Source organism: Pleurodeles waltl, chromosome 3_1, assembly GCF_031143425.1.
Source record: "Pleurodeles waltl isolate 20211129_DDA chromosome 3_1, aPleWal1.hap1.20221129, whole genome shotgun sequence".
NCBI classification, from domain to species: Eukaryota; Metazoa; Chordata; class Amphibia; order Caudata; family Salamandridae; genus Pleurodeles; species Pleurodeles waltl.
The window spans coordinates 321,587,798-322,164,513 of NC_090440.1; the positions used below are offsets into that span (position 1 = coordinate 321,587,798).

The 576,716-nt window shown below is 45.3% G+C and overlaps 1 protein-coding gene across 2 annotated transcripts; it reads right to left on the reverse strand.

The window, feature by feature from the left end:
• Positions 1-60,349: 60,349 nt before the first annotated feature.
• TNFAIP8L3 (TNF alpha induced protein 8 like 3) lies at positions 60,350-468,316 on the reverse strand. Of its 2 annotated transcripts, none has more exons than XM_069222476.1 (2): positions 428,999-429,497; positions 60,350-67,294 (listed from the first exon to the last, which is right to left on the reverse strand). In XM_069222476.1, exons 1-2 carry the CDS (start codon positions 429,042-429,044, stop codon positions 66,732-66,734), a joined length of 609 nt encoding a protein of 202 aa, XP_069078577.1. In that variant the 5' UTR covers positions 429,045-429,497; the 3' UTR covers positions 60,350-66,731. The 2 variants fall into 2 exon arrangements, with proteins under 2 accessions (XP_069078577.1, XP_069078579.1); XM_069222478.1 differs by lacking the exon at positions 428,999-429,497 and adding an exon at positions 468,049-468,316 and having other exon boundaries at positions 60,375-67,294.
• Between the last annotated feature and the right edge of the window lie 108,400 nt (positions 468,317-576,716).

The window sequence follows — 576,716 nt, forward strand, 5'->3', positions numbered from 1 at the left end:
TCTCATATTAGCATATCTGCTCCAACACTATCATGGTGACTAGTACCTTCTTGAGAAGTACATCCTGTTCTTACAGTATAAATGGCAATTTTCCTTTCTGCTTCTTGTGTCACAACATTTCTTTGTTACTGTGGGTGTGTTCGCTCCTGTTGTCACTAGCTGTTCCTGAGTAGTTGTTCTTGGACTTCTTAGCCCTGCGTCTCCTGTCATCCTCCACCTTATGGGGTCCTTCTTCTGGTTGCCATCTGTTTATGGCGTTTTCTGCCATTAAGAGGTTATTTTACCCTAGGGCTTTTTCTTCTTTGGGACTTCTTCTGGAAGGCAGTATCTGCTTAGGCGCATTCAAGTGTCGGCAGCATTGCGGCTACTGGAAGAAGTCCCCCCTACTTCTGGCAAACCAAGACTGCTAAAATTTGGGCTACTAGGACAACCCATAGTCAGAGGTTGCTTAATGATCGTCCGTTTTCGGAAAGGTCCAACATACGACTATACAGCACTAACTGTCCCCAGTGCCTGTGCTCTCTTTGTAGAGGGTCCATTTGCACATAAGGAATGTAGAATTACATTATGGAAATGTAACTTCCCACAGCATTCCTTTGCCATCCCTTGCCTAACTCCTGATTTAACCTGAACATTTAAGGATTTGACAAGCCAGAATGTGGGATCCTGTGGTTGGTATGCCGTGAACATTACTTGACTTCATGATAGATGATGAGTTGCTTTTGCTGTCCAGGCGACCTAGTGGATTCCTTTGAGCATCTGTAAGCTTCTTCAAAAGGCTTGGAGAAATACTTATATTCTCAACAAACATCAGGCATATGCTCGGGCCATAATAAATTAAAAAGCCCTTATCAGAAAAGCTAAAGCCCACTTCTATGCAACTCACATTTACAATCCGACTCATGAGTCCTTTCAAATTGTCATTGAACTGTCAAACCTTGTGACTACTGCCTGTTCCAATCCGTTCAAGACACGCTATAAATCCTTTGCCGACTTCTTTCTGGAGAAGGGCACAAACATGTGAGCCCTTTTTCTTCTTGGTACTTCATCTGGCCCCAATCTTTCAACCATCCGTTTGCAGCAAAATAAACTTCTTAATTATGCTCCTCTAACAGAAGGCTATACTTTCTCACTCAAGAAAATGAATAAATCTTTCATTAAATCTTAAATATTTCATAACCCTTGGCCTATTCCTATTCTTTCTTTAGGACTGACATTACCTATTTTTCTTACATAATTTTTAAGTATAGAGTTAGCTACAAGCCATCCATCCTGAGCTAAAAAAAGTTGACAGTCTTTCTTTCATTTTTCATGACATATTGTGAGCGCAGGATTAACAACTCCTATATGTACTGAGCCAAAAAATGACAAAGGCATTTTAGCATTCCTGACACAGTATTACTGCTTTGAATGGGTACGCACCACCAAGCCAACCTGGAGCTCCTGAGAAATGTTTTCCTCTTGTTAGAGGTCATCAGGGAAGCATAGCTTTGTCCAGCTATCAGGGGACATCCAGTATAAGTCGAAACTTTCCTTTTGAGTGCTACACAAAATATGCAGAATTGCAGGAGGAAACTCTGTGTAGTTCCCATTCTTTAGGAGGAGAGATGTTCCTGTATATTTATCACGTCTACAACACTACTGACACTAAGGGCCAGATGTAGCAAAAGTTTTTACCCATTCTGTGTCTATGGGAAAAAAGTGTTCGTACATATGGCCCTAAATCCGCCCATCTCAAATGTCTGTTTTTCAAGCAGAATGTTTTTAATTTTTAAGCATGAGGATAGTACCTTCAATGCTGAGCTAGAAAGAAAATGACAAAGCCTTTGGATATTTTTCGGAAATATTTTAAACATAGGATTATGCTATTCATACTGAGTTAAACAATAACCCAGGCATCTACCATTCCAGCCACACTATCACAGCTTTGGATTGTTTGAAGAACTTTCAAGCCATCCTGAAATGAGTAAAACCTCCTAACACATTTCGCTTCTGTTAGAAATGGTCTTTGATGTTTTCAACTCCATCACTTGCAGAACATTTAGAGTCATTTGCATGCTGTCCGCAATTTTTTGGCCATTGCACAATACTTTTTTTTATTGTCCTTGTATATTTGAAAATACTGTACGTATTTGAACAGGAAATCTGTGGTTCCTCCGTGCATAAACTGTGTGCTCAGTGTCACAAATGAAGAGAGAGTTAGTTTTTTCCTGTGTTTTTCCATATTCCGTATTAATTGCATGTTCTCTTAGCATTGTTGTAAGCTTTGGAATGGTTGCATGGTCTAAATGTCATGTGTATTGTTTTATAACATTTCTATTACTGCAAAATTTGCAATGGTTGCATGGTGTAAATCTCTTGCTCTTTAATCATGTTTTTCTAGTCTCTAGGGAGCAGTGTCTATGAACTACTAGGTCTTTCAATGATAGTTCCCTTCTGTTTGTGATGGTAGGAGTTTGTCCTAAGTCTTGCAAGCATTTGGGAGCATGTCTAATTAGATTCCAATGTTTATGTAAGATATGTTTAATTGTTCTTGATTATTGTAAATGCAATAATCATTCTGATGTTTTCAGTATCCCTTCAGTTCATTTTCTCTTTGTGAGGAGTTTCTCTTTCTGTCTTTTAGTAATTTTTTGGAGGATTCTTTCAATTATTCCCACAGAGTATTCATATGTTTTGAATCTGTCGTTCATCTACCCACAAAGCAATCCTTCTTTAATCTTAGGAATTGTTGCATGGACATTCCATTTCAAGCTTTCTTGGTATTGACTCGTCACATTTAGAAAGCTGGTGCTTGCAGTACTTTTCCAGTGTAGAGTGGTCTCAATGTATTTGGTTAAGATGAAAATTTCAATGTCTAGAACTGTTACTCGCTCTTCACCTTTTTATTTGAATCTGTGATTGAATGAGTTGTTATTAAGTTTGTCAAATTATTCGGCGAATTCTGTGCTTGTTTCATCCCAGATAATGAATTGTGTATATACATATACACTAAAGCTACATATTGTTTTGTTTCCCAGAAATCTTTCATTTTCTTAATTCCATACAGTCTCCTTCTGCCACTAGCCCATTGTTAGGTTTGAGTAGCTGGTATCAGGTATGAGCTTAGTAACGTTGTAACAGAAGCCATCAAATGATTTTACAAAGCCATAAAATGATTTATATAAATTGAAGTTTTCTCAAATACAGAAACACATAAGGAACAATTGGTCTTCTTGGTGGATATGTCAGGTCTTTGTGTACTTCTTAGTAATACAGGTTAATGTGTTGTTAGATTCCTGAGTTCATCTTCAACTCATTTCTGATCTCTCCAACAGCATGTCCTTTCATGGTACTATGTTGTTACAAGGATTCATGTCCATTGCATTATAGCAGTTAGTATCTCATAGTTGTCTCAATGCTTCCTTTATGTAGGATTCTTATCTAGTATTACAGTATTTCCACCTTTGTCCGTAAGATAGATTCCAATCATGTCATTTGTAAGTGAACATATATCCTTTCTATTGGCTATTGACCTATATTTCTGTGTAATCCATATGTATAATTATTTTTGATTTATTAATGTCTTTGAATATAACTTCATTAAATTGAGCAATTCTGTTGCCTGCAGCTAGGGCTGAAAAGTCTTGATTTCGTTTTAAATTCACTGGTTGTGTCTGTCACTTAAAATCCTATTGCATTCTATAATTGGCTGTTTCCAAGTTGTGTAACAATCTTATTGCTGGAATGTCTTTTCTATGCAGGTTTATCTTGGTCTTCTAGCAACCATCTGACATTTGTTTCATTTAATCATTTCATGGAACTTCACTGGTTTTATTTTATGAACACATTTATAAATGTCTATTCTGGTTTCTGCTAGTTTGACAGAAACTCCATCCTTTTTACAATACTGTGATTTCAGCCTCAGTTAATTTATTGTATGAGAAGGTGATAACTTTCAGTTTTCTTCTAACCTTATAATTATTTTTTTGTTATTGTTATGTTCTTCTTCTCCTCTTCATGTGCTTGCTTCCCTCCTTCTATTTTGCCTCTTTCAGTTTTGGCATCTGTTAGCCCTGGCCCTATCTGCAGAGTCATCCCCAACGTTTTTCCCTTCCCCCCCTGCTCTTTTTCTGACCTCATTTGTGCTGGCTTTCGGACTCTGGGCATTTTACCAGTGCTAGCCAGTGCTAAATTGCATGTGCTCTCTCTGCTCAAAACATTCAGTCAATCAATCAGAGTTTGTAAAGCACAACTACTCACCTGGAAGGGTCTCAAGGCTCTGAGGGGGTTTGTCCTCTGAGCTTCAGTCAAAGAGCCACGTTTTATGGTCCTTCCTGAATTGGAATATCGATGGTGACTGCCTGAGGTGCATGCGCAGGATGTGAGTGGAGAAGATAGGTCTGGTGGGGAAGTAGAAGTTGATGCAGTGGTTGAGGTAGGTGAGTCCTAGGTTGTGGAGGGCCTGGTAAGCATGGACGAGGAGCTTGAAGTGAATTCTCTTCTCAATAGAGAGCGAGTGAAGGTCTCTGAGGTGATTGGAAATTTGTTTTTGGTGGGGAATGTCCAGGATGAGTCTGTTGGAGGTGTTTTGGATGTGCTGCAATTTCTTGAGGTTCTTCTGGGTGATACCGGTGAAAAGGGCATTGCCATAGTTGAGTCTGCTGGTTACCAGGGCATGGGTTACGGTTTTGTGGCAGTCCTTTGGGATCAATTTGTAGTTCTTCCGGAGAAGTTGGAGTATGTGGAAGCAGGAGGATGTGATTGAGTTGACTTGGCGGGTCATGGTGAGCAATGAGTCCAGCATGATGCAGAGGTTGCATGCATGGTTTGTTGGGGGAGGGGGTGGTACCGAGGGTCGATGGCCACCAGGAGTCATCCAAGGCTGATGTGGATGGTCCCAGTATGAGGATCTTGGTCTTGTTGGAGTTGAACTTAAGGCAGCTGTCCTTCATCCAGGTGGTGACAGCTTCCATCCTGTTGTGGAAATTCTTCTTGGCAGTAGTGGGGTTTTCAGTCATTGAGATGATTAGCTGGGTGTCATCGGCATAGGCGACAATGTCCAGTCTGTGGTCCCTGACGATGGATGAGAGTGGGGCCATGTGAACACTGAAGAGTGTGGAGCTCAGGGAGGAGCCGTGTGGGACTCTGCAGCTGATCTCCGCAGGTTCTGACAGGGATGGCTGGGAGTCTGACTCTCTTTGTTTGGCCCGACCGGAAGGAGAGTATCCATTGTAGAGCCTTTCTGTGGATGCTAGCTGCGTGGAGCAGAGGGTGAGGTGTGAGGCCATGTCAAAAGGAGCTGATAGGTCCAGTAGGATGAGGACTGCTGTACGGTCACAGTCAAGAAGCGAGCGGCTGTCATTCGCGGCGGCGAGGAGGGTCGTCTCCATGCTTTGATTGCTCCTGAAACCTGATTGGGAGGTGTCCAGGATGTTCTCCTTGATGTGCTTATGGAGCTGAGCGTTGACAGCCTTTTCAATAACTTTGGCTGAGGATGGCAGTAGAGAGATGGGGCAGTAATTCTTGAGGTCCAGGGGATCGGATGTGGGGTTTTTCAAGAGTGGGCAGATCTCTGCGTGCTTCCTGTCCTCTGGGGAAAATGGCTGTCTCAATGGAACAGTTGAGGGTGTGTTGGAGCTCGAGAGCAATGGATTTGTTGCTCTTGTTGAAAATGTGGTGAGGACAGGGGTCCATAGGGGCTACGGAGTGGATACTGGTGTAGGTCCCATCTGTGGTGAGGGTGGTCCAGCAGTGTAGAGTCTGTGATGGTTCGATGTGGTCCTACGAGGCAGCTTTCCTGGTGACTCTGATGAGGTGGGATTTGGTGGCTGCTTTGAAAGCCACAAAGTGCGGGGGAGAACCAGCTGGCCTTCTTGCAGTAGTGTTTGGCTGAGGTCTTACGGAGAGGTGCTAAGGCGTTGGCGCATTCAGCGATCTATTGGTGGAAGTTCCTTGCCGAGATGTTAGCATCTACTGTGAGGGGCAAGGGAGACTTGCTGAGAATGTTGGAGAGCTCTTCTTCGGTGATCCGGTTCCATTTTCTACTTGGGGCTCGGAGTGTGTGTAGGTAGATGGTCAGTGAAGTGATGGTGAAATGGATGCAGTGGTAGTCAGTCCAGTGAAGTGTGGAGATGTTGTAGAGGTTATGTTTTTGCTGGTAGAAAAGATGGCATTGAGTGTGTGTCCTGTGATGTGTTGTTGACGATGTGACCAGTTGCTTTAGTCCTATTGTGGCATGGTTGGGAAGCAGTGTTGGTGTCGTCACCGCAGTCAATGTGGTAGTTGAGGTCACCGAGGAGGAAGTAGGTCGAGGAGGTGAGAGCATGAGGAGAAATGGTGTTGACGATGGAGTCACTGAAGACTGGATGGGGACCAGGTGGTCTGTAAATGAGAGTGCCGCAGAAGTTTGACTTGGGTGTGGCATGTATCTGGAAATGGAGGTGCTCCATGAGGGGGGGAGTGTTCCTCTGCATTGGTTATCAAGTGGAGGGAGGTTTTGTGTACGATAGCCAGACCGCCAATTGGGCGAGAAGACCCATCTTTGCAGAGCAGTTTGTAGTCGCTGGGGACCACAGATGTTGGGTTTGTACAACTTTCAATGAGGAGGGAGATGTCTGGGTGGTGGAGTCCAGTAGGTCCCAGAGTTCTATGACATGTTTGGGGAGGGAGTGAATGTTGAGGATGATGGAGCTGAGATTCTCCGGTTTGGTGTTTGATGGTTCTGCAGTGGGAGGGACTGGTGTTAGGTGTAGGGTGATGGTGTGGAGGCAGTGGAGGCAGGAGAATGGTCTGTGGGTGTCTCTGAGTGATGCGAGACGGCAGTTGGTGGATCGTCCTGTGTTCAGCGTGTGGCGGTATGGAGGGCCAGGGATCGTGGCGTTGGGCGCGGTCCCGGCGTGGATGAGCACAGATAGGCTTGCCTTTGGCGTGCTTTTGGCACACCAGTGGCACGCCCACTGCGCACGGTTGCACATCGGTCACCATTAAGAAGGGGAGGGAGGTGAAGGGTCTGGTCAGCTGAGAGGCAAGAGGGCGGGAAAGCGCTTTGCAGGGAGGGAGGAGGGCGAGGCCTCAGGGGCAGCAGCAGTGCAGGAAAACATGGGGAGAATGAAAGGAGAGAGAACGAGATAAGACAGAAAGAAAAGCAAAATGTAATGATTACAGAAAAATAAGCAGAAGTAAAAAGCAGAAGTGAAGGCAGAAGTAAAAGTAGGAATAAAGAGAGACAGCAAGATAATTACATGCAGATGGCTATTAGGCCACCAGGGATCAGGCTCAGGTGGGAGCCTGCGGGTGGAGGTGAACAAACAGACGCTGACCAGGAGGTCAGAGGAGTTGCCCTCTCAGTGCGCAGTGGCCATCATTAAGAAGGGGAGGAAAGAAGGGTGTCCGGTCAGCTGGGAGGCGGGAGGACAGGAAAGCGCTTCGCAAGGAGGGAGGGGGCGGCTGCAGGGGCAGCAGTGGTACGGGAAAATGCAGGGATAGTGAATGGATAGAGAAAGAAAGAAAGAAAAGCAAAATGCAATAAAAATGACAGAAAAATAAGCAGAAGTAAAGGCAGAAGTAAAGGCAGGAGTTAAGAGAAACAGCAAGATTCTTACTTGCAGATGGCAACTAGGCAACAAGGGATGAGGCACAGGTGGGAGCCTGCAGGTGGAGGTGGGCCTCAAACTGGGAGTTAGGCAGACTCTCAGTTCGCTTGCAGCAGAGGCAGCAGCACCAGCAACAGGTGGAGCTGCACGGAGTACGGCAAACAGATGCTGACCAGGACATTGTAACTTTGGCTTATCCACAATTGGCATACTTAATTTACTTTTAAACCCCTAGTAAGGAGCACTACCTGTGCCCAGGGCTTGTACATTAAATACTACTAGTGTGTCTGCAGCACTGGTTGTGCCATCCATTTAAGCGCCCTTCAACATTTCTCAGGCCTGCCATTGCAGAGCCTATGTGTGTAGTTTAAACTGAAATGTCGACCTGGCATGTTAACCCTCTTGCCAGGCCCAAACCTTTATTTTTATTACATATAAGTCACCCTTAAGTGGGGTCCCTAGACAGTCGAAGGACAGAGTGCAGTGTATTTAAAAAGTAGGACATGTACTTTTAAGTGTTACATGTCCTAGTAGCGAAAAACTCTCAAATTTGTTTTTCACTACTGCACAGCCTGTCTCTCCCATAGGATAACATTGGGACTGCCTTAATAAAGTGTAATTTTGAATTGAAGAGAGATGGGACCACCAAATTTGGTGTCTCTGTCAGAGTCAGATTTTAAATTGTAATTGTGAAAGTGCCACTTTTGGAAAGTTGGCATTTTCTTACTTTAACAATTTGTTGCCTTCTGCCTGTCTCTGAATAGACTTCTGAGGTGGTGTGACAGCTGGACTTTGTGCAGTCCCTCTAGGCAGCCGAACGCAAAGGGAGATGAGGTGTAGCTGATGGGCCATCAACATCTTAACAGAACATCCTGGCTAGGATGGGAGGAAGGAGCTGACACTTATACCTGAATAGGCAAAGTCCTGCCCCACACAAAGGGCTGCATAAACCCCTGAATTGAATCTGGAGCCAGGGCAGGAAGGGAGGACCTCTGTTCACTTCAAAGCCCTTTGAAGTCTCCTCCACTTTTAAGGCACCACTGAGTATAAGAACTAGACTTCCGATCCTACCGCCTCAGTACACTTCTGGACCTGTGGATACTCTGCCATGAAGGACTACTGTGCTGCTGAAAGAATTTTCACTTTTGTAGACTCCTGCTCTACTGTGTGACCTGCTGCCCTCCTTGCCTGGTACTGAGAAGGATTGACCAAAATCTCTCCAACCCAAAACCAAACTGACTCTAAGGGCTTGCTGGCTTGCCTCCTGTTCTTCTAAAGACTCAGGAACACAAAAGACTTCCACCTCATCAGTTACAGCACCTGGACTCTACCAACAGTGAGTCTTCCCCTGTCAAGTGGTGCTAATCCCGTCCTGTGCCCTTCGAAGTGGGTATAAAGTACTGCTCCATTCAGAACAGACACATCTTTGCTGTTGCAAGGGACTGAACGGGTGCATCACCCCTATTGTGTGGATCGGAACCAGTGCATCATCTCTACTCTGACACATCGCTGCTGCTGCAAAGCCAGAACTGGTACATGTCAGAGCCACCACATCGCTGCTGCTTTGTGTAGAAAATTGATGTATCGCCTATGCTGTGGTGATCGACTCTGGCGCCTTTTCCCTCAGAACCACCACATTCTGGTATCACCACTGCTGCATGGAGAAAACGGATGCATCTCTTTGACTGCGTTGTGAGAATTGACACATCTCCTCAGCTGGGGATTGACACTGGCACATCACCCCTATGCTTCCTGCATCGCCATCGACGCAACCAGAGTTAAAGGACTGTTGTTCAGTGGGCCTCACTGGATCCCTCTAGATGGCCCACACTCCATCACGGTCACCCTGAACTCTTGACTTTGTCCCTGTCCAGCGTGACCAGATATGCCAAGTAATCACTGATTGCTTCTAAGAGCTTTTCTACAAACTTTGTAACTCAAGATCCACTTATTTTTCGTTTTGGTCTTGTTTTATTCATTAGATTAAGCTCTATTTTTCTAAACAGTTGTGGTATCTTTTTTGTGGTGTTTTCACTCTTTTACAGTTTGACGTGTTGCACAATAATCTAATTTTGTCTAAAATAAGACATTTTGGTTATTGTATCCTGTGGTATTGTTGTTCATAAGTACTCACTGATGTCTATCTCTGGGCAGCTTACTATGGCCCTCATTACAACCCTGACGGTCGGTGTTAAAGCAGCGGTAATACCGCCAACAGGCCGGCGGGAAAAAAAATGGAATCACGACCATGGCGGAATCCGCCAACATAGACAGCCACTTTAACACTCCGACCGCCATGGCGGTAGAAACAAACGACGCGGCAGTAACCGCCAACAGAGAGGCGGAACACAAGGTTCTGCCCACTGTATTACAACACGTCTATCTGCCACCTTTTCCGAGGCGGTACCAACGCTATCAAAAGCACGGCGGAAACAGGACTTGGAAGGGAAGTCACTCACCTCTCAACAACCAATAAGCAACCAGGGCGCCATGGAGCCCAAACTACAGGTCCTGCCCATGCTGGTCTTCCTCCTCTTGTATCAGGAGCAGGAAAGACCCCGTCCATGACCTCGCTGAGTACTGCACCTACAACACAGGCTGTGGGGGAGGGAAAAGAGAGTGACACACACATTCAACACGCAACACCCCCACCCCCACCCTCACCCACAACACCATACACACAAATACATTCAGCAACATTGCATATACACCCACTCACCCCCTGGAAGAACGCAAGGACAAAAGGTAATTATTGTAACAAGTGTACTCAATAAAAATCAGATAGGGCAATTTCAAAAATCATTATATTCAAATATGTACACCAACTACACGAAACGGAGAGAACACTGCAGGGGCATCAGACGGAAAAATAAACAGGCACCTCAGGGGGAGGGGGATGAGGGGCACCTCAGCCAGATGAACGGATGTGCCACTGCTCCACGATGGGGCTCCTTGCCCACTGATTGGTCCTGGGGAGTGCAAAGCCACAGTCTCTCAAGTCTCTCCAGTGGGTGGTTTTCCCACTACTGTGTCCTGGGGAGTGCAAAGCAACAGTCTCTCAAGTGGATAACAGTCTCCACTAGTTCTGGAGGGGACTTGGTGCCAAGAGTGCATCATCCTGCCAAGGACTGGGTTAGTGGATGTCATTCTCCAATGGTTCTGGAGGGGGCTTGGTGCCCAGAGTGCTTCACATGAAGTGTGGCAGGTCCCATTTCCTCACCTGGGTGTGTGTGCCACGAGATTGCCTGGGAACAGGTAACATGATACGCCATGGAGGCAGAGACACACTCCACCCTGCTGCGACTTTGCCTGCCACCTGAAGGTACAAACAGTGCTGGGAGTCATGCCTCATGGATGCTGGGCAGGGTCCAGGACGTCTCCTGCAGCCTCGGACGGCTGCCCACTGGGGATGATTGCCATGTCAGCTGTGGTGACACTGTCTTAGCACGTCGCAGGGCTGGTGGCGGTTGTTGCGGGGGTGTCTGTGACGGAGGTGCTGGCAGTGGTGCATGTGTCTGCACCTGTTGAGGGACACAGCAGGACGTCTCCTGCAGCCTCGGACGGCTGCCTACTGGGGATGATGCTGGGGACTGTTGCTGAGGCAGCAGACGTGCTGGTGGCGGTGCTGGTGGCGGTGCTGGTGGTGGTGCAGGTGGCGCTGTCCACCGCTGTACAGGTTGATGCTGTGGTTAACAGAAGGGGTGACTCTGGTCCCTTAGCCGGAGCCACCGTGCCCTGTCCTGACCTGCTCTTCGGCTTGTGTCTCTTCCCCACCTTTGATGTTGCTGCTGGTGTCTTGCCACTGTCCCCTTTTGGTTTGGAGGAACCCTTGCTGCTGGTAGGTGCACTTCTCACTCCGGCATGTGGGCACCTTCTTCACCTTGGCAGGTGGCGGAATGGCCTTCTCCTTGGCCTCGCTAGGTGGCACACAGGCAGCCCTGACGGGTGGCGCCCGCGATGAGACCAGAGTTGCTGGGACCACTGTGCTTGAGGATTCGGTGGCTGAGGTGCTGGGCTGGGACCTGGACAGCCTGGCCCTAGGGGAAGGACGGGGGGGAGGTGTAGGGAAGAGGTCAATGTTAGCCAGGAACAGTTTCTTAGACACACTGGGATGGGAAGATGGAGGGGGTTTGGGAGTGGAGGAAGAGGTAGTGGTTGTAGAAGGTGTACGTTTGTTGAATTTGGGTGAAGGTGCATGGGCCGGAGGCTGTTGTGAGGTGGATGGCTGTTGGGTGGGTGTGTGCCTGCATTTGTGTACTTTGGGAGGAGGGCTCACAGACACACTGGGAGAGGACAAAGGGGATGTGTGAATGGTAGTGGGGGTGGTCAGTGCACGTGAGCGGTGTGTGGTGATGGGTGTGCTGGTGATGGAGGTAGTGGCTGAGGATGTAGTGCATGCAGGTGTGAGTGGAGACGAGACAGGGAGGGATGAAGAGGACTTTGAGGAGGGGGACACAGTAGAGGCAGTGGATGTTGCTGTGTCTGCATGGGGATAATGCTTCTGTGAGTGCCTGTGTGGTGCTTATGCTTGCCATGTCCACTCTTGTGTGTTGATGAGTGTGCATGCTGGTCTGATGGTGTGCTTGGGATAGGCTGAGGTACAGGGTATTGGGTCTGGGTGGAGGAAGTTGGAGGGGGGAGGCTGGACACAGGGACAATGGCTGCCATCAGTGCTGAGGCCAGAGCCTAAAATGCTCTCTGTAGGGCCGCCTGGCCAGAATGAATGCCCTCGTGGTAAGCATTTGTTTGCTGCAAATGCCTCGCAACACCCTGGATGGCATTCACAATGGTAGATTGCCCAACAGTGAGGGATCTCAGGAGGTCAATAGCCTCTTCACTGAGGGCAGCAGGACTGATTGGGGCAGGGGCTGAGGTGCCTGGGGCGAAGGAGATGCCCACCCTCCTGGGTGAGCGGGCACGGGAAACACGTTGAGGGGCTGCTGGGAGGACGGTGCTGGTAGGGGTGGTGGCAGCTGTACCTGTTGATGCGGTGGGCACAGAGGTGCCCGCCACCACAAGGAAGCTACCTTCAGATGAGGAGTCGCTGTCGCTGGTGTATGCTCCTGTCCCCATCGTGGAGCTCCCGTCGCCCTCCGTCCCACTGGTGCCTTCAGACTCTGTTACTTCACCCTCCAGTGCCATGTGGGATGCAGCTCCCTCCTGCTCCGGTGCCACTGTTCCTCCGCCAGATAATGCTAGTGCACGCAAGGACAGGCTGACAAAACAAAAAGGGGGCGAAGGACAGAAGAGACACATGATCAGTGCATGCAACACCACTACCGTTGGCGGACACAACACACAGGGAGCAGCCCTATGCACCTAGCCATGCACTAACAGTGCAGGGGAAAAGTACATGCCCAAGGAGGAATCTGTCTAGACCCATTTCATGCACAGCTGGAACCCATGGGAGCCTGAATAGGTGTAGAGGGCAAATACCACCTTTGGGGTTGGAGTGGGATTGAGGCTGCAAATCAATGGATCTACCTTTGCACGTCTGCCCTGGCCTAGGGGAACCCGCAGGCCACCACCCCCAACCAGACACCACATCAAGCATGCAGAGTCAGCTGAATGACAGTGTACTCACCCCCTTGTGGCTCATCCAACTCCGGATATGCCACCGCCAGGATACGGTACATCAGGGGGGTCATGGTGCGACAGGCACCCCTTCCACGTTGGGAGGCCATACCCAGCTGGGCGTCCGCTGTCTTCTTGCTCCAGCGGTGCATGTCCTCTCATCTTTTCCGGCAGTGGGTGCTCCATCTATGGTAGACCCCCAGGGCCCGCACTCCCATGGCGATGGCACGCCAAACACCTTTCTTCTGGCGGGCGCTGACCTAGAGGAAAAGCAAAGTTATAATGGATGTTACTCTCCCGTACAGTTCTTCGCACAAATTGCCTAAAAACCTCCCACCCTGGCCCAGACATACATACACACACACTATCCTCACATGCTGGCCTGTCCCCCCCCCCCATCCACAACACTCCATACAATCATGTGCCATCCACCATGCTCACAGTGTACTCACCTGTTTGTCTGGAGGACCGTACAGTTGCGTGTACTGGGGGAGGACCCCATCCACTAGTTATCCAACTCCTCCGAAGTGAAGGCAGGGGCCCTTTCCCCAGACACTGTATCCATTGTCGCTTCCAGACACAGGTCACAGCAGCACTTGCAGTGTAGGTCCTCTCCTGTTGAAGGTCAGGTATCAAGTGAGGGAACAGATAGAAAATGGCTGTCACATCTGTGGCGGTGCGTACCGTCACTGCCGGCGTACATCGTCATTGGCTCCTGGAACCCATAGGGCCCAATGTTAACCAATGCTGAATTGCGCTGTTGTCTTCGACCGCCTACCACAACGGTGTACAACGCCAGCGCAGTTACCTCATTTGCCCTTGTCCCACCTTACAGGTCAGGCAGCCGCCATTTCAGGGGGCCACATGGCAGGCCAAATAACTGTGTCACACCTATTTAGGCCAGGAATACGGACAGACAAAGGCACATAGAGAAAATTTAACGTTTTTGCAAAACAGCCTTGTGATACCTAAGTGTTGTATGGTCCCTGATTTTCTTGGGTTGGTCGGTTTGCCTGGGTTCCCTTTAGTGGTGGACACACTGCTGATTGTCGTGTCCTGGGGACAGAGGAATGGGCCCGCTGGGTGTGTGCTGTGGTGGTGTTTTCTGAGGGGGGAGGTTCAGAGCTGGTTTGTGACTGTGTCAGGGGAACCGACTGTCCCGAGGTCCCCGATGGGCCGGGCTGGTCATCTTGATTCAGGCATGCAGAGCTGCTGTCATCACTGTGGGCCACTTCTGTGGGGGGACTGGATATGTCTGGCACCTCCTGTCCGGTGACGTTAGGTAGGGGTCCTGTTGGGGTGTAAATGCATAGTTTTATTATCTGTGTGTGCCATCTTGTGCATTGGGTGAGGTACCCTCTACTCCTGTCCCACTGCGTTGACCCTGTCGACGATTCTCCGCCATAGCTCCATCTTCCTCGCAATGGACATCTGCTGCACCTGTGATCCGAATAGCTGTGGCTCTACCCGGATGATTTCCTCCACCATGACCCTGAGCTCCTCCTCAGAAAACCTGGGGTGTCTTTGAGGTGCCATGATGTGGTGTGGGTGATGTGTGAGGTGCTGTCTGTTGTGATGTGTGGGGGGATGTGTTGGTGTGGTGTTTGAGGTGCGTGTATGTTGTATAAGTGATGGTGTTGTGTGTCTGTGGATGCTGGTGTTGTATTTGCTAATCTCTCTCTCTGACCTTCTTCAAAATTTTACATTGTAAGGGTTTGTGGGTAATGTGGGTGGTGTGTTTTATAGTGTTGTGTGTGTGTGGGTGTGGTGTGTGTATGTGTATCAGGTGTGTGTATTAGGAATTGTCCAATGTGGTTGTGTTTTTTAAGTGTGTGTGTATTCTGAGCGTGGCTGTGTGTACCGCCAATGGATTACCGCGGATGAAAGACCGCTGCATTGATTTGTGGGTCGTGATAGTATGGGCATATTCTTGTTGGCGTGACGGTGTCGGTTTTGGTATCGGCAGTTTATCACTGACCTTTGGTGTGGAGGACTTGTGTGGGTGTCTATATTGTGGCGGATTCCGAGATGTGGGTCGTAATACCTGTAGCAAAATTTTGCCACCGTAGCGGTATATTGGCGGTCTTCAGCACGGGGGAAAGCGGGATTTACCACCAGGGTTGCAATGAGGGCATATGGCTGTTTCTGGTTCCAAGCTTGAGTCATTCATTCTTTTCTCTGTCTTAGTGATTCATATCATTTTGCAAAAGTATCATTTTCATTTTCATAGTCTTTCTTATCTCATCCCCATAATATTTCTTATTTCATATAGACTGCAATTGTTTACTTTTTGGTCAAGCTTTTGAATCATTAACCCCTTCTGTGCCCAGGACGTAATGGTTACGTCCTGAGGCACAGTGCTGCTGTGCCCAGGACGTAACCATTACGTCCTGTGCACAGAGCCCAGAGGGAGCGCTAGCGCTCCCTCTGTGGGGTTACCCCCCACCCCCCCAAGTCAGGGATGGAAGGGGAAGCCCTTCCCCTCCCACCCCCGACCCCCCCAACGCCCCCTGTGACGTCAGCGCGCGAGCGCGCGCTGATTAGTCACAGGGTCTTCCCCATCGCGCTGGAAGCAGAGCTTCCAGCGCGATTGAAAAAGAAATGCTTTTGCATTTCTTTTTCAATCCCATGGGGGAGGCCCCGAGAGGCTTCAAAGGGAAGGAAATGTATTTCCTTCCCTTTGAAGTCTCTCACAGGTTTCAAAAGCCGGATTGCTTGCAATCCGGCTTTTGAAACCCCACTAGACACCAGGGATTTTTTTTTTTTCCTTGAAATTGGCAAAAGGGAGCGACCCCTTGGGCAAGGGTCGCTCCCAGGGGGCATTTTTTTAGGAAGGCCTTTTCTGCCCCCCCCCCCCCCCCCCCTTGTGATGATTTCTTTTTTTTTAGGTGGGGAGCGATCCCTTAGGCAAGGGTCGCTCCCCTACGGGGCAATATATATTTAGGCCATTTCTGCCCCCAATGGGGGCAGATTGGCCTATTTTGATAAGGCCAATCTGCCCCCAAGGGGGGCAGAAACCATTAGACACCAGGGAGTTTGTTTTTGCGCGCGAATGTCACGCAACGAAGCGACCCCTTTGGCAAGGGTCGCTCCCTGGGGGGGGGGGGATTATTTTAGGCCATTTCTGCCCCCCTGGGGGGGGGTAGATCAGCCTATTTTGATTCGGCTGATCTGCCCCCAAGGGGGGCAGAAACCACTAGGCACCAGGGATTTTGTTGTTTTTCTGTTTTACAGATGGGGAGCGACCCCCTTGGACAAGGGTCGCTCCCCTGGAGGGGCAAAATGTATTTAGGCCATTTCTGCCCGCTTTGGGGGCAGATCGGCCGATTTTAGGTCAATCTGCCCCCAAGGGGGGCAGAAACCACTAGGCACCAGGGATCTTTTTTTTGCACCGTCACACAAGGGGAGCGACCTTGTAGTCAAGGGTCGCTCCCCGGGGGGGGGGTAGGCGTGGGGGGGGCAAAATTATTTTAGGCCATCTCTGCCCCCCCTGGGGGCAGATCGGCCTATTGGTATTAGGCCGATCTACCCCCAGGGGGGGCAGAAACCTCTAGGCGCCAGGGCAAATTTTTTTTTTGTGTTTTTTTTATTGGTTTGTTTTTTTTTTTTAGAGATGGGGAGCGACCCATCAGGCAAGGGTCGCTCCCCTGGGGGGCAAATTGTATTTAGACCATTTCTGCCCCCCTTGGGGGCGGATTGGTCGATTTTAGGTCAATCTGCCCCAAGGGGGCAGAAACCAGTAGGCACCGGGGATTTGTTTTTTGGCGCCAATGTCACGCAGGGGGAGCGACCCCGTAGGCAAGGGTCGCTCCGGGGGGTGAGGGGGGGGGTGATCGGGGGCAAATTTATTTTAGGCAATTTCTGCCCCCCCTGGGGGCAGATCGGCCTATTATTAGGCCGATCTGCCCCTAGGGGGGGGCAGAAACCTCTTGTTGCCAGGGCAATTTTTTTTTTTGTGTTTTTTTTTTGTTTGTTTGGTTTTTTTTAGAGATGGGGAGCGACCCATCAGGCAAGGGTCGCTCCCCTGTGGGGCAAATTGTGTTTAGCCCATTTCTGCCCCCCTTGGGGGCAGATTGGTCGATTTTAGGTCAATCTGCCCCAAGGGGGCAGAAACCACTAGGCACCGGGGATTTGTTTTTTGGCGCCAATGTCACGCAGGGGGAGCGACCCCGTAGGCAATGGTCGCTCCGGGGGGTGGGGTGGGGGTTCAGGGGGCAAATTTATTTTAGGCCATTTCTGCCCCCCCTGGGGGCAGATCGGCCTATTATTAGGCCGATCTGCCCCCAGGCTAGGCAGAAACCTCTTGTTGCCAGGGCAATTTTTTTTTGTGTGTTTTTTTTGTTGTTTGTTTGGTTTTTTTTAGAGATGGGGAGCGACCCATCAGGCAAGGGTCTCTCCCCTGGGGGGCAAATTGTGTTTAGACCATTTCTGCCCCCCTTGGGGGCAGATTGGTCGATTTTAGGTCAATCTGCCCCAAGGGGGCAGAAACCACTAGGCACAGGGGATTTGTTTTTTGGCGCCAATGTTACGCAGGGGGAGCGACCCCGTAGGCAAGGGTCGCTCCTGGTGGGGGGGTGGGGGTTGGGGATGCAAATTTATTTTAGGCCATTTCTGCCCCCCCTGGGGGCAGATCGGCCTATTATTAGGCCGATCTGCCACCAGGGGGGGCAGAAACCTCTTGTTGCCAGGGCAATTTTTTTTTTGTGTTTTTTTTGTTGTTTGTTTGGTTTTTTTTAGAGATGGGGAGCGACCCATCAGGCAAGGGTCGCTCCCCTGGGGGGCAAATTGTGTTTAGACCATTTCTGCCCCCCTTGGGGCAGATTGGTAGATTTTAGGTCAATCTGCCCCAAGGGGGCAGAAACCACTAGGCACCGGGGATTTGTTTTTTGGCGCCAATGTCACGCAGGGGGAGCGACCACGTAGGCAAGGGTCGCTCCGGGGGGGGGGGGTTGGGTGTTCGGGGGGCAAATTTATTTTAGGCCATTTCTGCCCCCCCTGGGGGCAGATCGGCCTATTATTAGGCCGATCTGCCCCCAGGGGGGGCAGAAACCTCTTGTTGCCAGGGCAAATATTTTTTTGTGTTTTTTTTTTTTTTGTTTGGTTTTTTTTAGAGATGGGGAGCGACCCATCACGCAAGGGTCGCTCCCCTGGGGGGCAAATTGTGTTTAGACCATTTCTGCCCCCCTTGGGGGCAGATTGGTAGATTTTAGGTCAATCTGCCCCAAGGGGGCAGAAACCACTAGGCACCGGGGATTTGTTTTTTGGCGCCAATGTCACGCAGGGGGAGCGACCCCATAGGCAAGGGTCGCTCCGGGGGCGGGGGGTGGATGTTCGGGGGGCAAATTTATTTTAGGCCATTTCTGCACCGATCTGCCCCCAGGGGGGGCAGAAACCTCTTGTTACCAGGGCAATTTTTTTTTTTTGTGTTTTTCTTTTGTTTGTTTGGTTTTCTTTAGAGATGGGGAGCGACCCATCAGGCAAGGGTCGCTCCCCTGGGGGGCAAATTGTGTTTAGACCATTTCTGCCCCCCTTCGGGGCAGATTGGTCGATTTTAGGTCAATCTGCCCTAAGGGGGCAGAAACCACTAGGCACCGGGGATTTGTTTTTTGGCGCCAATGTTACGCAGGGGGAGCGACCCCGTAGGCAAGGGTCACTCCTGGTGGGGGGGTGGGGGTTGGGGATGCAAATTTATTTTAGGCCATTTCTGACCCCCCCTGGGGGCAGATCGGCCTATTATTAGGCCGATCTGCCACCAGGGGGGGCAGAAACCTCTTGGCGCCAGGGCAATTTTTTTTTGTGTGTTTTTTTTTTTGTATGTTTGTTTTTTTAGAGATGGTGAGCGACCCATCAGGCAAGGGTCGCTCCCCTGGGGGGCAAACTGTGTTTAGACCATTTCTGCCCCCCTTGGGGGCAGATTGGTCGATTTTAGGTCAATCTGCCCCCAAGGGGGCAGAAACCACTAGGCACCGGGAATTTGTTTTTTGGCGCCAATGTCACGCAGGGTCGCACCTGGGCAGGGAGGGTTTGGGGGGGTGGGGGGTCAAATTTATTTTAGGGCATTTCCCCCCCCCCCCGGGGCCGGCTGAGCTAGAGGCCAAAATCCACAGGTAGGCGCTTTGCAAAAAACACCTCTGTTTTCTGTGAAAAAATATGTTGTGTCCACGTTGTGTTTTGGGCCATTTCCTTTTGTGGGCGCTAGGCCTACCCACACAAGTGAGGTACCATTTTTATGGAGAGACTTAGGGGAACGCTGGGTGGAAGGAAATTTGTGGCTCCTCTCAGATTCCAGAACTTTCTGTCACCGAAATGAGAGGAAAAAGTGTTTTTTAGCCAGATTTTGATGTTTGCAAAGGATTCTGGGTAACAGAACCTGGTCAGAGCCCCGCAAATTACCCCATGTTGGATTCCCCTAGGTCTCTAGTTTTCAAAAATGCGCTGGTTTGCTAGGTTTCCCCAGGTGCCGGCTGAGCTAGAGGCCAAAATCCACACGTAGGCACTGTTTTCTATGAAAAAATTTGATGTGTCCAGGTTGTGTTTTGGGCCATTTCCTGTCGCAAGCGCTAGGCCTACCCACACAAGTGAGGTATCATTTTTATCGGGAGACGTGGGGGAACGCTGGGTGGAAGGAAATTAGTGGCTCCTCTCAGATTCCAGAACTTTCTGCCACAGAAATGTGAGGAACATGTGTTTTTTTAGCCACATTTTGAGGTTTGCAAAGGATTCTGGGTAACAGAACCTGGTCCCAGCCACACAAGTCACCCATCTTGGATTCCCCCAGGTCTCTAGTATTCAGAAATGCACAGGTTTGGTAGGTTTCCATAGGTGGCGACTGAGCTAGAGGCCAAAATCTACAGGTAGGCACTTTGCTAAAAACAGGTCTATTTTCTGTGATGTGTCCACGTTGCGCTAATGGGGCGTTTTCTGTCGCGGGCGCTAGGCCTACCCACACAAGTGAGGTATCATTTTTATCGGGAGACATGGGGGAACGCTGGGTGGAAGGAAATTTGTGGCTCCTCTCAGATTGTAGAACTTTCTGCCACAGAAATGTGAGGAACATGTGTTTTTTTAGCCAAATTTTGAGGTTTGCAAAGGATTCTGGGTAACAGAACCTGGTCCGAGCCACACAAGTCACCCCATCTTGGATTCACCTAGGTCTCTAGTTTTCAGAAATGCACAGGTTTGGTAGGTTTCCCTAGGTGGCGGCTGAGCTACAGGCCAAAATCTACAGGTAGGCACATTGCTAAAAACAGGTCTGTTTTCTGTGATGTGTCCACGTTGCGCTTTGGGGTGTTTCCTGTTGCGGGCGCTAGGCCTACCCACACAAGTGAGGTATCATTTTTATCGGGAGACGTGGGGGAACGGTGGGTGGAAGGAAATTTGTGGCTCCTCTCAGATTTCAGAACTTTCTGCCACAGAAATGTGAGGAACATGTGTTTTTTTAGCCAAATTTTGAGGTTTGCAAAGGATTCTGGGTAACAGAACCTGGTCCCAGCCACACAAGTCACCCCATCTTGGATTCCCCCAGGTCTCTAGTTTTCAGAAATGCACAGGTTTGGTAGGTTTCCCTAGGTGGCGGCTGAGCTACAGGCCAAAATCTACAGGTAGGCACTATGCAAAAAACACCTCTGTTTTCCTTCAAAAATTTGGCTGTGTCCACGTTGCGCTTTGGGGCGTTTCCTGTCGCGAGCGCTAGGCCTACCCACACAAGTGAGGTATCATTTTTATCGGGAGATGTGGGGGAACGCTGGGTGGAAGGAAATTTGTGGCTCCTCTCAGATTCTAGAACTTTCTGCCACAGAAATGTGAGGAACATGTGTTTTTTTAGCCAAATTTTGAGGTTTGCAAAGGATTCTGGGTAACAGAACCTGGCCCGAGCCACACAAGTCACCCCATCTTGGATTCCCCTAGGTCTCTAGTTTTCAGAAATGCACAGGTTTGGTAGGTTTCCCTAGGTGGCGGCTGAGCTACAGGCCAAAATCTACAGGTAGGCACTTTGCAAAAAACACCTCTGTTTTCCTTCACAAATTTGGCTGTGTCCACGTTGCGCTTTGGGGCGTTTCCTGTCGCGGGCGCTAGGCCTACCCACACAAGTGAGGTATCATTTTTATCGGGAGACGTGGGGGAACGCTGGGTGGAAGGAAATTTGTGGCTCCTCTCAGATTCTAGAACTTTCTGCCACAGAAATGTGAGGAACATGTGTTTTTTTAGCCAAATTTTGAGGTTTGCAAAGGATTCTGGGTAACAGAACCGGGTCCCAGCCACACAAGTCACCCCTCCATGGATTCCCCTAGGTCTCTAGTTTTCAGAAATGCACAGGTTTGGTAGGTTTCCCTAGGTGCCGGCTGAGCTAGAGGCCAAAATCTACAGGTAGGCACATCGCAAAAAACACCTCTGTTTTTTTCCAAAATTTAGGATGTGTCCACGTTGTGCTTTGGGGTGTTTCCTGTCGCCGGCGCTAGGCCTACCCACGCAAGTGAGGTATCATTTTTATCGGGAGACTTGGGGGAACGCTGGGTGGAAGGAAATTTGTAGCTCCTCTCACATTCCAGAACTTTCTGCCACAGAAATGTGAGGGACATGTGTTTTTGTAGCCAAATTTTGAGGTTTGCAAAGGATTCTGGGTAACAGAACCTGGTCCGAGCCCCGCAAGTCACCCCTCCTTGGATTCCCCTAGGTCTCTAGTCTTCAGAAATGCACAGGTTTGGTAGGTTTCCCTAGGTGCCGGCTGAGCTAGAGGCCAAAATCTACAGGTAGGCACTTCGCAAAAAACACCTCTGTTTTTTTCCAAAATTTAGGATGTGTCCACGTTGCGCTTTGGGGTGTTTCCTGTCGCCGGCGCTAGGCCTACCTACGCAAGTGAGGTATAATTTTTATCGGGAGACTTGGGGGAACGCTGGGTTGTAGGAAATTTGTAGCTCCTCTCAGATTCCAGAACTTTCTGCCACAAAAATGTGAGGAACATGTGTTTTTTAAGCCAAATTTTGAGGTTTGCAAAGGATTCTGGGTAACAGAACCTGGTCCGAGCCCCGCAAGTCACCCCTCCTTGGATTCCCCTAGGTCTCTAGTTTTCAGAAATGCACAGGTTTGGTAGGTTTCCTTAGGTTCCGGCTGAGCTAGAGGACAAAATCTACAGGTAGGCACTTCGCAAAAAACACCTCTGTTTTTTTCCAAAATTTAGGATGTGTCCACGTTGCGCTTTGGGGTGTTTCCTGTCGCCGGCGCTAGGCCCACCCACGCAAGTGAGGTATCATTTTTATCGGGAGACTTGGGGGAACGCTGGGTGGAAGGAAATTTGTAGCTCCTCTCAGATTCCAGAACTTTCTGCCACAGAAATGTGAGGGACATGTGTTTTTTTAGCCAAATTTTGAGGTTTGCAAAGGATTCTGGGTAACAGAACCTGGTCCGAGCCCCGCAAGTCACCCCTCCTTGGATTCCCCTAGGTCTCTAGTTTTCAGAAATGCACAGGTTTGGTAGGTTTCCCTAGGTGCCGGCTGAGCTAGAGGCCAAAATCTACTGGTAGGCACTTCGCAAAAAACACCTCTGTTTTTTTCCAAAATTTAGGATGTGTCCACGTTGCGCTTTGGGGTGTTTCCTGTCGCCGGCGCTAGGCCTACCCACGCAAGTGAGGTATCATTTTTATCGGGAGACTTGGGGGAACGCTGGGTGGAAGGAAATTTGTAGCTCCTCTCAGATTCCAGAACTTTCTGCCACAGAAATGTGAGGGACATGTGTTTTTTTAGCCAAATTTTGAGGTTTGCAAAGGATTCTGGGTAACAGAACCTGGTCCGAGCCCCGCAAGTCACCCCTCCTTGGATTCCCCTAGGTCTCTAGTTTTCAGAAATGCACAGGTTTGGTAGGTTTCCCTAGGTGCCGGCTGAGCTAGAGGCCAAAATCTACAGGTAGGCACTTCGCAAAAAACACCTCTGTTTTTTTCCAAAATTTAGGATGTGTCCACGTTGCGCATTGGGGTGTTTCCTGTCGCCGGCGCTAGGCCTACCCACGCAAGTGAGGTATCATTTTTATCGGGAGACTTGGGGGAACGCTGGGTGGAAGGAAATTTGTAGCGCCTCTCAGATTCCAGAACTTTCTGCCACAGAAATGTGAGGAACATGTGTTTTTTTAGCCAAATTTTGAGGTTTGCAAAGGATTCTGGGTAACAGAACCTGGTCCCAGCCACACAAGTCACCCCATCTTGGATTCCCCCAGGTCTCTAGTTTTCAGAAATGCACAGGTTTGGTAGGTTTCCCTAGGTGGCGGCTGAGCTACAGGCCAAAATCTACAGGTAGGCACTATGCAAAAAACACCTCTGTTTTCCTTCAAAAATTTGGCTGTGTCCACGTTGCGCTTTGGGGCGTTTCCTGTCGCGGGCGCTAGGCCTACCCACACAAGTGAGGTATCATTTTTATCGGGAGATGTGGGGGAACGCTGGGTGGAAGGAAATTTGTGGCTCCTCTCAGATTCTAGAACTTTCTGCCACAGAAATGTGAGGAACATGTGTTTTTTTAGCCAAATTTTGAGGTTTGCAAAGGATTCTGGGTAACAGAACCTGGCCCGAGCCACACAAGTCACCCCATCTTGGATTCCCCTAGGTCTCTAGTTTTCAGAAATGCACAGGTTTGGTAGGTTTCCCTAGGTGGCGGCTGAGCTACAGGCCAAAATCTACAGGTAGGCACTTTGCAAAAAACACCTCTGTTTTCCTTCAAAAATTTGGCTGTGTCCACGTTGCGCTTTGGGGCGTTTCCTGTCGCGGGCGCTAGGACTACCCACACAAGTGAGGTATCATTTTTATCGGGAGACGTGGGGGAACGCTGGGTGGAAGGACATTTGTGGCTCCTCTCAGATTCTAGAACTTTCTGCCACAGAAATGTGAGGAACATGTGTTTTTTAGCCAAATTTTGAGGTTTGCAAAGGATTCTGGGTAACAGAACCGGGTCCCAGCCACACAAGTCACCCCTCCATGGATTCCCCTAGGTCTCTAGTTTTCAGAAATGCACAGGTTTGGTAGGTTTCCCTAGGTGCCGGCTGAGCTAGAGGCCAAAATCTACAGGTAGGCACATCGCAAAAAACACCTCTGTTTTTTTCCAAAATTTAGGATGTGTCCACGTTGCGCTTTGGGGTGTTTCCTGTCGCCGGCGCTAGGCCTACCCACGCAAGTGAGGTATCATTTTTATCGGGAGACTTGGGGGAACGCTGGGTGGAAGGAAATTTGTAGCTCCTCTCACATTCCAGAACTTTCTGCCACAGAAATGTGAGGGACATGTGTTTTTGTAGCCAAATTTTGAGGTTTGCAAAGGATTCTGGGTAACAGAACCTGGTCCGAGCCCCGCAAGTCACCCCTCCTTGGATTCCCCTAGGTCTCTAGTTTTCAGAAATGCACAGGTTTGGTAGGTTTCCCTAGGTGCCGGCTGAGCTAGAGGCCAAAATCTACAGGTAGGCACTTCGCAAAAAACACCTCTGTTTTTTTCCAAAATTTAGGATGTGTCCACGTTGCGCTTTGGGGTGTTTCCTGTCGCCGGCGCTAGGCCTACCCACGCAAGTGAGGTATAATTTTTATCGGGAGACTTGGGGGAACGCTGGGTTGTAGGAAATTTGTAGCTCCTCTCAGATTCCAGAACTTTCTGCCACAAAAATGTGAGGAACATGTGTTTTTTTAGCCATATTTTGAGGTTTGCAAAGGATTCTGGGTAACAGAACCTGGTCCGAGCCCCGCAAGTCACCCCTCCTTGGATTCCCCTAGGTCTCTAGTTTTCAGAAATGCACAGGTTTGGTAGGTTTCCTTAGGTTCCGGCTGAGCTAGAGGCCAAAATCTACAGGTAGGCACTTCGCAAAAAACACCTCTGTTTTTTTCCAAAATTTAGGATGTGTCCACGTTGCGCTTTGGGGTGTTTCCTGTCGCCGGCGCTAGGCCCACCCACGCAAGTGAGGTATCATTTTTATCGGGAGACTTGGGGGAACGCTGGGTGGAAGGAAATTTGTAGCTCCTCTCAGATTCCAGAACTTTCTGCCACAGAAATGTGAGGGACATGTGTTTTTTTAGCCAAATTTTGAGGTTTGCAAAGGATTCTGGGTAACAGAACCTGGTCCGAGCCCCGCAAGTCACCCCTCCTTGGATTCCCCTAGGTCTCTAGTTTTCAGAAATGCACAGGTTTGGTAGGTTTCCCTAGGTGCCGGCTGAGCTAGAGGCCAAAATCTACAGGTAGGCACATCGCAAAAAACACCTCTGTTTTTTTCCAAAATTTAGGATGTGTCCACGTTGCGCTTTGGGGTGTTTCCTGTCGCCGGCGCTAGGCCTACCCACGCAAGTGAGGTATCATTTTTATCGGGAGACTTGGGGGAACGCTGGGTGGAAGGAAATTTGTAGCTCCTCTCACATTCCAGAACTTTCTGCCACAGAAATGTGAGGGACATGTGTTTTTGTAGCCAAATTTTGAGGTTTGCAAAGGATTCTGGGTAACAGAACCTGGTCCGAGCCCCGCAAGTCACCCCTCCTTGGATTCCCCTAGGTCTCTAGTTTTCAGAAATGCACAGGTTTGGTAGGTTTCCCTAGGTGCCGGCTGAGCTAGAGGCCAAAATCTACAGGTAGGCACTTCGCAAAAAACACCTCTGTTTTTTTCCAAAATTTAGGATGTGTCCACGTTGCGCTTTGGGGTGTTTCCTGTCGCCGGCGCTAGGCCTACCCACGCAAGTGAGGTATAATTTTTATCGGGAGACTTGGGGGAACGCTGGGTTGTAGGAAATTTGTAGCTCCTCTCAGATTCCAGAACTTTCTGCCACAAAAATGTGAGGAACATGTGTTTTTTTAGCCATATTTTGAGGTTTGCAAAGGATTCTGGGTAATAGAACCTGGTCCGAGCCCCGCAAGTCACCCCTCCTTGGATTCCCCTAGGTCTCTAGTTTTCAGAAATGCACAGGTTTGGTAGGTTTCCTTAGGTTCCGGCTGAGCTAGAGGCCAAAATCTACAGGTAGGCACTTCGCAAAAAACACCTCTGTTTTTTTCCAAAATTTAGGATGTGTCCACGTTGCGCTTTGGGGTGTTTCCTGTCGCCGGCGCTAGGCCCACCCACGCAAGTGAGGTATCATTTTTATCGGGAGACTTGGGGGAACGCTGGGTGGAAGGAAATTTGTAGCTCCTCTCAGATTCCAGAACTTTCTGCCACAGAAATGTGAGGGACATGTGTTTTTTTAGCCAAATTTTGAGGTTTGCAAAGGATTCTGGGTAACAGAACCTGGTCCTAGCCCCGCAAGTCACCCCTCCTTGGATTCCCCTAGGTCTCTAGTTTTCAGAAATGCACAGGTTTGGTAGGTTTCCCTAGGTGCCGGCTGAGCTAGAGGCCAAAATCTACAGGTAGGCACTTCGCAAAAAACACCTCTGTTTTCCTTCAAAAATTTGGCTGTGTCCACGTTGCGCTTTGGGGCGTTTCCTGTCGCGGGCGCTAGGCCTACCCACACAAGTGAGGTATCATTTTTATCGGGAGATGTGGGGGAACGCTGGGTGGAAGGAAATTTGTGGCTCCTCTCAGATTCTAGAACTTTCTGCCACAGAAATGTGAGGAACATGTGTTTTTTTAGCCAAATTTTGAGGTTTGCAAAGGATTCTGGGTAACAGAACCTGGCCCGAGCCACACAAGTCACCCCATCTTGGATTCCCCTAGGTCTCTAGTTTTCAGAAATGCACAGGTTTGGTAGGTTTCCCTAGGTGGCGGCTGAGCTACAGGCCAAAATCTACAGGTAGGCACTTTGCAAAAAACACCTCTGTTTTCCTTCAAAAATTTGGCTGTGTCCACGTTGCGCTTTGGGGCGTTTCCTGTCGCGGGCGCTAGGACTACCCACACAAGTGAGGTATCATTTTTATCGGGAGACGTGGGGGAACGCTGGGTGGAAGGAAATTTGTGGCTCCTCTCAGATTCTAGAACTTTCTGCCACAGAAATGTGAGGAACATGTGTTTTTTAGCCAAATTTTGAGGTTTGCAAAGGATTCTGGGTAACAGAACCGGGTCCCAGCCACACAAGTCACCCCTCCATGGATTCCCCTAGGTCTCTAGTTTTCAGAAATGCACAGGTTTGGTAGGTTTCCCTAGGTGCCGGCTGAGCTAGAGGCCAAAATCTACAGGTAGGCACATCGCAAAAAACACCTCTGTTTTTTTCCAAAATTTAGGATGTGTCCACGTTGCGCTTTGGGGTGTTTCCTGTCGCCGGCGCTAGGCCTACCCACGCAAGTGAGGTATCATTTTTATCGGGAGACTTGGGGGAACGCTGGGTGGAAGGAAATTTGTAGCTCCTCTCACATTCCAGAACTTTCTGCCACAGAAATGTGAGGGACATGTGTTTTTGTAGCCAAATTTTGAGGTTTGCAAAGGATTCTGGGTAACAGAACCTGGTCCGAGCCCCGCAAGTCACCCCTCCTTGGATTCCCCTAGGTCTCTAGTTTTCAGAAATGCACAGGTTTGGTAGGTTTCCCTAGGTGCCGGCTGAGCTAGAGGCCAAAATCTACAGGTAGGCACTTCGCAAAAAACACCTCTGTTTTTTTCCAAAATTTAGGATGTGTCCACGTTGCGCTTTGGGGTGTTTCCTGTCGCCGGCGCTAGGCCTACCCACGCAAGTGAGGTATAATTTTTATCGGGAGACTTGGGGGAACGCTGGGTTGTAGGAAATTTGTAGCTCCTCTCAGATTCCAGAACTTTCTGCCACAAAAATGTGAGGAACATGTGTTTTTTTAGCCATATTTTGAGGTTTGCAAAGGATTCTGGGTAACAGAACCTGGTCCGAGCCCCGCAAGTCACCCCTCCTTGGATTCCCCTAGGTCTCTAGTTTTCAGAAATGCACAGGTTTGGTAGGTTTCCTTAGGTTCCGGCTGAGCTAGAGGCCAAAATCTACAGGTAGGCACTTCGCAAAAAACACCTCTGTTTTTTTCCAAAATTTAGGATGTGTCCACGTTGCGCTTTGGGGTGTTTCCTGTCGCCGGCGCTAGGCCCACCCACGCAAGTGAGGTATCATTTTTATCGGGAGACTTGGGGGAACGCTGGGTGGAAGGAAATTTGTAGCTCCTCTCAGATTCCAGAACTTTCTGCCACAGAAATGTGAGGGACATGTGTTTTTTTAGCCAAATTTTGAGGTTTGCAAAGGATTCTGGGTAACAGAACCTGGTCCGAGCCCCGCAAGTCACCCCTCCTTGGATTCCCCTAGGTCTCTAGTTTTCAGAAATGCACAGGTTTGGTAGGTTTCCCTAGGTGCCGGCTGAGCTAGAGGCCAAAATCTACAGGTAGGCACATCGCAAAAAACACCTCTGTTTTTTTCCAAAATTTAGGATGTGTCCACGTTGCGCTTTGGGGTGTTTCCTGTCGCCGGCGCTAGGCCTACCCACGCAAGTGAGGTATCATTTTTATCGGGAGACTTGGGGGAACGCTGGGTGGAAGGAAATTTGTAGCTCCTCTCACATTCCAGAACTTTCTGCCACAGAAATGTGAGGGACATGTGTTTTTGTAGCCAAATTTTGAGGTTTGCAAAGGATTCTGGGTAACAGAACCTGGTCCGAGCCCCGCAAGTCACCCCTCCTTGGATTCCCCTAGGTCTCTAGTTTTCAGAAATGCACAGGTTTGGTAGGTTTCCCTAGGTGCCGGCTGAGCTAGAGGCCAAAATCTACAGGTAGGCACTTCGCAAAAAACACCTCTGTTTTTTTCCAAAATTTAGGATGTGTCCACGTTGCGCTTTGGGGTGTTTCCTGTCGCCGGCGCTAGGCCTACCCACGCAAGTGAGGTATAATTTTTATCGGGAGACTTGGGGGAACGCTGGGTTGTAGGAAATTTGTAGCTCCTCTCAGATTCCAGAACTTTCTGCCACAAAAATGTGAGGAACATGTGTTTTTTTAGCCATATTTTGAGGTTTGCAAAGGATTCTGGGTAATAGAACCTGGTCCGAGCCCCGCAAGTCACCCCTCCTTGGATTCCCCTAGGTCTCTAGTTTTCAGAAATGCACAGGTTTGGTAGGTTTCCTTAGGTTCCGGCTGAGCTAGAGGCCAAAATCTACAGGTAGGCACTTCGCAAAAAACACCTCTGTTTTTTTCCAAAATTTAGGATGTGTCCACGTTGCGCTTTGGGGTGTTTCCTGTCGCCGGCGCTAGGCCCACCCACGCAAGTGAGGTATCATTTTTATCGGGAGACTTGGGGGAACGCTGGGTGGAAGGAAATTTGTAGCTCCTCTCAGATTCCAGAACTTTCTGCCACAGAAATGTGAGGGACATGTGTTTTTTTAGCCAAATTTTGAGGTTTGCAAAGGATTCTGGGTAACAGAACCTGGTCCTAGCCCCGCAAGTCACCCCTCCTTGGATTCCCCTAGGTCTCTAGTTTTCAGAAATGCACAGGTTTGGTAGGTTTCCCTAGGTGCCGGCTGAGCTAGAGGCCAAAATCTACAGGTAGGCACTTCGCAAAAAACACCTCTGTTTTTTTCCAAAATTTAGGATGTGTCCACGTTGCGCTTTGGGGTGTTTCCTGTCGCGGAGCTAGGCCTACCCACGCAAGTGAGGTATCATTTTTATCGGGAGACTTGGGGGAACGCTGGGTGGAAGGAAATTTGTAGCTCCTCTCAGATTCCAGAACTTTCTGCCACAGAAATGTGAGGGACATGTGTTTTTTTAGCCAAATTTTGAGGTTTGCAAAGGATTCTGGGTAACAGAACCTGGTCCGAGCCCCGCAAGTCACCCCTCCTTGGATTCCCCTAGGTCTCTAGTTTTCAGAAATGCACAGGTTTGGTAGGTTTCCCTAGGTGCCGGCTGAGCTAGAGGCCAAAATCTACAGGTAGGCACTTCGCAAAAAACACCTCTGTTTTTTTCCAAAATTTAGGATGTCTCCACGTTGCGCATTGGGGTGTTTCCTGTCGCCGGCGCTAGGCCTACCCACGCAAGTGAGGTATCATTTTTATCGGGAGACTTGGGGGAACGCTGGGTGGAAGGAAATTTGTAGCTCCTCTCAGATTCCAGAACTTTCTGCCACAGAAATGTGAGGGACATGTGTTTTTTTAGCCAAATTTTGAGGTTTGCAAAGGATTCTGGGTAACAGAACCTGGTCCGAGCCCCGCAAGTCACCCCTCCTTGGATTCCCCTAGGTGTCTAGTTTTCAGAAATGCACAGGTTCGGTAGGTTTCCCTAGGTGCCGGCTGAGCTAGAGGCCAAAATCTACAGGTAGGCACATCGCAAAAAACACCTCTGTTTTTTTCCAAAATTTAGGATGTGTCCACGTTGCGCTTTGGGGTGTTTCCTGTCGCCGGCGCTAGGCCTACCCACGCAAGTGAGGTATAATTTTTATCGGGAGACTTGGGGGAACGCTGGGTGGAAGGAAATTTGTAGCTCCTCTCACATTCCAGAACTTTCTGCCACAGAAATGTGAGGGACATGTGTTTTTGTAGCCAAATTTTGAGGTTTGCAAAGGATTCTGGGTAACAGAACCTGGTCCGAGCCCCGCAAGTCACCCCTCCTTGGATTCCCCTAGGTCTCTAGTTTTCAGAAATGCACAGGTTTGGTAAGTTTCCCTAGGTGCCGGCTGAGCTAGAGGCCAAAATCTACAGGTAGGCACTTCGCAAAAAACACCTCTGTTTTTTTCCTAAATTTAGGATGTGTCCACGTTGCGCTTTGGGGTGTTTCCTGTCGCCGGCGCTAGGCCTACCCACGCAAGTGAGGTATAATTTTTATCGGGAGACTTGGGGGAACGCTGGGTTGTAGGAAATTTGTAGCTCCTCTCAGATTCCAGAACTTTCTGCCACAAAAATGTGAGGAACATGTGTTTTTTTAGCCAAATTTTGAGGTTTGCAAAGGATTCTGGGTAACAGAACCTGGTCCGAGCCCCGCAAGTCACCCCTCCTTGGATTCCCCTAGGTCTCTAGTTTTCAGAAATGCACAGGTTTGGTAGGTTTCCTTAGGTTCCGGCTGAGCTAGAGGACAAAATCTACAGGTAGGCACTTCGCAAAAAACACCTCTGTTTTTTTCCAAAATTTAGGATGTGTCCACGTTGCGCTTTGGGGTGTTTCCTGTCGCCGGCGCTAGGCCCACCCACGCAAGTGAGGTATCATTTTTATCGGGAGACTTGGGGGAACGCTGGGTGGAAGGAAATTTGTAGCTCCTCTCAGATTCCAGAACTTTCTGCCACAGAAATGTGAGGGACATGTGTTTTTTTAGCCAAATTTTGAGGTTTGCAAAGGATTCTGGGTAACAGAACCTGGTCCGAGCCCCGCAAGTCACCCCTCCTTGGATTCCCCTAGGTCTCTAGTTTTCAGAAATGCACAGGTTTGGTAGGTTTCCCTAGGTGCCGGCTGAGCTAGAGGCCAAAATCTACTGGTAGGCACTTCGCAAAAAACACCTCTGTTTTTTTCCAAAATTTAGGATGTGTCCACGTTGCGCTTTGGGGTGTTTCCTGTCGCCGGCGCTAGGCCTACCCACGCAAGTGAGGTAGCATTTATATCGGGAGACTTGGGGGAACGCTGGGTGGAAGGAAATTTGTAGCTCCTCTCAGATTCCAGAACTTTCTGCCACAGAAATGTGAGGGACATGTGTTTTTTTAGCCAAATTTTGAGGTTTGCAAAGGATTCTGGGTAACAGAACCTGGTCCGAGCCCCGCAAGTCACCCCTCCTTGGATTCCCCTAGGTCTCTAGTTTTCAGAAATGCACAGGTTTGGTAGGTTTCCCTAGGTGCCGGCTGAGCTAGAGGCCAAAATCTACAGGTAGGCACTTCGCAAAAAACACCTCTGTTTTTTTCCAAAATTTAGGATGTGTCCACGTTGCGCATTGGGGTGTTTCCTGTCGCCGGCGCTAGGCCTACCCACGCAAGTGTGGTATCATTTTTATCGGGAGACTTGGGGGAACGCTGGGTGGAAGGAAATTTGTAGCGCCTCTCAGATTCCAGAACTTTCTGCCACAGAAATGTGAGGAACATGTGTTTTTTTAGCCAAATTTTGAGGTTTGCAAAGGATTCTGGGTAACAGAACCTGGTCCCAGCCACACAAGTCACCCCATCTTGGATTCCCCCAGGTCTCTAGTTTTCAGAAATGCACAGGTTTGGTAGGTTTCCCTAGGTGGCGGCTGAGCTACAGGCCAAAATCTACAGGTAGGCACTATGCAAAAAACACCTCTGTTTTCCTTCAAAAATTTGGCTGTGTCCACGTTGCGCTTTGGGGCGTTTCCTGTCGCGGGCGCTAGGCCTACCCACACAAGTGAGGTATCATTTTTATCGGGAGATGTGGGGGAACGCTGGGTGGAAGGAAATTTGTGGCTCCTCTCAGATTCTAGAACTTTCTGCCACAGAAATGTGAGGAACATGTGTTTTTTTAGCCAAATTTTGAGGTTTGCAAAGAATTCTAGGTAACAGAACCTGGCCCGAGCCACACAAGTCACCCCATCTTGGATTCCCCTAGGTCTCTAGTTTTCAGAAATGCACAGGTTTGGTAGGTTTCCCTAGGTGGCGGCTGAGCTACAGGCCAAAATCTACAGGTAGGCCCTTTGCAAAAAACACCTCTGTTTTCCTTCAAAAATTTGGCTGTGTCCACGTTGCGCTTTGGGGCGTTTCCTGTCGCGGGCGCTAGGACTACCCACACAAGTGAGGTATCATTTTTATCGGGAGACGTGGGGGAACGCTGGGTGGAAGGAAATTTGTGGCTCCTCTCAGATTCTAGAACTTTCTGCCACAGAAATGTGAGGAACATGTGTTTTTTAGCCAAATTTTGAGGTTTGCAAAGGATTCTGGGTAACAGAACCGGGTCCCAGCCAGACAAGTCACCCCTCCATGGATTCCCCTAGGTCTCTAGTTTTCAGAAATGCACAGGTTTGGTAGGTTTCCCTAGGTGCCGGCTGAGCTAGAGGCCAAAATCTACAGGTAGGCACATCGCAAAAAACACCTCTGTTTTTTTCCAAAATTTAGGATGTGTCCACGTTGCGCTTTGGGGTGTTTCCTGTCGCCGGCGCTAGGCCTACCCACGCAAGTGAGGTATCATTTTTATCGGGAGACTTGGGGGAACGCTGGGTGGAAGGAAATTTGTAGCGCCTCTCAGATTCCAGAACTTTCTGCCACAGAAATGTGAGGGACATGTGTTTTTTTAGCCAAATTTTGAGGTTTGCAAAGGATTCTGGGTAACAGAACCTGGTCCGAGCCCCGCAAGTCACCCCTCCTTGGATTCCCCTAGGTCTCTAGTTTTCAGAAATGCACAGGTTTGGTAGGTTTCCCTAGGTGCCGGCTGAGCTAGAGGCCAAAATCTACAGGTAGGCACTTCGCAAAAAACACCTCTGTTTTTTTCCAAAATTTAGGATGTGTCCACGTTGCGCTTTGGGGTTTTTCCTGTCGCCGGCGCTAGGCCTACCCACGCAAGTGAGGTATCATTTTTATCGGGAGACTTGGGGGAACGCTGGGTGGAAGGAAATTTGTAGCTCCTCTCACATTCCAGAACTTTCTGCCACAGAAATGTGAGGGACATGTGTTTTTGTAGCCAAATTTTGAGGTTTGCAAAGGATTCTGGGTAACAGAACCTGGTCCGAGCCCCGCAAGTCACCCCTCCTTGGATTCCCCTAGGTCTCTAGTTTTCAGAAATGCACAGGTTTGGTAGGTTTCCCTAGGTGCCGGCTGAGCTAGAGGCCAAAATCTACAGGTAGGCACTTCGCAAAAAACACCTCTGTTTTTTTCCAAAATTTAGGATGTGTCCACGTTGCGCTTTGGGGTGTTTCCTGTCGCCGGCGCTAGGCCTACCCACGCAAGTGAGGTATAATTTTTATCGGGAGACTTGGGGGAACGCTGGGTTGTAGGAAATTTGTAGCTCCTCTCAGATTCCAGAACTTTCTGCCACAAAAATGTGAGGAACATGTGTTTTTTTAGCCATATTTTGAGGTTTGCAAAGGATTCTGGGTAACAGAACCTGGTCCGAGCCCCGCAAGTCACCCCTCCTTGGATTCCCCTAGGTCTCTAGTTTTCAGAAATGCACAGGTTTGGTAGGTTTCCTTAGGTTCCGGCTGAGCTAGAGGCCAAAATCTACAGGTAGGCACTTCGCAAAAAACACCTCTGTTTTTTTCCCAAATTTAGGATGTGTCCACGTTGCGCTTTGGGGTGTTTCCTGTCGCCGGCGCTAGGCCCACCCACGCAAGTGAGGTATCATTTTTATCGGGAGACTTGGGGGAACGCTGGGTGGAAGGAAATTTGTAGCTCCTCTCAGATTCCAGAACTTTCTGCCACAGAAATGTGAGGGACATGTGTTTTTTTAGCCAAATTTTGAGGTTTGCAAAGGATTCTGGGTAACAGAACCTGGTCCGAGCCCCGCAAGTCACCCCTCCTTGGATTCCCCTAGGTCTCTAGTTTTCAGAAATGCACAGGTTTGGTAGGTTTCCCTAGGTGGCGGCTGAGCTACAGGCCAAAATCTACAGGTAGGCACTATGCAAAAAACACCTCTGTTTTCCTTCAAAAATTTGGCTGTGTCCACGTTGCGCTTTGGGGCGTTTCCTGTCGCGGGCGCTAGGCCTACCCACACAAGTGAGGTATCATTTTTATCGGGAGATGTGGGGGAACGCTGGGTGGAAGGAAATTTGTGGCTCCTCTCAGATTCTAGAACTTTCTGCCACAGAAATGTGAGGAACATGTGTTTTTTTAGCCAAATTTTGAGGTTTGCAAAGAATTCTAGGTAACAGAACCTGGCCCGAGCCACACAAGTCACCCCATCTTGGATTCCCCTAGGTCTCTAGTTTTCAGAAATGCACAGGTTTGGTAGGTTTCCCTAGGTGGCGGCTGAGCTACAGGCCAAAATCTACAGGTAGGCCCTTTGCAAAAAACACCTCTGTTTTCCTTCAAAAATTTGGCTGTGTCCACGTTGCGCTTTGGGGCGTTTCCTGTCGCGGGCGCTAGGACTACCCACACAAGTGAGGTATCATTTTTATCGGGAGACGTGGGGGAACGCTGGGTGGAAGGAAATTTGTGGCTCCTCTCAGATTCTAGAACTTTCTGCCACAGAAATGTGAGGAACATGTGTTTTTTAGCCAAATTTTGAGGTTTGCAAAGGATTCTGGGTAACAGAACCGGGTCCCAGCCAGACAAGTCACCCCTCCATGGATTCCCCTAGGTCTCTAGTTTTCAGAAATGCACAGGTTTGGTAGGTTTCCCTAGGTGCCGGCTGAGCTAGAGGCCAAAATCTACAGGTAGGCACATCGCAAAAAACACCTCTGTTTTTTTCCAAAATTTAGGATGTGTCCACGTTGCGCTTTGGGGTGTTTCCTGTCGCCGGCGCTAGGCCTACCCACGCAAGTGAGGTATCATTTTTATCGGGAGACTTGGGGGAACGCTGGGTGGAAGGAAATTTGTAGCGCCTCTCAGATTCCAGAACTTTCTGCCACAGAAATGTGAGGGACATGTGTTTTTTTAGCCAAATTTTGAGGTTTGCAAAGGATTCTGGGTAACAGAACCTGGTCCGAGCCCCGCAAGTCACCCCTCCTTGGATTCCCCTAGGTCTCTAGTTTTCAGAAATGCACAGGTTTGGTAGGTTTCCCTAGGTGCCGGCTGAGCTAGAGGCCAAAATCTACAGGTAGGCACTTCGCAAAAAACACCTCTGTTTTTTTCCAAAATTTAGGATGTGTCCACGTTGCGCTTTGGGGTTTTTCCTGTCGCCGGCGCTAGGCCTACCCACGCAAGTGAGGTATCATTTTTATCGGGAGACTTGGGGGAACGCTGGGTGGAAGGAAATTTGTAGCTCCTCTCACATTCCAGAACTTTCTGCCACAGAAATGTGAGGGACATGTGTTTTTGTAGCCAAATTTTGAGGTTTGCAAAGGATTCTGGGTAACAGAACCTGGTCCGAGCCCCGCAAGTCACCCCTCCTTGGATTCCCCTAGGTCTCTAGTTTTCAGAAATGCACAGGTTTGGTAGGTTTCCCTAGGTGCCGGCTGAGCTAGAGGCCAAAATCTACAGGTAGGCACTTCGCAAAAAACACCTCTGTTTTTTTCCAAAATTTAGGATGTGTCCACGTTGCGCTTTGGGGTGTTTCCTGTCGCCGGCGCTAGGCCTACCCACGCAAGTGAGGTATAATTTTTATCGGGAGACTTGGGGGAACGCTGGGTTGTAGGAAATTTGTAGCTCCTCTCAGATTCCAGAACTTTCTGCCACAAAAATGTGAGGAACATGTGTTTTTTTAGCCATATTTTGAGGTTTGCAAAGGATTCTGGGTAACAGAACCTGGTCCGAGCCCCGCAAGTCACCCCTCCTTGGATTCCCCTAGGTCTCTAGTTTTCAGAAATGCACAGGTTTGGTAGGTTTCCTTAGGTTCCGGCTGAGCTAGAGGCCAAAATCTACAGGTAGGCACTTCGCAAAAAACACCTCTGTTTTTTTCCCAAATTTAGGATGTGTCCACGTTGCGCTTTGGGGTGTTTCCTGTCGCCGGCGCTAGGCCCACCCACGCAAGTGAGGTATCATTTTTATCGGGAGACTTGGGGGAACGCTGGGTGGAAGGAAATTTGTAGCTCCTCTCAGATTCCAGAACTTTCTGCCACAGAAATGTGAGGGACATGTGTTTTTTTAGCCAAATTTTGAGGTTTGCAAAGGATTCTGGGTAACAGAACCTGGTCCGAGCCCCGCAAGTCACCCCTCCTTGGATTCCCCTAGGTCTCTAGTTTTCAGAAATGCACAGGTTTGGTAGGTTTCCCTAGGTGCCGGCTGAGCTAGAGGCCAAAATCTACAGGTAGGCACTTCGCAAAAAACACCTCTGTTTTTTTCCAAAATTTAGGATGTGTCCACGTTGCGCATTGGGGTGTTTCCTGTCGCCGGCGCTAGGCCTACCCACGCAAGTGAGGTATCATTTTTATCGGGAGACTTGGGGGAACGCTGGGTGGAAGGAAATTTGTAGCGCCTCTCAGATTCCAGAACTTTCTGCCACAGAAATGTGAGGAACATGTGTTTTTTTAGCCAAATTTTGAGGTTTGCAAAGGATTCTGGGTAACAGAACCTGGTCCCAGCCACACAAGTCACCCCATCTTGGATTCCCCCAGGTCTCTAGTTTTCAGAAATGCACAGGTTTGGTAGGTTTCCCTAGGTGGCGGCTGAGCTACAGGCCAAAATCTACAGGTAGGCACTATGCAAAAAACACCTCTGTTTTCCTTCAAAAATTTGGCTGTGTCCACGTTGCGCTTTGGGGCGTTTCCTGTCGCGGGCGCTAGGCCTACCCACACAAGTGAGGTATCATTTTTATCGGGAGATGTGGGGGAACGCTGGGTGGAAGGAAATTTGTGGCTCCTCTCAGATTCTAGAACTTTCTGCCACAGAAATGTGAGGAACATGTGTTTTTTTAGCCAAATTTTGAGGTTTGCAAAGGATTCTGGGTAACAGAACCTGGCCCGAGCCACACAAGTCACCCCATCTTGGATTCCCCTAGGTCTCTAGTTTTCAGAAATGCACAGGTTTGGTAGGTTTCCCTAGGTGGCGGCTGAGCTACAGGCCAAAATCTACAGGTAGGCACTTTGCAAAAAACACCTCTGTTTTCCTTCAAAAATTTGGCTGTGTCCACGTTGCGCTTTGGGGCGTTTCCTGTCGCGGGCGCTAGGACTACCCACACAAGTGAGGTATCATTTTTATCGGGAGACGTGGGGGAACGCTGGGTGGAAGGAAATTTGTGGCTCCTCTCAGATTCTAGAACTTTCTGCCACAGAAATGTGAGGAACATGTGTTTTTTAGCCAAATTTTGAGGTTTGCAAAGGATTCTGGGTAACAGAACCGGGTCCCAGCCACACAAGTCACCCCTCCATGGATTCCCCTAGGTCTCTAGTTTTCAGAAATGCACAGGTTTGGTAGGTTTCCCTAGGTGCCGGCTGAGCTAGAGGCCAAAATCTACAGGTAGGCACATCGCAAAAAACACCTCTGTTTTTTTCCAAAATTTAGGATGTGTCCACGTTGCGCTTTGGGGTGTTTCCTGTCGCCGGCGCTAGGCCTACCCACGCAAGTGAGGTATCATTTTTATCGGGAGACTTGGGGGAACGCTGGGTGGAAGGAAATTTGTAGCTCCTCTCACATTCCAGAACTTTCTGCCACAGAAATGTGAGGGACATGTGTTTTTGTAGCCAAATTTTGAGGTTTGCAAAGGATTCTGGGTAACAGAACCTGGTCCGAGCCCCGCAAGTCACCCCTCCTTGGATTCCCCTAGGTCTCTAGTTTTCAGAAATGCACAGGTTTGGTAGGTTTCCCTAGGTGCCGGCTGAGCTAGAGGCCAAAATCTACAGGTAGGCACTTCGCAAAAAACACCTCTGTTTTTTTCCAAAATTTAGGATGTGTCCACGTTGCGCTTTGGGGTGTTTCCTGTCGCCGGCGCTAGGCCTACCCACGCAAGTGAGGTATAATTTTTATCGGGAGACTTGGGGGAACGCTGGGTTGTAGGAAATTTGTAGCTCCTCTCAGATTCCAGAACTTTCTGCCACAAAAATGTGAGGAACATGTGTTTTTTTAGCCATATTTTGAGGTTTGCAAAGGATTCTGGGTAACAGAACCTGGTCCGAGCCCCGCAAGTCACCCCTCCTTGGATTCCCCTAGGTCTCTAGTTTTCAGAAATGCACAGGTTTGGTAGGTTTCCTTAGGTTCCGGCTGAGCTAGAGGCCAAAATCTACAGGTAGGCACTTCGCAAAAAACACCTCTGTTTTTTTCCAAAATTTAGGATGTGTCCACGTTGCGCTTTGGGGTGTTTCCTGTCGCCGGCGCTAGGCCCACCCACGCAAGTGAGGTATCATTTTTATCGGGAGACTTGGGGGAACGCTGGGTGGAAGGAAATTTGTAGCTCCTCTCAGATTCCAGAACTTTCTGCCACAGAAATGTGAGGGACATGTGTTTTTTTAGCCAAATTTTGAGGTTTGCAAAGGATTCTGGGTAACAGAACCTGGTCCGAGCCCCGCAAGTCACCCCTCCTTGGATTCCCCTAGGTCTCTAGTTTTCAGAAATGCACAGGTTTGGTAGGTTTCCCTAGGTGCCGGCTGAGCTAGAGGCCAAAATCTACAGGTAGGCACATCGCAAAAAACACCTCTGTTTTTTTCCAAAATTTAGGATGTGTCCACGTTGCGCTTTGGGGTGTTTCCTGTCGCCGGCGCTAGGCCTACCCACGCAAGTGAGGTATCATTTTTATCGGGAGACTTGGGGGAACGCTGGGTGGAAGGAAATTTGTAGCTCCTCTCACATTCCAGAACTTTCTGCCACAGAAATGTGAGGGACATGTGTTTTTGTAGCCAAATTTTGAGGTTTGCAAAGGATTCTGGGTAACAGAACCTGGTCCGAGCCCCGCAAGTCACCCCTCCTTGGATTCCCCTAGGTCTCTAGTTTTCAGAAATGCACAGGTTTGGTAGGTTTCCCTAGGTGCCGGCTGAGCTAGAGGCCAAAATCTACAGGTAGGCACTTCGCAAAAAACACCTCTGTTTTTTTCCAAAATTTAGGATGTGTCCACGTTGCGCTTTGGGGTGTTTCCTGTCGCCGGCGCTAGGCCTACCCACGCAAGTGAGGTATAATTTTTATCGGGAGACTTGGGGGAACGCTGGGTTGTAGGAAATTTGTAGCTCCTCTCAGATTCCAGAACTTTCTGCCACAAAAATGTGAGGAACATGTGTTTTTTTAGCCATATTTTGAGGTTTGCAAAGGATTCTGGGTAATAGAACCTGGTCCGAGCCCCGCAAGTCACCCCTCCTTGGATTCCCCTAGGTCTCTAGTTTTCAGAAATGCACAGGTTTGGTAGGTTTCCTTAGGTTCCGGCTGAGCTAGAGGCCAAAATCTACAGGTAGGCACTTCGCAAAAAACACCTCTGTTTTTTTCCAAAATTTAGGATGTGTCCACGTTGCGCTTTGGGGTGTTTCCTGTCGCCGGCGCTAGGCCCACCCACGCAAGTGAGGTATCATTTTTATCGGGAGACTTGGGGGAACGCTGGGTGGAAGGAAATTTGTAGCTCCTCTCAGATTCCAGAACTTTCTGCCACAGAAATGTGAGGGACATGTGTTTTTTTAGCCAAATTTTGAGGTTTGCAAAGGATTCTGGGTAACAGAACCTGGTCCTAGCCCCGCAAGTCACCCCTCCTTGGATTCCCCTAGGTCTCTAGTTTTCAGAAATGCACAGGTTTGGTAGGTTTCCCTAGGTGCCGGCTGAGCTAGAGGCCAAAATCTACAGGTAGGCACTTCGCAAAAAACACCTCTGTTTTTTTCCAAAATTTAGGATGTGTCCACGTTGCGCTTTGGGGTGTTTCCTGTCGCGGAGCTAGGCCTACCCACGCAAGTGAGGTATCATTTTTATCGGGAGACTTGGGGGAACGCTGGGTGGAAGGAAATTTGTAGCTCCTCTCAGATTCCAGAACTTTCTGCCACAGAAATGTGAGGGACATGTGTTTTTTTAGCCAAATTTTGAGGTTTGCAAAGGATTCTGGGTAACAGAACCTGGTCCGAGCCCCGCAAGTCACCCCTCCTTGGATTCCCCTAGGTCTCTAGTTTTCAGAAATGCACAGGTTTGGTAGGTTTCCCTAGGTGCCGGCTGAGCTAGAGGCCAAAATCTACAGGTAGGCACTTCGCAAAAAACACCTCTGTTTTTTTCCAAAATTTAGGATGTCTCCACGTTGCGCATTGGGGTGTTTCCTGTCGCCGGCGCTAGGCCTACCCACGCAAGTGAGGTATCATTTTTATCGGGAGACTTGGGGGAACGCTGGGTGGAAGGAAATTTGTAGCTCCTCTCAGATTCCAGAACTTTCTGCCACAGAAATGTGAGGGACATGTGTTTTTTTAGCCAAATTTTGAGGTTTGCAAAGGATTCTGGGTAACAGAACCTGGTCCGAGCCCCGCAAGTCACCCCTCCTAGGATTCCCCTAGGTGTCTAGTTTTCAGAAATGCACAGGTTCGGTAGGTTTCCCTAGGTGCCGGCTGAGCTAGAGGCCAAAATCTACAGGTAGTAGGCACATCGCAAAAAACACCTCTGTTTTTTTCCAAAATTTAGGATGTGTCCACGTTGCGCTTTGGGGTGTTTCCTGTCGCCGGCGCTAGGCCTACCCACGCAAGTGAGGTATAATTTTTATCGGGAGACTTGGGGGAACGCTGGGTGGAAGGAAATTTGTAGCTCCTCTCACATTCCAGAACTTTCTGCCACAGAAATGTGAGGGACATGTGTTTTTGTAGCCAAATTTTGAGGTTTGCAAAGGATTCTGGGTAACAGAACCTGGTCCGAGCCCCGCAAGTCACCCCTCCTTGGATTCCCCTAGGTCTCTAGTTTTCAGAAATGCACAGGTTTGGTAAGTTTCCCTAGGTGCCGGCTGAGCTAGAGGCCAAAATCTACAGGTAGGCACTTCGCAAAAAACACCTCTGTTTTTTTCCTAAATTTAGGATGTGTCCACGTTGCGCTTTGGGGTGTTTCCTGTCGCCGGCGCTAGGCCTACCCACGCAAGTGAGGTATAATTTTTATCGGGAGACTTGGGGGAACGCTGGGTTGTAGGAAATTTGTAGCTCCTCTCAGATTCCAGAACTTTCTGCCACAAAAATGTGAGGAACATGTGTTTTTTTAGCCAAATTTTGAGGTTTGCAAAGGATTCTGGGTAACAGAACCTGGTCCGAGCCCCGCAAGTCACCCCTCCTTGGATTCCCCTAGGTCTCTAGTTTTCAGAAATGCACAGGTTTGGTAGGTTTCCCTAGGTGCCGGCTGAGCTAGAGGCCAAAATCTACAGGTAGGCACATCGCAAAAAACACCTCTGTTTTTTTCCAAAATTTAGGATGTGTCCACGTTGCGCTTTGGGGTGTTTCCTGTCGCCGGCGCTAGGCCTACCCACGCAAGTGAGGTATCATTTTTATCGGGAGACTTGGGGGAACGCTGGGTGGAAGGAAATTTGTAGCTCCTCTCACATTCCAGAACTTTCTGCCACAGAAATGTGAGGGACATGTGTTTTTGTAGCCAAATTTTGAGGTTTGCAAAGGATTCTGGGTAACAGAACCTGGTCCGAGCCCCGCAAGTCACCCCTCCTTGGATTCCCCTAGGTCTCTAGTTTTCAGAAATGCACAGGTTTGGTAGGTTTCCCTAGGTGCCGGCTGAGCTAGAGGCCAAAATCTACAGGTAGGCACTTCGCAAAAAACACCTCTGTTTTTTTCCAAAATTTAGGATGTGTCCACGTTGCGCTTTGGGGTGTTTCCTGTCGCCGGCGCTAGGCCTACCCACGCAAGTGAGGTATAATTTTTATCGGGAGACTTGGGGGAACGCTGGGTGGAAGGAAATTTGTAGCGCCTCTCAGATTCCAGAACTTTCTGCCACAGAAATGTGAGGAACATGTGTTTTTTTAGCCAAATTTTGAGGTTTGCAAAGGATTCTGGGTAACAGAACCTGGTCCCAGCCACACAAGTCACCCCATCTTGGATTCCCCCAGGTCTCTAGTTTTCAGAAATGCACAGGTTTGGTAGGTTTCCCTAGGTGGCGGCTGAGCTACAGGCCAAAATCTACAGGTAGGCACTATGCAAAAAACACCTCTGTTTTCCTTAAAAAATTTGGCTGTGTCCACGTTGCGCTTTGGGGCGTTTCCTGTCGCGGGCGCTAGGCCTACCCACACAAGTGAGGTATCATTTTTATCGGGAGATGTGGGGGAACGCTGGGTGGAAGGAAATTTGTGGCTCCTCTCAGATTCTAGAACTTTCTGCCACAGAAATGTGAGGAACATGTGTTTTTTTAGCCAAATTTTGAGGTTTGCAAAGAATTCTAGGTAACAGAACCTGGCCCGAGCCACACAAGTCACCCCATCTTGGATTCCCCTAGGTCTCTAGTTTTCAGAAATGCACAGGTTTGGTAGGTTTCCCTAGGTGGCGGCTGAGCTACAGGCCAAAATCTACAGGTAGGCCCTTTGCAAAAAACACCTCTGTTTTCCTTCAAAAATTTGGCTGTGTCCACGTTGCGCTTTGGGGCGTTTCCTGTCGCGGGCGCTAGGACTACCCACACAAGTGAGGTATCATTTTTATCGGGAGACGTGGGGGAACGCTGGGTGGAAGGAAATTTGTGGCTCCTCTCAGATTCTAGAACTTTCTGCCACAGAAATGTGAGGAACATGTGTTTTTTAGCCAAATTTTGAGGTTTGCAAAGGATTCTGGGTAACAGAACCGGGTCCCAGCCAGACAAGTCACCCCTCCATGGATTCCCCTAGGTCTCTAGTTTTCAGAAATGCACAGGTTTGGTAGGTTTCCCTAGGTGCCGGCTGAGCTAGAGGCCAAAATCTACAGGTAGGCACATCGCAAAAAACACCTCTGTTTTTTTCCAAAATTTAGGATGTGTCCACGTTGCGCTTTGGGGTGTTTCCTGTCGCCGGCGCTAGGCCTACCCACGCAAGTGAGGTATCATTTTTATCGGGAGACTTGGGGGAACGCTGGGTGGAAGGAAATTTGTAGCGCCTCTCAGATTCCAGAACTTTCTGCCACAGAAATGTGAGGGACATGTGTTTTTTTAGCCAAATTTTGAGGTTTGCAAAGGATTCTGGGTAACAGAACCTGGTCCGAGCCCCGCAAGTCACCCCTCCTTGGATTCCCCTAGGTCTCTAGTTTTCAGAAATGCACAGGTTTGGTAGGTTTCCCTAGGTGCCGGCTGAGCTAGAGGCCAAAATCTACAGGTAGGCACTTCGCAAAAAACACCTCTGTTTTTTTCCAAAATTTAGGATGTGTCCACGTTGCGCTTTGGGGTTTTTCCTGTCGCCGGCGCTAGGCCTACCCACGCAAGTGAGGTATCATTTTTATCGGGAGACTTGGGGGAACGCTGGGTGGAAGGAAATTTGTAGCTCCTCTCACATTCCAGAACTTTCTGCCACAGAAATGTGAGGGACATGTGTTTTTGTAGCCAAATTTTGAGGTTTGCAAAGGATTCTGGGTAACAGAACCTGGTCCGAGCCCCGCAAGTCACCCCTCCTTGGATTCCCCTAGGTCTCTAGTTTTCAGAAATGCACAGGTTTGGTAGGTTTCCCTAGGTGCCGGCTGAGCTAGAGGCCAAAATCTACAGGTAGGCACTTCGCAAAAAACACCTCTGTTTTTTTCCAAAATTTAGGATGTGTCCACGTTGCGCTTTGGGGTGTTTCCTGTCGCCGGCGCTAGGCCTACCCACGCAAGTGAGGTATAATTTTTATCGGGAGACTTGGGGGAACGCTGGGTTGTAGGAAATTTGTAGCTCCTCTCAGATTCCAGAACTTTCTGCCACAAAAATGTGAGGAACATGTGTTTTTTTAGCCATATTTTGAGGTTTGCAAAGGATTCTGGGTAACAGAACCTGGTCCGAGCCCCGCAAGTCACCCCTCCTTGGATTCCCCTAGGTCTCTAGTTTTCAGAAATGCACAGGTTTGGTAGGTTTCCTTAGGTTCCGGCTGAGCTAGAGGCCAAAATCTACAGGTAGGCACTTCGCAAAAAACACCTCTGTTTTTTTCCCAAATTTAGGATGTGTCCACGTTGCGCTTTGGGGTGTTTCCTGTCGCCGGCGCTAGGCCCACCCACGCAAGTGAGGTATCATTTTTATCGGGAGACTTGGGGGAACGCTGGGTGGAAGGAAATTTGTAGCTCCTCTCAGATTCCAGAACTTTCTGCCACAGAAATGTGAGGGACATGTGTTTTTTTAGCCAAATTTTGAGGTTTGCAAAGGATTCTGGGTAACAGAACCTGGTCCGAGCCCCGCAAGTCACCCCTCCTTGGATTCCCCTAGGTCTCTAGTTTTCAGAAATGCACAGGTTTGGTAGGTTTCCCTAGGTGCCGGCTGAGCTAGAGGCCAAAATCTACAGGTAGGCACTTCGCAAAAAACACCTCTGTTTTTTCCCAAAATTTAGGATGTGTCCACGTTGCGCTTTGGGGTGTTTCCTGTCGCCGGCGCTAGGCCTACCCACGCAAGTGAGGTATCATTTTTATCGGGAGACTTGGGGGAACGCTGGGTGGAAGGAAATTTGTAGCTCCTCTCAGATTCCAGAACTTTCTGCCACAGAAATGTGAGGGACATGTGTTTTTTTAGCCAAATTTTGAGGTTTGCAAAGGATTCTGGGTAACAGAACCTGGTCCGAGCCCCGCAAGTCACCCCTCCTTGGATTCCCCTAGGTCTCTAGTTTTCAGAAATGCACAGGTTTGGTAGGTTTCCCTAGGTGCCGGCTGAGCTAGAGGCCAAAATCTACAGGTAGGCACTTCGCAAAAAACACCTCTGTTTTTTTCCAAAATTTAGGATGTCTCCACGTTGCGCATTGGGGTGTTTCCTGTCGCCGGCGCTAGGCCTACCCACGCAAGTGAGGTATCATTTTTATCGGGAGACTTGGGGGAACGCTGGGTGGAAGGAAATTTGTAGCTCCTCTCAGATTCCAGAACTTTCTGCCACAGAAATGTGAGGGACATGTGTTTTTTTAGCCAAATTTTGAGGTTTGCAAAGGATTCTGGGTAACAGAACCTGGTCCGAGCCCCGCAAGTCACCCCTCCTTGGATTCCCCTAGGTCTCTAGTTTTCAGAAATTCACAGGTTCGGTAGGTTTCCCTAGGTGCCGGCTGAGCTAGAGGCCAAAATCTACAGGTAGGCACATCGCAAAAAACACCTCTGTTTTTTTCCAAAATTTAGGATGTGTCCACGTTGCGCTTTGGGGTGTTTCCTGTCGCCGGCGCTAGGCCTACCCACGCAAGTGAGGTATCATTTTTATCGGGAGACTTGGGGGAACGCTGGGTGGAATGAAATTTGTAGCTCCTCTCACATTCCAGAACTTTCTGCCACAGAAATGTGAGGGACATGTGTTTTTGTAGCCAAATTTTGAGGTTTGCAAAGGATTCTGGGTAACAGAACCTGGTCCGAGCCCCGCAAGTCACCCCTCCTTGGATTCCCCTAGGTCTCTAGTTTTCAGAAATGCACAGGTTTGGTAAGTTTCCCTAGGTGCCGGCTGAGCTAGAGGCCAAAATCTACAGGTAGGCACTTCGCAAAAAACACCTCTGTTTTTTTCCAAAATTTAGGATGTGTCCACGTTGCGCTTTGGGGTGTTTCCTGTCGCCGGCGCTAGGCCTACCCACGCAAGTGAGGTATAATTTTTATCGGGAGACTTGGGGGAACGCTGGGTTGTAGGAAATTTGTAGCTCCTCTCAGATTCCAGAACTTTCTGCCACAAAAATGTGAGGAACATGTGTTTTTTTAGCCAAATTTTGAGGTTTGCAAAGGATTCTGGGTAACAGAACCTGGTCCGAGCCCCGCAAGTCACCCCTCCTTGGATTCCCCTAGGTCTCTAGTTTTCAGAAATGCACAGGTTTGGTAGGTTTCCTTAGGTTCCGGCTGAGCTAGAGGACAAAATCTACAGGTAGGCACTTCGCAAAAAACACCTCTGTTTTTTTCCAAAATTTAGGATGTGTCCACGTTGCGCTTTGGGGTGTTTCCTGTCGCCGGCGCTAGGCCCACCCACGCAAGTGAGGTATCATTTTTATCGGGAGACTTGGGGGAACGCTGGGTGGAAGGAAATTTGTAGCTCCTCTCAGATTCCAGAACTTTCTGCCACAGAAATGTGAGGGACATGTGTTTTTTTAGCCACATTTTGAGGTTTGCAAAGGATTCTGGGTAACAGAACCTGGTCCGAGCCCCGCAAGTCACCCCTCCTTGGATTCCCCTAGGTCTCTAGTTTTCAGAAATGCACAGGTTTGGTAGGTTTCCCTAGGTGCCGGCTGAGCTAGAGGCCAAAATCTACTGGTAGGCACTTCGCAAAAAACACCTCTGTTTTTTTCCAAAATTTAGGATGTGTCCACGTTGCGCTTTGGGGTGTTTCCTGTCGCCGGCGCTAGGCCTACCCACGCAAGTGAGGTATCATTTTTATCGGGAGACTTGGGGGAACGCTGGGTGGAAGGAAATTTGTAGCTCGTCTCAGATTCCAGAACTTTCTGCCACAGAAATGTGAGGGACATGTGTTTTTTTAGCCAAATTTTGAGGTTTGCAAAGGATTCTGGGTAACAGAACCTGGTCCGAGCCCCGCAAGTCACCCCTCCTTGGATTCCCCTAGGTCTCTAGTTTTCAGAAATGCACAGGTTTGGTAGGTTTCCCTAGGTGCCGGCTGAGCTAGAGGCCAAAATCTACAGGTAGGCACTTCGCAAAAAACACCTCTGTTTTTTTCCAAAATTTAGGATGTGTCCACGTTGCGCATTGGGGTGTTTCCTGTCGCCGGCGCTAGGCCTACCCACGCAAGTGTGGTATCATTTTTATCGGGAGACTTGGGGGAACGCTGGGTGGAAGGAAATTTGTAGCGCCTCTCAGATTCCAGAACTTTCTGCCACAGAAATGTGAGGAACATGTGTTTTTTTAGGCAAATTTTGAGGTTTGCAAAGGATTCTGGGTAACAGAACCTGGTCCCAGCCACACAAGTCACCCCATCTTGGATTCCCCCAGGTCTCTAGTTTTCAGAAATGCACAGGTTTGGTAGGTTTCCCTAGGTGGCGGCTGAGCTACAGGCCAAAATCTACAGGTAGGCACCATGCAAAAAACACCTCTGTTTTCCTTCAAAAATTTGGCTGTGTCCACGTTGCGCTTTGGGGCGTTTCCTGTCGCGGGCGCTAGGCCTACCCACACAAGTGAGGTATCATTTTTATCGGGAGATGTGGGGGAACGCTGGGTGGAAGGAAATTTGTGGCTCCTCTCAGATTCTAGAACTTTCTGCCACAGAAATGTGAGGAACATGTGTTTTTTTAGCCAAATTTTGAGGTTTGCAAAGAATTCTGGGTAACAGAACCTGGCCCGAGCCACACAAGTCACCCCATCTTGGATTCCCCTAGGTCTCTAGTTTTCAGAAATGCACAGGTTTGGTAGGTTTCCCTAGGTGGCGGCTGAGCTACAGGCCAAAATCTACAGGTAGGCCCTTTGCAAAAAACACCTCTGTTTTCCTTCAAAAATTTGGCTGTGTCCACGTTGCGCTTTGGGGCGTTTCCTGTCGCGGGCGCTAGGACTACAAACACAAGTGAGGTATCATTTTTATCGGGAGACGTGGGGGAACGCTGGGTGGAAGGAAATTTGTGGCTCCTCTCAGATTCTAGAACTTTCTGCCACAGAAATGTGAGGAACATGTGTTTTTTAGCCAAATTTTGAGGTTTGCAAAGGATTCTGGGTAACAGAACCGGGTCCCAGCCACAAGTCACAAGTCACCCCTCCATGGATTCCCCTAGGTCTCTAGTTTTCAGAAATGCACAGGTTTGGTAGGTTTCCCTAGGTGCCGGCTGAGCTAGAGGCCAAAATCTACAGGTAGGCACATCGCAAAAAACACCTCTGTTTTTTTCCAAAATTTAGGATGTGTCCACGTTGCGCTTTGGGGTGTTTCCTGTCGCCGGCGCTAGGCCTACCCACGCAAGTGAGGTATCATTTTTATCGGGAGACTTGGGGGAACGCTGGGTGGAAGGAAATTTGTAGCGCCTCTCAGATTCCAGAACTTTCTGCCACAGAAATGTGAGGAACATGTGTTTTTTTAGCCAAATTTTGAGGTTTGCAAAGGATTCTGGGTAACAGAACCTGGTCCCAGCCACACAAGTCACCCCATGTTGGATTCCCCCAGGTCTCTAGTTTTCAGAAATGCACAGGTTTGGTAGGTTTCCCTAGGTGGCGGCTGAGCTACAGGCCAAAATCTACAGGTAGGCACTATGCAAAAAACACCTCTGTTTTCCTTCAAAAATTTGGCTGTGTCCACGTTGCGCTTTGGGGCGTTTCCTGTCGCGGGCGCTAGGCCTACCCACACAAGTGAGGTATCATTTTTATCGGGAGATGTGGGGGAACGCTGGGTGGAAGGAAATTTGTGGCTCCTCTCAGATTCTAGAACTTTCTGCCACAGAAATGTGAGGAACATGTGTTTTTTTAGCCAAATTTTGAGGTTTGCAAAGGATTCTGGGTAACAGAACCTGGCCCGAGCCACACAAGTCACCCCATCTTGGATTCCCCTAGGTCTCTAGTTTTCAGAAATGCACAGGTTTGGTAGGTTTCCCTAGGTGGCGGCTGAGCTACAGGCCAAAATCTACAGGTAGGCCCTTTGCAAAAAACACCTCTGTTTTCCTTCAAAAATTTGGCTGTGTCCACGTTGCGCTTTGGGGCGTTTCCTGTCGCGGGCGCTAGGACTACCCACACAAGTGAGGTATCATTTTTATCGGGAGACGTGGGGGAACGCTGGGTGGAAGGAAATTTGTGGCTCCTCTCAGATTCTAGAACTTTCTGCCACAGAAATGTGAGGAACATGTGTTTTTTAGCCAAATTTTGAGGTTTGCAAAGGATTCTGGGTAACAGAACCGGGTCCCAGCCACACAAGTCACCCCTCCATGGATTCCCCTAGGTCTCTAGTTTTCAGAAATGCACAGGTTTGGTAGGTTTCCCTAGGTGCCGGCTGAGCTAGAGGCCAAAATCTACAGGTAGGCACATCGCAAAAAACACCTCTGTTTTTTTCCAAAATTTAGGATGTGTCCACGTTGCGCTTTGGGGTGTTTCCTGTCGCCGGCGCTAGGCCTACCCACGCAAGTGAGGTATCATTTTTATCGGGAGACTTGGGGGAACGCTGCGTGGAAGGAAATTTGTAGCTCCTCTCACATTCCAGAACTTTCTGCCACAGAAATGTGAGGGACATGTGTTTTTGTAGCCAAATTTTGAGGTTTGCAAAGGATTCTGGGTAACAGAACCTGGTCCGAGCCCCGCAAGTCACCCCTCCTTGGATTCCCCTAGGTCTCTAGTTTTCAGAAATGCACAGGTTTGGTAGGTTTCCCTAGGTGCCGGCTGAGCTAGAGGCCAAAATCTACAGGTAGGCACTTCGCAAAAAACACCTCTGTTTTTTTCCAAAATTTAGGATGTGTCCACGTTGCGCTTTGGGGTGTTTCCTGTCGCCGGCGCTAGGCCTACCCACGCAAGTGAGGTATAATTTTTATCGGGAGACTTGGGGGAACGCTGGGTTGTAGGAAATTTGTAGCTCCTCTCAGATTCCAGAACTTTCTGCCACAAAAATGTGAGGAACATGTGTTTTTTTAGCCATATTTTGAGGTTTGCAAAGGATTCTGGGTAACAGAACCTGGTCCGAGCCCCGCAAGTCACCCCTCCTTGGATTCCCCTAGGTCTCTAGTTTTCAGAAATGCACAGGTTTGGTAGGTTTCCTTAGGTTCCAGCTGAGCTAGAGGCCAAAATCTACAGGTAGGCACTTCGCAAAAAACACCTCTGTTTTTTTCCAAAATTTAGGATGTGTCCACGTTGCGCTTTGGGGTGTTTCCTGTCGCCGGCGCTAGGCCTACCCACGCAAGTGAGGTATCATTTTTATCGGGAGACTTGGGGGAACGCTGGGTGGAAGGAAATTTGTAGCGCCTCTCAGATTCCAGAACTTTCTGCCACAGAAATGTGAGGAACATGTGTTTTTTTAGCCAAATTTTGAGGTTTGCAAAGGATTCTGGGTAACAGAACCTGGTCCCAGCCACACAAGTCACCCCATCTTGGATTCCCCCAGGTCTCTAGTTTTCAGAAATGCACAGGTTTGGTAGGTTTCCCTAGGTGGCGGCTGAGCTACAGGCCAAAATCTACAGGTAGGCACTATGCAAAAAACACCTCTGTTTTCCTTCAAAAATTTGGCTGTGTCCATGTTGCGCTTTGGGGCGTTTCCTGTCGCGGGCGCTAGGCCTACCCACACAAGTGAGGTATCATTTTTATCGGGAGATGTGGGGGAACGCTGGGTGGAAGGAAATTTGTGGCTCCTCTCAGATTCTAGAACTTTCTGCCACAGAAATGTGAGGAACATGTGTTTTTTTAGCCAAATTTTGAGGTTTGCAAAGGATTCTGGGTAACAGAACCTGGCCCGAGCCACACAAGTCACCCCATCTTGGATTCCCCTAGGTCTCTAGTTTTCAGAAATGCACAGGTTTGGTAGGTTTCCCTAGGTGGCGGCTGAGCTACAGGCCAAAATCTACAGGTAGGCCCTTTGCAAAAAACACCTCTGTTTTCCTTCAAAAATTTGGCTGTGTCCACGTTGCGCTTTGGGGCGTTTCCTGTCGCGGGCGCTAGGACTACCCACACAAGTGAGGTATCATTTTTATCGGGAGACGTGGGGGAACGCTGGGTGGAAGGAAATTTGTGGCTCCTCTCAGATTCTAGAACTTTCTGCCACAGAAATGTGAGGAACATGTGTTTTTTAGCCAAATTTTGAGGTTTGCAAAGGATTCTGGGTAACAGAACCGGGTCCCAGCCACACAAGTCACCCCTCCATGGATTCCCCTAGGTCTCTAGTTTTCAGAAATGCACAGGTTTGGTAGGTTTCCCTAGGTGCCGGCTGAGCTAGAGGCCAAAATCTACAGGTAGGCACATCGCAAAAAACACCTCTGTTTTTTTCCAAAATTTAGGATGTGTCCACGTTGCGCTTTGGGGTGTTTCCTGTCGCCGGCGCTAGGCCTACCCACGCAAGTGAGGTATCATTTTTATCGGGAGACTTGGGGGAACGCTGGGTGGAAGGAAATTTGTAGCTCCTCTCACATTCCAGAACTTTCTGCCACAGAAATGTGAGGGACATGTGTTTTTGTAGCCAAATTTTGAGGTTTGCAAAGGATTCTGGGTAACAGAACCTGGTCCGAGCCCCGCAAGTCACCCCTCCTTGGATTCCCCTAGGTCTCTAGTTTTCAGAAATGCACAGGTTTGGTAGGTTTCCCTAGGTGCCGGCTGAGCTAGAGGCCAAAATCTACAGGTAGGCACTTCGCAAAAAACACCTCTGTTTTTTTCCAAAATTTAGGATGTGTCCACGTTGCGCTTTGGGGTGTTTCCTGTCGCCGGCGCTAGGCCTACCCACGCAAGTGAGGTATAATTTTTATCGGGAGACTTGGGGGAACGCTGGGTTGTAGGAAATTTGTAGCTCCTCTCAGATTCCAGAACTTTCTGCCACAAAAATGTGAGGAACATGTGTTTTTTTAGCCATATTTTGAGGTTTGCAAAGGATTCTGGGTAACAGAACCTGGTCCGAGCCCCGCAAGTCACCCCTCCTTGGATTCCCCTAGGTCTCTAGTTTTCAGAAATGCACAGGTTTGGTAGGTTTCCTTAGGTTCCGGCTGAGCTAGAGGCCAAAATCTACAGGTAGGCACTTCGCAAAAAACACCTCTGTTTTTTTCCAAAATTTAGGATGTGTCCACGTTGCGCTTTGGGGTGTTTCCTGTCGCCGGCGCTAGGCCCACCCACGCAAGTGAGGTATCATTTTTATCGGGAGACTTGGGGGAACGCTGGGTGGAAGGAAATTTGTAGCTCCTCTCAGATTCCAGAACTTTCTGCCACAGAAATGTGAGGGACATGTGTTTTTTTAGCCAAATTTTGAGGTTTGCAAAGGATTCTGGGTAACAGAACCTGGTCCGAGCCCCGCAAGTCACCCCTCCTTGGATTCCCCTAGGTCTCTAGTTTTCAGAAATGCACAGGTTTGGTAGGTTTCCCTAGGTGCCGGCTGAGCTAGAGGCCAAAATCTACAGGTAGGCACTTCGCAAAAAACAACTCTGTTTTTTTCCAAAATTTAGGATGTGTCCACGTTGCGCTTTGGGGTGTTTCCTGTCGCCGGCGCTAGGCCTACCCACGCAAGTGAGGTATCATTTTTATCGGGAGACTTGGGGGAACGCTGGGTGGAAGGAAATTTGTAGCTCCTCTCAGATTCCAGAACTTTCTGCCACAGAAATGTGAGGGACATGTGTTTTTTTAGCCAAATTTTGAGGTTTGCAAAGGATTCTGGGTAACAGAACCTGGTCCGAGCCCCGCAAGTCACCCCTCCTTGGATTCCCCTAGGTCTCTAGTTTTCAGAAATGCACAGGTTTGGTAGGTTTCCCTAGGTGCCGGCTGAGCTAGAGGCCAAAATCTACAGGTAGGCACTTCGCAAAAAACACCTCTGTTTTTTTCCAAAATTTAGGATGTGTCCACGTTGCGCATTGGGGTGTTTCCTGTCGCCGGCGCTAGGCCTACCCACGCAAGTGAGGTATCATTTTTATCGGGAGACTTGGGGGAACGCTGGGTGGAAGGAAATTTGTAGCTCCTCTCAGATTCCAGAACTTTCTGCCACAGAAATGTGAGGGACATGTGTTTTTTTAGCCAAATTTTGAGGTTTGCAAAGGATTCTGGGTAACAGAACCTGGTCCGAGCCCCGCAAGTCACCCCTCCTTGGATTCCCCTAGGTCTCTAGTTTTCAGAAATGCACAGGTTCGGTAGGTTTCCCTAGGTGCCGGCTGAGATAGAGGCCAAAATCTACAGGTAGGCACTTCGCAAAAAACACCTCTGTTTTTTTCCAAAATTTAGGATGTGTCCACGTTGCGCTTTGGGGTGTTTCCTGTCGCCGGCGCTAGGCCTACCCACGCAAGTGAGGTATCATTTTTATCGGGAGACTTGGGGGAACGCTGGGTGGAAGGAAATTTGTAGCTCCTCTCAGATTCCAGAACTTTCTGCCACAGAAATGTGAGGGACATGTGTTTTTTTAGCCAAATTTTGAGGTTTGCAAAGGATTCTGGGTAACAGAACCTGGTCCGAGCCCCGCAAGTCACCCCTCCTTGGATTCCCCTAGGTCTCTAGTTTTCAGAAATGCACAGGTTTGGTAGGTTTCCCTAGGTGCCGGCTGAGCTAGAGGCCAAAATCTACAGGTAGGCACTTCGCAAAAAACACCTCTGTTTTTTTCCAAAATTTAGGATGTGTCCACGTTGCGCTTTGGGGTGTTTCCTGTCGCCGGCGCTAGGCCTACCCACGCAAGTGAGGTATCATTTTTATCGGGAGACTTGGGGGAACGCTGGGTGGAAGGGAATTTGTAGCTCCTCTCAGATTCCAGAACTTTCTGCCACAGAAATGTGAGGGACATGTGTTTTTTTAGCCAAATTTTGATGTTTGCAAAGGATTCTGGGTAACAGAACCTGGTCCGAGCCCCGCAAGTCACCCCTCCTTGGATTCCCCTAGGTCTCTAGTTTTCAGAAATGCACAGGTTTGGTAGGTTTCCCTAGGTGCCGGCTGAGCTAGAGGCCAAAATCTACAGGTAGGCACTTCGCAAAAAACACCTCTGTTTTTTTCCAAAATTTAGGATGTGTCCACGTTGCGCTTTGGGGTGTTTCCTGTCGCCGGCGCTAGGCCTACCCACGCAAGTGAGGTATCATTTTTATCGGGAGACTTGGGGGAACGGTGGGTGGAAGGAAATTTGTAGCTCCTCTCAGATTCCAGAACTTTCTGCCACAAAAATGTGAGGGACATGTGTTTTTTTAGCCACATTTTGAGGTTTGCAAAGGATTCTGGGTAACAGAACCTGGTCCGAGCCCCGCAAGTCACCCCTCCTTGGATTCCCCTAGGTCTCTAGTTTTCAGAAATGCACAGGTTTGGTAGGTTTCCCTAGGTGCCGGCTGAGCTAGAGGCCAAAAGCTACAGGTAGGCACTTCGCAAAAAACACCTCTGTTTTTTTCCAAAATTTAGGATGTGTCCACGTTGCGCTTTGGGGTGTTTCCTGTCGCCGGCGCTAGGCCTACCCACGCAAGTGAGGTATCATTTTTATCGGGAGACTTGGGGGAACGCTGGGTGGAAGGAAATTTGTAGCTCCTCTCAGATTCCAGAACTTTCTGCCACAGAAATATGAGGGACATGTGTTTTTTTAGCCAAATTTTGAGGTTTGCAAAGGATTCTGGGTAACAGAACCTGGTCCGAGCCCCGCAAGTCACCCCTCCTTGGATTCCCCTAGGTCTCTAGTTTTCAGAAATGCACAGGTTTGGTAGGTTTCCATAGGTGCCGGCTGAGCTAGAGGCCAAAATCTACAGGTAGGCACTTCGCAAAAAACACCTCTGTTTTTTTCCAAAATTTAGGATGTGTCCACGTTGCGCTTTGGGGTGTTTCCTGTCGCCGGCGCTAGGACTACCCACGCAAGTGAGGTATCATTTTTATCGGGAGACTTGGGGGAACGCTGGGTGGAAGGAAATTTGTAGCTCCTCTCAGATTCCAGAACTTTCTGCCACAAAAATGTGAGGGACATGTGTTTTTGTAGCCAAATTTTGAGGTTTGCAAAGGATTCTGGGTAACAGAACCTGGTCCGAGCCCCGCACGTCAGGGTGCAGCTCATTTATTGGCTCTGGGTTCCTTGGGTTCTTGATGAACCTACAAGCCCTATATATCCCCGCAACCAGAGGAGTCCAGCAGACGTAACGGTATATTGCTTTCGATAATCTGACATTGCAGGGAAAAGTTTCAGAGTAAAACGTAGAGAAACATTTATGTTTTTTTCACCTCAATTTCAATATGTTTCTTTTTCAGTTGTTATTTTCTGTAGGAAACCCTTGTAGGATCTACACAAATGACCCCTTGCTGAATTCAGAATTTTGTCTACTTTTCAGAAATGTTTAGGTTTCTGGGATCCAGCATTGGTTTCATGCCCATTTCTGTCACTGACTGGAAGGAGGCTGAAAGCACAAAAAACTGCAAAAATAGGGTATGTCCCAGTAAAATGCCAAAATTGTGTTGAAAAATTGGGTTTTCTGATTCAAGTCTGCCTGTTCCTGAAAGCTGGGAAGCTGCTGAGTTTAGCACCGCAAACCCTTTGTTGATGCCATTTTCAGGGGAAAAACCACAAGCCTTTTTCTGCAGCCACTTTTTCCAATTTTTTTGAAAAAAACGAAATTTTCACTGTATTTTGGCCAATTTCTTGGCCTCCTTCAAGGGAACCCACAAAGTCCGGGTACCTCTAGAATCCCTAGGATGTTGGAAAAAAAGGACGCAAATTTGGCTTGGTTAGCTTATGTGGACAAAAAGTTATGAGGGCCTAAGCGCGAACTGCCCCAAATAAGCAAAAAAAAGGCCCGGCACAGGAGGGGGAAAAGGCCTGGCAGCGAAGGGGTTAATCTTTTTTTACATTTTCAATTGCTTCTTGGCCCTGCTGTTTTTCTCATTCTTTCTCTAATTCGCGAATTTCTCTTTATTCTCTAAATATTTTTAGAGTGTTTGATGATGATTTCCAAATGTTTATTGGTGCATCCTTTATTAGCTTAATTCCATTCTTGTTTCAGGTCACTTCGACTTAGTATTGCAAATTTTCTGAGTGTTCTGGGTACTCTGCCGTTGGACTTGGCCCTCTCTGCAGGGTCACTACCATACTTTTTGCCTTTACCCATCCTGTTTTCTGAACCAGTTTTAATTGGCTTTTATGACTCTCTAGACCACTTACCTCATTTAATACTACTTTGGTTTTTAACAACTTCAACAGAATCTATCATGCTTATTACTATCTTAAATGGGCAAATTCTTAGGATGAAAGTGTCAGACCTGGGCCTTCCTGCAGTGTAATTCCCAAACCTTTTTCCTTCAGACCGCCATTTTTTGCTGAATTTGTTTTGTTGGCCTTAGGACTCTGTGCAATTTACCACTTCTAACTAGTGCTAAAGTGCTTGTGCTTTCCCCTGGTAAAGTTGGCTTACACCCAGTTGGCACATATAATTTACTTTTTAGTCGCCAATAAAGTGGTAATACTTGTACTCAGGGCCTGTAAATGAAATGCTGCTAGTGGTCCTACAGCATGTACTTTACAGCGTTGGTGCAGTTTAGACTGCCAATTCGACTTAGCAAAATAAATGTTTTGTCAATCCTAAACCTTCCTTTTAACACAACAAAGGAGTCTAGAGCAGGCTGCAGTGTATTTAAAATGTGGGACAAGTTTTACATGTCCTGGTAGCGAAACACTTAAATTCTTAATTTTTTTTCACCACTGCAACGCCTATCTCCCCTATAGGATAACTCTAGGTTACCTTATTACACTTAATTAGTGATACCTTTTGCTTGAGAACAGGTACAAATGTCATGTTAGATCGATAAAATTTGTAATTTTGAATCCTCTTTAATGGTAACATTGAATTTTAAGTCACAATTCTGACAATGCACTATTGGAAAGCAGACACTTTACTTGCCCTAACTATTTGGTGCCTGCAGCCTGTGTTTTGGGTGACATGACATGGTGTAAGTGAAGTTGGCCTGTGTTTATTCCTCCCAGACATTCCCAAAGGAGGACTGGCTGTGTAGGCAGGATGGTTCGTGTGGAGATGTCACCTGGCACACTTGCACTTCAAATCAGCTGTCTCAGCACACTCACAAAGGACTTCACACTACCCTTTTGTCTACCCAGATATCTTGGGGCATAGGCAGGGGAAAGAAGAAAATTCTAGAACTTACCTAATTTTTTTTAATTTCATATCTACTGATTGGATTTTTGTCATGTTTATTTCAAATACTCCTTACATTTTCTCTATTGTCCTAAATGAGTATGAGATTTTTCTTGTGTTATGTTCCACTTTATTACTACTTAATTACTGCATAGATACTTCACACATTGCTTCTAAGTGAAGCGTGACTGTTTTTGTGCCAAACTGCCAGAGTGATAAGCACAGATTAATATAGTTTTTGTGGTTCACCCTGACACCAGGATTGTGGTTGTTGCTTGAGTAGGGTTTTACCAATAAACCCATTTCTCACACCTGCCAACCTCATTTACTTTTTTTAAGGATGAGATATCACACCACCTTTAATTCCTTCTAGTTGAGTCACTCTAAAAGATGTAATTTTTCTGTTGTTGACATTGACATGATTTGCTTGTCCATCCCTATGTGAAGTTGCTGTTTGCACGTTTTGTTCTTTTTTGCCTCTCTGGTTGCCATTGTTTACACATTACCATTTTAGCTTAGGTAGGGTTTGCACTTTTGAATAGTTTTATTTGTGAAAGGTATATTGCCCTCTCCGATTCTTGTCTTTTCACCACAGATTCAAATTAATCTATTTTGATTGTTTTAGAATTGGTTTCTTTAATTGAAATGGTTTAATGGCCACTGCAAAAGGCAAACTGCCATTACAATGCTAATAATAGTTTCTAGTTTTTTACTGTTCATGTCCTCTCCAGTGTCTCATCCCAATTTTTATCTTACACTAGCTTTTTCGTTTGCTGAAAAATGTCAAACGGCATTTTGACTTTTCTAGCTCAACATAAATTGCATTGGGCTAATCCTATGCTTAAAACTTCTGCTAGAAAAACAGATATTTGAAGTGGTCATAATAAAATTGTCGCTGTGTATGTAAATGCACGCCATAAATAGAAGCAGCTTTTCATATAATCCCAGGAACAAGCCATAATTCTCACTTTGTGACAGTTTTTCTGTCTTTCAAATCAAGGGCTTTCTTCATTCATCAAAAGAAGATCTGGATTTCCAAGGACCTAACATTACAAACCAAGATCAGACTTTTTATCACCAATGTAAAATCGGTACTTCTGTATGGAGGAGAAACTGGGAGGGTACTAGTGACCACTACCAACAAAGTCAGGACTTTCATCAGCACTTACCTGCGGAAACCCCCTCAAATCTGCTGGCCAAACATCACCAGCAACAGCGACCTAGGGCAGCAGACTTTCCAACTCCCTGTTTATGAAGAAATTATGAAAAGAACATGGGGCTGGATAGGTCACCCCCCTTCGCAAGCCTGCATCAAACACTACCAGGCAAGCCCTGACATGGAACCCTCAAGCGAATAGGAAAAGAGGGAGGCCAAGAAACACCTGGCACAGAGGCCTTGAGGCTGACTGCAAGGAGATGGGTTACACTTGAAGTCAGATTGAAAGAAAAGCCAATGACAGAGGAAGCTGGAGAGCCCTGTTAATTGCCTATACCCCAGCAGTCTTCTTTCTTCTTTACCTTTGCCTGTTTTCCCCTCTCTTGCTCTGCGTAAATTACTGATAAGGATAAATAAGTGCCAAATAAGTGTTAGTGGGCCCCACCGGCAACCACTAGCTTAAATTAATCACTGACTGTGCTATTTGAGTTCTTAAAACAGCTGCTAGAAAGACAGACAATGAATTGATCAGATTTAAATTATATTAGGTGTTGTAGATGAGCAATATGAAATATACTGATTAGTTTAGCATTGTGGTGTCGTGCAACCGTACACAAGGTCGGTGGCAAATGTAATTACCAAATTTCCTTCTTTCTGTGGTCTGGATAAGGTTGCTCTGATGCATAAGTGCCAATGAAAGAGAAATGGCTTTGGTGGAAACACCCAGTATCACTATATTTTTTCATTCTCGGCAGGCAAAATACATTTTCTTTCATCAGTAGTTTGTGAGGGATTCCTCTCACGTAAATGAAAGTTGTCTCACCGTTCTGTCAGTTTCTTCCAGTCTTTTTGTCCTTTCCTATGGAGGAGGCCCCAACAGTACTCTGCTCATGTTTTTGCCTAAAGTGACTGAGTCGATCACACATGTGTGTGCCTAACCTGCATCTCAACTACAAACATATAGGGGGTCATTACAACCCTGGCGGTACAGGACCGCCAGGGCTGTTATGACGGAAGCACTGCCAACAGGCTGGCGGGGATTACTAGTCCCCCTACACCAGCCTTTTCCTGATGGTTTGAACCGCCAGGAAAAGGCTGGCGGTACGGGGAGTCGCGGGACCCCTGGGAGCCCCTGCACTGCCCATGCCACTGGCATGGGCAGTGCAGGGGCCCCCTGACAGGGCCCTGTGCAGCTTTTCACTATCTGCATAGCAGACAGTGAAAAGTGCGACGGGTGCAACTCCATTTGGAGCCGGCTCCTGTGTCACGGCCGAGATCCCCGCTGGGCGGAAACTAGGTTTCAGCCCGCCGGCCCAGAGGGGATCTCCAAATGGCCGCGGCGGGCGTGCGACCGCATTGGCAGCCGCTTGGCGGTCCGATCTTGGTGGGCGGCTTCAGCAGCCCGCCAAGGTCGTAATGAGGGCCATGGTCTATTGCAAGGAGACCGTCAGGCAGCTGTCAGGCAATGAAAGCTCCTCCAGGATGTACTCTTACTGCCTTCATCAGGCGTGGGTCCAGCAGGACCTCAACACCCACAGGACCCAAGCCTGTTGCTCTGAGGAAAATTGGTACTATTGAACTGGTCCAATATATGCACAAGTTTCAAAGAACATGTGTAACATCCTGCAACAAACCATTGTGGTGGGACTGCTCAATAGTATCACATTGGCTGCAGACAAACCAACTTGCATCATCACACTCATCATCCTAACTTCTCTTGTGTCTTTGAAAGAGCAGCGGGATGTCTCCCTTTCAGTTTCACAGTTTAAGCTGCCTTTCAATTGCTTCCATTTCATTTAATTGTCATGTTCTCTTTACTGTTGTAGTCTGTCACATACTAAGTAGGTGGAATCTCCACATTAATAAAATATAGCTAAGACTAACCCTCATCAGCTGAATGTCACGACTAAACAGACACAATCTAGAGTGTTGGTCACTGCATGGTAAATGTAAAAAGAATTTACCGCCTCAGAGTAAATTTAAAAGAAACCTTTATTGGTTACCTAAATAGGAAGTCTGGCTCACAGGCTTCATTTCGCACAAGAAAACAGAACAATTTTAATGTGGTATAGCATTCACTTCATGTCTCGTTAAGATTGACAGTGTGTGTGTAATCTCTATAAACACCTAGTAGCCGACACATTTACTCAATGAAAATACACTCAGACATATTTAATATGTATTTTGCACACATTATAGATTAAGAATTAGAGGGCAGAACCTGCACAATTTACGTGACTGCATTGGAAAGTAATTTCAGAAGTGATCCCCATTATCCAGACATGGTTTAAAATGTGCTGTAGTGTTAAATAACCTTGTTTTGTACACAGCGTATGTGAAACTGTTGTAAGATGCTACTGCATCATCAGTGTGTACATTTTAGATGGCTTTACTTCCTCCAAGTACAAGCTGATGTTCTTACAAAACATTGAGTTGCCTCTTAAAAACACACTCATTTATGCATAACATCACTTTTTAGCTCTCACATACAGAGAACTTTTGCTGCTGTTGTCAATGACCTATTGTAAACAATATACATAGACTGAACTTTGGGCCCATCCATCCATTACTGCTATTAGCTTCCTTGGTTTGGTGCTATCATTCATTTGAGGGCCTTGCGGTAAGGTTCTTGTGGAGCGCTTGGAAAAGAGTATTGGTTTCTGACCAGTTTTCATTGGTTTGAATGTATATTCCTTCACCTGTGGTGTCAACGACGGTTTTTCATTTTGTTTTTTTTCTGTGATCATCTGTTTTTTTACACTTATTATGAGCAAAGCTGTCAAATCAGAATTAAAACCTTGCTTTGGGAGCTCCCAGTTCATGATCGCTTACTGCTACCTCCCTTTGTTCTCGGGGGTATTCTTCTTTACGTCCCTTTCCCACCCACTCCTGCTCTTCCAGAACTCTCCCACCCTTCCCTTTTCCAAACGCCCCTGCCTAGCTCGTCCTTTCTTTTTTTTTTTTAAGTGTGCGGATGCTCCGTGCATACTTTTACTTGCCAGGCCACTTACACTGATGAAAATCCTTTCTTTTAAATTTAGTGTATCAAAATGTCTGTCTGAATCCTTGAAATAGTAAATTAATAATAAACCATAAGAAAAAATGCAAAATGGCCACTGTGCCGGCCGAAATTGCATGTGGCTATTTTTAAACGGTTTTTGCTGTAAGTATGGCAAAGCAATCAGGCAATGGCAAAGCCAATATTTCTGCTGGTGCATATTACAAACCAGACCTACTACAATCCAAAGCCTCCAAGTACATTCATCCAGTGCTTAATTTGTGCTTGTTGCTTCCGGTGCTGAGCACCAACACTTATTTTTGAGGGCCAGCGCTTAATTTTCTCCCTCAAGCATTTATTGCGAGCAAAAGACACATCTGAGAAAATCGAGGAAGAGAAAAACGAAAAAGTTTCACAAAGGGAGAAAGCAGAAAGCTGCAGGAGTGAGCTGAAGGGGCTGGGAGTGGCTGTAAATGGATTAAAGGGCCCCGAGATGGCTTCAGGATTAGGCTTCCTCAGTATTCCGTGTTCGCACATTTAAATACACAAGTTTAAGAGGAGGGCTGTGGGCACCGGCACGTTTTTATTTACAAATAAGCACTGCATTCATCTCTTATGTTATTTTTGAAACACAATCTCTTTTTTCACTTTGACATTAGTTGGGTGAAAATGGTAGAGGAGAATGCCTTTGTCCTGATGTCTCTACTTCAAACCTGTGACAACTGGTAAAAGCCTACTTTTTGGAATGTACCGTAAATCCGTTGGTACTACTTGTCACTTCTTTTGTGATTGCAGATGTATTTACTGGATATTATAACGCTACATTGCTATCAAACATGTACAAACTTCTCGCCTCCACTTTTTGTTATATTACCAAGAAAAAAGAATCCCTATATATATAAGCCTATTTATACTAGCTGCTTTTGAGTTGCTTCATATTACTAAGGCATTGGAGATTCACTTTATAATCCCCTTTTCATACATGCCCTTTTCACCTAAATCCCAGCTATAACTATAAAGGTCACTATTGATATGCTCACCCTCAGTCTTGAAACTCGTATGTTATAGAGGATGGAATGTTTATAAGTTTAAGGACTAACATTAATGGAGTAGGTACAGCGATCAGCTTTTCTTGCTCAGTCAGCTTTTCCTGTCCTCAACACTGGGTAGCAGATCACCAGGAAAAAGTATAACTTCAAAATGTCTACAGCAAAGGCCAGGTTAAGTGAAGAGGTTGCATAGCGCGGACTGGCCTAGCGCACTATGACTTCACAAATGGAATCCAGAAAATAAGGCTTACAGATTTCATATCAAGGATTCCAAGTGCCTCTTTTACAAAACTTAGAATATCACACCTAATATATATAGACAGAACACAGTGAATGTACAAATCTAGAGCAATGTAGTTGCCAACGTCAGTAGCAAGTATTGTTTAACGCTGTTTTGTGTCCTTGCTTTGCGTCCAAATTGTGAATAAATTAACAACAGTTAGATTGAGAATTTAACATTACTTTACAAATAGAAGGAGGGTAATAGATTAGACTCACTTGTATTCTTCATTCGAGAAAAGGCATGTAGGCGACTAGCATTCAGATACATGTAATAGCTATCACAAAGGCGGTTTTCAAGTTAAGTACTTCATAATCACAGGAAGCAGTGCACTGGAATAGGGCATGAAAAGCAAGACTGGAATGCTTTTCAAATGTTACTAAGGATATGCACGAGCTATAGGTCATTTAAATAGCCAGCCCCGCTTCTAGGTGGATTGATTGTTTAAGTCACAATTGTTGAAGAGCAACCCTTACAGCACACGCTAGTTGAAATAAAGGATGTGCAAAGTTTTTAGTATTATGTGAGGTGATCGAACTCTCACCTGGAAACTTAGTAGTAGCCTCCTTCTGGTTTGCAAAGTTAAGTTATTCTACTACCTCTATATCCTGGTGTAGTTTTTCCATAAATGTCTCAAATGCTTCAGAAATTAATGAGAAATACTCCTTCAAGGAAACCTCTGGATATGTGTGTCCTGTCTTTCTGAGCTGAAATGCTTTTAAACGGTAGAGGGCCAAGCAGAGTAAAGGTCAATGTGGAAAGAATAGCTGCAAGTGGAAGTTGATAATGCACTAGAACAGGAATTCAAGGGCCATTGAATTTCACTGTGGAAGTTGCTGCAGCCTCAGCTCTCATCTTCTCTACTTTTCGCTTCAGCATGATTCAGGTATAGAACATTCCTATATAGCCAGTACATCTCTACTCTGTTTACTGTTCTCAGTCACTGGGGCCACACATGTTTATGGGAAAAGAAGACAGAAGCACTGCAGATGTCTGTCTTCATACATTGAGAAGGGATCCAGTACAGATTTTAGGAAATGTGGAGCACTAGATGACTAAGGTGCATGAGTACCTTGGCTAGTTGGAAAACATGAATTCTTCGAAAAGTACGATTGCTGACAGAGGTAACCTTAGAAGATCCGTGACTAATGGCTCAGGGTGAGAAGAGAAAAAACAACATTGCTGGGATTGGGTATGATATTATATTAAGGGTTTCAAAGGTAAGGCATGGGATCTTGAAAGACTAGACCGCTGCTCCTGTACCTCGAACATGACATAGGCATTCCAGGGAGTGAGCTGATATGCTGTTGAAAATTAAGAGTCATGTAAGGGTGAGTGCTATTGGTCTCTGCCATGTATGTTTGGATTGTTTTGCATGCAAAATACAAGGACAATCTTTGTGGGAAATATTCACTCAGATTGTCCTTTGAGAGTTATTCGACACCTTCTCCTTTCATTAGAAGGAATGCACTGTGCCTGTTGCCTCTGGATCAACCACGTTTATGAAGGGACTAGTCTAAATAATAACTCCATGAATGCTTAACCAGCACTAAAGTGCTGCAGTAAACTATATGAATTGGCAAGGTCCCCAGGCACTGACAGCTAATAGCTCTGGTTTAATCCGTGAATGACCTATTGATAGGTCACAAAGGATCATCTGAATGGTGAAGAAGTGGTACGATGGAGCAGTCACAACTATCCCAGCTAGTCTTTGCCATAATCTTGTCCTCGTATCAGGCTGCTTCAACTCTGGAGTTTAGAGTCAAGTTTTGTGCTGTCTCTTCGATGATACTGTGAATATTCGTAGGTTCAACATGTGAAATCTTTCAATTTCAACCCATATTTGATTCCAACTGCACAGAATGAATACATCTTTTTTTTTTAATTTTATGTGCAGATGCAGTTGAATTATGTTTTAGTAATCATTCTTTTGGCTTTCGTTCTATTCAGAAGAATGTCAGTTGTATCTCATTTCTGTTCCAATCGATGTTGAGACCCACTCATGGTTCACAGACGGCAGTGAGTGCATAGCACCCTTTTGAAGGTATGTACAACTGAAAAAAATAGTCTCCCATGATTTAACCTGTTTTATGCAAAGAATAAAGGATATGATACAATACCCTAGATTACTTTTGATATTCATTTCATAAACACGGTCAAGTAGCTGGAGACCAGTTATTTGGACATCAAAGACCAAAGTATTAGCGTTGTATTATTTCTCAAGGCAGAGCTACAGCTAACAATAGCCCAATTCCAGTTCTAGTCGTATGAAAAAAGGAATTGTGAATATGGAACATAGTGCAAACATGGAAGCAGGACCTGGGTTGGTTGGGATGCTTGAGGGTCCCCTGGCCTACTAGGCGTCATTTTGAATATTTCACCTTGTTTCTAGTGTGTGTGGACCACCTGATGTCCCAGTGTAGAGTTAATGGCAACCAGACCTTCAAAAGCTCCTCCAAAGAGAGAAAATGTACAGCTCTGATATAGCATGGCTCATCCTGCCAGAGAAAGAAAGGAAGCTGGAGAGGGACAAAACACATTCTAGAAAAAAGCGGCAGTATGACAACTGCAAAGGCAGGGGCACCTAGAGGAAATGCTGGTTTGCACCTTGAGTGAGTGAAAGGGAATGCCGTGCATTTGTTTAGGGAGAGGAAAAGCCATCTTTCTAAAAAGGAAATTATAAAATAAACGCATGAGTTTTTAATTGGCAAATTTGGCCAATGTTTGTATATGAGCGGGAAGGGTTTTTATTTTAATTTTTTTAAGCATTTGCCACCTTAAACAAAAAAGAATAAAACTTCAGGTTATAGAAAACATGAAGCAGGATTGTTGGATAACTGTGCAAAATATGTACTAGCAATACAGCCCGCCTAGTGAGCTTTGATTCGTGTGTGCTCTCTGAAACTTTAGAAGCAAACACTTTTAACATGGAGTTCTAGAGAACGAATAATCTACAGAACCATGGTTCATTTCGGAGTGTCCAACACATCGTACTCGCACAATGTGCTTAGTTTGCGTATGGAAAACAATTCAGGGCAGGGGCTTCGGATGTTTCTAGGGAGCCTGGCCCACTGGTGCTGCTGAATGTTGGGGTTGGTGAAAACGAAGTCTGCCTAGTTTTGATCTCACCTCATGCCTTTTTCTTCCACTTCCCTATACTTCCTGACTCTTTTTCACTGTTGGGGGTTCTTTTTGATCCCTTTTTCTACCGTTGTTACGATTGTGTTTGTCTCTTCCTACGTCTTTCTCCTTTTGCTCTGCGTCAAAGTCTAATGATGATAAATAAGTCCCAGCCCACAAATATTAGTTGCTGGTACCCGCCTCTTAAAACCATCTGCACTGGGGGCGGTGGGGCGGGGGTGGGGGATCAGGTATGCTGCATTCTTTTTTAAGTTATTTTAATAAATGTGGTCCTACTGGAAGGTAGACTTACTGAGATACAAATGGCTGTGTTATTATTTCTGTTTGCATGAAATCACCAGGAACGTATCATCAGAAAGCACGTTCTTTCAGATGGCACGACTATGCGCGTTACAGCTATTTGGAGGGAAATGCAACACCTAACATGTTGAAACTTACAAAACTGTGCATTTAAATGAAAAGAAGGCAATTCGTAACATACTTTCAAGCACAATAAACAATAGAGACACTATTTACCAACAGTAGTGTAAAGATTAGAACCATTGCTTACTGTGCTAACATTAAACCGCTTTATAAGTTTTGTTTTTTTGAAGACTGCATTTACATAGGAATGTAAGTTTAGTGGTGTCTTTGTTAACAGTAAAAAATGTAGCATTTTTTGCAACGGTCCATTCATTAGCACTTTCCTAGCAAGACTAAGATAGTCCAAGGTCTGGTTTGAAGGCCTCATTCAGTGTACCACAGAAGTCGGAGTACTCCAGGCAAAAAAGGCTAGCTAATGTCTGGGCAAACGAACAGCTCTGCTTCTTGCAAGGAGAGCACCTCATTACCAAGTCAATGGAATGGAACAGTTCCAACCAAAGATTTGTTCCGTGTGAAAGGCAACATTTTAAATGATCCTCTCATCCAGGAGTTTGTTGACGCCATCACAGATCCTTTTCAGGTATGGTCTACATTTCCCATCACGGCTATAGAGGGCGGTCAAGAAATCCATGTCCGCAAAGTGATTGAAGACATGGTTGATGCGCCCATGAGATTTCGGCGTAAGGTGTCTCTTCACCAGTTCATGCATCAAATCCTTGCATTCGTTCAAAAGTCCTGAAAGGATGTTTTTGTCAAAGGTGTATTCAACTTCATAGAAACTCACAGCTGTCATGGACGTCTGGTTCAACTTCTTTCTAAATTTATCAACAATCTCCAACTCTTCCTGACTAAACTGATTATTTCTGTACAGGATTCCGACTTTGATTGCGACTTTTATCAGGTCCTGCATGATCTTGTGGGCTTCCTTCTTGTTTCTCGTATATTCTTTCGTAGCTTTGTACAGCTCGTCGAGGATTTCGCTGCTTTTGTCATCAATGAGCATGTTTGCCATCGCTTTCGTCGCCATTTTGCTCAACACTTTTTTCTGGGCTTTCAAGGCCAGGCTTTTGGAGCAGAACATTTCAGGACCTATATGGAGACAATAAGAAAATTACAGTAATGACAGTTTAAAAACAGAATGCATTTTCTACCAATACAATTGACAGTCATTTTGACACAGGTGAATTGCTAGCACTGCACACAAGGCTTTTAAGCTGAAGTGTGAATAGAGAAATCCGATGTAATATTATTTACAGACATAGTTAGGGGCGAAGCAGCATTTCTCGTTAAAGCTGCTACTTTCTTTCAAGCCTACCGCGTTTTATAATCGCACGGGAAGGTCATTCACTGACAGTATTGTGGGATAACTACTAAAGCTGACAAAACACTGGCCACAAAGGGAAATTGTTTTAAAAGGATTTTAAGCACACATTCATCATTTCTGTGAAATAGCCTAGGTAAGTAAGAAATCACGAGAGGTTACACTTACTTCAAAGTTTTACATTTTTAGAAGGATATATTTATTGATGGACAAAACGTGACAGAAATTGCTGCTACAGTCCTGCGCAAACGGAACACGATAGGCAATTTCCCATTCCTACCTCCACAATTGCAGCCTACTTAGACACGCAATTTTGCACCTGCGTTTATGTGATTGTGCAGCACTTCTTAACTTAATAGTTGCAAGAGGAACCCATAATGCATCCATTACTTACGTTAATGGCATTACTCCTAGTCCTACTCCCTCGCCTTCCTTTATACCAATGAGGCTCCCTGCCTCCCAATAGACCCTCCCTTCCCCTTAAACCCCCCCACAACCCCCACCACCACCTGTACAAAAACAAGCCCAAGCAGCATCTCAGGCGGTCCGTACCGGGAGGGCGGGAGGGAACGGAAAGGAAGGCGAGGGAGTAGGACTAGGAGTAATGCCATTAACGTAAGTAATTGGCGCATTACCTTCCGTCCCTCCCTCGCCTTCCTTTAGACCAATGAGACATAGCAAGAGAAAACAGGAGACGGACACTGAGTTTAATCACAACCAAAAAAGACCACTGAGTCCCCACCCCCCTATTACATCATAGAGGACAAGACACGGTGACCCAACACCGACTCCAAATTACCCAAGTCCGCCAGTCTGTAATGACGAACAAAGCTCGAAGGTGAGGCCCAAGTCGCGGCCCTGCAAATTTCCACCACAGAAGTGCCCTCAAGCTCCGCCACCGTAGCCGCCATACCCCTGGTAGAACGGCCCTGAATGCCTTGGGGTGGAACCACCCCTTTCAAAGAATAAGCCAATAGTACCAGCGAGCGAACCCACCGGCTCAAGGAAGCCGTGGACGGCTTCTCACCTTTCCGAGCCGGACCGAAATTCACAAATAGAGAATCACCCTTACGGAAATGAGCAACAACCCGTAGATATTCCAACAAGGCCCGACGCACATCTAAAGAATGCAACCAAACCTCTCCATCCGAGGAAGGATGCGGACAAAATGAAGGAAGAATGACCTGGCGAGCATGGAAAGACGAATTCACCTTAGGAACAAATGAAAGAACCGGAACAAGCACCACCCGATCTGGAAAAACCTTACAAAAAGGAAACGAGCAGGCCAAGGCCCCCAGTTCCCCTAAACGGCGGGCCTACGTAATGGCCACCAGAAAAAAGTTTTCAAAGAAAGATGACGCAAGTCACAGGTCCCCAGAGGTTCAAAGGGAGCAACCGTCAAAGCATCCAATACCAATGAAAGATCCCAGGAAGGAGAGGAACGCACCAGGCGAGGAAACAAGTTAAGAAGACCCTGGAAAAATCGAGGCATCAAACGACCCTCATCAGACAGATTACGCCATGGACCCGTAAAAGCCTGAATCGCCGCCCACTGCACCCGTAGAGAAGCCACCGACAAACCCAACTGGGCACCATCCTGTAAAAACTGCATCACATCAAAAAGAGAAGCAGACGTAGGATCCAACTCATGCCGGAAACACCAAGAAGAAATAAACTTTCCACTGCCGACCATAAGACAGCAAAGTGGAACGCAGGCGGGAAGCCAGTAAAGTAGAACTTAAAGCTACCGGAACTCCCAACCCCATCAAACCCCGCCGTTCAATTTCCAGGCCGTCAAGTACAACCACCTCAATGACCCCATCGAGAGGCAAAGAAACTCGAGGCGACGGACAGAGCGGAAGAGACCACACGTGATCCGATGCCATCAACCGAAGCAACAGAAACCAATTTGCCCTCGGCCAATGGGGCGCAATCAAGAGAACCCTGGCTTTCAAAAGCTGCACCCTCAACAGAAACGCACGGAACAACTGAAAGGGCGGGAAAGCGTACAAAAGACCCTGAGGCCAAGGACACAACATCCCGTCCACTGCCCAAGCCTGAGGACAACGAAACCGGGAGCAAAAGCAACTGAGTTTCGCATTCTCTGGTGACGCAAACACATCCACCACCGGAAGACCCCATAGGTGAACCAGCTGATGAAACAGAGACCACCGGAGGGAGAAAAGCTGAAAGGACGGAATCACCCGGCTCAGAAGATCCGCCAGAACATTGACCACCCCCCTAATGTAGGTGCCCCCCAGGGAAAGAACCCATTCCTGAGCCCAAACAAAAATATTCCTGGCAAGGCGGAACAGAGCCCACGACCTGTTCCCCCCCCTGCCGGTTCACGTAAGCTTAGGTCACCAAGTTGTCTGTCCGAATAAGAACCGCTACACCTTTCAGGGAGTCCTGAAAATGAATCAGAGCTAGAAGCACCACCTTCAACTCCTGCCAATTAGATGAACGTCTGGCTTCCAGAGGTGACCAAAACCCCTGGATCTGAGCCGACCCCATCCAAGCCCCCCAACCTGAGAGGCTGGCATCGGTCATCACTACCACCGGGAGAGGAGGAGATAAAGACACCCCTACACGAAGATGAGCTGGCACCAGCCACCAACCCAACTCCCTGCGAACCAACCCCGACACCGGAATCCTCGCCCGCAGAGAACTTGACCCCGGAGACCAATGAACCAGGAACCAGTTTACCAGGCAAAGAAGATGGAACCATGCCCAAGGTACTAGAAAAATCACTGATGCCAAATGACCCTGCAGACACAACCACTGAAGGGCTCTGGGAGCAGGCTGCGACAAGATCGACCTCACCAGAGACTGGAGGCCCGTTAACCGCTTCTCCGACACAGTCACCAAGCCTTGAAGAGTCAGAAACCGAGCCCCGAGAAAAACCAGATCCTGGGAAGGAACCAAATCTGACTTCCCCCAGTTGACCAAAAAATCATGGTTTTGCAGGACCAACAGAACCCGGGCCACATGTCTCCGCAACATCCCTTGAGAGGACGCTTGGATTAGAATATCGTCCAGATAAGGATGTATAAACACTCCTTTGGAATGTAGAAGAGCCACCAGAGGGGCCAGCACCTTGGTGAAAATATGGGGAGAGGACTTGAGGCCGAATGGTAGAACATAGAATTGAAAATGGTCCAGGCCCACCGCAAAGCGTACGAATCGCTGCAAAGACCGAGCTACTGGAACATGCAGGTAAGCATCCTGCAGATCCAGAGATGCCAGGAAATCCCCCAGACTGACCAGAGGAAATATTGTCTGAATGGACAGCATACGGAAATGACCAGTCCTGGTCTAGGAATTCACCCGTTTCAGATTGAGGACAGGCCGAAACCCCCCTGACACCTTCGGAACCAGAAACAAGACGGAATAAGTGTCCAGACCTCTCAACCCCACAGGAACCTGAGAAGTAAGTCCCGGACCCCATCCAACAATGCCTCTCTCTGGGCCCTGTCCGCAGGCAGAGGAGTGGGACGCACCCTGGAATCTGGAGGCACCACTTCGAAATCTATGGCGTAGCCATTGTCCACAATGTCCAGCACCCAACGAGCGCTGACACTCTCCTGCCACACGGAAAGAAAGTGCCTCAGTCGTCCCCCAACCGGCCCTATGCCAGGCCCACAATGATTGTCAGGACCCCTTCTTGATCCTACCCCGGCTCGAAGGGGCAGACTTCTTGGGAGAAAAACAGGGCTGAAAACTACGTTTCCTGAAAGAAAAAGCTTTGGAATCCATTTTGGGAGATGAGTGTGAATGCTTCCTCCACCCTTTGCCAGAAGAAGAACCACCTTTGTAAGGCAAGGCATGTTTCCTCTCCTTGAAGGCCTTGAAAAGCATGGAAGGCAACTGATCACCAAATAAATTACGCCCCTCAAAAGGTAGTCTCAGGAGAGCCGATTTCTCCCCAGGATCTGCCTTCCACAACCTCAACCAGAGGGACCGACGAGCCCCAATCAAAGATCCCGATGCCAGAGCCGAAGTGCGGACAACATCAGAAGACATGTCCACCAGCAACCTGGCCTGTTGCTCCATAACAGCCAAAAGTTCAGAGCACTCTGAACCTTCCTGAACAGCCACTGCCAGCTTGTCAAAATCCAGCACCAAAGATTGTGAAGAATAAGCAGAAAATATACCCGCTCTGAGGGCAAAATTCTCCGCTGCAAATGCCCTTTTAAGACCAGAATCCACCTTACGGTCAGTGGCATCCGCAGGCACACAATCCTCCGGATTAATCGCCGTCTTGCCAATCAGGGTCGCCAGAATGGAATCCAGTTTAATTGAGGGAGGCAACACATCCTCCTCTTCCAGCAAGTACAGTTTCTGAAGGAACCGTGGCACCTGAGACCTATCCACATCCTTCCACTCCCGGAGTACCATATCCTTCACAGGGCCCTGAAAAGGCATGGCAAACCTCGAAGATGTTTGATACTGAGGGAACAAATGCGAATCCATCCCTGTAGGCTGAAACCCAGGAAAACCTAAATTGTCCCGAACAAGAGACATCACCTCCCACATCTCTTCCCTGGAGACATATTTCCCACCAGAAGAAGTAGATGGAGCGTCATCATCATCATCCCCAGAAGAGGACCTCTCTGCAGTCCCAGGAGGACGGGCCGCCTGAGAACGACCATGCCTGGCCACCCCTGCTTGGAGAGCCCGAGAGACAGCCACCTCAATCATGTCCTGAACCTCTTCTCTGGACATGAGAGGCGTAGAAGCCCACACCGGAACCTGGCGACCCCCAGGCGTGGAGAGGGGAACCTCAACATCCTCCCATGATGAAGAGGAAGAGGAAACAATCCTACGTCTTTTAGCAGGTACCTTCGGCATGATACAAACAAGAAATGCCAGCCATAGGACCCCAACCCCCTTAAATAAAGGAGAAAAGTCCTCCCTAAAAAAATGAACAGCAAATGGAAATGCATAAACAATTAGCCAAAAACCTTCAAAAACGCGGGCAGAACGCCCTTCCTACCGCCAAAAATGCAGAAAATCCAACCCGGCACATCAGCTCGTCCCTGCGAGCCGAAGATCCGGAAGTTGTAGCCCCAGCCGCAAAGAGCCGACCAACCTCGTCAGCCGACTCCCAGGACGCGTCTCCTAGGCAGCCACGCCCGCCTTCCGAAGATGCGACCGCCAGGAACCCTCCATGAGGAGCTCTGCGCCTCGAGGAGAGCAAAGTCGAAGACCCCCAGCCCCCGCCGTGGAGGATGAAGAAGAAGGTAAGTCTAGCGGGGCTAGACAAAAAAGAACAGGAGGTGGTGGGAGGGGGGTTTAAGGGGAAGGGAGGGTCTATGGGGAGGCAGGGAGCCTCATTGGTCTAAAGGAAGGCGAGGGAGGGACGGGAGGTAATGCAAATGTTTAACCTGTTGCTACTCAAATTGAGAGGAAGAAGGAAAGTGTTGCCCCTCTTCTCTCCCTTTCTGAGTCTCGTCGAGAAGGAAGCTCATGCAGTACATCCGTATCAGCTCTTCTACTGGATGAGTTACAGGACAGGAAGACTGCAGGTTCAATATTCACAGATACTTTTTAACTGGTATTTTATACACTCCGAGTCCCCATCACTCCAGGTCTGATGCAGCCTGATAGTATTTTATTTCTTTGTGAACTAATTCACAAGCTTGCACATAGACCATCTTGTGTACTTAGAATTCCATGCAAATCGTACTAACTTGCTTTATGGGCTTTACCTAGACCCTTCACTTAATACATTTAAATTATGTCTATGGAAGCATTCAGAGTAAAATATTTCTTGTATAGTATCTTAGTATATTTGCATTTACATAGCACTTACTACCCTTGATGGGCGTTAAAGTGCATTATGCCAGGCAGCACAATGCTACGGATCTCAAGGTTAGCGATTAACCCAGAGGTCATTGGTTATTGAGATTAGTCTTGTGCTTTTAAGGTGATCATTTTATGTATTTACTCCAGTTTCTTTGAGATAAACTAAAATAATAAGATCATTATGATTTTTGGGGTACATGAGTTCATGCAGATGTTTGGTGAGATTAATAGAGGAAGTAAAAGAGATCAGGAATTGATAGGTTGAAGGGATATGACTTTCCAAGAATGACAGGTGGTAATCTTAGAAATGAGGTTTGAGCAATTTGCAGAAATATAATAATACTCATTAAGGAAAATATGCATATAACTGAGATCAGGCTTTACTCAGAGAAGAACAATAAGGTGATGGACGGAATGCTTGAATTAATCTCAGCCACTGGCGATCGCTTGGGGCCGCATTCCAATCTTTCATTTCTTGCCCACCATGCAACCTCAGTTTGGGCTTAGCTATATCCAAATTATCTTTGACCCTGCTCTTCATGGGAACAGTCCAGCCCGAACTGCCAGGCCAGGTCCTCCCTGAACCAGAACACAAGCAACCGATGAATGGTTTCCCCATAGTTAGGACTCTTCAGCCAGGTATAGCTTGGTTCGAGTGGCACAGTGAGCCCCGGTCCCATGTCTGGGCTTATTTGGTACTCTGAGGGCTAAATCAACAAGATTATGGATGGAATTCTTGAAGTAATCTCAGCCACTGGCAATCGCTTGGGCCGCATCACGGTCCATCGTTTTTTGCCACCATGATACCTCAGTTTAGATCAAGCCATATGCAATTCAGTCTTGACCCTGCTTCTCATGGAAACAGTTCAGCCAGAACTGCCAGGCCAGGTTCTCTCTGAACAAGAACACAAGCAGCCGAGGACCAGTTCCACCTTAGTTAGGCTCTCTGGCCTGGTATAGCTTGGTTTCAGTGGCACAGTGCCACATCTGGGCATACCCGGAGCACTTGGGGCAGCAAATGCAAAAACAAGAAGGTGATGTATGGAATGGTTGAATTAATCTCCATCTCAGTTCAGGCTGGACTCGTCCCATTGAAGCACAATCAAAACTGATTTGCATATAGCTGGGTGGCATGGTGGTCGAAGGATCGAAATGCAGCCAGAATGATCGTTTGTGGCTGAGAAAAAGTCAAGCATTCTATCCATCACTTTATTGTTTCAGTTGATGCCCTAAGTGCAACTGGAATGCACAGATGTGGGTCCTGTGTTCACAGTGGCAATGGACTCAAGCTATACCTGGCTGAAGAGCCTATTATAAAGGTGAAACTGGTCCTGGGTTGCTTGTATATAAGTTCAGGGAGGACCTAGCTTGGCAGTTTGGGCTGGACTCTTCCCATTGTGGCTTTGTCCAAGACTGATTTGCAAATGGCTAGGTCCAACTGAGGTGACATGGTGGGCAAACAAAGATGAATTAGGAGGTGAGCCGATTGATTGCCAGTGGCTGAGATTAATTCAAGCAATCCATCCATCACCTTGTTGTTTTACTCCGAGACGAGACATGGGTGGTCATTACGACTTCAGCGGTATTTTTCCAAGACTGCCGAAGCCACTGCCGCCAACAGACCACCAGTGCTGGCAGTCCGAAGACTGCCATATTTTGATGTAGGAAGGATTTCTGCCTGTTTACGGGTGGAAATCCGACCCTGTTGGCCTGGCTGATGGAAGAAGAGAGGCAATTCCACCACCAGCACCGCCACGCCAACACGACTCCACCCGCAGTATTACGATATGTAATACGGCATGGTGGAGTCCTGTCGGTGGTGCGGTGCTGGCGGTGGAAAACACCAGGACCCATCACCTCCCGGATGACCAGCTCGCCGGAAAAGGTAAATTGATCATCCAAAATGGGGGTTGGGAGTATGTTGGGTGCATGGGGGGGATATGTGCGTGTATGTGTGCGAATGGTGGTGTCTGGGTGCGTGAATGGATGCAGTGTCTGGGTGTATGAATGAATGTGGAGGGGAGAGTGCTTGTGCATGAATGTGGAGAGGGGGAGTGCATGAATTGATGCAGTGTCTGGGTGTGTGCATGAATGTGGATGGTGAATGCATGTGCATGAATGCGGAGAGGGGGAGTGCGTGAATGGATGTGGTGTCTGTGTGTGTGTGCATGAATGTGGAGGAGGAGTGCGTGTGCATGAATGTGGAAAGGGGGAGTGGGTGAATGGATGCTGTGGGGGAGTGCATGAATGGATGCGGTGGGGGTAGTGTGTGAATGGATGGTGTGGGGGTGCGCATGATTGCGGAGGGGGGTGTGTGTATGGTTGTGTGCGGTTGGGTTGGGAGGGGTATGTGCGTGGAAGTGGGAGGAGGGTGTTTGCCTGTGTGTGGAAGTGGGGGGAGGGTGCGTGCATGTGTGTGGACATGGGGTAGAGGGTACCGGCGACAGGAATGGAGATTCCTGTCGTTGGGTGTGTTACCACCAGGGTTTTGGTGGCGGTGCACCCAACATGGAAAGCCTGGCAGTCTGTCGGGTCATAATACCTCAGGTGGTCTTACCGCTGCAGCCGGGCCGGATGTGGCTGTGTTTGGTTCGGTTCACTGCCGCGGTCGTAATATGACAGTCTTCCCTGCCAGCCTGGCGGCAGACCAACAGCCACTGCCACCGTGGCGGTCAGGTGACTGCCAAAAGCATAATGACCACCATGGAGAGGATGAAAGTAAAGAGCTAATTTGAATGAAAAAAGAAGGGATGGCAATTGAAAGTTTTAAGTCAAGGTCAGTTTTTCATGCAGTGCTTTATGAATATAGAGGCTGCCTTTTGAAATAGCATGCAAACTGTGGATGCAATTATAGAAAGAAATGACAGTTGCACATGAGATAATGCTGTATCAGATACTTTTGAAGGATACTATAATCAGGCAAACAGTTTTTCTGCTGCTAGGCAACCACTACATCACTGTTTCAGCAAGGACAGTTGAATAGCTCAGGGGTTGGAATCATAAAGTAACGCTGGGTGCATATATAGGAAAATAAGAGCTTTACCCTGCTCTCGACATTAGCTGAGACCTCATGATCATTGAAATCCAAGAAAATATACAGGATAAGTAATGAAACTATTGAAAAGGAGATTCTGCAAATGCCGATGTTCACCTCTATAGTTTGGCTCACAGTGTTAATTAGGAAAGTGGGACTAATGTTGAATGCTCCTGGATAGGCACATCACAAGATAGGGATGAGGATTGCTCCCACATACAGTAGAAGTGTATTATCTGCATTCCTCTGCCTGGAGAGTGGAATCCCGGTGACGCAAAGAAGTAATTAAGCTACCTTTTACTGCAGATGTGAATGCTACTATTTATTCCCTAACACTTTCATCTCCATTAATAGTGTTTTGCCTCAACTTTCATTGTCTGCGGCATAAGAATCATACCAGCAATGAAGAAGTAAGTAAGACAAAGCTGAATAAACGTGTTTCAATTACTTTTGTTATGACTGAAAAATGTGCTTCGAAACGTCCTCTACATCTGTGTGAGCCTGGACCTATTTATTTTTATCTAAAACAAAAGACCTACCTCCCTAAAGATTAAAGTCTTGAGATATATTTATTTTAGTTTTTTTATGTATTTATAAACTGAGTACTGGTACCCTGAAAATGCATGATTGCACTGCAACAGTAGCACAACTAGCACACCTACCAGCAACAATGCTAACAAAAAGAAACGTTTTGCTGGCTTTCCAAAAAAGTTGATGTATTATACACCTTTCTTACCTCCATGAGGAAACTAATCAACCGTTTACAGGTTAAGTAGTGTAAAGAATGCCCTCCCATGCTGGCTGTTTAGGTCTTAACCACAGATAGCTATAGCTGTCTGTTTCCAATAGATTGTATAAACTTAGAGTGCGCTTTAGACCAACCTGTTTCATATGATTGGAAGGCTTTGTTGTCTATCTCCTTTCCCTGTTCCTGATCCAATGACTTTCAATGATCTATTCGTGTGCTTGACTTGCCCAGGAGCATTTTGGTGACAGTATTTTCACTGGATAATGTATCCTTCCACTGATGATGTCAGACATTGCAGAACATATGATAGAGTACTTTCTCCTTTCTTTCTCTGCTCTCTCTCCGCTCCTACATCCCCCTATCTTTTTTACCCCCCTACCACTCTCTTCTCCCAATGGCTGTTTTCCCCCCTCAGGCCCCTCATGACTTGAATGCCGTCCACCATATAATTGGTGGACATCCATCTTAAAATGTTTTTTAAACCATGTCGTTTTGTGTATCTGTAAGTGCACATACAGGTGTGGAAAGCATATTTAAATGTATTTTTTTGTCTGATCCAGACTGAGCAGGCCTATTTGTGTGGTTTGTGCAAGTCCTACATTGTGGGCCCTGCACTGGTCAATTGGACACTGAAGTCCAAAAGTGCATAGTCATATCTGAGCTAAAACATTGGCCATTTTCACTAGAGGCTGAGACACATCGCTGTTGCTTGCAGTTCTTGGAGTTCTACAATGAGGCTAGTAGGTGAGGACTGTTTGGCTCTTTACTGTACACTCAGTGGTGCTGGAAGTCTGATATCATGGACATCTATGGAAAGGAAGATGAGGCACATGCACATGCAATCCATTTTGCTAGTCTACATGCATTTCATTTGTTGCTAACAGGGGGTAGGACATTGATCAAGACATGGATATTAAAGCACGTATCTGCTGGAATTCTACCCAAGTTTCGAGGAGGGCATGCCATTTACAGACTTTGATGGCATCATACCTGCTTGTTTGGTCTAGCCTACCACGGAACTTTGAGCTGTGAGTACCATGCCAAAAATGTGCAATGGGTGTAAATCCTGTGCTTTGCATACCAATGGTTGGCCTTCTTGTGACTCTCATTGCTTATTTTGTATTCAATGGCTTCTCTTCCTCTTCTTGTTTATGCACTCTAAAGCATATCCTTTTGATTGGATAACTAGTATCTATGCACTGCTCACATTGAAGGCACTATTTTTCTTTTTCCTTCAGGTCTCCAGAAGACTTCACTTGTTTTCTGTCTTTCTCCCTCATATGCTTCTCCCCTCTCTCAATTACCCTCCATGCTGTTGCTAGGCCAGGTGTTTTAATAAGAGTTATTAATGAATGTTTACGTATTTTGAATAATGAGTTTACGTAGAAAATGAAATAACATAGAAAAAATAATGTATGCATTTGAAAATGTGATCACCAATGTTAACAAAGTGTACCAATCTATGATTAATACTTATGAAATATTGAATATGTGTTAGATTAATGCAGTAATATGTCATAATAAGGTTTTATGAAGTATGCTTTAGCTTTTTTACTTGTTGGCCTTAACTTAGCAAGTGTCTTGGCCTATTTTGCCAGGCCTTATGTAAAAGCTGTATTTCTTGGCGTTTAGTAAAATGCTGACCAAGTGAATCGAATTATGAAATGTCCATTTTATTGTTTGAATGTGCTTCACGGAAGCTTTTCGTGAGAACTGACTGCTGGAGATGATGTTCTTTCTAATGCAACATTTTATGTGTAATGTGTGTGAGAGTGACTTTCCCAGGACAAGAACAATGAAGATACTGACTAGAGTGGAAGCTGCAACAATATTGTTACCTGAAAAGTCGGATGATGAGAACATCGTACGGCGAACCAATCAACAGTATGTGAACGGAGAAATATTAGAATTCATAGATTTGGTATAGTAATACTATGAGACAAAGTGTGAACATACGATTAACTGACCAATAGGGAATTAGGAGATAGTTTAGCTGACTTTGATATAACAACGCCACAGAGGGAAAAGACAACAGATTTTAGGAGAGGGAGAGATTTTGTGAAGGAAGACAGTTATTCCAACATCCTGAGATACTTTCCTGACTGAGACCTGATACCTTGTTGTTCGACTGATGTCCTGAGGATGTAGACTGATTCTGCTTGCTGACCGTACCGAGGATAGGTATAAATTGAAATGTGATTATCATTTATATTTGCCTTTTCTTTCTCGGTTCCAACTGTGCTGTTTTGATAGAGCTGTAGTTAGATGTTTTTCCAAATTTATGTTACTAAATTGTTTTACATGAAGCCCAACATGCTGATGCTAATCTGACGTTAGTTAAGGATCCTCACAAAATGACTGATGATCACAGGGACTAATGTTTGACAAATTTCTCTGCTGAATTCCATGTAGGTTATAACTTTGTCGCAGTTGACTTTGCTATTGATTTGCACCATAACTTCAGAATGTGTTGTAGTACAAGCTTGGATTAGATTGCGTTTTTTCTGCCGCTTTAGACAACCAGTGTTCTTTCTGTATGTGTTTCATTTGATATTGAGATTAATCTACATGACCTTAGCATTGTTAATATAGGGAAATAAACAAGCTAAACTTTTACTAAAGGTGTGGTTATTCCGTGACTGAAAGGTCATGGTGCGTGATATTTACTGACTCCACTGACTGCTGATTTTATTGATTACTAATGATTGTTGATTATTACGTATTGATTATTGATTATGTACTGGAGCTATGGTAAGAACTTCTTAATTGCGAGTCAAAAGGTTCATTGACCTATTCGCGTCCCCTTGTAAATTTACTTATTAAGGTCTGACGCACTAACAGTTATGGTATCAGACTGATGGTTAGTCTCTTTAAGAGCTTGCCATAGATGTCTGGTATAGAGTGACATTTATGGTAGCAGTTTGAAGCTGGTCCTTTCAAGAATCATTATTATTGAGATTTGGATTTTGTTTATCAATGATGATAATTGGAGAGAAAATGATGTTCCCTTAAGCCCAGAAATGACTTTCCCAGATCCTGGATCCTGCTAATGGTTGTTGAGAATGTTCCCGGCGTTCTAGTGATAGAGTGAGTGAATTAGGTCGCGCTTGCACAGGCTTATGCAAATCGCAGGTGAATTGTGAGGTTTCTGAGGGTTTTAGGGAGTTTGCGTACTCCAAATGAAGTTGTAGTAGGAGTGTGCGTACTCCGCAATGTGAGAGTAAGGAAGTCGTTGAACTTCATATGTGTGGCACTTTGTGCTAACAAATTGTCCACATGGTTGTTGATGTATGGATCCTGCGTGGTCTAAGACTCCGCAGTATATTGAAAAGAGTATGAGACACGTGGTTATATGTTGTAATTTGTCTGGTTTGGTAGGTTGATTGGGCGTGGTCCACAAGTCAGTGTGTGAGTTAAAGTGGGCAAGAGAAAATTTTGACCGAGATTTGGCGAGTCATATGTGCACCAGGATAGACCCATTGATCAGTTGAGAGTAAAATTTGCGGGTCGAATTTTGCTTGCGAATCTGGGAGACCGAGAAAAAGGAGTAGCTGTAAGTGCGGGAAGAGCCATCAGTGAAAAATCCGTAAGGTTTCTGAAGCGACTGTGTTACCTTTCCTGTAGTAAACCAGCAGATTTGTTTTTTGGATTTTGTTTTTTGATTAGTGCTTGCAATATTTAGCAATTAGTTTTGTGAGAATTGGAGTTTAGGAGGACGAGCCGCAATACTTTGTCAGCCGCAGTACGTGTGAGTGTGGCATCATTGGAGCCGCACTGGGATAGGTTGGTTAATGAGAAGGGTTGAGCACGGATTGGCAGCCATCCATGAGAGGCAATTGGTTGAGAACGTAGATGGGAGGAATCTTGGGATTAAAAGTCACTTCCTGATTTGATTTTGAATAAACAAAAAGTAAAAAAGGGAAAGTTTTTCAAAGCATTAAGAAGTGCCCTAGGGGGAGATACATATATTACAGCGAGCGTAGGCAAGCCTACACCACCAGAGAATACACCAGCTTACACTGTAATGGAAGAGAGAGGTGTTGCGCCATGTTTTTAGTTAAACCAATGGTGTAAACTGACAGAGAAAGATGGGAGATTGGCATCTCCTACAAATGGGATGTTCAATTTGAGGGTTTTGGAGCATTTACGGATGGCGCTATATGACTCGAAGCCCCTTCCGAGACCAGCACAGCTTGAGGCATTCGCGATCTGGGAGCTAGTAGCCAGACAGCAACAGCAATTAAAATTTGAGAGAAGGATGAGAAACGCAGAAAAGACTCTAGCGGAGGCTAGATGGGACTGTGTTCAAAAGGTATAGAGAACAGAGACGTTGCAAGGGATTACGTTGTTTCTGGAAATTACGCAGGAGAACGAGAAGGAAGGAAAGAAAGCGACTAGGAAGACTAATAAAAGTTTGTCTGAAAGTAAGGGAGCTTAAAAGTCTTCCACAGTGGAGGAGGAATCGGATGATGATGAGTTCCTTACACAGTTATTGAGAGATCAACCACCACCATATACAGTACATGAGAGTGGTCCGAGTACTAGTATTGTTCCGACAGCCCTGACACAGGTTAATGGGACAGCGAGTCTGGTGCAGGTTAATGCTAACCTGACACAGAATGCAGTGCAAAGTAGTCCTATTGTGCCAACTACTCCTGTAGTGCAGACTCAGATGCAGCCGCCACAGGTACAGAGAATATATCCTGATGTGCCTATTTTAGAAATGACTATGAACTTAGTGGTGCCCACAGAGCACGTGATTCCAAGACCAATACTGGTTCAGACTGAGCCGACTCCGATTTTGTTGCCCCAAGTCCAGCCGCAAGTAATGCCGAGATTTACGCCAGTGACAGGGACACAGTCAGATTTGACTCCAATGATGAATCAGAATATGGGAGTTACTCTCCCTCAGAGTGTAGGTGCCAGAGCAGCCCCGGATGCTATATTACTACCAATTACTGTTGGTCCAGCGGTACGATTATTTGCACAAAAGAAAACCGACTGTAAGTGAGCAGGGAGCAATGACCCAGAATCTAATGAGGGGAGGAGATAACAAACAAGTTCAGTTAGTCTCTCCTGTGGGTCAGACTTTTGATGGATCCAGATCACTTCTATATCTTGGTCCATTTGTTGCACTTCCAGATGCTATGACAAGACTAAATGTTAGCCAGAGCTTGAAATTATTGACACCGCAGATTCCGAATGAAGTTGCACAGCAGGTACCCCCGGTCCAAGCGAGTAACATTTCGTTACAGGGAGTGACAGCTCAGCAGCTGACTGAATGGTTAGACAAAATGAATACTCCACAGAGCGCCCCTAAAGGAGAGGAGTATTTGAATTGTGGTAGTCTAAGCATGGAAGCCGGTGAACTCATTGAGGGAATGATGGGGATGAATAGGTTAGAATCCTACACGGAAGCAGAATTTAGATATTTGTGCCCAAAGATTATGAGATAAGTTTGCAGGATGCATCAGAGATTAGCAGACTTGGCAGGGAAGTACGGCATAGAGATAGAGAAAGTTAAGCATTTGAAGAGGAGGTACAGATTAGATTTCGAGGCGAAAGATTTTGAACTCATGAGGTCGGCCGGAATGAAGGCACACCTTAAAGAATTGCTGCAGGGTGTTCAGACGTGGGAAGCATTAGACAAATGGGAAGGCCGATGGGTAAAGAAAAGAGACAAGAGAAAAAGGGAATCTTTGGAGCTGACTGAAAATGTGCAGCAGGATAAAGATCCAGTAAAGATTTTACAAATGAGAGAGATTCCAGTGGCAAATTTTGTTCACGTCCCTTGGAGCAGAGGTGACATTCTATCATTTATAAATGATTATCCAAAATTGAGAGAAAAGCCAATAGAGTGGTATCAGCAGACAGGCAGATTTGTGAAACTCGCGAAGTGTTTGTGGGAAGACTTGAACACATTACTAGAGATAGTGTTTCCAGCTGACTTGTGGATCGAGTGTAGACTGGCCAACAAGTGAACCGGAGAGAGATAAAAATACAGGTGCATCGTCTCTTGAAGTAATAAAATATTACTATAAGGTGATTGAGTTTCTGAAATCATGAATTTCGCCCAAGAATATTGATTGGCAGAAAATTGACAGGACAGATCAGGAAGCAAAAGAGTCGATACATGCGTACTATTAGAGATTGTTGCAGGCATTCAAGCATTACAGTGGTACAGAAACAATTGAGGCGAAAGACATGCTACATTGTGTGTTCAGATTTGTGGAAGGATTAAGACCTGAAATTAGCCAGATGATTAGGAGTCATTTGATTTACTGGCAAGCAAAGCCGATTGATAAGGTGTTGCAGTATGCGAAATACTGTAGTGGTGAGATTGAGGTGAAGCAGAAAAAGTTCAAAGAGAAAGCGATGGTGATGCAGATTAAAGCAGCTCAGACAGTATTGCAAGGGAATTTCTCACAGCAGTTGCCACAGCAGCAGCAGGGAAATATGATGTTTCAGCCACAGATGAGAGGTAGAGGTCATGGAGGCAATATGATTCGTGGTCCGGATTTGAATACTGTAATGGTTCAGAATGATGTGCAGGGAATGAAGAAACTATTGCCGTGTCACATTTGAGGAGCCGTTGGACATTGGAAACAGGAGTGTACAATGATGGTGCAGGAAGGTGCTGTTTAGCAGAGTAATGACATCAATTAATTTCAGAATTTGAGAGGACCAAGTCTAAGGAGTCCTAATCCAAATTTTCAGAATAATGTGAATCAAGGGCAACATTTTCAGCCCATGCAGCAGGTGCAAATGCCCCGTGCACAAGTGTCACAGTTGCAGCCGATGCAGCAGCATGTTCCCATGCTACCTAGGCAGCAAATTCAAATACCTCAAGCCCCGATGGAGCAGCAACAGATGATGCTTTCTCAACAGGTCACAGGACAGAGACAAACCAGAAGTAGTAACACAGTGCATCAATTCCCGATACACAATGAGGGTGGAATAAATGATGAATGGACGAGTGACAGTTCAGATGAGGAGCCATGTGTGCTTGCAACTTCCTTAGAAGTAGATCAGAGAGGACCCGATGTGAAGGGAAAGGTTATTGGTCACAGAGTTTCATTCTTGGTGGACACAGGAGCTACACGCTCTACAGTGAGAAGCGCAGAGGTTCAGAATTTTCCCCTTTCAGGTAGAACAGTTCAGGTTGTGGGGGTAGCAAACCAGTATTTGACAAACCCAATTACAGACCAACTTCAAGTCGAGATTGTCAATTTTCAGGGGTTGCACACATTTGTAGTCTGTGATTCAAGCCTGGTATCCCTATTGGGAAGAGACTTGCTGTGTAAAACAAAATGTTTGCTTACTTGCTCAAATGACAGAATTGAGATTCAGATAAATAGTGGTGATGAGGAAGACCAAGCCCTAGAAACAGAGTGTGAAACTACAAATGAGGAGTACCCTTTGATTGAGTTTTTCCCAATGTTCACAGTGAAAGAGCTCCATCCTGAATTGCAGGGAACAGTACAAGAGAAGGTGTGGGATTTGACAGGAAAAGAAGTAGGTTTCATCAAGGGAGTGGAGCCAGTCAAAGTTACCATAAAAACAAATGCAGTTTTCCCCCAACTTCCGCCGTACCACATGCCAGAAGATGTTCTAATGAAAGTGGCTCAGATAATTGCAGATTTTGTAAAGCAAGGGGTTCTGAAGGAAGTGTTGAGCAGTCCATGTAACTCACCGATAATGGGTTTGAAGAAGCCCTGTGGGAAGGTACGGAGTGTTCAGGATTTGAAAAAAATAAATGAGATTGTGGTGAAATGTTGTCCGGTAGTGCCAAATCCAGCTGTGATAATGTTCCAAATTCCATGTGATGCAGGGTGGTTCACGGTCATTGATTTTTCACAAGCTTTCTTTTCTGTGCCTCTTCGTGAGGATAGTCAATTTCTCTTTTGTTTCAAATTCCTGGATCGAGTTTATTGCTGGTGCAGAATTCCTCAAGGGTATTCAGAGTCACCTTCCATATTCAATCAGATCTTGAAAAATAATTTTGAGTCGTTGGAATTGCCTTTCCGATCGACTTTGGTGCAGTACATTGATGACTTGCTGATTGTGTCCAAAACAAGTGATGAGTGCAAATATGATACAATTCCTCTGTTGAACCATTTCGAGAAAGAATGCCCATAAAGTATCTCCACTGAAGTTGCAATACTGTCAGAAAGTAGTGAAGTATTTGGGTCACCAGATTGAGAAGGGTTCCAGAAAGATATCCAGAGAGAGTATTACGAAGATATTGCAGATAAGTCTCCCAACGATACAGAGAGATGTCAGGATATTCATGGGAATAGTGGGCTATTGTCGCCAATGGATCCCACATTTTTCAGTCATTTCAAGACCATTGCAGAAGCTGACTCATAAGGAAGTCACTGATCCCATAGTGTTAGTCCAGGATGAAATGAAAGCGTTCACTGAGTTGAGAGAGAGTTTGTGCAGAGCTCCAGCGTTGGGTATGCCTGATTACATGAAGCCTTTCACATTCTTTTATCATGAGTGTGATGCATTGTCTGTCTTGACACAGGTCCATGGAGGCGTAAATCGCCCAGTAGCATATTTTTCTGCTACTTTGAACCCAGTTGCAGCAGCCATACCGGGTGGTTTGCAGGCAGTTGCTGCAGTTGGTCAAAGCCTTGCACAGAGCAAAGGCGCGGTGATGGGATATCCCCTGACTGTACTAGTCCCTCAATTTATTGAGATTCTACTGACAAGGACGAAAACCCAATACTTGACTGGTGTGAGGTTGACTAGATATGAAATGAGTATTTTGGGGTCGCTAAATGTAACAATGAAAAGGTGAACAGTGGTGAACCCGGCAACCTTACTTCAGAGTGAAAATGCTGAAACTGAGAAAGAGAGAGATGTTGAACACGACTGTCCCGAAGTAACTGATTTGTGCACCAAACCAAGACCCGACATTAGAGATACCCAATTGGAAGAAAATGACCAAATTATTTTTGTCAATGGTTCTTGTCTGAGAGACAATACAGGGACACTGAGAGCAGGACATGCTGTGTGCACAATTACAGGTACCTTGGAAGCTTCTGGGCTTCGAGGAGTGTATTCTACCCAGGTAGCGGAATTGGTGGCCCTTACTAGAGCTTGCCATGTTTATGCTCAGCTGAAAGTTACCATCTATATGGATAGCCATTATGGATTTGAAATAGTTCATGATTTTGGTCAATTGTGGTCACAAAGAGGTATCCTGACCTCTTCTGGTTCACCAGTGAGAAATGGTGAGAGAATTAAAGAATTGTTACATGCTATTCAAATACCTGAAAAGATTGCTGTGGTGAAATGCACTGCACATCTGAAGTCGCAGGACTATGGCCCTCATTACAACCCTGGCGGTTGGCGGAGAAGCGGCGGTCTTACCGCCAACAGGCTGGCGGTAAAAAAAATGGAATCATGACCATGGCGGTTACCGCCATGGTCATCCGCCACTTCTCCGAACCGACCGCCAGGATGGAGATGACCGCTGGCGGTATCATGACCCGGCTGACCGCCATGGATTTCATGGTGTTGGGAACCGCCATGAAATCCATGGCAGTAAGCACTATCAGTGCCAGGGAATCCCTTCCCTGGCACTGATAGGGGTCTCCCCCACCCCCCAACCCCAACCCGAGTCCTTCCCCGACACCCCCCACCCCTCTGCCACCCCTCAAAGGTGGCAGGACCCTCCTGCCCACCCTCACCCCCAACATCACTATACAGACTCACACCCGACACGCACGCAGACACCACCAACACACATACCCGCACACACACCAACAAACATGCCAACAGCCACACACAGTCATACACGCACACCCACATTCTGACATACACGCACACATCCATACGAACATACATACAGACAAACACACACACATTTCCAAACACACAACACCCCTCACCCCTCACCCCCATGCATACACGCACTCACACACCCCTCTACATACTCACACACACACCCCCATGCACACACACAACACACAACAACCTCCCTCCCCTAACGGACGATCAACTTACCTGGTCCGTTGATCCTCCGGGAGGGGACGGGATCCATGGGGGCTGCTCCGCCGCCAGCACCCCGTCAACAGAAAAACGCCACGCCAAATCCCGGAATGTGATTCGGTGGGCGGTGTTCTGTTGATGGGCGGTGGAGGTGGAGCAACCTCCACTTCCCCGCCGACCCCCAGTATGGCTGCTGGCGGCTCTCCGTCCGGAAAAGGACGGAGGGCTGCCAGCAGTCATAATTCGCCTAGCGGAAAATCGCCAGTCTTGTGAAAAGACCGCTGAGGTTGAAATGACCACCATAGTGTCATTGGGAAATGGTTATGCGGATCAAGTTGCAAGGTTTTGCGCATTGAACTATTTATCGTTCAAAGACAAGTAGAAACTGTTACAGGAAGAAGATGAAACTTGTACGTTATGCATTGAAAATAATTGACACTTTGGAAGAAATAAAATCTTGGCAGAATAATGTTGACAGAGAGGAGAAACGTTCATGGAGCAAAATGAAATGTGTACAAAGACAAGATGAATTGTGGGTTTCTGAGGAGGGTCAATTGGTTTTACCAAATAGCCTGTTGTCTCAAATGGCAAGGTACTATCATGGTCAAGCACATATTGGGAGGGATGCCATGGTTTGTCTGTTAAAACATGATTCGTTCAACCCAAAGTTAAGACAAGCTGCTGAAGCAGTTTGCCATTGTTGTGTCATTTGCCAACAGCTTAACGCAGGGAAAAGGACAGTGGTTAACTTGAGCCACATTGGAAGAGCGGGAGGTCCATTCAGCAGAATGCAAATGGATTTTATTGAGATGCCTGTGTGTGGAGGTTTGAGATATGTGTTGGTGATTGTATGCATCTTTAGTCACTGGATTGAAGCATACCGTACATGAAGAAACAATAGTCTCACAGTGACGAAACTGCTGCTTAGGGAACTGATACTGCATTTCAGGTTTCCGATCTCTTTAGAATCAGATAGGGGAAGCCACTTCAATAATGAAATAAAAAAATGACTGTGCGCAGCACTGAACATAGAGCAGAAGTTGCATTGGAGTTACCGCCCTGAAGCATCAGGACTAGTGAAACAGATGAATGGTACCTTGAAGTCAAGAGTTGCAAAGATGTGTACAACTATGAATTTGAAATGGCCTGATGCGTTGCCTTTATTGTTGATGTCAATGAAAAACACACCTGACAGGAAGACAGGATTGTCGGCCCATGAGATCCTCACTGCAGAGCAATGAGGCTACCAGCGGTGCCAGCAAATGCACTTGTCAATATTACAGATGTTATGGTGTTGGATTACTGCAAGAGTCTGGCTGATGTAGTCCGCTCTTTTTTTCAGCAGGTGGGACTACCACACTGCCACCGATCCATGACCCAGGGCACAACCTAAGAGCTGGGGACTGGGTTGTCATCCGAAAGCACGTGAGAAAGACGTGTTTAGAGCGTTGTTGGAAGGGACCCTACCAAGTGTCCTGACGACTACCACAGCTGTGAAATGTACTGGAATTCCGAACTGGATTCATGCAAGCCACACAAAGAAAGTGCCATGTCCACTGGATCATGAAGAAGCGTTGTTGAGAGTACCAACAACAGTGAGACAAGTCTCAGCGCCGGAAGGAGAAAAAGGAGGGACTGAAACCAGATCTGAGCTGTTGAGGACGATACAGTCACTCCTGTGAGAGACGAGGGTGGAGACTTCCAGGCGGGTGACAGAGAGCCTATCTCAACTGAAGCAGCAGGCGAGCCTAGTCAGAGGAGGGCTTTTCCAGAAACAGATGATCTTGAAAGACAAACAGAACAATTGCCAGACTCAGAAGGGGAAGGAGTTGAAGTGGATCAAAGTCAAAGTGATCTGACTCCTCCTGAACCGGTTGCAGGTTTGTCAAGAGAAAACAGCACAGAACAAGGAAAAGGTTCAAGTTCAATCTTGAAGAGAATACTGACAAAGGGTCCACTGAAAAGAGATAAATGGCATGAATCGCAATTGGAGAAAGGGAAAGAGGGGGTTGTCCAACCAACAATAGAGGAAGAAATAGATACCACAAGGAAAGAAGCTCTATGAGAAGGAGAGCTGAATGGTGATCAAAAACTGACGAGAAAGAGAATAGCAAGTCTAAGATACTCAGGTCCTGAATAGGCATATGCAACTACGAATGAGTGGCAGCAAGAGTTTTTATCTTTTTGTTTTGATAGAGAAGTTCTGGGTCAGTATTTTGGCATGTGAAGGAGATCAATGACCTGAACTGTTGAAACAATCTGAGAGAAATTTTTGAGAAAAAGAGACTGTAGAAGTAACTGGAAGAGACATTGATAACCTGATTTGACTTTTGAAACCTGATTTTGTCAAAGCTGATAACTGATTTTGAGAAGGGTTCCTGGAAGTGAAACTAAACTGCTGAAAGAAGAATTGACTATTTTTGATTTTTGCTGCAAGTTTTTTTTAATTTCTTCTGCTTTCTGATTCATTACAGATCATAAGTAACATTAGTCAAGAAGGTAGAGGTGCTGGGCGCTGTACATATATGAGCATTGGTTTGGCAATTATGTGTGGGATATTGTTTGTAGTGTTTATTGTGGGCATGTCTGTTCTTGATACGATAGGAGCCAACCATACTTCTGCTTTTGAGATGACTACTGCACTAACGGCATTAGAGAAGTTTTAGTTAGATGAGAAATATTTGCATGAGGATACTAATGCGCAGGGAGAACTTTCTTCTAACGTTTTCTATCGCTTATTGAGTGAGTACATGCTAAGGTCATGTAGATTAATCTCAATATCAAATGAAACACATACAGAAACAACACTGGTTGTCCAAAGCGGCGGAAGAAAGCAACTATCCCCTAATTCCCTATTGGTCAGTTAATCGTATGTTCACACTTTGTCCAATAATAATACTATACCAAATCTATGAATTCTAATATTTCTCCATTCACATACTGTTGATTGGTTCGCCTTACGATGGTCCCATCATCCAACTTGTCAGGTAATAATATTGTTGCATCTTCCACTCTAGTCAGTATCTTCATTGTTCTTGTCCTGGGAAAGTCACTCTCACACACATTACACATAAAATGTTGCATTAGAAAGAACATCATCTCCTAGCAGTCGATTCTCATGAAAAGCTTCCGGTAAGCACATTTAAACAATACAATAGACATTTCATAGTCCAATTCACTAGGTCAGCATTTTACTGCTTTTACATGAGGCCTGGCAAAATAGGCCAAGACACTTGCTAAGTTAAGGCCTACAATTAATAAAGCTAAAGCGTACTTCATAGCCCTTAATATGACATATTACTGCATTAATCTAACACATATTCAATATTTCATAAGTATTAATCATAGATTAGTACACATCGTTAACATTGGTGGCCATTCTTCGTGATCATAATTTTCAAATGCGTGCATTATTTTTTCTACGTTATTTCATTTTCTACATAAACTCATTATTCAAAATACATAAACATTCATTAATAACTGTTATTAAAACACCTGCACTAGCAATCCTTCCTCTGATGACTAAATGTGTTATCACATTATTACCCACAAATTTCACATCAGCCAAAACCCTTGCAATTCAATTTCTTCATAATTTAGCTTTCCCTTGAATTTTCCCTGTACATCATCCCTTTTTTTCTTCCCTCCTCTGATTATTTCTAGACCTTTTCAATTGTATTATGTTACATAATTTGCATAACCCCCATATCCCAATTAGACCAATCACGACAACGAATATCCCTTGTAGTATTTTCAATGGAATCCCATTCCAAATGTTGCTGAGCCAATTTCCCACTGTGGCAAACCATTTGCCAAATTGTTCCCAAACACCTAGGGGCATATTTATACTCTGTTTGCGCCGGATTTGCGTCGTTTTTTTTTTACGCAAATCCGACGCAAAACTAACTCCATATTTATACTTTGGCGTTAGACCCGTCTAGCGCCAAAGATCTTGGAGTTTGCGTCATTTTTTAGCGTGGACACCTTCCTTGCGTTAATGAAATTCAAGGTAGGCATTCCCGTCTAAAAAATGACTCCAAGGCATGTGCGCCTTATTTAAACTCCCGTGCAAAAATGACGCCCGGGAGTGGGCGGGTCAAAAAAAATGACGTCCAGCCGCTTTTGCGTCATTTTTTAGCACCTGGTCAGGGCAGGCGTTAAGGGACCTGTGGGCTCGGAAGGAGCCCAGAGGTGCCCTCCCATGCCCCCAGGGACACCCCCTGCCACCCTTGCCCACCCCAGGAGGACGCCCAAGGATGGAGGGACCCATCCCAGGGAACTTAAGGTAAGTTCAGGTAAGTTTTTTATTTTATTTTATTTTTTGTGGCATAGGGGGGCCTGATTTGTGCCCCCCTACATGCCACTATGCCCTATAACCATGCCCAGGGGACATAAGTCCCCTGGGCATGGCCATTGGGCAAGGGGGCATGACTCCTGTCTTTGCTAAGACAGGAGTCATGTCAATGGAGGGTGGGAGTCAAAAAGAATGGCGCAACTCGGGTTGAGGCAGATTTTTTGCCTCAGACCGACTTGCCCCATTCTTTGACGCCCAAGCTCCATTTTCCCCTACGCCGGCGCTGCCTGGTGTGGGTCATTTTTTTTTACGCACACCAGTCAGCTCCGCCGGCTAACGTCATTCCATAAATAAGGCGCCCGCATGGCGCTTTGGAATGGCGTTAGCCGGCGTTAAATTTTTTGACGCACAACTGCGTTGGCGCAGTTGTGCGCCAAAAAGTATAAATACGGCCCCTAGTTCTTTCAATTCTTTCAAATCAGCACTTGCATTAGTCAGATTAGTAGGTAAGTCTCTTATCTCTTTACTATTATCTGTAATATATAAACAACAATGCCTAGAATTAATCATCCTACAGACTCCACCATCCTTCACTAAAAGGATGTCTAAAGCAAGACGATTTTGAAGAGCCATAGCTCTATCAGAAGCTAATTCAGTATCTATCAGGAGTATAGCCCCTGAAGAATGTGTCAGCATGTTATCCACAATAGTAGACGAATCTTAATCAAATTCAAAATGACTCCCACTGAAGGAATCACCCTCCAAATGTATCTCCCACTATAGCAGAAGAGGACTCCCTCCTCTGTCTCTTATGATGTAATTCAGTCACTTTCGGAAACTTTTTCAAATCCTCCATTTGATAAATCTTTGGGAAAACTATCCCCAAATAACATGTCCCATACCATCCTCTTGGAAAACGGTAATAGGCATTAAGTCCACAGAGATAGTAAATCCCTGGAATTGCAGGGTCCTGTCCATTCAACATAAATATCCACTTACTCTGCAACAAAAACACATGCCTACATTCACTCGTTCCCACAAATAAAGTGTCAGTGCGCAATTTAGGCCTATACATACAAAGTTTCCCTATGTGTTGCGCATCTAAAGCTAGTTTCCCTTGTGTTTTAATTGCACTATAAGCATAATCATTCTTGTACGTCCTTTTCTCTAAACCTTTTTCTAATTTCTCCTTTAATGCTTTTCTTCTGTCATCTGTGTGATCTAAAAAGCTCTTCTCTAAAGGTGTAAGCAAGCATGTCAGATTATTGTGGTGTGCATAAGCTGTGCCAACGTCAATGTAGGTTCGAAGAACCCTCTAACAAATACTATGTCATTATCCATAGCTACTTTACTCAAATACCCAATTATAGGAACAAATGAAAACACAACATCCTGATTTGAATACCAGTACTGAATGTACTCCTGATTATAAAACCTTGTTAGTAACAGAACACAATTTATCCCGTATGTTAAAGGTAAGCTATGATATGTGACTCTTTCCTCGACTGATGAAGAAATCTGCGTACACACAAGGCAATTCTTCACCTGCTAACCAGGACCCCAGTAGTTATGCTGCCTGCACCCTCTCCAGCTCCTTGCAGCAACTGTAACATTTCCCCAGTTGTGCATCTTCTGAGGACAGCCTGTCTTCAGCCTGCATCAGAAGAAAGAAGGAACCTCCCTTGGGGTGACGGAGTCGCTCCCCTGCTTCTGCAGGCACCAACTGCAATGACGATCGGCTGCGTGGATCCCCTCTCCTGCCGAGCTGCGTGGATCCTGCATCACAGGTGGTGGACTGAAGTGGTCCCGACGGACCTCTCTTCAAACTGTCCAACTTGGGTGGAGGTCAGCCCTTGCCTGCCCATGCACGGCAGTACCCCTGTGCACAGCATCCTTTCCAGCTGCCAAGGCTTGTTGGCATCCTTTCTTCGAGATCTTCAGGCATCCTTAAGCTCCAGCCCCCAGCACTCCATCCTGTGACGCACAGCTCCCTGAGTGGTTCTCTGGCAGCATGGGATCCTTTTTTGTAGTGCTACATGGGCCTGCTCTGCGTCTTTTTTGTCCCCATCCTGTGGGACTCCTGTGGGTGCTGCCTGGTCTTCTGTGGGCTCTCTGTGTTGCTAAGGGCTTCCTCTGACTCCCCCTCCTGAGTAGAGTTCACCTGGTCCTTCCTGGTCCCAGGCAGCACCATTTTCTGTTAACCGCAAGCTTTGCATGTGCCAAGGATTGTTGGTGGAATCCGAAGATGCAAACCTGACTGCAATCTTCCTTCCGGCATGGGACATCACCTGCATCCTCCAGGAACCGATTTCATCTTCTTGGGAGCAGTGCTGACTCTTCTTCTTCACGGGTGGGTCACCTCTTGCACCTTCATCCTGGTGGGTAGGGGCTCCTGCACTTCCTGTTGTGCTTCTTGGACTTGGTCCCCTTCTTCCACAGGTCCTCTTGTCCAGTAATCCACTGTTGGGGTTTTGCAGTCTCTTCTATGCTTTGCATAATTCCTCTCTTCTCTGTGTGAGATCAGGGGAATGTACGGTGATTTACTCCTGCTTTCCTGGTTGCTGGGGTGGGTTGTGGTACGTACCTTTGGGCTTTCCTAGTACTCCCAGCTCCCCTCTACACACTACACTTACCTAGCTAGGGGACCGACTTTTGCATTCCATTTATTTTGTGTATTGTTTGTACTCCCCCTAGGCCTATTTCTTTCTGTTGTGATTTTAACTAATTGCACAGTTTTCTAACTTTTTTATGCCTATTTCTGCATACTAGTGTGTATAATTTGTGTATTACTCACCTCCTATGGGAGTATAGCCTCTATGGTATTTTTGGTATTTGTATCACCAAAATAAAGTACCTTTATTTTTGTAGCACTGAGTGTTTTCTTTCATGTGTATGAGTATTAAGTGTGACTACAGTGGAATTGCATGAGCTTTGCATGTCTCCTAGATAAGCCTTGGCTGCTCATCCACAGCTACCTCTAGAGAGCCTGGCTTTTAGACACTGCCTACACTACACTAATGAGGGATTCCTGGACCTGGTATAAGGTGTAAGTACCATAGGGACCCACCACACACCAGGCCAGCCTCCTACAAATATCTATTGTGTGTATTTACAAGCCTACTGATGGCCCCTAGAGCACACATTTATGTACAGTGAATCATGGCATAAGGAGTATGTTTGCTCTACTTCTCTTAACATGAGTGATTAAAAATGCAAAACATGCACAACTCATGATGTAGAATGTATAAAGATGTAGAATGCGTACATTATTCATGTTGTAATAATAATAAATTGTAATATTATGTTGGAAACAACCAAGCTTTGGCAATAGTTGCAAGTTTTAATATGTATTATCGTATTGTTCGGTATTGGATACAGACCATTTTATCTGTGCGTGTGAGAACTGTTGTTTCCAACACATTACATATTTAGACTGGGATACTGGTCAGCAGCTTTCTCATGATTGGATGGCTTTGTTGTCAATCTCACTTTCCTGCTCCTGATTTTCCCCTCTATTCTTGTGCTTGTCCTGCCCAGAAGCATTTTCGTCTTACATTATCTTTGTTTAATGATGTATTCTTGCTCTATGATGTCAGACCTTGCATTACAGTTCATATGAGACTTCTCTTCCCCTCCTTCTTTCTCTGTTTATAACTCTTCCTTATTAACTTCCCTTCCAATGACTGCTTACCCAACTCAGCCCCTTAGGCCCTTTGTTTGAGGGCCATCTGCCATATTATTTTGTCATCAGCTGTGTTATACTGAGTTTTAAACTCACTTTATAATGGCTGCTCATAGGTACGCATGTACATGCATCTGTGGTGACTATCTTTGAATGTATTTTGCTAAAAAAAATATAATTATGCATCTAAATATGGCTGACAACTGTCTCTGAAAATATTTTGCTAAGACATTAACAACCTATATTTAAAATGGCCACCGAAGAGCATGCCCATCCATGGCTGCCATCTTTGAATGCATTTTGTTAAATCATGAACCAAACACATTTAAAGATGGCCTTTTTAGCCTATCTGGTGACAAGTCTAGGCACTCGACCCTAAGAGCAAAGAAGGACTGATAAAGCCAACAGGATTCACAGCCGTGACCTCTTGGTTTCACCAATATCCCTTTTTTACTTTGGGTGACAGTAAGGTGTGGTTGAGCAGCAATTGCTTCATGACATATAGCGGTAAACTGTTTTGGCCAAGTGGGAGATTTTTCATGACCATAATATACTTGGCATAAGTAAAGTTACTTAAAATAAATTTATTTTTGGTGTCCAACAGTTATAGTTTCCTCTGAATTGTGGATACATGTTCAAAGTATCAAGGATTATTGACCAATGTAACATTGACGTTTTCACGTGTTGAAGAGAGTATTCCAGATAGCTCGAACATTTCAGAAAAAGAAAGCTAAATTAGTCTTAGGACTTTGGATAAGAAAGGCAAGAGCCTATGCAGCATGCAGAGTAGATGACAAGATGAGCTAGTAAAGAGTTCACTTTTTTTCAGAGAGAACTCGGGATCAAGATTACAAGTGATTTGACACTGACCACCTGATTGCGGGCATTTATTTGGAGGATAAACTCCTTTTTTTGTTGTAAATTAAAGCTCTTAAATATACCTCTAGATCACCACTGAAAACTATGCCCTAGTTTTGCGTTGCGGACATCCCCAAAAATGCACTCTGTCCTGAGTATGCACTATCCCACAAAGTTAACACTATAGAAAAGAGCACAGCACGAAAACAGTGAGTGTTAGTTGAAACTGTACCATGTTTTTCTGCAGGAGGCGACTCAACCCTCATAATGGTCTTCCAGTCTCTAATCAGAGACTGGGGTGCCTATTGTGCCATCAGTGGAAATGGGGATGATTGCTGCCAAGTTGTCAGAGTTACCACAGGAGCATCATCAGCCTCATTTTGAGGGGAATGAAAGATACATTTACTAAAACTATGGCGTTATGGGAACATGTAATGATGATAGTTTAAGAGTACATGTTTTCTTAGAAATGTTACATCGTAGGTGTTCAGACTACACCTATCTGCATGACAACTTTTACATGTGCATTAGCGAACCTTAGAGAACGGTAGGTAACTCAGGAGGTCATAAACAAAGCCACCAACAGGTCACTTGCACACCAAGCCGCACAGATAGTAGTAAAGAATGCTTGCTTGCTTCTTTCCTTTGGTCTCATTACGTTTGTTGCTTTCAGAATCCAGAATTTTGTAACTTCACTCTTTTCGGGATACTTCTGTGCTAATCTACACCTCTGTAGTAAAGTGAGCATCTTTTTTCCTTGTGCACCTTAAAATGGTAAGCAATTTTTCTTCTGTTGGCAAGTTCTTGTTTCAAAGTGGCATTTATGGTCTCTTATAAAAGCTGGTGATACAGCAAATCTATTATATATTGCATAAGAAGTACAAAAGGTGAGTAAATAACAGGGTGTCCCTGTCTGTTAGAAATGTAATTACTGGGTGACTGGTATGTGAGCTGTGGTCAGGGAGCAGCCACAATCCTAGTCAGAGCAAGATCCAAGCAAACCCCAAAATAACTTGTTCTCAACCCCCTAGTAGCATGGCAAACAGCAGTCAGGCTTAACTTAAAGGCAATGCGTAAAGTATCTGTGCAACACTTCAAACAGTAAAACATTGAACTCACCACTGTTAGAAATGGGGTTTCTGGTTGGCTAAGGTATGCACCTAAGCCAGGCAGAACCCACCCACTCTAGTCAGGGCAAGGGAGTTACACGTCCAAGATAACCCCTGCTCCCCCCTTTGGTAGCTTGGCATGAGCAGTCAGGCCTAACCCAGAGGCAATGTGTAAAGCGTTTGCACAACACACACAACACACGTGACGCAAAATGTACACCACAAAGTAAACACAACACTGAGCTATGTAAAAATAAATTGTATTGCACAAAACATAATTAGACCAAAATTACACATTAGTGATACCCTGCTACCTTAGCAGTTGTCAGAATGTTACACAGGAATACGTAGTTGTCACATTTAGAACATGTAAGTACTCAGGATTCTGCAACATAAGCAGTAGTCAGGAATTACAGCAAGAATTCTATGCACTTGTCATGAATACCTCATAAATACCCATTAAAGGAACATTAGAGAACATATCACAAGTCATAAAAATACATATCAGCATACCATGCCCATAAAAGGAACAGTAGCACATATATGTCATGGCAGGACAAACAGGTAAAACATATAAACCCCCCCAAGGTCCATACTAGGCTCACTGAACCACTATATATCTAAAAAGTACCTGGTTTCCTGATGAAGAGGCACTCCCTGTGCCTATAAGAAGAGCATGGGGGGCCTCCATTGCTACTGTGTACACAACGGGGCCCACACGGTGCTCCTGGGGGAGGGGGTGCTCGGCACCCTCTCCTTGTAGAAAATGGGCCCCTCTGGGGGCCCACGATTTGAATGGGGGCCTGCCTTGGCGTCCTCACACCCTGTCCTTGGGGTGGGGGCCTGGCGAGGCCCAACAACAATGAGGGGCAAGAGGACGGGGGCCTCCGTTGAGGTATCTCTTCCCCATGTTGCAGGAAACAATGCCCATTTTGTAAAAAAAAAAAAAAAAATAAGAAAAAGAGAAAAGGAGCGTCCTGCTCCTTATGCAGAGACCGGGGGAAAGGAACTCCCTTTCCAGCCCCGGGCCCTGCGATGCTGGAGGCAGCCGCCCTCTTCCCCGGTGCGGCTGCCTGTGGGAAGGAGGGAGGGAGAAGCTGCGCCTCTTCCCCACAATCTGGGCTCCTCTCCGGAGACGATCCTGTGCCTCGTGGGTCGCGGCGGTGATCCCGTTGACAACAGGGGAGCCCGCTTGTACCCCAGGGGCCCTGCTCAGGTTGCCGGGTCCCCGGGGGCACTGAGAGGAGCGCGATTTTCCTGGCAAAATGAGAAGCACTTTAAAAAGCGTGCAGACACTATACTTCGACCCGGCTGCGGCGGTGATTTTCTTGGCAAAAAGAGGTACGCTTTTAAAAGCGCTCAGGCACTATACTTCAGCCCGGCTGCAGCGGTGATTTTCTTCAGGCAGCAAAACGCGCTTCTGGAAAAGTGCTTTGAAGTAAAAAAGGAGCGCTCTAGAAGCGCTATACAACCGCAGCAGCACTCTTAAGGTGAAGAAGCTTACAGAGGTAAGGGGCCACAGCACCCTGCCTCTGGAGACCACAAATGAAGAGGGGGGCGCAGGGCTGGAGAACCCAGCAGCAGGTCAGCACAACAAGGGGGTGCAAGCAGTGGCAGTTCCTCCTTGTGACCGGGCAGGTCACAGGTCAGCACAGCAGCAGCAGTCCAAGGTGGTCCTGGTGAGTCCTTTCAACAGCGTCCTGTCCAGCTCCAGGTAAGGTTCCTGGAGTTCCCAGAATATCCAAAATTATGTCAAATGATGTCCAAATTGTGGGGAAAATTCCCCTGTACTTATACTAAGTTTTCAGTTTGTTTTACAATGGGGAAGAGAGGGGGTTCCAACCAGTTACAACTGGTTCTGGGACTGCCCTTTCTCTCCTCCAGCACAGGCTCCAAACATCAGTGGGGGTAAACAACCCTATTGTGCGAGGCCAGTGCACAGCCTTTACAAATGCAGGTGTGCCCTGCCTCTCCCTTCTCCCAGCCCAGGAAGGCTTTACAATATGTAGATGCACCTCTGTGACACCTCCACCCTCCCTGTGTTCAGGCTGTCTGAAAAGTATGCACAAAGCCCCAACTGTCAGTCTGCCCAGACCTGGATTGGAGGCAAGCTGCAAAACACCAAAGTCATATGCAGAGATAAATGCACACTTTCTAGAAGTGGATAGTAATAAAAAATACACCTACAACAGTAAGCAGCATTTCTCATCACTATCACAACCATACCAAACATGCCTACACTACCTCTCATAAATCAGACAATACCCCTTACACGTAAGGCAGGGTATTTCCAATGCAATTATATGAGAGGGCAGCACTCACAGCAGTGAGACACCAAGTTAGGCTGTGTGTCACTACCAGGACAGGCCACACAACATGACACATGTCCTGTCTTCTACATACATGGCACCCTGCCCAAAGGGCTAGCTAGGGCGTACCTTAGGGGTGACTTACATGTAGTAAAAGTGGAGTTCTGGGCCTGGCAAGTAATTTTAGATGCCAGGTCCCTGTTGCAGAAAACTGCGCACACCGGCCCTACGCTAGTAGGCCTGAGATAGGTTTGACAGGCTAATTCAGTGGGTGGCGCAAGCAGTGCTGCAGGCCCACTAGCAGCATTTAATTTACAGGCCCTGGGTGTAGGGATACCACTTTTCAAGAGACTTATAGGTAAATTAAATATGCCAATTAGGTATAAGCCAATCATACCAATTTTGTAAGGGAGAGCACATGCACTTTAGCACTGGTTAGCAGTGAAAAAGTGCTCAGAGTCAAAACGTCAGCCAACAAAGGTCAGAAAAATAAGGAGGTAAAAGGCAAAAAGTCTGGGTAATGACCCTGTAAGAGGGCCAGGCCCAACAACCACACAAAAATATCCCACACCAGGTTAGAAAACTAGAGTGTACTGTAGTAAATAAAACAAGACCAAAATGACACAAATCCAATCAATAAAATAGGAGTTATGAAATGTTCATGAAAAAGCTGCAATATAGCACCTAAAATCATAAAGCGCCAACTGTGGTTATCTGGTCGTGCTGGAAGAGGTCAAAGTCAAAAGTTCAGGCCAACTGCAATGGAGCTGGGTGCATATGCTCCCAGATTAGTCCAACTGAAGTTTTAGCAAGGAGAACGACATGGGCTGCAGTCCACATGTTGCAAAGGGAAGGCTGGGTGTTGTGGATGGGCAGGCTGCAGCTTTACGTTGGTTGTCCCCGACCGGCAGTCGATGGTGCTGTGGGAAGAGACAGGCTGGCGGCGGTTCACACTGATTTTCAGGGCGAGCCACGTGGTTCCGTGGTCACAAAGAGCCAAAAAGCTTGATTTCAATAAATCAATCAACCAGTATTTGGATAGCACGGCTCAGCAACCATGAGGGTATCCAAGTGTTGGGAGTATTGCTGTAGGGGCTCAGTTGAATAGCCAGGTCTTGAGTCCTTCTCTGAATTCCAGCAGGGAGAATGAAGTCTGGAGGTGAAGCTGGAGTTCGTTCTAGGATTTTGCAGTGAGGAAGGAAAAGGAGCATCCTCCACTGTTGCTGTGGTGAATGCGGGGGTGTGAGCAAGGTAGAGGAAGGCGGACTGCAGGTGCCTAGAGGGGAAGGCAGAGTTCAATCAGTAGTTGATGTAAGCTGGTCCCTGGTTGTGGTGAGCCTTGAAGGTGTGGTCAACATCTTGAATTGGCATCTCTTATGAACAGGGAGGCATTTGAGCTTCTTGAGGTGGGGAGTGATGTGGTCCTGTTTAGGGAGGTCTAGAATGAGTCTAGCTGCTAACTTCTGTACCATTTGCAGTCTCTTCAGTAGGAGTGAGGTGATTTCTACATAGAGTCAGTTGCAATAGTCCAATCGGTTGGTTACAAAGGCTTGTGTGATGATCTGTCTGGTGTTGATGGGGAACCACTGGCAGATACTGCGGAGCAAGCTGAGGGTGAGGAAGCAGGCAGACGAAAATGGGTTGATCTGTCTTTTCATGGTGAGCTTTCTGTCCATGATGATGCCAAGGTTGTGGGTGTGGTTGGTCGGCGTTGGTGAGGGTCCTAGCTCAGGAGGCCACCAAGTGTCATTTCAGGCAAGGTGTTGTTCTCTAAGATCAGCACTTCTGTCTTGTCTCTGTTGAGTTTTAGGTAGTTATCTCTCATCCAGTCGGCAATACTTGTCATGCACCTGTGGAAGTTGGTCAGCATGGTGGAGAGGATGAGCTGGGTATTGTCCGTGTAGGACATGATGTACAGTCCATGAGATCTGATGACGTTGAGTAAGGGAGTCACGTAGGTGTTGAATAGGGAAGGGCTGAGGGATGAACCTTGAAGGACACTGCAGATAGTGTTCTCGGGTTCCAAGATGAAAGGAGAGAGGCAGATTCTCTGGATTCTTCTGTGAGGAAGGAGGTGATCCACATGAGTGCATCTCAAGTCTCATCGGATTTCGATGTTGAGAAGTTGTTTGATCGGGTTGTGGTGTGATACTTGTCAAATGCTGCTGAGGGGATGTGGAGGATCAGGGCCACCACTTTTCCTTGGTCTAGGAGGGCTCTGATGTTGTCATTTGCTGCAATCAGGGTTGTTTCAGTACTGTGATTGGTGCAGAATCTGGTTTGAGAAGGGTCCAGAAGATTGTAGTTCTCAAGCTGTTCTGTGAGGTGGTGGTTGATGACCTTCTTGAGGATTTTGGCAGGAAAGAGCAGCAGAGAGATGGGGCGGTACTTCTTGAGTTCATTGGGATCGGCAGAAGGATTTTTGAGTAGGGGCTTGACTTCTGCGTGTTCCTATTCTTTGGTGTAGGTGGCTGTGGAGATGAATGCATTGAAAATGGCAGTGAGCTCACTGCTGATCGTCTTGCTCTTGAGGTTGAAGATGTAGTGGGGGCAGGGGTCCATGAGTGCTTCTGAGTGGACGGAGTTCATGATGGCTGTGGTGTCTTGCATGGTGAGCTGGTCTCAGGTGGTGAGCAGGTGGTTGTGTTCTTCGTCCGCGGGAGTGAGATGGCTGAATATTTTGGTGAGTTGGGGTTCGAAGTTTTTGTAGATGGTGGAGATCTTGTTGTGGAAGAGTGTGATAGAGTTCCTGGAAAAGGGGGGATGATGCTTTTGGTGGCAGAGGGGCTGGCGAACTCTCTGATGACGTTGAAGAGTAGCATGCTGTGGTTGGAGCTTTCTTCAATGCGGTTGGCCAGGGTGATTCTTTTTATCTTTTTTCATGAGTTAGTGGTATTGGCTGAGGGCTGTTTTGAATGTGGTTTGGTCCATGGGGTCCATGCTGGTGCACCATCTCCTTTCGAGTCATTTGCAGGCGCATTTCATAGTTTTTAATTCCGCCGTGTACCAACTGGCTTGCTTGGAGGACCTCTTGGTGGATTTGCTGGGGGCGGTTCTGTCAGCGCAATCTGTGATCCAGGTGGAGAAGTTCTTGACCCCCTGTTTGAGGTTGGTTGCAGTGTGAGGGTGGAAGGTGTTGAGGGCGTCAGTCCGTTGGCTCACTGAGAACTTGTTCAGGCTGTGGTGTGGAGTGCTGTGTGGCTTGGGGGCAGTACCAGTGGATCTCGTGATGGTGAAGTGGACCATGGCGTGGTTCGTCCAGGGAAGCTCGGTGACATGGCTATACTTAATTTGTCTCTGGCTGTGAAGATGGGGTGAGGCTGATGTTGTTCTTTCTTTCAAGGAGGTTGGTGGTGTATGTGTGGTTGAAGTCGTCGAGGAGAAAATTAAGGTCACAAAGGAAGATGTAGTTTCTTGAGTCAAAGGTGAGCTGAGTGATGAATTTAGGAATGGCATTGTAGAAACTGGGGCGAGGTCCTGGAGGTTTGTAGGCGATGGTGCCTCTGATGGTGGTGTTGCGGTCGGTCCAGAGTTAGAACTTGAGGTATTCCATGATGGGGTGACATTATCTGTGGTGGTAGTTCAGTGAATGATTTCCTTGTGGATGATGGCGATTTCACCTCCGTGCTTGTTTAGGTGATCTTGTAGCCGTCTGGCCTAGCTGAAGTGATGTCAGGCAAGGATGGGGTTGAGCCAGGTCTTGGTGAGGAAAATGACACCAGGGTAAAGGAGGTGATGGTGTCCGATATCTCGGTAGCATGCTTGTAGAGAGAATGTGCGTTGAGCAGGAGCAAGTGGAGAAACCCTGGAGTGGTTGTGGTAGGCATGGTGGTGCTTACCATGCATGCAGGAGTTTTGGAGGAGCAGGAAACAAGGCAGTGCCAGCAGGTGAAAGGTCTGACCATGGATTGAGTCTGGTAGCAGTTGTTGCTACGGAGTCCAGGATCCAGGGCTTGGAGCTCAGAGGCAGTGTATCTTCAGGTGGCAGCAGAGCCAGTGTTCCTGCTAAGCGTGGACACTGTGCTGCTGCACTGCGGTCTCCATTAAGTAGGTCCTGGGTGTTGGGTGGGGCTTATTGGAGGCAGGAAGCCAGAGGGAAGTGGGCTGAAAAAATGGCAGAAAAACAAGCGGGGAATGGTGACAGGAAAATAGTGGTCACAAGCCAAATGCAAGCAAGAGCTAAAGGAAACACAGTAACAAAATTATGAAAAGGTGGCAAAAGAAACAATGTTACAACAAAAGTTACAACACTGGCAGAACAAGGCAATGCAGTTAGATACAGCACTACTGACACACAGCAATAAGGAGCAACAGCAGGGCTGGAAGCAAGACCAGAAGCAGCGAGGGGAGCTGGCATGAGGACCTTCTCAATGGAGTTGTGCTGCGGCCTCCATTGAGTAGGTCCTGGGCGTGGGTGGGGCCTTTTGGCGGCAGGAAGCAGGAAGGAAGCAGACAGCGAAAAACAGCAGCAAAATGAGCTGCGCCAAGGGAGCGGAGGCAGGAAAATAGTACTCACAAAACAAAAACAAGCAAAGGCTAAAGGAAACACAGTAACAAAATAATGAAAAGGTGGCAAAAGAAATAAATGTTACAAGAATGTTACAACAGTGGCAGAACAAAACAAGCATATATTAAGGGATACACAATAACAAAATAATAAAAAGGTGGCAAGAGGAACAATGTTACAACAAAAGTTAGAACAGTAGCAGAAGAAGGCAATACAGTTAAGTACAGCACTACTGACTCACAGCAGATGAGTAACAACAGGGCTGGGATTGAGATCAGCAGCTCCGGGGGGAGCTGGCACAATGACCATACTAAGGGTCCAGGACCTGACAGGCACCACTTAGGGGAGTTAGGGACTTGCCTTGCTGAAGACAGGAGAACAGCAGAGTAGCCTTTTGAGACACTCTGGGGTCCTGGGTTCAAGATGAAGTTGCAGGTCCAGTTCTTTTTCCCCAGGCAAGAGGGCAGCAGGTCAGCACAGAAGGCAGCAGATCTTTTAGAGTAGCAGTCCAGCAGAGTGGCTGTCCTTGTAGCAGCACAGCAGTCCTTCTTCCTGGCAGGGTATCCACAGGTCCAGAAGGGTACTGAAGTGGTTGTGTCTGAGGTCCTTCTTTTATACACAGTTGTGCCTTTGAAATGGGAGAGAAGCTTCTGGTGCAAGCCACTGAAGTACACAGAAACCCTCCCTTCCTGACCCTTGCTCCAGACTAACTCCAGGAGGTATGCAGTCCATTGTGTGGAGACAGGACACAGCCTATTCAGGTGTGAGACTGGACCCAGCTCCTCCCTCCCATCCTGCCAGTGATAATCCGTCTAGTGACACTTAAGCTACCATTGTGTGTGGCTCTCTAGGAGGAATACACAAAGCCCAACTGCCAGCAACAACCAGTCATGTGACCAGAGACAGGCTGCAGGCACCAAATGGCTAAGGCAAGAAAATGCCAACTTTCTAAAAGTGGCAGGTTCAGAATTGCAATTTAAAAGCCGACTTCACCATAAGTTAGGATTTTTAATTAGGATTCTAGAGACACCAAACATGAATCGGTTATTTCTTCCCATTGGAAACTAGACCTATAAAATGTAATAAGACAACTTCAGTGTTATCCTTTGGGAGCGAGAGGCCTTGCAGTGATGAAAAACAAATTTAAAAGTTTTTTTCACTACCAGGACATGTAAACTTCAAAGTACATGTCAAATTTTTAAATACACTGAACCTTGTCCTTTGGGCTGTCCAGGGCCTACCTAAGGGTGACATATATATTAAAAAGGAAGGTTTGAGGTTTCCAAAAGGTTTATTTTGTTGGTCGAAATGGCACCTCAAATTTCACACACATGCTCTGCAATGGCAGGCCTGAGACACGTTTAAAGTGCTGCTTAAGTAGATGGCACAACCAGTACTGCAGGCCCACTAGTAGCATTTATTTTATAGGTCCTGGGCACATGCATGCCCATTGGGTATAAACCAATTGAACATGTTTGAAGAAGAGAGCACACGCACTTTAGCAATGGTTAACAGTGATAAAGTGCACATGGTCCTAAAGCCAACAAACCACATTCAGCAAAAAGTGGAGGTCTGAAGCCAAAAGGTTCAGTGATGACCCTGCAGAAAGGGCCAGGTCCAATACTGTCTTCCTCAGAATCTGTCTATTTAAGATAGTAATAAGCATGAAAGATTCTGTTGAACTTGTTAAAAGCCAAAGTAGTATAAAATGAGGCAAGAGGTCTCAATGGGGATACTATGCCAATAGTGGCCAATTAGTCATTCGAAGCTCTTCAGTTTTACCAATGCGAGTGCAAGGCCACCATAGAGTTTGTGACCCAGATTCATAGTCACATTTTTGTAATAAACGGAGGTGGCAAACCACTTTAAGCAACCCCAATAGAATCTATACTATTTATGGGTAAGAAGAAAAGGTGTCCAGTTTGGCCCAAGACAAACCACTGAAACTCAGCGTTCATGTTATTATGATCATCACACCAGTACACTGCTATCATAGCACAAACCCTGGCAAAGCCATTATGTCTTACCTATGCAACGTATTGGCTTGGTCATGTTGTACCTGCTGTGCAGGATGGCTAAAAGTAAAAAAAAAAAGAGAGAAAAAAAAAGAAAAAAAGAGCTATGACACAGCCCATGCTGGGGTCGGCACACATGAGGATCAGCAAGGGAGGAGAAGTACACCAGGGAGACAGCTGAATAAGGCGCTTATTGAGTGCTTAAACAAAAAGATAAAAGTAGTGCCTAAAAAATGAGCACTAGAGGGACACATAATGTCCAATCTCCAGGAGAGTTACTAATACATGAAGAGGAAGGAAGTCTATGACAGCTGACCAATAAGATGCAAGCAAACGAGAGTGCCAATGAAGCAAACCAATGGTAAGCAAAGGGTGACCTTCAAGCCTTTGTGTTGAAAATAATATATATCACAAGAGACAGCCCATGCACTGTCTTAGGTAGACCTAAAAAGAATATATAGTAATATTTGTAGATAAGTAGTTACTATTGGGTGAGTGGTATGGATGGTGTACCTATGAAATCCATGGAGAGCTTGAGGTAATGTTGGTGGTTGTGTAGCCTTTAAAAACAAGCATTTGAAATGCAATGGGTCTCGCGTTTGCTCGAGTTAGAACTATTAGCGTTGTAAATTCCTAACTAGACTTTTCTTGAAAACACAAAATAAAAAGTAAAAAGTTGACATAAACGAGCCGTTTCAAAGCGCCACGGCCACCATGAGCGTGAGCGCAAAGGAGAGACAAAAAAGAAAAAAGAAGTTCACTCGCAGTAAAAGTTATCAGCAAAAGTGCATTTATCCATGTAACAGGATCGCTGGCCAAGGCAGTAACAAAACCACCCCAAGGAGGGACAAACGTAAAGCATTTACCAATGATAATAAAGGATTTTTGAAATGCAAGTCCATGAACGCGTAATAGTGATGGACGTGCGGTGGGCATAGTTAAAGCCCACTTAGATACCAACACGTCGGAAAAGCAGCGCTGCTATGCTCGACCTAAAAAGGGGTCCCTGGACAAATGGGTCAGAAGTTACTAAACATTGTGCGCAGGAGGGGCACAGTGCACAACACTATGGTGGTCTTATTCCAGCCACTGATTACTGACTTCAACCCACTAAAGTACTGGTCCCACACTTTAAAAGTGCCTTCATCACCAGGAAACAAAATGTTTAAATATATGAGAGTAATTTATTGCAGCAAACGTGTCTTACTGCAGTAGTTATTTAAATTCGTTCACAAAGGTTGTTCTCGGCGCAGTAGTCTGTCGGGCTTAACCAGCATAGAAAGAGCTCACAGGGTTTTACATCTCTGTTTTCTCTTATAGTGCCCCGTGAGGCGCTATAAAGGCTGTGATGCTGAAACCGAAGACGAAAGCCGAAATATGTTGTATGCACATAATAAAGAAACGCCCTTTTACCACAAGTGCGTACTTGAATGTTTGTTTTCTGAGATATTTTTTTTTACTAAGGGGTCAGTGATATTAGAATGGTGCTTCTGTGCTCTGATTAAAGAAATAATTATTCATTGTGGATGAACAGCATTTTGAATAAAATGTGGTGAATGCATGCAATATTTTTTCCGTGATAAACCTGCATGTTATCTTAAGCCGTTTCGAAGCCCTGTGTGTTAAAATGCCAGAATTGCTAGGCCCTATTTACCCTATAGGGTGCCCCATATGTTGCTTTATTTTGCATAACATGGCACATGATTTGACTGATATACCGCAGGATTTGTGTTTCTTTGCTGAATAATCCAACACCTCCCCCAATGTTCCGTGCTAGAAAGTGCTTTGTTGTGCTCGCTTTAAACCACTGTCGAACTCCCGAAAGTTTTATTTCCATGACCTCGGACTCCAAATAATTGGTAATCAGTTCAGCAATGTCAAATGACTTATCCTTTTAAACAGTGGGAGGTAACCGGTGCAACAATCAATCACGCTTAACAGCTTGCTCCTTTCGGCTCTTGTCACTTTCATCAGCCTGAGTATGTCAGTTAAACAGTGTCTTGCGCTCGACCAACAGGCAGAACGGCTAATGTTAACACACATGATGTTGCATAAAAACAACGTGAAACAGAAAAGACTTCTGCCAAGCGAGATCGCTCTGCGAAAAAAAGATAAAAAGTAGTCCACAAACCAGACAGAAAACAGCGAGCCTCGCATGTTTTCAGTACTTGGTCGCTGAGCTCAAGGGGGGCTAACCACCGGAAAAGGCATGACGTATGCATGCCTTCCACTAATGAAAGCAAGCTGATTTTAACAGGAAAGCCCATGAAACAATGAAAGACATGGACGGGACTCCGAGCCCTTTTCTAACTACTTAAGCATCTTGCAAGCGAAACGCATGCGCATGAGACACAGACTCGACCCTAAAAAAAAATACCTCTATCGTCATATGTGAGTTAGCTGATTTTTCAAGCATGTATTTGAAATGCCTTTTAAGAAGTTAATGAACTGTTGGTAACAAAAAAATGTCTTTCACTTTAAAATCAACATTACCCAATTTCCAAGGAAAGAGTTGAACAATGGTACTTTGCCGAGGATCAGAAGAATCCTTGCCACTGAATGGCAAGCTCACCATCAACTACATAAGGGGAATTTCTGGGTTCCTCATTTTGTGACTCTTATCAGGCTAGGGGAGGTGAAAACCCATGTGTTTAGTTTCAAGCTATGAAATCACTTCTGAAATTAGCCTATCTCCAAAATAGGTCTGGGGCTAATCAATGACATAATTCTATAAGAATCAGGCTACCAGTCTGAATTTACTGTATGCCTCAATGCCTAGGTGTACCCTTCATCAACTATAGGTACCACATCATGGCAGAGAGATGCAGAGCACCATACCATTCTGACTGTGGCTCAGTGCTTCCATGCCGGCACATGCATCTAGCATGCAGGCCCGTCAACCACCTCTAACCAGAGTCAGGTGGCTGTCATCTCTGCCACACTAGATTGATAATTTGAACATCTTGGTGGTATGTAGGGGACAGGCCCGTACTCTTCCTCCTTTGCTGTCTAGTCACCCTCCTGAACTTGAGAAGTATTATGTAGCTTCTGTTCATGTACTCCTTGCAGCTCAGCTACAAGGGAAGGTTGTATGATGGAACAACGCATGCGCCAACCACGCATGCCTTAACAACCCATAGGGAACAGGGTCAAGACTGATTTGCATATGGCTAGGTCCAAACTGGAATGGCATGGGCAGCAAAAAAACGATGGATTAAACCCAGATCTGTGACTGGGGGTGAGTGTTTGCATTGTCAGCACTCCGTGCATCATCATTTTGTTTTGCTAATGTCGCCCTAAGTGGGAAGGGTATGCCCAGACGTGGGTCCCGTGCTTCCCATGCCACTGGATTCAAGCTAGCCTGGCTGATGAGGAGCGAAACCCCGAAACCGGTCCCAGGATACTTGTTTCCAGTCCAGGAAAGACCTGGCCTGGCAGTTCGGGCTGGACTGTTCCCATAGGGAACAGGGTCAAGACTGATTTGCATATGGCTAGGTCCAAACTGGAATGGCATGGGCAGCAAAAAAACGATGGATTAAACCCAGATCTGTGACTGGGGGTGAGTGTTTGCATTGTCAGCACTCCGTCCATCATCATTTTGTTTTGCTAATGTCGCCCTAAGTGGGAAGGGTATGCCCAGACGTGGGTCCCGTGCTTCCCATGCCACTGGATTCAAGCTAGCCTGGCTGATGAGGAGTGAAACCCCGAAACCGGTCCCAGGATGCTTGTTTCCAGTCCAGGGAAGACCTGGCCTGGCAGTTCGGGCTGGACTGTTCCCATAGGGAACAGGGTCAAGACTGATTTGCATATGGCTAGGTCCAAACTGGAATGGCATGGGCAGCAAAAAAACGATGGATTAAACCCAGATCTGTGACTGGGGGTGAGTGTTTGCATTGTCAGCACTCCGTCCATCATCATTTTGTTTTGCTAATGTCGCCCTAAGTGGGAAGGGTATGCCCAGACGTGGGTCCCGTGCTTCCCATGCCACTGGATTCAAGCTAGCCTGGCTGATGAGGAGTGAAACCCCGAAACCGGTCCCAGGATGCTTGTTTCCAGTCTAGGGAAGACCTGGCCTGGCAGTTCGGGCTGGACTGTTCCTATAGGGAACAGGGTCAAGACTGATTTGCATATGGCTAGGTCCAAACTGGAATGGCATGGGCAGCAAAAAAACGATGGATTAAACCCAGATCTGTGACTGGGGGTGAGTGTTTGCATTGTCAGCACTCCGTCCATCATCATTTTGTTTTGCTAATGTCGCCCTAAGTGGGAAGGGAATGCCCAGACGTGGGTCCCGTGCTTCCCATGCCACTGGATTCAAGCTAGCCTGGCTGATGAGGAGTGAAACCCCGAAACCGGTCCCAGGATGCTTGTTTCCAGTCCAGGGAAGACCTGGCCTGGCAGTTCGGGCTGGACTGTTCCCATAGGGAACAGGGTCAAGACTGATTTGCATATGGCTAGGTCCAAACTGGAATGGCATGGGCAGCAAAAAAACGATGGATTAAACCCAGATCTGTGACTGGGGGTGAGTGTTTGCATTGTCAGCACTCCGTCCATCATCATTTTGTTTTGCTAATGTCGCCCTAAGTGGGAAGGGTATGTCCAGACGTGGGTCCTGTGCTTCCCATGCCACTGGATTCAAGCTAGCCTGGCTGATGAGGAGTGAAACCCCGAAACCAGTCCCAGGATGCTTGTTTCCAGTCCAGGGAAGACCTGGCCTGGCAGTTCGGGCTGGACTGTTCCCATAGGGAACAGGGTCAAGACTGATTTGCATATGGCTAGGTCCAAACTGGAATGGCATGGGCAGCAAAAAAACGATGGATTAAACCCAGATCTGTGACTGGGGGTGAGTGTTTGCATTGTCAGCACTCCGTCCATCATCATTTTGTTTTGCTAATGTCGCCCTAAGTGGGAAGGGTATGCCCAGACGTGGGTCCCGTGCTTCCCATGCCACTGGATTCAAGCTAGCCTGGCTGATGAGGAGTGAAACCCCGAAACCGGTCCCAGGATGCTTGTTTCCAGTCCAGGGAAGACCTGGCCTGGCAGTTCGGGCTGGACTGTTCCCATAGGGAACAGGGTCAAGACTGATTTGCATATGGCTAGATCCAAACTGGAATGGCATGGGCAGCAAAAAAACGATGGATTAAACCCAGATCTGTGACTGGGGGTGAGTGTTTGCATTGTCAGCACTCCGTCCATCATCATTTTGTTTTGCTAATGTCGCCCTAAGTGGGAAGGGTATGCCCAGACGTGGGTCCCGTGCTTCCCATGCCATTGGATTCAAGCTAGCCTGGCTGATGAGGAGTGAAACCCCGAAACCGGTCCCAGGATGCTTGTTTCCAGTCCAGGGAAGACCTGGCCTGGCAGTTCGGGCTGGACTGTTCCCATAGGGAACAGGGTCAAGACTGATTTGCATATGGCTAGGTCCAAACTGGAATGGCATGGGCAGCAAAAAAACGATGGATTAAACCCAGATCTGTGACTGGGGGTGAGTGTTTGCATTGTCAGCACTCCGTCCATCATCATTTTGTTTTGCTAATGTCGCCCTAAGTGGGAAGGGTATGCCCAGACGTGGGTCCCGTGCTTCCCATGCCACTGGATTCAAGCTAGCCTGGCTGATGAGGAGTGAAACCCCGAAACCGGTCCCAGGATGCTTGTTTCCAGTCCAGGGAAGACCTGGCCTGGCAGTTCGGGCTGGACTGTTCCCATAGGGAACAGGGTCAAGACTGATTTGCATATGGCTAGGTCCAAACTGGAATGGCATGGGCAGCAAAAAAACGATGGATTAAACCCAGATCTGTGACTGGGGGTGAGTGTTTGCATTGTCAGCACTCCGTCCATCATCATTTTGTTTTGCGAATTTCTGGGTTCCTCATTTTGTGACTCTTATCAGGCTAGGGGAGGTGAAAACCCATGTGTTTAGTTTCAAGCTATGAAATCACTTCTGAAATGAGCCTATCTCCAAAATAGGTCTGGGGCTAATCAATGACATAATTCTATAAGAATCAGGCTACCAGTCTGAATTTACTGTATGCCTCAATGCCTAGGTGTACCCTTCATCAACTATAGGTACCACATCATGGCAGAGAGATGCAGAGCACCATACCATTCTGACTGTGGCTCAGTGCTTCCATGCCGGCACATGCATCTAGCATGCAGGCCCGTCAACCACCTCTAACCAGAGTCAGGTGGCTGTCATCTCTGCCACACTAGATTGATAATTTGAACATCTTGGTGGTATGTAGGGGACAGGCCCGTACTCTTCCTCCTTTGCTGTCTAGTCACCCTCCTGAACTTGAGAAGTATTATGTAGCTTCTGTTCATGTACTCCTTGCAGCTCAGCTACAAGGGAAGGTTGTATGATGGAACAACGCATGCGCCAACCACGCATGCCTTAACAACCCAGTTGCAACAACAACCACGTTGTTACCACGAATGCCTTTATCACACATGCCTTTACGATTTTTCATTGTAAAGGCGTGCCTAGGAAAGGCATGTGTGGAACGGCATGCGTGGTTGTAGCATGCCACACCCCCGCCCAAAAAACACAACTACCCCGACCCCCCCACCCACCATAAAAACAGTACCCGACCCCCTCACCCCACCCCTAAAAACAAAAGTACCCCAACACCCCCCACCCACCCTGAGCCCTAAAACCTTCCCGATGTCCCACCTGTCCTAAAAGCAACCGCCCGCTTACCTGCCCTAAAATCAAAACTACTCCGAGGCCCCATCCCACCCCTAAAAAAATAAAAAACTACCCGACCCCAACCCCTAAAAACAAAACTACCCTGACATTCCCACCCCTGCCCCTAAAAACAAAATAACCCCAACCCCACCATCCCCACAAACAAAACTACCCAACCCCTGCCACCCCACCCCTAAAAAGAAAACTACCCTGATACCCCCACCCACCCTGAGCCCTAAAACCTTCCACAACCTACCCTAAAAACAACAGACCCCCACTGCCAAAAATTTAACTACCCCCACCTCCGCCCCTAACAAAACGACCCTGCCCCCACCTGCCCCAAAAACATAATTACCCTGACCCCCCACCCTTAAAAACAAAACTACCCGACCCCCCACCCCACCCCTAAATACAAAACTACCCCGCCCCCCACCCCTGCCCTAAAAACCAAATTACCCCGACCCCCACCCCCAAAAATAAAACTACCCCACCCCTAAAAACAAAATTACCCTCACCCTCCCCACCACCACCCTAAAAACCAAACTACCCCCACCCCACCCCTAAAAACAAAATTACTCCAACCCCCACACCCCACTCCTTAAAAAGAATAAATAAATAACCCAACCTGCCCCCACACCTAAAAACAACCCCCAACCCTTCCTCAGCCCCACTTACCTGACTGCATCCTCTCCCGATGCACTCTCCCTTTTTTTCTGCCTTAACTCATGGTTAAGGCAGAAAAAAAGGGAGTTGTTGTTAACGTAAGCGTGGTTCTGCTCTGCGTTAACAATGTAATCATTGGTCCGGAGTCGTTATTCCGGATGTTTCCCAAAAGGGAACCTTGAGTCTGTTTCCTCGTGGATGCGTCTGCATTGTTTGGAACACAAGGATTGCCACTGTAAAGCCCTAAAGAGTAGAGGTAAAAACACCCAAAGCTCAGATGCCCGATTATCTCCAGAGGACCCATGGTTTTCTGACCTCAGGCATGACCATGGTGCAACCATTAATGCTATTTGTCTTGCCTGTCAGCAGTAGTACGAATTACCACTCAATCACTACTGTTTCATCTTTAAGAGGAAGGATGCATTGGCTAGTGATTTCCACTGGATTAGAAGAATCTAGAAAATCAGCAGCTTTGATTGATTGTTGATCTTGGTTCGGTTAACACGTAACACTTAACATCTTAACACGTCCAGCTCCCTACTCCTACTGTACTCTTGCAAACGCAAGGTGATGTAAACACTGATTGCACAGACTGAAAGATCTTTGCTGGTTTTATGATGATATCCTGTGTTGGCATGTTCTTTCTTAGAGCTGTTGTTGGTAGTACCATGCCAGGATGCCTATTCTACGCAAACATTAAAAATCTAGGGTTTGTTCCTGGGTCACTAGTCTTCCAATAAACCTCTCTTCTTCCTTCTGACATTTCTCCTTTTTGTTAAATGGTTGGTTTGTGTCCTATTTTAATCAGCTTCTGCCTTGCAAAGCATCGTTTATAGACAGTTATAATGACATGAGGTTCTCTGCTTTTATCGGTGATGCCCTTCACAATGTTTACTTCAAACTTTGAAACTGTGTAACCATTATTTCTCAGCGAGCCCAATCCATCTAAATTCACCTGGTGGTATTGAGGGTAACATCTGTTAACTCCCTTCTTTTCTGGTTCCTTCACCGTTCATTTGGTCCACTCCAACAGTTATTAAGAATTTTCCTGTCTGTCTTACTATGCACGACGGCCTTCGTATCTGATTCATTTTCTGATATCCTGTTCAACTTTCTTATTTTATGTTTCCGCTAATGTTCTATGTCAGAATCATATGTGTACTTCTGTAAATCTCTGTGCCAAGGTGTTACACAACTAAATTCCAAATCAAAGAGTCAAATTAAGCAAGAGTGTTGTACCACATTAGCAGCAAGAGGTGTGAGTTGCACAGTAATAATGGGAGGACTTTGAAGTCCTACCTATTTATATTGCTCATTTTAAGTAAATTATGAAAGAGACAATGCTGTGAGCCTACCAGTTATTGAAAAATTAGTCCTTGCCTTTGTGAGTCACAGCGCGTTACAAGAGACTTTTATTTGCATTGTCCATGTATTCAGCTAATCTCTAACAGATACTTTGTACATACCAATAACAGTATTTTTAGGTGGTGATTGACGTAATAGACAATAATAGCAAAGCAATAGATGGGAGAGGCACTGCAATAAGCACATTAAGTGAAGACAGTGAACATTTGAAAAGCCACTCTGCGTGAGGGCGTGGCTTCTTTGTTTACCACAGCAGCAGGTGGCTCTCAAGCTGAATCTTGTGTAGCTTTATGTTTGCATTGAAGCAATCAAGAGTGGTGATACATCTGACCTCCATGGGCATGACATTCTAGTGGCTCGAGCCGGTAGGGTGAGGGACCAGAAATGACTGGGGTCACATAAGCATATCAGAAAATGAGGGGGGGGGCTTGCCTTCTGGGTGGGAAGATGTAGCATTTAAGGTAGTTGGCTTTATTAAAAGAAGTCAAGTGGTAGAAAAAATTGAGCACCAGTTGCAAGACATTGGACCTTGATTGTCCATGGGGTGTTACCCGTCCTGCTTCTTGGCAATATATAGTTTGTCATGGAGCTTGGAAGACTAAATAAGAAGTGTCCAAAGAAGGTGAGAACTTAGCTGGCGTTCTAAACAATAAGGGGGAAATATGCGAAGGCTGTTTCAGTATCCCAGCTCACTCAAGACAGGTGTATTGATGGGGATTTTGGCTGTATGGGCGGTAAGGTAGAGTCATTACTTATAGATGTTTACAAATTAGTTGTAGTCAGTGATTAATGTAGAAGTGTTAGCTAGGTTGAGCCTCGTGGCTATGTTGAGGATTCCTAAATTTCAAGCTCAGGGGAGGAAGGTATTCTAGAAAAGTAGAGAAGAACTTAAGGCCCTATTAAGGAGTAAAGGTAAATGTTTTGGTATCAGGTGGGTTGATTATAGGCATTACCATTGTGCCATGGGCAACTGCTAGCAGATCGAGAGACAGTGAAGCATTTAGAAAAAGGATGTTTTGCTAAGGAAAGGTATAGAGTTAAAAATGTGAAAGTCTTCAGATAAGACGCGCTATTCAAAGCCATGTAATAAAGGTACACATGAAATCTACACTAAAAGGCAAAGGGGAGCGACTTAATCCGAGGGTAATTGGGTGGCAGTAGGTTGGGAGAAGTAGCCAGCTCGTGGAAGTTAAAATCTGGGAGATATAAGAGAATACAGTTTTTTAAATGCCCAAAATGGCTAGAACTTTTATGTGGCAACATACTAAGATCTTCAGAATGTTTCTTCAGAAGAGGAATGATTATTGTTGCCTTGAAGCAGGAAGGAGGGAGAGGGGCTCCTATAAAAGCATTTTTTTTAAAGTGATGTGGATGGATAGAATGATTTTTTAATATAGGAGAGTAAATAAGGTGAATTGAGCATTTGGGGTATTTTCTGCTTTATAAAAGGAGCAAGCACAGCTCATGTGGCGAGGAGAAGTTGGCCACGATAGTAGAAGGGAGAGGAAGTAGTTGGATGTGATTCAGTGCCAGATGAGGAGGCGGAGGTGAGTGTGGTGGAGATAAGAGGCATTAGATGTGGTCTTAAGGGCTTTGAAGGACAATCGCAGATGGATCTTTCGGTTTTTGCTGGGACTTGCAGAGGCTAATGGTAACATTCATGGAGGGGCACAACTGTCTGTGGCACAGAGCCAATTCTATACAGCACAAAGCCAAACCTGAAAACTAAGTGATGACGCATGGAGTCAATTGCTAGTCTTTTTTCTCACCATGCAATACTTGTGGCTGACTTAGCACCACCATTTTTAATTTGTCATCTAAAATAAGAATTTACAATTGTTAGAACCACTGCAGTGTAGGGAAGGCTTATTGCTAGCAACCTAAAGGAACTGTAGCGCTGATGTTCTGCTAATGTTGTTGGTTTCTTTCATTGCCTTAGTCTAATAAAAGAACAATCTATATAAATGGCCAATGCTGCCTCTGTTTTCTTTTCTTTGTGTGCAGCGGTGTTAGGTCTGTATGTACAATATTCAGGGCTAGATGCACTGAAGACATGTGACAGCTGACAATGCAACCATGTGAAGCATGCATGTTTCCAAAAAACAGTGACATTTGCCACACCAAAGATTTGATTAGAGGATGTGGAAAACACACAATCAATCTGTCGGACAGGATACATGCACACAGAGGCACATGTCGGAGAAATGAGTTCATCTAAGAGGAACAAGAGAATCTGGAGAGAAGATACTTATGGCTAATGGAAGGAAAATAAGAGTATTCGAGTGGAGTGGATCTGACCTGGACGTGTCATATAAATCACAGTGCAAACATAATAATCTTCCACATAAGTACACTGAAAGATTGGCAACACTGATCTTCATAAGAATGAAAAATAAAATGTATGTACATATACCACATGAAAAGTCAAACATGGCAACATAAATGTGTCCATTCCTTTTGGGGAACCAGTGAAGCAGACATATGGTACTATTGGGGGCCAAGACAATGTACTGCTAGAGACCAGCAGGGCAGACACACTGTGCACCATTGGAAATTGGCAGTCACGAGACATGGCACAGAGGATACAATTTACCATTAATTTGACGATAAACTCATTCCTAAGATCAATGCCTCCTTGGAGTGGACAGAAAGAGACATTGATAACATTGTCACGGGTCTGCCTTCTCATCCTCTGTTTCTTTACCTGCACTCCGCACCAGGATGCAGCCCTGGCTAGCACTATTTGACAATCATTTATTTGTGTTCAGCTACAGGCAACTTTCACTCGTAGAGAGCATGTACGTTGTCTGTTTGCATAATGGTTACTCCTTCGTGGTGCGTAGGCAGACTCTACAGAACCTGTGCTATGCTGGGTTGTATAACACTCTTTCCTATGGGTTGTTACCAGCTACACCCGGGTGGAATTTCCAGGAATGTAATACAGTGTGTCTTACAATCATTGTTCCTCTTTTTCCTCTCAGTAGACCTTCTCCGCCTATACTGTGGGTCGATGTCCATTCCTATATGTTGGTGCCTGCCACTCTTGAATGAACATTTCTCGAGCATATAATATGGCTGGCTATACAATGTCCATTCCTGTGGCTGGTTGCTCTACCTTTCATGTGTAGAATCCAGACCATATACTATAGTTGAATCAAGATTACGCCAGAAGAGAGGTGAAATTCATCTCCCTTAGCTTTCTCAGTTTCTTATTCAAGTGTAGTTAATCTGTCTGATACAGGCCATTCCAAAGATGGGAGATATCCACATGCACCATTGTGACTATTTTGACATATTCTGCAACATCCATGCATATATGCAGCTACATCATTGTAATTGCACCGTTTGACTAGTCTCTGTTATATGTGCATGAATCCAAAACACGTCCCATACAGGCCACAATGCACTCACCCACATATCCATCCAATCCATGTACAAGCACCTAATGCTTACACGTCCTGTCACTTGCTCCTTTTCTCTTCAAATCCATGCAAAGGCACTGCAATAGAAAAGGATAAAAAGCACAGCTCACCCTCTTAAAAACAAGTAATTTTATTTAATTCTATCTAGGTATGAAACATCCTCTTTGATAGACTTGCTTTTTGTAAAGACTCATACTCTGACCACCCCGCAGCCTCGTACACTACCAATTGAAGAAACAAATTGAATCACTGATGTCTTCATTGTGGCAGACATGCCGGTTAACTACTAAAAAGGTTATGAATACATTATCAAAATTGACAAGTCTTTTCCGTTTATATCAAACTGTGATTTTGTTGTCAATTTGTTGTTTACCAAAGCCTAGAGTCCAGTGTTTCCAAGCCCTACGTTTGCAGTTCAGTGTAAGGAAAAGCATTAAAAAAGATTACAGTCATGTTCAAAAGGCAGTGTTCTTGATTTGCATCAGCTTCACAGAAGACTCATTGACGTTCCCAGGACAGCATTGGTTAGGAGAGAAGCCTGCTGGCGCCCCAGAAAAGCTTCGTTTAATAACATGAACTATGTCCTGCTGCTTGGAAAAGATCAAGGACTGCGCCTCACAAACGACCACACGTCTCCATCGATTAGGGACCCGCGCAGTGAGAGGGAGTTAATGCCCCAAGTGAGTTAAAGGCTTTTGGCTTCTCCTCAAGGCTTCAGCGCAGCTAAGGCACAGTCTACCGCAGGATTACTGCGAAGATTATGTTTTACTTTTCGGAAAGCAAGTGATTATCACACCGCCTGCTCTATGTGAACAGTGGCTCTCCATTTTAAAACCACTCTGATTATCGTTTAAGAAGATGCCTCGGAGGCAGGCAGTGCGACCCATGGCAGAAAACTGCAAAACAGTGCGAAAAATACTGCAGAAACCTGAAGAGCGAAGAGGAGAAAGGGAAATTACTTTTTCAAAGCTGAGAAAGAAATATTAGAAACGAGCACCTATCATTTAGGGAGAGACGTATAGATTGACATAATAACTGGCTATTAAATTAGGAAAGATAATGGGACTGTTATTAAGTGTATAAATGCAGTAATTGGGCTCGGAAATATTTTATTTTTGCAGAATCGAGGCGTACAAATAAGAGCAGTAGTTTAAGCAGGTCGTTGCTATGAACACCTGCTTGTTTTTTTGTTTGTTTTTGTGTTTGGATCATACAGATTTTGAACGCGCACTTAGGTTTGAAAGTCATATGTATGTGCTTTTAAACAACATCCATTTTTACTAAAATTGTAATAAATTAATAAAAATTCAGATCTGAATATTCTTTTTTTAATTCATGCCCGAGCTCTGTGGCGTGTGCTAGCTGTTTTTATGCACGTTTGAAGGAGGATATGTCTTTATTAAATTCATGTACAAGTATATGGTTATTGGTTGATTTGAAGTACACATAGTGCCAGGACCGCGCTTGGGAACCAAAAACAGCCCTGTCAAAAATACTCGAACCAGTTCTGCTCCCTTCATCCCCTTGCACGACCTCTCTTTTTCCACCCATACATTTTCTCCATCTACCCTTCTGTCCTCTCCCTTTCTGATTGCATTCTCTCTACCTTCAACCTCCATCTTTTTCTCTGTCTCTCTTGATGCCTCCCTATGCCTGCCGTAATAACCACTAGAAACTGTGGAAAGTCACAGAGGCTCCAGGAGAAGACCAGGCTTTCAAAATTGGACTCGAGGCTTATCGTGGAAATGTCTGGTGGAATAACAGGCCTATTTGGCCCTGCAAAATGTCCAGCTTCAGCGCCTCGAGGCACCCACCTTGCCTCTCTCTCCCACCTTGTTCTCTCACTCTTTCACTCTCTGTGACGTTTGTGCCTCTGAGCTCTTTCTTTGTGCATTTTCTCTTGCTCTTTGTGCATTTTCTCTTGCTCTTTGTGCTTTTTATCTCACTCTGACTTTTTTGTCACCTCTCTCACTCTTTGTACCTTTTCTTTCGCTCTTTTGCATTTTCTTTTTGGTGCATTTTCTCTTGCTCTCTGAGCCTTTTCTCTCACACTTTCTGTGACATCTGTGCCACTTCTCTTGCTCTTTGTGACTTTTCTCTCTCCTTGCTGTTTCTCTCACTCTTACTGCCTCTTCTTGCTCTCTTTCTGCTACTTTTCTCTCGCTGTTTTTGCTTTGTCTTGCTCTTTGTGCCATTTCTTTTGCTCCTTTTCTCACTATCTCACTCTTTCTATGACCTTTGTGCCATCTCTGTCCATCTTCTCAGAGCCCCCTTCCCTAGCCCTTTTCCTGCCTTCTCTGCCCACATCCTCCACTTACCTATGCCTCACACCTCTCTCCTTCTCTGCCTTCCTGAGCCCTGCCCACCGCCTCCTGCTGTCCTTCCCCTCCCATGACATACGTAATGGCAGCCGCACTGCTGCCTGGACTGCGCCCAGCACCAGAATCCCTGCCCCCAACCCATTCACTCTCCTTCATGCCTTGGACCCTGGACATTGCATCACCCTCTGCTGGCACACAACACAACAAGGAAGGAGCTTTCCCCTGCTCCCTCTGCTGCCTCACCTGCACCACTGCTCCCACAAGACCAACCAAGAACATACCTACAACACCAAACCCAGCACTCAAACACCTACCATCAAACACACTCGTACACCTCACACACCCATAGCATGCATACTCTCTAACACCCACTCACTCAGTAGGCATTTCATGGAGATCCTGGACCTGCTGGATGATGATGGGTTGGAACTCCTCTTCTTCACAGAAACAAGGCCGACTACAGCTTTATCACGAATATGGCTATAGCCATCCCCTCTGGATACAAGATCAACAGACAAGACCACCTAAACAGTCTGGAGGAGAAATTACTATCATCTACAAAAATACCCTCAACTACACTGCCTCCTCTGAAGCCGAAACAAACTACATTGAGTACCTCAACTTTAAATTACAAATCACTACAAACTTTATCCTGGTTAGAACCCTAGTCTACTGCCCCCCTGTTTCCCTGTACCCATTTCGCTAGCAGCATTACAGACTTCACCCTCCCCCCCTCAGTCCTCGACTCCAGCACATTCATCCTTCTAGGAGACATGCATCTAGAAGACTGGACTGACCACCAACTCAGGTGTTTTTTTGACAGCCTCTGTAGCTTGGAACTAATCGCACCCCAACAGACATATCGTAGACCCTGTCTTCACATCCTTCAACAAGATCACGATCAACACACCAACACCAGTCACCTGGACAGACCACGGCATAGTCACAGAAGAACTCCCACAGTGGAGCCAACACTTTGATACTGGGATAAGATAGCAGAGGCCGATTGGAGGACCGCTTTCCACAAGAAAAAACTGAGGGGCATATTTATACTCTGTTTGCGCCGGAATTGCGTCGTTTTTTTGGACGGAAATCCGACGCAAAGCTAACTCCATATTTATACTTTGGCGTTAGACCCGTCTAGCGCCAAAGATCTTGGAGTTTGCGTCATTTTTTACCGTGGACACCTACCTTGCATTAATGATATGCAAGGTAGGCGTTCCCGTCTAAAAAATGACTCCAAGGCATGTGCGCCTTATTTAAACTCCCGTGCAAAAATGACGCACGGGAGTGGGCGGGTCAAAAAAAATGACATCCAGCCGCTTTTGCGTCATTTTTTAACGCCTAGTCAGGGCATGTGTTAAGGGACCTGTGGGCTCGGAAGGAGCCCAGAGGTGCCCTCCCATGCCCCCAGGGACACCCCCTGCCACCCTTGCCCACCCCAGGAGGACGCCCAAGGATGGAGGGACCCATCCCAGGGAACTTAAGGTAAGTTCAGGTAAGTAATTTTTTAAAAAACAAATTGTGGCATAGGGGGGGCTGATTTGTGCCCCCCTACATGCCACTATGCCCAATGACCATGCCCAGGGGACATAAGTCCCCTGGGCATGGCCATTGGGCAAGGGGGCATGACTCCTGTCTGTGCTAAGACAGGAGTCATTTCAATGGGGTTTGGGAGTAAAAAAAAATGGCGCAAATCGGGTTGAGGCCAATATTTTGCCTCAGCCCTGACTTGCCCCATTTTTTGACGCCCAAGCTCCATTTTCCCCTACGCCGGCGCTGCCTGGTGTGGGCCATTTTTTTTGACGCACACCAGTCAGCTGCGCCGGCTAACGTCATTCCATAAATAAGGCGCCCGCATGGCGCTTTGGAATGGCGTTAGCCGGCGTTAACTTTTTTGACGCACAACTGCGTTGGCGCAGTTGTGCGTCAAAAAGTATAAATATGGCCCTGAATCTACGGGCCTCCTGGCACACACCATTGAAAAATTCAACAAGTTGATCTTCAACTGCGCTGACACCCTGGACTCTAGGAAATTGAGCCACACAGCAAAAAGTAGAACACAAACCAGTTGGTACATTGAAAACCTCAGAATGACCAAGAAACGCTGAAAAGAACTGGAACGGAAATGAGTACCCAGCAGACTCGAAATGGAAAAAGATTCTTTCAAAGCCAACCAGAGAAGATTCACAGTGAATCCAAGAAACTAAGAGGAAGGCCCTAGTTGAAAGAATAAACGCCAGCTCCAACAGCAGCAGAGAAATGTTTGCAATATTCAATGACTTCACCACACCCACAGCTGCCATCTGTAACATCAAGATCTTGTAAGAAACACACAAACTTCTTTTGCCACAATGCCACAACAATATTCAGCAAGTTCACCCTGCAGCCGGACACCCTCACCCTCTTCAGAAGTTTCCCAGTGATGAACAATGACAACAAAATCACCACATAGGACACCATTAGCACACAGGAAACCACAACAATCATGAAAACCATGCTCTCCAGGGCCCAAGCGGACTCCTGGTCCCATCACGCCTTTAACAAATGAGTGAGCCCTATCGACACAGCCCTCACCCCCATCCTCAACACCTCCATCAGTACAGGTACCCTCATTGAACCATGGAAGCACACAGCTGTCAACGCCCTTCTGAAGAAACCCTTAGCCAACCTGACCAAACTCCCCAACTATCGACCAAAATCCTTTATTTCTGACTCAGCCGCATCTTGGAAAAAGCCACAAGTGCCTCTCTGACCACTGCATCAAACACCAGCTTGTCAATGGCACAAAAATGGGATATAGACCCAACCACAGTATGAAAACAGCTCTCATAGGGGCATATTTATACTCCGTTTGCGCCGAATTTGCGTCGTTTTTTTCGACGCAAATTCGACGCAAAACTAACTCCATATTCCTCCTTTCGTTAGACGCGTCTAGCGACAAAGTTCCTGGAATTAGCGTCATTTTTTTGCGTGAACACCTTCCTTGCGTTAATGATATGCAAGGTAGGCGTTCCTGTCTTAAAAAATGACTCCGATGCTATTGCGTCGGATTTATACTCCCGGGCAAAAATGACGCCCGGGAGTGGGCGGGTCTAAAAAACCTGCATTAGCGCCGGATTTTAGCGCCTGGGTAAGGGCAGGCGTTAAGGGACCTGTGGGCTCAGAATGAGCCCAGAGGTGCCCTCCCCTGCCCCCAGGGACACCCCCTGCCACACTTGCCCACCCCAGGAGGACACCCAAGGATGGAGGGACCCACCCCAGGGACATTAAGGTAAGTCCAGGTAAGTATTTTTTTTAATGTATTTTTGTGGCATAGGGGGGCCTGATTTGTGCCCCCCTACATGCCACTATGCCCAATGACCATGCCCAGGGGACAGAAGTCCCCTGGGCATGGCCATTGGGCAAGGGGGCATGACTCCTGTCTTTGCTAAGACAGGAGTCATTTCAATGGGGGATGGGCGTCGTAAAAAAATGGCGCAAATCGGGTTAAGACGATTTTTTTGCCTCAGCCTGACTTGCCCCATTTTTAGACGCCCAAACGCCATTTTTCCCTACGCCGGCGCTGCCTGGTGTACGTGGTTTTTTTTCACGCACACCAGGCAGCGCCGGTCGGCTAACGCCGGCTAACGCCATTCACTAAATACGGCGCCCGCATGGCGCTTCAGAATGGCGTTAGCCGGCGCAAATTTTTTGGGCGTAAAACTGCGTTAGCGCTGTTTTGCATCAAAAAGTATAAATATGGGCCATAGTATCAAGGGATGACATCCAGATGATCTTCGATTTCATGGGGGACCAAAGCGCTCATCCTTCTAGATCAAAAAGCAGCTTTCAACATTGTCTTCAATCACATTCAAATTCAGCAACTCCACACAGCAGGACTCCAGGGGCACTCCTTTGAATGGATTTGATCCTTCCTCACTGGATATATCCAAACCATCAACATGCCCCCATACAGTTCTGAAGTATGAGCACTAATCAGCAGAGTCCTGCAGGGCTCCTCACTGAGCCCTGGGCTGTTCATCATGACTCCTCCGGCAGACAGCATGAGTGCTCAAAACATAAACATCCCATACGCTGACAACACACAACTGATACTGTACCTCTCGGACAAAACACTTAACACCAAGAACAAGTTCACCACATCAACGATCAAAGTGGGATCTGGATGAAATCCAGGTATCTCAAACTGAACTCAGACAAGACCGATGGGTCATGCCGAGGAGTTTCACACACACTCCTGAGACCTTACTCTGTGTCTCTTCTATACCTTATACCTCTAGATGAGACGGAGGGCTTACACGTCCTTTTTCTCTGCATACACGCCAGCTTAATTATCGGGGAGCAAGACACAGTGCCCCAACACAAGAATTTACCCAAAAGAACTGTTTTGTTTATAGATTGCACCGTAAAAGATTTTCCCCTGAGGAAGTCAATGAGATTAATTTCTCGGAGACGAAACACGTGTTGGCTGTTGGATGTTGTTGTGATGACCACATATGGAATCTTTCTGATGTGATGAACATGTATGAAAACCTCGCACAAGAATAAAGATACTGAACTTTAACTCAGTTTGGATTATATATTGATTTTCCTAAGACCAAGAACCTAACTGTACAGACTCTTATCTTATTTCATACGAGTGCCCTGGCCTTTTGAATCAAGACTGATGTGGTTGTATTTGGGAAAGATGCCTCACAATGGGACTCCACCTTGTGCCCCAACACTTCTGACCCACCCCCTTACCTAGCTCACAAGCAGGAAACCTCATTTTCACCATAGACAACAGACGAGACATGACCACTGAAGTGAATGCCATGGTCTTGTCCAGCCTCAACAGCCTAAGGATGCTTATGAAAATCATCCAGTAGTTACTTGAAAACACCAGGAAAACAATCACCCAAGCCCTCATCACTACCAGACTAGACTATCTATGGGAGCACCCTGCATGCAGGGATAACCAACCAGCTCACAAGAGACTGCAGACCATCCCAAATGTAGCAGACAGCCTCAACCTCCTACCATAAGCCCACATCACACCACAAAATAGGGAAATCTTCTGGCTCCGAACTCCTCACCCACATCTACAAATCACTCCACAGCTCAGGCTGTACCTACTTGAATAGCCCCATTCATCTCTACCAACCTTACACACACACACCTTCCCTCTGCCAGTCTCTCACTAGCACACACCACATGCATTCTCAAAAGCAGAGCATGTGGGGCGCAAATTCTGATACCTGGCTCCTAAAGCCTGAACCAACCTCCCAACACATCAAAGCCTCCTCCTCTCTTCTTCATTTTCAACAAGCTTAAAACCTGGCTTTTCGAGTAAGCCCCCCAGGGCTGGTCTCATACCTTGGCTACAGAGCTCCAGGATGCCCTCACATGTGTTTAGCGCTCTATAAAAACACTGATAACATAACATAACTTAACATTCCAGCCCTGATTTATGGCAAGATGTTCACTCCATGATAATGGGATGTGGAATCATTCATCTCCCCCTCCCTTGTAGTCACAGGGCAGGCTCCCTCACCCTGGCAAAAGCAAGAAACCTGTACAGTGCAACACAGTAATAGAACACATCTGCATAATTAACCATACATGTGTTGCCAAAATTTGGGTATTTTTGAATTTACATTAGGAAATCTACCTTTCTGCGTGGTCACCCCAGATTTTTTGCCTTTTGCTAAACCCACTGTTTTTGCTGGCTTTGTAGCTCTATGCAATTAACTCTGTTAACCAGTGGTAAAGTGCCTGTGCTCCTTCATTAAACATAATTGAATTGGCATATTCCTAATTGAATATTTAACTTACCTAACAGTCACTGAAATATGGCATAAAATGTACCCAGGGCCTGTAAGTTAAATGTCACTGCTGGACTCCAGCACATATTGACAATATTAAAGATGGCTTCAGGCCTACCATTGTAGCCTGACTGTGGCAGTTTAAAAACTGCAATTCTACCTGGTAAAATAAACCCATTCCTCAAAACCTCCTTTTAAATATGTATTATTGTGTGGCCCTTGTCACCCACAAGGTAGGGTGCACGGGATTCAAAAGAAGGAAATGTAGAAAATTAATGTTAACGTGTCCTTACAGTGACTAGCACTCAAAAGCTATTTTATACTATGGCAGGCCTTGCTGTTCTAGTAAGAGAACCAGAGTATATATCAAAACTCATAATGCTATATCCTGGGAATGGGACTAGCTAGAAAAATAATTAACCATCTATTTTTAATAGTTATTAAAATCCAATTCAATGGTGACATCAGCTTTTTAATAAATGATAGGGAAACATAACTTTTATAAAGTTACCTTTTCTCTGCCTCAGGTTCCTGGAGACTAATTGGCATTGGCTCTCAAATTTCTCCATACCATTAATAAGCATTTGAATGAGTGTGAAAAATGTGTGAAGTGTTGCCCAGGAGCAAATGTGGGCAGAAATGACTCATTTGAACATCCTGGAATATGTGGGTGGGGGCTGTGTGCATCCCTTTTGACATTACAGTGTCAAATCCTGCTTGAACGTTACATCTTGCTTGACAGGCCTGTTGGGTTTACATATAACACTTTGAGGCACACTTGTTAGGAAAGGAAATAGGATGCCTAAACAATTGTTGTGAATTCACTCTCTGGTTGCTGGAAAACCCTATTCTTACTCTACTAGATTACTGTCTCTGAGTTTTGCATAGAACACTGGGTGGTGCTTAAAAGGAAGGGGAACAGGATGCCAAACCATTTTTTGGTGTGTCCATTGTCTGGTTGCTGAAATCCCTATGTTTACACTACCACACATCTGCCTCTGGGTTTATTTTGGGTACAGTGGCTTCCCCAAACTAGATTTTAGTGCTAAATGTAGAATGATGGTAAGATTACCAGAGCACAGTCCCCACACAAGCCCAGCCTTCAGACCCCAAATTTAGGGTGGTTGAAGATGTGGGCCCATTTTAGTCTTCTTTTGGCGCATATATTTTAGCTTAGCTAAGGCCTGTGGCCTGTACCGTTTTACCTAGATAACACGCTCTGTTTTAATTTATTCATTTTAGAATAACCTGCTTTCAGCAGTGATGTTTTATTTTCATAATCAGTTGCCATTTAGCAAAAGCGCTATTCTCAATGTTATGCATGGCATTTTTCATCATGTTCCTTGCCCCAAGGTTGAAAAGTACAGATTGAGAACAACACAATATAATGTTTGGTATTGCCCCCACAAGACTGCGTAAACAATCTAACACTTAGGCACATGTTCACGTCAGGACTACTTTGCAGAACAAAACATGTTTACCTGTATAAACACCATGTGGGCCAAGGGTCACTAGAGGGGTCCTTCCAGCCAGGAATTTCAATTCATGCTGCACACCATTGTGGAATCAACCTCAGCCTTGTCTCTACAGCCAAATCAGGAGACGGAAGGCAGACCCTTGTGCCAAGGTACCAGGGTTGGGTGCATATCTCATAAACTCAGAACGGACTGATTGGGCTAACCCTGCCATGCTCTCATTATACAGTAGGCTAGAGATTAGGTATTATGTAGGAATCATTTATCCATGTTTATTGCAATATATTGCAGTTGCTCATTTTTACATCATTGATTTTCACAATCCTAATTCTGCTGTGTCTCAATAACCTTATTATTTCAGCTCATGCATTTTATCACAGGTTGCAGTCTTTTCAATAAATCAATTGAAAACTATTCTGCATCTTCTTCTTCTTCACCTGTGTGTGTATACAAGACTCATTGATGATGAAAGAAAACGGTATGACTCGTTCACCATGACTCCTCTGAGAAGTCACTAGAGTGTCATGCGCTAGACTGCCACCAATCACCTTCTTCCTTTGTGTTTGGATGAGGTATTGCTAACAAGCCAGTAGGTTTGGGCTGACAGTTGCCAAACTGGTGTGGGAGAGGCTCAGTCACCCACAAGCGGTGGTGCTGCCACTCCAAATCCAGCAGTCTCATGGAATCACAAGGGTCACATGACAAAGACTTTCACCATCTTGAAAATGCCCAAAGTGGTAGGGTTGGCCCAGAAACATTTATGCTACTTGTAAGGGCTGGCCCTGGATCCCTTCCCATCTACTAGCTCATACAAGGCATAAATGTAACACCCACTTTAGAACACTGGAGACCTGTGGAAGAACAGTAGAGGTCTGGACCTTCTGCCTGTGACCCGAGAAGAGTGCAGAAGGACTGAACCTGCTATCTCTTGTAACCAGGAAAAAGAAGTAGACCTCAACCAGGCGAACCAGTGGCTCAGGGTCTACCTGCTCTGAGAAAAAAGCACTTCAAGACTGTCCCTGGTGAGACCACTTCTGACCTGGAGGTGCTGCCTGCACTGTCACAGAGATGGGGGTCAGAAGACCTATACCAGGTAGGCCCCACGGACAAAATGGGTCACCGTCGGTTAAGGATGGTGCACCCCTGAAAGTCTTACACTGCTAGGCACATGTACAGTCCTTGAGCTGAACAGTCACTCTCAGGGTGTTCCCCTCAGGTGATAGTAGAAGGAAAGTGTCTGCAACTTGAAGTTGTAGCATCAACTCAAAGAAATCTAGGAGACCAACGACCTTCAGAAGCAAGTGGAGACTCTTTACCAGCCCCGAGGCTGGAACGTGGGCCTCTCTAAGGTCCTAGATTGGAGCCATGTCTTGCCAGTGAGTGGCCAGCTGTTAGGTACAGTTGTCAGTGACCTTTGTTGGCTATTAGCCTTTTGGGCAGAACTTGCCCTGGGTTGAGGACAGAATTCTGATATAGGGGGCACATCACCTTGTTGGCCAAGATAGTTCTGGCTGCCTACAGGGATGCATCTGTGAGCAAGCCAAGGTTAGATACCTCAGTGGTTCGGTCTGCAGGTGAGGAGAATGATTCCCCATGGACAGGGTTAGTGGCTTAAGAAGATGTTAATGGTTACAGTCAGGTTCAGCAGGGAAGAGAACAGTGAAGGGCCACTGCAGAGGTGGTAAATTGTTCAATCTCTCTTGCCTGAACAGGGAAACACATCAAGGAACTGACTAGTTTACTCTATCTCTTGACTGGGGAGGCCTGTGCGTAGGAAAATGAGTGGTCACCCAGAATATTTCTACTTCTGCTACAAGCTATATTTTTTCAGTCTTTAGAACTCTATGCACTCTAACTCCATATTTGTATATATGTATGAGACTTACCTCATTAACTATAAACTAAAGAAGAAATGCCCATATTTGTAAATTACAAGATACCTAAGAACATTCCCACTGCCACCCGTTGACCCCACTCCACCTAAAAAAGAGCATGGGATCAGAGTGCAGCCTTATGTTTTCTTCCATTTCCATTCCTTTTGTGTTTCACTATGAGTGTATACTAGCAGTCAATTAGGGCTAGACCTTATTCTTTTTTTCTTTATAATACATGGGATTCTGTAATCCCTGTATAAATGCACATCTCTAATTTCTATATAATCCGCGAGTAGTGACACACTCAGTTACCAATAAACAAGAAATGACTGCAGTACTTGACTATTGTAAGTTATTACAGTTGAGTTCTGACATCACAATGGCAAGTCAGGTCACAGAGCATTATTCAAGCAGTTGTTTAAAGCAAAGAAAACGTAACATTGTGTTATGTTCCATGTGTTGGGTTCCATGCGCAAGCAGCTGTGTGCTACTGAGTGTTGATGATGGAAAAATCTTCCTTGGAACTATTGGGAGACAGCTGCTGGAGAGTCTCTCTCCCGGTCACACGTATAAAATAAACTTGCTCTTTCGTACCTGTGTATGGTGTTCAGCGAGTTATTGACTGGTGATGACCTGCTTCGGTGAACGGGAGACAAAGGAACGACTTTGCAGATGCAGCGTTGAATCTGGTGTTGTCGGAGGCGATTGTTGAAGCTTCCAATGGGCGACTGTGGTGTTGTGCAGGTTTGCGCTGATGATCGAGCTGCGGGTGGCTGGAGAGTTGTCAGGTGGTTCGCAGTGAGAAGAATCGTTGTATGGATGAGAGGTTGGAGGAGCATAAACCGGTCATTTTGGTGCTGTTGGACACTGCGAGTCACGCAACAGTAAAATTACATCAGTGCGTCTCGAGCGTGTCTGGGTGTTAGTATGTTGCTAAGCTCAGATCAAGATGCCCGCAGTGAAGCCACGTTGCTTAGCAATGATTAAACATTTAAATTCTTGTGGTGCTAGACACGCTCTACTTAAGCTTGAGTGCCTATACCAGCTATAAAGAACTAAGAGTTAGAGGGGCGAGGCAACGATTAAATCCTTGTGGCGATAGGCACGCCCTTACCCACACTTGAGTGCCTGTGCCAGCTATAAGGCAGATAATTTCAGGAGCCACATCACTGCTGCAGTAATTTAAGTAGAAATCAGCAATAGACATGCTATTAAAAGAAAAAAGAAATAGATGAAAAATTAATTAAATTTAATTTAATGCCTTTGCAGTACATTTTGCGGTGATGGGCACGCCATTTCAAAGTTGAAGTATACTGGTGACAATAACATAGGGAAGCAGAAATTAATATTGCGCTGTTTCTTGGTGTGCCTAATATTTGTGTTAACCTAATTATTCACTTATCTACCTTGAGTCTGCCATGGAAGGTTTCTCAGCTCCTGCAATTTTCTCAACTCTACACAAGAACCACTTACGCTGTGGGAGGATTGGAAAAAGGGATTTTAGGCTTATGCTTTAGCAGTGGGTGGTGACATTTTTACAGCATATAGGAAACTTGCAATGTTGAAACACTGTTTGGGAGCCAAAGGCATATGCATTTTAAGATATTTGCTGGACCCGGAGGATGAAGAAGTAGAAGACAGAGACAAGTATGATCTAGCAATGGATCAACTGGATGCAAATTTTGGAAAGAAAAAGAATGAGGTGGTGGAGCGGTTCAAATTTTTGAAGCGCCAACTTCCTGGAGAGTCTGTGGAGAGCTATGTAACTGGGTTAAGAGCTCTAGCAATTACAAATATTTCCAGGACGAGATGCTAAGGGACCAATCAGTTTCTGAAGGTACACAATAAGAAGTTACAGAAAAAATGATTAAACATGGAGGATTTAACTCTACAAATGGCAATCAACATAATGAAAAGAACATAAATAACAGATGAGGGTTTAAAGGAGTTGTTATCATCAACAGGGACAGTGAGTTCCATCCAGCATGAAGGTGTCAAATTTAAAAGAACAGAGCAATCCAATACACCTGCGAAGATAGATGATAAAAATGACTTGACTTGTTTTAGTGTGGCTTAAAAGGGCATATAGCTACCGATTTATGTTGTCCTGCACTAGGTGAAATTTGCAGGAGGTGTAAAGCTAAGGGACATTTTATGAGGATGTGCAAGGGGAAACAAAGTAGAGTAAGAAAAACCAAGATTGTGATCAATTCTGTGGACTGTGACAATGAAGGAGAGGAATGTCAACAAGTTATTCTGCAGATACTAGACAAAGGGAGTGTAAAGTGGATGTCCCTCATTGTGTTATCAGTATTGATGATGTCAATGTGAGAGTGATGGCCGATTCAGGGGCATGGTACACTTTAATTGAGAAAGAGTACATACGTAGATTTCCTGATTGTGAAATCAAGCCTCCCAATCTGTGTTTGGTGGCGTACAGAAATAAACCAATAGATTTAGTGGGATACATGGAAGCCAAGCTGGAGTTTCAAGGTGTGGGTGTGACATTCAAAGTGTATTTTGTTAAAGAAGGGGCTAGTCTTTTAGATGGCCACAGCTAAGAGATCTTGGGATACGTTTGAATCCTAATCATCCAGATCAGGTCTTGGGGTCACACATGGGCATGAGAGCTGTGAATTAATCTAATTTTTTGGAAGAGTATCTGCTAGTATTCATAAAGGATTTGTGAAAATAGAGGGGATTTATGCCCAAGATTATAGTAAAATAAGGAGCCGTTCCCAAAGGCCACACCATGTTCCAATTGTGATGAGAGAATCATTGCGACAAGAATTGACAAGGTTGTGTGAACAAGGAGTAATCGAGGAGATTGAGGTGTCTGAGTGAGTAGCTCCAGTGGTGATCACAAAGAAGAGCAATGGGGTGCTGCACTTGTGTGTAGAACTCTGGGACCTCAATGCAGCCATCTGGGTGGATAGGCACCCCTTGCCTAACATTGGGGAAATGTTAACTACTTTAAAGGGGGTTAAGGCATTTTCTACCCTGGATTTATCATTTGTCTATCATCAGATAGTGCTGCATCCTGAGACCCGAGCGCAAATGTCTTTCATCACTCCAGAGGGTGCTTACAAGTTTAGATGCATGCCTTTCAATCTAGCTTCAGTGGCATCAGCCATGTTTCAAAGTGTCATGCATCACTTCTTTAAAGAACTACCACAATTGACTTATTTCCAGGACGATATTTTGGTGTTTGGTGGAAATCAGAGTGACCCTGATCGTGCCATGAGAACTGTTTTTGGGATTTTGCAGGACAGCGGGTTGACCATTAAACAAGAAAAGTGTAATATTAGACTGCCTGGGGTAGAATACCTGGGTCAATGGATCGACCAAAATGGTATTTCCCCTAAATTGAAATTGGTGTTGAAAACGCACCTTCCCCTGAAAACAAGGGTCAGCTCAGATCTTTCTTGAGAGGTGTTGATGTGTAAAAAAGAGTGATTTGTCTGGTGTGATGGATGTGAGTCACAATTCAATGAGCTGAAAATACAGATAGCATCTGCGCCTGCGCTAAAACCGTTTGACACCAAGGATCAGACCATCATTAACACAGATGCAAGTTCCATTAGTTTAGTCGCAGTGTTATAACAAGTGAGGAAGGGCAAGGAAAACACCATTGCATATGCATCTTGACCCTTGAAAGTGGCAGAGAAAGAGAAGCTTTTGCTTGTTGGTGGGGTGTCAGCTATTTTTGGAAGTATATGTGGGGAACAGATTTTGCCATAAGGAAGACCATCAACCCTTGATTGAGGTTTTCTCCACCAAAAGTGCTGGAAGGGCCAGACCTAAAATAGCCCGCTGTGTGATGAAGCTGTTAGAGTACAGCTATGTTTTGGATTATGTTCCCAGGAATTTTTTTTATTAGAAGACTGTTTATCAAGGCTGCCTGTTAAGGACGGAGTGGAGGAGAACGAGAAACCAGAGGAGTTGGTAGCTGCAGTGGACCTGGATGTGGGCAGGGTTACTGAGGGAAGGATTTCACATGAAGAGTTGGTATTAGAGATGCAGAAAGATTCCATTCTGCAGCAAGTCATGAAATATATGCAAGAGGGGTGGCCATTGAGGGGAGTTGCTTCTATGAAAGTGGAATGTTTCTGTCAAGTAAGTGTGGAATTATCCAAGGGAGGATGTATTGTGAAGAGGGGAGAACAATTGGTGGTTCCTGCTTCATTGCGAGAACATGAGATAAAACTTGCTCATGAAGGCTATTTGGGCATGAGGACGACCAAGAGACTTATTAGGTTAGAGTATTGGTGGCCTGGAGTTGACAGAGATGTAGAGCACCATATCAGAGAGTGTGTTATGTGTGCATGGAGTGACCAAACTCAGAAGGTGGTGAAAATCCCCTTATTGAGTCAAACAAGTGTGATGGACCCTGGAAGAAAATAGCCATTGATGTCACGGGGCTATAGTATACCTAAGTATGCTTTGGTGGTGGTAGACTATTCTTCAAAATGGCCGGTGGTAAAGTTTGTTGAAAATGTCACCACTGAACAAGTGGTAGAGTACTTAATTGATTTATTTGAGTCCGAAGTTGTACCTGAAGCTATTGTTTCTGACAAAGAGGGACAATTTGTGTCTAGGGTCATGACTGATTTTTAAAAAAATGTATGGCATCAAACACATAAGAGCATTGGTATATTACCACCAGAGTAAGGGACTGGTTGAGAGGTGGAACAGAACTTTGAAGGAAGGTTTGTTGTTGGCAATAAGCAATGATGTGGGTTGGCGTAAAGCAGTTAAGGAACTTATATGGTCGTACCGCACAACTCCCCACAGTGTGACGAGAAAGTCGCCTTTTTGAGTGATGAGGGAGTGAAAGCATAGAGCTTTGCTTTTGAAAGGGACAGAGAGCAAGAAAGTGGTGGGAGAAAATGTGGAGGGGGATTACAAGATTGGGTATGCATTCTGAAAAGGAACAGGGTCAACAAGTGGTGTGAGTCTAAATTATCCAAACCTTTAAAGTTTGTGAAAGTATACAGATATTCTTTGCTGTTAACTGATGGAAATGTGTGGAATCGGACAAAGATTGTTAAAATTCCAGAGTGTATAGATCAAAAGGCGTTAACTCGAGATAACTCAGAGTCAACTGTATCGGGAGCAAGGGGGCATATCCCACATCTCCAAGACAAGGCAATGATGAGGTTGCTCAAGAGTTCAAAAGATTTTGGTATGCAATATGTTTTCCTTTAAGAAAAAATAATAGTGCATTGATCAAACCTCAATTTTTGTAATGTGATGTCTTATGAAGTCAATGCAAGCGTAGTGATGTTTTCATTTGAGGTTAGTACTAGAACTCTAAAAAGTATTAATTCTTAGCACGCTCTAATTTTTTCATTACAAGTTTCTTCAATGTTGCTGTGTAAACTAATGAGGTAAGGGGATGTGGTATGTTCCATGTGCTGGGTTCCATGCGCCTGCAGCTATGCACTGCTGAGTGTTCATGATGTAAAGAACTTCCTTGGAAGTATCGGGAGACAGTTGCTGGAGAGTCTTCCTCCTGGGCACACGTATAAAATAAACTTGCTCTTTCTTACCTGTGCATGGTGTTCAGCGAGTTATTCAAGTTTCTTCTGCTCTATTTTCATTGCTTACAATGAGAAGCAGAGACAATGGGCCATATGTACGAACACTTTTTCCCATAGACACAGAATGGGGAAAAACCTTTGCTACATCTGGCCCAATATGTTTATTTTTGCACTCTTTAAATACAGAAAAGCTAGAATCTTTCTGCATGGCATGTTTTTACACATTACGAGCTACTGCAGCTTTTCTTTTTTTAAACTGACTTGTTTTGAATTGTTACTAAAATCTGAATGTAAGAAACATCTAACAGGTTTTTGATATGTTTAATTTCCCACTAGAGATTTTTTTTGTTCTTCATGTATGCAAACATGCTCGCTCTTTCATATGAAAGAGCTATGCACAAAGGTTTTAAATGGTTGTGGAAAAGGTGATAGAATTACCATGTATTTTATGTGATAAAGTACCCCTGGCATATTGCAAGTCCTCTCAAAGTTCTGTAACCCTATAAAGGATTTCGGTTTTATTTCGGTTTTTGGCCTCCTTCCTCCATATGGTTATGTAACTCCTCTGTGACTTGCAATATCCTTGTAATGTACGGCACAGGGTACTTTATCCCTTATATAATAGGTGACTAGGTGCGTCACAAGTCGCCTATTAAAAGAAATTGGAGACCAGTTTATATATCGGGATCCTATGCATTGTACTGCTGATTATTGCCAATGTTATGGTGATCTAATAATGTTGAGATGTGCATTTATTATTTTCCTGTTAAAAGTAAATAAAAATGACTTAAAATGCAACAATTAGATTAAAGTGTACTTCATACATATTGACAAGTATGTCAGTGGGTGACTCAAAATGTAATAAATGAAAAATATTGCTTCATGGGCCTAAAAATAAAAGACATTTTCTATTTTTATGTATTACATACCAAAATTCTCAATGAAATTTGCATGTGGAACAGTTGGCTTATTTTTCTGAGAATCTCAATCCACGCAAAAGTCAGCCTGAGCTAGTGTTAGGCTAATGTACTGAACATAGGGTCAACCAAGACCTCTATGTGTAATTTGGGGACATTTGATTTTGTATTTCCAGCATAACCACTTGTTCACTTTTTTTGTACGTTTCCAAGAATGTGGCTTCATGAACATTGACTTCAAAACTAAGATTACACTTATCCGACTGCTGAAAGAAAGCCAGCTCTTCCATCACTCCACTAACGCCCACAAATTGCTCTTGGCCAGTGACTAATTAGGAGCGGATGCTTGCCTAGTATCTACATATTCATGAGGAGGTGGCCTGTAGATCGGTAACAATCAAGAGTTGGCACCTAGGTGCAAGTGTCTTTGGCGAGTCAATAACCTTTACATTTTGAGAAGACTTTGCAAATCTGGCACCCTGAAGGTATATGTTATGTAAAACATAAGTTTAACCGGTTCTGTGCCCAGGACGTAATGGTTACGTCCTGAGGCACAGTGCTGCTGTGCCCAGGACGTAACCATTACGTCCTGGTCACAGAGCCTAGCGCTCCCTCTGTGGGGTAGTCAGGGATGGAAGGGGAAGCCCTTTCCCTTCCACCCCTGACCTCCCCACCCCCCCGTGACGTCAGCGTGCGAGCGCCTGCTGATTTGTCACAGGGACTCTCCCAGCGCGATCGAAAGAGAAATGCTCAGCATTTCTCTTTCGATCACGTGGGGGAGGCCCGGAGAGGCTTCAAAGGGAAGGAAATGAAGTCTCTCCCAGCGTTTCAAAAGCCGGATTGCTTGCTTTTGCTTTTTTTTTTTTTTTAGGTGGGGAGCTACCCCTTAGGCAAGGGTCGCTCCCCTAGGGGGCAAATTATATTTAGGCCATTTCTGCCCCCCCTGGGGGGTAGATCAGCCTATTTTGATTAGGCCGATCTGCCCACAAGGGGGTCAGAAACCATTAGGCACTGGGGATTGTTTTGTTTTACAGATGGGGAGCGACCCCTTGGACAAGGGTCGCTCCCCTGGAGGGGAAAATTGTATTTAGGCCATTTCTGCCCCCTTTGGGGGCAGATCAGCTGATTTTTGCTATGCCAATCTGTCTCCAAGGGGGGCAGAAACCACTAGGCACCGGGGATTTTTTTCTGGGCGCCAATGTCACGCAGGGGGAGCGACCCCGTAGGCAAGGGTCGCTCCGGGGGGGGGGGAGTTGGGGGGGGCAAATTTATTTTCGGCCATTCCTGCCCCCCCTGGGGCCGGCTGAGCTAGAGGCCAAAATCCACTGGTAGGCACTTTGCAAAAAACACCTCTGTTTTCTGTGAAAAAATGTGATGTGTCCACGTTGTGTTTTGGGCCATTTCCTTTCGTGGGCGCTGGGCCTACCCACACAAGTGAGGTACCATTTTTATCGAGAGGCTTGGAGGAACGCTGGGTGGAAGGAAATTTGTGGCTCCTCCCAGATTCCAGAACTTTCTGTCACCGAAATGAGAGGAAAAAGTGTTTTTTTGGCCAAATTTTGATGTTTGCAAAGGATTCAGGGTAACAGAACCTGGTCAGAGCCCCACAAGTCACCCCATCTTGGATTCCCCTGGGTTTCTAGTTTTCAAAAATGCGCTGGTTTGCTAGGTTTCCCCAGGTGCCGGCTGAGCTAGAGGCCAAAATCCACAGGTAGGCACTGTTTTCTATGAAAAAATTTGATGTGTCCACGTTGTGTTTTGGGACATTTCCTTTCGTGGGCGCTAGGCCTACCCACACTAGTGAGGTACCATTTTTATCGAGAGGCTTGGGGGAACGCTGGGTGGAAGGAAATTTGTGGCTCCTCTCAGATTCCAGAACTTTCTGTCACCGAAATGAGAGGAAAAAGTGTTTTTTTGGCCAAATTTTGATGTTTGCAAAGGATTCAGGGTAACAGAACCTGGTCAGAGCCCCACAAGTCACCCCATCTTGGATTCCCCTGGGTTCCTAGTTTTCAAAAATGCGCTGGTTTGCTAGGTTTCCCCAGGTGCCGGCTGAGCTAGAGGCCAAAATCCACAGGTAGGCACTGTTTTCTATGAAAAAATGTGATGTGTCCACGTTGTGTTTTGGGACATTTCCTTTCGTGGGCGCTAGGCCTACCCACACAAGTAAGGTACCATTTTTATCGGGAGACTTGGGGGAACGCTGGGTGGAAGGAAATTTGTGGCTCCTCTCAGATTCCACAACTTTCTGTCACCAAAATGAATGGGAAACGTGTTTTTGTAGCCAAACTTTGAGGTTTGCAAAGGATTCTGGGTAACAGAACCTGGTCAGAGCCCCACAAGTCACCCCATCTTGGATTCCCCTAGGTCTCTAGTTTTCAAAAATGCACAGGTTTGGTAGGTTTCCCTAGGTACCGGCTGAGCTAGAGGCCAAAATCTACAGGTAGGCACTTTGCAAAAAACACCTCTGTTTTCTGTCAAAAATTGTGATGTGTCCACGTTGTGTTTTGGGGAATTTCCTGTCGGGGGCGCTAGGCCTACCCCCACAAGTGAGGTATCATTTTTATCGGGAGACTTGGGGGAACCCTGGGTGGAAGGAAATTTGTGGCTCCTCTCAGATTCCAGAACTTTCTGTCACCGAAATGTGAGGACAATGTGTTTTTTTAGCCAAATTTTGAGGTTTGCAAAGGATTCTGGGTAACAGAACCTGGTCAGAGCCCCACAAGTCAGCCCATCCTGGATTCCCCTAGGTCTCTAGTTTCCACAAATGCACAGGTTTGGTAGGTTTCCCTAGGTGCCGGCTGAGCTAGAGGCCAAAATCTACAGGTAGGCACTTTGCAAAAAACACCTCTGTTTTCTTTAAAAAAATGTGATGTGTCCACATTGCGTTTTGGGGCATTTCCTGTCGTGGGCGCTAGGCCTACCCACACAAGTGAGGTATCATGTTTATCGGGAGACTTGGGGGAACGCTGGATGGAAGGAAATTTGTGGCTCCTCTCTAATTCCAAAACTTTTTGTCACCGAAAGTTGAGGAAAATGTGTTTTTTTAGCCAAATTTTGAGGTTTGCAAAGGATTCTGGGTAACAGAACCTGGTCAGAGCCCCACAAGTCACCCCATCTTGGATTCCCCTAGGTCTCTAGTTTTCAAAAATGCACAGCTTTGGTAGGTTTCCCTAGGTGCCGGCTGAGCTAGAGGCCAAAATCTACAGGTAGGCACTTTGCAAAAAACAACTCTGTTTTCTTTAAAAAAATGTGATGTGTCCATGTTACGTTTTGGGGCGTTTCCTGTCGCAGGCGCTAGGCCTACCCACACAAGTGAGGTATCATTTTTATCGGGAGACTTGGGGGAACATAGATTAGCAAAACAAGTGTTATTGCCCCTTGTCTTTCTATACATTTTTTCCTTCCAAATATAAGAGAGTGTGTAAATAAGACATCTATTTGAAAAATGGCCTGTAATTCACATGCTAGTATGGTCACCCTGGAATTCAGAGATGTGCAAATAACCACTGCTCCTCAACACCTTATCTTGTGCCCATTTTGGAAATACAAAGGTTTTCTTGATAGCTATTTTTCTCTCTTTATATTTCAGCAAATGAATTGCTGTGTACACGGTATAGAATGAAAACGCACTGCAGGGTGCAGCTCATTTATTGGCTCTGGGTACCTAGGGATTCTTGATGAACCTACAAGCCCTATATGTCCCGCAACCAGAGGAGTACCGCAGACGTAACGGTATATTGCTTTCGAAAATCTGACATTGCACGAAAAAGTTACAGAGTAAAACGTAGAGAAAAATTGCAGTTTTTTTCACCTCAATTTCAATATTTTTTTTTTTCAGTTGTTATTTTCTGTAGGAACCCCTTGTAGGATCTACACAAATTACCCCTTGCTGAATTCAGAATTTTGTCTACTTTTCAGAAATGTTTCGGTTTCTGGGATCCAGCATTGGTTTCACGCCCATTTCTGTCACTGACTGGAAGGAGGCTGAAAGCACAAAAAATCGTAAAAATGGGGTATGTCCCAGTAAAATGCCAAAATTGTGTTGAAAAATTGGGTTTTCTGATTCAAGTCTGCCTGTTCCTGAAAGCTGGGAAGCTGGTGATTTTAGCTCTGGAAACCCTTTGTTGATGCCGTTTTCAGGGGAAAAAACACAAGCCTTCTTCTGCAGCCCCTTTTTCCCATTTTTTTGAAAAAAACTAAATTTTCACTGTATCTTGGCTAATTTCTTGGCCTCCTTCTGGGGAACCCACAAAGTCTGGGTACCTCTAGAATCCCTAGGATGTGGACAAAAAAGGACGCAAGTTTGGCGTGGGTAGCTTATGTGAACAAAAAGTTATGAGGGCCTAAGCGCGAACTGCCCCAAATAGCCAAAAAAAGTCTCGGCACAGGAGGGGGAAAAGGCCTGGCAGTGAAGGGGTTAAAAAACCAACATAAAAAGTGTGTACCGTGAAGAACAACATCCAAAATTACCTCCCGGATCAAACTATAAAGGTCTCAAAACTGAAAGTCTCAATCGATATATTCATAAAATAACAATCCTAGTTGTTCATACATCAGTGGTGAAGCCCTAGGACACAAAAGAAGAATCTCAGATTACCATTGCAACCTGATGTTTCCCCACACAAGTGTTAGAGTCTGAAAATAGAAACAAGAGTTGCATTACTTTAACCATTTTCTATAAAAACGCACATAATATATCATGTGAAAGGTGCTACTTATTGAATAATAGTTTTCGGTCTCCCATCCTGTCACCCAAACACTTTGATGACCATATACCTCTTGTGCTGTCTTCAGGTTGGAGGATGGTGTACCATTCTCCTGCGCTGGATTCTTTACCAATAGCAGGACTGGCAGCCTGCATACTTTCACCCATTGCAATGACACAGTATGAGTAGTTACCGTATTGCGAAACACCGCAATGAATCTACTTTCACATATAGAGGGTGTTAGAAATGGGGTCTTTGGCAGTCAGGTTACCCCCTGTCCAAGCAAGGACCCTCACTCTAGTCAGGGTAAGTCACACACAATCCAAATTATTCTGTGCCCACACTCTGGTAGCTTGGCACTTAGCAGTCAGGCTTAACTTAGAAGGCAATGTAAAAAGTATTTGTGCACTAAATCATGCAATAACACAAAAATACACCACACAGTGTTTAGAAAAATATATAATATTTATCTGATAAGATGCAGGTCAAAACGATTAAAATGCAATAAGTATAGGCTGAGATATCACTGTAAAAATGACATAAAGTGTCTTTAGTCTCTTAAAAGCAATAAATGTCTCTTTCAAGCACAAAGTACCTGGTTTGTGTTCAAAATCTCCGCAAAGAACCGCAGAGGAGGAGATGTGTGGAAAACCGGGAGTTGTGCGTAGATTTTTCGGGCCGCACACGGTGATGCATCGTTTAGTTTTCACGCAGGGAAGGCTTTGCGTCGATTTACGGCGCTCGGTCGTGGATCCTCTTCGGGATGCCGGGTTTTCGGATACCCCGGGGATGATGCATTGATTTCGGGCACTCACAGGACGAAGTCACAGGGGCTGCGTTGATCCGGTGGGAGTTCCGGCTCAGCTGTGCATTGATCCAGTGGGGCGTGCATCAAATTTCCGGTAGCTACGCTGGCGCTGCATCGATCTTCTCATGGCGAAGTCAGGCTGCATCATTCCAGTTCGGCGTGTGGTGAATTTTTCACCGTGATGCAAGCTGTGCGTCGTTTCTGGCAGGCTGTGTGTCGATTTTCACCGCACAAGGAGTCCTTCTTGTAGAGATGAAGTCTATTTGGTCCTGAGACTTAAGGGAACAGGAGGCAAACTCTATCCAAGCCCTTGGAGAGCACTTCTCAGCACAGCTAGAGAGCAGCAAGGCAGCAGGGCAACAGCAAGGCAGCAGTCCTTCACAGAAAGCAGTCAGGTGAGTCCTTTGGGCAGCCAGGCAGTTCTTCTTGGCAGGTTGCAGATTCTGCTTCAGGTTCTCTTCTCCAGGAAGTGTCTGAGTTGGTAGGGGCAGAGGCCCTGTTTAAATACCCAAATGTGCCTTTGAAGTGAGGGAGACTTCAAAGAGTGGCTTAGAAGTGCACAAGGCCCCCTTTAAGTTCAATCCTGTCTGCCAGGGTCCCAGTACGGGGTGTGGCAGTCCTTTGTGTGAGGCAGGCTACTGTCCTTTGACGTGTAAGTGTCAAGCCCTCCACCCTCCCAGCCAGGAAGACCCATTCAAAATACAGATGTATGCAAGTGAGGCTGAGTATCCTGTGTTTGGGGTGTGTCTGAGTGAATGTACAAGGCAGCTGTCAACTGAACACAGCCAGGCGTGGATTGTAAGACAAAGAAGGATTTAAGTGCAGAGAAATGCTCACTTTCTAAAAGTGGCATTTCTAAAATAGTAATATTAAATCCAACTTCACCAGTCAGCAGGATTTTGTATTACCATTCCGGCCATACTAAATATGACCTTCGTACGCCTTTCAGATCAGCAGCCATCACTCAAACAGTATATGAGGGTAGCCCCAATGTTAGCCTATGAAAGGAGCAGGCCTCACAGCAGTGTAAATTTTATTTTTAGGAGTTTTACACTACCAGGACATGTAAGGTACACAGGTACATGTCCTGCCTTTTGTCTACACAGCACCCTGCCCTATGGGTCACCTAGGGCAGACCTTATGGGTGACCTGTATGTAGAAAAAGGTTTTTTTTAGGCTTGGCAAGTACTTTTAAATGCCAAGTCGAATTGGCAGTGAAACTGCACACACAGGCTTTGCAATGGCAGGCCTGAGACAAGGTTAAGGAGCTACTTAAGTGGGTGGCACAACCAGTGCTGGAGGCCCACTAGTAGCATTTAATCTACAGGCCCTGGGCACATATAGTACACTTCACTAGGGACTTATAAGGAAATGTAATAATCCAATTGGGTATGATCCAGTGTTATCATGTTTAAAGGGAGAGAGCATATGCACTTTAGCATTGGTTAGCAGTGGTAATGTGCGCAGAGTCTTAAAACCAACAAAAACAGTATCCAAAAAGTGGAGGGAGGCAGGCAAAAAGTTAGAGGTGACCACCCTGAGGCTGCCTGGTCTAACAGAGTGTATGCATATCATAGACAAGATTCATACAAATAACATTTATTATAACCTCTTCAAAAACAATGGTTTTGCAAACGATTGACTCGCCGCTGTAGTGACTTCGGCCTGAATCTACTGAAATTGACAAGGACAATCCCATTACCTTCATCAATGCTGCTAGAATTTCTTTTTGCAACATTCTATATAATCATCTGACAATTTGTAACTTTCAAAGGCTATAAATGGTACCTTGTGGGTTTTGAAAAAACTCATGGTTTTGTTCCGGAGAGGCAGGTTTTAACATTCTTCTTCTTCGACCCTTTCCTGAACTTTTACCTTTAGTACTCAGCTTTAGCCTGAAGCCCTTCATGTGCGAATTGAGGAGCTTTGTTTAATCTAGAATAGTCCCTCTGCACCAACAGCAGCTAAAATCATCAGCTTGAACAAATGATATGCTTCTGAAGTTCAATACATTTAGCATTTTATATGTAAAAATTAATGGTGTATTTGAGAAACCTATCGCTGTTTCTATTTCTTTCATGTCATTGCCTACTTGGTGCTATGATTGTTATTTCATTGGTCATGTGGGGGCAGTGCATGCTCATAAAGCTTTTCCTAGCATTGCTAATGGTATCTTTGCCTTATGCATAGAGGTAGTCAGTGTTCTATCACAAAATTGTATTTTCAAAATCATCCTGCCAAAATATTGTATCCAGAATACCTCCAACCACTACATCAATCAATCAATCATTAAATTGATAAAGCGCGATACGTACCCGTTAGGGTTTCAAGGCGCTGGGAGGACGGGGGGTGCTGCTATTGGTCGAAGAGCTAGGTCTTGAGGAGTCTCCTGAAGGTGAGGAGGTCCTGGGTCTGGCGCAGGGGGGTCGGGAGGGAGTTCCAGGTCTTGGCGGCGAGGTAGGAGAAGGATCTGCCGCCGGAGGTCTTGCGTTGGAATCGGGGAACGATGGCGAGGGAGAGGTTGGCAGAGCGGAGTTGGCGGGATGGGACGTAGAAGTTGAGTAGGTTGTTCAGGTAGGCGGGTCCGGCGTTGTGTAGTGCTTTGTGTGCGTGGGTGAGGAGTTTAAAGGTGATCCTCTTGTCCACGGGGAGCCAGTGGAGGTCCTTCAGGTGGTGGGAGATGTGGCATCGGCAGGGTACATCGAGGATCAAGCGGGCGGAGGCGTTCTGGATGCGTTGGAGTCGTTGGATGTCTTTTGCTGGGATGCCTGTGTAGAGTGCGTTGCTGTAGTCAAGTCTGCTACTGACGAGGGCCTGGGTCACTGTTTTTCTGGTTTCTGTCGGGATCCATTTGTAGATTCTGCGGAGCATGCAGAGGGTGTTGAAGCAGGAGGAGGAGACTGCGTTGACCTGTTTGGACATGGTGAGGGCAGAGTCGAGGATGAAGCCGAGGTTGCGTGCGTGGTTGGCTGGAGTAGGGGGGGGATCCCAGCGCGGTGGGCCACCAGGAGTCATCAGGAAGATAAGTATATATAGATGAGTATAATTATATTTTCATTCTTAAGTCCATATGTAGTTATCTTGAAGACACATTTTTCATTTATATAACTCTTCAATTATGTAAATATGGAGCTAAAAACAATAAATGTATACTTGTTTACATATAACTACCTTCATGCTGTGATCAGTATTCTGCATACCAATTTGTTTACAGTATTTTGTTATTGGTCATCGTGACATACATCTGAGGGGAGCACTATAGTAATTTCTCATGTCGTCACTACCGCAACAATGATAGAAGCCATTAGTAATGCAAGATTATTTCATTTATTCGGAAATACTCTCAGTAACGAAAAGGTTGGGGAGCCCTGGTGTGCATCATCAGAGAAAAAGCGAAATCTCTTTAGCCAATACTGTGTAGAACAAGCAAAAAAAGATAAAAAAAGACACAATAAGTTGATTGTTACTGCCTTATTTCACTGTAGTTTATATGTCTGAAAACGTATTCATACACATGCGCCACAATGCATGTGCGTGCTTCCGGAATAATGCAGGCATCATTCACTTAGCTTTTTTAATTTAGTGATCCAGTGGCAGACTTCACTTGGATCCGTAAATGCATTTTTAGCAGAAAATAAAAATAAAAAAGAACCTTGGTGGGAAGCAAGGGAGGAGCAGATTGAGGGAGCACTGGGAGAAGCACATGATGGGGAAAAACCCCAGAGTAAGGAAGAGAAGCACATGAGAGCAACATAGGGCAGGTGAGAAGCCAACATGGTTGAGAGTAATATGGGTGCATGGAGGGAGAGGCACACAAGGGATGAAGAAAGACAAAGCACAGGGGTGTGATAAGAAGTACATGGGAGTAAGCTAGAGCAGCACACTTGTGAGAGAGCATCATGTAGCTCAAGGGGGGGGGGGGGTCATTTGAGGGCAAGCTCTCTCTTGAGAGAGAGCAGAAGAATAAATGCACTATTATAGAGCTCACAAAAGTAACCTGAAATAAGCAGTGGAAGACTAAAGTCAACCAGTCAAAGAAATGCTAAATAGGCTACACTCCAGGGGAAGGACAACAAGTGATGGGACAAGGAAAGCTATCAAATAGCCAAGCAAATGAAATTAACAATAAAGCCAACCAATGGCAAGCAATGTGTGGGTGGGAAGCCTACAATAGGCCTTTCCCAACCAAGTGAGACCTACCTAAACATCACCAGTAAATGTATGATAAATTACGCAATAATTGAATGCAGTGAAAATATGGAGAAGGACATAGGCTCAGAGGAAGAGAAAAAGAGGAAGATATCAAGTACTCTGATTCTAAGACATCTGTTTGCATAATAAGTACACAGCCTGTGTGCACTGGTTCATGTTGGAGGTGTCCAACAAGGTAGCTGGTTCCATCTGTTCTTAAACTGCTTTTCACTAGTATCTTGCTTTGTATGTCTGTATGAGGGGACAAAAAATGTGATCAACGATTTTTTGGAAGAACTAGTAAATACCTACAAGTAAATTAATATGCAAGAGTCGAGAAAAAAGTGAAACTTTTTGATCTGTGAGTAAACAAATATGTTCCATAGTTATCCAATCGTTTCTAATTTATTTGTAATGACATTGTGCTGGCCAATACACAATTTTGACTAACTTTCCAGCCCAAACTGTTATACGATTAGTTGAGGTATTCAAAGTTATAGTTACCAACATTTACGTTTTTCATTTTGATAATAAAGGGGTTTTAACCTTGGTTATTTGCCTGATTAGTGCATTTTTAGGACGTCATTTAGATTAGAATATAAAACGAAGTAGGAGTTTAGGGCATATGCAGCTGAACGGCTTCGATAGAACTGGGCAATGGATAAAGAATATTGAGGCACGGCTATAGGTAACGAGATGGCATTTCTTTAATTTCATGACTGATTACGTGCCCATTACAAACACTTGTCGCCTCCCCTTTTTATTTGCCTTGTCTCCCATTTTCCTCTCTATAATGCAATGGTGACATGCTTAGAGTTGAGAGAGGTGAATGATCGAGTCCTATGTATTCCTATGCATTAATACAGTGGATAGGAAGCAAACGTATTTAAGCGGTCATCTGTACATGCCAACTTCATCATTATACTTACAAATTCAGTATTTATGTTTCCCTTTAATACTTTGTTTCCTTATGAACAATAGATATAATTCAATATTTTTACTCTAAACAATTGCTTCTGTTATACAACATTTAATCAAAAGAACAAGAAGCTATGAAGCCGAGACAGAAAGAAATGTGCATGTAGCAACATGTACATCCTCAGCATTTTTCTCATTCACAAACATTTCCTTGTGCACCACTCACAACGTGCAAGGTGTGCATGAAAATGTATGGTAATCCTGAAAATGAATTCACTTTTTGACTTATGTGCAAATATAAATAATATCAAGCACTTGTGAAATTGCATGGTCTCGTTATAATCAGCCATCCTTCATTTGTAAAAGTATAAAAAAAGAGTCAAGCAAGTTTCTCTCTGGAGTTCAGGGCACTACTGGCCCTGGGACATACAACACTCAGGACTGCCTGGAGCAGGGTCATTTTAGCACCAGTGAAAATGAAGTCCCCACAAAAAAAATGATGCGTTGACTCGTGTTCACAGAACACATTTGCCACTTAGCATTGTAGAACTGGATTAACAAAGGAATGACAGAACTGGTCACCACATCAGAAAAACAACTTTGTAAAAATGTGCAATCATAAATAGATGTAGCATGTAGATCTAGAACAGTTTGTAACTCATTGGCAAAAGCAAAACAAAAATAACGTGATAAATCAACAAATTTGACTATAAAAAAAAACAAATTGAACATATTCTCCTGATTAAATTTCTTAGATAGCTGCACAGATAACCAAAATCTCAGCACAATTGTGTTGGGGCAGTGAGGCTTTGCCAACACAATATGTGTAATTAATCTCCTTCTGAAGAATGGTATTACATGCTTGAAGTACCAGAAAGGGCACTCTGATCCCGCAAAGTCAATGATGAATTCAGCCCTTGACATGTACAACTAAAAAATACAAGTTGCTAGAGTTACAAAATATAACATTTGTGAACGTAGAGGTGTATGCCACATGCCTGAGGAAACTCTCATAGCCTCCCAGATATGAAGTTGTCACTCTGCAGCTATAAATACGAAGACTAGACTAGACTAGACTGTATTTCATTGAGTTAATACATTAATTCATTGTTTCTTTCTTTTAAAGGCAAGAGGCTAGCAGCTAATGCCAGACTGATTAGCTTTTTAGGTGTGTGTTAGCTAAGACCATTTGTTTTTACTAAAATTGTGTATCACAGTTACGTATAGGGGTTTTCAGCCAGGCATCATCCATTAAGTCTGTGGTTGGGTCATTCACATTTGTCTAGGTGCAATGCATCAGCCCACTTCAGCCACTGGCTGACTTCACTATGAGTTACAGCATGCTGCCCTTTCATTAGGAGCAAATCCACATACAAAGTAGTTCCCTTCATTGCCATGGGGTACTATGGTAATGTGTGCTTTAGTGAGACCAAAAAACATTTTTACTTTAGCCATTGTTTTATTCTTACATTGATGAGGGCCTGGTAACTTTCCAAACAAAAATGGTTTGCTAAAACTATGACAAAATAAAAAAAAATGTCAAAAGGCTGCTGGCGAATGACAGACCTATTGGCTTTTTCCATCATGCGCCTGAGGCTTCACTCACTGTTCAAGGCACAAGTGTCTTAAGTTGAGCAGCCCAAAACAATTTCAAGCCAGGTTTTCAGGATAACTACAGATTAAGAAAAAGAATTCCATTTCATAGATAGTATGCACAATTGTCTTATGTGGATATTCTGAAAACCCTCCGTGGGTCCTTGTTTCATGGGCCTTCCTTGGACAGCACCGGTTTAAGATCTCAACTCATGGAGACTCAGCTGTTGGGAATTATTCTCAGTCCTGGCCTCTGTGTTCAAGTTTTCCCTCATGTCTGTCCTCCCTTTGAGCATATCCCCTGGCTTCCTATATATTACCATTGTATTCCTGTCTGTTCTCCTATCAAACTTTGATGGCATCCCTTCTGATACCCATTAGATCTCTTTTGCACTCCAGAGTGTCATTTGGCATTATATTTATGAAACCTCCTCTATCTGTGCTTGGTGCTCTGAACTGCTATATCATTGCATTAGACATTAGATAACTAATTTTATCTAATTGTGAGATACAACAGGTCAGATCAGCTTTAGGGTCATGTGTTGAGTTGCTTATCATTACACCTGCCCTCATTATTGAGTTGCTTCCCTTATCTATTATTAAAACTTGTACGCTTAGCGCCACCTGTTGAGAAGACTCCTTGTTTACTGTTTCTCTGAACATATCTTTGCCAGGGCATTGCTACAGGTTGGATAGTGCTTAATAACAGTAAGGTAAAGGAGCGTTTATACTGTATTTCATAGTTTGTTAACTATATGATTAGTGGTAAAGGAGAATCACACTCAATTAACCTCATCACACTAAGTTAACCCCCGCTCATCCCCTTGCGAGCATGGAACAAGCAGGCAGGCTTAACTCAGAGACAATGAGTTAAGTATTTGTACAAACACACACAGTAATACAGTGAACCACTACACAATGACACAACACAGGTTTAGAAAAATAGTAAATATTTTATCTAAGTAAACAAGACCAAATACGATAAAAATCATCCAGAGTATACAGTTAAAAATACAAACTTAGCACTTAAAAGCAAGAAAACAGTGCCCTGAGGCACAAATACTGCAAGTTGGTATTATGCGGCGTCGTGACGGAGTCGCTTTCTACAATGTGATGCCAATGGCGCTGTTTATGAGTCGTTCGACCCCCAGATACAGTACCTTAGTAAACAAGTAGCAAACAGGCCAATGGGCAGCGGTCGCGCTGCCTCACGGGGTTGCAATGATGTCACAGGGCAGCAGGCGCTGCAATGGCGTCGGATCGTCACAGACATTGGACTTATGACACTTCAGTGTCAGCGAAGTCGGGCGGGATCTGTGGCTGCAGCAACGCAAGGCCTACAAGGTCATTGGACTTCTACAAGGTCTACAGCTTTGGGGCAGGCGGCGTTGCGATTCCTTCAGTGGCATCCTTTGTGAAGTCACACAACATCGTCTGGCATCGGTAGACTGTTTTTTCTCCAGGAATTCACTTCCAGGGGTCCTGGAACTGGAATGGCACCCTCTGGCAAGCTAGAGTCCACAGCAAGTAGGCTTCAAAACAGAAGGCAAGCTTACTCCAAGCCCTTGGAGTCACTTCTCAAGCAGTAATGCAACAAAGCCCAGTCTCTGTCCCCGTGCACAGGCAGAAGTAGCAACTGCAGGATAGTCCAACACAGCACAGTCACAGGCTAGGGCAGAACTTCTCCTCACCTCTTCAACTGTTCTCCAGGCAGAGGTTCCTCTTGAATCCTTGAAGTAATCGAAAACCTAGGGTTTTGAGTCCAGTACTTATACCCCTTTATGTCTTTGAAGTTGGCAAACTTCAAAGTAAAGTCTCAAGTGTCTGTAATGCCCTTTCTTGTCCAGGCCAGGCCCCAGCCACACACCAAGGGGTTGGAGACTGCATTGTGTGAGGACAGGCACAGCCCATTCAGGTGTGCATGACCACTCCTACCCTCTCCTCCAGCACAGATGGCTCATCAGGATATGCAGGCTACACCCCAGCCCCCTTTGTGTCACTGTCTAGAGAGAGGTGCAAGCAGCCAAACTGTCAAACTGACCCATACAGGGAATCCACAAACAGGCAGAAATGGTTTAAGCATGAAAACGCCTACCTTATAAAAGAGGCATTTTCAAACACACAATCTAAAAACCAACTTCACTAAAAGATGTATTTTTAAATTGTGAGCTCAGAGACTCTAAACTCCATATTTCTATCTGCCCCCAAAGATAATCTGCGCTTTAATAACATTTAAAGACAGCCACCATGTTAACCTATGAGAGACATAGGGGGTTATTACAACTTTGGAGGAGGTGTTAATCCGTCCCAAAAGTGACGGTAAAGTGACGGATATACCACCAGCCGTATTACGAGTCCATTATATCCTATGGAACTCGTAATACGGCTGGTGGTATATCCGTCACATTTGGGACGGATTAACACCTCCTCCAAAGTTCTAATAACCTCCAGAGTCCTCGCAACAGTGAAAAACGAATTTGGCAGCATTTCACTGTCAGGACTTACTAGTAAATCAAATATGCCAATCAGGAATAAACCAATCAACAATACAATTTACACAAAGAGCATATGCACTTTAGCACAGTTTAGCAGTGGTAAAGTGCACAGAGTCCTGAAGGCAACAAAAACAGGTCAGAAAAAATAGGAGGAAGGAGGCAAAAAGATTGGGGATGTCCCTGCAAAAACGCCCAAGTCCAACCGTGAGGATTACATTTATTAGAACTTATAGTTTATTTTGTTTTGTTTAAAGCACTTGGACTATCAATTAGTCAGGATGGGGGAAGATAGAGCCATGTCTATTCGAAAAGTGTAAGGATGAGATGGGTCTTAAAGGACCATTACAAAAATTATGGGGGTCATTACAACGTCGGCGTTGCGGGCGCCAGAATACCGCCATTGCTGGCGGTATGGCTGGCTCCCTATTTTGACTTTTCCGCTGGGCCAGCAGACGGTAACAGAGTTACCGTCTGCTGGCCCAGCGGAAAAGTCACATCAACGTTGCCGCCGGCTCGTAATTGAGCCGGCGGCAATGCTGATGTGCAGCGGGTGCAGTAGCACCCGTCGCGCATTTCACTGCCCGAAATTCTGGCAGTGAAATGCGTGACCGGGCTCTGCCTGTGGGCCCCTGCACTGCCCATGCCAAGTGCATGGGCAGTGCAGGGGCCCCCTGAGTCCCCTTACCGCCAGCCTCTTCCTGGCGGTGCAAACCACCAGAAACAGGCTGGCGGTAGGGGAGTCATAATCCCCAGGGCAGCGCTGCTTGCAGCGCTGCCCTGGCGGATTATCACCGCCGGGGCTGAAATGGCAGTATACCGCCGGCCCCGGCGGTGCGACCGCGGCGCTACCGCCGGGGTCCAAATACGCCGGGAGGCACCGCCAGCCTGTTGGCGGTGCTCCCGTCGTTTTGGCCCTGGCGGTCAAAGACCGCCAGGGTCATAATGACCCCTATGTCACAAAAGGTTGTATAACTCAGAAAATGTAATTAAACAAAAGAACATTTTGGAACCCCCATTATTAGTGATTGTTGATGATTTATCATATGGAAAGAGGACACACTTGTGACTTTCCTTTGACTGCCCCTTTTAGCATTTTTGAAGAACTTTCTGACGTTTTCCTCTGGGCAAAAAGAGAAAGGTAGTGAGTTCCCAATGTAGGAGCCCTTTGAGTGTAAAACTCTACCCCTAAAGGATTGCATCTCCACTGATGAAGTCCTAAATGGAGTTGGGAGGCCCTTCTTTGGTGTGTCGTCAGGACAGGTGGATAATTTGAAAAAGTGAACTCTGAAACATGGTTACCCAAAGCTAGTGACCCAGTCAGACTTTTAAATTCATCCCTCTGTTTGACTGCCAGCCTATGACTATGTTTGACTGTAACATGTGTAGTATGATTGTATCCATTTTTCACAGGCTCACATAGCCTTTGGCAGATAGGGCAGTACTGTGGCAGATGCAGATATACATGTTTAGTCCTGCATTAATTTAATGTTCCAAAAATACAATAAATGTATTGAATGTAAAAAAACTAAGCATCACATGGGCATCAATTCACCAAAATACCAGCGGTAGTGGAAGTGACATCACATAACTTCACTTTTACCAATGATGTCACAAGAAGTGACATTATATTACCTGACACTGAATTCTCCCAGAAAGTGATGTCACGTGAACTTTAATCACAATTTCATTACAATAACTGATATTGGTGAAGTTAAGGGACTTATAAATATACAATCTTATAGTAAGACAATTTACTACCAGAGATAAATTTTATATACCGCTTATATTTTAAATAGGGTACTGACATGATAGGAACATTATACATTTCTATATTTTTATTGCACAAAAAATACGTGTTTGTTGGAAGATGAAAATATAGTGCCACTAGAACCAAAATAAACCTGGGAAGCCACTCCTCAAACACCTGATTTTATAGTTTCCTTAGTATATACCTTAGGTTTAAAATGTGTTGAAAGTTACAGGAAGAAGCGCCAAAATATTAAAAAACATTATTGTTTTTGTCCACCGGTATTTCTTTATGTAGGCCAATGTGAACAATGTCATTGGCATACATTATTACTTAATATTATTAATGCATTTTGGTTAGTGTCACTTGTAAGGCATTGTGATTCACTGCAGGATATGAGTGAGGTTTTTATGTAAACACATAATTTACTCTAGGTTTACAATAATAAAAATATGCAACATATGTTTTCATAACGTACATTGTTTTCTTTTTTGAAATATTATTCAGCGGCATATAAATTACACTGCGGTATACTTTTTAAATTGAACGCCTCAGTTGAAAGAAGGAGCTGAAGAATTTAACCAGCGCACATCAGGGCACCGTTTACCTTCTGTTCTGCTCTTGGCATTTCCTTTGCCATCTCCGAGGCCAGGAGTCGCAAAGGCATGGCCAGAGATCTCTAGGGGCAAGCCAGGGGTCGCAGCTGCGACCCCTAAATGAAGTCCATGTGTAAGGAGTATAAAAGCAGCAAAGAAACTGAAATAAATCCCGTTTGTGTGAGCTACTCCTACAACTATATTTTACAGGAGCTCCATTTACTAGAAAAATATGAGTTTCCAACAAAAAGACAATGTGATCGGGCACTGTTCCTCATCTTTTTAGGTCCAGCATGACACCACAGATGTCTGCAGGTGTCTGATTAGCAATTATTTAAACTATACATAGAGTGAACTTTTGCTCCACTGAGAGAAATAAAACTCTCTAACCTCATGCTGTTGGCTATTTGATTTTTCACTCCACCTTTCATGAAGTGCTTCGTTTGCCATGCATGAGGTACTATTTTGCAATTGAAAAGTATACTCAGTGTTAGAAATGGGGTCTCTAGTTGGCACAACCCAAATTATCCTGTGCCCACCCTCTGATAGCTTGGCACTGAGCAGTCAGACTTAACTTAGAAGGCAATGTTTAAACAATTTGTGCAATAAATCATACATTAACATAGTGAAAATACCACAAAAATACACCATACAGGTTTAGAAAAATATTTAATGTTTATCTGACTAAAATAAGGTCAAAACGACAAAGATCCAATTAGCACAAGTTGAAATATCACTTTTAAAATGTTTAAAAGAGTTTCAATCCTTAGAAATCAATAGTTGTTTCTTTGTGACACACAGTACCTGGGATGCATCAAAAATAACAATGCACGGGTACCACAGAGGAATAGATGCATGGAAAAATAAGGTGCTAAAATCCGATTTTCCAGTGCTACACAGACAATGTGTTGTTTCTTTCCATGCTACAAGGGGTTGCGTCATTTTTCAGGTGCGCAGTCATGGTTCCTCACTGTGATGCTGGGATATTTTGACACCCAGGGACAATGGACTGAAAATTCTTGATGTGCTGGTAGAAGGAGCAGGTGCTGTGTCGATCCAGTAGGCGATGCATTGAATTTTCTATTGCAAGGCAGGTGCTATGTTGAATTCCCAGTCAGGAAGTCGGTGCTCCTTCGTCACGGTTGCCAATGGGGCAATTTCTCAGCCACAATGCAGGCTTTGCGTTGATTTCTGCAGGCGTTGCGTTGATTTTTGATGCATGAGTATTTTCTTGAAGAGGTGACGTGTTTGTCGGCCCTGAGACTTCAGAAACAGCAGGAAAGCTCAATACAAGACAATGGAGAGCACTTCAGGGGGAAGGCAGAGTCTTTCCAGCGGAGTCAGAGGCCAGCAGAGCAACAAGCAGGGCAGCAGTCCTTCTCAGCAAAGTAGTCCAGATGAGCCCATGGAGCAGCCAGGTAATTCCTCTGATAGAGTGCAGGTGTAAGTCCAGAAGTGTCTGATTTGTTTGGGTCAGAGACCCAGTTTATATACCCAAAAATGCCTTTGAAGTGGGGGAAACTTCAAAGAGTGGGTTTGAAGTACGCAGTTTCCCCTTTCAGCCCAGTCCTGTCTGCCAGGATCCCTGAAAGGGGTTATCAGTCCTTTGAGTGAGGGCAGGCCGCTGGCCTTTGATATGTAAGTGTGAGCTCCTCCACCCTTTCTGCCCAGGAAGACCCATTAAGTATGCAGATGAATGCAGATGTGACTGAGCGTCCTGTGTTTATGGTTGTCTGGGCGGAATACATAAGGGGAGCTGTCAACCAGCACAGACCAGACGTGGATTGGAGACAGGTTGTAAGGCACAGATGGCAATAAGTGCACAAAAATGCACATTTTCTAAAGGTGGCATTTCTAAAATAGTAACATTAAATCCAACTCCATCAGTAAGCAGGATTTTCTATTACCAGTCTGGCAATACCAAACAAGACATGGCTACTCCTTCCAGGTCAGAATCTACGATTTAAGAGTATATGAGGGCAATTCTAATGCTAGTCTAAGAGAGGAGCAGGCCTCACAGTAGTGGAAAACGAATGCATGAGTTTTCAGTACCAGGACATGTAAAACACATAAGGACATGTCCTGACTTTTACCTACATAGCACCCTGCCCTATGGGTTACCTAAGGCCTACCTTAGGGGCGACTTATATGTAGAAAAAGGGGAGTTGAAGGCTTGGAAAGCAGTTTTAAATGCCAAGTCAAAGTGGCAGTGAAACTGCACACACAGGCCTTGCAATGGCAGGACTGAGACATGGTTGAGGGGCTACTTATGTGGGTGGCACAATCAGTGCTGCAGGCCCACTAGTAGCATTTAATATACAGGCCATGGGTCATGTAATTCACTTTACTAGGGACTTACAGCTAAATTAAATATGCTAATTGGCTAGGAACCAATGTTACTATGTTTAGGGGAGAGAGCATATGCACTATAGCACTAGACAGCAGTGGTAACAAGTGCAGAGTCCTAAAACCACAAACAAAAGTGTCAGAGAAATGGAGGGAGGCATGCAAAAAGTTGGAGGATGACCACCCTAAGGTTGTCAGGTCTAGCACTCAGTCATCACACTGTTTGTCAAATTCTGTTGTTTTGTCTCCTACATAAATTCTGTACTGGAAGCAATACTTCTTTCTAGTTTTCCATGCATTGGCATGGATAATGTGGCAAGTTTTAATGCAACAAACAGCAGTTCTGCACGGAAGCCATTTAAAAAGCATTTGTAAAAACCTGGGTTGCATCCTTTGGCACATTAAAGCCAGACCTATTGTTTTTACCAGTGCTCGTTCTACCATTGCTCACAGTTCCAGTGCTTTTCTATTTGTGGTGAATGCCTTTTCTTATTATAATATAATAATTCATGGCAACTTGTTTATTTTTGTATTCCTTGAGTAATTATAGAAAAGGTGGCATCTTTCTCCAAGTTTCTACACATTCCGAGGCTACTGCACTTTGTTTGAAAAATTGTCTTGTATTAGGATGATTCTAATATCTGTTTGCTACAAATATCTAATAGCTTTCTTGATGTGTTTAATTTTGAACTACACATTCTATTTGTATTCTTTATGTTCATATACATGTCCTATCTTTCATATAAAAGAGCTGTGCACCACAGATTTAAGTGATCTGTGGGACAGGTGATGGCGTGACCATGCATTATAATGAATATGGAACCTCCTGCTGTACATGATAAGGATACTGCAAGTCATCTTGGACCTCCATAATTGTATAAAGAATCCCGGCCTTTGTTCTCATTCCTCTATATGATCATGGAACTCATCAGTGACATGCAATATGCTTATAATGTATGGCAGGGGTTCTTTATCCCATATATTATGCAATTTTAGGTCATACTCTCTTCCAAGTTAAAGGATTTGGTAGTGGTCCTGAGCTAGCTGGCATTTGAACTGTAATGTTTTGAACAACACCCTTCCCTTCCCAGCATCCTCCTCTGCCACACATCCACCTTTATCCATGCAGATTCACTATTGTGTATGATTCACTTAGACCTCTGTTTAAATACCAAACATATGTGGCCAGACTCAAGAAAGTAGAGGAAAGATGAGGCTTCATGGTGTATTCATTTTTAGAAAACACTGATCTAAGACAAAGACAAAGGTGTCAGCAGGTAAGGTTTATAAGAAAAGGTTTTGTGTAGGGAAGAAGGCAGAAGATGAAGGATCAATAATGATAAACGTAAAACATTAAGAATTATATACATGGTGTATGATATATTTACTTCGTGCATATCAATAAAGCCATCTTGCACTTGTTTAAGATACAGAGGAAGAACCTGATGCAGGTTTCTGAAATATCAGGAAGCTGCAATCTAATATTGAAGAGCATTGACAAGTGTAGATCCCTGTGCTTTTTTCCATGATTGGGACTGGACTGTGTTTAATTAACAGAGATCGACATGTGTTTTGTTGGCACTGGAACTACTGGGAAAGATGCTGTTGAGGGCTAATGTACATCAATAGAGCAAATACTATCCCTGCTGTTTTAATAGCAGGAATTGAATTGTTTTTGTGGCCAAGCTTGTGTAAGTTTTAGTTTTTGAAAAATGTGAGTACAGCAGATCTAGAATGAGGTGGTTTGGCAAAGGCTGCGTGTGACTCCTAGTATGGGAATATCATGCGAAGTACTGATCCGGATTCAGGTGCTTCAATAAAGCTGTGCACAAGACCTGTTACTGACATGTCGAAGATTTAGATTGCACAATGAACTGATTGTTATAAAAAATAGGAGAACGAGGGGTAATGTAGGACTATCGGTTGAGCTGTGTTTGAATCTCAGTACTGGATTGTCAGGTGGTGCTACCTGGTAGGATTAAAGCTCAATAGTAAAGCTGTGGCTGCACCAGAACAAAAATGGAAAAGCTTGCTGTAGGTCATGAATGAAAACGATTGACAGAGAGCTCCATAAGCACAGGTACTGAAATAGCAGGCAGTGCTTCAGGTCAAGACTGAGGCTCTACATGAGACCTATTAATGGAAGAGGAAGGAAACAATTTATGGAGAAGCAGAAAGGGGGTGGTAGGCCCTGGTTTAGTTCCCTGAGTGATGAAAGGAGCTGCAAAAGCAGGGTAGGCCTTCAACAAAGTGACCAGGGCCAAAAGGATATTTTGCCGTTGTTAGTGAAATGATATTGCAGCAAACCCCAGACCGAGATTGTGGGACATTAGCATTTGCTCCATAGTAGGGTGAGTTGGTATTGTCTAGACTTGACTAAAACAAATAAACACCCACCTATTCAAAGGTTAAAAGTCCACAATAGATATTCCCTTCCTGACATTTTCTCTTTTTCTCTGAGGTTCCTCTTCATTTGTACTTTTGCTTGGGTTTGAGAGGCCACTTATCCCAAGAAACAATCTAATCTGCATCTCCTATGATGTCTGGGGACACCCTTCACGTACACTAGGACAAGGAAGACCTGACACCTGTCATCCCCCCATTAGTTTTGAGACACTTCCCCTCTCAATCACTTTGTCCTTGTCCTGGAGGTGGCAGAATTTGTTTAGCTTTGGGGTTCAGCAGGTGAAGAGTGAAGACAGAAGACCAACTGTGATCGGCTTTGTTGACCTGACTTTAGGGTTACTCTTAAATTATCACAAAGTGCCCCACACTGATGATCAGCAGGTATAAACTGCAGGAATGAGGGAAAGGCTAGCTGATTTCCAGGTAGGAAGTTTAGTGAAGTAAGACTAGATGTAAAGTAAAGAGCAGCAGGCAATAAACCTCCAGCCAACTTCCAACATCTCCAGCTCCCACTGACCATTCAAAGGTGTACTCACGTTCAATAACATAAAAAACAAGATCCCTTGTAGATGGACTGGATGCCACTACTTTCCACCTTAAGCATTGTGAAGAATATCTCATAGAACAAATGCAAAAAACAATGGAATGTGTTGAAACAACACAATACATATGTGAATAAAAAAAAAACTTGAATGTTAAAGCCCCAAAAGTACATAAATAACACCTCCTACCCAAGCATACAAATGATTGAATAGTATATTTTCATAGTGCTAAACCATAACCTTGAAACGAGGTCCCCGGCCACTTCCTTTTTTAGACTGCATCATCTGGGGAAAACATAGTTCAATCATGAAAATGGATCATGGGAGTGTTCTTATATTTTTAAATTAAAGAGATAGGCCTTCAGCTGTTTATGGAACTTTAAAGATTAGATACTGTCCTGCGCCCCAGGGGCATGGTGTGCCATGCTCTGGCCATTATCATTGAAAGCGATTTTCCATCCATCCTCTGGCTCTTATACCTAGAGACTGTGTGGGCGTGTCCAGCCTTATATTTCTTTTGATAATTCATTTATAGGGTGACACGTATAGGGTAACCATTGATTACCCTTAGAGGTCGACACAAATCTTTGGACTCAGATAGTAGTGTGATAACGTCATAACAGACAACATTGACAATATCAAATCAGTAAACATCAATTTCAAATTAAAGTCAGTAACTTATACGCACTATGACCTATGTGGCCATGAATCATCACACCAATTTTAAAAAGTTCAAACATTTATTGCCCTTTAGATCAACAAAGCTAATATCACGGAAATGAAATGCAAGAACAAGTGACAAAAATACAAGAACAACACAGACTGACCAAATATTCTAAAGAATCTTAACCTAGACAGAATATTTATCATTAAACATTCAAGAACCACCATGGAGAACAACAATAACAGATGAATAACAGACACAGAATACATTTAGTTATCGCAGATGAATTGTTACCAATCAAATAATATTAAACAGTCAAATTTAGATTTTGGCATCCTTGACCATTAGTCAGATTCGATAAACATGTTTGGGCTTCATGCCAAAAGAAAAGGAGACAAAAATTAATTTGGAAAACATCTGACTATGGCGCTAACCAAAAATAGCAGTTGGGTTTTCTACAAGAGAAAAACATAAAAATCTGCAAGAAAGACAAATGCACATTTGATCATACCTCTCCTAAATGGATCAGCGGAACAACCGGTCTTCATTGTACAGCATCAATATTATGAATAGGGAAACAGTTCAGTAAAGTGTGGGCCTATTGTATCAGAAGTGACAGAATCATAGGCAAAGAGCTAAGAAACAGGAACACATCATTTCACTTGTTGAGAAAAGGAAAATCTGAGCTTGCTTACATCACCTTAAGTTTTGCTATATTAAATCACTAAAAAGCAACTAACTAACTTTCTATTGGTCAGATTATAGGGCTGTTTAGGTCAGAACCAATCAAAACTATTCTGTGTTTCAAAAGTATCTTTCTTCATTTTCTGCATTCACGATTAGCTCATCTTCTCTCACTGCAGTCACCAGTTTCGTTTCCATGGTAGAATACAATTGTTGCAGGTTATACATGAACACTGAAGACTATTTTTCCTGGGTATATATTATCTCATCCCAAGAAGACAGACAAATGCTACAACATAAGAACATACCTTTTTCACAGTGTACGAGTTGCACGGGGTATTTAGAGAAACATCATTTACAGAGTAAACACTTTTAAATCATTGCCTCTGGAAAAGTATTACAATGTGAGGCCTTTTAGAAACAATGCTAAAACATGAAGAATAAAATATTTCATAATATTAAAACTATTAATCCTTTTAGTACATATTAATATTCATTTTTCGGTACATTTAACTATGAATAAACAAATACATTTTCATTAGTCATTGTTTTTCATCTTTATACACATTGTTTATGGTGTCCACCATATCAGCTATACGTTTTTATTTATTAATACAAAATTTCAATTGAATTTTTAATACATGTTATTTCACACTATATTTTAAAGTCACATTTTTTATTAATAATGTTCACACTCCAACAATTGAGATCAGATTTTGGGCTGCTGATGTCATCATTCTATTGGGTTTATTGTAGGAGAAAACCGGGGCCTGTAGTTCTCCTTCCTCTTGTTGTTAGGTATCTTATGACAGAGGCATAGTGCCTTTAAAGGCTCCTGGGAGCCAGTGGAGTTTTTGGAGATTATTTGAGATTGAGGGGCGATGGTTCAGAACAAGAATTCTTGTCCCAGCAAGAGCTGTCTGAACTCTTTTTATCAGATAGCGGGGGAAGTCTACTAGTAAAGAATTGCAATAGTCCAGTTGAGAAAATATTAAGGACTGTACCACCGTAATTCTGGAGCTAGGAGACAACAGTGGGAGGACCTTTTGAATAATTTTCAACAGATTCATGCAGGTGGAAATGAGCTTCAGAATTTGTGGTTTAAATGATAGAAGAGAGCCGAAGATGACCCAGATTTCTTGCTTGATTTACTGGTTTTGGGGTAGGTCTGGGGGTACAAGTTTAGTTGACCACCATTACTATGATCATAGGGATTGGTTACCAAATATCAGTACTTCTGCTTTATCCCATTCAAAGTGAGATCATTGTTTTTCATCCAGTCTGTCACCTGCCCGATACATGGTGAAAATTATTATGCTTCTCAATTTAATCTAAATATGATCTGGGTATCATCTGCATATGGATACAAATTTAGATCATAAGAATCTATCAGTTTAACAAGGGGGCTACATTAATATTGAATACCTTGGGATTCAAAGCTAAGCCCTGTGATACCCCTGTTTGAATTATTTTTGCTGGTGAGCTAAACTACCCCAATTGCACAGTTAGTTTCCGATCTGCAAGAAAGAACTTAAACCATTTCAGCACTGTTCCTTTTATCCCTGCATTTGTCACCCCCCCTATCAAGATCTTATGGGAGATAGAATCAAATGTGGCTGACAGATTGACACAGTGCGTCAATTTCTCTGTTGTCAAGTATGAGTTGTATGCCCTTCGTTACCTTTATGAGTATCATTTCAGTGCTCAGCCCTTCCTTAAAGTCTGACTGTGAAAGGTACAGTAATTGCTTGTTTTCCAAATATTTTTTCCAGTGTTAGCTCACAATTTGTTCTGTACCTTTTCCGAACAGTGGAAGGAGTGAGTTGCGATGATAGTTTGCCAGTAGTGGAAGGTCCTGTGAGGGATATTTTAGCAATGGCATAATTAGTGCTTCCTTCCATGCTAAAGGATCAATCCCTGCTTGGATGGAGGAATTACATAAAACCCTAAGCACTGGAATCAAGGTCTTTTTCAGGGTGAAGGATAGGACAGCTTTCAAGCAGTGATGATGATCTCGTCTTAGTTCATGCCCTTAGAATGGCATCTCCTAAGGCATTATCATAAATGTCCTATAGTGCTCCCTCGCTCTATGTATGTGAGGAACAATCACTTGTTTTGTGTAGACTTAAATTGTTGAGTAATTTCTCCACTTTCTCTTGGAAGAAACTTGAAAGTTCGCTGCACAATTCTTGTGATGGAGGCATGTGGCTCAGTCGGCCTGATGGTGGACTATTGTCTTTCAATAAATTTCAATAACCTCTTTATTAGATGTCTCATTTAGAGTGTGATAGAATTCTGCCTTCCATTTCTTTATCAAATTCTTATACATTAACCTTTGAGAGTGACATTGGCTTTTTTTTCTCTACTGTTATATGTTTCCTCCTTGCCCATTCTTCTTGTTTACAAGCTTGTTTGACTGATCACAGTTCTTTAATGTACCAGGGCTCCGAGATATTTTTCCTCTTACTGGAAAAATGTATCAAGGAATTTCTTGATCGATCCATTTAGTAGCATGATCCCTTGCTCCAGAACTGTGGAATTATTTCTGTTCTCTTTTAGTACAACCTTCCATTCATCTATTCTGAGTTTGGACCAAGCTCTGCCTTGTGTAGAAAGTCCCTCTGTTCTATTGCTGATTGAACAGAATGCCTTTATGGTCAGTATAGCTCAGAGGTATTTTATTTTTGTAAGATATACATTGTGTTTGACCAATAATCACATCCAAAATGTGTCCCAGGTCATGTGGCCACTAACACAGGTTAAGAGCATTGAAAGATGTTATTAATTTTTAATTCTTTATTGTCATCAAAGCACAAGTTAAACTCTCCTAAAATAATGAGTCTTCCTTAATTAAGGAGGAATATGGTTGCAGCTTCAATCAACAAATTTGTGAAATTGAGGGTCAGGCCTGGGGGCCTACAAATCAGGATACGATTAAGATGCCTAGAGTCTGATATTCTAATTGTGATCATGTATGCCTCTAATCTAAACAGTTCATTAATTATATACACTGTTTCTTCTCCCCTGCCATTGTCTCTTTTCATGTATTTAATGTTGCAGCCTATTGGTGTGGCCTCGGCTGTGTCTCGCATAGATGTTTCGCTAAACCAAGTTGCAGTTATAACAAGCAATAGGTCTCACATTTGCTTGAGTTAGAGCTATTGGTGTTGTAAATGCATAACTGGACTTTTCTTCCCACATAAATTGTTCAACCATGTTGCATAATGTGGTCCTCTCTGCCACATAATTCCAGTGGCCCGGCATATAACTAAAGCACCTCCATTTACCTTCTCCTCTATCCGCAGCAAAAAATTAAAATATTGCCATCATTTATTATATTTTTTATGTTATTATTTTGTGGTTTTCATAATACCCCTCAGATGAAGTTTTCAGACTAATTGTTAATGTAGGAACATAGTATATTAACATACTTACTGCTGAACATGAACAGACATGGGCCCATATTTATACTTTTTTTGCGCCGTGTTTGTGTCACTTTTTGACGTGAAATAGTTGAAAACTTGCAAAAAAAAGTATAAATATGGGCCATGGCGGTCAATAAAAACAAAAACGTGACCATATATAAACCCTTTTACCTCAGTCCATCTACCACGTACATTGCATACATTGTCTCCGTATCTCATCACTAGTAACACTGGCTGCAATCAGAGACGTCCCAGTTCCATAGAAGAGGGCACAACATAATGGTTATTTACGTGATAGTCTTGTTTTCTCAGTACTTAAAATTGCAGAATTAAACTAAGCACTAGCTGGGCTGATATTGGCTACAAAATTACATCTTGTTAAAGCAAGACAAACATCTCTATTTCCTATGAATAATGCCATCGTGAATGGTGACAAATCAACGGAGACTCATACTTGAAAAGGAAGATTTACAAAAAATAGTGGCAACTATACAAGATCAAAAGGAATCACATTTTACACACTTATCTGCATAAAGGAAAAAAATCAAGTTTAAATGTTTTGCCTACAAAGTGAAATGTACATTTTCAAGTAACAGATTAAAGCAAAGTTTGTTCTCCCTTGCTACCATAAAAGTCGAATAAGTCGAATAAACAAGTAACTGGTGAAAGCAGAAGAGCGACTGTGGGCAGTGGTATGTATGGCTGACAGCAGCAGTTAATTAAGCAGATTTTATCAGATGTCTGCTTGTTCGTATTACAGCACAAAAACGATAATGACAAGCAGTTCCTCGAGTTAGAGCTATTAGCATTGTAAATTTCTAACTGGAACTTTCTTGCCACTCAGACTGAAAATAAAAAGTAAAACAGTTGACATCAGCGCTCAAAGTTATCAGCAAACGTGCAAGTATCCATGCAACAGGGGCAATAGCCAAGGCGGTAACAAAACCACTCCAAGGAGGAACAAATGTGAAGCATTTACAAATGGAAACAAAGGATTTTTGAGAGGCAAGCACACGAACGAGTGATAATGATGGGCGTGCAGTGGGCGTGGTTAAAAGCCCAGATACATACCAACACGTCAGAAAAGCAGCACATGTGCTGCTATGGTCGACCTTAAAAGCCAGTCCAAGTCACAAATTGGCTACTACGGTTTTGTGTTTAACTAACATTTAGTAGGGCACAAGAAAGCATTGGATCTGTAATATAAATCTGCTGCTTACTTTCCGTTTTTGTCAAAGCCTTGTTGTGTGGTATAAACATACGTAATTCTCTGTATAATTGCATGAGAGCACTGGACAGGTTTTTCAACAGGTTTTCAACAGTGCGCAGTCTTGTAGAACCAGAATTTCTTATCTCTTTACCTTTAAATTGTGTAATGTAGGAGTTCTAGCCCTGGCCCTGTTTAGGCATAGACAGCCGTGCGTTTGAAGGACCTTCAACGTGTCATCGGTACACCACTACATGCATCTGTTTCTATATACTTCCCCAGTGTTAGAGGTGAGGACCGCTAACTGAAGGAGAACTCAATAGTGTCTCACCTACGATGGTGATGGATCCTAGGAGCCAATCAGAAAATGGCGATTCTGGAATAGATAAAACTTTAGGGGGTCAGGAAACTCAAAAGTCCCAACTGATCCTGGCCATACGATAGTGCAACAATCCAAGTAAGAGTAGGTGTGCTTCTTGTGTTTTTTTTTTAAAATATATAATGCTGTGCTAATCAAAGTCATGTACACCAAGAGAGTATTTTAGGAAATCCTGCTAAAAATGAACTACAGTCCTCTAAAATAAAGAAAATCCTTCACATTGACCTGTATCAGTTCCTAAAAAATTGTATTTGGCTACCTAGGTGCAGTGTCTTTATTTATATACTTCTCTAATGCTATAGGTGGAGACCTCCAACCGAGGGAGAACTCAGTGGTCCCTTACCTACGAGGGAGACGGATTCCGACAGCCAATTACAAAATGGCTGTTCGGAAATGGGTAAAACTGGCAGGGCTCAGAAAACTCAAAGGTTCAGACTGAGGCATTCAAGATGGTAGTGCAATAATCCAAGTAAAAGAAGGGGGAAAAGTGCCTAAGTGCTTCCTCTCGTTCTCCAAACTATAATGATGTGCTAATTACAATCATACATACCAAGAGTATTTAATAAAAACACTCACAGACGTCTAAAATAAAGAAGTCCTCATGCAAGGACCTGTATCAGTTCTTAAAAGGGGATAACATTTGGCCTATGAATACATAAGCATAGAAGTGAGAAAAGAAATGAATTTAATTTCATAATCTATAAAACTCATGGGTAGAGATTTGCTTCTGCCGCTTCTCTTTATAGTGGCAATTTTAGGACCACCTCTTCCCCTCCACTGGTGTAACTACATTCTTCCATCGCAGTTTGTAAACCACCACATTTACTCATTAGCCAAACTCATGGCTCTTCATGCCTTAGAGTAGAATTCACATGAAAAATACCTCACCCGCATCTTTGTTTCCACCCGGTACCTCAGGTTAATTTTATGTACTACAGAGTGACCCTTTTCAGATTCCACACTGAGCTTTTTTCTACTCGCACACTCCTTAGCTCCACGCCTGCCACAGAGAAACATGTAATGAGGTGGTGGGCTCTGACAAGATCACTCAGCCCTATATCACTCGTCACATGTCATGTGTCACTTTTAGCACCGATGTCAGTGCTAGCACAATGCGGTTCACAACATGACAGATTAGGGGCAGCTGGTTTCCTTCAGTGGTAGTGTGTGTAGTGCGGTGCTGCTCCTGTGTGCGTTTGCCCTTCCTCACCAGTGTAAGAATGAAGGAAATGGTAGCAGATTTCCAAGAAGGAAGTTGATTGAAGTAAACATTTAACCAACTTCCATCCTCTTCAGATTTCACTAACCATTCATAGGTGCCCTCACATTCCATGATATCACATGTAGGATTCTTCCTAGATGCATGCCACACAGACCATTCTGTGTGGCATGCATGACCTTTCTTTTTATTCCTCTCTCTTTTTGTCTTCAAGATTTTGTTTGAGCAAATGTATAAACCTTCCCGTCAGAAGTGATCCCTGGAGAATGAATCAGCATTGTGTTATACAGACAAGAGTGCAAACATTGCAATCATGGTGCAAACCAAGAACTGCTTAACTTGTATTATTTATTAGTAAAACTCACAGGTTGGAGTTTTTAACTAATGACTGAACAGTTCTTTTTGTCAGTGCAGACCTGCATGGATACTGCTGCTCTGTTTTCTGAACATGGAAGGTCTTGCTTCATTATGTTAGCCTTTGCTTATACCCATTTGTATATTACTTCAGCCCACCCCATGCCCTACATCTGCAATTCTTCCAGACACCACTGAATCCTCCTCCTGTTGATTCCCTTCTCTTACCACTTACCATTGTATTCTCCTTTCCCCTCTGCACCAGCAACACAGTTTCCCTTCTCCCTTCTATTTCTGTACTTTTCATTCTCCCTCTCACCTCTCCCCTGCAGCTCTATCTGCCTTCTAGTCCTGCAGTTTCAATACGCCATTGCACCTTGATCATTGCTTCCTTGTTTCTCCCTTTAATCTTTTTCCCAGCCATCTCACCCGGGTGCTTGTCTTTACCCTGTCACATCTTCTCTCAAAGCTCTTTAACTGTTCCTTTGCTGCAGAGTTGACTCATACTAGACCCTGGTTGGGGGCAGAATAGAGAGGACATTTGTGGACTGTGCTAGAGCAAACAGCTTCCTTGCTCTCCCTAAGCACAGATGGATCCTATGTCCTGCTTTTCAGATCTCACACTCTGTGATGGCAAATTAATGATGGTGCTCTGGGCAAGTACCTAGTCTCCTTAGACTCAAACCTGGCTTTGGTGGTAACAGGCTCTCCCACTCTCGAACATTGAGCTATGTGCACCAAACCTTTCACTGATAGGAAGAAGTTGATCTGAGACTGATGTGTGTGATTAAGACAGAATGATATGTCCAAGTGTCCAAAGTGTCTACAGTCTTGACCGAAAATCCATGCATGTGAGAACTTGGGTTATTGTTTGGGTGGGGTGCTAACCCTGCTCGAGCAAAAGCCACAATCCCTGTCAGGGTGTACAATTAAAGTCAGTACATTCATCTGTGCTTAACCCTCTGGCAGTTTGCCACAGAAGCATTCAGGCTGGGTCAGGGTGTGGGTTTAAGATGATTGGAGCCTTTTTTGTCCCTGAGGCTGTGATCAGGAGGCCCGCCAACTAGCCCTTAGAGTCACTCTGGTAGTTCTGGCTTTAAGAAGAGGAACATGGCTCAAACAGCATGGCAGGCCTCTGAGGGCTTAAGGCATGATGCGTCAGATAGCAGAGCAGTCCTTCAGGTGCAGCCAACCAGTTATCTGAAGTACTCAGCAGGCTACAAGAGCAGCCAAGCCTCAGAGATTACTTTCTCAGGTCCGGAAAGTAAACGGAAGAGTGAATTTGAGGGTCCTAGTTTTATACCTGGTTCCTTTCTTTGAAGTAGGAGATACTTCTAGAGCTTTCCCTTTGAAGTGTCTGAGGTTTTCTGCCTCCTCTACCCTGGCTCGAGCCTGGCTGCCTAAACAATGATGTAGTATGAAGTCCTTTAAGAGAAGACAGAACACAGGATAATAATTTGCAAGTGGGGCTGTGCCCAGCTACACCTCCCCCTTATCCTGCCAGTTGAAGGCCCATCAAACCACACCTAATCCTTCTACTGCATGGCTGTCTGGACAGGAATAAACAAAGGTCATCTGCCAACTACACCCAGACATGTGACTCATGAGCAGGCTGCAGGCACCAAATACCTAGAGCAGGAAAATGGCAACTTTCAAAAAGTTCTTTTGTGTTGCCAAATTTGCCCTAAGTGGGAAGGGTATGCCCAGACGTGGGTCCTATTATCCATGTGCCACTGGCTGATGAAGGGTGATATACTGCAACTGCTACTGAGATGCTAATTTCCAGTCCAGGGAGGATTGGGTCGGGCAGTTCGGGCTGGACAGTTCCCATGGAGAACAGGGTCAGAACTGATTTGCATATGTCTGGAGCCAAACTGAGATGGCATGGTGAGAAAAATAACAATGTATTAAACCCATATCTGTGACTGGGGGTGGATGTTCGAAAAATGTCAGCACTTCGTCCATCATCCTTTTGTGTTGCTAACGTTGCCTTAAGAAGGAAGATTATGTCCAGACGTGGGTCCCTTGCTCACTGTGCCACTGGATTCCAGCTAGCCTGGCTGACGAAGGGTGATACCCTGAAACCAGTTCCAAGATGTTTGTTTCCGGTCCAAGGAGGAACTGGCCTGGCAGTTCTGGCTGGACTGTTACCATGGGGAACAGGGTCAAGACTGATTTGCATATGGCTGGGACCAAACTGGGGTGGCATGGTGAGCAAAAGATCGATGGATTAAAGCCAGATCTGTGAGTGGGGGTGAGTGTTTGAAAAGTTTCAGCACTCGCCCATTATGTAATAAATAAGGAGTTAAGGTGTGGCAAGAAGTGTTTTTGCCATGTCAAATTGGCATTTTAAAAAAAACGGCATTCAGACTTCAATGACAGACCTGGGTCATATTTTAAGGGGCAACTTAAGTGGTTGGCACAATAACTGGTGCAGGCCCACTAGCAGCATTTATTTAAAGGCCCTAGGTATATGGTATACCACCTAACTAAGGACTTATAAGTAGACTAAACATGGCAATTGGATGTAAGCCAGTTTTACCATATTTTAGGGAGTAAGCAAAAGCACTTTAGCCCCGGTTTGCAGTGATGAGTCCCAAAGGCCAACAACAACAAATTCATCAAAGATACCTATAAGTCCCTAGTATATGGCAGGGTATATAGGTTTAGGGACCCCAGCATAGGTAGTGTACCCATAGGTGCACTGCTGAGATGCCCAGGGTCGTTTTAAAGGCAGACCTGCCTTGCTGGCTGCTTTTAAATCAAAGTTATATGCAAATTCGACTTTGAAATTAAAAGTACTTCCAAAGTCTTAAACTACCTTATTTTTCCATACCCCAAAGGTGTGCCCTATGTGTCCCTATGGTTGGGTGCCATGTAACTATAAGCAGGGACCTTAAACAATTAGTTTTATAAGCCCTGGTGAGATAAAACAGCCAAATTTGTTTTTCCCTCACTGTAGCGAATGGCCTCCATAGGCTAGAATGGGGAGACTTTATTTTAATTAACAAAGTCCCCTTAAGTGTCAGATACATTGAGTTTGGTATCAAAGTGATTGTTATAATAAATCCCACAGCTTACAGTTGTTGGATCTAATATAACTAGTTCTGGTAACGAGTTTTAAAACTCTACCTGAATGTTGCTAACTTCAGCTCTGTAGTGCCCTTCTCTGATTGGCCAGCCTCTGGCAGCCTGGCCAGGCTGCATTGAAGAGGTGTGAAGTAGGCTGGGCTGAACACAAAGGATGTGCCGGGGGGAGGACATCTGCCTCAGCAGATGGTGAAGCAGGAAGGGGGGAGGGCGGCCAAACTGGTCTTCAAAGGCCAGGAAGGACATTTGGAGCAGCCCAGCACCTCCCTCACATCCTGCACCCCCATACAATTAGGTGTCCTCTTAATTAGATTAGAAGAGGGTATGAGAGGGGTGTGTTTAGAATTTTAGCCACACCAATGCGCGGGCTCAGCCAGGTCTAAACTTCAAAAATCACTTTCAACCATGTTGGAGTTTTGAAGAATGTTGTCCCCTGGGATTGATTTTTGCCACACTTCCAAGGAAGTGGTTGTCACAGGGGAAGGATCCTGCCTCTGGACAACCAGGACTCCCCCGTTTTTCACCCAGGAGCAAGAATAAATATGGCAGAGCTGCACCCACACCTCAGTTCCCTACAAGGAAGACCATCAGAAGAAGAAAGAATGCCCTGCTGGACCCCTGACCTTTACCTGGACACTGCACTCTGAAGGACTGCACCAACTGCACACTTAGGTTTCACTACAAGAACGACTTTGCCTGGCTTCAGTTGGTTCAAGAAGGGATGCACTGTTTGCTACAGGTGAAAAATAGCAGAGTCCCCTGTATCGAAACCTGAAGTAACTGACCAGCTGACCACTGTCCAGTGGCCATTTTGGAGTTTGAGCCATTTGCATTCTGGAAGTTGAAGTCCGAACCCTCAAGGAGCAACTCAGAGCCTCTGGAACCTTGGGGTGAGCTGTGGCTTCCTAAAGGACCGTCAAGCACCTTCTGGAAGAAGATCCAGAAGTTTGGTGAACTTTTTGGAAAAAGCTCCATAGAGGGACCGAACCGCCATGGTGAGTCTAGCCAGCTTGCCTCAACTGCAGCCCGGCCTGACTTGAAGGTTCGTCCCAATGAAGAAAATCTCCAAAAAAGTGACTACGTCCGAAGGTAGAAAGTTGACCGGTACCTCCCGCGCAGTGTATCTAAAGAAGGCTCCAGGAATGTCGTATCAAGATTCAGGTTTGGCCTAGTCAAAGGATTTTTGTCTCGAAAAATTGTCTAAGGTAGAATGTAGAAATCTTCACTGAGGTTTCCTGTGACGCGTATCTGAGTAGGGGCTCCAGGGAGGTTGGATCGGACTGGCGACTTTGTCCCGCTGAAGAAAATTTTCAGGAAAACGGCTAAGTCCGAAGATAAACTTTTGACCGAGACCTCCCGCTTGCTGTAGCCAAGCAGGGCTTTATTGTGGTCGGCCTTAAACTTTGACTTTGCCCTGGTCGAGGTGCGACCAGATGACCAGATTGCCGCTATTTGTTTCTATGCGCTAAAAAGCACTCATTCTTAAAAAATTCATATCTCCGGTTCCCCTTCTCCGATTTTAATTGTTTGGGTGTCATTTCACAGATAGAAATATAATATTTGTTTATAAATTGGTGTTGGATTTTTATTGTGTTTTATGTTTTACTTATTTACTGTTTTGTGATTTTTAAATACTTTACACACTTATCTCCCAAGTTAAGCCTTGTTGCTCATTGCCAAGCTACCAAGGGTTGAGCTGGGTTTAATTTATTGAGACTTAACTGGAGGTTAGTGGCCTATTGATAAGTGTAGGTGCTTACCTACCCTTACCAACAATCCACTTTCCAACAAAGGTGGGATGTTTGACTATGTCAGAGGCTGCTGATACATTCAGCAATATCAGGAGGCAGGGGTCATCACCATCTGTGGGCAGGAGAGCATCATCTACAAAGTGTAGTGTATCAGTCTCTGTGCTGCAGTGTGATCTGAAATCAGTGTTCCCCTCCAGGTATGTGGGTCAGTAAGGTGTTGAGATAGTTAAAAATAGCCAAGCTCAGAATTGTGAGAGGTTTTTAGAGCAAAATGTGCATCATGATTATGCTTCACAGCAAGTGGTCCACACGTTGTTCTTAATTGCTCAAATGCCGGTCCAGATTCCTCAGAACAAGAAAATCGTTTATGCATTTCTGTTTTCTTTAAAAATATGATACTCGTTAGTGGATGTGTGGGCATTTCAATTGTATTGTTATTGTCAAGTATAAAAATGCTGATTCTATTATTTCATAGTTTGCATTCTGACTATGAGCAGTATCTGAGTCTTGACGTGAGCGTTTTATTATTGTGAATTTTCATAAGGAATTCAGATCTCCAGTGAACTTATGTTAATCACTCGTTATTGGCGGTTTTACTGCAATGCAGAACTATTTTTGGGAAAACAGACTCTTCACTTCTTAAAATAACAGTGGTAAAATATATGATACTTGAAGTGTATGAAATGTATGCACATGTTCTGCTGAAAATATGTTAAACAGCATGCTGTAATAACTACCATGTGTTGCTCTTCTCTCCAAATATGGATTTATGGTTTTATAACTCCTAACTAAATAAAACCAACAAGTCTGGCTTTAATGTGCGAACACACGCAAACACAGGTATTCAAAAAAGATGTTCATATATGTCAGTGATTTATCTGCATCACATTACTTTGAAATTATCAATCGGTTTTCTACTTGAAGTGAAACTCTCCTTTAACATCACTAATATTTGGCGGAACACTTATTCCACGTAGTTTCAATCTTGAACATGCCAGAGTACACTGCAAGTAAATGTCTCATAAGTTATTGTGACCTGTGTCCTAGAACAGAGAGCGTGGGTTAGACCGGTGTAAACGATCCTTGAAAGGGATAAAACAAGCCAGAACACTGTGTGTGCATGTGTGCCTCTATGTCATCTACCTGGCCTTCCTGTGTAGGCAATGAAGTCTTTCTTGTCGAATCCCTTTGCAATTCGTATAGTAGTGGCAACTTAAGTCCCATTCGCACATAGACCAAGCTTTAGTTCAAAAGCAGTTTGGCCTAGTTCCTGTACAACCTTCTCTATATCAAGGTGTCATTAATACTTGCCTACTGAAAATTAATTGCATACTTAAAAAAAAGTCCTCTTTAGAGATAGCTTAAGCTTTACAATGCACTTAAAGACAGACAGTGCAAGAGATAGACTTCTATTCACCTGAGACGCGAGCGAACTACACATTCGTGTAGAGTCCCTCCTGCACAGCAACATCACTATTTCACCACCATCGTCCTTCAAACATACTCCAAATGTGGGATGGCCACATTCATCTCACCCATGCAGCATATCCGCAACCTTAGGTGCGCATCACCTACAAAAATTAATTTGTGGCAACACATGTAGCCATGAACAGTGTAATAGTAAATACTTGCCAACATTCTGTAAAAAGAGGATAGATCTTTCAAGTTTTGATTAACATAATAATGGCATCACTGGAAATGTCTTCACACGAACTTTCTTTGCCCCGGTGATGACATCACAGAAAATCTCATCTAATGCTGTGTGAACCCGATAAAATAAGGGTAATGTACCTTCTCATCGAAACGGCATCAAGAGACTCCTTTCCAATGTGGTGCTTTGCTCTTTTACAATCGGACACAAACACGTGAACTTAACAAGGAAGTAAAATGCTATCACTCACAAAGATTGTGACCCCAGACATGCATTGACTGTCCTGCTGTAAGAAATGTAAAAATGAATGTCAGTGACAACAAAGGGAATAGCTGAAAGGTGCTGACTCATGGCCCACGTTATACAAGTTGTTCTGTTGACCCGATTTAAATGGGAGTGGCAATATAGGCAAGCGATGGCAGTAAGGGGCTCGCCCAGACCCCACTCTAAATATTATCACTTTATGTAAAATGGACATTCCTTTTAATAATACTGGCAACAGCTTAAGCTGTTTCTTGGTCAGATCTAAGAATGAGACAAGATTGTGATTGCTGTTGTCTTTCTTTCAATGGCTCAGTGCAGAATACAGCAGAGTGGTGCAGGGATTTCCCGGCTCTTGCATGTCACAAGAAACTGAGTTTACCTTTCAATTTTGTGATTTCAAATACATGGCTTTATGAATGAAAATGACACACAACACTGTGTTTTGTAGCCCAAACAGGAACACCATCGAAATACTGTCCAAGTGTTTTGGACTAAAAATTAAACATAATGTTATCTCTTGTACAAAGTATGTTGTTTTCTGATATAATAATTGAGCTTTCAGTGTGGTGATGTAGTTTTATAATCATTACAAATGATGTAATTCACACCATGCTTGTAGACTTTATTTGCAACTTATGAATTTGCCTTTTCATGCTCAGAATACTTAAAAATCATCATGCTCGTTCAATAACATCTCTTAAAAATGTTTCAACATGTGTGAGAAATTGGGTTTTGACTGAAGGGAGCCAAGACCCTTTTCAAGCAACACCCACAATCCCTGTCAGGCTGAACCACAAAAGTCACTCTTAAACCTGTGATTAACCCTCTGGTAGCTTGTCACAAAAGCAGTGAGACTTAACTTAGGGGCACAAACATAAAGAGAAGTGACAACACACTACAAGAAGAATCCCAAAACAATTAAGACACATAGAAGAAAATGAAATAAAAAAATTTAGACAAATATGACAAGAATCTAATCAGTAGAACCGGAGATATGCACGTCTAAAGGTTCAAGTAAAACTAGTGCCAAGAAGCAGACATAGCTAACTGTGGGGATCTGGTTGTGGTAGACCAGGGCAATGTCATAACTACAGACGAACCACAATGGAGTGTGGGCCAGATATAGGTACCAGGTTAGTCTTGCTGAAAAAGTTACCTTCTTGAGGTCCAGTACTCAAAGTTCAAAACTTTAGGATTTCATAGAAGGAGCCAGTACCTGGGGAGGTATCTTTTGGAGATCAGGAACCTACTCCAGCAGAGGCCAGCAGGGATCAGGAAGGTCCAAGTGCAGGTCCAAGCAGGGCCAGACGTAGCAGGTCAGCTGGTCAGTTGCAGGGAGGCCTCTAGAGTGAGATGGTCTTCTCTCCTTCAAGCAGCCAGGTAGGCTTCGAGCAGCAGGAAGCCCTTTGAAGCACAAGGCAGGCTTCAAGCAGCAGAGCAGTCCTCTGGTAGCAGCAGGGTAGTCCTCTGAGAACCAAAGTAGGCCTCGAGCAGCAGGGCAGCCCTCTGAGAATCAGTGTAGGCCTCACACAGCAGGGCAGTTCTCTGGAGTACAAGAAAGACTTTCTTTAGCCTTCCGTAGGTCCAGAAGTGTATTGAAGAATTGGTCCTATATTTATACCGGTGTCAGGTTTGAAGTGAGAGAAACTTCTAGACTTTCCCCCACATCTAGTTCTGGAATGTTCTTCCTCCCCCCGTCCTGATTCTGAGAGGCCTGGGGTGACAACATACTTTTGTGAAGTCCTTTGTAAGTGCGGTGAGACAGCCCCTTTGAATTGCAAAAGTGTGGTAGGTGACAGCTAAGCCACTCCCATCAGGTCAGGATAACTCACCCTGTCAACACCCACTCTCCCTTTGTAATACTACTTTGGGAAGAATACACAAAGACCAACAGCCAACTACACCTAGTCATGTAACCCAGGACACAGGCTGCAGGCACCAAATGTTTAGGACAAGAAAATGGCAACTTTCTAAAAGTGACATTTTCAGAAATTTTAGTTCAAATCCAACTTTACCATTAAATAGTGTTTTAAATGACAATTCATTTGAAACAAAACTTTGCATTCCTACCTGCTCCCAATCAAAAGATATCACATATTAAATGTAATAAGGTGGCCTAGTGTTATCCTATCCTATGGAAGATGTAGACCATGCGGTAGTGACAAAATACTTTAGGAGTTTTTCACTATCAGGACATGTAAAACTTAAAAGTTCATGTAAAACTTTTGAAATATACAGCACTCTGCCATGAGGGCTGTTTAGGGCCTACCTTAGGAATGACTCAGACGTATTAAAAAGGAAGTGTTGCAATTGGGTTCTGCCTGCTCAGTATGCCTGGATTTTTCAGTTTTTGTCCTCCTGGTTTTTGTCTTTTTGCTGCTGTTGAGTCTCACTTCCAGTGTCTCATGCACGGTAATCACATGGCAAACAGACTGCGTGTGTTTTCCACTAGCCTCTACCTTTTAAGATAAGGCTGCTGCGACACAAGCAAGCGTAAGGGGCACTTGGCTGGTTACATGGGAACATGTGTGCACACATGACTGCAAACATGTTACGGCTGCACTGTGGAAATGATTGTTGTTCACAGCCCGGTAACTGCGCACAGGTTACCTGGCCCAATGGGAACCCCCAAAATGATATCTGTGCACCTTATGGGTCTTCCAGATTTCTCATATTTTCCCTGGCTTCGCTCAGGATCAGAGGCCAGGCCTTTTGTCACCCTGCTGTGCCCAGTTAATTGCATTTCTCTCCAGCAGCAGGAACAAAGGCTGCCCTACACATAACGAGCAATTAACAGCATTTCTCCCAGCTCTTGCAGAGGAAAGGAGGTGGGGGTCAAATGATCTGTATCAATGACTGAGCTGTCACACTGTACCAGGGATGGGGCTGCCTCAGCCCACTGAACAAAGGAGAGTGCCCAGACAACTACAGCCAACCCAGAGGGAAGGCTCTGTTTGAAATTCTAGTGTGTAAGTCCCCGGCAATGATGTTAGCGAGGGGTGGAGCTGCAACCGCAGGAGCTGATGTGTCAAGTGACTCCTGGAAGAGACCAATTTGGACTGTCCCAGCATGATGTGCAGGAGGGTTAGTTGGTACACGGGTGGAGAAGTGACATAGCACCCTAGGATTGACCAAGTGTGCCTGACTTCGGGAATCTTCCATTTCCCTTTAAGTACTCTTGCTCAAAGGGGAGACTCTCTCTTGCCTGTGGATTTTTCCTACACTTTGCTGCTGAATCCTGGGACCGCCACGGAGAACTGGAAAAAGGAATTCCCTGACCCCCACTCAGGACTTAGGGGGTCATTCCGACCCTGGCGGTCCATGACCGCCAGGGCCGGGGACCGCGGAAGCACCGCCAACAGGCTGGCGGTGCTTCCAGGGCTATTCTGACCGCGGCGGTAAAGCCGCGGTCAGAAAAGGGGAACCAACGGTTTCCCGCCGGTTTTCCCCTGGCCCAGGGAATCCTCCATGGCGGCGCTGCTTGCAGCACCGCCATGGGGATTCCGACCCCCTTCCCGCCAGCCTGTTTCTGGCGGTCTTCACCGCCAGAACCAGGATGGCGGGAACGGGTGTCGTGGGGCCCCTGCACTGCCCATGCCACTGGTATGGGCAGTGCAGGGGCCCCCCAACAGGGCCCCATACAGATTTTCACTGTCTGCTTGGCAGACAGTGAAAATCGCGACGGGTGCCACTGCACCCGTCGCACCCCTGCAACTCCGCCGGCTCCATTCGGAGCCGGCATCCTCATTGCAAGGGCTTTCCCGCTGGGCCGGCGGGCGGCCTTTTGGTGGTCGCCCGCCGGCCCAGCAGGAAAGCCAGAATGGCCGCCGCGGTCTCCTGACCGCGGAGCGGTCATTCGGCGGTAACCGCATGGCGGGCGGCGGTCAGAATGACCGCCTTAGTACTCTGCACAGTCAGGACCAGTGGATCTCCTCAAGGGCCAGTGTGGCTGGTACCCTTCACCCCCTCCAGACCAGTTTGGGGAAGGCCCTGAACTTTTCTGCACCCAGAAGCCAAGCTCAGGAGAAGAGCTGGTGTAGGGAACCAGGAGAACCAGCTCTTGGAGGACTGCCCCTGGTGGCTAGAGCTGATCATCAGGAGAAAAATGAGCCCAGGATACTTTGAATCGGCCCAACTGAGCCTGAGTTATGGCATTTCAAAGAGTTGGCAACATTTGACCTGTTTCTGCCTTGGAGTCCAAGGGGCTATGCTGCCCAGCCAGTAAAGTTCCCCCAGGGTGAGCTAGGGCCCGGCTGATGGTGCAAGGAGGAAGACAACATATCCTGCAGGGAGTTGGTGTGCCTAGGGTTCCCACTTCATCCCTTCACCCGGTAACCCTATCCCGAGGCGTGTGTTCATTTTAGAGGGCCGGGACCCCATCCCTGGATCCCCAATGGTATGGAAAGCAAGGGGGAGTGCCGTTACATGGCCAGCACGCTCGCTCCTTGTGCCTGTGACTGGGGGGAGCGGGAGGCCAGCCACAGTCATACACACGTGCCCACAAGAGTGGGAAGGCCAGAAGAGTGCTGCCGGTATGGGGAACCAGCAGGGACTGCTGACGGTGGGCTCCTTGAGCTTTCCCCCAAAGTAAGGACTATGCATGCATGCATGGTGCACAGATGGGACCGGGCACCACAAGATAAGAGACGTGGTGCGAGATCCTACATTAAAACCAATAAGAAAAAGAAACACAAGAAGCATCACGGCTCTCCTGGCTCAGCGGGAGAGCCGATACTTAGATATTCACTGTTCGCGGAGGAGCGCCATATTGTGCCCTGTGAGGCCTGGCGATTTTCACCCTCATTTCGGTTGTTTCTCTCCTTGTGGTGGCCTCAGGACAACGGGGTCACCACCAAAAGTATCAGGAAGGTGCAGCCTTTCCCCCCACAATGCATTTTAGGAGTCCCCACCCTAAGTTGGTGGGGGATTCTAAAACATTCACCACCCCAGGATTTTCTTCATAGTTTCAAGCACTCCCAAAGCTGGAGGATTTTCTCTTCAGCTGGGAGAGCTGCGCCCTCTATGGGCTTTGTGTATAGTTGCATTTATTATGGCCTGGAAGCCCCAAAGGTGGTTAAAGGCAGTACATGTAGTGAAGGGCCTTCTAGGGGCCAAGTGTATGGTTGCAGTGCAATATCATTACATTGTGATTCCCTCTAGGGGCTGCTTTTATAATTAATGTTTGGTGGTGAAAAATGCATTAAAAGTAAACAGACACAAGTTCAACTCATTCTAAATGCTTTATTGGTTCACTATATTGATGTCAATGATTTCTGCTCACAGTATATATGTTTTATCAGTATTAATAAGTGCATTTATGCTGGAGCATTATTTTTGATAATTCCATTTAAGACCAGAATGAGGATTTTCATATGTGCTTTGCTGCTCTTAAACCTTGACAAAACCAACAGAATCACTTGATATGTTTGTGTGACCCTTTTAGGAGGTCACAGGTAATTATCCAATGTCATATATGGTATTCTCCATCTCCCCATGTATATATTTGTAAAATATTGAGTAGTATTTAGTAGTGTGTGTGTAATAAATGTGTTTCTCCTTTTTCTAAAGAAGAAGTACTGACTGGACAATGATTTATTGAGTGGTAATATCATGTGCTAGTGAATGGTGATCACTAGCCTACACCATTTCCCCTGAGTAGGCCTTGGACTGCTCTACCTCGCTAACCTGAGAGAGTCAAATACTACAATGAGGTTCTTGGTACCCAGTAAGGACAACTGTGGACCTACTACTTGTGTAGCCTATGCAACTAACAGCCCAATTTCATCCAGGAAAGATTAGGACTGGAAAAAGGTCTATTTTGTCAGGCCAAAATGTAAGTTTAAAACTGCACATAGCCTGTCATAGCAGGCCAGAGGCCTGTTTACAGGCCCAGGTTACAGGCCGTAACACTTTAGTAAAGACTTGTACATAAATAAAATATAAGAATTGGGTGTAAAACAGTTTTACCATGTTTAAAAGAAAGAGCATGCTAGCACTGGCTAGCAGGAGTAAAGTGCACAGAGTCCCAAAAGACAACAAAAACGGGTTAGAAGGAAGGGTTAAGGGAAAATGTTTGGGGGTGACTCTCCAGAGAGGGCAAAATCCATCAACATTTTGTACTCTATCATACATAGAAACACATAAATTGCAATACACACACAATCACACAAGTGCTGCATAGCGCTACATATCACTTGAGGAATTTTATGGTTTCTTAACTTTGGTGCTCTTTGATGAATCTGTAATTCACTTTAGTGTGGACATGGCTAGGTGGTGCGATCCATCAAGCGGGCCGAGAAAAAGGGGAGGCCCAAAAGTGCCTTTTCCTATTTTAATTTGCATAGGATTCTTTGTTCTTCGATATAGAAAAAAAGACTGACAAGATTTATATCAAAATTGGCATGAACTTAGAACTTTCATTAGAGACTGTGCTTTTGTTGGTGTAGTGTACATTTGAGAAATCAGCATTTAAAAAGATGTTTGGGTTGGGCTTGATGATAGAAATTGTAGAAATATCTGGACTGATAAGGATCCACAACTAATCAAATCCTATTGGCAGAGGAAGATTTTTCTTGTGTTAGCCATTTTGGATCTACAGATCTGGTGAAGGATCCCCAGATCCAAAAGGATCAGATTGGTTGCTGTAACACTGAAAGGATATGTTGTGGATGCCATTGCAAGACGTGGGGACACTGCCTCTCAGTCCTAAAAAAAATAATTAGGCACATATGAGATCAGGGTAAGCATAAACTGTGCCCCAAGCACAGATGGGAGGTCCTAAAAGGATGCCTCATTGTGTTCTAAAAAAAAGGTTTCTTTTGTTGTGGAATGTGCAGATCCAGATGTGGATATGTGTACCCCAGCGAGGACCCCCATGTGGATCTGTGCATCCTCCACAAATCCTGGTCAAGCTTCTCTTTCCCTTTTGGCAGGGATACATGTACAAGAGCACTTTGCTATGTAGCAGAGGGTGTTTGGTATACGTCTGTGCATATATTTGGTGTAACAGGGCAGTGATTTGTTGGTGCTCGATCCCTGGCCAAAGAAACACTTTTGACCGTTTGTCCTGTTTTTTTTTTTTTTTGCAGTCAAGTCATAGAATTTGGAATGTCAGTGGTCACCCTATTTAAAGCTTACTGGAAATATGCATACACCAGTGGTGGTGCTTTTTCTACCATCCAAGGATCTGAGGTGAGCTCCGGATGGGAAAAATAACTAATCACGTTCCAAAACAGCAATTGTTCCCCAGCACTTGGAACCAGCAGGTTGACACTGTGGGTGTTACATGAGCTGCCAACCAATGGTAAACAATGAGTGGACTGCAAGCCCCTCTCTGTTCTTGGTAAACCCACAACATATCTTTCACAACCAGCCAGCTAAGCTGCATGCTAAGCTCCACCTAAAGCGTGTGCTTCCACTACTATTGCACGCTTAGTAAGTTAGAATTCTAACTGGATAATACAATAGGGTGCTCAGTTAGGTAATTCAATCAACTATCAATATAACATAAATTGCACCTGATCTAGGTACTTGTCCATCTTACCTGAAGGTACATCTGAATCAAAGGAAAGTGCTGGCAATACCTTGACTTTGGACACCTCATCGACTGATATCTCAGTCTGCTGCCTGGAGATATTAGACACATTTTCTCAGCATCTACATCAACTACCCGAGATACCTTCCTATTATTATAGCCTGATACCAGCTAGATATAGCTAGATCTATACATTTGTATCTGACCTAATAAGTAATCCAGAACAGCTATTTTATCATATATTTCCAATGTTTTTGAAGGCAGAATTTCTAAAAATGATGCATAGACTGAAGTTCATTGAAGACCTTCTCATGACATTGTACCGGGTCCACCCCCTTCTACTGCTGCCCCCTCCACCAAACCCCAGTTTGTGGCTTCCAGGAGCAATTTAGTTCCACTTCCAGCACTGATAATCAGGCCACTCTTGCTTCACTATGGACAGAGTCCACTGATTTGTGCTTTTTTATTCTGGATATGTTTGCTTCTGGGGCGCAAAACCCACAACTTTTAACTTGCACGAGTACGTGAGTGTGTATCTATGGGGTAAATAAGTCTACAAATGAACATCTTAGAACACGTGAACACTGGAACATAGTGACTGGCATTCACAAAGAACATATTTCAAACTTTTCATTAAAATTAGAGATTATCCCTTGAAAATACTGACAGTTTAAAATATAAATTGGTTCCTGCGCTATCTATTTGACTTCAGCATGATACATTCACGCTTTTTACTGTGCGGCAAACGTTAAGTGCCTTTAAAAATAACATTAATCGCATTTAATGTTTGATAACGTAGCAGGTCATGAGGTCTAGGTTGAAGCACTTTATAATTAGGAAGAGTTTTTTTATGGGCTACATAACTTATTTTTTGGCAAGGCTACAAGTCCTCCTTTCCTGGGAATTGCTTGATGTTGTTATACGACCAGAGGCCAAAAAACAAAGAAGGCAGGAACAGTTTCTCCTGTGGATCACTCAAGGGCCGCGTAAACAACCCTGCTCCTGGCCAAGTACTTGGTCACCGCCGCTGGCACGGTGACAGCACGATATCCGGTAATAACATCCGGGTATGGGCAGCAGCCTGATGTCTCGTGATGTGCGTTGTCAGTGCTGCGCCAGGATCGGTAGCCGTCGACCCTCAAGCCCTCTTGTGTTAGGCCTTCGTTCCTCGCCTCCCCACTTGGTATTTTTTGTTTACTTTTTTATTTTGGGTATTTGTTAAGTGAGAGCTTGACTTTTAGGGAGCAGTGAAACATTGTATGCACCAAGAGTTATAGAAACGTGGGCTAGATGAAGAACATTTGCTCAAGTTGCATACATGCCAAGATTTTAGAGCAGGCAAGTGGGAGATTTAAAAAAATCTGTATTTTCCCCTCTGATTTATTTTGAAGGGGAGACAATCTGCCGAAATCTGGCCTTTTAGTATGTTTAGGATGCTACCCGGCTTCTACAATACGTTGTTGCAAATGCACCCCAGGGGCCAGGCGCGGCTCAATGGGATAAATAAATGCTGGAGTGGCCACTCACAGCACTCCGGCTACACAGTTACCACTCATGTGTGTTTTGTTATTTATTGAAGTCAATATAAGCGTCCCGGCCTGTTTCTGTATCACAGAGCTGCTGCACTCCACATTGATGACTGCAACAACTTTGATGCAGTTTGATGCAGTTGACATGGCTCTGTCTACGATGACAGCGGGGCCTGAGGTTAGGCCTCTGCCTCCGCCCCTTCTGACCCTCCTGTGGGGTTCTCAGGTGTGGCCCCTTTCCTGCTGCCTGCTGAAGCCCTAGGGCATCCGAAGCTGCCTGGATCAGCTCTGCTGCGTGAGAAGGCAGCACACCTGTAGGCCCACTCTGGAGAGGCGTGTGCAGTGCTACCTGCTGGTGCATGGTGTCCACCCCATCTCTAGATCGAATTCTAGACTGGAGTGTGGCATGGAGCTGTCAGAGAGGACTGTGCTCTCGTGAGGGGAACCCCTGATGAGGTGAGTGGATGTGCTGAGGTGCAGGGGGAGCATCCATAATTTCACTTTTCCTGCTTGGTGGTGTCTTCTGTCATTCACCTCCCTGTCTGCCCAGGGGTCTGGAGAGCATCAGTCCACATATCTCATGTGTGGGGCAGTCAACAACCAGTGGTAAACGATCCAGTCCCCAGTGGGATGACACGCAGGTGGAGGGGGCAGTTACATGAGACACTGGGGTAAACTCCGCACAGTGCCTAACGGGTTGCGTATTTGCCAAGGTCCACAAGAAAGTTGGAAGCCCTCTGATTACTAGGTATGGCTCATGTAATGTCCCAAAAGCAGCAGACTCCACCCCAGCTGCAGCCTGCCCTCTATGCCCACTCTCTGTCACAGCATTACCACAGTTCAGTGAACTAGTGGACCCAATGATGACCGCGCAGCAGTGGTGCTCATGAGTTGGAAGACTGCAGCACTACTTCTGGCTTGCACACAAGTCAGGTGGGGTGATCAAGTGGTCCCTGTTGCTCCACTTTGGAGGAGTGAAGCTGTAAGAACTGTCTGGAAACCTGCCCAACACACTGACAATTCGCACTTTGATGCTGCCGTGGCGGCTTTGGACAGGCACTTCAACCCTCAGCTAAACCCAGACTACGAGTGGTTCAGGTTGAGAAAGGCCAGGCAAATGGATGGTGAGTCTGTTGATGTCTTCAATGCATGCCTCAGGAACCTGGCATCCATGTGAGTCAATATTGGCCAACTGTAGGAAAATGCCTCTCATGGCATGGTTACCCCCTAACATTTTGCCTTTTGTTGAAGCTAGTTATGACTGAAAGTGTGCTGGGACCCTGGTAACCAGGCCCCAGCACCAGTGTCCTTTCCCCCTTAGCTGTACCCTTTTCTCCCCAATTGGCACAGCCCTGGCACACAGATAAGTCCAGTGTAAGTGGTACCCCTGGTACCATGGGCCCTGTGGCCAGGGAAGGTTTCTAAGGGCTGCAGCATGTATTATGCCACCATGGGGACCCCTCACTCACCACATGCACACTGCCTCACAGCTTGTGTGTGCTGGTGGGGAGAAAATGACTAAGTCGACATGGCACTCCCCTCAGAGTGCCATGCCCACAACCCACTGCTGTGGCATAGGTAAGTCACCCCTCTAGCAGGCCTTACAGCCCTAAGGCAGGGTGCACTATACTACAGATGAGGGCATAGTTGCATGAGCACTATGCCCCTACAGTGTCTACGCCAAATCTTAGACATTGTAACTGCAGGGTAGCCATAAAGAGTATATGGTCTGGGAGTTTGTCAAACACGAACTCCACAGTTCCATAATGGCTACACTGAATCTGTGAAGTTTGGTATCAAACGTCTCAGCACATTAAATCCACACTAATGCCAGTGTGGGATTTATTGAAAAATGCACACAGAGGGCATCTTAGAGATGGCCCCTGTATACCAGTCCAACTCCTAGTGTTAGGCTGACCAGTTTCTACCAGCCTGCCACATCGAGACGGGTTTCTGGCCACATGGGGTGAGTGCCTTTGTCACTCTGTGGCCAGGAACAAAGCCTGTACTGGGCGGAGGTGCTTCACACCTCCCCCTGTAGGAACTGTAACACCTGGCGGTAAGCCTCAAAGGCTCCAGCCTGGTGTTACAGTGCCCAAGCTAGTGGAGATGCCCACCCCTCCGGACACAGCCCCCACTTTTGGCAGTAAGTCCGGAGGAGATAATGAGAAAAACACGGAGGAGTCACCCACCAGTCACAACCGCCTCTAAGGTGCCCTGAGCTGAGGTGACCCCTGCCTTAGGAAATCTTCCATCTTGTTTTGGAGGATTCACCCCAGCAGAATTAGGGATGTACCCACCTCCCCACAGGGAGGAGGCACAAAGAGGGTGTAGCCACCCTCCAGGACAGTAGCCATTGGCTACTGCACCCCAGACCTAAATACACCCCTACATTTTGTATTTAGGGGGCTACCCTGAACCCAGGAAATCAGATTTCTGCAACCTGAAGAAAGAAGAAGGACTGCTGACCTGAAAGCCCCGCAGAGATGACGGAGACAACAACTGACTTGGCCCCAGCCCTACTGACCTGTCTCCTGACTCAGAGAACCTGCACAGCGACGCATTCAGCAGGACCAGTGACCTCTGAGGACTCAGAGGACTGACCTGCACCTAAAGGACCAAGAAACTCCAGAGGACAGTGGCTTTGTCCAAATCTACAACCAAGAAACCATCTTTAAGGAAGACTTCAGCCTCACTCCGGAAGTGTGAGTCTTCACACTCTGCATCCAACGCCCCCGGTCTGAGTCCAGAGAAACCAACACTGCAGATAGGACCCCCAGGCAACTCCAATGACGTGGACACCCTGAGTCGACCTCCCTGCACCCCCACAGCGACGCCAGCAGAGAGGATCCACAGGCTCCCCCTGACTGCGACTGCCCGGTAACAAAGGAATCCGACGGCTGGACACAGCACTACACCCGCAGCCCCCTGGATTGAGAGGAACCAACCACCAGTTCAGGAGTGACCAGCAGGCGGCCCTCATCCTAGCCCAGTCATTGGCTGACCCGAGAAGCCCCCCTGTGCCCAGCCTGCATCGCCAGAGTGACCCCCGGGTCTCTCCATTGTTTCCTATCTACAACCCGATGCCTTGTTCATAACACTGCACCCGGCCGCCCCTGTGCCGCTAAGGGTGTATTTTGTGTGCCTGTTTGGGACCTCCCCAGTGCTCTACAAAACCCCCGAAGTCTGCTCCCCGAGGACGCAGGTGCTTACCTGCTAGCAGACTGGAACCGGAGCGCCCCTGTACTCTATAGGCACCTATGTTATTTGGGCCCTACTTTGACCTCTGCACCTGACCGGCCCTGTGTTGGTGGGGTTGACTTGAACCCCCAACGGTGGGCTGCCTATGGCCAGGAGACTGAACTTGTAAGTGCTTTACTTAACTGAGAAACTAACTATTACTTACCTCCCAGGAACTGTTAATTTGTGAAGTGTCCACTTTTAAAATAGCTTATTGCCATTTTTGCCAAAACTGTGTATCTTACTGTTTTAATTCAAAGTTCCATACTTACCTGTGTGAAGTACTTTACAAATATGTACTTACCTAAATTCTGAATCTTGTGGTTCTAAAATAAATTAAGAAAATAATATTTTTCTATATAAAAACCTATTGGTCTGGAGTTAAGTCTGAGTGTGTGTTCTCATTTAATGCCTGTGTGTGTACAATAAATGCTTAACACTACCCTCTGATAAGCCTACTGCTCGACAGCACTACCACAAATAGAGCATTAGTATTATCTATTATTGCCATTATCGACCTCTAAGGGGAACCCCCTGGACTCTGTGCGCACCATCTCTCACTTTGAGATAGTATACAGAGCCAACTTCCTACACCAACCCAAGAGGACCAGGGCGCAGCTGATACAGGGCTGCAGGTCGGCAGCCCTGCAACAGCTCATTGTATGCCAGCCGGGAATCACTTTGGATGCCATCCTGATTCTGGCAAAGTCACATGAGCTCACAAACAGCTAAGTTGATGACATGGAAGTGGCTCTGGTGAGGGTGGTGGCCCACCTGTCACGTCTCGTGCTGCAAAGGCGAAAGAGTAGCAGGTGGATGCTATCCAGAGATGGTACACTTATCTGCGCAACCCCAACACTCCGCCACATCCAGAGGGCAGATGAGGGAACTGTGGCATTGAGCACCAAATGCCATATGTCTGCCCAGCTTGAGGGCATGTGTGCTCTCGCTGTGGGCAGCTGATCCACTTTGCCAAAGTGTGCCAGGGCAAAGGGAGAGGACCGAGAACGGGGCGAACAAGGGCAAGTTGAGGGCAGCCTTGCAGCAGCTATAAATCAAAGAGGGGAGCCTGAAGCCCACCCATCCCAGAGCAGTCCTAGAGCCGATCCTGTGATCGATTAGGATGATGACAGCAAGGTGTTCAACATCTCTTTGTGGGCAAAGAAGGCAACCGGAAACGTCCACCATCCATGTGCACCATGGAGATCAGAGGCACCTTTGTGAGGGCTCTAAATGACATAGGAACCTCAGTCAATGTCATAGACACCACCCACTTTGACAGAATAGTCCCACACTCCAGGCTGGCTCCCACCAGAGTGAGGATATACACCTGCAGAGGCATGGAGATGCTACCACATGTAGGAGTAATGGAAGTGGTGTTGGTAAGCGAGGGTAGATTGACAAAGGCCAGTTTCCACATCATGGAAGGTGACACCGGCACCCTCCTGGGTTGCCATATGGCTGAAGCCCTGGGGCTTGTGATCTTCACATGGCAAATTCATGAGTCACACACCACAGTGATCAGGTACAAGTTCCCCCAGCAGTTTGAAGGGCTGGGATGGTTGAAGAGCGCTAAGGTACAGCTGCATATTCATGGCATCGTGAGGCCCATGATGCTTCAACACCAGGGACTGCCATTCCACCTGCCACCCTCGGTGGAGGAGGAACTGCAAAACGTGGAAAAGCAAGGGCTGATTAAAAAAGTCATCGGGCCCGTACCATGTGTCTCACCCCTTGTAATCGCGTCCAAACCCAAGCAACCTGGGGTGATTTGAATCTGTGTGGACATGTGCCTCCCCAAAAAGGCCATTTGGCATGAACAACACATCATCCCTACTATGGATGACATTGTGACAGTCCTCAAAGGTGCACAATGGTTCTCAAAACTGACCTCATTGCTAACTACCACCAGCTGGATCATGCCAGTCGTTATATAACAATTTTCTTGACACACGGGTCCCTCAGGAGGTACCAATAGCTACATTCTGGCATATCTTCTGCAGCAGAGGCGTTTCAAAACACCATCCGTGAGACCCTCTCTGTCCTTGTAGGTATTTTAAACATCATCAGTGATATCCTGATCTTTTTGAGACACTGAAGAAACATCACATATGGATCACAGCAACACTAAAAAGGTTGGCTGACTGTGGCCTGGCACTACACAAGAAGAAGTGTTCATTCTTTGAAAATTCCATTGAATTTTATGGGTATATGTTTTTGAGAGAAGGTCTGAGGGTCAACCCCCAGGAAAGGGGAAGCGATAAGAAAGGCATCAGTTCCCCAGAACGCCCCAGAGGTGAGGATCTTCCTTAGGATGGTGACCTACTGTAGCCAGTTTATTCTGTACCTGGCCACTTTGTCTGAACCACTGAGAGCGGTGACAGAATCAGATGCCACCTGGGATTGCTCAGAATACATGGACATACCATTTCACCTGGTGAACGATGCACTGTTCGCATATGTCACCATCTCGTACTTTGACCCACAACATAAGACAGAATTTGTTGTGAATGCCAGCTCCTTTGGGCAGGACAAGAGTCATGAGTGCCCACTGCGTATGCTTAAAGGACACTGTTGGGCACGGAGGCTTGACATGCTCAGATCGAGCGGGAGGCCCTGGCAATCTGGGGGCATGCCACCATTTCCATCTGTACTTGTGCAGACAGCAGTCCAAAGTCACCACGGATCACAAGCCACAAGTTCCGCTCTTCGAAGGGACATCTTGACATGCCCCTCCCCACATTGAGAGGTGGGCAGTGCAGTTGCAGCCCTATTCCTTTAAATTATGTACCGCACTGGAGAGAACAACCCGGCTGGCTACCTGTCTCGTCAGCTCAAGGAGCAGCCTGGCAATGTCGGAGCAAAGAAGATGAAGGGGACTAAGGATTTGTGCAGATGGATGTGCATGAAGCATTCCACAAAGCCTGTCAGTAGGAGAAGTCACAGAGGCCACCATGTCAGACATGAGCTTGTCAGAAGCAAAGAAGGTGCTCCTCCTGAAGCAGTGGCAGAATTCCCTAGATAGTGCTGGGTCGCTAACTCTCATTGAACAGACAACAATGACTGAGCTCTGGAGGGTCAGAGATTAACTGACAGTAGTGAAGAACTGCTGTTGCGGGGGAGGTACATTGTGATGCCCCCGTGCCTGTGGCCCTGGGTTGTTGACTTGGTTCACCAAGGTCATCAAGGAGTGGTGAAGACCAAAGCACGACTACAAAACAAAGTCTGGTTCCTGGATGTGAGGTTGCTACTTCAGCACGATCACCAGCGGAGAACCATGGCCTGCTGTGGTAATCACTGAGGAACCATGCCTACGACCCTGGTCTTGAATCAGCATGTTTCCCTAATGGGTGGCTGATGGCAGTAGTAGTAGAAAGTCATACAAAATATCTGGTGGTAGAGCTGGTATAGTCCACCACCTTCTCAAAGATAAAGCCAGTTCTGGAGAAAGTCTCCACTGGTTTTGTAACTTAGGATGCATTTGAGCTAGAAACAATTGTTTTGTTAAAATCTGAAGCTTAAGCAGCAGACGATGAAATATGTGGCAAATATGGGAAATCTGTACTTACGCAGAAAATGCTATGGCTGCAGAATCACATAATTCTAGTGGCCGTGCTATAGGGTACCAAAGCGCTAAGAACAAAGGGACGGAAGGGGAGATGAATTGAGAATAGAAAAACAGGATAAAATGTGTTCCTTATCTTGGTTCCAAAACGCACCTCATCCCATATCTTCTTATAAGGTTTACAAGTGTACTTCCTGTTTTAATCTGAAGTATCCTTCACCTCCAAAGTTTCCATGTGGCCCGACTACTGCAAGACTGAGATTTGTTCACTACTGTTGTAATCAACAACGAAGTGAGGCAAAGGTTATAGCACTTAAAGTCTGTTAAGAATATATAGGGGCATATTTAGACTCCATTTGCTCCGAATTTGCGTCATTTTTTTTACGCAAATTTAGCGCAAAACGAACTCCATATTAATATTTTGACGTTAGACAGATCTAACGTCAAAATATTGGAGTTTGCACCATTTTCTAGATGTGTGAACCTACCTTGCGTCAATGTGATGCAAGGTAGGCATTCCCATCTAAAAAATGATGCTAACCCCACAGCCCCATATTTATCCTCCATGTGAAAATTATGCACGGGTGGGAGGAGGGTTTAAATAATTCTGCAAAGCTTGATTTGCACCATTATTTAACGCCTGGGTCAGACCAGGTGTTAGGAGACCTGTGGACCCATTGCTATGGTTAAACACCATGGAATGGGTCCATAGGTGCCCTACCCAAGCACCAGAAACACCCCCACCCCCACCAGCGGGACACCGGAGGATGGGGGACCACTTCCAGGAAAGTAGGGTAAGTATAGGTAAGTATGCTTTTAAAAAAAAATGTAAGTACCATTGGGGGCCCAACTTGAGGCCCCCTGCAATGTCATGCCAAGGGGACACTGGTTCCCTGTGCTGGCCACTGGGGTGGTCGGCATGACTCCTGTCGTTTCTAAGACAGGAGTCATGAAGTATGGATGGTTTTGCATCAGAAAATTACGCTAGGCTGGTTAGAGACATTTTTTCCCTCTAACCAGCCTAATGTCATTTTGTGGTGCAAAACCCCCTTCTCCCATACCGCCACCCCCACCTGGTTAACGTCATTTTTTTTACGCTAGCCCACCGTTCGCACCGGCTTGTACGATTCCATGACTATAGCGCCCAACTGGTGCTCAGGAATGGCGGAAGCCAGTGCTAAACTTTTGGACGCAAAACTGCATTAGTGCAGTTTTGCATCAAAAAGAATAAATATTCCCCATAGTGCGTAACATTAAACATTCTGCGTATGGTTGCACAACAGAGAAAAGAGAACTTGCACAACATGGTATCGATGAGCTATGATGTTCTGACCTCAGGCACTAACTCATGGAGACATATTCTGAACATCTGCACTTTTTTTTACAGAAGCACAAAATGGAGCTAAACAAGAGAGCATTACAAGTTCATCGTATCTGAATCTCATCTTGATTAGATTTAGTGCAAAAGTATATGTCATACCTGAGCAATAAAGATATTTCTACAGTAGAAAGTACAGTGGAAAAAATTAAAAGTGACCCGAAAAAAGGTCTACATTTACAAAAGAGGCACACAACATAAAGCAATCTTTTGTTTCCATAACAGCGCCTATTGTTATCTGATGAAACACATGGCAGGACTTCAATATTATTCAAGGGTAAACATTATGTGCCGAAGGCATGATCGTCACAGCCATTGTCCTGTTAATCTTCCCAACATCAAGTATCTGAAGCAACTCAGGCAGCATTATATTCTGTCAATAGAATAATATTTATGGATCCCAAAGAAGTTGCAGGGTCTTTTATTATGGTTTTAAATAAGTGTCTTTGCAGTATAAAAATGTATCACCATACACTTTCATGTTGAGAATCGCTTTTGTAAACTAACAGTTGTTATAATTCTGCTATTCATTACTCTGTAGACTAAAGGCATTATAATTCATCAGAAGTAGCGCAGAGGCTCAGATAACGTGATACAACTTCATCCATTGGTCTGCTGGTTTGTTACTCACATATTTCTTCCTCTAAGTGCAGCATACAGCATGAGGCAGTTGGTCAGCCCACTCCAGCCCTTGACTAACTTCACTGTGAGTCATGGCATTCTGTTGTTTTATAAGGAGCAAACGGGAGGTAGTTCTCTTCATTGCCAGGGACTAGTATGTAAATATGAGTATTTTAAAACTAAAATATCTTTGCTTTCAGCAAATAATATTTTTAATATCTGCTGATGCCCAGAATCTCCCCCACCAATGAAGTTTTACAGAAACGATGTCAAAACAACTTAGCCACTTCAAAGCCAAAACACTGGCAATCAACTGTGGCCACGTTGGCTATTCCATAAGAAAACACTGGCTTACACTATTACCTTTAATAAGTGGTAAATTCAGGTTGGGGGATGGTAGAAAATGGTTCAGGGGCTTATTTTAATTGTAACTTAAAAACCAACTTAATGGTCAAGTCTTACTATTTTGGAAACAACACTCTTAGAAAGTTGCCAAATTTCCTTTATAAAACCAAAAGGCTTTCCTGTCAGTGTCCAACTGTCACCTGACCCCTGATGGCTCCCTTGTGGGGAGATGTGTATTGCTCCCAGAGAGTGAACAAAGGGCTCTAAGGGAGGGGAGGGTGGAGTCGTTCCTTGGCAGGATAGCTTAGGTGGCTATGCCCAACCCCTTCCTTAGCTTCAAATGATGCCTACCCTGTCAGTGACAGATGAAGCTCATTCCACCCCTTTGTCTCTCTAGTCAGGGTGGCACCAAACCCAATTGAGGTAGAGGAACTGGTTTAGGCGGTGGACAAATGCATGCCCTCCACCTGCAGGCTGGCACCAGGCATAATAGTGGACCCCACAGACCTCTCCTCAGAAACCTCCTTGACCTGTGAAGATCATGAAAAGGACTGCCTTGCTGCCTGGAATCTGAAGAAAGACTGAACCTTTTGCCTTGACCCAGAACCCCAGAAGTGACTCCAAGCGTCAGTTGACTGACCTCCTGTTTGAGCTACAGGGACACTAGAAGCTTCTAGAGGCTCTCTCTTTACAGCTGCCAAGCTGACCAGTTCTAACTGGACCTGTGGTGGACCTTGCTGTTGGCTTCTGTTGGAGAGGTTCTGAACCCGCAAGTGGAACCTAGGTCCTAGGGTGGTATTAGAGTGTACTCCTTCTGTCCCCAAATGGCAGGATCTGGGACTTGGAAACTTTTTGCCAACTTTCTGTCTGGAGAACTGATGGAGACTGGGATCTCCGTCGAAGCTACAGCTGGTGATGTCAAATCGCTGATCGGTTTCAGCTTTCTGGTTCACCCTGCTGAAGGAGAACTGACTTCTGGGAAAAGTTCCAAGTCCAAATGTAGAGGGCTTCATCCGGACTGATGCCAAGGAACAAGCCGTCGATGTTGAGACTTTCCTGGGCACAGAATTTGTACTTTGCTTGCTCTGAGCTATTCCGCCTTTGTCGACGACTGCATTGGATCCCCCTCTATAGCAACCTGCCATTATCTAGACCCACTTCAGATCCAGCTTGCAGTCTGCCCTGCTCACCACATTATTTGCATAGACGTTTCTAAATCTGAAAGTAAACTTTTCACCTGGATGAACCTAGTCCTTGTATCCGATCTGCGCTCCATCCCAACCGGCTTTAACTTTTGACTTTGACTTGGTATGGCACAACCAGATAACCATAATTGGCCCTTTGAGCTCTTTTGCACCATTTTTCATTCAAACTTTAAACATTCATACCTATTATTGTGTTCTGTTTTCACTTTATAACTGTTTGAATGCTGCATAAATACTTCACACATTTCCTCCAAGTTAAGCCTGACTGCTTGTGTACCAAGCTACCAAAGGATTAAGAAAAGGTGTTAGAAATTTGGTTTCTGGTTGGCAGAGGTAAGCACCCTGTCCAAGCAGAAACCACAATCCTAGCCTAATAAATACATGGCACCCTGCCCTGGGGGTCATATAGGGCCTACCTTAGGGTTGACATATAGGTGAAAAAAGGGAAGGTTTAGGCCTAGCAAGAGGTTTAACTTGGCAGGTTGACATGGCAGTTTAAAACTGAACACACAGGCTCTGCAGTGGCAGACCTGAGACATGGAACTGGGGTACTTGAGTGTGTGGCACAATCAGTGCTACAGGCCCACTAATGGTTTTTAATTTATGGGCCCTGGCACATGTGGTTCACTTTACTAAGGACTTACTGATAAATTAAATATGCCAATTGACAAGGACTGGACACAACACTCATGTGTCCTTCTCCCACTTGCCTTACCAGAAGAAATGACTTTTTAAATTAACCATGCTATTGCCCTATGTTGAAAATAATCACAAGCAGGGGAACTAAATGTTTCCAAATAAGAGCCACTATGGAGGAAAAAGCCACAGAAAGAGGCATAAAAACCTTCTTGGTGAAGTAGCAGAAAATATGGTCTCTTAAGGGCATAAATGAAGCCCCAACATCTAATTCTGGTCAACTCTGAATATGACATGTGTTGCTTCAAACGTTGCTCGTTTTATATTGATGTAGCTAAAGGACAGGACATTTCCTCATTCCAACTCAAAGGTCTTCTTTGATTGGAAACTATTCCTTCAAATATCAAGATCGAACCTCTGGCAGGCAGTGAATAGAGAGACAAGATGGTGGAAACGACAGGAATTACAGAAAGTAAGTCCCCCAATGCAGGTATGTGTCCAGCATTGAAGTGATAATCTCAGTGGTCCTCTTCTTTGCTGATCTCTCTGGGAATGGACATTACTTTCATGTATCATCTGCTGGTACACATGCATTACGAAGGTTTTGCTTCTTATTTGGAAAAACAACATACAACATCATGTAAAATCGATTTGTTGAGTGCTCTACAAAGGTTAACAAACAAAAAGAAAATGTCAAACAGGAAACTAATATAAATAGAGCCAAGATTTCAATGATTCGCTAAAGCATAGTAATTGATGGCAAGTATGCAAATGACTTAGCACGGAGTTCCAGGATTTTGCCAAAACAACCAAAAGGGCACACCCTCCTGCTCTGGCAAGGTAGTGCCTGGCAACCAATATGAGCTAGGCATCAGAAGATCTCCGCTGATGAGAAAAACACTATTGAAAAAAACATTTGTTGTAAGTATAACAAATCAAATTGGTGAAAAGCACGAAACACCATGCAAAGTGTCTCAAAGGTAACTCTTTTAGAAACTGGCAACCAATGCAAGGTATTTCAGAGTTAAACAGCACGGTCACTGCAGTGCAAGCCCAGTAGCCATATTTTAGATATGTTGCAAACAATTGAACAGACCCTTGGAAGATTTCAGAATCAAATAATTGAAATAATCCAATTGATTAAGAATTGTAGCCTGCACCACCAAAGGAGGGGTTTGTAAAGAGAGAAATGGAATAATTTTACAAAGAAGTAACACTTACATAAACAGTTAAAAGAGAGGTGATTGACCTGACTATTTAAGAAAAGCTCAGAATCAAAATGATACCATGGAAAGCAGACCCTGGCAACTGTATAAGGTGCGGGACCCAATTGCATAGGCCAAAAACCCTCCAAAATAGTTGCATAACAAAGGCCCCAGCAGCCCCCGCAGTGCAGGGGAGGGGCGAACTCCAGGGAACCCTCTGAGCACGGTACCTGGGCCACAGAGCTCCTGAATAAGTCCAGAGGGGTTGGGGGTGGACCTTTGCAGGTGGCCCTCTCAAGTTTGGTTATGCCACTGCTCCGGAAGCATAAAAGGAGTGTTCTGCCAGAGCCCCACAAAACTTCAGTCTTTTTAGAACTAAATTTCTGGACATTATCCACCAACCATCTGCCACAGCTAGCATAAAATCTTGAAAACTGCAAAAAGAATTTGGTGAGTTATCATGAAAAGAAAGTAGAATCTTAGTGTCAATTGCATAGCTCACGAGCCTGAAACCAGAACAACAAATCAACTGAGCCTTGCAGCACTCCCTGATCCTGAGTTTTAAACTCTGAACACAATGATGAGAGGTAGACTGTTTGAGCTCAGAATTTCAGAAAAGATTTGATCCATTTCAAAGTGGATCCTAGAACTCTGACTTCTAGGAGCCTGCAAATCACCCAAATATAGGAGACTGTGTCGAATTCTGCTGACACCTCTATCCATGTCTGAAGATTCTCCTTGGCCTTCTAGCATTCAAAGAGCATCAAAAATAGAAACTTAAGCTGTTTCAGTGCTAAGAGATGACTTGAATCTCGATTGCACAATATCCAGAACCGTGTGTGTTCAAATAGGATGAGAGTTTTTTTAATGGTGAACTACTCTAAGATCTTACCAGGAAGAGAGCGCTGGGAGGCCTCCAGGTTGCCATGCGGTCTATAAGAACTCATGAATAGAACAGAATAGAAAGCAAAGAGATGAGGGTGATTGCTCAATCAAAAAGGATCCACAGTAAGTTTTTATAGTAGTGGGATGGTCAGAGCCTTGTTCTAGGCATCTGGTACAGAAACTCTGAGAATATATTTATTGTAGATGTCCTATAAACGCTGCAAAAGTAATACAGCAGTAAAGTGCATTACTGCAGAAGGAATTGAGTCCAAAGGCTAGCCTGAAAAAATAGTAGTAAGCACTATGGCATATCATCATGTGCATCAATTCAGATTTGCAGAGGGAAGGAGACTCGGAAACACAATAAGGGTCAAAACTATCTCTCTCACTGGTCTTGTCGAAGGGATTTTAATGTGTCATAGATTCTTTTTATAATTTCTGAAAAAAAATCAAAGAGTTTATCACATATCTCCGCATCTGCAGCATCCTTCATCCCTTGCATCGGAACCACTCTGTAGAAATCCATTGCAATGCAGAAAAGGTGACTGGAACTACTGGAGGACTGCTTCTTCTGTGAAGATAGCTGTTCTTGAGGACCTTGCTGGTCCCTCTGACTAGCTCTCTGCCAGAGTTGGTCGCCTCAAGTACTTCTAATCCTCCACTATTACACTTACCTCAGTTTACCTTCTAATTGACCACATTGACACTTACCTCAGTTTACCTTGAAAAAATTTCTAAGTGTCCAATTTGTTGACTTTGCCAAGGCTTGTTTATGGTTAGGTGAACTTGCATTGAGAATATTTATCTGAGTAAAACAATAAAAATAAAATAAAAAAACAATAAGTAGAAGTTGAGCTATGAAGTTTGTAAAGATTAAATGTGAAAACAGTGCTTAGAAGTCACTATCAATCAAAAGGCTACTTGAGGTTGCAAGGGATTGGTCCAAATCCAAAATCCAGGCCGACCGCGATGGAGGGTAGGTCAGCTACAGAACCCACTCAGGATTCACTGAGACAGTACCTTTGATGGAACAAATCATCGACATTGAGAGCATGATTTGTCTAAACTTTCCACACAGTAGGGTCACTGCATCATTGTCGGGCTCCTCTGAAGTGAATGTGATGCATTGTCATTGTTGGGCCACATAGGCTGTGCTTCCGCTGTTGTGGACAGCCTCTGTGTCGGCGCTGAAGGAGCGATGCAGCAATTTTTCTCATGCACTCGAGGTGGTGTGTCAGTTTTTGTAAAAATCAGCTGCCGAACCCACTTCTGAGACCCAGGACTGGAGGGGGCACCTGAGGCAAGGGTAGGACTCACAGATGGCAGAGTCCAACAGCACCAGAAGAGTTGGAGGCAGTCTTTCATGTCCCTGAGACTACAGGAGAACAGGGGGCAAGCCAACAAACCCCTGGAGAATCTTGGGTTCAAGGATGTTGAAAACAAGTCCAGTCCTTGTAACTGCAGGCAAGAAGCAGCAGGCCAACACAGCAGAGCAAGTAGCAAAATGGCAATCCCTCCTACAGCATAGCACACAGCACGCAGTAGGCCAACACAGCAATGCAACTGCAGAGTGGCAATCCCTCCTGATAGCACAGCAGTTCTTTTTCCTGGCAGAGTGTCCTAGGTCTAGTAGAGTTCTGATTTGGTGGGGCTTGGGGTGCAGTACTTATACGGAAATGTGCCTTTGAAATGGGGGAGACTGCAAAGAGGCCTTTGAAGATCACAAGGACCTTGCCTTTCCTTTCCTGGCTCCAGACACCTTGCAGGAGGGTATTGCAGCCCTTTGTGTGGGCACAAGCACAGCCCTATTCAGGTGGAAGTGAGTAGTGCTAAGCTCCGCCTCGTCCAGACAGTTTATTGCCCATTAAGGCCCATTAAGTTACACCTAAGCTCCCACTATGTGTGACTGCCCAAAGGGAATGAACAAAGCACAGCTGTTATCCACCTCAGACGTGTATTCAGAGACAGGCAAAGGCGCAGAGCGGTTAAAGTAAGAAAATGGTAGCTTTCTACAAGTGGCATTTCCATGCTTACAATTTAAAATCCGACTTCACCATAAATTGTGATTTTTAATTGTGAGTCCAGAGACACCAAAGTCCAAATTGTTATCTTTTCCCAATTGGAAGGTACACTTAAAGGTTGCGCCATGGTAACCCCGATGTTAACCTATGGGAGCGATAAGCCTTGTACTAGTGAAAAGCAAATTTAATCGTTTTTCACTACCAGGACATGTTGAACTTAAATGTACATGTCCAACTTTTTAAATATACTATACCCTGCCCTTTGGGCTAACCAGGACCTATCTTAGAACTGAGTTATATGTAATAAAAAGGAAGGTTTGGGCCTGGCAAGGGGGTACACTTGCCAGGTTGAAATGGCAGTTTAAAACTGCATACACAGGCTCTGCAATGGCAGGCCTCAAACATGTGTACATTAGTGCTATAGACCCACTAGTAGCATTTAACTTAGAGGCACATGTAGTGCACTTTACTAGGGGTGTACAAGTATATTAAATATGCTAATTGTGGCTAAGCCAATATTACCACATTTTAAGGAGGGAGCACAAGCATGTTAGTGCTGGTCAGCAGTGGTAATGTTCACAGAGTTCTAAAGCCAATGAAAACAAGGTCAGAAAACTAGGAGGAGAAAGGCAAAAAGTCTGGGGATGACTTGTAAAATCTATATCTCCGGAACTCTCCAGTGAATCTTTTTCACTCTATTGTCAAAATTCCTACACAGTCTATTTTTTATAAATTGGTGTCCGGTTTCTTGAGTGTCATGTTGATTTCTTCTTCAGTTGTTTTGGTGCTGTTTAAGTGTTTTACAAGTATTCCACTGTGTAAGGCTTGCTGCTCAGTGTCACTGTGTAAGGCTTTTAGCACGTTCACCCAAATGTTTCGGACTGATACTGGTAGAAACTGACCCTGACTGTGCACTCGGCTCTGCTAAACAGGTCCAGAGCCAGTTCTTTGAATAAAAGGTATATGGTAAAGTGGCACAATTATAATTGCCAATGACAATAAGGAAAGGAGTATTCAAACTACCTATAAATCCCTAGTGTACAATAGGGCTGGGAAGTTTAGAGGCCCAGTAGATTTACTGAACTGTTGTGTGCACTGCAGAGTTGTCTGTTGTAATTTTGAAATGCAGACTGCCTTGCAGACTGTCTTTAAAAAGTAAAATGTGTGCAAATTCGAATTTGGAATTTGAGGTACTTTCCAAGTAATAATCTACCTCATTTTCACATATGTCATTCCTAAGGTCACCCCTAGGTGCTCCAAGAATGGGGTGCCATGAAACTATAAGCATGGACATTGTAAAAGATGTTTTAAACCCCCGGTAAGGAAAAAACTGCGCATTTAATTGTTCCTCATTGTAGATACTTAGCTCCATAGGCTAAAATGGGAATATTTTCTATAGCATTCCTGGAAGGGAGCTAAATGTGTCATGAAAGGACTCAAAAGAATGGCAATGATAAATCCAACAACTTGCCATTGTTGAATTTATCATAACTAGTACAGAATATAACAGAAAATAAGCTATAAGCCTTTCTTTTCTATGAAGCCAAATTCCAGCCTGCTAGTGGTCTCTCCTGATTGGTCAACCCTAACAAGATTAGCCAGGTGGCTTTGATGACGTGATAATTGGCCTGTACTGAGTATATGCTATCTGATGGGGGGGCTGGCAGATGCTGAGGCTAGGCCAGCAAGCGGGCTGGGTAAATCAAACTGAAGCTTCAAAGGGAGCAAGACAGAAAGAAATGCTAGCCAGGCCTGCCCTCTCAACCTGTACTCCACAGAAAGACAGTGGGCTCCGGAAAGCAATTCTCAAATGTCCACAGGGGAGTGTTAATGGAAATGAGCCACGCCAGTGGGTTGGTTTAACTAGGTCTTGCTCCTCTGGAGGAAAAACATCTATCTTAGAATGTTACAGTGCAGTACTTTATGGGATAGGAAGATGCCAAACGTAGGAGGAAGCTGGCATGCTTTTGGGTGGCACCCTGCAGCTCATTGGAGCACAGTGCTTTCTACCTGTGCCCCAAGATGATTGAATAAAAGTGGCTGATCTGAATTGTGACTCAGATCTGCTGCCTGAATCCACAAGAAGTAGAAGTTCTGCCCTGCTGTAATCCAGAGGACTGCAAACTGAAGTACTGCTCCTGTTGCACACTGTAACAACAGCCCAAAGGCTATGCCTTGCTTTAAAAAGGACTCAGGAGGGGACTCTCTGTAAGCAATTAGATCTTGCATGCACCAACTTTCACAAAGCTGGCCAGGTACATTGTGGGAATTGTGGTCCTAAACTTCCAAGGACCATCTGGACCCTCAAGAGAAACTTCAGGAAGACGTTTCCAGATGTTTAGGGAAATTTGGAGCAACTTTTGGAAAAACCCAATAAGTGGACCAACTCCCCATCGTGAGTCAAGCCGATTACCTTCAACCGCAACTCGGCCAGGATTTCTGGTTTGTCCCACTAAAAGCTCCAGACTTCCATCACTAATACGACGTTCCATCAAAATTGGCTTGCTGAGGAGGACCACACAACATGCAGAGAGAAAAGCTCCACAAATGTTTCTAAGCGCGAAGGCAACATTTTGACCAAGGCCTCCCGCTCAGTGTATCCGATCAGGGCACCATTGCGGTCAGATCAAACTTTGACTTTGTCCTGGTCAAGCACAACCAGATGCCCCCGTTGGGATATTGATTTCTAAACTCCAGAAAACAAATTTTTTATGTGATCTTTAGAAATTCATAACTCAGGCTCCCTATATTGGATTTTTGTCATTTTGGTGTCATTTTAAAGATAGAAGTGTTTACTATTTTTATAAATTGGTGTGGGATTTTTATTGTGTGTTGTGTCTTATTTATTTACTGTATCAGTGTATTTAAATGCTTTACATACCTGTCTCCTAAGTTAAGCCTGGCTGCTTGTAGCCAAGGTGCCATGGGTTGAGCCAGGGGCTGATGTTTTGAGACCTTGACTGAACCTAACACTGTCTGGGGGGGTTGTTGCTAGTGGTTGGTGTGTACTTATCTCTACTAATAGCTAGCCTCCAACACAAAGCTACTCAAAGTCGAGCCGAGGGTTTCACAGACCTTCTGGACCTAAAGGGGTTGGTAAGTGTATTACACAATGAGGTCTCACAACCACCCCATATAATATAACGCATGTCCTCACAAGTTGTAAATTCTTTCTGGTGTGGCCTTTGTTTATCAGAGTGTGTCCGTTTGAAACTGTTCCTTATAAAGTTATCAGCTTTTTAGAATGCACACAATGAAGTACAGCCATAACTGCACTCCTGTATGTCATGTTGGTATGTATTTTAATCAAGGGCTACAATTATGCTTGAAAATCAATTTAGTCTGTATGTCCTGCTTGTATGGCTTTCTAGTTTGCTTTCAGTGCTCTTGTATGCCATGCTTATATAGACATTTAACTAATTCACTAATTGAAGTTGTGCTATTTCTTCCAATTTCCTGTCCTATCTCTCTATCTATTTACATGTCTTTGCCTGTGTTAGAAATGTAATCTTTGGTTGGCAGTCATGTTACCCTCTGTCTATGCAGGGACCCTCACTCTAGTCAGGGTAAAGGAGAATCACACTCAGTTAACCCCCGCTCACCCCCTTGGTAGCTTGGCATCTGCAGGCAGGCTTAACTCAGAGACGATGTGTTAAGTATGTGTACAAACACACACAGTAATACAGTGAACCACTACAAAATGACACACACAGGTTTAGAAAAAATAGTAAATATTTTATCTAAATAAACAAGACCAAATATGATAAGAATCCACAATACATGGTTAAAAATCCTAATTTAGCACTTAAAAGCAAGAAAAAAAGTGCTTTGAGGCACAAATACTGCAATTTGGTAAAATGCGACGTCGTAACGGAGTCGTTTCCTACAATGCGACACCAATGGCACCGTTCACCGAGTCGTTTGACCCACCAGGTACAGTACCTTAAGAAACAAGTAGAAAACAAGCAGTCCACGGAGTCAGGGAGTGCGGCTTAGCTGGGTCTGATGTGGCGTCGGTTCTGGTGCCACGGGGCAGAAGGACTGCGGCGTCACGTAGGGTGTCGGGTCCTCACTACGGGGCGGTGGAGGTGAAGCGGAGTCAGATGTGAAGTCGGTCCCTTGGTTTCAGCAGATGCGAAGTCCGGCGGAGTCACGATGCTGCAGGGTGACCTCACGGGCCGCGATGATGTAACAAGGCCGCAGGCGCTGCAGTGGCATTGGATCATTCCGGACGTTGGACGTACGATGCTCTGGTGTCAGGCAGGATCAGCAGTTGCAGTGACACGAGGCCTACAGGGTCGTCAAATTTCTATGAGGTCCAAGCGCCGTCATGGTTCCGGGCAGCGGTGTCCTTTGCGAAGTCGCACAGCATTGTCCAGCATTGCTAGACTGGTTTTTCTCCAGGAATTCACTTATAGGAGTCCAGGAACTGGAATGGCACCATCTGGCAAGCTAGAGTCCACAGCTAGTAGACCCATGTCTGATTGGTGAAGCCTTTGCTGTCCCTGAGGCTGCAAAACAGTTGGCAAGCTCTACTTCAAGCTCTTGGAGTCACTTCTCAAGCAGGAATGCAACAAAGTCCAGTTTCTGTCCCCTAGCACAGTCACAGGCTAGGGCAGCAGTTCTCCTCAGCTCTTCCGCTCTTCTCCAGGCAGAGGTTCCTCTTGAATCCTTGAAGTAAACTAAAGTCTCGGGTTTTTGGTCCTCTTCTTATAACCCTTTCTGCCTTTGAAGTTGGCAAGCTGTAAAGGAAAGTCTCAATTGTCTGTGAGATCCTTTCTTGTAAAGGCCATGCCTCAGCCACACACCAGGGGCTTGGAGACTGCTTTGTGTGAGGACAGGCACTGCCCATTCAGGTGTGAGTGACCACTCCTCCCATCCCCTCCAGCTCAGATGGCTTATCAGGATATGCAGGCTTCTCCCCAGCCCCCTTTGTGTCACTGTCTATAGAGAGGTGCAAAGCAACCCAATTGTCAAACTGGTCCAGACAGGGAATCTACCAACAGGCAGAGTCACAGAATGGTTTAAGCAAGAAAATGCCTACTTTCTGAAAGTGGCATTTTCAAACACACAACCTAATAATCAACTTCACTTAAAGATGCATTTTTACATTGTGAGCTCAGAGACCCTAAACTCCACATTTCTATCTGCTCCCATAGGGAATCTGCCCTTTAATAACTTTTAAAGGTAGCCCCCATATTTCACTGTCAGGACATGTAAAACCCATAAGTGCTTGTCCCACCTTTCCACCTTTAGCATACACTGCACCCTGCCCCTAGGACTACCTAGAGCCTATCTTAGGGGTGCCTTACATGTATAAAAAGGGAAGTGGGTACACTTGCCAAGTCGAATTGGCAGTGCAAGGCTACACATGCAGATACGCAGTGAAAGGTCTGAGACATGTTTACAGGCTACTTAGGTGGGTGGCACAACCAGTGCTGCAGGTCCACTAGTATCATTTGGTTTACAGGCCCTGGGCACCTCTAGTGCACTGTACAAGGGACTTACTAGTAAATCAAATATGCCAGTCATGGAAAGCCAATTACACATACAGTTCACATAAGAGCACTGGCATTTTAGTACTGGATAGCAGTGGTACTGTGCCCGAGTAACAAAAACAGCAAAAACAGAGTCCAGCACACATCAACAACCTGGGAAACAGAGGCAAAACGTTAAGGGGAGACCACGGCAAGGATGCCAAGTCTAACAGCCTGCAGGGCACATTTTTCACACCACAATGACACTTTTTGAATCAGGCCAAATTTGTTTTGCTCATAATCCTTAATAATTATGGTTTTAGTCCTGTGTCTCTCAAGCACTACTTGCCCATTGAAAAACATAAACTCTAACATCATAGCTATCCCCCAGTTCAGAAACAGCATCACATAACTCTTGGTTGTCAGCATTATTGTGCTATAATACATGGGATTCTGTAATCCCTGTATAAACTGCATTATCTGATTTCTTTATAATCGGTGTAGGAGGCTGGCCTGGCTTATAGTGGGTACCTTGTGGTACTTACACCTTGTGCCAGGTCCAGTTATCCCTTATTAGTAGATTAGAAGTGTTCTAGCAGCTTAGGCTGATAGAGGTAGCTATAGCAGAGCAGTTTTGGGCTGAACTAGGAGACAGGCAAAACTCCTACTATACCACTTATATCACTTAGCACTATATCATAAGAAACACAATACTCGGAGTTACTAAAAAATAAAGGTACTTTATTTTAGTGACAATATGCCAAAAGTATCTCAGAGGATATACTCCCTTAGGAGGTAAGTAATATACACAAAATATACACACAAACCAAAATCAGGTAAGTAAACAGTTGGAAAAGTAGTGCAAACACTGTAGAACACAATAGAATGCAAAAGGAGACAATAGGCCTAGGGGCAACACAAACCATATACTCCAAAAGTGGAATGTGAACCACAAATGGACCCCAGGCCTAGTGTAGTGTGTAGAGGGTTGCTGGGAGTGTAAGAAAACACTAAGGGTGTCCAAGATACCCCACCCGAAGACCCTGAAAAGTAGGAGTAAAGTTACCCTACTACCCCAGAAAGACAGTAAAGTCGAGATAGGGGATTCTGCAAAGACAACAACTGACTGCAAAGCACTGAAGACGGATTCCTGGACCTGAGGACCAGCAAAGGAAGGGGACCAAGTCCAAGAGTCACGCAAGTGTCCAGCAGGGGCAGGAGCCCACTAAACCCCAGATGAAGGTGCAAAAGGGCTGCATCCGGGTGGAAGAAGCTGAAGATTCTGCAACAACGGAAGGTGCCAGGAACTTCTCCTTTGGTCAGAAGATGTTCCACGGCGTGCTGGAGGATGCAGAGTTGTTTCCCCACAGAAAGACAGCAAACAAGCCTTGCTAGCTGCAAGAGTCGCGGTTGAAGATTCTGGGTGCTGCCAGGGCCCAGGAAGGACCAGGAGGTCGCCCCTTGGAGGCGGAGACAGAGGGGGCACTCAGCAACACGGAGAGCCCAGCAGAAGTAGGCAGCACCCGCAGAAGCACCTGAACAGGCATTCAGAAGATCTGAGCACAGTGGTCGACTCAGCACAACAAAAGGGAGTCCCATGAAGTCGGAGTCCAACTCAGTGAGTTGGGCAATGCAGGACAGAGTGCTGGGGACCTGGGCTAGGCTGTGCACGAAGGAAGTCTTGCAAAAGTGCACAGAAGCCCTAGCAGCTGTAGTTCACGCAGTACACAGGATTACTGTCTGGCGTGGGGAGGCAAGGACTTACCTGCACCAAATTTGGACTGTGTTCCATGGACCACGCATGTCAAGATGAGAGGGGACCCAGAGGACCGGTGATGCAGCAGTTTGGTGCCTGCGTTGGCAGGGGGAAGATTCCGTCGACCCACAGAAGATTTCTTCTTGGCTTCCAGTGCAGGGTGAAGGCAGACAGCCATCAGAGCATGCACCACCAGGATCAGTCGAGAAAGTCCGCAGGATGAGATGCTACAATGTTGCTGGTAGTCTTCTTGCTACTTTGTTGTGGATTTACAAGAGTTCTGGAGCAGTCAGCGGTCGATCCTTGGTAGAAGTCGAAGAGGGAAGTGCAGAGGAACTCTGGTGAGTTCTTGCATTTGTTATCAGGTGAGATACCCACAGGAGAGACCCTAAATAGCCCTCAGAGGAGGATTGGCTACAGAGAAAGGTAAGCACCTATCAGTAGGGGTCTCTGACGTCACCTGCTGGCCATTCAGAGGTGTCCATTGTTCCCTCACACCTCTGCATCCAAGATGGCAGAGGTCTGGGACACACTGGAGGAGCTCTGGGCACCTCCCCTGGGAAGTGTTGGTCAGGGGAGTGGTCACTCCCCTTTCCTTTGTCTAGTTTCGCCCCAGAGCAGGGCTGGGGAGATCCCTGAACCGGTGTAGACTGGTTTATGCAAGAAGGGCACCATTTGTGCCCTTCAAAGCATTTCCAGAGGCCAGGAGAGGCTACTTCTCCCAGGCCCTTTGCACCTATTTCCAAAGGGAGAGGGTGTAACACCCTCTCTCAGAGGAAATTATTTGTTCTGCCTTCCTGGGACTGGGCTGCTCTAGCCCCAGGGGGGCAGAAACCTGTCTGAGGGTTGGCAGCAGCGGTAGCTGCAGAGAAAACCCCGGAAAGTTAGCTTGGCAGTACCCGGGCTCTATGCTGGAGACCCGGGGATGCATGGAATTGTCCCCCCAACACCAGAATGGTGTTGGGGGGACAATTCCATGATCCTAGACATGTTACATGGCCATGTTCGGAGTTACCATGGTGACGCTACATATAGGTATTGACCTATATGTAGTGCACGCATGTAATGGTGTCCCCGCACTCACAAAGTCCGGGGAAATTGCCCTGAACGATGTGGGTGGTTAGATTTAAAGGTCAATGCAAGGGGGAAGTAACCTAGACTTCTACGGTGATTAAATGACTAAAGACAATCTTTGTGCACAACTAATGTAATATTAATCAAAATTTATTACGTCATATATTTCTTTGAACATGTTATTCCAGACATTTGCATATAAATTCCATTTGTGCATGTTATTCTGAACAAAAAGTTTGCATTCGTCTAGATAGGTGCTCCTAGTAAAAACAGTGAAGGTCATGGAAAGTGCAGATAAGTGAAAGTGATATATACAGTATGTACAAAGGGTGGTTAAGAAAAATATTATGAACTTCTAGTGGCTCCTTCAGTCCAGGAAGCCCTGAAGTCTCACAAGATTTCTTTATATTTATATAATCAACCCTTAGAGATATGTCGACGTTTCGACCCCGTGGTACAGATGAATCAAAAGGGGGTCATCATCAGGACAAAGGAATTCCAGTTGGTAGCACCTATGGGTAGTGTAAATTACTGGATTACTAAAGGTCTGGGTTAACAGTTTGTAACATAAATGGGTCAGGGGATACAACACTCACCTAAACTCCAGTGTGAGATGACAATCTGGTGGTCACGGGCATCTTCCTGATAGGAAAATGACATTGCTTGTGATAATCAATTTGCATGGTAATAGGATAGATAGTGATCATAACTGGATCTATAAAGACTTACGGGTAATGGAATAGTCCCAAGGTCTGGGGGTCTGTAATTGTCCAGTAGATGGTATGCAGTCCAAAAAATCCAGAGAGCGCTGAAAATATATGATACCTGGGGCTTGGGTTATCTAAAAAACACAATAGTGGTGTATACTAAAAGTGGTGTATACTAATTGTGATGAGTGTTAATCAAAGAATAAAGATGGAATAAAATATTGAAAAAAAAGGGAAAGTGGGAACACTTACTTATAATATAAGGCTGATGATGTGGCATTCAGCAAGCCGGGGTAAGTCATGACCAATTATTTGGCATTGCCAGGGCAATTCAAGGACTCCTGGATGTGTACAAGATGTATTGTGTATTTACAAGTAAAGCTGCACATATTGCGGACGATTCGACTTAAAAATGCAACGCGTCTATTTTGGAGCGAGCATTCAGTCGAGTGATTGGTCCATTGAACAACCAATCACAGGGCAGGATCTAGGATGGCAGAACGGCGGGCAGAATACACTGCCGACCTCCGGAGGACCGTGAGGAGAAGGTTCTCCTTCTGGTCCGCACCACTAGAATGTGTGCGCGAATCGGCCGCGGGGTCTGTGAGTGTCCCGTCTAGCCGATGTATAAACACCGCGCGGGGTAGTGAGTCTATCGGGGACTCAGACGGCCTAAATACTGTAGGAGGCTGGCCTGGCTTATAGTGGGTACCTTGTGGTACTTACACCCTGTGCCAGGTCCACTTATCCCCTATTAGTAGAATAGAAGTGTTTCTAGCACCTTAGGCTGATGGAAGGTAGCTATGGCAAAGCAGCTCAGGCTGAACTAGGAGACATGAAGGTTCCTACTATACCACTTATATCATATAGCACAATATCATAAGAAGACACAATACTCAGAGTTACTAAAAATAAAGGTACTTTATTTTTATGACAATATGCCAAAAGTATCTCAGTGAGTACCCTCAGTAAGAAGGTAAGTAATATACACAAGTTATATGTACACAAACCCCAAACAGGTAAGTAACAGTAAGAAAAGTAGTGCAAACAATGTCGAATCACAATAGGATGCAATAGGTAGACATAGGTCTAGGGGCAACACAAACCATATACTCCAAAAGTGGAATGCGAATCACGAATGGACCCCAGGCCTATGGGAGATTATAGAGGGTCACTGGGACTGTGAGAAAACAGTTTGGTGTCCAAAATACCCCACCCCAAGACCCTGAAAAGTAGGAGTAAAGTTATCCTACTACCCCAGAAAGACACAATAGTCGTGATAAGGGATTCTGCAAGAACCACAAGCACCAGAAAAACACTGAAGACGGATTCCTGGACCTGAGGACCTGTAAAGGAAGGGGACCAAGTCCAAGAGTCACAAAAGTGTCTGGGGGGGCAGATGCCCACTAAACCCCAGATGAAGGTGCAAAAGGGCTGCCTCCGGGTGGAAGAAGCCAAAGATTCTGCAACAACGAAAATGGCTAGGAACGTCTCCTTTGGATGGAAGATGTCCCACTGTGTGCTGGATGTTGCAGAAGTATTTCCAGGCAGAAATACTGCAAACAAGCCTTGCTAGCTGCAAGAGTCATGGTTGAGGTTTTTGGGTGCTGCTGGGGACCAGGAAGGACCAGGATGTCGCCCCATGGAGGAGGAGACAGGGGGGGCACTCAGAAACTCAGCGAGCCCCTGCAGAAGCAGGCAGCACCCGCAGAAGTACCGGAACATGCACTTAGAAGATCTGTGAACTCAGAGTCACAAAAGGAGGGTCCCACAACGTCAGAGTCCAACTCAGCGAGTTGGGCAATACAGGACAAAGTGCCGGGGACCCAGGCTAGGCTGTGCACAAAGGAATCCTTGGAGAAGTGCACAGAAGCCGGAGCAGCTGCAAATCACGCAGTATACAGGTTTGCTGTCTGGTGTGGGGAGGCAAGGACTTACCTCCACCAAATTTGGACAGAAGAGCCACTGGACTGTGGGAGACACTTGGATCCAGCTCCTGTGTTCCAGGGACCACGCTCGTCAGGATGAGAGGGGACCCAGAGGACCGGTGATGCAGAAGTTTGGTGCCTGCGTTGGCAGGGGGAAGATTCCGCCAACCCACGGGAGATTTCTTCTTGGCTTCCAGTGCAGGGTGAAGGCAGACAGCCCTCAGAGCATGCACCACCAGGAAACAGTCAAGAAAGCAGGCAGGATGAGGTGCTACAATGTTGCTGGTAGTCGTATTGCTACTTTGTTGCGGTTTTGCAGGCGTCCTGGAGCAGTCAGCGGTCGATCCTTGGCAGAAGTCGAAGAGGGAAGTGCAGAGGAACTCTGGTGAGCTCTTGCATTCGTTATCTGAGGAATAGCCCAGAGGAGAGACCCTAAATAGCGAGAAAAGGAGGTTTGGCTACTAAGAAAGGAGGCTTGGCTACTAAAAGAGGTAAGCACCTATCAGGAGGGGTCTCTGACATCACCTGCTGGCACTGGCCACTCAGAGCAGTCCATTGTGCCTCCACACCTCTGAATCCAAGATGGCAGAGGTCTGGGACACACTGGAGGAGCTCTGGGCACCTTCCCTGGGAGGTACTGGTCAGGGGAGTGGTCACTCCCCTTTCCTTTGTCCAGTTTCGCACCAGAGCAGGGCTGGGGGATCCCTGAACTGGTGTAGACTGGCTTATGCAGAGATGGGCACCATCTGTGCCCATCAAAGCATTTCCAGAGGCTGGGGAAGGCTACTCCTCCCCAGCCCTTCACACCTATTTCCTAAGGGACAGGGTGTAACACCCTCTCTCAGAGGAAATCCTTTGTTCTGCCTTCCTGGGCCTGGGCTGCCCAGACCCCAGGGGGGCAGAAACCTGTCTGAGGGGTTGGCAGCAGCTACAGTGGAAACCCCGGAAAGGCAGTTTGGCAGTACCCGGGTTCTGTGCTAGAGACCCGTGGATCAAGGAATTGTTCCCCCAATACCAGAATGGTATTGGGGTGATAATTCCATGATTTTAGACATCTTACATGGCCATGTTCAGAGTTACCATTGTGACTCTACACATAGGTAATGACCTATGTGTAGTGCACACGTGTAATGGTGTCCCCGCATTCACAAAGTTCGGGGAATTTGCCCTGAACGATGTGGGGGCACCTTGACTAGTGCCAGGGTGCCCACACACTAAGTAACTTGGCACCTAACCTTCTCCAAGTGAGGGTTAGACATATACGTGACTTATAAGTTACTTATGTGCAGTGAAAAATGGCTGTGAAATAACGTGGACGTTATTTCACTCAGGCTGCAGTGGCAGTCCTGTGTAAGAATTGTCTGAGCTCCCTATGGGTGGCAAAAGAAATGCGGCAGCCCATAGTGATCTCCTGGAACCCCAATACCCTGGGTACCTAGGTATCATATACAAGGGAATTATATGGGTGTTCCAGTGTGCCAATGAGAATTGGTAAAATTAGTCACTAGCCTGCAGTGACAATTTTAGAAAGCAGAGAGAGCATAAACACTGAGGTTCTGGTTAGCAGAGCCTCAATGATACAGTTAGGCACCACACAGGGAACACATACAGGGCATACATTATGAGCACTGGGGTCCTGCCTAGCAGGATCCCAGTGACACATGGGCAAAAACAAACATACATACAGTGAAAATGGGGCAACATGCCAGGCAAGATGGTACTTTCCTACACAACTCTCCCCCCCCCCCCAGACGAAGGACAATAAGGCTAACCTTGCCCAGATGAGTCTTCATTGTCTAAGTGGAAATATCTGGAGAGTCCATCTGCATTGGAGTGGGTACTCCCAGGTCTATGTTCCACTGTATAGTCCATCTCCTGTAGGGATATGGACCACCTCAACAATTTAGGGTTTTCACCTTTCATTTGTTTTAGCCAAAGTAGAGGTTTGTGGTCTGTCTGAACAATAAAGTGAGTACCAAACAGGTATGGTCTCAACTTTTTCAGTGCCCAGACCACAGCAAAGGCCTCCCTCTCTATGGCAGACCAACGCTTTTCTCTAGGGGTCAAACTTCTGCTGATAAAAGCAACAGGTTGATCCTGGCCCTCAGAATCCAGTTGTGATAGTACTGCCCCTACTCCTAATTCAGATGCATCAGTTTGAACAATGCATTTCCTGTACTAAAGGGCTTTTTAGTACAGGTGCAGAGCACATGGCCTGTTTGAGCTCCTCAAAAGCTTTCTGACAGCTGGCTGGCCATAATACCTTCTTAGGCATCTTCTTGCTAGTGAGATCATTAAGAGGGGATGCTATGGAGCCATAATTATTTATGAATGTCCTATAGTACCCTGTGAGGCCTAAAAAGGCTCTCAGCTGGGTCTGAGATGTAGGGGGAACCCAATCTCTGATAGTTTGGATTTTCCCCTGTAGTGGTGCAATCTGTTCTCCATCAACCAGGTGGCCCAGATAAACCACTTTCCCCTGTCCTATCTGGCACTTCGAGGCCTTGATAGTGAGGCCTGCCTTTTGCAGGGCCCCCAAAACTGTCCATAGGTGGACCAGGTGATCATCCCAGGTTGAGCTAAAGACAGTAATATCATCTAGATATGCTGCACTGAAAGCGTCCAACCCTTGCAGGACTGTGTTCACCAACCTCTGAAAAGTGGCAGGTGCATTTTTCAAACCAAAGGGCATTACTGTGAATTGGTAGTGCCCTCCAATGGTAGAAAATGCAGTCTTGGGTTTAGCATCTTCTGATAGTCTAATCTGCCAATACCCTGCAGTTAGATCCAAAGTGCTTAGATACTTGGCAGAAGCCAGTGTATCTATGAGCTCATCTGCCCTGGGTATAGGGTGAGCATCTGTCTTGGTTACCTGATTGAGCCCTCTATAATGTACACAAAACCTCATCTCTCTCTTTCCATCTTTGGTGTGAGGTTTTGGTATAAGCACAAATGGGCTAGCCCAGGGGCTTTCAGATGGCTCAATCACCCCTAAGTCCAACATTTTCTGCACCTCTTGTTTAATGCAGTCCCTGACATGGTCAAGCTGCCTATAAATTTTACTTTTGACAGGCAGGCTGTCTCCAGTATCAATTGAATGTTCACACCAGGAAGTTGTACATGGTATAAGTGAAAAGAGGTCTGAAAACTTTAAGAGATTGATACAGTTGTCTTTCTGTTCTGCAGTAAGAAAATCTGCTAAGACTGCTCACTCCACTAAACCATCAGTTTCAGTGGTGGAGAAGAGATCAGAGAGAGGGTCACTCTCTTCTTCCTGCCCCTCATCTGTTGCCATGAGCAGGGTGAGATCAGCCCTGTCATAGTAGGGTTTTAGGCGGTTGACATGAATCACCCCAAGGGGACTCCTGGCAGTGCCCAGGTCTGCCAAATAGATAACCGCACCCTTCTTTTCAACAATTAGATGGGGTCCACTCCATTTGTCCTGGAGTGCTCTTGGGGCCACAGGCTCCAATACCCACACCTTCTGTCCTGGGTGGTACTGAGTCAGGACAGCCTTCTGGTCATGCCATTGCTTTTGCAGCTGCTGGCTGGCCTGAAGGTTTTTACTGGCCTTTTTCATATACTCAGCCATTCTGGATCTTAGGCCAAGTACATAGTCTACTATGTCCTGTTTAGGAGCTTTTAAAGGTTGTTCCTAACCCTCCTTCACAAGAGTAAGTGGACCTCTTACAGGGTGCCCAAAGAGGAGTTCAAAGGGGCTGAAGCCCACTCCTTTCTGGGGTCCCTCCCTGTAAGCAAAAAGGAGGCAAGGTAACAGGACATCCCATCTCCTTCTGAGTTTTTCAGGGAGTCCCATTATCATACCTTTGAGAGTTTTATTAAACCTCTCAACCAGACCATTTGTTTGTGGATGGTAAGGGGTGGTGAACTTGTAGGTTACACCACACTCCTTCCACATTGCTTTTAGGTAAGCAGACATGAAGTTGCTACCTCTGTCTGATACCATTTCCTTAGGAAAACAAACTGATCAGTATAGGGAAAGGTGCGGAAGACATTGTGACGCGAAGGGTTAATTAGCTTGAGCAGTGTAGATGAGTGTAATGCCTGTTGAAAACCCCTCCCAAACATCGTGGAAAAGTTCATGATATTATTTTCAAGCTTGTTTGTGTAGAAGACTCCGTCTCAACCTTGAGAACAAGAGTACAGGGAGAAGATGGAATGAAAACAAAGGCTGGAGAAGGGCAGAGCAGCCAAGTACTGATAACATAGCTAGAAAATGCCAGAATGAGATAGAATCCAAGCTTCGAGTTATTTAAGAACTGAAGTGTGGGTGAGGGATTTGGAAGCTCGCAGATGGAATTGTGGAAGTTGCCATGGCCCAGCGCTGACTCCCTGTTTGCTGACTGTGGTGCTTGAGGGGGAGAGAGGTCCAAGCAGGCGGTAGAGGGCTTCCCAGCATGTCATGGACTAAGTTAAGTTTCCACACAGGGATGAAAGGCCTTTGTTTCTCTGCTCTATTATTATGACTGATTATTTATGCTTGCACTGTGTTTATAACCTGAAGTATTCAGCTCGTTTATATTTTGCTTTCTAAACCTCTTAGTGTGAACTGCAGCATGCATTTTGGTGTGCAGTAAATCAAAGCTTATCTGAAGTATTCAGCTCGTTTATATTTTGCCTCCTGAACATCGTAGTGAGAGCCTGCTGCAGTAATTGAAACATGCATTTTGGTGTGCAGTAAATCAAAGCTTATCTGAAGTATTCAACTCATTTATATTCTGCTTCCTGAATATCGTAGTGAGATGCATTTTAGTATACAGTTAATCAAAACTTATATCTGTCAATGAACTCTTTGCTTATATATATATATATATATAGAGGATACAAGGAGCATCTATGCATATATATATATATATATATATATATATATATATATATATATATATATGCATAGATGCTCCTTGTAGTGTACTTATATATAAATAGATGCTTTTCATTGCTATTCTTATTCTACTATTGTTAATGTGCTAAATGCCTACATTTTACCTGCAATTCTAGTAAAGCTAAATTGTATTTATAATTGGCGTGTGGTCCTTCATTGAGCGTCCTTATTGACTTATACCGAACAGGTGTCAACTAGTCACCTGGATAAGACACCAACCCTGGAAAAGATTCCCAGGAGGGCCTTTGCCACTGCAGGAGCTTTAGTGGTCCTTAAGGGGATAGCTTCAGGGTATCCTGTGGCATGGTCCACTACCGCTAAGATAAATCTATTGCCTGAAGCTGTTGGAGGGTCAAGGGGGCCAACAATGTCAACCCCTACCCTTTCAAAGGGCACCCCAACCACTGGAAGTGGAATTAGAGGGGCCTTTGGAGTACCACCAGTCTTGCCACTGGCTTGCCAGGTCACACAAGAGCGACAAAACTCTTTTGTGCCCTCTGACATATGAGGCCAGTGAAACAAGGGGACACGTCTTTCCCAAGTTTTCGTCTGGCCCAAATGCCGAGCCAAAGGACTGTCATGAGCCAGGGTGAGAAGAAACTCTCTGTACTGCAAGGGAATGACCAATCTCCTGGCAGCTCCAGGTTTAGGGTCCCTTGACTCTGTGTATAAGAGGTTGTCTTCCCAGTACACCCTATGGCTATCACTGACATCCCCATTCTGCTGTTTGACAGCTTGCTGTCTTAAACCCTCTAATGTGGGACAGGTTTGCTGTGCCACACTCTGCTCTTCCCTGGCAGGCCCCCCTGCACCCAAAAGCTCAGCAGTGTCTGCTGCCAGCTCCTCTGGTGTAGGTTCTGCACAGGGAGAGGATTCCTCTTCCTCAAAAGGGGAATAATCTGTAGAGGGAGGGATAGTGGGCAGGGATTTACCCTTTCTACCCCTAGTTTTTGGGAGCACTTGGTCCATTGTTCCAGGATCCAAGTTTCCCTGTCCTTTTTGCTTTTTGGCCTGAGCCCTTGTTAAAGCAAAAATATGCCCAGGAATGCTCAGCATTGCTGCATGAGCCTCCAACTCCACTTCAGCCCAAGCTGATGTTTCCAAATCATTGCCCAGTAAGTAATCTACAGGTCATTCAGTGGCTACCACAACTTTCTTTGGACCAGTAATGCCCCCCGTTGAGATTCACAACAGCCATGGGGTGGCTAAGAGTGTTGTTATGAGCATCAATCACTTGGTGCTGCTGACCAAGTAGGTGTTGATCAGGGTGGACCAGTTTTTCTATCACCATAGTTACACTGGCTCCTGTGTCCCTGTAGGCCTCAACCTCAACACTGTTGATTAGGAGTAGTTGCTTGTACTTACCCATATTAAGGGGACAAGCAACCAAGGTAGCAAAGTCAATGCCACCATCAGAGACTAAAACAGCCTCTGTGGTCTCCCTAACAAGACCAACCCCAACTACATTGCCAATAGCGAGCCCAGCTACACCCTTGGATTGGCTATTTGTAGTAGATTTCCTACCACCACTGCTATTACTATGGGCACTAGAGGTTGCAGTAGGGGTTGTGGTGGTGGGAGGTTTGGTGTTTTTCGTTGGACAAGTGGAATCACTTGCCCAATGGCCTTTGACTTTACACAAATAACACCAAGGTTTTTTCTGATTGTTTGAAGAGGATTTGGACCCACCACCCCCAGAGGATTTTTGTGGGCCTGATGAAGACTCAGAATGTTTACTTTTGTCCCCACCCTTCTCAGAAGACTTACCATCCTTCTTCTTGCCATCCTTGTCACCCCCTGTATGAACTTTTCTGTTCACCCTTGTTCTGACCCATTTGTCTGCCTTCTTTCCCAATTCTTGGGGAGAGGTCAGATCAGAGTCTACTAGGTATTGGTGCAACAGGTCAGACACACAATTGTTAAGAATATGCTCTCTCAGAATAAGATTATACAGACTTTCATAGTCAGAAACTCTACTGCCATGCAACCAACCTTCCAAGGCCTTCACTGAACAGTCCACAAAATCTGTCCAGTCTTGAGAGGACTCTTTTCTGGTGTCTCTGAACTTAATCCTGTATTGTTCAGTGGTTAAGCCAAATCCATCCAAGAGTGCATCCTTCAAAACTTTGTAGTTATTAGCATCACTTTCTCTGACAGTAAGGAGCCTATCCCTACCCTTACCAGTGAATGATAGCCACAAAATAGCAGCCCACTGCCTTTGAGGGACCAACTGTACCATACAGGCCCTCTCAAGTGCAGCAAACCACTTGTTAATGTCATCCCCCTCCTTGTAAGGGGGGACTATCTTATGCAGGATTTTGGAATCTTGCTCTCTAACAGGATTATTATCAAAAACACTGCTTCTGCCACCATGGGGAACTAACCCCAACCTCTGCCTTTCCCTTTCCACATCCAGAGATTCCCTGTCTAAGACCAGCTGCTGCTGTTTAAGCTTCAGCCTGGCCTCTTCCAACCTCAGCTTTCTGAGTTCCCTTTCCATTAAGTTATATTCAGGGTGGGAGGCTTGGGAATTGTGAGATACAGACAAAAGGTGGGAGTTGGCAGAGGTACACCTACCCCTAACTGGCTGGACCCTAGTAACCTGGCCTTTAGGAGTGAAAGGTGCCCTACTAGTGTGTGACCCCCTCCCACTACCACTGTCACTAGGTGGCCTGTTAGCTGGCAGGTCCTTGGAAGAACCCTCCCCAGCAACCTCTGGGGACTCCTCTTAGTCTTACTGGGAAACCCTCTCCTCTACCTCCTGATCCTGGGATGGGCCACACTGGTTCTGGTCACATTCTAGGAGAAGGCTGAGGAGAAGATCGTTTGTGGGATTCTTTCCAATTGCTAAACCTCTTTCAATGCAGAGACTCCTCAAACGTGTAAAGTTTAGATTCCTATATGTTGCCTGGACAACTGTGGGAGTAAACTCTACTGCAGACATGACAGAAAAGGTTTAGGACAGAGAGAGAAAAACGTTTTTAGAATTTTTAAAAGAACAGAGAAAAACTTTTGAAAACTTTTGAAAACTTGAAAAAGTTTTCAGAAACTTTTCAGAACTTTTTAGAAAGTTTCAAAGAAGGAAAGTTAAACTGTTTAGGTTAATGTGTATATTCTGAAGTATTTGGTATATGTTTTTCTCATGAAAAGCACCAATGACAAAGTGGTAAAGCAGTTACAAGTACTTATCCCACCGCTGCACCACCAATGTAGGAGGCTGGCCTGGCTTATAGTGGGTACCTTGTGGTACTTACACCCTGTGCCAGGTCCAGTTATCCCTTATTATTAGAATAGAGGTGTTTCTAGCAGCTTAGGCTAATAGAAGGTAGCTATGGCAAAGCAGCTTAGGCTGAACTAGGAGACATGCAAAGCTCCTACTATACCTACTTATAAGTTACTTAAGTGCAGTGTAAAATGGCTGTGAAATAACGTGGACGTTATTTCACTCAGGCTGCAGTGGCAGTCCTTTTGTAAGAATTGTCGGAGCTCCTTACGGGTGGCAAAAGAAATTCTGCAACCCATAGGGATCTCCTGGAACCCCAATACCCTGGGTACCTAGGTACCATATACTAGGGAATTATAAGGGTGTTCCAGTGTGCCAATCAGAATTGGTAAAATTAGTCACTAGCCTGCAGTGACAATTTTAGAAAGCAGAGAGAGCATAAACACTGAGGTTCTGGTTAGCAGAGCCTCAGTGATACAGTTAGGCACCACACAGGGAACACATACATGGCACACTTTATGAGCACTGGGGTCCTGGCTAGCAGGATCCCAGTGACACAGGCAAAAACAAACATATATACAGTAAAAATGGGGGTTACATGCCAGGCAAGATGGTACTTTCCTACAATCGGCGACTTGTGACGCACCCAGTCATCGATTTTAAAGAAACATTTCAGACCTTGACTATTATAAGTTATTACCGTTGAGTTCTGATGTCTCAATGCCTGCTGCAAGCAGCTGAGGAGAAAGGCAGGTCAGGTCATGAAACATAATTGAAGGAGCAGGTTAAATCAACAAGAACGGAACATTGCTTTTCTTTCTTCTGCTCTATTTTAATAGCTTACAATGACAAGGAGAGAGGATATATTTCTTTTTTGCACTCCTCAGATAGAGAAAATGTGAATTGTTCTGCACGTTTCTACACATTCTGAGCTACTGCAGTTTTTTTTTTTTAAACCTGACTTGTATTGAACTGTTTCTAATATCTATTTGCCACCAATATCTAACAGGTTTTCGATGTGTTTAAATTTGCACTCAAGGATTTATTTTTATTCTTCTTGTTTGCAAAGATGCTCTCTCTTTTATATGAAAGTGCTACGCACCAAGGTTTTAAGTGGTTCGTGGGAAAGGTGATGTATTAAATGGGGGATAATGTACCCCCTGACTTGCATGACAAGGATATTGCAAGGCACCTTGGAGTTACATTATTTTATAAAGGAACTTAGCCTTTGGCCTTGTTCCTCTTTATGGTAATGGAACTCCTCTGTGACTTGCAATATCCTTATAATGTACAGCAAGAGGTACTTTAGCCCTTGTATCTTTATGTAGTGCACCCCTTTGAAAAGGCCAAGTATTGTCTTGTGATAATTCTACTAACAGGGCAAATGGCAAAGGGAATATGCCCAGTGAGGAGCATAAAGTTTGCCTCAAGAACATTTAGGAAGGATGATTTGCCTGTGCTCCCTCTTGACCTCAGCAGCACAAGCAAGTATGGAAGCCTGCAGGGGACTGCAGACTTTTGTATTTGCTTTCTCTCTCACAATGCACAGGCAATGCAACAACTGACCACGATGGTCAGCGTTTTGTTATCTTTGTAGCAGCATGCACATTTGCAAAACAGTGACACAATATTGTATGAGTAGCCAGCAGCGGGGAGTATTTCTGTACTATACCCTTTCTCCTGCAATTGTAATGACTTTTCAAACATTAAGATGGTTTACAAGGCCAGCCAATTTGCGCCGGTTTGAGTTTGCAATGATGGCCGTTCGGAACGTTTTCAGAACATATCTATATTGTCTTCCATGAATGTAAGTAATATCCCTTAATTCACTCTCTGTTATCAGTTGGACATCCATTTAACTGCAATTATGTTTTATGTCCTTCGTCAATACATATTTAACTATGTGTTAACCCTGTTTGAAAAGGGCTTCAATAGATCATCATGCATATAAATGGGGTTTGCAGTTTCACTTACGGTTAGAATCTTGAATGCTTGCTTTTTACAATATACCTACCTCTGATTATCTGGCCCACAGCAGCACTGAGCTAAAATGGTACAGTATAATTTGAACTAGGGTGGAAAAATGAAATAGCTGAAGGAAGCTATGCAGGGTTGGAAAATATGCTGAACATCTAATTTCTTTCCTTTGTTTTATTTATCACTGGTTTGAATTGCTAATTTCTTCTATTCAATGCTATAATGTATTTCAATTGAGGCTTCGCTATGCATACAAATATGCAGAATATACAAAAGGCAGACCCACATTTAGTGGATATTTTAGCTTGCCAAGTGGAGGCACTGGTCTGTTTAATTTTAGGATCATTTGTACACATTCTTTTGAAGCAACTCATTTTTTTCTTCTCCCTCTCTGTTTGTTTCTTGCCTCTCTTTTCTCTAGTCTGGCTTGTTTTAAAGTTGTGCTTGCCAAAACGCCTTCATTAGCCAGATGTCTTTCAGTGCAGCCTCTCTTTGAGCGTATTATTAAAAAGTAGCAGTTTAAGAAAATAACTCCTTTAAAATGTGGTATTTCTATCTTACGTTGTTGAGAAATAAAAATGTAGGACCTGGGATACATTTTCATTTTACATATTTTGCACACATTTCGTTATATGCCATATGCCACATACCATATAACTTTCATCCAATATCTAATCGGGCGGTGTCGTTTATTTTTCTACCTCTGGAATTCAAATTCATACACCTCTACCTTGTACAAGTGAGAAATCTGTGTAAAGTACAAAAGGCCATAATCCACAAAGATATTTGTGTATTAAAATGTATTGTATGTATGCATGTATCTGTTAGTTCCATAGTGCGGACCATGCTGAAAGGCAGAGGGGCGCCGTACAATGTCAAAGGCAAAGTTACAACCAGCGATGATTGGAGAGGTAGTTGGTTTCTAAAAATGAAAGTGCACTCTTGAATTGTGGTGTAGTGTTCTTTAAATAAGTACATTCTCAGCTCTTCACTGAATTAAAGTTGGGTTGTCCCGGTCCTGGTGGATCTTGGCCTCAATACAGATCCTGGGTACATTGATGCAGAGGCATTTTGTGCTGCATTTTGTATTTTACTATTTCCCATCTGATGGGGTGCCGAGTGCCATCAGAGGCAGATTGGTCAGTCACAGGTCAGACATGAAGTCAAGCCATGGGTTTCTTGTGCTTTGGCAATTGTAAATACATTGTTTTGAGAACATTGAACATCTTCTGTTACTTTGGGGTGTAACACAGACCTCTGCAGCCCCTGCGGTGCATGGAGCCCCCAGCCTTTCAGTGGGCCCTCCACTGAGCCCACAGACAATGAATATATGTGAGACTCGGGGTACATTTCAAATAACTCTGCCTCCTGACCACACAAAGGAACCTGACACCAGACCTGCCTTGCTTTAGTCACCACAGACAGTTTGGAGCCTTGGCAGGTGAAGGGGAAGAACTTTAACTAGATGTGGTAGTAGGACAAGGAGTCCCCCCACACAAAGACTTGTACCACATTTAAATGTTGGCTCTTCAGAGCCACCTTTCAGAACACTCCTTGATCTGTGAAAGTTACAGCAGAAGGACTGCTCTCCTGCTGGAAGGGCTGCCTTGCTGTCTGGGAAGGAAGACTGGATCTGCTTGCCTACACCACAGGCTAACAAGAGTAACTCCAGGAGTTACATGGCTGACTTCTTGTGTGAGCTACAGGAACACAAGAAGTTTCAGAGGCCTCCCTGCAACTGTCCAGCTGACTAGCACCAAAAAGACCTGCCTGGAACTGCAACTGGACCTGCCGTATCCCCAAGAGATGCCTCTCCAGGCCCTGGCTCTTCGCGCTACAGTGAGGACCATTTGTGATGCTCAGTCTCCTCCTCATGGTCTCCTCCAATGTAAATGAAACTCTTCTTGCCAGACTTTGAAGGTAAAGTTTCAACAGGCCTAACCTGGTACCTGCATTCAACAAACCCTCTAGCACTGTCAGTCTGAACTTGTGACTTTCCTTTGGTCTATCTTGACAAGATGACTGTGATGGTCACTTTGTGCTTTCAGACACTACTTTCTCTTGAAACTTTAACATTGAATATATCTCCAGTTCCACTGATTGGATTTTTGTTGTTCTAGTATTGCTTTATTTTTATCACTTACTCTATTCTTATAAATTGGTTTTGGATTTCTCATGTGTTGTGTTTTTATTTTATTACTGTTTTTGTGTTACATAAATACTTTACACATTGGGTCTAAGTTAAGCTTGATTGCTTTGTGCCCAGCTACCAGGGGGTTAAGTGCAGGTGAATTTAGTAAAGTTTGTGGTTCATCCTGACATGGGTTGTGGTTTTTGCCTCAGAGGAACTTCCGTCCCCTTTCACCAATAACCCGATTGCGTACAGCAAAGGTAATTACTCCATCCACCAAGAATTAAATCAGTCCATTAGTCACTTTTATGGAGCTCAGATTCATCCTCTGCTTTCCACTCCCCAACACGTTCCTTCCTCAATAGGATGTTCTAACGAGTTACTGTTAAATACTTTAATATTTGGCCAATCCTATTGACCTGCTGATGTTGAGTCCTGACTGGGGTACACTGTAAAAGCTATAAATTATTGGTGCATCCATTAACAATTAGGCCCTCATTACAACCCTGGCGGAAAATGCCACCTACCACCATGCTGACGGCCCGCAACATACCGTGACCACAGCGGTATTCTGCTACGGGTACTATGACCCACACTGAGAAAACGGCCACTACACAGACACCCACCCAAGTCCGCCAGACCAAAGGTCATTGATATACTGGCGATAGCAAAACCCACAATGTTACGCCATCAGGAATACGCCCACAGTACCACGACCCACGAATCACCGCGGTGGTCTTTCAAATGTGGTAAACCATTGGCGGTACACACAGCGCGCTCAAAATACACACACATTTACAAAACACCACCACATTGGACAATTCCAACTACACACACCTGACACATATACACACACCACACCCACACTGGAGACTATGGCTTTGCACTCCCCAGGACCAAGCAGTGGGCAAACCACCCACTAGAGAGACTGTGGCTTTGCACTCCCCAGGATTGAGCAGTGGGCAAAGCACCCACTTGAGAGACTGTAGCCTTGCGGTCCTCAGAACCAAGCAATGGGCAAACCACCCACTTGAGAGACTGTGGCCTTGCACTCCCAAGGACATTGTATTGATGCAGGAGTCAAGTGTATGCTTGGCCCATGATTTTAGCCCCAGTGGCTCACGGACATTTGGAAGGGACAATGTACAGCCTTATGTACATATTGTATATTTTTGTAAATACTGTTTTTAAAAATATTACGTATATCTGCCTATTTCTAATATATCACTGATTTAACTCAATTCCTTTTGTCCTTGCGTTCTTCCAGGGTGTTACGGGGTGTAAATGTAATGTTGTTGCATGTGTTTGTGTGAATGGTGTTGTGGGTGAGGGTGGGGGTGAGGGTGTTGCATGTGTGTGTCACTCTCTTTTCCCTCCTCACCTCCCCTGTGTACTAGGTGCAGTACTCACTGTGGTCATCGTCGCCGCCTTTCGTATTCCTGGTAGATAAGGAGGGAGACCAGCATGGGCAGGACCTGTAACTCGGGCTCCATGGAGTCCTGGTTCTTCATTGAATGTCGAGAGGTGAGTGGTTTCCCTTCAGTGTTCTGTTTCCTCCGTGCTTTTGATGGGGTTGGTACCGCCCCGGAAAAGCCGGTGGATTGGCGGGTTGTGATGTGGTGGGCGGTACATTATCTTCCGCCTGTCTGTTGGCGGTTACCGCCGCGATGTTTGTTGCTACCGCCGTGGCGGTCAGAGTGGTAAAGTGGCTGTCTGTGCTGGCGGTTTCGGCCATGGTCGTGTTCCCATTTTTTTTACCGCCGGCCTGTTGGCGGTATTACTGCCGCTTTAACACCGACTGCCATGGTTGTAATGAGGGCCATAGTGTCTATCACATGGAAATATCAAAGGGACAATCAGGGGAATGGAATCCTTAGTGTGTGTGTGTGTGTGTGTGTGTGTGTCATATTTGATAGATTGCTTGTATTCCTCCTCTAGAGTGCCCTGGTCTTGGGCAATTGGATGCTGATGTATGCTTGCCCTTTCTTCCCTTCGGAGGAGAATCCCCTCAACCAGCAATGAAGAGGAGGCTGTGTACATCCAGGAATTTATTGTTGGCGGCAAAGGACTCTTCCACCTCTTCGTAATTTGCAGGGTAGCTAGCAGAAAAAATAAGTCCAAATGTTGTGTTGAGGCTCCCTCAGATTGTGGGCGAGAGAAAAGACCTAGAATCAGGTGTTCAAGGGAATTATCTAACTGATGTCCTGTGACGCAGTCAGGTCCATAAATCTCACCCAATAGACTACCAGTCTCCCACAATACCACAGCATGTGATATAGGTCTGCCCCAGGGGAGCTTCAGGACGGGCAAAGAGAGGAAGTTCCCTGGCAGATCTGGAAGGTATAACTAGGTGTAAGGTACGCTTGATTTCATATATTGAATGGTATATATTTAAAGCATGGATTTCAGGACACCTTATGGCGATATGCCACAACGGGATGACATTCAGAATCTTGGAATGCACAGCCTATCTCACCTTCTTACGTGCCTCAAAGGGAGTCTCAGGATTGGTAACAGTGTTGAAGATGTGCTTGGTAGAGCCATTGCACCCGATGTGAGCTATCTCCTAAGGTCTACTGTTCTTGTGTAACTGCATTGGTGGCAGGTTCTGAGTCACAGACTTGGAATGTGTTAGTCAGAACCTGCTTTATTTTGGCATAGGTAGGGAAATGGCCAGGAGGGATTGAAAAGTCTGTTCTGAGTGTTTCAAGCAATAATACATTGCCAACCATAAATATGTTAGAGATAATGATAATGTCTTAATCAGCCTAAACCTCCACATGGGACAGGAAACACTGTCACTCAGTGCAGCCAATCCTATGAGATGTATCACAGATGCATTTAGACATCTATAACTATGATAACTATGAGTGCAGCAGGTTATATAGCATGGTGGAGAGCAGTGGTGGGACTCTAGGAAGGAGAGCTCTCAGTAACAATATTGTTGAGTGTAATTGATCCCTGGCTTGCTCCCTAGTACCAAGGCCCATTGTGTAGAGAGAGTGACCCACCACCCATCATGCCGGCCTCTGGAGCTGTGCTGCTAGGTAATATTGCTCGAAGTCCAGTAGTCTCAACTCTTCCACCTCGTTGGAAGCTTAAAGGTAGACAGCATCTCTGCCCTTTATTCCAGATAAACTCACTGAGCGTTGAGGCCAAGGCATGGACGAAAGAGTGTTTGAGGGCTAAGGGGAAATTAACAAAGAAAAACAGCAGGCGTGGGAGCTCTATCATTTTGATCAGTGCTATTCTTCTGGTAACTGCTAGAGGTGACGCCCCCAAAACAAAAATTGTGTTTTCAGCGATTGGATTGCTCTCCAAAATTGGCCTCCCCCAAGGCTTCCAGTAAGTGATAAATATTAAGCCCAAAATATCTAAATGTGGTTAACTCTTGATGTAATCAAGTGTCCAATTAAAGGGGATAGAGGAATTGTGCAACCGGCTTGAAGGGGGAAAATCCAAGATTCGGCCCAGTGAACATGAAACCTCCTCAAAGTCGGCGAAGAGGCAACCTTTGGAAGAGAGGTCAAGTTGACTATTCCTTATAAATATCCGGATGTCATATGCATACAAGGACGCATCACGTAAGGTGGTTCTAAGAGGGCTAACCCAATGTATTCCCTGCTGCCTTAGTCTGATCGCTAGACTCCATCTCGATGGCAAATGGTAAAAGTGAGAGAGAGGGCATCCCTGATGGGTGCTCCTGCCTATAGGAAAGGGGTGCAATATGGAGCACCAAACTTAACTTTGGCAGTCGGGACGACGTGCAAAAGGCAGATCACCTTCCACCAGGTTGGGATGGCGCTAATCCTCTTCAGGACTTCTAGCATATAGTCCCAGCGAAGAGAATCCAGTGCTGTTTCCAAATCTAAGGCGATGCATGTGGCTTTAAGGAATTTGTCTGGGATGCTAGTCAAGATATCCCAAAATCTACACAGATTATGAAATGTGTTGCAGCCGTGAACAAAGCCTGACTGGTCAGTATGTATCAGGAGCAGGAGATTCAGGAATGGGTGCTTAGCTAACAATTTGGTAAGTTTTTTAAAATCAGCATTAAGGATTGAGAGAAGGAAACAAGTGGCCATGTTCATCTGTGCCTTTTGAGGTTTGAGCATTGTAGAGATGGCAGCCTTATTTAAGGAATCCAGGAGGTGTCCTTGTTCAAAAGACACATTATAGAGTTGGAGCAATGGGGTACAAGCTGGGGGGCAAAGAGACCACAAAACTCTGATGGAACTCTTTCGGCACCAAGGGTCTTCCCTCGGGGAAGATTGTGCATGAACCCCTTGAGCTTAAATGGAGACTGAGATTCTGCTGCTGAGATGTATTAGAAAGTCAGGATATTGGGAGAGGATCAAGAAACAGAGCAAAAGTTTTGGTAGATGAAGTCAGCAATGATTTTTATAGAGTTCAACAGTAAATGCAGAAAGCTTCATTGATAGCTGACTTTGTAACCAGATCTGCACTTGAGGAGAGGTTTAATCCGAGTGGAGCTGCAAATGAGGGTCTAGGTTTGGCTAAATGTCCATGTGTGTATCTATAGTCAATGGGGTCAGGAAAGCACAGGTTGCTTCGCCCTCACAAGCCTCCAGCCAGTCCCAAACTGATTCAGGGTTCACAAAAAAATGCAACAGCTGATCAAGTGGTGACTCATTTTAGCAGGAAAGAGTAACACATATTTATATTCTAAGGAGCAGAGCTTCTTCTTGACTTGTATGAACGAGGGACGTTTGCGATGCACGGTGAAGGGATACTCAGGAAAGATCATGACTTTTGCATCTTCCACCCAAATCTAATCTTTCTTTTGAGCTTCTTAATGAATCTGTCCCCAGTCCTTAAACTTAAGTAGAATGGCTATTAGAGGTTGGGGGTGGGGGGTGGCACCACCGGCAGTGGACGCCAGGCTGGGACCCTTTGTAGTCACCCTACAAGGAAGCAAGTTGACAACTGAGCTGGGGCCACCAGCTCCCAAAACCAGTCCTCCATTCTTCTGGTTTTCGCAAAACAGCCTGAAGTTTATAGTTCAGGTAACCACTTTAGCTTACGCAGTGGAGTCTGTGATCACCGCCAACAGTGTCTACAATGTAACCACTTAGGCTGTGAGGGATCCTTGATGGAGGAGCGGACACGGACATGACCAGCAATGCAATTGGAGCCATAGATCAGCAGTAGACTGCTGAGTGTATCTCCATGAGCCGCATGTTCTGCCCCTATGAGAATGAGTTCATTGTGTGGAATCAGGCGTTCCAGTATGTCTCAGTTCATGAAAGCAGAAGGAGCCTGTCAGATCATGGCTCCCGTCCCTGGCCTGTCTCGTCCCGCGTCAAAGCAGTCACTCAGTGGGGGACATGAGCAGCCAGGAACACAGGGGTGAATTTAGAACACTGGTGGTCTTGTGTAGCAAGCAAAGGCATTGGAACACTAAGTATGCTAATAATACAGTCAATGTTAGGCCCCTGGGTGGCAGCGGCGTAGGCTGCAATTCTTGAAGTCCTCTCCCCTCTGGCGGGCCCACCTCTCACCTGAGGTCATCAGCAGGGGGGCACGAGCAGCCCACAGATAGCCGATTCAATGCACTAGTAGGGAAGGTGGGGAAGGGGTCAGTGCAATTAGAGGCAGACACAGACAGATGGAGGGTAAATTGAGCCTCTTGTCTGCCTAAGCTGTACCACTCTGCTCCTGTGAGCCCACACAAGCCCTTCTGGGGACTTCCGCTCTCAGGGGAGGAGCATTCTAGTTCTGGTCACGGGCATTGGAGAAAGGAAGCCCCAAGCCATCACTGGTCCTCCTCAGTCGAGACACCCAGCCTCATCTCAGGCTGTGTGGAGATCAGTTCAGACCTCGGCAGGTCACCACATCACCTGGCTCCAGTGGCAGACACCCTAACTGAGACAACCGGCAGAGCCAAAGGAGCAGGCTTGGGGAACAGCGATGGGTGACTGCTGGCCTGGGGCAATGTGGTCAGTGATGCACCATTCCCACCAGGTCGCATGAAGTGAGCCCAGAGCTCCCCTAGGAGTGGTGCCAGTCGGCCCAGGCCACAGAGTATGGCTAAAGCCACAATTTTGTCTCTTTGATTTGGCTCCCAGCCAGGAGGCCCCAGCGCACCGCAGACTAGGGCCAGCACAGGCTCTGGGATGCTACAGGACTGGATGGGAGATGCCGCAGGTTCTCCACTCAACAATCAGCCAGGAGAAAGTGGGCCGTAAGTGGAGCTCCATCAAGCTGTTGCCACCATATTCAGGGACTTGGCCACTGGATGTTTTCTCCCCAACGTCCCTCTGAAACAGATTTACTACTGCATAAAAGCTTTGAGTTGGAGCAACCTGAACCTTTGCCCCAGCGGCACCACACCTTCGTTGCTGTGACTTGGCAGGTTTGTCCTGGTCCTCTGGAGGTCTTTGGTGCCAAAAGGTTTCTAAGTCCCAGGTATGAAGAGTACACTTTGACACAGCCAAGGGTACCAGGACCTCAGGAACAGCATTTAGGGATCAAGATTCACTCAAGCAGAGGTCATCAGCAGGAACCAGAGTAGGTCCAGTTGGAACTGGTCGGATAGGATCTTCATGAAAAGGCTTACTAGCAGTTTTTTGTGTCCCTGTAGCTTAGCCGGAGGTCAGTCAACAGACCCTTAGAGTCCACTTCTTTGTCTTGGGTACAGGTTGAAGCACACCCAACCTTTTAATTCTCCTGACCTATCTTGACAGCAGATGTAGTCATTCTTCTGTCTTCCACAGGTCCAGTAGTATTCTGAAGAGTGTGCCTTGGTGTGCCAAATTCAACTTGTGGGTGGAGGTTACTCCGGGCCCCTTCCTAACTAACAGGGAAATGTTTCCCAGGGGTAGTTCCTGGGTGCCCTGCAGCAAACAATCCAAATGATGCTCCTCTCTGACCAAATTCAGCATGTCAGAACCATTCGCCTCCTGTTCAGAGCCTATGTGCTCACCTCAAAGTTGTGGCCAGGGAAATGAGCACTTCTCCTCTGTGGTTGCCTCAAACGAGTACTGGGGATGGCTCCTCTCTCACTGGGATTAGAGCCTGTCTGACTGGGGGGGGGGGAATTAGGGCCCCGCCCAGGGCAGGTCTCTTTGACATTAATCAAGTTCCTGGGCACATCCCAGATGGTCAACTTGTTAGAGGCACAGACGTATCTCCCCCCACCCAGAAGTAATTAATTTTGGGAGTTTTTAAAACTTTTAATACAAACTCAATTCAGTGGTGAAGTTGGATGTGCAATATTTTGGAAAAGCTACCTTTTCTTAGATTATAGCCTTTGGGGGGCTATTTACATGAGCTCCAACTGTCATTTAGCAACTGAATTACACACAACATGCACAGGGCATCTTATTGCAGATGCCCAGCTGAACTTATTTTAAAAATTGGGCATGGGAGGTTACACCTCAAAACCATTTTCAGAAGAGGTTACAGTGGGTCAGTCTTCATTAAGGGGCCCAGAGCAATATAAGTAGATTTATAGGCCTTTGGCCTGCTCTGGGAGACATTTTCACACCGTATCCAGGGGTATGTTTAGCTGCTGGGTCTTGTCTGTCGAATGATCTGATGATTTACTGCTTAAGTTTTCAAACAACTCATTACTGTGATATACAAATCAAAGTAATCCTCGTGAATACTCTCTTTGACTGTTGACTCTCCTTATCCTTGTGTGTAAAAACGTTAGTCCATGCTACAGCACCCTCGAATTACTTGGCACACTATGGAACAGCACAACTTCAGAAAATATGCACACTATTGAACAGCACAACTTCAGAAAATATGCCCTTGTCCTATTTTCCCATTGCTTTATTACTATGATTTGATGTTCACGTGTCTCTGATCTCTATTTTCGGCTGTTCGAAACTAGTGGCTGGCCGTGCGTGTTCAGAATACATCTTGCTGAATCTCCACCAACTCAATAGACTCTATTAGCTCTTGTATACAGTTCAAACGTGTGCATCATAAGCAAAGTTTGTCATGCCAAGCAAATGACAACATTGTGTAAAATGCTCCTAAAATCACCCCTTAGTTAGTTAAGGCACTAGTTATTACTGGGTCTGGGCCGGCTACTGGGTGGATGGGTAGGTGCTTTTCAGGACTGCCAAGTGTGCCAGCTCTATGCATGATAACTGCTTTAACATTTTTCTCAGCATTCTTGGACTTGTAGACCTGTTTAGCTTATTATAAAACCAGGACTCCAAGTCTCAAAATCCAGATGAAGAACCTGAACTGGAGCCCGCTAGTTGTGCATGGCCCTGGGAAATGTAGCATCAGTGGCTGTGGAAAGGGAGTGCTGGCTATGGCGTCAAAGGAGAGGTCTGGATACGATTTTAACAAGAGGGCACATTGATTGAGTTTTCAGGGATGGACGGGTATTTTTAAAGTGGTGCATGCCTGTGAAGAAGGGTACTGAACGTGTCTTTCAGTAATAGGATTTGGATTGTTTTTTTCTACACAAGACTGGATGGTTCTTTCCAGAGAGGAGAATGGATTTAGATTTCAGTAAGTGGAGGCAGGATGTGAGCTTTAATAGAAGAGACTAACTGTCAATGCCAGCCTTTGAGGTGGGCAAGCTGGGCCCAGTCCTAGAGAGCCAACCTTCGGAGAGGCACAAGGAGCAGTCTGTGTTAGGATCCTGCAGAAAGCAGCATCCCACTCACTTTACTTCTTTTTAAACTACTTTTTATCATTTGTTACATGACGAAGGGCTCGTTTTTAAAAAACCCTAAAAAAAAACCAACCTCTGCCTCCATGCATCAATAATCCATCCTTCCACCAATAACTTGTCACCAGTGTGACTGAGCTGGGCAGTGGGTCAGTGGGAAGAACGGAAATGTTTGTGTTTAGAGGATGGTCATTGTGTGCAGTACTGAACTGGGGAACCAAAAGCACCCATGGCAAAAGTGCTCAAATCAAGCCTGCTCCCTTTATAACCTCGCACAATCTCTTTCTTTCCATCCATCCTGTCCCTTTCTCTCAGGCTATCCTCTCTCTTGTCTCCCTCTATGATCGCTTTGTCTCTACCTTTTCCTTCTCTCTCTCTATTTCTTCTTTCCTGAAGTCTCCCCGTGCCCACTGTATTTAAGTCTGGGAACTGGGGATAGTGACAGAGGCACCAAGACCGCGGCTCAATCCCACAGGGGAAATGCCCAATTGAATAAAAGACCTGTCTGACCCTGTTGTTGAGATGTAATCAGTCAGGGACCGATCAATGAACACACAAGGGACTCCCTGCATCCTTTTTTTCACCAGCAAAAGAGGGCTTTTTAGATGAGGCTATTAACAGGAGATCAGGACGGGTTTTTAAAAAATGGTTCTGACTGCCTGGGTTGCCACCCCACCTGGCCATACTTTTCAGTCCATGTGGGTAACAATTGTGGAAAAGCAGTGAAATTCAGTATTTTCCCTTCTGAAAAATAAACCTTAAAAAGCAAACACATGAAGAAATAATTTTACAAATATTTCGGAGCTGTCTAAATTGTTTTTGAATTATTATTAGAGCAACAGAGTGATACGTGAGATGTTAAAAGAGAGTCCTGATAATTTTACACAAGTTTGTTTTCCACTTTTCCACTGTCAACTCCTGGTTGTTGAGAATAGCAACACATGAACAAATGACCATCATTTTTTTTTAAAGAAAGGTTGCAACTCTTGTACTGAATGAGCTATTCAAAGACTTGGCCTCAAGGGTGTGTTGTAGACATATGCTTGGATGGACCTTCGTGAAGTAGGTATGAATGCCTCTTTGTAGAATTGGGCATGGGTAGGTCTTTGCAGGTGGTATTTAGCACAGTTCGGTTGTGAAAGATTGCAGAGAGGCTAAATAGGGCTTTGAAAACGTTTCTACGTAAGAAGCACCTTCGCAATTTGAATTTGGGGGGGAAATTGCACTGTTCAATAGAGGACTTTACACAAAAGGGCCAGGAAGGTTAGATGACATTTTGATTAATGGACCTGGATGGGGCTTTTTCCCAATGCATGTCCCAATGTTGCTGATTTAGCAAGCATCCTAACCATCAGCTTGATTAACTCCCTTCAAATGTATGAGGGGCTCTTAAATATTTTGCTGAGGGGGGCTTGGCATAACAAAATTTGAAGACCACTGCTTTAGACTTCTAGAACACCAAGAATGTGTTTAGCTGCTGTTTGGTAATTCACATAGTTCTGACTGTTCTATAACCGTATCTGAGGAGTGTTTTATGTGTCTATTTCACAAAGCTTCTATAATGTACACATATGGGTGTTATGGCTTGCACAAATCAAAAGGACCCGTTTCAATCAGACTGTGAACAGAACTTGCTTTGGGGACATGAGTACTCATGTTGATGGTTATTAATTAACGACCTACACAAGGGGGCCTACTGCTTTAAAGAATGCTAGTAGCCACTTTGAATAATTGTACCTTTCAGATCTTGGGGTCTGGTTTACATTTGGGTGGATGGAATATTCTCCCTTGGCCTGATGGAAGACTTTACGTCCGCCAGGCCGAGACTACTCTGCCCACCAGGTTTATAAATGACTGACTACCTGGTGGACATTTATAAAGATATCGACAGGGACCGCTTCTTTTTACTGTTTGCTGCAAAGCTGCGTTGGAAGTACGCAGCCCCGAAGCAAACAATATTATTTTTATAATAAGAAAAAAAAAATACCGAAATGCATTTTCTTTTTGAAAAGAAATCAGTGATGCTCTTCAGGTTTTACCTGGTGGGAATGAATAGTAAAAAATGACTACATATCTGCCCATGTAAATTGGGTATGAAGACATATAGCCATTTAAATGCGGCAGGCAGCCCACTATATTGGTGGGGAGGGAACTCCATCACTTCTGTGACGAAGTACCCTCTCTTCAATATGTAATATAGGCCCTAACTCTTAAATTATGCTTATTCTAATGTGGATGAAGTCAAATTATCTATATGTATTCATATGTATCAGTATTACATTCAGACGTGTCCTTAGGGAAATGTATAGACAGACCCATGTCATTTATTAACACTCGGCGACATTTTCCATGTTAAACATTGTTATGAGAAATATACATTGTTTTCTTGTTAAATTTTATAAAACAAATTACCTGCTAGAGCAGGCGTAATCCTCTATATCGAGTTCATGCCAATAATCAGTTTGTGTCGACTTTTTTCAATATTGCAAAACCGCTCAGAAGAGGATTACTGTAGGCTTAAATCACAGTACAAAACAACACTAAACAAACTCATAAAACCAGCAATACATGCGTGAGTGTTGACTGGAAAATAGCAAGTGAAACAATATTAATTTTTAAAGCCACAGTTGCTCCAAAGGCAGGGCACCATTACGATCATTGTGAAACCAATGTGAGTTTGACATCCGGCTACCATAATTACGTCCACGGTCATGTCACTTATTTAAAAAATATCCCGGTATGTCCTGGCTATATCAACGTTTTATGTAGAGAATTCATTGGTGCTCCTAAAGAACGTCTGTCTCCTGCTGTATCAGGCCAATGATAGTCCTTTCAGTTTAATCATGCCAAGGCAGAGAGTACCCAGTGTCACTGACAACCCCGTTCCGACTCCACATGCAGGTTCTGCCCTAACAATACTAGGACAAGTTATGAGCATTGCAGGAAAGAGGGCAACAACAACGTTTTGCTTCTGTAGGTGTTTGCTGGCCCAATGCTTCGTCTCATGATCTACTTGGCCTCTCACTGGATGGTCATCCGCTGCCTCTCCTAGCCTGCCAGGCTGGCAGTAGTATATTCTGTGGACTGCTTCCCAAGCATTCCTCCCTTGACTCTGACACCCAATCCTTGCTCTGGCTTAGCAAATTATAAAAGCTGTGTTCTTATTGGTACCTTGGTGGCTTTCATAAAGGACCTCTCCTGATTGGACCCTTTCTGAAGTTAATGATTAGGTCAGGTTATGATCGCCCCTTGTCATAATCTCACACCTTTCAATAACGTTTAACTCTCGTATGCATTCCTCTATTGAGTTCACTTCAGTTCTCATGGCACCTCACATATCTGCCATCTCATCCTTTCCTGCCTATCGCCCTATTCTCTCCCACATTTGAGTTGGTTTCACTGCTGTGAGAATCAGTTTTGTCAGCTTATTAGCCTTCCCTTTTCTTTCAATTTCTACTGCTTGATGGAGTGGTCATTCACCATTCAGCAATGATCTTGAGCTTTTCTTCGACTTTTCTTCCAACTAGAGATCGTTCACAGCACCTGATCAACGATAACCCGTTTCCACTCAGCAGCCTTTCTTCCCTCAGAGCTTTCTGTGTTCACATTTGTATCACTAAGAACTAAGAGATGGCAATCTCGCTGACAGAAGTCATCCTCTTTCTCAAAGTACATCCAGCTCCCAATTGATTGTTCTCTGTAGGAAGTTGGCTCTGTATATACTATATAAAAATGAGATATAGGCCCTCATTATAACATTGGCGGTATATACCGCCTACCGCCGCGGCGACGGCCGCCAAAAGACTGTCGCCGCGGCTACCAGCCGACAGCCAGATTATGACCACAGCCGGATTTCTGCCAGAAAGATGGCGGAAATCTGGCTGTGGTCATGCTGGCGGATGGCGGTAAGGTGGCGCTGCTACCAGCAGCAGCACCACACCAGTAGACCACTGCAAACCGTATCATGACCCATGATACGGCCTGGCGGTGTTCTGCTGGCGGACGCTGCTGCTGGCAGTAGCGCACCATCCCGTCTCCTGCCGGAGGACCCCCTCACAAAAGGTAAGTCGGGTGCTCCGACAGGGGAGAGGGGTGTTGTGTGTGTGTGTGGGTGTGTGTGTATGTCTGTGTGTGCATGTATGCGGGTGTGATGCATGTTGTCTGTGTGTGCGTGTATGGATGTGTGAGTACGTGTATGTTGTGTTGTGTGCATGCGTGTGTGCATGTATGTATGTCAGTGTGTGTGGATGTGTGTGTGAATGAATGTATGCATGCGTGGATGAATGTGGGTATGAGTGTGTGTATGCGTGTGTACGTTGGTGAGTGAAGGTGCGTGTATGTCGTGGGGGGGCTGAAGAGGGAGGGGGATGGAGGAAACCAGGGAAGGGGGAGGGGGCGGGGAAGACCCCTATCAGTGACAGGGAAGGAATTCCCTGTCACTAATAGTGCCTACCGCCATGGTTTTCGTGGCGGTAAGGTTGCCATGAAAACCATGGTGGTAGGCGGGGTCATAATCCCGCTGCGGGCCTAGTGATGGCTGCCTGGCCGCAGACTGAAGTCTCCAGCCCGGCAGTCGTTACCGCTGTGGCAGACGGTGTGGTACATTGGCGGTTTGGCTTGAGCCAAACTGCCAATATCGTAATATGGGGAAAAGTACCACCAGCCTGTTGGCAGTACTTTTCTCCATTTTATTGCCGTCCGCCGGGGTCATAATGACCCCCATAGTGTGCACAGAGTCCAGGGGTTTCCCAAGAGGCTTGAGATAGGCAATAGTAGATAATACTAATGCTCTATTTGTGGTAGTGTGGTCGAGCTTTTAGGCTTATCAGAGGGTAGTGTTAAGCATTTGTTGTACACACATAGACAATAGGAGAAACACACACTCAATGACTTAACTCCAGACCAATAGGTTTTTATATAGAAACATATTCTTTTGTTACTTTATTATTAGAACCAGAAGATTCAGTCTAGAAATAATTACTGTTGCAGGTAAGTACTCAACACAGATATCAATGTAACTTTGTTTCATTTTAGCAAAGAAAACAGTTTTTAAGTAAACAGAGAATATCCATTTCAAAAGTGGACACTGCATTTTTCAGAACAGTTCCTGGGGGAAGAAGAAAAAGTACAGTTTTAAATGTAAGTACACAACTTACCGTTCCAGTCTCTTGGGCATAGGTAGTCCACCGTTGGGAGTTCCAGTTAACCCCAAACACCCACCACCAGCAACACAGGGCCGGTCAGGTGCAGAGGTCAAAGAGGAGCTAAATTAATGTGGGCCCCTATGGAGGAGGTACTCGGAAACCGGTCTACCAGCAGGTAAGTACCCGTGGCTCGGAGGGCAGGCCAGCGGGGATTAGAGAAGCACTGGAGGGGCCCCAAGTAGGCACCAATCCCACACCCTCAGCGGCACTGGGGTGGCCGGATGCTGGGTGCAAACAGGGCGTCGGGTTTCCAATGAAACTCAATGAAGGGACCCTGGGGGTCACTCAGACGCTGCAGGAAAAGTCAAGGATGTGTCTCAGGCACACCACCGGTCGGACAGGGAAGAGGGCTGCCTGTTGATCATCGCTGCACCGGATGTCAATTTCTCCAAGGCCTTTGGGGCTGCAGGTGCAGTGGGTCCTTTGGCAACGGTTATCTTTGTCCAGGGCAATCGTGGTCAGGGGGTCCTCGGGATTCCCTCTGCAGACATCGTCGTGGAGGGGTGGAGAGGTCAACCCAGGGTGGGCACTTGGTGGTCATCACCTGGGGGTCCTCTCTGATCAGTTTGGCCATCTGGACTCGGACCATGGGCGTTGGGTGCAGAGTGGTTAGGACTCACGCTTCTGGAGTGAGTCCTTCAGAAGAGGTTTCTTCTTCTGTTCTTCATTGGACAGGGCCGCTGTACACAGGAGTTCTTGATCCTCTGTGATGCAGGCAGTCCTCTGGAGGTTTTTCAGAGGTCGCTGGACCTGCAGGACGCGTTGCTTTTCTTCTGCAGGTTCTTTGAAGCAGGAGACAGGCCGGTAGGACTGGGAACAAGTCAGTTGTTGTCTCCTTTCCTTATCTGCTGGGGTTTCAGCTAAGCAGTCCTTCTTCTCTTGTGACGTCATCAGGAAACTGACTAGCTTGGTTCAAGGAGCCCTTAAATACAAGATTTAGGGGCGTTTTAGGGGTCAGAGGGCAGTAGCCAATGGCTACTGTCCCTGAGGTTGGCTACACCCTCCTTGTGCTCACTCCCTTTGGGGAGGGGAGCACATTCCTGTCCCTATTGGTCCCTGTCCTCCAAACCAAGATGGAGGATTCTGCAAGGAGCGGGTCACTTCAGCTGTGGACAGCTTAGGGGTGGTCCTGGCTGAGGTGGGGACTCCTCTTTGTTTTTCCTAATTATCCCACTGGACTTGCCACCAAAAGTGGGGCTTTGTCTGGGGGCTGGGCATCTCCACTAGCTGGAGTGCCCTGGGGCATTTTAACATGAAGCCTGAGCCTTTGAGGCTCACTGCTAGGTGTTACAGTTCCTGCAGGGGTCATCTCCCAGTGCAGGCTTTGTTTCTGGCCCCAGAGAGCACAAAGACTCTCACCCCAGGGGGTCAGCAACCCATGTCTCAGTAGCAGGCTGGCACAGGCCAGTCAGTCCTGCACTGAAGGATTCGGTAAAATACAGGGGGCATCTCTAAGATGCCCTCTGTGTACATTTAAAAAAAAAATCCAACACTGGCATCAGTGTGGGTTTATTATTCTGAGAAGTTTGATACCAAAACTTCCCATTATTCAGTGTAGCCATTATGGAACTTTGGAGTTTATTTTGACAAACTCCCAGACCATATACTTAATATGGCCACACTGTACTTACAATGTCTAAGAATGGACTTAGGCACTGTATGGGCATTTTGCTCATACGGCTATGCCCTCACCTGTGGTATAGTGCACCCTGACTTAGGGCGTTAAGGCCTGCTAGAGGAGTGACTTACCTATGCCACAGGCAGTGTTTTGTGTGCATGGCACCCTGAGGGGGATGCCATGTCGACTTTGCCCTTTTCTCCCCACCAACACACACAATCTACCAAAGCAGTGTGCATGTGTTAGGCGAGGGGTCCCTTAGGGTGGCACAACACATGCTGCAGCCCTTAGGGACCTTCCCTGGTCACAGGGCCCTTGGTACCACTGGTACCTTTTACAATAGACTTATCTGTGTGCCAGGGGTGTGCCAATTGTGGAAACAATGGTACATTTTTAGTGAAATAACAGTGGTGCTGGGGCCTGGTTAGCAGGGTCCCAGCACACTCTCAGTCAAGTCAGCATCAATATCAGGAAAAAAGTGGGGGGTTAACTGCAACAAGGACCATTTTCCTACATTCTCCCTTTTTCTCCCATTCCACTCTAATAGGTATCCTTCATTTGTCCCTAAGCTACAGGCCTCAACATCATTCCTCGCCATCAACACATAGATTTTATTTCATGATGAACATTATGTTTGACTCACCACTTCCCTTTCATGTTCTATGGATAGTTCCTTTTAAGGGACTTTAATTGGAATCCTAATGCTGCTTATCTTACTTCTTTTTTCTTGTGGATACTTAGCACCAAACTCCAGAGAGGAGTAGATTGGAGGGACCCTAAACACTGACTGTAGTTGAACCACAGCTTCAATTCCAGAATAAGCCATTTAGCACTAAAACATTTCTTGAGTGGTCTTGCAGTGGTACTTATAGTCATTGAGAATTATTGTTTACTTGAAAGTTCTGGAAAGCATACAGCGAGGTATTAAAATGGACCTATATTTTTTCTACATCATTCCATTCCTTTCTCAATCAGAAGGCTAGACTACAAAAACTAATACGACCATACAACCATTTCTAACATGTTTTGTCAGTGGATAGCAAGATATTCAAACAGAATTGCTTTCTATGGCTATCAATGCAAACCACTGCTCAGTTGTAACCGGCAGGATATCTACATATCTTGTTTTCATCACCCATTGATTTAACCTCTACAGTGTGGGCGTCAGCCACTGGCCGACGCCCACACTACCTCCCTGGTGCGGGTCACGACCAGTGGCCGACACGAGGGAGGGGGATAAAAAATCCTCTGATGCATCGCATCGGAGGATTTGTTTTTTATTAAAAACCCACCGGGAGACACAGAAGATCTTTTGTGTCTCCAGCCACCCCCCCACACGCCCCTTTTTGACATCAGCGTGCGCGGTTTGTTTTCTCCACCACAGCAGGAAGCGGCCTTGCTGTCGCTTCCTGCTCTGGTGGGGAAAACAGGCCCAAACGGCCTTCCAGACGTTTGGGAAGGCCTTTTGAAAGGGGGGATTCCCCCATTTCAAACGAGGCCTTCCTGAACCGTTTTCCTGGCCCTCGATCGCAGCTAAGTTAAGCTGCGATCGAGGGCCAGGAAACTCCACTAGACACCAGGGATTTCACTTAGGGGGGCGGCCCCCCGAAAAACCTTTTTTCTTAAAGGTAGGTTTACCCCTGGAGGGGGCACGATCAATTAAAACATTGAAAAATAAAATAAAAAATGAAATTGATAGGGGGTCGGCCGTGAGCAGGGCGACCCCATGTGGGGGAAATATTTTTTTATGGCACCCAAGGAAACCGTACAACTATTATAAAAATATAGGTTTATATATATATATATATATATATATAGAGAGAGAGAGAGAGAGAGAGAGATCTATGTAGATATATCTATTTATATATAGATATATCTATCTATGTAGATATATATGTATATAGAGAGATATGTCTATAGATAGATCGATATATATATATATACATATATATATATATATATAAACCTATATTTTTTTTAATAGCTGTATGGTGCTTGGGTTCCAAATATATATATTTGTCAACATGTGTGGTTTCCCTGGGGGCTACGAACGACCCCCAGGAAAACCACACCCACATATAAAAGTGAGCTCTTTATATATATATTTATATATATATATATATATATATATACACATATATATATATAAATATATATATTCGCCACCAGTTCTCCTGCAGTTGCATAATTCAACTGACGCGTTTCAACTGTAGCTTTTAGGCAGCAATAAAAAAGTCAAGTAACTCTTGTGATTATGTTTCTGCTAGAAAAAGGTCTGACTTTTGTCTAGTGGCAGTTTTGATGCCATAAAGTAATGTAGAAGATGTATATGCCTACTGAAAGGATCAAAACTGTATTTTATGTTAATAGCTGAGTGGATTAGTAGAGTCAGCCATTACCTTCGCTATAATACAAATTAAATGTGTGTGCAAGCTATGGAGAGATGAAATGCACTTTTGCTGGGTGGTAGTGAGGGATTAGGAGGAGGTGGTAATGGGAGTGGGAGAACCAATAATGATTGTTGGACTGGGCGCTAGAGGCGTTAAAGACTGTGACGATTGGTATGTGACAAGGTGATGTAATAGTGTGTCTTCTTTGTTTTTTGGAGTGTCTTGAGAGAACATGCTGATTGAGGGAAGAAGCGAAGGTAAGGTGACCTCTGCTGTTGCAGGTATCACACACCCACCAGCAATTTTGTGACTGTCTACATAGGCTAGTGTTTTAGAGTGACAGTAGCAGAGATGGCATCTCGTTGGATGACTGCTGCTCCAGCCCTAACTCTGGTTATAGAGGACAGCTCTGACGTAGGATCAGAGACTTAGACAGCAGATACTGAGACAGCATCTGAGGGATAGGGCAATGGCGCAGACTCTGGGAGTTATTATGAGGGAGGGGATGAAGACAGTCCTGCTGTCCCTTCGCAAGCACAGTCTGTGCAGTGGGACAATAGCTGGTTAGCCCAACCCAGAGAGCAGGTGCATGCGGTGGCAAGCACAGAGAGAATGCTCTCTTGGGAATTCCCCAATTTAGTTCAGCCCCAAATTCCACCGCCCAAATCGTATTGTGGAAACATCAAAATTATCTATCACCAAACAACCTGGTTGTGTAAGGCAGGCACCTACGTTTTTGGTCCTGGGGTCAGCGGCCTTATAGGGAAACCTACCACACACAGACATTTCTGGAAACTAGACATCCAGGGGATTCCACAGAAGTGTGACTTGTGTGGATTCCCCAAAGTTTTCTTGCCCAGAATACCCTGAAAATTTGAAATGTTGAATAAAAACTCTATTTATTCCTGCATTTCTGTCACACAAACTACAGGAATATGCTAGGATTCACAAAATTCCTACCACCCAGTGTTTCCCCACCTGTCCTGATAAAAAACACTACCCCACTTGAGAGCCTTTAGCTAGTGCCTGCATCAGGAATGGATCACCCCACGGTCAACAGTTGCCCTCATGTAAGGACCAACATTGACCGTTGTGTGATCTATTCCTGACACGGGCACTAGGCCTACCCACACAAGTGAAGTATAATTTTTATGGGAAGGCTTGGGGGAAGGCTGGGTGGAAGGAAATTTGTGGCTCCTCTCAGATTCCAGAACTTGCAAATCATCGAAATGTGAGGAAAAAGTGTTTTTGTTGCCAAATATTGTGATTTGCAAAGGATTCTGGGTAACAGAACCTGGTGAGAGCGCCACAAGTTACCCCCATCCTGGGTTCCCCCAGGTATCTAGTTTAAAAAAATGCACAGGTTTGGTAGATTTTCCTAGGTGCCGGCTGAGCTAGAGACCAAAATCCACAGCTAGGCACTGTCCAAAAAACACGTCCGTTTTCAATGTAAAAGATTTGATATGTCCAAGTTGCGTTTTGGGGCGTTTCCTGTCGCGGGCACTAGGCCTAACAACACAAGTGAGGTACCATTTTTATCAAGAGAGTTGGGGGAATGCTGGTTGGAAGGAAGTTTGTGGCTCCTCTCAGATTCCAGAACTTTGCAGCACCGAAATCTGAAGAAAAGTGTTTTTGACAAATTTTGAGGTTTGCAAACGATTTTGGGTATCGGAACCTGGTGAGAGCCCCATAAGTCACCCCATTCTGAATTCCTCTAGATGTCTAGTTTTCAAAAATGTATAGGTTGCTAGGTTTCCCTAGGTGCCGGCTGAGTTAGAGGCCAAAGACCAAAGCTAGGCACTTTGCAGAAAACAGGTTAGTGTTCTTTGGGAAACTGTGATGTGTCTACGTAGTGTTTTGGTCGTATTTCGTGTCACGGGCACTAGGCCTACCCACACAAGTGAGGTACCATTTTTATCGGGAGACTTGGGGGAGTGCTCGGTGGAAGGAAGTTTGTGGCTTCTCTCAGATTCCAGAACTTTGCAGCATCGAAATCTGAAGAAAAGTGTTTTGTTTTTTACAAATTGTGAGGTTTGCAATGGATTCTGGGTAAGAGAACCTAGTGAGAGCCCCACAAGTCACCCCATTATGAATTCTCCTAAGTGTCTAGTTTCCAAAAATATATAGATTTGCTAGGTTTCCCTGGGTACCGGCTGAGCTAGAGGCCAAAATCCACAGCTAGGCAATTGCAAAAAACATGTCAGTTTTAATTGGAAAAATGTGATATGTCCACATTGTGTTTTGGGGCATTTCCTGTCCTGGGCACTAAGCTTACCCACACAAGTGAGGTACTATTTTTATCAGGACACTTGGGGGAATGCTGGGTGGAAGGAAGTTTGTGGCTCCTCTCAGATTCCAGAACTCTGAAGCACCAAAATGTGAGGGAAAAGTGTATTATTTGCCAAATTTTGAGGTTTGCAAAGGATTCTGGGTAACAGAACCTGGTGACAGCCCCACAAGTCCCCCCCATCCTGGATTCCCCTAGGTGTCTAGTTTTTAAAAATACACAGGTTTGGTAGGTTTCCCTAGGTGCCAGCTGAGCTAGAGGCCAAAGACCACAGCAAGGCACTTACCAAAAAACACGTCAGATTTCAATGTAAAAATGTGATGCGTCCATGTTGCATTTCCTGTCGCTGGTCAGTAGGCCTATCCATACAAGTGAGGTACCATTTTTATCTGGAGACTTCGGGGAATACAGAATAGCACAACAAATGTTATTGCCCCTTGTCTTTCTCTACATTTTTTCCTTCCAAATGTAAGACAGTGTGTAAAAAACACGTCTATTTGAGAAATGCCCTGTAATTCACATGCTAGTATGGGGACCCCAGAATTCAGAGATGTGCAAATCACCACTGCTTCTCAACACCTTATCTTGTGCCCATTTTGGAAATACAAAAAATACAAAGGTTTTCTTGAAACCTATTTTGCAGTCTTTATATTTCACCAAATGAATTGCTATAAACCCATATCATGATGCAGCTCATTTATTGGATCTGGGTACCTAGGGCTCTTGATGAACCTACAAGCCCTATATATCCCCGCAACCAGAAGAGTCCAGCAGACGTAACGGTATATTGTGTTTGAAAATTTGACATTGCAGGGAAAAATTACAGAGTAAAACATGGAGAAAAATTGCGTTTTTTTCAGCTCAATTTCAATATATTTTTATTTTAGCTGTTACTTTCTGTAGGAAAACCTTGAAGGCCCTACACAAATGACCCCTTGCTGAATTCATAATTGTGTCTACTTTTCAGAAATGTTTAGCTGTCTGGAATCCAGCATTTGTTTCGCACCCATTTCTGCCACTAACTGGAAGGAGGCTAAAAGCACGAAAAATAGTAAAATTGGGGTATGTCCCAGTAAAATGCCACAATTGTGTTGAAAAATGTGGTTTTCTGATTCAAGTCTGCCTGTTCCTGAAAGCTGGGAGGATGGCGATTTTAGCACCACAAACCCTTTGTTGATGCCATTTTCAGGGAACAAAACACGTGCTTTCTTCTGCAGCCCTTTTTCCCAATTTTTTAGGAAAAAAACTAACTTTTTGCTGTACATTGGCTAATTTCTTGGTCTACTCCAGGGGAACCCACAAACTCTGGGTACCTTTAGAATCCCTAGGATATTGGAAAAAAAGGACGCTAATTTGGCGCGGATAGCTTAAGTGGACACAAACTTATGAAGGCCTAAGTGCGAACTACCCCAAATAGCCAAAAAAAGGGCTCAGCACTGGGGGGGTGGGAGGGGGTTGCAGCAGCTAAGGGGTAAAATAGTTGATTACAATAAACATTTAACCTAATGTTTTGCGTGTTAAACCACATCTGGCTGTTGTTCATAATTGGTCGTGTCTGGGAAAACTATTCTTTTATGACAAACCTATTGCTGCGTTTTCAAATCTTTTGATGTTTAGAACATCTGCTGTCTAGAGATCATGCTATTCATCTCTATCTGTTTTAAAGTTTGTTATACTGAATACTGGGCTCCAAATAACTTAAGTAGGATCCAAACTTGAGCTCATATAAGTTACTGAGCAGATATCCTGGTGAGCTACACTTAACCTTGGTTCAACTCCGTTTTTAAAAAAGCTGAGCGATTAGCTCATTATGGGGGTCATTCTAACTCTGGCGGGCGGCGGAGGCCGCCCGACAGAGTTCCCCCCTCCAGAATACCGCACCGCGGTCAGAAGACCGCTGCGTTATTCTGTGTTTCCCGCTGGGCTGGCGGGCGACCGCCAGGAGGCCGCCCGCCAGCCCAGCGGGAAACCCCTTCCCACGAGGAAGCCGGCTCCGAATGGAGCCGGCGGAGTGGGAAGGTGCGACGGGTGCAGTTGCACCCGTCGCAAATTTCAGTGTCTGCTGAGCAGACACTGAAATTCTTTGTGGGGCCCTCTTACGGGGGCCCCTGCAGTGCCCATGCCATTGGCATGGGCACTGCAGGGGCTCCCAGGGGCTCCCAGGGGCCCCACGAAACCCCATACCGCCATCCTGTTCCTGGCAGGCGAACCGCCAGGAACAGGATGGCGGTATGGGGTGTCTGAATCCCCATGGCGCAAGCCGCGCCGCCATGGAGGATTCAGCAGGGCAGCGGAAAACCGGCGGGAGACCGCCGGTTTTCCTGTTCTGACCGCGGCCAAACCGCGCGGTCAGAATGCCCTGCGGGGCACCGCCAGCCTGTTGGCGGTGCTCCCGCCGACCCTGGCCCCGGCGGTCAGAATGACCCCCTATGTGTCTCTATTACTCACACTTCCTGGCCAGAATACTGATGGCTAATGTCACAAGGTGACAGCATAGTTCTTCATTGATGACAACATTGAATCCTGAGAATATTTCTTGATGTTTTAACATTTGTGGATGCGTTCACACACGTATACCCAGGAAACCGAACATCATTCCTATTTCCAAAAATATATTTCACAACCAATAATATTACAAAATATGATTTCAAATACATAATGCACTGTGTGAAAGACTTCAACTGCCACCTGGAACAAGCCCTAAAAAAAGATAGCTCCTACACACGTAACTGTTTAAGTATAATAAAACATAGGGTCTTTATATTTCTGACTTGTATGACCCATACGTTATATTTAGATTAAACGGTAGGTCTGGGCAAAATTTTAATTATGCAATAATAATTGGTGTAATTTTGGTAATTTCGTGTAACGAAATTTACAATGTACTTAAATTTCGGGGTAAAATCTCAATGGGAAATGTACTGTTTGGGTAATTATTTAGCATGAGCGTCATTTCAGCCAGATTTGTTTACTGGGCAAACCATTGGGGTAATTTTTGAGCAAAAAACTACACATCCAAACCAGAGAGCTGTATTTTGAATACAAGTGGCAGTTCCTTTAATTTGGGCAGTCAACAAACATTTCAGTCCGATTTTTTACCCAAGTGGACCATTTGGGTAATTTTTGAGCTCAAAAATACAAATCTGAACATGAGAGGCAGAGTTTTAAACACAAGAGACATGACATCACCTTGAAATTAGGGGGCATATTTATACTCCGTTTGCGCCGAATTTGCGTCGTTTTTTTCGACGCAAATTCGACGCAAAACTAACTCCATATTTATACTTTGGCGTTAGACGCGTCTAGCGCCAAAGTTCATGGAGTTAGCGTCATTTTTTTGCGTGAACACCTTCCTTGCGTTAATGATATGCAAGGTAGGCGTTCCCGTCTTAAAAAATGACTCCGATGCTATTGCGTCGGATTTATACTCCCGGGCAAAAATGACGCCCGGGAGTGGGTCAGGGCAGGCATTAAGGGACCTGTGGGCTCAGAATGAGCCCAGAGGTGCCCTCCCCTGCCCCCAGGGACACCCCCTGCCACTCTTGCCCACCACAGGAGGACACCCAAGGCTGGAGGGACCCACCCCATGGACATTAAGGTAAGTCCAGGTAGGTATTTTTTTTTTTTTTTGTGGCATAGGGGGGCCTGATTTGTGGCCCCCTACATGCCACTATGCCCAATGACCATGCCCAGGGGACAGAAGTCCCCTGGGCATGGCCATTGGGCAAGGGGGCATGACTCCTGTCTTTGCTAAGACAGGAGTCATTTCAATGGGGGATGGGCGTCGGACAAAAAATGGCGCAAATCGGGTTGTGGCAATTTTTTTGCCTCAGCCTGACTTGCACCATTTGTGGACGCCCATACGCCATTTTCCCCCTACGCCGGCGCTGCCTGGTGTACGTCGTTTTTTTTAACGCACACCAGACAGCGCGGGCGGCTAACGCCGGCTAACGTCATTCAATAAATACGGCGCCCGCATGGCGCTTCAGAATGGCGTTAGCCGGCGCTAATTTTTTTGACGCAAAACTGCGTTGGCGCAGTTTTGCGTCAAAAAGTATCAATATGGGCCTAGATTTTTTAGTTGAATTTTTATCCGAACAAACCATTCGGGTTTTGAGTGCGGAAATGCACTTTGCGTGATTGTGTGTATTTTTGCAGTAATTTTACATATTTTTGCACACCACTAGTAAATTATCCTGCAGGTATGTCGTTGGGGACTAACTTGAATTTTACATGCCTAGCAAACACAGATTGAAGTTCTGCTGGCTGCAATAAGAGAAAAGTATTGTTGTGTTTCTATTCAAATATAAATGCCATTTCTTTCATTCTCGAATGAGGCATCAACCAGAGAATCACTGATCCCTTCTTGTAGTCACATTCTACATTATATGTCTACAGTGAACAACTGTGCAGGTATCACTCCTTCAGATATGTATGGGACCTCCACGTGTATCGAATTTGCTCAACAGTACTTTCTGAGAATGTATGATAAACAATATTGTTTGCCAATTGCCACCAACTGTTGGCCTTTTTGTACACAATGGTACCTTACTCGCACCTGCCAGTAATCCACAAAAAGTCGCAGGAGGTGTAAATGGGTTTACTACTTCGATTTTCTCCACCACAAAAGCGGAGAAAAACACAGTGGTAAATCCCATGCACAGGGTGAGACGTGGGTATAATAAGGTATAGTTTGCATATACGTTTGTTGGGCATTCACAAACTCCGATCAGACTCCTTCCCTCCATGGAAATGTCGTAGATTTACTCGCTTTCACGATGTGAAGCGCAGTTATGTGCGTTTCTACACAGTGGAAATAAGAGTCCAAAGGAAATGCCACGTCACCTGGCGCAGTTCATGAGAACTTCTAGGAATGTTTGTGAATTTAAAAAATATCTCATAAAAGTACATTAGGGTGCAGATACAGGTCTTTGCCATACTTTCGTATTCTTTCGTGAATCAGGCCCTACAGTTTGTAAGTCATTTGGATGAGAAAAGTGCACCAATAAACACTACCATACATCTCAGATAAGAATATTTGTAAATTCCGCCTTTTCATTTCTCAAAAGCACTTACTATATGCCAGGTTAATTGTTGCCAATTAGAATAATCATTGCTTTAATAAATAAATTCGATGTACAACAAAGGCGAGCAAGGTCCAAATAGTGCTTCATTCATATTACTCTATATGTGAAGTTTCCGTTTGAATATATGCTGCAACAGATTTCTTTAAGCATCAATAATCAATTTGATGCCAATGTAAGCTCTTAGAGTGTGTTCTAAATACAGCACGCACAGATCTAGCATTCTGTAACAATCTGAACAAAACATTGTAATCTTATTTTTAAATTATTTACTTTTGGCACAATAACTGCCATCCTGTCAGTTGAATCCACAGACATCCTATGTTTGTAAATACCAAGTGCTCTCAAATTAGCATTTTGTGGTTTGAGTGGTTTACAACAACTAAACGGTAATGGTGACTACTGAAACGGTAGTGCTAAAGGTATAAGTTAGGGAAGGATGCTCAGGAGGTGGGGGGACGTAGATGTCGCACTAGGCAGCAAACGAGATGAGGAGAGATGAATGTTGGGTAGTACCTGGATTTGGAAAGACACAATAGAGGAAGCAGTAGCTAGGTCTCGATAGTAGTAGACCTTGGTACATCTAGAAGTACATAAATATGTAGGGGCATATTTATACTCCGTTTGCGCCGGAATTGCATCGTTTTTTTTGACGCAATTTCGACGCAAAACTAACTCCATATTTATACTTTGGCGTTAGACGCGTCTAGCGCCAAAGTCCATGGAGTTAGCGTAATTTTTTAGCGTGGACACCTACTTTGCGTTAATTATATGCAAGGTAGGCGTTCCCGTCTAAAAAATCGACTCCGAGGCATGTGCGTCGGATTTATACTCCCGGGCAAAAATCACGCCCGGGAGTGGACGGGTCAAAAAAAATGACGTAAGGCCGCTTTTGCGCCGTTTTTTAGCGCCTGCAAAAGGCAGGCGTTAAGGGACCTGTGGGCTCTGAAGGAGCCCAGAGGTGCCCTCCCATGCCCCCAGGGACACCCCCTGTCACCCTTGCCCACCCCAGGAGGACACCCAAGGATGGAGGGACCCATCCCAGGGACATTAAGGTAAGTTCAGGTGAGTGTTTTTTTTCATTTTTTTTTTGTGGCATAGGGGGGCTTGATTTGTGCCCCCCTACATGCCACTATGCCCAATGACCATGCCCAGGGGACATAAGTCCCCTGGGCATGGCCATTGGGCAAGGGGGCATGACTCCTGTCTTTGCTAAGACAGGAGTCATTTCTATGGGGGTTGGGAGTCGAAAAAAATGGCGCAAATCGGGTTGAGGCGAAAAAATTGCCTCACCCTGACTTGCCCCATTTCTTGATGCCCAAGCTCCATTTTCCCCTACGCCGGCGCTGCCTGGTGTACGTCGTTTTTTTTAACGCACACCAGACGGCGCCGGCGGCTAACGCTGGCTAACGTCATTCAATAAATACGGCGCCCGCATGGCGCTTCAGAATGGCGTTAGCCGGCGCTAATTTTTTTGACGCAAAACTGCGTTAGCGCAGTTTTGCGTCAAAAAGTATAAATATGGGCCGTAATGTTTATTTAAATGACTAAGTGATTCAGAGGCACTGTGGAGACAGAAATTCTCGGGAGACCGCAGTGAAGAGACTCTGTGCAGACAGTGTTGGGGAGGGCTGTGCAGATATGGGATGGGGAAAAGAAGGCTGCTGAGATAGTGAATAGAAGAATAGCACAGAACATTGAGTGCATGGACGTCAATTCACCGAAATGCAAGGGGGTAGCAGAAGTGACTTCCCACACCCTTTGGCCTCCACTTTCAATCACATTCACATACTTCTACAAACACACACAATTAAACGTACGTACACTCTCTCTCACATAAACACACTCTCACCAGCAAGCACACACACAATATACATTTAAAAACATTTTTACTTACCTCAGCCGTCGGAGAGGGTTATATTCCAAATAATTGTACCTCATTTTTATTACACTAAAAGTGTGTGCTAAAAAATTACAGAGAACAATGAGTGGTGCCCCAACTGACGTCCGTAAGGAGGAGCTGCCTCTGTGTTCCTGGAACTGAATTTGCCACCTCAGAGGCCAGGGGTCGCAAAGGAAGTGCCTGGAGTCTCAAAGGGCAAGCCAGGGGTGGCAGGTGCACCCCCTGCAACCTCCGAATGACGTCCATGGTTGAGTGAGGTGAGAGGAACTGGGCAGAAACCGAGCAGGTCAGTACGTGAGCAGTCCGGTGAACTCTACATTTCTTCCTACCACTGTACCACGAGGCCCCAATTACGAACCAATCTACCTTGCTTTTAGGAAATACCTCTAAATCATAGCACCCCTTCCATTAACACTGGCAGAGCTCTCAAATGCCCTGATTTCATGTGTGAGTATCTCATTCAGTGCAGTCTTCCCCTCGCTTTCTCATTCTTGCAGTGATTTTTATACCGTTATGCTTTCGAGGATGCACGTACCACACTCACAGAGAAACCTAAGCCTGGAAGAGCTGCTCGTCCATAGTGTCTGCAAACGTGTGAGGCATGGGCTGGTTAGAATATCTCTTGTAGAAAAGGTAATGAAAATAATGGATTTGTTTTAGAGCCTTACCAGCGAAGGTGATGGAGTATCAGGGTTACAGGAAGGTAGTGGCTATGGGTGTGTAATTTTTGATTACACCTGCTTAATTAGGCAAAAACAGAAACTTTCTGCCTGCTGGTAGCACATGGTGCCTAATAAAAAAAACTTAACTGTACCTCTCACTGACCATTTCCTAGTCTGGGATGTTTCTGGGTGGGATGTGCTGGACCAGAATAAGGTTTGGGTCAATGTCTACATCGTCACTGCTATTCTAAACCCTCAGCCGTCAATGACCCACTACAGTGCCATGATTGTAACTCACAAATAACACCACTGATGCTCTGTAGTTGTGCTGCAGGCCTAGTCATCTCTGAAATATTACCGTACAACTACAATCAGACAGAAAGGCAGTGATGCGTCTTTGCATTTATACCGTAGAAAATCTGCACCTATTCCAATCAGTGCTCCCTGTGTATAAATAAACTTCAATGTAAGACGCTGAACCTTCCACACACGTTAAAGCTAAATCATTGCTTTTGTTTTATGGTAGGCTATGGCAACTTGCAAAGTACTGCTGAATGCCCGGGTCTAGATCTAATTACAAAACAATTAGTTCCCTGTCAGATCACTTCCTTAATTTAGAGCAACCGAATATACTGCTGGCCCTAAACAGTATTCACATTTAGTTTTCATGTAGAAACCCATTGCTTTCTTAAGAACAAGCATTGGTAAATGCATTAGGTTTCGTCTATGGGATTAATAATAAGTTAAGAGGTGTGGAAGCACTTTATGAGCGCAGGGATGATGATGTGAGTGCTCTCTGTGCAGGGTGAGTGGTGCAGGGAAGCAGGTTGGGAAGTGTCGGAGTGAAGGGTGAAAGTGCCTCATTGCAGGGTGATTGATATGTGTTCAGTACAGAATGAGAATTGTGTGACTGTACAGGCGGAGAGATGTTACCCTGTGCAAGGTAAAAGGTGTGCGATTATAGGGTGAGCGGTACGCCAATACTATAAGTGCAGGATGAACAGTTTGAGTTCAGGGTGAGAGGTGTGGGTGGAGGGTGAGAGGAATGGGAGTGCTTGGTGAGAGGTATGCCAATGGTGTGTGAGTGCAGAGTCAGCACTGTGTGAGTGGTGGGTGAGCAGTATCTGACTGCAGCGCAATGTCCGGGTGACTGCGTGTAGTAAATGGTAGGTGAGCGTGCAGGGTGAGTGGTGTCTGAGAGTAGGGGAAGATGTGGAAGTGTTGTGCAAAGTTACAAAATGAATCAAAGCCGTGCTGTGCCCTAATATGCCGGAGACAGCTGCCTGGGCACTGTTCACCTCACCCGGCTTCTGGTGAGGCACGGCTTGTCTGTTCTACCATACGTGGCATGTGAGCAGTAGCCATCTGGAGGAGCCGAAAACAAGCCTCTATCGCAAACAAGTTGGTGGTATTTACTGCTCTCCCTAACCCTTCCACATACTCTTCCCTCCTCCATCCCCCTTTACTTATCCCAAGCCTTTGGGTTGAGTAAATGAAGGATATACTCCCAATTAACACTGCAGGACTTCTTTCCTCCTCCACCCCTCCATTACTCCAGTCAGTCTAACTAACAAACTCTCATATCCGCGGCTCAAATTAACTCATAATAATACTAAAACTGTACTCATTATTTCCCTATACTAATCCATCACTAATTCTTGTTGGGTTCCAGAGTAGCGTGCTACTCACCGAAAAGCGCTTCGACGCCTCGTCAGGGGTAGTAAGCGCTATATAAATACGATTACAATACAATACAATACAAACATCCGGGTTGCTGCAAAAACTGATGGTGCATGCACACACAAGATGCACGGCCCGTGGCACAGGTACCAAAAGACGACGCATGCGCACACAATATAGTGTTCAACAAATTCCAGTTTTCTTCCATGCAGTGACTCCTAGTAATACATAAACTGCTTAAGTGTGATTGGGGACGTTGTCCTTTATGAGGCGCTATCCTGGCTGGTCTGTGCAGTGCCTCACACCAATCCAAGATATTGCCCATATTTAATTTGTCTCCCAAATATTTGGCTGTAATTTCGACTGAATTGAAAAAACAGAATCTCTTGCGAATTAAAGAAGAGCAGAGTATGTAAGCACATCAGTCAGGGAAATTGTTATAAATAATGGCAGGACATTTTCTAAAAATACTATACGATTTCCGATTCTATAAATCTGCTTCTAGGAGTACCTCGGAAGACTTTTCTAAACATCTGCAAATAATTACGCTGCTTCAAAAACATGCAGTGCACAGGTGACCTCAGCGTAGAAAGGGTTCGAGGAGAGGCAGCAGTCCCTGCAACTTACTTAGCGGTAGTAATTCAGCATGGTGGCCCGGAGGTCGCATTACCACAAATCTATTCTGCAAGACCATGACAGATTTTCGATTAGCAACCTTAAAGCAACCTCCTCACAGAATGTAACAATAAGTAAAAAAGTTCCCAAAAAGCGGGGTAGTTCCCTAGAGTGGGTCCCTGCTTCGGCCCTGGGGGGACTGGTGAGTGAGCGTTGCCCAGGGGGAACTGGTGAGTGCTGTATTGTGATGGGGGCGTTGGCTTCCCACAAAACAGGCAGAACTGCGATCACAAGGTCTCCACTGAGACCAGCACAGCCCGCTGACCCCACAGCACTTAGGGAGTGCTGTTGCTTCAAAGCAAGGATGTAGATCTTGTAGTGACAGCAGGGGTGCTAACATGCTTCGAAAAAAGTACTTTGTCCTTGGGACAGTGATAAAAGCAAACACACGAGGAACAAGCATTGGTAAATGCAAGAAGTAGGCTACAGCCAATAGAAATGGAAGAAAAGTAAGTGGTAAGCACGGCAACTAAAGAAAAGCATGGGAAAAACAAGGGTGGATGTAAGTCCCTTTTAAGATATATTAAATATAATAGATTTCACAGGCACAGTGGAAGCGCTGTACAGGCGAAACCTAAAAAAGTCATGCTTTGTTGTAAGATACCTAATTTCCTTAGATTTCTACTACATGGAATAATACTCATTCAAGTAACATAGACCAGCAGAATTAATTCTGTTGTGCTTTTTTCCACAGACCTACCATTTCCACGATCATCTCCTACCCAAAACTTGTCAAATAATCTAGATTTATGTTTTTTATTCTATTGTATTTTCGTGCTGTAAAATTCCTATCATAATCGTTTCACGCAGTATGTCGAAAGTACGTACAATAGATAATTGAGTGCAGGAGGTTAACGTATTTTGGCCAAAAATCATTTGTTGTATGTAGTAGTTACACCATTTGTGTGATTATAATTGGCGAAAATCCGTGCGGTTTGAACTCTGACACACATCACAGTCATGACGTGTATATAGTTACAGCAGATTTATGGAATAACCACCATTGAGAAGAGTGACAGTGCATTAGATTACCTCAAGAATGATGTCCATAATTAATAAAACGAATGAATGTATTCAAGACAAACTAACGGATGTGGTTGCAAAAAACATTCTTCTAAAACAAAATTAAAGACTGTTCATTTGCCAGTCACTGAAGCATATTTTCGAAATTAATTAAACATCCAAACAGCGCATGCAGTCCCACACATAGAGGTGCAATCGGTGCCCAGTCCAAAATTGAGTAATTCAACCACCGACTGATCCTTACAGTTTTCCTTCAAAGTTTAACAGTGTCACTGAGACGTCAGTTCAGGGACTTGTCTTTTATGAGGTTACTTTGGTCATGACTTAGGGTGATCTTGGGAATAGACACTGTTACGGACACATGGCATTATGAAAATCGTGGCTGCCGTGTAGAAGGACGTGTTTATTTCTGCAATGGCGCACAAGGTCAGACACAGTTTAGGAATGAGTCTTTAAATCAAATATTCCAAAACATCTACAGCTAAATATATGACATACAATTAGTGCTGCTATTACTGTGTGGGACTCTAGGGGCTGCGGCAACCATAATGGAATGATTTAAAGAACAAAAGAACAGGTGCAATTGATGCATTATGTCATAATAGATCATATTACTATCCTACAAACTGCAGGAAGTGGGGCAGCCGACAGTGTTTAAGAGTCAGTATTTGATCTGAGGCATGTGTCTCAGCTAAGAGAAGGAACGTGATCCAGCTTTTGTACTAGTGATAGAACTTACCAAAGGAATGGAATGCACATCCGCAGAATCGTCAAAGCCATACATGAACATATCTGTGCCAGATGATGTCCTGCTGTACTTCCCTTAGGCAGCAAACTCTGTGCCCAGAGTTACACTCACTATGCTCTGCCATAATCACTCTTAACGTTGGAGATTTCAGTTTAAACGAGTCTTCCATTGTTTTTTTAATGTTTTTACATATATCTTAAAAAGCTTATAGTACAATAAACAGAGAGATTATAGTTAGTGAGATGGTGCCCAGGTTTATATTTGAATTGATCAACAGGGAGCAGTCAATGCTATTGCCACCAGGCTGGTCCCAGTAACAAATATCTGGAGTGATAGCTCCAAAGACACCTGTTAAAGTCACAAAATTTGAAATAGGACTCATGAATATGCACACAGCTTGCCGTGTAGTGACAGGGAGCTACAAAATATAATGTTGCTCTGATGCAAGAGCGGGGAGTACTTGCATTTTATGAGGCCTACATTTTTAGATAGGCGTTTACTGCGGTAACAGACCGATATGGTACTCTGAAAATGTCACTGAAAGAGTAGTTTACTTCAGTTCGGGGGTTTGTAAAGCGTATTGTTCACCCTTCTCCCCAAACTGGTATAATGGTGCTAAGAGTTACTGCTGCCCTGAAAAGACTCATCAGTCATCAACGCATTGAAACGAAGCTCGACAGTATCTTAAACAACCAGGTTTCATGCTCCTTCCTAAAAATGTGATATTAGGACGTTTGTATAAACCACAGAGGTAAAGAATTCCATTTATCCAGTCCAAAGAGGAACTTCCCAAAAGGGTGACAAAATCTCAGTATTATTCCGATTACGTTTTAAATGATTTTATGTGCAGCCACTTCACAACCTTCAAAAACAGTGGCGGCTTCCTGACCATCTCCGGAGATATTCAATATGATCTGATAGTTAGTTTTAGCATTTGTAGGACTTAGCTACGACCAGTACTCCAACTGCTCAAGGCTCTTTCTTTCACTGTCCCTCTCTCTCTTTGCTCAGGTTTGTTCTTGTCTGTGCTTCGTTTTCCCTGCTGTTACTACTCCTTTTTGACCATGCTTCCACTGTTTTTGGCGCTGTTTGTGTCCTTTTGTCTCTGTTTCTGACCCCTTCCTTGTGAGTTTCTCACTATTGGTTCTGCCCAAACCTGTGCCTTTTTCTGTCTGTTCTGAACCGTTATTTGTACCTGGATTTCTGTTTCTAAACAGTTTTTTTTAATTCTTATGTCTCTGTTTTCTCTACTTGCTCTGCTGAGCCCTGTTAGAAATGGGGTCTTTGGTTGACAGTCAGGTTACCCCCTGTTCAAGCAAGGACCCTCACTCTAGTCAGGGTAAAAGAGAATCACCCTCAGCTAACCCCTGCTTACCCCCTTGGTAGCTTGGCAGAGCAGTAGGCTTAACTTCAGAGTGCTAGGTGTAAAGTATTTGTACCAACACACACAGTAACTTAATGAAAACACTACAAAATGACACAACACCAGTTTAGAAAAATAGGAAATATTTATCTAAACAAAACAAGACCAAAACGACAAAAATCCAACATACACAAGTCAAGTTATAAATTTTTATAGATTAAACTAAAAAAATAGCGCTTAGAAACAAAAATGCTTCCATGAGATGTTAATACGGCGTCGTGATGGAGTCGTTCCCAACAAGCCGACACCAGCGGCGCCGGACACGGAGTCGTGTAGACCCCCAAGTACAGTACCTTTGATGAAGAGTGAAAACAAGCCAATGAGCGAAGTCGGGGATCGTGGCGTCTGTGCGAAACGTTGAATCCGCGCACTTCGAGCGGGGTCGGTCACGACGTGGTGCGGCGACTTCCACGGAGTCGCGGACTTCAGCGGGGCTGCAGCGGCGTCGGGCCTGCGAAGAGCGTCGCGTTCCAGCGAAGGTTACGGCGTCGGGTGCAGGCGGCGTCACCGGATTGAGCAGCGGCGCCGGTCCGGAGTCGTCCGAAGTCGATTTCCTTGGATTTCCACCAGCTTTCCTTTCAAGGGCCCAGGGACTGGACAGGGCACCACTTGTCAGAGCAGGAGTCTCTCCAGAGACTCCAGGTGCTGGCAGAGAGAAGTCTTTGCTGTCCCTGAGACTTCAAACAACAGGAGGCAAGCTCTAACTAAAGCCCTTGGAGATTTCTTCACAAGATGGAAGTCACACAAAGTCCAGTCTTTGCCCCCTTACTGGCAGAAGCAGCACTGCAGGAAAGCTCCACAAAGCACAGTCACAGACAGGGCAGTACTTCTTCCTCAGCTATCAGCTCTTCTCTCTGCAGAGGTTCCTCTTGGTTCCAGAAGTGTTTCTAAAGTCTGTAGATTTGGGTGCCCTTCTTATACCCATTTTAGTCTTTGAAGTCACCTTTCTTCAAAGGGGACTCACACCTACTTGTGAAATCCTGCCTTGCCCAGGCAAGGCCTCAGACACACACCAGGGGGTTGGAGTCTGCATTGTCAGAGGCAGACACAGTCCTTTCAGATGAGAGTGACCACTCCACCCCTCCCTCCTAGCAGAGATGGCTCATCAGGAAATGCAGGTTACACCCCAGCTCCCTTTCTGTCACTGTCTAGTGTGAGGTGAAAAACAACCCAACTGTCAAAATGACCCAGACAGGGAATCCACAAACAAGGCAGAGTCACAGAATGGTTTAAGCAAGGAAATGCTCACTTTCTAAAAGTGGCATTTTCAAACTCACAATCTTAAAATCAACTTTACTAAATGATGTATTTTTAAATTGTGAGTTCAGGGACCCCAAACTCCACATGTCCATCTACTCTCTAGGGCAATCTACACTTTAATCATATTTAAAGGTAGCCCCCATATTATCCTATGAGAGAGACAGGCCTTGCAACAGTGAAAAACGAAGTTGGCAGTATTTCACTGTCAGGACATATAAACCACATTACTATATGTCCTACCTTATCCATACACTGCACCCTGCCCTTGGGGCTACCTAGGGCCTACCTTAGGGGTGCCTTACATGTAAGAAAAGGGAAGGTTTAGGCCTGGCAAGTCGGTACACTTGCCAAGTCGAATTTACAGTGTAAAAATACACACACAGACACTGCAGTGGCAGGTCTGGGACATGATTACAGAGCTACTTATGTGGGTGGCACAACCAGTGCTGCAGGCCCACTAGTAGCATTTGATTTACAGGCCCTGGCACCTCTAGTGCACCTTACTAGGGACTTACTAGTAAATCAAATAGGCCAATCATGGATAAACCAATTACATACAATTTACACGGAGAGCATATGCACTTTAGCACTGGTTAGCAGTGGTAAAGTGCTCATAGTTCAAAAGCCAACAGCGACAGGTCAGAAAAAATAGGAGGCAGGAGGCAAAAAGATTCGGGATGACCCTGCATAAGCAAAAGTCCAACAAGCCTGTTTCATTTTGTTTTCCTGCCTTGTGCTCTTTTTTCCTGTTTAGTGTGTTTTCCTGCCTCTTGCTCAGGCCTCACACTCAGAGACCTGCGCTCCACTGTATCTACAATCTCTGACTGGAAGAACTCAGACACAACTTAGCTCCTTAATCTTTAGAGGCCAGAAAACTCATCAGCAGAGTACCTCAAGGCTCTTCTCTCACCATCACCTACTTCATTAACTACATGACTCCACTAGCCAATGTCAGCCACACCCAAAAAAAATCAACATTCTCTCCTGAGACACTGACACACAGGTCACACTGTTCCTTTCAGACAAATCCCCATCACAAGGAACAGATTAATCACTTGCATACCCAAAGTGGCCACCTGCATGAAGTCAAGCTGAACACAGACAAGACAGAAGTGGTAATCTTTGAAAGGATACCTCAAAATTAGACTTGATGCAATGGCCCACATACCTGTGACCCACACCTACTCTATCTCAAATGCCAGAAACCTCAGGAGCATCATCGATAACAAGCTAGACATGTCCACCCAGGTCACTACATCCTGCTTCCACACTCTGCGAATGATGAAAAAAATCTGCAAGTGAGTAATGGAAAAAAACAGAAAGACAATTACACAAGTATTCAAGAGCAGACTGGACTATGGAAACATCTCACGCAAAGAGTGCAAACCATTCAGAACCCAGCAGCCAAACATGTCCTTCCAATGCAGAAATCACATCACAACTCACATCAGGGAGCTACACTGACTCACAATACACAAGTGTAACAGTTCAAGCGCCTCACCTACACATACACAGCACTACATAAAACAGGCTCAGTCTACATGATCAGCTGCATATCTTCTACCAACCATCTAGGTACCTCCAATGAACCTGACTCCCTCTTGCACATTTCAAAAGAAGCAGAATTCTCTTAAATTGCCCCAAAGCATGGAATGACCTCCCATATCACATCACATCAGAGTTACTCCTCTTTTCTTGAATTCCACAAGATATTAAAGACGTAACATAACATGTCATATTCGTAGAAAAACAAATTATAACCACATGACTAAATGTGGTAGTACATTGGAATCATGGAGATGGTGAAAAATAAAGCTGACAAGATTGATTCTTAGGGAATGCCACAATCCAGAGATCAGATCATAGAGGATGAAGAGTAGATTCTAAAAGATAGACATAGATTTCCCCAAATAGTTAACTATGTGGAAGTTAATGAAGTTAAAATGATAATAATGGGAGCATAGGCTTTAACTTATAAAGGAAGAGGTTCTTTCAGAATGTCAATGCGATGTTTCAGGTACATGATAGTCATGGCACCACTGTGGGGCTGGGGACAATATTGTCCTCAACAATAAAAATGTGTCCATCCTCATAAATTAGATGAGAAAATGTGTCCTTAAAGACAAGAATTAAAACAGCGTTCCAAATAGTAGTCAATAATTAAGAGTTGACTCAAAAAGAGTTTGAGATCAGTGAATTAGGAATCCATGAAGGTTTATTCAAATATTAAAGTCCAATGCCGTATGCAAATGTATATCAAAGTCAGTTGAAATGCATAATATTTCAATCATGAGCATGAAGCTCAAAAATCTATTAGACTAGATGCACATTAGCTAAGTCTGGAAATGAGAAATGAGTTTAATTCCAGAATATGCAGCAAATCAAAAGAGGAACGTAAAGTCTCCCTAGTAGAGACTCAAAAGAATCTGGCTCATCCACAAAATCAGGTCTGTTTAATAAATTTAACAATGGAGAGCAATAGAAATTGTGCAGTCAGCATGTGATGCCCATATGTATCAACACATCATCAAATATTAGTACAGCATTAAATGCTCATTAATACCACCATCAAATCACTATCTCCCTAAATTAATATTCACAAGTCTCCTCTGACTTAATGTCGTTGAATTTGTTAGAACAAATCTGGTTACATAAACAATGAGAAGACTCATAAATGAATAGCCTACAGTGAGCGAACAGGAAGGGCCTTGAAAGAGGCCATTTGAGAACAGTATGTCATCACATACCATCAATGCACCTTTTCCTATGTTGGGTGTCAATGAGAAATATAAACATGCAATGAATATTACGGATTGCTGATTCAAGACCTAGTTAAGATTTAGTTTGGGCTATGGTCGGAAAACATTAGTCTGTAAATCACAACATTATTGTTTCAATTGCAAAAGGGTTCGTTAATTGGCAAATATGAATTAATCAGAAAATGGTTACAACAATAGCATAAAAGCTCAGGTGAACAGAAAGTGTAAAGATGCAGGGCAAAGACTAAGAAAGAACAACCATTTCTGCATTTTGTGTGGAATGAGTTGTATTCTGCTTTTAGAGAGAGACAGAATGAAGGGTAGACAATGGATCAGGCAGAGTTTATTTGTCTTTAGGGCACTGTGAAGAAGAAAAAGAAGGAAATGTGAGCTTGAAGTGAATAGAAGGTGTGTGCAGTGAAAGCCCAGATAAATCTAATGTTTTGGTCAAATGTAAAATGTAGCATTTACAGCTAACTGATGATGAAACTAGATATGCACCCCAAGTAAACCTGAGTAAACGTTGGAAAATAAATACAGGCAAAGAGAATACTAAACATGAGATGATGGTACAGCAGGATAGCTTAGATCATCAACAAAATATTGATGTCTTCAACTGTTTACTCCGCTGAAGGTGGTATAAAAATGTATTAAAATAAAACAAAATCCGGGTAAAGTAGAAGATTCAAGGTGGGGGGCGTGGCCAAGGTGGCGGCTGGAGTGGACGCTTCATAAAGAGCTCCGCTTGCGGCCCGACAAATATTAGTTATATCTCCAGCCCTGCGCCATCCCGGCACCTGCCTTTCAGCTCGTGGTGACCCCCCTGGACGGGGGAGAGGGGTGTGTGGATGACCAGGAGCGGACTCCCGTCTGATTGAAGGCACGGAGCCTGCGGTTAGGTCTGCGAGAGTCAGGCCCTCCTTGCGAAGGTGAGACTCTGCCGAGTGGGGGAGGCGTCGCCTGCGGGGCGGTGACACTGGGACTGTTTTTTCAGGGCCGTGTGGGCCCGAGGAAGAAGGAAGAGGAGTGCACCAGCAGGCCAGCCCGAGCCCGGGCGTGCAGACGGTGGACTGCCGAACGAGTGAGGACCGGATCACCCGTGCCCCAATAGAACGCTGGGGCCGTGCCCCTCCGGCCGGGTGTGCTGCACTTCCAGTGGCTAGGGGGCTAGCCATGGTGTGGCCGGAGGGCAGCTGGAGTACTGTGCTGTCACGTCGACGGATGGCGGAGGGCCCAGGGCGAACCCAAGAAAGAGGAGTCCCCCAATGGGAGCGACGGACCGCCAGGCCTGCTGAATGACTGAATGATCGGTTGGAGCAATAGCAAGGCCTACAATAGTAAGAGCTGGCTCCTCTGGGGCCCCGGGTGCACACACTTAATGCAAGGCGCTGGATAAGTAAAGATTAACGGGCAGTGCTTGCGCGCAGTGAAATGGAGCTGACCTGCCCCAATAGTGACAATCGGGGATGATGGCAGTGGCAGGGTTCCCCCCTCCAACAAGATTGGGAGCCTGGACTGATACTGTGCCCAAGGAGCAGTGAGAAATAACCCCAGACCTTACTGCAAGTATTGCGCTGGGGGAGTGAAGCAAGACTTTGGGTGACTGCTTTTACTACCACCCCGACCACTGTAGAAACATAATTTCACCACCAGTAATAAAGTGACCACAGGAAAGATAGCGCTACTGGCACAGCCATTCTTGACGTTACCTGACGCAGGGGCCGGCCAATGAGGTAGCTAGCCCAGGGAATCGGAATGATGGGCCCTGGGAACGCCCTAACACAAACTGAGGGAGCGAGGCCAAGTGGATTAAGAGTTAGTGCTAGTATATACTTTGCTGTAGAGCGAGATAGGAGGCTGGAGTTCAGTGTGGGGTCAGGGTGGTGTGAAGATTTGCCGCAGTTTGGAACCACAAACGATGATGGTCAAACCAAAACCAACCAAGGTGCAGCAAACTGCAGAGGGGGAGATGCCATCCCATGCAGAAGCCATTGATGACCAGGCCACTGCCCTGCATCAAGTGAATGAAACATTGCGCACTCACTCGGCACAGTTCGATAAGCTCCTACAAGCAGTGTTGGATGCCAAAACGTTATTAGAGGGGAAAATTGACTCAGTGGCAGTGGAGGTAAATTTACTCAGAACGGACCATCGTAAACTGGTGGACAGAGTCACCGTTAATGAGACAGCGCTTAGTACAGTTAACCTGACACTGGTGAGCTGAAAGACCAGCTACAGCGAATGGAAACGGAGATCTCACACCAGCAGCGCAGGGCAGAAGATGCAGAAGGCCATTCGCGAAGGAACAATGTCAGATGTCTGGGGTTCCCGGAACGGGTAAAGACACCAAACACCGAAGTGTTTCTAGAACAGTGGTTGAAGGACACAGTGCTCTTACACAATACGTCCTCATCGCTGGTGGTGGAACGGGCCCACCGGATACCGGGCAGACCACCGCGCCCGGGGGCTCCCCCTGACCTTTAATTACACAGTTTCTCAACTACCACGAGAGGGAGCAAATCCTTCAATGCTTTAGATCCCTACGCCCCATTTGAATGGACAATAATGTCATCATGGCCTACCCTGACTATACTGTGGAGGTACAACGCAAACAGGCCTCTTTCACAAGAGTTAAGCAACTTCTACGCGAAAGCAACATCACCTATTCACTTCTGTTCCCAACACGCCTCCGGGTGATAGATGGGGAAAGGACCCACATCTTCCCGATCCCAGAGGACACCTGGACCTGGTTGCACACCAAAGGTTTGGTGGACCCAACTAAGGAGGATAATAAGCAGGATGGATGGCTCACCCCCTGTCCCCGAAGGAGGAAGAGAACTGGGGCTGAGGCGCGCCCATCAAGATCGCAAGCAGCTGAAAGTCAAGCACAGGCCTTAAAAGATGCTCATTTGTTCACAGTGGCGCAGTGCTCAACTGGTCAAGAGGACAGAATTATGGTTTCAAGTTCACCGCAGAGTCACTCCAGTCCTCCTACCTCCCCGTTGATATTTGGCCCAGAACTTACCCCGCACACAGCAGATGACATGTAAAGCCACCTTTCGTTGTGGGTTGGGTGTAATCTAACTGGATACACTATGGGACAGAGGAGCATCATAGTGGAGCACATAGACTGGTGCATGCCTGCCCTTGTGATGGTGTGCGAGAAATAACAGCTCTTATGTTCATGCGCCACGGGTCATGTCTGTTAGCCTGCAAGGTCGCACCGCCGGAAATGGACTTGGGCATCTTTACTCATGTGGGCCTTGGAGCGCCCGGGACGGCGCAGGAGGGCATAATATCCAGAGCGGGCCATGAACTGCGGTCCTTACACCTTTTCTATCTATGCCTCCCCATACCCATTTGGGCGTCCGAAGGAAAGTGGTTCGGACAGTTTTTCTAGTGGCACCTGTTGTGCCAATGCGTTACAAGTTGGGCTTAGCCCCGTAAATTCTCTTTCCTTTCACACTTTTTTCTTATATATAGTTTTCTTCTTGCTCTGTGGGTGGGTTGAGTGGGAGCTGGGGGATGCTGAAGGGGGGAGGGTGTGTGTGGATGATGTGGATTGTCGTGATGTATCCAACCCAGCGATGACACTCATCGGCGCATGTCATGCCACACTCTCCTGCACTTAAACCGACATGGCCACGTATAATATCTTGACATGGAATGTGTGGGGCATGGCTAGTGTCGCTAAACATTGCAGGATATACGCATACCTTAAGCATCATGAAATACACATAGCTATATTGCAAGAAACGCACCTCACATCAGAAGACCTAAGAAGTCTTAATAGGAAATGGCCCGGACTGGCCTACGGCACCAAGACATCAGCATTCGCAAAGAGGATGTTAGTGTGGATTGTCCCAGGAGTCCCTTGCACTGTAGAATGCAATAAAATAGACAAAGAGCACATATATCCAAGTAGAGGGGTTCCTGGATGGAAGACCACTAGTTATAGTGGGGCTATATGCCCCAAATGCAAAACAGGGTGGCTTTCTACTGTCAGTCACCCCCCAACTTCTACGTGATCCGTCGGTACAAAGCATATGAGGCGGTGATCTAAATTGCGTGCCAAACATAGATATAGACAAATCCCATCCCCCACTTGAAGGCGCCCCTAGTAGGAAAACTTCCCTGGTACTGCAGTCCTGGATGCTAGAAAGGAGAATTAGTGATGTATGGAGATATCTATATCCATTAGCTAGGGAATATTCCTTTTTCTCCCTGGTTCATCGCCTCCACACCCGAATAGATTTACTGCTCAGCTCTTATAGGCTGATTCACACCTTCACCAGGGCTTCATATTTGGCGAAAACCATTTCAGATCACTGCCCTTTGATGACCTCCATTCAGTGGGGCAGAACGCTTACACGCATCCCCTCCTGGCGCCTACAACCAAGCCGGCTGCTAGATCACCTGTTTCGCATAGAACTAGCGGAGCACATTAACATTTATTTTACACTTAATGGGGGAACTCTTTCCTCATGGGCAATGGAATAGGATGCACACAAAGTGGTGGTGAGAGGCCAGTGTACGTCGACGGCGGGAGTGGTGCGACACGTGCTCGTACGTGAGTTGCAACAGACTGAGACGGAGCTCCATGAGGCGGAATGAGGGGTGGCGTTGGGCACAGTGAAGCTGGAAGCTTTAGGTACGACATGCGCAAAATGGACTGAGATCGATTTGCGCTTGCGGCAGTACAACTATGTAGCCCGGACGCATTCCGAGGGGGACTGCTCTGGTAGGCTGCTAGCCTGGTTAATAAGCGGTGAACAAGAGCACACTCCCATAGGCGCCATACGGCTAGAATCTGGTGTCATAGTCAATACACAATCAGAAATCAACGACGCATTTAAGCAATAGTATACGCGGCACGGCCCCCCCCAACATCAGGGGAATTAGAGGACTTTTTTAATGGGCTCCACTTGACTCACCTCTCTGCATTACAGGTGTTGGAACTGGAGAGGCCCATAGACCTGGAGGAGATTCAGCAAGCTTTAAGCCAATTAGCCCACAATAAAGCTCCGGGCAGTGATGGCGTACTACCGTACATTCTCCGCACAGATAATTAAACCCTATCTGGAAGTGTTACATGAGGCCTTTACAGAGGGTCAGCTCCCGGAATCACAACGCAAAGCGATAATAGTGTTTTTTCCTAAACCGGGCCGGGAGCCACTAGATGTTCGGTCGTACCGCCCCTTATCATTATTAAACTTAGACTGTAAATTATTGGGGAAGGTACTGGCGAATCGCAACACCTTCATCAATATACGATGCCTATTAAGGCTCATGGCGGAGGCCCTGGAATCAGAGCATGAACGCGTAGCGGTATCGTTAGATATAGAAAAGGGATTCAACACTCTGGGCTGGCCCTTTTTAATGGAGACACTGAGGCGCATGGGTTTTAGCAAAACATTTATGCGTTGGATAAAAGTCTTATACTCAGTCTGACAGCAAAGGTTAAAACAGGTGGGATCATATTGGACGGATTTAACATTGGCGGAGGCACGAGGCAGGGCTGTCCCCTCTCACCGATATTGTTTGCATTGGCGATTGAACCGCTGGCTGCACGGCTAAGGAGTATGGCTTCAGAGTGGGGCATACTTGATGGGGATGCATACCGAATGGTCTCCCTGTATGCAGACAATGCGCTAATATAACTAAGCAATTGCTCTGAGTCCCGTCCGGATTTACTGCGGCTGCTGGATCTATTTGGAGTCCTTTCTGGCTTACATGTGAATTGGACAAAGTCCTGTCTATTTCCGATGAGACTGGTCCCGGAGACTCGATGGCCTACGGCGTTGACATATGCTTTGCCATGATGTTATACCACTGCCAAATACCTCGGGATACATACCATAGTACAATGGATCTCAGAGAAGCGAACCTGGGACGTGCGATCAGATCCATCAGAGGCTCCTTACCTTTTTGGTGTTCACTTCTGTTATCCCCGCTGGGGAGAGTGGAGATTGCATAAATGATCATACTTCCGCGGCTGCTATATCATTTTTCTGCACTGCCTCTGATACTTCCTCTTACTTTCTTTGGGCCTCTGAACAGCCTGTTGACAGACTTGGTGTGGGGCAATGGACGCCGTCGGGTGGCTCTAGCCAACATATATTTACCGCTAACGCAGGGAGGACTAGGTGCCCCGCACTACGAGATTTATTATGCAGCAGCGCAGATACACTGGATTTCGCCCTGGATGCAGGACCCCCCAAGCTCAGAAGCACGGATGGTATATCCTTCCCTGGGTCATACTAATGTGCTGCGATGGCTGCTGGGCCACAGTGGCCCTTCACACCTACATAACATCCTGTTGAATGCATCTCGATGGAACTGGCGTCGCTCCGTGTTAGATGGGAATCGGGCCACATTATACTCACCTAGGATTCCCCTGATGTCCATCCTGAATGTCGGGAGGATGGCCGGACAGCACAGACTGTCTTCTTGGCCCACGAAGGGCATGCAAACAATAGGGGACATTTTTGAGGAGGGTCAATTCCTGTCCTATGCAGCACTTGCGAGTGTCCATGACCTGGGCCAGGGTTGGTTTATAACATACTGTGCTTTACACCAGCTCGTACGTACCACGTGGAAATGCGGGGAATACGAACCCCCGACAGCCCCTATCCTTCACGATTTACTAGCTGGTTTGGGTCCACAGCTCATTACATCTCGGATATACAGAACTCTGCTAGGGAGCCCAGAGGTAGCTCAGGCGAAAGCAAAGGCTATGTGGGACATGGTTCTCTCTACGCCACTGACACAGCAGGCATGGAACACAGCACTTAATTCAACACACAAAGCATCACGTAATCCTTGATTCTGATACACACAATTTAACTACTTGCATCAAACCTACCTATCCCCACATGGGCTCCGGCGTATGTTCCCACAAGCTAGCCAAGAATGCTCGAGATGTGGTGACCCAGATGCTACTTTCTTTCATATGACGTGGGATTGTCCCCCGGTGCTGCGGTCCTGGCAAACCATAACTTCACTGGCGGCTGAATGGTTGGGTCATCCGTTATCTCCCACACCCGAATCCTGTTTACTGGGGATCTGCCTGAGACCCAAGGGAGGGAAACAGGTGCGCAGGTGCATTGACCTGGCGTTCGTGTTATTTAAACGCCTCCTGGCGATGTATTGGAAGGTACCGAATGTGCCGGACATGCACCGCTGGACAGGCGAGCTGTTGCTCTGGGCCAGGGCAGAGGCGCAGGTACTGCATTCTCTTTGAGAGATGGGAGTGACTGTCAAGGGGGTGGATACGTGGGATTCCCTCATTATTCTAATGGAGAATAAAGATGACACTCGCCACCTTGAGCTATCAGCAGCTTTATCTTTAACACATAATACACACACTCATTGTGGTGATGTAGCACGAGGACAAAGGAGAAAACACATGAGAAGCTGCCTCAATACAATACACACACTGCTTTAAATCTCACATGATGGGAACCAATGTAGCTGATCACATATGCAAAAAAAAAAAAAAAGCCTCCCAAGCCTGACCGAGGGGCTGCCTACAACCCCATAATTTGCATACACGGTGCGAGGGCCGCTCCGTTGCCTCGGCCTGTTTGTCGTCCCTTCCCTACCGCACAGGGCTACCCACGGGCAGTTTCTACACTATTTTTCTGTATGTTTCTATCTCTCTTTTCACCTTCAGATCTTTTTATACAGTTAATCTGCTTATTCCAAATTGTATTAATTCAAGTCGGTACAATTATGCAAGCAGTAATGTTATACCCGGATGCATATCCGGACTGTTATGTGATATAAGTCAATAAGAAGATAAAAAAAAAAAAAAGTATAAGATTCAAGGTAAAAGGAGCACAGGTAAGATATGTATTTTGCACTGGTCTGGAGGATCTGAATAAATTGAAAGGGAGATATACATTTTGAGTGCTACACTCAAACAAGCATTAAAAAAGTCAATAGGTCCTGCTTTTTAGAAATATTAGCTTTGCCAAAGATTTATGCCTTTTTATCCCCGATGCCGTGCAGCATAGCTAAAAAAGGCTATGATGTGGCCTTTTGCATAATTTAGTAGGCATGCATGTGAGTGAAAAGATTTCCCAAGGAGACAAGTGTGACAGATTTAAAAAGCTAGTTATGCTGATCCCATATGCAATCACAATAAACTCATATAGCAGAATTCATTTAAAAATACTTCAAGATGTGGTGCTATGGAAACCCTAATTCATCACAAATATGTATTAAGTACATTTTCCAGAGAAAGAAAAACATGTGGTTGTAGTTGTACATTTTGGCCACAGTCAGTCAATCCAAAGAAGAGTACTTAATTGCTGACAAGATGGAAAATATATTCACCTGTGAAAATTGATAGCATTTACTTCCTAATATAGAGGAAGGCTTGGAAAGACAAATGTCTATTAATCCCTGAAATGCATGATGCATGATTATTGGTCTGTGTTCCCATTTAAGGTTCCCAGACTACTCCATAATTTACTGCATTGTTTGGCTCCTTCTATCCTTGGGTACAGACAGGACTCAGTCAAGCAAGAACACGGAGCATATGATGGTTAGTAAATGTCTTTTAAAATAGATTGGATGTGTTTGTGTGCATGTGAGGGACTTCATCTTCCTATGCACTCTTCTAAAAGAGGTAAGCATCATATATTCATGTTATGCCCCGTTCTCCTGGACAAAACTCTTAACTGGAAATAATTATAACACCGAATAAACTCTGAACATCTTTGTGTTAAAATAAATCACTTTCAGCAGTTTGAAGTAATACTGTGCCTTTAACACGAGGGCTAGTGAATACTGTAAGAAGAGAGATGTATCTTTCATAGACCTGATTGATACATTCAGGAAAACAAGGATAAATATCCCTATGCTGGTTTGTTTTGGGTAACGTTGCTGCTAAATTAGGCTCTGTATTTTGATTATCTATGCCCATTTATTAACCTCTCATCCACCTCTATATATGATCGAAAATATTCAAATCCTCTCCTTAGAACAGAGTCAGTCCTTACAGTTTTACTCGAGAACAGACATAAAGAAGCATTTGCAATGCAATGGGTCTCGCGTTTGCTTGAGTTAGAGCTATTAGCGTTGTAAATTACTAACTAGACTTTTCTTGCCACACAAACTGAAAATAAAAAGTAAAACAGTTGACATAAGCGAGGAGATCCAGAGCACTGCCGTGAGCGTAAAGAAGACACACAAAACGAAAAAGAAGTTTGCTCGCAGTCAAAGTTATTGGCAAACGTGCAACTATCCATGTAACAGGGACGTCCCCAAGGCGGTAACAAAGCTTCCCTTAGGAGGGACAAACGTAATGCATTTACCAACGTAAAGAAAGTATTTTCTAAAGGCAAGCCCACGAACAAGTGATATTGATGGGCGTGCGGTGGGTGTGGTTAAAAGCCCAGATACATACTAACATGTCGGAAAAGCAGCGCTTACGCGCTGCAATGCTCAACCTAAAAAGATGCACACAGGAATGCATGCTACTTGAAGCACCAAATATTTGAGTAAATATATCTCTTGTAATCAAATAAATGCCTTTAAATGCCATAAAGACCTTCCCAATGTAAATAAAGAGGCGCTATCCTCCATAAGTTTGCTTTTCCACACATTAAATGCTTTTCAACAACAGCTCCCTTTGAGTGCCAGAAGACATCGAATTTTAAATGTAAACGTCAAGGCATACTCCATCCATGACTCAGGGCAGTGTTATATTTTGTACTATTTTCATGATTGCACTACTTATTCAAATAGATGTCATCTGGACAGCGAAGGTCTCTTGGAACTAAGTATGTTACGTTTCCCCATCGATGTGTCTGGAGCCCATTTTCCTGAGATTCACCATCTTGTTGAAAGAGATGGCATAGGGTGCAAACTTGGTTTTTGAACTAAGGAGGCCCTAGTTCATTAAAGATATTAGATGAGCAAAGATTAGGTATGTCATGTAAAAACTTGGTGTGCAAAACTCAACCATCTAATAGCCACACCTTCAAAGATATTAACTACATGTTAAGATAATCATATATTCCCATGAATTGCAGGGTTATTGCTTCTTATACATGTATGACAATGTGTGTACCAATATATTTCATAAACAAATATGAATGGTGTTTCTTTTTGGTGGTAAAGTATCCATTAGCCTTAAATATGTTTGCTAGATTTCATTGTTCTAGTAAGTCCAGAATCTGTTTTATTTAGAGTTGCACATTTCTGCAAAGCATAAGTTATTTTCAAGCCCTGGCAACTTGAAGAGAGGTTTTTGTGAAAGGTCACATGGTTTGGTCACATGGTTATATTCCATACACATGTACAATGAGAAACACTATGTAAACTGTCATGAAATGTATGCGTTTTAGCATTATGCTCCAACCACCCTTTTCTAGTGAGAGCTCTGGTCAGTTGAAATGACTGTTATTTTGCTGTGCTGTTTGCTATTTTGCACTAAACACAAGCTGGGCTTTTGGCTTCTTGAAGTGTTGCCCTTTATTTTTAACAACATGAATATTAGTATCCAGCACAATGGTGTAGTAATCTCATAACAGCAAGGGTAACATATTACATAATGCTGTGGCATGGTTACCCTAAACATGCTTGGTCCTTATGCTATGGTGAAAGCAAAGACTGAATCTAGCATGGAACACTTTACGACCAGGACAGAGTGGGAAAAACTCTAACTTTCGCTAACACCAGCGAAGAGTGAAACATCGTATGTGTGGTCGCCATAGCTGCTTTAGCCCTTAAGGGAAAGATGAGATAGGAAAATTCTTAATACCCTGAAGCCTTGGTGAAATTGTTTACTACGAGATGCGAAAATACACCCAAAATATTGAGAACATCGAGCATGTCTCTTATGAGGATTACTGCATACCAACCAAAGTTCATAAACAGTTCTGTTTATATGAATAAGTTCTATGCTTTTAAAGCAATGGCAACTTCAGAGTCCTTTATAAGCCCCTAATTTACTTGCTACTAAATGTGGAACATGCCATGCTCAGAGGATAAGGTTTTGTCTATTACTAGGTGTTGAGAACAATATATAGTTGTTCTCGGTGTATTATATTTGTGAACGCCATTATGGATGAGGAATTTGAGTTGTTGGCGATGGAAATCTTTCAAAAACATCATCAAAGAGCACAACATTAGATGTTGTTAGACTTTTCATCCTTGGCGTGGTCTCCCTTAACTTTTTGCCTCTGTTCCCCAGGTTATTGATGTGTGCTGGACTCTGATTTTGCTGTTTTTATTACTCTGGGCACTTTACCACTGCTAACCAGTGCTAAAGTGCAAGTGCTCCTGTTTAAAATGTGTATGTAATTGGCTCTCCATGATTGGCATATTTGTTTTACTGTTAAGTCCCTAGTAAAGTGCACTAGCGGTGCCCAGGGCCTGTAAATCAAATGTTACTAGTGGGCCTGCAGCACTGGTTGTGCCACCCACGCAAGTAACCCTGTAATCATGTCTCAGACCTGCCACTGCAGTGTCTGTGTGTGTAAATGTGCACTGTAAATTCGACTTGGCAAGTGTACCCACTTGCCAGGCCTAAACCATCCCTTTTCTTACATGTAAGGCACCCCTAAGATAGGCCCTAGGTAGCCCCAAGGGCAGGGTGCAGTGTATGGTTAAGGTAGGACATATAGTAATGTGTTTTATATGTCCTGACAGTGAAATATTGCTAAATTCGTTTTTCACTGTTGCAAGGCCTGTCCCTCTCATAGGTTAACATGGGGGCTACCTTTAAATCTGATTAAAGTGTAGATTCCCTTTGGGAGCAGATGGACATGTGGAGTTTGGGGTCTCTGAGCTCACAATTTAAAAATACATCTTTTAGTAAAGTTGATTTTAAGATTGTGCGTTTGAAAATGCCACTTTTAGAAAGTGAGCATTTTCTTGCTTATACCATTTCTGTGACTCTGCCTGTTTGTGGATTCCCTGTCTGGGTCAGTTTGACAGTTGGGCTGGTTGCACCTCACACTAGACAGTGACACAAAAGGAGCTGGGGTGTAGTCTGCATTTCCTGATGAGCCATCTGTGCTAGGAGGGAGGGGAGGAGTGGTCACTTACACCTGAAAGGGCTGTGCCTGTCCTCACACAATGCCGTCTCCGACCACCTGGTGAGTGTCTGGGGCCTGGCCTGGGAAGGGCAGGATTTCACATTCAAAAGAGACTTTACTTTGAAGTAGGCCTACTTCAAAGGAGAAATTGGGTATAAGAAGGGCACCCAAAACCACAGACTTGAGAAACACTTCTGGAACCAAGAGGAACCTCTGCCTGGAGAAGAGCTGAATAGCTGAGGAAGAAGTGCTGCCCTGCCTGTGACTGTGCTTTGTGGAGCTTTCCTGCAGTGCTGCTTCTGCCAGAGTAAGAGGGCAAAGACTGGACTTTGTGTGCCTTCCATCTTGTGAAGAAATCTCCAAGGGCTTGATTTAGAGCTTGCCTCCTGTTGTTTGAAGTCTCAGGGACAGCAACGACTTCTCTCTGCATGGAGTCTCTGGAGAGACTCCTGCTCTGACAAGTGGTGCCCTATCCAGTCCCTGGGCCCTTGAAAGGAAAGCTGGTGGAAATCCAAGGAAATCGACTTCGGACGACTTCGGACCGTCGCCGCTGCTGAATCCGGTGACGCCGCCTGCACCCGACGCCGTGACCTTCGCTGGAACGCGACGCTCTTCGCAGGCCCGACGCCGCTGCAGCTCCGCTGAAGTCCGTGACTCCATGGAAGTCGTCGCACCACGTTGTGACCGACGGCACTCGAAGTGCGCGGATTCAACGCTTCCCACAGACGCCGCGATCCCCTACTTCGCGCATCGACTTGTTTTCACTCTTCACCAAAGGTACTGTACTTGGGGGTCTACGCGACTCAGTGTCCCGCGCCGCTGGTGTCGGCTTGTTGGGAACGACTCCGTCACGACGCCGTGTTAACACCTCATCGAAGCATTTTTGTTTCCAAGCGCTATTTTTGAGTTTAATCTTTAAAAATTCATAACTTGACTTGTGTATGTTGGATGTTTGTCGTTTTGGTCTTGTTTTGTTTAGATAAATATTTCCTATTTTTCTAAACTGGTGTTGTGTCATTTTGTAGTGTTTTCATTAAGTTATTGTGTGTGTTGGTACAAATACTTTACACCTAGCACTCTGAAGTTAAGCCTACTGCTCTGCCAAGCTACCAAGGGGGTAAGCAGGGGTTAGCTGAGGGTGATTCTCTTTTACCCTTACTAGAGTGAGGGTCCTTGCTTGACCAGGGGGTAACCTGACTGTCAACCAAAGACCCCATTTCTAACAGATGTGTATTTAAATTAGTGTTTGAGCCTACACGGTAACGATGGCTCTAGGAGACCCTGAATACTTAAAACACTTGGTGAAACTCTTAATTGTGACATGTTTGAATAATATTCAACAATCAGGGATATTCAGTGTGTGTTGGGGACTGTAGTGCACTACCTACATATATAAAATACCAGTCATGTTTACACAAATAGGCTCTATGCTTGTAAACTAATGGTAAAATAACAGCCTAGGACAAGGCTTAATATATTTTTGAAATACTTAAGTTTTATATGTTATCGGCCGTGGAACAAATGAATCTGAATTTGGCAGGACATGTGATTTTATCTAATGATATAATAATAAGAGAGATGTCAATGATTATTACCGATACAATGTTTTTCGAAGTAATATTACAGTGCCATTCGATAATGCATTTTATTTAACTTGATTTGTGTTTTTAAATAGAACCGGGTATCTGAACTATGTTTTGCTCGACAGGTACTCTATTTGAGATCTGTGAAGTTGCACCTTTCTGAATATGAAAGAACACGCTGTAACATGTATGTCATTCTGAAAATGCTTTTATATCAAGACTTTAGGAGCTAGTATACTAAGGAATTGAACATGGCATGTACATCATAAAAGTGAACATGACTAAACATCAGCAGGAGTCTGTATTTTGTCTTGTTGCTCCAAGTAAATTCAGTGACAACTTAAGGTTTACTGTCAAAGATGTAAATCAGAACTACTTGATGGAAAAAATTCACTTTACTAATGCATACACAAGAATATTGCACAGCTGATGACCTTGGTGCTAGTCTCACCAACAGCTTAGAAGCCATTCTGCAATAATGCGATATCGAACCAGTGAATGAAAAATGATTAGAGCAGTTCTCAACATCCAGCCCCGATAGAAAGTCGGTAACCCCTCCCCATTCCCTTCTGGGCCTTGTGTTTACTCTTCAAATGTGGGCATCATTCCAACTATAACCATCCAGGATAGTGGTAGGAGTAGTGCACTCAGAACAGGGGGGTGGCATGGCCAAGGAGAACCATGGATATTTAAGAGAGATGCTGCTGTCTCACCTTCCAATTTTGAGATTTCGAAGTATTTATTTTGCATTACTCGCCATAAGGTTTACATGTTCTTAGAAAAACATGGGACGGGTTTCTCCATATGTTTAGTTCTCTACAGATCAATGCAATATTCATTATATATATCTGACGAAATGTAAAAGTGCCCCACAGCATCTAATCCTGAACAAATATCGTAGTGCCCCATATCCAACGTGTAGTAGAAAACTTATGACTATAGATGACCAACATATCTATGCTGTAGTGTACTCCCACAAAGCATACAGTATTACACACCTGAGCATCTGAAATCCTAGTATTTCTCTGTTAATCACAATTTAGTAACTCAATACGTGATATAGCACAATAGCTATGGTAGTGCTCATGCAACATAATATCACATCTAAAGAATATTTACAGGCTTATTTAAAGTTTGGCGGACCGGATACTCTGGCTAAGGGTGGTGAATATCCCGTCCACCATATCACAAATGCCATGGGCTATAATACACTTATAGTACGGCAGATGGGACATCTGCCGCATTTGTGACAGAGTAACCCATTCTCCAAACTCTAAATAAGGCCCTTAGTTTCTTATGGCTTGGTAAGGGATGTTTGTGCCACAATGTATTGAATACTTTCACCAATTCAAGGCATACTACTCACAAAGTCGCGATCTTCTTGAACATGAAAAACTAAAAGGTGATGTAGTAAAATGATCATACAAATTGAAATATTTTTGGGACTGACATTGTCAATAATGCAATTCCTTGTGAATCAGAAGCAAATAATTTGATTGTCATGAAATGTACCGATTGTTTGTGACTGCTTCAGTTGGCAACCATTTGCACAGTGGAAGCCACCACCGTCGGAGACAGAAGAGCAACCCGTATCCTTTCATGTCAAGCATATTTATTCTTTTTATCAAGTGAAACTACTTTATCATAACACACCTTTCATTTCAAAGAAAGACCTCAAAAGAAATGTGCAACTTCCAGTAATCTCTTGTATTGATTATAGAAATGCACTAACAGCCCAAAAATAGGCAGCCCCATTAAAAACGGTCTTATTTAACCATATTATGGTTCATTTGGACCTCTCTTGTCTTCTGAGTGATGTAACCTTCTCCTACAAAACTGTGTGTACAATCTATAAAGCAATTTACCTACATATCCCCAAATATCTATCTCACAAAGTGACTATTTTGAAGAGATTCCGCCTCAGCAGAAGAAAGGAATGAAACAAGGAAAATATTCCAATGCATCACTCATTTCAGGAAAGTATTAACCAACTCTACAATACACATTTCAAGCAAAATCTGAAATACTTTACTTAATTTAATAGGATAACCTTCTTTATCACACTTTACACAACTTTACACACACTCGCAATTTCAGTTGTAAATGTTGATTTGATTCTTAGAAGGCCTGTAAAAATTCAGTAAATGTTGCTTGCTGAACCTTATCAAAATATATGATTCCTGAAATCACTTTTGTCTCTCCATGGAGACAGCGTGTCATTACTTACCTGCAGGTACTAAACCATGTGCAGCTCTTTGGTGCTCTAGGGCTCCTGACTATGTTGATATTTCAGCACAACATTTTTGATTTTGATAAAGTATGGAGCATCCCTTTAAGACAAAGGGGTTGCAGTAGTCCCCCATATGAATACATGGATGTGGGTCCACTGTCCGTTGCACCCCGGGCGTAGCTTCAGTGTGGGTGTGTGCTGTGTTACACCCCACTAACAAATATGTTTTCTGATGAATAGTTGGGTGCAGGAGCCTTCAGTTGGGTATGGTGAGGTGTCTGTTGGATTTCACCAGGAAGTTTTAAACACATGCACAAACACACACACACTCTCCCTCTCTCTTTTTGGAAAGACTTCAAAAACGTTGGTTATTTCACTAAATAATACACCTTCTCTCACTTAGTACACCTACCAATACACATTCCTCTCCCTTTCCACTGCCCCCTAAGCAGCTCTTGGGCGCCCTCCTTGTTAAATATTTTTTCAACATCATATGCCAGCGTAATTGCCGGGAAATCTGAAACTAACACCCCCACCCCCCAATCATACTGACCAAGCTATGCCCCTGCCTCTCACAACAGCTTCTCATCTGGTAGTGGTAGCAGGGAATAAGAGAAAGAACCTTGCCTCAAGAATATTACTGAAGACAGATTTCTGTGAATCTTTTTCTGCCAGCCTATTTGTGCTTTGATTAATTGACCAATCCAGCAGAAATGCTTTACAAGGGCAGCATCGGCCAATAAACACCCGCCTCTTTATCAGCCATATCTCACTCCTTGACCTTGAGTCCCTTTTTCCCAGAGTTCAACACAACATGAGTTAGTGAAATAGAAAGAGTCAGAAAGACAATTTGTAAAAAATAGAGAAACCGTAGAGAATGGATATCTACTATTTTAATGGCATTACATGTTCCTTCAAGGACTTGGTAATTTGATGTACATTTGGGAGTCTTTTTTGTATTCGTCTGATTCACTGCACTTAACACAATGTTAATTGATTTACTATTTTGCACGAAGAAAAACATTACATTCGGATTGCATAAGTAATGGAGCAGAAAAGTCTGAAAAGCTGCGCTTTTCAAAGTGTCTTTTTTTCAGATTATGAACCAGTAAGGAACTGTGCCCCAATGGTTAAGTATTTGCTTGACAACCACGGGATTTGACTTAGAATTGTTCAACTGTAACTTCAGGATATGCACATATTTAAAAACAAACATTGAAACTTTAGTAAACCACCTTTTAATATTGTTGATGGAATATTACTCTGTAATATTATACCTTCGAGGTAAGTGATGTACATTGGGCCGTGACCCTCTTGCCAAGTTTCTCTTCTGATTTCTAAATAAAGCTACCAAAATACAAAATGAATTCCTCGTAGCAATAAAATAACTGCAACCAATTAGCAGAATTGATTAAAAATATTTTAAGAATAAAATGCAAACAGTTATGAAACTCTTTTATTTGGTAGAAAGATATTAATGTGATCTAAACTGATGGAGCTGAGGGTCCAGTTTAGAGTTTGGTGAATGGAGTTTAATTCGTCGAGATGGCAGAGGATATTACCTCCGCCATAACAAGGGACCTCCGTCTGCAAGGTTTAGAGATATTTGCCTGTCCCATAGCCATCCCTCTAGTTTGGCAGTACCAGCCGTCATAGCTGTTCCTGTCAGTGTAGGAAACGTTTGATATATGATAGCGTCAGCCCTGATGGCTCGCCATCAAACTTTTCTCGTCTTTTTTCAAAAACAAACTTTGAAAGTGAAAAACAAAAAGCTAATGAATGACCCCTACAGCCTGGGAGTTTTCTCTGAGGGTATGGGAGTCATTTTTGTTTTTTCCCCATTTCTTATTGACAGTATTTTCTCTGGAATTGATAGGCAGCAAATACACATTTCTAAATAGGATGAATGGTGTAATGCCCTTCCTCTAATGGTTCCTACTCTGCCAGGCGTTGGAGGATGTATTTTGTTGACAAGGCAAATGGTGGCTCTGTTGACAGAATACTTACGGTCAGGTCATTTCTAACTAAGGCAGACATACCGAGGCTTTTTTTGGGTATGGAACACTGTTGCATTTGTGACGGAGTACTGTCCCCACCATACTGTAACCGAGGCCCTAATTACCTGAAAGAAGACTCATAGTACTTTATAGAATTTCACAGTAAATGAATAGCTTTAGTGAACAATATATTACAATTATTATATGCAAATAAATACACCTCGTGCAAAACTCAGACCACTACCTATTATGGTGAGGCATCTATTTCCACTTTTATTTTTTTTAAATAGTGACTTTTTCAAGCCCTGTGGTCCCTCCAGAAGATATACTGGCACTTGTTCGTTTGGAAAACCCACGATTTCCCAAATTTAAATCGAAAATCTTGCCTAAAATTTAGATTTAGACTGTTTTAGTAATGTACACACATGTTTTTTTACATGGAAACCTCTTTTGTTTGCTTCAGTGATGCTCAAAAGGGTGATTAAGGTCCAGTATTTCTTAACTATTTGCCTAATAGTGATTAGAGGTATTTCTTGGATTCCTATGCTTCATTTCTATTTCAGCTAACAGCCCTAAAACTCTTTTAGTGACCAATCACAGGCTTGAAATTATTGGATGAATGGTTAGAGATATGCCTCACCCATTTCTGACCAGGTCCTGAACTCGCCCCTCACGACCGCAGCACCAACCTGCTGCCTTCTGCCTCTGCCCCACGACCACGCTTCCGTCTGCGTGTTCGAGGCCCTCCTCCACCCGCAGGCATCCTCCTGCGCCTCATCCCTGGTGGCTAGTGGGCTCACTTGACCCGAGTGCCGCTTCCGCCGTCCCGTAAGTTTGTTTTTCAACTTTTTTCCGCTTTTCTGCGCCTCGCCGCCGGCGCTTTTTGCCCCATTGTGCCCCCCTGATTGCTGTCTCCCCGATCGTATTTAGTGCCAGTATTGTGTCCATATTGTGTTTTTTCCTGCATTTGTGACTGTTTTTGCCCGATTTCTGTGCCTTTCGCCCCTTGTGCGCTCCTCGACCCCAGCCGCTGCTTCCCTGCGGCCCCGCCCCCCTCGCGCCCCCATTTGCCGCTCCCTCCCGCCTCCCGCCTCCCAGCTGCTCCTCCCTCCCCCCTCCCTTCTTAATGGCTGGCGCTGCGCGTCGCCAGTGAGCGAATTCGGACCTGGTTCAGGTCCTGAACTCGCCCCTCACGACCGCAGCACCAACCTGCTGCCTTCTGCCTCTGCCCCACGACCACGCTGCCGTCTGCGTGTTCGAGGCCCTCCTCCACCCGCAGGCATCCTCCTGCGCCTCATCCCTGGTGGCTAGTGGGCTCACTTGACCCGAGTGCCGCTTCCGCCGTCCCGTAAGTTTGTTTTTCAGCTTTTTTCCGCTTTTCTGCGCCTCGCCGCCGGCGCTTTTTGCCCCATTGTGCCCCCCTGATTGCTGTCTCCCCGATCGTATTTAGTGCCAGTATTGTGTCCATATTGTGTTTTTTCCTGCATTTGTGACTGTTTTTGCCCGATTTCTGTGCCTTTCGCCCCTTGTGCGCTCCTCGACCCCAGCCGCTGCTTCCCTGCGGCCCCGCCCCCCTCGCGCCCCCATTTGCCGCTCCCTCCCGCCTCCCGCCTCCCAGCTGCTCCTCCCTCCCCCCTCCCTTCTTAATGGCTGGCGCTGCGCGTCCGCGCAGCGGGCGCGCCGCTGGCGCGCCGGAGGCGCACCAGAGGCAAGCCCGTCTGCGCCCGTCCGTGCCTGTACCGCGCCCAGCGCCACCCCCCCTGGTCCTCGCGCCTCCCGTGCCCACTTCTCGGCCGAAGAGCTCCGCGCCCTCAACCCCGGGCCCTCCACTGAATGCTTCCGGGCATCCCCGAAGCTCACTAAAGGACCTTTCTCCTGTCGCACCTGCAACTTCTCCTGCACCAGAACGACGAATCCAACTACAAAAACTTTCAACCCCAATCACCTGAACTGCATCCTCATCAACACCCGCTCCGCACGAAAACACGCCATCGAGCTCTGGGACCTGCTCGACACCACTACACCTGACGTGGCCTTCCTGACCGAAACCTGGTGGAACGACTCCTCTGCTCCGGACATCGCCATCGCCATACCGGACGGATACAAAATCACCAGAAGAGACCGGACCAACGGGATCGGCGGCGGAATAGCCATCGTTCACAAAGCCACCCTCAAAATCCACACCCACTCGGACGACACCCTCAAAACAGCCAAACACCTCCATTTCCAGATCCACACGGACCCCAAAACAACCCTCAGAGGAACCCTGATCTACCGCCCTCCAGGACCAAGAGCCCCCTTCAACGACACCATCGCAGACCTCGCAAGCTCCCACGCCCTAGCATCCACTGATTACATCCTCCTGGGAGATCTCAACTACCACCTAGAAAATACTTCCGACGTCAACACTACTTCACTGACCTCCAACCTCCTCAACCTCGGACTCCGCCAACTAGTCAACACTCCCACCCACATCGCCGGACACACCCTGGACCCCCTCTTCACCTCAAGCAACCACATCGCTTTCAGCCACACCTCCGAACTCCACTGGACCGACCACCACTGCGTCCACTTCACCTACAAGAAAATCACAGAACATCACCGCATCCAGCCACCTCCCCACCGCCGCTGGGGCAAAATCACCCAGGACCAACTGGCCAGCACCCTCACCAACAACCCTCCACCCGACGCAACCGACCCGAACACAGCCGCCATCAACCTCCATCAATGGATCCTCGACTGCGCTAACACCCTCGCCCCCCTAAAGAAACACACCGCCATCCAAGGAAAGAAAAAACCAGCCTGGTTCACAGATGACCTTACAACCTCCAAAAGCATCTGCCAGAAGCTCAAAAAGAAATGGATCCAAGATCGCACACCCGACAACCTCGCCACCCTCAAAAACGCCAACCGTGAACACCACCAACGGATCCACATCGCCAAGCGCACCCATTTCACCGAACGCATCAACAACAACGCCCACGACTGCAAAGAACTCTTCGGGATCGTGAAGGAACTCTCAAATCCTAAAGCCAACTCCAACGACATCCTGCCCTCCCAGAAACTCTGCGACGACCTCTCCACTTTCTTCCACCAGAAAATCGTTACCATCCACGACAGCTTCAACTCCAGCCCACCGCCAGACCCCACCCCCGGCGTCTCCTCCCACGACTGCCGCCTCACCGCCTGGACCCACGTGGACGATGCAGAAACCATAACAACCATGAACACCATCCACTCAGGCTCCCCTACGGACCCCTGCCCTCATCATGTTTTCAACTCGGCAAACGCCACCATCGCCCCCGAACTCCGCAAGATCATCAACCTCTCCTTCTCCTCCGCCACCTTCCCGGACAGCTGGAAACACGCAGAAATCCAACCCCTTCTCAAGAAACCCAAGGCTGACCCCAACGACCTCAAAAACTTCCGACCGATCTCTCTCCTCCCTTTTCCAGCCAAAGTCATCGAGAAGATCGCCAACTCTCAGCTCACCCACTTCCTCGAAGACAACTCAATCCTGGACCCCTCACAATCCGGATTCAGACGAAACCACAGCACTGAGACTGCTCTCCTCGCCGCCACAGATGACATCAGACTTCAAATGGACAAGGGCAAAACCTCAGCCCTCATCCTCCTCGACCTATCCGCCGCCTTTGACACAGTCTGCCACCGCACCCTACTGACCCGCCTCCAGGAAGCTGGGATCCAAGACAAAGCCCTCCACTGGATCTCATCCTTCCTCTCCGACAGAACTCAGAGAGTCCGCCTCTCCCCGTTCCGCTCCAAAGCCTCCAACCTCATCTGCGGCGTCCCCCAAGGATCCTCCCTCAGCCCTACGTTGTTCAACGTCTACATGGCCCCCCTCGTCAAACTGGCCCGCCAACATCATCTCAACATCATCTCCTACGCCGACGACACCCAGCTCGTCCTCTCCCTGACCAATGACCCGCTCACCGCCAAAACCAACCTCCACGAGGGACTTAAATCCATCGCCAACTGGATGAACATCAGCCGCCTGAAGCTCAACTCCGACAAGACGGAAGTCCTCATCCTCGGGCGCACTCCCTCGGCTTGGAACGACTCTTGGTGGCCCTCCGCCCTTGGTCCCCCGCCCACCCCTGCCAACCACGCAAGAAACCTCGGCTTCATCCTGGACTCCGCCCTCACCATGTCCAAACAGGTCAGCGCCGTCTCCTCCTCCTGCTTCAACACCCTTCGTATGCTCCGCAGAATCTTCAAGTGGATTCCAACAGAAACCAGAAAGACGGTGACCCAGGCCCTCGTCAGCAGCAGACTTGACTACGGCAACGCACTCTACACAGGCATCCCTACCAAAGACATCAAACGACTCCAACGGATCCAAAATGCCTCCGCCCGACTGATCCTCGACATACCCCGCCGATGCCACATCTCCCCACACCTGAGGGAACTCCACTGGCTCCCAGTAGACAAGAGGATCACTTTTAAACTCCTTACCCACGCTCACAAGGCGCTTCACAACACCGGACCCTCCTACCTCAACACCAGACTCAACTTCTACACCCCAACACGCCAACTCCGATCCGCCAACCTCGCCCTAGCCATCGTACCCCGAATCCAGCGCAAGACCTCCGGCGGCAGATCCTTCTCTTTCCTCGCCGCCAAAACCTGGAACTCTCTCCCCACTCCGCTACGCCAGACCCAGGACCTCCTCACATTCAGAAGGCTCCTCAAGACCTGGCTCTTCGACCGCTAAACAGCCTCTCCACCCCCCCCCCACCTCAGCGCCTCGAAACCCTAATGGGTACATAGCGCGCTTTATAAATACTATGATTGATTGATTGATTGATTTCTTCTATTGAAAAGGGCAAAATAATTGATGCTACCACTAATCTTAAGAAAAAAATGTTTATTTCAATTTGCTACAAAGGCCAAGGTTTGTGAGATGTATCAAACACCTACATGAGCTCATGAAAAAGATTCCATGCAAAGAAACAGTAGGATCCTTCTGTTCTGATTGTCATGGTTGACCTGGTACGTTATCTTCCTTTGTGTAGAATTTTGTTCATTATGGGCCTCATTACAACCCTGGCAGTCAAAGACCGCCAGGGCTGTTTTGGAGATTGTACCGCCAACAGGCTGGCGGTACAATCTTGAGGATTAAGCGGTCGCACCGTCGGGACAGGCGGTTTTCCGCCATGGTTTTTCTGGCGGTTTTAATCCGCCAGGGCAGCGCTACATGCAGCGCTGCCCAGGGGATTACGAGTCCCCTTCCCGCCAGCCTGTCCATGGTGGTAGAGACCGCCATGGAAAGGCTGACGGGAAGGGGAGTTGCGGGGCCCCTGCACTGCCCATGCACTTGGCATGGGCAGTGCAGGGGCCCCCAGGCACAGCCCCACACTGCTTTTCACTGTCTGCGACGGGTGCGGCCACATTGGCGGGAGCACACCGGTTAAACCTTCGCGGGGGCGGAGGCTGCACGCGAAGGTTGTAATGAGGCCATATATGTCAAAGACCAATATCTTTCCAAATCCAGTATTATGTTGCCACTCTCAGGTCTTAGGTGGAAAGCTCACACAGGCATTGGTTCCTTTCCCTAGCACTGCGCCGGGCACCTGTGCAGCTCCAGAACCCGCGTTCACAGTTCTGCTTGCTCTTCACTTGAGCACTGACCCAAGCTATCTGACTTGCTTTCTTTCCAGATCTTTGATTTATGCAGCTCTGTTGAAGTTTCTCCCCAAGTGCAGATCGGCCATGAGACCTGTGCTTTTCTGATTTGCAGACTCTTGCTGCTGTCCATCAACAGGAGACCTTTCTTCATCAGAAGCCATAGCTCCTGCCCGAGTAGCATGGTAAAATCCATCACGCTATCAGGCCTAGATTTATCGAGTTATTTAATAGTTATGTGCACATTTTCTGTGAAACATCATGGTTCCATTTAACAATATTTTCCCATTGTTTAATTTTTCTTCTAGAATCTTTTTTCTGTCAGTAAAACCTGTTTCATTTGTCATACGTTGTGAAAAAGATCCTTTCCTCCCAACTAATCCTTCTTTTAATTTATTTTTTACTGTATGGTTTTAAGAGTTCTCTTCTTGCTTCCTGTCTTCCCTATCACCATTTCTTGCTTGTGGAAGATATTCATTAGCATTTCTTCTACAGAAATTGTCCAGTTTCAGCAAGAATGCATTGTTACTAAAGTCTTGTGCAATATTCATTTGGCAATATTGATAACACTGAAGTCAATCCAGCTGACTATTTACTGGATTCCATTTTACAACATGGCTTCAGACTGTTTAGTATATAAACAGATCACTCTTTCAGATTACAGACTGGTGGCTGTGCACGATTTGTTAAACCTGTCTCAGGGGAGCTAATATGGAATCAGATTTTAGATTAAGCACTGAGGCCCAACCTACTCCTCTTCCTGCCTGGAAATGCCCAATTTTAATTGTATGATTCACTAGATGCAGAAAACTCTGTGACACTCCTTAGTAATTGGGCCGACCCTTATTCATTGAATGATGACTATAGGTGATACATGTCTAAGTTTACTTGCTGTTGTCATACCAACAGTATCATTTCAGTTTGAAACATCCGCTTTCATCATGCGTCCAGAACAAACAATCTTCATTAATGCTCTGGTAGTTCAGTTAAACTTGCTTTGTTGCTCACGATTCAACAGATGTAAGCACTTGTAGCCATGATACATCAGGTTAAGCACTTGTAGTCTTGGTTTAGATTGATTTATTTCTCGTGATTCATCAGGTTAAGCACTTGTAGCCATGATACATCAGGTTAAGTACTTTTAGCCAACATGTGTTTCGCCCTTTTGATTGCCCACAAGGCCAGGGCTTTTTCAAGGCAAAAAAATAGATGAACAAATTACAATTCCCATTCTGTTTTACTAACATCAACAGCAGCCTGCAAAAAGTGAATGACATAAATTTCAGTGAGCAACAACTATTTGATTTATTGCTGAATACAATAATGGCCACCACCACATTAGAAAAATACTGAGACAACACTGGCCGCCCCTAACACGCCACACACAACTACAGAATGAGACTGAATCTTCCCTACAAATGAGTTTCAGAAGAACACTAAATTTGAAACAAAAGGTATGTAATTCACTTTTTCAGGAAAAGAGAAGACAACTAACTTTTTGAAGCAACCTACTGGATTTTATGCTTGAATGAAATGTTCTATTTGCAAACTGGGCTTGAATTAAACTGTGAGCTATATTATAAATGATCACACATTTTAAATCTGGGAGTGGATCAATTGAGAAAGTAACTATGTGGTATATAATATAGTTTTTCATCGAGATAAAAACTACATTGGAAGCACTATTAGACCTTAAAAACACTGTATACAAGAGCATTATTGCTTTATACAAAATCTTGATTGGTAGAACACTTTATGAAACTTCACCCCCATCAAAAAATGATCTCCTTTCTCGGGATTGAGAAATTGAGCAGAAACCCTAGAGAAGGTGACATGGAGAACCAACTATGCAGACAGGAAAGCACCATGATCCATGAAATGTAATATGGTGAAATGGGCTTAAACAAGGAAGCCGAGTTACATAACTGGTTGTTATAATTTCCTGTATCATACATAGGGTGCTGTACTTTTGACTTGATGTTGGTTGGAATAATTATGGTTTCAAACAAGAAACATGGCATGAACTTATAATTATTTTGCTCTGCGAATATATTGTGTAATATACAGCTTGGAACCGAATAATGTGTCTTCCCACTTTCGTCCCTTGGGGAACCCATAAATCAGTACAGTCCAGCACGAAGATTAGGGGGTTACATAATGAGGGAAACTTTGCCTCCTGATTTCTGTTGTTATCGCTAAATATAAATGTGTTATCTTGCAATTATGTTATGTATCTCTCAGCTTGATCTCGCATAGTTTACTGTTCCATGTTTTGTTCGAGGTACCTGAACAGGATCAGGGTGTTACACAATGAGGGTAGGAGTATGCAAATTCTCATTTACCTGTTCTTATTTATTTTGATTAAAAAAGAGAATACTACGAGAGGAAATAAAATAGTGCGTTAGATTAGTTATATGTACTTGATAAATAAAGGAATCAAACAAAAGAGTCAATTCAACTCAATAAATAAATAGGCCCATGGTGAAGTCATAATAACCTAGGATGGAATGAGGGATTTAACAAGAGAACATAGCCAAGCTTGGAGATCAGTTTCTCTCAGTTTTTCAAATGTTTGCTGATAGTTTCTTTTTTGCACAGGGATAGCGATAAAATAATGCTGGTAACGACAAACATTACTCATTCCTTTACTATTGAAGTAGACAAGGGCACCACCTATGGGTGTTTATGGAATTGTCTTCTCCTCGCCATTCTAAGATGGTGGGACTGCAGAACCCAATGGGTGCGCCCATTGAAATGGAAGTATGATCAGTCCCATTCAGACTGGTTGAAAATGGCTGCAATGCAAAGCGCTGTACCCAACATGGTCAGCGAAGACGATAGGACCGCAGAGACTAAACATAATACTTACTGATATTCGGTAGGAACTTAATGTGGGGTCTTTCTCTTTAATCATAATCTTTTTTTAAATGGAAACTGGCATGAACGTGACTCTTGATAATATCAGATCATGACAATTTAATGTTTTTTGGCAGGTTGACATGGCTAGTTTCTACAAAACGGAATGATAAGAGCAGCAATATAAGGATCCCATAGGGTTTTTATAGTGTAGCTCATGTCTTTGTTAAAATTAAGTAGGTAATCTAAATTTAGACCGCTAACTACATAGTAAAGTGTTCAAATTTACATTCTATTATATGTGAATGTAATCAGTTGTTCAGACCACTACTGACATAGCATTTCTTAACGCTAAGTAGCACAGCTTTGTTGCGCGGTCCTACCATGGATTGCAGGCTTAGGGCCATATGTACGAACACATTTTCCCATAGACACAGAATGGGCAAAACTGCTTGCTACATCTGGCCCTTAGAGCCTGAGCTGGAAAATTAAAAACTTTGCTTTTCCCACTTTGGCCGATGCCGAATACTACAGTAACTCTATGATCTGAGGGTTAATTACTCTCAATACGTAATTATTCCAACATTAGATGCACGGGTAACCAGTTTTAATGATAGATATCTGCATAAATTCACAGTATTAAAAATACGAATGCTTGATTAACATGATTTTGGCATTATGACCTCCCTGTGGAATATTAAAGGATGATGAATGGAGTACTGAAACTGTTCATACACTCACCCTAGTCACAGATCTGGGTTTAATCCATTGTTCTTTTGCTCACCATGCCACCCAAGTTAGGACCCAGCCATATGCAAATCAGTCTTGACTCTGCTTCCTATGGAAACAGTCCAGCCTGAAGTGCCAGGCCAAGTGCTCCCTGGACCAGAAACAATCATCCTGGGACCAGTTCGAGTTATCACCTCTCATCAGCCAGGCTAGCCTGAATCAAGTGGCACAGTGAGCACGGGATCCACGCCTGGGCATACCCTGGCCATTAAGGGCGACTTTAGTAACACAAAAGGATGATGGATGGAGTGCTGAAACTTTTTAAACACTCACTACAAGTCACAGATTTGGGTTTAATCCATCGCTGTTTTCCTCATCATGCCACTCCAGTTTGGACCCAGCCATATGCCTCAGTCTTGACCCTGATCCCCATTCCCTGGTTAATATATTTGTCTTCTACTTCATATCCATGAAGCTGAATACGAACAACTCATATCCTTTTCTTTATGAAAAAACGTTTCAACATATTCTGGAACAAACACTAATTAGGAGTTACGAGGTATTTGCACCCATATAATATATAATACCAGCTTTTCACTAACTAATGTTAGTATACATCCAGTTGTCTATGGAAATTACTCCACTGTAAGGACCACTATAATTCTCTCCACTCCTCCCCTCTTCGCTGTGATTTTCCTTATAAGAAGTCTGGTTAAACCTAACATATAATTATGGTTTTATGGGTATCTTTTTCTGTTCACTATGGAGTTTTTTAATGAAGCACGAGCACACATATAGAAATTCCAAGCACGCAACGTAGTACGTTTTTAGTCACATCATATCACAAATGAGGTGATCAGTATGTTGTAATACAGAATGTCAATGGGAATGTGTTCATCTTTTTTAGCCTTGAAAAAACCCTGGCCTTGCAGGCAATCAAAGGGGCGAAAAACGGATTGGCTACAAGTACTGTACCTGATGTATTATGGCTACAAGTGCTTAACCTGATGCATCATGGCTACAAGTGCTTAAATCTGATAAATCATGAGCAATAAAGCAAGTTTAAATAAACTTTAATGCGGCTGGAGGCATGATGAAAGCAGATGTTTCAAATTGAAATAACGTTGTTGTGACAACAGCAAGGAAACTTAGACACTCATCACCTATAGTTATAAAATCGTATTACCTTGTTACTGGTGTATGATAATGGTACTTACCCTCCCTCCTACCCTGTTACGTATTTTATGTTATATTCGAGTTGAAGCTGACATTTAATTTAACAACCATTCAGTGTCTCTGGGGCCTTTCTAAAGGCGAATGGGGAGGTCACACACATCCTTCTGCTAGGCACAGACATGTCAGAAGCACCAGTGCTTTTACTAAAGACACCTGACAGCATCATTCAATCAGATGGAATGGAAAAGGCAGATTGTTGCCTGTGCAAAACAATGACTATTTTGAAACACATTTTGCAGAGGCTGATTGTGTTACAGGGGTATGACGAATAAATACCTCGCAAAGCCAAGGGTTTCTATCAGTGCATTTTCTGGCTCTGTGTCTTTATATAATGAGCACGGAGAGAACAGTCAGCCTTGCTGTAATGCTATTTGGGTATCTCATTTTTCTTTATTCTTGTCTCTCCTGTGCTTTGTGCCTGATGTAAAAAAACACAAGCAGCAGCGAATAATTCCTTTAGTCTCTACAGGTTTTCATTTGCCTTATCTAACATGTTAAAAGTACATTTTCAATTGTGTTTCAGAAAATCAGTAAAGCATTGGGTATTTGGATTTGGAAGCCTTTAGAGAGCATAATTCCTTACCTACAGCTATTTACATATTAGGAATGTGCACGTTTGAGTCTGATGTTTGATAGTCTGCAGAGTCACAATAACACTCCAACATTTAATAATGCTGGAATGCGATGAATAATGCTTATGAAAATGAAAATAACAAATGTAGATACCACAATATTATCTTATTATAATGTGTTTTTTGAAGAATAACCTAAACTGATGGTTTATAGAGAGTCCATTGGTGTTTAGAATAAATGTACGTTATATATATTTAAATGAAAAGAACAGATTTATAGAATAACGCTGTCAGGAAGTGGGATATACAATGTATTCTAGCAAAGCTATTCTACTGGATACAATATATATATATTACATTTTGTATTGAGAAGTCAACATTTTTTTTTACTCTTTTGGGTTATTTAATGAGGATTAAAGAGCCTAAAAATAATTTCCTGGGAAATAGCACTAACACAATGCAAGTCTGTGTGTAATTGAAGGGCTCTGCGTTAACAATAACCTGCCGAAAACTATGTCCGCTTCAATATTTACTCCAAACTATTCTCCCCAAGGCAAAAATTAGATAGCCACAGACGGACGGAACAGACTGGAGAGAGGAAGGAAACAGGTCTGAATTTCATTGATCTGTGCGACTGTATGTAGGTGTGTGTGTAATTTACATATCAGGTACAGTTTACAAGGTTATACCATCTGAACAGAGATCAATAGAGAGATAGTGAGTGTGTGTGGTAGCTGGGGAAGTGTAGGCTGTGCCTTTCGCTTTAATTCTCCTCCTCTCCACCATTCTCTGAATGTTTAACGGAGAATTAATGAACATGCTAATTTCCTTAGGGCAATAATTAGGTATGCCTACAGACAGCACTAGTTGTCTGGAAGGGTTTCATGTCACTGCAACACACAACACACAATACATAACATATAGAGAGAAGTTTGACTCAACCTTTTACAGCCATTAACTGAATTTTTTGTGTCTCCTGCTGCATAGCATGTTTGTTCCATTTTACACATGTAGCCTAATTTTAGCTTCCACCCCTGCACTGAAAGGCCCCCGGGGTAAGTGACAGGCATAGTCTAGTCTTCCCTCAGGGAAATTCATGTAGGAACAAGGCCAGGTAGGGATGGGTAGGATTGGGGTGAAGGAGTAGGTGTAAGTATAAATATAGAGGAGTCTAGGGAGGTGTGTTCAGCCTCTCCCTAACTCCTGGGCACCACTGCGGAGGGTGTGTTATTTAATTAAAAAAGGTTCACCCACCCACCCTGCACAAGTTTGGGTTTTGGGATGGTGGATTAGGTTTCACAGCGATTGCCAGTAAAGGACAGTTGCAAGGGTGCCAATACACCAAGAGGACTTCCTGCTATTGGGCATGCAATTTGGAGGTGCCATTTACATGGATAGGGTGTTGCCCATGGGCTGTGGCATTGCATGAGCTTTGTTTGAGATGTCCAGCATATTCTTACAGTGGGTGTTCACTAAGAGGACCAGGCACAGGGGGTGTCACATTACTTGAATGACTTTTTGTTGATTGGCAAGAAAGACTCTGGTGATTGCCTCTGAGATATTCTGAGTCATTTTCAGGAGACGTGGGAGTTCCGCTGGTTCTGGAAAAGACGTAAGGACCCAGTGAGGTTTTGACATTCCTGGGCATTGAACTGACACAGATTTGTTGGTGGCACATTTGCTTCAGGCTGACGTGCAGGAGATTCAGGAGTTCATGATGGTGGTGATCACTGAACTGAGGGTTGAGTTGAGGATGGTACTGAAGTTGTTGTGTTTATTGAATTTTGCATGCAGAGAGGTGAGAGTGAGATGGACTTTTTTCAGATGTTTTGGCGTGACAAAATCAGGGGCTGTGTTCCCACATCACATAGTCAGGATTTCTTTGGCAGTGTGAGCTGACCTTAGTACTTGGAAGAACTCCTTAGATGAGTTCAACGGATCTCCTGTTATGTTTCCTAAGGACAGCACAGTTTGGCCTGCACAGATTTCTTCGGATGCAGAGGGGGCCCATGGTTTTGGTCTGTTTTGGGATGGATGATAGTGTGCAGAGAAGTGGCAACAACACTAGTTGCAACGGAGGGAGCATTGCCTTCCATTATTGGTTGCCTTGACAGTGTGGAGTGAAGAATTGGCAAACAGGTTGGCGATGTTTAACATGGACACCATGATGGTGGTGGAGTTAGTGAACCAACAGAAGGCAAGAGAATTGAGAGTTCTGCATTTGTAGAGACAGTTTATGCTTTCTTGCTCGCATTTGAACATTGTTTTCAAGGATAAGCATGTGCCAGGTGTAAACAATGGTATAGCAGTGGCATTGTTTCCTCAGATTGGCACCAGGAGCGGAGGACAAGATGCCATTGCATGCAGACATTTGGGTGTGGGGGGGAGTGAGAGGAATTGGTCTGATCAAGAGGTCTTTAGCTGAGTCTACCAGGAGGAGCTACTGTCTGGCATGACACAAGTTTGGAGATTTTGAGGGAATCCCTCAGACTGCGTTGATACAGGCTCACAGTCCAATTGAAAGGAGAGTGTTATGTTTTGTTGTGTTGTGCTTTGAAAAAGGTTTGTCCCCCATGACCATTGCAGGCAAATTGGTGAGCATTTTCTTTAAGGAAAATTGTATTGGGGTTTTGACCCAACCAAGGAAGACATTTTGGGGAGGACTTTGAAAGGGTGGGACAGGGAGAGGGGTAAAATGGGGCCCGTATCACAGGAATCTATCACATCTGACTTGTTGCAAGGGCTTCTTATGGGTTTTTATGATTGTTGTTATGATAGTTTTGAATTGCCAGTGTTCAGGTTATGCATGATTTGGATGTTCTTTGGTGCTTTTCAAGTGTCCGAATTGTTGGGGACAACCAGGAAACTTGGTGTGCGAAATGGTGAGATACATTTAGATCAGGGATGGATGGGTATTTGGCTGTGGCATTCCAAGACAGATCAGGCTGGCCGGGGCAAGTGGGTATGGTTATGCAAAGGAGGCAGTCCTGAGGCGTACCCGGTGAATGAATGGTGTAGATTTCAAGCATGGCCAGGGCGAAGACAGCAGGTAGTTTTTTGTCATGAGAAGGGAAGTAGGGATGCTGCTTTTCAGTAGCTGGCAGTGTGGCGCATGGCATTGCGTAAGTCAGGGAGGAATCCTGCCTGTTTCAAGATGCATTCTTTCAGGATTTAGGCAACATCTGCAGCTGCACGTTTGGGGTGGCATTGGAGACATATACGTCAGATAGCGTGCTGGAGGTCGAGATGTAAGCGCTATGTGCAAAAATGAGGGTTGTCTGTATGAATGGAGAGGGGTGAGGGTGTGTTCAATACTAGTTCCTTTTCTTTTACCACAGGATGCGTGAGCATTCTTGGCAGGAGCAAGATGGTGCCATGGTGTGTGGAACACTCTTTTGCGCACTGGGCAGCAAAGTATGCAGACCAGCAGGTTTATGGACAGAGCCGGGGATTGCCTAACAGCAGGCATGAGGTACTGTGGTGGGGAAAAGGTGGGATGTGCTAGGGCAATTTACTGCCATGGTTAGCGAAGCTGGTTACGCAGAGGGGTTTAACAGACATGCTCCTGGTGCACTTGGGAGAGAACAATTTGGTTCAGCTGCCAGGGTCGATGTTACTGCAACACATGCAGAGGGACTTGGAGGAAATCAAAAATAAGTTTGCAGGGACATTCTTGGTTTGGACAGAGTTTGTGTCTTATAGACAGTATAGTGGGGCCATGAAACATGCAGCTATTGACAAAACTCGGAGGAAGCTCAACAGAGCAATGAGGTTTTTTTTGCATGGCCAGAGACATCAAGGTGATAGCCCATAGGGGCATCAAAGAGGAAGAACAGTGTCTCTTTAGGAGAGATGGAGAACATCTGTTGCAGTTGGGCAATGCTTAGTATATGATGAAGATAGTGAGTAAGTTGTGGAACAAAATTATTTGGTGCAGGAGAGTGTATCATTGAAGTCCTTTGATCGTGGCAGATGGAGGAGGGGGCAGTAAAACACTGTATGGGGTTTTCTTGGATGGTGATAGTTTAGGGGGTGAAGAGTCACATGTGAGCAGATCCACCCCTGGGGGTGGGGAGTGAAGGGTGCACAGGCAAAGGAAGACGGTGTGCAGAATTCTTCAAACAGGTCAAAGAGCTTTCATTGGAGGATGTTTGGGAGGGGAAGTGAAAGAGAGGTTAGGGATGGGAGGAGGTTAGTGAGTGAAAGGGGGATAGGATGTAGCAAGGTATGAGGCATTGGGGTGAAGATTTGATCGGAAGGGAGAAGTGTTCATTGAAAAAGAATATAAAATATTACACATGCTTTGATGTTATTTAAATGTTATGTTATAGTTGATGAAATGTTTTTGCAATCCTGTCCTAATAAATGGCCTTTTACGCTATATGAAGTAATGGAGTGTGTGCACAATTTGGCCTGTCGACCATTGCCTCAGGTGAGCCCTCAGAAATTGTACTACTCCAGTTTCCTTTCTGTAGGGTGAGAGAAGCAGCGTTCTTTGTGCTTTTCAGTGCCCATCGCCACCTGACCTCTACATTAGTTACAGTCTGTAGAAGCATAAGTGTTGTGCAATTGGAGCTGCTGCCCTCCTGCCTCCATCAACAAATAGCGAACACAACATGGAAATGTCCCATACAGGGTGTTATACCACTGCAGTTTCCAGGAGCTGTGGTGTTGACCTATAGCTAACAACTGTTCATTGGGGCAGAAGCTGGTATAGAAGCATTGGTAAGTGGTGTGTTGTGTTTAGGATGGCTGAAGCATGCTACTTCCCATTGGATGAATGTTCTTTTAATCTATGCACAATGTACAGTTGCGCACAATTGGTCACATAAAATGCTGTCACCTCAAGGCTAAACACTTGGTCCATATTCTGGGACATTCCACTGTTGCTTGTCCTACAAACAACAGTTACAAAGCTCCACCGGTGGTCCCAAAAGCAGACTTCCACACCACATAGTATTTGAATTCTTTGTACAACTGCATATTTTGTTATATTTTTCACATACTGATTTCACTCTATGTATGTTGATGGTAAATTCTTAAAGAAGCCTTAAAATGTAGCAGATTTTGCAATAACTAGCATTGATCAATATCTCATGTTTTCTTATCCTCCAGCTAATCACGTAAATTATTTTTGTTCGTCAAAATGATGCTTTATTGTGTTGAAATCTGCATTACACTGCTCCGATGGTCCATCAAAGATTATTGCCCTGTTTTCAAGTTTATCAAAATACAGTATATTATTGCATTGTTATGCATGGCTTCGATACAAAGCCTCTATTGTTTGCACCAGATTTAAACACTCAAGGTCATTCAGGACAATTCTGCAAGCTAAGTGAGCATTGTAAGAACGTGCTGATGCCTTCATTTAAAACAAGCTTTGACACTAGGTGTTGAAGATAACTGAAAATGCAAGACAAATTTAAAGGCTTTGCCAATGCTTATTTGTGTACTGCTGAAACAACACTAGAGTTGAGGAACACTACAGAACTCAAAAGAATGAGTAGGCAATACAGGAATCGGCATACTGGGTAACACTTTTGGATGCATAATTATGTGAAAAGCATAATCCAGCATTTAGCGCCATTTTCTTAGTGCAAAACACAACCTTGCATCCAAAATGAGCCTGAGGAAGCACTTTGAGGTAAGTAAATAGCACTAAATGCTAAATGAGATGAACAGCAAAAGTCAGCAGCTGCTCACTTTCTCTTAGTTCAGTGCTCCTGTGGTAGGATTTTTGCCCAAAGCTGGCTTATTCACATCATTTTTACTCACAAAAGTAATGAGTAATTACTCTGTTGTATTTAAAACTTCACTCTGACTTAGTTTAGACTACCATTTTTAACCTGGAAAAAAAAAAACTTTTGCAGGCTTATCTCCCTCCCCCTTTTTATCACTAGGGATGGCCCTAAACAGCGCATAGGGTAGAGTGCATTGTATTTAAAATGTTGAACATGCCTTTTTTATGTTTTACCTGTCCTGGTAGGTAAAAACACAAAAATGTGTTTTTCACTAGCGTGAGGGCTACCTCCCGCATAGAATAACCTTGGGTTACCTTATTACATTTAATACATTATAACATTAGGTTTGGAGCAGGTCAGAATCTCATGTTTGGTGTCTGAGGAATAGTAATTTTAAACCATCTTTGATGGTAAAATCAGATTTTAAGTCACAGTTCTCAAAATGCCACTTTTAGAATGTTGGCATTTTCTTGTCATAATCATTTGGTGCCTGCAGCCTGTTATCTGGGTCACATGACTAGGTGCAGTTGGCAGCTGGCCTTTGTGTATTCCTCCCAGACATTCACACATTAGAATGCCTGGATGTTGGCAGGATGGGAGAGCTGAGCTGTGTACAGCCCTACTTGTACTTCCAAGACACTGTCTCAGCTCACACACAAAGAACTTCACAGTAGCCTATTATGACCTCAGACAGAATGGGACCAGGAGAGGGAGGCAGGAAATTCCAAACACCGCTGTGGAGGGAAAAATCCAGAAGCTTCTCCCATTGCAAAGCTAGCATTAGATTTAAAAATGGGACCTTCAGGCCCACTCTTCAGATCACTTCTAGACCTTAGGAAGACTCAGAAGGACTTCTCTGCTGCCTTGCTTCCTTGCTGCTGTAAGGGCGGCTGCCCTGCTGCAAGAAGGATAGTACTGCTGCCCTGCTTCCTGAGGAAGGACAAATGGGCCTACTCCTTGAATGCAGAACTACCAGAGTGACTCCAAAGGCTAGCTGACTGGCACTGTCTGAGCTACAGGGACATAACATGCTCCAGAGACTTGCCCTGCATCTGCCCAGACTCAACCTGAGCTGCTTGTTCCCAGCTGCTGGCCTCTGCTGGAGTGAGTCCTGAACTCCAAGAGGTGTCCCCCAGGTCCTACACCATTGTCTGGTATCAGAGTGTACTCCTCCTGGCACAATAGTGGGTTTCTTCAGATCTGATGTAACATGATGCAACTTGATGCAGCTCAATGAAGGCCCTCTCATTGCAGTCCCTAATCGGCAGCCTCATGAGAACTGATGCAGTGCGACACAACTCGATGCAGGACCTCACATCGTATCCCTCGCAATTCGTCATCAGATCTGATGGAACGCTATGCAACTTGATGCAGGATCTTTCATTGCAGGTCCTCATCGTAACTGATGCAGCACAACACAACTCGAAGCAGGACCATAGATTGCAGCCCTCACAGCCCCTCATTGGAACCAACACAAAGTGATACAACACTTCATATCAAGGACATGAGTTACAATTCTCAGTGGAACTGACTTGGTCCCTGCAACCGGCTCATATTCCATTGTGGTTTGCCTCAACTTGGGGCTTTATCCTGGCCTGTCGTGACCAGATAATTACAGTTGGCGCTTTTCACTTTTATATGCTATGCTTACCTTAAAACTTTGAAATTGCATGTCTCTAGTTCTACTGGTTGCATTTTTGTTGTTTTAATGTCAAATAATGTATTAAACTTAACTCTAGCTTTCTAAATTGGTATGGGATTTTTCTTGTGTTGTGCTTCCACTTTATTGCTGTTTGTGTGCAGCATAAATACTTTACACGTTCCATCTAAGCTAAGCCTGACTGCTTTGGTGCTAAGCTGCCAGAGACTTAAACATAGGTTAATTTAGTGACTGTTTGTAATAGACCATGACAGGGATTGTGGCTGCTTTGTGAGAAAAGCTCACATCCCCCCTCAACCAACAACCCAATTCCTGACATTGGTGCTAAGGTGTGGGATTCAGCACTTGAGTTTGTGTAGTCCAATACAATGAGTTGTGTAACAGAAAATCACATTATAAATAATTTTATTTTAGATTCAACCTAATAGACTTCTCCTTGATTGGCCTCTTTTGCTTTTTCCAAATTTCCTTCTCTTCCACCTCACTTTGTGCATCTGTGACTTTACCTGCAAGCATGGAGTTAGAGCTCAGCAACCCGGGCAGGTATGCTGTGGCTCAGCTAAGAGAATTCTGCAGGGAGAGGGGACTTCCAGCAAAGAGAAGCTCCAAGAAGCAGGCACTTCAAAAGTCCATCAGAGCTTGGTGAGAGGTCAGCCAACTACAAGCTACAGAGGAGGAGGTGGACATTGAGGAGGAGATGGAATAAGATGAAAACCCTCCCTGTTGTGGCCCCAGAGTAGAGAGGCTGCTGTTAGGAGGACCTTTGAGAAAAGGAAGCTGGCCCTGGAGGAGAAGCTGGCAGACAAAATGAAGGCTGAGAGAGCCTTGGAAGAAGAAAATATCTTGTTTGCACGTGAAGTGAGTGTAGGGGGGCTGGACCTCAATGATGATCTATACACAGGGTCCAGCAACAATGGTGGCAGTGAAACTGCAGTGTCCAATGTGGACACATTCCTAAAGACTTATGGGGTCATTTTGACACTGGCGGTCTTTTGTGACTAAATGTGGCGGTCCCACCATCAACAGGCTGACAGTGCAGACCGCCACATTATGAGTGTGGAGGGTTGGCTTCTGCCAACCCGCCACATCTCCACTCATACCGCCATGGTGGTCAGTACCACTGGGCCGCAGATGATCATCTCCGATCCGGCGATCCAAAAAGACTGCTGGTGGTATTAGGAGCAGGCCTTCTGACATGGTTTCCGTGGCGGTAGCACCGACATGAAAACCATGGCGGAAGGGATGTCTGTGACAGGAATTCCTTCCCTGTCACCGGTTGAAGGCTCCCCCACACCCTCAGCAAGCACTAGACCCTCCGTCCCCCATCACAACAGCAAGCACTAGAGCCGCCCCACCCTCTTCAGCCACATTGCACCCCTCCCCGCATACATGCACACAGACACTCACACGCACCACACATACACCGATTCACCTACACTGACAGACATGCATCCACTCACATACATCCATGCACACATTCACAACTCCATTCATACACGCATTCACAACCCCATTCATACACGCATTCACAACTCCATTCATACACCCATCCAAACATGCATACTCACACCCATCCAAACATGCATACTCAGACGCATACACACTGACATGCAGACATGCACTCACTTCAACATTCAGACACGCATACAACCACACACACACACATTCGTGCACACACGTAGACACCACACACTCATACATGCACACACAATACCCCCCACCTTCCCACCCCCTCCCCTGTTGGACGATCACCTTACCTGGTCCAGGGAGAAGGTCGTTCGGCAGGGAACGGGATGGGGCACTTCCACCACTGGCAGCACCCTGCCAGCAGGACACCGCCAGGCTGTATTTTGGCCCATAATATTATTAATTATGGCGGGCGGTGGCCTACTGTGTTATTTTGGCCCATAATATGGTGGGCGGTTTCCTACTGGTGGGGCGGGGCCAGTGGTGGAACCGCCAGAGCGCCTCCACCTGCCAGCACAACTACTGTTGGATTTCCACCCAAAGTGTGGCAGAAATCCAGCAGTACCCGTGATATGGCGGGCGCAAGACCGCCAGCACTGGTGGTTTCTTGGCGCCCGTGGCTTTGGCGCTCTTCATGGAAGACCGCCAAAGTCATAATGGGGGCCTTAGTGCCTTTCTATGTGGTGGAGGGTGACATTGACAAACGGTTTTCAGCTTATGAGGGGGCCCTCAGGGTGTATAGTGTCCTTGAAGAGGATTGGGGGGGAGTCTCTGGAAACACTTGCCCACTGTAGGAAGGGATACATTGCTGAAACTGGAGGTAGATGACCAGATGAACTATTGCTCCATGAATGCTATTCTTGTTACCAAGTTTGGGCTCACCCCCAGAAAAATACAGCATGAGGTTTAGTGAAAGCCACAAGCTGTCAAACCAGTTTTGGGTCGACTTCATTGATCACTCCAGTAAGCCACTGAGTGGCTGGGTGAGGGGCAGCAAAGTTAATGAATACATTGGGCTTTACAATCTGAATCTGGGGGAATGCATGTTAAATACCTGTTTTACAGAGCTGCAGCAACACCACATCTCCCAGAGCCATTTATTTCATTAAGGGGAGGGGAACATGTCACCCTCCTCCGTGATCCCTTGCAGACCCGGCACCCCATCCCCTGGGGCTGTATTTTTTAATAAGTGGAGGGTGGTGGGCATGCCCATATCTTACTGAGCCACTAAGCCTATCTCCTTGGGTCTTTTTTAAATTACGGGTGGGGTGCGCAGACCCCATCCTTGAGCATTAATTGCACCTGGGGCTCGAGCACCTGGTGGCCTTAGAAGAGTGCTTGCCCCCCTCCCCCGGGGCACCCACAAAAAGCTACATCACAGGCAGGCACTCTCAGCCCCAGCCGGCTCCCCAGCCAACACCATACTAGGTGCTGACAGGAATGGGGCTTTTTTCTTGGCTCTAGCACAAACTGGAGCAATATTTTCTAACTTCTCCAGCTGGGTGGGAACAAAGTGAAGTTCCTCGCCTGGTAGAGTGCGGGCAGGGAACCACAGTGTCCCACGGGTAGGCTCTGCCAGACACTGTGTAGTATCATTCCCAGGGAGGTGCGTTCTCTATACAGCCCTCTTCCTGCTTTGTAGATGTTTGGCCAGGGGTATGGGGTCACAAGGACCCAACAGAGGCTCAGTGAGAGGGGCCAGTGCCTCTCTCTTTTTATTTGAGACTTTAGCCCTGCGGATGGGGTTTCTGAGGCCCAATAGAGACTTGAGGAAGGGGGCCCCATGGCCCTACCCTTGAATTTGTATTTAACCCAGGGATGGATCCTTGAGTCCTGAAGTGGCTTATTTAAATGTATATTTAAATAAAGACTACAAGGCTCTGGCCCACCCAAGGTGTCACATTATTTAATTTGATATCACCGGTCAGCATTGTTTTTTCTTACACAAGCAGCGAGCTCCACAAGAAGCTTTTTAAAAAAATGTTTTTTATTTTGGCCCCACACACAAGCGATAAAAGGGAAAGATATCCCTACGCTGCCCCCTTCTATCTTTTTCTGGCAAGAAACACAGGACAGGGGACAGACAAAAGCCACTGATTAGTTTTAAGTAACACTTTCTATTGGAAAGGCATTTTTGATTGGCCTATAACTTTTGATGGACAGGTTTGCATGAAACTTGGCAATCTCTAAACTCAGTTAGCTAAGTTTCAGCATGCCAAGTTTCGTGAAGGTCTGTCTAAAGGAAAAAAGGTAAAGGAAGGGGATGAAACGTGGCATGAAAGAAACCTTTACTCAGAAAGCATGCATTTTTGGTTCAGTGTACATCTGTTCAGCAGTTTTTGAGATAAAAGTGTTTAAAGAAATGTGTACAACAGGTTACAAAAGGTCAACAGCTTTGTATGTCGCTGCCATATAAGCTTGCAAGTCAATCCTGTCAATCACATTTTAAAATGATAACACAATGTTGAAGGCTGGAATAAGGCTGAGTTTTGAAGTTAGTGCCAACTCAGGAATTTGTCACGAAGAAAAACCATTTTGGGCTCTGGACACTGACCACTGTTAGTGGCCTCTGTTGGTTGTTGTCCTTGTGGATGGAATTTTCCTTGGGTTGGAGACTGAAGTCATACCCAAGGGGTAGAATGGGCCACGCCATTTTGTGGTGGTATTGGCTGCCTACTGGGATGCATCTGTGAGCAAATTAAAGTTAGCTGCTTCACAGAAGGGGTCCACAGGTGAGAAGAAGGATTCCCCATGGGTTAGCTTAGTGGATCCTGAGAGTATAGACAGAGGGATCCAACTGGGTTCAGACAGATGAAGAACTAGCATGCGCCCCTGCAGTTGTGGACCATTGTCCATGTTCTCCTGCCCTAAGCAGGGAAGCCCATCAAGTTATTGATTGGTTTACTCTGGCTTTAGGCTAGAGGGGGGTTGTGTTGAAAATGGTCTTTTATGCAGGGTTATCCCCAATCTTTTTGCCTTCCTCCCCCTATTTTCATGACACTCCTTTTGTTTGCTTTAGGACTCTGGGCACTTTCCCAATGCTAATCAGTGCAAAAGTGCATGTGCTCGCTCCTCTAAAACATGGAATGATTGGCTTACACCTGTTTGGCATATTAATTTACTTGTAAGTCCCTTGTAAAGTGGTATACCTTATACCCAGGGCTTGTAAATTAAATGCTACTAGTGGCACTGTAGCGCTAATTGTGCCACCCACTTAAGTAGCCTTTCAAATATGACTCATTCCTGCATGAGCAGTTTCCTGCCACCTTGACTTGGCATTTCAAACTACTTGCCAAGGCCTAAACTCCCTTCCTTTTATTACACCTAAGTCACCCCTAAGGTAGGCCCTAGGTAGCCCTATGGGAAGGGTGCAGTGTAAGAAAAAGGTAGGACATGTACTCTTATGTTGTGCCTGTCCTAGTAGTGTGAAACAGCATATTTTGATTTTCACTACTGTGAGGGCTGCTTCTCACATAGGTTAGCATTGGGAATTCCCTTACATACTTTTAAGGGGTAATTTCTAATCTAAAATGAGTAGTGTTGGCATTATTGGTTTGTTTGGAATGGTAGTGAAATCCTGCTTACTGGTATAGTTAGATTTTACATTACATTTTTTAGAAATGCCACTTTCAGAAAGTGGGCATTTCTCTGTGCTTCTAAGTCTATTTGCTTTCATCCCTGAATCCAATCCACATCTAGGGCTGAGTGACAGGTACACTTTGTGCATACTTTCCAGACATCCACAACACAGGAAGGACTGGGTGTGACAGGAGATACATCTGCATTCATAGGGATACTGATAGTCTTCCTGGGATAAAAGGGGGAGAGGAAGGTTCACACCTTACATATCAATAGGGTGTGTCTTGCCCACACACAAAGGGCTGATTTACCTCCTACTGATGTCTGCAGCAAGGGCTCAGTTGAAAGGGGTTTGCTGCACACTTGAAAGGGTTCTTTAAATTAACGGCTTTTATAACTACAAGTACTGGGGCTCTGATCCCATATTTTCAGAGCACTTTTGGAGATGGAACCGAACCTCTGTCAGACGGACTACTGCACTGCGCCTGCTATGTGCTTGGTGGCCTGAGGGACATCCTGGATTGCTTTTCTGTTTGTTGCCCTGCTGTCAGCTGTTCCCCCACTCTGTCCTGCCAGAGGACTGTTATTTTGGCAGAAGGAACCACCATTTGGACTACATGCCTTATGTGCTGTCCTGTTGCTTCCTATCCCCCTCTGTGCCCTGCACCAAGTCTTCTCCATGTATGGCATTGCCATGCAAATGCAAGTGTTCTGTTTCTTGGGAGCATATTAATTGGCCAACTGGTGCTCATGCCTGGTGCTTATGTCCAGTCCTTAGCACCACTCTGCAAGAGTACAAGCTCTCCGTCTGGGACCGCCTGAACTAAAGTGCTGGGCTCTGTGTGCAATATCTTCCTAGGTTCAGGCAACTGCAGACCTGCACGAACCCCACTCAGAGGGCCCCCGTCAGCCAGACCAACATGCAGGATTAATTTCTGCACCGCAAAGATTCACCAGTGAGGCTCTCCTCCTCAAGTCCAGACCCAGGCCCAGCATTGCTGATTGGGGCATTGTTTGCTCTGTGTCATGGCCGGTGAGGATCCTGGCACTGTGGGCTCATCTCCCCATGACAAACTTGAACACTCGCAAGGATTCTGTGAGACTTTGGTTCCTCCTGCCCCCAAGCTTTGGAGGCCTGGCTGCGGCATTGTTGCCCCCCCTCCAACAAAGATTACAATCTATAGCCCAAATCGAAACGCGGGGGCTCCCATGTCCTACAGCTTACCCATGGGTGCACTAGCCAAGGCAGAGTTCACAGTTTTAACATATTTAGCTTAATAGGAGCACGAGAACACATGTGCCCAATGTTGGGTGGCTATAGGTCAAGATTTATCTATTTTTCTCTTCATTCCCAGCTGCATTCCATGCCCTGGGTGGTTACTGATTTTGTGATGTTAATCATTCTTACCTTGCATTGCCCAAGATAACAAGTACCACCTCTGTATTTATGTATTATGCACAATATTCCAGATTTATGTACTTTTTGTTATGATGGAGTTTACAATATATAGAAACCTATTTTCCTAATCACGAGTAGAGTCTCTTTTGTGGGGTATGTATTGTGCTACTGCTATGAGTGTGTTACACAAACACTTAACACATTGCCTATAAGGATAAGTCTGACTGCTGCGTGCCAAGCTACCAAAGGGTGAGCACAGGTTATCTTTGGTGTGTACCTTATATGCCCTGACTAGCGTGGTGGGTTCTGCCTGAATTCGGTGAATACCCTAGCCAACCAGAAACCCCATTTCTAACAGTGCCCTAGAGTTGGAGTAAGCCACTACTAGAAGAGTGGGAAGATAATATATAGTTGATAAATAATAACATTTTGAATGCCTGAGACATTAAAAACAACATAATAAAAACAACCATAACATATTCGCAAAGTGTAAACAATGATTTTTCTCTCATCAGAAATAATCACATGCCTGAGATACTATTAACAATTAGCACGGGTTACATCAGTTTTTTATTATTTAAGTGCAACATATAATGTAAAAGCATTAGTCATTGCTGTGCAGAATACCCCCAGGGATACACTGGCATAAGATGAAAAATAACTAATCAGCCGAGAAACGTACTATAGTGCATTCATTCATGAATACTGATTTTATTAGGTCTGATGTTTGAGACAGTTTACAATCGTGAAAGAAATTTACATGCATGAGTTTGTTATAGCACAGAAGATGCAGAGATGCTAAGCCACCAGGGGAGGAGCCTCACCATACGGATCCATAGTCTGGCCCAGTAAATGGACCGCATTGCACTCGACATCCCAAAAGGCCCTGATCCCCAACTCCCTGGGACCTCTTTGGACCCACTTGCTGTACCGCCCACTGCTTGCCCTTCCTGCGCCCACTGCTGCTCATGGATCACTCTTACTGGCCGGGTGGGACGGCTTCCCATGGATGGGGGTCAGAGAGGTTTGCCTGTCCAGAGTGTCGGGGCTCTGACTAGAATGAGAGGGTTTCACTTACTCTCAGGCCGAGTATGGAGGCAAGTCCAGGGTGATGCGTGGAGGGGGCAAGGAGCACAAAAGTACACAGCAGGGGACCAAGTCGGTAGTTGGACTCAACTGCTGCAAGAGCGAGCCTAGGATGAGCCCAGGACCCCACGTAGGAGGGCCAGTTACTAATAGGTATGGCTTGTGGGAGTTCCTGGAAAACTCCCACTCACCCCCTCCTCCCTGCCCTCACTCCCTTTACCTAATCATTGTTGACTGGACTGGAATTGACTGGATTGGGCTACGATGAACCAAAGAAAACAAACCATTCTCATCTGGGAGTGTTGCCAGTAGGAGTCACAGGTTCCCCCTGTCCTGCCCCAATTTACCCCAATCCTCCCCCTCACCTGACTGGGATGTCAGTGGCCAGCAAAGGAGCAAATGTTAAAACGGAGGTGATGTGAGGGTGGGCGAGGGACAGCAAGAATGAGGAAAGGTGAAAAGTCTTGTCATGTTAAACCGTGCTAGTGAGTAGCAGGAAGTGTTGAAAGGAAGGGGTCGAAACCTGTGCTTTTGAAAACTGCATCCAGCTCTGAAGATGACTAGCCCCCTGAAATGTCCCAGAGAAAAAGGGACCTACATAAGTGGAAAGGAAACAAGTTATAGGCCCTAAGTATAACATTGGCGGTACTTACCACCTACTGCCGATGTAACGGCCGCCAACATACAGCCACTGCAGCTACCATCCGTCCGCCATATTATGAGCACTGCCTGACTTCCGCCACAATAAGGGTGAAAATCCGGTAGTGCTCATGGTGGTAGTCGGTGGTAAGCTGGCGCTGCTGGCAGTAGCAGTGCCCCTTCCCGTTCCCTGCCGGAAGACCTCCTCAACCAAGGTAAATCGGGCTTCCAACAGGGGAGGTGGGTGGGAGCGTGGTGGGGTGTTTTGTGTGTGTGTCTGAGTGTGTGCATGAATGTCTGAGTGTTTGTGTGAATGCGTCTGTGTGTGTGTTGTGTTTGCATGGGTGTATGAGTGAGTGAATGCTTGTAAGAATGGTGAAGTGAGTGCGTGTCTGCATGTCAGTGTGATTATATGTTAGCATGTGTGAGAGTATGTCTGGAAGTATACGTGAATTAATGCGTGTATGTTTAAGTGAATGGGTGTATACCTGGTGCGTTTGTGTGTCTGTGTGCGTGTATGCGGGGAGGGGGTGTGTGGTGTGAGAGGCACTGTGACTGTAGTGGGGCGGGGGAGGGGGTGATGTGTGCATGTGTGGCTGTGGGGGTGTGGTCAATTGTGTGGTGTGTGCATGTATGGGAGGTGAGTGAGTGGATCAGAGGGGGGTGGGGTGAGTCTGGATGGAGGGGGCATCAGGTGAGTGTTGGGGGGTGGTGGAGCCACCTACCGGTGACAGGGAAGGAATTCCCTGTCACCCGTAAGGCTACCGCCATGGTTTCCGTGGAGTTACTAACGCCACAAAAACTATGGTGGTAAGCCGGCTCATAATGCCATGGGCGGTACTATGTTGGCTGCCGGACTGGAGATAGATATCTTCGGCCCGGTGGCTCATACCACCATGGCAGTATGAGTGGAGATGTGGCAGATTGGCTGCAGCCAACTTGCCAATCTCATAATGTGGCGGTATACACCACCAGTCTGTTGGTGGTGATACCGCCACATTAACCCTGTAGGTCAAAAGACCGTCAGGGTTAAAAAGAGGGCCATAATGCCCAAAAGGAAAATGCCATCTTGGAAAAAGTATCAGGCGGATGCACCCGCTCATCTTCTTCACTATCGCCCCAGCCACCTTTACATCTCCCATACTAGAGGCTGATGATCTGGGGTGAAAAGGAGGTGGAAAAGAAGAAAAACTATGCCCAAAACATGTGCCCCAAATGGATCGATAAGGCAGTTCCTCCACAAAATTACTGATCATTCATCTCTGTGTTTAGCCATCACCACCACATTGTCCTCATCCAATCTGCACGTTAGTCCTCGCACTGCTAACCAAGAGGTCTCTTTACCCATGGGTCAAAAAGCCTGAAGCTCACACTCATGCGCAAGGCAAAGCCTGGAGGAGTCACAAATTAAGTTGATGCCTCTATTCCATTCACTCCTTAGAAATGATGAGAATCACAAATGGGGAACCACCAATGAAAGGCAACTACGGACTGACACCACTGCTTCCATCAGCCCGATTTTTACAAGCACCCCAGCAGCAGAAACTAAGCAAAACAAGCCGTTGGTAGTTTCTCAAGTCCACACTGGGCTGACCTGGCCTCCTGGCCAGTCACAGGAGTATAGGACCATTACGTTCCCCATAACAACTGTACCACCGCCCATTAGGAGGGAAAGAATAAAGGACCAAGAACTGAATAATCTCTTGGACTGTTTTCTCTCTACCATTGAGGCCCAAATTGAAGCGGCATTGGCCCAAACCTCCATATTCACCAGGGATCAATTGAACAGGGTCCTTATGTCCCTTGTTACTAGTTCCACACTGGTTTCCATCAGTGCCTTGCAGGACACGATTGCCATCAGAAAGCTAAAGCTGCATATAGACTTAATACTATCACCGACTGCCCACTTGGCCTACCTGGGGTTCAAAGTAAGCTCTCTGGTCGAGCAACCATGGGCCTCCAGGAAGAAAGACCCATGCCCCTGTTCACCCATAATAGACTAATTAAGCTCCTTGCCAGACATTTTAGGCACTTAAGTAGAAAGTGCAAAGATCAATGCATAGAGGGGTTGAACAAATAACAAGGAAAAACATAATAAAATAGAACAAATAAAACAAAAAGAACAAATAACCAGGAAGCAATCCTAACTATGAATGGACCTGTTTTCACATCAAACTGTCCCTCAGCATCAGCAAATGTCACAATGGTACCATCTGGTGTAGCAAGAAATACTAATATCTTGCCCACAGCCTGTTTCTGCCCCATGGAGGAAAAGCCCACTCCGAGCTTGCCCAATTGTGACACATCTGGGACCGCTGCTCCCCATGAGACTCCTGTGAACTTGATCCCCCCAGCACACACCATTCATTCTAGGAAAGCGAAAAAGCAAGTGAAAAAGCAGTCTATTTGATTCAAAAACTTTATTCGGCTAATTCAAACCAGCCATAAAAGTACGGAAGACATGTAATAACACAATCTGATAGAAAACGTTTAGCAGACATAAAACATTAATAAATATATCCATAAAATGTGCATTAAAATAAATAAATCAATGAATAGGCCATCATAACCATACGCTCAATACAAAGCTCTGAAATCAAAGTACCATCTAATCCATAATACCTTTTCTCGCACTGGTGGCCTTCAATATGTAGAACGCATCATTAAAACACACAGAGGAATCATTCAATACAAGCAAAAACCTGAGGGCAACTTTGTAATGTCTAATGTTCTGGGCAACAAGAAGAGGTTTAAGATAAATTGCATGTAAGGCAAATAAAAATTACAAAACAGCATGGAATAAACCATGCATTGTTTGCTCACACCATCACATGGGCACAGGATCATATCTGGAGGGTGGGACCTCATGTTGGGAAAAGCCACCAGATGATGCACAACACCAAATCTGAATCTTGACAAAACAAAACGATGCTGCTTGTTGGTAACACAAGATAAATCACTTTTACAGCCCACCTCTGAAGAAAAAGACATGTTAAAGGCAACCATTGGTTTAATCATTTCAGTGCCCATTCACCATTCCAATCTATGCTGGGAAAATGTTTCCTTAATACCCTTCTTAGTGAATGATAACACGTGGAAGGGATCCAACCATACTGACAATTTAAGCAGCGTGCTAAAAGAGGAATTAATATAGGCTAGTCAAGGGATATGTAAGACATTATCGAGGGTTAAATGACTGATCTGGTCAAACTAGTTTCCTCCTTCGCCCATATAGAAACCATAATAGCAAAGGTCTGGCCAAAAGTACATCCTCTAAGTGTTGTAAACCAATATCCTAATGCGCAATCACAGTCGAAGTAGAAGCAGGTAGGCAGAGTAAATATTTTTAAAAACTATTTTCCTCAACTTGCAGGGCTGTGCTAGAGATATAGCCCCAAAGGCCAACCCCGATAGGTGGCAGTTGTCACCCCTCTTGCCTAATACATTTCTACCATTCCTCTAATGGGTCAGTTACCAAGTTTATTAGAAAACCTAAAAATCCCATGGGAATTTCTACTCATTTTCACGTTAGCAGCTAAGATCTGTTGCACACAGGAAACATAAAATGAAAATAAAACCCCTAAATAACAAAAGGAGTTTACATTAACAATTGGGGCATTGTCAATAAAAAAGGTTCTGCGTTATTTTGATTTATGCTGCAGACCATTGTAAATGTTTTTGATTTATTAATCACCAATCTTTTAGAAATCATAAACTCCCCAAAAGCACTCATCAATTTCTGCAAGCCAACCGAGGTCCTGGAGAGCAGGATGGCATCGTCAACATATAACACCGGTATAGAATGCCCTGCAACCTGGTGGACATCAGCCTGCAAGAGCTGTAGGAAGTTAACCACCCGTTAATAAAAAGTTAAAACAGTAAAGGAGCTAATACACCACCTTGTCGGATACCCCTCTCCACCAAAAGCAGTCAAAGAAACAACAGATCCTAAAAGGGAGATTTCTGACTATAGGGACATCCAACATCTCCATGTCACACGCTCTACTTGGCCCAGTAAACCTTTTCCCCATATTTGTCTAATAAAAAGCCAAATACTTTGATCCCATATGGAAAAATCCTAAACAAGGTGATCCAAGAAGTTAAATTAAAAGTTCCACTGAATATGGCTGCATTGATTATGGGCATGGAGACAGTAAGGTCAGTAGTTAGAGCTCCATCAAACAACAACCTGACCGAACAAGGAGACAACGAACTACAGCCGAACATAGACAATTCTGAGGCACTCATGGATGGGTCAATAGCCTCTTCTGTCCCTGGGAAATGGACAGCATACATGGCCACACAGTCAGACTGCCTGCACTTCGACTTAACAAGGAAGCCCCACCATGGCCCAGAGATTAGGGGGTCATCACTGAGCCCAGATACCGCAGTGTCTCATTTCAATAGCAGTTGACACCAAAATGGAAAAATGATCATCGGCCCTCCACAGAACTTACCCACCACTGAGTTTCCTTCGGATAACAAAAGATATGTTTCAGCCGATACTGTATACCAAAGAGGCCCAGAGTCCTCACTGTCCACACCGGGCAGAACCAGCAACGCTGGATCCCAGGAAGGCTTTGATTTGGCTTTCATTCCTCACTATTACCATAAGGGCACCCAAGACACACTCAACAGAGGAAATCTCCTATGACTAATCCATCATATCCCCTCACTGAAAGATCTCTCTTCAGAAGATCTAGCGTGGGTAAAGTTCATATCCTCATGCTCAAGTGGCAACATGGAAGCCATCCTAACAATCTGGGAGGACCACAGAGATGCTGTCTTGGCTGAAAGGAAAGAATATGAAGATTGGGGAATCAAGCTCCTAAAACCTCACCCACCGAAATATCCACTTATGCTATTACAATGTGTGTTATCTAGAACAAAAAAGAGTATACTGAGAGGTATGTCAGGCAGCAACCACAATACGTCCCCAAGAGTACCCAATAAAATGCAACCACCTTAATAATATCATGCTTGCAAAATCAGAGGACTGTGTGTTGTGATGGAATAAATAAGGAGCTCAACAACAGGGGGTGGCTAGTCATTTCCTAACGGGAGGACCGTAGCATCATTCGCAGCACCACATCAATCCATCCGCACTGATCTTTGAAGACAGTCATTGTGTCACATCTCACAATAACATCATGGAACATGCCCTTTCACCATCAATGATACAAGGATTCTATTAAATCTTCAAGCTGGCCTCTAGTCCCAGTCGCTTTGGCCGCCCTTCGGGAGGCCTGTCCATTTTCATTAAACACATGTGCAAGCTATAGGCCACCCCATTCGAGCTCAGCTCTCCAGTCCTACAATTATTCTTAATCACAGGACTAAAAACCAAGCACAAAACAATACTTCAGCTGCTTTTAAAGTGTTATCATAACACCCCAAACAATCTGAGGCTTCCATGGAAGAAGACCTCTGTGACAGCTTGAAAAATCTTCTCACAGATTTCCCAACCCACAAAATCTTGCTGGTGGGCGACTTTAACATTTGTGGGCCAAGGAAAAAAAAGTGAACCTCTTTCGTACTCTAAAGAATGAGAAAGGATGAAGGACTTTCCGATAACTCATAAACTGACCTCAGCAGAACTAGTTTGAAGTGCAAGTTTCCCATCAGCAGTTTTCTCCCACCTGCAAGGGAATCTGACAACTGACTACATTTTCATGTCAGAGCGCTTAGTGAGGCAGCTTGTCACCTTCAAGATTATAAACAGACCAGAATGCGATCACAACCCATTGAGTCTTGCCCCGGAGCTAACCAGGGGGGTATCAGATGCCCCTGCAGCTCCTGCAGTGCAGGGGTAGGGGCCAGCTTACCCATACTGGAGGGGGCCCCTCAACCCATACTGATGTGAGTGAAGGGGGATACCTTCAGATATTTTACAGGGGATCCCCCTCACATTTTGTTACCCCACTGGAGCTAACAACATCTAAAGCAAGCAGAAGTAACAACATGTGCTCCTCCACAGGGGTCAAATAAGAGAAACTTGTGAGGAGAATTACGTGGAAACCGGAATACAACCTAAAGATCACCACTTGGCTAGGGAAGCAGGACACTGAGTAAATCAATAACTGCCTACTGAGCACACTCCAAGCATGGGACTCCCTCATAGGAGGCCTGCGAGTCTTTCTAATAGACCACAACATCACACTGATCTGGCCAAGGAACAACTGGCAGGGGAGGCCAAAACAGCAGTATATCAAAACAATTGTGTCCACTTGAAGATCCTTACCGAGGACCCTGCAAGCATACGAATATAGCACTACAGCAAAGGCAGACGCTGCAGTTAGAAACTCATGCAAGCTGCATAAAAAAACAATATGGGAGCAAAAGAACGCCTTAGACCAAAAGGAATGGATAGAGATCTTTCAAATGTTAAAGGAAAAAAAAACAGACTCACTACTGGGAATACATCAACAAACTAAAAAACACCAAACGCTCAAGGGAAAACTGTGTCTTGGAGGCATCCTGGATACGTTATGTGGAGGAGCTAGACACAGACAGCCCTTACCGCCCAGCCAAATATTTACACCGGGGACTGCAGACCCACCCCAGGGCTCTTCCTCCAAATTAACCTTCTCTGACTCGGTCTGTAAATTGATCCGGTGAATTAAAAAAAGTCAGAAAGTCTGGCCCCAATGTCCTCCCAGCCAGTATATTTAAATGTGCCCCGGAAGAATGGTCAAGGCTGCTAACCCCTCTACTTAACCACGCCTTCTTACAGGTCATATACCAGTTGCATTGAGAGGGTTCATCCTGTGTTCCATATACAAGAAAGGGGACCACACAAAACCCTCAAATTATTGTTCTCCTGGAGCTGGAGGCAAAGGACTTTGCTCAAGCCCTACTCAAACAATTAGAGGTCTGGGTAGTAGATCACAGACAGGTTTCCGGTTGGCTGTGTTTACAATTGACAACATCACAAAGCTATGATTCCTGAGTCATCAAGCAGCACTGACAAACCAGTTACCATTCTTCTGCTGTTTTATAGACTGAAGTGTAGCATTTGACAAGGTCGACCTGGCTACCTTGTGGAGATATCTGGAAGCGTGGGGTGTTCCCTCAAATTAGTAAGGGCAATAATCTCATTATACCCAGGGACTTGAAAACAGCAGCCTGCACTGTCACCATCAAACAATTACACCTACTGTGGCCTAAAGCAGGGATGTGTCCTCGCTCCTCTCCTATTCAGCCTATACATAGCTGGCTTGGGGAAAGTCGTGGAGGGCAGTTGTCTAGCTGGGCCAACCAAACTTCGCATCATCCAATACACTGACAACACTTTGATATTGGATCACACTAAGGCAGGCATTACACGGACCCTGAACACTCTTAGGCCCTCATTACAACCCTGGTGGCAGTAACATCGCCAACAGTCCGGCGGTAAAAAAAATGGAATCATGAGCCAGGCGGAAGACAATGTACCGCCCGCTGCATTACAACCCGCCCATCCGCCACCTTTTCCGGGACGGTACCAACACCATCAAAAGCATGGTGGAAACAGAACACCGAAGGGAAACGACTCGCCTCTCGACACTCAAGGAAGAACCAGGATGCCATGGAGCTCGAGCTGCAGGTGTTCCCCATGCTGGTGTATCTTCTCATACACCAGGAACATGAACGCCGGCGACGACGCCCACGGTGAGTACTGCACCTAGCACATTGGGGGGGGGAGGAAAAAGAGAGTGACACACACACGCAACATGCAACACCCCCACCCCCACCCTCACCCGCAACACCATACACACAAAACACATGCAACAAAATTACACGGACACCCTGAAACCCTCTGGAATAACGCAAGGACAAAAGGAATGGAGTAAAATGAGTGAAATATTAGTAATACTTAGAAATACGTTCATAAAGAAAAAAACAGTATGTACAATATATACAATATATTAAAAAAGAGGGACAATGCCCACTCAAAAATTGTCCGTGGCCCACTGGGCCAAAACACATAGGCCAAGGCCACACTTGACTCCTGCCTCAATACGGAGAGAACACTGAAGGGGCATCAGGTCGAAAACACACAGGCATCTCAGAGGGACGGGGAAAAGGGGGGCACCTCAGCCAGAAGATGGTACAACGCCACTGCTCCTGGAGGGGGCTACATGCCGACTGATTGGTCCTGGGGAGTGCAAGGCCACAGTCTCTGAAGTGGGTGGTTTGCCCACTGCTTGGTCCTGGGGAGTACAAAGCCTCAGTCGCTCAAGTGGGTGGTTTGCCCACTGCTTGCTCCTGGGGAGTGCAAGGCCACAGTCTCTCAAGTGGATGGTTTCTCCACTGGTTCTGGAGGGGCCCTTGTGCCCAGCAGTGTGCTTCATCCTGGCAAGGAGGGGCTGAGTGGATAACTTCTTCCACAGGTTCTGGAGGGGGCCTTGTGCCCAGTGTGCTTCATCCTGGCAAGGAGGGGCTGAGTGGATGGCTTCTTCCACTGGTTCTGGAGGGGACCTTGTGCCCAGTGTGCTTCATCCTGGCAAGGAGGGGCTAAGTGGATGGCTTCTTGCACTAGTTCTGGAGGGGGCATTGCGCCCAGTGATGCAGATCTTTTGGAGTGCAATGTCACAGTTTCTCTCCTGGGTGTCACAACGACAGCTTTTGCAGGGGCCAGGATGCACTGCAGCCCATGTAGTCACCACTACACACTGCTCTCCGGCGGTGACGGCTGCTCAGTGTATTCCAGTTGCGCTGCAGGTGGCGGTGCTAGCAGTTGTGGTGGTAGACTCCAGGCCTTCACCTGCAGACTCGGACGGCTGCCCAGTGGGGCTGCTGCTGCTGGCAGCGGTGCTGCTTGCGGCGGGGCAGGTGGCGGTGGTGGCCGCGGTGCAGGTGGCGGTGGTGGCGGTGGTGGCTGCGGTGCAGGCGGCGGTGGTGGCAGTTGTTGTGGTAGCCTCCAGGCCTTCACCTGCAGCCTCGGATGGCTGCCCACTGGGGCTGCTGCTGCTGGCAGTGGTGCTGCTTGTGCGGTGCAGGTGGCGGTGCTGGCCGCGGTGCAGGTGGCGGTGCTGGCCGCGGTGCAGGTGGCGGTGCTGGCAGTTGTGGTGGTAGCCTCCAGGTCTTCACCTGCAGCCTCGGATGGCTGAAGTGCCATGGTTGGTGTTCTGTGCCCCTTCCTGCCCTTGGCAGATGGTGGTGCCTCCTTGCTTCTGCCAGGTGGAGTCTTTGAATTGGTTGATTGTGCCTTCTTCCCCTTGCTGGATGCTGTCCCCTTCTTGTTCTTGCCAGGTGGCGGACCCTTCTTGACCTTGGCAGGTGTTGGTGGCACACTGGCTGGGCTCTCACAGCTGCAGAAACCACAGTGGCCTTAGACTGGGTGGCTGAGGTGCTGGGCTGGGTTCTGGCCACCCTGGCCCGACGTGAAGGACAGGGGGAGGGGTAGGGAATAGGTCAATGTTGGCGAGTAAAAGCTTCTTAGGGACACTGGGGCTGGAAAGTTTGGGAGTGGAGGAAGAGGGAGTGGTTGTAGGAGGTGTCAGTCTGCTGTGTTTGGGTGCAGGTGCATGGGCTGGATGCTGTTGTGAGGTGGATGCCTGTTGGGTGGGTGTGGCTTGCATTTGTGTGCTTTGGGAGGAATTGTCACAGACACAGTGGGAGAGGACACAGAGGACGTGTGCATGGATGTGGGGGTGGTGACTGCCAGTGAGGGGCATGTAGTGATAGGCGTGCTAGTGATGGAGGTAGTGGATGAGGATGTAGTGCATGCAGGTGTGAGTGGAGACGCTACTGGAAGGGGGGGTGGACGAGGAGGAGGGGGAAACAGTGGAGGCGTGGATGTTGGTGTGTCTGCATGGGGATGGTGCTTGTGTGAGTGCCTGTGAGATGAATTGTGGTGCTTGTGTTTGCCTGAGCCACTTCTGTGTGTTGATTTGGGTGATTGCTGGTCTGAAGGTGTGCTTGAGATAGGCTGGGGTTGAGGGGATTGGGACTGGGACTGGGTAGAGGAAGTTGGAGGTGGAGGCTGGAGACAGGGACAATGGCTGCCATCAGTGCAGAGGCTAGAGCCTGGAATGTTCCTTGTTGGGCCACCAAGCCAGAGTGAATGCCCTTCAGGTATGCATTTGTTTGTTGAAAATGCCCTGCTACACCCTTGATGGCATTCAGTATAGTTGACTGCCCAACAGTCAGGGATCTCAGGAGGTCTATAGCCTCCTCACTGAGGGCAGCAGGGCTGACTGGGGAAGGGCCTGAGGTGCCTGGGGCGAAGGAGATGCCCACCCTCCTGGGTGAATGGGCACGGGAAACACGCTGAGGGGTCACTGGGAGGGCGGTGCTGGTACGGGGGTGGCGGCTGTACCTGTTGTTGGGGTGTGCACAGAGGTGTCTGCCAGGGAGCTTCCATCGGAGGAGGAGTCGCTGTCAGTAGTGTCCCCTCCTGTCTCCGTCGTAGTGCTCCACTCGCCCTCCGTCCTACTGGTGCCCTCACCATTGGAGGATTCGGCCTCCAGGCCCATGTGGGATGCAGCTCCCTCCGCCGCCGGTGCCTCTGCTCCTCTGCCAGATGATGCTAATGCACACAAGGACAGGGTGACAAAACAAGAAGGGAGGGGAGAGACAGAGGATACACTTGGTCAATGCCAGCAACAACACTACCATTGGCGTACACAACACACAGGGATCAGCCCTATGCACTAGGCCATGCACTACCAGTTACAATGCTAGTCACCAACCTCTGGGGTACAATGCCTAACGCCATTAGCTACACACCTGAAACCCAAAGGACCCTGCCCAATAGTAGATGGCCACTAACACTATTGGGGTTAGAGTGCTTCAGAGCCTGTCCAACTTGGGACCTACCCTGCCATGTTCACCCTGGCCTAGGGGCACCCAAAGCCCACATCCCCCACCCAGGTAAAACTTTAATGCGCACAAAGTCATGATTCAGAATCTGTACTCACCCCCTTGTGGCTGCTGTGATGCCTTCAAGCACCCATCCAACTCCGGTTAGGCCACCGCCAGGATGCAGAACATCAGGGGGGTCAGGGTACGACGAGTACCCCTTCCTTGTTCGGAGGCCAGCCCCAACTGGGCCTCTGCCGTCTTCCTTGCCCAGCGGCGCAGATTCTCCCACCGTTTGCGGCAGTGGGTGCTCCGCCTGTCAAAGACCCCCAGGGTCCGCACCTCCTTGGCAATGGCACGCAAAATACCCTTTTTCTGATGGGCGCTGACCTGCAGAAAAATATGCATTGAAAAAGGTATGAGTTATACTGTCTGGCCTGTTACACTCCTGACCCACCATATACCTCCCATCCCCTTACCCCAACATTGACCACCAGACATGCAGCACCCTGCTCAGGACCCCTCAAACCCCCCCACACACGAGGCTTGGACACACAGAAATCCATACATTCATGGCCCATGCTCACAGTGTACTCAACTGTTTGTCCGGAGGACCATAGAGTAAAGTGTACTGGGGTAGGACCCCATCCACCAGTCTCTCCAACTCCTCCGAAGTGAAGTCGGGGGCCCTTTCCCCAGACACTTAAGTCATTGTCGCTTCCAGACGCAGGTCGCAGCAGCACTTGCAGTGTAGCTCCTCTCCTGTTGAAGGTCAGGTAGCAAGTGAGTGAACAGATACAAAATGGCGGTACATCGCCATTGGCTCCTAGAACCCAAAGGGCCCACTGCAACGGCGCACAACGCCAGCGGAATTACCTCATTTCCACTTGTCTCTCCTCACAGGTCAGGCAGCCGCCATTTCAGGGGGGCACAGGCCATGGCACCTAACTGTGTCACAGCAGACATTGGCACATCAAACGACTCTTGAGTTCACATACTGTTTCTGTAAAGGAAGAAATGCATATTTATTTTAATATATGTGTGAATATGACCCTCTGCTCACCATTTTTCACCCTAGAGTTCAACCGCTGAGGATGAATAGGAGATGGAGACATCCCCCGTGTACAGACGCCTGGTGGACCTGGCGACAATGAAGGACAGGCACATTATCCTGACCTACAGACTTGATAGGGCCACAATCTAAGAATTGTGTGCCCAATTGGAGCCAGACCTGATTTTAGCTATCCGCCGGCCCACAGGTATCCCCCCTCTCGTGCAGGTCCAGTCAGTGCTCCATTTCTTGGCAAGTGGTTCCTTCCAAGTGACAGTGGCCATGGTATCAGGGATGTCTCAGCCAATGTTCCCCAACGTGCTGACCAGAGTGTGGTCTGCCCTGCTGAAACACATGTGCAGCTATGTCATATTCCCCCAGGTGGAGGATTTGGCCACAGTGAAGGCTCACTTTTATGCACTGGGACATATCCCCAACATCATTGGTGCCATTGATGGTACAAATATTGCATTTGTCCCCCGCCCCAGAGAAATGAACAAGTTTTCAGGAATAGAAAAAGCTTTCACTCTCTGAATGTGCAGATGGTGTGTTTGGCAGACCAGTACATCTCCCATGTCAATGCCAAGTATCCTGGCTCTGTGCATGATGCCTTTATCTTGAGGAATAACAGCATTCCATATGTATTGTCTCAACTCCAGAGGCACTGGGTGTGGCTAATAGGTGAGCCCATGGTCCCCACCCAGTTGATATAGGTATATGGGTGAGGGTTTGGCCCTAAGGGTGAGTGTCTGGCTAACAGGTATCCCTCGATATTTAATCAATCAATCAATCAATCAAGGATTTATAGAGCGCACTAATCACCAGTTAGGGTCTCAAGGAGCTGGGGGGGAGCTACTGGTCGTAGAGCCATGTCTTGAGGCGTTTCCTGAATGTCAAGAGGTCTTGCGAAGGTGGAGCGGTAGGGAGTTCCAGGTCTTGGTGGCTAGGTGAGAGAGGATCTTCATCCGGCGGTGGTGCGGCGGATGCGGGGGATGGAGGCGAGGCTGGCGAAGCGAAGATTGCGGGTGGGGGTGTGGAAGGTGAGTCTGTCTTTGAGGTAGGCTGGGCCTGTGTCGTGGAGGGCCTTGTGTGCGTGGATGAGGAGTTTGAAGGTGATCCTCTTTGATACTGGTAGCCAGTGAAGGTCTCTGAGGTGGGGGGAAATGTGGTTGTGGCGTGGGATGTCCAGAATGAGGAGGGCGGATGCGTTCTGGATTCTTTGCAGCTTTGTTAGGAGTTTGGTTGTTATTCCTGTATATAGGGTGTTTCCGAAGTCCAATCGGCTGCTGACCAGGGCGTGGGTGACAGTTTTCCTGGTTTCAACAGGAATCCACTTGAAGATTTTGCGGAGCATGCAGAGAGTGTTGTAGCAGGAAGAGGAGATGGCATTGACCTGCTGAGTCATGCTGAGTGTGGCGTCCAAGATGGAGCCTAGGTTGCGTGTGTGGGTGGTGGGTGAGGGCGCGGTTCCTAGTGAGGTGGGCCACCAGGAGTCATTCCAAGTTGAGGGGCTGGTGCCAAAGATGAGGATTTCTGTCTTGTCTGTGTTTAACTTGAGGTGGCTTGATTCCATCCAGCTGGCGATGGCGTGAAGTCCATTGTGGAGGTTGTTCTTTGCAGTTGTAGGGTCTTTCGTGAGGGAGAGGATGAGCTGAGTGTCGTCTGCGTAGGAAACTATGTTGATGTGGTGGGTTTGTGCGATGTTGGTGAGGGGGGCCATGTCAGAGTGGGGCTGAGCGAAGATCCTTGGGGAACGCCACAGATGATTCTGGAGGCTTCTGACAGGAACTGTGGGAGGCAGACTCTCTGGGTTCTGCCTGAGAGAAATGACGAGATCCAGTTGAGTGCCTTGTCGCGGATTCCAGCGTTGTGGAGGCGTGTGCGGAGAGTGTGATGACATACTGTGTCGAAAGCTGCTGAGAGGTCCAGGAGGATGAGTGCTGCTGTTTCTCCTTCGTCGAGCATGGTCCTAATGTCGTCTGTGGCAGCAATGAGATGAGTGCAGTCTCGGTGCTGTGGTTTCTGCGGAATCCGGATTGGGAGGTGTCGAGTACCTTGCTGTCTTCCAGGAACTGGGATAGTTGGCTGTTTACGATTTTTTCGATGACCTTGGCTGGGAAGGGGAGGAGGGAGATCGGCCGGTAGTTCTTGGGGTCGTCTGGGTCTGCCTTTGGTTTCTTCAGCAGGGAGTTGATTTCTGCATGCTTCCATCTTTCTGGGAAGGTGGCTGACTCGAAGGAGCTGTTGATGGTTTTGCAGAGGTGGGGGGCGATGATGATGTGTGCCTTATTGAAGATATGGTGTGGGCAGGGGTCCGATGGTGATCCAGAGTGGATGGAGGCCATGGTGGTGGCGGTGTCCTCTATGTTGACGGGGGTCCAGGTGTGGAAGAAGTGGGTGTTGCTTGGAGCCTTGGGTTCTTGGGTGTTTGTAGTCAGCTGGTGGGACTGGGGATTGAAGCTACTGTGGATTTCTTTTATCTTTCAACGGAAGTGGGCTGCCAGTGAGTTGAAGAACTCCTGTGATGGCGGGGATTCGTTGGAGCAGGTCCTGGGGGTGGAGAGCTCATTGATGATGCAGAAGAGCTCTTTACTGTTGTGAGCGTTGGCGACGATGCGGTTTTCGAAGTGGGTCCTTTTGGTGGTGCGGATCAGTTGGTGATGTTTGCTTAGGGCATCCTTGAAAGTGATGTGGTTGGAGTTGGTAGGGTCAAGGTGCCAGGTTTTTTCCATTCTGCAACATAGCTGTTTGGATTCCTGTAGTTCTGGGGTGAACCAGCTGGCCTTGATTCTGTGGGAGGTGTTTGGTTTTTTTTTTGAGCGGTGCGAGGGTTTTGGCGCAATCTTCTATCTAGCGATGCAGGTTGGTGGTGGCTGTGCTGGTGTCCAGGGTCCCAGGGGGTGAGGCCCGGGCGAGAGTGGAGATCAGTTGATCCGTTGATATTTTGCTCCAGTTGCGTTGGGGGGGTTGTGTGCGGTGGTGGTGAGTGACTGGTTTCTGGTAGGAGAAGTGGATGCAGCAGTGGTCTGGCCAGCTGAGTTCGGTGGTGTGGCTGGAAGAGACGTGGTTGCTGGGTGAGAAGATGGGGTCAAGTGTGTGGCCTGCGGAGTGGGTGGGTGAAGTGACGAGTTGCTTGAGGCCGAAGTTGGCGAGGTTGTCGATTAGGTTGGTGGTGTTGATATCTTTGTTATTTACAGGTGACTCTGGTTACCCCAACCTCTCATGGCTACTGACCCCAGTGAGGAATGCCAGGACAAGGGCAGAGGAACATTATAATGAGGCACATGGGCGAACAAGGAGGATCATTGAGAGAACCTTTGGCCTCCTGAAGGCCAGATTCCGGTGCCTCCATCTGACAGGTGGATCCCTGTACTACTCACCCAAGAAGGTGTGCCAGATCATCGCTGCATGTTGCACAACCTGGCCTTGAGACGCCAGGTGCTTTTTCTGCAGGAGGATGAGCCTGGGGGATGGTCGTGTGGCAGCGGGGGAGCCTGTGGACAGATGACGAAGAGGAGGCAGAAGAAGAAGATGTGGACTACAGAAGTACACTCATTCAACAGTACTTCCAGTGACACACAGGTAAGACACTGTAACTTTACCTTCCATTGCAGTTTTGTGTTCGACATTGAACATGGCAGCCTGATTTCCCTATCTCTATGGCCACTTACTGTACCCTTTGGCATCTCTATTTTCAGATTTATGTGCCCCACTCTGGCTCATGGTGTGTTTCTTGCAGCCCACTACAGGGTATACCTATGTTACTATTACAGCAGATTAGAAATGCAATGTTTACAGTTTGTGAAACTAATTCATTTGTCATATAATCCACAGACTCCATACTTGAATTTGTTCAAAGGGTGTTTATTTATGTGCTAATAAGTGGAGGGGGTATTGCAATGGACTGGGTTGCTAATGGAGGAAAGTCCAGGGTAGAGTCCAGTCTATTTGTATCACAGGTGCATTGTCCCAGGGGGCATAGGAAGGGGAGCAATGGCAGTTCAAGGTGGACAGGGTGACAGAGTGGGACACAAGGGTGAGAATCAGGAGAGTCTTATTTCCTGGAGGGGGTCTTGGAAATGTTCTCTGGCTTCTGCCTGGATCGCAGGGACCGTTTGAGAGGTGGTTCTCCTTCTGCATGGGGTTGGGTGCTGGTGGCCTGTTTGTCCTGTGGCGGGGCCTCCTGTCCACTAGCACCGGCGGAGGTGGAGGGCTGTTCATCAGTGTGGCTAGTGTCAGGGGCCCGTTGGTGTGCCACTATCTCTCTAATGGTGTTGACCATGTCTGCCAGCACCCCTGCAATGGTGACCATGGTGGTGTGGATGTCTTTCAGTCCTCCCTGATTCCCAGGTACTGTCCCTCCTGCAGCCGCTGGGTCTCCTGCAACTTGTACAGTATCTGGCCCATGGTCTCCTGGGAATGGTGGTATGCTCCCATGATCCCTGAAAGTGCCTTGTGAAGAGTGGGTTCCCTGGGCCTGTCCTCCCCCTGTCGCACAGCAGTCCTCCCAGGTTCCCTGTTGTCCTGTGCCTCTGTCCCCTGAACCGTGTGCCCACTGCCACTGACCCCAGGTCCCTGATCGTCCTGTGTTTGTGGGGTTGTCTGGGTCCCTGTTGTGGTGGACACACTGCTGATTGACGTGTCCTGGGGACAGAGGGATGGGCCCGCTGGGTGGGTGCTGTGCTGGTGTTTCCTGAGGGGGAGGCTCTGTGGTGGTTTGGGACTGTGGCTGGGTAACTGACTGTCCAGAGGTCCTGATGGGCCAGGTTGGTCATCGTGATCCAGGCGTGCAGAGCTGCTGTCATCACTGTGGGCCTCTTCTGTGGGGAAACTGGATGTGGCTGGCACCTCCTCTCCGGTGACGCTGAGTGGGGGTCCTGTGTGGATGTAAATGCAGTGTTATTGTATCTGCGTGTGCCATCTTGTGCATGGATATGTTTCCCTCTATGTGGTTGTTATTAGCAGGGCAGCTTTGGCTTGTGTGAGTTGTGCTTGGTTTGGCTAAGTTATTGTCACTGCTGTGCATGCTGCGGTGATGGGTGTTCATGCAGGTCTGTGATTTGGGTCCATGCTTTGGTGTTGCATGCAGGGCTTGGTATTGGGATGGGTGGGTTGTGATGGTGGGGTATATGTGAGGTGGTGGAGTGATGGGGTGAGGGTAGGGGTAGGAGTTTGTTATGGCATGCAGGTGAGGGGGAAGTAGAAAAGATTTGACTTACCAGAGTCCAGTCCTCCTGCTACTCCTGCGAGGCCCTCAGGATGCATGATCGCCAAGACTTGCTCCTCCCATGTTGTTAGTTGTGGGGGAAGAGGTGGGGGGTCCACCACCAGTCCTCTGTACAGCTACCTGGTGTCTTGCAACCATCAAACGCACCTTTCCCCGTAGGTCGTTCCACCTCTTCCTGATGTCATCTCTTGTTCTTGGGTACTGTCCCACGGCATTGACCCTGTCCACGACTCTCTGCCATAGCTCCATCTTTCTAGCAATGGACGTCTGCTGCACCTGTGATCCGAATAGCTGTGGCTCTACCCGGATGATTTCCTCCACCATGACCCTAAGCTCCTCCTATGAGAACCTGGGGTGTCTTTGTGGTGCCATGGGTGTAGTGTGAGTGGTATGTGTGAGGGTGTGTGGGGTGATGTGTTGGGGTGTGTGCTGTGAGGTGCGTGAATGGTGTATGGGTGATGGTGTTATGTGGCTCAGATTCAGTGGGTGCTCCTGGCTTGTCTCTCTCTCAGTTGGCAATATTTATTTTCGTTGTAAGGGGTTGTGGGTAATGTGTGTGTATGTTTTGTATTGGATTGGGTGTGTGGGTGTGGTGTGTTTATGTGTGTCAGGTGAATGTATTTTGAATTGCCCAATGTGGCCGTGTTTTGTTAGTGTATGTGTATTTTGAGCGCAGCGGTGTGTTCTGCCAATGGTTTTCCCGCTGTTGAATGACCGCCGGGGTGATTCGTGGGTCATGATGCTGTGGGCGTATTTCTGTTGGCGGAACGGTGTGGGTTTTGATACCGCCAGTTTATCGCTGAACTTTGGTCCCGAAGGCTCCTGGTAACCTTTTAAAGGATCATCTGAAAGGCATTTCTCAGCCTCCGGGTAATCCATGGCACCAGTACCTGCAAGGTGCCATCAAGCCCCTTGAAATAGAAGAAACTGCACCACAGAAATGGGCTGTCCCCTACACAGCCTGGAAAAAAGGCAATACACAGGCACTTGAGGGTAATCTCAACGGACCAGGACTTAACTTCACTAAATAACTCAGCTATTATACTCTGCCCTGAACAACTACTTTGTAGTGGGAAAGCTGCAACCATATTTATTGGAAACTATCCAGTATTGGACTGCAGAGCGATTGTGTGCATGCAGCTTTTAAGTTTACCAGTGACAGATTTCAAACCAGCTTGAGCCCACCAGGCAGTAGGTGGATTTGCAAGCCGTGCAGCTACAGACATGAATCTTGGCTGAATCTCCTGTGCTGTTGTTCTAAATTAGATACACCCAGAAGGAAACTGCTAAAGCTGATCTCTCTGACTCAAGGAGCTTGAACTTGTCTGGAAGCGTCCACGCTCTGCTTCACTCAATCCGGTCATGGGTCCTGTCGAGGTGTAGGAAATTTCTTGAAGGGCCCTGCTGTACCTGCAAATCAGTGACATGTCCAATCTCAAAACAGTCCAAAAGCTGATAATGGATTACTTCATCTAAACAGGACTGATCAGTGCTATCAAGGTGGTTAAAGCGTGTCTATCCTTGTAAGGGGTGCCAATGTGAGGGTATAAGAAGAGCCAACCATCTCAACTATCTACCGGTGTGGGTGCTAACCGGGGAACAACTAGTTAGAGTAATAACTCCATTATCCCACCATGACAATCTTGCTTCACAATTCCACCTTTCCTACTGTGACCTGTAACCCCCTACACACTTAACAATGCACTTTGCCAAGATACTTAAGTTACCTTTTCTTAGATTAGCTATAAGGGTGTAGAACGGGGATGATGGGGCACACATTTTACTCTTAGCAATGGTTTCTAGTATCTCCCTGCACCTCACAAAGTATTTTGATAACTCACTCTGTGCTGTTCTGACATTTTAACAACTAAAGTATGGTTTCCATCAAATGTCCAAAAATGTGGTACCTGTCGAATTTACTCTTATAAATTCTGTAATAATATCCTTGTACAGGAAATGTTGGAAGTTAAGAGCAACATGAATGTTACCAATGTACTTAAGAACACATAATATCAATATCTTTTAGCTAATTAACTTTTCGTTTATTTACCTTCTCTGTTTGCTGATTTAGTACAATTATTTTATGTTATTGTACAGAGACACATATTGTTATGGTTTTTTAATGACTGAACAATAAAATGTGACAATGACAATGACTATTGTTTTCTTCAAAGAAGCATACATGACATACTTAGGAAGAGTGCCATTTGGACAGCGAGCTTCATATATTGGTCTGTTCACATTTTGCTTCCAACCACCACAACATACAAGATGGGACAAAGGTTCAATCCACTTTGCCCCTTGATTCCTTTCATCTTGAGTAACTGCTCAAAGCCTATCAACATTGCTCACATATGAGGAATAAAACTCCAATATCTTAAATGATAAAGCCGGGTCAAAGTTGTATTTATTTTCTTATCCTAACATTTAATGCTAGCTATTTATTTTGCATGTCCTTCGGGTGCCCTCCTAATTGATTAATTTTCCATCTCTTTTTTTAAAGTTGCTACTTGTAAGAAATTGGGTTACTGGTTGAGAGGGGTAAGACCCCGCTCTTGCAGCAACCACAATTCCTGTCAGGGTTAAACACAAGCAAGCCCCAAATTAACCTGTGCAAAACCCTCTGGTAGTTTGGCACAATAGCAGTCAGGCTTAACGTAGGAGTAATGTATAAAGTATTTATGCTACACTTCAAACAGTGATAAAGTGAAAAATTGACACAAGAAAAAATCCCACACCAATTTAGAAAAATAGAAGAAAAATGAATAAAGCATTTGAGACCAAAACAGCACACTTCAAATCAGTAGAACCAGAGATATGCAATTTAATGATTTAAGTAAAAGCACTGTTTAAAAGCACAAAGTGCCAACAACGGTTATTTGGTTGCACTGGACCAGGACAAAGTCACAAGTTCAGGCTGACCATGATAGAGTATAGGCGAGATACAGGATTCAAGTTACATCTGCAGAACAAAGTATCTTAAATTATGGTGCGTGGTCTGTGCAACGCTGCTTTGAGAGGTCTTGCATCATCTGGCACCAGTATCAAGGGACTGCAAGGACTATCATGAGAGGTCCTGCGTCAGTTCCTATGAAGCTGTGCAGCGAGGCTTTGTGAAGCTTCAAGTTGAGTCACTGCAGTTCTAATGAAGCTGGCAGCTGGACAGCAAAGCTTGGAGAAGCTTTGCTTTGCTGGATGTTGATTCCTTTGAGGATGGCAGCTGTGCTGCAATGCTCCCTGGGGCTCTGTGTTTCTCGGGGCTGGTTTGAATGAAGCCTGTATCTATGTGGTGAGGCTTTGCTAGTCTTCATGTCACTTTCGAACTAGTTTAATGAAGACCATAGCTGGGCTGGAAAGGCACCTATGTCTCCACTTCCAAAGGTCCAGGACCTGAGGGGCACCACGTAGGGGGTTAGAACTCATCTCATAGGAGGCAGGGTCCAGGTTGAGGGTTCAAATGAAATGTGTCTTTTATTTCACTACAGCTCTGATAAGGAGCCCAGGCAACTTGTCCTTGCAGTCACTTTGGTGGTCCTGGCTTCAAAAAGAAGATTATATTCTTCTCACTCAGGTGGCAGGGCAGCAGAGTAACAGGGCAGAAGATTAGCAGTCCTTCTTGCAGCAGAGCAGCACAGCAGTCCTGACTTTTCCATAGATTCAGATATGTACTGAAGAGTCGGGTCTAAGGGTCCAGTATATATCTTTGGTGGCAACTTTGAGAAGGAGAAGTTTCTAGAAGGTTCCACAATGAGAGGTGTTTGGAATATCCTGCCTCCCTACCCTGGTCCCTAGCTTGTCCAAGGGCACAATAGACTAGTGTGAAATACTTTGTGAGAGTGCAGAGCCAGAGACTTTGGGCATGATTTAGGTCGTGGCAGAAGGAAATATTCAGTCAAAAATGTGACGGATATCCAGTCCGCCATATTCCAATCCCATTATCTCCTCTGGGGATTGTAAAATGGCAGACGGGATATCTGTCACGTTTGTGACAGAGTATTCCCACCGCTAAGACCTACACCAGGCCCTTTGTGATGTGCGGGTGTAATGGGTGACAGCTCCATCCCCCTGTTAAGTCAGATATGGCCCATCCTGCCGTTAACTATTCACTCTTTGCCAAACTGTCTGGGAGTAATAAACAATGACCAACTGCCAGCTACACCTAGTCATGTGACCCATGATACAGGCTGCATGCACTAAGTGGTTAGGACAAGTAAATAACAACTTTCTAAAATGGCTTTTTCAGAATTCTGACTTAAAATCAGACATTACCAATAAAGAGGGTTCTAAATTACAATTCTTTAATCGCCAAACTCAATGTTCTTACTTACTCCCAAATGAAAGTTATCTATTATTAATTGTAATCAGGTAATATAATGTTCTCCTATGAGAGAGGCAGGACTTGCAGTAGTGAAAAACAAATTTAAGAGTTTTTCAGTACCAAGACCTGAAAAAGTGAAAAGCACACCTACAACTTTTTAAATACACTACACCCTGCCCTATGGTCTGTTTAGTGCATACCCTGGGTTGACTTGTATGTATTAAAATGGAAGGTTTGGCCCTGGCAAAAGGCTTATTTTGTCATGTAGAAATGTCAGTTTAAAACCGCACACAGAGGCTGCATGGCAGGCCTGGGGCATGTTTAAAGGGCTACTTAAGTGTTACACAGTAGGAGCTGTAGGCCCACTAGCAGCATTTACTTACAGGCCCTAGTTACATGTAGTACCACTTTATTACAGAATTACAAGTAAATTAAATGTGCCAATTGGGTGTAAACCAATGCTGACCTGTTTTAGGTAGAGAGCACAAGCACCTTAGCAATGGTTAGCAGTGGTAAAGTGTGCAGAATCCTAAGGCGAGCAAAAACAGGAGGACTGAAGGCAAAAAGGTGGTGGGAAAACCACACCAAGGATGTCAGATCTACCAATTCCCTTACATACTGTAATCCATGGTCTGCTAGGATGTAGTTTACCTCTCCACCTGACAGGGACAAGTGGTGAGGCCAAGCAGGGGAAAGTCAGACAAACAGCAGCTCCAGAAAAGGTATGGCTAGGGGGTTCCTCAGTACTCCACATAGCAGATGAAGCACAGTGAAGTGTAGGTTCTGTGAAATGGGCCAAAACAACAATGCTTATGCATCTTCGGAGTTCATATGATGTGCAGTCTAATCACAAAAATGCCTTTAAACACAATATAAACAGAAGGGCTTTGGCTCTAACTCTTTGTTGATCTTCTTCCATACAGCATCCTGACTGGCCTGCAGTTATGTTAGCTCACAAAAGACGTAGCTCCAAAGCCCATAACTAATACAGACATTGTTAATAAAAGAAGTGTGACCCTGCATAGTGTAACCCTGAGACAAATACAGTAGGGCTGCATTTTATATTAAGAACTCTGACAAATATGTGAAGGGGATTATAATTGTGAGCTCTTGGACAAATGCAATATAAATGGCTTTTATATTATGTATTCTCTGATAAATGCAATAAAAAGGACTTTAAATTTCAAATCGAATACATTAGGATGGGATTTTACATTGTGAACTCTGTCAAGAGCCCAAAGAATGTGCATTACATTGTTTAATACTGAGAGACCTTCTAATATGGATCTGTATAACAACAGGGGCTAGAAAGGTCTGGTTTTTATTGTGTCAATTTGTAATGTTATTTAATTGTGTGCATATTAAAGTATGTTATAATTGTACTAACAAAAGTAATTGTTGGAGGTTGATTTAGCAAGTGTTAGTATGTGCTTTGTGGAGATTTGAGTTTTTACCCCACACTATCTGTTGGAAAGGGAATGTCGCCTTCATTAGGAATGAATGAAAGTGGAATTCGTAGAATGCACAATCAATCAAACAGAGCGTCCTGGTGATAGGTCACACACACATCCTGTTTACATAAGTCGTTGGAAAAAAGTAAAGCAAAGGAGGAGAATAGATTAGACCATGACACAAATCATATGGAGGAGAATACAACCATGTTCTGATGCTCTTTTTAAGCTAAATTTATTAGTTATAAGTCAAAGAGGCCCCGGAAGTTGGTTTCAAGTCTTAAATCAAAAACAGCCATGGCTTTTCCTCCAGCTGACTATTCTTTTTGTTTTGCAATTTTTATTGAGCATAAAATCAAAACAGAAGATACAGCAGTCAGAGGGAGGGAACAATCACAGGCACAGAAGAAACTCCGGGTGATGATAGGACATTGACACCCATTGAAAACCTGTGTGAGAGTCTGGCTCTGTTGCGGGGCAGTGAAGGTGGTGACCTAGATAGGGAAAGAGGACATGGTTTGGAAATATGACCCCAATGTGGCGAAAGGTAGGGCGGAGTCATTGGGCAAATGTGTGTTGACGGTTCTCCACGGGCCGGTCTAGTCATTGAGTGGTTGCTCAGTAAGCCAATGGGTCAGGAATGTGAGGACATAAATGGTAAGGGTGATGCGCATCTATGAGGCTATGGTGGGGACATACACGTCACTGTAGGGTGGAGGGAGGGGGCCAATGAGGGTCTAAGGAAAGGAGGGGTGTTCCCAAGGGGATTAGTGACCTGCAGAAGGCTTGTGTGGGTGCTTGGGGGTGAGTGTGAGATGCGGATGACAAAGTACAATCTGGGATTATGCGTAGGGATGGCATGCAGAGGAAACATAACAGGGGGCACATAAGGGAAAGGGGAGAGCGATAGGGGACGTGAACTGGGGAGGGACTGTCGGGAAGGTGCCAGGGAGAGAGTGGTGACTGAGAGGGGTGCGGAAGAGGGAGGGGTTGGGGCTGGTGTGGAGTAGGCAGGCGGGGGGGCCATATTCAGTCCTCGGTCAACGTTTGTAGGAACTTTGTCTGCATGTTGTAAATGGTGCATTCATAGGTCACTGTCTGATACATCGCCGTGAGACATTCATAGGGAGTGGGGGGAGTTGGAGAGCACCAGTGGCGGAGTATACAGAGTGTGGCTGTGGCGAGTGCTATGAGAAGAAGGTGGGTTTGCGGGTGGGTCATATCAGGGGGGTTCAAGTCCTCGTGCAGGAAGATCAGGGAGCGTGAGAGTGGAGTTCAGAGGGGGAGAGTCTCATAGAGCATCCTCCCCACTGCCTCCCAGTAGGAGGTGATAGACGGGCAGTCACAGATAATATATACCACATCACAGTGGGCATTAGGGCAATGCCAGCACTTTGCATGGGATAAAAGACCCACAGTTCTCAACTTATCAGGCGTCCAGTACCAACCAGGAGTGTTTTAAACAGGCAGAATTTCATCTGCGCTTCCCTCACTCCACAATCACAAGCCTCTATAAGTTCTGCCCAGTCTTCCGTGTCGAATTTTGTTTGTGGTTCCAATTGAGAGGAAATCCAATGTTTGTTCAAGAGGGGTGGGAAGAAGAGGTGACAAACCAGGAGGGCATGAATGCCCGACATCACCACGCAGGATTGACCCCATGTTCTAAGACAGGAGAGCACAGGAGAGAATGTTAAGGACCATGGACGAGTCCCCATGCATTGGGTAAGACAGTGTTGCAGTTGTATTTGTTTCCAGGCTTGATGCGGGGGGAAGCCATATTTTTCACATAGTGTGGCAAAGAGTTTGAGGGTCCCTTTGTCAATAATCTGGCCCAAGTGGGTTATGCCTGCATCACTAAATAAACTAAGTCCACTGTTCCAAAAAGATCTATATGCAGGGACGAGAGATGTCAGTACTTAGCAGGAGAGCCCTCAAGCATCGACTAGGATGCTAGGCATCATCATTGGGCTATCTCCTCGTCAGACCGGCACTGCAATGTCTGGTGGACCACCCCACATATAGTGGTGGCACTCAACCGGAGATGGCATGGCAGATCCACTAAGGTCTGCAGTACGTCCTGACAAAGAAAGGGGAGGAGAGTGAAAGATAGGATTAAAATTGGCTCTGAGCCTCCGGCATCATAATTTAATCACTCAAAATGAGGATCAGGCCAAGATTAAAACGCCATTCTCTCCAGTCCAGTATTTAGCCACAGATTCTAAGCCTCGTGTTGCCCAATATCAGTGCATGTTCATGTAGGTATGCATCCACACCAAGCAGGCGGTGAGCTTGTTGCCAGGACTTCACCATGGCTTGAACCATAGGATAAGCATCACAGACTCGAGGGTCCCCATCATAATAGAGCAGGTGAAATCCCTCCGGGCTGTGTAAGAGTGTGCGTATTGTAGCAGATCAGTCATCTTTGGGAGCATATAGGTAAGTTGTGACAGATGTAGTGATAGCACATAGGGGGTCATTCTGACCCTGGCGGCCGGTGACCGCCAGGGTCACCGACCACGGGAGCACCGCCAACAGGCTGGCGGTGCTCCCTCGAGCATTCTGACCGCGGCGGTTCAGCCGCGGTCAGAAACGGAAAGTCGGCGGTCTCCCGCCGACTTTCCGCTGCTCGGGAGAATCCTCCATGGCGGCGGGGGGATTCTGACACCCCCTACCGCCATCCTGTTCCTGGCGGGTCTCTCGCCAGGAACAGGATGGCGGTAGGGGGTGCCGCGGGGCCCCTGGGGGCCCCTGCAGTGCCCATGCCAATGGCATGGGCACTGCAGGGGCCCCCGTAAGAGGGCCCCGCAAAGTATTTCAGTGTCTGCAAAGCAGACACTGAAATACGCGACGGGTGCCACTGCACCCGTCGCACCCCTGCAACTCCGCCGGCTCCATTCGGAGCCGGCATCCTCGTTGCAGGGGCATTTCCGCTGGGCCGGCGGGCGCTCTTTTGGAGAGCGCCCGCCGGCCCAGCGGAAATGTAAGAATGGCCGCCGCGGTCTTTTGACCGCGGTGCGGTCATTTGTCGGCAGGACTGTGGCGGGCGGCCTCAGCCGCCCGCCACAGTCAGAATCACCCCCATAATGTTCCAAAGAGGGGAGGCCTATGTCTCCACATCAACTATGAGCCCTTAATTTGGTGCTGGACATGCCGGGGTGCGCTGATCCCCATACGAAAGAGTGGATGCTTCTATCAATGGCTTGTAAAATGGGGAGTGGAGTGAGCAGGTATAGCATGCCGAGGACGTGGGTGAATCAATGCAGTGTCACAATTCACACAGTCTGCACTCTACCCCAGAGGGAGAGACCTAGTTGCTGCCATTAAGCAAAGTCCTGTTGTATTTGTCCGAGCAAAGGATTCAGGTTATCCTCCATGATGCGGTTCAGGCCCCTGTTAATATATATTCCCAGGTATTTGAGATGTGACGGTGTCCAATGGACAGGGAAGGTCACAATAAACACCTTGGTGGTAATTTGGATATGGGCAGCACCTCACTTTTGTCCCAGTTTACCTTGTAGCCTGACAGTGCTGCAAAGTTGGTAAGGAGGTCTCAGAGCTTTAGGAGGGAATGCGAGAGATCCGTTCGAGTGAGCAGGATGTCGTCAGCGTAAAGGTAAACTGTGGACTTGCGCCCAGGAAACTGAGATGCCTGAGATGCATGGATCTTGCTGGATAGTGGCTACCATTGGTTCCAAAGCGAGGAGGAAGAGGAGCGGTGAAAGGGGGCACCCCTGGTGGGTTCCACGTCTGATGAGAATAGGGTCAGATAGAAAGCCCCCACAGTTCACCTGTGCTGTAGGTGAATCGTACAGCCAACGAACTTTGATTAAGAAGTCGTCGCCCAGGCCAAAGTGTTGTCCGACCTTGAAAAGGTACCACCACCTATCCTATCGGACGCTTTTTCTGCATCCAGAGATAGGGCTAGAGCTTCGTCATTCAGATCCATGAGAGCTAGTGTGCGAAGGTGATTTCCGGGCACAAACCCCACTTGCGTGTGGTGTATAAGGGATGGGATAACTTTCCGCAGTCGGGCCGCCAGCACTCCAGACAGAAATGTAATATCTCCATTCAAGAGGGAGATGGGCCAGTAACTTCTGCATTTTAAGGGATCCCTATACTGTTTAGGGAGAGCAGCTATGGTTGCACTGTTGGAAATGGGACTGAGGTTACCAGCCATAGCCGTGTCACAAAATGCCTCGTATAATGAATCTACCACATCTACACCACCCCATTTGTAGAATTCCGCTGGGAATCCATCTTCTTCTGGCGCTTTGCAGTATGAGAGTCTAATGATGGCCTGGGCGATTTCGTCCTTGCTAATCTCACCTACCAGTAGGCACCTGCCTTCATCAGTAAGTTTGGGTAGGCATATGCCTTCCAGGAATGCAGAGAGATGTGTGGGGTCTTCCGGAGTTTCGAGGGTGTAGCGGAACTGGTAAAAGTCAGCGAACTTGTGAACAATATCTTGGGGACAGGTGAGGATGGCTCTGTTGGAGGGCTGGATGGCTGGAATGGCTAAGGCTGCTGTGGACAAAATTGTGCTGCCAAGAGATGGCCCTCCTTCTATCTGTGTTGGTAATGATGCCCCTTCATTCTTTGGAGAACATATGGCAAAAGAGCGTCGCCCCACTGGCTGAGCCAGAAGCAGAAAAATAAAACAATAGTTTTCAATTGTTTTATTTTTCTGCTTTTGGCACAGCAGTGCAGGGAGGGGTGGGCCTGGGCCACAGGAGGTGGGAGTGGGGAGGAGGGGAGAGTACACCTAAGTGCGCATGTGTGTTTGGCCAGATGTCTGATGCCGGCTAAACACACATGCTCACTTAAGTTTTTCCAGCCTGGCTGTATAAACAGTCTGGCTGGAGAAACAGCACAGACCCCAGGCTTGTGTCTGAGCGGCAGTGACTGCAGCTCAGACTAATCCTGACGCTGCTTACATGGATTTTTATCTCCCCTCGTGTCTGCGCCTCCGCCCCTCCACTTGTGATTTGCGGCAGCTGCTGCTGGTATGAGCTCCATCGTAGCCTGGTCCAGCTTGCGGCGATTGATGGGGGATAGGTCTGTAGTATAGAGATGCGTGAGGTTCACTACCTGCACCTCTAAATCACTTTGTTGGAAGCATTGTGCGCATAGGCAAGAGCTTCATCCCTTATCAATTGACCTGTATTGTTATTTTTGCAGCTGCCCACAATGTTCTGTAGGACGAGACTGAGCCCTTGCTGCTGTCGAGATAGGTGAAGACGTGGGAGCATAGCTCAGCTTTGCCTTGAGGCGTACGGTATTGTGAGATATTCAATCTCAACGGCTTGCGTCCTGGGTAGATAACTTCCAAGTCCAGGGCAAGGAGGATGGTGGAGTGGTCCTAAAGTGTGGCTGCAAGGAGTTGGGAGTCCCGGAGCCACGCTACCGTCTTCTGGGAGGCCAAGAAATAATCTTTCCTAGAATGGGTGCCGTGAACCGGGGAGATGAAGGTATATTCTTTGTCCCCCAGATGAGCTAGGCGCCAGGGGTCAACCAAGTCATGGTCGCACATGACATAATTCAGGAGGGCCCTGTCAGCTTAGTTGTAATGATCTAGGGAACGTGCACGATCAAGCACAGGATTGGGGGCAAGGTTCCAGTCTTCCCCCCAGGAGGAAGTGTGTGGCCCCGATTTCAGTTAGCAAATGGTTGAGTTGGAGGAAGAAAAGGCATTTGGTGCCTGTAGGGGCATAGACCGAGCCAAGGCATAGGACACACTCACTGACCTTGACTTTGGCAATAGGTATCTAAAAAAAATTTCAGGACAGGGAAAGGTAGAGTCCTCCATAAGAGGATGGCAAATCTACATTTCCTAGTCAGGCTTGTGGCCAGCGCTGGAGCTGATGGGCAACTGCTGTGTATCATCCTGCCCACCCCGTCGCGGATTGTCAGATTTGAGTTGGGACAAGTGTGTTTCTTGCAGTAGGGCAATATCTGCCCGCTGGGATTGTAGGTAAGCTAGCATTTTCTTCCATTTGATATAGTGAGTGGGGCCGTGAACATTCCATGAGATGACGTTTATGGTAGGGGGTTGTTGTGGTGGCCTGGCGTGGGACATCAGGACAGTGGTGGGGGTAGGCTGTAGCAAGGGATGTTCTGGGGTAGTAGGCTGGGTCAGGGAGGGAGGATAGGATAGTGGGATGAAGGACGTCCCTTGGTCACTGGGGTGTGGGGTGTAGGTCGGTTCACGGGATCAATAGGGTATGGGGAGGGCGGAGTGGTAGGTAGGCTGGGCAGAAAGTGGTATAGGATGAACAAAAAACATATGTAGGGGAGTAAGAAGGGGAAGGAGATAGCATTTAGGTAGTTCCTAGAGTAAGGGCTAAACCCCGGTAAAGGCTGGAAGCTTCTAACTAAGGGCCTAAACTTACGCGTTCAACACACCTGACACGCGGAAGAGGGGAGGAAGGGGAGCAGAAAGGGCAAACACTATCAGTGAGTCAAGGGAGCTGGAGAGGGTTGCAGAGGGATGAGGGCAGTTAGGGGGGTCAGCCAACACCTTGTTCAATGGATGGCGATGGACTTGTAGTCCCGATATGGGACGAGGAGGTAACCCAATACTGTTTAGGTTGAGGGCAGGTGATTAGGGTCCGCTGTCCCTTCAGGCAGGGGATTCACGGGGGGAGGTCATTGTGCTCCCACGGACACGCATTTATGTTGTGGAGGAGGATGTCGAGAGCAACTGGGGCTGTAGACAAGCAGTGCAGGGCACGGTTGCTACATGGGCTGTGGGTAGTGCTGGAGGTCCTGCGGAAACGGCAGGCACATGCAGAGATGCCTACCCATGAAACAGGATCCCATATCAGGACCAGAAGTCATTGGCTGGGGGGGGGAAGGCATGAGTGGCAACTGAGGGTTGGGGGGGTAGCGTACCAAGCATGCCTCAATGACCTGGCAGAGTGGGATGGCATGGTATATAATATGAGATATATGTTACACGTTGGGTGCTATGGGGTGTGTCCAAGAAAATGTCCAGCAGTGGGGTGAGTGCCAGTGGGGGGCACTCGCCTACAGGTGACTAGCAGTATAAGCATTATATGGTGTCATAGCAGTGCATAGTGTGTGTCAACAGGACCGCGTATCAGGCATGGGAGCTCTGTCCGCTGACGCACAGCCGGGGCTGAGGTACTACTTCAAGGGTGGTAATCACAGGCACTAGGAAAGCACTGTCCTTGTCATAGTAAATGGGTCCAGGCCAGTGGGGCCAAGGGGAGATTGAGTGCACATGGTAAGGTGTGTGTAGGAACATAAGTATGTGAGGGGTATATCCTGGCCCTGTAGCTGAGCCTAGGACATGCAATGCAGGGTAATGGGGCTCTGCACCCCCTGGGACCGTGGTGATGAAGTCCACTGTTTGAGGGTCTAAGGATGCATGCATCTAAATGGTGATATCATGAACAGCCAACATCAACAATCAGCAAGCTACAATCAACAATCCGTTAGCATTTGGCGAGAAAGAGTCATGGGCTCTGCAGACATCAGCTCTGTGCACACATCAACAGTATATTTATCTGGTCAGAGGTATGCGTCGGGGAGGCAAGACCCTACAGTGGCCATTGCAGCAGCAGGGTAGTCCATTCCTCAGGGGGTGCTCCTCAATCTTCGGCGGGTGAGGGCTTCAGGGGGTACCAGGATTTGTCCCTGCCATGATCCTGAGTGAGGGCCGCCACTGCCTTAAGAGCCATTTCTCTATCTTCTTGCGACCTGGGAGGTTATTCTGTGAGTCTGCCTTGTTTTTGGTTCTGATTCCTACCAAAGCCCCATCGGTCACCGAGGATTTGAGGATTAGGAGACGTGCCCTGTGTGCATGAAATGGTCTGGCTTCATTGAGGTAGAATTCCCAGGGTTGTGGCAGGGGGTCATCTAGGAATTGGTGTAAGGCTTGAGGGTCTCTGGATTTGCCAACTTTTGGAATCCACATGTGTGTTGGTTCCAACAGGCCAAATTTAATGTCCATTTGCCGTAATTGGGGCCAAACTGCAAGGAATGCTCTCCGTTTGTCGTTGGTGTCGCAGTGGAAGGCGGGGCAATCCGCAATTCCTGACCATCATTGTCATATGGTCCGTGGGCACGGGCAGCAGTCTACAGCTGCCGAACTTGTTCATGTCGTAGGAAACAAGAAATGATGGGGTGTGGCCTCTCATCATGGCCTTTTACGTACAGGGCCCATACGATGCACGCACTGGAGCTCCGGGGAGGCAGGTGGAGGCATGTGAGGCCGTGAGGGTAGGAAGGGTGTTTACAAGGAAGGCATTGACATCTGTGCCTTCCACTCACTCTGGGAACCCAAAAAAGGAGACATTGTCCCTGCGTGTTAGAAATGGGGTCTCTAGTTGGCAGTTGGTTTGCACCCTGCCCAAGTAGGGACCCTTACTCTAGTCAGGATAAGGGAGATACTCGCTCAGATAAGTCCTGCTCACCCCCTTGGTAGCTTGGCACAAGCAGTCAGGCTTATCTCAGGAGCAATGGGTAAAGCATTTGCACATAACACACAGTAATAAGTGAAAACACTAAAAAAGGACATCACACCAGTTTTAGAAAAATAGCCAATATTTATCTATATAAAACAAGACCAAATACGATAAAAATCCAACGTACAGTAATAAAAATATAAACTTTGCAAGATTTACTAAAAAATGCAGTTCCTTGAAGTCGATAGCTCCACCTGGGGTCTGAGCAAAGAATCCAGGCGTCATGATCAGCAAAACCAACAGTTCAGGGTGGCCGTGGCTTTGCGGGCCAACTACGGTGTCGGGAAGACCCACAAACAGTACCTTGGATTTGCAGGGTGTTGTGATCCTCGCGGTGAGCTTCGGAGAGTGGCATCGCTGACATCGCTGAAGTCGCGGTGTCGGTTCCGGAGTCGGTGCAGGAGTCGTTGGGCCCTTGAGATCACACGCTTTGCGGATCGAACTTCAGGCTGATGAAGTCAGGTGCGCCGGCGTAGATGGCATCGGGGCTGTGGTGTGAAGTGGGACGATGCGACGTGCGGTGCCCACAGATCATGGAGCAAGCAGCGGCTGGGTGACGGCGTCCAGCGGCGTTGGTGAGACCAGGGCTGCGGTGTGAAGCGGGGCAGTGCGACGTGCAGTGTCCACAGGTCACGGAGCAAGCAGCGGCTTGGTGACGACATCCACCGGCGTCGGTGAGACCAGGGCTGCGGTGTGAAGCGGTGCGGTGCGTCATGCTGTGTCCACAGGTCACGGTGCAGGCAGCCTAGTCGTCGTTGCGGAAGAGCTGTCGACGGGAGGGCCAAGCCAGTGGTACGGGATGGGACGGTGCTTCGTGACCCTCACGAGCGGTGTCCACAGGCCACGGTGCAGGCAGGATGCCTGGTGACGACTCAGGAGTCGATGGTGCTGGCGTCGGTGGACCGGGGCTGCGGTGCGGGATGGGACGGTGTCTTGTGTACCTCACAAGTGGTGTCCACAGGCCACAGTGCAGGCAGCGGCGCCGATGTCAGTAGGAGCGGCGTTGTTGGGGAAGCCCAGGCTGCGGTGTGAGCAGGCGATGCTTGAGTGCGGTGCCCACAGGTCGTGGTGCGAGCAGCGGCTCGGTGAAGTCATCCAATGACAGCGTCAGGGAGACCAGGGTCACGGTGCGAAGCGGGGCAATGCGACTCCATGTGGCGTCGGCAGGTCACGTAGCAGGCCAGTGGTGTTGTTGGCAGTGTCGCAGTGGTTTCTCCTCTTGAACAGGACAAAAGACACAGGCCCATATTTATACTCCCTTTGCGCCGGATTAGCGTCAGTTCTTTTTATGCTAATCCGCCGCACCTTATCACCATATTTATATTTTGACGCTAGACCCGTCTAATGTATACGTCATTTTTTGGATGCGTGAAACCACCTTGCGTCGATGAGATGCAAGGTAGGCGTTCCCGTACAAAAAATAACTTAAACACCCGTGCGCCATATTTATCCAACTGGGCAAAAATGTAGCACGGCTGGGAGGTGGAGCCGGAAAATTATGCAAATCCCGATTAGCATCAAATTTTAATGCCTGGGTCAAGGCAGGCATTAAAACGGGGCAAACACACCACTACTTAAGGAAAATTCACACAATCAACATCATTGCTCAAGAAGGACAACATGGAGGTGCTATTTATGCAGCATGCTAGAAGACGCAGAGCACAGGACCAACAGAAGCAGCTACCACCACACCAACATAGACCCCAAAGGCGATGCAGAAGGCAGGAGAGGCTATTCAGGACCAGGACAACCCTTCAGGGACTCAGGGAACATGATATCATCCAGAGGTACAGACTAAACTGGCAAGCCATACAGAAGCTGCTGCGCCACATTGAGCCACAGTTGGCAGCCAGCTTGCAGACACCCCTTATCATTCCACCGGAGACCAAGCTGCTAGCTGTCCTGCACATGTTGGCAAGTGGCTCATTTCAAACTACTGGTGCGCTGATTGCTGGGATCTCACAGCCCTCATTCTCCGCCTTCCTTCCCAAGGTACTTGATGCCATCATCTCCCTCACATCCCGCCACATCAGCTTCCCGAACACACAGCAGAAGCAGCAGGAGACCAAACAGGGGTTTTATCAAATTAGTGGCTTCCCGCACATGCTTGGTGTCATTAACTGCACACATGTCCGGATTGTGCCACCTGCTGCAACCGAGCACCTATACCACAACAGGAAGCACACACAGTCCATCAATGTGCAGGCCATTGTGGATCACCAGGGATTGTTCACCAGCATCATGGCAAAGTATCCTGGGAGTGTACATGATTCATTCATCTTCCGCCATAGCACCATCAATAGGCACTTCCAGGATGGACGATATGGCAATAGCCTTCTTGTTGGTAAGTACAGAAACCTAGTAATTTACACACAGCACAGCAACCCTGTAGGACACAGAATACACACACCACTACATTGACACGTGGCCAGGAAGACACTGAGGTGTGACACTGGTAGTCATGTTTGATATCCTGACCCAATGGGATACACACCTATGGACAAATGACAGATGCAAATAACAATAGATGCCCTTCTAGAGCCACACGGGACCAATTTAAAACCACACAGTGACAATTACATGGACTTAACTGGCAGTACAACTTGGAAGATGAACCTTTTAATATCACATAAGGCTACAGTCAATCCCACACACTTCCAAGGAATACGTCCTGTGTAAGGGGTGTGTAATGTGTGTTGCTGCAGGTCAAACACCATGAGACACATAGCATGATGACGCTGACTCAAATGAATGTGACATGGAATTATTGAGGCAGTACCAACATCTCACATCACTCCTGGGGTGACATTGCCAGCTAGCAATAAGGAAGTGGACTGTGCTATGAAAACATGTGGATGTGACACTAATGCAAAGTGTACACTGCTACACGTACTGATTGAGGCAATTCCCCATATATACGTAACAGATGTACAGGGAGATGGACCTTCCTACACTAAAACCTTCACCCCCACAACCAAGTTAGCCAGCTCGCCTGGAGCAAGTTCAGTAGTGTAGGTGCACGGTTGCACATGAGACAACTGTGTGAGGGAACAAAAATAGGTTGGCATAGAACTTGTCACACATGGGATTATTGTGCATTGTCAATAGTGAACACTTCAGTGCTGCCAACGTATGGAGATGTGTTGTGCATTGTCACCTAGCCAAATGAAAGGGCCTCACTTCTGCATTTAACCCGCAATTACATATGTCTAATTGGATGGGATGTCCAGGCCATATAGTGCAACCATGTTACCACCACAGTGGACTCTATTGTGTGTGTGGAAGTATCATGTCACCTCCAGTGAATGCACACAGACACATCTTTCTCATTACATAACACATGGGAGATACACACTGAACTGCAAGTTTCTAAATATACCACAGATATCAGGTCAATCAGCCAAACACCAGTTTTGCTAGTCAAACAACCCAATGTAGAAAGAACATCACAGAAGCCTAGGATCCCACACAATACCACAAACACATATGAGTTACAGATGACACAAGATAACAACTGCCATGCAAAGTGACAAATCACGGTGCAACCAACAACAAAATGCTTACCCACATTTTCTCTTTCAGCTGATCAGGGTTACGGGATCCAGCTATGGATCATGACCCCATTTGCCAACCCAAGCACACCAGCAGAGCGTGACTATAAAGAGGCACACCGTAGGACACGCACCATAGCTGAGCGGACTTTTGGCATCCGGAAGTCCAGATTCAGGTGCCTGGACATCACCGGAGGCAGCCTCCTATATTCCCCTGAAATGGTCTGCAAAATCATTTTGACCTTTGCCCTTCTGCACAACATTTGTGTGAGGAAGAACATTCCCCTCTAAGAACCGGAGCAACAAATGCCTGAAGAGGAGGAGGAGGATGCTGTCCGGGAAAATGAGGAGGAACATCCTAACACAGCTGCAGGAATGGGTCGCAGACAACAGATTGGACAAAACGTTTTCGAACTATAGTCACTATCACCACTTTGTTATCATATGGAATTAAACACCTCACTTCATCACTCAATCATGCTCTGGGTAATTATTTATGCATCACATGATCTCTAGGAATCATAATCAGAGTATTGCCTCATGGAGTATTGCAGAAATACAAATTTGCATACTTCAGATGCCACATCACATTTGATGGATATGAATGTACAGCAAACATCACACACAGTTTTAACAAAATACATCCTGTCTATTTCACATTTGAAGGGCAATATCATAGGACCACAGCTATGAGACACATCCATCGTGTCAACATGGTCCTTTGCGGCATATGACACACAACTAAGACACCATCAATCATAAGGTAAAAAAGTGCATCATGCATGAGGCAGTGGATATGCAATTTCATTGGTAACAGGAACGTATGACAGAAGTAAGTGTGACATCAGCTATCTCTGCAAGGAGCATGTGTGACAAGAAGTGCATCAAGCCTGAAAATGGATAGCACAAGTGCCCCAGGTATGACAAGCATTGCTCACAAGACATGCCCTGCGCAGACCATTCCAGGTAATAAGTCCTGCTACTGCCATGTTTTAAGTCTCTGCCCACCCTTCTCTAGGGGGTGCTGTAAATGGACTATCTGTACCCTGAGAATCATCATCTACACTCACCCAGACTCCCATTCTGACACCTGTGTGCTTCCCTCTTCAGTATGGCATGCCATAAATCTAGTTCATCAGTCTGCATGGACTTCAGGTCCGATAATGCACTGCCTGGTAGTCAGTAAGACCTGTAATCTGCTGTCCATTGCTTCCCATGTGAAAGGTCCTGTTGGCCCTTTGAACTTGATTCTCAACTCCAGGACTTGTGAGAGACTGAAGCTGCACACACCTGTGAACACTCTCATGCAACCCAGCCATTTGACTCTGCCGTGCCCTTGCTGCTGCCTGGAACTGCTTAGAAGCTGCCATGTCCTGAATCTCCTTGTTGTGCATTGGCGTACAAATCATTTGTGTACCAGAGCGCATAGGGGATTATTTAACAGTACAGAGTACAGCAGAAACTGATATTTGTTCCCACAGTGTTGTTCCTGCTTGCCCCAGTCAGACTCTGCTCACTGTGTATTTCTCATGTTCATGTTTGTTCCTGACAGAGCCTGCATCCTGTCAGTCAGACTGCTTCAAGTCTTTGCGTTAACCAGAGACGTTACCTGTGGCTACATTTGCCTCATAGTTGGTTTCCATGCCCTCTGTTTTCTCTTGGGGTATTGTGTCTGGTAGGTCTACTATGAATCCTCAAATGTATAGTATAGTTTAATTTGTTTACTTATTGTATTTTGTTCTGGGACATGTACTCAAATGGGCTAATCCAGCCCCCATCCCTTGTCTGGTTTTGCATGTATTCATTAGTGCCAAACAGTGACAGTGTGCTATGGCTGTATGTATGGATTTGGTACTGTCCCTCCAGCCCAACAAACAAGGACTGCTAATGTGTATGTAAGGACAAAACATGTTTGTGCCCTATGGTCCAGACACAGATTCACTTCTGCTGCCACCTTTTGATGGGGCTTGCGTGGTGACTAGCTGTGAGATTAATCAGCACAGAGGCACTGATGTTCCCTGTTGCAGTGGTAATTTTGGAGCCCACCCCACGCACAAATGTAGTGATGAAACCTGGCTGTTTTTCTAATACTGATCCATAACGTACCTAAGCACACCAAGGTTGCTCTGTCGTCAGCCTTCTGAAATCTCTGCTGTGCCATAGCTGTCCTATCCCCATGTATGCTGTTGGGTGATCTTTGGCTTTTGGTCAAATCTGCTTTGAAGGATACTCTGTTAATTCAAGGGTTGGCTCCACAGACTCATGACTAGACCTGCACATAACAGTGACACCATGGAGGCCAATACTGACACAGGGTACACATGGCCACACACTTGAACTGGACACCTTTGTGCAATTAACCACTGGAAATAGGGGAACACATGCAGCATGGTCTGCTGGTCCTCCACAGCCACAGGAGAAACATAGGTCATTTACATGAGTCAAACTGTGATGTACATAACAATTTTATGATTGGATTTGAGACTCTGTGTCACAAACACAGTACCTACCTAGCATGTTCAAATGCATCACTCATGGGTAGTATACACACAAGTGACCATGAAGTGGTAGCCAACATTTCATGACATGTGAGGGGTAACATATCTGACATAGCCATTATCAGCCGTCCTCGATCTTTCCTGTGCATAGTTAGTCATGGGGAAAGTATTGTCCCCAATGTCATTCAAGTACACACAGCATAAGAGGCAACGGATATTACAAACAAATATCATGACTGATGTCCCTCATTGAATGGGATCTGATGGTTATACCATTTGTAACACATTCATACATGCACATTACGCCAAATGTTTTGCATGCTGTTCCCACAGAAGCACACAAATAATTCGAACAGACAATTCACACACATAAACACACATGCCATGAGTCTTTTTTTTAGTAGCGTAGCCTTGCTGTCCTCTATTGATGCAACACCTGCTCAAACTTGAAAAATCCTATTTTATTTCCAAAGTTTGTGCTGCTTTTGCGTCACTTAAGAGAGCTAATCCTGCACAACAACATGAGTATTATGGGCTGCAGTAGTATGGTCTGCCACATCTGCCCAAAGACAAGAACACACACTGCAGGTCATACCATCCCATCTTTGTATAGTTATAGGCTGCATGCATGTTAAAAATTGGAAAATCACATAAACACAGTTTAGACAGAATTGTTGACACAAGTGCGTAAAAAAGACGCATGTGGCATCAAAAAATGACAAATATGTGTTGAAAATGATGCTTATGCATTAAAAAAAGATGCATCTGCGTTAAAAATTATGCTCAAGCACATTATACATCAATTAGTCCCTAGCGTTAATTCCACCAACGCTTCCCAGGCATGCAGTTATCCATTGAAAATGTATTGATCCTTGAATGCATGGGAATTTTCACGCATGTGCCTCAAAAAATATTGACGCAAACCCCATAAGCTTCATAAATTTACAGGCAAGACAAAAAAATGGGCCGCAATTGAGACAGAAAGTGATGTAATAGGATATCCTGTTTGCAGAAATGGTACAGTGGGTGTACTTTCACTTTACATTCTGTGATTATTCTAGACTGTGTGGCTGTGTTTTGACTTGTCTTTCTGTGAATATTGTGAATTTGTCTCTTGTGTGCTCTTTATATTGTCCTTTGGTGTTTTGTAAGTGTCTTTGGTATACTGTGTAAGTGTATTATTGTCATTTATTGTATTTAGATTTGTCTTTGTACTGTTGGGAATCTGTTTGTGGGTAGTATTAGTTAGGGTAGTGTTGGGCTGTCTGTGGGTTAGATAAGTTTCCTTTTCCTACCCCTTTTCCCTGTTTTTCCCTCTTTACCTTTTTTATTTCTTATTTTGTTGAGATGTTGGGAAGGCCACGGCTGGAGCGAATGGGTGAGGGGGAGCTAGAGGCATTTGTGTGGCTGGTGTGCCACTTCCTACCCCTGATGTTTGAGGCTGGGGGCCATGAGATACAGGGGTATCACACGGAGGCAAAAAGGCTGAGGTGGGCAAAGGTGCTGTTCCACCAGAGGCGCATATGCAACAGCAAGAGCAACAACCACCAGCTGAAGCATTGCTGTTCTGACCTGGTGGCCCGAGAGCAGGACCTTCTGCACCACCTGGGTGTGGTGATTGGTGGCCCTGTTGGTGAGTACCAAATTCACTAATGTGTACAGTACAATTCTCTGGAGTGACAGTAGCAGATGTTGTGACATGCTGCATGCAATGTTTGTGGACATGTGGAATGCAATTTGAACAAACTGTGGCCCTGATTTATATAATTTTTGCACCGCATTACCGTCATTTGTTGATGCAAAAGCCGCGCAAACTTACAAAATACAATTGTATTTTGTAATTTTGCGCCGCTTTTGCGTCAATAGATGACGGTAATGCGGCGAAAAAAGTATAAATCAGGGCCTGTGAGTGTACCAGGAATAGGATGTATTTCACATGGTAATACATGGAAACAATCTAGTCCCCAGTTTTGTGGAACCATGTCGAACAGTATTTAGGGCCATACGTACCAATCGCTTCATAACCATCGCTATTATCTTAGGCCCATATTTCTACTTTGTTTGTGCTGCATTTGCATAATTTCTGGATGCAAAAGTATTGCACACTTGCTACATTCAAATATATTTTGCTAATTTCTATAGCTGTAGCGTCAACAAATGAAGCAAATGCAACACAAAATTAATTACACATCTTGCCCTAAGTTCACTGTTTCTGTGTGTTTACGTCTAGACAGATAATCATTCACATGGCCAAACCCAAATGGGCCATGATGCTACCAGATTGCATTAGCACAATACAGGTTCATCTCGTGGCTTTTTGGAGTAGGCGTAGAAATCCTATCATTGAGTAGCAGGGACAATAACATTTTTGGCTTGGGCGCAATTGCTGAGACTGAGCTAGTGCAGTTACCATCTGTGTGACTTTGGTGCCCACCCATTTTCTAAAGTGAAAGGGTCATCATGGGATCCCTGCTCTTTGTGAATGCATGGTCACAAACTATTTTTGAGCATCATGTTGTGCAAGGGACCACTGACTGCTTTCATGATACTATTTTAGTGAAGAAATAGGTTGTTATTTTACTATTGGTACACCCCTGCTGATATATTGCAGCATTTCTACAAAAGTTAACTTCTCAGTATGAAGGCAGTCACAGACATGGTGGTCTGCTAAGATCAGCAGGCCAACATTCCTGTGAATGCCGCCATTCCCAAAGTGCTTTGAAATAAAGACCTTTCCAATCATAACTGCAGAAGTAGGACATTTGCTACTGCTCCATTTTTTATTAGCGGACAGTGTCAGTTCGGTTGTACTACCACTGATCATCCATCTTGGCAATTCTAAGTTGCTGATTCTGGCAATGTGTGATTTACAATACCTGATATAGGTACACAGGGCCCAGAGTAACACATTTCAGGTGCAATGACTACACCTGTGCCCATGCATTCTGTCAACGATGATCAACTAAGACACTGTCAGCATACATCATGTTGCTGTTTTGAATCTGAAAGGTGGCCAATCCATGTTTAGCGTAACATTGTCATCAAGTAATAAACAGGATCCCTGCCATCATGTTGTCATAGGGAGCATATACGGCTTAGGGTACACTGCCAATGTGGCATATGTAACCTAAAACAACACTGACACACCTATTATGGACCACTGAAAGCACAATAATTCCAGAAAGCTAATCAACCCACATGACCATCACACAGTTACTCATTGTTCCTTGATGCACAAGCCACAATACCTGAGTCACTGGTATTGCAGTGCACCAGGAATGTGGCATTGCATGTGTCTCCCAATTACAAAAGATGAAATGGAGTACCCTCTGGAATGTATTAAGCACAAAATTGAGTAATCATGTTTGGCACCACATGATTATTAGGGCCAGTGCATGTGTGCATATGTGTGTCTATCACTCATTGGAGTGACAGTATCAATGCATGCTTGCAGTGGTATGTCTGTTGGGGTGTCTACATGCCTGATGTGCAGCTCTATCATATTAAATGTCACACACAGTGATTTGTTGTTCCAACTTTTGTACAATGAGCAGACATTGAGTACATATTACCCCTCCATGTTTTACAGGTGGACCAGCCCCATACACAATAGCTGAAGTGGCTCAATTCGAGGACCCAGACGTATCCAGTAAGTGTTATTTTGTTTGTCCCGTGTTGTGTTTGCAGCTGTTGTGTGATTGACTCCTGTATGTTGGACGTGATCTGATATGTGACTTGACTGGAGGTTGACATAGTGTGCCATGGAAGAGTTCGACATTCACTGGCAGAGAGTCATATATTGGGAGTCAAGTGCTGTGCAATAGGCATGGGCAGGTGAACAAGGTGATTACTTGCCACATGTATGCCAAAAATTGATTTGGAGGTGGCCAGTGTCATAATTTAGTTAGCAAGTCATACCCTAATTCACACAGAACAGTGATACATTATTTTTACACACCAACTTGTGCATCCCTGTTAAGTAATGAACATGTAGGACAGTGTGGGTGACTGTCCCGCAGCATCTAGCTCCACATGTTGTACACCATTTACATGGCACTTGACTGAAATGTCATAGGCGTGCATGCAGATCAAGGCCAGGTGGGCGCTTGCATCAATGTGGTTGATTTTGGAAATGTGTCAGTGAGATCTGATGTTGATGGTTGTACGCAAATAGAAACATGAATGTCGATGTGATCGTCCAATGGTTGACTCAATCCTAGTTGGAGGCCTCCATACCTGTAGTGGACTGACTAAACCCATGTACAGCTGTACAAAGCTTCGTGGTCATCCTTGATGTTTGAAAATATGTGTTGCATGTCCATCCCCCCTGAGGCACAGGGTTAGGGGTAGAAAATGTGTGTAGCTAGGTGTGATGGTCACAGTGTAGATGACAGACATATAATTCAAGCATTCATGTGTGCCAAACTACAATGTCCCCTTATTATTACCAACGGCATGCCGTCCTGGCAGTTCCATATACAAATCGCAGGTCATGTGTACCTTGAATTTGATCCAGAAGATAGGGATTAGTCGGCCTGGCACATGTTGAGTACTTGCAGCATTTGTTATGTGACAAATAGCACTACAAATATGCACAGATCATTTAATTAAGTATACACCTTGTTGTGCATTGTTGTGCTGTTAGATAGTTGATGGGTAGGCTGCGTTGGCATGTCATTCCTCAGGGACATTCTATCATCTGTTCTGTGATTTGGACTGCATGTGCTATTTTTGAGGAAGTGTTAGAATATCATCTGTACATGTATCACACAATGATGTCACTAGTGTTTGCCTGTCTCTATTTTTACAGCTGCCAACATGAATGCCCAGGAAATGCGTGAATTTCAGAGGCGGGCAGTGCGGTACCGCCACATCCTTGATGTGGAGGCTGGGTTCCGTAGTATGGCTAGGCGATATCGTCATGAAAGAGCCACAGGGGCACAGAGGGCATTTAGCCAAGGGGGGCCAGCACTGGCCACAAGTGCCACCACCACAACAGCTCAAGGCCCACAAGCAGCACCTTCTGCACCTCCACCTCCAACCACGGCACCAGCACCTGATACAAGTGCTACCCAGACGACCCCAGCTGCAGTAACAGACATGATAGAGTTCAGAACACTACAACTTGACAGGCAACGTATGTTGCGCCGCATGGACACTCTGCAGCAGGAGGTGGCCCGCAATAGCAGGAGACTGCGAGGGATTAAGAAAATCCTGAGGAGGGCCAATCTGTGAACGTATTGATCCTCACCCCTGATTCCGTCCCCTCCCTTTCCTTGTACTTTTCTTTAGTGGGTTTAGGGAGCTTAGTGTTAGTTTAGAGTAGGTTGTTAGTTTAGTTAGGATAGGTGGGTTGGGGGGTAGGGGGAGTTATATTATTACATGTTTGTATGTGGGAGGGTGGGGGATGATGTAGGGGTTTATGTGCATTAAAAATAAAAAATACAAAAAGAATATTAAAACAAAAAAATACAAAAAATATATATTTGTTTAGGATAAGTTAATATGTGTTTAGGTTAGTACATGTTGTCCTACATGTGTCCCGTTATATAAGGGGGGTTGATGTTTAGAGTGTTTAGTTACATGTGGTAAGTAAGTTTAGCTTAGGGTAGTTAGGGCCAGTTGTGGGTAATGTAGGGTGAGGGCCTCTGAAAAAAGGAATTGATGGGCCGGTTTCCTGGTAGACTTGTCCACGGGCATCGCTGTCCTGGAACGATGCTGCCAAGAAGGGGGAGGGCGTACCTCTGTGTGGGGAAAAACGATGATAGAGGCTCTATTATTTGTGTGATGCCAGGTGGTAAGACGTGCTAGTTGAGCACCCAGACATTGCAAAACAGCACATGGGTTCAATTGTCTACAGTTCTGGGTCTTTGGTCTGCCGGAACAGTGCCTGAATGACCTAATAGCCCTTGGTTGCCTGGAGACCTGGTTCCGGGCAAATGTGGATGGTGTTACACTGCGGGCGGGATATAGCAGAATAGATCCTGGGGGTGGGGGCCTCTCTCCATGCTACAGAATTTCCATTTGTTGCTAACCCATTTGCAAATGGGAAGGGGTCCCCATGGAACCCCTTTGTGAATGGTAGCGAAAACACTTTTTCAGAGCAGGCAGTGGTCCCATGGACCACTGCCTGCTCTCAAAAAAAGAAAAGAAAACTTTTCATTTTTGTTTTTGAAATGCACAGGAATGGTGATCTGCTATCTCCAGCAGGACACCATCCATATGAATGCAGCCATTCCCAATGGGGTCGCAAATTGCAACCTACCTCATGAATATTAGTGAGGTAGGTCATTTGCAACCCCATAGGGAATCGCAAACAGTAGGAAGTACACTGTTGTACATTTGGTTTTGCGGCTCACAATTTGCGACACGCAAATGAGTTACATATTGTGAGTCGCAAAACTCTGGGCCGTACATCTGGCCCTAAAAACCTTTACGTTGCCATGCAGACTCAGAGTGTTTGAGTTCTCAAAGTCATCAAACACAAAAATTTAAGTCACCCAATAAAGTAAAGTTTGAATATTGTAGTAGATAGGGTGAAGGAGCATCCCCCAAAGATTCTAGAAAACCAGAACATGAGTCCAGCAGACGGTAAACTAAAATGCTCGCAAAAAAATGGGAGTGACTCACTTTAAGACACACGCCCAAGCTTTCAGCTTCACTGAGATTATCTATTTCAAAGGAACACAACTGTAAAGTGCCCCAAAAAATATTGGCCAGACCCTCACCCTGCCTGGTTGTGTCCCCTAAGAAATATCCTCTGAATGGTGTACAGTCGTGTCCGACGCTTTGTGTACCCAAACTGCATATATCTTTCATCATGGCTTTTGATTTTTGATTATGCCACTCACTAATTCAGTGTGTGCGTGTTGACCTAGGTCTGGTCTTTGAAGATGATAGGTTCTGGACCTTATGCTGAATCAAGCGCACAAAACGTTCACTTATGGTGACAGAAGATAACCATACTTGTCACAGGTTTCTTGCATGAAGTGCAGTGGTGGAAGCATATCTTTTCATCTAAAGTTCTGCTGCTCACCATCAACCCGGAAATCCTCAACGCCAACACCCTGTGCCTTGTATATCTGCATGTGTGCTAGAATTGATAGTGTGTCATGCACAAGTAAAAAAGATCTGCTGGCTCGATTATGAAAGCCCACAGCCTGCACAAGAGTATAAGATGGAGGGGAGATTGCTTTCTCCAGGCAGCGTGTGTATTAATGGCATGCCCTGGAAAGTAGGAGGGAACTCCGAATGCTACAGTGAGGAAAGAGGAGACAGATTTTCTTTATAAGTGTCAGGATCCTTCCTGGCGCATTGAGCAGTAAATGTTTCTGATTGCAGCTGTTGTTAGGTAGATGGAAGGGGGTGCACAGTTAGGCCTGCAGAGTTATTTGAGAGGGCACACATTTTTGCCCCACTTCCTGATCACTGTGGTGGGGGGTTGTAAGTATAATGGTGCAACCTGCTCACACCTTCTTTATACTTCTGTGGTGAGCCCTCAACCTGGAGATTGGACAGAGCAGATTGTAGACAAAGCTGCATCTGGAAGGTGCCCTGGCCAGAACACATAAAGAGGATTCATATCAGTTAAAAGGAGGCAGACCTAGAATACACATCCGCCGTCTGAGAAATTGGTATACAGATGGGATCCCAACACCCAGTCTTGTTCAGTGTTGTGGTCTTTTCTCCCAAGGAGAGGGTCCTGCACAGAGTACTCAGGGACTACTATGCAAGGTCAGTCTACTCTCCAGAACAGAAGAAACATTGCCTAAAGTCCGCTCCACAAGAGGAATTACTGGACTGTCCTAGGATCCATAATATCCTGCCTGTATGCAAGGGAAGGAAGCAAGAACCCTGCAGGATGAGTGGATCATGGAAGGAATTGCTGTAACTGACCCAGGTATAGGTTCCGTCCAACAGAGACTCACTAAGCAAGTGCCCTTGCGGTACTGCTGAATTGTGCAGAGCGACCTTCATCATTTATCCCTGTTGTAGCTGCCAGGCACCTGGAGTGATGTGCCTGTGTGGTAGGCCCAACTGAAGCATGGATGATTAGCACCTGCTAGTGGCCTGTGCATCCCACAAGTGGACACTGCCTCGAGGCACTGTGTGGCTAAGATAGCTCCTGGCTTCTGTCACACCAAAGAATTGTCATCTGTGGGCATAAGGCCATCACTTTCTAGAAAAAGTACTGTTGGACTTTTTTCCTTTGGCAGGGTCATCTCCAATCTTTTTGCCTCCTGCCTCCTATTTTTCCTGACCTGTTGTGTTGGCTTTAGGACTCAGGGCACTTTATCACTGCTAATCAGTGCTAAAGTGCATATGCTCTCTGCATAAATTGTATTGGTGATTGGTTTATCCATGATTGGCATATTAATTTACTGGTAGGCCCCTAGTAAAGTGGACTAAATGTGCCCAGGGCCTGTAAATCAAATGCTACTAGTAGGCATGCAGGACTGGTTGTACAAACCACATTAGTAGCACTGTAAGCATATCTCAGACCTGCCACTGCAGTGTCTGTGAGTGCAGTTTTAAACTGCCAATTTGACTTGGCAAGTGTACCCTCTTGCCAGGCCTAAACCTTCTCTTTTTATACATGTAAGGCACCCCTAATGTAGGCCCTTGGAAGCCCCATGGGCAAGGCGCTGTGTATGTTAAAGGTGGGACATGTACTTTTGTGTTTTACATGTCCTGACAGTGAAATACTGCCAAATTCGTTTTTCACTGTTGCAAGGCCTATCTCTCTCATAGGTTAACATTTGGGCTGCCTTTAAATATTATTGCAGATTCCCTTTTTGAGTAGGTAGACATATGGAGTTTGGGGTCTCTGAACTCACAATTTACAAATAACTATTTCAGTGTAGTTGGTTTTTAGATTTTGTGTTTGAAAATGCCACTTTTAGACAGTAGGCATTTTCTTGCTTAAACCATTCTGTGAATCTGCTTGTTTGGGGATTCCCTGTCTGGGTCAGTTTGATAGTTGGGCTGTTTGCACCTCTCCTCTGGACAGTGACACAAAGGGAGCTAGGGTGTAGCCTGCATACCCTGATGGGCCATCTGGGATGAGGGAGAGGGGAGGTGTGGCCACTTATACCTGAAAGGGCTGTGCCTGCCCTCACACAATGCAGTCTCCAACCCCCTGGTGTGTGTCTGGGGCCTGGCCTGGGCAAGGCAGGATCTTGAAAACAACAGAGACTTTCCGTTGAAGTAGGCCTACTTCAAAGGCAGAAAGGGGTAGAAGAGCACCCAAAACCCCTGAAAATCAGATTACTTCTGAAACCAAGAGGAACCTCTGCCAAGGAGAAGAGCTGGAGAAGCAGGATGAGGAGTACTGCCCCTTTGCCTGTGACTGTGCTTTGCTGAGTTGGCTTGCAGTAGCTGCTTCTGCCTGAGAGAGGACAAAGACTGACTTTTGTGTGACTTCCCACTGGTGAAGAATCTCCAAGGGCTTGGAACTGAGCTTGCCTCCTTTTGTTGAAGTCTCAGGGACAGCAAAGACTTCTCTCTGCCAGCACTTTCTGCTGAGAGTCCTGCCAAGTGGTGCCCTAACCTGTCTCTGGGCCATTGAAAGGTGCAGTTGGTGGAAAAGAACAGAAATGCACGCAAAGGTTGCGTGTAGGGAAACCTTCGACGCACCACCTGCTTCGCGGCTGAAAAATGACGTGCCGCCGGCCTTGTGGCTAAAATCAGTGCTCCACCAGCATCGTGGCTGGGAGATCGACGCAACGTGGCTGGAGAAATGATGAACAACATCCGTAGGTGGCTGCTTTTAACGACACAAGCCCCCATGCAGCGCAGTTTCTTGACACTGTGCGACCGGATTTTGCCGCAACATCGCTGGGCGTGGAAAATCAGTGCAAAGCCTGCCCGGACCCGAGGTGCTTGTCCGGATTGATGCATCGCTCTTTTGCAGGAGAGATGAAACAACGCACGCCGATCCAACAGGAGGAGGACTGATCCACACCCTCGCTTGCGAGTGAGAAATCGACGCTTCGCTGCCCTTTTTTCGATGCACGCTCACCCGTGCTGCTTTATTTTGATGCTACCCAGGTACTTTTGTATGCTAACAACGTTCTCACTGTTTTTTAAAGGATTTAAGACTCTTTTGCTTTCTAAATTCATAACTTCATTTGTTTATGTTGGATTTTTGTCGTTTTGAAGGTGCTTTCCATTGCAGCAAGGCACCAGCTCGCTATCCACAGGACTGCCGGTGAACAGCATGGGAGGAGCAAGTCTTGGCAATCCTGCATCCTGAAGGACTCACTGGAGTTGGGGGAGGACTGGACACTGGTGAGTCAACATTTACTACCTGTCACCCCCCATACCTGCATGTCATCTCAACCCCCACCCTGACTCCTATCACCCCACTTCATCCCACACAGTGCACCACCATAATCAACAAACCTAAATGCCAAGCCCTGCATGCCATACCCACTGCATGCACATCCCTTCCAGCCTTGCATGTACACCCACCACCAATTCATGCACAGCATGGAGAACTAACAATCCCACAATCCAGCACCATACACAAAGGTGGAAGGGCAACAGCAATAATATAGGGGAAGCTAGGGATGCAGAATATGTCACCGACATGTAGCATAATACACCACTTATAGCCCCACAGGTGCCCCAGCCAATCTCAGCGGTGAGGAGGTGCCACGGCTACTCAGTCCCCTAACAGAAGATGCCCTCACTAATGACCGCAACTCTGGAGTTCTGGGTCTGGTTAAACTCCCTGGCCCATCAGGGACCACTGGTCAGTCAGCTACCCCAGCCCACACCCAGTCCACCACAAAGCCTCCCCCCTCAGTATCCAACACCATAGCAGCCATCCAACGTCCCCAGACCTCTGTCCCCAGGACACGTTAATCAGCAGTATGCCCACCTGTACAGGGACCCCTGTCCACACCTCACAGGCGAGACAATGAGGGTCCAGTGGTCAGTAGCAGTGGGCACACCGTTCAGGGGACACAGGCACAGGAGGCCAGGGACAGTCGGAGGCCAACTGTGCACCAGGGTGAGGACAGGCCCAGGGAACCGATTGCCCAGGAGGCACTCACTAATGTCCTGGGGGCATATCAACAATCCCAGGACAAGATGGATCAGGTGATAAACATCATGCAGGAAAACCAGTGGCTGCAGGGGGAACACCACCAGGAGATCAAGCAAGAATTGCAGGCCCTGAACACCACCCTGGTCTCCATTGCAGGGGTGCTGGGTGATATGGCCAACATCATGAGGGACTACACAGCACACCAGCGGGCCCCTTCCACTAGCCAGTGTACTGACCAGCCCTCCACATCTGCTGCAGCTAGTGGACAGAAGGCCCTGCCACAGGAACCCCAGGCCACCAGTACCCCTCCCCCTGAAGAAGGTGAACCACCCCACAAATGGTCCTTGTGACCCAGACAGACACCAGAGACACTTGCCAAGACAAAGATCACCGTCAGGAAATGAGGCCCTCCTTAATGTCCCTCTTGTGTTCCACTGTGTCACCTTGTCCACTTTGAACTGCCATTGCTCCCCTTCCTATGGCCCCTTGGACACTGGATCTGTGCTATAATCAGACTGGCCCACTACACTGGACTATTCCCAACCATCACCCCACTCTATTGCACTTCCTATTGTATACCAATTTTCACTAAACACCCTTGGACACAACTTGAGTAATAGTGCTTTGTCTACAGGTAATGTACAATGTATTGAACTGTAATTAACTGCATGATCCGGTGTAAATGTCCAGTAACATGTTAATCCATCCTACCAATGTGTTTCAGTAGTCTGTACACATCACAGCAGTGCACTGTTGGAACAACACCAACATCTGCAATAAGGGAAGGCATTGGTGACAGTCAGGTGGGATGCAAAGGTAATGTCTTGCATTATGCTACAGTCACACAGCACAACACTAAAATGTAGAAATGTTTAGTTCAACAGTCTTACCTGAGTGTCATTGGAAGTACTGCAGGATCATAGGACCTTTGTCCACATCCTCCTCCTCTTCCTCCTCCTCCTCAGTGTCCTCAGTGTTCACTGCTGCCACAGCTGCATTGTCACCCCCCTCCACCTGCAGATAGGGCAATGCCGCCTGAGGGCCAAATTGTGCAACATCCAGCACATAACAACAATTCTGCAGACCTTCTCAGGGGAGTAGCATAGGGATCCACCTGTCTGATGGGGGCACCTGAACCTAGCCTTCAGGAGCCCGGAGGTCCTTTCAACAATCCTTCTGGTATGCCCTTCAGCATCATTGTACCTCTTTTCAGCCACTGTCCTGGTATTTCTAACAGGGGTCAGGAGCCAGATCAGGGTTGGGTAGCTGGAATCACCTGCAAGAAGTAAGGGACACATATCAGCCCTTCACAATGGCATGGGCTATGACTCCTGAAGGCATACACTGACATACATTGGGTGGGGACTCAGGCTCACTTATTAGCCACACTCTGTGCCTCTTTAGTTGTGCTATCAGCTGTGGGACACTGCTATTCCTCAGGACGAAGGCATCATGCATGGACCCTGGATACTCGGCAGTGACGTGGGAGATGTACTGGTCAGCAAGGCACACCATCTGGATATTGAGTGAGTGGAAACTCTTCAGATTCCTGTACACTTGTTCATTGTCCCTGGGGGGTGGCTAAAGCAATATGGGTCCCGTCAATGGCCCCAATTACATGTGGTATATGTCCCATTGCATGGAACCCATAGAATCCAGCCTTCACAGCGGGTAAATCATCTACTGGGGGAATGCGATGTAGCTGCACATGTGTTTGAGCAAGGCTGCCAAAACCCTTGCAAGCACAATAGAGAGCATTGGCTGTGACATTCCTGCAGCCAAACCCACTGTCACTTGGAAAGAGCCAGTTGCCAGGAAATGGAGCACTGAGAGTACCTACACAAGAGGGGGTATTACTGTGGTGCAACGGATAGCAGGTAGCAGATCAGGCACGACTGTGCGCACAGCTCTGTGATTGTGGCCCTGTCCAGACGATAGGTGAGTATGATGTGCCTGTCCTCCAGTGTAGCCAAGTGCACAACGGGCCTGTACATGGGTGCTTGCCTCCTCCTCCTATTCCTCCACAGTGGTTGGTACCTAAGGGACCCAAAAGTAAGAAGGTAGTGACAACAGGAACCATGAACACGCTACAGCAGTGTACAAAGAGCATGCTTCTATGTTGGACACTGGAATTGTATAGGTGAGCACATTGAACTACAAAGTCCATTTATCAATCTCTACATGTGTACCAGCATTAGAAAATGGCACCCGCCTGTCCTGTATTCAGGGTCAGGTGGAAGTGACCTAACTCCGCTGGCATTCGCTATCATGAAGGGAGGCGGTCTGCACCGCGGTGCAATTCCTCATTGGCTAACATAGCCCTCTATGGAGTATGGGAACCAATGATGATCAACGCCGGTGGTGATGGTGTTCAATGCTGTGGACGTAAACGCCTTTTTATTTCTACCACTTCACTTGATTCCTGACTTTCCACAGGATGACATCTCCACTGCTTGTGCTGCTGTGACCTGTGTCCGGAACCTACCATGGCTTGTGCAACAGGGGAAAGGGCCCCAGCCTTCACATCGGAGGAGTTGGAGAGGCTTGTGGATGGGGTCCTACCCCTGTATGGGCAGTTGTATGGGCCTCCAGACCAACAGGTGAGTACACCATGGATATGTTGCATGTGACATGGCAGCATGGAGATGTGTGTGTGTATGCTGGCAGTGTGTCATATGGGGTGGTATGGCTGGTGGCAGTGCTAATGCAGGGGTACGGGTAACATGTATGCCTGATGAGTTGATAATGCATTTTGTAGGCCATAGCTGTGACAGGCTGGATTGTCTGGTTAATGGTGTCCCACTATTTGAGTTTCCTCTGCAGGTCAGTGCCCATCAGAAGAAGGGGTTGTGGTGTGCCATCACCAAGGACATGCAGACTCTGAGGGTCTGTAGCAGGTGGAACACCCACTGCAGGAAATGGCAGGAGGACCTGAGATGCTGGGCCCAGAAAACAGCAGAGGCCCAGCTAGGGACGGCCTCCCAACGAGGGAGGGGTGCCCATCGGAATCTGACCCCCCTGATGGCTCGCATACTGGCATTGGCCTACCCAGAGCTGGATGGGCGCTTGAGGGCATCATAGCAGCCACAAGGGGGTAATTACAGTGTGTTTGACAACCGTCTCTGTTGCATGGCATGGGATTTGGGTGCATGGTTCTAGTCAGTGGATGCCCCAATATGCCAGTTTAGACATTGCTGTGTGGTCCAACTTAGGTTAATAGGGTGAAATGCATGTTTTTGATAGCTAGGTAGCTGGCTTCCCATGTCAGACAGGGCTTAGCTGGTCCTAGTTGGTGTGTACCTGGCAGTGTTTGGCTCCTACCTGCTGTAGAACTTAGCTAATGGTATGCCAGTGTGGTCCATACTGCACATTCTTAGTCTCAGTGTGTGACAGTGATGTATATGCCATTCGTGCTCTTGGTGCTGTGATTGACCCTGTGCTCCCTTTCTTTCTTCCCCCTCTCCGTTTGTCATCCTGTCCATGTGTGCATTACCGTCATCTAGCGAAGGAGCAAGGGCACCGGTGAGTGAGGGAGCTGCAGCCCCTGGAACCCAGGAGGCAGAGTCCATTGACGCCGAGGGCACCAGTGGACGGAGGGCGAGGGGAGCACCTCGGCGGGGACAGGAGCTGATACCACTGTTTCTGATTCCTCTTCCGATGGGAGCTCCCTGGTGGTGGCAGACCCTTCTGGAACCACCCAGCTACAGGTTCTACCGCTACCCCCGTACCAGCACCGCCCTCCCAGTAACCCCCACGAGTTACCCGGGCCCACTCACCCAGGATGGTGGACATCTCCTTCGTCCCAGGCACCTCAGGCCCTGCCCAGTCAGCCCTGCTGCCCTCAGTGAGGAGGCTATTGACCTCCTGAGATCCATCTCTGTAAGGCAGTCAACCATAATGAATGCCATCCAGGGGCTGGCATCCCAGATGCAGCAATGCAATGCCTTCCTGGAGGGCATTCACAGTGGATTGGCGGCCCTACAGAGATTGTTTCAGGCTCTGGTCTCTTCACTGACGGCAGCCAGTGTCCCTGTTTCATCCGTCCCATCTCCAACTGCCACTTCCCAGTCCCAGTCTCCTCACCCCCAACCCATCCCATGCACACATTCTGACAAGCATGCACCCAAAACAACAGACAAGAGTCAGACAGACAAACACAGGCAGCACACTTCAGTCCACAAGCACTAATACAGCCAACACCCAGATGCACACAACATCATACACTGCCTCCACTGTCTCCCCCTCCTCCTCATCCCTCACAGTCACATCCTCACTCACACCACCATGCACTGCAACAGTCCAAGAACCTGCCACCTGCACAGCCTTGCCCACAGTCACCACAACAGCAGAACCGCAGACATGCACCCCACACACCACATGCGCAGTCACCATCACCATTATCACCACCTCATGCAGCACACCAACCTCACTTGCAGACACCACCACAACATCCATCCACACGTTATGTTTGTTCTCCCCCATCCTGTCTGATTCCCCTCCACAGACATACAAACGCTTGCACTCAGACCCCTAATAGCCATCCGCCTCAAACACCCACACTGTCCATGCACCTGCACCCAAGTCCAGCACACCTCCTCCTCCTACAACCACTCACTCTAACTCCACTCCCATCCCTCCTCCCACATCCTGCCCAATTGGCCCTAAGAAGCTTTTCCTTGCCCGCCTTGACCTCTTTCCTCCTCCTCCCCCTCCCCCTTCTCCTGCCCATAAGAGGAAGGTCCCTCCCTCCCAGTCCAGTACCTCAATCACCCAGTCTGACACTGCTCCACCCTCCTCCTCCTACAACCACTCACTCTAACTCCACTCCCATCCCTCCTCCCACATCCTGCCCCATTGGCCCTAAGAAGCTTTTCCTTGCCCGCCTTGACCTCTTTCCTCCTCCTCCCCCTCCCCCTTCTCCTGCCCATAAGAGGAAGGTCCCTCCCTCCCAGTCCAGTACCTCAATCACCCAGTCTGACACTGCTCCACCCCCAAAGTCTCCAGCTGCCACTAAGAGGCACATGAGTGTGTCACCAGCCCCCCCACCCCAAGGACACTCCTCCCCCGAAAACGTAGGGCTAACGTGCTGCCCCCCCCAAAACAGACTACCAAGACCATGGAGCCACCTTCAAAACCTAGGGCCAAGGAGGCCCCACCTTGATCCAAATCCAACGAGGCCCCACCCAAATCCAAGGCCATGGAGGCCCCACCCAAATCCAAGGCCAAGGAGGCCCCATCCAAAACCAAGGCCAAGGAGGCCCCACCCAAAACCAAGGCTATGGAGGCCCCACCAAAATCCAAGGCCAAGGAGGCCCCACCCAGATCCAAAGCAAAGGAGACCCCACTCAAATCTAAGGCCAAGGAGGTCCCACCCAAATCCAAGGCCAAGGAGGCCCCACCCAAAACCAAGGACAAGGAGACCGCACCCAAATCCAAGGTCAAAGAGGCCCCACCCAAAACCAAGGACAAGGAGGCCCCACCCAAAAACAAGGACAAGGAGGCCCATCACAAAACTGTGCCCAAGGTCTCCCATCCCGAACCAGAGGCCAAGGAGCCCCATCCAGAACCAGTGGGTAAGGAGCCCCCTCAGTAACCAATGGGCAGGGAGTCCCCCTATAACCACTGGGCAAGAAGCCCCCTCCAGAACCAGTGGGCAAGGAGCCCCCTCCCAATGAGATGCCCCACCACCCCCCTGCCCCTTGAGGTGCCTGCCCATTTCCAACATGATGCCCCTGAACAGTGGAGTCCTGATGTTATTAGGAGTCAAGTTGGGGCTTGGACTTTGCCCTGTGGACATTTGTGACTTTGGACTGGCCTTTTGGCCTACATGTATATATGCAGTTGTGTATGTTTTTGCATTTTGAATATTCATCCAAAAGGAATACAGAGGTTGGACCGGTGTATATATCCTGGTTTTCTTTGCTGTGGGGTTCTGTTACTGTTGTTTTACTCTACAGATGGTGCTGGGTGTGCGTGTGAATGGTGTGTATTGTCCATGTGTGTGTCACTCTCCCCTCCCTCCCTCCCTAGTGTGCTAGGCGGCTGTACTCACTGTCATCGTCTTCATTGGCGTTGGTGCTTCAGGACGGCCATCACGTGATACAGCATCAGGATGACTTGCAGTTCGGGTTCCATGGTGGCCGCCGACTCCTGTGTGTCCCTGGAGGTGAGTGTCTCCTTTTATATGATGTGTTTCTGCCAGGCTTTTGGTGTCATTGCTACCGCCCGAAAATCCTGGTGGTGGGCTATGTCATAATATGGTGGGTGGATGCTTGTCTTCCACCTGCCTGTAGGTGGCTACCACTGTGTTCAGTGTTAGTACCGTGCTGGTGGTTGGTGTGGTACATTGGCTGTCTATGGGAGGGTTCACCGCCATGGTCATTATTTGGTGGTCATTACCGCCAGCCTGTCGGCCGTGATAACTACACATTAACCCTGGCGGTCAGAAGACTGCCATGTTCATAATGACCACCTATGTTTCTTTCGACCCTAAGATATCTATGTGGAGGGGCTTTGGCTTTGTTTATTTATGTAACTAGGGAAACAAACTTCAGAATGCAGCATTTAAATTTACTGCGCAATGCCTTTACCACACATCCTTTGCGACACAATGCCTTTACTATGCATTGTCTTTAACACTCGGGTCTCTATCACGCATATGCCTTTACAACAAAACTTTAAGCATGTATCAGGCAAGTATGTGTGTGTGTGTGTATATGTGTATATATACATACATATATATGTATGTACATATATAAATTAGTGTTGGGGGTAAGGGCATGTTCAGGGTTTAGGTGTGGATAAGGGTATTGGCTGGTAAGGTTGTTTGTATGGTTTACGGTTTGGTAAGGGTGTAGGGTGGTAACGGCATTTTTAGCATTTAGTGGTGGGTAAATATGTGGGTGGTAAGGGTGTTTTTAAGGTTTAGGGGTGGGTAAGGGTATTGGGTTGTGAGGGTATTTTGTTGTAAAGTCATACAACCGTGTAACTGCTGCTCTGTTTGGGTGCAACAATAAGGTGAAACCAGGACACCAGAGGGGTAGAGATCCCAATTGTTACAAATTAACCCAGAGACCCTTGCTCACACTGGGGCCCCCAGAATTATTTAGCATGTTCTCACATAAAATTTAATGCAGTACATTTTAATTTCCCAATGTCCCAGAGGTAGCATGCTCAGCTACTATGTATCTCTTCTGTTGCAGCATGGCAAGAAGGACAGGTATAATTTGGCAAGATGTGCTGTGCATTCCCTACACCTACAATAGCCTGTGCCCCAACATGATTAGGTGGCAGTGTATAGTTAGTGGTGTGTGTTGCAATAAATAAATGGACAAATAACAGTAACATGCTTTCTGCAACTTCCCCAGAAATCATCACATTTTATATTGTTTAGACCTCAACAAGTCTTCTCCCAGAGCCACTGCCCATCCATTTCCTTGGGCAGTCACAGTGATGGATGTGGCCTATGCTGTTATATGCTAGTTTATCTTGTATGTGCGACAATGACACTCTTTTATACACATGCCAATACCTGCTTGTGCAAGCCCAATGTAGTGAACCTTCCTGATCATGACAAATCTGCTAGGGGTGGGTGAAGGATTCCATTTGGAGTTCTGAAAAACTCTGCCAAGCGACACAGAGCGCAGTTTTTTTCTCTTGAGTGGCTCACCAACATTAAGTTGGTGAGCAAGAAAAATTGCAAACATGGCGAGTGCGAGCGAGATTTCTGAACATGGGTCATCACAGAAGGTTGCTACTGCTGGCATTGAGGAAGCTGCTGCTCACATTAAGGAAGCTTCCGCTCGAGTAGAAAATCTACTTGAGCGGCAGAAAGAGGTTAGCGCCCTCTGGCGCTCCATGTTATGCCATTCGTGCTGATTTTACAGTGTGGGAGAAATACCTGCCACTGAAAATCAGCACAAACACTTACCTAAACTGTGCCGCTCGCAGAACTCAGAATAGCATGGCGGAGTTTTTTGGGCACTTTGCAGAGTTCCGTGTAGCAGAACTCTGCCAAGGACTTACATGTACCCCTCTTGAATGACAGTTTTCTGTGCATGCATATTATGTGCACATGACCACAGGGTAGTTAGAGAAGCTTCAAGTTTGGTGCACTGGGAATGGCATCAATTTAGAGGAGCAACAGCTATTGAGCTATTCATGTGAAGTCAGAGGCATATCCATCCCTAGAGCAGAGGTTGAGTATTTATAAGCGCTACTGGATCTAGGACGAAGGCCTGAGACTCTTTTCACTGCTTCATGACACCAGTAAACACACATGGTTCTACACATGATGTGGAGGCCATTGGTTCACATGGGGGTTTGTTGAGTGGGAGGTGGCTTTAAGTGGTCACTGAGAAGTGTTCTATAAAGTAATAAAGGACAAAATGGGTCACCAATGCCTCACATTCTATGGGCAGCTTAATTAGGCAAAATAAACCATGAAAGCTCACAAGAGGAGGAAGGTGTCTGCATTTATGTACAAATGCAGCAGCATTGTTTCTGGTGTAAGACATTCATCCTTAAAAACATTTGTACTGCGTCTTCAGCTATGGCCTCAGTGAAAAAATAGGGGAGCTGTTAAATCCCTTATGATGGAAAAGAATATCACCCTAAATACTGACAGCACTCTCACACCACTTACAGAGTACCAGACCCCCCCCCCACTAGAGGCATTTTACACCCCTCATATATTAAAAGTATGACTTTTCCTATTAGCGCTACCACACCCATTGGTGTAACAGACATGCTCTACTGGAAGCGCACACACACACCTCACAGGCTAATTTTCTAGCTAGATCAAAAAAACCTTGATTTCAACAGGTAAATAAACCTGACTGCTCTCACTACCACCAGGCAGTAATTGCAGCCCACAACAGACACACATTGGCAAAGCCAATAGCTTAAGTTTGACTTTCCAGTTATAACTCAAACCTTTTACTATTGCCAATGCTTGTTTGTTTTGAATCATGATAGGAGGTAGAAAGTTACTTCAGCACTCTCAGATAACTTACAGAGCACCAGCTCCCATATATTGGAAGCATTCTTACATCCCTTATATACTAGCAGTATGGTGTTTCCTATAAGCGCCCCCACACCCTTTGGAATGATAGACACACACCACTGGAAGCACACACGCACTTCTTACAGGCTTATTCTCTGGTCAGATCAAAATACGCATGCGAATTTCAGGAGGTAAGTCTGGCTCCACTCACTACCATCAGGCAATAGTTGGAGTCTGATGCCAAGCCAATAGCTCGTGTTTGACTTTCCAGTTATAACTCCAACCTATTGGCATTGACAATGCTTGTTTGTTTTGAATCATGATAGGTGGTAGGAAACTATTCGATAATCAAGAAGGTAAATCACAACAAATTTATTTAGTGAGCTCCAGTGTAAAATTCCGATAGGACCGATTTAGAAACTGTGCCCCAAATAAATGACCAAGATGATGAATCAGACTAACATGAAATATCTGTATCTCCTAAGTGACTTATTTGTTTGTGTAAATGTCTTAGGCAATTGAATTTAACCTCTGTTCAAATCGCGGTCATAGACTACTCACGTCAGAGCACATTCGCAGTTAGAAAGCTCAATAAAATGTTCTAAACTGCAACCGATTTATTGCAAACATATTTATTATCATTTAAGCATTCGTGTAAATGATGAGCCACTATTAATAAAAAAAAGCCATATGTTCTACAAGCCCTGCCTGCATTTTTCTAATCACCTCAAGAAAAATGTAAATGTACACATTCTGTGCTGTAAAACGGCTTAACACCATCATTTTAAATCATCAGATTAGTTTATGTTCTAAGGATTTTCTGCACTCATTAGAGACCGAATATACTGATTACTATTTACTGCGTTTAATGCCTTTTTCAGACCAGTAGCTCAATGCTTTCAAAATCACGTTAATATAAAATGTATTCAGTTGTTTCTGTTTAAGTTAGAGTGAACATTGTGAGGTGATGAAGAAAAAGGAAAAAAGCACAAAAAAGAGATAAATACAGAAACCCACTTCTATCATCTATGTGTTATGAATTAATTATGGTGTTAAAATTAGGTGAGCCTTAAATTGTTTTCTCAGAAGATATTTATGAGTAGTAAGCAGGGCCAGGTGGTTAGTTAGGGCACTGGGGCTCCGCCCTTCATATTTTCTGCGTTATTGTACCATACATTGTATTGTCTTCTTTAACACCAATGTTGGTTATTCAATGCCATATTGGCAATGACATCGCCTGGCGTCCATTCTCTGAATCTTGCTTTTGCAAGGGCCATGCAGACATGCACTTTTTATGAGCGCATTCCAAAGTGTGCATGTGATGTGCTTCGGGTACTGAATTTAGATCTGGCTAGGGGCTTAACTGTTTCCAGCCCACACATGCTGTTTTTGAGTGTCTTCAGAGGCACCCCTTGATGATTCCCAGGAGCATCACTTTCTAAGGTAGTCTTTTGTGCCTCAGGCTTAAGTTCTGTACTGCCTGGGGTGTCCTGCTAATCATCTCTGCTTCTGTGATGTCAGCTCTCATGCAGTTAACTCTTAACTGCCTCACTTTGCATGACCCAGCAAGGATCAGGCCAAAAGAGGCTTAATCACCGAACCCAAGCACTGAGCCCTCAGCCATGTTCCCCCGAGTCCTGCCCAGAGGTAAGCTAAACCCCTTTGATAGCCTGTTATCTCCAGAAGCCCCCTGGCATCACTCAGGAAAAGTTTGCTCCATGAGGACCACTTCCAGTCTGCAGTATCCCCTGTGTGAGGACAGACCCGTCAGGTACTTTGGGATTGATGGAAGGGATAGTAGCTTAATAGGAATTATTACATGAGCGCTGAGCCATCACCAACTTTGACATCAAATACGGTATTTCTTATACATGCTGCAGTATTTAAATTGTTATACTGTTGCACTGGATATGTAGCAGTTTTATGCACTAAACTGAAACTCTTACACATGTTTAAGAAATGTCAGATTCCTTTTACATTTTGAAGTTTTTCAGTTTAGTTCATTAGATTATATACTGCAATAAGTGGCATTCATTAGAAGTGAAAGAGTCTAAGCACGGACTGTTTTTCCCCTCACCCCACCAGCTGGATGACGATACCAGTGAACACTTGGAGAAAAGTAATTTATTATGTGCACCATAAATGTGGACTGGGCTGTGATCGTAGGTGGAGCAAAATTAAAAACTGCAGGAGAGGTTTTAGTAAAGCATGCACTTTGAAGTATTTCAAGATGCTCTAACAATCCTGGCTTCCCACTTGACAAAAGTGTGTGATCCTAGGCAGTTGAATAATATCAGTGTGCCTCTCTGTCTTTATTAGTACAGCTGTTGTGATGATAAAGGACAAAGAGGCACAGTAAAATAAGGTAATTACCTAAGATCACATAATGTGATGATAAAATACAAAGACGCATGATGAAATAAGGCAATTGTCTAGGATCACAGAATTTGGTTAAGTGGAAAAGCTGTGATTGACCCCAAATTTCCTGGTTTCATTCTGTAAATTAAGCCACTACATGGACATTTTTAAACCTAAAACATTTGTTGCAGATGCCAAACGTTTAGCCTTAACCTTCTTGTTTTCTGAACCATATTTTGCTGGCCATAGGACTCTGCACACTGCTAACCAGTGTTAAAGTGCTTTTGCTCTCTACTTTAAACCTGTTAATATTGGCATACAGCAAATTGGCACATTTACTTATAAGTCCCTAGGAAAGTGGTACTACAGGTACCCAGGGCCTGCAGATTAAATGCTACTACTTGGCCTTCAGCACTTATTGTGCCACCCACTTAAGCAGCCATTTAAATCATGTCCCAGGCATACTACTGCAGACTGTATGTGCAGTTGTAAACTGATATTTCAACCTGGAAAATAAACCTTTTGCCAGGCATATAACTTCTTTTTCAATATGCTGGGTAGACCCTAAACAACCCTTAGGCCAGGTGCCCGTATTTAAAAAGTTGGGCATATACTTTTAAGTTTTTACATACCCTGGTAGTGAAAACTTCTAAATTTCTTTTTCACTATTACAAGGCCTACCTTTTCCATAGGATAACATTAGGCTACCTTATTACATTTAATAAATGATAACTTTGATGGGAAGTAGATCGGAAAGTCATTTTTGGTCTCTGAGGATTCATCATTTAAAACCCTCTTTTTATGGTAAAGTCAAATTTTCAGTCACAATTTTAAAAACACCACTTTTAGAAAGATAGCATTTCCTTATCTTAGCCATTTGGTGCCTGCAGCCTGTTCCTAGATCACATGACTCAGTGTAGGTGGCAGTTGGCATTTGTGTATTCCGCCCAGATTGTATCAAAATAGAAGGTCTGGGTGTTGACAGGATGGGACATTCTGGCTTAATGGGGGGACCCAGCTGTCAACTATCACATTTGCACTTCAAATGTGGCCCAGCTCACACGGAAAGGACTTCACACTAGCCTATTGTACCCCCAGACAGGCTCGGACCAGGGCAGCAAGGCAGTAAATTCCAGACATCTCTGTAGGAGGAAACTCCAGAAGTACTGCTCTTCTGTCCTTCTTCCTAAGGAAGAATAACTGGACCTGCATCTTCAACCCAGCGCCACCAGTATGACTCCAGGGGCTAGTTAACCGGCCTCCTGTTATGAGTTACAGGGTCACAACAAGCTCCAGCACCAAGCTCCTAAGCCCCAAGTGTTGCATCACCAGTCCAGGAACCTTAGAAGTGGAGATAAAGGTGACTGGCCAACCCAGCTTTGGTCCCCAGCAGAACTGAAACAGTGCAACATAACCCAGTACAGCCCTCACAGCTCCTCATCCAACATCAAACTCAACTTGGACCTCACATTGCAGCCTTCACATCTCCTCATCGGAACTGACACAGTGTGATGCAAATCAATGTGTTAAAATTGACTCTATTTTTCTAAATTGGTGAGGGATTTTTCTTGTTTTGGGTGTTCACTTTATTGCTGTTCAAGTGATGTAGAAACACATAACACATTGCCTCTAAGCTGAATCTGACTGCTTTTGTGCCACGTTCCCAGAGGGTTAAGCAGAGATTAATTTAGTGACTTTCTGTGGTTCACTTTGTCAAGGATTGTGGTTGTTGCTTGAGTATGGTTTCATTCCTTCACCCAACACCCCAATTTTACCCAACATTCATGCCCTGACAATAATGCCATTTATGGATTTATGCGTATTTCCTTTGTGCAATGTAGAGAGCGCCTTTTCTCCAAAGAGGTCTTTTTTCTGCATTCAAGTCTTACTGTAAGAATATTTGATTTAGGCAAGCGTTACTGCTGGCACATTAAAAGCTATTTCAAAGACCATCAAATAATCACTGTTGTAATAACATCTAAAAGAGCAATAGTAAATACCCAGAAGTTTCTGAAATGGGCATCACAACATCTGGAATGTGCATCAGTGTGTTAATGCTTGGAGGCACAATATGAACAAAGATAACCTGGGTGCACAGTGAGAAGTCCTTTTACTTGTGAGTTTTATAGCTAAAGTTTAGGTTGTCACTCAAGACCTAGAAGGAAGAGGGACTAGACTTGCACCTTGACCCCAGGGCCACCAGAGTGACTCCAAGGGCTAGTTGGCTGTTGTTAGAAATGGGTTTTTTTGGTTGGCAATCAGGTAACCCTCTGTCCAAGCAAGAACCCTCACTCTAGTCAGGGTAAGTCACACACAATCCAAATTATCCTGTGCCCACCCGCTGGTAGCTTGGCACTGAGCAGTCAGGCTTAACTTAGAAGGCAATGTGTAAAGCATTTGTGCAATAAATCATACAATAACACAATATAGCACCACAAAAATACACCACACAGTGTTTAGAAAAATATATAATATTTATCTGGGTATTTGCAGGTCAAAACGATCAAAGATGCAATATGAATTTGTAAAGATATCACTGAAAAGTGATATGAAGTGTCTTAAGTCTTCAAAACGTAAACAAAGTCTCTTTCAAGCACAAAGTACCTGGTTTGGAGTGGAAAATCTCCGCAGAGGGCTGCCGAAGAGGAGATGTGTGGAAAAATGGTGTGTGCGTCGGTTACGCCCCTTCACACACGGACTTGCGTTGTTATTTTTCACGCGGGGAGACGTGCGTCGTTCTACGGGAAGAAAAATGGTGTGTGCGTCGGTTTCGCCCCTTCACACACAGACTTGCATCGTTATTTTTCACTCGGGGAAGACGTGCGTCGTTTTCCGGCACGCGGACCGTCTCCTTCTATGGATCGCGGGATTACCAGATGTCCCAGGGTCTGTGCGTGGATTCCTCGGCTTGTTATCCGTCTGCGCGTCGTTCCGGTGGGCTGTGCATGGAATCTTCTCCCTCACCGCAGGCGTCGCGTTGATTTCCTCTCTGAAGTCGGGCAGCATTGTCCAGGCGAGGCCGTGCGTCGAAGTTTCGGTCGCACCGCAGGCGTCGCGTCGAGCGGCGTCTTTCCGGATCGGCGTGCGGTGTATTTTTCAGCGCGGAGCAAGCTGTGCGTCGAAATTTTCAGCGCACAAGGAGTCCAGTTGAAAAAGAGAAGTCTTTTTGGTCCTGACACTTCAGGGAACAGGAGGCAAGCTCTATCCAAGCCCTTGGAGAGCACTTTTGCAGCCAGACAAGAGTTCAGCAAGGCAGCAGGCCAACAGCAAGGCAGCAGTCCTTTGTAGAAAGCAGACAGGTGAGTCCTTTAGGCAGCCAGGCAGTTCTTAGTGGCAGGATGCAGGTTCTGGTTCAGGTTTCTTCTCCAGTAAGTGTCTGAGGTGGTAGGGCAGAGGCCCTGTTTTATACTAAATTGTGCCTTTGAAGTGGGGGTGACTTCAAAGAGTGGCTAAGAAGTGCACCAGGTCCCCTTCCAGTTCAATTCTGTCTGCCAGGGTCCCAGTAGGGGGTGTGGCAGTCCTTTGTGTGAGGGCAGGCCCTCCACCCTCCCAGCCCAGGAAGACCCATTCAAAATGCAGATCTATGCAAGTGAGGCTGAGTACCCTGTGTTTGGGGTGTGTCTGAGTGAATGTACAAGGAGCTGTCAACTAAACCCAGCTAGGCATGGATTGTAAGGCACGGAAAGATTTAAGTGAAAAGAAATGCTCACTTTCTAAAAGTGGCATTTCTAGAATAGTAATATTAAATCCAACTTCACCAGTCAGCAGGATTTTGTATTACCATTCTGGCCATACTAAATATGACCTTCCTACTCCTTTAAGATCAGCAGCTACCACTTCAATAATGTATGAGGGCAGCCCCAATGTTAGCCTATGAAGGAAGCAGGCCTCACAGTAGTGTAAAAACAAATTTAGGACTTTTACACTACCAGGACATGTAAACTACACATGTACATGTCCTGCCTTTTACCCACACAGCACCCTGCTCTAGGGGTTACCTAGGGCACACATTAGAGGTGACTCATATGTAGAAAAAGGGGAGTTTTAGGCTTGGCAAGTACTTTTAAATGCCAAGTCGAAGTGGCAGTGAAACTGCACACACAGGCCTTGCAAGGGCAGGCCTGAGACAAGGTTAAGGGGCTACTTAAGTGGGTGGCACAACCAGTGCTGCAGGCCCACTAGTAGCATTTAATCTACAGGCCCTAGGCACATATAGTGCACTCTACTAGGGTCTTACAAGTAAATCAAATAGCCAATCATGGATAAACCAATCAACAGTACAATTTACACAGAGAGCATATGCACTTTAGCACTGGTTAGCAGTGGTAAAGTGCCCAGAGTTCAAAAGCCAACAACAACAGGTCAGAAAAAGTAGGAGGAAGGAGGCAAAAAGTTTGGAGATGACCCTGTGAAAAAGCCAGGTCCAACAGCTGTCCTCTTGTTAAGAACGACATGGACACAACAAGTCTACTGCTGGCATTCTGCTTTGCTGCACCATGGTAGTGAGGATGCACTGCTGTGTACAGGCCACCTAAACTCCCCCTCCACCTAAGGCAATAGAGGAAGCAGCATTGGAAAGAGCTGTGTGCTTTCATTCTCAGAAATGCTTCATAGTATATCCCACCCTTGTCAATGGGAGAAAGAAGTGTTGGAAAGAGCTGCCTACTCCGGGCTTCATGGGCCATATGGGCCCCAACCCCAAGACAAATGGAGCAAGTAGTGTTCAAGAGAGCCACATACTTTAGCCTTCACAGCCCCCAGGAGCCCTCTCTCCTGTAATAAATGGAGCAGGCAGCATTGAAAATAGACACTTGCTCCAGCCCTCAAATGGCCCCTGAGTGGTGTCCCGGGCACACCAAGAGAAGCTAATTTCCAGCTATCTAATTCTCTCTCTCTTGGTGTGTGCAACAGGGCAGATGGTCAGTGGAAAACTCTGGGAGCTGGGGAAAAGTAGGGTGTACATGTGCCTGCACCCTAAGAGGGAAAATAGCTCCAAAGTCTGTACCAGTTTTGTGAGGCCAATCGGACTTCTGAATTTGGGTATGCAGTCCTACTCCAGAATCTTTCACATTCCTGTTTTAGATATTCAAAACCTGCTAAGCTGGTTTAGTCCATGTAAGAAAATACATATTTTTGTATGGCCTCCACCATTGCTATCAAACTGTTTTTTGACTATGCGTACCAGGCGCTGCTAACCAGGCTTCAGAGCATGCTCTGTGATCCTCAAACATGTTGAAATTGGTTTTAAAACTGCCACTTTGACTGGGCGAAGCCAGACCTAAACCTTCTTTTGTAATAATTAAAATTCACCCATAAGATAGGCCCTAAATACCAAAAGGGAAGGGTGCACGGTATTTAAAAAATAGGACATGTATGTTTTAGGTTTTAAATGCCTTGTCATTGAAAAACTTCCATAGTCATTCTACACTGTGACATAGATGGTTCCCCCATAGGAAAGCACAGGATTACATCATACCACCTTAAAATGCCTACCTTCAATTTGCGAGTAGCTCACAAATATTTCAAAGACTCATTTTAATAGTAAAATAAAATTCAACATAATGATCAAGTCAGACTTTATATTACTGGTTTAGAAAGTTATAATGTTCCTGCTTGTGCCAAATGTGCCTTTCTGCCACTGTTCACTGCAACCCATGAGTGGAATGACTTGTTTACAAGGTGTGTAATGGCTCTAGGAGTTGAAATAAAGGAAAAGGGGTTGATCTCCCTTTGACAAGATGTCTGTCCAGGCTGTGCTCAGGAACTTAATGAACTTCAGAGGATAATTACCCTGTCACTGGCAGATTTATCTCACATGTGGGCCTGCCCCCTCCATTGTCCTGCTGGCCAGCCAGCCACCACTTCCAGTGGCAGAGGAGTTGCCCCCCAGAACCAGTTTTGAGTGATCAAAGGGGAGAGTTTGCTCATTTTCTTGGCCACATGTTTAGGGTGGGCATAAGAGCTCTGCATAAGAGTGGAAAGGTTCTGACTTCCAAAAAAGGTTCTGAGTCTGAACATAGAAGGCTTCACCAACAACTGGACTTCACCCTTTCAGAGCTTTCCTGCCTTCTTTGACAGCTGTACCGGGGCCTTCCTCTTCACCTCAGACTCACAACCAGCTTGTAGCTTGCCCCACCAATGACTCATTGATGACCACCTTTTCTCCAGAAAGATTTCTAAGTCTAAACGTAATGTTTTGGACAAGGATCTACATGGGCCTTGTAATTGACCTGCACTCCACTGCGGTCATCCTCAAATCTTATCCCTATCCCGGTCTAATTCTACCAGTTGCACACACTTGGGACCTGATTTAGATCCTGGCGGAGGGTCACTCCCTCACAAATGTGATGAACATTCCGTCCACCGAATTCTGATCCCATTATATCCTAAGCTTTATGCTTTTTGGTGCTAAAATGTAATTCAAACTTTAAAAATGAAATTTCATCATTACAATATTCTTTATTTTAATTTTAAAATGGAGTGGGACTTTTATTGTGTTCAACATTTTAACTGTTTTAGTACTTCTAACCCCTTTATATGTTTTCCTAATGTAAGCCAATCTGCTCTATACAGTAGCTACCAGAGGCTGATCTTAGGTTTAAATTACTGAAAACTTTCACAACCTAACAAAGATAGTGCCATTATTACTTGTTGAGAACTACTATCCACCTCAGCTAATAATCCACTTTCTCACACTCCAGGTAAGTAAAACATACATTTTGGATAGTGCGTAATAAAACTCAAAAATAAAAGTTATGGTGAAATGACATAGAGTAACAGCAGCTGACTTTAAAAATAAGTTTGATAAGGCATTGTTTTCCATGGCATTGTCAAAAACGTTGCTAAAAAAAGCCAAGCATATAATTTCCTCCTATGCCATTCAAAACCCTTGGTTTCACGGTTTAGTTATGGTTGGGAGCTCCTCTGTATTTGTATATTTGTTTCCTAATCTCTACTCCATTCCCTTCTCATTGTGCTGATGTCCGTCCAGCGCCATAACCTGCCTTGGTTTTTTTTCTTTACATTATGGAGCTTTACATGTGCTTCTTTCATCATCCTACCTTGTTAATGAGATCGCCCACCTTCCATAGGCATTGATTCATCAAAATGCCAGGAGTAGAGCAAGTGACATCACATACCATTTGACCCTGATAACATCACAGTATGTGACATCATATGAATGTTGACCTTGGTGACATCACAGGAAGTGAATTTGGAACCAATCAGATCACAAGAAGTGCTTTGTAAGCTAAAGTGTAAGGTTATCAAAATAGCAAACTATTACCAAAGATTTAAAAGACAAGCATTATTAATTGGAGGACGGCTATGATATGTCAGTGTTGCAGTGGTGAAACGCCATAGGCACAGCAATGATAAGCAGCCATGACATGCTACAGCTGAAAACGTGTGCAGGCTAAATAAATGCTGCCCTCAAATACTTAAGCTCTACATTTAATTACCCACTTCTCCCCCCACTTCTACCCCCTAATTTTGTAGTCATAGGAAGATGTTCTATGGCAAAATGAATATATAGCAACACCAACTTCACATTCTATACATATTGCTACCCTAAGAGTGGTCTTGTACGATTCAACAGGTGCACTTACATGACGCTTCATTTTGGACAATATGCTAGATTTGCTGTTTTGCAAATAACAAAGCAACAGCCCGGCCAGTTAAATGGTACGTTTGTACATCTCCAAATTATTATATACCTTATGGAAAAAGTATTTTCCTTGGTATGTATGGCTTTTAATGTTGTTGTGGATTTGATTATTCTCCTCTTGAGTTAAACAAGAAAACAACACGTTTATAAAGTTGAAAATGTTTAAACTGGGCAAAGCTCTTTACATAGTCTCGGATGCCATGACTCAGCTCTAAAAACATTCTTTCATTTTGTGTTTCATGATGTTAGTTTAGACAAGGACTGGTAGCATAATAAAATATTTTCTGTTTCTACTGCTGCTTTTAAGAATATGGCCCAACATACTGAACATTTCCAAACAAAATGCAACATAAAAATAATCTCTTGTGCACCCGTTGTGGAAGACCTGCGTCGAAGACGCTAGGGATGCTTTCTCACATTAGCCGTTTGCTTCCTTTGATGCTAGGGATTGCAAGGACAGTGCCAGGGATCTTAAAAAGAATACCAGGAGTCACAGCTGCCACGACTGCTGACCCCTAAATGCTGTCCATGGTTCCTTCTAATTGACCCTTCTTCGCCTTCCCACCTTTTTCCTTCTTCCCAACATTCTCACCTCCTTTGACAGTTTGCTAGAGTAGAGACCTGCCTGTGTGTTTCCATTCACGGACTTGAATTTTATGCTATGTTTTTGTCGATTTTCCATTCATATGTATTACATATTTTTGAATAGTACAACTTTTACAAGTTTTTTTAAATTGTAGTATATCTTTTGGCAAATCTCTTGCATAGGTATTGGAATGTGAAACCAAATTCAGGACCCCTCTATAACGTGTGCTCAATGTAATCGATATGCGCAAAATATTTTCAGCTATTTCCAAAAGAAAAGCGCAAAGAAATGTATAGATATACAATTAGGCTCTCAAGTCAGATGTCAAACCCGAACCAGGCAAAATTGTGGTTATTTTAGAAGGTCATGAAGCAAAACATTAACATGACTGCACTACAAAAACGTTTGTGGAGCAGGGTATTCTAAAAAAAACTATGAAGGACCAGGCCATGCATGGTAAAATATGCATTTTAATTCTGAGGAAATAATTTAAACTAGCAATATGCAAATGTTTACTCAGTGATTTTAACTCAGGAGGACAAACTGTACTTTTGAGTCACGAGGTGGGTATTCCAACCTACATGTAAAATATGGCCACCCACAACATACGAGTTGGCAGTGCAGGCCTATGAGTCACAAAGAAGAGCTGGTGTGGTTCGAGTGCAATATGCCTGGTAGCTCCAGAAAGATTTTAAATTATGTTGCATGCGACACTCTCAGTGATGCGACAGATAATGGCATCTGTGATATGATCTGCAACACCACCGGTGCAATCAGGGGCAGTGGACTGTGGGAGTCATGGTTGCCCGGCTCACTATACTTTTTAGATCAGAGTGCGTTTTAGTTTTGTGTTGAAACCTTAATGTTCTTACAGTTGAATCTCAGAACACATTAAACTAAAGGCACACAAGAAAATAGTCACCCCAGAGGAGAAATGTTTTTTCAACTAAAGTGAAAAAAGATGTTCTACAAAATGAATACATATAGGCCTCCTTGGAAAACACAGATATATATTTATATATATGTATATAAATATATATATATATATATATATATATATATATATATATATATATATATATATATATACATATATATATATATTTCTAAACAACTGGTCATGAAAAACACAGTGCTCTTTCTGCTGGTGCAGTGGTGGGGATATGACCAATCTCCCCAAATAGATTGCAACACCAAAGTTAATACACTGCACTCCCGAGGGATTTAAATTTTCAAATTCATTTAATTGGCAGCAGCATTACACCAACGCGTTTCAGCCATTACGGCCTTGTTCACGGTAGCTGAGTCTATAAGACATGTGATCTCCATTGTCATACCTTTATGTCCTGCCAGGTATTATGGTACTTGAAGTCATTATTTCATCCTAACAGTTCAGATGCTCGTCCATTTAAAATTCATGCCATATGTGCGTCTCATGAATGTCATAAGTAAATTATATGGAAAGGCAAAGATTAATTTATTTGCTCAAATGCTAAAGTATTCATTTTTCTTCTTATCCACTCCATTATTCACTCCCAAAACACATTTCTGTTTTTTACACGACTATTTGCCATATCCCAGTCTTTCTCCTTGGGAAATCACTGTTGTTATATGCCATGTAGAACTGAAAGAGCCCCCGGACCCCAAACATTTCTGGGATTGCATCGGAATGAAGGATATGAATATATATAGACAAACACACACACACCTAGTTCCCATAGGAATAGCTTTTTTTATTTTGCCAATAAGTTTGGTGCCGCTTGACAAATCTTCACAAACTTTTCAAAACTTATAATTTGGTCAGTTTAGCTGCTGTCTTGAAAGTTTCAGGGTGATCCGTCAAGTGGGGGCCGAGAAAAAAGGGGGGGTCCCAAAACATGTTTTCCCCAGGCATTTTCACATGGGGATTGTGAACACTACCACAGCCCGAACCGCTGGACGGAATTACACCAAATTTAGCAGAGACCTGTCTCTTGGTCAAGAAATCCGATTTGGTCTAAATCCGCTCAATAGTTTTGGAGATATTAAAAGTAAAAAATATAGATATCTAGGGAGGCGGATCCTCCGCTGATCCAACTGTCCTCATGCTGATATCTGATTGACTGCCAACACTTCAACAAGAAAGTGTACATGGTCGCCTAAACCAAGGGAAGACAATGGAACTGCTGACTGGAGCGACAAGTGTAACTTTTCCTACCTGACATTCTACCCGTTGAAGACGTCAATCACAGGAGCCAATAAACTGCATGAGAACTGTCTTAGGTGAAAATTCTAGTAAGGTGAGTGACGGACTATTGGACAAAGATAACGATGCACCAAATATTGCCCAATGGGAAATTAGGGACTTGTTCAACAATTTTAATATAACAGCGTGACACAAGGAGAAATCAGCCATTACCGAGCCATTATTACTTTGCCATTATTGAGCTATTACTTGCCTTTACCCTGCTACTCTTGAAGCCCTTACTCTTCTTAGCTATCCTGAGAGACTTTGGGCCAGATGTACCAAAGGATTTTACCCATTCTGTGTCTTTGGGAAAATGCTTTAGTACATATGGCCCTTTGTCTTTAGCTGTTTGATGCACTAAACCATCCTCACCGTACCCTTGCCTGACTTGCACTTCTCCTCCTTATGAGGGAAGAGCCCTTTGCTATACCTTGCTGAGCCTTACCTGCTTATCCTGGCTGATGGCGAATCGACTGATGTCCTGAGGAAGAAGACTGTCACTGTATGCCACCCTATTTGGATGGGTAACTGTCTGATGATAAATTGTAATTGTCTGTTTGCCTTTTCTTTCTAGGTACCAACTGCTCTTTTGACAGGCCATAGTTAGATGTTTTCTAAATTCATGTTGCTAAATTGTTTTGCATGAAGCCCAACATGCTAATGCTAATTAGAGGTTGGTTAAGGAATTCACTAAATCGGGTGCAAATAGACAAATTACTGAATCTTTGCTTTGTTGAATAATGCACTAATAATACTTTGCTAAAGTTTGATACATGTTGACTTTGTGTTTTGTTCTAATGTTCATGATTTTTGCATTGATAAAATCTTATTCCAGTTGCCATATTGTAGTTTTGTTGATGTGCTTATTGGTATTGGGACTAATGAATATGCTAGTAGGTTGTAAAATCGTACTAGATGTGTGTGGTTATTCAATGGCCGAAGGGTCATGGTGTGTTTCATTCTTATTAAATGTCAATGATTAGTGTTATTGATTTGGTTATTGATCTATCGGTTGGGATGTTTTTTTTTTAATAAACAAATTGTATTGCTTTTAAAGAGAAAAACAAATAAAGTACACAAGTAACACACAAGTCTTGGCCTGTTTGGTACCAACTTGATGGTCAATTCTAACCTGACGCTTCTGTACCCGGGGTACGCAGGAATTTCCAAAATTGCATTTTTAATAATACAGAGAAAAAGGAAGGGGCATGCACACACATTCGTTTGGGTCCATTCCCCCAAATCTTCTCGTATTTACGGGGACATCCCCTTGAATCGTACACCACTTTCTCTTGGGCTGCACACCAGTCCACCCCTGTCTCCATTTCTGAAGGGAGGGGCCCTTGACGGTATTCCAAGCGGCCGCAATGTCTCTCTTAGCCACCAGCGTAGCTGCTCCTGACCAAAGTCTTGTCCGCTCTAGACCCCTCCATGTCCTCCATAACGCCCAATAGAACCATTTTTGGGGTCAGTATTTGAGATGTTCCCAAAGCACTGTTCAGCTCTTGGTTTACTCCCTCCCAGAACACTCGAATCACGGGGCAGGACCATATCATATGGAAGACGTTGGCCTGGCCCCCACCGTGGGCACTGGGCAGAGCATCGGACACCCATCTTGTGCAGCCTATCTGGAGACAAGTATGCTTTGTGTAGGAAATAAAATGGTATCGCCCTCAACCTTGCAGACACCGCCAGCGCTCGGGGAGCCAATAGTGCCTCCGCTCATTCTGTCTCTTCAAGCGGTCCCACCCACTTCTCCCATCCCTTCCTAAGGTGGCCTAAATTCCCAGGTGCATTATTTACTAACTTTCTATAGATTTGGGAAACACCTTTCTTCCCCAAACTTCCCATGAGTGTTTTAGCCTCAATTGGATTGAATTCCGGCAAGGGGGCGGTCTCTTTCAGGTGTATACCAAGGGCATGCCGGAGCTGGAGATACCTAAAAAATTGCTTCGGGACAATTAAAACACTTGTTGTACTTCTTGGAAGGACTTCATCGGTTGGGATGTTAAATAGATATCTCGTCCTGAGGAGTCTCCAATCAGGGTCAAAAGATTCAATGGCCTAAAATGAGTCCCATTGTAAGTATATTATCAAAGCTGGGATGCGTTATCAGAGGCGATGATAGAGAAGTAATCAAGGGGGCTGAGTGGCCTCCTGTGCCACGGGGACCACCAACACACCGTGGCAAAACATTAATTTTAAAAGGGGGAGGCCTGTAAGGCCTCCCTCAAAGCCCTTGAACTGCTCCCTCCCCGGGGATAAATGTGAAATGAATGCAAGGACCCCACTTGGCCCCCCACAGCTCTGGGGACTGCCACCTCGCCAGGGCTGAAATTAAATAATGAAGGGAGCCTGTTGAAGACCCCTACCCCTAGGACCACTACCCCCCTGGCGTTGTTTAAATGTACGAGGGGGTCATGTGGCCTCCCTCATGGAATCAATAACGGCCCTGTGGACCGTCAACCTCCAGGGCCAGCTCCTGCTATGTCCTGGGATTCCCACTCAGAACATAGCTGTTTGCTTTGCTCCAATTTGGTGGGAGCTTTGACAGCTTCCGCTAAGTCAGAACAAGCACTTTTCTTCCAGTGGGCGAGACCTGTCTGTTCTCACCCACTGGAAGCAGGGGTTTCCTCTGTTTTCCTGCCTGTAGAGATATATGCATATATATATATATATATATATATATACACACACACACACACACACACACAGAAAAAGGGGTATTGGGTAGATTGCCAGGCACTAGATCTAGGATGCGCTGATACCCCACTAGCGCCGGTTTTACATATTTATAAACAGAAGGTCATCTGAGAAAAATGAGTCCATCACAAAAGGTCCATATTCCAGCACTTCTTTACTTTATTTATAAGTCACTTGAAAGTATCAGAACATCTAATTTTGAAAGGCCACAGCAAAAGGTAGCAGAACAGCCAATCTTGCAATGTCACTGCAAAAAACAGCCAACGCATGTTTTGAATCACAGTCCCTTCTTCAGGCCTGAGTTGGTTCTCGAATCTTCTTTCATAAAGTCAAAACAAGCATGGTTCCAAAGCCTGAAAATACAGCTGCACACTTTGGTATAGTATCTTATACCTGTTATACCCCTTTCCCTTTGGAGTAACAATCACTACAGTACACCCTTCTTATCCCCCATGAGTGTGCCCAAGAATCTTTCTGTGCATTTTACGTTTTGGGGTGATCCATCAAGCGGAGCCCAAGAAAAAGGGGAGGTGAAAAACAATGCCTTTCCCCTTTTAATTCCCATAGGGATTGTGAACATGACTACAGCCCAAACTGCCAGATGGATTGACATCAAATTTGGCAGAAAAGTAGATTTTGGTCCAGAAAAAAAGACTTTTTGTTATTTGGTGTAAATCCATTCAGTAGTTTTTGAATTATTTAAAGAAAAACAAATTTGGATATCTGGATGCATGAAGGCTTCGCGAATATTCCCATTCTCATGCAGACATCTGATTGCTGCCAGCACTTCAACCACAAAGTGTTGTCAGTCATTTTGGGACTCGGCTACAGCCAATTCTAAAAAAAAAAAAAGATAAAAGGGGGTAGGATACTGTTACCTTACCCCTCTAGACTTGGTGCAGGAACCTCCCCCAGGCTTAAACGTATTTGTTTTTAAAATCATGGTGAAAATCACTGCAAATCCCACACGTGCTTTTTTTTGCCCCTGGATGAGCCAGGTTCCGGTGGCACACCATAACAATAGGAGGGGGTGCACGTGGCCCCCCTCCTAGGGCTTGTCAAAGTGGGGCACTACTTTTGATGTATCACACTAGAATAATGCAGGGGGGCAGTGCTGTCTCCCATTGCTGAAATAAAATGACAAAGGGGGTCAGTTGTGGACCCCCGGGGACCACCACCACCTCACTGGGGGTAAATTAAACATTGGAAGGGGGACCGCAGGGCCCCCCTCGTGGACCCAATAGTGGCCCTGGGGACAGCCACCCCCTACCGATGGCTCCTGCTACCTCCTGAGGTGTCCACCCTCAGGAGGTAGCTGTTTGCTTTTGCTTGCTGGGCTACTGAGACTGGGCAGTAAAGGAACAAAATTCAAAACCCAGATGTGAAGGAGAGTCTAGAAGTTTCTCCCACATTAAAGACTGGCACCAGGTATAAATAGTAGACCCTCAGACCAACTCTTTAGTAGTACACCACTGGACCTGTGGATATTACAGAATAAAGACTGCCTTGTTCCTCAGAGACCTGCCCTGATGCTTGAAGCGTGCCCAGTTCACCAGAGGACTGTTCTGCTGCATAAGGCCTTCGTTGTTTTTTAGAAGACTGCCCTACAGCTTGAAACCTGCCTTGTTCCCCAGAGGACTGCCCTGCTTCTTGGATCTGCAAGTGGACCTGTCTGAGCCCTGCTGACCTTGCTGGAGGGAGTTCCTTATCCATAAGAGGTGCCTCCCCAGGTCCTGGACCCTTGGCTAGCATCTGTAGTATCTGTAAAGTCCTGATGTTTTGAACTCTGCCCATCAGACTTTGAGATGGTAAATATTTTAGCAGGACTAACCTGTTCCCTGTATTGGGCCAACACTCCAATGTGGCCTGTCTGAATTTGTGACTTTGTCCCAGTCTAGCACGACCAGATACCCACAACTTGCACTTTCTGCTGTTTGGCACTACTTTTATGTAAACTTTTAAGATTCAATATCTCCAGTTATACTGATTGGATTGTTGCCATTTTTATCTATTTTTTTATATTAAAACACAACCAATTTTTCTAAATTGGTTTGGGATTTTTCTTGTGTTGTGTTTTCGCTTAATTACCTTTTGAGTGCTGCATGAATATTTAACACATTGGGTCTAAGTGAACCCTGACTGATTTTGTGCAAAGCTACCTGTGGGTCAAGCTCAGGTTAATGTAGAGACTTTTGTTGGCTTACTCTGAGATTGTGGTTGTTGCTTGAGAAGGGTTAATGATCCCCTCCACCAATAACCCAATTTCCTACATGTTTGTTGGCAAAAGAGAGCAAACTCATTTACTTTGTAGCACACATTTAGATTCTCTCTTCTCAAAGCAGTTTTGCAACCCAAACTGAGTTTTTCTCCTGCACTAATCAATGTACTGCAGTGTAAAACCAAGAATTGTAGGTAGCCGCAATAAGATGCAGGAGCAGTTTTTTGACTCCTTTAAAAGGACAGTTTTTGCAATAATAAACAACGCTGGCATTCAGTGAATGACATCGAAGGAGGATACATTGATCCCGGGACAACTGTTTGCCTCCTAAATAACAAGCACACACATTGACAGTGTGGAAGTTGCCACTCAGGAACATATTTCACTTTGTAAATAGCATAACAACCCATTTAGGGAGTCAGTATAAGATATTATTTTTTTAATAACAATTGCATACTTTCAGAGCATTTAATTGTCATTTCGTAGGAGTAGAAGGGGTGGTCTTTCATGCCACCTTCTCCTACTGAATAGTAATCTGCAAATGAGAAAGCCATTTCTGACTAAGGAATACTCTTTGTACATCACCTCTTGCCTTTTTGTGGTTGAATATCATATGACTTTGCTGGAACCACAAAATACTTTCTACATTATATCTTAAAAAAACATTTTAAGATGTTAACAATAGATTTGTATTATAGGTCAACTCAGTCCATTGGTTCTAAAGATACAGGTGTATTTTGTTCCAATATTTTAAAGTGGCCACAGAGAGATCTGATGGGCATTTCTTATCTCCAAATCTCTGTGAGTTCATGAAACCTCCCCTGATTGTCTGAAAAGTACTAAATATTATATTTAAAAAATGATTTTTCAGTTATTGAGAATCAAGACATGACCGATTATCTGTTGTGATGCTGAAGATGTGTTCTGGTTTTCCAATAACTTGTGTTTTGTTCATAGCAACATGGAATAGTAGCAAATAAGGAATTGTAGACCTACTTTTCGGCTGTGTTCCCTAAGCTCATGTGTAATGAACAGTTATGGTACCTTGGTCTCCTGTGAATCTTGATTGGGTTATAAGATCCTGAATGATGACATCACATAACATAATTTGTGAGAAAGAGAATTATTAGTTGTAAGGGATGTGAGTCATCCTCAAGTTATAATGCCACAATAATGGTAAACTAGCTGGTGAGGTGGAGGTGAAGCTGGAGGATACTAAGGATGTTTTGAGTGAGACAGTGCTTTTGGCAATAGCGCTGTCTGGTAGAGATTTGTATTGACTGAAATATTTAAATCCAAATACTATAATATTCACTTTACGTTTTAGATGTACATTTATCTTTATGTTCTTAAAATATAGAAATAGAACTATTACACCTAACAGTTCAAAAAACGTTAATTTGAATTGGATTCAGGAGTCATACAAAATGAGATGATAGATTTAATCCATGAATGCTAGACATAACCTTATGTTTTACACATATTGTTCTATATAGCTTGTACACTAGTCTTTACTAATGGAACCAGATATAAGTTGTGCAAAATGACTTTCACACCGACCAGAGGCTTCACTTCTAAGGATTTTCTCAAAATGGTTACTTCAACAATCCACAGTGAAAGAACTTTCATTTACAAATAATCATCATCATCAGACGTTTGTAAAATGCAATAATCCAAGGGAATTTGCATGCTAAGAAACCTGTGAAAAGTATATATTCCATCGCCACCTAGAATAGGTGTGTTGTTTGATGATGTCAATGACTTTAGAGTCCTTTACTTTCCCAGGAGTCCATTACCATGGGCTGGCTGCCTGAATGGTAACAAACCTGTCTATTTCACATGGTTCCACTCTGCTAGCAGAGGACCACCTGCTATATTATGAGATCCCCATACCACCTGCTATATTATGAGATCCCCACATTCATGATGGGGATCTTAGTGCCTTCTGTGCATCCACCTTTGTTGTGGTTGTACAGAAGCCAGGAAAGTTTGATGAGCCAACACCATTTTGCCTTGCCCCCCCAGCACACCTTTTGTTTTTTAGAAACAAACCCTTAAAGTGAGTTTTTACCTAGAGCATCAGGGTACTTTCCGTTATTTACTGTTTGGAATCACCACACCTTTCCTGTTGTCCTGAAGAGGAAAATGTATGTCAGAAGGACCAAAAATAGGTGGACCTTTTTTATACATTGACCTGTCAACACTCTAGTGGAGTCAGTCGCCCTTGGAAACATGGTTCTACGACAAACTCTAAATGAGGTGCTGGTCCTTCCCCCACTAAAAACAGAATAATTTACTAATGCAGCATACTCTTCTGCAGTATCAAATACTTCCTGGAAGACCAGATGTGCTGCCAAAAAACATAGATGACTTCTGAATGAAATCATACATTTATTATTTCATATCAAGTTATTCATTCATGTTCATTAAACTCTATTTATTCTGGTAGCAGAAATAAACACATACTCAATGCAATGCTAAACACAATAACCAGTTCCTTTAAGAGAGTGAGTTATGGAAGCAATATGTGGTTGATGTACTGCTTGATATTTTACATATTTTTAACAAAAGCCAAAATAACTGTTGTTGGGCTTGGCCCTCTCTGCAGGGTCACCCCAAACTTTTTTCCTTCACCCCTCTGGTTTTCTGAACCCATTTTGATAACTTCTAGGATTGTGTGCACTGTACCACTGCTAAAGTGCTTATAAGCGCTCCTTTTAAACATGGTTGAATTGGATTACACTCAATTGGCACATTTAGTTTACCAATAAGTCCCTAGTATAGAGAAACTACATGTTTGGCCTCCCTCCCCTGGATTTAGGTACAGCCTGGTGTGCAGGCTCACAATGCAGGAAACTCTACAACTTCTGTTGTTTTACGCTGCCTGCACTAGTACGACCACTGCCCCCACCAAAAACAGTCAGGGACGCTACATTTTATCTATATTTATCTATCTATATATGTATCTACCTGTCTATAGATAGATGTGTGTTAATTCTTTAAAGTGTTATATTTAACAAACAAAATCTATGATGTCTGCCTTTTATACAAAGCACAAGACATAAAATTGAGAACAGATGTCACGAGCGGTACCTATTAACTGTCTAGCATTAATATTAAACAACAAAAAGAAGATAACTATCTCTGGCCCTCTTATTTATGCACATTTTTTGTGACCATTATTATATCTACATTTATATCATAGTTTAAGTTAACCATTCTCATATGGCTAATTTTACACACTGTGAAAGATTGTTGTCTATCAATAATATTAGAGGTGGTACTACAGACTCTCTCCTACCATGCTTGCTTCCTCAGATGTTGCATTATCACTGTCAGCGGCAGAAACAAGAGATAGAAAGGGTGTTAAAGGTCTATGTCACATCGACAGAGGTTTGGATTGTCTGCTAAAAGACCACTTTTGTGAAGCATGCCCTACTCTGCCTTTAAGAATATAGCAAGTTTCCATTTTGAAGGATGCTCCATAACGGTACAATATTTTTATTTTTATTTTTTTATAGCCAAAATCAGATATGTCTGACACAACTATAATACTGCATATTCTGAGATAAGCATTGTGTGTGTTCAAAGTAGCACGTGTTTAGGAGAAATCATTAGCGCCCATGCTCCGAAATTGAGAAGTTCCTGCTTCAGGCAATCCGAGAACGTGCTAATGGGCCGTCCAAGTCAGGCTAGTAACGAAATGGCGAGGATGGTATAAGGGAAGCAGGGTTTAAAAGAGAAGAAAAGAGGCCAAGAACATGAGGACAACATCTATTGGCTGTGGGGAGGAAAACAAGGGAGTGAGTGATGCTGGTCCACTCAAGGCAGTAAACAAGCACAAAACAATATAACTAGAATGGTAGTATGGAGTATGCAAAATAATTTGACTGTTGGGAAATACTGACGATTTCCACTGTACAGAGAGAAAAACAAAATCTTTCGGTCAGCGTACGTATCGCAAAAATATAGCAGTGAGCAAATCTTATCAAAAAGATAATTTGGTTTATAAATTAGTCTCTCATGGTCCACCATGACCATCAATAGTCTCATCTATGTGAGGGGTGGTTGAACTTCTATTCCCAAGAATGCATATTTTCCTGCAGACAAAGAAGTAGAGAACCATCGTTGTCAGTAGTTGTCATTCCGGGAGTTAACGAGACGCTATACAGTAAAGATTTAGGGGCACATGAAGCGAAGGGTTAGCTAAAGGGATCCGTCATAGTTGATCAGATTTAAGACCACTATAGGGATATGGGGAAAGTCCCTGACAGGTTCTTTGCAACTCCAGTAGAAAGAGCTCAGGCTTAAGCCATGTTTAATTTGTAGAATAATGACTGCCAGTGGCCAAAGCTCTGCTCAGAAGCCAGCGGCTGGTATTAGTAAATGTCAGGCCGCCGAACACCAAGGCTGTGCAACCTTGAATCCACCTCATGCCTTTCAAATACAGTACCAGATACTCCCTCATCCTTCATACCACTCTTTCAAGTTCCTGCTTTCTTCCTTTGTGGCAGTTTTAGTGTCTTTTACTACCTCAATCTTTCCCCTTAATGTGTTTTCCCTCTCTTGCTTTTGATTAATGATTGTTGAGAAAAAATAATTGCTGTTCCCCACGAATGAGTGTTGGTGGGCCCTATAGGCAACCACCGGCTCAAATGTGGCACTAGGCTTGAGCCAGCTGAGAGGAGTGGGTTGATAACCAATATCAGCCATACAATATTCAATATTCCCTGGGAGCCTTGTCTTTTTGTAAAAGTAGGGTCAGACCATTCCTCGTCTATGAAATGCAATGAAAACCACAACACAACACGTAAACCCATGGTGCATCTTGCAGCTGAGTATCATATTTCATGAAGCACAATCTGAAATTTCTAAGTGTGTCGTGAAACAGACACCCCGGTTCATCTACAAACTATAGTACGCTATTTTCCCCCACTTTGTTACGGGGAAAAGGCACCTTTTGGGTGAGGGCTTCCTGTGAAATCTTAACTACGGCAACCCTGTTGTGAAAATGTGAAACATTAGGCAGAAAGTACCAGTCTGAAATTGCAGACCATGATATTCTGTTGCGTAATCGCTACGAGGTGTTCCGGACTGGCAAATAATTAGACTGATTATTTGTTTCAAGGTAGGTGGTAACATGTATGCTGGAAGTTTTTACTTTAAAGACATTTGGGCAGTGTTTGGCAGGGCTTGGTTATCTCCTACCCTCATAGGCAAATACATGTTCACATTCTCAGCTCAAACTATGAGGCATAGTCTTTGCTGTCAAATGGGATTATTTATGAGAAGAATCTACTCCCAGTAATAATGCTTACTCCGAGTAATAGTGCCCCTAGACCAGTGCCAAAATGTAAAACATTGGAACGTTTAGGCAAATAATTTGCTCATATCTGACAGAGCAACAACTATCTATATCTTAAAGGAGAGTGCCCTAAGCTGCACCACCATTGAGGCTACTTCAAACAGCAAGCGCTACTCCTCTCCCAGAATTCTTGGCTCTTGATAATGTGAGTCTGACAGCCTCCAGTATTGTGAAATTTAATATTGGCTTGATGAATAAAGAATTTCAGCAACATTCAGGAAAGTGGAAAGGTGGTCCAGTCGAACGTTTGAAACCAGTGTTTCCACACTGCATAACACTATGACTACAAAAGCAGGGATTCACAAAGAAGGCATGAAGAACTCGTGACATGCTCAGATATAGGCATACCATAAGTAAAATTACTGGAATTTATCTACATAAATCATGTATACGGACCCACCTGCAGTTGTATTAAGTAATAGTGAGAACTTATTTGGTTAAATCAGAATCACTGTGAATGTCTACATATAAATGTATCCTATGGAATTCCATGATGGCTATCCATTAGAATTTATGGATTTTGGAGGAAGGAATCACATACGCCTAGTGTCCTATAAAAAAATAAGATAAACACCAATGAGTCAGGACCATGGGACGTCTTTCTCAGTAACTATAGTAAACTGTAATAGCGGACACAGACTGTAGGGCTCAGATTTCTGCAAGACCAAGACTCGGAAGAGGGATTTTACCTAAGAGAAGGTAAACATCATTGTCAGGCAACTTGAGTTAGGAGGTCCCTATATTGGTGAATGTGCTGGGGGATGAGTTGCTCCCATATGGGAAAATAAAGAAGAGGTGGCAGTCTGACATGAGGCATATGAAGGAAAATCTTGTTAGGCTATGTGTTGCAACTGAAATGCCTACATTTTGCATTGAACATGGTCACATGTCCATGCCCAGATACTGTATGGATGAGAATCCCTTAAACCACAGCCACATGAAAATATTAGTTACGAGATTGTGTGATGGTTTCCTGCTTCCTGTAACTATGTCACTGTTTCTATTTTATCCTGGCTCCCAAAACCTTGTCTCCTGTTACTTCAGTCCTTTCTTTCTGTATTGCTCTTGAGTTGCCAACCACTTTGCCCTTCTGCGTCTCACACTGTTCCCTAATTTCTGAGGCTTCGTCTTCTTGTCACAACACCACTTTCTTCCTCAATCCTGTTTGCTGTATTTTTGACACCCTCCAAGCCACCTCTATCCCAGGGTCCCATTATCCTTTCCTTTCCTGTTTCTATCGAGCGGCGACTCCTGTCTCCTTCGTAGCTCTCTTCTTCCTGTCTCTCTCTGTCCCTTTCTTCATTCTTATTAGTACTTGGTGTCTGAGTCACTCAAGAACTACCCCTTGTTAACAAACAGCTCATAATGACACTTGACCACGGGCAGCTTACTCATCTGGCCTTAGCATACCTTTCACACACTGGAGGACAGGCATTTTGTTTGTAATGCAAACTGTTACGCAACAGAATATTTACTGCTGAATGCATATGCAAGCAAACAGGTCACATTTACATATATCTCAGTTTCTCCCTCACCCACATAACTAATTATGTATACCACATCAGTCTGTCGTATAAATTCACAAACTGTTGAATGTTTAATATATAAATACTCCATCAGAAATATAATTTGTGAGTCATGCTGTGATAATTTCATCAGTGCGAGATATTTATCTAATTGATACCATGTTTTAGTTGGAACCAAAATGTAATATTTCTTGCATTTGCATATGTTTCTATAAGCACTCTGTGTTTAGGTAGTGGCAATTTGCAGTATTTAACATTCCCCATCCTAAACCATAGACACACTCAGAAAGCTAGACAGTTTCAGCAGCTGATCCTTATGAAATATTTAGTTAATTTGTTGAGCCAGGTTTTCACAAATTTTATAAACATGTTAGATGTTGTTCCTCTATGGTGAATGCAAAAAGTGTGAATGAGTGAGGGGGGCATTTGAGAAATGCAGTTTTGGTTTCTTTGATGGAAAAGGTACATTAGCTAAAAGTAATTAAATAACTCACCTTCTCTCAAAGTGTAACAAGACAATTTACTTTACCAAGTAAAAAGATCACAAAGAATCTCTGTGACCAGTAAATCACAATAAAGTAGGCAAAATATAGGCCATGAGCCAGGACCCCAAATTGGGGGGATGGGTTGTAACACGGTTTTTGCAAGGTATGGATGCCTGGAGATGAAAAATATGATTGCAAGTCATCACTCTTTGCCTTTTGTCTGATATTATTGGATTAGCAACCACAGCCAAAAAAGTAGGTTTGCGGGTCTGCCTGTCAACCTCATAATGTGGCGGTCTGACTGCCACACCATGGCGGTCAGACCACCACCGCAAGGCTGGCGGTGTTCGGACCACCAGCCTCATAATCAATCCCATAGTCTTTAAAATAATAACAATAAAACTTAATTGTATTCCTCATATAGTGATATAGATTATATGCATCATTTTCACTTACAATTTAAAATAATAATAGTTGTACCATCTTACGTAGGCAATGTATGCCATGGGTGAATATAAACACAATTTTATCATTCATCGTCATCATCTTCTTCTTCTGAATAGGTGGCATCATTCTCTGCATCTGTTTGATTTTTACAGACAGGAAGTCTGTATGTCAGTGCACTTGAAGTAATTTAGACAGCAGACACATGTTGGCAGTTTGCAGTTCCTAATGCATTCGCAAGCTAGTAGTTCTAATACAGCCTGAGGTGCTGCCTGACCCCCATCCAGTCAACTACCAGTTGCTCTGTTCCCTCATGTTTTTTCAGCTGCCACCCTCTCCCAATTGGGCTAGGTGTCTGTGGATCATTCAGAAGACATCTTTTGCTTATAGCGGCTTGATAACTAGCACATTCAGCATGTTTCTTCAGACAGTCCCTGCATGGTGGAAGTTGATGACTGTCTATCTCACCCCTCTTTGCGCAGAATAGGTGATATCTCATGTCATTCATGTGATCAACCGAAGATTTTGGTGCATACAGCAAGCATGAGAATTGCTCCAGTTTGTCCATTAGTTCTTGAGGGAGATCCCATTCATCTCCAAGCTGCAAAAATGTTTCCTGTGTATGTCTGTTGGCAGACATGATTTTGAATGGACTTACTTTTTGTTTTACCACAAATATGCTTACCATCCGGGAAACATATGGAGACCTTTCATAGCTCGACAAATATTTTCACCAAGAGTTGAAGCTATTTTCTTAATGAAAACGATTCACATGTGTATTTTAGCACTACATTTCAGAAAAAATATAGCCATGATTCTGTCATGGAATCCCAAACACATAGGCCAGATTTACAAGAAAGTGGCGCATCGGTCCTGATGTGCCACTTTTTATGCATCGCCACTGCCCCACTTAACGACACAATGGTTGAGCAGCATTTACAAAATGGTGCACCATGGCAGTCATTTCCACAATAGCATCATAATTTATGATGCTATTGTGGCACTTTGTAGTATTAGCGCCATAAATCATGGCGCCAGTGCAGCAAAGCACTAGGGAGGCCCATAGGTTACTATGGATCAGTCTATGACAGAAAAAATGACGCAGTTAAATCTTGTGGATTTTACTGCACCATTTGTCTGGGCCTCCTACCAGGAAGATGCCCCCTTGCATACAATTTGCCTGGTGCAAGCATAATGTGGAGGAAGGGGTTACAAAGTTGTGCAATGCAACCATTGGCCACTTTCCAAATATGGTGCTGGAGAAAACCCTTTAGCAGTGTGTGCAGCATGCAGCAACAAACTACCATCTGCTTCTTCATGTGTACTGTTAAAATCAGGCACTTCATGGCTCCCTTCAGATGTGACTTTGTATCATTTATCTTCACAGCTCGTGACTGTGTTTTATTCTCAAGTTTAACAAGAAATGTGATGAGAGTTGTTTTATTCCTTACGTGTCTTAGAAATTTCCTCCACTGTCTGACAATCTGAGAAAGAGAAAGGCTCTGTAACTGGTGCTCGAGTTCTTTCCCTCTGATTGTCCTTTCACTGTTCTTAATAAGCATCTTATTGTACGTATCAAACACAGCATCAGTTCTTTGACTCCTATTTCCTTCCTGCAAAGCCATGGACAAGACAGACATAGCCACCTCACCAAAGTTTGATTCCTCTCCTTTTTACTCTCTGAACAAGAACCATACCATCAATCAGCGTGGCTGAATTTCCAGGTATTTCCTCAGCGGGGATAATGTTTTTCTGCAAGTATGTTGCTAAAACAGCTTTGTTTGTCTTTCACAACAGAACTTCAGGAGTTGTTAAAGCCTATGATAAAGGTCCTAAGGGATAAGAGAGTACATCGGCCATTTAAAGGTTCCAATTCTGTGCTGTCACAATGAATCAACCAAATAGTGCTTTGTCTGCTTTCATGATGATTGTCCTGCCATTGCTGTTTACTGCCTTCTTCTTGGACATGTTAGTGAAGGTTTTTAGTTTGTTAAATTTCGTAGGGTCATGAAACTTCTTCATAGGTGGATTTTTCTCAAGTTGCTCAAGTCTGAAGTCTGTATAGCACTGTTGACCTATTTCATATGCCTTCATTATGTTGGAACCTATGTCTTGAGATGTCTTTAGACCATGGATAGACTAATCAGATCATGTGGCCTAACATATCAGTTTATCCAGCTTTGAACCACACTAACAGCTCTTGTAATAGTATCTTCTTCTTTTTCAATTTGTGACTTATGTAAGTCTGCATGAGTAAGATCTGATCTGTTGTTACGATCTATTTTCCTTATCTGACCCACAAAAAGCACTTCTGTGTTCAGCTGTCATATAATCTATTTTCACTGCACCTGCCTTGAGGTTGAACCTTGTCGTACCACCTGAAGTCTGTGTGTTGTTGTTGACTGTTACCTCTATTGCTTGATCAACTGAAATTTATTTAAATGGATTAACATCTGACAGTTGAACTGAAAAGCATCAGTTGATGAAGTTGTGGTGTATTTCTGAAAGCTTCACTGCAAGTAATGTAATTTCGGCACACTATGCAGGAAGATATCTAGCGTAGTTCATTTCGTCATACACAAAACACCATGGGATCATAGAGCGTATGTGATAAGAGGTATGCCAGTTCCATTCTCGAACTGCAAAGCCAGCAAGAGATTTTCAACAATATCCACATACGACATCCAAAATGCAGAGATCTTCATTGTCATGACGAAGATGTTGCAGGAATACATCCCGAAGCTGCTTTACTTCGGCAAAGGGAGCATTCTGCAAGACATCGTCTAATCTCAGTTGCAAAGTCATTAGCATCCTCAATGGAGGAGTAGACTCCCTGAATGTTCTCTTTGTAATTCTTCTCCACCCAGGGGATAAATTCCAACCAAGTCAGTCTCAACATAGCTACATTGTTGGACTTGGCAAGGGGGTAAGCTGACTGCCAACCAAAGACCCCATTTCTAACATACATACATGCACTTGTGTACTCCATCTGCAGAATTGTACTTATGACTTTCTAGCACTGATGATATTGATCCTTCAGCTATCACGTCTGCTGCAATGCAAAGGTCGCAAATGCCAGCGTCGTGAAAGTGTTTTCCAAGAATGGACATGGCATTGCAAATGGTGTGAAAGGTGCCCATTCGAAGAATGATTCTGTAAAACATTGCTTTATGCTTCCACGCGATATTAGTTGCTTTTGCGTGGAGCTTGATCCATTACCACTACAATGTTCGCCAAACACAGTGATTCCCTTATCAGCTCTGACTGTTTCAAAATTTCAGAAACAGTTGTCAACTCACTTGCGGGCGCATTAATGGTGGGCAAGTAGCCAATGGAATCCTGTGGCACACTAACTAGGTCTCTAGTGCTGATGTTAAATCCTGTCCAACTTGGAGCCTCGCTTCTTATCTTGTAACAACCCAGATTATGTGCTTGTATTGTGCAAGCTTCAATTGTGCAACACATTCCGGCATGTCTTCAGTACTCATTATTACTGGCTGAGGCCCAGCTCATTCACCAGAAACATACATAAACAATTTTTCAGTGTTTGTGGTGGTCAATGTTATTTGCTTTTATTTTTCAATGCTTGGGATAGGAGCTTTAAAAGATTGTGGTCCAAACAACTTGGGCTGCACAACTATGGTGTTGAATTGATGTGTTGTCCCCTTACCAGTAAGAGTCTCTTCCAGGCTATCAATGTTATCTCATGCTAAGTTAGTGAAGACATGAAGCTTTATTTCGGCTGGAAAAACAATTTCCTCTTAAGGTAGGAGCAAGTTTCTGAAGACGCAACGCGGTATAATTTTCTTCCAGTTGAATGAAATCCCATCACCAAGTACGTTTAGGCTGCAATTGATTTCAACATTACCTGTCAGCATTTGTACGGTGTATGGGAGAAACAATTGCTTCGGGGGGGTTCTGCTGGCCATTTGTGACTGCCTATATAATGTCCAGACTGAATGATTACATAAAAGGTAGGCAACCCTTTTGAGCGTCTTTGTGTTTTCTGGATCTCCAGTCAGAATTCCTAATAGTAACCGTTTAATGCAATCAGGCACTGTAAATTAATCTTTGTCAACGTCTGACGGATGACACAGCCACGGTGTTGATGTCAAGTTTGTTTTAATCATAGTTCTTACATGCAATGATGCTTGATCAATGATCTTGTTCATGTTCATTGCCTTAACCTTTAAAACTGATGATTCTCTTTTCAAACTTGTTTTCTCTTACAATGTCCTGTATCATGATACTATCAGGTTGGGCCAATAATTTTCCTTGGTTGTCTGTAAATAATGTGGAGACTGTCACTTAACATGGGGAGTCCAATTTTCTTCTGATCTGCTTCTTGGTTGATTCATTTATTCCCTGTATTCCTGTGCATGTCATGAGGGTTTCAGTCCTTTCAGTGAGAGTCATCACACGTATTACCTCTTTGTTAGGAATAATCACAGTTGTAATGTATTGAAATAGTTCATCATATGCTTCATCTCTCATATTTTTGCAGTGATCGTCGGTTTAAATGCGAGATGCATGAACTTCCTCCTTTGCTTTAACCCTTATATAGTTCATATAACAAGATGCATGATGATGGGCTTCTGCAACCACTATGTCCCTACTACAAACTGCTAAGATCTTTGAATCACAATTAATGATTGCACACTCTTGAAACCTTTTGTCAACTCTAAGCTCCTTGGCCGCGATTAATTTTGACGCGTTGATGTTCTCCTGTAGCATTTTATCTTTCCACAAAATATACATTCTTCTCCATACAGATTTGACTATAATTATCTTCTTCTGTTTAAGCGTTTACTCGTGCACTCATTCCAGCATCATCACTGACACTTGCTTCAGCTTTTCACTTAATAGTCTGCAAATATCTCTTCATAGTAAACAGGCCCCTACACTTCCTGTGGTAGAATGCTTGGAGAGCTATGTTGTTTTCCATATTTCTAGCAATGTCTAACAGTGGAATGTAATTCCTTATTTGAGCTGCTTCCAACAAAGCTTTCCATGATGAGTAGTCCTACAGACTTGTATAACTCCATTTTGGACATTTGACCATAAATGAATTATACACTGGGGATCAGAGAGATAGGATGTGTTTGTCTCAGTCTTCTTCATGATGCTGCTCGGTCATTCACTACTAGCTCTGGATTTTTTTTTTATACATTTGAGTTGGTGTACTTAATATAATCATAATTACTATTATAATTATTATCAATTTATATAATCACATTTACTGCAATTATAATGTTTAATAATAACATTCACAATAGTAAAATTTATGAACAAAATTCCATTTACATTAAGGTATCTTGGGAGTGGAGTGGTAACTCATAAAAGGAAAAGAGTTATGACTTGCTATCACATATTTTCCATCTGTAGGCATCCATACTTTGCCAATAAATCATGTTACAGCCCATCCCCCCAAGTGGTACCAATAACATGGTTGGCTCAAGGCCTAAATTATCCCTGCAAGATTTTTCCTGAATAGCCCTAAGGTAGAAGATAAAGGGAAATTGATTTACGTACAAGCAGGTCACAAACAATGGGTGCAAATTGTGCACTTATTTTTTGCGACCAGCCTGTCTTTTTGCAAGATGACCTATTTACTAATAGGTTGAATCACAAAATGCCCTTTGCAGAAGATCACAAAATAATCTGCTTAATGGAAATTATTATGGCAGATTGCTATATGAGACCCCCCTGAGTCTAAGTACACATGGAGGGATCGTTACAACGCACAGTAAACGTAATTCCCTGAATTTATATTCCCTAACAGGAAACCTGTTTTAAAGTTGTTACCGTTAAAAGGACAGCTGCATCTTTAAAAAAAATGCTTCCTGATTGCAAAGATGTTGGGGAGAGACTACACCTTATGAGGGCTTCCCAACATAATTCCCCCAGCTTCCCTTTTGCAAAGCCTTTACTATGTCATCTTGGATGTCAGTAACATGTCATTGTTTGGGACCATTTCAGGTCATAAGCCATTGCAAATCTCATTATGAATCTGGTTAAGAGGGGCTGTCTTATTGACGTCCTTTCTTAGCTGTGGTTCAGATGAGTTGCAGAACCCCTGTCAAGAGTCAGAAACACTTTTTGTGACTCATAAAAGATCTTTTGCACATCAGGAAACATTTTGTTGCATTGACAACGCAATTATTTGGGGAATCTCAGTGTTTGTGACAGCAAACATGTTTTGTACATCAGACCCTTAATTCTAAAATTTCATGTCTTAATAAGGAAAAGGCTTGAATTCTCTAAACTCTAGGGTTTGTGACAGAATACGTAGTTATTTACTGCTGGCATAGGGCCTAGTGCAAATGAGAGTTTGCTGGGTATGTATGATTGTTGTTTTAACTTCATTGCATTTTAGGTAATACATCAGATGTTGAATCTTAGCAGACTTATAAAGTGGCATTTGATGAGTATAAGAAACGGGAGTATTAGTTGAGGGGTGAGAACCCACCTCAAATAATAATCACAGTCCCTGACAGAGTGAACCACTAAAGTCACTAGATAAACCTGTGCTTAACGCTCTGGTAGCTTGGCACAAAGCAGCCAGGCTTAACCTAGAGGCAATGTGTTAAGTATTTATGAAGCACTCAAACAGCAGTAAAGTGAAAACTCAACACAAGAAAAATTCCCAAACCAATTTAGAAAAATAGAGTAAATTTTAATTGATAAAAAGATACTGCAATCGAAAAATCCAGTGGTTAAAACCGAACATATGAATTTATAAAGTCTGAATTAACAATAATGCCAAGAAGCGCAAAACACCAACTGCGTTTATCTGGTCACATTAGACAGAGTCAAACTGAAGAGTTAAGGCCGAACGCAATGGAGTAGGGGTCAGATACAGGGACCAGGTTCACCCCAGTGGAAAGTTTACAATCTGACTTAAAACATTTTATGTGGTAGTTGTTGGCATGCAAGGTGGAAACTGGATCCGAAGCAGAGCTCGACTATGCCGGGTTGACAAAGAGCGGGCTTCTGGTGCAATCATCAATGAAAATGGGAAGGTTTCAAGCAGGTGAAGTTGGAAGTATGTGCCCAGGAAGGCCTCAACTGCTCATTATTAGCCCTGATTAAGCCCTCTACTTTTGAACTTAGGCACTTTTCTGGAAGTCAAATGTCCTTGAGCGGGGCAAACAAGCAAGCTAAGGCTGACCAACATTGAAGTTGACGGGGAATTATTTCTCCATCGGTTCTTGAGGCAGAAAGTTGGCAAAATGTTCCAAAGTCTCAACCTTGGCAATTTGGAGACAGAGGGAGCACAGCCACGGGCCCAAAACTTGAGGGTTAGAGTTTACTCCAATAAAGGCCAACCGCAGGGTCCAGGGTTCACAGCAAGCAGGTTTACTCTTGCTTTAGACCCCTCAGACAGCATACAATTCTTCATTTGATTCTTCACATGTCAAGGTGTGTTCTGAGGAGGGTACTGGTGTTGTCAAATGTATGCCCAGTGCTAGTCTGTGGATCGCGGAACTCATTCCCACTCCCTACCAATTTTGCAGCACTTTCTGTGTGTTTTACTGGAAACTATCCCACAAACCCCTTTTTCCTTAAAGTCAACATGTCAAAACCCTTCTTCCCTTAGTCAGAACTCTCTGTGGCCACCCAGAGGTGTTGTTATGGGAATGGGCAAACCCTCCCTTGTGGTCACGCCAAACCAGTCCTTTGGCAGCTATCCTCTTCTATTGGGTTTGGAGCCATGCTGACTAAGAAGTCAAAGAGAGGCAGGTTTACATGTGAGCTATATCTGCTGGTAAAAGGGTAGGCATCCTTTGAAGCTCAGGAAGAAGTTGGGTAGAGCTAAGCAATCATCCTGCTCAAGGAGGAAAAACATTTCTCCATATGCAACCCTTTTGTTCACTGTCTAGGAGCAATCCGCATCTCACCAAAGGATAGTCATTCAGCAGACAGGTGACAATGGACACTAGCAGAAAGGCCCTTTTGACTTGGGCAAAGAAAATTATAATTTTCTTAAAATAACATTTTTAAAATAGTAATATAAAATCTGACTTTGACACTAAGGTAGGTTTTAAAGTACTGACAAAATGAGTCTTTGAATCATTATTCTAGCTGCCTCCAAACAGCAATGAAGAATTTTAAGTTGTTATAATGTAACACAGTGATTTCCTGTGACAATGGCAGCCTTGCTACAGTGAAAAACAACAGTGGGATTTTTTTTACTACAAGAACATTTAAAACACTATGGGGGTCATTCCTACAGCGGGAACCGCCACTTGCCCGCTCGGCGGTCAAAAGACCGCGGAGGCCATTCTGGCTTTCCCGCTGGGCCGGCGGGCGCCCGCCAAGGGAGCGCCCGCCGCCCCAGCGGGAAAGGCCCTGCAACCCAGAAGCCGCCTCCGAATGGAGCCGGCGGTGTTGCAGGGGTGCGACGGGTGCAGTTGCACCCGTCGCGATTTTCACTGTCTGCTAAGCAGACAGTGAAAATCATGCTGGGGCCCTGTTAGGGGGCCCCTGCACTGCCCATGCCAATGCCCAATGGCATGGGCAGTGCAGGGGCCCCCAGGGGCCCCACGACACCCGTTCCTGCCATCCTGTTCCTGGCGGTAAAAACCGCCAGAAACAGGGTGGCGGGAAGGGGGTCGGAATCTCCATGGCGGCGTTCAGCCCAGACAGGGGAAATCCGGCAGGAAACCGCCGGATCCCCTTTTCTGACCGCGGCTTTACCGCCGCGGTCAGAATGGGCAGGGAAGCACCGCCAGCCTGTTGGCGGTGCTTCTGTCATTTTAGCCCTGGCGGTCGCGGACCGCCAGGGTTAGAATGACCCCCTATATATACACATGGCTTACTTTTTAAATTCCATGCACCCTGCCCTCTGGATACTTAGGGGGTCATTAAGATCCTGGCAGGGTGACGGTGGTGGTCTGACCGCATCATTAGGACCGTGGCGGCTGCGCCACATTGAGACCGCCAGCACTGCCAGTTTCCCTCTACAGGAGGGGCTGGAGGTGCTGGTGTTCCTAATCCACCAGGGCAGCACTGCATGCAGCGCTTCCAGGGGATTAAGACTCTCATCTCCACCAGCTTTTACATGGTAATAGCACTGTCATGTTAAGGCTGGCAGAGATGGGGTGCAGGAGGCAACGGGGTGGCCCTCACTGCTCATGAACTTGGCATGGGCACTGCAGGGGCCCCCATGGCCAGCCCCATCATGCAATTCACTGTCTGCATTAGTGAACAGCGCAATGGGTTATGGTGCACCCTACGCACCACAACATTGCTGGTGGCTCCATTATGAGCCAGAGTCAATGTTGTAGGCTGTTCCCCCCTGGGCCAGTGGGCGGACAGGCCGTTTCCGCTCTCTGACCCAGCGGGGAACTTGTAAGGGGGCACGAGAGAAGGCAGCCGCACTACCTGACAGTGGAAGTTTGGTGGACGGCCTTTTCCATCCACCAAACTCAAAATGACTCCCTCAGTGCCTACCTTAGTGGTGACTTATTAGTGTTAAAAATAAAGGTTTAGGCCTGGCAAAAGGTTTATTTTTTCAGATCAAACTGCACGCCCAGGCTGCATGAGCAGTCCTGGAAGCATGTTTACACTCCTTTAGTGGGTGGCACAATGAGTGCGGCAGCCCATGAGTTTAATTTACAGGCTCTGGGTACAGATAGCACCATATGATAGGAACATATAAGTAAATTAAATGTGCCAATCAGGTGTATAGCAATTTTACCATGTTTAAAAGAGCGAGCACAAGCACCTTAAAAATTCTGGTTAACCGGGTGAAAGTGCCCAGAGTTCTACAGCCAACAAAAATAGGGCAGATTTCTCATAGCCAGATTTCTTCACCACCAGAGTCAGCTCATCTACCTAATGAAAAGTGATTTTAATCGTCCTGCTGTTGAGCGAGCTAACTTGAAGAGCAGTGCATTTCCTTATTTTAGAGGTGGAAGTAATATTTCTAACAACTAGATAGTAATTCCAGAGAGTGTGCACCTCCATAATGTGCATAGTCTTTCCTAGTCACATAAATTAGCAAGTCATTCAACCTGCTTTCGCCATCCATTGCTGCATAATCCAATAATCAAAATCACTCATGAAATATATTTAGGGGTATTATATTGAGTTCAGCTGGCCATTTCACCAAGTAGAAAACCAATGACAGTGGACAGACTGAAGGTGCATCATATCGCACTGTCCATTAAGAGAGTATAGTAGCCTAAATATGAATACCCTCTACCTTCTATGTTTGTTTTCTCTATGACCCTATCCACTTGCCATGTTTCCCACACCTTAGAATTCTTAATTTAAGAAAGTGCTTTCCCATCAATGGCATCATTTGACAGAACAAACTAGTTATAATAGTAAAACTGCTTAACCCTATCCGTGTGCACAGTCTTCACCATCCAAACCAATCTCTCTTATGCCTCTAGGACAGGCATTCAAAAACCATTCACATATATTTGTTCTTGCCATGCTTGATAGCATAGACTGTCTGCCCATAATCTTGGATTTATAAGTGACATTCATTAGCCATGAGCCTCTAATCCTCATAATTTCTTTTTCACAGCCCTTGGGAGCAAGGTTCTAGAATGCTTTTATTATTTTCCAGCCATAGCAAATTTGTTCAGATTAAAACTTCTAAATCCACTTCTCTGCTAATGCCTCACAGAGTACGTCAAAGCTCAATTCAGTCGGCATTGAGTGTCCATTACTTGAATTTGCATGGAATCCGCATATGAAGTCTTGGACATTGCAGGAACATCTATTCATGAATATATTAATAGCAAACAATTTATCTGAAAACAATTGGATGATGATGCCCTATGGCTAACATCCAAGAGTTATTGTGGTATAACTCCCTTCAATTCCATCTGTAGGAAATTGGGTTATTAGTTGAGTGTGGGTGGAAACCCTACTCAGACAATAACCACACTTCTTGTTAGGGTGATCTAAAACAGAACTAAATCACCCTGTGCTTAACCCTCTGATTTTGTGAAAATTGTGCCTAAAAGCCCAAAGCACCACCTGTGGTCATCTGCTCACCCAAGACTGGTGGAAAGTCACAAGTTCAGGCCGACCGCAATGGAATGCTGGTCGGTACAGGGGCCAGGGTCATCCTGCTGAGAAGTTGACTTCAAACTTGGGAGTGAAAAGAGCAAGTAGTGCATTGTGATAGTCATTGATGTACCGTGTAAAGCAGGCCAGGCATCACAGGTTGTCATCGCTGTATTGTGACAAGCTGGTCAGGCATTGTGGACAGTCATTTCTGCAGCTTCACTTTGACAGTCACCATGGGCTTTCGTTGCTGTAGTGTGAAGTGTGGTTCTCTCATAGTCAGTCATCGCTGGTGGTAGCTGTAGCATGAAGATCAAATCTTAGCAGGGCTTGGTGTTGGCGGTCTCTCACAGAGGGCACAGTCTGGGTGAGAGCAGGACATTATGTGGTCAGAAGAAGCTTAAACTTTGGAATTTTCACCTTCTCTTGATGGGAAGTAGATTGTTTGCATGGATATATTTAGTTTGGGCTCCCGTGTGTAGTGAAAGCTGCTCCTTTCTTTGTCCTTTGGACTGTCCATCTGATTAGTGGCCTTAAAAAAAACACTTTGTAGTTTAACCGTTTGCAATACGTTTACAAGCTACCACTGAACTTTATAGTCACATGTCTGAGCTGTGCACTTTGTTAATAATAATAATGCATTTTATGTAGTCCATGCTACATGAGATTTGCAGTACCATATTTGTATTAAATAGCAGGATACTATGAGCATATTCAATGCTACTCATTATTGCCCTTGCTACTCGTTATTAACCTTGGACAGAAATGCTGAGATTTCTGACTTTGGCAGAGACATTACCTTGAATAAGAGCTAAGTATAAAATGGGCTTGAGAAAGTACTATAAGAATAATAAGAGAGCCTGCAGCACCTTTTATACGTAGTGCATTGAAGAGGTGGATAATGACCGGAAGGAGATTTTTAAACTTGTTAGCAAGTTTACTGATCCAAAAAACTACTCCTCTCCCGTTAGGACCTAGTCAGGCTCTGAGTGTCTACCTTAGTGACTTTTTCGAGGATAAAATCCTGGACAATCTAACAGGGACAAATTATCTATCTGTAAAGCCTGAGTCTGGAGCTGTAGTTGTCCCTGTTGCTCACCCCAAATCGATGTCTTTTATGGTTCCATCTGTGGAGGATCTGATAACCGCCTACGTAAAATGTAAATCAGGATCTCCTTTGGATCCCATTCCATATTGTATTCTGAAGTTGATTGCAGACATTGTTGGCCTGGTATATCAAGATCTGTTCACTACTTTTATTCATCAGGCACTTTACCGGAGGATTGGAAGTGAGACAATGTAATTCCTTTACTTAAAAAGGCCAACAGTGATCCGGAAACCCTGTCTAGTTTTAGTCCTGTCTCCCTTCTCCCAGCAGATGCAAAACTCTTTGAAAGACTGGTAAATCAACAGCTTAGCTCTTTCCTTACTGAGAACAACTTGCTTCACCCCTCCTCATCTGGGTTTAGAGCTCACCACAATACTGAGTCTGCTCTGCTACTAGTCTCTGACTCCATTAGGTTTAGTCTAGCCTCAAAGTAGCCTCCGTGCTGCTAGACCTCTCTGCAGCATTGAACACAGTCGACCACAACATTTTGCTGTACAGGTTAGAACATATGGGAATGACGGGTTTGCGCTAGGGTGGTTAAGTTTCTTTCTGGAGTAACATGAACAGGGTGTCTGGATTAAACCATATGCCTACGGATTCTAAGAGGTTGAGGTGGGGAGTGCTGAAAGGCTGCTCCCTTAGCCCTACACTCTTTAATATTTACATTTCCCCTTTGGCATATTTGGTGGAATGCTTTAACATCATAATCATCTTGTATGTGGATGATACTCAACTCCTGCTCATGTATGACAGGGATTCTACAGAGGCCAAGGAGGCATTTGCTTGTTGTATGGCTGCAGTGTTGGAATGGTTGAGGGACGATAAATTGCAATGCAACCCTCATAAGACTGAAGTCCTATTGGTTGGTTGAAACCCCCTTCCTGGATAGACACGAGCATAGCCTAAGAATATCCCTCCTCTACCCCATCAAATGGCAGTGACCAGAAACTTGGGTGCTATGTTTGAGACCCAACTTTCATTTGGGGCTCAAGTGTCAGCTGATTCTCTCTAGGCTGGATTATGCCATGGTCTATATCTGGGTCTTCTGTATTACTTGGCCCAATGGTAACAAGTTATGCAGAACATGGCAGTACGCCTATTGTTTAAAATTCCTAGGTGCTCAGCGATGTCCTCATATCGGGAAAAACTTCATTGATTGCCAGTGCAACAAAGCATAATGTATAAGGCTCTACTATAGCACACCTAGCTTTTCACAATAAGGGTCCTGAGTACCTCAATGAGAGGATCAACAACTACAATCCAGGGAGACCTTTGTGGTCTAGTAATGCTGGCTTAATTGTGGTTCCTCGTTTCAAAAGGCAACATAGAGTAGGTTTTGATTGTTGTAGGTATTGGAGTGCTTTACATGTGCGCCTGTTACATCACCTCATTTTTTGTGGAGGAGATTACGTATTCCCTTCCTCGTCCTCTCTGTCTCACTTTAAAGCACAGTGTGCTCATCTGCACCTCAGCACTCCACTTTACTGTTCGCCATCTGTTTTTAAGTGTGAGGTCACCGGGGGCTTCCTGCTGATAGAGCTGGGGCATGTGTCTGTGCACATGGCTGCAACCGGGACAATGAGCTGCAACCCAGGCCCCTGCCTGCTGCTGCTAATGCTCTGGCCCGACACATGGAAATTGGAGCTGCCTTCCACAGTTACTAGTAAGTGCAGGACATGCTGACCTCTACAGGATCCCGGCAGTCCCAGTTTGCAGGCCCCCAAACTTGATTGCACTCTTGTTAGATTGTTTTAGGTCTGTTTGGGGTATTTTTTTCTGCTTGTTTTTAAAGACTCTCTTTACTTGTCTTGGCGACTGCAGCAATTTTCGCAAGCCAGAAAAAACACTTGTGCCGTGCAAGGACACAACAGCAGGTTACAGCCCCTGCCCCCCTGATGGTTTCCATTCAGGGCACCGCCTTGCTGAGATAGGGTATCCACTTTCTTGCACTGTACTGAGCGCCATTGAACAGGACCTCTTGGTGCTCCAAGAACGTCAAGAATAATCGATGGCTATCATCAAAGATTAATTTATGCACATTTTTGCTACTTTAAAAGCTAGATAGTCAAGCTAAAATGGAAGCTATCCATCAATGTGTACATTACATTTTGGGCTGTCTCCCAGGTTTACGAGGCACATTCTGTTATAGACCTGGCCTCACCAGTAATGTGGCATGAGTTAGCTTCTTAGCACATTTATTGATATTTATAGGCACAGGGCCTACAGTTTTACCAGCTACCTTTGAAACCAGGCGAGAGTGGCCAGTTGAAGTTTCCAAACACAAGTTTTTGTTTAAAAAAAAAAGAATTCTACAGTAGGTTCGGCAGTTGTCCATGACATAGATCTGATTAGCTGGACAAGGTAATACTATTTTTTAAACTTTGCTTAAATATTCAACTTCCTTTTACGCATTGTATGTCCTGATGTACTATACACCTTCACGAGTCCAAAAGCTGCAAATTGCGCTCAACTCTTATGCAAATGGGGATGTCATTTGTGATGCAACATTTGTACTGATAAGTAATATTGTCATTTGCCCATAACCAGGGGTAGCAAAATAACCTAACTCATAAATATTAATAATATCTTCCATCTTTCTTCTCTTTCTACTTTTTATTTCTAACATTACCTAACCTTTTAGTTCTCAAGCGTTCTCTTTTTTCTTTGTCAAACATCAGTTCACAATTTCTTTCTCATCAGTTTTCACTTTCTCCCCTTCACTCTTTTCCTTTTTCACACAGGTATCCATATATTTTCCTCAAATGTCACCTTTCCTCTATATTCATTTCTCTCCCTTTCACACTTCCTCTGTCACACTTTCTCTTCTTCCACTTTCGCTCCTCTGTTTATCTCTTTCCACTCTTCCTCTCACCATTTCCTGACTCCTCTTTTTCTTTTCCTCTTTGCTGCTCTTTTTTTCTCCCCACCTCTAGTCTTCTGCCTTCTCTCTTTCTCTGTCTAAAGTTCATCAAGACACTTATCCTCCATTTTTTAAAATCTCTCCTGTGATCACTCTCATTCTAACAACCACTATCTGTCCCACTTCTTTCAGTTTCACTCATTCTCTCTCTAGCGTCCTCTATCTCTCTCTCAAACATATACACACACAATGCAGCTCTCACTCCTATCTACACCACACAATTCCACCTCACACAATTCCAACTCAACCCACATAATTCCACTCGAAACCAAACAAACAGGTAAAAGACATTGGGCCAGATGTCCGAAGCAGTTTTCAGGTCGCAAACGGCGAATCATCCCATTTGCGACTTGAAAAATGCTATTTGGGATGTACAAAGCCCAAACTGCGATTCGGTAATTTGATACCGAATCGCAGTTTGGGTTATGCAATTCGGTATTAGGAAGGGGCGTGACAAGGGCATCCCTTCCTAATACCAAATCCAGATGGTATGTATGATGGTTTTGTGACCACGAATGCGGTCGCAAAACAATTGCAGTTAGCACCAGTTTCAAACTGGTGCTAACCCATTCACCCATGGAAAGGGGTCCCATGGGACCCCTTACCCTTTGTGAATTGTAGCGAAAATATTTTTCCATACCAGTAAGTGGTCCCATGTACCACTGCCTGCTCTGAAAAAATGAAAATAAAACTTTTAATTTTTTATTTTAAAATGCATCTTGTTTTCCTTTAAGGAAAACGGGCTGCATTTATAAAAAAATCTGCTTTATTTAAAAGCAGTCACCGACATGGTGGTCTGCTGTCTCCAGCAGGCCACTATACCTGTGAGGGCGGCCATTCCTAATGGGGTTGCAAATTGCAACCTACCCCATGAATATTCATGAGGTAGGTCATTTGTGACCCCATTGGGAATCGCAAAAAGTGTCTTCGATTTTTTACATGTGGCCCATTGTCATTTACAGCGCCAATAGCCCTAAATCTTGCAAAGGAGAGACCAACTGGATTGCAAATACTTGTTCATGCTTGCACTTGTGCCCTCATATTCATGCTTTACCAATTAAATGGCTGAATGCCGGAGAAGAGGATAAACTCCCATATACCAATGCAGACAGTCACAACACCCAACAGCTTTAATGCAGGCTAATAAAAAAGCTAATGATACTTGCAACAACAACCAAGGGGTGAAGCCAGCTAATGTACTGCCCTACTCACTGTGTATTGAAAGCATATGCTCCAGTAGCGGGCACCACAAATCTCAAGGGGAGGGGTGGGTGGTGGGAGGAATGGATGGGGTGGGGTATAAAAAATAAATAAAAAAATAATAATTTACCTGTTCTCATTGCAGCCTGCCACCTTGCTCCTTTGCTCTTCCTCTGGTGTCCCAGCATTCACTGGGACACCAGCACAGGCTAAACCTAACAGGAGAGCAGCACCAGAATTAGTCTGAGTGGGTTGTTCTGCCACTTAGACACTCCTTGGGAGTCTGTGCAGTTTCTGTAACCCAGAGAAACCTATTTGCGCATATGTGCTTGGCTGGACTGAGACGACCGGCCAAACACACTTGCACACTTAGAAGTGCACAGACTCCACTCTCCCTTTTGTCTCCCACCTCCCATGGCCCACTCTCCTTGAACATGCTGCCGACTGAGCCAGCAGATGAAAAATAAAACAATAATTATATATTATTTTATATTTCATCTCCTGGCTTAGCCAGAGGGGGTGATGCTCCTTTGCCATTGCGAAGGAGCCACCCCGGATATGTTCTGGTAAGAGATGAAGCTGTCTGTAGCACGCTCTTAAAACACTAACCCTGCACTTAAGCAAATATGAAAACTTTGGTCTGTATCACACACTCAAAATACATTTAATTCAGCATTTATAGTCAAGTAGGTGTGCATACAGGCTCCACAAACTAAATCTAAAAGCAATTGTATAACCAAACAAGCATTGGCTAAACCTTTTGGCGTCACCTATGAGAGAAGTAATTACTTTCTTAATGTTTTGTCTTTTTGTTATGCTGTACAGCAAAGCTGGCCACTTTATAAATATTTTTTTTTTCCAACCATGTTGCACAGCAGCCACACAGTTTTAGAACATGGCAAAGGAAACACTGACAAAGACAAATATCTCTACTAATTGGCTTTCAGACATGTTCTACTACTGCTTGGCTGCTGTAAATTTAAAAAAGGAGCGCTATGATGTGGGTTTTAGACCTGACAGCCTTAGTGTTGTCTTCCCCCAATTTTTTGCTTTCGTCTCTCCATTTTTCTGATATAGTTTTTGCTGGTTTTCAGACTCTGCGCACTTATTGCTGTTTCTGACCAGTGTTAAAGTGTGCTTGTGCTCTATCCCCTAAACATGATAACATTGGCTCCTACCCAATTGGCATATTTACTTTACTTATAAGGCCCTTGTAAATTGCACTATTTGCGCACAGGTCCTGTAAATCAAATGTTACTAGTGAGCCTGCAGCACTAATTGTGCACATTACAAAAGTAGCCCATTAACCATGTCTCAGGCCATTCAAGGCCTGTGTGTGCAGTTTTACTGCCACCTCGACTTGGCATTTAAAACCCTTTGCCAAGCCTTAAACTCCCCTTTTATTACATATGTGGCTCACAGGGCAGGGTGCAGTATATTTAAAAGGTAGGACATGTACTTTTAAGTTTCACATGTCCTGGTAGTGAAAACCCTCCAAGGTAATTCTTCAAAATAGTGCGGCCTGCGCTTCTCATAGACCAGCAATGGGAATTGTTTTAATATACTTTTAAGCTGTAGTTCCTGATCAGAAAGGAAGAATTCATATTGGACTGGTAATGATAAATCCTATTTATTCGCAAAGTAGGATTTAACCTTACTATTTTAGAAATACCACTTTTAGAAAGTTGGCATTTCGCTGCTCTTACTGCTCCGTGGGCCTTGCAGACTGTCTCCAATACATATCGGGAATGGGCTGGGTGACAACTACATTTGTGCATGGCATCCAGACAGCCACAAACACAGGACACTCAACTGCATCTGCATTCATCTGCATACTGATGGGTCTTCCTGGGTGGAAGGATGGGAGGGGCTCTCACTTACACTTCAAAGGGTAGTAACCTGACCCCATACAAATGACTGATAACCCCCCACAGATCTCCTGGCAGACAAGAATGGGCTGAAATGGAACTGGCACACTTCAAAGCCACTGTTTTAACTCTCCCCCATTTCAAAGGCACTCTTCGGTATAAGTACTGGGTCTCTCACCCCCTAAAATCACTCATTTCTGGACCTGAAACTGCTTTGCTGCTCACAGGACTCAACTGGACTGATTTTTTGGAAGGACTGCTTTTATGCTAATTGCCCTGCTGCCTGCTGCTCTCTGACCCTGCTGGAAGGACTCTGCCTTCCCACCAGAGTGATCTCCAACATATTGTTGGCTTGCCCCCTGTTTTCCTACAGACTCAGGGACATCAAAGACCACTTACAACTCTCCTGGTGCTGCTAGACTCTGCTTTATGTGAGTCTTACCCTTGCCTGAGGTGCCCCCTCCAAGCTCTGGGCCTCGGAAGTGGGTTTGGCAGCTGATTTCTGCAAAAACCAATGCATTGCCTCCATTGCGGGAGAATAGTTGGCGCATCGCTCTCTGAGGAAGCAGCGACTGCCTGGCGAAAGTGGATTCCCAGCCTCCACAGCGCACCGACAATGCTCTGAATAACTTAATGACAATGTATCCCATTCCCTTCAATAGAGGCCGATGACGACACAGTGACCTAACTGCATCAAAAATGCAGAAACATCGTACCCTAAGCGATGGCACTTTGCACCAACAAAGGTACTGTTTCAGCGGACCCTGCATGGGTTTTATAGCCAGCCTTACCTCCATCGCAGACGGCCTGACCTCATGTAACCTTTTGACCGCTCATGAATTCTAAGCACTGTTTTCACATTTAATATTTAAAAAAAACATATCTTGACTTCCGCTGGATGGATATTTGTTGTTTTGGGCTTGTTTTACTCAGATAAATATTCTCTATTTTCTGCCAACCAGGTGTAGAGTCTTTTTTTTGGTGTTTTCACTATGTTTTTCTATGAGTTGTTGCACAAATACCTTACACATTGCCTTCTAAGTAAAGTTGCCTGCTCTACGCCGAGCTACCAGAGGGTGAGCACAGGATACTTTAGGATGTGTTGTGACTTACACTGACTAGGATTGTGGTCCCTCGTTTGACATGGTGCACACCTCTGCCAACTAGTAACCCTATTTCTAACAGTGTTTATATTTTACACTTCACACTGGGCACAAACACTGTGTAGAGGGCAAATACATTTAGTGATATAAAAAGGCAACACAAAAGGATGATGGACAGAGTACTGACATTTTTCAAACACTTACCCCCAGTCACAGATCTGGGTTAAATCCACTGTTACTTTGCTCACCATGCCACCCCAGTTTGGACCTAGCCATAAGGAAATCAGTCTTGGTCCTGCTTCCCATGGGAACAATCCAGCCCGAACCGCCATGACAGGACCTTCCTTAACTAGAAACAAGCATCCTGAGACCAGTTTTGGGGTATCACCTCTCATCAGCCAGGCAAGCTTGAATCCAGTGACACAATGAGCAAAGGACCCATGTCTGGACATACCTTGGCCACTTAGGGCAACTTTAGCAACACAAAAGGATGATGGATGTTGTCCTGAAACTTTTCAAACACTCACCCCAGTCACAGATCTGGGTTAAATCCATCGTTCTTTTGCTCACCATGCCACCCCAGTGTGGACCCAGCCATATGCAAATCATTCTTGGCCCTGCTCCTCCTGGAAAAAAGTCCAGCCCAAACTGCCAGGCCAGGTACACATATGGATAGGCATCGTTCAATATGCAAGAACTGTTAGTCATGCTAAGCTAACATTTTCAACAAGATACATCAGGAGTATGAGACATACGTTACAGGAATGCATGCACAGTAAGTTTACACTGCAGACAGTGGCTTGCTGGTGGATGTGTTGAGTTGTATTCTGATATGGTCAGTTCAATAGTTGGGAGTTTTAGGTGAGCAGGTGACCTATCAGAATGATCTGAGGGGTGAGGGAGAAATTCTGTGTTGAGGGTGCAGGAAGATTCTGAAAAATCAGTTAGCAGTGTGGCATAGCTTGTCTTTCACTATAGATAGTAGAGTGTTTCACAAGTATGTACCCATGGGCATTCTGGTGGAAAGAGTGCAGTCTCTGCATTCCACATCATACTTCAATGGATTGAACAACATATCATAGCACACCTCATACTATACCCTTCCACATCTGCCATTATCATACATTCCATACCTTAGACCTGATGCTACTGCAGACCATACTGTGTTGTAGTTGACAAAGGCAGATAATCTATGTGAAGGGCTAGTTAAGGTAAATATATTATTGTTATACATCACTGACCTAAACTATTAGCGGCCTTCACAGCAGTCAAAACACTTGCTTTCTAGTTAGGTCACAAAGAAACATTACATCAAATATTAATCTTTTCACTAACTTCAATATACGGAATACATTAGCTGGAACATACCGCACATAGGCAGCACAGTCCAAACAGTATGGATATACATATCATGTCACTATTTACTCCAATAATGGATGTAAGATAGCACTTTAAAAGAACAAAATAATATTGATGGAACATCACAGGAATTCCTACTCAATTTCAAATCAATTTAAAAACAATACATCAGTCAAAATATCACCCATATGCACCAAAAATACATTAGATAGAGTAACACACCCAAGTCTACCTTTAACTCAGGCATGGTAAATACCTAGCAACAATGTGGTCAGACAATTTGCATCTTCTAAGGCATTTTTGGGTCTATTGACTTAGATGTGTAGGCAATCGCAAAACCCTTACCTCCTAGACACCAAAATAATACACCCACGTGTCACTGAATAAAACAAAGCCACCAAACTAAGAGATCGTCAAGAATACACTACCCGTAACTCATTATTCCAAGCCGCATAATACTCCAGTCTGTGATAGTACCATTTACTCATATTAGAACCAGGCCTGTAACTACTGCACCCTATCATGACTGTGGTGCCCATCACAACTAGGTCTTCAGCAGCTATAATTCATAACCGCTATAGTCTCATAGTCTCAATGTAATAGGACAGCAATGCATAGAATACAAATACAACCAATGTTCTTCTCCAATAATTATTGTAACTGTAGTAACTCAGGCCAACCTAGTGAGCGTTAAAAAATTAATATGAATCTGCGTAACATAACTGCTGCTCATGGGAAGTACTTTAATACTTTTGGGTTTACATCACGCTATATAAGACTGCATAAATAGAAATAAAAAGATCCTCTGGTACCAGGCCCCTAAGATGGGAAGGAACCTGGGCTGTGCTTGACTGGTCAGAAAAAAAGGGTGGCACCTTGTATTCCAATGGAACTAGGGTAATGAAGGCTGAAAATAGAACAATGTATAGAACAATGTTCCAAGGTAATCATTTAGAACCATTCAATACTGTTATATGGTTCCTACAAATCAAGTAGAACTGTACATCTGGTTAACATAAAAAACAGAGTATAGTGACTCAGTCCACATATACCATCAAGAAATGTTGACACAGTTCCTAGCTAGCTCATACTGCCCCATCTGAATCCATGAGCACACCAGGGGACCAGATGGGCTTTGAAACCTCAAACATGACTACGCAGGTTCCCAAGGAAATCGTGGAAACAGACCCACCTTTTAGTTGTCACTCAGGGTACCCAAGATGAGACACAAGAAGGATGCAAAAATAACTTTTAGAGTATTTATTACAACGCTCATATTCTTGCATAAAAAACATAGGCTGTGATTATTAAGCAAACGAGACAAAGCATGGTAACCAATGTTGGAGAAATGGTGAAAAAGATAAACAGTCAACCATGGTAATGTTACTCTGTTGGTACACTCCTATCTACTATGACCTACACTACTGAGAGCATAGCAGGTATACTGTTTGTTAGATCTATTGGGATAGCCTGACTCCCCATACCTAGGTACGATGTACCGGGAAGCCAGGAAGCTGGTCTGGTGTAGTGCAGACCATTGTCCTGTGCAGGGTACAGGTCAGAATCAGAGTCAACCAAGCTGCATCTCAGCATACCACGTTCCTTGATAATTACAGCAGAAGTGCTCCTCTGCTAAATATGGTGCAGAGGCAATTATTATAAAATACAAGCACAGTTCATGCCACACTGTTCATGCTCGACATTATGATATGTCAGCACACATGGTGGTACCTCCACGGACAATCAGAATACTTAGGGCATCTCATTCTGTGTGCTCAGCCTTGGTTGGAGTTTACAGGCTAGATGGCATCAATGCTTACTAGAAACAAGCAGCATGCACAGTTATTTCTCAGTACATTATTGCAAAAATGAAAACCCATGGAAAAGGTCATCAACAGAAATTATGTGCTAAGTTAAAATGTGCATTTTAAAGTGGATGAACTAAGCGCGCCCTAACATGCTTTACCACACATCCCTCTTGGTCGTGAGAGACAAGCTAAAATAAGAATACAAAACTAGCCTGAAATGTATATAAGAAGTGATATATGTATAAAATAATGAATGTACATCAATAATAAAAGCAAATGAAAGCCATATGCCCTACAAATGTGCCAATTAAAAGCTAATAAAGCTAATAGGAACCAATTTGATAAAAAAAACAAAAAGGGACGAATCAAAGTCAAGGAGGATCTCAACATATTTCCATGTCCAAAGTCAATGGGATCCAGGAAAGAACCCTCAACCACAGACGACAGATCCACTGTGGCCTGAGAGTCAAGTTCCAAAGAGCAGAAATGGTCAGAGCCAGCCAACTCAGCCAATGTTGAAGGCAAGACAACTAATGGTACTCGCTAGGTTAGAGCTTGATTTAAAGAACCCAGGAGCTGAAGCGTCTACATCAACTGGAAGAGATGGCTCATAATAGGCATCCAGCAGCAATAACAGCCACATGGGACAACACTGAAGGTGGGTCCTCAACAAACTCACGTGCAGATTGATATCCACAGATTGAACTGATTCCCTAGCCAATCACAGGTCCAGTGCATTCTTGAAAGGGCACAGCAGACAATAGAACACCGCATGCACAAATTGTAACCAAGCACCACCACCAGATCATGTATAATTATAGGAACAGGGACACTCCAAAGTACTGTATTATGCGTTCACGATACAGCAGGTTGTGTGTCAGGTTCATCACTATTTGGCCTTGCGGTGGTGGAACATCCATTGTGGAGCTGAAAAACCAAAATAGCGATGACTAGGAATAATATAATTAGTATACCTCCAAAACACCGGAATCCAAAGAGTACAGAAATGATGGAATCACTCCAAATACAGTCTGGAAATGTGCTAAAAAAGCACAACCAATCGCTTTGAAAAAGTGTACCACTCCCGTGATATACGATGCATTAAATATCCAGTGAACAAGGGCACCAAAATGCTGCAGCAACTTAGTGCTTAATAACGATTCTACTTCAGCAGAAGACCTTGCAACTTGGAGATCAAAAGTTTAGCAGATATTAAAGAAACTTCCTTCTGAATCAATAAGCCTTTCAATTGGCTCAGCTTATTGAAATCAAATTAAAAATAGGGATGGAAGTCCATAAAGTAACTTCCCTTACTTTATGCATGTGTGGAAATAACACAATGCTACAGCAGGTCACGACCCTTGAGACCATCACCACATATGGGACACCTGGTTTCATACCACAACAACCTTGGTCATTCACAACCAAATAACTCTCATTCAAGAGCAATCGGAACACTGGGCGAATCAGGGATACTGGTGAGCCTTTTAGATAACATGCTAAATTTGCCATAGCTGCATTACGCACTCCATGCAGTGTGACCTCTTTACAAAGTAACGAGTGACCAAACAAAGTTTCACATTTTTAACCAAGAAGGAAGAGTCCGTTTCCCCCCTCACATATTTGTAATCGAAAGGCAAAACCCAGGACTTGTGAAGCAAACTATCTCCCAAACGTTTCAAAACCTTCCAACCTGATAATGTTTCAAACAGGATGCAAATTGAAATGTAGAGATTGGTAAAGATATAAAGCCATGTATTAATCACACAGCAGAAGGCGTGTCAGCTACTGAAAAAGATAACTTCTCTAAAAGCTCACTATTCAGCATGGTGTAAGTTAATCTTTTTTGCTATAAGTCTCTGTATATGTGATAAATTAAAGGGCATAAACACCTCTGTTGTGTTCAGGTATTTCCATGGTACACAGTTTGATTTAAAAACTTGTGGTGTCTAACTCAATTGCATAATCAATCTCATCTGGTTCTTTCCATGTTGTACTAAAGACATGTCATTTTGTAGGATATTGAATGCAGATGACTCAATATTATTCAAAGAATAAATGTGAGTTAACTGCGTAGTCATACAACAGTCAAAGTTTTTTCTAAATGTTCCCTGTCAATCTATCTTAATCATTCACCAGCTTCTTGCTGACAAATTTTCCAAATCTCATTATATAGAATAAAGGAAGAATTTTTGACAAGCTGTTCTAGGACCCAACAAGAAATCTGGTAAGCCCATATCATCAGAAAGAAGAGATAGGTGGATAGGTGTTCCTTCACTGCAGCGTGCGTGGAATGTTGTAACCAATGTTGCCATAACATATCCATATACTATAAGTGGTCACTTCCCTGGATTGTTGTGACTGCAAGTACCAGGGGCCTGGTATGTTAGCTTTGAAACCGAAAGTAGAGTTTTAAAATGTGCATGACAACCATTAGTGTTTACTAGACACACACTAACTATCTGTCTGGATCTGAAATTTAAGAATTATATGCATCATTGTGTATCATGTCATTTAATTGATCTTCTGTATAGTTTACTAAATGTTGCCAAATACAAAATATGCAATGGAGGAAATGGTAGGTGCATTCATATCTTTAATTTTACCCAGACCTAGGCAAGTTGTTTGTTGCCCTGTTTTGTTCAGGAAAATCATTTGTCGTGGAATTAGACAGGCTCTAAACAAAGCATCTGTACCTTGTATTTACCAATAACGTGTTCCCTAAATTGAATTTAAATCAATATTATTTTTCCAGTTTTCATAACCCTGTAGGGTCAGTTCACATTTAAATGAATCCAAATAAATCAATTCAGTTTGTGTGATCATGCTTTTCTTCACTGGGGGAGGGGTAAGTTTGTAATAATAGGAAGTAGGGTCTAAGTGGTTGTATCCTGAAAAATATGCAGACTTTCTCATGTATGTTTTATAACTATCTACTGGTAGTGCCGGGCAATGTTCCCAATGTATGTAATTAAAAACAGCACATGGAAAACTATCTGTTTAAATAGTTTTGAGCATAATAATGATAACAAAACAGGTCACCATAATTAGCAGAATTCAAATATAAATCTTCAATTTCAAATGCAGAGCAGCTGTCCAATTTGGAGAGCATACTTCTCACAGTGGTCACATCCGACTCATCGGAAATAGCACTGCGAAAGATAATATCATCCATAGAAATTTTGAAAACATGTGGTATCTGTAAAGTTTCTGTAGGACCAGAAATATCAAACAGGACCTTATCTCACACAATTCCATCAAAGATGGGAAATGTAGAAATGCTTATAGGGGACAGGTCTCTTTTCATTCTATGCGAGAAGAATGAAGATTCCAAACCTCAGCTACCAGTTCAGGAGCAGTGCGTTCTGAAGGGTAATATCCATTAAAAATCAAGAAGGAAATTGTAACAAATCCAGCCCAGATGAAGAGGAAAAACAGTGAAATGGCAATCCAAATGTTGGACCAGGGAGGAATCAGGTAGGTATGTGTAGCCAAGCACAAAAAGCACATACTCAATGCAAAGATGTGTGTGAAGAATCCGAGGAAAAATCATGAATGTCAATGAAGAAGCCAGAGTCAGTCTGTGCAAAAACAGGGACCTCACGTGGTAAAGGAGAACTGGCAGTCACTTTCAAATGTAGGCGGTAATACATAAATTCATTGTTGGAAACAGCAGGTGAATACTGTAAACTCACATCTGGAGCATGTCCTATATTGGCTGTAGCAACAGGAACTAATGGAAATTCAGCATCTGTAGTCCCCAGGCGGGAAGACGCATTTCTTGAGTTTTTTTATTTTTGTACAAGGATCTCATGCAGAGTTGAGAGGGGAGGCAGGTAACTTTTCAGGAGCCTCTGTGGCCTACTCTGTAGGACTAGCCACATGGTTTAGCTTTATCAGATCTCTTGAAGCAAAGCATTTATTTTCACAACCAGGAAGCAGGGGCAAAATCACAGATCTTATATCTTGAATGCCTAGGTCTGGCACCGGTATTCAGTATGCTAAGCCAATCTCTTTTTTATTGAAACTCTTCTCTCGCATTAGATTCCCAACCTTTGGAATCTAGAGGAGGAAGCCAGTTGCTCCTTCACTTATTCAGTGGCAGAACGTTTTGTAATTTTATTTGAGTGCTCATCACGGAAATTTCGTAATTCCTGTAGATCTGAAAAACGTTAATTTATGTCAAAAGGCTTGTCTGCTGCCACTGTGCCAGGATTATTGAGCTCTGGAATGTACATTGGATGCCAAAAAAGGACCTCCTGGGGAGTTTGGCCTCCCAAAGAGCTTCTATGCAGATTATTTAAAACTCTCTGGGCTCCATGTAAGTGAAGGATCCAGCTACAACATGAACCTAATGCTCTAGCTGTTAAGGACTTCTTTAAGTCACAGTCCTTTTCTCTCCACTATTGAATTTCTCTCATGGTGACAGGGAGAGGAGAAATGCACAGCAACACCCAGGGTTACCATGGTATTCCTGTAAGCTTTAGAGGTAAATGCAGGACCTTGGTCCAAGCGGAATATCGCTATTGCATATGTCTCCACAATGACTTGCAAATCATTAATAACAGTTTGAGAAACATGAAACAGCAGGGAGAATGTACTTAAATGCACCATCAGTATTTAAAGGTCCACATTGATCTAGATATGCCCATTGGAGCAGTATTTTAATCTAAGAGGGGTGTATGTGGTTTGCAGTGGTGGAACTTTTAATTTGTTGGTAATGTCACAGTTGTAGACATATCGTTTTGTCTGCTTGTACATATTGTTTTGTCTGCTTTTACAGTCCATGCCTCAAATAGCATTTCTGAATTAGAAAAACTGTTGCGGCCACACCAGCATGTGCAGATGTCAACCCCTCATGTGCAGCTATAATTAGCTCTAGCCTGCGGTCCTTGTTGAGTATCACTCAATCACCCACCCTGGGAATGCGGGCAAAAGGAATATTTGAGCACTCAACATATAGGAGCATTTTGCTGGATATTTTGTAGATGTGTCACTGCATGAAGCAGTGACTGCAGCCATGATGTCATCATCCACCCTCTTAGAGAATGAATATTCACAGCTACACAGCAGTCAGAACCACTGCTTTTGCAGCTTCATCAGCCAGTAAATTTCCTGCAACCTGTATTCCAACACATTGGTGACTCAATGTATGAATTACTTGTGGCCATGGCAAAAAATCCTTCAGATGTGCCACCTTTCCCCAAGCACTTTATGCTTGATAGTATTCCCTTTTGAGACTTTGAATCCATTTAGGAGCCAATAATAAAGGTTTTCAATATAAGACTGGATACAGAAATACAAATCACACACTATCAGTGTGGGGAATTAGGGAGCATATTCTCTAGTGCCAGAATCAGTGCTTTTATTTGAGCCAGCTGGGCTGTGCAATTCTGTAGACACTTCGTATACGTTTTTATTGGCTGAAATTCACCATTTTTCATGACACCATATGCTGCTGCACAAGCAGCTGAGTATTGTTGTTTGGTGCCATCGTAGGCAGCGCTGAACTATCAGTATAGATTATAAAAATCATACTGTTCAAGAGGTAAAAAGTCACTTGGCATAGGGTATTCCTGTTCATACTGAAGGAATTCTTGAGTCTGCAAAGTTGGGTCAACAATATAGTCTACACCACTTGCTGTCAGGGAAGTGGCCCACTGTATCCATCTGCGATGTAAGGCTTTCGCGTTAGGAATGCTTGCCTTGGCGACAGCCTTTATGGCTGGGACGGGAGTTAATACAATGATGCATTTCCCCTCAGTCAATGGTCTTTCGTTTATGACAGCTGTTTGAATTGTAGTCAATATTTTTTCAGTGGATAAAAAACACATTTCAACATTGGAGTATAAATGCGATTTATATGTAATAGGTACTGTGTCTCCTTCGTTGAAGGCAACATATGTGTAGCCAATGGGTCTTGCAATTACGTTTATCACTAGATTTGTTGTGTTGACATAAGCGTGTGTCTAGATGCAAGCGTGTCTGTTTGCGATGATCTGAGTGTTTGAGTATGTTCAGATGTCTGATTTGTACTGGAAAAATCTGGATGAATTAAATCACACAACGGCTCAATCTGCTATATGTTCTACTAAAATTTAGAAAGCCTAACAATGACTGTAGTTTCTTTAAGGTGTTCACTAGTTATAAAAGAGCACACGTTACTAAGAAGTGAGGGGCAAGGCTCTTACCTTCCCTCATTGGAAACAGGACACTAAGAACAGCAATTTTTGAAAATTGAATTTGTAGCCCTCTTCGGCAAATCCCAAACTATACAATCTACTTGTGCTATGTGTGTGTTTAAGTCACTATCCATCAGATAGATGTCATCTACATAAGGCAATGCGTCTGAATCAATTTCATTTAAAAATTACATTAATTTGGCAGGGAACAATCCAGTTTTGAGTTGAAAAAGTGCATCTGTGACTGTTTAAATGTCTATAGTCTAAGACCATGGGATAGGAATGACCATGTTTCATGACAGGAATAGAGGATTATTCATAGAAGAGACGCAGGGTTCAATTACTCCCTGATATTCAAGTTTTGAGAACATTTCCCTCACTGAAGCTTTTGCTTCATGCATAATAAGGTATTGCGGTTGCATTTGTGGATTTGAGTGTATGGGTATTATATGGTACGGGGAACCCTTATCCCAACCTTCATGATAGCGGTATAGTGCTGGGGCTTGTGCATGAGCTCATTCTTCGGCATACACCAGTTTAACTGCTTCAGGAACAAGAACTGAGCAGGAAGGCAATATTATATCTTCTCTTTGTGGTACTTTCCTAACAAACGAAGGCGGCCAATCAACCACCACCAGGAGAATGTCATAACTGAATGTTAATTTATCCCTGAAAATGACTTACATGGTGCTTGTTATGATGCCCTTAATTTGAATTTCTAGTTCATATAGTCTGTTGGCAGGGCTCACCCGCTGATCTGGTGTTTTAACTTGTACAAATTTACTAGTTGCTCTTGAAACCAGAAACTCTTGAAGATCTGGGAAAACTACTGTGACCTCTGCTGTGCTATCTAGCAGTGCCCCTGCCCAGGTCTTGTTCAGATGGAGTGTTCTCAGAATGTGTGGCTTATTTAACAGAAAGACTTGTCACCTTCTTTTTTTTAACTTGGGTTTTTGTTGTGGAAGTTTCTCTATGATATTGTCAGATGAGCGCTGTGAGTCCATTTTTGGATTCACATATTCTTCATGCCTGCACTCAGACAGTCCTCTTCTCTCAGAGCGTTTGTCTGCTGAGTCACAGAACAAGAAGAACATGCATCAGTGTACTGATACCTATTAGGCTGTTTGAGGTTATGCAAGTTGTAGCACTTTTCAGTGTGCTTCGTTTGAGGCGATCCACCCACTTGTTCTTGTTTTATCTTTATTGTTTGGTTTATCTCAGCATTCTTTAGAGGACTCTGGTGCCTGTTAGAATTATTTTGGTCTGATTTTCCTTCAGGTTGTAGCTTATTAGGCCTGACTCCCAAATTATCTCGACCTATAGATGTATAGGTGTCCCCACAAATTTGTGGCAACTCGGTTTCCTAATATTGTGCAGGAATGTGTGCGAATTGTTGGCGTACTGCCATCACTGCTGCCTCCTTTTTAATTTTACTTAATATAATTGAGGAAACTGTAGCAAAATTAACAATTAATATAATCTCCATGTCCAGGGCAGGGGCAGCCCCATATGCATTTTGAATATGCTAATACAGCTATTGACGGTGTACCATATGTTTTGGTGTGTACAGCAGTAAATATAGTGCCTCAGGCGGCACAATCTTCAGTCAGGGGAAACATACCAAGTGGTAGGCACATAATAAGAATCTTATGTTTATCTCGGGGTCCTGTATGGTGACACACTGCTTCAAAACTGATTTGTTTTTTGAGCAATCCAGAAAGGACCCTCTTCCTGTCTGGTAGGAATCTTACCCATAAATTGCATTAATAGTGACAAGACTAATCCTAGGCACAGCTAACTGTGTCTTAACAGCTTGAACAGCCCTAGTTGGGACAGTTCTTATTGTTCACATAACAAATTTGGTCAAACGTTATTTAGGTGAACCCACCTGTTATACAGGGTACAAAGTTTACCAGCTTATAATGCTCCCATATTTGGATACAGTGTGTAGTCAGCTAAGACAGGCTAGGCTGCCCCATAATAATTGAGGGGACCCAGTCTTGAGTTTAATATTGCATGTGGAATGGCACCTTGGCATAAATTGTGAGGTTCCTGACATGTTAATGGTATTTCTAAGTGGTAATATGGTCTGTACTGATTAGGTGCTGCCATCTCAATGTATGTATGAAATATTTGTGTTTTCATCTACTGCAGGAAAATGGACCCATGAATAGAAAACTTTACATTTGTAAGCTTTGTGGGCTTCTACCACAAAGGTACTTCACCCCAATTTTAAAGAGACCCGGTTGTTCCAAATACGTTGTGACAGCCTGTCTGCAGCTAACCGGAATGTTAAGTAGGTTAGCCATTCTAAAAAAACGAATTCAGAGAGAGAACACTATAGTGAGGTGATCCCTTTAAAAGATCAATCTTGAACAACCTACATACTAAAAGAGAGGTTTCCTATTAAGCTGAGGAGGATTGCTCTCTAACACTTCAGATGTCTCTATCTAAAGGTGAGAAGGTAGCAGATGGGTACTTAACAACTACTCGGGCGACCCATTCAGTACGTACCTGACCTAGAACGTTGGTTACGCCATGGTATACCATTCCTACGAATTAAGAAGGACTGTGTGTTTGAAAAACATAAACATCAGAGTATAAAGACTCTGTCCGCGTATACTATCAAGAAATGTTGACATGGTTCTTCGCAAGCTCACAGTGCTCCATTCTAACCCCTAAACACACCAAGGTACTGGATGGGTTTTGCAATCTTGAACATGACTGCTAAGATTCCCAAGGAAATTGTAGAAGCAGACCTACACTTTTGTTGTCACTGAGCATACCCAAGAAGAAACACAAGGAATATGTGAAAATGTCTATTAGAGAATCTATTGCAACAATCTTATTCTTGCATAAAAAATGAGCTGCAATTATTAGGCAAACAAGACAAAGCATGGTAACCAGCATTAGAGAAATGGTGAAAAAGATAAACAGTCAACCATGGTAATGTTACTGTGTTGGTACACTCCAATCTGCTGCTACCTACACTATTGACAGCATAGCGGGAGCAACCTCTGCCAGGTCTACTGGGATAGCCGACCCCCTATACCTGTTTAGGATGCACCAGAAAGCCATGAAGCTGGTCTGGTGTACTGCAGGTTATTGTCGTGTGTAGGGTAGAGGTCAGAATCAGGATCAGCATCAGGATCAGCCAAGCTGCATTTCGGACACTTCATACCAGATTCCAGGATAATCCCAGTGGAAGTACTCCTCTGCTGAATATGGCACAGAGGCAGTTTTTACAGTACAATTACCATTCATGCCAAACTGTGTCAGAGGTGCAAGCTTGACATTATGGTATGTCTACAAGTGCAGAGCGGTCTCCACGAACATTCAAAATACTTAGGGCATCCAATTCTATGTGCTCATCCTTGAACTTAGTGTATAGACTAGATGGCTTCAATGTTTACTAGAAACAAGCAACATATACAGTGATTTCTCAGTACATTATTGCATAAATGAAAAGCCATGTAAAACGTTACCAATAGAAAAGAAATGCTAATATAAAATGTGCATTTTAAAATGGAGGCACTAAGTGGGCCCTAACATGCATTATCACAAAACATTGTCAGGAATTATCACATTGAAAACATGCTATAACAACAAATTATTTTAAAGAATTCTTCAATTTAATCATTCCTCACACTGCATGAATAGTGTGGCAATTCCAGTAGGTGGAAAGGTGCTACATGTGGCGATTCAGTGAAAGTGAAAAGAAGTAAAATATGTGCAAATAAATCCAGTGCTCATAACAAAAGAGTATCTTAACCAACAGAACATATGTTACAGGTTGAAACCCTTTCTATAAGTTAATAGATTGAACAGATTTGATTGAAAACACTACAATTAATGCAAATTTGGTTGAGATACATAAGTCAATGTTTCAACTTCTAAAGATTATTTGACACAGTCTTCCTCAGTACAGAAGAGTAGCAATCTAACACAAAAGGCATACAACACAATGAATGTCTAAAGAAAAGCAGACTATTAATGTCATACGAAAAGGCATAAACGACTGATGGTGTCCTTAATATAGACATCCAAATCCGGGCGTGCATTAATCACACATGCAGGGTCTACATGAAAGATCTGCAGGTTCAAGAACTTCTTGAAAATCATTTATTGTCGTAGCAGGTTTTCAATGTAATAATCCCTGTAGATGTATCGAATGTTTCTAAATTATTACCTTTGGAACATTGTCATGTGCTTAGCTGGGGCTGGAATAGGCAGCTATGTGCTGGCTAAACCACACTCCCACCAGAACCCTCTTCATTCCTGTTGCTTCCCTGCAGGCTCCTCAGGTGCTGAGAAAGGGGCTTAAAAAAAAAAACACTTACCTGCATTGCCATCCCTCCTCTGCTGGGGCTGCAGGCACGGGCACAGGCTCCTAGCCTGCCCTGCAGCCAATCCAAAAGCTGCTATCATGTTGCTGGTAGCATGACAGCAGCTTTCAGATTGGCCGGAGCACCCAGCCAGGGCATTCCCAGGAAGACTGGGAGCCTGTGCCTTCTCTCTCCAGCCTGGCAACACAGTGCCGGGCTCGAGCGAGCACAGTGTGCATGTGTGTTTGGCCGGCCCGAGACGAGCACTCCCCCTCTGTCCCTGTCATAGTCTGTGGCCCCACCCATTTGACTGCAAAACGATAATAAACAGTTTATTATCGTTTTGTAGTAAAAGGTTTGCAGCTGCTGCTGCTGGCAGAGGGGTGGGGGGGCAGAGCTCCTCCGCTATAGCGGAGGAGCTGCACCTGGAACAGAGCTGAGTTTTGGCAGCTGAGCTTAGATGGGGATCATGGGTTATTCTATACAACACCACAATAATAAATATTCTGAAATTCTGAATGGACTGAATGAAACTAGAGGTGTGTTTGAAGACAGTTAACATGCCCACTGCCCCCGCAAGCTCTTATTTGGGAGGCCAATCTCTTGATTAAGAGCTGCAATGTCTGCATTCTTTGCCGAGCATATCCCTACACAAAGCAGTCCACATCCTCCTGGAGTGTGTCTGGGGCGAGGGCAGGAAAGGTAGGTTATTGTGCATTACAAGGACTTTCCTTTGAAGTTTGCCTACTTAAAAGGAAGAAATTAGTATAAGTAGTGGCCCTCTGAGACAACAACTTCAGTAAACTTCTGGACTGAGGACATTCTGCCAGGAAAAATAACTAGATGCTCTAGGAGGGACTGCCACTCTGACTAAATTAAATTAGCGTAGTGGTACCTTGTAATCTTTCAGTTCACAATTGCAACAGGAGTAGCGCTGATAAGTTGGTGCCAAGCACCTCATCTGGACCTTTTGACTGCACTTAGATGTGTTCCAATTCCAAATGACAATTTCAATACAAATCATCAACAAATATCAATCAGCAATATCAATAATCTTTGGAGTCAATAATCTCATGCACCATGACCCGTTTGGCCATGAATAACCACACCTTTGTGTAAGGTTAGAATGTTTATTTCCTTACATTAACAATGCTCATATCACGTAACTTAATCTCAAAATCAAATGATACGCATACAAAAACAACACTGGTTTACCGAACCTTCGAAAGAATCGCGATTTTATAAAAGCATGAATTACGACACACTCAAGAGTTACTGTACAAATCAATAACAAGAACAACTGCACAATAGAAATAGCTTATATTTAGATTCAGCAAAGAAATGACATCAGCTGTTGTTAATAATTAGCAAACATTATCTGTTGGTCTCCTAGCTAACCTTCTGATTAGAATAGCATGTTTGGACTTCATGTAAAAATATTTTTAGTCAAAGCAAATTTGGAAAACATCTAACTATGGCTCTATCAAAACAACTGTTGGTACCTGGAAACAAAAGACAAATTACAACAAGAACAATTGCATTTTTGTTATACCTCTCCTCAGTATGGATCAGCAAGCTACAACTGTATTCATCAATTGGACATCTGTTCAATCAGCATCATCAATGGGTCATCAAAAGGGAATGGTTCAGAACTTGGGTACTCTAAGCTATCTGAGCCATTTGAAAGCAATGTCTAAAGGATCAGCATTCAGCATCAGAAGTTAAGCAATAAAGTTAAAGATCGAATTCTCCAAATAAGAGAATCAAAGGCGAGTATACCTCATTGGTGGAGAAGGAAAATGAGAGAATGAGCACACCCCTCCCGGTATGGTCAGGCTAAGTTAAAATCATCTAGAACACTTCCCACATCACCACTGGCCAAGGAACCATACGTTAGCCATTAGTCCAGTGAAATTAGAAATATGAATCTAAGATATAACTAAACTGTCTTTCACTCCTCTTCTCCTGTTCCCATCGTCAGGCTCTTCAGGTAAAAAATTTGTATTGGCCCACCTGCTGGTCAGTGCTTTAATTGTCAGCTCCTGGGAACATCGCTTTCTCACACACTAACTATACAATGTTGCTTTTACTAGAACAAGATTTTCTAACAAGCAGTTCTCATGAGAAAGTTATAACATCTGCAACGTTTGGTCAACTCAGTTAAAACAATGCATGTATTAATCTTCCAACCTTACATTTCTCGCTGCAAATTTTAAACAGTGTACCTTAATATGAGACTATGCAAGTAGGCCCAGACCTTGCTAACTTAAGACCTACAATCATTAAAGATACATAATAAGTAATCATTGATTTAACACACCACTGCTTTAACCTTAATATGAACAATTTGATCAACAATAATATGTAATTAATAATAACACTTCACGATTAATGACGGCTACTCAAGTGGGCACATTTTCCAAGTCAAACATTATTTTCCATATTAAGTCGAATTCTATGCAGATTCAAAATTCAGAATACATGAATATGTATTAGTAATAAACTCAGCGCTCACAATAGTAGTCAAAATTCAGACAATGAAAAAGGCCACGCTGATGTAATGAATGCAAAGAAACATGAGTCTTCCTTAGTTGCAAAACATTTCTCCAAAGTAGAAAGAATGCCAAATAATGTAACTTACCTCAAAAAGAAACCCTTAGAGGTGTGATGATAAAAAGTTAATAAGAAAGATTGTTGTTGCATCCAGAGACTGGTTTTGAAAATAGCTCAATACAGAAGAGTAGTGCAAAATAAACCAGGTACACTTTATGAGAGTAATGGCCTGATTTAGAGTTTGGGAGGTGAGATACACCATCACAAATATCTGTTGTATTCCAAGTGCATTGTATCCTATGGCACTTCTAATACAGTGGACAGGATATCCATCATGTTTGTGATTGGGTAGCCCATTTGCCAAACTCTAGATTAGACCCTTAGTAAGTACTAGAGTCCTGGAGGGGTTCTAGTGTGAGTGAATGCCAAAATATTTAGGCTCCTAAATATCAAGCGTACAGTGAAAAGTGGTATCAGTGGTGACCAATTACCACTTCCTGAAACACAAGGTTTGCCTGCAGGTACAAAGGTTTTAGTTGCTGTTGTTTTGAACTATACCATAGAACATGTGCAGGATTCATAGGGTAGCAAAAATAGGAGATGTGGAATGGATATAAAGCTACTGGACATGGAATCTTGTTGATAGGAAAAGTTATATCAACATAGCTTTGAAAAAGAGACTAAAGAAAATATATAAAGAAACTTTTCAATGAGGAATAAAATGACTGCATGTCTCAAAAATACTACCCAAAGCAAAATACGAAAATACCACTGGTGACGTCAGTGACATGCATACTCTCCTTATTATTGACGGCTCAGAGATTACCCAAATATATTCAGTGCTTAATTTTTTAAAGAATGAGTCCCAGTGCCTAGAGTTCTGCTCAGAGGTCAGCTGCCAGCGTTATTACATATCAGCGTACCTATTACCAAGGCTGCATAGTCTGGAATCCACCGAAAGCCTCTTTAATCCATTACCAAACAATCAGGTACCCTTTATCTCCCTCTTGCAGGTTCCTACTGTCTCACTTTTTTGGTTTGCTCATCTTTCTGTCCGTCCTTCTTTCCTCTGTGTTTGTTTTTTTCTCTCTTGCTCTCAGTCCCCAAAAATGAGTGCCGGTCGGCCCCACCAGCACCACTCACTCAAATTAAGCACTTCACATATTACTTTAAATGTGGCCTTACAAGAACCCTTACCTTGTCACAAGAAAACAACATAATTATTTTTAGTACTTGGTTCTACACTATCTTCGTCAATTAAAAAACAGATGTTTTCCACCAATCACAAAACGACAATCTGACAAAGGCCGAATACAGCAAATGCATACATTAAACTTAGGGATGATTCAATTTATAATCAGTGCCAATCAACACCCTGCCAGCCATGTTTGAGAATATTAAAAACATCTAGCTCAATGGAGAGAGATGGGAATTATCACAGACCTTGAATAAATAATTATATGGGTTTCCAAACCATTTTAGCTTTGTGTTTATGTTCTACCCAAGATCTATCAACCAGGTACATTTCCAACAGACAGATCAGATCATTGAGTCTCCTACTGAAAACCTTTGACAACAGAACTCATAGATACTTTCTTAAACCCACTGGTACAAACTCTGTCCTCCTTTATGTAATATGAGACCCACAAATGCTACTATTGTCAATGGATGTGTGAACTGTGTATACATCTATCCCAAAATGAATTTTCACTAGCATTATATAACAGCTTGTATAGGAATATTGAGATCCTCTCCCAAATGATCACCCAGGTACTAAATAATAATGTTTCTTTTACATGACCCAAAAAGGTACTCCATTGTATGCCAATGGATTAAAAAATGTTTTGTATAGAATTCAACAGAAGTCTCACACATACAGACCACATGTTTACTAGAGTTGATAGATTAAGGACATCATATTACTACGTACTGGAGCTCAATGTACATTAACTGGCTTTTTTACATACTTAGGTGCCAAAAGCTACAACATTGGCTTTACTTTGTCCTACAGACTTTCTAGTATAACATTATTTGTTGGCACCTTCTACATCACCAAAAACAAACTTAAGAGCACACTGTTCCACAAGGACACATAATGCAGCCCACACCAAAAGTGAAACATATTTTATTCTTCCAGGAGAAGTGACCAGACCAATGAGGATTTGCAGTGATGAAAGTAAATGTTCAATGGCACTAAAGAATATTACAAATAGATTCATAAACAGATCTACCCTACAAGTGTTAAACAGAAGGTGCATAATATTATTCAGTGAGTGACTAGAAAATATCTAATTAAAATGAAAAAGTGTAAAACTAACTTTTCAAACAAGATCTCTATGATTCCAACAAACAATTTGAATAGTCATAATATAAATCAGTGGTCTCCAACATGTTCTATAAAAAGAGCTACTTATGTTCAATGAAAATTGTTGAGAGCTACTAATATTATCAATATTGTGATTGTGACCATAACAGGCAACTTTACATTAGTTACTGCCCTATGCAGGATTACGAGCATTGGACACCTCAGTGCACCCAGTAGGGGTATCAACATTAATGTAACAGCAGCTGTTTGTCAAGTAATCCCTTTATATGAGTAATACATTACAACCATACCAGCCAGACCTACAATGCTCCTGACACTAAATTATTAATATTAGTAATAAATCTTCCCCAGCACTGCATGATTTATCACTCAAAGATCACTCAAATATCAGCTTTAGATATATTTTGAAAATATCGATATTTTTTTTCTCCAAACATCTGTTTATGAGTTCAGAAAATACAGAAAGGTACATCTCAAATGCATACTTTTCAATCCTGGCATATGTATGTATATATTCACTTAAAAAACCAAAGGTTACAGGGACGTTATATTTAGGCTCACATTTTAAATGTACCAAACCATAGAAATTCACTAGTTATAGTTTGAGTTAATTCAACTATACCGTGTGCCCTAAGGTAGCTATAACTCACCCCCTGCCATGCACAGTTTTTTCGTCAAAACTTTTACTGCAAATATTACATTGATATTATCAATGATGTTATCAAAGATTTCATGCGAGCCATAATTTGTAGGGTAATTAGCAGTGCATGGCGAGGTCATGAGTTATAGCTACCTCATGGCAAGAGTTATAGCTACTACAGACAACTCTAACTATAACTGGTGAATTTCTATTCAAAACTACTGAATAGAAATCCCACTACTGAACGGATTTAAACCAAATAACAAGAAGGCCTCTTTCTGGACCAGGAACTACCTTTCTGCCACATTTGATGTAATTTCGGCCAGTGGTTTCAGTGCTATTGCTTTTCCAAAATTCCTATGGAAAAATGAATGGGGAAAACATGTTTTCGGATCCCCCTTTTCTTGGCCCCTGCTTGACGGATCACTCCCGAAACTTTCCAGACAGCAACTGAACTGACATCCATTGTTTATTGGAAAATTTCGTGAAGATTCATCAAACAGCACCAAAGTTATTAGCCAAACAAAAAACACTTTTTCTATAGAAACTAGGTCCTAACTATAACTATTGAGTGGAGACCGCCACTAGGTAACATACATATAAAATATATAAAACAATTCAACCAAGTAGAAGCTTTAAATTTAGTAGGCTGGTCTGCACAAAGGAAATCTACTTATAGATATCTGGAGAGTTACCAACAGCTCTCGGGCTACTCAGTGGACAAGCCTGATCTATACACTATTTAACAGGCATTGGAACATACTCATTTCTGCTAACTGTCTAAAAGCATCATAACATCCAGGCCTTTGTTAGTTCACAAACTTAAAATCACAATCAGAAACGTACTAGGTCCCTAGTTTTGTAATACCACCACCTGAGACTAATCTAGGTTAGATCGATATTTATGATAGCTGCTTGGCCAGTGGCCTTAAAAGGAGACCTCTAACTCACTTTTTCTCAGGAGTTCTGTTTATCTGGTCATCTGGTTTGTTTATATTCAATGAAATGTGCTCTATCTTCAAGTGTATATCTGGAAAAGCACGCCCCTTTCTTCATGAGAAAAATATTCCTTATTCCCAGTACAGACCATTGACGTCTTTGTCTCTTGCCGGGTACTCTAAATCCAAGTGCTCTTCATCTGTCTATTTAAGGTGACCAAAAGATATATTTATATTCTGCTACAATATTTTAACTTCAGACGTCTCTGAGAGCAATTCTCTCACAGGACGAAACATGTGTTGGTTGTTGTTGTAATGGACACTACATTTGAAGAATAAATTTGACAACTTTGCCTATTATCCTGGTCGGATTTATGTTTGATGATCATGAACAAGACACCAAGACAGAAACACATAGATAACTGAGCTTGCAATTCACTAGTGCCTTGACATCTGTCTGTTGCTACTTTGTTTCTATTCAGAAACCTAGGAGGTGTGGGGGGATCCTCCTGCCAGGAGCACCGTGTATATATTTACGTGTCATACTGCTATTTGGTGACTTACTGTGAGCGCTGATTCCTATGACTATCCTCCTTTTCCGATGCCTTCACTTTTAGAAAGTTGGCCTTTTTGAGCCTTAACCATTTGGTGTCTGCAGCCTGTTTCTGGGACACAGGACTGGGTGTAGTTAGCAGATGGGCTTTGTGAATTCCTCCTAGACAACCACACACAATGGGTGCTTAGGTGTGACTGGATGGGCCACCACTAGCAGAATGGGAGGGAGGAGCTGGCCCAGCTCTACTTACACTTGAATAAGCTGTGTTCTAGGTCCACACAAAGGGCTGTATACCCCCTGTAGTTAGTCAGGAGCCGGGTCCAGGAAAGAAGGGAACCTGTGGAGTTCAAAGGGATACCTCTAGAAGCTTCACCCCATTTCACAGGCACTACTGGGTATACATACTGGATCTTAGACACCAATCCTTAAGGACACTTCTGGACCTGTGGATACTCTGCCAAGAAGGGCTGCTGTGCTGCTGAAAGACTGCCACTCTGCTGGACTACTGCTAGAGAGGACTGCTGCCCTGCTGTGCTGACCTGCTGCCTTCTGGCCTTTTGCTTGGGTAAGAAGGACTGTACTTGTCCCTAGAACCTAGAATGACTCCAAGGGCTAGTTGGCTGGCCTCCTGATCTGATTCCTCAAGACATAACAGTCTTCTCAACAATCTTGCACCTGCACCTGAACTCTGTCTTTTGTGAGTCTACCCTGCCAAGTGGCACCACCCCAGTCCTGGACCCTTGGAAGTAGGCTTAAGGTGATCTGCCAGCCTCTGTGGATCCTACAGACCCAACACATCTCCTCTGGTGTGCGGCGTAAACCAGAGCAGAACAGACGCATTGCCACTGCTGTGTGGATTGGACCCATCAAAATGACCGCATTTGCAGCCCATCTGAAGCGCCAGTGTGCAAGGCATCATTGATGCAGGCCATCACATCCCTTGTCAATAGCAGCCTCAATGACATTGCCATACTCCACATTGCAGCCTTGCAGCTCCTTGGAACTGATGCATCACGTTGACTGCGTGTCTCATCCTTGATGCCAGATTTCACATCACAAGCCCTGTCAATTATATCCTTAATGACGACACAGGCACTCGTGTCGTAGTCTAGCCACATCTCGGATCAACACTTCACTTCAGCTATGCGACTTATCTTCAACGCAGATCCTAGCAACACTCCTCAAACCAAGATTTAAGGGGTGTTGTTCAATGGGCCAAACTGGGTTACTCTGATGTTCACCTTTCCCTTATCTTGGTGAAACACCACGGGGTATATTATGATGTTTAACAATATTCTGCCTCATATTTTGATGTATTACATACATGGACAATATTTTACATTATGGGAAAGCTGCCAATGGATATCATTTGTGAGTATTGTACGGCATGCAAAAGTTACATAAAGTACTGAAAAAAAAACATAAACGAACTCTCTCTCTCTCTCCCTCTCTCACACACACACTGTGAGATATTTTGCTCCTGTATGTGTCTTTCGTGTTACAATATACATGTCTTGTGCTGATAGGACTGCACTGTACATATGAAGGGATCAATGCATGGCAGTCGACTTTCATTTTCCTCTTTAATACCAAGTGCTTGAATCCGCGACGTTGCTGGAAAAAGAGTATTTAAAATAATCCCTAAACGTTCATTGATATCTTCCTGACAAGCTGATAATCTCCGCAAATTGCCAATAGCAACGATATTAAACCCGTCCGGCAACTAGCCTGGCCTTTACCAGTGTCACTCAGCGGAACCTCAGCCTGTCATCTTGTCATCTCGCTGAATAAAACATCATCCTCAAACGCGTGTAAATTTATGTGCCCTGTATAGGCATCAACCTGACACAAAAACCTACATTTAATAGCGAGGTATACCGCGTCCATCGCAGAATACCAACAATCCGACTCTAAAAAAGAGAACGACTGCTAAACCCACTAATGAGCGCTTAGAACGCGTGCAGCAGGTCAAGACTGCTATTTACAGTATCAGTCCTACTGGTTCCACCTCCGGCAGTAGGTCACACAGCACCAGGGACCAGAATACATGCATGGTATCACTGCCAGAGCAATTTTATACTCAAAGTTCCACTTTATGTTGATTGCACGCACGCAGGTGCAATTTTGCACTGACATTTATTCAGCCTCACTAGTTTGATATTTGCATCAACTAACCAGTGCACGAGTAACTTTTTGGGGTAGATTTACAAATAGTGAAAGGCTGTGCAGCAAACAAAGTTGTGCTAAGGGGAAAAGCAGCACGGGGCCATATGTACTAAATACGGCCTGCTGCTGCGTTCTTTCCCTTCAAGGCTGCCTTGCACCACACACACACACATTTGCACTATAGTGCACAATTGTGTGCATGCTGCCTAACATAGGTTTTGTACAGGGAGGCTATCCTTTCAGTACTAAATCCTGTTCCTAGACATTTTAAAAAACATTTCACTCTTTGGGGCTGCGCTGTTCAAATGCAGCACACATAGAATGTGTAAAGAAGAGACAATGACACACAATTCTCTGACTTTGTGATTGCCTCAAGGAAACGTTATGAATATTATTTTTTACCAAAGAAAGTTCTGACAAACTTTGTAGGTCTGGCTTTATGTCAATAATCATGGATGGTAGCAGTGGAATACCCAGGTACCCCCCAAGTTACGTCACTTTGACGCACCGCGCTCTTTATGCTACTTTAAGTCAACTTTCCAGCACAAAAAAAGATTTGTACTGGAAAACACTGTGCGCCGCTTTGCATCATGTGGTGTGACTGTAGTAGCGGTTATAAATCTGCCCTTTTGAACCATCTGGCTGGTGGAAAATTGCACCAACACCTTCTGCAACCTGTGCAATCCGGCTGTGCTTGGGTTCTCAAATGTATGTATTTTCTAACTACGTACATGCAATTTATTAAAAGTAAACACATCATACACAAAGAGCTAATTGTACTGATTATATAGAAAACCGTTTGAAACGTGCAGTAAAAGTATAGAAAGCATACATGTTTGTCGTACAAAGCAGGACTCAGAATTATTAATTGCACCAGTGACTGAGGAACTTGCAACAGGTGACCGAGGAGCTTTGTATTAGCGTTTTCACTGACCAACCTTAATCATGGCATTTGATCTGGTCGTTAGGGGTAGGAATGGTTTTCAAACCATCTCTAAATATAATGTTGTAGTGATGGCTCCTTAAAATATTGCTGCAAAATGTCCCCGTCAGCGGTTCAACATTACTCTGTCTTTGATTTGATGAATACAAGCTTGCGGCTGCTGAATTCCAAACAGGAGTCTGCCATCAGCAGCATCTATTTGATGTACATAGTTTTTGATGCATTGTAGTTTGTGTATAATATACATTGCAACGGCTAAACGAGGGCTGCGACATTAAGCAGTTTTCCAGCACTTGGCCCGAAAAAATAAATTAACTTTATATATGTTAGCCTCTACATGAAGTACACCACTATATTTGCAAAATACTTTAATACTATCTGCGGACAGCTTTTCTCGCCTTTTTCTTCATGCACCCATAGACGAGCTGTGCTCCTTTTGGGTGCACCTTTCGGAGACCCTATGGCTATATTTCAGGGGCACAGTAGTGAACAAGGCAGTGCGTCGGCATAGCTTTGTACATTAGTGAATATTTGGGGACTCTAATTGTCTGATTACACTTACGAATGGAATCGGACTTTGTAATTCTATGTACGCTAGAATGAGCGTAGCCTATGCAATTCTGGGTCCTTTGGTGAATGGGTGTTGGCGCTGTATTTCATGGCCAATTAGTGAATGCTCAGAGACTATTTGAAATGTGCAGTATTGAAGATGCGCCTACATGAGCCGACGGGTTTGTTTCTGTGCTCGGCGTGCCTCCCTCCCGCCACCCGGCTCTTACCTGGTGAAAGCTCTCCCTCGCTCAGCTCCCCGGAGTCCGTGTCCATGGCTGGTGGCACGCGCGTGTGCAGGAGGGGGCTTCGCCCTTCTGGGATTACGTGCCGCAGCTAGCACAGGTGGGGTGGGCAGCAGCCACGGCTCTGCACCTGCCGCTGAGCGGCTCCGTCTCCGGGTATCTCCCCCTTGCGAACCGCAGGACCGACTTCGCCACCGAGTCTACGCACACGCGTAGTTAATCTGACTGAGCTTATTCAAAGCTGGGACCGCGTATTCCTCGCTTCGGTGCCAGGCAGTGGCGTAACAATACCCCCTGCAGCCCCCGCGGTGCGGGGGAGGGGGCGGAAGACGACCTCCAGGGGGTCCTCCCAGGCTCTGTGTACGGGCCCCTGGCCCGAGGGCTCCTGACTAGGTCCTGAGCGTGGGGGCAGAGCCGGCTTCAGGGAAGTACCGGTGCACTGATTTTGGTGCCTGCCCTGTGTTTCAGTGCGGGCGCTGTGTTTAAAAATACCTTATGGGTTGAGAAGCACATTAACTTGCTTGCGCATCCAGCAGTTTTCAGGTAACAATAAAAAGGTGACTATAACTCTGGTGATCAATGGGACTGCTGATGAAAGATCCGAATTTTGTCTAGTGGCAGTCTTTACTCATCATAAAGTAGCACGGGGGAAAAGGGGCCTGCTGCAAAGAATCGTGTACCATGCACGTCAGAAAAATGTGAGTGAACTGTGGGTAGCGTTTCAAAAAAGAGAAAGAGATGTGTGTCAGAGAGAGGCTATGGAGAGGCGAGTGGTAGAGAGAGAGAGATCGTGGAGATGTAGGTGAGGTGCTAAAAAACGGACACACCAGGCGCCACCTGCGCTAAAGCCCCCCGCTTCATGTATTTTGCAAGGGGGGGCACCTCAAGTTTCGTTACGCCACTGGTGCCAGTTCTCAGCTCACACACTGTACAACCGGTGCATGGTACCCAAGTACTCTCACTCCATGCAAAGAGGAATTTCATTGTTTTTATCACACTGCACATTCCGAGACACTTCTTCAAGAACCCCAGTACAGTTCCCTTAGCTGCTGGCTGTCTCCTGACACCAAAGCTGGGGTGCCCAGCCACCCCCTCCTCTGGCAGAGGGCTCTCCTGCCTGCCGCTTCGCCGAGCAAGTGACCGCTTCTTACCCAAATCAGTGTTTTAAATGGGCCGGTACTGAGTACCAGCACTTCTCCAGAAAAACGTAATACTTTTCATTGAAGAGTACCGGCACTTCTATTTTTCTATTTCAAGCACTGACCCAAATAACACATAGCAGGGTGAGCAAAACAAAATAGCATTAAACATCTCTTCATGCAGGTAATATAACGTAAGAAGTGACCCAGGGCGTTCAGGCGAAACAGGGATGGGGAGAAAGAAGAGAAAGGCACATGAGAAAAAGAGATAAGAAAAGAGCGCAAGTTAAAGGAAACACAGATATTAGATTAACAAGGTGCGGTAAAGAAGGCCATCAGCAACTTCTTCGGGGAGAGGGCAGAAAGTGGCACCAGCACTTGCTGAGACAGATGGGCAGTGGAACGAAGTCACGGACAGCAAGAACTGTCTATGAGAAAGTGGCAAATGGGAACTGTTAGAAATGGGGTTTTTGGTTGGCAGTCAGGTTACCCCCTGTCCAAGCAAAAGCCCTCACTCTAGTCAGGGTAAGTCACACACAATCCAAGATTATCCTGTGCCCACCCTCTGGTAGCTTGGCACAAGCAGTCAGGCTTAACTTAGAAGGCAATGTGTAAAGTATTTGTGCAATAAATCATACAATACCACCATATAGCACCACAAAAATACACCACACAGTGTTTAGAAAAATATATAATATTTATCAGGGTAATTGTAGGTCAAAAAGTATAAAGTTGCAATGGAAAATTGTAGAAATATCACAGAAAAGTGATATGAAGTGTCTTAAAGTCTTTAGAATATAAACAAAGTCTCTTTCAAGCACAAGTACCTGGTTTAGCGCGGAAAAATCTCCTCAGAGGGCCACAAAGGAAGAGGTGCGTGGAAAAAGGGTGTGTGCGTCGATTTCTCCCCAGCACACACGGACTTGCGTCGTTATTTTACACGCGGGGAAGTCGTGCGTCGTTTTCTGGCGTGCGGACAGTCTCTTTCTGTGGATCGCGGGGATTACCAGATGTCCCTGGTCTGTGCGTGGATTTTCCTGCTTGTTCTCCGGCTGCGCGTCGGTCTGCGGGGCTGCGCGTCGAAATTACGATCTCACGGCAGGCGTCGCGTCGATTTCTCCTCTAGACGTCGGTCTGCGGGGCTGCGCGTTGAAATTACGATCTCACGGCAGGCGTCGCGTCGATTTCTCCTCTAGAGGTCGGGCGGCGTTATCCTTGCGAAGCCGTGCGTCGGATTTTCGATCGTCCCCAGAGCGTTGCGTCGGTCAGCGTCGGAGTGCGGCGTTTTTCTGGCCCCGAAACAAGCTGTGCGTCGAAATTTTCTGCGCACGGAGCGTCCAAGTAAAAGAGAGAAGTCTTTTTGGTCCTGAGACTTCAAGGAACAGGAGGCAAGCTCTATCCAAGCCCTTGGAGAGCACTTTCACAGCCAGACAAGAGTTCAGCAAGGCAGCAGGGCAACAGCAAGGCAGCAGTCCTTTGTAGAAAGCAGACAGGTGAGTCCTTTGAGCAGCCAGGCAGTTCTTCTTGGCAGGATGTAGTTTCTGGTTCAGGTTTCTTCTCCAGCAAGTGTCTGATGAGGTAGGGCAGAGGCCCTGTTTTATACCCAAATGTGCCTTTGAAGTGGGGGAGACTTCAAAGAGTGGCTAAGAAGTGCACCAGGTCCCCTTTCAGTTCAATCCTGTCTGCCAGGGTCCCAGTAGGGGGTGTGGCAGTCCTTTGTGTCAGAGCAGGCCCTCCACCCTCCCAGCCCAGGAAGACCCATTCAAAATGCAGATGTATGCAAGTGATCCTGAGTACCCTGTGTTTGGGGTGTGTCTGAGTAAATGCACAAGGAGCTGTCAACCAAGCCCAGCCAGACGTGGATTGTAAGGCACAGAAGGATTTAAGTGCAAAGAAATGCTCACTTTCTAAAAGTGGCATTTCTAGAATAGTAATATTAAATCCGACTTCACCAGTCAGCAGGATTTTGTATTACCATTCTGGCCATACTAAATATGACCTTCCTGCTCCTTTCAGATCAGCAGCTGCCACTTCAACAGTGTATGAGGGCAGCCCCAATGTTAGCCTATGAAGGGAGCAGGCCTCACAGTAGTATAAAAACGGATTTAGGAGTTTTACACTACCAGGACATATAACTACCCAGGTACATGTCCTGCCTTTTACCTACACAGCACCCTGCTCTAGGGGTTACCTAGGGCACACATTAAGGGTGACTTATATGTAGAAAAAGGGGAGTTCTAGGCTTGGCAAGTACTGTTAAATGCCAAGTCGAGGTGGCAGTGAACTGCACACACAGGCCTTGCAATGGCAGGCCTGAGATAATGAAAAGGGGCTACTTAAGTGGGTGGCACAACCAGTGCTGCTGGCCCACTAGTAGCATTTAATTTACCAGCCCTATGCACATAAAGTGCACCTTACTAGGGACTTATAAGTAAATTAATAGTCCAATCAGGTATGATTCAAGGTTACCATGTTTTAAGGGAGAGAGCATATGCACTTTAGCACTGGTTAGCAGTGGTAAAGTGCGCAGAGTCTAAAAACCAGCAAAAATGAGGTCAGAAAAAGAAAAGGAGGAAGGCAAAAAGTTTGGGGATGACCCTGTCAAAAAGCCAGGTCCAACAGGAACACTGAGTTTTAAAACTGGGGCGGCGGAATAGGCAGGGATGAGAAACTTCTGAGGAAATAATGGGTAGGTCACAGGCGCACATCGCGCATAGGGCTGAAAAGACTTTAGCCACCCCGTCGTCTACCCTAGCCTGGGCTAATGCAGCTGCAACTTCCAGGACAGACGCATTTGAGCTGTGATGGGCTGGGGCTAACGCCTAAAACACAACAAAGTATTTTACAAGTCTTCAAAAGACCATCAATTAACAAGTCTTTGTGTTTTCGCTTTTTCCTATGTCACCTGCTACCCCAACTCTTATGTAGGGTTGTTGCTGTCACAACGGGTAAATAGGTTTCAGGTAAATGCACAGGTTGGCAAACAGAAAATTAATAGGGACTGCCAACACAGAGCTAAGCAAATGATACAGCTTGTTTCTAAGCGACATAAAACACAACCGAGCCGCCTGCATGTTAAGTGTATTGTCAAGTAAATATGTGCTAAACAGTCTTCAAAATTCAAAAAGTTTATTTATTTAATATGGAAGTGTTTCACTTTAGAAAAATAGAACAATTACTGCATTAAATTACATTTATTAGAAGTTTAAGGTGCTGATCTACTAACATTCTGTACCAGGTTTGTGTCACTTTTGTGATGCACACTGACTAAAAATGTTTATTTGCAATTTACTTTTCAGCTTTCCAAAGTTGCCAGAAAGTAACACGAAGCAGCACTTTACACTGCTTTGCTTTGTGTAAGGGGGCGTTCCACGGGCAATGCATGGGTGTCAAATGGTTCTATGGTTTTTGATGCAAAGACCTATCTTCTGGCAATAGTAGAGAGGGGTTTGCACCACAAATAATGCCTCTTTGAAGCAGGTGTTAAAAAGGATAAATATTTTTATTTCTCCAAACTATTATGGCTTTGCATATCGGTTGCACTGTACAGCACACATCCAAAGTGTGAAACGTTTTAATGTTTGTCTAGGCATAGTATTTTGTACTGGAATGAAACCCTTCAAGTACAAAACCAATGCTAGACATGACGCAAGCACCTTTGCACTATCATACAAAGGTGTGTGTGTGTGTCGTGCCAGGTTGCCTGAATGTGCTCAAGAGAAAGAGTAGGAAAGCACCATATCTAAATAGATATGGCACTGCCCTGCTCTCTCCCTCTGAAGCAAGCAGCGCAGCAACTTCAGTTGTTGTGCTGCTCTGCATCAGTTTTTAGTAAATTTATATCATCATTTCTAGACATAAACCTAGAAACATTCAAGCCTCTGATGATGATGATGTTAATAAACCAAGATAAAGTAAGTTATCATTTTAAATCTACTTTGGTTTTAATAACATATGAAGCAACGTTCGAGGTTTTTGTAGCACATGCATCCTAAACTCAGTAAAATAAGTTCTAAGATCACACAATTTTGTCAAGCAGGTAAAGTGTTTGATCCCAGAAATCCTAATTTTTGAATTGCACAATTTAGCCACTAGATTAAGGTAAAGGAGGCTTAGTGATTACCAAACGGGGTGGGTGGCAGAAGCCATAAGAAGACTTGGCTTGCTTTTGGCTCAAGGGTCCAAGAATACATATTTCTGAGCCAGAGCTCAGCATGACTCTTCCACCACTAGAAAAGTAACTTCAGCTTCAGGTATGTTGAAAAGCTGAAATTTTGATGCAGGATCAGCTGATGATATATTTACTCCTTGGTCCTGAGGAAGCGTCATGAGATCACTTGTTGACCATCAAGACCCAAAACAGGTTGACCATATCATTTTAGGATTAGGTACACTACGTTTTTCCTCCGTGTAGAGTGTTGTGGGACATTATCCCCTTAGTCACTCCCTCTGTTTATCTTTAAATCTTGACCTGGACCTGAAAGTGATGTTAAAAGGCTCAGAGCTAATTTTAATTCTTTCAGTCTCTCCTATATAGTTTTTCCATAGTCAGTATTCGCTTCAGACCCTATGTAACTTTGGCATACTATCTTCGGTACTGTACCATCCCTAGAATAAGGGGTGGGCTGCCAGACATTGCAGCACCGGTCTGACGAGGAGATTGCCCAGTGATGAAGCTTGGCATCCTTTTGGGTGTTTGAGGGCTCTCCTGACATTAGTGACTCAGTTTGACCCTGCATCACTCCATCATCTTTTGAAACAGTGTACCATTTCTATTTTTCAGTGAGCCTTGGGAGACTGTACACTGGACCATTATCCTTCCAGTCCCTTTTCTCTTGTCATGATATATTTACTCCACCTTAGTTCTCTGACTGACGTCACAAAAATCCTAGTTTAAATTACACCAGAAACCCCACTTTCCAAGCGTCAATGAGATGGTAAGCTAATTAGAATGTCTAGGTATATATCATCCTGCATTCACACAGCTCATACATCTCACCCTACACTTTAAAGGTTCACCAATTGTCCTCCACGCACATGGAAATCAACGCATCCATTGCACAGCTTACCCTTCACTCACATGTACACACTCTTGTCACAGCTCTGACATGGGCACACCACTTAGTCCTGAACTAACATGGGCACACCTTTCACTCAGCACTTACAAAGCTATCTCACAACACTCATTCATCCAGCACTTACACAAACACCCCTCACACAGTAGACGTTAATTTACCCAACACTTATGAAGATACACATATGTCTACAAATGCACTCACAGAATATCTGCTCTTCATATAGTACTAGATGACTATTCAGTGTCATCTGGAACTAGGCTGCTACAAGAGGAAAGCATGTACTGAGGATGTGAGATGGTACAGGAAGGGAGTTTGAGCTTAGGCTGCAGGGGATGGTGTGGGAGTTAAGATAGTCTCAGGCTGTGGGGATGGCCAGGGAGGGAGTGGAAATGTGGGACAGGAGCAAAACGCAGTTGAAGGCTGCAGGTGGGGTAGCAAGCACTACAAGATATGAGAGAAGCACTGAGTCTGAGGCTATGGCAGGTAGGAAAATTGAGTGGGCGCTGCAGCCTAAGGGTGCAGTGTAGATAGGCACAGGCTATAGATGTACGTGTTGGTCCTGATCCCCGTTGCCCTTCAGAGAGTATGTGACCAGACCTGCTTTTGCCACTCCTGAATCCACAATGTAGAGTAGCATCTATACCCCATTGGACTTCATAGCAGAAGTGTGTTGTAGGAGTTGCTACTGGAGGGGAGAGCGAGCTGAGGCTGCCGGAGTTGATGCAGTAGAGGGAATCTGATTGTGGAGGAGCCAGAGCAGGTGAGGGGAGTGAACTGAGGCTGTGGGTTGGTGCAGGAGAGGAGATTGGTAGGAGGCTTTTAGGGCATCAGACTAGAGGCTATGACTGTAGCAACCATTCATCTGTTGCAGTGCCAGAAAAAGGGGGTGGGGGATTTGCATATAACAAATATACGTGGGAAAGAAAAAACATAAAGAGGCTCAGACACCACTGCCTCATCACCCTGGTAGCAGGTACAATAATAGACACTGGCATTTGGGCTATTGCACCGTGGGATAACACTCTCTATATTTCCCACTTCCCAGGATGCTTTCTTCTTGTGAGTCTAAGCAGGTCTCTGTTAGGTTAGAGTGTTTTGTACAACATGAATCAAGCCAGGAGTAGATACTCCAGTTCATTAATGCTTGTGTTAAGTTCAATAGAATCTCCTTGATCCAGTCTGACTACAAGGAAGGTCTCCATGTCCTTCGACAGTATCAGTCTCCAAACTCTCCACTCCAGAGATGAGCCATGGTGGTTGCAGGAATGTCCTTTAATCTGGGTACTATGCTACAGGATGGGCAACCAGAGCAGCAGGTTCTTGAGATCAGATACAGCTCTTCCAGCAAGCCAAGATTTTAGGTGATATCCTCTCTTAACTGGGAACTTGGCTGGTAGACACCAGCTTTGGGTGTGCAGCAGTCCTCAGAGTATCCTGTAGCGCACTCCTTTCTTTGGTCAAAGAAGACTTAGAACAGTAAGGAGGTCAATGGCTTTCACTTCAATACAGTTAAGGCATGTTCCAGGGGTTTGAAATTTTGGTGTGAAGTCTCAGAACGGGGTTTAGGGTAGTTCTTTCAGATGTCCTCTGTAGGCTGTTCAATAGGCTTAGTTTTTATCTAGAGTGATGCTCCTCAAAGCAGGGTAGTCTCCAGTCTGGAGCTCCCACAGCAGAGGCACAAAGAGGCATGAGCTTTCCATACTTAGCTTATTAACAACCTCACTGAACAGTGACTAGGAAGAATACAAAAGGCTGGTCTCAACTAAAATTTCCTTTCATCCCTGAACAACAGAGACTTTAATCCCACTCTTCACCCCCACCATTTTCCAAAATGCAGTACTATAGAAAGAGTAATCAGCAGCTTCTCTTAGCAAAAAAGGACCAAAAGTGCCTAAGTGAATTTCTAAAGCAGCATTGTCTCATCCTTCCTCACTTCATTGTCTATGTCTCCTGCCTCCATCTTGAGGAATGTCAGTAAAACACCTCCATTGTCTGGGAGAACTATCTTGTCTCAATCTTGTGGACAGGAACAGGCTAGGAACTTCCAAAATGGGACCCACAGGACTCTTTTACGCTCCACATATTGCACATACTAAACAAGCGCAAATAAACATGCATGACATATATTTGGGTTTGTTAGACCTGGCCAACTTGGCGTGGTCTCTCCTAACGTTTTGCCTCTGCTTCCCAGGTTGTTGACTGTATGCTGGAATCTGTTTTTGCTTTTTTGTTACTCTGGGCACTTTACCCCTGCTGACCAGTGCTAAAGTGCAAGTACTCCCCATATGAAATTGTATGTCTAATTGGCTTTTCCCTGATTGACCTATTTGATTTACTGGTAAGTCCCTATTAAAGTGCACTAGAGGTGCCTAGGGCCTGTAAATCAAATACTACTAGTGGGCCTGCAGCACTGATTGTGCCACCCACACGAGTAGCCCTGTAAATATGTCTCAGACCTGCCACTGAATGTCTATGTGTGCAGTTTTGCATTGCCAATTCAACCTGGCAAGTGTACCGACTTGCCAGGTAGAAACCTTCCCTTTTCATACAGATAAGGCACCTCTAAAGTAGACCCTGGGTAGCTCCATGGGCAGGGTAGAGTGTATGTTAAAGGTGGGACATGTACTGATGTGTTGTACATGTCCTTACAGTGAAATAGTACCAAATTCGGTTTCAACTTTTGTAAGGCCTTTCTCTCTCAGAGGTTTACGTGGGGATTGCCTTTAAATAACCGTAAAGTGCAGTTTCCCTTTGAGAGCAGATAGAAATATGGAATTTGGGGTTTCTGAAGTCACAGTTTAAAAATACATCCGTTAGTAAAGTTGGTTTTTAAATTGTTAGTTTGAAAATACCACATTTAGAAAGTAGTTTTTTTCTTGCTTTAACCATTCTGTGACTCTGCCTGTTTGTGGAATCCCTGTCTGGGTCAAACAGATAGTTGAGCTGTTTGTGAATCCCCTCTAGAGAGTGACACAAAGGGAGCTGTGGTGTAGCTGCATATCCTGATGAGCCATCTGGACTAGCGTGGAAGGAGGAATGGTTACTTACATCTGAGTGGGCTGTGCCTGCCCTCACACAATGTAGTCTGCAACCCCCTGGTGTGTGCCTGGGGCCTGGCCCGGGCAAGGCAGTATCCTGTAAACAACAGAGACCTTCCTTTGAAGTTTGCTTACTTCAAAGGCAGAAAGGGGGTATAAGTAGTAGACCCAAAACCCCAGACTTTAGATTTCATCAAAATCACTTCTGGAACCAAGAGGAACCTCTGCTAAGGAGAAGAGCTGAAGAGCTGTTGGACTATCCTGCAGGTGCTGCTTCTGCCTGTGAAAGGGGACAAAGACTGGACTTTGTTGTGCATTCCTGCTTGAGAAGAATCTCCAAGGGCTTGAACTGAGCTTGCATCCTGTTTTGAAGTCTCAGGGCCATCAAAGACTTCCTCTGCCAGCACCTCGACTCTCTGCGGAGACTCCTGCCCTGCCAAGTGGTGCCATATCCAGTCCCTGGACTCTTGAAAGTTGAAGTTGGCAGAACAAGGACTGAAATCCACGCACAGAACACCATGTGGGGACATTTTTGATGCACCATCAGCAACACGGCTGATAAATGACACGCCACCTGCTCCACCTGAATCACGGCTGGGAGATCTATGCATTGTGGCTGGAGAAATGAAGCAACACCCGCTTGCAGCTGCTGATAACGACGCAAACCCCACGCAGTGCAGTTTCCTAACACTGTGCGACCAGATTTCTCACATATCGTCGCTGGGTGTCAAAGTCATTGTGAACCTGCGCGGATCCGAGGTACCCTATCCGGAAATCGACACATCGCTCTCTTGCGTGGGAGAAAAATGAAACATTGCCAACCCGACTGGAGAAGAAAATGACACACGGCCTCACTTGTGAGTAAGGAATCGATGCATAACTGACATTTGCGATGCACTCCCACCAGTGCAGCTTTATTTTTGACGCAAACCGGGTACTTTGTGTAAAATCAACATTTCCATTGTTTTCTATGGATTAAGACTCTTATTCTTTTGAAGATTCATATTTTGACTTGTGTATGTTGAATTTTTGTCGTTTTGATCTTGTTTGATTTAGATAAATATTACCTATTTTTCTAAACTGGTGTGGTGTCCATTTTGTAGTGTTTCTATTGTATAACTTGTGTGTTGGTACAAATAATTTACACATTGCTTCTGGGTTAAGTCTTTCTGCTTGTGCCAAGCTACCAAGGGGATGAGTGGGGGTTAACCAGGCATGTTTCTTCTTGGTCCTAGTGTGAGGGTCCCAGCTTGGACAGGGGGTAACCTGACTGCCAACCAAAGATCCAATTTCTAACAGGGTTGGTAGCACAAGGATTAGGGTTAGAGAATTAAAGCAGAAATTTACACAAGTGGGGCTGATAGGCTGTAATTCCAGTGACACAGATAAAAATGCCTGGTCATGAATGTACATTTACAAAACACAGTATGCTGGCCCACCAATCTACTTGCTAAACCTGTGATATGGCAAGTAGACCACTGTCAACAAAAGGCTTGTATGCTTGGTGGGCCCCTCCAGGTCATAGGACAGGTACAGGACTTCACTCATAGAAAGGGACAGCATTGGCCTATGGACATACACTAGATTAACTTGAGGCTAGTGCCAATATCAAAAACTCAGATGCCAGGTACTCACAGTCTGGCACTCAGGGTGGGTGAATGTGACTTTACACCTTGCAGGTGACATTCCTGTCCCAATAGCATGTTCAGGCAATGTTGTTTTCCTAGATTAACATAGCTTCTCTTATGGTCTTTTCACTCTGTACATATGCAGTTGACTTCTGTAAATCTGATGTTTTGTGGATAAAGTTAATGAACCACAAAACCTGATGTCTACCTTGGTTGAAAGAGACCTGCTGTATGTCATAGAGAGCTGTTCCATAGCCTGGAGAGCTGTCAGTGGCCAGGAGCCCACAATATGGGACAAGAGATCTGAATAGGGAGAGCAGTTGAGGGGCTTGTATACCTGGTGAGGGGCATCAAGGTCACAAACAACAGCCTCACTAGATGAACTAAGAGGAAGAAGGATCAGACAACCATAATGCCTGCAATGGTAGCACATTAAGATATATTTATTTCTTGGCAACACAGCAAAAGACCTCCTCATCACTGATCCTTCCTGTTGTCGTAGTTGGACTCTCATTCCTAGGTAAGACTGCTGGTTTAGGGATGACAGCACTTTTTGGTTGTAGACGACTGAGTTACTCCTACAACAAGTCGCAACTGTCAGCCCAACCCTCCCAGCTCACAAGCAGTACCTCACCCAAAACCCAAACAGCAAAAGGCGATTTCTGGCAGTCTTACACATGGACTCTAGATTACGACATCTCAGGGAAGTCGTGGTGGAGGAGAAGTTACCCTTTGCTCATGTTAGCAATAAGTCTCACTCACACACAGGCAATGAAGAAGATGCAGGGGAGTTTTCAATAAATTTATTGAAAAGGCTGTAATCTATGATAAAATGCATGAGCTGCAATGATTAGGTCAATGCATAATAAAAGAAGCATGATTTTAAAGATCATAAAGAAGGTCTAGGTCAGACTCAGTGGTGACACAAAGGCAGAATCTGCATCAAGGTGACGTGCAGCATAGATGGCGTTGGTAGCATCTGTTAGGAAGCCCTCTGATAACCTTGTCTGTGTGCGATGTATTTATACAGATCTTGTAGGACCCCTGACACAGGTATGTTCCCAAACAATAGATAAGGGGCTGGCTTGTGGTGGCAATTATGCAAACAATTCCCACCAAAAGTATATTATGTTCCTGACACATGTAAGTGGGAAAGGGACATGATGTGACTACCTACATACCTCACTTAATTTTGATGCTGATAGTGACACCTTCACAGAGTGGCACTGATAACGTAACTCAATACATTGTTCTAACTCTAAACTGAGGGGGCCATCTTAAAAGAAATAATCAAATAAATAGGCAAGGACAAAACAGTTTCAGTAGGTTAAAAGTCACTCAGTGATGGGGGCACAGGACTGGAAGCCAGAAGGTTAAGCTGAACTCCTGAGACCCATTAAAACTAAACAGAATGCACTACACTGTTTGCAAGGCATACCTGAATTACTCTCACCCACCAGTTTCAGTATCCCTCCTTGCCTTTTCTCTGCAGCATAGCTCAATTCACCAAATAGCAGAAAAAAAAACCCATCTACAGTTAATCACCCTTTACCTCTTGACCACAGATGACTTTATGAATGCTACAAACACTTGTAGGCCAGCAGAATCAACAGCAGACCTATGTCCTCTTGAATAGACCTGTGGACAATTCAGCCAGAACTACCAACAACTCTTTGAATATAGGTATCCCCCCAAAGGAATGTCTTACATAAAACGTCCCTACAACAAACATGCCTCAAAACAAGAGATCCTACTAATGTCTGGCCAATAACAGACTGTTTTGGTCGCAAAGAAAGAAAGACTGAAAGATCTGCTTTAGGACTAATATCTGCATTGGAGTAGAAGCCTGCATATATTATTAACTCTCCCTTGCCTTTGAAACCGTTCATCATTCGAAGTATCTACAGACACTTGATAACGTTAGAGTGCAGGAGGTAAACTGAAGCTGGTTGTATCATTTCTATTGTACATATCTTCATCTCACGTTATCCTTTAAGGTCTCTTCATTCATTTCACTACTTATATACCTGTTGGACCTGGCTTTTTGACAGGGACATCCCCAAACTTTTTGCCTCCTTCCTCCTATTTTTTCTGACCTGTTGTTGTTGGCTTTTGACCTCTGGGCACTTTACCACTGCTAACCAGTGCTAAAGTGCATATGCTCTCTGGGTAAATTGTACTACTGATTGGTTTATCCATGCTTGACTATTTAATTTACTTGTAAGTCCCTGGTAGAGTGCACTACATGTGCCTAGGGCAGGTAGATTAAATGCTACTAGTGGGCCTGCAGCACTGGTTGTGCCACCCACCTCAGTAGCCCCTTAACCCTGTCTCAGGCCTGCCATTGCAAGGCCTGTGCGTGCAGTTTCACTGCCACTTCGACTTTGCATTTAAAAGTACTTGCCAAGCCTAGAACTCCCCTTTTACTACATATAAGTCATCCCTAATGTGTGCCCTAGGTAACCCCTAGAGCAGGGTGCTGTGTAGGTAAAAGGCAGGACATGTACCTGTGTAGTTATATGTCCTGGTAGTGTGAAACTCCTAAATTCGTTTTTACACTACTGTGAGGCCTGCTCCTTTCATAGGCTAACATTGGGGCTGCCCTCATACACTGTTGAAGTGGCAGCTGCTGATCTGAAAGGAGCAGGAAGGTCATATTTAGTATGGCCAGAATGGTAATACAAAATCCTGCTGACTGGTGAAGTCGGATTTAATATTACTATTCTAGAAATGCCACTTTTAGAAAGTGAGCATTTCTTTGCACTAAAATCTTGTTGTGCCCTTCAATCCACGTCTGGCTAGGTTTAGTTGACAGCTCCTTGTGCATTCACTCAGACACACCCCAAACACAGGGTACTCAGCCTCACTTGCATACATCTGCATTTTGAATGGGTCTTCCTGGGCTGGGAGGGTGGAGGGCCTGCCCTCACACAAAGGACTGCCCCACCCCCTACTGGGACTCTGGCAGACAGGATTGAGCTGAAAGGGAACTTGGTGCATTTCTGAGAGACTCTTTGAAGTCACCCCCACTTCAAAGGCACAACTTAGTATAAAACCGGGCCTCTGCCCTACCTCATCAGACACTTGCTGGAGAAGAAACCTGAACCAGAAACTACATTCTGCCAAGAAGAACTGCCTGGTTGCTCAAAGGACTCACCTGTCTGCTTTCTACAGAGGACTGCTGCCTTGCTGTTGCCCTGCTGCCTTGCTGAACTCTTGTCTGGCTGTGAAAGTGCTCTCCAAGGGCTTGGATAGAGCTTGCCTCCTGTTCCTTGAAGTCTCAGGACCAAAAAGACTTCTTCCTTTCACTTGGACGCTCCGTGCGCCGAAAATTTCGACGCACAGCTTGTTTCGCGGCGAGAAAAACGCCGCACACCGACGCTGATCAACGCGACGCCCTCAGGACGATCGAGACTTCGACGCACAACCTCGCAAGGACAACGCCGCCCGACTTCCGAGGAGAAATCGACGCGACGCCTGCCGTGAGACCAAAATTTAGACGCACGGCCTCGCAAGGACAACGCCGCCCGACTTCCAAGGAGAAATCGACGCGACGCCTACCGTGAGATCGAAACTTCGACGCGCAGCCCCGCAGAACGACGCGCAGCCGGAAAACAAGTAGGAGAATCCACGCACAGACCCGGGACATCTGGTAATCCCCGCGATCCACGAAAAGAGACTGTCTGCGCGCCGGAAAACGACGCCCGACTTCCCCGCGTGGAAAAGAACGACGCAAGTCTTTGTGTGCTGAGGAGAAATCGACGCACACACCCTTTTTCCACGCATCTCTTCTCCTGTGGCCCTCTGAGGAGATTTCCCACCAAAAAACCAGGTACTTTGTGATTGAAAGACACTTTATTGCTTTTTAAAGACTTAAGACACTTAATATCACTTTTCAGTGATATCCTTACAAATTCTTATTGCAACTTTGATCGTTTTGACCTGCAATTACCCAGATAAATATTCTATATTTTTCTGTATTTTTGTGGTGTTATACTATGGTGTTGTATGATTTATTGCACAAATGCTTTACACATTGCCTTCTAAGTTAAGCCTGACTGCTCGTGCCAAGCTACCGGAGGGTGAGCACAGGCTGATTTTGGATTGTGTGTGACTTACCCTGACTAGAGTGAGGGTTCTTGCTTGGACAGAGGGCAACCTGACTGCCAACCAAAAACCCCATTTCTAACATTGGTGATCAGCGGTGAGGATAGGACTTGTGTTTGTGCAGTGACATACAGTAGCTAAGTATTTCACTACCTACCCACAGTTGAAGGTCAACTTGATTTTTCATCTTTTTTGGCTCTTGGTTCTCTGATGTCCTCCTGGATACTATTGATATTTTGGACTTTGGATTTTGGTTTTTGCTGATAAGATCTTATCAAAATGGGATTGTGTACCTACTCATTCTTTGTTCGTACGGACCACCTCACTAAGGCTGACCTAAGGAAGCTTTGCAGAAAATGGGGCCTTCCTGTAGCAAGGAGATCTACTAAGGCGGAGATGCTCCATCACTACATAGTCTGGGGAGAGGAAAGATGGGCAGAGAGAGAGGCAGCAAGAAACCAAATGACTAAGTACCCCTCCGATGAGGAGGAGGACTACTCACATGAGGAGGAAGACTGCTCACATGAGGAGGAAGACTACTCAGATGAGGAAAGAGAACCAGTGGGAGATGAATGGCTCCTAGCTCTAGAGCGGTGTCTAGAAGAGCTAGATGAGCAGCTTGAAAGGGCTGAGGCAGCAAGTCTCTTAGCCCTGGAAGAAGAAAAGATTGCAGCTCAAGAGCTGAGCTGTAAAGAGCTGAAACTGGAGGCCGGAAGGGCTGAGTCCAGTTCAGATGGTGGCAGCAAAAATCTTGCATCTAGTACTGCTGAAGAAGGGCACAAGCCCAGAGATGTGATGCCCAACTTGAAGAAGGGAGTTGACACACCCCAGGCAGTTCAAGGGTATGAGGTAGTTCCCGTTATGCACAGGGTCCCTGAGAAGGATTGGGGAACTGGCACAGGGAGTCATATTCCTACTGGGGGGAGGGACACTTTACTGACTCTAGCAGAGAGTGACAGAGAAAAGGGTTCCCCCCTGGTGGACGTCCTGGATATAGAGAGTAGAGACATCCCAGAAGAGTTTGGGTTGAGTGTCAGGGACAGACAGATACTGTCTCACCAGTCTCAGGAGGGTGAAGTAGAGTGCTTTTCCAAGGTTGAGTTACTGGGTGGTTGGGTGAAGGGTACTGTGGTTAATACATGTGAAGGGCAGAGTGATGTAATTGCTGGAGAGCATATGTCTGGTCCTTATTTTCCAGAGCTACGCCAACACCAGGTGGAGTGTGAGTTCTCTGACCCCAGGGAACTTACAATGGAGGCAGACTTCTGGGTGAGTACCAGAGAGTCTGAAGAGGCATTTGGGGGTGCTCCTGAAGGGAGTGGTCTGGGTGGTTCCCAACCGAGTGTGGTGGGAGAGGATTGTAGTGTCCCAGGGAGGTCCCAGGTCCTAGAGGGTTCCATGAGGGAACACCAGGAGGGAAGCCTAGCCTGTACCGTAGGGCCACCTTTTGAGGGAAGCCCCGCAGTGTCAGAAGAACTTGGGGGGGTGACTGTAGCCAGCATCCCAACAGTTCTGGTGTCTGGCAGTACCACTCCTAGTGAGGGGGTGCAGAAGTCCAGACATAGGGTTGAGAGGGGGTTGCAGACCCCAGTGGAGGACCTTGAGAGTCAGGGGACAGCTCTGAGAGCAGAGCCCCCCAGGAATGACCCAGGTGAAACCGTTTCTGGTTTGGGGGAAACCCAGACTCTGCCGGATGGGCAGAGGTCGGGAGACCTGCGCCAACCAGACTCTTGTGTGGCCCTTGGGGACGGTGTGTCCCTTGTGGGGGGTGAGAGTGCCCCCCAGGAAGTCCTGGCATGCAAGGCAAAGATTCAACCTCAGGGTGGTGACTCTGGGTTGGATACCCAGGTTCAGAGGTTAAACTCTGACCTGGTGGGAGGTAGATGTGCCTCCCAAGAAGTCCTGCTGTGCCAGGCAATTGTCCAACCTCAGGGTGTTGACTCTGGGTTGGATGACCAGGTTCAGAGGTTAAACTCTGACCTGGTGGGGGGTAGGTGTGCCCCCCAGAAAGTCCTGGCGTGCCAGGCAATTGCCCAACCTCAGGGTGGTGACCCTGGGTTGGGGAACCAGGCTCAGAGGTTAAACTCTGACCTGGTGGGAGGTAGGTGTGCCTCCCTGGAAGTCCTGGCCTGCCAGGCAATGGTTCAACCTCAGGGTGGTGACTCTGGGTTGGCTAACCAGGTTCAGGGGATAAGCTCTGACCTGTTGGGGGGTAGGCGTGCCCCCCAGAAAGTCCTGGTGTACCAGGCAGTGGTCCAACCTCAGAGTGCTGACTCTGGGTTGGATAACCGGGTTCAGAGGTTAAACTCTGACCTGGTGGGGGGTAGGTGTGCCCCCCAGAAAGTCCTGGCGTGCCAGGCAATTGTTCAACCTCAGAGTGCTGACTCTGGGTTGGATAACCGGGTTCAGAGGTTAAACTCTGACCTGGTGGGGGGTAGGCGTGCCCCCCAGAAAGTCCTGGCGTGCCAGGCAATTGTTCAACCTCAGGGTGGTGACTCTGGGTTGGATACCCAGGTTCAGAGGTTAAACTCTGACCTGGTGGGAGGTAGGTGTGCCTCCCAAGAAGCCCTGCTGTGCCAGGCAATTGTCCAACCTCAGGGTGTTGACTCTGGGTTGGATGACCAGGTTCAGAGGTTAAACTCTGACCTGGTGGGTGGTAGGTGTGCCCCCCAGAAAGTCCTGGCGTGCCAGGCAATTGCTCAACCTCAGGGTGGTGACCCTGGGTTGGGGAACCAGGCTCAGAGGTTAAACTCTGACCTGGTGGAGGGTCAGTGTGCCCTCCAGGAAGTCCTGGCGTGCCAGGCAATTGTTCAACTTCAGGGTGGTGACTCTGAGTTGAATGGCCAAGTTCAGAGGTTAAACTCTGACCTGGTGGAGGGTCAGTGTGCCCTCCAGGAAGTCCTGGCGTGCCAGGCAATTGTTCAACTTCAGGGTGGTGACTCTGAGTTGAATGGTCAGGTGCAGAGGTTAAACTCTGACCTGGTGGAGGGTCAGTGTGCCCTCCAGGAAGTCCTGGCGTGCCAGGCAATTGTGCAACTTCAGGGTGGTGACTCTGAGTTGAATGGTCAGGTGCAGAGGTTAAACGCTGACCTGGTGGGGGGTAGGTGTGCCTCCCAGGAAGTCCTGGTTTGCCAGGCAGTGATCCAGTCTGAGGGTACAGACCCTGGGCTGGAAGACCAGGTTCAGGGTGTCCCCCCGGACCTGGAGGGAGGGGCTACTGATAACAGTGCCCCTACCATGTTGTCTTCTGAGGAGGCCACTCCTAGTTGGAGGGTGCTGGACCCCAGAAGGGAGGGCAGGGGGAGGGAAGCCTCACCCCGGGCCCTAGTCCAACCTGAAGGTACAGGCCCCAGGTTGGAGGGCCAGTTGCAGGTTAACAGCCCTGCACTGGTGGAGGAATGGTACAGGGTGACTTCTGTAAGCACCCTGACCATGTTGGACTCTGGGGGTACCGCTCCAAGAGGGAGGGTACAAAGCCCCAGAGGGGAGGACCAGGTTCAGGCTGTCATCCCTGACCTGGTGGAAGGGAGAGTGGTTAAAGGGTGCCCAGCACCTGGGGCTACCGCCCCCCACTCTCCACGGCCACAGTGGTTGGAGAGCTTTGAGAGGCCTGGGGCCTGGCTCTCATCCCTGGCAGCTGTCAGTAATCACTGTGGCTTGCTGTCCGGGTGGACAGAGTTATCCCTGGGGAGGGGACAAGTGTCACACCCCAGGGGTAGAGTGGGCAACACCACTGTGTTGGTCATGGTGGTACTATCCTGCTCATGGGATACATCTGTGAGCAAAGTAAGGTTAGGTGCTGCACAGATGGGATCCGCAGGTAAGGAGAAAGGTTCCCCATGGGTTGGCTTAGTGGGCCCTGAGAGTATGGACAGAGTGATCCAATTGGAGTCAGGAAGGCGAAGAACTGGAGCATGCCCCTGCTGTTGTGGGCCTGGGTCCTTGTTCTGTCGCCTCAAACAGGGAAGTACATCAGGGTAGTGATTGTTCTCCCCTGGCTTTAGGCTGGTAGGGGGTCATGTTGGACCTGGCTTTTTGACAGGGACATCCCCAAACTTTTTGCCTCCTTCCTCCTATTTTTTCTGACCTGTTGTTGTTGGCTTTTGACCTCTGGGCACTTTACCACTGCTAACCAGTGCTAAAGTGCATATGCTCTCTTGGTAAATTGTACTACTGATTGGTTTATCCATGCTTGACTATTTAATTTACTTGTAAGTCCCTGGTAGAGTGCACTACATGTGCCTAGGGCAGGTAGATTAAATGCTACTAGTGGGCCTGCAGCACTGGTTGTGCCACCCACCTCAGTAGCCCCTTAACCCTGTCTCAGGCCTGCCATTGCAAGGCCTGTGCGTGCAGTTTCACTGCCACTTCGACTTGGCATTTAAAAGTACTTGCCAAGCCTAGAACTCCCCTTTTACTACATATAAGTCATCCCTAATGTGTGCCCTAGGTAACCCCTAGAGCAGGGTGCTGTGTAGGTAAAAGGCAGGACATGTACCTGTGTAGTTATATGTCCTGGTAGTGTGAAACTCCTAAATTCGTTTTTACACTACTGTGAGGCCTGTTCCTTTCATAGGCTAACATTGGGGCTGCCCTCATACACTGTTGAAGTGGCAGCTGCTGATCTGAAAGGAGCAGGAAGGTCATATTTAGTATGGCCAGAATGGTAATACAAAATCCTGCTGACTGGTGAAGTCGGATTTAATATTACTATTCTAGAAATGCCACTTTTAGAAAGTGAGCATTTCTTTGCACTAAAATCTTGTTGTGCCCTTCAAATCCACGTCTGGCTAGGTTTAGTTGACAGCTCCTTGTGCATTCACTCAGACACACCCCAAACACAGGGTACTCAGCCTCACTTGCATACATCTGCATTTTGAATGGGTCTTCCTGGGCTGGGAGGGTGGAGGGCCTGCCCTCACACAAAGGACTGCCCCACCCCCTACTGGGACTCTGGCAGACAGGATTGAGCTGAAAGGGAACTTGGTGCATTTCTGAGAGACTCTTTGAAGTCACCCCCACTTCATAGGCACAACTTAGTATAAAACCGGGCCTCTGCCCTACCTCATCAGACACTTGCTGGAGAAGAAACCTGAACCAGAAACTACATCCTGCCAAGAAGAACTGCCTGGTTGCTCAAAGGACTCACCTGTCTGCTTTCTACAGAGGACTGCTGCCTTGCTGTTGCCCTGCTGCCTTGCTGAACTCTTGTCTGGCTGTGAAAGTGCTCTCCAAGGGCTTGGATAGAGCTTGCCTCCTGTTCCTTGAAGTCTCAGGACCAAAAAGACTTCTTCCTTTCACTTGGACGCTCCGTGCGCCGAAAATTTCGATGCACAGCTTGTTGCGCGGCGAGAAAAACGCCGCACACCGACGCTGATCAACGCGACGCCCTCGGGACGATCGAGACTTCGACGCACAACCTCGCAAGGACAACGCCGCCCGACTTTCCAGGAGAAATCGACGCGACGCCTACCGTGAGCGCGAAACTTTGACGCACGGCCTCGCAAGGACAACGCCGCCCGACTTCCGAGGAGAAATCGACGCGACGCCTGCCGTGAGACCAAAATTTAGACGCACGGCCTCGCAAGGACAACGCCGCCCGACTTCCAAGGAGAAATCGACGCGACGCCTACCGTGAGATCGAAACTTCGACGCGCAGCCCCGCAGAACGACGCGCAGCCGGAAAACAAGTAGGAGAATCCACGCACAGACCCGGGACATCTGGTAATCCCCGCGATCCACGAAAAGAGACTGTCTGCGCGCCGGAAAACGACGCCCGACTTCCCCGCGTGGAAAAGAACGACGCAAGTCTTTGTGTGCTGAGGAGAAATCGACGCACACACCCTTTTTCCACGCATCTCTTCTCCTGTGGCCCTCTGAGGAGATTTCCCACCAGAAACCAGGTACTTTGTGATTGAAAGACACTTTATTGCTTTTTAAAGACTTAAGACACTTAATATCACTTTTCAGTGATATCCTTACAAATTCTTATTGCAACTTTGATCGTTTTGACCTGCAATTACCCAGATAAATATTCTATATTTTTCTAAACACTGTGTGGTGTATTTTTGTGGTGTTATACTATGGTGTTGTATGATTTATTGCACAAATGCTTTACACATTGCCTTCTAAGTTAAGCCTGACTGCTCGTGCCAAGCTACCGGAGGGTGAGCACAGGCTGATTTTGGATTGTGTGTGACTTACCCTGACTAGAGTGAGGGTTCTTGCTTGGACAGAGGGCAACCTGACTGCCAACCAAAAACCCCATTTCTAACAATACCTAACAGTTCTATCTCCTATTTAGCATTTGCCGGGCTCCCTACCAGACTTACAATCTGATTTAGATCTTGGTGGAGGGGATAATCCATCAAAAATGTGACGGATATCCCGTCCACCGTATTATTATTTCCATAGGACATATTGGGATTGTAAAATGGTAGAGAGGCTTACCGTCACGTTTTTGGTGGAATATTCCTCCACCAAGATCTAAATCAGGCCCTTAATCTCCTACTTCAATCTCAGCTGTTATTGTTGTGCAGATAATACACAAATCATATTTAAGTATGAAAGCCATCATACTTTGATATTTACTTAAATGGGCAGTGCCACAAGCAGTTGAATGATGATTTCTAACTACAGAAAAACAAACACGTCACAAATTGAAATATTCATTTGGGGCAAATGGAAGAAACACCACCCATCAACAATATGGCCTCAGAACCACAAAACAGCTGAGCTCAAGTGAGTAACCAAGGGGTAACCATGGACTCTAATATTTCAATAAAAATCAGGTTGGGTTTATCCAATATGTTCCAACTGCATATTTTGTCACTTCTTTACCTCACAGTGGCTATAAAGATAGCTCTTCCTCATTGCTTGAAATGCTTGATTAGCATCACTTGCTGAAAATCTTAGCCCCCGCATTTGTTGGGTCAAGTGGCACCCTTGGGAGGTCGAATATCACAAACAGCTGAACTTTGGTGCATACTGCAGTCATGATAGAACAAACATTATTATATTACCGTAGCTTATGTAGTTTTGAGAGGAGAAGAGGAATTTGGGTAGCTGTCCATCACAAAGATAGACAGGACCTTCTGTCCCTTTTCACTTAATTTCAAATACAGATGGAAAGGGCAATTGAAGGCAAACTTGCACCTCATTCCCTAAAGGGTCAATATTTAGATGACTAATTTGAGTGAAATTCTCTCACAAAGTATCAACATACGTGATTAGAACAGCAACTCCAGAGGCAGACTTAGGAAACAGAAACAGCAGAGCAGGCCTGAGCTTTCATTCCCCCAGTTTGAAGTAGTGCTATCTGGGATACCATGAGGAATGCAATGTATCAAGAGTCAACCACATATCCAATCTCAAACAATTGAACAGTTTGTGACACATCTAAAGAGGTAATTTCTGACTCGCGATGGGAAAGGGTCAACTTGGGAGCCTTTTCCATTTGGGAATTGTGTTACCAGGCTGAGGGAGAGCAAGCAGTGGTCTCAGGGACCACTGCCTGCTCCCTTTGATGTATTTCCATATAGAAAGCTTTAATTTCTTTAAGGTAGCACTGCTTCCTTTCAGAAACACTGGCTTCTTTAAAAAAGAATTGAGTTGGGAATCCAAACACAGGGAGGGTGGTCTGTTGTCCCTTGCAGGCCACCACCCATATGTTTGTATCCAATCACATAGGGTTGCAATTTGTGATCTAGTTAATCAATATTCATCAGGAAGGTCCTTCTGTGATCCCCTGCAAGTTGTGGTTTTTCAAAGTGAACTAATAGTACATAGGTCACTTTACAAAATACCTGTCAGTGAGCACTTTGCATCCACTATGGTAGTACTTCTGGCACTAACACTTAGTATCATAGTTGAGGCTGGGAAAAGCCTGCAAAATGATCAGAGTAGCTGTTGAAAGGTGGTTTATTAGGAGAGGTTGGTAGGTACCCACCACTAGTAATAATGCCACAATCACAATATAAGGTCCAGTCAAGGTCTCAGTAAATTAACCCCTTGCTCAAACCTTGGTAGCTGGCAATGAGCAGGCAGGCTTAACTTAAGAGACAGGTGTGCAAAGCATTTAAAAACATAAATACATGAAATAAGTAAGACACAACACATAAAAAAAATCCAACACCAATCTATAAAAATAGGAAATATTTTTATGATTAAAATGACACCAAAATGACAAACATCCAATGTAGGGAGGCAGTGATATCCTTTTCCAAAGATTAATAGTAAAACTAGTGCTTAGAAGCAAATAGCGCTCAAAGGGTTGAAAAAGGTTGCTCTTGACCGGGACAAAGTCAAGAGTTCTGGCTGCGAGCGATGTTACACTTTTACACTTTCTTCCAGTAGTGTTTCTTGATGCTGGAAAGTGATCCAGAACACCAATCCAAGTTTCCAGAATATCTGAGTAGCGTCTTGGGACGTTGGGACTACAATTCCCACAATGCAAATGGCCAAATCCTTAAAAGGCGACTGAATGCTGTCCAGCTGGGTTCTTCTGGCAGGCGTTAATGCAGGTGACTATTTGTTGCTCCTTTATACCTGTTGCTTACAGGGAGTCCACTCCTGAATGCTTTAGAAGCCAGGCAAAGTCCTCTTTTGTGAAGCTCAGGGTGTGCAGCAGGTGCAGTCCTCGTTAGTGCAGTCCTTCTTGGTGCAGACCAGGGGTTCAGCAAGGCAGTCCTTCTTCTGCTTCTTGTTTCCAGGCAGGGATCTTTGGGCATCCACAACACCAATGCAAGGGTCTAGAAGCTCTGAAATGGTCCTAAGGATGTTGGGACTATAGTTCACAGAATACACCTGTAGAAATGTGTTGGATTTATTGTAACTATCATTTTAAGTCCAAGAATGATATTTTAGCTTGTTCCTAGCAATAGTTATACTTTAATGCAGTTTTCCTATGTTAGCCTATGGAGCTAATGCACTACAATGGTGGAAAATTAAATTGGCAGTTTTCCCTCACCCAGGCATATAAAACATATTTTATAATGTCCCTGCTTTTAGTTACAAGGCACCCTACTCCTGGTGCACTTAGGGGAGTCTTTAGGGATGACAAATGTAAAATTAAGATAGTTTAATACTTTGTGTTAGAAATTGGTTCTTTGGTTGGCAGTCAGGTTACCCCCCTGTCAAATCAAGTACCCGCACTCTAGTCAGGGTAAAGGAGAATCACACTAGGTTATCCCCCACTTTCCCCCTTGGTAGCTTGGCATGAGCAGGCAGGCTTAACTCAGAGGCAATGTGTTAAGTATTTGTACCAACACACACAGTAATGCAGTGAACCACTACAAAATGACACAACACAGGTTTAGAAAAAAAGGTATTATTTTATCTAAATAAACAAGACCAATTACAATAAAAAAAATACACAATATACAGGTAAAAATATAAAATTAGCACTTAAAAGCACAAAAATGCTGCAAGTTCGTATTCAGCGGTGTCATGGCGGAGTCATTTCCTACAATGCGACACCAATGGAGCCATTTATCGAGTCGTTCGACTCACAGGTACAGTATCTTAGCAAACAAGTAGAAAACAGGCTGAGGCATGGGGCCGGGGAGAGCATCGTCGCTGGATCCGATGCAGCGTCGGTTCTGGTGCTACGGGGGAGAAGGGCAGAGTTGGCAAACTTCAAAGCAAAGTCTCAAGTGTTGTTAGGATCCTTTCTTGTCCAAGCCAGGTCCCAGCCACACACCAGGATGCTGGATACTGTATTGTGTGAGGGCAGATACAGTCCTTTCAGGTGTGAGTGACCACGCCTTCCTCCCCTCCTAGCACAGATGGCTCATCAGGATATGTAGGCTACACCCGAGTTCACTTTTTGTCACTGTTTAGAAGAGAGGTGCAAATATCCCAACTGTCAAACTGACCCAGACAGGGAATCCACAAACGGCAAGAGTCACAGAATGGATTAAGGAAGAAAATGCCTACTTTCTAAAAGTGGTATTTTCAAACTTGTAACCCAAAAACCAACTTCACTAAAAGATGTATTTTTAAATTGTGAGACCCTAAACTCCAGATTTCTATCTGTGCTCAAAGAGAATCTGTGTTTTGGTAACATTTAAAGGCAGCCCCCATGTTAACCTATGATAGATATAGGCCTTGCAAAAGTGAAAAATTAATTTGGCAGTATTTCACTGTCAGGACATATAAAACACATAAGTACATGTCCCACCTTTAACATACACTGCACCCTACCCATGGAGCTACCAAGGGCCTACATTAGGGGTGCCTTACATGAATGAAAAAGGGAAGGTTTAGGCCTGGGAAGTGGGTACACTTGCCAAGTTGAACTGGCAGTTTAAAGCTGCACAATCAGTGGCACAATCAGTGGCAGGTCTGAGCCATGTTTACAGGGCTACTAATGTGGGTGGCACAAACAGTGCTTCAGGCCCACTAGTAGCATTTGAATTACAGGCCATGGGCACCTCTAGTGCAGTCTACAAGGGACTTATTAGTAAATCAAATATGTCAATCATGGATAGCCAATTATACATACATTGTGTACAGGAGAAAGTGCACTTTAGCACTTGTTAGCAGTGGTAAAGTGCCCAGAGTATCAAATACAGTAAAAACAGAGTCAAGCACACATCAACAGCCTGGAAAACAGAGGCAAAAAGTTAGGGGATACCACGCAAAGGATTCCAAGTCTAGCACTTTGGAAGTACCTTTAATGCCATAGTAAACATTTAATGTATATGTAATTTAAAAGCCTGCGAGGCAGGCTGGCTCTTAAATTGACAGCAGACACCACAACAATTCAAAACGTAAGTGCATTGTCTGCTGGGCCTCTAAACCTACATGCCCTACCATATACTAGGGACTTACAGGTAGGTTGTCATGCCAATTTTATATGTGCCTAATTTGCACATACCTTTTAAACGGAATACAGGCCCTGGGTCTGGTTATCAGAGCCCAGGGCACCATCAGAGTCAGAAAACCAGCATCTAGTGGTCAAAAATGGGGGCAGCAATAAGTGGGAGACACTGCAGAATGTTCTGGTTCCCCACAGTGGCAAAGTGGACTTAGCGGCTACAATTTACAAGTTTGGCACCCTAGGCACCAAAATTTAAGCCTTCAGCAGGACCTTGAGATTGATGCACCCAAAATTATGGAACCCATCTGGGTCACAACACCATGCATTTTGTTTCTGGATTGTTTCCTACCTCTGAAAAAGAGACCAAGGTTTAATTTAGAGTGCAGTGGGGCTGTGCCCGCCAGCTACGTATGCAGAGACCAAGCATCCCCTTACTTTGTGGAGGATGATCCATTAGGTTTAGAAATTCCTGCCTGCCTAACAGAGATTTCTAAGCCTACAAAGCAACATGCAGTGATTACTCTGAAAGCTGAAGAGTTTTCTTGGTGGGCCCCATATGTGTGTTTTGAAGAGCAAACCCCCAAATCAGGAGTTTTTTCTAGAAAAACAAAAACGAAAAAAATGACAGGTTGGGAGTTTTCTCTTAGAGTATGGGGACATTTGTGTTTTTTTGACTAATGTAGACCACCAGGCTTTTCCTGGTAGTCCTTTTTAAGAAAATTGAGGTGGACAATCTGATATACAATGATCAACAACCTTGTGACAACTGTGCAATTGGTCGAAAGTTTGGTATGCTGGATCCTCTTAGGTTTTGACACACGGCCTCTTGCCCATTTCTAAATGAGGTGAGCAAAGCACGAGTTTGGTGTGCAAGAACTCTGCTGATTTATTGGGGTCCCCACTCTGTTCTCTAATTGAGACTCCAAGAAAGCAAACTTTGGTATTGTTTTACTCATTATAACTTTTTTTCAGATGGTGTTTAAAGATTGTATATGATTTGTTTATTCACTTTAATATTACTTTGGTGCTTGTAAAATATTTTACAAGTACTTTTCTGGGAGAATTCAGCCTCAAGAACCACAGTTTCCAAAGGTGATCCCAAGATTCTTGATAGAAACCGACTTTTACTTTTTTGGTGCTAGATTGTTTAAGTTTGTGTGAATTTGACGATAACTTATATCAGAAACAAGGTTTTCTTTCCTCTCAGTTTTCAAACCATTTACCTATATATACTTACAGGTTCATATGCTATCACTGTTTTCTTTCACAAAAGCTGGTCTGGTTACAAAGGCATGCTTCAGGCTAAAAATGGTCACCAGTACAACAATAATTCTAAATATCATGGGTAATACATAGCTCGGGTAGTGGAAGCAGATCATTCACTGCCCACGCCATATAGCAGAAAGTAGCAGACGCGTGTTAGGGTGTAACTGAAACCCTTGTTAAGGTGTAACTGAAACCCTTCCTCTTATGGAGATCCATACAGTTAAAAGTATTAAGATTTGAAGTACGACATTAAAGTTTAGGTGTCACTTTGGACTTGTAACAGAACAAAAGTTATGCCTCCTCAAAGGTAGGCCAGGTTTGAGTTTTTAAAAATGTTCTGGATCTGTCTAATCTCTTGGTTTGATCTGAGTGCTTTGCCTGGCTCCATAACTTCACACCAGTTCCCAATAGCCTAAATTATTTAATCTGTGATTACAAATGTGATTAAACCATTAATTTGATGATTTAAATTGTTTTGAAACTTGATTAAATCAGTGCTATCTTTGAATTTCAATTGTGCATCTAAATTTGGAGTAGAACTGTAATTCGCTACTCCATGGCTAAAGGGTTACATAAGCAGTGTTGTCCAAAATTTTGTACTGGCAGAAATGTAATTTCTTCGGTGGGAACTCCATACCAAGCAGGGCTGTCATATTAGAATGAGATGTAACATATGATTGAGTGTCTTGGGTTATCCCTATGTAAATATAGGATGCACATGCATCTGCATTACCACCTTCAGCTAGGATCTTATGTAGGCATTTTTGCAAACTGCACACATGCACCACATTTTGTGACTAATCAAATTATTATGTTTAATTCGCAAATGCACAAGATGTGATTGGCTAACCCACTAAGCATGTGCAGCTAGAAAATGTTTTTGTGAATCTGGCTCAACTGCTAACATTTTGAAGTGAACTTCAGAACTCCTATAGAACGTTTTCCTATATCAGAGTCTGTGATCTTTGCAAAGGGGTTCACTGTGATGAAAAAAGAGGAACAGCATCACAGTCATGGTGCTGGAATGACCCTTTTTGCAGGGTCATATCCAAACCATTTACCATCAACCCCCTTTTTTGCTGAAATCATTTTTGTTGGCTTTAGGACTCTGTGCACTTTACCACTCACTGCTAACCAGTGCTAATGTGCTTGAGCTCTCTCCCTAAAACATGGTAGAATTGGCTTGTACACAATTGGCATATTTAATTTAGTTATAAGTCCATAGTGAAGTGGTGCTACATGTGCCTAGTCCTGTAAATAAAATCCACTGATTGTGCCACCCACTTAAGTAGCCTCCTAAACATGACTCAGACCTGCCATTGCAGAGTATATGTGTGCATTTTTAAATGCCATTTCAACTTGGTAGAGTGTATTTAAACCTTTCTTTTTAATGCATATAAGTCACCCCTAAGATAGGCCCTCGACAGCCCAGAGGGCAGGGTGCAATGTTTTTTTATAAAATGGGATATGTACTTTTAAATGTTGCATGTCTAGTGTTAGACCTGACAGCCTTAGGGTAGTCACCCCTAACTTTTTGCCTGCCTCCCTCCACTTTTTGGACACTGTTTTTGCTGGTTTATAGATTCTGCGCACTTTACCCCTGCTAACCAGGGCTAAAGTGCATATGCTCCCTCCCCTAAAACATGGTAACCTGGAATCATACCTGATTGGACTATTAATTTACTTATAAGTCCCTAGTAAGGTGCACTTTATGTGCATAGGGCTGGTGAATTAAATGCTACTAGTGGGCCCGCAGCACTGGTTGTGCCACCCACTTAAGTAGCCCCTTTTCCTTGTCTCAGGCCTGCCATTGCAAGGCCTGTGTGTGCAGTTTCACTGCCACCTCGACTTGGCATTTAAAAGTACTTGCCAAGCCTAGAACTCCCCTTTTTCTACATATAAGTCACCCTTAATGTGTGCCCTAGGTAACCCCTAGAGCAGGGTGCTGTGTGGGTAAAAGGCAGGACATGTACCTGTGTAGTTATATGTCCTGGTAGTGTAAAACTCCTAAATTCGTTTTTACACTACTGTGAGGCCTGCTCCCTTCATAGGCTAACATTGGGGCTGCCCTCATACACTGTTGAAGTGGCAGCTGCTGATCTGACAGGAGCAGGAAGGTCATATTTAGTATGGCCAGAATGGGAATACAAAGTCCTGCTGACTGGTGAAGTCGGATTTAATATTACTATTCTAGAAATGCCACTTTTAGAAAGTGAGCATTTCTTTGCACTTAAATCCTTCTGTGCCTTACAATCCACGTCTGGCTGGGCTTGGTTGACAGCTCCTTGTGCATTCACTCAGACACACCCCAAACACAGGGTACTCAGCCTCACTTGCATACATCTGCATTTTGAATGGGTCTTCCTGGGCTGGGAGGGTGGAGGGCCTGCTCTCACACAAAGGACTGCCACACCCCCTACTGGGACCCTGGCAGACAGGATTGAACTGAAAGGGGACCTGGTGCACTTCTTAGCCACTCTTTGAAGTCTCCCCCACTTCAAAGGCACATTTGGGTATAAAACAGGGCCTCTGCCCTACCTCATCAGACACTTGCTGGAGAAGAAACCTGAACCAGAAACTACATCCTGCCAAGAAGAACTGCCTGGCTGCTCAAAGGACTCACCTGCCTGCTTTCTACAAAGGACTGCTGCCTTGCTGTTGCCCTGCTGCCTTGCTGAACTCTTGTCTGGCTGTGAAAGTGCTCTCCAAGGGCTTGGATAGAGCTTGCCTCCTGTTCCTTGAAGTCTCAGGACCAAAAAGACTTCTCTCTTTTACTTGGACGCTCCCTGCGCCGAAAATTTCGACGCACAGCTTGTTTCGCGGCGAGAAAAACGCCGCACTCCGACGCTGATCGACGCGACGCTCTTGGGACGATCGAAGATCCGACGCACAGCCTTGCAAGGACAACGCCGCCCGACCTCTAGAGGAGAAATCGACGCGACGCCTGCCGTGAGATCGTAATTTCAACGCGCAGCCCCGCAGATCGAAGTCTAGAGGAGAAATCGACGCGACGCCTGCCGTGAGATCGTAATTTCGACGCGCAGCCCCGCAGACCGACGCGCAGCCGGAGAACAAGCAGGAAAATCCACGCACAGACCCGGGACATCTGGTAATCCCCGCGATCCACAGAAAGAGACTGTCTGCGCGCCGGAAAACGACGCCCGACTTCCCCGCGTGGAAAATAACAACGCAAGTCCGTGTGTGCTGGGGAGAAATCGACGCACACACCCTTTTTACACGCACCTCTTCTCTGGTGGCCCTCTGAGGAGATTTTTCCACGCTAAACCAGGTACTTGTGCTTGAAAGAGACTTTGTTTATATTCTAAAGACTTAAGACACTTTATATCACTTTTCAGTGATATCTCTACAATTTCCCATTGCAACTTTATTCTTTTTGACCTACAATTATCCTGATAAATATTATATATTTTTCTAAACACTGTGTGGTGTATTTTTGTGGTGCTATATGGTGGTATTGTATGATTTATTGCACAAATACTTTACACATTGCCTTCTAAGTTAAGCCTGACTGCTCGTGCCAAGCTACCAGAGGGTGGGCACAGGATAATCTTGGATTGTGTGTGACTTACCCTGACTAGAGTGAGGGCTTTTGCTTGGACAGGGGGTAACCTGACTGCCAACCAAAAACCCCATTTCTAACATCTAGGTAATGAAAAACTCTTAAATTAATTGTTTACTACTGCAAGTCCTATTGCTCCCATAGGATAACATTGGAGTTGTTGTATTAAACTACACCACAACTAGATAGCCACAGTTGGTGCTTTATGCTTTTAGGTGCTATACTGCATTTTATACTATACAAATTCATATCTCGGGTTATTTTTGTAAATGTGGTCTTGTTTTATTTATTAATTTATGCTCTATCTTACTAACCTGGTGTGGTATCTTTTTATGGGGTGTTTTCACTCTTTTACTGTTTGAAGTGTTGCACAAACACATTACACATTGCCTCTAAGTTAAGCCTAAATGCTCTGTCCCAAGCAACCCAGGGGATGAGCACAGATTAATTTGGGGTTGCTCGTACCTTATCCTGACTAGGATTGTGGTTGCTGCTTGACCAGTGCTCGTCCCCTAGTCAACTAGTAGCTCAATTTCTAACACAAGGGATACACTTTGGATTGTCACAATGTGAATGAATATACTGTGCACATTGTAAACAGAATTGCTAAGGGCACTTCTACATTTCTGCATTTGAAGTAACAGAGACAGAAAGGAAAAGGTAATTTTTCAAAGCTCCCAAAATCACATCTAATTTGCAAAGTAGGGTTACATCTTTAGTCTCTACATCGCAAAGTCTGCAGCTGAGCTACTAGACCACTAAAGGAACTAGTGACACTTCCAAGGAAACATTTGCTGCCCAATCGACAGCCTTCACCACTCAATGCACGTGAACACTCCTCAAAATCTATGAATTGCAAAGGTTTCCATTAGTAATACAGGAATCTTTTTGGAATACTAGCTGACCATGTGTGGGGGGGCGACACATAGGGCAAGCACAGGCTACTGTGCCTCCTCAATCATAGAGACTGGGCCCTTTCCATCTGATGTAACGGGGTCCATCCTACTACGGCTCTGAAAGCTTGGTCGAGTACAAACCTATCAGCATTTGACTCTTAGTTGTAGTAGTGGTGAGAAGTTACAGGCTCAGAACTCAACAATCACCCAGTAGCGCAATAAAAAAATTGTTCCGCCTAGTGCTTTACTTTAGAAATGTTATTTAATCTACTCACTCAAATACAATAATACATATTACTACACAGGAACTGGCAGCAGATGCAGTTGAAACACACTGGTGCATGGGTTACTGAGCCTTGGATTCTGCCTATCTATTTCCTAATCGTTTACCCACTTTTATGAGACTAGGTAAGGCTCCTTATGGCTTAGGCTGTATACTAGGCATGCATCAAGCCTCTGGTGCAGTTTACACCTCTGCAGTATGTTAGCACTCAGTTCAATAGTGCCCCCTTTTGTCCGGCATCACCATAGTGCAGAGCTGTGTTCTCTGTCATCTGCAAATGGGAACCTGTACCACTCATCTCTCTTCTATCCCACTTTTGGGAGGAGGCATGCCCGCTGCAGGCTCAGCACACATTCTGGGTAAGCCACAGTAGAATAGCGGGGGAGCACCTTTTCAGGTCCTCATTGAGGGGCGTAGGTAGTGGACGTTAGCAGAGGCTTAAGGCAGAAGTCAGACTTGCTTATAAGTCTGGTGGCGAGGTGCAGCAGGTGCATCACCATGAGGTTGAGGGTGAAAGCAGCAGTAGGGCTGTCACAGGTGCACTCTGCAAGAAAGGAGGCAGTGTCTGCTTTGGCCACCGCTCTTAGCTGCGGCGGCACATTCTGACTCGGGCATAATGCGTGCCATATTGACAATGCTCCCTTCAGTACAGCATGGGTCACAACAGAAACATCCACCTTAGATGCAGTTCTGGCAACAATCACTTTCCTTGATTCCTGCTCACAACCAGGATCTTGGACAGACTGCCCCCATTTTCCCAGGGCTTACAGATCACTCTTAACAGACTTTTTTCTCCTTGCAGACCTTCATACCTTTAGGATCGAGATACTTCTGACACTTCCTTCACAGTCAAACCTCCTGCAGAATTGGCAAGCTTCTTCCCTCAAGCCGAAGGCAAGCTCAGATTACAGGAACAGTTTCTTTCAGTAAGGCAAGACTTCAGGTGATGCTCACTAGTGCTTGGGAATCTGGATGTCAGGCAAAGACCACTTCTAGTTGTGCAGCAGTCCTCTGGGTCCTCTGTAGTGCACTACTTTCCTTGGTCAACGAAAACATAGAATTAGAATAAGTGGAACAGTGGTTCCCACGTTTATAAAGTCAAAGCAGACAGGAGATATAGATTCCTTACCTGCACTTTTGGAACTGGTTTGGGTCGATTCTTCTTCCAAAGGTCTTTTCTAGGCTGCTCTACACAGGCTACACTCCATAAACATCTTTTGTGCAGAGTGGTGCTCCTCACAGCAGGGTAGTCTCCAGCTTGGAATAACCACAACAGTGGGACAAATAGGTGAGCTTTGTGCACCTGGCTATCGGCAGACACACTGAACAGTGATCATGAAAGAGACTAAAGGGTCTCTTTCACTTTGAACAACAAAGGGTGCAGTCCCACCCTTTCATCCCACTACTTACCAAATGGCAGTTGTAAAAATTGGGTTGTTGGTTGACTGGGGTGTGAACCCTGGTCAAGCAGCAACCACAATCCTTGTCAGGATGAGGCAAATCTAAACCTAAATTAACCTGTGCTCAATCCTCTGATAGCTTGGCACAGAGCAGTCAGGCTTAAGTTAGAAGCAATGTGTAAAGTATTTGTGCAACACTTCAAACAGTAATAAAGTGAAAAACACCAAACAAAACGGATTCCACACCAAGTTAAAAAAAATATATTTTGAATAAATAAAATATGACCAAAATTACAAAACTCCAATCAGTAGAACCAGAAGTATGCAGGTTTAAAGATTTCAGTAAAAATAGCACCAAAAAGCACAAAGCACCAACTGTGGTCTTGTGGTCACGTCAGACCGGGACAAAGTTACAAGTTCAGGCTGATTGCAATGAAGCAAAGGTCAGCTACAGGAACCCACTTAGCTCCACTGAACACAGAACCTTAAATCCTGGTGTGCGATCTGTGCAGCATAGCTTTGTCAGACTTTGCAACATCTGGCGCTGGTTCCAAAAAAGCTGTGCAGCAAGGCTTTGGGGACTTTGCATCGGTCCTTTGTGTGGCTTTGTTTCACTCAGAGTCAATTTCGAAGAGGCTAGCAACTGTGCAGCAAGGCTTTGAGGGACTTTGCTTTGCTTTGGATCGATTCCAATGGGAACCACAGCTGGGCATGGAAGAGCAACTTCACTTCCTAGGGTGCAGGACTGAGGAGACACCACTTGGGAAGGCAGGATGCACAGATGGCAGAGTCCAGGTGCTGGGTTCAAGGGTGTTGGAAGCCTGTTATGTCCCTGAGACTTCTGCTCAGGAGGCCAGCCAACTAGCCCTTGGAGCCACTCTGGTGTCCTGGGTTCAGAGTTGTAGGTCCATTCCTTCCCACCCAGACCAGAGAGCAGCAGGTCAACACAGCAGGGCTGCAGTCTTTCAGAAAAGTAGTCCTTTAGAGCAGCAATCCAGCAGATTGGCAGTCCTTTCAGCAGCACAGTGGTCCTTCTTCCTGACAGAGTATCCACAGGTCCACAAGGGTACTGAAGAGTAGATGTGTCTAAGGTCCAATATTTAAACCTGGTGCCCTTTCTCCAGAAGGTAAGAAATGCCTTTAGAAATTCCATTTGAAGCCCCATGCATCCTGCCTTCCTTAGTCCGGGCACCCAACTAACTACAGGGTATGCAGTCCTTTGTGTGGATGCAGGACACAACCTATTCAAGTGTAAGCAGGGTTGTGCTCAGCTCCACCCTCCCATGCTGCCCGTGATGGCCCATCCAGGCACACCCAGGCTTTCTATTGTTTGTTGCAGTCTAGGAAGAATACACAAAGCACAACTGCCAACTACACCCAGGCATAAGCTACAGGCCATACAGGCCGTACAGGACTTACAGGTAAATTAAATATGCCAATTGAGTATAAACCACTTCTACCATGTTTTAAGGAGGGAGCAATAGGCAGTGGTAAAGTGCACAGTCTTAAAAGCAAACAAATACAGGTTCAGAAAACAGGAGGTGAAGGCAAAATGTTTTGGGATGACCTTGCAGAAAGGGCCAAGTACAGCACGGATGTTATTCAAAGACCAATATGCAGCTCCTATCAGCAAAGGCATTATTGAATTTCTAAGGGAGCCTTGTGTCTGTGGTCCTCACTTCAGTGTCTCCCCCTCCTCCGTATAGCTTCAGAAATATCATCTTCCACTATTTAGGAAAATAACCTCACCACCAGTTTGTGCACGGGATCAGGCCAGGGACTTCCAAAATGGAACCCACAGGCCTCCATTACTCTGGCTCACTCATACATAGAATGCATGTGCCACACATGCCACATGCACAAACACCCAAAATTGGCTTGGAATGCTAAAACTAGGATCTGGGTTAAGGCATACAAGCAGAATCTTACATGAATTTTCCAGTAGGCCTCCTCTCCAGTGACACATGTGAAAACATCTGGTGACAACTATGGATTCACAACAAGTGGCACACTGACATCGCAGCACTACATGACAAACACTTTTCAGGGACAGAAGCCCAGTATCAGTAAAATGATGGCAAGCTTTGTGCACCCCCAGCCCAGGTCACATGACAGGTTCAGGACCATACTCTTGTCAAGGGGCTGCCCTACACATCTACACAAACAATTAGGTTAGCATGATACTAGAGCCAAAATAAAACCAGATGTGAGATCCTGACAGTCAGGAACTCTGGCCAGGGGAATATGACTACACACCATAGAGAGGGTACTCCAGCTATAAAAGTACAGTTATATGGGTAATACTTCAAGAGTAATGTTTCAATTTCTATTATGAGAGGAATCAAATAGAAAACATATCTAGCAAGGACTAAAAAGTACACCATAAAACGAAATCCAAGTTATGATGTGGAAAGGCTTTCTGAAGGACGACATGTCTGTGTACTTCCCCAATTAAAATAGGGACGTTTTGACAAAGGAAACGTTAAATTTAAAATGTATATGGATAGTTCTTGTCTCTCTTTAGGAAAGGTCAACATCGATTTTGGGACATAGAATTGTTTTATTACAATCCTTTGTCTTCTTTGGCTCAATTAAGCGTCACTTCCGGCCAGCACATTCCAGTGGGTGGTCTCTTTCTCCTCATCAACATTTCTCCTCTATCCTTTCTGATGTTCTAATGTTCAGATGTTCATATGTCTTGGGCTAGATTGAGTCTGTTTTGCCTCAACAATATTTGTTGAAGCAAATATTTATGCTAAGATTACTTTACCCAAATCTGGATTCGAACCATAGCTGCTTAATTTGAAGTGTGATTAATATGTATTAAGTAGCGACACGTTTTGCTCCAGTGAGTGTACACAATTCTGACATTTTTAAAACTGTTGGATGTTTTTACTGGACTCTGGAATCATGATATCTAGCAGAAAAAAAGAGTGATAGACCCATAAGAAAAGAGTTGTCATTCTGTACCAAAAAGAAACATAGACCTCAATCCCTGAAACCCTTCCTATCTCATGGAAATAAATTGCATTGCTGTGTAATTGGTGTTTCAGGTAAAACTACTTCAAGGTTGAATAATTTCGAAGGCTGGCTGTTTACCCGTTCGTATCGGAAGCATTCAAAGCATCTTTAGTTTCAAATCCTGCCCTATAAAATGTTGGGCTTCAGTGCGTGCCATATAGGACAAGCATTCAATGTTCCTCTGCCAATGCCAGTTTGATATACTGTGAGTGACAAAGTGGCATAAGTGTAACTCAAAAGAGGCGATTTGTCATTGCATGGGCACTGTTGTTGCACAAGACAATATTATTCAATAAGTATTTTATAGTTCCTGCACACAATGGTTTCGTGCAATTGTGCTTTAATCCCTATACCTGGCGAGTCGGGAATAAAGAGGGATATTTCTTTACCTTAGACTTACAAGGCAGCCAACATCAGTTACTTGACATAGTCTTGGATTGTTAATGGAACATAACAGTGTTGGCAATTTAGGAAAGCAAGCAATAGCAAAACCAATATGTCTGTTTTTTTTATTAGGGTTGTATGTCAGAATATAGACAGCAAAAATATTATCGAGCGAAATATTGAGGCTTGAATGCCGAGAACCAAAATACCATAAAGATAAGAGCATATAGGTAAGTATAGATGCAATATTCTTAACTCCTTATTTATGTATCTTAAAGAAGTAGATATCATCAAGGGTCAAATATGGTTAAACATAGTAAATCTATATTTACCTATAGATATTTTGCTTCGTGATATTTTGGTCTCAGTATTTTGCCCATAATATTTTGCACTTGGTATGGAATACTTTTTATTATGGGTCTACTTAGTAGTTTGTCTGCTTTGACCCCAAATATCCTTAAAAGAGAATCCTAAAACCAAGCAACAGGTAGGCCTCCAACAGTACAGAAACTGTGAGTAGGTCCCCTTTCTAGAACAGACTGGATTAGTTGTGTTAAGCCGTGGTCTCTAAAATGAATGTGTTGAAAAGGAATTAGAAGATGACGTTTTCGTTATAAGTGGTGAATTGAAAAGACATACACTGCATAGTATATAGCACTGTAGATAATTATGCAAATGATCAGTACTTATGCTGCATCTTTAAGGAAGCCTACACGTGTGCATCGCTTTACTTAGTGATTAAAAAAGCTTTAAATGCAACAAACTATTATCATGACAGCAATGTAAAACACATAAACATACAAGAGTGTTTAGTGACTAACACTGTTTTTGTAACAAATTATAGCATCCAAACCGCAAGCATTTTCAAAACAAAAGTAAAAAATCAGCAACTAAAATATCATTGTTTTAGCCAAATAAACACAATAAAGAGCACACACTGACTGTAATATAATGAAAGGACTGCTTGCACTTCATCACCAAACCTTGTGAAAACACAAATAGGCAATATACATGCACCAGAAATCCCCTGGCGTCGATGGACAACCCATCCATGAAATCGCAAAAAATGAAAATCACATGAAAACAGGTGGCTAAAGAGGGGTGACCCAAAAACCCACGCCCTATCTGTACTTCCTATTGTACTTTTTTGTAGCATTATTGAGGAGGTATTTGCTATTTAAAAAGTTATCTCAAGCTAAATCTACAAAGCCAAGTAAAAATCTGCACACAATGCAAGTGAGAAGCTGAGTGAATTACATATCACTTTTCATGCGTGCACACAAATTTAGGCAAGGAAGAACGCAGGCCCATATTTATACTTTTTTACCGCCGCATTTGCGTCATTTTTGGACGCAAAAACGGCGCAAACTTGCAAAATACAATTGTATTTTGCAAGTTTGCGCTAAAAAAGTATAAATATGGGCCGCACTGTTTTATAGAAGGGAAACTCTGCTAACAAAAATATGCAAGCTTGTCAAAACCGAGTTAATTTCGACCCATTTAGGCAAACTCAGGGGGCAATGAGATCATCGAATGCCACGAACCAGGGCATGCGGAGCTCATATCTCAGCTACACTGCTTCACAGACATAACTGGCGGCCTTGCTGGAGCAACGACCCTTACTTGGGGAAATGGATATAAAAATACTTCATGCGTCGTCCAGCCCTGCTGAATATCGGCGCTGGTGCCCCTCAGTGGACAGGGAGGACAGAAAGCCGTCTGTGGACGCATTCACCTGTGAGCTGTCTCGTGTGGGCAGGTGTTTAGAGGCGCTAAAATATAGCAGACATCACAGCACGTCTTCCGCACAAAACAGCCTCGGCTCAGCAGACCGGCTGCGCCCCTGCAAACTGAGAAAGCTTGAAAGACGATTTGAGTCAGGAAGCGGCATTTTTCCTTGCACCTTAGTGCACTGGAGAGTTGAGCCGAGCCAAGCACTAAAAACAGCTAGCATGTAATTCATACAACAAACATCAGTTAACATTATGAAAAACATCTCGATTTTACGAAAAGCAGGGACCACGAGAGGGGCTTAAGGGGCAATGGAAAGGGAGAGGAAAGCGGACTGGTCTGGGTCCTGAGAGAAACCACAATATTCTGTAAAATAAACATTGTTGAAAACTTTCAAAACAGAGAGGCAGAGAGAGAGTATGTGTGCTTTTTGTCCGTGTGTATCTGTAAATATTCATGGTGAAATCCAACAGACAGCTCACCATACCCGACTTAATGCATCAGTATCTGACTATTTACCATAAACAAAACACTGTCTCTTTCTAGTTTCTTAAACAGCAGTAGGTTGCTTAACAGTAGTCAATATCCATCCATCCAAGACGTCAACAAGAAGTCAACTTAAGTAACACCACATTAACAGTAATTAGGGTGAGAATTGTTACCCGAGCATCGAAAGGTAGTTGTTAAATGTTTCCTCTGCCTTCCTCCTGAAAACTCCAAATGAACGTCTGCCCATGTCCCTCACAGCCATCTTGGATTCTCCTTCACAGCCGCACGTGGACCTAGTCTTGCCTCACATGGGGCAGTTAGGTCCGCCTGCTGAACCTTAATGTGAAGCTGTTGCTAGTTCGAGTCCTGGAACAAAACAGAGTTTTCTGTTCTTCCTCAGTTTTCTTGAACAAGCCCAGAGATGGAAAGGGCCACGCCCATCTCAATGTTATCCCTACAGAGATGAAAGGCTGTTTTTGCTTAAATGTTGGTGGCATGGCTCCTAGATCTCCCTTTGTGTGCTGCCCCTGCCAGGGCCTGCCTCTAGGAACCATGCCAGTAGGTAATTGGCAGGACACCATGAATCCCCTGGACGGTCACGTTGAATTGTCCCAGGCTCGTGGTGTGCTCTTGCTTCCAGTGAAGTATAACAATATACACTATGTAACTTGCTGTGCCTTAAGTTTTTTGTACATGCCCATCTGAAATGGGAAGCAAAGGAAGACAACTGGATTTTAGCAGCATGATTTGTAGAGGGAGAGGGGACACTTTACTCAAACGCATGGCAAGCACCTCTCCGCTGCTAGCCCTTTATTCACTCCTAGATCGTATCTATCGCTTGGTGAGATCCTAACGTCGTCCTGGCATTTTACTCACTGTGAGAGACATCTCTTCCTGGTTTCTTTAAATAAAAGCACCAGAGAACAGCTTTGTATACCACAGACAGAAGCTGGCCTAGTAGGAGATGATACAGGTTTCTCTCTTACATACACTCCTCAGTCCACTACACATGTGGGAACATAAGTACATTTTAAATGCTATCTGCAAACTTTGGAGAGGGAGAAGGGTAACCTATACTCATACTCTTTGTCTGCATCAGGAAGTCCTAAAGGTGTGCAACCTGCACCCCTCTATCTCCAGTCCTTCATTCACCCCAGCTCCACTCTGACACTTGGTGTGAACTAGGCTGAGGCTCATATCTCCTACTCTAGGTCTCAGAGTGACTGGTGCTTTACTCTTACCTCCTAGCATGTGTCTGGGCTCTTATGAAGGAGCCCAAAACTGCCTGCATACATTTCTGCTAAATGAGAAGAACAAACAGACACAGCGAGAGTATATTCCAGAAGAGACTGGGTAAAAAACTCCTCTGACGAGTATCCTTTCTATAACACCGAAATATATTACAAATGAGAGAGCAGAGAATTTCTACGTTTCATCTACTCTTTTAAATCTTCGTAACTCTAGGGACATATAGGTGTGACCTTTGTGAGGAAGTAGGAAACTGCAATTCAAAAGCATTAATAAACTTTTTTGACCAAGTCAATATTTTCAATACTGGAGTCAATATTGAGAGTTGAAGTTGAATTTCAAAGTTGTATTACTCATTAGTTCTCAAATATTTTTAGTCTTTCTGAATTCAAATAGAAATCACAAAACATAGCATAAAGCATGTCCCATAAATCTGAACCCTAAACTAATTTACTTCTAAGTCGGAAAAGCGCATTGAATTTAGTAACCCATAAAGAGTTTTCTCATAAGGCAACAATAAATACTTAGCAACAGAGGATTATGTGAGTCAGAGAGTATCAAGAAATAAAGTATAATATAGCAAAAGGGAAGAAGCGTCTGAGAGTCTGTCTAGCCTTAAAGGCTGTTCAGTTGCGAATGAAAGAAATATGCCAGTCAAGGCAATCAGAGAGAGTGTCGCTGTAGTAAACTCGGAAGCATGCTCTGTAGTGTATTGTGTGGCCTGTGCTCTATAGCGTGCAAACCTGTTCTTCACCTGGGGCATATTTATACAAATTACAATGATACAAAAGTTCAAAAAAATCACAGATAAACCATTCTTTCTGCCAATCAGAATAAAAGACTCAGTGAGACACCAACAGTTTCTGTTGAAATGGTAGATTCTAACAAAGAGCATTCCAAACATATGAAACATTTTATTAATCTATCAACAGTTTTGAAACATATGAAAAAGTTTCCAGTGGCACTGATTTCTGAAAAACAAAACACTCATGTAAGTTTTATGCATAGTTCATCTCGTCATATCCCTTCTCACACTTCACACTAAAAGCCTTTTCATGAGGGGACAAATGTTATATTTTTTAAGCAAGTTAGGAATTCAAATGCAGGTTAAGCTTTGAAAAAGAAATGGCAATATAAGTTTCCTTGGCAGCATATAAAGTTTGCAAAAGAAACATTTCTGCTGAGCTATAGCAGTTTGGAATTTGCAAGCATTATCAAGATAACCAAGTACAGGTGGTGCAGAGTTTAGCAAGGAAAATTCACGTTTAATATGCACCGTTTATTTGGGCCTATAATTCACTCCTACAGGTTATTTTTAATGCATTTTTCTACTTTTATTAAAATCTCTAGCGAGTCTAGCACAAACATGGAATAAATGAGACTGAAAGTGAACAATGTGAATCATGAATGGAATCAGCTATGCTCTAGGTTCGATTTCCAAAAATGCTTGACTGTCAAATCTTTGTAAGTTTCTATGAGTTGGCATTGGTTCTCCTGTAATTCTGAGCAATTTTAATGTCCTCATTCGTAAACTATGAGAGTCACTCAAGTAAACAAACATTTGTTCTGGCAAGTAAAGAGTGCACTGTACCTACCGCCACCTCACTCAGTCCCATGGCTGATTTTTGCCACTGATCGAAATTTTAGAAACCAAGATGAAATCAGAAATACCAGTATATTTTCTCATTTTGTCAGGCTTCTGATAACTAGGAATATTTGCTGAAAATTCCCTTCATTGAAAGAGAACCTTTTCTTGGGGCTTGTGAGTCATTTAATTGTTATTTGAAACAATGTAGCTCAAGACTAGCTTTGCTATATGTCTCTTGCGTAAACTACACATGCTATGGCCTGTGTATTTTTCACATAAAGTATGTTCACATTACATACAAAGTATAGCAGCTGCCATACCCTGGATGATCTATGCACTGGTAGGTAGTGAGGACAGGACGTAGATGAAGGCCACGCTCTTCGCACGCAGCATAGTCAGCTTGGCTGCAGGGCATCAGCATGCATGCCAACGTTTTAGAAGAGGAAAGCGGAAGTTTTAAAATCAATAAACGAGATAATGTACTTCTCATTGACTTCCACTGAAGTAGAGGCAATTTCAGGGAGAACACAACCAAACTCAAGCCATTTTGGCATACAAATTGGGTGTCTCCCGCCTGAACCGGGTCTGTTGGCATATATGCCTCTGGGTGTCCTGTGCTGTTGTACTGAACGGGATCAGTGCCACTCCCCTTGCTACAGATCTTCCTCTGTCTGCCTCGTGCGATGTACGAAGCCTCTATCATTTAAATGGTGATGATGTAATGAAGTCATCAATAATAACATGTAATTTGTAATGTCATGTTGTGACACATGTTAATTAAATTCCAATCCAAGATGGCCACGGACGCACATGCATTGATGCAAGTGCACGAATCCAATGTTAAAAGTGTACACAGGTATGGTGACGCATGCACCTGTAAATGACGTATGCATGTACATGTGTGGTAGTGCACCGCGACCATTTTTTATTTAATGTCCTAACATGGTGGACGGTCGTGTTAGATGAGCTAATAAATAAAAAAAAAAAATAATGAAAGTATAAAGGTGAGGCAGCGCTTTGCAGCTGAGAGGCCCTTATGAAATCTAAAATAAAATAAATGCAGCTATTCGTAAAATGTTACAATAAACAAGAAGAATTTGATATTTTAATGAAGTCCTAGAGATTGTCATTATTTAACGTTTGAAAGTTGTAGGCTCCAGTGCGACGTGGTAAAATCATCTCAGATGGGACATTTGTAAGAGGTTGTTGGTACCCACTTTTCGTGCTAACAAAACGGAGGAACTTTATCCAGGCTTTCAATTACCTGTGCATTCATTTATAGAGAAGCATGGAGCATCAACAGCAGAAATACATTACATTTGCAGTGCAATCAGTAAACAATGAGTTGTAGCGTTACACCTATGATTTTCTTGTATTATTCATGTTTTCAAGTCAAAAATCTCCTGTTTGCTGAACTAATTTCTGTTGCCTTTTAGGGCAATGTTCGCTTTACCACTGCTAACCAGTACTAAGGTGCTTGTGCTCTCTCTTTTAAACATAGTAACATTGGTTCATACCCAATTGGTACATTTAATTTACTAATAACTCCCTATTACAGTGGTACCACATGTACTCAGGCCCTGTACGTTAAATGCTACCAGAGGACCCCTCACATATGATTACAAGAAAGATAATTTACCTCATCAGCTTAGTAAGAAATTAATGGTGGCTTAAAAAAGGAAGGATATCTACACAACAAAAATGTCCAGACACCCCTTGTTTACATCCTTACAAAAATATACAAGGATTCGTTAATCCCACCAGGTTGACCTATTATTTCTGTGGGGAATTCCATACTTGAACCCCCTGCTAAATATGTGGATATATTTGTGAAACCGTTATTGTCGACATATGAAGCTATTTGAAGGACACCATGGATGCCATCAACACACTAGGGGTTCTGGAATTGATGAAACCCATGACACCTTTTTAACCTTGGACATTGTTAGTCTTTATACTAACGTACCACAAGATTATGCAATAGAGGCAATGAAACGTTCCCTCAACAAAAGGCAGAGGCCCCATCAGGTCCTCACCATGTATATTCTAGAATTTGACAAAATGTGCTTACAATATATCTTCTTCCATTTTAATAAACAATTTTAGCTACAAACTAAAGGGACCGCCATGGGCTGTCTCTTCGCACCAGGAATGGCTATCATGTTTATGGCTTTATATGAAGATAAATGGGTTCTGAACAACAACCTTTTGGACAGTACATCACCATATGGAAGCAATACATCGATGAGGTACTAATGATTTAGAGTGGTCCAGAAGAGGAGACCAGGAAGTTGTCAACTGGCTGAACTCAAGAAGCCCAGACATTAAATTTTCCATGCCGTCACACAAGAAGGAGATTAATATCCTGGACATCACATTACACCATGAAAACAACAGAGTTTTCACCTTACTGGACACTAATGGCATTGATCAAAACACACTCTTACATTATTCAAGCTTCCATCAGAGGAACCTGAGAGATAATCTACCATACAGACCTGAGAGATAATCTACCATACAGTCAGTTCCTCTGCATAAGGAGAAATTGCACAAAGAAAGAAGATTATTTCAGTAATGCCGGGAGCCTCATCTCTAAACTCCAACAAATGTACTAACTGAGGACAAGACTCAAGAGAGCCATGAAACACACCCAGAGAGAATTTTTGAAAGCCGGGAAACAAACATCAAACCAAACAAATGGTATGTGTTACAACATTCTCTGGAAAAACTGGAAAATTGTTACAGGCATGCAACAATTCAAAGAACTGCCAATGTTTGCACTGAAATGCAACCATATTACACAAGATAATCTTGTTAGATCAAACACAACACTGAGAACACAGACCCCCCACTCTAGACACCTTATTCATTCTTCCCCCGGTGGGAGGGCACCACAAATATGGTAACTGCTCTACATGTGACAGCACCATAGAGTGGAATGAATTTATGTATAAGGACCTAAAGATTGAACACAAAATTCACCAACTGCAATACAAAGAATGTAGCGTACTGTGTAGTATGCCCATGCGAGAAAACATTTGTAAGAAAAAACAACCAGAAAATAAGGAAACGTATTGTTCAGCATAAATCACATCTCCGATGTAAAATAATGCATGGTCCCATAGTTCAACATTATGTGGAACCAAATCATGTACTGTCAAATCTTAGATGGACAGTAAAGAGACATGTTAAAATTGTAAATGCAGAACCTGTACTATTAATCCTAGAGGCAGAAATTCATTACACAACCGGGACAGACACATTGGACTCCTATTGAAAACAGAAAACAACCATCAGCACCAACCCGTTTCCTAAAATCCCCTCCAAGAGTGAACCAACCCAGCCTCTGCACTCCTTCAAACAAATATTGTGCAACATGAATTTATGGACTTGGTCAAAACAAGCAGGCCTTCCAGCTGCCCTTCTGACCCTTGTCCACCACACATCTTCAAGAAGATTCTTTTATCTACTTCTGCTGCCACACCTGTAAGAAGAATCATCAGTAACTCTTTAACTACAGGAACTTTTCCTGAAGACCTGCAAAATGCATACATATGTCTGATATTAAAGAAGACAAACCTAGACCTGCATGACCGCAACAACTACAGACCAATTACAAATGGACCTTTCCTGGGCAAACTGATAGAAAGAGCCGCATACTCCCAGATGTCACCATTCATTGAAGACAACTCCATATCCTCAGACTACCAATCTGGATTCTGCCCAGGAAGAGGCACTGAATCGGCACTCATAGAAATCTGGGATGATCTTAAAAACACAGTCGACTGCAATGGAGTTGATGCACTACTTCTCTTGGACCTCTCAGCTGCCTTTGATACTGTTGACCATGATACCCTAATTAAAAGACTCCACGAAGCCAGCAAAGAAGGGGCTGCTCTCGAGTGGATTACATCCTACCTTCAAAACTGAAATAATATTATCTATTCTCTGCCATTCTCGTCTAAACCCTGCCTCACAAAAGCAGGGGTCCCCAAGGATCAATAATCTCACCTATGCTTTTCAACAGCTACATGATGTCATTACCAGAATTGATCAATGATTTTCAACTCACATGTTACAACTATGCAGATAAAACACAAATACTACTTACATTGGAATTCCCCAAGGACATTGAAAACTTCTTCAGTTGCCCCAGGGCCATTGATCAGTGGATGACTTGGAGCCATCTCAAACTGATTGTTTCCAAACTGGAAATACTCACATGTGGCAACTGGAAAAATTATGACCCACTGTGCGCCTGGCGTGACGATTTGGGACCACCTCCTCAAGTATCCAAGGATGTTAAAAACCTTGAAGTTACCATGGACTCCAAGTTAACAATGAATGCCCCAGTGGACAAATTAGCACAATCAGGCTTCATCACCTTGAAGACTCTGCAACGCATCTTCCCCCACCTCGGATTTCCACACAAGGTGCAAGGTTGTACTATGTAAACTGGAATATGCCTATGACCTCCGCCATGGATCATCTCTTTCTATTATGAAAAAACTACAATGTATTCAGAACTCAGCTGCCAGGCTACTATTTCATGTAAAGCCACAAGCCCGCATCTCCCCTGCCTTGAGAGCACTACACTGGTTACTGGTTGCTAGAAGATCCAACTGCTTTGTATCACCTACAAAGCTATACATGGAAAAGGACTGTTTTTCATCAGAAATTAAATAACCAAATACATTACCTCTGCTCAGGATTGGCACCCGCCTTAAAACACCACCATACAAGAAAAAGACAATAGGTGATACATCCTTCTTGTTCAAGCAGCCAAACTATGGAATTCATTACCCCCATATATGAGATCCATAGATAACTATCTTGTCTTCAAAAGACGACTCAAGAGTTGGTGCTTTCCTTCATAACCACCATATCCAACCAGCAACGGACTGCATATGCCTGTGTTGATAAATATTTAGAATCTGATTATTTGTATATTCTAGATATGTATAGGACTTTAAGAAATATGTATCCTTACTATTTCATAATAATAAATTATACACACACTCTTTAAACCTGTTTAACAAATGTATATTTACTCACAGTTAAATATATATATATTTATATATGCATGTGTGCATGTATGAATATATGTATATGTGTGTGTATATATGTACATATCTGTATATTATTCTATGCTTAACATGTTCATTGTGTAGCTCCTAGATAAGTTGTTATATTCGATACTTATGAGTCCCTGCTTTCTTTTTTTATATCACAATGAGCTAATGTATCTTAATTATTTAACAGCAAGCATTTCGCTATTGAAAAATTGAGAAAATATAAATGAATGTTAAAAAAGTACACTGTTAGAAATGGGGTTTCTGGTTGGCTAGGGCATGCACCTAAGCCCGGCAGAACCCCCACCCACTCTAGTCAGGGCAAGGGAGTTACACATCCAAGATAACCCCTGCTTACCCCCTCGATAGCTTGGCATGAGCAGTCAGAGCTATCCCAGAGGCAATGTGTAAAGCATTTGCACAACACACCCAACACACGTGATGCACTATCCCCACCACAAAGGAAACACAACACCAAGTTATATGAAAATATACTGTATTGTACACAACGCAAATTGGACGAAACACAGCATGTCATTAACGTTACACATTAGTTACTCTACAGAACCAGCAGTAGTCACATATAACACACATGTTACTTAGTATTCTGCAACATAAGTAGTAGTCAGGAATTACATTACTACACCAATGCACTTGTCATAGAAATATCATAAACACCCATATCCGGAACATTATAAAAGATATGGCAAGTCAGGAAAACGTATTAGCAGAGCATGTCCATAAAAGGAACATTTAGCAAACATATATTCTGTAATAGCAATAAGAAATCCACTTACACCAGTAAGCAGCATTTCTTACCACCATTATAACCATACCACACATGCCTACGCTACCCCTCATAAACCAGACAATACCCTCTACACATAAGGCAGGGCATTTCCAATGCAATCCTACGAGAAGGCAGCACTCACAGCAGTGAGACACCAAGTTAGGCTGTTTGTCACTACCAGGACAGGCCGTGCAACCTGGCACATGTCCTGCCTTCTACATACATAGCACCCTGCCTATAGGGCTAGCTAGGGCCTACCTTAGGGGTGACTTACATGTAGTTAAAGAGGAGTTCTGGGCCTGGCAAGTAAATTTAGATGCCAGGTCCCTGTGGCAGATAGCTGTGCACAGAGGCCCTGCGCTAGCAGGCCTGAGACAGGTTTGAAAGGCTACTTCAGTGGGTGGTGCAAGCAGCACTGCAGGCCCACTAGTAGCATTTAATTTACAGGCCCTGGGTATAGAGATACCACTGTACAAGGGACCTATAGGTAAATTACATATGCCAATTAGGTATAAGCCAATCATACCAACTTTAGATGGGAGAGCACCTGCACTTTAGCACTGATCAGCAGTGATGAAGTGCTTACAGCTCTAGAGCCAACAGCAAGAGATCAGAAAAAAATAGGAGGAAGGACGCAAAAAGTCAAGGGATGAACCTGCCACAAGGGCCAGGTCCAACATACACTTATTAGCATCAAATATTACTAATCTTGAAAGTCTGTGTTTATACAATACAACTTTACTTCTCATATTATTATACCCATTATTATATTTCTTGCACATATATTCACTTACTATGTATTTACATACATATTTATTTAGTACTCTAGTCCCACTGTACTAGAGAAAAATAAAAATAAAAAAATAAATAAATAAATAAATCCTCAAAACATTTTTTTAAAAATAAAAATAAATAAATACATTCAAAATAAAATAAAATGTATGCTCTTGTAAACTTTACTCTGTCTCCCCAACACCCTATGTCTCTATCAATCTGTCCTCCATTCCCACTCTGACTCACCCCAAACCCATTCTACTACTTTGATCTCCAAAATAACCCTACGTAAGCTCTTCCCTCCTGTATCGCTCCTAGCTCACCCCACACCTCAGTTTAATACTATGATCTCCCAAACAACCCTACTAAATTCTTCCTAACTTATCTCACCTTTGACTCATCCAAAACCCCTTCTGCTACTATAATCTCCCTAACCCCTTTCCACAGACTCCTCCCTCCTCCATCGCTCCTTTACTCAGCCCAAGCCTTATCCTATTACTATAAACTCCCAATTAATACTTCTGGGTTCTTCCCTCCTCTAGCCCTCCTTTACTCTAGTCAATCCAACTAACAAACTCACATATCCTCTGCTCAAATTAACTCATACTAATACTAGTACTGTACTCATATTTTCATATTCTAAACCACCACTAATTCCTCTTGGGTTCCGGAGTAGCGTGCTACTCGCCGAAAAGTGATTCAAAGCCGCGTCAGGGGAAGTACGCGCTATGTAAATATAATTACAATTACAAATAATGTTACAACTGAAAACAGCCTAAATGAACTTTTAGAGATTGGTAATCTCTTTGGACTGAAATATGCTGTTATAATCAATGCTAATATGCATGTTGTTATAAAAATGGGTCAGCAGATGTATGCACCCTGTCCAAGAAGGCACCACAGTCCTAGTCAGGATAAGTGAATTACACAACCTGAATTCACCTACCTTGCCACAGAGCAGGCAGGCTTGATTTAGAAGGCAAAGTGTTAAGTATTTGTGCAACACACATGCAGTAAACACAGACTCCACACAGGTTTATAAAAATAGAGAATATTTAGCTAAGTAAATCAAGACCAAAATTACAAAAATCCAATCAAGAAATCAAGAGTTGACAATTGGAAAGAATTTAGCTCAAAAAGCAGTATTGGACTTAAAACATCAAGAATCCAATCAATACTTCTGAATTAATATTTGTGGAGTCCTCCAGATAGTAGAGGAGTGATTAATCTCATGAGATTCAAGCTAGCAGCGCGAGTGCATGGAAAAGCGCCTTTGCTGGGTCCCACACTGTTCAGAGATAAAGGCGGTCATTATGATAATGGCGGGATGCCCAGCCGACAACCATGCTGACCATCGACGGTAGACCACCAGTGGCGGCGGCAGGCACCCCGCCATATAGTGACACCTGGAGCCTCACCGCCATTGATGGCGGTGATGCCCGCAATGCGCCATGCTGGCGGTCGTGGCGGGGGTGGATGCTGCTCCACTCTCACCACCGCGTCAGTCCAGACACTTCCACGCCTATAATGATGCAGTCATAGGCGTGGCGGTGTATGGAGACACGGCGATGCCGGCAGAGCAGCATCTTAGGAGCCTGTTCCCTCCCCAAGCAGAGCCACGGAACAGGTAAGTGCTGCCCGAGAGGGAAGGAGGGGGAGAGGGGTGTTGAGTGAGTGAGTGCATGCATGGGGGTGTGCATCTGTGTTTGTGAAGGGGGGATGTGTGTCTGCGTGTATGAATACGTGTGTGTATGTCTATGTATGCGTGCATGTGTATTTGGGGGTTGGGAGTTGGGGGCCTAAATGGAGGTGGGAGTGGGGGATGGTGAGGGGGGGTTGGGGAGGGCTTACAGGGTGATCGGGGGGAGGAGAGGTAGGGTGGGGGATTTCGGGGTTTGGGGGGGTGGGGGGTGTCCCGGGGTTTGGGGGGCTATTTGGGGGTTGAGGCAGTGGGGGGGATAGCGTGTCACATACTGGTGACAGGAATAAGTATTCCTGTCACCAGTATGCTGTCTGCCAGGGATTACCTGGCGGGGTATCCCGCCAGGAAATCCCTGGTGGAAATGGGATCATTATCCCATTGGCAGTCTAGGCTCGACTGCTGGGTCGAAAGTGGCCACTGTCGGCCCATCGGTCGATTCAGGCCTGGCGGTGGGTAGTAGTGAACTGGCTGCTTTGCTATAACTATTGTTATCTTAATATGGCGGTCTGCACTGCCATACCGTCGGTGCTAATTACCGCCACCATCGGCGGTGAGGTCATTACCACCATGTTCAAAATGAGGGCCAAAGTAATGAGCTCAGATGATACGAGTGCCTGAGAAAACAAGAATGCAGGCAGGTTTCACGACCAGGAATTCCCTGTAATGTTGGAAGTGCCTCTGTGCTTCTACACAAAGTTCTACAGTGGCGACTTTGCATGCTCAGGTTGAGTTGATCAGCTGCATGGCTTCCTGAACTGCAGACGGAGCTGACGATTTGAGTCTGGGATATCAGTGGCTTCGCACATGGAACCCCACACCGTTGGGCTGAGTCACGTTGATGCACGGCTCCTTTCGAGGTAGGTGCAACAATGTCAGGCTGGTTGGGCAGTCTTTAAGCCCTGGGGAGAGGACCTGACAGGTCCCTGCTCAGCGCACTGGCAATATTGAGGTAATGAGATGCAGCCTCACAGCACCTTACAACCCCAGGGGTGTCCCACCGTGTCAGCACAGCACACCTGGCCCCAGGAATCGTTGCAGGAATCTCAATGGGTGCGCCACACTCAGTCTTTCAATGGTGTGAAGTTCCCATGGTGATCTTACGGGGTGACAAGGTCTTTCATGTCCCTGAGATCTCAGAGAAGAACAGGGGGCAAGCCAGCAAGCCGTTGGAGACTCTCAGGAGGTGTTTTTTAGTCTTTGGGTGCAGGCAGATATCAGCAGGCAGCAGCAGGACAACACAGCAGGGCAGAGCACACTTCCTGGGAACAGTCAAGTCTGGCAGAGTGACAATCCTGACAGACAGCAGTCAATACTCCAGCAGAGTTTTCTTCAGTCCAGAAGTCTGATTTGAGTGGGTCAGAGACCCAGTACCTATTCCAGAAAGTGCCTTTGATTTGGGGAATGGCATCAAAAGGTTTCTGTGAAGTACATAGGTCCCCCCTTTCAGCTCAGCCCTGGCTCCAGACTATCAGTGGGAGGTAATCAGCTCCTTTGTGTGGCCTCTGGTCACTACACTTTGAAGTGTTCTCAACCTCCTCCCTAGGAAGACCCATCAGTATGTAGGTGAATGCAGTTATGTATCCTGTATTGTGGGTATCTGGAGGGAATGCACAAGTGCAGCTGTCATCCAGTCAAGGTAAAACGTTATTGGAGATAGGCTGTAGACATATAGGGCAGTGAGAGCAGAGAAATGCCCACTTTCTAAAAGTTGCGTTTCTAGAATAGTAATAATAAATCTGACTTTACCAGTAAAGAGGATTTATAATGACCATTCCAATGATACTAAACATGATGCAGGTACTCCTCTCAGATCAGGAATTACAGCTTTAAAGTATTTTAAAGCATTCCCAATGCTGGCCTGTGAGAGGGGTAAGCCTCTATGGGATACCTAGGGCCTAAGTTAGGGATAACATATATAAGAAAAGAGGTTTTAAATGCCAAGTCAGGGTGGCAGTGAGTCTGCACATGCAGGCTCTGCAGTGGAAGTCCTAAGACATGTTTACAGGCTACTTAAGCAGGTGGCACAACCGGTGCTGCAGGCTACAAGTAGCATTTAATTTACAGGCCCTGGGTATATGGTATATCACTTTACAAGGAACTTACATGTAAATTAAATATGCTAATTATGGATACGCCAAAGCTACAATGTTTAGGGGGGAAGCACATGCACTTTAGCACTGAGCAGTGGTAATTTGCTTAGAGTCCTAAAGCCAACAAAAAGTTACAGCAACAAAACAGGAGGTAAAGAAAAACATGCTGAGGTTAGACCTCCCTATGGATGCCAGCTCTAACACCTGTCCCCCCAGCTAAAAGTGAGGAGAGCTACCAACCTCTAGGGGGTTCTCATCATTAAGGCGGAAAAACCTAGATAGACCGTCAGCATTGGCGTAGCCTAGCCCAAGTCTGTGTTCCACCCCGAAGTCCATCCCCTGTAGGGAAATGGACCACCTCAACAGTTTTGGATTTTCACCCCTCAATTGCATTAGCCACCTGAAGGGCCTGTGGTCAGTCTGAACCAAGAACTGAGTGCCAAAAAAGTACATCCTCAACCTATTCAGGGCCCAGACCACAGCAAAAGTTTCTCTTTTTATAGCACTCCACCTCTGTTCCCGGTTAAGTAACCTCCTAGAGATGAAGGCTACAGGATGATCCAGGGCTTCTTCATTGAGCTGTGACAGTACTGCCCCTACGCCATTGTCGGAGGCATCAGTTTATACAATTAACTCTTTGGAGAAGTCAGGGGCCCTGAGCACAGGGGTTGTACACATGGCTTGCTTCAGGGAGTCAAATGCTTTTTGGCATGCCTCTGTCCATATCACCTTTATGTGCTGCTTTTTAGAAGTTAGCTCAGTCAAGGGGGCAGCTACGGTGCCATATCCCTTGACAAACCTCATATAGTATCTAGTGAGGCCAAAGAATACGTTTACCTTAGTCTGGGTTTTGGAGGCTTCCAGGCCATGACAGTCTCAATCTTAGCCTGGAGTGGCTGCACTTACCCCTGCCCACAAAATGTCCCAAGTACACCACTGACCCCTACCCTCTCTGGCACTTACTAACCTTGATAGTCAGGCCTGCCTGTTGCAGGGCCTGAAGCACTTCTCTGAGGTGGTAGAGGTGGTCCTCCAAGCTGCTACTGAAGACATCTATGTCATCAAAGTAAGCAGCATAAAAGGCCTCCAACCCAGCAAGTACCTGGTTTATCAGCCTCTGGAAGGTGTCAGGAGCATTTGTATACCAAAGGGTATCACTCTGAACTGTAGTGGCCCTCTGGGGTGGAGAAGGCTGACCTCTCCTTGACTCCTCCAGTTAGGGTGATCTGGCAGTACCCTAAGGTGAAATCATAGCTCAGTAACCCTGGGGGATGGGATGAACATCAGTTTTGGTTAAAGAATTTAGCCCTCTGTAATCCACACAGTACCTCAGTCCGGGCGTCATGCTTGGTGGGCCAGCTTATAGTACCAGAACTACAGGACTGGACCAGGGGCTAGTGGAGGGTTTTATCATCCCCAAATCCAGCATCTCAGAAACTGTGCTCTTGATGCTGGCCCTCACCTTATTAGACAACCATTAAGACTTGTTCTTGACAGGGAGGTTGTTCCCTGTGTCCACATCATGGGTACACAGGTGAGTAATCCCTGGAATAAGGGAGAAAAGTGAGGAGAACTGTTCCAGCACCTGGCGACAGTCCCTCTGCTGTTCAGGAGTCAAGGTGGGGGAAAGGATCACTCCTTCCACTGAATCATTCTTCTCCTTGAAGAAGAGGTTCACTGTCCTCCTCATCAGCCCCATTAGTCACCAGCAGCATGGTGGCATCAGACTTCTCAAAGTGGGCTTTGAGGTGATTGACATGAAGCTGTCTGTGGAGGTGCCTGGGGGCTTTAAGGTCCACCATATAGGTTGCCTTAACCTTCTTCTCAATCATCTTGTAAGGTACCATCCAGTGATCCTGGAGGCCCCCAGGCTCCACAGGCTCCATCACCACAATTTATGCCCAGGCTGGAATGCTACAGTGGTAGAATTTCGGTTATACCACTCCTTCATTACAGCCTGGCTGGCTTCTAATTTATCAGAAGCTTGCTTCCACAACTTAGCCATTTGGCTATGGAAGACCATCATATAGCTCACTACATTCTGCAGGACTTTCTTGGGAGGTTGCTCCCAACCTTTCTTTACCAAGCTAAGAGATCCCCTAACAGGGTGTCCATTCAGGCGCTCAAAGGGGATGAAGTCCACTCCCTTCTGTGGTACCTCCCTTCAGGAAAATAACAAAAAAGGGCAACAGAATATCCCACTTTTTCCTCAGGCCCTCAGGCAGACTTCTGATCATGCCTTTTAGGGTCTTGTTAAACCTCTCAACAAACCTGTTGGCTTGAGGGTGGTAAGGGGTGGAGGACTTGTAAGTTACTCCACGCTCTTTCCACATGGACTGCATATAAGCAGACATGGAGTTGGTGCTCCTGTCAGACACCACTTCCTTGGGGAAACCTACCTGGGTAAAAATCCACATAAGAGCTCTTGCCACTACTGGTGCAGTGGTGGGCCTCAGAAGGATGGCCTCTGTTTACCACGTGGCATGATCCACCAGAACCAAGATGAACCTGTGACCAGAAGTGAACTGAGGATCCATAGGCCCAAAAGTGTTGATGCACAACCTTTAAAAGGGAGTGGTAATGACTGGCAGAGATTCCAGGGGAGCTTTCAGCTTCTGGCCTGGCTTCCCACTACCCTGGCAGGTCACACAGGTTCTGTAGAAAATGTCTGAGGTAGTCCTGATCTTAGGCCCATAAAAGTGGGGGACAATACTTGCAAAGGTCTTGTCTTTACCCAAGTTTCCTGCCAGGGTTATCCCATGAGCTAGCCCCTGTAGGAAGGACCTGCAGGGTCTCTGTGAAAAAGGTTGTCCTCCCAGTAAATGTGATAGCTCCCAGAGACACCACCTGCTGCTTGGGCTTTGGCCTGTCGCCTCATGCCCTCAAGGATTGGACACTTCCACTGTGCCCTACAGAACATCTCCTTGGGGGGGTCCTTCTTTCACCTGCCAATCAGAAGGTACAGACAGGTCACTAAGGGAAGCTGTGTCCTCCTTAGTGCACTCCGGGGTGGCTGCAGCAGGTGCCCCATCCATCTCACTAGAGGTACTCTCAGGGGCTGGACCACCACACCCTCTTTCTTCCCCCTTTTTAGCAGCTGGCTGGACCATTTTACAGGCTCAAGCCCTTCTTGACCCCCCTTCCGGGCAGACATGGATATTGTGGTAGCACACATCCAGCCAGGTAACCCCCAACATCTCCACATGAGCCTTGAGTTCTGCCTCCTTCCAGACAGAGGACTCTGTGTCATTATCTAACAAACAGTTCACATTCATGGCAGGTGTTGGAAAGTTGATTATTGGTAAGGGCAGGTAAGTACCTACTGTAAGGAAATGGCTCCCTGTTGCAGTTACCCCCCACTTTTTGCCTGATACTGATGCTGAATTGACTGAGAAGTGTGCTTGGACCCTGCTAACCAGGCCCTAGCACCAGTGTTCTTTCACCTAAAATGTACCATTGTTTCCACAATTGGCACACCCCTGGCACACAGATAAGTCCCTTGTAAAAGGTACCAGTGGTACCAAGGGCCCTGTGACCAGGGAAGGTCCCTAAGGGCTGCAGCATATGTTGTGCCACCCTAAGAGACCCCTCACCTAACATATTCACACTGCCATTGCAGATTGTGTGTGTTGGTGGGGAGAAAAAGGCAAAGTCGACATGGCATCCCCCTCAGGATGCCATGCACACAAAATACTGCCTGTGGCATAGGTAAGTCACCCCTCTAGCAGGCCTTACAGCCCTAAGGCAGGGTGCACTATACCACAGGTGAGGGCATAGCTGCATGAGCAATATGCCCATACAGTGTCTAAGTCTATTCTTAGACATTGTAAGTACAGTTGTGGCCATATTAAGTATAGGGTCTGGGAGTTTGTCAAAAACGAACTCCACAGCTCCATAATGGCTACACTGAATACTGGGAAGTTTGGTATCAAACTTCTCAGAATAATAAACCCACACTGATGCCAGTGTTGGATTTATTTAAAAAATGCACACAGAGGGCATCTTAGAGATGCCCCCTGTATTTTACCCAATTGTTCAGTGCAGGACTGACTGGTCTGTGCCAGCCTGCTGCTGAGAGACGAGTTTCTGACCCCATGTGGTGAGGGCCTTTGTGCTCTCTGAGGACACAAACAAAAGCCTGCTCTGGGTGGAGGTGCTTCACACCTCCCCCTGCAGGAACTGTAACACCTAGCAGTGAGCCTCAAAGGCTCAGGTTTCGTGTTACAATGCCCCAGGGCACTCCAGCTAGTGGAGATGCCCGCCCCCTGGACACAGCCCCCACTTTTGGCGGCAAGTCCAGGGGAGTAATGAAAAAAACAAGGAGGAGTCACCCACCAGTCAGGACCACCCCTAAGGTGTCCTGAGCTGAGGTGACCTCTGCCTTTAGAAATCCTCCATCTTGATTTTGGAGGATTCCCCCAATAGGAGTAGGGATGTGCCCCCCTACCCTCAGGGAGGAGGCACAAAGAGGGTGTAGCCACCCTCAAGGACAGTAGCCATTGGCTACTGCCCTCCCAGACCTCAACACACCCCTAAATTCAGTATTTAGGGGCTCCCCAGAACCTAGGAAACTAGATTCCTGCAACCTGAAGACGAAGAAGGACTGCTGCCCTGAAGCCCTGCAGAGAAGACGGAGACACCAACTGCTTTGGCCCCAGCCCTACCGGCCTGTCTCCCCACTTCAAGAAAAACTGCAACAGCGACGCGTCCCCCAGGGTCCAGCGACCTCTGAAGCCTCAGAGGACTACCCTGCATCTAAAAGGACCAAGAACTCAAGAGGACAGTGGCACTGTTCCAAAAAGACTGCAACTTTGCAACAAAGAAGCAACTTTTAAAGACCACACGTTTCCCGCCGGAAGCGTGAGACTTTCCACTCTGCACCCGACGCCCCCGGCTCAACCTGCGGAGAACCAACACTACAGGTAGGACTCCCCGGCGACTGCGACCCTGTGAGTAGCCAGAGTTGACCCCCTTGAGTCCCCCCAGCGACGCCTGCAGAGGGAATCCAGAGGCTCCCCCTGACTGCGACTGCCTGCTTCTAAGAACCCGGCGCCTGGTAAAGACACTGCACCCGCAGCCCCCAGGACCTGAAGGATCCGACCTCCAGTGCAGAAGCAACCCCCAGATGGCCCTCTCCCTTGCCCAGGTGGTGGCTACACCGAGGAGCCCCCCCTTGCCTGCCTGCTTCGCTGAAGAGACCCCTGGTTCTCCCATTGAACTCCATTGCAAACGCGACGCCTGTTTGCACCCTGCACCCGGCCGCCCCCGTGCTGCTGAGGGTGTATTTTTTATGCTGACTTGTGTCCCTCCCCGGTGCCCTACAAACCCCCCCTGGTCTGCCCCCCGAAGACGCGGGTACGTACCTGCTGGCAGACTGGAACTGGGGCACCCCCTTCTCCATTGAAGCCTATGTGTTTTGGGCACCACTTTGACCTCTGCACCTGACCGGCCCTGAGCTGCTGGTGTGGTAACTTTGGGGTTGCCCTGAACCCCCAACGGTGGGCTACCTTGGACCCAACTTTGAACCCTGTAGGTGGTTTACTTACCTGCAAAACTAACAAACACTTACCTCCCCCAGGAACTGTTGAAAAGTGCAGTGTCTAGTTTTAGTTTTAAAATAGCTTATTACCTTTCATTTGAAGTATTACTTGTAAATCTTGAACCTGTGGTCCTTAAAATAAACTAAGAAAATATATTTTTCTATACAAAAACCTATTGGCCTGGAATTGTCTATGAGTGTGTGTTCCTCATTTATTGCCTGTGTGTGTACAACAAATGCTTAACACTACCCTCTGATAAGCCTACTGCTCGACCACACTACCACAAAATAGAGCATTAGAATTATCTCTTTTTGCCACTATCTTACCTCTAAGGGGAACCCTTGGACTCTGTGCATGCTATTTCTTACTTTGAAATAGTACATACAGAGCCAACTTCCTACACCTACACTTAGCAGTAGGCCACAAACCCTCACTAGTTCCAGTCAAGGTCTCAATAAATTAATTCAAGCTCAACCCTTGGTAGCTTGTCAACGAGCAGTTAGGCTTAACTTAGGAGACAGGTGTGTAAAGCATTTAATAATCACAAAACAGAAAATAAGTAAAACACCAAACACAATAAAATTCCAACACCAATTTATATAAATAGATCTTATTTTTATCTTTAAAATGACACTAAAATGACAAAAATCCAATAAAGAGAACCGGAAATATGAATTTTTAAAGATTTAGGCCCTGATTTTGACTTTGGCGTTCTTTTTCAAAGACTGTCAAAGCAGCGGGTGCCAGATCACAAGTGCTGAAGGATTTCCATCATATTTTGGGAGGAAATCATCCAGTGGTCATGCTGGTGGTCAGAGGCGCATGAGCAGTTCGACCACCGGCCCCACCCCGCCAAAAGGACTCCACCAGCCGTGTTACAAGCAGTAATACGGCTTGGGGGTGTCCTTATGGTGGGGCACTGCTGGCGGTGGAAGCGCCCGTTTCCATTCCCTGCCGGACGACCTCCTTGCCGGACAAGGTAAGTTGATCGTCCAACAGGGGAGGGGGGTGGCAGGGTGGGGGTTGTGTGTGCATGTGTGAGTGGGTGTTGTCTGCATGTGTGCATGTATGTGTGTATGCATGTGTGTATGCGTGGGTGTATGGTGTGTGAATGTATGTGTGTATGTATTTGTGGTTGAATGCGTGTATGAATGTTGAGGTGAGTGCGTGTATGAATTTTGAGGTGAGTTTGTGTATGGATGCTTGTGAGTGTATGCGTGTATGGATGCTTGTGAGTGAATGTGTGTATGTCAGTGTAGGTGTATGAGTGTATGCGAGGTGCGGGAATGAGTGTGTGTGAATGCAGAGTGTGTGTGGGAGTCTGTATGCGTACATGCAGGGGTGGGGGCTCTGCACTAAAAGTAGGGTGGGGGTGGCTGTTTTAGAAGGGGGTGGGGTGCTGTTCTGGTAGGGAGTGTGGGCATTCTGGTATGGAGGGAGAGTGGGCTTGCAAGGGGGATGGGAGAGTTGTCTGCCGGTGACAGGAATTAAACTTCCTGTCACTGGTAGCCTTTCCGCAAGGGCTTTTTGTGGCAGTGCTACAGCCACGGAAACCCTGGTGGAAAGCAAGTTCCAAATACAACTGGCATCCTTCATTGGACCACCGGGTTGGAGATGCTGATCTCCGGCCCTGTGGGTCCAACTGCCCTTGCGGTCCAGGCAGGGATGTGGCGGGTTGGCATAGGCCAACCCGCCAGACTCATTATATGGAGATCTTCACCGCTAGCCCGTCGGCGGTGAAACCGCCACAGTGGCCCTGGTGATCAGTAGACTGCCAGGGTCATAATGAGGGCCTAACTTTTTTCTAGCACATCAAAATTGTTTTCTAGCACGTAGAAATCAAAAGTGCCAATCTGGATATCTGGTCGCACTTGACTGGGGCAAAGTGAAAGTTTGAGGCTGACCACGATGGAGCCCTGCTCGGCTACACTGAAAAGGAGCCTCAGTCAGAGTTTTACCTTCAGACTTTTTTAAGATTTCTCACCAACTGGGACAAAGTCACAAGTTGAGGCTGACCTTGCTAGAGGCCTCATCAGATACGGGTCGCAGGAGGCCTCAGTCGAGAGTTCTACATTCAGACTTAGATGATTTTTCAAGACAGAAATCTTCCTCCAGGACTAAGTCGAAATTGAAGCCGACCTCACTGGAGCCCTCCTCGGATAGACTGCGTGTGAGGCCTCAGTGAACTTTTTACCTTCGAACGTAAGATTTTTTTTTTAGCTTTTCTTCTTTGACATCGGATGACCCTTCACAGCAAGCCGATTTTGATGCAACATCGTTGGATTGCCTTTTCTCGAGCCCCCGGTGAAATCCTGGAAGTATGGGGGTCCGGAGCTTTTCAGCATGACGAACCTGCAATTCAAGCCGGGTCGCAGTCGACGTTGGCCGGCTTGACTCACGACGTCGGGTCTGTCCTCTTATGGAGCTTTTTCCCAAAGTTGCTCCAAACTTCTCCAAACTTCTGGATCTTCCTCCAGAGGTTCTTTGGGGGTCCACAACTCACCCCAAGGTTACAGAAGCTCTGAGCTGCTCCTTGAGGGTTAGGACTTGAACTCTCAGAATGTACCTGGTTCAGATCCAAAAATGACCACTGTCAGTTTCTTCAGGGCTTGATGCAGGGGAACCTGGTCAGCTCTCTTCTATCTGTAGCTTACAGGCAATCCTTCTTTGAAGTGGTAGAAACCAGGCAAAGTCCTTTTCTTAGTGAAGCCCACATGTGCAGCTGGTGCAGTCCATCTGAGTGCAGTGTCCAGGTGCTTGCCAGGAGTCCAGCATGGCAGTCCTTCTTCTTCTTGTCTTATTCTTGTAGGGATCTGAGGTGGGGTACAGCTCTGCCAGATTTATCCTTGCTCCTTGGGTGGCAAGCAGGGGGAGGGGCTCTGTTCGATATTGTGCAGGCCATCACCCTCCTGAGTGACCACTTCCTGGGAAGTGTGGCAAAAATAAATCCCAGGGAGCAACATTCCTCTAAAATGCAAGATGGCAATAATTCAATCTTCGAGTTTAGATCTGACTGAGTCCATCCACTTGTGTGGCTAAGTTTCCCTCAACACATCCCTTTCCAGCCATCTCTTAATTACATCAGGGGGCACCTAACTGTCTGGGTTTGCAGGAAATGGGGGAGGTACAGTTGCTGTCCCAAATGTCCTTCCCTCCTTTGAAGTCCACTTAGGCTGCTCCCCACCCATCCTGTTCTACGACCTGCTGAGGCAGATATCCTCCCTCCAGATGCTTAGTTTGTTTCAGCCCAGGCCACTTCACACCTCATCAACGTGCCTGGCTCAGGCTGCCAGAGTCTGACCAATCAGAGAAGGGCACCACAGAGCTTTAGTTGGTAACTTTTAGCAAGAGTTCTAAAACTCTTTCTAGGTACAAGTTACATTAAATTAAACAGTGGCAAGTTGTTGGATTTATTATAACTTTTAATTTGATACTAAACGTGCCATATTTCGCTCCTTCCTATGGAAAACAGGACTTTATTGTTTTTAAATAAAGCCCCAGAATTAAGAAGCACTATCACCACATTAGCATATTTTTTTAAGCTAATGTGGCTTTATTTATAAAGTGGCGCAATGCATGCATTGAGTCACCTTGTAACCCTTTGTGCCACATTATGCATGCACCATGCATAATGTATGCAAAGGGTCGTTCCCCGTTAAGGGGACCGCAAAAATGGCACAGTGGAATCTAACAGATTCCACTGCATAATGTTTTGTGGCTACTTTTAACGTCTGCTCAGAGCCGGCGTTAAAAGGAGGCACACCATTGGTTACAATGGACCCCTATGTACTGTTCAGGGTTAGTACCAACATTTTGGTGCTAACCCTGAACAGTACATCAATAGTGTCAAAAAGTTTGATACTATTGCCCCCTACCCTGTGCCATGGTGCGCCGTATTTTAAATAGTCCCTGCTTTAAGTTACACTGCACCCAATCCTGAGGGCACTTAGGGCATACCTTAGAGTGACTTATATGTCCAAATAAGGCCGCTTAGGACCTTGGAAGTACTTTTAACTCCGAAGTTGAATTTGGGGTTCAGTTTAACTTAAAAGCAGCCAGGAAGGCAGACTTCCCTTTAAATTGACACTGGGCACCGCAGTAGTGCACCTATGGGTGTATTACTTATACTGGGGTCCCTGAACCAACATGCCCTACAATATACTAGGGACTTATAGGTAGGTTTAGACCTTAAACCCCTCCCCTCGCAAATGGAACTGGGGCCCTGGAAAGTGACCCTCTCTGTTGTCAGCCACCATAACTTGGTGGAATGCATTGGGAATCACATGCTCTGGGGACACCAGCTGGGCGTTTTAGGCTGCTGACTTTTGTCAGGGCAGTTTTGTTTCTGGTGGCGAGATTGACAATGTGAAGCAGACCCTTTCCCTTATGAGTTGTTTTGGGGGCATTTAGAGAACTGCTTCTTTTTATCTTTCCCCTCTTTCTTCTGGTGAGAACCCTGACTTCACTTTTGGGAGTCCTGCCCAGATACCTTTAAGGACACTCTGGTGCTGACGCAGATGTCTGCCTCCTCAACAAACCTCCTGGGTTCAGTGAGTTTGCTATCCACCAGGTGTTGGCGCATCTCTGTAAAACAACTATCAAACATGTGCTCCTTAAAAACAAGTTGTACAGCCTGGTAATATACAAAAAAGTCAATGTTAACATGCGCAATGATACAGTCATTTATAAAAACTAAATTGCGTCACTACTAACAAATGTACCAGTCATGAAGTCTTCGTCAACCCGACCCAGAAATGCACTGTCAGACAGGCTCTGAGACCTAGGCCTAGGGTTACTGATTGACAGGTCACAGGTGGGGTGGCACATAGCTGGCAGACAACTTTCGAACAGGAAACTCAGATCAATCCGACAGATAGGCACAGAGACACCACAATAGTCCAAGGAGATTCACCTCAATAATGCACAGATGGCTGGAGGGGTTTGCACGTTCCCAAAACACCATCAGATGCCACATGAAGTTAGGAACACTTAGCCAATCATAACACAACACACACAGTAACACGCAGTGCAGTGATCACGTAACCCACTGGCTCTCATTGTGTCCAAGCAAGGTGGAGCTCACCTGCATTGGTTATCAGGAACCTTATTTAAGGCTCCAAGACAATGGCCCTCATTCTTCACCTAAAAAAGAATGCTGAAATTGTTTTCTGATGCTCACAGAATGTATAAAACACAGCTCAGAACCATTTCTGTAACTGTTCTCCTGGTCGTAATGTTTAATTAAAACACTTGTTCTTGTTTTTCCAAATGCTTCTTGTCTTTTGTTTTTTCAAAGTAAAATCACATTCGAGCATCACTTTGGGGATCCAGATAGGAGTTGATTGATACCTCAGACCCGGCTGCGACCAAAGGAAGAGAACCCCGCCGGGACAGATTCACATTTGTGCAACAAGGAAGGTGAGGAGACGCCGCAATTGATTTGATGTTCTGCTGAATCTGCAGGGTCATCCTGAAGCTGCCGTCAGAGGGTAAGAGACTACATCAGAGACTTAATCCCAGCATTTGGCGTATGGCAAATTAGAAAGAAGCATAAAAATGTAACCTGCCACTGACAGAAATATGGCATGTTACCTATTGTACATGTCTCAACTGAGTAGTCTCAAGGTGGCCTTGAAGGTGTTCCTGTGGAGGTCACCTTTTCGTGATAGTCTGTATGCTAGGAAAGGTGAATGTTAGTTGTCGCTTGGACCGCTGGGCATAACACAGATGATACTCATGGGCCCTGGGTATGACACAGGGCCAGCACTGCAATATAATTATTTTAAAAAGTGCTACCGGTTTCGTAACACTATTGGTATCTGAAAGAAGTGAGAGGTGTTGTTTGCTTGGACCGTTGGGCATCCCACAGATGGTATGCTTGGCCCCTGGGTAGGAGACAGGGTTGAGGCCTCAAAGCTTGAACCGCTGGGCATAACACAGATGGTGTACATAGGCCCTGGGTGTTATATAGGGCCAGGCATCTCAATCTTATTTTTTAAGTCTAAAATGGTTTTCTCAGTACTACCAGTTTCTTAACACTGTTGGTATCTGAAAGGAGTGAGAGGTGTTGTTTGCTTGGACTCTGGACATCACACTGATGGTACGCCTGACCCCAGGGTTTGATATAGGGTGTGATTTGAACGTTAGGGAAAATTATTTGGATCTGGGAGATTAGGTGTAGCTTGTGTTTGGTGAAATAGGGCCTGTGGTTGTCGAGTTATTCCTTTTCTCCACATGAATTGTTATTGTCCTGTTGCCGATATTGACAGATTATTAGACTCATTTAGTCCTGTGTATCGCACAGAGCTTCCGCTGGTCACAGGATAGCATGCTCTAGGAGCGGGCTAAGGTATTTTTGACAAAGTCATCATTTTTTTTTCTGTCAGTTTGTTCATTATAGTTGAATATGGATGTATCTTTGATGTGGTGCTGGTAAATTAATACAACTGTATTTTGTCCTGAGTATTGTTGATGGATCAATGTGCTATGTGAAGGCATTGCCATTTCTCACAATCGCATTGCTATTTGTGTTTGTGAAATTTTCATGTTGATGCATCTGTAAATAACACTGAGCTCACAGTAACGTGGTTAGAAGTAGCAATCCCTGTGTATATATTTCCCCAAAACCAGAGTAGAGGTTAAGGTTCCCTAAAACCAGAAAAGCTAGAAGTGTATGTGTCCCCTAGAAACTGCCCAATTTATCATGCAGTCGCCACTAAAACAAATGCAAACCAGGTTCCCCACACAGGTTAAACAATTTAACAAGTTTTGCCATGAGTGACACACACACACTAAGGCACACACATTTCCCTGGCCAAAGGAGGAAACCTTTGACACTAACATAATCAAACACATGAGGACACACAGGCGGACCAAATATGTAGGGCAAAAGAAAGACAGGAGAGAAGCACCTTAGAACTATGGTTCATTTTCGAGGAGGCCCAGACTGATCATTCTGTCCCACAGTCAACAAGAGAAGGTGTCTACACCTCCTCTGCCATATGCAGGACTGGAAGGGCTCTCCCCGATGCCTGCTATTCTGGAAATAGGTTATACCAATCCTATGGTGGAGGGAGCCAGAGGGTCCCCTACCAAACAACAAACTGTTAGGTCTCAGCATGACAGTCTGACAGGCCAGCAGGTCCAGGCAATCCCAGCACCACCCAATCCAACTCTAGAGCTCCCCAAAGTTCGACCGCTGGGTGACACGTTCAGCCCATCGAATCCCAGGGGTACAGAGAACATGCACTCTCACTGGTTCCGGTGAACACACCTGAGTGACAGGAAGATTCATAGCGGTTTAGGGCAATGACACAACTAGCAGGAGTGAGGAAAGTGTCCCAGTCCTCCGAGATTGGATGACTAGGGGAGAGACACAGGGTTTGCTCAGGTAGCTAAAGAAACAACCAAAAGCAAGTTTGAGGATAAGTCACAACCAAAAAGAACAGTCCATAGCTCAGAAAGAAGGAGGCAACCTAGGTTGGATTTAGAGGAAAGGGGCAAATTAAGTAGGGAGGGAGAGGGAGCTTGCCCCTGGAAGCACAACGAGAAAGTAGAGCAGCTATCCTTCCATCTGAGGAGAGCAGGGGTAGGTACGGAGCACCGTTCAGGGAAGAGTCTGAGGCAGATTAGAGAGGAGGCTTTTGGCTGGGTTCTGAGCCTCACAAGATCAATGTAGGAGAAGTGTTGACCAGGAAATAAGAGACCAATGTAGCCTGGTGCAAATTCAACATAGAATCCGGAGAACCAAGATGGCACCTTTGTGTGCGCACAAGGGGAGCAGCGACAAAGATGTCTGCTGCTCTTCCCAAGCACGAAGGACAGACAAACTGACCCCAAGAGAGATAGTGGCCCAAGAGGAAGGGGAGATCTTTGCGCAGACACCTGCTAGCCCGCTAGACCAAGGGACTAGACCAGTACAATAGACCCTGGCTGAAGGAGGGATGCTTCAAGCCATTGCAGAAGACTGCATCTGGCACGGAGGGGGAGATCCCAAGTGGAACTTCCCCTACATGCAGGAATCTCCAAGAAGATGGGAAAGCTATGTTAGGGAGAAACCAGTGGTGCTACCCAAAGCCAAAATATACCCCCTACTGTAGGAGGGCACGTCAGAGACCATCTGTGTGCCGTGGTCTCAGATGGATAACAAAGGCTAAGGATCAAATTGCCACCATTGTTGGATGGTGGTGGAGAAATGGATCACATGTTTTGAGAAGAATACAGCGGGAATAAAGCTAGCTATAGATTGTGTCAAAAGTCTGGTAAGTAGTCTTTTCGAAGAGCAGACTAACACAGTGTTCACTCGAGCTCGCATCCCATCTATCAGGCTGACAAATACCGAGCATGACGGGTGCCACATTCAATTCGTACAGGCACCAAATATGGACGCCCTGAGGGAAATGTTCCCTGACTGCCCAGATGTAGGCGGGTTAAGGGCAGAAACTATGAAACCTGGGTTTTGAGGATAGAATGAGGAAATGATGGGGACATGAGACAGGACAGCCATGGACCGATATGGGGCCCCCGGTCGCATTCTTTTACAATGTACTCAAAAAAGGTCTGCCCACCAAAATGAAAAGCGTATTGGACAGCATAGTGAAGCTAGACACCAAACTCTGGCGTGTGAAACAAGCTCACATATTACACTATCACATAAAGAAACAAGAAAAGGACAGGGAAAGACAGAAGCAAGCCCAGACAGTAAGCACTAAGTTGGTTCAACACAAATTGAAAAAGACCGCCCACAAGGGGGCTGCTTTGGCTACGAGTGTACAAATGACACTCATTCTGAAGGGAGTTCCACCGCAAAGCCCCAGAGGGTTTCAATCTAGCTACAACAGGAGAAACCAGGGAGGGTGGCAGCAGCCAGACATTAGAGTTTGTTACTAATGTCACAGAATGGACCACATGGCCAACAGATGCTGGCAAAAGGCATATAACGAACATAGGTCAATGAGTCTGGGCCAGTCCCCACAAAATTTCCATCCAAGCCCAGAGAAAGCCAAATGCACCTTACACTGAGCCACAGGGAAGTCAGTCCACTGATGTACCACCACAACAGGGGTCAGGTAGTTGGACAAACTAGTGGCAACAGCAACCACAGACAGGGAACCCTGCCGAACAAGGATCAGGGCCACAACCACAGCAGGGAGGGGTAACTGTTTCAGGAGCCTGGGCCCCACTCTGCTACTGATCCCCCAGGGTGTGGTTGGCTGACCTTGTCCCAGGGGGAGAGTAGTCTGAGGAGGGGGGACAGGGTGGCTCCCCAGTGCTTAAAAATAGGCACCCAGGTCCCCCCACCCACTAATCAAAACCAAAAACAAAAATTCCTTCATGACGTGTGGTCCCCAGCAGCACCCCCAGAAAGCTAGTGGCCTCCAGCCAAATGGAGGCCCCCTTTTAGTTCCATAACAAAGTTATCTCCAGTGTTGGGAACCAGGTTTCCTGTACTTCTGGGATATAAAGATCTCATAGCCTCCGCAGCACATACATGAAATCCGACAGACTGTGAAACACCACATGCTGCAGAGCCAGTAGAGGGAGTTCACCAGAATAACCAGCTGTCCCAGTCCATTATCATCATTTGGGCACAATTTGATGTGTTTTTGGCCTTGCACCGGACTCTCCAAGCAACAATATTTTGCCTCTTACTTTCCCTTAAAGTTTTCCAAGTAACCTAGGCCTGCTTGCCAGGTCATGACTAACCAAAATAACAAAATAAGCATGTCGCCAGTTAGAAGTCCCTGGCCATAGCTGGAAACCACTTGTCCAAATATCCTGAGAAAGATGTAGTCCGAGGTAGAGGGGGGTGAGGTGGAAAGGAAGTCCAAAAAGATCCATCACAGCTCCAGGCGATAATAGAATTCAGAAATATATTCACCCCTGTATCAGGCCTAGCAATCAGTCAATACACAAGACCTTACACACAACGTCTGGAGAAACCAATAATCCCATTCCAGACACCACAATATCAGAGGTTCCTGGGGCTGCGGAACACCTCTCTGACCCCCACTGGTTCACGACAATTGAGATAACAGATCATGTGATGATCTAGGGAAGCGCCCAAAAACCATTAAAAGAAGCCCAAGGCTAGCCCAAAAGAAGTCTCTAGAAAAAGGGCGTAGTCAAGACACCTGGCACCATTAAGGAGGGGCACATTGCACGCCACGTCGGGACTAGAGGGGTATACATGTGAACTCAGGGCATGTTGTAATCACCAAACAATGATCTGTTCAGACTCGTCTCCTCGTACATGTAAGTCAAAAGACACTGCTCACACCGATGGCACCTCCATGCACACACTAGGATACTGAAGGGCTGGCGGATGCCCTCAGAGCGCTAGGTAACAACTCAAATCACCCATATGATCACAAGATCAGCCTGTAAAAAATGCATTACTGCCATACACCTAGTCACAGAGAGGGGGGGACGTCCAACAACCCATAAACGTTAATATGCCCACGAACAATAAACCACTGTTTCAAAATAGATACCCGAGTGGGGTCACATTCCGTTGCCACACTAAAATTGCATTAATGAAGTGTGGAAGAAACACACTGTCAAAGAAAAGCAGAGGAACCCATAAGAAATTACCAAAACACATGCAAGGATGCAATGGTTTCTGAAAATAAACACACCAGATCTAGCTCTTATCCAACAGACATGCAATCAAGCCTCCTAGTGCACCACCTTTACAGTGGCCCATCACTTTTTCAGCGACTACATCAATAATCCCAACAGGATTAAGAATTGAGAACTGCACCATGAATTGTTTGTCTTGAACTGTCAAAACTAAGAAACCCCATCTCCCCTGGATTCATCCCAAGACCTGCAATGCTTACTAAGTTATGTATTGTTGAGCATTTGAATACCCTCTTTTTATAATGGGTACTGCCATGTCCATTCATTACCAATGCACTGCCTAGTCAAATGAAGCCCACCCAGAAATTGTAGGGACCTCCTTAGTGTCACTTAGAATTACGCCAAATCCAACACCAGCATTTCACATGTGCTAGACAGCACCCTCTTACACAACACATGGGACCAGCACATGACCGCCTTGGTCTCTAAGACATCAGCCAAGTCATGTTACTTCTGCTCCCTTACCGCACCCAGTAGGCATAGACGCGCTTTACTTGGCCCAAGAGGTAGCACCTGAAAAAGCAAAATGCCTTTTCCACCTATACCCATGTAGGATAAGGGCCAGCCAAGATACAACCCAACAGAGTGGAAACCCATGGAGTAGGAGTGATTCTGACCCGATGCAAGACCTATCCCACAGGACTGTACTTTTTTACCGAACCTAATGATATCCAAACTGAACTAGATAGGATGCACATAAGGGGCACCATACAGGAGGATGCTGTTTGACCCCAAGACTTTCCAAAAAAGAGATTCTTAGAGTTAGCAAAACCATCAAACCAATGCATGAACACGTCTGCTCCCTCTTCCATCTGTGGTCCCAGGGTGGCCCTTAGCACATCTGGGGCTGTCTTTCTTAATAACAAACGGATCCCAGACATGGAGTTCCATTGTAGGGCCACCCACCTCAATGATACTAAGGGAAATTAGTCTCATAGAGGAGGGTTAAATAACAGCATAGATACTTCATTCCAGGAAATCTGGGATGCTGAAGTGGATAGATATACATGGTTAGAAGTGATGGTGCAACCTCTAATTGTATGGAAACATACTCTGTATTCCTTGTGTTTCAGAGGTAAAGGAACAGTTTCACTGGGAACAAATGAAAACTGTGACACAATCCTGCACATTCCGGACATGCAATGGGGCACCTTCATGCTGATGGATACTTACTGGCAATGCCGCAAGTTTGCCTACACTCTCAGCTTATCCTCAGATGGGGTGGCCTCTGCTCCCTCATTGCCATATACACCCTGACCCTGGTCATTCCAGGGAAGATCTGTCAGAGTTGAATCAACACATGCCAAAGAAGAAGGCGACTCTGTTGTATCAAGCTCGAGAAAAAAAAAACTGCTCATTATTTTGACTGGCTCAGTACAAGGATATTCCCAAAGAATTCAAGCTGTTCTCTGATGCACAAATATCTGTGGGAGGATTCATACCCTTCTCATTGTGGAGACAAAAGCGAATGCACTCTGATTACAAATCACCACAGATTCCCAGATGGGAGATGCTCAAGATGATGAACAGCACTGAGCTTTGCCTTAATTCAATCAAGGAAGAACTGAGAGCCATCTGCTTCATGGTGATGCAACATCGATATGTTGGGCTTAATGACCACAATGGAGGGAGGGATGTGTGATATGGACAACAGGACTTTGACTCCTGCCGTCCAAGCATTGCACCATTTACAAGGAGACATGAATGAGGGAGGAGGTGCCCCTGAACAGGAGTGGGTCACAAACTGGTTCTCCTGGCTTCCCCGGTGGCTGAACGGTCTGTGCACATCCTGGTTGCCCATTTTCATGTTATTGATGTTTTTGTGTGATTTCCTGCAAGCAGGGGTTTCCTACTGTAAAAGTGCAGCCCTTAAATTGGGTGAATTAAAGTATTTAGGGAAGTAATAGTAGTCAGAACTGAAGAACAACAAATCCCCAGTAATGTGACTGTCATGAACTATAGGTTAGATAGCGTAGTTGAACATTCAACCAGAGGGGGGAATGTTAATATTGAAAAAGTTGATGTCAATGTGCACAATGATACAGTCATATATAAAAACAAAACTGTATCACTATTATCGAATTCACCTGTCATGAACTCTCCATCAACCCTGACTCAGAAATTAGTGGTCAGGCAGGCTCTGAAACCTAGGTCCGAGGTTCCTGATTGAAAGGTCACAGGTGGGATGGCATGTAGCTGGCCGACAAACATGCAAACAGGAAACTCAGGTCAAACCCACAGAATAGGCACAGTGACACCACAATGGTCCAAGGAGATTGACCCCAATAAAGCACACATGGCTGGAGGGGTGCGAGTGTTCCCAAAACACCATAAAGTCAGATGCCACATGAACACTCAGCCAATCAGAACATGATACACACAGCAACAGGCAGCAATCACGTCCCCTCGTGCCAGACATCTGGACACGTTACTCACTGGTCCAATATTGTGTCCACACAAGGTCGTGATCCACATGCATTTGTTATCAGGGATCTTATTTACAACTCCAAGACAACAGCCCACATTCTTGACCTAAAATGTAATGCTGAAAGTGCTTTCCGATGCCCAGAGAATGTATGAAACATTGTTCAGAACAATTGTAGTTTGAGACATTCCTCAGACCCCGTTTCTGTAACTGTTCTCTCGGCCGTAGTGTTTAATTAAACCAACAGTTCCTGTTTTCCCAAATACCTCTTGTCTTTTGATTTTTCAAGGTAAATTCACATTTGAGCAACAAACACATCAAAATCATTAACATTGCTGCCCTTCACCCAGCCCTTCAGTTCATTATCAGCTTAATCTAGAAAATCTACCCATGTTTGTGTGTTGAGTTTGCGACTGGCCCTGAACTTTTGCCTATAATTTCAGGTGTTAGACCAAACTTCTTGACTAAGATGGGTTACATAGCAGGGTCGATGGTCTGGTCCTTCACTTCTAAAGTAAGAAGGGTGTCCTTTCCCCACCGGGGGCATATACCACCAAAGTCTACCTCTGGGACCCTGTGCACTCTTAAAGTCAGTTCATAGTCTGTCAACCACTTATCCATGCCATCCCCCACACCGTAACTGGGTAGCACATCTTTTGGGTGTGGATTTTAGACTCACTTGAAGACACTGCAGGCATGCTGCAACTATTTCCATTGCTGGACCCTACTTCCAGGGCTCTTAGGTCCAGCTGTCTCAAACTCAGCTCATGGGCCAACTTCTTTTCTTCAAGAGCCAGTTTCGTCTCCTCACGAGCCTGCTCCAATGTAGCTAGCTCTAGCCTGATTTTCCTTTCCTTTCCTCCAGCTCATCCGGTGCCAGGTCCCTGGAAGAGACATTGCTCCCAGGCCTGGGTACCACTCTTGCTCCTGGCAAACCGTTGGCCCTTTCCACAGGTGGGTCTGTTTCCTCATGGGAATCCAGAATAGGTTCATCCTCCTCCTGAAGAGTTTCCTGCTCCTCCTCTGGGATGTCTTCCCCTTCAACCTGGGCCTCCACCCAGGCCCTTAAAGCCTTCTGTAGTGCCACTTTCCTGGTGAAAGCACTTGTGGACACTTGAAAGTCCTTGCAGAGATCCTTCAGCTGTTGCACAGTGTAAGACTCCAACTTGGTCAGCTCAAATTTGATACCTGCAGGTGCGAGTGCGGCTTCCCCAGAGCGAGACATAATTTACCAGGAATATTCAAAAGACCAAAAGGAAAATTCAAAAATTCAAAAATGCCAATTGGTACAGGTCAGGCAAAAATGTCGCTAATCAGGAGGAACAGGTTTGAATTGGTGTAAGTATCGAATTGTAGGGAACACTGAATCACTATGATATTGCACAAACACAAGTCCTATCCTCACAGCTGATCACCAGTGTTAGGAAATGGGCCTATTTGGCAGAGGTATGCAGCCTGTCCAAGTAGGGTCCACAATCCTAGTCAAGGTAGGTCAATTAAACAACCTAAATTAACCTGTGCTTACCCTCTGGTAGCTTGGCACAGAGCAGGCATGCTTAACTTAGAAGGCAAATAATAAAGTATGTGTGCAACACACATACAGTAATCACAGCAAAAACACCACAAAAAAACTCCACACAGGTTGATAAAAATAGAGATTATTTATCTATGTAAATCAAGACCAAAACAACAAAAGTCCAATCAATGAATCAAGAGTTGTGCAACTGGAAAGAATTTAGGTCAGAAAGCAGTATTAGACTTAAAACACCAAGAATCCAATTAATACTTCTGAATTAATATTTGTGGAGTCCTACAGATAGTAGAGGAGTGATTAATCTTGTGAGATTCCAGCTATCAGCACTAGCACATTGAAAAGCGTCTTTCCTGGATCCCACGCTGTTCAGAGATAAAGTAATGTGCTCCAATGATATGAGTGCCTAAGAAAACAACAATCCAGTAGGTTTCAGGACCAGGGAGTTTCTGTAATGGTTTAAACACCTGTGCACTTCTACATGAAGTTCTACGGTGGTGACTTTGCAAGCCTGGGCTACATAATGGCTCTGTGCGGCTTCCTGAAATGTGGGCAGAGCTGATGACTCAAGTCTGGGATGTCAGCGGTTTTGCACATGGAGCCTTGCTCTGCTGGGCTGAGTTGCGTTGGTGCATGGCTCCCCTTGAGGTAGATGGGCGGAAGGCACAGCAATGTCGTGCTAGTTGGGCAGTCCCTCAGCCTCGGGGAGATGACCCAGAAAGTGCGCCCTTAGCACTTTGGCCATATAGTGGAAATTAAATGCAGCCCCCGCAACACCTTAGTACCCCAGTAGTGTAGCACCATGTCAGTGCAGGATCCATGGCCCCAGGAAAGGCTCACAGTAGCAGGAATCACAATGGGAGTGCTGCGCTCAGTCTCTTAGCAGTGTGAATCCCCAATGTGATCTTACGGGGTGATGAGGTTTTTGATGTCCCTGAAACCTCAGGGAAGTACACGGGCAAACCAGCACACCCTTGGAGACACTCTGGATGTGGTTTTTAGTCCTCGAGGGTGACACAGAGACCAGCAGGTAGCAGGGCAGCACAATGGGGCAGAGCAGCAGTTCCTGGTAACAGTCAAGTTTGGCAGAGTTGGAATACTGGTACACAGCAGTCTTTACTCCAGTAGAGTTTCCTTGAGTCCAGAGTGTACTGATTTGAGTGGGTAAGAGACCCAGTACTTATGCTAGAAAGTGCCTTTGATGTGGGGGATGACTTCAAAAGGTTTTTGTGAAGTGCACCGGTCCCCCTTTCAGCTCAGCCCCTCTTCCAGACCATCGGTGGGAGGTAATCATCCCCTTTGTGTAGACTCTGGTCACTACTCTTTGAAGTATTAGTGTGAGCCCTTCCCATCCTCCTCCCCAGGAAGACCCATCAGTATGCAGATAAATGCAGATGCAGATGAGTATCCTGTGTTGTGAGTGTCTGGAGGGAATGCACAAGTGTAGCTGTCACCCAGCACAGGTCAGACATGTATTGGAGAAAGGCTGTAGACATAAAGGGCATTGAGAGCAGAGAAATGCCCACTTCCTGAAAGTAGAAGAGTACAGTGTTCCCAGAGGATTTTTTTCATTTCTCACTTATTATATTAATGATAACTAATCTGCATATCATCAAAAACATTATGGAATTAATCCAACCTGCATATCATCAAATACGTTACAAAATGAACAAAACACAGCAGGTAGCGTATTGGTATATTGGTATTTTGGTATATAAACATTAGTATTTCTCATCAAATCAATAATGTCAGAACTTTAAGTATATCCTAAGTAGTCAACACTGTTGCCCCTCCCCATAATGATCCAACATAACCCTGGTTTCACTTATATAAATCAGAGGATCATCAAGAGGCAAGACTTCCGTTTAACAGATAGCCTAGTATAATGATTAGTTCCAGCATCAAGGGAATAATTTAGGAATAGGGCCGCAAATTTAACCGGTGCTCAAGTAAAGTGCTCCAATCTTCCGGTCGAGTTCACACTATATAAATAAATAAAAACTAATCCCTCTCCATCTTTCAGCCTTTGTCGGGCGCACACGCTGGAAAGAAACAGCGAGATGCCAGAGGGAAAAACCAACATACCGCCACGAGCACAAAGTGGAGAGGCAAAAGAAAAAAGTAGTGCGCCGACACTAAGGTATATGGCCAATCGTGCAATAATCCATGTAACAGGGTTAGCCTCCAAGGCGGTAACAAAACAGCCTCAAGGTGGGACAAACCTGAAGCATTACCTAACAAACAAAAGGAATTTTGAAAGACAGGCCAAGGAATGAATGAAAGTGATGGGCGTGTGATGGGCATGGTGAAAGCCCACAGAAATAGATTACAGTATGTTGAGAAACAGCGCCTGCATACTGCCTCGACTCGGCCTAATAAGGATGGCTGCAAAAAGGTAGAATTCAAAGCCACCTTGCACTTCACAACTGCGTATTAACAGTTAAACACATCTGTAGCCACAGAGCTAAGTAAGTATATTTGTGTTTCTTCCTCAATAGACAGCAACTGTAAATCTGTGGACTCACTCATCCAACTTTCAAAAGAGGACAGGTATGAGTACACAAAAAGGAGGTGATATAATATGTTTTGACATATATCTCTTGTTCAAACTTACACATTGGTGATCACTGCAAGTAGATACTCACCCTCATTTGGATCTCCACCCACCAAACTACCTCCCCTCAACTAGTGCTTTTTAGCACTACACCATATCAAGAATGATACATAACCAACTAAGGCTCCCCAACTTTACCCTATGAATTTAAACAAAGAGGCTAGTCCTAACAGATGGGATATATAGTTTTTGTTTTTTGTTCCGCATGCGCTGAACACTGTGAACTCTTAAAAGCCCTGATGAAGACCTTCATAACTAGGTTAAAGCACAATGGAGTAATTAAGTGGGTTTTAAGTCACATACCCCCAACGACCAATAGAAGCCAGAGGGCTGGAAACACTATAATTGAAGCCTCTGAAACAAACAATCAATGGTGGAACATTGTACCCTAACCACATATGGTCACTTGTATTCTCAACATACATATGGAGGACACCTTCATATCCCCTATGTTGATGTAATTTATGTTGGACACTTGTTTTTGGAATACTGACACATATTGCCAATGTAAATATCAGTTCTGTCATTGGTCATTAATTTGTTTATTTTGATCATTTATGTGACTACACCATATTCAGTGCATAATCAAAGAAGTACTTTGTGCATGTGCTGTATGTTCACAAAAAGTTATGTCCTTTGTTTGCTCATCACGTTTGTGTGTTTATTGCCTTCAATTCATCATGATTTGAAATAAATGTGTATGGTGCACTTTCAGTTTTATGTACAAGTGTGTGATGATCATAAAATAACTCTCTAAAAAATATGGAATGCTGTTTTTGTAAGAGTAGACTCAAAGTAATCACACATCCTTTCTAACTTGTGATAAATTTATGGTGTAGGGGGGCTCTTTTTGTATTGATATTGTGTGGACCCTGTCCCCCCACTCATTTAACAGAATCTCTCCCTGTTGTGTTACACTAGTGGGCCTGCAGCAATTATTGTGCCACCCACTTAAGTAACCCTAGGGCTCTGCAATAGCTGCCTGTGTGTTCAGTTTAAAATTGCCATTCTGACCGGCAAAATAAATCTTTTACCAGGCCTAAATCTTTGTTTTTAAAACATATAAGTCACCCGTAGGGTAGGCCCTACAGAGCCCATAGTGCAGAGTTCAGTGTATTTCAAAAGCTGGACATGCACTTTTAACTTTTACATGTCCTGGTGGTGAAAAACACTTACATTTGTTTTTCACTACTGCAAGGTCTACAACTCCCATAGGATAACATTGGGTTACCTTATTACATTTAAGTGCAAGTGATGCCTTTCTATTGTGAGCAAGTATGAATGTCAAGTGTGGTGTCTAAATAATTTTAATTTAACACCCTCTTTAGTGGTAAAGTTGGATTTTAAGTCACAAATCTGTAAAGGCCACTTTAGAAGGATTGCATTTTCTTGTCCTAACTATTTGGTGCCTGCAGCCTGTATCTTGGGTCACATGACTAGGTGTAGTTGGCAGTTGGTCTCTAGGTATTGCTCCCAGACAGTGAGGCAACAGAGAATAGGTGTTGGCCAGCTGGGTCATCTCTGACTTGATGAGGGAGTGGAGTTGTCACCTACCACACTTGCACATCACAAAGACTCTGCCTGAGCACACTCACAAAGGGTTTGACACTAGCTTTTTGTAACTCCACACAAGCAGAGAGGCAGAAAATTCCAAACACCTCTGGTGGTGGAAACCTCCAAAACCTTCTCATATTTCAAAGTGGGCACCAGGTATGAATTTTGGACCCTCAGACCTAACTCTTCAGTACACCTTTGGGCCTGTGGAAGACTCAAGAGGTTTGCTGTGCTGCCCTGCAAGAAGGACTGCTAATTTACTGCCCTGATGCCTGAGTGAAAAGGACTGGGCATGCATCTTGAACCCAGGATCACTAGATTGATTCCAAAGGCTACTTGGCTGGCCTCCTGATCAGAGCCTTGGTGACAGAAATGCCTCTGACGACGTTGAACCCAGCACCTGGACTCGGTCTGCTGTGAGTCCTACCCCCAGGTGGTGACACCACAGTCCTGGACCATTGGATGTGGGACTGAATATGATCTGCCAGCACAGCTGTGGTCCTGTTAGCAGAGCTGACACAGCACAATGCATTTCTTTCAAAAAAACCATAGCACAACACATCCATGACTCCAGACCTCGCATCGCATCATGCAGTCTCCTTGGAACCACTGCTGTACAATGCATTGTTGAAACAGGCCTTCACATCGCAAGCCCCTCTTCGATGGCATCTTCAAGGATGATGCAGGACTCCGCATCACAGGCCTTGCAGCTCCTCTGAACTATTCTGCACTAGACATCCTCGAAGTAGGATCTTGCACTGCTCCGCAAACCAGGATTTAAGTAAATCTGTTCAGCAGGCCTAACTTGATCCCTGTATCCTGCCCTCGCTCCATTGTGGTCATCCTGAACTTATGACTTTGTCCAGGTTCGTTGTGACCAGATAACTACAGTTGGCGCTTTGTGCTTGTAGGCACTGTTTTCCGCAAAATCTTTAACATTTCATTTCTTTGGTTCTGCGTATTGGATTTTTGTCACTTTGGTCTCAAATTATTTATTAAATTTGACTATAAATTTTTTTAATGTGCATGTGGGATTTTTCTTGGGTTGTGTTTTCACTTTATTACTGTTTGAAGTGCTGCATCAGTACTTTACACATTGCCTCTAAGTTAAGCCTGACTGCTTTTGTGACAGGCTATGAGTGGGTTCAGCACAGGTTAACTTGGGGTTTGCTTGGGGCTTCACAGTGACAGGAATTGTGGTGTCTGCTTGAGTATAGTTCCACCCCCCTCAACCAGTAACCCAGTTTCCAACAGTCTTGATCTTGTCACGGTGGAGCCCCAAGCAAACCCCTAATTCACTGTTTCCTTATTTGTTGTGAAGCCTGCTATAGTGGAGGCACTATTAATGTTACATGATTCCACGTCCTGTTGAAGGCAATCTACCTTCTCCGTGGAGCGATTAGGTGCTAGCCTTTGCCAAGTGCACAGTCTCTTATTCAGAGATTTACATATGTTTATAGAGGGGACATTTGACTGTGCAGTTATTGTTATGGCACCTTTATTCCATTGGGATCTGCTTTTGCTGCCAAGGATGCTCCCCCACCCCCACCCAAGGCTCCCAGAACACTGGAAGATTTGGATTTTGTTCATTCAAAGGATGACGAGAAAGGGGAAGCTTTAAATTAGGGGTCATAATTGAAGAGCATTGTATCTCACGTTAGGCAAAACCTTTTTTTCCCGGATGATTCAGGCCCACATGATAAGGAGGACTTTTTTTCCTAATATCCGAGAAAAGAGCTAGAATATTTGCCAGTTCACAAGGTAATCAAAAGATTGTTGTCCAGAGAATGGTCAGATATTGGAAAGGCCACTTTTCCATGTTTTGTGGCAAAGTTTTGCTCTTGCAGGGGTTCCCTGAAGAATTTCCTTCTTAAGTGAAGGTGGACTCTTTGAAGGTTGGTTTGGCTTCCAGTGGATTGATTATGTTGAAGGACGCCTCTCAGATCAGGTGGCTGAAAAGGTGGAGGCTGTGATTAAGAAGTGGTTTTCTGCAGCCAATTTTGCCATCATGCCAGGAGCATATGCCACTTATGCAGTGCGATTTTTAATTCAGGACTTTTATGCCTTAGCAGAGGCACTGGATAAGGAAGAGGATATTGTAGGAAAGTGGATTAGTAGGTGAGAACATTCACTCTTGGCTAGTGATGATATCACGATCACTAATAGGTCTAGTCAAGTCCCAGTAGCTTAATCCTTGCTCAACCCTTGGTAGCTTAGCAACTGTGCAGTTAGGCTTAACTTTGGAGACAAGTATGTTTAAAAAATGCATTACCACCAAAACATTAAATAAGTAAAAGACACAACACAATAAACATCCAGCACCAATTTATAGAGATAGAAGATATGTTTATCTTCAAAATTACACCAGAATGACAAAAATCCAAATATGGAACCGTAGATATGATCTTTTAAATATGAAATAAAAAAGTATGCATTCTAGCACTAAAAAGAATAAAGCAACACTCCCAGCTATCTGGTTGCACTGGAATGGGACAAAGCTAAAGTTTTAAGCCTACTGTGATGGAGTGTGAGTCGAATAGGTTGAGCGCTGGGTTCCGGTCAAAAGATTACCTTTGGACTTAGTCTTTTTCTTGGAGCATCTCTCATGATGTTGAGTCCTCTGATCCCCCCGGATCCAGAGTTTGATTCGACGATGGTGGCCTGCTGCAGCGGTAAAACTCTGGAAGTCTTAGTCCTTGACGGCGAGGAGCTCCAAAGCTTTCATAGTGACAAATCAGTGCAGCCAGGCCGATTTGGGAGTGTGTTGAACGTTTTCAGACTTTCAGATCTTGTTACTTGTTGGTGCCTGTGAGAGTCCAGTAGCGCCCCCACCAAGGGTTCAGAAACTCTGGATTGCCTCTTGGGGGCTAGGAGTCCTTCTTCTACAATTCAACTGCACATCCCAGGAAAACCCAGTTGCAACTGGTCAACTGAGCTGATCCTCTCTTTCACTTGACAGGCAACTTCTTACAGCTCTGTTGTATCTTTTGGTGATTAGGGAGCCCAATCGTTTTCCTTTGAGTAAGGTACAGTCCTTTCTGTGTGGAGCCTTAAGAGTGCAGCAAATGCTATACTTCTGTGGTGCAGTCCAAGGGTCCAGCAGGGCAGTCCTTCTTCTTCTGATGTTACAGGCAGTTCTCCCATATTTATCATCCATTCTGGGCTGGCAAGAGAGGGAACATCCCAACCAATAGGGGTAAAGCAATTTCCCTCTGCTATGACAACTTCTTGTGGAGTGTGGAATATTTTTGACTCAGAATGCACTGTTCATCCAGAAATTAAAATTCTCCCCTTGGTGTGTGTGTCTGTGTAACCCAACCCAGAGGCGTGGCTAACATCTGCCTATACTCCTCTTCCAGCCCCTCTCTCTTATCTAGTTAGTGGGCCTCCCAGCTGGCTGGGAATAAAGGAAGTGGAGGGTGACCTGGGCCCTAGGGATCTGTTCTCCTGCCTTTGAAGTCCAGCATATCTCCCCAGCCCCCTTCTTCTCTTTGGCTTTTCCAAGAACCAAATCTCTTCCCACCAAATGTTTGTATTGTTGCAGTCTCAATCCTCTTTACACCTACTCAGGTAGCAGCTTGAATCAGGCTGAAAAAGGCTGACCAATCAGAAGTGGCTGCTACAGGGCAGCTTTAGGCAACTTCAGGATAGTAAGTTCTGAAACTATTTTCCTATAATAGATTTAATAAATCCGACCATGGGATGTTGTTGGATTTATTGTAACCAATATTTTGATACTTTAAATGATATGTCTAGCTAGCTCCAATCAAAGGTGACACTTTATTAAGTTTAATACAGTCTTCTAGTGTTAGCCTATGGGGCTAGCAGCACTACAATATGGAAAAATGACTTTGGCTGTTTTTCCTTACCAAGGCATAAACAAATATTTTATTTTGTCCCTGCTTTTTATAACAATGCACCCTACCCTTGAGCCAACTAGAGCAGATCTTAGGGGTGACTTATTAGTTATAAAGAGGTAGTTTTGGAAAGTCAAATTTGTATATAGTTTTATTTTTAAACCAGCCTGCAAGTCAGGCCTGACTTTAAAATGACACCAGACACCATAGAGGTGCACACTTACGTGCATTATGTCCACTGAGATGGCTAATCCAACATGCCCTGCCACATACTAAGGATTTACTGGTATGCTGTCTTGGCCAACTAGAACTATACCAATTACTATATATCTTTAGAGGACAGAGCACTGGTCCTGGGCATGGCTAGCAGAGCCCAAGGTACTTTCAGTGAGTAACCACCAGCATCAGTCAAAAAATGGGGGTGATCAGGGCAAAAAGGATGACTTTCTTACAGATATCCATATTAGACTGACATTGGTGGAGCACCAGGTGAAGTTCCTATCCTATATTACTTTGGGCCCCTTATTGGCAGCTGTTGCTTCAGCTTGTTACTCTAGCCCAGCGAGGCATCACATTTGGACGAGATCCTGAAAAGCAGATGATGCCCAGGAATCTCTGCTAAATTATCTGCCTTTTATGAGGTCTAAGTCGGTTGATTCCCAGTTAGATGCCTTCATGAAAAAATCAGCAGAGGACAGTAAATTATTGACTCCATTGAAACTTCCTCCCAGAGAAGGGTTTTCTGTTACCCTAGAGCGTCTAGGAAATCCCTTTTTACAAGAAGAGGTGAGAATCAGCCCTCTAATGTCAGGGGTCATGGCTTTTGATGAATCCCAACAGCAGTCAGCTACACCGCCAGTTGCACCATCTACATTGAAGTCCTGACTATCTGAAGACAGTGAGAAGGAAGAACTAAGCATCCATGGAAATTTAGAAGGAGGGCATCTCAGATGCTTCTGTCTTAATTTGGTGAAGAACAGTTGCAAAATAGAATTTTCTGTCCCTACTGACATTTCTTCATTCCAACGTCAATTTCACAAAATGCTATGAATTGTCAGGCATTGGAGAAGGGAATTCAGGATCTACTGGACAAGAAGGCTGTAATCCCAGTACCACTGCTGGAAGGGGGCAAATGTTGTTATTCCATCATATTTCTCATCTAGAAAAGCCCAGGAGACTTCCATCCATTTCTTGAGTTGAAGGTTATCCTTACCACAGGTTCAAGATGGTGAGCCTCAAAGGCAGTTTACCTCTGGTGTTCCCAGGAATGTTTCTAACTTCTATGGACCTGAAGGATGCTTATTTGCTTATCTGTTGTGTCCCAGTTCATAAAGATATTTAAGATATTTAAGATGTTTTTTCCCTTGGCTAGAATTTTCAATTCTGCACCCTTCCTTCCTTTATTCCCAGCCAGCTGGGAGGCCCACTAACTAGATAAGATAGAGGGGCTGGAAGAGGAGTATAGGCAGATGTTAGCCACTCTTCTGGGTTGGGTTACACAGACACACACACCAAGGGGAGAATTTTAATTTCTGGATGAACAGTGGGCATCCTTCATTCCCTAGGAATTGATGGTTTTCCTATATTCTGAAAATAGGTTAATTTCTGCTTCTTCTTTTTTAATCACCAAGAAACAGTCCAGTTGGTGAGTGAAACACAGCTGTCTAATAACCTGGGCAAAATCGCACTTTGTGCCTTCTCAAGAGCTATAAAATATCAGGGCCATCCTTACAGGCCCATCTTCAACACCTCTGTTGTCAAGATGTTTCTTCCTCCATCTCATTAGGAGCAGCTTCTGAGTTGAATGCAAATGTTTTTGTAGCTTCATCAGGCCCCAGCATGCCAATGGGTGAGAGTCCAAGGATACATGGCAGGAGCAGCTTTGTTGTTGGTTCCATGGTTGCATCTTTACCTGTACCTTCTGGTTTATCATCTACTTTGATTCTGGAGTCTAGCTTCTCAGATCTATGATGCAACAGTACCTGTTCTGCAGAATATTGTCCGCAAACTAAAATGGTGGCTGGGTTCCAGCAACCTCAACAAAGGGATCTTGTTGTCACCCTCCTTCTTGAAATAATCAACTCAGATGCAAGCAGTCTAGGTTGGGGGGAGACAATGGGGAATCATGCAGTTCATGTTGTGTGGACAGCTTTAGAGTTCCCCAATTCCTTGAACTGGAAGGAGCTGGAAGCAGTCTACAGAACGTTTCTTGCATTCTCTCACCTGATCAGAGGCAGAGCTGTGTTGATTCGCACAGACAATCAGGCAACCCCAATTTATGTCAATAATCTGTAGAAAACCACAGTCATCTCTTTGTCTAGTTGGCAGAAGAGGTTGGATTTTGGATAGAGACTAGGTTACTCTCTTTGACAGCGATAAGTCCTCCCAGGAGGGAAAATGGGAGTTTGAATCTCCTGAACCACATATTCCCATTCTCAGGCGAAGATTTCATTTTCTCCACATTTCTTTCCAGAAGATAATCCCGAGATTTGGAGAACCCTGGCGAGACCTGTTCACTTCTCCCCGGACACTCCTTTCAGTCCCCCTTTTCAGTGTTTTGCTCTCTTCTTCCTTCTCGGGTGGCATGCAGGGTCGGTGCCCTAATTTTTATGTGGTCCAAGGGCCTCCTGTTACCTTTTCTCCCTTCACTCTGAGAGCCAAACTCTTGGGCAAAATCTGAAAAAGAAAGTGGAGCCTCTACTTTTTTCTAACCTGGAGCCTCCGTCTTTGGTTCCCTTTGTTCAATGAGCTGGCTTGCTAACCTCCTTAGATTTGTCCTGTGAATCCTTCCCTTCTCAAATCTCCATCTCTGCTGGAGAGAACGATCTGCTCTCTGTCTTCGAGGGTCTGGAACTTCCATGGTTGAGATTAGAGGCCTTTGGGGTTGCTCCAGACATTGTTCTCTTTATTCAAAACTCTAGAAGAAATAGAACACTTAAGATATATGAGCAGCATTGGAAGAATGTTTCTGGATAATCTTCTAGTATGTGATTGAGAGAAAATTTTGGAGTTTTTGAGGGATGACATTGACGCAATTAGGGGCTCTTCACTAGCTTTGTTTGACCAATTGCCTTCAAGATTACTGTGAGGTTTTGCTTAGAGGAATGCTGTAGTTCTTACTCCCGTCCCCTCTTGGAATCTGCCTATGGTCTTTAACATGCCGCAGAACATCCCCTTTGAACCTCTTTCATTTTTTTCTTGCAACTTCTGAATTTTAAGTTTTTTTTTCTGGTTGTTTGGTTGCAATAACCTTTGCAAGGAAATTAGAAGATGACCCCTTTAACCACTTCTTTGCAAACAATGTGGTTTTGCATTCCAATTCCACTTTCACTCCCAAAGTCTTTTCATTCTGTCATTTATCTGAAGACCTTGCTTTCATACTTTTTCCTCCTCACCTACATCTACTGATGAGTCCCTTTTTCACACTTTGGATCGCCACAGGGTTCTTTCTATTTATTTGGACAGAACGGCTTGTTTAAGAAAGCTTGACTTTGTTTTTGTAACTTAGGTTGAGCAGACAAGCACTATAGACCTGCCAAGGCTACCCTAAGCCTTTGAGTTAGGACTCTCATTTGTCTAGCTCAATGCTCATTTGATGTGTCTCTTCATCAAGGTGTTCAGGGTTGCTCCACAAGAGGTTTAGCTTTGTCCTGGGCAACATTCAAAGATGGTACCCAGAGAGACATTTGTGCATCTACCACTTCGGCTACTCCCCATGCTTTCATGATACAATACAAATTATTTCTTTTATTCTAACTTAGTTAATAAAGCTAAAAATAATGCCAAAGAAACTTTTAGATTGTAGCAGATTTTACAGACCCAAAATATATTTCACCCCCTTTGGAGACTAGTGCTCTCTTGTGCTCTCAATTGAGCACGTTTTTGAAGACAAAATTAAAAAAATACAGAACAATTTGTCCAAGACTTTAAATTTGTAACCCCCCCCTTTGAGGAGATATATTTAGTTCCTAGAACCCTGAATAAATTGTTACAACTTATTCCCCAACTATAAACAGGTTAGAGGGCCTCTTTTGCACAAGCAAATCAGGCTCTCCATTGGATCCTCTTCCTCCCCTTATGATGCAACTGGTAGGCAACAATCTGGCCCCTATGTATCAGGAGCTCTTTGTAACCTCTTTACATTCTGGGATAGTCCACCCTGCCTGAAAAAGGGCAAGTGTTATACCTCTGTTAAAGAAACCCAACAAAAAATACAGGACAATTTGTCAGAGACTTTAAATTTGCCCCCTACCCCCCTTTGAGGAGAGATATTTAGTTCCCAGAGCACAGAATAAATTGCAATCTATTCCCCCTACTGTAAACAAGTTAGAGGGCCTCTTTTGCACAAGTAAATCCAGCTCTCCAATGGATCCTCTTCCTTCCCTTATGATGCGACTAGTAGGCAACAACCTGGACCTAATGTATCAGGAGTTATTTGCAACAACTTTACATTCCAGGATAGCCCCCCCTGCCTGGAAGAGGGTGAGTGTTATTCCTCTGTTAAAGAAACCCAATGCGGGCCCAAATATGCTGTCCAACTTCAGACCTATCTCTCTGCTTCCTGGGGTTTCTAAGATCATTAAAAAAAACTAGCTGATGTCCTTTCTGGAATCCTCAAGACTCTTTCATTCCTCTCAGCTTTAGGGCCTGATATAGTACAGAAACAGCACTTATGGAAATTACAGACTCCATTAAGTTTGCTTTGGATGTAGGTCAGAATGCCGCCTTAATTTTATTTGATCTTTCAACAGCTTTTGACACGATCTCGTAAAACATTCTGTTACATTGTTTAGCCCATATCGAAGTTGGGGTGAAAGCCTTGGCCTGGTTAGGGTCCTTTCTGGAGCAGAGTGAGAAAGCGGTTTAACTTAAGCCGTTCATGACTGAAACTAAACCTAGTATGGTGTCCTTCAGGGATCTGCCTTGAGCCCTACTCTCATTAATATCTATTTGACTCTATTGGTGTATCTCATTGAGTCCTATAAGACCCAGTTTGTCTCTTACGGGGATGACATCCAATTACTGCTGACTTCTAACAACAACGAGCTGGAAGCTAAATACATATTTACAGTCTGTTTGTCAGCAGTTATGGGTTGGCTCAGGAACAACTCTTTACAATATAATCCAGGAAAAGCTGAGATCTTGCTTTTGGAGCTGACCTCTACCTGGATGGTCTGGAGAATGGCCACCTTGTTGTATGACACCTCCCCCTCCCACTGAGCTGGCCAGGAACCTAGGAGCCTAGGAGTTTTAATTGATACTCGCTTATCATCTCATCCTCAGATCACTGTTGTGGTTAAATCCACATGTTGGATTCTGAAGATGTTGAGGAAATTTCTTAAATTGCTACCATGGGAGGCTCAGAAAACGGTGGTCCAAGCTTTGGTCTTATCAAGACTGGACTATGCTAAAGTTCTTTATATAGGCCTCCTGGACTATTTTATTCGAAGATTGCAGAACATTCTGAATTTGGCAATAAAGAGTACTATTCAACTAGCCTTTACAGGCTTCGATTTCTTGTTACCTGACTCAGTTACACTCGTTGCCACTTAAGAAAAGGATAATCTTCAAGGTCTTAACCCTTGCACATGAAGCTTTTCATAAAACTGGTTCTTTTTAATTGCAAAAAGGCTAAAAGCCTACTGTCCACAGACAGCCTTATGTTCCAAATCTGCTTGTCTTCTGAATATTTCCTTCATTAGAAGGAAGAAGTTGGGCAGGTCCGCTTGCTCTGTTTTAGATGCCAAATACTGGAACAATCTTCAACTCTGTCTCAGAAATATTCCAGAGAGGTCTAAGTTCCTAAAACAACAGAAAACACATCTGTTTAGGGATTGGGACGGCTCACGTCTTTGTTGCCAGTTTCTGTGTCTAGCACCAAGACGCTCTTGTAGTAGCTGTGCATTTAAAAAAACCTATCATTCATTAAAGATGGGAGATGTCCTTTCTTCTGTTTTGGAGTCCAATGTACTCTCTGCAGTTTTCTAATATGTTTGACCATATTAATGAATAAAGAACACTGGGTGTTGCACACCACTTCAAGTTTGTTATGTCTATTTGAATAAAAAAAATCTGTTTAACTTTGGTATGCACTCCATGAGCCGAGACTGGGATGAGGAAGACAAAGGAGGAAGGTAATGACTCATTTACTTACCGGTAATCTTCATTACTCCGAGTCATAGTCTTCTTCATCTTAATCCTTGATTCCCTCCTGCCTGGGTGGGGATTGATATAAAAAAATATCTTCTAAATTGGATTCATTTCTTTTTTCCCTGTTTTGGAATTATCAGGAAGTTCCTGGCCAGGCCCCTCCTACATGAACCATGGAAAGCATTATTCCTCAGAGGTCATGTGCAAGGGAATCTGACAGAGAGAGTTTTTTTAACTGGATTAATTCTGTCAATGAAGGGGACTTCGCTGTATGAGTTAGGACTGGGAGTAATAAAGATTACTGGTAAATAACTGAGTCATCTGACATTCCTGGAATTAAATTAAATTACAGTTAATCCTTATTTTAGCAGTATGCAGCTGTTATATTTTGCAGGCTACATTTATAATACTATATACTACATACGTCTTGTTGGGTGTCTAAATGAATTTTTATTTGAACAAAACTACAAGCGTGCTGCAAAAACACCCATTAATTGCCTTATACAGAAGACTGCATAACTATGGACAAAATAATTTGTAGTTTAATTACAGGTAAAGTGGCAATGGCCATACTGAAGCCTTCTCAGATTTCACTGAATTTAAATTAAATGTCAACATATTATCAAAAGCAGGGGCGGTTGGTAGCAAATTAAATTGGAGTGGCGCAAAATACACACACAAAACTCCACACTTTTCACAGACACATAACATGCACACATAACATACACACAAATATAAATATAAAAAAACACTTACCTTATCTTCTGCAGCAAGTTCTCCGAGCGCAAAGCCCTCACCCATCTCCCTCATCCAATCAAGCTGCTGTTTTCCTGCTTCTAAGCAGCATGAAAAAAGTGTCTTGATTGGCTGCAGTGGGCCGGCTCCCCACTTCAAAATGCACTGTATGTCTGTGCCTGCTCTCCAACGTTGGGAAGGTTTTAATTGCGCGTGACGGTTTGGCCATAGCAAGGTAGCTGGCCAAACTTACATGCACACTCCAAACTGATTTGGCCACTCCTCACTGCTGCCAATCATTGCCAGCAGTGACACACTAGCCCTTCCCTGCCATCTCATTCTGTTCGCTATCTGAAAGCGTAAAAAATAAAATGGTAATCAAATAAATCATTTTGTTACCATTTCATTTTTGACGCTTTCTGCAGAGCAGTGCGGGGCGGGGTAGGGGGGGGGGGGGGGGTAGCCATGCTCCTCCGCTCCCACAGAGGGACCGGTGCTGATCAAAAGGCTTCCTTGGAAAAATGTGCCTGTTCTCACAGTGGAAAATCACATTGTGCATTTCAACAAGCACTCATCTCCAAAATATAATGGATTGGAGCTGGCTCTGACAAGAAACAACGTTTCCCTTCACAGATAAAATACAGCACAGAAAGAGAATACAAAATGGACCCTATTTCTCTGTGACTCATTTGCAATGTGCCAACGGAAGGTTGTTAAAATATTTCAAGGACATGGTTTCAAGGAACAGACACTTGCAGCGAGTGGGATAAAATACTTTAAAGATATAACATGGATGTGAAGATAAAATATTAGACAGGAAGATAAAAATAGCGAATGCAAAGCACCATTGAACATTTTTTGTCAAGTACCATTTATGTGAGGATGGGGAATGGGGAACAGGAAACTACTGTACAATCTAGAAAACGCTTTGCAATAGATAAATTAGATTTCACTTGCAACACCACACAAAGCAAAGGCTTCAGTAAAATGTACAAAACTATGCAAGGGGCGATTTCCGCTGCTTTGCGTGGTTTTAGTAAAGAAATGTAACATAATGCAGTGGCTTGCGCTGCGTAACATTACATTTGGAACTGGTAGGCTTTCGATGGGCAGAGCATGGGCCTTTTTGTGCATGCACACTTGGATCTGACACTATTACAGAGTTCCAAAGGTTTAGAAACCTACAAGTATGTTGAATTTGGTGTGCCCTGCAGAGGATGGTGCAAGAAGGAGAAAAATATTTTTTTCCCCTTGTTATTTCCTCTTTGGATAATTTTTGTGCAGGAAGGTATCCTCTCCTGAACCAAAACAATCCTGCTAGTAGCACAGTCACCCTTGCACTGGGGTGCAGGGGTGGCTGTGTTGGTGGTAGGCAGCACACACACAGTGTGCCAGCCAAAGGATGGTGCAGAAAAGATCTATATCTTTATGACTATGAAGCATTTCTGCCCTCTAACTTTCACGCAAGGCAGTGCAGCAAGATCCCTTGCTGCGCTGCGTTGCACGAAATAACAGTAAATATGGCCACAAATGTTGTTTAAGCTCAACTGATGTAATTGAGTTGAGCTTCTGCACCTTTCCCCCAAGAAGAGTGTGTTATATACCTGTCAGGAACTGTTGTACCAAGCAATTCGCCATGCATATTGGAGGAGCCATTTATGGATGGCCTCCGGCCATGTGCAGTGGACGAACCTCCAACCTCTTCTCTTCACCCACATACCTTGCATGGCATATATATATATATATATATATATATATACTGTATATATATATATATATATATATATATATATATAGAGAGAGAGAGAGAGAGAGAGAGAGAGAGAGAGATAATACATATAAACGTCAATACATATTTATATTGACTTCCTTACAGAAAGCAGAGTTTTGCAGGGATGACGGATGAAAACATTGCTAACAATGCTCCAGCAAGCAGGGATCTGCTATTAAAAGCAGCTCCCTGCTTGGGGGTGCAATGCCGGCTCTCATGGGACGTGGGAGTTGGCTAGGATCACACGGGCCTTCAGGCTTCCACTGCGATCCTGTCACTCTCTCTCTCTCTCTTTCATTCCATAATAAGATGGAAGAGAGAGAGATGGTCATTGCAATGGTCTCCCCATGCAATGACTGCACAACACTAATTAGCTGTTGCATAATGGTCATGCTCACAGACCCTCACACTGAATGTTGAGAGTTCTAGTATAGGTGTGTCTCTTTCAATATAGAAAAGTTTGAGGGTCAAAATGAAAGGTGGTCTAACTGGTTTTAATTGATAAACACATTTTTGTTTTGAATGTGTCAGGAAATTTTTTATTCAAAGTATATCATTCACCAAAGCCTAAAAAAGTGTCTATCTCTCTCCCTCTCACTCTCAATTTCATTTTTTCAATCTTTCACCCACTTACACACCCACCCACCCCCTTATACACCCACTCACAGACCCACCCAGAAACTCATTCACCAACTCCCAGACCCACTCAGACCCTCATGCACCCACTACCCTCATGCACCCACTCACAGCCCCATTCAGGCCCTTACACACCCACTCACAGACACGCTCACACACCTACTCAAAGACCCACTCAAACTACCACAGACCCACTCTCAGACCCACTGACATTTTCAAACACTCACTCACAGACCCACACAGAAACTGACCTACTATCACACCTAGACAGACACTTTCGCCCCCAGAGACACCCCTTCACACCTATTCTAATACCAGAGAGACAGGCCCTGGCCAACTCCTGCTGTGCAGGGCCAAAGGGCCATGCACAGTATGGGGCTGGGTAGCTGGGGGGGGGGGGGTTGGCTGCAGGGTCTGGCCATGTACAGCGGTGTTTGGATTAACATATAGTAACGAAAATTATTTTACATTAAAAACAACATAGAAATTCACTGAAAAAAACAAAGGTTACACGGACGTTATAGTTAGGAAATAGAATTTTTTTTAAACAGAGAAATTCACTTAAAAAAACAAAGCTTATAGGGATGTTATAGTTAGGCTCACATTTTAAACATACCAAAACATAGAAATTCAGCAGTTATAGTTAGAGTAATCTCAAGTAACTATAACTCGTGCCATAAGGTAACTTTAACTCGCACATTTACCACTGCTAATTACTGCTCAAAATACAGCACTCATGACATGTTTGATAACATCATCGATAATGTCACTGTAACATATGCAGTAAAATTATTAATCAGATAACTGTGCATGGGCCCCTGTACAAACTCATTTAGCCCTGGAGAGGTTGCCGACCCTGGGCTATGGGGGAGGCAACCCCATATAAAATTGAGATTTTGTCCATGAAAGGTGATGGTCCCTGGGCCACGGGGACCACACGGCCCCCCACACATTTTATTCTAATCACCCCAGAGTGGTGGTTGTCCCTGGGGCTAATATAAGCTCAAGCAGAGGAGCTCCACGTGCCCCCCTCCTTTCTCAATGCCCCCAGGACCTGGTCCACCCTGGGGTCAAATAAAAGAAAAAGGATGGGAGACTGCCCTTTTTCTTTTTACAAAAATCTAGTAAAAATGTCCGGTTTCACAGATTTTTCTGAGCTTCTAAAGAAAAATGCTTTTTAGCCCTTGTGGGGTCCATAAGGGATCCCTGGACCAAGGATAGGGTTCTCAGGGTATGCCTACCATGGCCCCTTTTTTCACTTTTTTTTCTGTGACTCCGCTGAAGCTGAGTCCCAAAATTGGCTGCCAACAACTCCTTGTTAAAGTGTTTGCAGCCCATTAGATATCAGCACAGGGACAGTTTTGTCCCTATATATCTATATTTTGTTTTCGTTCAATATCTCCAAATCTACTGAACCAATTCACACCAAATTACAAAAAGCACACTCTGTGCAACAAGATCTACATCCTGCCAAATATGGTGTAATTTTGTTCAGCGGTTTGGGCTGTAGGAGTGTCTAAGGACCCTATGGAAAAATTAATGATGAAAATGTGTTTTTGGCCACTGCTTGATAGATCATCCCGAAACTTTCAAGACAGCAGCTGAACCCACTGAAGTATGAGTTTTGAAAATTTCGTGAAGATTCATCAAGCGGAACCAAAGTTATTTTCAAAACATCGCTCTTCCTACAGTAATATATATATATATATATATATATATATATATATATATATAGACACTGAACTCTGTGTAGCTCATTGCTCCAGATCGTCGATGGTGCTGATGTCGGACGCGGGCCCCCGCGTCCAAAATCTCCACTTTTCCTTCAATATAAAAGATAGGAATACGGCACTCCACAGCTGCTGAAAGATAATTTTTATTGACACACTAAGGGATGCATTTCGGCGTTTCCGCCTTTGTCAACCTCACGGTCGCCATCTTGGATTCTCTTTTTATACCATTCAATCCATTTAACATATCTCATTGTTTCATGAAATTCATTAAATTTTTGTTATTTATCCTGTTAGCCGGAGTGTATATATATATATATATATATATATATATATATATATATATATATATATATATATATATATATATAAATGCACAACTTCTGGCACCCGGCTGCAAGCACCAAATGGTGCGAGTCATGGATGCCGTACAATTCGTAATTGCACAAAATTCCAGTCCAAGTAGCCATTCAGTTCTCCTATATGTCTGGGAAATCATGACACTTCCAATACATAATGACAAAAAGTCCAGATCTTGTGGCAATTCAGTTCTCCTCCATAAAGGAAAAATCATATATGCAGACACATCCGATGTCTTATAGTTTTGGAAAACTGATGCCCAAGCAAATAAATATACAATGAGGAACACAATACACATACCTATGGTACAATAAAAATTATGAAAAATAAGTGAAAAGAACCCAAGATAACGAATGTATATCCTGAAAAAAAGCAAGTACAGAAGTTACCAAGTGCTCTAACTGGGGAGATGTCCTCAACCAAGATGGACCGAGAGTTCCTCATTGAAGTTGAGAGCCATCGGACCTTACAATTGTTTCAAACTATATACTCTGACTCCAAGATCCGAAGTTTCCTTTCCTTATCTCCTCCTCTTGTTGTCAACACTACCCTGTCAATACCACAAAAAAAAGGGTAAAAGGATTTTTACTATATACTTGCTTCCAATGTCTTGCAACTGGATAACTTTGATCACAATTCCTGATTGCCCTTAAGTGCTCAAGAATCAGCTTTTTAACGAGAACGATAGTACTACCCACATAGCAGAGGCCACATGAACAAATCAAAATGTAGACACAAAAGTCACTGCTACATGTAATAAACTTGTTGCTTTGCCATTTGCCATTAGGCAATAGGTAAGTTTTGATATTCTTACTTCCCCTACATGATTTACACTTCTCACATTTGTAAAAACCATTCTGTTCTGACAGCCATCACTCATGCTTGGAACTGACATTGATGTTACTGTGAACCAACACGTCTCTCACTGACCTTGATTTACGATAGGTAATCAATGGACATGGTGAGACTTTATGACCAATAACAGGGTCAGACTTGGCTAAATGCCAGTGGTTAGAAATCATCTTCTTAATGTTATCTGATTCTGCATTGTACCTAGTGATTAGTCTCACCTTACTTTCCTCAGTTGTACCTTTAGGTTTTTTTGCAAAAAGATCCTTCCTGGTAACAGTGCCTACCCTCTCTTTAGCTGCTAATAGTACTTTATGAAGGTAACCTCTAGCTTGAAATCTGCGTATCATAGTTGTCTCTTCTTTTTCACAAGCATCAATGCTACTACAATTCTGTCTAGCCCTGAGGAGTTCCTGTTTGGAATACTCCACCTTAGCATGGCTAGATGATGGCTGTAGGCATGTTAAACGCTGTTACCTGTTATGTTTTTGTGAAGAAGAGAAGTCTGAACTCTACCCTCCTTAGTCTCTACATGCACATCTAGAAAGTCCATTGCACTATCCTGTACCTGATGTGTGAAAACCAAGTTCAGACCATTATGCAAGATATATACCAAAAAGTCCTGCAAGAGACTTCTGCGAACATCCCATATAACAAAGATATAATCAATGTTTCTTGTCCAAAGAGCTGTATGCCTAGTTCACCTTTCATTATCCTCAATACAAATGTGTTGCTGCTCCCACCAGCCCATAAAAATGCCAGCAAAACTTGGGGCAAAGCAGCTACCCATTGCTGTCCTGATAACTTGCCTATACCATGTTTCATTAAAAATAAAAAGTTGCTTTTAAGGCAAACCTGCAACATATCCAATAACATCATGGTATGGTCATTCAAGTAGATAACTTTGTCCTGAAAAAAATTTCTACAAGCACTAATGCCCAAATAGTGATCAATGCAAGTATATAGCGAAACCACATCAATGGTAACCAGCAAATAAGAGGGCTGCCAGGTTATCTCCTGAATCTTAGAAATAAAATCAGCACTATCCCTACAATAGGGGGTAAGTTCATAACATATGGTAACAAATAGAAATCCATATAGATGGAGGTGGGCTCTAGGAGACTGCCATTGGCAGAGATAATGTGTCTCCCGGGAGGGTTAGTCTTATCCTTTTGAATCTTTGGGAGCATATAGAAACAAGGCGCCACAGGTTTTTGTCACAATTCATGAATTATATGTTTTGATATTCTTATATATTCGATTTTGAAATGGACTACTATATTGATATTAGGTCAGTTGGCCTGGATGATGTTATGAATTCAGCATTTTAATAAGAGTTTATTTTCAATGTATTTTTACAGTATGATAATATATTGTGTTCTTTCGATAGATTGTTACATACTTAAATCAGGTGATACATATATTGTACACATATTCACATACACAACATAGGTGGCGCGTATTGCAAACACCAGAAGACTCGCACTCCAAATCTCGATACTGCAGATAAAGTTTACTGGCAACACGTTTCCATCTTAGAAAATATCTTCTTCACAGCCCATACAAAAACAATGTGCACCACCACCTTTAAAAACGCATAATATGTCATACAACAAAAATAGCAAAAAGACTGTGCAAAAACCACTGTTTCTTGGAGGCGAAATCCACAAAACGTCATTCAAATGCATAAATAAATCATGTAAATCACAATTAGACATCCTGTAACCCAATTATGTCTCATGAAATGTCATTAAATGTATTTTTTTTATAGTTTTGCAATCTTAATGAACTCAGCCTGGTGTACAAACATCACCTGATTTAAGTATGTAATAATCTATCAAAAGAACACAATATATTATCATATATATATATATATATATATATATATATATATATATATATAATGCTGTGGCAGCCATCACAGGACTCTGAGACATCGACCCCATTGCAATGCACTGGGGTGAATGGCAGGTTTCTTTAGGGTCACAAAAAGGAGAACGTCTAAAAGGTGATAGCCGATTTTAATTACAATATAAATCATTTGTTGATGATCCATACTATTTTTAGGAATTGTGGTGTGTTCTAAGGTGGTTTTACCCTGTGAAAAACCCTTTTGCTGGGATTTCATTAAACATGTATGAGAGAAAACTGTTCTCTCTGGATTTTCCCATAGAGGTTTTGAAAGGTTCTCCAGAAGCTAAAATGAGAGCATATTTTCTGAAAATTCACATTATCTTTCTCAGCCACATGAGAAAGAAGTCTGACATTCTTAGTAAAATATGTACTTTCAACAGGATCAGCCTGCCAGTTGGTTTCATGTGTTCTACTGCAGCCTCCCAGAGTGTTCTAAACTAGAGCGCTAACAGTTTTACTTAGGACAAAAGTGTGGCTGGGGTGTTGCTAACTGCCCAAAATGGTGGTTCCTTAATCTGAGGGCTCCCAGACCCGGGCCCTCTAATCCACAGCACACAGCATCGGACAGTGACACAGCACTTCTCTTGCTCCTGCTGCAATGATACACCTGGGAAGCGGTCCTTCGGGCATTGTGATGACTTGAGAGCATCCCAGGCAATGCCAGTGCCCAGGACTGCAGGGGTGGCCATTTTGTGATGTGGCCCTCAGCGCCCTCGATTGGCAGCTGCTGGAGTGAAACTGAATGACTGGCCAGGACTTGAATGCCGTGGCAGCAGCGGTCCACAACAGGACCTCCTCATTTGTGCTGCACAACAACAGCGGGTAGGCGGGCAACGGAGAGGGCAGGCCCGTGAGGTGGGCCTTGCCTGTGAACTAGCATCTGCTGGCTGTCAGCGCCTGTCTACTCCACGAAGGAGTCTGCCAGGACCATTGCTGGCTGAGCTAAGGAGGGCATGCCTTACACAGCAAGCTGCTTGTGATTCATGCATTGGGAACCCCCCTTTGGTTCCCCCTTCTCCCTTCACTTGTGAGTGAGTGCAGTGACCACCATCAGCTAATCGTCCACTGCCAAACCCTCCAGAACCAGCATGAGCCTGGGAAGGCGGGGGCCCGGAGAACTAGAGCCTTATGGCAGAGTTTGTTGATATTGCACTGTCATAAGTCTGCGGCTTTCCCTTTGGCCCCTCATCAGGTTGAGGCATTTGAGTGCCTCTGCAGAGATCCTGCCGAATGGGGCAAGCTGCTGGCCTGTCAGGTCCAGTGGATGTTCTTTTGAACGATCTAACTGGTCATGAGAGCCTAGTCTCACCTCTGTACAGTGTCACACTCCTGGTTGCCGTCTGCCCTGACCCTTCTGTCATCTTCTGAATTAGTGGCAGCATCGCCCTTGGGAGACGGCATTAGCATACCTCTGTTGACTCTGTGAAAACTGCAACCAACGCAGACCTGGGAGGGTTCCATCAGTAGGTGCCGGGGCCCCTGTACTAGCGCTTTGACCACAACTGAACCCTAAAAGGACTGGGGCCCATGGCTTATTTTCCCCCATGTGTCACATGGTGCACACTAAACGGGGCAGCCAAGAGCTGGTACAAAGGGAACTGTGATGAACTGCTTCCCGGTGGTGCTGATCTCATTGAGGATGACCTGGTGAGTGAGGCACCAACTAATATAGTGGGGGGCTGACCTAGGTTGGTTTGTAAGGTGGGGAGCCCTTGCCATTTGTCTGGACCTACGCTTTTGAGTTCCTCATTTGTAGCGATAGAAAGGCACAGCTTACAGAATTTACGACAGTTGCTGGCCCCAGCAGACAGTAGTGCTGACAGCCATGGGTCGTACCAAACACAAGTCTGTAATAACAGCTCCACACTTGTGCCCCAGATCCACGCAGTCAGAGGACCAAATCACGCAGATGCCTGAAAAAGTTGTTCCCCCCTCATCATGCCAGTACAGGCTGACAAACTGGACATTATCCTACAGGAAATACGTAAATCACAGGTGGTATTAGAGGTAATTGGATATTAGCATTCTCAAGAACAACCAGCGCAAATTGTCTGAGAGAGTCAAGACGAACAAGTAAGCTCTTTTAACCTTCACCCATTGTCAGGTGGGTCACTCTGCACAACTTGCCTGTGCCTGCAACTGCATAGCCTCCAAGACTATGTTGATTATGCAGAAGGTAGGGCCCACAGGAATAACATCAGAATAGTGGGAGTTGCAGAGGGGGTTGAAGGCCCCAGTGCAACCGAATAAATTGAAAACTGGCTCTACACAGCAGTGGCCCCGTCGGGGTTATCCGAGTGGTTTACAGTAGAGACACCACACTGGAAGCCCACAAAATGTCCAGTCCCCGGTGCATCGCCCCGACCCATGGTGGCCAGCATCCTCAACTTTAAAGATCGGGACATTTGGTTACATGAAAAGTCACCCATTATTAAGTTATGAAGTTAAAAAGCGGCTGAGATCTGTAGATCTTCAATATACTTTATTGTTCTCCTTGTATCACGTTCATGTCGGATCTGCATCCCTAGACATCTATATTTCTTTTTCCTTTAATAAGTCTAAAACTACTGAATGGAATTACACCAAATCACAAAAAGGGCGGTTTCTGGACCAAGAACTCGTATTCTGACAAATCTGGTGTAATTTTGTCCAGCAGTGCTGGCCGTAGTTGTGTCTGAATATCCCTGTGAAAATTGCATAGGGAAAAAGTGTTTAGACCCCTCCGTTTTCTCGGCCCCCGCTTGATGAAGCACCCCACAACTTTCAAGACAGCAGCTGAATTGAGTGACAAACTAGTTTTGAAAATTTGTGACGATTCATCAAACGGCACCAAAGTTAATGACAAAACAAAAAATGCTTTTCCTATGAAACTAAGGGCCTAATTTAGAGTTTGGGGAAGGGGGCTACTCGGTCACATATGTGATGGATATCTTCTCCGCCATATTACGTTCCCATAATAGCATATGGAGATGGTAATACAGTTGACCGGATTTCCGTCATGTTTCCAACGGAGTATCCCCTCTGTCAAACTCTAAATCAGGCCTTAAGTCCTAACTATGACTATCCATGATGTCATCAGTGATGTCACTGACCATGTCATGAGTGATGTAATATGTTAAGTTATAAGCAGTGCATTGCGGAGGACAAAGTTATAGTTAGCTAAGGTAACTATAACTGCAGAATTTCTATGGTTTTATACGAGTGAAATCTGAGCCAAACTATAACATCCCTGCACCTTTGTTTTTTTCAGTGAATTTCTAATGTTTTTGTATTCTATTTTCTAACTCCATTGTCCCTGTACCCATTGTTTTTTTCAGTGAATGTCTACGTTTTTTAAAATGTTGTTTTCTAACTATAACAAAACCTGTAACCTTTGTTTTTTTTAGTGAATTGGTAAGGTTTTTAAATTGTATTTCCTAACTGTAACCTGTAACCTTTGAGAGTGAGTGTGTGAGTGGCTAGATAGGTTGGTGAGAGGGTGTGTGAGTGGGTGTACGGGTCTGTGAGTGGTTTTGTAGGTGTATGAGTGGGTGTGTGAGTGGCTGCATGGGTATGTGAGTGGGTGTGTGAGTAGCTATCTGCTCCCTATATGGTCACATGCATGGCAGAAAGGCCTGTGTAACGACAAAGCCACAAAACTATGTGACTGAAGGTAAACAGTTCATTTGACTGTGCAGTTTGATATTTACTGCACAGCTCAGCATGGGCAATTGGCTAGTGGATAAAAAGCGCCAGTGGAATGAGAGGCACATTAATGTTTCAAATTAAGCTTTCAAACATCGAGCGAAGCAGCTTTTAGAATAAAATTTTTTTCACTTTGGTAGTGTTTGATTTTTTAAATGACATGCCCAGGCAGCAAAACATCTCTTTGGAGGAGGTTAAGACATTGTCGCCAAGTAGATGATGTGATTTCGACAACTCAGTCACACATGCAGCGGAACAAGTGCCTAGGATTCCGGCTGTACAAGCATTACAGAAAAGTAATACCTAATTTTCCAATGAAACAAACAGGTCTGGCTGCTTACTAGGCCTGGGCGGAGTTTGCGGAGTTCTGCTTTGCGGAACTTCGCAAAGTGCCAAAAAAACTCAGCCATGATATGCGGAGTTCAGCGAGCAGCGGAGTTTGGGTAAGTGGCACTTTTTGCCCTGATTTTCAGTCTCACTGGTTTCTCCTGTGCTGTAAAATCAAATGGCATCACACGGAGCGCCGGAAGGTGCTAACTTTTTTCTGCTGCTTAAGTAGATTTTCTACTCGAGCAGCAGCTTCCTCAATATGAGAGGCAGCTTTTTCAAAGTGAGTGGTAGAGACCTGCAGAGACCGCTTGCGCTCAGAAATCTCAGTTGTGCTCGACATCTTAGTGATTTCTTTCACTCGCGCTCGCCAACAAAACGTTAGTGAGCCGCGTGAGTGAAAAAACTCTGCTCTGCATCACTTCATGGAGTTTTTCTGAACTCCGCGCAGAGTGGAGTGGGGAAAACTCTGCGAACTCCACTGGCAGAGCGAGCGGAAAACTTCACCCACCCCTACTGCTTACACTTGATATACATGAAGCAGGAACCCTAAAATCACATATGCACAAGTTTGCTTGGCTGCAGCTGCTCGAGCTGTGTGTGCGTAGGGAGGACCCAAACTAGCACAGTACTCCACATGCATTTTCTAGATCGCAGGATGTGGCCTCCAGGACTAGAGACAATACTTCCCACATGAGCGTAATTATCCAAATGTAGTTTTCGGAGGTGGGCACAATACACCGTACAATCCACCATTTAATGCACCCCTGTCTAAGAATCACTCTAGTAGGGGGCCTCAGCACACAGAAAGCACGCCACAGCAAGCGAGAGATACGCACACAAACAGTGAACCACAAAGGCTGAAACACCCACAGTATAAGCTCAATACAATGAGAAAGGACCACAGAACCATAGAGAGTATGCAACACATCAACCCCACAAGCAGTGACCTGACCTGCAGCCCCAACAAAAGCAGGGCCAAAAACCAATAGTCACAACAGAGAGAACAGAACCCAAAGTGATGCAGCAATGACCGTGAGATGGAGAACGTCGGTGTGTGCAACGTACTGCCAAATAAAAAGCCATCAGCAACGAGAGCACCGGCTCAGCATCATGAAGAGACAAACACACAAAAAGTGGAGCAACAAACTAGTCAAACCGGCCCCAATCCTGGACAGTCAACAGAGTGCGCATACGATGAGTCTCAGCATTGGCACGCGTGCCAGCGACCGGCAGCCGGTTTGCTGCGTCAGAGGCCCCAGTGCACCCAGAGGGCCCGCTCCCTGTAGCATCCAAACCTCGGCATGCTTTCCTCATCCAATTGCTTATAGCATTCCGAAGCTGATAGCATCATCCAACCCCCTGAAGTTCACAGTATCAGCGAAAATACTGTAAGTGAAACGTAAATCAGCCATACTGCCTGTTGTATATATCTTGAAAAATATCATGTTGGAAAGGTAACGCCCGCTGCAACACACACTACAAAACACAGAAGACTCACAGAAAATGAAAAGCTCTCACAGTTTGTGTAGCCACTTACAGAGGCTAAGTCAAATTCCTCAGAGTAAACTTGTAATTTTACCTGCAGGGTAAAATTACCAGCTGTTGGAGCATGACTTGTTCAAGTTGCCTCTGTTCAAGTTAAATTTAGCCCCATAATGGTTACCTTCCCCGCTTTTCAGTGTACAGAAATATTATTTAACACATTTTTAAGCAGGGGCATGGATGGTGTACTATTTATATGCCAATACAGCTTTCATTGACTTATAATGGTACAGGCTTGGCTTTCGGCCACCTACGGTTTTCTTTTTAAGCTGTGGTTGTTTAAAAGGATACTGTAACACAATTTTTGCGTTGCATTATACGTGATTTATTTTGCTTACCGATGTTTGCTCTACCGGATTGCATCCTGGGTTATAATGCTAAGAGTTATACACTCAAGCAGTATCTTGTTATAGTCCGGCCTGGCCCATTCCTGACATAACGTCGCGCATGTGAAGAAGTTGGCGACTACAAATACAAGTTCTTTATGCATCTGTTAAGGTTCAAATTCCTCACAGCCCTCATTTGCTATTCGTACATGCACACGCCATTCTTTCTCTTTCCCTCACAACAAATAATCTTTAAGATCTGGGACTCCGTTTTTGAAAGATATCAAAGCATTTAGCAACGCTTTAACCCCTTCGCTGCCAGGCCTTTTCCCCCTCCTGTGCCAGGCCTTTTTTTGCCTATTTGGAGCAGTTCGCGCTTAGGCCCTCATAACTTTTTGTCCACATAAGCTAACCAAGCCAAATTTGCGTCCTTTTTTTCCAACATCCTAGGGATTCTAGAGGTACCCAGACTTTGTGGGTTCCCCTGAAGGAGGCCAAGAAATTAGTCAAAATACAGTGAAAATTTCGTTTTTTTTAAAAAAATTAGAAAAAGTGGCTGCAGAAGAAGGCTTGTGGTTTTTCCCCTGAAAATGGCATCAACAAAGGGTTTGCTATGCTAAACTCAGCAGCTTCCCAGCTTTCAGGAACAGGCAGACTTGAATCAGAAAACCCAAGTTTTCAACACAATTTTGGCATTTGACTGGGACATACCCCATTTTCGCAATTTTTTGTGCTTTCAGCCTCCTTCCAGTCAGTGACAGAAATGGGCATGAAACCAATGCTGGATCCCAGAAACCTAAACATTTCTGAAAAGTAGACAAAATTCTGAATTCAGCAAGGGGTTATTTGTGTAGAACCTACAAGGGTTTCCAACAGAAAATAACAACTGAAAAAGAAAAATATTGAAATTGAGGTGAAAAAAACATCCATTTTTTTCTACGTTTTACTCTGTAACTTTTCCCTGCAATGTCAGATTATCGAAGACAATATACCGTTACGTCTGCTGGACTCCTCTGGTTGCGGGGATATATAGGGCTTGTAGGTTCATCAAGAACCCGAGGAACCCAGAGCCAATAAATGAGCTGCACCCTGCAGTGCGTTTTCATTCTATACCGGGTATACAGCAATTCATTTGCTGAAATATAAAGAGTAAAAAATTGCTATCAAGAAAACCTTTGTATTTCCAAAAAGGGCACAAGATAAGGTGTTGAGGAGCAGTGGTTATTTGCACATCTCTGAATTCCGGGGTGACCATACTAGCATGTGAATTACAGGGCATTTCTCAAATAGATGTCTTTTTTACACACTCTCCTATATTTGGAAGGAAAAAATATAGATAAAGACAAGGGGCAATAACACTTGTTTTGCTAATCTATGTTCCCCCAAGTCTCCCGATAAAAATGATACCTCACTTGTGTGGGTAGGCCTAGCGCCCGCGACAGGAAACGCCCCAAAGCGCAACGTGGACACATCCAATTTTTTTAAAGAAAACAGAGGTGATTTTTGCGAAGTGCCTACATGTAGATTGTGGCCTCTAGCTCAGCCGGCACCTAGGGAAACCTACCAAACCTGTGCATTTCTGAAAACTAGAGACCTAGAGGAATCCAAGATGCAGTGACTTGTGGGGCTCGGACCAGGTTCTGTTACCCAGAATCCTTTGCAAACCTCAAAATATGGCTAAAAAAACACATGTTCCTCACATTTCCGTGGCAGAAAGTTCTGGAATCTGAGAGGAGCCACAAATTTCCTTCCACCCAGCGTTCCCCCTAGTCTCCCGATAAAAATGATACCTCACTTGTGTGGGTAGTCCTAGCGCCCGCGACAGGAAACGCCCCAAAGCGCAACGTGGACACATCCAATTTTTTGAAAGAAAACAGAGGTGATTTTTGCGAAGTGCCTACCTGTAGATTTTGGCCTCTAGCTTAGCCGGCACCTAGGGAAACCTACCAAACCTGTGCATTTCTGAAAACTAGAGACCTAGGGGAATCCAAGATGGGGTGACTTGCGGGGCTCGGACCAGGTTCTGTTACCCAGAATCCTTTGCAAACCTCAAAATTTGGCTAAAAAAACACATGTTCCTCACATTTCTGTGGCAGAAAGTTCTGGAATCTGAGAGGAGCCACAAATTTCCTTCCACCCAGCGTTCCCCCAAGTCTCCCGATAAAAATTATACCTCACTTGTGTGGGTAGGCCTAGCAGCCGCGACAGAAAAACCCCAAAGCGCAACGTGGACACATCCAATTTTTTGAAAGAAAACAGAGGTGATTTTTGCGAAGTGCCTACCTGTAGATTTTGGCCTCTAACTCAGCCGGCACCTAGGGAAACCTACCAAACCTGTGCATTTCTGAAAACTAGAGACCTAGGGGAATCCAAGATGGGGTGACTTGTGGGGCTCAGACCAGGTTCTGTTACCCAGAATCCCTTGCAAACCTCAAAATTTGGCTAAAAAAACACATGTTCCTCACATTTCTGTGGCAGAAAGTTCTGGAATCTGAGAGGAGCCACACATTTCCTTCCACCCAGCGTTTCCCCAAGTCTCCCGATAAAAATGATACCTCACTTGTGTGGGTAGGCCTAGCGCCCGCGACAGGAAATGCCCCAAAGCGCAACGTGGACACATCCCATTTTTTTAAAGAAAACAGTGCCTACCTGTGGATTTTGGCCTGTAGCTCAGCCGGCACCTAGGGAAACCTACCTACCCTGTGCATTTTTAAAAACTAGAGACCTAGGGGAATCCAAGATGGGGTGACTTGTGGGGCTCGGACCAGGTTCTACTACCCAGAATCCTTTGCAAACCTCACAATTTGGCTAAAAAAACACCCTTTCCTCTCATTTCGGTGACAGAAAGTTCTGGAATCTGAGAGGAGCCACAAATTTCCTTCCACCTAGCGTTCCCCCAAGTCTCCCGATAAAAATGATACCTCACTTGTGTGGGTGGGCCAGGTGCCTGCAACAGAATAAGGCCCAAAACTTGAAGAGATAGAAGGGATAGCACAGCAAGTTTATAAGGGCATCTTCTTTTATACATCTTTAGACGGACTCTGCTTTGGGGACCCACATAAGTGAGGTGTCATTTTACTTGGGAGACTGAGGGGAAAACTGGGGAGTAGGAATTTTGTGCTGGAGCGGTGATCCTACTAAGAAAAGTCAGGAAAATATGCTTTTTTATGCAAATTTTGAGGTTTACAGAGGAGTCTGGGTAAGAAAATGTTGGGGGAGCCACGCAAGCCACACCTCCCTGGACTCCTTGGGGTGTCTAGTTTTAAAAAATGTCTGGGTTTTGGAGGTTTCCCTAAATGAAGGCCGCACCCAGGACCAAAAACATAGGTGGGCCCTCCCCCCAAAAAACAGGTATTTTTGTAATATATCATTTTGATGTGTGCACATACGCCCGTGATGTGCCAAATATTAAAATTGTGAAAAGAAACACACTTAGGTTATGTGAAAAAGACCCCTCACCCACCAACCAAGTTGGTGGCATGCTTCATCATCGGGGTCCCACCCGAGGCACCTAGCGTGTCACAGGTGTGCTGCGACGCCTGATTACAGCGGAGCAGGTTTTGTCATTTTTACCACACATACTGGTTGGATTTGGCACGAGGGTGAGTGATGGTTCAGTGGATAAAATTTTATTAACAAGAGATTTCACAAAAATGAAATGCACTGCTAATAACTGAAAGTCAAACAACTGAACCAATGACTCACAGCTCGTGAGCTGTAAAGCCGCGACAAGGCACCAACCGCTTTACAGTCCATTCACACACCTTTCATACATGACACGCACAAGACCATTCACACCGCCAGCCATGGGCCCAGCACATTACAACACTCACATCGACAGACCGCCCACTCAAGGGCCCATCACTTACATACGCCCACATGCCTGATACAAGAATCACACCAGCTGATGGGAGTGTGGACTGCCGTTTGGCTGGCACCGCCAGCCAAGCGCCACCCCACGCACACCGCCAGCTAAGCGCCACCCCAAGGACACCGCCAGCCAAGCGCCACCCCACGCACACCGCCAGCCAAGCGCCACCCCACGCACACCGCCAGCCAAGCGCCACCCCAAGCACACCGCCAGCCAAGCGCCACCCCAAGCACACCGCCAGCCAAGCACCACCCCAAGTACACCGCCAGCCAAGCGCCACCCCAAGCGCCATCCCAAGCACACCGCCAGCCAAGCGCCACCCCAAGCACACCGCCAGCCAAACACCACCCCAAGTACACCGCCAGCCAAGCGCCACCCCAAGCGCCATCCCAAGCACACCGCCAGCCAAGCGCCACCCCAAGCGCCATCCCAAGCACACCGCCAGCCAAGCGCCACCCCACTCACACCGCCAGCCAAGCGCCACCCCAAGCACACCGCCAGCCAAGCGCCACCCCAAGCGCACCGCCAGCCAAGCGCCACCCCACGCACACCGCCAGCCAAGCGCCACCCCAAGCACACCGCCAGCCAAGCGCCACCCCACGCACACCGCCATCACTTTTTTTGTTTATAAACAACAAAGAAACCACTAATTATCAAATAAGCACAAAACTACAAACACAAAAGCTCTAACTAAATACATGACAGAGATGCCAACCGTGAAACATATGAAAATATAAAACAGACAGCTTACGCTCACGGTATTTCCCAGATTTTTTTTTTGGTATGGTAACTTCTGTAACAGCCGGGCACACACAGCCCAGGCTTTGAAGGGCATTCGGGGCAGTACATCCGGCTCTCCCTCCGGATTAATCTCCGGGCACATACTCTACATTTCTTTGTGGGCAAGTCTTTTTTGGGAGTGGGAGGAATGTGATCTGGAAAGTGTCGATCTTTCAATCTAGCCACATCCTCCACCACTTCTACTCTAGGAACTCTTGCCGGTTCCACCACAATAAGGCTTTCTATCACCGACTCCTGAAATTTAACAAATGTCATCCTTGACTCACGTGAACAATCCTTGAATACAATAAAGGCATTAAAAGTTGCCAAATGAAATAAATGTAGGGCCAACTTTTTATACCACACATAAGACTTACAAAGAGCAGTGTAAGGTTCCAACCTCTGATCTACTCTATCAACACCACCCATGTGCCTATTGTAGTCCAAAATGCACGCAGGTTTGCGCACTTCCGCAACCTGACCCCAAACAGCCACAGGGGAAGTACTCTCATCCTGGATGGTCGATAGCATGTACACATCCCTCCTGTCTGAAAATTTCAGAGCTAGCAGCTCATTATTCCGCAAGGCACTGCACTGTCCCCTCTCAAGTTTTTTACAGACAAGCTCCCTTGGATGGCCTTTGCGGTTAGAACGGATTGTGCCACAAGCAACAGTGTCCACCCTAAACAACTCCTTGAACAACTGCACTCCAGTGTAGAAATTATCTACGTACAAATGGTGACCTTTGTTAAACAGCCGTCTAGCAAGTTCCCACACAATTTTTTCGCTAACTCCAAAAGTGGCCGGACAACCAGGAGGGTCAATACTGGAATCCCTACCAGTGTAGACCCGGAATATATACACATATCCTGTACTGCTTTCAGACAGCAGATACAATTTAATCCCATACCGTGCCCTCTTACTAGGAATGCACTGCTTAAAAACTAAACGCCCCTTGAAAAGGACCAAAGACTCATCCACACTTATCTCTTTGCCTGGAACATAGACCTCTGAAAACCGATCCACAAAATGATCAAGGACAGGCCTAATCTTAAAAAGACGGTCACAATCAGGGTGATCTCGTGGCAAGGCTAAAGCATTGTCTACAAAATGCAGCATACGAAGAAGAAGCAAATACCGATTACGTGTCATAGTTGCAGGAAATATAGCAGTTGCCATCAAGGGACTAGTAGACCAATAAGAAGGCAGTGACGGCTTCCTGATCAACCCCATCAAAAAAGATAAACCTAAAAACCTTTTCATCTCTTCCAGATATGTGGGAGCCCACTGAGTAGCTCTAGACTGAGGCTTAAGTCTGGCAGCGTTGTCCCGCAAATATTGCTCTGCATACACATTTGTCTGCTCCACAATCTCTTCCAAAAATACATCGTCCATAAACAAGTGAAAGAAATGGACAGACAAAAAGTTTTCCGTATTAACTCTACACCCTGGGAGACCAGTAAATGCAGGTAACTGTGGCTGCTCCATGTTTGGGGCAATCCAGGTGTCAGGTCTTCTAATGGGAAACCCTTCAGCCCCAGGCTGCTGCACTCTTGGCACATCAATGTCCTCCTCTAACACAGGCCCTTCATCTGCACTGAGAGTAGTTTCCTCATCAGAAGAATACTCTCGGACAGAAAACTCACTTCCAGAATCTCCTGCTTCCTCCTCTGCCTCAGATGCAGAGTCAGTGTCGTAATCATGGTCTGAAGACGACTCAAAGAGCATGCGAACAACCTGCTGAGCGGTCACTTTGCGGCTAGCCATGATCCTAACAACAAATGGATTGCCAACAACAACTAGCACTAAAATAAGTAATAAACAAAGTGTAGCTTTATCACAAAGAGTTATGTACTACAAAAAACTATACCACTCACTTGCCTGAAAAAGCTACTCACCAAGCAACTACTCTGCACAGACACAGCAATCACCAATGATATCCCACTAAAAAGAAGAAAAAAAAAGCAAATTAGACATATGACAACACAAACATCACTGTGCTCAAATCTAAGGACAATGTCAAACACACAATACTGCATTTAGTACACCACCTACAAACATGTCATTCATGCATGTCAACAATACTCCTTTGGAGTAAATTGCTTTCACTTACCTAAAACATGCAACTATGCAAACCGCAGGACAACTACTGCCAAAACCGCAAAGATCCACAGCAAAGGAAGCAAAAGCGTTGAACTAGAAGAAAAAGAAGAAATAAATTGTTATAATCACAAATACAAATCCTTTGCCAGTTGACAAACACCCCACCACCAAGAACTTAGAAGTTGTCCCTGGTACCTAAGTGGATCCTGCCCCCTCGGGGGTAGATGGGCGTAAAGAAATTGGCCAATCTGCCCCCAAGGGGGGCAGAAATGGGCAACACCTCTGTGCCCCCTTTAGGGGGCGACCCTTCCCAAAGGGGGCACCCCCAGCACAACACAAAACAATCCCTGCCGTATTGGTGGTTTCTGCCCTCCTTGGGGGCAAATGGGCCTACAAAAATAGGGGCAGAGATGGCCAATACGAACTTTCCCCACTTTAGGGGGGCGACCGTTGCCCAAGGGGTGCCCCAAAACACACACCACACACACACACCACACAATCCCTGGCGCCTAGTGTGCTTCCACCCCCCGGGGGCCAGATCGTCCAAAAAATGGCTGGTCTGCCATCGGGGGAGCAGAAACAGAAAAAAAATAATAGCCCCCCAGGGGAGCGACCCTTGCCCAAGGGGTTGCCCCCAAAATAAACAATAAAAACAAAATCCCTGGTGTCTAGTGGATTTCGTCGTCCCCCCCTTGGGGGCAGATCAGCCCAAAAATTGGCAATCTGCCCCCAGGGGGGGGGGGGCAAAATACAAAAAAAATAGCCCCCCAGTGGGGCGACCCTTGCCCAAGGGGTCGCCCCCAAAAGAAACTTTACAATAAAAATAAATCCCTGGTGTCTAGTGGATTTCGCCCCCCCCCCCCCCGGGGGCAGATCCGCCAAAAAAAGGCGATCTGCCCCCAAGGGGGGGGGGGCGAAATACTAAAAAAAAAATGCCCCCGGGTGGGGGGGCGACCCTTGCCCAAGGGGTCACCCCCAAAATACACACCCAAAATAAAATCCCTGGTGTCTAGTGGTTTCTGCCCCCAGGGGGGGGCGAAATACAAAAAAAAATTGCCCCCGGGGGGAGGGGACCCTTGCCCAAGGGGTCGCCCCCAAAATAAACACCCAAAATAAAATCCCTGGTGTCTAGTGGTTTTCGCCCCCCCCCCCCCCCCCAGGGGCAGATCCGCCGAAAAATCTGGGGGGGCGAAATACTAAAAAAAAACACCCCCCAGGGGGGCGACCCTTGCCCAAGGGGTCGCCCCCAAAATAAACAAAGTGAAGAAAATCCCTGGTGTCTAGTGGGGATTCCTGCTCCACGATCGCGGGCCCTGCCTGCGATCGTGGAGCAGGAATCTTGTGAAAACAGGCACAGGGGGAAAGGAAAAACCCTTTCCTTTCCCCCCGTGTCTGTTTTCACCACCCCGCCCCCCAAAAACGGAAAGGACTCACCTTCTGGGTCCTTTCCCGACGACGCGCTGGAAGCAAATGGCTTCCAGCGCGCCCGGCAACACTAGATGACGTCAGCGCGCTGTGCGCGCGCTGACCTCATCAGACTGCAGAGGGGGGTCGGGGTGGAAGGGGAAGGTCTTCCCCTTCCATCCCCGCCTTGGAGGGGGAGGGGGTTCACGGGGGGCGCGCTAGCGCTCCCCCAAGTTCCCCTGTGCCTTGGACGAGGTGACCTCAGCAGGAGGAATAGAGGGGAACTGTAGCCTTGGACGAGGTCGCCTTGTCCAAGGCACATAACAGGTTAAAAATTATATTAGTGTTTGTAAGATGTGGAACTTTTCGACTGATTGCTGTAGGGTATACACAATGCCCTTGGGACCTGACCCACCAGTGAGCAAATCTTCAAACAAGCAATGGGCCAATGCTTGCTTTTATTTTTGCAGGGAATTCACAAGCAGTCAGGATTTAGCTGCACATTTAAAAAACATTTTCTTTTTGCTCTGACGGAGTCCCTCTGGGACCCCAGGAGCAAGGCTATGGAGGTAAGGTATTCGTACCCTGCACCCTTTTCTTTTTTTGTGTTTTTTTAGGACTGGGATGAAGCTGAGTCACTAGACAGCAACCAACACGTCCTGGTTAAAGTGCTGGCAGGCAATCAGAGCTCTGCATATCTCTGCATGAGTGTGTCATTATTCATGAAGTCATTGCAGCCACAGATATACAAATTTGAATTTCCTTTCATTTCTTGACAACTACTGAATGGATTTTCACCAAATATCCAAAAAGCACAATCTGTGGAATAAAATCTAGCTTTCTTCTAAATTTGGTGTTATTCCGTCCAGCTCTTCAGGCTGTAGCCGTGTTCAAAATTCCTATGGGAATTAACATGGGAGACACACTTTTTTGACCCCCCCGTTTTCTTAGCCCAAGCTTGACAGATAACCCTGAAACTTTCCATGTGAAAGAAAAATCACTGGCACACTTTTTTTTTAACATTTTGTGAAGATTCATCAAGCGATATGAAAATTCGGATTTCCTTTTATTTCCTGACAACTACTGAATGAATTTACACCAGTGTTTCGGGCTGTAGTCATGTTCAAAACTCCTATGGGAATTAACATCAATCAATCAGGAATTTGTAAAGCACACTACTCACCCTTGAGGGTCTCAAGGTGCTGAGGAGGTGGGGGAGAAGCGGGGGGAGGTGCTGCTACTGCTCGAACAGCCTTCTTGAGAAGTTTTCTGATGGTAAGGAGGTCTTTGGTCTGGTGCAGATGGGTGGGAAGAATGTTCCATGTTTTGGTGGCGAGGTGCGAGAATTATCTACCACCGGTTGTAGTTCTGTGCACGCATGGGATGGTGGCTGGGGCGAGGTCGGCGGAGCGGAGATGACGGGTCGGGGTGTAGAAGGAGAGCCGTCTGTTGAGGTAGTCTGGTCTGGTGTTGTGCAGTGCTTTGTGAGCGTGGGTGAAGAGTTTGAAGTGATTCTCTTGTTGGCTGGGAGCCAGTGCAGGTTTCTCAGTGGTCTGTGATGTGGCAGTGGAGGGGGATGTCCAGGATGAGGCGTGCGGAGGTGTTCTGGATGTGTTGTAGCCTCTTCTGGAGCTTGGCCATGGTTCCTGCGTAGATGGAATTGTCATAGTCTAGTTTGCTGCTTACGAGGGCTTGGGTGACTGGGAACATGGGAAACACACTTTTTTGACCCCCTCCTTTTTTCTTAGCCCCTGCTTGACAGATCACCCCAAAACTTTCCATGTGAAACAAAAATCACTGGCACACGTTTTTTGGAAAATTTTGTGAAGATTCATCAAAGAATGCCAACGAAATAACAATAGTTAAAAAACGCTTTTCCTATGGAAACATGGGCCTAACTATAACTACTTGCTCGCAAGTTATATTTACCTTAGGGCACGAGTTATAGTTACTTGAGATAATGTTAACTATAACAGGTGAAGTTCAATGGTATTGTATCTTTAAAATTTGAGCCTAACTATGACATCCCTGTAATATATATATATAATAATAATATGGATCAGTCCCAATCGCTGCCAATTTTGTAGTAAAATATTAGTGACATTATTTATCAATCATGTTCTGCATAATTCTGTTTCTCCTGCCTCAGCAAATAACACTAGTGTGCCACACAGCTGAGGATGTCCTATTTACGCAGCTTAACAAATACAGTGAGGACTCTGGTATCATTTACATTAGGTAATCCGAAATATGAGGTTCAGAAAGTTCAGATTCTTCATTTTGCCGCCGTGTTTTTGTGGCTAGCAGAGTCCTGCCTGTAGCGAAATCTCACAAAGGATTGAATATTTATTTATTTATTTATCGACTGATTGATTTGTTGTTTTATAGGGGTGTGCAAAATGTGCGTTGTGTGCTTTTGAATAATTATGTGGAATTTCAACAAAATATATACATTTCCACATAATTCAATGAAATGCAAATATGCAATTTTGCACTATACTGTGCCACAAAAGTGTCCTCACGTCAATTTTTGGCAGAGGATGCATTTAAACAAAGCACCATGAACAACAATCGCTTGCGCTCTTTTGTTCCCATAACGGTGCTATTCACAGTAATTTCTTACAACGAATGGCGCTTAATTGTGTGAAGTGGCATAATGGAGTATGTTCTGGGAATTTCTCATAAGAATAGTAACGTGAAATTATGTGAATTACTCCGCCATAATTTAAATTTCACTCAGGCCTGTACTGGGAGAAAAAAAAAGAGGAGCTGTATGGTCAAGAATGTATAGAAGTTTAGATGTGAGCCAGCAAGGTGGAATGAGGTAACTTTAGTCGTTTTTTTGACACAATTTAAAGAGATATAGTTTCTGTTTTTTTTTCTAAACGATAGAAGGTATTGATTCAGTCTGAGATCTTCATGAAAACTGTTCCAAAGTCTTGGTGCTGGATGTGAGAAGGTATTTTTTATGTTTTTTATTTTTTTATTTTCTGGATTAGATACACTGAGCTATGGTGGCCAGTGATGAATCTAAGACCAGCGATTGTGAGGACCAGGGTGGGTGAGCTGCCAAGACTGACAAGACATATGAGCCGTTTTTTGTATTCAAGGTCTGTACTTAATAAAACCTAGGATGGCTCAGAATATCTGTTATCTTGGAAATATAAAAGTAAATCCCTATTTGTACATCAGGGTGGAAGGAAACATTTTTTCTGGCTGTCATACAACATTATGAAAAGCAAATTTTATTGAAGTGGCTGATTGCATCTTCCAACCAACTATAGCTAGGCGTTAAGTATTTAATGGAAACGTACATCTTTTTTACTTGACTTTCTTTTTCTCAGTGGTATAACTTTTAATGGCGCAAAGTGAAGAATTCAATGTGATTTTAATATGTGTACTGTTGTACAGTTCTGCATTCTAGCGGTGTGCCCATCAGCTGGTCCTATGATTAGGAGGAAAACAACTTAATTCAAGCTTTCCATACAAAGCAAATTCAGCTTGACATGCTCACCTCAATAGGCTTTTCTCTTGTACTTCCAAATACAGCAATTCTCTATTCCTCCTGATGATTGATAAACTCAGAGCCTTGTTTAGAGTCTAAAGGAGGGTCTGCCAGCCCATCAGATAATTGGATGCCATGGCCTCTACGGATGTCCGCCTGACAGATTTGGAGATTTTTCCAGCTCGTCAGGGATTTCTGTACCTTCAGTGGAGCCCCTGCTAAACTGAAAGCACTAACCCGTTGCCCGAAGGGCACCATGTTTGATGCGCTCGTTCCGAAACATATTTTGTTCTTCTAGAACAAACTCCCAAAGCGAAAGATTATTCTTGGAGAACAAAGTAACAATTGCCGGACATGCAGGGAGCTGACTCTCTGTACGTGGGGGACTTGTGCAATTTTCCTACCCGATAATGTCATGTCTCACGTGCCGGTTCTGATGGAGAAAATGAGTGATACCACCAGAGGGATGTCTGAACGTCACGTCAAAGTTTACTGACAGTGGAACTAGATGAAACTCCACTGTAGGACGGGGAAACCACGTGTGGCACTATGGTACATCCATCTTTTTATGGCAGATGCACCTTTCAATCTACATACTCCCTCAGTCTTGAGTTTGAAATAAAGAATATGACTAACTTTATGTAGCACTAGCTATGTCTCCTTAAAACAAACATTTTCATACCTGAACCCAACTTCAAAATCGTTCATGCTGTAGTGCTATCAAATGTGGATTATGGCAACTTTCTAATTACAGAACTTCTACAAACCAGAACTGCCAGCACCAACATGGCCTTATTAAACTGGTCATGAACCAGGAACTAGCTCCCAATTGAAAGCATTTGCATCTTCATCTATACTTGGCCAACAAATTAACACTTTCATGAGAAAAAATGTGTATTGCACCACAAAACATGCCCTATCTTGAAAGTATAGCCTCAAGAAATAACAGCACTCTCCCAACTATTCTTCGGCTGTGCAGCCAATATCTGGAATTAATTCACTTCCAATTCAGCTACACTGACATCATACATTTGAAAATGTTCTAAACCCCAGTTAATTCACTGAGCATTTCATAGAAACCCTCCGATTATTTCATCCCTGTCTGTAAAAATAGTCTCCCCCATTCGCACTAAACTATACACATTAGAACTCGAAATTCAAGTGTGATTTCTATGTGAAAAAATGCGCTATGATGTAAGGTAATAGTGTGATGACGTATTCTTGATTCATGTTACTGTGCATGGGTCATTTGTGAGGAATGAGACATTGAGTCTCCACCATCTTCATGTGGCTCACAATGTGAATGCTGAGAAGCACACTGAGGTGTTTCGTTGGGGGAGAATAAATGATTCTACTATGCTTGTGATTATATTTCAAGCCATCACAGGTTTTGGCATTGAATAATTAATTAACTTAAAATGATATATTTAGTGCTACTTTCTACAGGCACAGTAGGAGGTAAAATAGCAAAGGCTCCCCCAACTCGGTGGAGCTCCACATATGGCAGCGTGACCATGTCCTGACCTGGGGACTTGGTGAAAGTCATTGCGGCCCTCCGGAAGGGCGCGGTGGGATTGGGTGACGTGGGCACTACCCGGAAGCACTATGGTTCTTCCGGGTCATTGGGGGCTGCCAAAGAGGAGGCAGTGTGAGGCTCAGAGTGGGTCTTTTTCCTGCTTGATGCCTCAGATCGCGAACACCGCTCGAACCCCCCGCATTACCTCCCGTCCCTCCCTCGCCTTCCTTTTAACCAATGAGGCCTCCCGCCTCCCCTCTAGACCCTCCCTTCCCCTTTCAAAAACCCCCCCCACCCTTATCCCCTCCTGTTCTTTTGTCTAGCCCACGCTAGACGGTTTTCTTTCCCTTTCTTACCTGCACGGCGGGGCCTGGAGGTCGTCGATGGAGGCACTCCTCGGGACGCGGAGCTCCGCGAGGAGTGCTACGGCTGGGGCGCGTCTTGAACGAGCAGCATGGTTGATCGAGAGGCGTGTCCTGGAGGCCGGCTGACGGGGTCAGCCGGCCCTCTGTGGCTGGGACGTTGATTTCCGGGTTTCAGCGCCGCGGAGCCGCGGGGAACCGAGGGAATTCAATTCTGAGATGCTCTCAGGTAGGACGGGCGTTCGGCCCGTGGTTTTTATGTATTTGATGAAATAGGTGAGCTCTTTAGGGATTGGTGGAGCCCTGATTGGGGGGAGGACCAGGTGCCTATATAGAGGGTAGTTTTTTGGGGTTCAAGTCAGTGATTATTTGTTTACCATGCCTAAAGTTCCAGCAAAGAGACGTAGGATTGTCTCTTCTTCCTCGGAGGAGGAGGGGGATGAGGCTAGCATTACTACTCCTGAGAACTCACAGGTACCTGGCAGGGGTACTCCCCTCATGTCCAGAGAGGAGGTTCAGGATATGATTGAGGTGGCGGTGACCAGGGCACTACAAGCAGGCGTGGCCAGGACTGGTCAGTCTAAATGTGCGCACTCATCGGTAGCAGCTAGGAAATCCTCATCGGAGAGTGAGGATGAGGCCCCATCGACGTCATCTGGGGGGAAATATGTTTCCAGAGAAGATATGTGGGAAGTGATGGCACATGTTCGGGACAATTTGGGTTTCCCAGTGTTTCAACCTGCAAACTCGGATTCTCATTTATTTCCTCAATATAAGACACCTTCAAAGTTTGCCATGCCTTTTCAGGGACCTGTGAGGGATATGGTGTTTCGTGAGTGGAAGGATGTGGATAAGGCTCAGGTTCCACGATTCCTTCAGAAACTTTACTTACTTGAGGGTGAGGAGGTTTTGCCTCCTTCAGTACGCCTGGACTCTATTTTGGCTACTCTGATTGGCAAAACGGCAGTCAATCCGGAGGATTGTGTGCCTACGGATGCCACTGACCGTAAAGTGGATTCGGGTCTTAAGAGGGCTTTTGCTGCGGAGAATCTGGCGCTGAGGGCAGGGATTTATTCTGCTTATGCGTCACAGTCATTGGTTCAAGACTTTGATAATCTGGCGGTGGCTGTACAGGAAGGGGCGGAATGTTCGGAGCTCCTGGCTGGTATGGAGCAGCAGGCCAGATTGTTGGCTGATGTGTCTTCGGATGTGGTCCGTACTTCGGCTCTGGCATCTGGGTCTTTGATTGGGGCTCGTAGGTCCCTCTGGTTGCGTTCCTGGAAGGCTGATCCAGGGGAAAAGGCGGCCTTGTTGAGACTGCCGTTTGAAGGTCGTACCTTGTTTGGAGAACAATTGCCATCCATGCTTTCCAAGGCTTTTAAGGAACGGAAGCATGCCTTACCTTATAAAGGGGGTTCTTCTTCGGGTACAGGGTGGAAGAAACATTCCAGATCTTCTCCTACTAGGGATGCTAAATCCTTTTCATTTAGGAAAAGGCGTTTTCAGCCGCGTTTTTCAACTAAGAAGTCTGCTACTGCGACCCGGGGTGGTTTCAAGAAGGGGTCCTGACAATCACTGTGGGCCTGGCAGAGGGCCGGTTGGGGGAAGACTGAGTCACTTTCTTTCGGCTTGGAAGGACAGTGTAAACGATCATTGGGTACTAGACATTGTGGCCAATGGTTATGTCATAGATTTTGTGGTGGTTCCTCCAGATTCAGGGGTACGTCCCACACCTCTGCCTTCAGAGGGGTCACGGAGAAGAGCATTATTGGACGGAGTGCGGGACTTACTGGTCAAGGGGGCCATTTCCCACGTTCCGCTAGACGAACGGGGTCAGGGCACTTATTCGGTCTTGTTTCTTGTGCAGAAAGTTTCAGGGGGATTTCGGCCGGTGCTCAATCTAAAGGAGGTGAATACCTGGATCAGGACAGTGCATTTCCGCATGCTGTCCATTCAGACTATTTTTCCATTTGTCAGACACGGGGACTTTCTGGTGTCACTGGATCTGCAGGACGCTTACCTACACGTACCGGTGGCAAGATCCTCTCAAAAGTTCCTGAGGTTTGCTGTGGGTCAGGACCATTATCAGTTTTGCGTTCTGCCTTTCGGTCTAAAATCTTCTCCTCGAATTTTCACAAAGGTGCTGGCTCCTCTAGTGGCTTTGCTTCATTCAGAAGGGGTATTTCTGCATCCTTATCTAGACGACATTTTGATTCATGCCCAATCACGAGACCTTTTGCAGAAGCAGGTGGTCCATGTTCTGGGGGTCCTGCAAAACCACAGATTTTTAATCAATTGGGAGAAGTCAGACTTAGTGCCGTCCCAGGATCTGGTTTTTCTGGGAGCTCGGTTTCAGACTCTTCTTGGGTTGGTGACTGTGTCAGAAAAACGGTTGGGTGTCCTACAGGCTTTGGTAAAGAAGGTATTGTGGCGGTCTGCTCCCCGAGCTCTTCTATGGTTGCGTCTGCAGGGTCATTTGGCGTCGGTGATATTTCTGGTTCCTTGGGCACGTTTCCATCTCCTGTGCTTGATGACATGGTTCTTGAGAAGGTGGACACCAGGGTCCGGTTCTCTGAAGGACAGGGTTCCAGGGTCCGGATTGATTCACAGAGAGTTGCAATGGTGGTTGGATGCAGGCCACCTGAGGATAGGGGTTTCTTTATCGCCTCTGAGACCCGTGGTGGTGACGACGGATGCCAGCCTCTCCGGTTGGGGGGCATGGATGGGGTCGGCTCAGATTCAGGGGTTTTGGTCCCCTCGGGAGGCGAGTCGGTCGTCGAATTGGCGCGAATTGCGGGCAGTATTCCTGGCTCTGGTCCATTTTCAGGATTCCCTGAGGGGTTCGGCGGTTCTGGTTCGCACAGACAACTTAGTGGCCAAGGCTTATGTCAATCGGCAAGGAGGGACCAGGTCAAGGGCTCTGTTCAATCTAGTCAGGGAGATTTTTGTGTGGGCTCAGGAGTGGGTTCCTTCTCTCAGGGCTACGTACATTCGGGGGGTGGTGAATGTTCGGGCGGATCTGCTGAGCAGAGTGATTCCTTCCTCTCAACTTTTCTCTCTCCGGAAGTCTCTGTTTCAGCATCTGGTTCGGCTTTGGGGTCTTCCAGTGCAGGATGTGTTTGCGTCAGTAGGGAATGCGAAAGTGGATCGCTTCTGCTCCCGGTTTCGATGTCCCCAAGCATGGGAGGTGGACGGGATGTCATGTCCTTGGCCGCAGGGCCTTTTGTATGCGTTCCCTCCTTTTCAACTACTCAGGGCGTTTCTGTTACGTGTGAGGGATCTGGGGTCCAGGGTTGTCCTAATTGCGCCACTTTGGCCGAGGGCGAATTGGTTCCCCTTGTTGAGGCTGATGGCGGAGGGGAGGATGTGGCCTCTGCCTCTTTGTCCGTCTCCCCTGGAGTTTCCCTGCCTCCCATTGGGGTCATTGAGAAGGTTACACTTGACGGCCTGGAAGTTGAACGACGGGGATTGACAGGTCTGGGGGTGCCGGTAGCTTTGAGTTCTACATTGCTGGCTTCGAGGAGACGTTCCACTTTGCTTTCTTATGGTAGACAGTGGAAGGTGTTTTCGTCATGGTGCTTAAGTCGTGAGTTAGATCCTACCTGCGCTTCTATCTTTGAGGTGATGCAGTTCCTGCAGGACGGTGCTCATTTAGGGTTGTCAGTGGCATCTCTTCGGGTGCAGTGGGCGGCTATTCAGGCATTCAGAGGACCATGGCGTAATCTTCAGGATGAAGGGCGCTTGATGCCGAGATTTTTTCAAGGGCTTGTTAATTTATTTCCTCGCCCGGTACGTTCTTTTCCTTCATGGGATCTGTCCTTGGTTTTGGATGTGTTGACGGAGCCCCCTTTTGAACCTTTGGGGGACTGTGATTTGCGCCATCTATCTTTGAAGACATTCTTTTTGGTAGCCATTACTTCGGCTCGTCGGTTGGGGGAATTGGGGGCATTGGCTTGTTCCTTTCCTTTTTGTAAGATTTTTCACGATCGGGTGGTTCTGGTTCCGGTACCTTCCTTTATTCCAAAAGTCAATTCTTCGTTCCATTCCCGGCAGGAGGTCATCCTTCCTTCATTTTGTCCGAATCCCTCCTCAAGGGAGGAGGTCCGTTTGCATTCGTTGGATGTGCGCAGGGTTTTGTTGGAGTATCTGCGGGTGGTGGCTCCTTTTCGTAAAGGGGATTCACTGTTTGTTAATTTTGGTCCGGCTCGCAAAGGTGAAAAACCTTCCACGGCTTCCTTGAGTCGGTGGGTTCGATCTTTAATTCTGTTGGCCTATTCCTTGAAAGGGGTGGTTCCTCCTCAAGGGATTCAGGGGAGATCTACCAGAGGCATGGCGGCTACGGTGGCGGAGCTTCAGGGGACTTCCGTGGTGGAAATTTGCAGGGCCGCCACTTGGGCTTCTCCTTCGACGTTTGTGCGTCATTATAGGCTGTCGGACTTGGGTAGTTTGGAGTCGGTGTTAGGTCACCGGGTCTTATCCTCTATGAGATAATGTTTGGGATGTTCTTGGTGCAGGATATTAAATAAAGGTCTTGCAACTCGATGTCCGTCTCCTGTGTGTTTTCTTGCTATGTCTCATTGGTTAAAAGGAAGGCGAGGGAGGGACGGGAGGTAATGCTTCCATTTTCTTACGATAATGGCATTACTCCTAGTCCTACTCCCTCGCCTTCCTTTTCCGTTCCCTCCCACCCTCCCGGTACGGACTGTCCGAGTTGCAGCTTGGGCTTGGTTTTTGTACAGGAGGGGATAAGGGTAGGGGGGGGTTTTTGAAAGGGGAAGGGAGGGTCTAGAGGGGAGGCGGGAGGCCTCATTGGTTAAAAGGAAGGCGAGGGAGTAGGACTAGGAGTAATGCCATTATCGTAAGAAAATGGAAGCATTACTGCAACATGTTCGGCTGGAGCCAGGTTTTCCTTTTTTCTCTCTTTGTTTTCTTGTCTCCCCTCTTGCAGGCCACAGACTTCACTGCACCAGGGGGCTGTAACCAGATGTAGACTCCACGCTCTACAACACAGCTTACAGCTCGAGCCACCTGGAGCCGCAAGGACTCAAGACTTTATCTCACCTGACCCGGATTAGCACTCAGTGGCAGCTCTGGTGACCCGTTGTGAGCTGCGAAGGTGGGGAGGTCAAAAGGGAGGACCCAGGGGCAGTTATATTGGTAGAAAGTGCAGTTTTGAGCCTTTTTATTTGGATTTGTGACTCCCGGCATAATAGTTATAGGTGTAAGTCTACCCAAAAGGGTGGCCTTGGGCCATTTTGAGAACTGTGGTATTTTAGTATTGGTGTTGCACAAAGGCAAAGTCCTGCACATTTTGATTGTCCTCAGTGGTCTGGCAGGCATAGTGTTTAGTTGTTTGAAGGGGCTGCACAAATGGTAGGATTGGTCGGTGAATTAGGGGCAATCTAGAGGCAAGTTGTTGGGAACCCAGTGTTTGGCATGGTATTAGGCTAATTTGTGTTTACATGCTTTTTTACAATGTTGGATTAGGGTTTTGTGGTTGGTCATTTCATGCTGCTCTTGCAGGAAGCATGTGGGGAGTAAGTGTGGGCCTGCATACATTGAGCAGAGGCATTTTTGGTCAACAGGTCCATCGCTTTTGTCAGTTTTAGGCCCACACATAGGATGCCCGGTGGCACAAGGAAAGGTTCCAAGTGCGCAATGGCAGAGGTTGTCTTTGAGGCTTTGATGTGCAGGATGGATGCCATTGATGAAATTTTGGCACTTCTGCGTTCACAGGTATCTGGTACACCTGTAAGGGTGAGGGAAACTGGGGTAGCATCTGTGAAGTAGCAGGCTAGGGGTCAGGGTCCTGCTAGGGGAGGATGTAATGGTAAAGGACTCACCGAGGAGGAGGGTGTGACTTTTGGGAGCTCCTTGCAGCCCTGCCAGGCCAGCACACACAAAGTTGTCACGCAAGGGGGAGTTACGGCACTGATGGTGCCAGCAGCGAGTGGTAGCTTTGTTCAGAATGTGAATAATTGCATGATGATTGCGGTTACACTTTCAGGGGCCGTGTCCCAGCTTGATTTAGTGTCTAATTTAGCAAGTGTCTTCCCTTGGCTGTCCGAAGTGGAGATGTTGTCCCCTTCCATGATGGGTGTGGCCGTAGGTGACCAGGTTGAATGGGCAAGAGATTGGTAGCTCACCTCGATGGCTCTGGTGGGGCGGGTGCACAGGCAGGCATTATCCCCACGATAGGAGCCACTGCTCTCTCCCAGGTTGTTCATACAGCACAGGTGGCACAGGGAACTGCTGTGTTGGATAACAGCATTCCCCTGTGAACAACTATGTGCCCCTCATGGTTCCAGCAGTGATGGGGGCCTCACCCACAGCTCCCGAGATGGCGGCATCAGGTACAGGGACATCATTGGCAAGTATTGGGCTGTGGGATGTTTACTCAGAGCATGACCAGTTAGGCAGGCATGTGACTTTGGAGATTAGAGAAAAGAATTGGAAGGGGTGTTATGTGGACATGTGTTAGTTGACTGTGGATAGACCCGAGCGAGATGAGGGCAAATGGTGCAAGGAGTGCTCTCACTCTAGTGAGTGTGGGCACAGTATGGAGGGAACACTGATGAACTGGCTGAACGACTTCAGGATTTTTAAAGCAATTATGGCAGAATGCTCCCAAACGTAGGTAAGCAATTGGCCTGCTACCAGAACAGGATAGTCTGTGCTCATAATGAGTTTGGGGGGACTGCCTGGAGGGACTATAATAAGGTGTTTTGTAGCATCAAGGCCATTAGGCCCATATTGGCATGGGAACAGAGAGATGTGAACACCTGGCTGTGCTTTTGAAGCCACAGCGCTTAGATGCCACCCCTAACCAGCCCTTTCAGGCTAAGGTGGGCAACAACTTGGGTGGGTGCGGGGGGGAAGACTCTTATTGGGATTTCAACAAAAGATCTTGCACCAGTCCCCGGAGGACATGCACGTTGAAGCATTGTTGTCCCTTCTGTGGCTTGCCTTCTCACCCTGAGTCCAAATGTTTCAAGAAATCTAAGGACAGAAGTGCTAAAAAACAGGAATGACCACTCGCTTATGATCAAGGCTCCCTTCCCGGTCAATTGGCAGGCAATAGTGGCATGGCTGAATGTTTATACTAACTAGGCGGCAGCCCAGTTGCTGTAAGAGGGCGTTAAGGATGGTTTTAGGATCTCAGCAGAGGGTTGTGTAGGTTTATCATACTGCACAAACTAACAATCTCTGAGATCCAATCATGGTGTTGCCAGGGCAAAGATTCTCTAGGAAGTTAACCTGGGAAGAGTGGCCGATCTATTTGTGAATATTGTATGTTCTCCCCTATGGTTAGTCTCTAAGAAAGAGCCAAGGGATTGCAAGCTGGTATGCAACCTCTCTGCTCTCGTAGGACAGTTCCTGAATAAAGCAATAGATATGCCTCCCTTGATCAGGCAATTGGGATGATACAAGAGCTGGGGCATGGGACACTGCTGGCGAATACTGAATCTGCTTTCCGGCTCCTTCCTATGCACCTAGACGATTTCCATCTCCTTGGTTTTTAGATTGAAGGCTCCATTTACTTCGAAAAATGTATGCCTAATGGATATTTACTCTCCTGTGACATCTTCAAAAGTTTAGCACTTTCTTAGAATGACTTTTTCGACAGAGGCCTGGGCATCTTTGGGCCCTTTCACAACATGGGATTTTGCAGGGGCACTGCAGGCATTTCAGGAGTTGATGGGAATATTTGGCTTGCCCCTAGCACAGGAAAAGACCTCTGGGCCAGCCGCAACTATTGAATTCCTCAATACTGAGTTGGACTCAGTTGCTGGGAAATCTATGCTCCCCAAGGAAACGTTACCGCTTTTTCCCAGACTCTAAGGAGTTGTTTAGTGTCTAAGAAAATGATGAGCCGAATTTTGCTCTCTGCATTATCCCCATGGGATGCCCATTCTTAAGGTCAATTTTGCAAGCCATCTCTGGATTGAGGGAGAAGAACCACCATATTGGGTTATCATCAGCGGTATGCCAGGACAAGAGGATATGGGAAGCATTTCTGTAGGATTTCAATGGGACAGCAGTTTGGCCTAGCCACTAGGTCTAGTGAGGAGGTAGGTATTTTCACAGATGCAGCAGAGAGTGATGGTTTCGACGCCATTCTTGATTCTGAGTGGTGTGCTCAACGTTGGCAGAAGGGGTGGGTGGAGTTGAACCTGGTGGCTGGTATTGGTTTTCTTAAGCTTTTCCCCATCTTGGTTGCCCTCATGGTAAGGCTGGATACATTTTGCAACCAGTCCGTAGTTTTCTGGTCAGACAACATGTCTGCAGTGGAATGCATCAATCAGCAAACATCCAGGTAGAAAATGATCCATCGTTTATTTAAAGGAATTGTATTGCTGTGCTTAAGACTGAATGTCATATTTAAAGCTAAACAAGTGCCGGTTGCACTGAACAATGCAGCATATGCTTTGTCTCATTTTAAGATGCAGGACTTTCAGGTATCATCACTCCGGGGTGGCAAAATTCCTCACACGATTCCCGGAGTGTCTGTGGAGCTTGGTGCTCTAGTTTACCAGACCTTATAGAAGCCAGCTTAGCACGTAAGATGAGGGGTGCCTATGGGGGGAATTCAGTGCAAATTGCAATTCCTTGGGGAGTGTGGGAAGGGAAGGATGGTTCCGCTCCGAGGCTGTCTTAGCATTTCTTGCTTTTCTGAGGAGGGAGGGACAGAAGGTCTCATGCGCTAGGCAGCACATTGCTGCAATATCCTTCTTAGCAGAGATGCTGGGGCACACCGATGCAACGAAGACCTTTCTAGTTGGGAGGGAATTGAAGGGCTGGCAATGATTGGCTGTGGCCAAACTGGATGGCAGGTGCCCCATTGACACAGTCCAGCTGAGGGTTCTTATGGTTAGCCGTGAGCGCATTTGTACGTCCCTGGATAAAGTCCATCTCTCCAGACCGACCTTTGCTCTGGCATTTTATGACACTTTGAGGAATGGTGAATTAGCTGCCAAGAACAATAGAGATGGGCCCGGTGGCTTGAAATATGCAGACGTAGAGAGGCAGAATGGTTCCCTGGTTATAACTATTGCCTGTTCAAAGACTGACAAGATAGGAAGGGGCAAGCACATTCCATTCCACAGGGCACCAGGTAATGAGTGCTGCCCCCTGGCGAACCTGGAAGCTTTTCTGGCTCATCGTAGTTGGGGGCTGGAGGGGCCCTTGTTGGTCCATGCAGATGGTACACGCCTCACTATATATCAGTTTTGTAAGGTGCTGGATAGGTCTCCGAGGGCAGCTGGTTTGGATCATCTGAATATGGCTTTCATTCCTTTAAAATTGGGGCAGTTACTGTGGCAGCAGGGATAGGGCTGGTGGGGCCTGCAGTGCAAAAGATTGGCGATTGGAAGTCAGACTGTTACAAGTGTTGTAAGCGATTGAATTTGTTGTAGTTACATTGGCCTAATACCTATTGTTAAATCCTCCCTCCCCTTTTCTATTCTCCTGTTGGTGCAGGTGGATGTCGGGAGGAGTCAGGATGGCCGCTGGATACCTTGGCGCATCTTGTCCACGTGGGAGTGGATGGGGTTACAGATGTGCTGATTCTGGGCTACTAATACGTGAGGCGAACAAAGGTGTTCTACTCTTCAGGTGACTAGGCTGCCAGAGTCAAGGTGCTGGGTTATCATTTAACATTTTGCGGTCAAGGTTGTTTGCACTTAGCAAATCTAAGGATTGCGTTCAACACACTCATGCCCCAGGGGTTTACACACCCAGGCATTGTTATTGTTCATCTCACGGCAATGATCTGATGGTAATTGGTAGGAAGGACTTAGTTGATCTCAGGTTATCTCAGAGATGTGCTGGCTGGCTGGCAAGATTTCCTGATGTGGTGCTAGCTTGGTCAAACATTATACCCAGGCTGGATTGGAGAGATGCTAAGTTGGTCAAATCCCTCAATAATTCTGTTAAACAGGTGAACAATAAGATCTGTAAGTTGTTCGGGGCAGCCAAGTTGTCAGCAATAGCTCATGGTTGCAGTAAAAGTGAGCATTGTTTCTTACAGAAAGATGTTCATCTGTCTAAGTTGGGTAATGAACTGTTTCTTGAGGATTTGTTAGCTTGGCTGGTACTTCGTCCGAACTGGGGGAGGGTGGGCCGATATTAGGTGAACTATGCTGGTCTGTGTTGGGCCAAGTCATGACTGGTGGGACAGTTGGGTACATGCAAGGCATCGGGTCGGAGGATCTTCCTGGGGGTTCTGGCTCCAAGTATAGAGGTTCCAGGGGCACAGGAGGTTGGGGAGGGTTGCTGACAAACAGCCTTTACCTGTCAAGCACCTGTCAAGCACCTACGCAGGTGCAGTGGGCGCAAGCTGGCATGGGCTCCTGGGGAGGAGGAAGCTGGATGAAGGGGGTGCCCGAGGTAGATGCACAGGATCACCATTGGTAGAGGAATGAGGAGGGAGGACGTTGATAAGGAGGGACCCACCCAGGACCGGAGTTGCCTGATAAGGGGTCTAGGAGGAAAGGAACTCTGCTACTAGTCATGATCTCACTCATCAAGATGTGATGTTGATTGATGCACAGGAACACATTTTAGCTATGGCTAGGAAACTCCCATGAATTTATGGCTTTGTTACGGTTAGGACATGATCTCTGTAAGCAAAGATGTAAACTGTGGGTTACTGTGCATTTGTATAATGTGTGTAAATAAATACGGTGAGGAATCTTTGACCTCTAGTCCCAGTGTGTCCTGCTCTGTTATCTTCCATTTGACTGAGGAGGGGTGGCAGGATGAGTCGAGGGTAGAATTGACAAGGGACATCCGCAACTACCTGGCCATATTAAAAAATGCTGGCCGTGCCCTGGAACATAGAGGGGATATAATGACACTGTTCTGGATAGAGGCCTGTCCTTATTTCTGATGGCTCTGCCATTTCTTATGACACTTTTAAAGGTGTAAGCTGTGTAGGCATTGATAGTACCCTAACACACTCTATTAATGCAGTGATTCTTCTCATGCCATGGCATAGCCTCACACCGGTTACTTCTAATTAAGCCATTGTGGCAATCACAGTCAACAGATTCAGAAGGCTATACCTGAGTGTCCCCTCACATTGATCACTACCATAATGTCCATTAAAGCAATCACAGTGAGAAATAATGTGGATGGCCATCAACCACAGCTCCTGCTGTTGAAATATGAAGGACTTCAAACACACAACTATTTTAAGCCAAAACAAAAACAATCTTAATCAAAAGTTCTTATTTTAGGTGGACTTCACTATCCCATGTGCCAATGCTGAGGCTACCTAACTATTAACTATGTTGGCGATATTTGTAAGGTGGTCTACACACAGATGACACTGTAGATGAAACACTGAACTCAGCTCACAGAATATTAAAGTACCCAGTTTAGATGCCAGGGGTGTGTTATTTGACAGGGGAACTCCTTTTGCTGACCGGGAGTCATTCATCTAGCACCTCACTCCAATCATAGCATGAATCCCTGCAAACCATCACCTACCAAGACAACCCATGATCTGCTTGATAAATGTTTTTCATAATGTCATACACATGGTTATCAGAGTATATCTGGTCCACATTGGTCACCATCACTCATATCTTCCTTCCGGAGAGGGTGTTCAACAGACTGTGTCCAGTGCACAAAAGAACATCTTTGCATCTTTGAATAGTATAGCAGAAGCTGATGGAATGCCTTAGAAGTAAACTGAGCTAAACTGGCTGGTAGTGGATGGACTAGATTCAGTAGACATGGGGCCAGATTTACTAAGGGTGTGTGCCAGATTAAAGCCATGCAAAGTGGAGTAAACTCCCACAAAAGTATTTACTTTCTAGTGCAAACGTATTTGCACTAGAAATGTGAACCATTCTGAGCACAATTAACATTGTGTGCCACTTTTCATCAAGGTAACTTGGGCGCGCCAGTGTGACCACTAAATGTTTTGGACACAAAGCCTGGCTGTAGTATTCATCAATAGGTATAATGGCACTGTTAAGTGCAGAAAACTTTGTGATGAATAGAACATGTATAGGTCATCAGAGAATGTAGAGGAGAGGAGACAAAGCTGGCAGTTGGAGCTGATTGATGGGAGCTCTTTACTGGAATAAATACCTTTCCTGTTCACCACCTTGGTATCCTGGATTTTGTATGAGAATGTACCTTACTACTCTAGCGACGGAGGATGGGATACGTTTCATTCACTAGGAAGTTTCATTACTTCATTGTGTATTGTCTCCATGATGAAAAGAGGTCTCAACACGAGGTGAGCGCTGCTGCTACGTTTCTTTTTAAGACATTCAACTTTGAAACATTATCTACAATTCCGGAGACAATACAAGTTCTGTGAGTTTTATTTTGTTTTTGTTTTCCTAAAAAATAAGGACATTTCGGACTCATGCATGTCAGCTGAGCTGTTTGTCAAACAGCACGCGCGTGTTCGAGTCACCGGCCAGAGAGACATCACGCAGCAACTCACCAGCGTCAGCAGGAGCTGTTTGTCAGACAGCACATGCGTGTTCGAGTCACCATTACTACCGCGTGTGTTAAACAACCCGCGCGTCAGCGGAGCCGCTTGTTCTTTGGAATAACAAGCGTGTGCTCAACTCCTCTGACAGCACGCGCACGGTACCTCACCGAACGGGTTAATTCAGTTTAATTTCCTCGTTAGTATCATACGCGCGCAAAGGCATTTTTCATAAGCAACAGAGGTTTGATATTGTATCCCGCACCAGTCCCTTCAAAAGTGTTACATTTCCTCCTGTTGATCTCACAGATTAAACATTAAACATACTGCTTACCGGATAAACTGAAAGCATGCCAGACCTTCTTCAAGTGTTCAACTACACCAGTTCCTCTCAGGAATGTTAAGCTTGTGGAAATAAAAGAGGGACATGGTGCACATGGAAAGAGGACTGGCATATAACAACTAGACTGCATGAATACCTGAAAACTTAACCGCGGAGGAAGTGTTGGTTGGACTTAAATTATTATTATTATTTTTTGTGTTTTTTGTTCAACACCTATTGTGGCCATGCAAAACGTCACTGTACCTTCTTTATTTTTGGCAATGCCAGGAGAACCTCCTATTAAATGGCAGAAATGGAAGAAAGTCTTTGAAAGATACGCCAAAGTGTGTGGTGCATCTTTAAGTGTGGAAAGAAAAACAGCTTTACTTTAACACTGTTTGGGTACAGAAGGACAAGGGGTGTTTGACAATCTTCCAGATATAGGTGATGAAAATTTGAATGAGTATGAGGCGTGCAAGGAGAAACTGGACAGACATTACATACCTAAAGTTAGTACCATACTCAAGAGGTATAATTTTGGTAGGAGGCACCAAGAAGAAAGTGAATCTGTGGAGAACTACATAACAGCTCTGAGAAAATTAGCTTCATCTTGTAAGTTTGGTCCTTTGTTAGAGTAGAGGATCAGAGATTAGTTCATGCTGGGATGTAACATGGAAAAGGTAAGGGAGGAAATTTGGCAAAAGGATGATCCATCGTTAGATGAGGTATTGGTGATAGCAAAGAAAATTGAACATTCTCTTAAGTGTGTCGAAACCATCAAGAAGGAGGAAAGTAAAAATGACAGTGTACAAGTGGTTAAGGATAATATGGGAAAACGAGAAAATTCAGGAAGACAAATTGCTGTAAAAGAAAAGAAGTATACCTTTCAAGGGAAGTGCTTTCGTTGTGGAAAACAAGGTCACATGGCTAATGATAAGAACTGCCCGGCTATTAAAATGACATGCAGTTTGTGTTGAAAGAGAGGCCACTTTGCCTCTGTCTGCAAAACAATAAATGGAAAGAGTGGTGTTTATGAAGTCAAGGATAATTCCGTTTCCAAGGATGGGGATGATTTCAATGTTGAATGTGGGCAGATCGTTCTTCAGGTTGGAGGAGAGAGAAGGCAGAGTCCTATTGACGAAGTAATGGTAGATGGTGAGGGAACTAAAGTTCTGTTTGACTCAGGAGCAAAGATCACCATTGTATCGAAGGAATTTTACCAGGAAAAACTCAAGGATAAAGTTAAATTGTTCAAACCGGATATAACACCATATGCCTATGGTGGAGAACCCATTCACTTGCATGGATACTTTGGGGTTTGCTTGAAATGAAACACAAGTATACTAATGCAAAAATGTATTTGTCTAGGAAGGGTGACAGTATTCTGAGTTGGTTTCATCAGAGAGATCTAGGTGTTATTCTTGATCCAAATAGTGACTCTCCTGTAAAGACAAGGGATCAAGTCGTGGTGAGTGCAGTCATGGAACAAGATGCAGCCATTGAGCAACAAGCTGTGAATAAGGAAAATTTGGTAGGGACATTAAAATTGACGGCTCCCATGGTTTTTCAGGGTAAATTAGGGTGTCTTCAGCACTACATCCATCATATTCATTTGAAGGAAGGAGCTAAGCCGGTATGCAGTAAGGTTTGTGGTCCACCCATAGCGCTACGTGGAGAAATGAAATTGGAATTAGAGAGACTTCAGAAGGAAGGGGTTATTGAGGAGGTGGAAGGAACCGAGTGGTTGGCACCAGTTGTTGCAGCCAGGAAGGCCAATGGGAGTCTACGTTTATGTGTGGATTTAAGAGAACTAAACAAAAATGTGATTATAAACAGATATCCTTTACCGAGCATTTCAGATATGTTGATGTTGCTTCAAGGAGCAAATGTGTTGTCTACCATAGATCTTACGTCGGCATATCATCAGATAAGGCTGACAGAGGAGTCCAGAGACATTACTGCATGTGTTACTCCTTTTGGAACATTTAGGTACACCAGGCTACCATTTGGTTTGATATCTGCTTTTTTTAGCCTAGCATATTTGTTATCTTATGTTTTTTATTTTTTTTATTTTATTTTAATAAAGGAGGGAGGTGTGTAGTATTCATCAGTAGGTATAATGGCACTGTTCAGTGCAGAGCCTTTGTGATGAAAAAAACATGTATAGGTCATCAGAGAATGTAGAGGAGAGGAGACAAAGCTAGCAGTTGGAGCTGATGGATGGGACCTCTTTACTGGAATAAATTCCTTTCACGTTCACCACCTTGGTATCCTGGATTTTGTATGAGAATGTACCTTACTGCACTGACCTATTAGGAGAGTCAGATCGAGCTTTGCATCATCAACTAATGCTGTTTTGAAGTATGTGCTTACAAGGAGAATTGTTTCAATTTCTCGAAACATTCCACACATTGCATGTGTGCTGCACAGTACAGCACACACATGTTTGTGGAATTTTTCAGAATTTGTCTAGGCATAGGATTTTGTACTGAAAGGGTTTGCTTCTAGTCCAAATAATATGCTCTACAGCATCCTCAAACCATGATGTTGCAAAGGTTGGTCATGGTACTAGTAGGTATGTTTGTGCACCAGGGCAGGTGCAGTGAGCAGTAGTAGGACATCTTTAATAAATATGGCTCTGCACTGATTTTTCCCTCTTGCGAAACACAGTGGAGCAACCAAAGTTGCATTGCACTAAAGAATAATAAATCTGCCCCGTAGTCCCGAAGAACTGCACCTGAATTGAACTTTGGCAAGGCTGCCTCAATATTTTGTAATTTTGTTAATTTTCAAACGTGCACCAATTTCCAAATTAAACCGGGAGCGGTCCAAAATGGCCACTAAGGAAGCAGCATGGAGTCGTGGCCGCAGAAGCTTCTTTACCCACAGCTGTGCTGCCAGCCTTAAGATTCCAAATTATGAGTTTATCTAATGGCTAAAGAGACAGATAGTCATCTTTAACCACAATTGGCTTCAATCTCGCCTTGTCATTTATTGCCTTGTGGCCCAGCCTGCTTATCCAGCAGCCACGTTGACTGCTTTCTGTAGGATGCCTATCCTGTGTAACACATTTAATCCATAATTTTGACTCATTTGAACCACAGCTCAAATTTCCTACGATTCTGAGTCTCTGGCCACCAGCATCTAGATTCAGTGTCCGCTCAGTGAGCATTATTTGCTCTTTGAAATCACTGGATGTGATTGGAAAATTCAACAGATCAGAGGGTGCAGTCACCCTGATTTCCAAACAAGCTCTGAACTATTTAACAGGTGTTCTACGTTTGACTGTTGATTAATATTGAATAGTTTTTTCCACATTATTTTTTTACATTTTTGTTTTTCCCTTCATGTGAAGCACAGGCCCACTTTCTGGTATACATCCTGAGCTGCCTCTCCTGAGATAAGTGAACATATTTATACATTTATACTGATGTTTTGTGAAGTGCTGTGCATCTCCAGTTGGATGCTTCCCAGCAGTAAAATGTCCAGTAAATGAATACAAGTACTCTGCAGATCAAGCACTGTCTAGTCAAATTCGAGGAAGTAGCCTAACATTCTTTGGCTGCTATCCCTAAGTTGTCTGTCAGTCAAATGCTCATGTAGACCGCTCTGTTTTAAGAAGTTTCCTGAATCATCCATTGTTTCATTCTGTCTGTTAGTTTAAGGAAAATGCCCTTGGGATCGTTTTCCAGGCTGAAGATGCTCCTCTCTGCCCACAACCAGAAAACATGATCATTTGTCATAGGTAGCTAGCGTAGCAGAGCACGTGCTTCCATGACATACGTACGAATGCATGCATGATACGAGTACAATGTGTATCCCATGCATTATATACATGGAGACAATCTTAAGCATTGGTACACACATGTAAACACTAATAAGCACCCTATTGCAAGAACCCATGCATGAATATAATGCTCCCAGTATGTTATAAACCAAAGGCTCCAAACCTAAATGGGCAGAAGCCATAGATCATAGGTCACACCAAGGTTATAATTAGTGTTAGAAATGGGGATTCTGGTTGGCTAGGGTATGCACCTAAGCCAGGCAGAACCCACCCACTCTAGTCAGGGCAAGGGAGTTATACATCCAAGATAACCCCTGCTCACCCCCTTGGTAGCTTGGCACGAGCAGTCAGGTCTATCCCAGAGGCAATGTGTAAAGCGTTGCACAACACACACAACACACATGAAGCAAAATGTACACCACAAAGTAAACACAACACTGAGCTATGTAAAAATAAACTGTATTGCACTAAACATAATTAGACCAACATTACACGTTAGTAATACCCTGCTACCTTAGCAGTTGTCAGAACGTCACACAAGTTACTAGTACTCTTAAAGAATATGCAGTTGTCACATTAGAACACATAAGTACTCAGGATTCTGCAACATAAGCAGTAGTCAGGAATTACAGTAAGAATTCTTTGCACTTGTCATGAATAACTCGTAAATACCCATAAAAGGAACATTAGAGAACCTATCACAAGCCATAAAAAATGCATATCAGCATGTCATGCCCATAAAAGGAACATCAGCACATACATCTAATGTCATACAAGCAGGTAGGTAACATATGAACCCCCCATGGTCCATACCATGCTCCCAGAGCAAAATATATATCCCACAGTACCTGGTTTATATGAAGAAAAGGCACTCCTAGTGCATAGAAGCAGAAGATATGGCCCTCGGCACTCCTGTGTGCTAAACGGGGGCCACACATTGGTTCTGGGGGCAGGGGGGCAGTCTGCACCCCCTCTAGTGCTGTGTGTCGGGGCCCCTCTGGGGCCCGTGCTGGATCCTGGCGCCCACACGCTCGATGGCCCCCCCACAGGTCGCAACTGAACCTCCTGCGGGGGGGGAGTGACCACCTCCAACAGGTGCCAACAAGATTATAGGTTCGTTCGCGCCCCTAAGGCAGTGACCGGGGGGAAGGGAACTCCCTTTCCACCCCGTGTCCTTCGTGGTTGTAGGTAGCTGCTCTCGTCCTCGGTGCGGCTGCCAAAGATGAGGAGTGAAGCAAGGGCCTCCGATGAGGCTTCCCTCCTGCTCCACAAAGCGGCCGCACCTGGTACGGTGCGTGGGCCGCTTTCCAGCCCGACCTGGGCTGTTGCGTCGAGCAGGCACCTGCAGGTGCCCTGGGGGCGCTTTTGAAAGCGCGCTTCGCCCCGGGGGCACTGTTGGAGCGCACTCGCTCCTGCTCTCCTTTCCTGGGTGCCCTTGGGGCACTAGAAGGAGCGCGACGCGCTCAAGCCACAGCAAACCACTCGGGCTGCGGGGGTGAATCCAGTCAGCAGAATGGAGTGCTTTCGAGCACAGACGAGTCTGGGTCACGGCAGTGATGATTTCAGGCACAAAGAGCGCTTCAAAACAGCACGAGGAGCATGGTGGTGATCCCGGGCTGCAGTGGTGATTTTTCTGGGCACAAGGAGCGCTCCAAACAGAGCTTCTTCAGCACACCAGCACTCCTTGTGCTAAAATAAGTTTTACAGAGGCCAGGGGCCACAGCACCACTCCTCTGGAGACAAACAAAGGGGCACAGGGCTGGCAAACCCAGCTACAGGCCAGCAAAGTGGATGTCAGCAGTGGCAGTGTCTCCTTATGACCAGGCAGGTCACAGGTCAGCACAGCAGCAGCAGTCCAAGGTTGGTCCTGGTGAGTCCTCTCTACAACGTCCAGCTCCAGGTAAGGTTTCTGGAGTCCCAAGAATGTCCAAAGAATGTCTAAATTGTGGGGAAAATACCCCTGTAGGTTTACAGTGTGTTTTGCAATGGAGAGGAGATGGGGTTCCAACCAGTTACAACTGGTACTGGGAGTGCTCTTTCTCTCCTCCAGCACAGGCTCCAAACATCAGTGGGGGTAAACTACCCTATTGTGCGAGGCCAGGGCACAGCCTTTACAAATGTAAGTGTGCCCCGCCTCTTCCTTCTCTCAGCCCAGGAAGGCTATACAATATGTAGATGCACCTCTGTGACACCTCCACCCTCCCTGTGAACAGGCTGTCTGAAAAGTATGCACAAAGCCCCAACTGTCAGTCTGCCCAGACGTGGATTGGAGGCAGGCTGCAAAACACCAGAGTCATAAGCACAGATAAGTGTGCACTTTCTAGAAGTGGCATTTCTGTAATAGTAATAAAAAATACACCTACACCAGTAATCAGCATTTCCTGTCACTATCACAACCATACCAAACATACCTACGCTACCCCTCATCAGTCAGACAATACCCCTTACACATAAGGCAGGGCATTTCTAATGCAATCCTATGAGAAGGCAGCACTCACAGCAGTGAGACACCAAGTTAGGCTGTTTGTCACGTCCAGGACAGGCCACGCAACCTGGCACATGTCCTGCCTTCTACATACATGGCACCCTGCCCATAGGGCTAGCTAGGGCGTAACTTAGGGGTGACTTACATGTAGAAAAAGTGGAGTTCTGGGCCTGGCAAGTAAATTTAGATGCCAGGTCCCTGTGGCAGAAAACTGCGCCCACGGGCCCTGCGCTAGCAGGCCTGAGATAGGTTTGACAGGCTACTTCAGTGGGTGGCGCAAGCAACGCTGCAGGCCCACTGGTAGCATTTAATTTACAGGCCCTGGGTATAGGGATACCACTTTACAAGGGACTTATAGGTACATTAAATATGCCAATTAGGTGTAAGTCAATCATACCAATTTTACATGGGAGATCACATGCACTTTAGCTCTGGTTAGCAGTGAAAAGGTGCTCAGAGTCAAAACGTCAGCCAACAAAGGTCAGAAAAATAAGGAGGCAAAAGGCAAAACGTCTGGGGAATGACTCTGTAAAAGGGCCAGGTCCAGCATTTAGGAAATCAGTTGTAGATGACACATACCTTATAGGCTGTCAGATGGGAATGTGACTGATAGATGTATGAGGGAGAGCAAAAACAAGATATCATGACGACCCTCCATATTTCAACTAGCTTGTTTTCCAAACATTAAGAAATGTTGTAAATAAATATTGGATGTGCGGTTTGGTACATTTTCCACATTATCTTTGGCACTAGGAAAAGAAACAATAATATGATTATTCACCGTTGTTAATAGCAATTTCACACCATTTTCCTCAGAAATATGAAGACATTCCTGCAGATTTTCGCAGATTTTCTCCACAGATGTGGAACACCACTATTTGAAAAAGTAGTGGCAATTATTTTTTTTGTTTTGAGTAGGGGTGGTAAGATTTGCCGTGCAGCTTTTTTTGTACAAACGCGATCTGGTTTGTTGGCGAGGGTGCCATATTTTGTGATGAGTGTGGGGTGGTTTCTGCTTCAGTATTGTGTTTATGTTTGTGCATTTTGGTGAGCTTATTTAGTCCATCTGCTAGCCTGCTATGGTCAGCACCTTTTACTGTGAGGAGGCAGCTTAGTGGGTTAATGAAATGGTTGCATAGATTCACTTGTAAGCTGCAAGCAGGCGCTTTTATTTAGGCGCTTTTATTTAGGCGCAGTGTTTTTGATAGCTGAGGTAAAAAAAAAGCTAGTATCTCCTTAACAGTGTTAAGTGATAACAACATTTGTGTTGGAAGGTACTGCTCTTGACGGCTCCCCCACTACATTCTACATCACTACTCTCTACCTAACACTACTCCAGTCCACAGCACTATAATTAACTATACCACACTCCACTCTAAACCATTACACTATGTAAAACTGCAATATACTCTACACCACTGTACTCTATACCACAATACTCTATAATACTCTACCTCACTACACAAAAAAACAATACATCTTACACCGCTTTGCTCAAAACAAATGCTCACTACACTCTATACCAATATACTTTGCACCATTGTACTTTCACTGTACTCAACAACACTCCATGCACACCCTCTACACTACTACAATATACTCTACACCACTACACAACACTATAAAACACTACACTCAACAACGCTGTACTAAATTCTAATACTATAATCCACTCGGCAACACTATCCCCCCTATACTCCCTCCACAAAATTTCACAACACGTTAACCTGCTTCATAACACTACTCTTCACTCCCATCCATGGCACTAAACTGCACTATATGGCGAGACCTATTGGCATTGCCAATGCTTGCTATTATTTGCGCCTCTTGATTTCCCTCACTTGTGCATGAGACATGCAGAAGCTTGATACATGCATGTTATAGATTTGAAACTATGGGGTATTGCTGACTCTTGGTGCAAGGGCATTGTGTCTCACAATGTACGAGAAGAGATGTGTACTGATAATTAAGCTTCTTTTTTTAATTGTGTTAGAAATGGGGTCTTTGGTTGACAGTCAGGTTACCCCCTGTTCAAGCAAGGACCCTCACTCTAGTTAGGATAAAAGAGAATCACCCTCAGCTAACCCCTGCTTACCCCCTTGGTAGCTTGGCAGAGCAGTAGGCTTAACCTCAGAGTGCTGGGCGTAAAGTATTTGTACCAACACACACAGTAACTTAATGAAAACACTACAAAATGACACAACACCAGTTTAGAAAAATAGGAAATATTTATCTAGACAAAACAAGACCAAAACGACAAAAATCCAACATACACAAGTCAAGTTATGATTTTTTTAAAGGTTTAAAATAACAAGAGTCTTTAGGTAGTTGTAACAACACACTAGCGCTGCTAGCGTGTAAATGTACCTGGTTTGCGTCAAAAATAACCCCGCACGGGCGGTGCGCGTCGAAAATAACCCTGCACGGTTATATGCGTCGAAAACAACTCGGCACGGCGATGCGCGTCGAAACAGCCAGCCACGCGACGGTCCGAAAGTCCCGCGGCGCAGGTTGCGATCTCTCAGCCTTCGTCAGCGATGCTGCGCGTCGTTTCTCCTGCTCCGGGCGTCGATTCTCCCGTCGCGTTTCCTGCGGCGTCGTTTCTCAGCTGCGGAGCCGGCGTCGCGTCGTTTTCTCAGCCGCGATCGGATTCGCGTCGATCTTTTCTCCGCACGGCGCTCGGTGCGTGTATTTTTGTCCTTAGGCTGCCAGCCTCTCCTTTCAGGGTCCCAGGAACTGGAAGGGCACCACAGAGCAGAGTAGGGGTCTCTCCAGAGACTCCAGGTGCTGGCAGGAAGAAGTCTTTGCTATCCCTGAGACTTCAATAACAGGAGGCAAGCTCTACATCAAGCCCTTGGAGATTTCTTCTTCAAGATGGAAGGCACACAAAGTCCAGTCTTTGCCCTCTTACTCTGGCAGAAGCAGCACTGCAGGAAAGCTCCACAAAGCACCGTCACAGGCAGGGCAGCACTTGTTCCTCAGCGATCAGCTCTTCTCCAGGCAGAGGTTCCCCTTGATTCCAGAAGTGTTTCTAAAGTTTGTAAGTTTGGGTGCCCTTCTTATACCCATTTTAGTCTTTGAAGTCACCTTTCTTCAAAGGGGACTCACACCTTCTTGTGAAATCCTGCCTTGCCCAGGCAAGGCCTCAGACACACACCAGGGGGCTGGAGACAGCATTGTCAGAGGCAGGCACAGTCCTTTCAGATGAGAGTGACCACTCCACCCCTCCCTCCTAGCAGAGATGGCTAATCAGGAAATGCAGATCACACCCCAGCTCCCTTTGTGTCACTGTCTGGTGTGAGGTGAAAAACAACCCAACTGTCAAACTGACCCAGACAGGGAATCCACAAACAAGGCAGAGTCACAGAATGGTTTAAGCAAGAAAATGCTCACTTTCTAAAAGTGGCATTTTCAAACGCACAATCTCAAAATCAACTTTACTAAAAGATGCATTTTTAAATTGTGAGTTCAGGGATCCCAAACTCCACATGTCCATCTACTCTCTAGGGGAATCTACACTTTAATCATATTTAAAGGTAGCCCCCATATTATCCTATGAGAGAGAGACAGACCTTGCAACAGTGAAAACGAAATTGGCAGTATTTCACTGTCAGGACATATAAACCACATTACTATATGTCCTACCTTATCCATACACTGCACCCTGCCCTTGGGGCTACCTAGGGCCTACCTTAGGGGTGCCTTACATGTAAGGAAAGGGAAGGTTTAGGCCTGGCAAGTGGGTACACTTGCCAAGTCGAATTTACAGTGTAAGAATACACACACAGACACTGCAGTGGCAGGTCTGAGACATGATTACAGAGCTACTTATGTGGGTGGCACAACCAGTGCTGCAGGCTGTGAGAAGGTAGCCTCTTTCTAGCCTTGTTACCCCCACTTTTGGCCTGTTTGTGAGTGTATGTCAGGGTGTTTGTCACTGTTTTCACTGTCTCACTGGGATCCTGATAGCCAGGCCTCAGTGCTCATAGTGAAAACACCATGTTTTCAGTATGGTTGTTATGTGTCACTGGGATCCTGCTAGTCAGGACCCCAGTGCTCATAGGTTTGTGGCCTATATGTATGTGTCACTGGGACCCTGTCACACAGGGCCCCAGTGCTCATAGGTGTGCATGTATATGTTCCCTGTGTGGTGCCTAACTGTCTCACTGAGGCTCTGCTAACCAGAACCTCAGTGGTTATGCTCTCTCATTACTTTCAAATTGTCACTAACAGGCTAGTGACCATTTTTTACCAATTTACATTGGCTTACTGGAACACCCTTATAATTCCCTTGTATATGGTACTGAGGTACCCAGGGTATTGGGGTTCCAGGAGAACCCTATGGGCTGCAGCATTTCTTTTGCCACCCATAGGGAGCTCTGACAATTCTTACACAGGCCTGCCACTGCAGCCTGAGTGAAATAACGTCCACGTTATTTCACAGCCATTTTACACTGCACTTAAGTAACTTATAAGTCACCTATATGTCTAACCTTTACCTGGTAAAGGTTAGGTGCAAAGTTACTTAGTGTGAGGGCACCCTGGCACTAGCCAAGGTGCCCCCACATTGTTCAGAGCCAATTCCCTGAACTTTGTGAGTGCGGGGACACCATTACACGCGTGCACTACATATAGGTCACTACCTATATGTAGCTTCACCATGGTAACTCCGAATATGGCCATGTAACATGTCTATGATCATGGAATTGCCCCCTCTATGCCATCCTGGCATTGTTGGTACAATTCCATGATCCCAGTGGTCTGTAGCACAGACCCTGGTACTGCCAAACTGCCCTTCCTGGGGTTTCACTGCAGCTGCTGCTGCTGCCAACCCCTCAGACAGGCAGCTGCCCTCCTGGGGTCCAGCCAGGCCTGGCCCAGGATGGCAGAACAAAGAACTTCCTCTGAGAGAGGGTGTGACACCCTCTCCCTTTGGAAAATGGTGTGAAGGCAGGGGAGGAGTAGCCTCCCCCAGCCTCTGGAAATGCTTTGTTGGGCACAGATGTGCCCAATTCTGCATAAGCCAGTCTACACCGGTTCAGGGACCCCTTAGCCCCTGCTCTGGCGCGAAACTGGACAAAGGAAAGGGGAGTGACCACTCCCCTGACCTGCACCTCCCCTGGGAGGTGTCCAGAGCTCCTCCAGTGTGCTCCAGACCTCTGCCATCTTGGAAACAGAGGTGCTGCTGGCACACTGGACTGCTCTGAGTGGCCAGTGCCACCAGGTGACGTCAGAGACTCCTTGTGATAGGCTCCTTCAGGTGTTAGTAGCCTTTCCTCTCTCCTAGGTAGCCAAACCCTCTTTTCTGGCTATTTAGGGTCTCTGGCTCTGGGGAAACTTTAGATAACGAATGCATGAGCTCAGCCGAGTTCCTCTGCATCTCCCTCTTCACCTTCTGATAAGGAATCGACCGCTGACCGCGCTGGAAGCCTGCAAACCTGCAACATAGTAGCAAAGACGACTACTGCAACTCTGTAACGCTGATCCTGCCGCCTTCTCGACTGTTTTCCTGCTTGTGCATGCTGTGGGGGTAGTCTGCCTCCTCTCTGCACCAGAAGCTCCGAAGAAATCTCCCGTGGGTCGACGGAATCTTCCCCCTGCAACTGCAGGCACCAAAAAGCTGCATCTCCGGTCCCTTGGGTCTCCTCTCAGCACGACGAGCGAGGTCCCTCGAATCCAGCGACACCGTCCAAGTGACCCCCACAGTCCAGTGACTCTTCAGCCCAAGTTTGGTGGAGGTAAGTCCTTGCCTCACCTCGCTGGGCTGCATTGCTGGGAACCGCGACTTTGCAAGCTTCTCCGGCCCCTGTGCACTTCCGGCGGAAATCCTTCGTGCACAGCCAAGCCTGGGTCCACGGCACTCTAACCTGCATTGCACGACTTTCTAAGTTGGTCTCCGGCGACGGGGGACTCCTTTGTGCAACTTCGGCGAGCACCGTTTCACGCATCCTCGTAGTGCCTGTTTCTGGCACTTCTCCGGGTGCTACCTGCTTCAGTGAGGGCTCCTTGTCTTGCTCGACGTCCCCTCTCTCTGCAGGTCCAATTTGCGACCTCCTGGTCCCTCCTGGGCCCCAGCAGCGTCCAAAAACGCCAAACGCACGATTTGCGTGTAGCAAGGCTTGTTGGCGTCCATCCGGCGGGAAAACACTTCTGCACGACTCTCCAAGGCGTGGGGGATCCATCCTCCAAAGGGGAAGTCTCTAGCCCTTGTCGTTCCTGCAGTATTCACAGTTCTTCAGCCTAGTAAGAGCTTCTTTGCACCAACCGCTGGCATTTCTTGGGCATCTGCCCATCTCCGAGCTGCTTGTGACTTTTGGACTTGGTCCCCTTGTTCCACAGGTACCTTCAGACAGGAATCCATCGTTGTTGCATTGCTGATTTGTGTTTTCCTTGCATTCTCCCTCTAACACGACTATTTTGTCCTTAGGGGAACTTTGGTGCACTTTGCACTCACTTTTCAGGGTCTTGGGGAGGGTTATTTTTCTAACTCTCACTATTTTCTAATAGTCCCAGCGACCCTCTACAAGGTCACATAGGTTTGGGGTCCATTCGTGGTTCGCATTCCACTTCTGGAGTATATGGTTTGTGTTGCCCCTATCCCTATGTTTCCCCATTGCATCCTATTGTAACTATACATTGTTTGCACTGTTTTCTAAGACTATACTGCATATTTTTGCTATTGTGTATATATATCTTGTGTATATTTCCTATCCTCTCACTGAGGGTACACTCTAAGATACTTTGGCATATTGTCATAAAAATAAAGTACCTTTATTTTTAGTATAACTGTGTATTGTGTTTTCTTATGATATTGTGCATATGACACTAAGTGGTACTGTAGTAGCTTCACACGTCTCCTAGTTCAGCCTGAGCTGCTTTGCTAAGCTACCATTATCTATCAGCCTAAGCTGCTAGACACCCTATACACTAATAAGGGATAACTGGGCCTGGTGCAAGGTGCAAGTACCCCTTGGTACTCACTACAAGCCAGTCCAGCCTCCTTGAGTGAAATAACGTCCACGTTATTTCACAGCCATTTTACACTGCACTTAAGTAACTTATAAGTCACCTATATGTCTAACCTTTACCTGGTAAAGGTTAGGTGCAAAGTTACTTAGTGTGAGGGCACCCTGGCACTAGCCAAGGTGCCCCCACATTGTTCAGAGCCAATTCCCTGAACTTTGTGAGTGCGGGGACACCATTACACGCGTGCACTACATATAGGTCACTACCTATATGTAGCTTCACCATGGTAACTCCGAATATGGCCATGTAACATGTCTATGATCATGGAATTGCCCCCTCTATGCCATCCTGGCATTGTTGGTACAATTCCATGATCCCAGTGGTCTGTAGCACAGACCCTGGTACTGCCAAACTGCCCTTCCTGGGGTTTCACTGCAGCTGCTGCTGCTGCCAACCCCTCAGACAGGCAGCTGCCCTCCTGGGGTCCAGCCAGGCCTGGCCCAGGATGGCAGAACAAAGAACTTCCTCTGAGAGAGGGTGTGACACCCTCTCCCTTTGGAAAATGGTGTGAAGGCAGGGGAGGAGTAGCCTCCCCCAGCCTCTGGAAATGCTTTGTTGGGCACAGATGTGCCCAATTCTGCATAAGCCAGTCTACACCGGTTCAGGGACCCCTTAGCCCCTGCTCTGGCGCGAAACTGGACAAAGGAAAGGGGAGTGACCACTCCCCTGACCTGCACCTCCCCTGGGAGGTGTCCAGAGCTCCTCCAGTGTGCTCCAGACCTCTGCCATCTTGGAAACAGAGGTGCTGCTGGCACACTGGACTGCTCTGAGTGGCCAGTGCCACCAGGTGACGTCAGAGACTCCTTGTGATAGGCTCCTTCAGGTGTTAGTAGCCTTTCCTCTCTCCTAGGTAGCCAAACCCTCTTTTCTGGCTATTTAGGGTCTCTGGCTCTGGGGAAACTTTAGATAACGAATGCATGAGCTCAGCCGAGTTCCTCTGCATCTCCCTCTTCACCTTCTGATAAGGAATCGACCGCTGACCGCGCTGGAAGCCTGCAAACCTGCAACATAGTAGCAAAGACGACTACTGCAACTCTGTAACGCTGATCCTGCCGCCTTCTCGACTGTTTTCCTGCTTGTGCATGCTGTGGGGGTAGTCTGCCTCCTCTCTGCACCAGAAGCTCCGAAGAAATCTCCCGTGGGTCGACGGAATCTTCCCCCTGCAACTGCAGGCACCAAAAAGCTGCATCTCCGGTCCCTTGGGTCTCCTCTCAGCACGACGAGCGAGGTCCCTCGAATCCAGCGACACCGTCCAAGTGACCCCCACAGTCCAGTGACTCTTCAGCCCAAGTTTGGTGGAGGTAAGTCCTTGCCTCACCTCGCTGGGCTGCATTGCTGGGAACCGCGACTTTGCAAGCTTCTCCGGCCCCTGTGCACTTCCGGCGGAAATCCTTCGTGCACAGCCAAGCCTGGGTCCACGGCACTCTAACCTGCATTGCACGACTTTCTAAGTTGGTCTCCGGCGACGGGGGACTCCTTTGTGCAACTTCGGCGAGCACCGTTTCACGCATCCTCGTAGTGCCTGTTTCTGGCACTTCTCCGGGTGCTACCTGCTTCAGTGAGGGCTCCTTGTCTTGCTCGACGTCCCCTCTCTCTGCAGGTCCAATTTGCGACCTCCTGGTCCCTCCTGGGCCCCAGCAGCGTCCAAAAACGCCAAACGCACGATTTGCGTGTAGCAAGGCTTGTTGGCGTCCATCCGGCGGGAAAACACTTCTGCACGACTCTCCAAGGCGTGGGGGATCCATCCTCCAAAGGGGAAGTCTCTAGCCCTTGTCGTTCCTGCAGTATTCACAGTTCTTCAGCCTAGTAAGAGCTTCTTTGCACCAACCGCTGGCATTTCTTGGGCATCTGCCCATCTCCGAGCTGCTTGTGACTTTTGGACTTGGTCCCCTTGTTCCACAGGTACCTTCAGACAGGAATCCATCGTTGTTGCATTGCTGATTTGTGTTTTCCTTGCATTCTCCCTCTAACACGACTATTTTGTCCTTAGGGGAACTTTGGTGCACTTTGCACTCACTTTTCAGGGTCTTGGGGAGGGTTATTTTTCTAACTCTCACTATTTTCTAATAGTCCCAGCGACCCTCTACAAGGTCACATAGGTTTGGGGTCCATTCGTGGTTCGCATTCCACTTCTGGAGTATATGGTTTGTGTTGCCCCTATCCCTATGTTTCCCCATTGCATCCTATTGTAACTATACATTGTTTGCACTGTTTTCTAAGACTATACTGCATATTTTTGCTATTGTGTATATATATCTTGTGTATATTTCCTATCCTCTCACTGAGGGTACACTCTAAGATACTTTGGCATATTGTCATAAAAATAAAGTACCTTTATTTTTAGTATAACTGTGTATTGTGTTTTCTTATGATATTGTGCATATGACACTAAGTGGTACTGTAGTAGCTTCACACGTCTCCTAGTTCAGCCTGAGCTGCTTTGCTAAGCTACCATTATCTATCAGCCTAAGCTGCTAGACACCCTATACACTAATAAGGGATAACTGGGCCTGGTGCAAGGTGCAAGTACCCCTTGGTACTCACTACAAGCCAGTCCAGCCTCCTACACAGGCCCACTAGTAGCATTTGATTTACAGGCCCTGGCACCTCTAGTGCACCTTACTAGGGACTTACTAGTAAATCAAATATGCCAATCATGGATAAACCACTTACATACAATTTAAACAGGAGAGCATATGCACTTTAGCACTGGTTAGCAGTGGTAAAGTGCTCAGAGTTGAAAAGCCAACAGCAACATGTCAGAAAAATATAGGAGGCAGGAGGCAAAAAAGTCTGGGGATGACCCTGCATAAGCAAAAGTCCAACAAATTGCATATAACCTGAAAAAAGTGAATAGGAGCTATTGGAGAAATGGTGCATTTATTCCGAGCGATGTTTCTAGGATTGTGGGAAAAAAGGCCTAAGGGATAACTTAAAAAATAGCATATCATGTACCTAGACGTAGATTTACATGTACAGATTAATTTAGTCGTCAATCTTATATCCTGACATAGACATCCATTTAATACATTTTTCACGTAAACAAAAGTATGCAAATTGGTTTAAGCTCGAAAGTAGTACTAAACTGGTAAAAAAAAAAATGTAATTGGTGTCCTGGAATAATGTTTCTTTTGATTTACAAATAGCAATTTGGTCTCGCCACATGAGCTAAATTATGATTCATAAAATATTAGCATGCTGACTTTTGTGCGATAATTATCCGGAAATTTGTTTGGACCTGAAAATTAAAATTATTCAAAATGCTTGACACCAGTGGCCACCGCACAACATGTGTTGTAGGTGAAATACAATTGTGTAAATGCTCCCGGAAGAACGTTAATCCAGAAAAGTAATTGACTGATATAACTGAAGTCCATACACCTAGCCACACACAAAAAAATTTGAATGAAAATTGTTGCATAATCTAAACATGAAATATAATTTTATTTTAATAGATTTTGCTGGGCATTTTTCATGTCATATAATCAAAAGGAGCCCGTCTGTTGTAAAATTTAGGGCCTGATTCTAAGTCATCTCGCAAAGTCATGCACTTTGACCAGTCTCGCCATTTGCAGCTAGTGGCGTGTTCAAAGGCCTCACGACACAAAGGAAAAAGTTGCAAACCGCCTGCCTCATCATTAGTGATGGTGTGGGAATCAGCTTGCCACTTCGTGTCACCTGTTGTGAATGCTTGAGACAGCAGACCTCCGTTCCTGTATTTATAATAAAAATGTGCCGGCACTAGAACTCAGGTACATTGTGACACTACCACAACAAGTGAGACACAGTGATTCTGATACTGGGGAGTGAATGAAGTGTGTCTGTGGGACTGCTGTCTACTACGAACCACTGCTTGATCCTCCTGGTGTCTGTCTCATTCACAAGCAGATGATGAGCTGTCAAATTTGAATAATTTACACTGTGTGGATGCTTAGCACCTGCACTCGACTGTCCCCAAGTCAGAAGTTGCACATCATGAATGATTCCTTTGCAGTCTGAAAGCGAGGGTGATGACCCAGCGAGGGTGATGACCCAGTGACTCTCCTTCTTGTGGTGCAGAAGGGGTTGCAATCAGCGCTTCATAATTTCTAATTGTTCTTACTCATCACAGAGCACCTTTAACCATTGTGATTTTTGACTGTGCATTCATTGTTAGTTGCGCTTATTTTTCGAAGGCAAGAGGCCTATTGGCAAAGGCATTCTGAAGTACATGAAGTCATACTGTAATACTATTTTAAGCTCTTACATGCCTTTGGGAAATTACTGCTGTTACGGTAAACTAAGGGTAAGACAAAGTTTCTCTTTCACTGCCACAGGTGCCTAAACTCAGTTCAGTGCATCAGAGCTTGAGCATGAAAGTCCAGGTTATTGTAGCCCCAGAAAACCCCACATGACAGACTTGCAAGTGTGGTACCAGTGCTTTCTGAGTTACTAACAGTCTCATAAAGGGATCAGGTACACAGTGGTAATTCAAACCTAATTTGGTTCTTTAGAATAGTACATTACAGTAGAATCTGCTAAAATCTACTAATAAAAGACATTATGGCCCTCATTCCGAGCCTGGCGGGCGGCGGAGGCCGCCCGCCAGGCTTCCCCCCTCCGAAATACCGCTCCGCGGTCGTAAGACCGCGGAGGGTATTCCGAGTTTTCCCCTGGGCTGGCGGGCGGTCTTCACAAGACCGCCCGCCAGCCCAGGGGAAAACTCCCTTCCCACGATGACGCCGGCTCGTAATAGAGCCGGCGGAGTGGGAAGGTGCGACGGGTGCAGTTGCACCCGTCGCGTATTTCAGTGTCTGCTTTGCAGACACTGAAATACTTTTAGGGGCCCTCTTACGGGGGCCCCTGCCGTGCCCATGCCATAGGCATGGGCACGGCAGGGGCCCCCAGGGGCCCCGCGACTCCCCCTCCCGCCATCCGGTTCCCAGCGGGAGAACCGCCAGGAACTGGATGGCGGGAGGGGGAGTCGGAATCCCCATGCCGGCGCAGCATGCTGCGCCGGCTTGGAGGATTCCTTTGGGGCAGCGGGAAACCGGCGGGAGACCGCCGGTTTCCCTTTACTGACCGCGGCTAAGCCGCCGCGGTCAGAATGCCCCGCGGGGCACCGCCGGCCTGTCGGCGGTGCCACCGTGTCCCACGGCCCTGGCGGACTTGTTCCGCCAGGGTCGTAATGACCCCCTATATATATTTAAAAACGAACCTGTTCATTCTAAAAGTCTTATCATGTTACTTAGTACATGGGTAACAACCACACAGAATATAACTAAAACAGCACTAATGCATGCTATTAACATTGAGAATAATATGAACATTTCTAACATAATTGGAATGTTCCTAGCAACCTATCACCCTAAGGACTCCTTCAATGAACTACACTATGAGAGCATGGAGTAGCTAACTTGCCTATAGAGTTTCTTGGGACTCAGATCACTGCATACCTGTTCACAGAAGAGGCTTTAGTGATCAGACTTCAGCTGGGGAGAGTGTTACTCAGAAGACAACAAAAATCAGCTGGGTTCAGAGCCTCTCCTATCTCTGCATTGGCTCTCAGCATAGAAATGGATGCTGAGGGCAGTCTGGCAGGAACTCTTGCGATAACCTGGAGTGAACATTTCTCTTATTCAGTGATCAATTCCCAAGGTTTTATAAAGTTGACCGATGACTTTTACCCTACACTCTGGGAATTTACACTTAGTCCAAGACACAACTGGTACGAACCAGCTGACGAAAACAGTGAATTTAGACTACATGTATGTGTTGCACATTCAGGGCCTCATTTGCAAAGTTTCTGGTGTAGGGCAGAACCGCAAGCCTTTTGTTGTGCTGTCCTGAGTCAAAACAAAAGAGCAGGAATGCACTGTATCTACATGATAAGGCACATTCCTGTCCTTGTCCCCTGTGCTGGAACACAAATTGTTGCCATGCGCCAATGCAGGCACCAAGGATGCTTGTGTAGCAAGGATGATTGTTTTTGCACAGGAAGAGACACCTGCCTGCACAAAAACAATTCCATGTGTGTTGCAGAATGGAGCACACTTAGAGGAAAAAAACTACAAGAAATAATGTCATTTCTCCCCGTTGTGCCACCCTTATGCCACACCATGGGAGGCATAGGATTTTGGCGCATTCCCAGGTTTACAAAACCTTGTAAATCTGGGAATGCTTCAAAATCCATGGATGTTGTGTGGGAACGCCTCCATGGCACAAAGTAAGGCAACGCAGCGACTTGCACTGTATTGCCTTACTCCATATCTCCAAGTGAAACAAAGTACACTTCATCCAAAAGAAGTGTATAAACTTTGTTTATTAGGATGACAGGTTACAAAGGCTCAACCATAAAGAAGAAGGATGAGTTAATCTGTCTCCACCCCGTACTGCCTCTCTCACTGGCCACTGATCGCTTCATCCACATTCTCATTCCACTCTGATGTCAAAGGTGACATCAGAAAGGAATACTACACCCCCCTCCTTTTTATACCGAGAAAACAAATGCATGAATGAGGTAATAACACATAGCTGTACAAGAATAAAGGATAACAAAAGAAACATATGTACAAATGACAAAACTTGAAGAACACCATAACAATTAAACATAAGAATTAAACATAGTCTTTTAGATAAGCAGGGCTTCGCATTTTCCTATCAGACTTCCTTAGTGGCACACCAATGGGAATATTGACTTCTTCCTTTTGCGAGTTGTCCTTCAGCTCAGCATCTTGTATAACTCTACATTTATACACAACCACTCTATTAAGATTCCATACACGATGATCATGCGTTCTGATGGCATTATTGAAAACTTTGATGACTCTCATTGGTTTAGACAACCTGTTACCCCCAGACTGAAAACCGGGACGTCTTATCATAACTAGGTCACCTACATTTATCTTAGTCACTTTAACAGAATGTCTATGATCACAATACACCTTGCTATTGCTTGTTGTGGCATTTTCTCTTTCTTTCCACTTATTATCTTTATCAGTTCGATTGTCATTCCCCAAAAATGCGTTAACCCAAGATGGCTCGAGTATAGTATTGGGATGCCTCCCCCGAAACAATTCAAAAGGAGACATACCTGTGGTTGTATGAGGTAAACCTGTATACTCCCAATTCTTTTGGTTACTTCTTCCTGCCAACTCCTACGTCACATTTAGCTAAAGCAATTGTTTCTTTCAATACCCTATTGAATCTCTCAACCATTCCGTTGGAATCCGGATGATCCAGAACAAATGTTTTGTGCTTTATATCACACACACCAAGAAATGTCTCAATTTCTTTGGAAATCAGCTGCACCCAATTATCAGTAAGCTACGTATCAGGAATACCTTCCCTTATGAACAGATCTTTTAAAAACTTTATGACAGGCCCAGTTTCAATGCCTCTGGAAAAACAAATTTCAGGCCAACGTGAAAACATATCCATCATAACTATAACATAGCTTTCTTGTCCACCACTATGTATTGGCCCTAAAATATCTAATGCGATGTCTTTCTACGGTTTATCATCATCGGTTGAACTTTTGGCTTCCTGCTTTTCTCACTCATGGCGCAATGCATACATTCCCTTACCAGGCGTTCAATTTGCACATCCATCCCTGGCTACCGCAGCCTCTCCTTCATTTTAGAGATGCCTAAATGACCCTCATGAGCTATGTTTAGCAAATCTTCCCTTAACTTGACCGGAGGGACTAGTCTCGTACCACGTAATAGCAAACCTTCCCAGCTGATCTTTGACCAACCAAAAGTCCTTACACAGATCTCTCCCTTTATTCTTGTG

Coding starts and splice junctions, on each gene's coding strand:
- TNFAIP8L3 (XM_069222476.1), bottom strand. CDS start 429,044: ATGGACACGGACTCCGGGGAGCTGAGCGAGGGAGAGCTTTCACCAG. Junction 67,295..428,998: donor CGAGGGAGAGCTTTCACCAG/GTAAGAGCCGGG, acceptor GTCTCCATATAG/GTCCTGAAATGTTCTGCTCC.